We start from the raw sequence: 576,716 nt of genomic DNA, 5'->3' as shown, positions 1-576,716 counted from the left end.
CAGTTCGTGCCCCGGTCCGGGAAGATCCCACATGCCGTGGAGTGGCTAGGCCCGTGAGCCATGGCCGCTGAGCCTGCGCGTCTGGAGCCTGTGCTCTGCAACGGGAGAGGCCACAACAGTGAGAGGCCCGCGTACCGCAAAAAAAAAAAAAAGAAAAAGAAAAAAGAAATAAACAAAACCAAAAAAAAAAAAAGAAAAACTTGCATAGTGAAATTATGATGAGATGGACATTTTTGCACGTATGTAAAATTTCAGTTGATGTGTCATACTCAACTGAAATAATGATGAACATGTTTTGAAATAATGATGAATGAACATGACTGGTTCAAAGCTTTAAAGAAAATATTTGATGATCCCTGCAAAAATGTCAAACCATGCACTAATGCTTTTTTTATGAAATCATGTTAGTTAAAGCACAACTATTTGATTTCCATTACTGAAGCAAATAAAATGCATCCAAAAAAAAAAAGCAGAGGTACCTCTTCCCCTCCTTAGCTGAGAGGCTTGAGTCCTAATATTGCTTAGCCTCTTGCACTAGACAACAAGAATAAAACAGCCCTAGAGCGTGTGTAACTCCGAATGCCTCATCCAGTTGCTAGAACTTTTTCCTTAGGGAAAACGAATGAACCGTCTCACCCTCAGACTCGGGAACCACAGCCGGAGAATCATTCATCCATAATTGCTCGCAAAGGGAACCAGAGCGGGAGAGATGGGGCGGATCTGTAAATCCACCCACCAGCTCCTGACCTTTGTGGCAGAATTCAGCCTCCCACACGGTGTCATCCCAGGGCGGCAGACAGATGGGTGGGCAGGCAGACCTGCTGCAGGCTTTCATCAGCTTTGGGCCAGTCCCCTTGTGGTTACAACTATGGGCGGATACTAGGAGGGGGAGGCTTATGCAAAACTGCACGTAGTTCAGTTTTTGCTGTCTGTTTCATAAAGGGAGTAGGGGGAGGGAGGCTGCCTCCCCTTTACTATAAATCAAGGCCTGCAAAAATAGGACAACTCTAAGGAGCGGGAGGAGGAAGAGGGGAGGAGGAAAGGGATAAGGAGGACAGAGAAACTGGGGGTGGGGGAGAGATGGAAGAACGTGATAGAAGAAGGAACAGAGAGAAGGGAAGGAGAGAGAGTATGTGAGGCATGATGAGCACCAAAGAGAGATAAGGAGAAAGAGAAATGCTTGGCACTTCACAAATACATAAAAGTAATTGAGGAACTCAAAAAGGAAAAGGTATTACTGAGGTGAGTTTGCAAGCAATGTAGTGGGCAGGGCTTGAGCCCCAGCAAATGTGACCGCGCGCAGCTCAGGCTGGCTGGGAGGCTCCAAGCCTGCGGCGGCCACCCTCCAAGGGCTGAGCCGGCCGGGAGCTGTCCAGATGCCTGGTGCTGAAATGACCAGGTGCTCACCAGCTTCTCAGGCAGGACTGCTCAGGTATTCGACTACTTGTTAAACACCTACTGTTTGCCAGCCATTGTTCCAAGGGCTGAGGAAAGCTGTACTGAATAAGACAGGCAAAAGTCCCTGTCCTTATGAAGCTTAAATTGTATGGGAGGAGACAAGATAGTAGAATTTTCCATGTTAGAAAAGGTCAAGTTCTATGGAAAGGAGGAAGAGAATGAGTTTAGCAAATGCACCCCCAAACAGTGGTCACAGAGAGGTGACACAGTGGTGCAGGATGCCCAGGCTGGGAGTGAGCCCCCACGTAAAGGATGTGCTGACATTTGGTCACAGGTCACAGAGGCTCTCACCTGGGCGGTCTGTCAGGGGCCAGACCCCAATTCCAGCCAGCTGCCTGTTCTCTCTCTGGGGACCTCTCATTCCTCCAACCTCAGGCCATCTGGGCCCCGACTGTGCCTGAGAAATGGATTTCCACCCACTGTGTACAGCACCAGCTTAAACTTGGATGATTTGAGACCCTGTCACTGGGTCAACTCGGGCAACTCACTACCTTACTCTGGCCTTCATTTACTCATCTATAATAGGGACAGTGATCCTTGCCAAGTTTGAGGAGGTACCAAGGAGAAAGTGGTGGCCGAGTTCTCTCTGCTGTACACATGGGGGGATTCCCTCTCACTAGGGTCTCATTCTTCAGAGTCCCCACTGCTCACCACAGGGTCTAATCCTGTAGACACTGAATGAATGAAGTAAGTGGCAGCAATGCTTGGCTGATATTCACCGAGGGCTGTACTGCTTTACCCTTCACACTGCAGCCCTGTTCCTGAAGAACACTAACCTTGGGGGTACGCAGGAGCCCAGATGGCAGCCCAGGGGGAACAGGGGCTGAAGCGCATGTCTGAGTGGGTTCTGCAGTGAGGGCCGATGTGGGCGACACTTGGGGACAAGAAGGGCCTGTGGTCTAATAAGTTTGGGGAAGTCGGCACCTCTGGGAGATTCCTGATGCTCATCACCACGTCCAGGCTCCAAGGGTTGCCCCAAGAGCCCTGTTTAACTCCTTTAACTGTGAAATTCTTCTTTTCTTCTCCTTTTTGAGGAACACTTATCACCATCCTCAAGAAGTTGCCCTGGGAAATGCTGCACTGGGATTTGGGAAGGACTTGAGAACCCTTGTCCCAGGGAGGCAATTTTAGAGGTTTATGGGGTTCTGAACCTCCGTGTTTTGTGTGTGCCTATCACATAGCAGGCACTCAGTAAACATGTGAAGAATGGATGAATGAATGAATGAATGAATATGTTGTTCTACTCACTTTCAAATGGTAAGAATTGAGGGCAGGAAGATGAAAGTGATTTGAGACTCAAGGACTCAGGGCAGGATCATTTTTAGTCCCCTCTAGAACACAAGTTTGGCTGGAGAACTGATGGAATTTATTCATCTATCCATTCATTCACCCAATGACAACTCGGAGTGGTAAGTGTGATGTGGTGGATTAGCACTGGGGACCATGGAGGGGATAACTGACTACATGTAGGGGTAAAACGGATGGCTTCCTGGAGGTGAGCCTGAAGGGCCCTTTGGGGGGCACTGACCCCAGGACTCCCACCCTCATGTCATTTTCCCCAGCCACACGAATCATGCTTGGGACTTCTTGCTTAGAATCTCATGTTTGTGGCCCCCCAGCCTTGACAGAATCCATCTTGGCCCCTCCCCTCTTTTACCCAGCCTCTGCTACCACTCTCCCTTGCTGTCAGCTGCTTGTCAGCCTCCCCACACCCAGAGGATGCATCTGCATTATGCAGATGACTGAAAAGACCCAAAGGAACTGGGCTCTAATGGCAAGATTCCAAGCAGAATGACAAGTAATGGGGAGCCATGTGAGAGCATGGGAGTCCTCTTGAGCCCCCCAAATGCCATTCTCAGAAGCCTCAGACCAGACACTCACCTCCATCCTCCACCAACTGCAAAGGTGCCCTTCTGCCCCCTGCAAACTGGAGCATGGCTGGATCTTTAAACAGGGGAAAAATGCTTCATCATGTTCTGCTTCTCCATGCAAAACCAGAAACTCCCTTCCCCCTCCCTCCTCCTCCCCAGCACACTCTCCTCCCTGTAAAACGTGGTTAAAGGGACAGCGCCATCACTTCCCCATCTCTGAGGGTCTGCTTAGAACCAGGGGTCTGGGAGTGAGGTGGAGGGCAAAGAGAAAAGAACTGGCATAGGTCTTTCCTAGGGTATTTTTCTGTCCCCATCCTGGGGATCCTACAGAATGAAAACCATGTTAAACTGGAAATGTAGTGGGGTTTGGGTTAACTGCCTGAGGGAGGCTCAGGTCTGGGAGGGGAGTCTACACTGACTCCCCAGGAGGTCTCAAGGTTCCCTCCTGGCATCTGGCATCTAGGGATGTCCCTTCAGCTCCCAATGGAGAGGCAAGACAGCCCAGGTGTGTATGTGGGAGAACGTCACAAAAAACAGGGGACCGGATCCCTAGCAGAAGGTCAAGGGGCTGGGTCTCTGGCAGCCGGAGTTTCTCCACTGGATCATTCACCCATCCCTCCTCAGCTCCCTATCTGCATAACACAGGGATCAGGCAAGGGGGAGATAGCATTCCTCCGTCCCATCCCTCAAGGGAAAGGCAGAGGCTAATTAACCCCTTCCTCCCCAACAATGAGCAGTAGGCCCTGTCCCTGGTGCTGAAGCACCAGCCGCAGCGCCGCCCCCACTCCCAAGGCACTTGACAGGAGCCAAACCCAAGAAAAAGCCAAATAACCACCAGCGGTTGCAGGGCCCTCCAAATACCAGGGTCCTCTTTTCTACGTGAATTAGGGTTTATGGGGGTGAGGGACTCTGGTACCCTGAAAGCATCCCACCACTTCTCTGGGGGGGAGAAGGGAAATCTATCATGGCACCCACTTGTCTGTTGTGGGTGTCGGGGAGAGACTACAAGTTGAAGCTGAGGAGATGGGGAGGGGAGAGGAACAAAGATGGACTTCCTAGTTGTGGGAAAGTGGCTGCTATATCCACGGGCAGTAGGAGGTTCTCCTCCCCCAATTCTGCCAGAGATCCCCCAAGTCAGAAGCTGCTGGGGGAGCAGGGGGGTCTCAAGTTGCAGCCTGACCCAGGGCAAGGTCCTTTCTCTGTAAAGATGGGAAAACCGAGTGGGGGGGATGGGGGACAACTTGTCCAAGGTCATTTGCCAGCAACTGTGGAGCTGACCTCAGTGTGCAGACCCTGGCCTGAGTGACTCCTAGCCCTCCTGTCACTTCCCCAACTCCCCACAGGCATCAACTCTCCCAGCTTCATGCCAAGTTCCCCGCAGCACGCCCACTCTTGGTTCTCTGACCCTCACACACCCTGCCTTTACAGGGGACCCTCTGCCACTTCACTGAGGGTCCTCCTTGCTGGGGGCCGGTTGTAGGGTCTCCTGCCTCCTATCCTGCGGAGACCACTGTGTCCCCCAATCCAGGCTTCCCTTCTCCATCCTCTGCAGTGTCTCCCACACGCCCAATTCAGGGCAGCCTTGTCGCCCTCCCCAACTCCATGTCCTCCTCCTCTATTCCGGAGCCGGCTGCAAAGTTCCTTGAGCCCTCTCCTGGTGGCCCCTCTAGCTACTAGGGGAACAGTGTACCTCCACTCAGGGGTTTTCTACCTCTACCCTCTGTAGTGCCCACTATGCTTCCATTCAGGATTACTTTTCTCCCTCCCCTATTCCGGGCCGGCTGCAGACACTCTGCATCCCCTATCCTGAAGGTCTAACTATGAGGAAAAACCTGTGCTCCCTCTCATTCGGGGGTCCTCTCATCCTACCGAGTTTTCTATCGCTCCATCCCGAAGGCATCCTGCCCCTATTCCCATCAGGTCTCCTTGCCCTCCCCCCATTTCAGGCTCCTTCTTTAATTCCGAACATAGTAGCAGGGTCTCCCGACACGCACCAGGGGGCTCCCCTTCGGTCCACTCCGGGAGTCCTCTACCGCCTGACTCTGCTTCGGGGGTGCTTCTCTGACGCTGCGTCGTCGATTCCCCTCCACTCCTTGGTTTCCCTGCCCCGCCCCTCTCACTGCGGCGGAGCCAGCCGGCCCCGGGCCGCTGGGGGAGGAGGCGGAGAGGGCGGGGCCCTCCTCCCCTGCTCACCCCCCCAGCAACTGCTGAGGGGCTGGACCCCGCCGGGCTGCTATAAAAGGGCCGGCCGGCCGGGTGCTACCGCAGTGCCGCCCGCCCCGTCCCGGCCTCGGGTTCCCACTCCGCCGGCAGCCGCACCTGCTCCGGCCAAGATGAGCTTCAGCGGCGCTGAGGCGCTGCTGGGCGCCTTCGCGCCGCTCCACGGAGGCGGCAGTCTGCACTACGGGCTGACTCGCAAGGGCGGCGCGCGCTCTGCAGCCGGCTCCTCCAGCGGCTTCCACTCATGGGCGCGGACGTCCGTGAGCTCCGTGTCGGCCTCGCCGAGCCGCTTCCGCGGCGCGGGAGCCGCCTCCAGCACCGACTCGCTAGACACGCTGAGCAACGGACCGGAGGGCTGCGTGGTGGCGGCGGCGGCGGCGCGCAGCGAGAAGGAACAGCTGCAGGCGCTGAACGACCGCTTCGCGGGCTACATCGACAAGGTGCGGCAGCTCGAGGCACATAACCGCAGCCTGGAGGGAGAGGCGGCGGCGCTGCGGCAGCAGCAGGCGGGCCGCGCCGCCATGGGCGAGCTATACGAGCGCGAGGTGCGCGAGATGCGCGGCGCTGTGCTGCGCTTGGGCGCGGCCCGCGGCCAGCTGCGCCTGGAGCAAGAGCACCTGCTGGAGGACATCGCGCACGTGCGCCAGCGCCTAGACGACGAGGCCCGGCAGCGCGAGGAGGCTGAGGCGGCGGCGCGCGCACTTGCGCGCTTTGCGCAGGAGGCCGAAGCGGCGCGCGTCGAGCTGCAGAAGAAGGCTCAGGCCCTGCAGGAAGAGTGCGGCTACCTGCGGCGTCACCACCAGCAGGAGGTGGGCGAGTTGCTCGGCCAGATCCAGGGCAGCAGCGCCGCGCAGACTCAGGCGCAGGCCGAGGCGCGCGACGCCCTCAAGTGCGACGTGACGTCGGCACTGCGCGAGATCCGCGCGCAGCTGGAAGGCCACGCAGTGCAGAGCACGCTACAGTCCGAGGAGTGGTTCCGAGGTTCGCAGGCGAGCGGGGACAGGGAGGATGGGGCGCCCTCTGTTGGTCGGTCAGTGAGGGGAAGGGTGGCGTGACTTAGGGTGCTGGTGGACTCTGCATAGAGGTGGCTGGACTGGATGGTGCGCTGCTCAGCTTCCTCCTGCAGAGTGCATGCCCCTTAGTTAAAAAACAGTTTTACTCTGGGTCTCTTGTGGAACACCCCCCCTTCCCCCCAACTCTAGGTTCTCCTTTGGCCTTCTCCAGGGTCCTTATATCTGTCCTTCAACTCTGGGTCCTCTCTGCTCCTTCTCCCGAGTTTTGGTAACCCCACTATGAGGCCCCTCTTCATCAGGTTCCCTCTACTGCTCCAGAGCGGTGCCGGCTTCTAGTCGCTGGGGCGCTCTTTGCCCTTCAAAGTAACATGGCTTCCCTGTCCAATGCTGCCTGCTCCCTTTCTTGCACACTGCAGGGAACCCTATTCTGACACCTATCGGGCTCGTCCCCACTACAGTTGGGGAGGGTGGGTCATTCTCACATTCTTTCTCCCCAGGGGGACCACCATTACAACCAATTGGTGCCTGAAGCTGAAGTGGCTTGTGGGCCCTTTAATGTCGTTGCTCCCCTTCAGAAAAGCCGGGAGCCTCCCAAACCCATCTCCCTCCCCCAACTCCGTGCCACCCCGAGTCAGCTAGGTTGCAGCTGCAGCAGCTTTGAAGCTGTGCGCAGCACCTGCAGGGTGACTTTGACCAACACTTGCCCTCTCTGGTTTTCATTTCTTTTGGGGTTGAAAGAGGGGTCGACTAACTGGGCTTCTTACCCTGGGGAGCTCCATGAGCCTTCCTGAAACTGTCTGTAAAACTTCTGCATTGTTCTTGGGAGAGGGTACAGAGGCTTCAGTGATTTTCAGACAGGTCTGTGATCCACAGTGCGTAAGAATCCTCACCCACTTGGATGGTTTCTAAGTCTTTGCCAGTACTAGCAGAGAAAAACCAGAAAAGCTGGGATTTTGATGCATTGCTTTTCCAGTTCCTTCCTCTCCTCTGCAGTGGCAGAACCATCCCCTCCCCCATCTCTGCAGCAAGGCTCCTCCCAAAGCAAACCTCTCTGCTCTCTTGGGCGTTGCCCTTCATCCATCTCAGGACTTCTGGACCACCCAGCTGGCATCCCTTCTTCCTCCCCCACTCCCAAGACTCAGGTCCTGAATGTCATTATCTCAGGATTCAGGATGTCCACATTCAGGAGGTTCAGACTAGCCTCCAGACCCCCACTGGTCCCTGAAAAGTCTTCTGGGAACCTGCAGCCCATTGCTCACAGGGGCCAGGGTGTGGCTGCCATTGGCGCAGGGGCTCCTGTGCTAGAGAATGCGCAACAAGGGGGAGGAAGGGACAGAGGAGCTGGCACGCAGGCCCCAGGCTCTGCAGTGACCTTGGTCTCTGCAAAGCAGAAACCTGCAAGGAAGGGGCTATGGCTACATGGTGGCTCACAGCGCCCTCATGCCTCTAAAGGTCACAGACTCATTAACTTGTTCAACCACAAGCTCAGAGTTAAGCCCCATGGGTCAGGTTTCACATATGACCCTCAGCACTGCCAGCCTTTGCTGGGGAGCTGAACCAGGAGGACCAGAAATGTGGGCTTCTTTTGCCCTGCAGAGTTTCCAGATCCTGAGTTTGGGGAGACAGTGTGATCTTTGGAGCCAGATAGACACTAGATCTGAATCCCAGCTCTGCTGCTCAAACTGGCCTACCGGCCTTGGGCAGTGGTCATTTGCCTATCACAAAGGATACGGTGAGTTAAGCATCCAAGATGGCACCGGCACTCAGTAGGTCCTCAACCCACGTGTGTCACCTTCCAGATCTGGGCAGTAGAATCCAAATCCAGTTGTGTCTAACCCTGTGCCCTACTCCCTTCTCTCCCAGTGAGACTGGACCGACTGTCAGAGGCAGCCAAGGTGAACACAGATGCCATGCGCTTGGCACAGGAGGAGATAACTGAGTACCGGCGGCAGCTGCAGGCCAGGACCACAGAGCTGGAGGCGCTCAAAAGCACCAAGGACTCACTGGAGAGGCAGCGCTCTGAGCTGGAGGACCGTCATCAGGCTGACATCGCATCCTACCAGGTGGGCAGGGGTGGGGCAGAGAGCCAGACTGTCTCACCTGGTTGGGTGATCCTGGACAAGTCATTGCCCCTCTTTGAGTGGGGTCATCGTAGTTAAGACCATGGGCCTTGGAGTCAGACATACCAGGGGTACCAGTATGTCTTTCTAGCCGTATGACTCCAGGAAAGTGTCTGCCTCTGACTCTGAATTCCCTCAATGCAATGGGGAAAAAAAAAAGCCTCCTTTGCAGAGCTATGAAGCTTAAAGAGAGAGACGAACTTTTCATGTGAGAAGTGAGTGTGCTCAGCAGGGTCTTGGTCATAGTGGGCATTCAGTAAACAATAACCAGTGTCTATGAGTGAGGGTAGCCTGGGGAAGGCCTTGGCAGATACCTCCCGTTAAAGACAACCGCCAAAAGAAAATATCGCTTTTGAAGAGCTTATTATGCGAGTAATATATGGTGATTGTAGAAAAAGGAGGCAATAAAAATCAGCCATACTGATTCACTCCAAGCAGTGGCTAAGTGGCCTTGGGGTCAGGGGAGAAGCTTCAGCTCGTATTGAGTGTGCTTCTGTGTATTGTCTCGGTCAACAGATGCCTCCCAAGCCTGTACTGTGTGGCAGGCACTTTGGAGCACTGGGGAAACGATAGGGAGCCAAAGCAGACAAGGCCGTGTTCTCACTGAGCCCTTTCTGAGCTTAAGATCTGTAAAAATTCACCCATCATCCCGCTGACCTGTGATGACCATCGTTGGTGTCTGGTGTGTTTCGTTCCAGACCACTCCCCAGGCTGAGGTTATACACACAGCAGGAGTTTTGTGCCAGGTGGCTTTCACGTCCATGAATGAGATCCATAGCTTTCACCGGGTGGGGGTTGGCCCCAGCACGCCTGGCTGAACAGGACTACGTTGGGTTTGCGTAGCCCGCCCCAGCTCCTCCGGTGCTGAGGGCCAGAATGCTGACTGGCGCGTGACATGTATGTGACTTCTCCTCCCCAGGAAGCCATCCAGCAGCTGGATGCTGAGCTCAGGAACACCAAGTGGGAGATGGCAGCCCAGCTCCGAGAGTACCAGGACCTGCTCAATGTCAAGATGGCTCTGGATATTGAGATTGCTGCTTACAGGTGAGGGGCCAGGGGGCCTTTGGGTGGTGCTTCTTAGAAGGAGAAGCCTTGGATTTTAAGCCCCACAGTGAGGTAGCCTGCCAGTCTTAGAGACAAAAAAAAAAATTTTTTTTTTCGTATTGCGGTGAAATGTATATAACAGAAAATTTACCATTTAACCATTTTTAAGTATACAGTTCAGGGGCATTAAAAATATTTACATTATTGTGCAATCATCACCATCATCTATGTCCAGACCGTTTTTCATCTTCCCAAACTGAAATTCAGTGCTCATTAAACAGTAACTCTCCACTCCCTTCCCTGCCCTCCCCCCAGCCCTGGCAACCACCATTCTACCTTTTGAGAGACAAATATATTGAGAGTGACTTAGTTTCATTCTGACAGTGATTCAGAGGGTTAAAGCTCCTCACCCTCTTCCCAAATCCAGCCAGCTAGAAGTTGGCTTGGAGGGAAAGGAGGTACTTCAGTTGTCAAGGGCCTTCACAACTCTACCTCTTAGAGATTCCTAGCTCTCTGAGCAGTTGTTTCCTGGGGAAATAAAATAGGGGTGATAATAACAGTACCCACGTCCTGGTATTGTTGGGAGGAGGTGCTAATCCTGTTCCTGAGCTAATCCAGATAACACAGGTACCACTGGGCTGCCACAGAGAAAGCCCTCAGTAAAAAGTAGCCATGAGAAAGCCAAGAGACCTCCCAGCTTAGCAGTTTCCTGCTAAGGAACAGAGCTGACCTCGTGAAGACCTGTCCCAGTTGTTGGCTAATGACCCTTCACTTCCCACGTCTTGGCTCTAATCTGTAGTCTTGCTACTCAAAGTGTTGTCCATGGAGTAGCACAATCAACATTATCTGAAAGCTGGTTAGAAAGGCACCCCAGACCTGCTGAATCAAAATCTGCATTTTAATCAGATCCCTGGGTGATTTGCATGCCGTTAAATTTGCAAAGCACTGGTCTGTATGGGTAACCCCTACACTTACTCTGAGGTAGGTATTGCCAGGTTTTTTTAATTTATTATTTCACTGAAACAACCCTCTGAGGTTAGGACTCTTAATGACCCTGTTTTTACCAATGAGGAGACTGAGGATGAAAGAGTTTGAGTGGCTTAGCTAAAGTCACACATCTAGTGAGTAGGAAAGAGTGGAAACTGCCCCCACCATGTTCCTAAAACCCAAAGGATGAGACTATAAGGTAACAGGAGACCCTTGAAATTCAAATGGGAACATTCTAAGACCTCTTAAACCCAGGTTTATACATGTGGAATTCCTTGCTCATATTCCCACCTTTCTCTTGAATAACATTTTAGTTGAGGGACAATAAGTATAAATGTTGTTAATATAGGTGTTTTCTCTTGAGGGCCATTTTTTCAGGAGAAAAAGTTTTATAAGTTGCAACCTTAGCTGCATTAAACAAGAGCAGTGCCATTGGGGTGTGGATTCTGGGTGGTCCCTGGGATGATCTGCTAAGTGACCTTCTCCAGTCTCAAAGTGCCCACCATTCACACCCCTTCCTCCATCAAAGTGCATATCACTGGATGCGGTGGACCTTCAGAGTAGCTCAGGAAGCCCCCTAACTTATTGATCGGCTCTGAGTTAATAGTAACGTGTTCCATTATCCATTCTGCAGAAAACTCCTGGAGGGTGAAGAGTGTCGGATTGGCTTTGGCCCGAGTCCTTTCTCCCTTCTAGAAGGACTCCCCAAAATCCCTGCCATATCCACTCATATAAAAGTCAAAAGCGAAGAGAAGATCAAGGTGGTAGAAAAGTCAGAGAAGGAAACTGTGATTGTGCAGGAACAGACAGAGGAGGTCCAGCTGACTGAGGAAGTGACTGAAGAAGAAGAGAAAGAGGCCAAAGAGGAGGAGGAAGGGCGAGAAGAAGCAGCAAAATCTCCCCCAGCAGAAGAGGCCGCATCTCCAGAGAAAGAGGAGGCCAAGTCCCCAGTGAAGGAAGAAGGCAAGTCCCCAGAAAAGGCTGAGTCCCCTATGAAAGAAGAAGCAAAATCGCCAGCTGAGGCCAAGTCTCCTGAGAAGGCCAAGTCCCCAGAAGGAGTGAAGTCTCCAGAGAAGGCCAAGTCCCCAGAGAAGGAAGAGGCCAAATCCCCAGAGAAGGCCAAATCCCCAGTGAAGGAAGAGGCCAAGTCCCCAGAGAAGGCCAAGTCCCCTGTGAAGGAAGAGGCCAAGTCCCCAGAGAAGGCCAAGTCCCCAGAAGGAGTGAAGTCTCCAGAGAAGGCCAAGTCCCCAGAGAAGGAAGAGGCCAAGTCCCCAGAGAAGGCCAAGTCCCCTGTGAAGGAAGAGGCCAAGTCCCCAGAGAAGGCCAAGTCCCCAGAAGGAGTGAAGTCTCCAGAGAAGGCCAAGTCCCCAGAGAAGGAAGAGGCCAAGTCCCCAGAGAAGGCCAAGTCCCCTGTGAAGGAAGAGGCCAAGTCCCCAGAGAAGGCCAAGTCCCCAGAGAAGGAAGAGGCCAAGTCCCCAGAGAAGGCCAAGTCCCCTGTGAAGGAAGAGGCCAAGTCCCCAGAGAAGGCCAAGTCCCCAGTGGAGGTGAAGTCCCCAGAGAAGGCCAAGTCCCCAGTGAAGGAAGAGGCCAAGTCCCCAGAGAAGGCCAAGTCCCCAGTGAAGGAAGAGGCCAAGTCCCCAGAGAAGGCCAAGTCCCCTGTGAAGGAAGAGGCCAAGTCCCCAGAGAAGGCCAAGTCCCCAGTGAAGGAAGAGGCCAAGTCCCCAGAGAAGGCCAAGTCCCCAGTGAAGGAAGAGGCCAAGTCCCCAGAGAAGGCCAAGTCCCCGGTGAAGGAAGAAGCAAAGTCCCCGGAGAAGGCCAAAAGCCCTGTCAAGGAGGAGGCCAAATCCCCAGAGAAGGTCAAGTCTCCTGTGAAGGAGGTCCCAAAGAAGGAGGAGGCAAAGTCCCCCATGAAGGAGGAAGAGAAAGCCCAGGAGGTGAAAGCCAAAGAGCCCCCAAAGAAGACAGAGGAAGAGAAAGCTCCAGCCGCACTGAAAACTGAGGAGAAGAAGGACAGCAAGAAAGATGAGGTGCCCAAGAAGGAGGCTCCAAAGCCCGAGGTCCAGGAGAAGAAGGACACTGCTGTGGAAAAGCCCAAAGAACCCAAAGCTGAAGCCAAGAAGGAAGAGGCTGAAGATAAGAAAAAAGCAACCACCCCAGAGAAGGAGGCTGCTGCCAAGGGGAAGGAAGAAGCCAAACCCAAAGAGAAGACTGAGGTGGCCAAGAAGGAACCAGATGATGCCAAGGCCAAAGAACCCAGCAAAGCAGCAGAGAAAGAGCCGGAAAAGCCAAAGAAGGAAGAGACGCCAGCGGCACCTGAGAAAAAAGACGCCAAGGAGGGAAAGGCCACAGAGGCCAAGAAGCCTGAGGAGAAACCCAAAGCAGAGGCCCAAGCCAAGGAGCCCAGCAAGGAGGCCTCCACACCAGGCAAAGCCAAGGCAGAAAAGGCTGAGAAATCCTCTAGCACAGACCAGAAAGACAGCAGGCCTCCAGAGAAGGCCACAGAAGACAAGGCCACCAAGGGAGAGAAGTAAGGCAGGGAGAGAGGAACATCCAGAGCAGCCAAAGAAACTCAGGAGGGTCTGGGAGCTCAAGGGTCGGTGTAACCAATTTTCATTTTTTCTCCCTTTTCTTTAAGAAGAAACTCTGCTTAGACTATGGGCCCTCCTTCACCAAACAGGAATTTCTTTTAGCAATGTGTTAGCAAGAGAGGGTCCTTCCAAACCCCGGCCCCACGCCCCAAACCCTCCCTAGGCGATGGACAATTATGTTAATGATAGCTTATGTAGCCGAATGTGATATATGCAGAATGCCACATGTAAACACTTGACTATAAAAACTGCCCCCTCCTCTCCAAATAAGTGCATTTATTTCCTGTATGTGCAACTGACAGATGACCGCAATAATGAATGAGCAGTTAGAAACACATTATGCTTGAGATGTCTTAACCTATTCCTGAATGCCTTCTGTTTTCCAAAGGAGTGGTCGAGCCCTTGCCCAAAGCTCTCTGTCCTGGAAGAGCTGGAGCAGGTGGGGCTGGGCGCTGGCCACTGAACCATGCCAGGGCGCACTTTTCCACTGGAGTCCACTTTCAATTGCTTCTGTGCAATAAAACCAAGTGCTTATAAAATGAAAATGCTGCTGTTGTTATTTATTCTTTTCCCGTGGGCAGGCTGGGGGATGGGCGAGGGAGGTCTTGATCTCACTCTTAAGAATGCACAGGACTGAATGGGAATCAGAGGTCTTGTGCGGGTCTGGGACCGGTCACAAGGCCTCTCTTGGGCTATTTCCCGGGCACAAACCATGTGCCAGGCCATGTGCTCGGTGCTTTATCTTTAAAATCCTGTAGACAGGTGGCCTGGTGTGTGGTTTCTCAGTGAGGTCCGTGGACCACCTACATGAGCATCATCTGGGAGCCTTATGCATAGGCACACTCCTTGATTCCACCCTACCCCACCGAATCAGAATCCGAGGCGTAGGCCTGGGACAGTGAATGCTTCACCAAGTTCCACTTGATTCTAATGCACGCTGCAGCCTGGGAACAGGTGAGGTCCTGAGGACACTGAGCCATCTATTTAAGAGTTCTGCATGTGTCCTTTTTTGTAAGGAGGGACGAGCTTTCTGAATAGGGGCCATATGTAGCTAATTCACCTGTAGTGAAGACTATAGTCACCACTATTGGGAACAATTTGTCAACAGTCACGTAACTGGACTCCAACATGCTTCTCCAGACACAAGTTTGAAAGCTGTGGTGCTGTTGTGGATTTATGTGGGGTCTTCACTGTAAAATTTTGACCTCATGACTTACTTGTAATGACTAGAATATGGCAAAGCGATGGGATGCCATTTCTGAGAGTAGACGACAAAAAGATTCTGGCTTCTGTTTTGCTTATTCTCTCTTGCTCATTCTACTTGCTCATTCCAATGCAAGAAGGAGAAGCCTACATGGCCAGGAACTGAAAGAGGCCCCTGGCCAACAGCCGGTGAGGAACTGCGGTCCTCAGTACAACAAGAAACCAAATCCTGCCAACAACCGCACTGTTGAGCATAAATGCAGATTCTCCCGTGCTGAGCCTTCAGCCCCAGACAACACACTGGCTGCAGCCTTCTGAGAGACCTTAAGGAAGAAGCACCCAGCTAAACGGCACCTGGATGATAGATGTTTGTTGTTTTAAGCCACTAAGTTTTGGGGTAATATGTTACATAGAAATAGATGACTGGACTTCCCTGGTGGCACAGTGGTTAAGAATCCGCCTGCCAATGCAGGGGACACGGGTTCGAGTCCTGATCCAGGAAGATCCCACATGCCACGGAGCAACTAAGCCCGTGTGCCACAACTACTGAGCCTGTGCTCTAGAGCCTGTGAACCGCAACTACTGAGCCCGTGTGCTGCAACTACTGAAGCCCACGTGCCTAGAGCCTGTGCTCCGCAACAAGAGAGGCCACCACAATGAGAAGCCCGTGCACTGCGAGAAAGACTAGCCCCCACTCGCCACAACTAGAAAAGCCCGCTTGCAGCAACGAAGACCCAGCGCAGCCAAAAAATAAAAATAAAATAAAATAGTTAACTAATACAGCTTCTCTCTCTGGAAGGCCTTCTTTTCATGGAGATCCTAAGTAGCTATGGGCTTGCACCCTTCCAGGTACAAATCAGGGAGAGAGAGATTGTGTCCCCACCAGTTCAACCAAAGTCTGAGAACTGAGTCTCATTACATGGTCAGGTTATGTGCCCATCCTGAAATTAATGGAACATACTAATTGGACCTGCTGGGTCACATGTCAAACTCTAGATCCGGGGTGGAGGCAGCCATCTGAATTATATAAACTGGACCTGACATTTCAGAACCCAGGGATAGAGAGGATTCTAAAATCTTCTAGAGAGAGAGAGAGAGAGGAGGAAAAAAAAAAAAAAGCATCAAGAACAAGAATGGTCCCAAACTTCTCAATGATGGGAAATGCCTAGAAGTCTATACTGATAAATCAAGTGTGAGGATAGATAAAGGGCAATTTAAAGCATACAAGGTCCCCAAAAGTTACTTCCCATAAACCCTTTCTCTGAAATCACTAGGGGGACATGCTCCGACAACAGGAGACTATAAACCAAGAAACAGAAAATCTAAGAATACAGAAAACAGAGACTATAACAAAGAAGAGACAAGAAGGGAATCCCCAGGATGACGACAGAGGAGAGTTGATGGACAAGAGCTGTGCAGCCCTATCTAGACTAGAGTGGGTCTGGGGAGAGAAGGGGGGCTTCCAAGAAAAAAATTAAACTGATAAATTATTTGACATGATCCACCATGTATAAAATTGAATTGAAAGCCCTTTACTGAACTATTGGAGAGTGTGGGAAAATTTAGTCAATTTCAAAGAAAACAAAGTAACTCCAAGACAAATAAAAAAATTACGTATAAGAGGAAGTGTAATTATGACACATTAGTCAAATCAACAGGTAACAATATTTACATAAAAATAACAAAAGCAATGAATATGGATTATACCAAAAAGCAAGATAAAAAATGGGAAAGGGAAAATGGAGTGTGTAATGGACAAAAATACTCATCTCTTATACTCCTCTGGAGAAAATGCTTAATATTGATAAATGAAAAGAAAGACTGAGAAACTATCACAGACTAGAGGAGACTAAGATGACATAATGACACAGGGCAATGTGGAACCCTGGACTGGATCCTGCAACATTCGTGGAAAACACGGTGACCTCCAAATAAAGTTTGTAATTCAGTTAATAGTAATGTACCAACATTAATTTTAATTTTAGTTTTGACAAATGTACCATGATCATGTAAGATGTCAACATGAGATGGAGCTGGGTGAGAACATTCAGGAGCTCTCTATGCTGTCTTTGCAACTTTTCAGTAAATTTAAAATTACTTCAAAATAAGAAGTTTAAGAAAAAAGTTTAAGATATATCAATAAATTGTATATGATTAAAAACATGGAGGTAAATACCAAAACCTAAGAGCTATGGTTGAAAATAAGAATAGGGACTTCCTTGGCAGCCCAGTGGTTAAGACTTCGACTTCCAATGCAGGGGGTGTGGGTTCGATCCCTGGTCAGGGAGCTAAGATCCCACATGTCTCCCCGCCAATAAACCGAAACATAAAACAGAAGCAATATTGCAACAAATTCAATAAAGACTTAAAAAAAAAGAAAGAAAATAAGAATAGATGGGGGTTGGGAAGAGAAGGCAAAGGCCCCTGTATATTACTATAAGTAAATCATAACCAGTCAAAGCAAATAGGGACCCAAATAGCATCTAGTCCAATCCCATTATACAGATGAGGAAATTGAGGCCAGAGAGACAGGAGCCTGCCTAAGGCCCAACAGCCAGTTGGTAGCAGAGCTACATTTTCCTATTTGTTCTATAGAGAAAACATGAATTACATGGATATTAATTTTTTTAAGAATCTGATTTTTTAATAAACTATCCTCAGTGACCCTTACTTAGAAAATCTACATTTTCTTAGTTTTGAAACCACAGGGAAGACATGAAAGGTATTAGAGCTACAAGGGCTCTCTCTCATGAATCATTGTCTCAGCTGATGTCCACAGAAGAAAAGATGGGACTTGTCCAGACTAGAATCCATGGTCGCCACTTACTGAGCATCCCCAAGGACTGGGCCCTGGACTATACACTTTATGTCCACAGTCTAAAGCAGCCAGCCCAATGAAGTGAGCACTGCATTTCTCAGTTGAGGAAACTGAGGCTCAGAGAAGCGGACCTTGCCCAAAGTCCAGAGCCAGGAAGAGGTGGAGCGTGGATTTAAATTCAGGCCTGCCTGACCACAGAACCCAGGCTCGTCCTTACTCTGCCATCCTGCCTCCATCCTCTCCAGGGACATATTACATGGCCACCCCTAAACCAGATGCTGAAGGTATTTAGAATGCCAAAAGCCCCAGCCCTCCTTGATGATATCATTCTCATGGTGGCCCTAAGTGGAACAGGCAGGGCAGAAGGATCTGACCAGGATGCCCCTCCTTTTTTGCCCTAACTGGACGTGTACCCAATGCTGTAGGCAGGATTCGCTGGCCAGATACCAGCCAGACTGACTTTAACCATCTGCCAAACAAAATCATCCTCCCTCTGGGAGGATAACAAACCTTAGGAAAAACCAATAGAGTCAATTTGCTATGGAATTGCTTGTCAGATGTTAGAGGCCTGGGGGACAGAGACGAAATGTGGAAGGAGCTGACTGCTTTAGGATGTGCCCTTCCTGCTGGTTAGCTGTTGGCTCTGCAGATACAGCTGAGCTGATGAAAACCATCCTTCATTTTTTTCCCAGGGGGATTGTTTCAGAATGAAGAGGTTAGGTTCTGTCTATAATAATGAACAACTACATCTCGGTGGCTTAACGCAAAGAAAGCATCTTTCTCACTTATGCTATACACTCTGGGTAGGTCAGCAGGGGTCTCTGTTCATAATGGTCATTCAAAGGCCAAGCTAATAGGGGATCCATCTAGACCCAGGCTTCCAAGTTCACTAAGGCAGGGGCGAGAGGATGTGGCACACCAGGCACAGGATCTTAAAACTTCTACCTAGAAGTGATACAGGTCTCTTCTGACAACATTTCATCAGCCAAAGCAATCCACACAGTTATATCTAACATCAGAGGGGATGGGCAGAGCAGTCCTACCAAGTGCCTGGAGGGAGGAGAGTAGGGACTCTTTTAGGGGGAATCAAACAGAATCAAACTAGTTTAAGCAAAATACTTGCTACTGATAATAATGATTGATATAACATATTAGCTTACATAACCAAGGAGTTTAAGAAGGTTGACTTGCTTCAGATACAGCTAGAGCCAGGAGAATTCTCAAGTAATGTTCCCCAAGATCCTGTCACTCGTTTCTTCATCTCTTAGCTGTTTCCTTTTGTGTAGGCTTCATTCTCAGGCAGGACCTCTCCATGTGGTCTCCAGAAGCTTCAGGCTTACATCCCACCTGTTTAGGAAACTTGGGGGGAAAAAAAGAACTCTTTTTCAATATTCCAGGAAAAGTCCAGGGGTTGATTCTCCTTGGGGCCCTCAAACTGAAACTGAGAGTTTGTGAGGTGTGGTTCCAAAAGAAAATTAGAGGATGGTTAGCAGAAGAAAAAGGAGTGGATGCTGGGCAGCAACAATGATAACTGTCCACAGTGGCTTGAGTGCTTGTAGCAGAAGATCCAAATAGGCAGTAATACCCAGTGTTTGTGGATGTGCAGAGAAACACTTGAACTTTCTGACACTAATGATTGGAATGAAAATTGACAAAACCTTCCTGGAAGGCAACATAATGAGACATATTAAAAGCCTTAAAAGCTTAGACACTCTAACCAAAGTATGCCACTTTTAGGAATGTATCCTAAATAATCAGGTCTGTACAGAAATATTCAAATACAAAATATATTCACTTCGTTTTATGTTTTGAAAAATGGAAAATACTCTGAATATACAATAGGAGATTGGCTAAATAAATTAAATTACCTCTATTTTTTAAAATATTTATTTATTGTTTATTTATTTTGGCTGTGCCGGGTCTTAGTTGCAGCATGCAGGTTCTTTTAGTTGCGGCATGTGGACTTCTTAGTTGTAGCATGCATGTGGGATCTAGTTCCCCAACCAGGGATCAAACCCTGGCCCCCTGCATTGGGAGCATGGAGTCTTACCCACTGGACCACCAGGGAAGTCCCTAAATTACCTCTATATTAGTAAACATGTTGCTGCAAAAAAGAAACAAGTTTTTAATTTTAAAAGTAATTTATATCAATGAGACCTAACAGATATCTATAGAACACTGCATGCAACAACAGTAGAATACACATTTCTTCTCCAGTGCACATGGAACATTCTCCAGGACAGATCATATATCTTAGGCCATAAACAAGCCTCAATAAATTTAAAAGGATTGAAAATGGAGGGACTTCCCTCGTGGTCCAGTGGTTAAGACTCTGAGCTCCCAATGCAGGGGACCCAGGTTCGATCCCTGGTCAGGGACCTAGATCCCACATGCTGCAGCTGAAGAGCCCACATGCCGCAGTGAAGATCCTGCATGCGGCCACTAAGGCCTGACACAGCAAAATAAATAAATAAATATTTTAAAAAATAGTAATACAATAAAAATGGGAGATAACAAGTGTTGGTGAGAATGTGGAGAAAATGGAAACCTTGTATCATACATTGCTGGTAGGAATGTTAAATGGTGTAGCTGCTGTGGAAAGCAGTTTGGTGGGTCCTCAAAAAGATAAACATAGAATTAGCATGTAACTGAGCAATTTCACTCCTAGCTATATACTCAAAAGAATTGAAAACAGATAAACAAAAATATACACACATGTTCATAGCAGAACTATTCACAACAGCCAAAAGGTAGAAACAGTAGAAACTACTCTTCGTTGCGGTGCGCAGGCTTCTCATTGCAGTGGCTTCTCTTATTGCAGAGCACAGGCTCTAGGCACACGGGCTTCAGTAGTTGTGGCTCGTGGGCTCTAGAGAGCAGGCTCAGTAGTTGTGGCGCATGGGCTTAGTTGCTCCATGGCATGTGGGATCTTCCTGGACCAGGGCTCGAACCTGTGTCCCCTGCATTGGCAGGCAGATTCTTAACCACTGTGCCACCAGGGAAGCCCCTCAAGAGATATTTATTGATCTCCTACTGTACCCACCTTGTGCAAGATCCTGGAGATATAGAGGTGAGCAAGATAGAGGTGTGTTCTGCCTTTTCTGGAGCCTCCTTTTCCGGAGCTCCCCTGTAGGAGAGCAAATAAAGAAGAGTAAACACAAAGGGTTATATAATAAAATTGGTTGTATGTTACATTCTTGTGGGTCTCTGTTGGCTTTTGCCACTCGAGCTTCCATTTTTTCTTTTACTGATAAAAAGAGAAACCACATGTCCCCACTCTCATGCCATGTATTAGGGTGAATAATGATCCCCCAAAGATGTCTAAGTCCTAATCCCTGGACTTTTCATATGTGATTAAGTCAAGGATTTTGAGATGGGAGATTACCCTGAATTACTTGGATGGGCCCAATGTCATCATAAGGCTCCTTATTAGAGGGAGCAGGAGTCAGAGGAGAAAGTGATGTGATGATGGAAGCAGAGATTGGAGTGACGCACTTTGAAGATGGAGGAAGGGACCACAAGCCAAGTAAAACAGGAAGCTAGCTCTAGAAGCTGGAAAAAGCAAGGAAATAGATTCCCTCCTGGAGCCCCCAGCCCTGCCAAAATCTTGACTTTAGCCCAGTGAAATTGATTTTGCACTTCCGCCTTCCAAAATAGTAAGAGAATAAATCGGCGTTGTTTTTAGGCCAGTAAGTTAGTCGTAATTTGTTACAGCAGCCACAGAAACCTAATATAGGCCACGTGGTTTGGGTGACCCCATGTACCCAGAACTCAGAGATGAACATGTTCCAGGCATTGCGGATCATGCACTATCCCCTGGCCTCTGTGATTAGTTCACAGATTCACATGTGATGCAAGTTTATCCAATGAGAGCCAATTCCAATGATATTGTGGGAGCTGTTGGTGCAGAGAAGCCTTACCAAAGGCTACCCTGAGAACAAATAGCAGCAGAGAAGACAGCACCTTGGAATCACTGACAGTGTTCAGGTGACAATGACACGGTTTGAACAGCTGAATCGAGCCATGCCTGAAGTCTTCCTCTGCGGGACTTCTTAGTTACCTGGGTCAATGAATTCTCTTTTGCTTAAAAACAAACAAACAAACAAACAAACAACTATAATGAATGCAATTTTTTAGTTATTGTATCAACAAAAATCCAAAAGTTTAATAATATTTTGGTGAGGCTGTGGAGAAACTAGTCCTCTCATAGGTTGCTGGTGGGAACATAAGCTGGTATATCTCTCATGGAGGAGAATTGGGAAATATCCTTCCAAATTATGAAAACAGAGACCCTCTACTCTGGTATTTCTACTTTTGAAAGTTTAACCTACAGATGTATTAGCATATGGGTGAAATGGCTCTGTGCACAGGTTATTTACTAAAGCAAAGGTTAGTAACCAAATATCCATTAATAAGACTAAATAAATTAGAATACATCCATTCAATAGAATATTATGCAGCTCTAAAAAAGAACAAGGAAACTTTGTATCTCTGTACTGATAAGGAAAGATATCCAAGATATGAAAAAAAATCAAGATGCATATAGTATGATATTTGTGTGCAAAAATAATTGTGTTTGCTTAAAGAATTTGAAAGGATACAAAAGAAACTAAGCAACTTGGTTGCCTATTTGTGAGGGAGATGGGAACTAGGCAGGTGGGGGATAAGATTGGTAGTGAAACCTTTCACTGTATTTCACTTCTTATGTTTCCTGGTTTTTGAAGCTTGTGAATGTATTACACTTATTCTAAAAATTAGATTAAAAAAACCAATTTGTACACTGTGATCCAAGTTTAGTAAGAAAATAAATGTGCATGAAATCAGAAAATAGAAAACATCTAGCCTATAAGTGGTTATTCTGGATACAGTTGGAAGTAAATATTGTACTGGTTCTGTGGAATCAGGGAAGGAATAGCATAATTTCAGGGTCTACCAACTCTCTGCATTGCCAGAACAGGTGCCCCATCAGGCATTTTAAACCAGTTGCTCACCCAAACTGTCACATATTTTAACTCGAGCTGTTTTTACATCCCAGCACATGGGTGAGTGATTGGATTTTAGGTCTTTTTGTAGGACTTTACATTTCAACTTGTTAGACTGGGTTCATCTTCAAAATATTTTGGGACCCCCATCCATTCACTCATTTCACAAATACTCTGCGGGTCCTTCTCCACCAGCCCCACTGGGGAGTGCTGGGGTTTCCTTTCCCACCTTAGGTCATCTGCAGAGGTGGGGGAAAGCCAAGTTAGAACAAGATGTGGTGAGAGCCCAGGAAGTTGAGGTGATCCTCTGGTGGGGACCAGGACACAGGCCCACAGACAGCAGGGAACAGGTGTGGCTAACAGGCTGTGGTTGGCCTAGTGTGACGGGTAATGAGAGCCTGACTCCAGATGAGGACAGAGCCCACCTTGGCCACTGACTGGTGGACATGAGGCCGAAAAGGAGGGACAGGGCCAGAGAGAGCGAGGTTTCCAGAGCCTGGGAACACTCCAGCAGGGGAAAGGGCATCAGGAAGGTAAGGCCTTCCTCACTCAGGAGGCCTCTTCTCCAGGCGGAAACCTGGAGGCAGAGACAAGAATCGCTCCCCTTTACTGAGTGGTGCTTGGTGTTGGACACGGTCCTGAGTTGATTCTTAATTCCCACAACCACCCTGGGAGGAAGGTTGACTGTCACCTCTAGTTGCAGATGAGGACCCCCTGAGGCTTCGAGTGATTCATGCAATCTGCCCAGGGTACACAGCTGCTCAGGGGTGGGACAGGATCCAGCTGGTAGGTCTGACACCAGGCTGTAACTCTTGACCACCACAGTACTCTTGGTGTACTTGTGTTGCTGAAATGAATAAATGGCCCAGATGGAGCACCAGCCTGAAGCTACGTTGAGCCTGAAGCTACTCTTGTGGAAAGGAAAGCCTTGGAGGCAGACAGACCTCGCTGGGCTTGCATCCTGGGTGGGCAGCTCAAGAACCCTGTGAGCAACGGACAAGTCATTTAACCCTCTGAGTCTCAGTTTCCTCATCTGTAAACATGAAGGGAATGTGTACCCTTGGCAGCCTGCAGTAATTAAATAGGACAGTGAATGTAAAATCATGACTAGCACAGGGCCTGACCCAAAGTCGATGCTTGACATCTGAGCTCAACAGAGAGGCTGCTGAACACCATGGAAAGGCCAGAGTTGGGGCTAGCTACAGAGACAGGGAGAAAGTTCCTTTGGAAGCCTGGCAGCTCTGCTCCATCCCATGGATAGGGCTTTTAGCTTTGTTTCCCCAGAGTGATCATCAGGAATGCCCTTAAAATAAAAGGGGTCTTTGGATTTACTTGCAGAGAAAACAATTAGGGGAGGGCAAGCTTGGAAAAAGGGAGAGACTAGGAGACACAGAGAAATCAAAAATATGGGTAGTAGCTTTAAAAAGGCAAGGAACCTGGGCTGAGTCCCAGGTGTGGGAGGATGACAGAAGGGGGCTGCCATCTGGGATGTGCCCCAGTCAAGGCCAAGGCCAAGGCTGAAGAGGAAGCTTTGAGGTCCTCCCAAGCCAGGCCCCTTCCCCCTAATCTGCCCACTGGTGACACAAAAGGCTCAGTTCAGTAACTCAAAGGGGCTGGATTGTCTTGGGCTTCTCACTAGTTTTAAGACCTTACTCCTTAAGGCCAAAGCATTCTTTTGTTCAGCTTGTTCCTTTCAAGAGGGAAAATCTCTTCTGGAGGGTGACAGGCCCTGATATCCTCTGCCCAGGAAGCAGAGCCTCCTCCCAGCCCTCACAAGCTGTCTTTGCAACCTTGTCCCAGCTCTCGGAGACGGGCTTGTGTGCTGAGTCAGTTTGGCCGCCTTCCAGCCAAGAAGACAGTGAAGGCTGCAATGCAGGGGCCATTAAAGGAACTATTTTTAGGCTCCATTTCAATCTTATTCAGCACAGGCTGTGAGATGCTAGGCTTGAAAGTGGCCAGACCAAGGAGATGCTGGCGGAGACAGAGTCCCAGGCAAGTAGGTCAGGCAAAAGACAAAGAAATCTCACTATGGGAGAGAAAGAAGCTCCCAGAGGTTCATGTTGCTGTCCAAGGTGCAGGAGACAGACGAGGGGAGCTTTTCAGAGAATCAGCCCTCCTGCATTACCTGAGGAGTCACCAAGAAAAATGAGGAAAGTACAGCGACTTCCAAAAAGAGACTAGGGCAACATGCACCTGGGGAGCTCATTAAAAATATACCTCCCTGGCTCATCTTAGTTATCTGAGTCCAAATATTACAGTGGGGATGTGTGTTTCCAACCTACTCCCAGGGTAGGTGACTCTCACACACAATGAAGTTCAAGGACCTGAGGGCTGGAGAGTATCTAGGTCTAGAATTCAAAGGAATGATCCAGACTGAGGGGAAGGAAAGGCACAGGTGGTGGTGGTTATTTAACAACCCCCAGAGGTGCCATTCTCCTTTCCTCACTGGTCTCAGGCTTCCACCTATAAAGTGCAGGGTCCTGGCAGGACTAGGAGTCTCTTAGTTCATTGTCAGATGTTTATAACAGCCACCAATCAGGAGAATTTGGCCATCAGAGACAGTGACAAGGTCTAGTGGAAAGAGTGAGGGGAAGGGGGAAAAAGAGCTTTTGCTTTTTGTGCTATGCGACTTTGGCTTCCCCGGCCACCTGCTAACAGCAGGGACTTAGCATAACAAATACCAAGATAATGAGGACCTGCCAAAGCAAGGTGAATTGTTCTCACTCTGCTTTTCTTGGCCACCTAGGGAAAGCCTATCCACACATGCTCTTTCACATTGTGCCTTGGCTCCCACCTGCCCATGCAGACTGCAAAGCCACCCCTTCTTCCCTAAGGAGACACAAACAAAGGCCACATGGTCAGGTGACACTTTAATAGGCTAGAAATAGAAAACCTGTCTTTGGAGACTATCAAGAGCCACATGCTTTACATGTACCTGTCCAGTTTTCCCAGCACCACTTATTGAAGAGGCTGTCCTTTCTCCACTGTACATTCTTGCCCCTTTATCAAAGATAAGGTGACCATATGTGTGTGGGTTTATCTCTGGGCTTTCTATCCTGTTCCATTGATCTTTGTTTTTGTGCCAGTACCATACTGTCTTGATTACTGTAGCTTTATAGTATAGTCTGAAGTCAGGAAGCCTGATTCCTCCAGCTCCGTTTTTCGTTCTCAAGATTGCTTTGGCTATTTGGGGTCTTTTGTGTTTCCATACAAATTGAGAAATTTTTTGTTCTAGTTCTCTGAAAAATGCCAGTGGTAGTTTGATAGGGATTGCATTGAATCTGTAGATTGCTTTGGGTAGTAGAGTCATTTTCACAATGTTGATTCTTCCAATCCAAGAACATGGTATATCTCTCCATCTAATTGTATCACCTTTAATTTCTTTCATTAGTGTCTTATAATTTTCTGCATACAGGTCTTTTGTCTCCTTAGGTAGGTTTATTCCTAGATATTTTATTCTTTTTGTTGCAATGGTAAATGGGAGTGTTTTCTTGATTTCACTTTCAGATTTTTCATCATTAGTGTATAGGAATGCAGGAGATTTCTGTGCATTAATTTTGTATCCTACCAAACGTAAGATAGATAACTAGTGGGAAGCAGCCGCATAATAGCACAGGGAGATCCGCTCGGTGCTTTGTGACTGCCTGGAGGGGTGGGAGGGAGGGAGACGCAAGAGGGAAGAGATATGGGAACATATGTATATTTATAACTGATTCACTTTATTATAAAGCAGAACCTAACACACCATTGTAAAGCAATTACACTCCAATAAAGATGTAAAAAAAAAAAAAAAAAAGAGCCACATGTGCGCCAGAGCAGAAAGCAGAGGCGCAGCAGTTGGGTCTGGGGGGAAACAACAGGCTGAGTGGGAGGTCAGCGATGGCTGAAGAATCCTTGAGGATGGTTATATTTAAATGGCTTCATCCTGCTGGGGCCCCTAGAGAAACAGGAGAAGGGAGAATAGTGTTAATACTATACCCTTTGGGCTGATAAAATAAATTACAATTCATCCACACTAACAGGGACTACTATTAGCTGTTAAGGAAAAAAAAAAAGGAATGTTGTAAGAAAAGCAGACTGCAGAACAATATGAAAGGTGTGACGCACTTCTGAAAAAATGTCTTTATGTGCCTGCAAAGGCATGAACACAAACCTGGAAGGGCCCTCACTGACGATGTGCACTTTGGGGGACAGGGCCTGGGCACCCTCACTTTTTAGTGTTTTTACCAAACTGCTCACTGTTGTTTGTTATATTTAACAACAAACATGTTTTATTTCTATGATTAAAGAAAAACCATAAAATCCTCCTTTGCAGGGAGATTCCCATGCAGGTAGGAGTCTGGGTGTAAAAAGAATCTGTACAAAGTTCCTGCCAAGAGCCACGTGCTTTATACTCACTACTTCTCAGACGCTATTTCTATCATTTTATAGATTTTAAAGATGAAGAAACAGGCTTAGGGACGTAAACTGTCTGCCCAACATTATATGGTCAGAAAGCAGCACAGCACAAATTCAAAACCAGGTCTGATGCCAAAGCCTGCTGGCCACAGGCAGGCTGACAATCACAGCCAAAGCCTGGACCCTAAGAAGCTTAGGTGCTTCAGCTCCAATCCTGAGCCCCCCAAGCAAAACTTCACACAGGGTTCTTTTCCATACAACTCCACAGTGAATGGCATCCAGCTAAAGGGCCTCTCGTTTATCTGCCTATGACTGACATTCAATGGTAACCAGGAGGTGACACCTTGGATCTTGGTCTGAGGGAGGGTGAGAGGCAGTGTGTGGTATGTGTGTGTGTAGGGGTGTGCAATCACTTACTTAAGGGAGGGCTTACTCTGCCTGCACTGTGCTTGGCACTTTACATGCTCTGCCTGGTTTAATTTCATCCTCCCAACAACACCTGAAGTGGATGCCATTTTAGGGATGAGGAATCTGAATCTCAGAGGGGTTAAGTACAGACCCCAATCACATAGGCTGGAGCTGCAATTTGAACCTAGGCCTTTCTGGCCCCAAAGGCTTTGCTCTTTTTTTTTCGACCGTGCCGCACTGCATGTGGGATCTTAGTTCCCTGACCAGGGATCGAACCCGAGCCCCCTGCGTTGGAAGCACGGACTCTTAACCACTGGACCACCAGGGCAAGTCCCCCAAAGTCTCTGCTCCTAGCCATGACGTCATGTACCTCCCCAACATCAGAAGGGTGCAGTCATCCAGGTAAGTCTAGGCATACAGCTGATGGAGACCCCATAGCCTGAAGGTACCCAGCCACAGGCAGAGCCAGACCTTGCATTTCCTGCGGCCCAGGCCAGCCCTTTGCAGCCCAGCCCCTTGGCCTGATCCCAGTGGTCAGCTGAATTCCAGGCCAAGAACCTCACATCCCACATCTCATCAGTCATGGAATTAACTGGATCTGAGTAGCCAAAGGAGCACCTTCCCAGAATGTCCTGCCAGAGGAGCTCAGCCTGGGAGACATACCAACCACTTCAGAAAATGGGTCCTTCGGGAACCATTAGATAACAGAATATAAACACTGGCTGTGTGAGAACTCCCACCCTGGAAATGTGCTACAGCAGGCTGGGAGCGGGGGTAAGAGCTGAGTTCTCACGCAGACACACCAAGGAAAGCAAGTCCTAGAAGGCACCAACATCTAGCCGCCAGCTCTGCCTGTCAGCAGCCACTCCGGGGCTGCAGCTGGTTATTATCAGCTAGCATGACAAACCAGGCCAGGTGGAAGTGCCAGACGGAGGTGGGAGGATGCTGGGACAGCTTCCAGGAGCTGAAGCTGGCTGTGTGAGAAGAAGGTAAGGGGCAGGTAAGGCACCTTTTAGACTGACAGAGAACAAAGGGATGTCCTGATTAGATACAGATGCTAGCCCTTCGCAGACATCATTCCTCCCTAACCCCTTGCCCAAAAGGGAAGGGATGCCTGAGCAGTGTGGACTCTATAGAGTTCTGAAACTGGCTCTAAGAACGCTAGTTAAGGGATGAAAGGGAAAGAAAGGACCCAACATCAAGGAGAAAGGAAAAGCAGCTAGCAGTGCCGTGCACGTAGACACGCTAAATACCAAGCTGTCAGGACCTGCTGGCATTTTCTGAGCCTCCGCCTGTGCCAGGATCCATTCTGGAAGCTTTACATGAACTCTCTCTACTTCATCATGAGTTAGAAGGTAACACCTTTGGGAAAGGTTCAGAGCTGAGCTGAAGTGACTCTTCCAAAGTCACACAGCTGGTGAGCAGGAAAGCAGAGATCTGCACTTGTGTTTGTGTTACTTCAAAGCTGGTTCCTTCTGTGACGCCTGACTGCCTATAGCTGCGATCCCCCGAGATGTTTGAGTACCTTAGGAAGTATAGCAGACTCTGGGGACTGGTGGGATGCATAGAGTTTAAAAAGTTCATTTGGATCATGAAAAGCAAACCTACTGTTTTCCACAGAAAGTAGAGAAAGGAAAGTTCAGTAAATTCCTCTTGCTCACTTGGCGTGTGACCCACCTCTGGGGGGTGTGCATGATGAACAACTGGACCAGGCTGGTAGGATGGGGGCCACAGGGTAAGTTTTAGGAATAAGGGAGCAAGCTCTCCCCAGGAAATCTGGCAGCAGGATTTTAATTTCCACAGTGAATGGAGACTAGTGCACCGGGAAACGTGCGTGCCTTCCATGCCAGGCTCACCTCTGCCCCAGGTCCCTGTGAGAGGCAGGGCTGGAGGTCCCTGGACCCGGCACCCCCACCCCTCCCCTCACCTCACCTGAAAAGCCGCAGACACATTTTCTCCTGGGGAAATTCCTTGGGCCCCTCCACGCTGTCGTCGTGGCTCTCCGTCTCCAGGTAGACATCCAGCAGCACGCACAGGCGCTGCAGCTGGTTCGTCAAGAGCTGGTGGCCGGGCCAGGGGCCACACAGCTCCTTGTAGCACACATTGACTTCACTCTCCATGGCCTATGGGTGGGAAAACCAGAAACTAAGCACCACTTTCAGGCCAGCTGGGTCTGATGGTTTCACAAGAACTGCACCCGGGCCTCCGCAGGAGCTGGGCCTCTGCAGATCAAGCCGGACCGACTTGTCCCGAGGCTCCCTCTCCTCAAGACAATGGGGTCTTCCTGATCCTGACTCGGAACTTTCCCTGCCTTGCACATCCACAGACAGAGACGAAGATGTGTAGAAGATGAATCTCAAGATGAGATCCAAATCAGGTGTTAGGGTTAAAAACGTGCTCCATGACTATTGAATCAAATCCACAGGTATAACAATAATTAGCAGGTGCAATGATCTTGGACATCATCTCATTCCAGCACTTTCTGTGCATCTGAGTTTATTCTCATTTCCACAGAAGCCCAAACAACAACCTTTCACAGCAGGTATTTATATTACCCCTATTTCATAAATAGGGTGAACCTGTGGACCCCAAGCTAGATAAGCGGTTGGGATGGGTCTGAGCTCTTTCTGCTACTATGTCATGCACCCTCCAGCAAACTCTACAAATCCCGGCAGACCCCTCTGCCCCGAGAATTGTGCCAGTGCCCAAGCCCTCAGCTGCGGCAGGTTCGGCCACTGCCCACCTCCCCAAGAAGGTTCTCCCTGCTCCTCCCACCACCCCCAGCAGGTCCTTACCCGAATATTGTCGTCGTTGTTGTTGGTTTTCTCCCCTTTCCAGTTCAGACAGAGCTGGAAAATGGGTGGGATGGAGGAGTAGCCAGGGTTCAGCACCACAGCAGCCTGGAGCTTAGCTGGGAAGGGATGGGAAAGGAGGAAAACTCAGTTCTGAGACCTGGCTTGTTAGCCGAGACACGCTCCCCGCTGGACCCCTGAGGCTAGCTCTGTGTCTCACATTAATCCAAGTGCTCAAAGCACATTCTGGTACTGACTTACTTTTGTTCTAGAATCTCCCAAGTGGAACTGCCAGGTTGCAGAAAGTGAGGTCCTGTGACTCTGGTCCCTCCAAGGACACAGAGCTGTGTGGACTCCCCAGAGTCTGGTCCACAATGAGTTTGCCCAAGAGTTCTATTTACTCCTTTGACAGAAGTTTGTTTTCATTGGCATTTATTTGCCAGCAAGTTAAGGATTTTCCCATGTGAAGGTTTCCTGTTTTTCCTTTTCAACAATATTGGGTATTAGCTGTTACATTAGTCAAATATATTTTTTCTATTCTGTTCTTTATCTTTATCTATTTTGTTATGTGCAGCTTTTTCATAGCTAACATTTAATGACTACCTACTGTTTTCCAAGCACTGTGCTAAGCCCTTTGCACACATTTTATTTCATCCTAATAACGATTCTGAGGTAGGTACCATTATTATCATCCCATTTTACATATAAAAAAACTGAGGCTCTGACAGAAACTTCCTTAAGATCATCAAGCAGCTGCAAAGCAGCAATGCTGAGTTTAATCAGAACTACCTGATGCCAAAGCTGTGTTCATAATCATTAAATGAAATATTTGCGTTTTTTAACTTTTTCATTTTTTCTCTGGTGATAGCCTTTGCCTTTTTCAATAGGATGACATTTATCCTCTCCATCAGTGGGCTAGGCATTTAGCCACTCCTTTTCATTATTTATGGAGGAAAAAAGGAACTCTCTGACCCACCAGTAATTCAAATAAATAAGAGAACAAGAGAGTGTAGGTTAAAACAATTCTTCCCTGACAGTCACAACAACATTTATTAAAAAGTGACACTTTCCTGTTGTTTCTGCCGTAACAGTTTGCACATATTTCGGGGTTTATCTCTATTCACTAATTTTTTGTTTTTAACCCATACCATGTAACTGTTGTCCACTTATTCATTTAAATTTCACTCTTAATTTTTCAAATTCTATAATGCATCTAATGAAAATTTAAATGATCACATTCATTCCATGTACGAATCTAGAATACTTATCATCTTTCCAAGCTTTCTTCCGCTCAACCAGGAAGCAGAAATGATGTCCTCAAATGACCTCCCACCCTTGGGGCTTTGTAAATTTACTGGATGCATATTTTGTGCCCTTTCAAAATAGCACTCTGTTGTTTAGGGATGAGGTTAAAGTATTTTTTAAAAGGGGAGAGGATGGAAAGCAAATGCAAAATTCCAAATAGCAGTCACCTATCGTCAGGGTGAGAATGAAGTGGGATCAAGGAGCCTCAACTGTATCTGAAATTATTTAATTTCCTCAGAATATTTCTAAAAACATGCAAAGAAAAAAAAAGGAGAAGGGAAGAAATAGAGACACTTGAACATCAAAGAGTGCAAGCTTTCCTGACATGTCTCGTACTGTCTTGGAACTACAGGTAACTTCCTCCGCCCAGTGGCCTCAGCACTGAGGCCCTGGGATGGGATCCTGCAGGCTGTGCCAGACCTGCCAAGGCTGGGGCCGGATGACAGCACCACAGGCAGCATCAGGGTGGCTCCAGCAGGAAACCCTGGCCGATCAGATGCCAGGACAGCTGTGAGGAATCACAGCTCTCGATGCCTCCCAAGTGAGTGCAGGGACTGCAGAGGGAGGAGGGTCCTGCACTTCACATCCTGAGAGTGACAGCTCTTCCCTGAAGAGGGGGACGAGCAAGCATCTGATTCTAAAATGTAATGAAACAAAGGGGCTAAGAGCTCAGGTTCAGAGGTCAGACTGGGTTTGTAACTAAGCCCTACTTTCCTCATCTACAAAGCAGGAATATCACCAGCCCCAGGACTGTCCTAAGGATTAGCTGATAAACCACGGACATGACTGTTGCAGAACAAGTCCTGGCTGAATGCTGCCTCTCACAACTATGACTGTTTGTTAAGTCCCCACTACAGGATTCCAGGATCTTTCGCTTCCTTTGGGCAACTCCCAGGAGTGTTTTATTCTCAGCGGCTCCCCTTGCCTAGAGCAACTGTGATCAGCAGAGCAATTACCTGTGCCCCTTTCCACGAGTGCCATATAGTAGAGATTGGTGTCCCCAGCCAGTCCCGCCTCCATGATGTCTTTGGTAAAATGCAGTTCCTAGAAGTCACCAAGGACAAGGGGTGAACTGCTGGCTCCTCTAGTCAAATCCCCTGCTCTTCTGGTGGAGGAGCAGGAGCTGAAAGGTGACGTGGGCCTGCAGTCCCCAGGACAGCAACAGTGGCCTGTCACCCCTCCACCTACCGTATAATCCTCATGGGGAATCGTCACCCACTTCACCAGGCGAGAGACAACCTTTGCAGGAAAGAGGTACTGGCAGTCACTGGTAACTGGCACAATGCCGTGTTCTAAAAGAGAGCAGGACAGGTGGTGTCACAGGTAGAAATCAGCTGGGTAACTAGCTGTGTAACTAGCATCTTCTGTAGGGCTCAGATGGCCCTGCCAGCTGTCCAAGTACACTCGGTACTCAGGTGCCCAGGTCAACATGTGCCAGAAACGAAGGCACACCAACCTGACCTTTACCCAGTGCTTGTGCTTGAGGCCGGACCCAGCACCAGCATTCACAGCACTTTATCCTTAATGCAAATGATGGCCTGCCAAACAAAAAAACCCCCTGCAGCCAGAAACAGAGATGTACGGTGTCTCTGCAGCAGTGACTGTTAATTAGACCAAATAGCCAAGAGGGCTGTTCTCACAGCTGACCTTGATGGAGAAAGGACTGAAGTGTTCTGTGTTGGTTCCTCTAAGGGAAAAGAGCAGGAGGACTGCTCCAGGGTGAATTCCTGCTGGCGTTTCAATAAGCAAACGTGCCAACATGGTAAACGCTGTCCAGGATGACAATCACCCAACCCTGGGACAAAACAAACTAAGCAATGCTGATGAGGAGCAAGTAATGCTGCCCTGGAGAAAACAGGGTCCACGTGAGGCCTCCAGACGGGTCCTGGGAACTCAAAGCCTTTCCTGACAGTGGCTCTTTTAGATCAGAAAGATCTTAACCCTCACTCCTTACAAGTCCCTTGTACATGGTAGGCTCTTACAAGTATTTACAGAATGAACAAATGAAAAGCCCCACATGGCCACCATCTTGGTCAAGGGCTCATCAGAATAACCTGGGACCTTATGGAAAACACAGGGGCTCAGCCCCACCCTGGAGGATGTCAGCTCAGGTGTCAGGGGAGGGATGAGGCGTGGATCCCTGGACAGCTGTATTCAAGTAAGCTGAGCGTAAGCTCCACAAAAGCAGGGCTCTGTCTTGTGCTCATGGCTCTTCTCCCAGCACTATTCTGGCTGCCTGGAATGAATTAGGTTCCTATTAAAACGCACATCAGGACTTCCCTGGTGGCACGGTGTTTAAGAATCCGCCTGCTGGGGCTTCCCTGGTGGTGCAGTGGTTGAGAATCCGCCTACTAGTGCAGGGGACACGGGTTCGAGCCCTGGTCTGGGAAGATCTCACATGCCGTGGAGCAACTAAGCCTGTGCACCACAACTACTGAGCCTGTGATCTACAGCCCGCGAGCCACAACTACTGAGCTCGTGTGCCACAACTACTGAAGCCCGCATGCCTAGAGCCTGTGCTCCACAAGAGAAGGCACCGCAATGAGAAGCTTGCACACCGCAACAAAAGAGTAGCCCCTGCTCGCTGCAACGAGAGAAAGCCCGCGCGTGGCAACAAAGACCCAATGCAGCAAAAAATAACAAATAAATAAATAAAATAAAATAAATTTATATATATATAAAAAAGAATCTGCCTGCCAATGCAGAGGACACGGGTTCGATCCCTAGTCTAGGAAGATCCCACATGCCGCAGAGGAACAAAGCCCGTGTGCCACAACTATTGAGCCTGTGCTCTAGAGTCCGCGAGCCACAACTACTGAAGCCTGCGAGCCACAACTACTGAAGCCTGCGTGCCTAGAGCCTGTGCTCTGCAACAAGAGAAGCCACTGCAATGAGAAGTCCGTGCACCCCAACAAAGAGTAGCTTCCGCTTGCCACAACTAGAGAAAGCCTGCACGTAGTAACAAAGACCCAACACAGACCAAAATAAATAAATAATTAAAAAAATATTTTTTAAAAATAAATAAAACGCACATCAAAGTCTGACGTGCACTGACCTAGCATGATGCTCCTGACCAATCTGCTAACCTGGGCCCCCAAAAGGCTTTGGGCTGAGACAGTCCTGGTGGCCCTGAGGAGAGCTCAGACCTCTGCTTGGCAGCCTACAGCTCTCCCCAGTGGCCCAGCTAACACCTCTGCTCAACAAGAGCCAGAAAGCCAGCCCGTTTTGATTTGTCATCAGGATTCAAGAAATCTGAGTGCAGGGCTCTGTTGTCTTTGTCCCTGTGTTGTCTGAGTGGCTCTCAGGTCACAGCCCTAACTAGCACCAGCTTACCCAGGGAGGCAAACTGCTTGTGGAGGGCCAAGCGGGACTGCACCCTGGTCTTCAGCAGTTTCATGGTGGTCTCCATGTGGCTGGCGCTCAGAGAGTGGTCAGTGATCACAGTGTGCTGTGGAGGACAGCGAGTGGCACACATGTTAGTAGCTCCCCATCCCTTCCTCCAGGCACCCCTCTCTCCTAGGACCTGCCTGCCTGTGGCAACCTGGACTACCCACGTCCTGAGATGCCTTCTGGGGACAGCAGGGTTTCCCTACTGTGACAGGCCAGAGGCTGAGTCCCAACAGGAACGATACAAGGTGCTGAGATCTTAAGAGGTCCCCTAGGGTTCATTTCTGGCACCTTCGTACATAAGACCAAGGGGTAGCAGCACCTGGAGCTGCACTGCACGCAGGGCAAGGATCCAAGTTACTTTGACCTAGAGGGCTAACAGGCTCATGGCAAAGGCAAAAGGTACCTAAACACTTGTAGGCCTTGGACATTTTAGTATCCTGAGTGGAGGGAAGATAGATCATAGCCCAGAGGGATAGCATTCTGCTAGTTCAAAGTCCCAAAGCCCTTCTGGAGTCTGTATGGGACAAGAGGAATAGAGGTCCTCAGCCGAGGGGACCGGATCAGTAGACACACCTGGGGCTGCTCTTTGGGGAAGTGGAGGCCACCCATCTTCTGCACCCACAAATAGGGATGCCCTAAGTCAAGTACGTAGTCCCTCAAAGTCAGGATGCTGCAGATAAGAACACAGAATGAAATGATTCTATAAGTAATTTCTGCAGTGGTCCCCGGATATATCCCTCCTCCCACCTTCTCATCCCCCCAAAACAGAACGGTCCCACAGGCTCAGCTGCACCCACGGCCAGGCTGCCAGCAAAGCCTCTTAACTTCATCAGTTCCCTACTGTGAATTTCATCTCTCCTAGTCACTTTTCTCTTTTTCCCTTGGCAGCCTTCAACTCATTAGCAAATATCAATAAAAAGGCAGTATACTTGATCTCTTCATCAGTCCACCAATTTATAAAATATTTTTTAAATTTTAATCCTCAGAGAATTAAAATGTTAAATACATCTATTATCACGTTCCCAGAGTTTTGATCCTTCCACCCTTCCCCACCCTCCATGGCCTCATAAGCAGGAAAAGGCATGTGTTCCCTTCTCTGGACAGAGCACTCCCTCCTGCCCAGCCGCCTCCCCTGTCCCCTGGGAGGCCTCTGGCCCTAACAGGTCTCCAGCTTTGGGTTTGAGCCACAGGAGAAACTCAGAAGCAGAGAGGCTGGGAGAGGAGGAAATGCTGCTGACTCACCCAACTTTATCAAACTGATACTGATTGGCTGGATTTGGAGTTTTCTTTCCATGATCCCCAGGATACAAACAGCTCAGTACTGAGTCAGGAGACAGCAAGTCACTGGAAGAGGAAAAAGACTGCAGTGAGAACGCCGGCCAACCCATTGCTTCCACGCAGACGTGGGCATTTGGCGGTGGTAACGCCCCCTCTCACTGATGATCAAAGCCAGACCCTTTACATGCCTGAGGTCATCAGATAGTCATAACCCTATGAGGTAGGGAGTATCATCATTTCCTTTCTACAGAGGAGAAGATCAAGGCTTTAAAAGATATGGCTTGTCCAAGATCACACTGCTATTAAGTGCTGGAGCCAGGATTTACTCTATTCCATCAAAGACAGTAATACTCTTTTTTTTTTTTTTTTTTTTTTTAAAGACAGTAATACTCTTAACCACCAATTTTTTAAGAAACCTATCCCTTCAAGAGTTACATGGTGACCAGAGCCTTTTCCTCAGGGGAGCAAAGCCCTGTGACACAATAGGAATAATCAGAATTTTCACAGGAGCAAAACAGATCCCTTCTACCCCAGAGAGATCCAGTGTGAAGCTTTGATATTGTGCTTATCTCACTTTTTACCAAATCTCATGCTATCACAGAAATACGTCCCCTTTAAAATTCCCAGAAAAAGATATATCACATAGACTGGAGACAAGGTGACCTAGTGCTGTAAGCAGAGAGACACGGTGATGCCACAGCCACCTACTCACAATGGTTAAACATGTAATTAAACGTGACAATCAGAGAAGAGATGGGGAGAGAATGGAGTAATTTGATCACAAAGGTCAACGAGGCCCATTCCTTCCCTTCACCAAAGGGAGTTCCCCTTCGCCTTCCAGGGACAGCGTCAGGAGTGACTCAGGCGGAAACTGCTGCTCTGAACCAGCAGGCCTCCAGGAACTTAGCACCGGGAGGGTGGCAGCTTCTGGCTCTGCCCTGCTCTCTCTCCTGACAGTGTCTCCCTGCACCACCACGACCCCCAAGGGTCTCTGTCCCCTTCGCTGCTTCACACAGAGAACCGGCTAGAAAATGAATAATTGTCAGTCTTTTAGCCAATGTTTAGTGACTGTTACTAATATACAGAATCAGCCAAAATGAAACAGAACAGCTAAAAATGCACAAGATTAGGATTTTAAATTGATGAAACCTGATGGAAGAATCAAATCTTCTCGACAAAATTTCCATCTGCAATATGTGGCTCAGGACAACTGAATTTGGTAAAAATAATGGCCATTAAAGAGAAGGCTATATACTCATAAAAATATGACTATTCAAAACACTATTCAATTACTCAAGTCTTTGTTATAAAGTTTTAAAAAAAGAGATTTTTAAAATCTTCGTAAAGTGGAAATGGAAAATAATTTAAAATAATTCAATGCCTTAATGAAAAACTGATTAATGAATTAAAGTGGCCTAATGGAGATCATTCTGGAAAACAATTTCTTGAGGAAAATTCAGCAAGGTTCATATAATTCTGAATAAAATGTTTATAATAAAAACATGAATTTCCTAATGAATTAAGAGATCCTGGCATCAGTCGTCAATGTTGCTAACATCTCAAAAATAGAGACAGCCTGTGCCTCCTGATAAAATCATGCAACATCTCTGACACAGTGCTGCACACCCACCTCCCCCGCTAAAAATGGAATCTGATCAGGTCTCTAACTCTACCTACAATTTACAGGAAATACAGGGGGAGGGAGTAACACGTTCAATTGTACCGCAGGGATGCAATCATCAAAATGCAGCCTGGGGGAAACCTACAGAGCAAACAACCTACTTTCCTCAACAAATAAAAGATAGCAGGACATTCAGATGGGAAGACACCTGAAAGAAGCTTCATCCAACTGCAACACATGAATCTTAAAAAGATCCAGATTCAAAACCCAAACTGTAAGAACAAAACTAACAAAGAACACTTATAGGGAAATCTGAACTCTAACTAGATAATCGATATTAAGGAATTAGTGTCATACTGTGATTAAATTGAAATTTTTAAAAAGTATTCCTGTTTTAGTTGATAAATAAATAAAACCACACACCATGGTGTCTCCATGGGGCGAAAGCAGCCTTGAGCAAAGGCCTCTAGGCTGCGAGTCTGAAGTCTAGGCCCAGCACCTCCATAATTGGACATATGCCCCTGAACTCAGTTTCTCCATCTGTAAAATAGGGGGATGAGCTAGACAACACCTGAAGGCCCTTAAAGAGCTAATCCTGGCTTCAGGGTGGTGTTTCCTTTTGGGTTTCCTCCCTCTTTGGGGACCAGGGCAATGACAGTAGTGTAGTACCATGGTACACAGGCCCAGCTGGCTTTGAATCATCACTCTCCATGCACTGCCTGTGACCCTGGGGCAGCCTCTTAACTCTGCAGAGCCTCAGTTTCTTCACCTTGTAGAGCTACTGTGAGAATTAAATCTGATGATGACAAACAGCTGTCATTTACCAAGCATTTCACCTATGCTAAGCATTTTACCTGACTCACACAGGCACCCTGGGAGGGGATCTAATTAATGACCGGAGTGAGGAAACAGACTCAGAGGTCAGGTAATCTGGCTAAAGGTGCACACACAGCTGTGAGGGGAGACCTGGCACTCGCAGAGCTCGTAGCCAGTGTGCAGTCCTGCCCCTATCACGGTATGTGCAGTGCCCCGCAGGGGAGTGGGCTTCAGTGCACACTGGGGCCAGCCTGCAGCCCCGTGACTTAGCAGACAGGACATCTGAGAAGTGAGCAGGCAGAACAATCACGACAAAGAGCTCCACTGTGGCCAGGGCCATCATGGGGCCCTCGAGCTGCTCACTGGACCAGCACTGCAAAGGCTCCCTCTGCTGGGGTGAGGTGGGAACAAGGTCAACTCCATCCAGAGTGCTCGGGGTGGTCCAGCAACACTCTCAAGCACAGGGACCAAGGATGCAGCCTGAAGGGGGTGTGGACTCTAAGTGCAGGGTTGAAAACCCAGGAGAAACGCCACCATCAGGCAGGCCTGGGAAGAGTTCCATCCCACCAGGCACCAGACCCAGGTCTCCCTCACTGATCTTTCTACACCTGACGTGAGGACTCACTGGAAGCAGGAGGGGCAGGGTCGGGAGGTGTGCCAGGCCAGGTGAGCCTTTTTCACCCCCAGGCCCTCTCGGTCCTCCTCCCTTCTTCCCACGCTGGCTGTGGAACAAGCAGCCACGGTCAGGGCCTTTCTGGGGATGCTCCACCTGTGGCTGCCACTATGTGCCTCTGCTCACCCTCCTCAAAACCCCCACAGGGACCCGCCAGTCTTCCTCCCACTGCCCAGGTAAGGACAACCTGGGATTGAGCTGAGCTGCAAAGTGAAATCCCAGCACCTTGAGACAGAAAGAGACAAGAAAAAGAGAGGCCTAAATTTGTCAACCTGGTAAGGTCTGCCAAATCTCACTTTCACATTCACACTCTTTCCACTGGTGTAAAAGGTGGTGCCCTGCCCACTCAATTTACAACAGGCTGTAGTCACTTCTAGCATCTGCTGTGTAGTGACAGGACTTCACCAATTCAAGTCAGTGAGTGCTTTCCAAATACCTGTGATGTACCAGGACTTCGGGGCTGTGTGGACGTGACAACAGAAGCCAGTGTGGCCATGAACTCCACTCAGAGCCAGATGAGGGAGGATCCGAGAGGAGCCCAGCACCAAGGCTCCCACCACACCCCCCTCCCACGCCCCACCCCCCGCAGCACCTGTCCAATACCCTGCACTGATGGGGGTGATCAGTTCTGTGGCAGTTGTCACTTTGGCTTTTACCGTCATGATGTTGAGGTTCATGAGGTAGTAGAAAGTCAGGTGCAGTACACTGTCATCTGGAGGGGAGGAGGAAAAGAAGACATCATTTATGAGTTAAACACTAGAAGAGCGCCAACAGTATTATAGAAAGCAAAGTCAACAAGACTTTTAAGATCTTTCACTATAAAAACAACTTGATGGCAACTTAACATTGAGTAAAAAAAGTCTCTACAAATTCTTTGCTACTACTCCCTCCAAGAGGTGGAGCTTCATTTCCCTCCCTTGAGTGTGGACTGGACTTAGAGACTCTGCTTCTAACTAACACAACATGGAAAGGAAGCGATCAAGGGATCACCAAGTGATATGGGTTAACATCACTATTAACGAGACGAATTGATACCTCCGACCTCTGATAAGACGTGACGGTGAACACTGCCATCTGTGGTATTCCTTCCCCAAAACCCACAACCTCAGTCTAATCAGGAGAAAACAACAGACATGCCCAAATTGAGAGCCTTTCTACATAATACATAAACCTCATCTTCCAAAGTGTCAAGGTCATGAAAGACAAGCAAAGACTGGAGGAGACTAATAGGCATGACGACTAAATGCAATGTGAGATCCTGGATTGGATCCTGGAAGAGAAAAAGGACACTGGTGGAAAAACCAGGGGAATGTGAATAAGTTTGGTAGTTAATAGTACTGTACCAATGAAATTGACACTGATTTTGATTACTGTGGTTAAGAAAGATGTTGATATTGGGGTGAAGAGCAGGTGTGAAATCTTTGTATCATCACTGAAACTCTTCTGAGTCTAAAATTATCTCAAAAATTTTTTTATAAAAAGGCAAAGAGAAGACAAGTGTGTAGAGTGTTTCCATTTATGTAAAAAATAAAAGGCGGGGCTTCCCTGGTGGCGCAGTGGTTGAGAGTCCGCCTGCCGATGCAGGGGACACCAGTTCGTGCCCCGGTCCGGGAAGATCCCACATGCCGTGGAGCGGCTGGGCCCGTGAGCCATGGCCGCTGAGCCTGCGCGTCCGGAGCCTGTGCTCTGCAACGGGAGATGCCACAACAGTGAGAGGCCCGCGTACCACCAAAAAAAATAAATAAATAAAAGGCGAAGGGGTTAAGTATAAACTTGTGTAAAAGCTTCTAAATGCATAGTTTATTTCTTGAAAATACATAGGAAACTGTCACAATGGTTGCCCTTGAAGGTAATGACCAGGACCAGGGTCTGGAAGTCTGGGGTGAGAAGGAAACTTACATCTGACTGCTAACTCTTATCCTGCTGGGATGCTTTACCATGTGCTCCTTTACCCATATGAAGCCAGTTTCAAAACCCACTGTCTCTGCAAAATACGAAGTTCTACTTATATTTATTAAATTAAGCAGGTTGGTCATATTACTCAAAGCCTGCATACTCTTGGCAACTTGTTCCGTGTATCTAACCTGTCAAGTTCAGAAAGAGGTGTAGTTCTATCAAGCATCCCTAATGTGTCTCATGTTTTTGCTATGTTTTCAAAGTTATGGCTTAGGAGGGGGAAAAAATCAAACTCCATGAAGAACAACAAAGGAAAACAGAAATATGAAACCAGAATCTTTTCCTGGGTAAGGAGGCATCAGCTTGCTGGACCCCGCAGAGCGGCAGCTGGCTGCACTCCTAGGCGCTATGAGATCCCCCAGACCAAGGGGAGCCAGACCTTTGCACCTCAGGTCCAGCATGACGGACAGCGGGTGCCTCTTCAGCATCTCCTTGCGCTTGTCGTCCAGCTGAACTCCCAGTGTGGGTCGCCGGCGTTTCTGGACAAAGGAAAGGGTCGAGCCGGTAAGCACTGCTCACGGGAATCTCCCCCGTCCCCTTCTCCCTGCTGGCCAGGGCCTCACCACTGGGACCTGTGCTTCAGCTCTCCAGCTGCCAGGATCCCAGCTCCCTTTCTTTCAAACCTCTTTCTTCTGCTTCTAGGGAGGATGGCACCCGCCAACTAGTGGGCCCCTAGGGCAGCCGCTCGGCACTCCCCACACTCTCACCGTGGTCTGCTCCTCCTCAGCATCCGAGTCACTCTCGTCATCTGCAGCGACAGAGAGACGGCAGCTCGAGGTGAGGGCTCCCAATTCTCCTGAGAGCACCTCAACCCAGGGCGCATAATAGGGCCCAGGCTTTTGTAAATGGGTTCCTTTAGAATAAATATTTGCTGCTTCTTATTCAGTATAGAAAACAGAGTGATGTAAGGAAAAGAAAAATGACTTATAATCCCATCACCCTGTTTTTTTCCAGTGATTTTTAATGTCATCCTATGGACCACAAGCTCCTCCATTGGTGGTGGTGGTGGCAGTAATAACAGTAGTATAAACAACAATAACAGAAGCTCATATAATTTGAGGGGTTACTGTGTGCTGAGGATGATGCTAAGGGTTCTGCATGCATGACCTCATTTAATCCACATAATAATTCTACATGAGATATTACTATCTTGTTTTGACAGGAGAGTAAACTGAGGCTCCGAAACGTTAAAGAACTTCCCTAGGATCAGTGAGCTGGTGAGAGGCAGGCTGAAATCCAAAGGCAGTGCTTTTCCCTGTCTACCCCGAGCACTAAGACATTAAAGCTAAGCTCCCTGCCACACAGAACCAGTACGGCTAATTACCAAAGGACCAGCACTGGCCCTGGGTGGTGACCTGGCATTCCTGGAACCAGCTACAGTAGACGTGGGGGAGGATCCTGACCACCACTTACCTTGGGAGTCCTCGGGAGGCTTGAACAGAGCCTTGGCCTCATCCACGCTGCCTTCAATCGCCACAGACAACGTCTTATCTAGGAGCAAGAAACAGCTTTCTGTGAAAGTTGCTGAGAGATGGAGCTAAGCTACACGACCAGGCCCGCCCTGGGGCTGCACTTCCTCTGCTTCTGTCACAGCTTCTTACTGACCGGGGCTGGAGGGCAAAAGTCCTTTCTCCAGATGAAAAGGAGCAAGGTGGGAAACCTAAGTCTTTTCCCCATCATTTACTGAAAACAAGGAACCCAAAATGCAGATTCCTGGCCAAGCATCACCTGAGACTAGGGGTGAATGCCTCTCTTTTCAGGCTTACACCAAGGCACAGAAATCCAAATCGATGGCCTAAAGCCACACGGCACAATTCTACCAACTGTCTTAAAGGTTCTCATCCAGAACCTGTAACTGTCCACATTCTGGAAACGACAGCTCTCCTCTCAGTTCTTATTCTCTGTTCTGCACTACACCTAGCACCTGGCACCTGCCTGATACCACAACATTTAACTGGGAGGCAGCAGGACAGTGGGTAGGAACCTGGAACCTGCAGTCCAGTCCTGGCCTGAGTCTCTGCTCAACCAACTCCCAAACTTACAACCTGGAAAGTTATGTCACTGCTCTGAGCCTCAGTTTCTGCACCTATGAAACAGGGACTTGACAAATGGTGGCTGCCCAGTTGGGTTAGGAGGACTGAATTTTAATTATAAAATTACTTTTAAAAATTAATTTTCAATCCTCACAGCAATCCTATAGGAGCAATACTATTACTCTAGCCATTTACAGATGAGAAAATTAAGGCTCAAGGAAGTTAGATACAACAGCCAAGAGGTAAATAAGCTAGGATTCAAGACCAAGTCTATTCAACTTGAGCTTGGTATCTCAAACACAAAGCTAAGTGGCCTGCTCCCTGCACCAGGCCTGACACCTCAATGAGCAATGCCTGGCCCTGCCTCTGTGCAACTCCGTGGGTCTAGCGCTGTAGGTCATCACCCTTCCTTCTCCATTCAAAAGGGTATACAGAGACGCAGATAGTCACAGGAGCCTGAAAGGGTTTGTTCAAGTGCACAAAGAGGGATGACAAACTTCCCCCAAGTGGCGGGCCCTTGGGATATTCCTCAGTGTCTGACCACTGCTTATCTCTGACAACCCTCATGAACCATCACACCTCATCCCAAACAAGCTGGCTGCCCCCATTAACACTGGCAAATGCTAGACTGTTCTTTTGACTAGTTTATTCCTGGAATTCTACAGTAAAATGGGAATGGAAACAGGCTGGGTTTTAAACACAAAAGAAAAGAAAATTACTCACCCTGTCTAGGGGGCTGGGAGGATTTCATATGAGCTGATGATGAAAACAGGAGGGAGAAGAAAGGGGAGGGAGAGGATCAAAAGGACCAGGAAGACACAAGAAGAGAGACAGTAATGTGTTGATGCCCATGGCTGGGAGGAGAGGCATGCACTGGTGCAATGTGTGTCTGTCTGATGCAGTGGGGTGGGCGTAGGGAAGAAAACTTTAGGTGCTGGGTGAAAGCTTGCAGTAGGGCAAAAAGCAGGATCTCTAAAAGCTTCTCAAAATCCTAGTGGAGTCATGGGCTGCCTTCAAGCTTAATGAGGACACCTCCTCTCCTTCCGTAATTCACTGTTATGACATGCAGCCTGTTCCAGGGCTTGGTGAAAGCCTGAGACAGCTGGCTGGGACCTGTGTTCACCAAACCCTCTCTGTGAAGAGAGCAGGAGGCACTGATCCACCTGCCAAGTGTGCCTTGATGGGGTGAGTGCTTGGGAGGCCAGACAGGCTGCCTGGGCACTGAACACAACAGCCGACCAGTCAGGCTCATCAAAGATTCAAAGCCATCCATTCTGAAATGCCCATCAGGTTAGTCCAGCCTCAGGCCAGCTGGTCAAAACAGCCATGCCGGGCAGTGCAGAGGGGAGGCAGCATCTATCACCTGAGGGCTTCTGAGTAGGGCCAGGGAGCTTTCCTCAGCAGGAGGTGCTTCCAAATGACTCAATTGGCCACAGCTGCTGCTCCCACAGCCCCCACCTGCCCAGCCCCCATACTCACCACAGGCTTGCCCATACGCAGTGGCCTGGACAAAGAGGACATAGAGGGGAGGTGGTAGGTGTCGGGCTGTCTCATACTGCTTGTGAGCTTGGTCGAAGGGCATAAACAGATACTCCTGCACCGGTAGGGAAGCCTGCGAGCAAGGAAGGAGGGATTTTGTTTTTCTTTTACAGGCACACACAGGAACATGTGGCTTCTTAGTTACTTAGTATACAGTTTTTTATTTATGAAAGTGATAGCAGCAATAAACAGTAAGAAAATGAACTTTAAAAAAAGATACCATTTCGTCTAGCATCAAGAAAACATCAAATACCTAAATGTCAAAAGTGTGTCAACCTCTACACAAACACCTGAGAAATGAAAGATCTAAATGAATGGAGATATATGCCATGTTAATGGCCTCCAAGGCTTAATACCACCCAGATGTCAATTCTCCCCAAAGTATCTATGGATTCAATGCAATCCAATCTAAATCCCAGCAGATGAAAATAGACTAGCTGATTCTAAAACTTATATGTAAATAAAAGAGGCCAAGAATAACAGAGATAATCCTGAAAAATTAAATTGGAGGACTTACATTATTGAGCATCAAGACTTCTGATACAGCTAGAGTAATAAGTCAGTGTGATATTGGTGCAGAGACAACTAGATCACGCACACACAAACCCAAACATATACAGATATCTGATTTATGACAAAAAGGGCACTGCAGAACAGTGGGGGAAAGAATGGTCTTTTCAATAAATGAATCAGCTGAATACCTATGTGGGGAAAGAATCTGACCTTCACCTCACACTATATACAAAATTCACTTCCAGGAAGACTATAGATTTCAATGTGGAAGGTTAAACAATAGGGCTCTATAAGAAAATACGAGAATATTTCCATGACCTTGGGACAGAGAAAGGAAAAGACTGATAACTGGATCGTGTTAAAATTAAGAACATCTGCTTATTAAAGGATACTATTATGAAAGTGAAAAGGAAAGATATCTGCAGAAGACTCATCTCCAGAAAATATAAAGAATTCCGGGCAACCCAACAGAAAAATGAGCAAAAGACTTTAACAGGCCCTTCACAAATGAGGTACTCCAAAAACCAGTTAGTATATAAAATGTGCTGTGCTCAATGTCACTGGTCCCCAGGGAAATGGAAATTTAAACCATAAAAGATACCCTCCAGAATGGCTATAATCAAGAAAAATGACAACATCAAGGGTTGACAAGGATGTGGAAAATTAGAACTTTCACATGGTGATGGTGGGAATTTCAAAAATCAGTACAATCACTTTAGAAAATTGTTTCACTGAATACCAAAACTAAATATACGCATAGCATACTATGATCCAACAATTTCATTCCTGGGTATATATTCAAAAGAAATGTGTACACATGTACACCAAAGGACACGTGTAAGAAGGCTCCTAGTGGCATTGTTCGCAACAGCCCCAAACTGGAAACACCCCAAATCAAACACTAAACATCAATGAGAATAAATGAACTCCTGGTACTCACAACAACCTAGATAAATCTCACAAACTGTTGAATCAAAGAAGCCAGACACAGGGCTTCCCTGGTGGTGCAGTGGTTGAGAGTCAGCCTGCCGATGCAGGGGACACCGGTTCGTGCCCTGGTCCGGGAAGATCCCACATGCTGCGGAGCGGCTGGGCCTGTGAGCCATGGCCGCTGAGCCTGCGCGTCCGGAGCCTGTGCTCCGCAATGGGAGTGGCCACAACAGTGAGAGACCCGCGTACCGCAAAAAAAAAAAAAAAAAAAAAAAGAAGCCAGACACAAAAGAATATGTATTATATCATTCCATCTATTTAAGTTAAAAAACAGGCCAGGACTTCCCTGGTGGCACAGTGGTTAAGAATCCGCCTGCCAATGCAGGGGACATGGGTTCGAGCGCTGGTCTGGGAAGATCCCACATGCCGCGGAGAAACTAAGCCCATAGGCCACAACTACTGAGCCTGCACTCTAGAGCCTGTGAGCCACAACTACTGAGCCCGCATGCCACAACTACTGAAGCCCGTGTGCCTAGAGCCCGTGCTCCGCAACAAGCCACCACAATGAGAAGCCCGCACACCACAACAGAGTAGCCCCTGCTCGCTGCAACTAGAGAAAGGCTGTGCGCAGCAACGAAGACCCATAGCAGTCAAAAAAACAAAACAAACAAACCAACAAAAACAGGCCAAGCTAACCTGTGATGTTAGAAGTCAAGATTAAAGGTTATGGGGTGGGGGGACAGTGACTGGGAGGGGAATAAAGTATCTTCTGGAAAATTGCTAATGTTCTTGATTTGGGTGATTACACAGATGTGTTCACAAATGTGTACACAGGGAATATCCACTGAACTGTGAGTATGCTTACGAGTTGTATGCTTTTCTTTATATAAAATTATTTTTTTTAAGTAGTATATGTACATTTTTTTTTAAAGTTGTATTCTAGCTTATAAGGCAAAAATTCCCAGTTCCCAACCACCAAAGGTAACTGTTAATGGTTTGGTGTGAAAACATACTTTTCTAAGCACATACATGACTTACACATATATACAGCCATTCGAATACTTTGTAAATGAAGGTATACAAATGGGATTATACATGTTCTACAACTTGCAGTTTTTGATTTCATAATTTAATAGATCTTTCTGTCCAGTTATTCTGTCAGTAACAGGATGCTCCATACTTCCATTATAGGTGTAAGACTGAACCACACAAGAATTTATTTAACCTGTACCCTATTTAGGAGCATTCAGTGTTTCCAGTTAACAGGAAAAATTGAAGTACAACCAAAATTTTTAGTTTCTGATTTTTGTCCCATATGAAGTGTTACTGAGCATATTTGTTAACTCTAATTCTATGCCTAGAGTTGAAGAGAAGAAATGTAGATCTTGCCAAATCCTACAAAAGTGAATTTTCAATGTCACTAGGGTCCTTTTACAAAGTTCCTCCATATTAGCCATTTACCCTGCTTTATAAAACTGTATTTAGATCAAACTTGGCTTCACAAAGCAAACAAAAATCAGGTCACCCATATAGAAAGAAATTACATTTTACAGGTAAAGTGGGGACTTTTCCTCCTAAGGTACCTAACGGTTTTCAAATATGAGTAAAGTTCTTTTCAGAGCAAGTAGATTTGCTGAGCAGCTGGCCCCTGTGGTGCAGTCAGGGGGATCTAATAGACATCTGTGGAAGCATGCTTAGATACCTGGGGACTGTGGGCTGGTGGAGATCACGCAAGGTGTAAACTAAACTTACAGTTTGTGAAACCGTTTTACCCGGAATAGGCGCTGGTGAAAAGAATACGCCGAGGTACGTGTGTGTATACGTTCCAGAGTGAATCCTGCTAGCAATTCCTCCACACAGGACACAACCTTATCACACCTGCTGTGGGCATGCAGACGAGACCATCCTTGCACTGTGCTCTAACACTGATTAGGGTAACAGACCCGACAAAACCCACAGGGTGATGTGGCTGCTGGTGGCCTCACGTCAGCAATGTGCCACTGAGTGGTGAAGGCAAAGCAAAAGCCGAGGAGGTGGCAGGGTGTGGGGAGACCCTCACCTGCATGATGCTGTTGAGACGAGGCTGGAGGCTACTCAGGTACTCCTTCTTTACTTCAATCTCCTTAAGGATCTTCTCCTTGTTGGACAGGCACTCTCGGTACTTCTCCGCCAGCCTGTTGGGGGAAGACAGAGCACTGTCGCCTGATGCTCTCCAGGGACACCCCAACACACCTGTTCACTATCAGACTCTACCCAATGACAGCAGTCACGATTATCTGCTAATGTTTACCTAGCACTTACTATGTGCCAGGCACTTTGGAAAATGGTGTACAAGCATTATGGCATTTAATCCTTATAAAAACCCTGGAAGATAGGGACTTTTTTTTATCGCCGAAGGAGGAAACAAAGGCTCAGGGAGGTAGATAACTTGCCCAAGGTCATCCAGTAAGAGCAAGCACAGAGCTGGGCTCTGAACCCATGCCTGTCTGCTCCAGAGGCTGTGCCCATGACCACTGGTATCACCTACTGCTCCGTTTCTTGCCTCAGAGGCTAGACCCAGAACTTTCACAAATATATGGACTCAGCAGCTATAGGACACGAATGAGGCCCATGGACCTGAGTGGGGCAGAGTGGGGATAGATTCCAGACCAGAGCCACAGGAATGGAACACTTATGGCTTAGCCAAGGGCAAGTGATGTACTGGACAGGGGTGTGACAGGCCAGCCCCATCTGCTAAAAAACTGACACCAAGTCCCTAAGATCCAGACTCAGTACTTATTAAATTCATTATGTAGACCAAAGGCACAAAATATACTCAACAACAGAAAAAGGTAAGGAATTAAAAACAGCAGCTTCTCTGACAGAAAACAGAACAAATGTGCCAACCAAAAGCCCTGGAACTCGTGTACAACCATGAAAGGGAAAAAGGTCACCATGATGGAAGGGATGCAACCATAAAAAGTTCAGGATGGGGCTTCCCTGGTGGCGCAGTGGTTGGGAGTCCGCCTGCTGATGCGGGGGACATGGGTTTGTGCCCCAGTCTGGGAGGATCCCACGTGCCGTGGAGCGGCTGGGCCCGTGAGCCGTGGCCGCTGGGCCTGCCCGTCCGGAGCCTGTGCTCCGCAGCGGGAGAGGCCACAGCAGTGAGAGGCCCGCATACCGCAAAAAAAAAAAAAAAAAGTTCAGGATGAAAAAAATATACATACCATATTCTAAGGAAGATCTAGATTAAATTATACAGTATAGACATTCTACTTACGGTTAATAAATAAAAGCTCTTTATTAGTACAAAAAGTTTTATATGTAAAGGGGTGCCTCAAAGCATTATTTATAATACCAAAACAATGCAAACAACTTAAAGTCCAATTCAATATGGGAACAATTATGTGATTTACAATTTACCCTGGAATGTTGTACAACCTTCTAAAATAATGTTCGCACAGCTTTGCAATACCACACAAATATGCTTACAGGTGGGGGAAAAGGCAAAAAAAAAATCAGATTAATAATACAAAAGGTATTTAGGTCTTAGGCACTAAAATTTTAAAGAAAAGGTTACTCTTTCACATAACGGCGTTAAGCAATTCCGACCCCACTTATGATGCAGTTCAGTTGGTCAAGTGTGAACTGCTAAGTGTGAATTAATCACAAAACGGGATTTGGTCTTAGAGACTATTCTGCTGGTTCCACAGTGCTTTGCTATCTGATCCTGGGTCAGGACAAAGCACTGTCCCTCATGGATAACGGTCCGTGTCTGCACAGGTGAACAAGGTCAGGAAGGAGGAAACGCTACCTTTTCCGCTGCTCCAGCTCCCAGTCCAGACGTGCAAGGGTTTGCTGGTGAGGGTCTCCCATGGTGACTTCCACCTTGCTGATATCTGGAGGAGCCTCCTTATAAAACTCCTCTAAGCTGACCAGATCGATTTCTTCGTGCTTTGACCTGCAGTCCAAAACTCAATGTCAGGGCTTCCCTGGTGGTGCAGTGGTTGAGAGTCCGCCTGCCGATGCAGGGGACATAGTTTGTGCCCTGGTCCGGGAAGATCCCGCATGCCGCGGAGTGGCTACGCCCGTGAGCCATGGCCGCTGAGCCTGTACGTCCGGAGCCTGTGCTCCACAATGGGAGAGGCCACAACAGTAAGAGGCCCGTGTACCGCAGAAAAAAAAACCCCAAAAACTCAATGTCAACCTGCTGCCCTCAGAAACCCAAACTGTGGCTTAAACAGGCCCAGAGTTCCACCCCGTGTACGTCAACTCAGCCCTGGTCTACAGCTACCCAGGAACCTAGAATCCAGTCTTCTCAGCAAATGCTCATTAGCAGGTGTTTCAATGTGAAGAGAGGTAGTTGGTGACATGCCACAGGATCCTTATATGTTGCCCAAGCTTTATATCCATGATTTAGTTGAAAACCTAAAAATACACTTATGAAATTTACAGACCTCTCCAAGCTGTGCAAGAGAGCTAAGAGCTTAAAGAATCAAATAAAAACAACATGGTCTAGGTCTAGACTGTCAGGTTGAAACCAAGAAATGCCATTTAACAGGAATAAACATAAGAGTCTACACTTAAGTTCAAATTATTAACTGCCTAAATATAGCATGGGGAAGATCCAACATAATATGACCAGATGTGAAAAGATCTAGAGGCTCTAACTGTTGATGTACAGTGACACACAATAACTGAGATGGGGATTTTTATCTCCATTTTTCAAATGAGATAGAGGCTTCCATCAGTAAGCAGCTTGCCCAAGGTCACACAGCTAGGGAGAGGGAGAGCTGGGATTTGAACCCAGACTGTCTGATTCCAGGGCCCCTGATCCTTCCACATGGCCACCTGCCTCGCTACAGGGTTTGCTGGCTTTCATCTGAACAACGGTTACAGGTGGAGCATCCTATCTTTCTTCTTTTTAAATAGTACTATTTTTGAAACTTCTTGTAAGTCTTAAACTGAGAGTTTATTTCCTCCATGAACCCTTCTCCCAGGTTCCCCCAATGATAATATCTTATCTAAGCATAATACATTGTCAAAACTAGGAAACTGACAATTGTACAATACTATTAACTCAGGTACCTGATGTGGATTTCACTTCTATTAGTATTTAAATATTATTATGTGGATGGACTCATGAAGCAGATAAAGAAACCTCTCAAAAATCAGCATACACCAGACCCAATGCCTAACGTGGTCCCCCTCATCCCAAGTTTATTACAAATAAAACCTGACTCCTTACAGTTTACACAAATAGATCTGACAAGGCAAGAACACGTTCCCTTCTCTTATTTTGTCTATTCCTTCCTCTTTCACATCTCTCAGCTTGGATTTGCCAAGGGGCATCACAGTTTAAGGACACTGACAAACTGTAGTTTGTTCACCTAAAGGCAGCTAGGCAGCAAGAAGTTCAGGTTCCAAATAATGAAATCCAGTTGCAAAAATGAATTGCTGGAACTTTAGAGAGGAAAGCTGGGCCAAAAGGTTAAAAAGATGTAATTGGAAGTGAGCTGCTCCCATACAACGTGCTCAGGAATCAAACTGGTAACGCAAAGGCTCTGCCTGCTGGGGAGAGACAACTGTTTTTCACCAGGTTCAGAGCATAAAACTCAAAAGGGTCAGACAGGCTTCTGAGGTTCTTTGTGCAGCCTGGAACTACTGCTTCCAATTCTCCCACTCAAAGTGATCTATTCACCCTTCCCCCAGATCCTGTAGTCTCCAAGGGCATCTGACTTCTTTTTTAAAAAATGGCTCATACTGAGCTATGTAGGAAAAAGCAGTTACCAACAGACCATCTTGCCAAAGCCCTGTGCTCCAACACTCACTTAAACTCCAGACATTTGGTGATCTCCTTCTGCAGGTGCATCACCTCATACAACAGGTTCTGGAGCTGCAGGTGATAGGCGTCCACTTTCTGCTTGGCCTGAAAGGAGGACAAGGTCAGAGGTGAGTGGGGCAAGTCGGGGTGGGGTGGGGCAAAGCAGAGCAGCAGCAAACTCAGAAAAGGGGTAAAGGAGATTAAAGATGGGATGAGAAGGAGGAAGAGGAGGGTTAAATCTCTCAGCTCCTACCTCATGAGTCTGATCTCTTCCTTTCTTCAACCTGATGTGGGCTAATCGGTTAAGCTTTTTTAGAGTCATGAAATGCACACAGCTTTGGATCTTCCGATCTTCGATCTCAATTGCCTACAGGCCAAAAAAACTGGTAAAGACCTTGACAACTGGAGCTGGCTCAGCTTCCTTCAGCCCCTCACTGCTCATCCTCATCCAGAGTCAAAAACAGACACTAGGGCTTCCCTGGTGGTGCAGTGGTTGAGAGTCCGCCTGTTGATGCAGGGGACATGGGTTCGTGCCCTGGTCTGGGAGGATCCCACATGCCGCGGAGCGGCTGGGCCTGTGAGCCATGGCCACTGAGCCTGCACGTCCAGAGCAATGGGAGGGGCCACAACAGTGAGAGGCCCGCATACCGGGGGGGAAAAAAAAAAACAGACACTGGAAGGAGCTCAGAACCATAAGAAGTGTCGGGGGAAATGGAAGAATGACTGTATAAGGGAATGCTTAAGGTTCCCAGGCATAAAAAACTAATTTCTACTTGGACCAAAGTAACAGGAATCAAAGATGGAGCAAAGGCAGCCAATGCAAACAACAGCTGTCTCTACACAATGTACACAGAGATCCTAACAACGACAACATCATGCCATACAACTTGACCTCTGTAAACAACATTACAGAATAATTTAAATGAAAATAGCAGAATTACAGCTGTAAAACTTGACTACAGTAAAATAGATAGAATGTAATAATCTTAACAATATTGGCCAGTATAAGCACAAATAAGTGAGATTCCTGGAAAAATATGGATTGTTTTATTTTGAACTTACCCATTTAGTTTTCAGTCACACTGTTTTGCTTCTCTGCCCTGAAACCTTTTTTTTCATTTAATATTAATACTTTAATTTTTGGTCTCTGATTTATTTGTACATATCTAGCCTTATAATAGCAATGGTGATTGACATGTACCATAATTTCTCCACGCCCAGCACTTAATAAATATCATTTGGATGAATTATCAAATTACAGTTATGGAAAACATTAATTATCCTGTACTTTCATGACTGTAATTGATGACTGGGTGGTGATGTTACAATAAATTAATAGGCAGGTCTCTGGAGCCCTCAGGCTCTAACCCCATGATGATGGCAGGACATAAGACCAATATAAAGAAGGGCTCTGATAGGTGCGAAACAGGTCCATCCATGCAGACCCACCAGGTCCGTGTCCTCCCAGCCCCACTCCTTACCACATCCTTGCCTCCCCTGCTCTTCAGGTCCTGGATCTCCGCCATGAGCCTCTGCAACTCCTGGCACGTGTACTTGTACAGCTCATAGTCTCTGCCAGGGTCCCGCAGGTCCACCTCAGCCTCCTCGCTGTAGTATTTACCTTCCTGTGGAGGCAAGGATATAGGCCTTGGGTGGAGAGTAAAAGTCTCTCTGTTGGAACAGGGACACTTGGCTGAGATGAGTAACAATGAAGCCCCAAATCAGGTCTCTAAAGGATCTGATCTGCAAATCAAATGTTTTTCTTTTTTTCAAAATGGAAAAGAATTCCTCTTTTCCTCTTTCTGATTATAAAGTAATGCATGCTTGGTGTCAGAGATTCAGAACATAGAGAGGAGTATCAAAAACAAAACGAAAACTTGCCTATAATCTCACCTCCCAGCCTGAAGTAACTCCATTGTTAGTATTGTGGATAAATACATTAAAAAATAAATAAGGGCTTCCCTGGTGGCGCAGTGGTTAAGAGTCAGCCTGCCGATGCAGGGGACACGGGTTCGTGCCCCGGTCTGGGAGGATCCCACGTGCCGCGGAGCGGCTGGGCCCATGAGCCATTGCCGCTGAGCCTGTGCATCCAGAGCCTGTACTCCGCAACGGGAGAGGCCACAACAGTGAGAGGACCACATACCGCAAAAAAATAAATAAAATAAAAAATATAAATAAATAAATAAATAAAATAAAATGGGATATTGTTCATGCTATTTAGTGCAATTTCCCATCACAATAAATATAAATCTCCATCAAAATGGCTACATATAGATGAACCAGAATTCATTTAACCAAATTTCTACTGATGGGTGTTTAGATGGTCAAATCAAGCTTTAGCAGAAACTAAAATATCCTAATTGGTCTCCCAGACTTTGGAATAAACAAACACATCTCTTTAAGAGAGAGTCAGTTACAATTAAAAATATTGCATTGCATATTTGAAAGTTGCTAAAAGAGTGGATCTTAAAAGTTCTCATCACAAGAAAAAAATTTTTGTAACAACTATGTAACACGTTGGATGTTAACTAGACTTATTTCGGTGATCTTTTCACAAAATAAACAAATATCAATCATTATGTTGTACACCCGAAATTAATATAATGTTATATACCAATTATACCTCAATTTAATTTTTTTAAAAAAGAGTCAGAATCAATACCTCCCAAAGGATAAGGTTCTTCGTTAATTTTAATTTCCTAAATCTGAGGAAAGCATCATCTTCCATTTAAGTTGAAGCTGGTATGTTTCTCTATTCTAGTTAAAAAACAAACAAAAACCACAACCAACCAAAAAATCAAGTTAAGTCATACAATCTATGGACTGGGAGAAAATATTTGCAAGCGATGCGACCAACAAGGGCTTAATTTCCAAAATACACAAACAGCTCATACAACTCAATAACAAGAAACCAAACAACCCTATCAAAAAGTGGGCAGAAGAGTAAACAGACATTTCTCCAAAGAAGACATACAGATAGCCAAGAAGCACATGAAAAGATGCTCCACATCGCTAATTATTAGAGAAATGCAAATCAAAACTACAGTGAGGTACCACCTCATGCCAGTCAGAATGGCCATCATTAAAGTCTACAAATAAATGCTGGAGAGGGAGTAAAGAAAAGGGAACCTTCCTACACTGTTGGTGGGAACGTAAACTGGTGCACACTATGTAAAACAGTATGGAGGTTCCTCAAAAAACTAAAAATAGAGTTGCCATATGATCCAGCAATCCCATTCCTGGGCACATCCAGACAAAACTCTAATTAGAAATGATACATGCACCTCAACATTCATAGCAGCACTGTTCACAATAGCCAAGACATAGAAGCAACCTAACTGTCCATCGACAGATGAATGGATAAAGAAGATGTGGTGAATATACAGACAATGGAATACTACTCAGCCATAAGAAAGAATGAAATAATAGCATTTGCAGCAACATGGATGGACCTAGAGATTAGGTACAAAGTGAAGTCAGTCATAAAGAGAAAAACAAATATCATATGATACCACTTACATGTGGAATCTAAAATATGACACAAATGAACTTACTTACAAAACAGGTTCACAGACACAGAGAACAGATTTGTGGTTGCCAAGGGGAAGGATGGATTGGGAGTTTGGGATTAGCAGATGCAAACTATTATACATAGAGTGGATAAACAACAAGGTTCTACTGCATTGCACAAGGAACTATATTCAAGATTCTGTAATAAACCATAATGGAGAAGAAAAAAATTGTTAAGTCATAAATTAGCTTGACAGATTCAAGGACAGAGAAACAGCAAAAGAAGAACCTGCTGACTACAACAGCACTCAGGCCTCAGAAGACGTTCTTTAGCTACATGGTTCTGGTACTGTCTCGGTAGCAGACCAGGGATGTCACATCTCCAAAGCCTTAGTGGCCGCTGCGGATGGACTGCCTTCTTCTGACCATCAGGAAAGCTGGAGACACACACCATACTAGAATGCATTCTCTGTTCAGGCACTAATCGTGTCTAGTACAGGCTTGTTGGTTCTTGGGATGCTGCAGCTAAATCTGATATGGATTCTCAGGTCTTGAAGAGCCAAGGGAATTCCAGGCACCTGGTCAAACAGAGGCCACCTGGGAGGTTATGCCTATGACCCTCGGCTGCTGCAAACCCACAGCCAGGTGCTTGGCCACGAGCTGCAATTTCTCAGCAGCACAGCAGCCCTGGCTGATCTCACCTGTTCAATGTCAGAACGATTACGCTTCCCTTCAGCTGGAGCTCCATCACTTCGGATCACTTTGGGCTTTCGTTTTTTGCTCGATTCCGATGACATGGTTGTTTGGTGAAGTCAGGAGGAAACAGCAGAGACCTGTTAAGAGGAGAAAGCTTCTGAGCTTTTCCAGAGTTGGAACTGGAAATTTTCCTAGAGTCAGAATACTGAAGTCTAACTAGCAGTTGTGCCCGCTTACACTCCTGGTAACTCAAGAAAAGTCATCAACCCTCCAAAGCCTCAATTTAATCCTCTGTAAAAAGCAGAATCATCCCTCAGACTGTTCAAAATGAACTCATCTTCCCCAACTCCACCTCCTTTAAAGGCACCACCACAACCCCACTGACCAAACTCCTCAGCCAGGCACATAAGCCCATTCTCAACACAACTGATTGATCATTGTGTGCTGGACCTTGATCTAAGCACTTCAAAGGTATGTTCTCATTTGGTTCTTATAACAAGGATCCTCTCAGATATGAACAAGCACCATTTTACAGGTGAGAACACTGAGGGTCAGGAAGGTGAATGACTTGCCCAAGGTCACACAGCTAGTGTGCTAAAGCTAGGGTCCAACCCATGCCACAGCAGTGCTCCTGACAACTACGTTACTGTATCTTGTAGTGCTGCCACCATGTCATCTGGCGATGCCATCAACTCCCTGGTTGACGCGAAAATTTAAAAGAACAGAATAGGGACTTCCCTGGTGGCGCAGTGGTTAAGAATCCGCCTGCCAGTGCAGGGGACACTGGTTTGAGCCCTGGTCCGGGAAGATCCCACATGCCGCGCAGCAACTAAGCCCATGCACCACAGCTACTGAGCCTAAGCTCTAGAGCCCGCGAGCAACAACTACTGAGCCCACGTGCCACAACTATTGAAGCCTACGCGCCTAGAGCCTACTCCACAACAAGAGAAGCCACGAAGAGTAGCCCCTGCTCACCGCAACTAGAGAAAGCCCGCGCACAGCAACGAAGACCCAATGCAGCCAAGAAAATAATAAAAATAATATAAAATAGAAAATAAAAAATTTAAAAGAACAGAACATACGTTCATGGGCCTCTAGCGTCACAAAGTATCCTCTCTCTGCTACCTCTACTGACTGTCACCAGCAGCCTCTGAGGTGGCAGCACTAACCCCCCTACCCCAGTGAATCTGTCACCAACACTTATTGAGGGAGCCAATGCCTCAACAGAGTTGAGTCAGAGAAACCCTGGGCTGGAGTCTCCAGTCCTCTATTTCATGGCTATGAGTCCTGCAACAAGTCACTTCACTTTTCTCTGCATCTACTTCCTCCCATATCAAATGAAAATAGCCATCCCTACCTCAGAGGTGGCTGTGGACATTAACGCAGGAGGCGCTCCACTGGGGCAGGTGATGAAGATGATCTGAGAGCAGGGCTTTAGATGGTACACAAGTGGTTAATAATGTTAAACACCTACAGAGAAAGTTAATCCCTTTCAATTCTTTTTAGAAACTTCTGATTGCTTCAAGAAGAACGTGTCATTTCCCTAGTTAGTCTTTAACACCTATGAATGACAACGTCCTTTTGTTAACAAAAGGACTCTATCTCAGACCCTTAGACAATGAAATCTAGCCACAATTATTAACGATAACCTTTACATATTAAATACATTAATTTTTATCACTACCTTCCGCATAGGACAAGTGAGAAAAGTTTTCTATTTATGGTAAAGATTTAAATTTTTCTTTTAAAGTAAATTTAAATTTTAAAAGTGACTCAATTAAAAGCCTTTAGTAAACAATCGTACAAGATAAGTTGATTTTTCACAGAGGGACCCGAAAAGCGTTAAGTGTGCGAAATCCTGACTTTGGCAAGACAGTAGACAGTGCCTGGCACACACAAGCGCATAATAAATGTGAGCTGATATCACCACCACCGTGGTGGTCGTTATCTAGAAGCTGCCCCATAAGGCCTGACAATGCTGCAGCCACCATTTTCCACAGGAGGAAACTGAGAGTGCGGCGCCGAGCGGCCGGGGTCCCCGGAGAATAAGGACGGAGAACCGGCTCAGACCCCAGCCCGGGGACGCCCTCGGGAGGTCCGCACACCAGTCCCAGCGCGGCCAGCCCCACCCCGGTCCTCTCCTCACCACACTGCACCCCGGCCTGTCGCTGCCAGCGAGCCACTTCCCACGGCTCCCGCACCACAGAGAAGCGGAAGGAAGGAGTGGCAGACCGGAAGTGAGGCGTGGAGGCCGGAAGTGGAGCGCGAAGGGTCCCGACGCAGCCACCAAGCGGTGCGGGCGGCTGCTGGGCTGCGAGGGGTCTAGGAGGTGGTGGCACCTGGGTTGTCTGGGCGGGTCCCAGCCGGCCAACAGCCTCACGCTGCCCTCTGAAACCAGGAAACCGAAGTTGCAAGGGCAAAGACTATGTGCCTCGTTCATTCTTTCCCCAGCGCCTAAAGCTATGCCCAGCAACTAGTAGGTGCTCGGCCAAGTATTTGTTGAATGAATTTGTCGAGAGCCCAAGATAACGCAAGAATGTAGTAGTGCCATGATTTGGACACTTGTGAATTTGCTTCCATAACCTGGATTCTTAACCACTGTCATACTCACCCGAACATCCCACACTAGCAAGAGCAGCAAGTCAAGGTAGGCATTAATCCCATCTAACCCCGCCTCTTTCCCCCCACAAGTTCATCCCCATTTTAGGCCCAATTTGCCCTAGGACAGAGTCACAAATCTAACGCAGCATTTGACAGCTTCAAGTATTTTCTACCCCTGGTATGAATTGTACTGATGAGGTTCAGTAAGTCCTACTCATCTGAAGATAGAAACACTGATGTCCTGAATCCCTGGTTATGCAGTGTATTTCCTTCTGCCGTAGAAGGAGGCCCTCCCCAAAAGTAGCTCAGGGAACGCAATAACCTCCAGTGGGTAGATCAGCCAGGTGGACCTGCGAAGCTGGCCCTGCCTGGGGCACTTGCCAAATTTCCTTGCAGATGAAGAAAAGACACCATGGTTATAGTAAATATTTAACTGGTTCCATCAGTGACTCCACCACAAGTTTTCCTGAAACGGAGGCAGAATCAAGATACTCAGAAGTTCATGAGGTGTGGGGGTCACTGAGGAGGTCCCCAAAGTCACTGACCCCACTAAACACACCTGATGGCCCAGTGGAATGAGGGTTGGGCTGAGAGAATGTGAAGAGAGAGAAAAGGAATACGGGGTGAGGGAAATACGGGACCTAGTCCGTAGTTCTGCCTGCAGGAAGGCAATAGGGAGGGCAGAAGACACTCCCTGCACAGAAGGGCTGGAACAACTTGTTCAAGTTCTCAACCTCATTATGTGGGAAGAAAGAGATGCACCTCTCCCCAACTGTCTTGTATTAGGAACCCCTCCCCAAGTGGTCTTCTGTCATCTCTGTTCTATCTTCCCAATTCTGTATTCCAAATTCTTCAGTTCAAACCCAAGTTCTGAGTTCTAAGTTCTACCTTCTGGGTTCCTGTTCCATTCTGCTTCCCTCCCCCAGGTCCTTCCCAGCTCCCATCCCTTTTCCCAGCCTTTCTGGGTGGAATATGTGGATGTCCTGCTGACTTAGCTAACTTGAGGGTTTTCCCTTTTGCTTCTTGAGGCAGTTCTAGGCTTTTCTCCAGCAGAAGGGACTTGGCTCAGACTGTCCACCAAGTGGGTGGGCCAGTAGAGACCAGGGAATTCCTGAGAGCCTGGCCTGGTCTGACCTCCTCCCTTCCCACCCCACCTCTAACCAATGGACACACTACCTTTTGTACAACTTAAGCAAAGCTGAGGATTTCCATGGTGATGATTATGGACTGGTGGCCTTGACATGAGGAATCTTAGGGGAAAATGTGAAAAGACACAAAAGGTTGCTGTTCTTCATTCAGAGAAATTAACAACTGCTTCCAGCAAGGGGAACGGGTGTGCGGGGAAGGTGGGAAGGGTCTGGACAGGGCTGCGAGTCCTCAGAACCCCATCATCCTTCAGCTCCCCCTTCTCTGAGCTGAGCACTACTCCCAGAGTCCACAGAGTCTGAGAGAAAACCAAGACATCAGGGCTGGGATCTCCTCTGTCCATGGCTACCCTGAGGGAGAGGTGGGAGGAGGTGGAGGCAGCGGCAGCATCACTGGAGAGGTGAGATCTTCAAAGGGATCATGATCCGAGACTCCATGTGTCGAACCAGGGGGACTGCAGAGAGAGAGGCAGAGGTCACGAGGGGGCTGAGGTGAGCCAACCGCCCAAAACTAGGCCCTGAAGGAGGAGGAGGCCTGGGATGCTGAGACAGGGAAACCCCACTGCTCTCCTGGAATGGCCCATGGAGAGCGCCACATCTCCCAAACTGTGGGATATGAGGGGACTTAGGCTGTGATGAAAGGCAGCTTTTAAAGTTTTTCATAATTGGGACTTCCCTGGTGGTGCAGTAGTTAAGAATCCGCCTGCCAATGCAGGCGACACGGGTTCGAGCCCTGGTCCGGGAAGATCCCACATGCCGTGGAGCAACTAAGCCCGTGCGCCACAACTACTGAGCCTGCGTGCTGCAACTACTGAAGCCCACATGCCTAGAGCCTGTCCTCCACAACAAGAGAAGCCACCACAATAAGAAGCCCGCGCACCGCAACAAAGAGTAGCCCGCGCTCGCCGCAACTAGAGAAAGCCTGCACGCAGCAACGAAGACCCAACACAGCCATAAATAAATAAATAAATAAATAAATTTATTTATTAAATTTTTTTTCATAATTATGTATTTACTTCCTATGTATGTGAAAAAACAACCAGCATAGCTTAAAAGTGATTTCACAGATATTATTGCTTAGGACAAAGCTAGGTGAAGAACAAAGCAGGGGGATTTAAAGGAAGAGATCAAGAAAATAATTGTAGCAGAAGAAAATTGGCAGGACAAAAGCTGTGAGGGTGTCCTCAAGGGGCTAAAGTTTGAAAAACACTGATTTAGTTCAACTGACTCATTTTACAGGTGGGGACACTGCAGCTCAGAGTGGGTCACCCCAAGGTCACCCAGAAGGTCAGACTCTTTCCTCCTGCTCAGTGCAGTTAAACTTTACCATGCTTACAAATTACCTACAGTTCTCGTTCAAGTGCAGATCTTGATTCAGTGCGGGGAGGTAGGGGGTTGAGATTGGGCATTTCTAATAAGCTTCCAGGGGATGCTGACACTGTCATTTGGGACCACACTTGGAAGAGCGAGGCTCCCGCTAACTCCTTCAGGAGATGCATTCTCCCACACACCAGCTGGTAAATGTGGAAGCTCAGCTGTAAGTTCCTTAAGGGCAGGGCATTCTCTGCCTCTCAACTCCCGCCCACCACAGTCCCTGGTACACAGTGAGTGCTCACCCAGCACCTACTGACTCCAGGTGGTTCCCAGGGGTCCCTGCAAAGTGGCAAATGCGGTAGGCAAAAAACTTGCTCGAAAAAATTGACTGTGCGCCTCCTCTGCGCCAGAGTCTAGGCCAAGCACTTTTCATAAATTAGCTTCTCCAGCCCTCTGAGGGAGGCTTTCTCACCATTGCCACCTTACAGATTGAAAAGAGCATCAGTGAGGTGAAGAACCAGGCCCAAGGTCACACTGTGTGCTCAACTACAACACTTCTCTGAGGCAGGGACCACCTGGCTGTGTTATTGCCCCTTAGGGCACTCACCCAGGACAGCCTGCATCCCGGGGAGCATGCCACCAGGACAGGAACCTACTAACTCATTGTCCTGAAAGTGAGTTCTCCATCACGAGAGGTAATCAAACGAGGTCAGATCTACTTGCAGAGGGGATTCCATCCTCAGATAGGGCTCTTGGCAGATGACCTCAGAGGAGGTGCTCACCTGTGTAGTAGACATTTTCGTCCCAGCCCCTCTTCCTCCAGGCAGCATTTCTGGTCTCCTCCCGAGACTGCAGGTCTTTATAGGCTGTGGGGGGAAGGCATAGGCTCATTCCTGAGGCACAGAGGATCTGAGCCTGTACCCAGCACAAGGCCCTCCTTCCGGTGCCCCAAACCCTGCCCTGCTGTCTCTTCCTCCCCGGATGCCTCCAACTGTTAGCAAACACTGTCTGCTTTGAAAATCTCATCCAATCAGTACATTTCTTGTGTATTTCCAGCCCAGAACTCTCCCTTGAGCTCTAGACTCGATTATCCAGTGTCCACTTGACATTTCCACTCAGATGTGTCAGTGTCTCAAAGGTAACACTTCTAAGGACCAAAAGTACACTCCTGACTCTCCAACCTGCTCCTCCAAGGGTCTCAGTAAGCAATACAGAGCTGCTCAAACAGGAGTCTTGGTGTCCTGGGGTCCTCTCTCCCTCCCCCACCCCAGACAGACAATTCATCCACCAGTCCGATTGGTTCCACCTCCAGACCAAAGAATCTGTGGACTTCTCAGCATCCTCACTGTCACCACCTTAGGCCAGGCCACCATCCTCTCCCCCGTGAGCTACTATAACCATCTCCTGATGCCCCACATCCTCTCTCGCTCCCCTACAAAGTGCTCCCAACAAAGCACATGGCAGCCAGGGGAACCATTAGAACACAAATCAGGTCATTTCATTCTGCTTGAAACGCTGCAGCAGTCGCCCGCTGAAGTTAGAATAAATCCCAGGAATTCCCTGATGGTCCAGTGGTTAGGACTCTACACTTCCAGTGCAGGGGGATCAGGTTCGATCTCTGGTTGGGGAACTAAGATCCCTCAAGCCTCGCAGTGCAGCCAAAAAAAAAAAAAAGGAGAAAAAGAAAAAGAATAAATCCCAACTCATCTCATCCCCATGGCCTGCAAGACCTAGTCTAACCTGGTCGATCCACATCTTCCCACTCTCTTCCCTACTCCCTCCACACAGGCCTCCTTTGCACTCCTCAAAACCCTGAAGGCCTTTCCCCGCCGCAGGGCCTTTGCACGTGTTGTTCCCTTTACTTGGAATACCCTTCCCTGGCAATTCACAGCTGACTCCTCATCCTTTAGCTGAGCTTACATTTCACCTCCTTAGAGGGGCGTTCTAGTCTATCTAAGCCAATGAAACTCCCCATATTTTTCTTCATTATTTCTCCCTCTCTCTTTATGATTTGTAATAATCTGAAATTATCTTTTTTGTTACTTTATGTCTGAGGTGGTATCTCCCTCTGCTGGAATGTAAGCTCCACAAGGGCCCTAATGTATTCGCATTGTTGACATGGACTGAGAGTAGAGAAAGGGGGCCACAGAGGGTCCTGGAGGGTCCCCAGCCTACCCCAGAGATGGTGCACAACGTATAGCTCTCCTATCTGCGAGAAGAAGCCGCCCACTGCCTCCTGGTTCTCCTGCCGGTACTTGATGGCCCGAGCCCTGGGGATGGCAGAAAAGTGTGGGGCAGAGGCCAGGGCCGGTGCAAAGGGCCCTCCGGGGTGTTCCCAGGCTGGTTTCTCAGTTACACATCAAGGGAGGAACCTGAGGTAGGGCCCTTGGCTCTCAGAAATGATCAGGGACCAGGGTGACGGAGGTGCAGCCGCTGGCTGGGTGTTCTACCACAGTGGTCTAGAGAATCCTCACCCCCCTGGTTGGATCATCACCATCTCCTGGAGATGGCATGGAGGATGACGGGTTCCCTGCTACAGGGCCCTGGGAAAGGTGGTCCACCAGGGGCCTTGATGGGGCAGGTGGGCAGGGTACCCCCAACTCCCCAGAACCACCACTCACCAGTTGTTCCCCCATTCGATCATGGTTCCCGGCTGAAAGAGAACCAGAGCAGAGGAGGCGAATGAGCCCCCTTCTGGTACTTCAAGCATCACTGTTGGGTGGGGATGGGAAACTGTCACGTCTCTGCAGCTCCTGGGGCCGCTTCACCTTATACATGGGGCCCTGACTCACGCCTGGGTGTGCACGTGTGCACACATGCACACACACCTCTGTTCTGGGGCCAGAAGCCCCAATCTAGGTGCTGGGGCACCAGGCCCGCCCACCTCAGGGTACCAGGAAAGCAGCGCTGCTGCAGGAAGGGTGGGAGACAGGCGGGGAGCTGGCGGGGGAGGCACCTTGAGCTTGTACGTCCTCAGCTCGTAGATGTTGGGGCCATCTCTAGGCTGTGGCTCGTTCCAGAAGCTGAACTCGAGGAGCAGCTGGTTCCTCCTGGACAGCAGCATCTGGCTCCGCTCCTTTCGGAACTCTAGGTACTCCTGCGGGCATGGTGGTTTGGGCACGGCAGCCAGGAAGTACCCCGGCCCCATCGGTGTGTCCCACAGGGTGACGGAGGCAGCCCCCAGCACAGGGCTGAGCCAGAACCAGCATCTGGAGAGGTTTGCCGAGTGTATGCCAACATACCTTGTTGTTTTTGAGCTTGTTCATGCAGTCCATGAGGGCTGGGTAGCCACCTGAGAATCGCCACAGGTGCACTGTTGGGAGGCAGGGAGGACGGTACAGGTCAGGGGGCTGCGGGGACCCTGCCCTGCTTACCCCGAGGCTGGTTAGGTGTGTATGTAAAAGGGGAGGCTCCAGTCTGGTTCCCTATAGCACCAGGACTCTCTGAGTTCCCTCTGCCTTGGTGGGGGCAGCTCTAGGCAGGGGGAAAAGCCAGACACAAGACCCGGAGACCTGGGTTTGAGGTGCAGCTTTGCCAGGTGGCCTTTGACCCCTCTAGGACTCAATGTCCTCATCTTGAAAATGAGAGTAACACTCCCACCCAAACTTCTTTAAGTAGCAACAAGAGGATCAGACATGAACTTGTACCCTAGGAGCTGCACATGCGTAAAGCAGACCACCAGGCCTGTGGGGGACAGGTTGGGCCAGAGGAAGGGGTAGGTCTGATGGGCAGAGATGGATGACTCCAAAACACTGAATTAAAGGAAAAAAGCCAAGGAACAGAACAGCATGTGAGGTATGGTACCACGTGCGTTTAGAGGGGGAAGAACATATCCAGAGATGCTGGTCTATGTACCACCTCTTGATGGAGAGCCATCGAGATTGTGACAGGAGATGCCCTTGGGGCAAAGAACTGAGGCCTGGGGTTCACAGGCAGGAGGGAGGCTTACTTTTCGTTGCAAACTCTTTGTACCGTTTGCATATTTTATCACAGTCTCTGTACTGGGTTAAATAGTGTCCTCCACCCCCACCCCCAAATTCATGCCAACCCAGAACCTCAGAATGTGACCTTATTTGAAATAGGGTCTTTCTAGTGGTAGTCAAGCTAAGATGAGGTCATATTGCGTTGGCCCTAACTTCAATGACTGATGTCCTTATAAGAAGAGGGAGACTTGGACACAGAGGGCAACACCACGTGAAGACAGACACCCAGGGAGAACACCACGTGACTAAGGAGGCAGAGATTGGAGCAATGCATCTGTGAGCCAAGGAGTGGCAAGGATTTCCGGCCACCACTAGAAGCTGGAAAAGGCAAGAAAAGATTCTCCCCTAGAGCCTTTGGAGGGAGCATGCCCCTACCGACACCTTGATTTCAGACTTCTGGGCTCCAGAACTTGAGAGAATAGATTTCTGTTGTTTTAAGCCCACCAGTAGTTGGCACTTTTTACAGCAGCACCAGGAAAACCCTGATACACCTTCCAGTAATAAAGAAACCTAGTCTGTGTGCAAGAGAAGGAACAGTCTTGTCATGCTTGGGAGCATGGCTGGGGCCAAGGGAGCAAGGTCCCTAAAAGGTCAATCGGGCAGGCTAAGGCTGAGAGCATTTGGCTGGCCAGTGGCTTGGCATTTCAGACTCTTGTTACTTATCCCCAGCTGGTCGCTCACCTGCCTTTTGACTCCATCTCTGCCTTGATTTTCCCATCTGCAAAATGGTCTGACCCTATGGTTTAAAGGCCTCTTTCCCAAGGGAAACAGCAAAAGTACTGTATGGATGGCAGTCTATTAAGACCAGGAATGCTGACCTGTGGAAGAGGCATTAGCCTAATTCTAGGGGCCAAGAGGTAAAAGTTACAAAGAGGGCATCCAAGGCCCATGAGAAGAAAGAATTTTCTAACAATGATAGTGGTCCATCTAGACGATGGATTGGAGGTTTTTTACAAAAAACCCGAATCTACAAATTCATTAAAATGTAGATTCCTGAGCCCTACTCCCAGGGGGTGGCTCAGCGGATCTGCTCCCCAGATGATTCTACATAGGGGACAACCCCTCAAGATACACAAAATATAGGACATGCTTTAAAATTCACGCTCCCATTCCTCAAAGTTCATTTCTCAATTAACAGAGACTTAGAAGAATCCAAGAAGTACTGCTGGAACTGATTAGGTTGTACCTAAAATGGGGAAACTGTAGGGGCTGGAACGGAAGACAGCTTTTCTCCTACCCCACTATTAATGTGTCAGTGACTGTTACTGAAACAGAATATATGATTAAGAGAATCTACCTAACTGCAGATCACAGATTTAAAAAACAAACAAACAAAACACATACAATTATCAGGGTAGTTGAAGGATGAGATAAGTTGGCTTGTGTGGTAGTGAGCTCCCCATAGCTGTGAGTGTTCAAGGGAAGCATAGAGGACCCTCTACCAAGGCTGCACCAGAGGAGCTCCCTGTGCTGTACGCAGTCTAATCAGCACTGTCCAAAAGGACTTCCTACTATTATGGAAAAGTTCTACAGCTGTGCCATCCAAGATGGTAGCCACGAGCCACATATTTCTATCAATGGGCACTTGAAATGTGGCTAGTGCGACTGAGGAACTGAATTTTTCATTTTATTTAACTTTACTCAATTTAAATTTAAGTAGCTACATGTGGTTAGTGGTTACTTTCCTGGACAGTGCAGATCTAAATGCCAAGGCCCCTGTAAGTGGCTGGGATGCTGTGAGTGAACCAAATTCATGTGTGGGTCCTCACAGCTGGTGCCAACTGAGGTGGGCATGTTGGGGTGGGATGGGGCATGCTTGGGGTACCGCTGGGAAGCTGTAAGGAACCAGCTCAGACAAGAGTCCCTTTTATTCCACAAATATGTACGGCATACCGGGGGTTCAGTGGTGAAGAAAGGCAGGGCCCCCGCCCGCCCGGAACTCACCACCTCCACGGGGAGACAGACAGAACAGGGCACATGATCAGGGCTGTGAAGAGGCAAGTCCTGGGGGCTGGGGAGCCAGGAGAGGTACCTCACCCAGCTGGGGTGGAGGGAATCAGGGGAGGCTTCCAGGAGGAGGTGATGTCTACACCAAAATAAAAGGTGAGTAGAGGAGTGAGCCAAGTAGAGGAGGCAAAGGGAAAGAATGCTTCAGGCTGACGAAACAGCATGAACAAGAGTGTGGAACTAGAGGGAAAAACTATCCATCTGAAGAACAGAAAGGAGTCCTGGGTGGGATCGTGCAGCGAATAGGAGGACGTGGCGAGACAAGGCTTTGACGCTGGGCAGGGAAGGGCTCGAGAGCCTCGTGGGGCACCCCAAGGACAGAGGGAGCTGCCACAGATGTTTGGGCAGGAGAGTGAGCTGACGGGGGCTGCACTTAGAAAGACCCCTCTGGGTGCCGCTGCAGAGGGAGTGGAGGGCAGCCACCTGGGCTGGGCAGCAGTGGCGCTGGGGGGTGGGCAGCTCACCTGCCTGGTCCTGTTCCCCGTACCATGTGTTCCAGTTGCCCACGAGTGAGCAGGGGTAATCCTCATCCAGGTGCAGCTTGGGCAGTACAGCCTCCCTGTGGGAGGGGCACAGAGAAGGGAGAGGGCTCACACCAGCCACCAGAGCCCCTGAGATGAGGATTCCAACTCAGGCCCGCAGAGTTGGGCCTCAGTCTCCCCATCTCTAAGATGCAGAGGCTGCACGAGAGGATGTGTGGCTCTGAAATCTACACCCCCCTGGATTTCTGCATGGAGAACAGGGCTTGGATAGAGGTCCCCACCCAAGCAGAGACTGGGACATGAGGGTTAGGGTTAGGGTCAGCTCACGTCAGGCTGTTGTAGGCATCCAGATACTCGGGCTTCACATTGTGAACTGCAACAGAGGATAGAGAGCAGGAGGTGAAGCGAGGGGGAGCGGGGTGTCTGTGGGGAGCTGTGCTGGGGGTAGCCCCACAGGGTGTGGGCTTTCAGGACAGCTCGGGATGTCCCAGACCCTCTCAAGTCCCAGCCAGAGCCTTGCAGGCCCCCAGAGGCCCTGGGAGGGCGGGCTGGCCAACTCAGCAGCCACTCACACTGGATCTTGTAGAGGTTGCTGGTCTCCTTCTTGGACAGCAGGGTGGAGTGGGCGTCCTTCCGGGGATCCACCTTGTGTACGAACAGAGAACGGAACCAGCTGCCTTCATTGTCCTTGGAATAGAAGCTGCGGGACAGAGTTCAGGGGGGACCTGCTTACATCTGCTCAGACGCCTTGCTCCCCAATGCTAGTGACACACATTTCTGGGAATGAAGCCACGGAATCCCATGGCAGCTCCAGAAGATGTCATACCATTGGAGCCAGCTGAGCACAGCTGGTCCTTTCTACAGAGATCCTGGCTCCCCAGTTCGCTTCTTGAAGCTCTGCAGAGGCTCAGGAGGCCAGGAGAGGCAGCCCCACCTCCCGCCTCTCTCTCCAGCCTCCCTGCCTCCAATTCACCCCTTTCCAAGAGGCCGTCCACTTGGACCACACAACTGCATCCCTTGCCAAGAGGATCAACCCCGCACCCATCTTGCCTGATGTCCAAAGCCCATGACAGCCCAACCTACCTTGGCAGCCTCCCATCCTGTCCATCCCCAACCTGTGTATCCCGCTCTCCAGCTATGTTTCTCCCTGAACCAACCAGGCTCTTTCACTCTGTGCTTTCTTTGCAATTTCTGTCCCCTCTGACAAGAGGGCTGCACTCACCATCCTCCCTGGTGCTCACACTACACCTGGCCTGTGCCCAATCCCAGCCCCACAAATGGATAGCCCAAGACAAGCACACTTTGTCCTTGAGGAGGTCACAGTCTGCTGGGAGAAGTGGACCTTGGAACACAGTTACAGCCAGAGGTCTCTGGGAGAACCCAGATGTGTTAGCCTGAACTTGGCCTCTGGAAGTCTGGGTTGGCTCTCCAGAGGAGGTGATCTGGCCAGTCTCCAAATCTCCAGGGCTGATTTGGCAGATAAAGGCAGGTAGAGGGGGTCAAAGGCATCACAAGGCAAGATTCATTCACTCATCCAGCCAACACTTAACTGACAAATATCTGCCCTGTGCACATGGCTATGTTGCTGTGAGAGTGAATGAATGAATGACGTGCCTTGTTCAGAGCAGGCGGACCAACCACCAGGTCCTGCCAGATCATAACTGCACTCCCCACACAAGGTCCCAGCAGGGGTGGGGATTACTTTTAGGCTGCCAAATGTGGTAAATCATCTTACTTAACAGCAGTGGTGCAGCTTGTAGCCAGGCCTGAAACACTAGCCTCCCGCTGGATGATTTCTAGCCAAGGAGCCTGGCAGTGGGGGCCCCATCAGCAAGTCCTCTCCTTTTTCAAGCCTTTTCTGTGGCTAGGATAAACGTTTTGTAAATCAAAGTATTGCTTTTTTCCAAAATATGGAGCAAGTACTGGGACTGATAAAATTTAAAAAGCATCTTAAAGTGGTGAAATATTTGTATAAGCATAGAGAAAGATAAGTAACAATCTGTCCCAGACTGCTTTTTGTTGCTTGGTTGGTTGGTTGGTTTTTGGCCACGCCAAGCAGCCTGCGGGATCCTAGTTCCCCGACCAGGGAATGAACCCGGGCCACAGCAGTGAAAGTGCCGAGTCCCAACCACTGAACTGCCCAGGAAACCCCAGTCTCAAACTGTTAATACTGCTTACCTGGGAGAGGGAAGAGGAAGATGGTTAAACTTTTCGTTATTCATTATAATTTTTTGTAAAGGTAAAAAAAAACTGTTTAAAGTATTTCCAAATTCATAGGCTTTCTATCATTTTGTGTGTATTTGCTTCATTAACAAAAGACAGACAGTTATCATCAGATGGTCGATGTAGTCTGTGAAAAATCTGGGACCAGAATAAGGGAGCCTCACTATGGCTAACGTTGGCTGAGGATATCCTCTGTGCCAGGCACCTGTGATCAGCTTAACGTGATCCCGCTGAATCTATGTAAGGATATCATAATGTTGATATTATTAATGCCCCCATTTTCAAGATGAGAAAATAGAAGGTCGGAGGTGGGAGGGTTAAGAAACTTGTCCCCAGGTCACATAGCAAATCAGGGACAGAGAGCTCAGGAAAGAACCCAGATCTCTTTCCTCTATAGTCAGCCCCACCTCAGATCTGGCACCAACCTGGGGAACTAGCATCAGGTAGATACTGTGAAGAACCAGGTGTTTTTAACAAAGCCACGGCAGAGGGACCTGACCTTTGGTCTGAATGTAGAGAGGCTGCTTCCGCTGGAAGGGGTGGTGACAGGGAGGGCAGCCACTCCTACTATTTGTCAACCAAGACCTTTGCTCCAGGACTGGGCTTTGAGTAATTTATTAACATCAGCACTGACCAAGATAAACAGCCAAGTGGCCAGCCCTGAAGAGACAGCCTGGGACCCCGGGGGCTGGGGAGTGAGGGGGTCCAGGAGCTCTGATGGGCTCCCATCCCCTCCCACCACTGTCTAATCTTTCCTGCCTCTGGGTCTCCGTGTCAAAAGAGCAGGGTAGAGCAGCCTATCTCTAAGGATCTTTTCTACAAGTCCCAAGAATATCCCAGGGCAGGGTCTGAACTTGAAGCTAGCATCCGAGGGTTCACATTTTCAAGAGTTCAAATTTCACTTTCTCAATGAAATCACAACATTCTCCTGTCCCTGAACTCCCCAACTCTTCTCACCCTGCTCTCTATTTTTCTGTAGCTCCTTCTAACACGTTATAGAATGTTTTTGTTTATTATGTGCCTTGTTTATTGTCTCCCACTAGAAGCAGAGCCCCAGGAGGATAGGGATCTTATCTGTCTCGTGTATCCCTGCTGTATCCCCAGTGCCTGGAAAAGTGTTGGGGACGTGGCACATGCTCAGACCACGTTTGGGGAATGAGTGCAGGCGTGTGGGGGGACACGGGTGCATGAAAATGATGAAATCTGAGAGGTAAGAAAGGAGAGAAAGTGTGGACCTTGGCTCAGAGTGTGGACTCGGGACTCAGGGGCCCTTTCCATCCCCACCACCACCAGCAGAATTAGTGCTTAAGAACACAGGTTCTGGACAAATCCAGGACTAATCCCAGCCCAGCGTCATCTCTCTGAGCCTCATTTACCTCATCCATAAAATAACAGCAATAGGATTGCCTTGTAGAGAATGGGGCAGACATGGCAGTGCAGCTAATATCACTCTTCCTACCTAACTTCCTAACTGAGCTTCTGCCTCCCATTCTTTCCCTTTTTTCCTAACCTGACCATCAATTTTGTAATGCACCATGGTTGTGATGCTATTCGTCCACTTGAAAATCTTCTATGGATCCCTACTGCCCAAAAAACAAGGCTGGATGTCTCCACTTGGGATTCTAGCTCTAATCTATTTTGCCAAGCTTTCCAGAGTCAGTTCCCCTTTTTTTTAATTTTTATTTATTTATTTTTTTGGCCGCCCCACGCAGCATGTGGGATCTTAGCTCCACGACGGACCGGGGACTGAACCCATGCCCCCAGCACTGGAAGTGCAGAGTCTTAACCACTGGACTGCCGGGGAAGTCCCCAATTCCCTCTTAAATTTGGTGACCACAGAGCCAAGATTCCCTATCGTTAGCAACACCTGAGAACGTGTTAGAAGTTTTCAGGCCCCATCCCAGACCTACTGCAACAGAAACTCTGGGGGTGGGCCTAGCATTCTGGGTTTTAACAAGCCTGCCAAGGGATTCTGATGCACACTCAGGCCCGAAAATCACTGCTCTAAGGCAGTCCCAACTTACTTTCTTTCCTTCTTTTCTTCATGTAATCTCAGTAAATCATCCCAGAAACACCAAAGAGTCTGGTATTTAAACTATATTAAGAATATATTAAGCCCCAAGGGTGGGGTTTCCCTGGTGGTGCAGTATTAAGAACCCGCCTGCCAATGCAGAGGACACGGGTTCGAGCCCTGGTCCAGGAAGATTCCACATGCTGCGGAGCAACTAAGCCCGTGTGCCACAACTACTGAGCCTGTGCTCTAGAGCCCGTGAGCCACAACTACTGAGCCCTCATGCCACAACTACTGAAGTCTGCGCGCCTAGAGCCCAAGCTCTGCAACAAAGAGAAGCCACTGCAATAAGCCCGTGCACCGCAATGAAGAGCAGCACCCCCCCCCCCCCCCCCCCCCCCCCCCCGGCTCGCCGCGACTAGAGAAAGCCCGCACAGCAAAGAAGACCCAATGCAGCCAAAAAATAAAACAAATTAAATAAATTTAAAAAAGAAAAAGAAGAATGCCCCTTAGGACTAGAAAAACCAGTTCAACCCTTTCCATAAACACATCTCTCCTGGGACTTCCCTGGAGGTCCAGTGGTTAAGACTCTGTGCTTCAGGGAGCTCAGCTGGGTGCTCTGTGATGACCTAGATGGGTGGGATGGCTGGGGGGCTGGAGGGGGGGCAGGGAGGGAGGTCCAAGAAGGAGGGGATATATGTATACATATAGCTGATTTCACTTCATTGTACAGTAGAAACTAACACAATATTGTAAAGCAATTATACTCCAATTAAAAAAAAAAAAGACTGCTTCCACTGCAGGGGGCACAGGTTAGATCCCTGGTCAGGGGAACTAAAATCCCACATGTGGGGCTCGGCCAAAACAAAAAACAAAAAAAAAATCTCTCCTGTTTCGCCCTCAGCCCCTCCATCATTTTCACGTGAATATGTCTCGTCTCCCCAGCCACACCGGAAGCCCAGAGCTGACGTTCTCCACCCCTCAAGGTATCAGCACAATGCTTTTAGCATGGGAGTTGCTCAGTAAATATCTGTCCCAGATGAGAACTTCTGAGACACATTTGCACTCTCAATAGGGATCAACGATCTGGTGCCTCACCACATGAAAATGCTCTGGAATGTTCTAGATTGATATGCTAGGAAGTTTGGCTCTGTGCACATTCCTGAAACACTCTTCTGTTTTGAGTTGGCTGAAAGGGGCCACAGGACTTTCCTGGTGGTGCACTGGTTAAGAATCTGCCTGCCAATGTAGGGGACACTGGTTTGATCCCTGGTCTAGGAAGATCCCACATGCCGCGGAGCAATTAAGCCTGTGCGCCACAACTACTAAGCCTGTGAGCCACAACTACTGAGCTCACGTGCCACAACTACAGAGGCCCACGTGCTTAGAGCTCGTGCTCCACAACAAGAGAAGCCACGGCAATAAGAAGCCCATGCACCACAACAAAGAGTAGCCCCTGCTTGCCACAACTAGAGAGGGCCCACACGCAGCAACGAAGACCCAACACAGCCAAAAATAAATAAATAAATAAATAAATTAAAAAAAAAAAAGAATCTGCCTGCCAATGCAGGGGACACGGGTTTGAGCCCTGGTCCGGGAAGATTCCACATGCCGCGGAGCAACTAAGTCTGTGTACCACAACTACTGAGCCCGCGTGCCACAACTACTGAAGCCCATGTGCCCTAGAGCCTGCGCGCCGCAACTACCGAGCCCATATGCTGCAACTACCGAAGCCCGTGTGCCTAGAGCCTGTGCTCCACAACAAGAGAAGACATGGCAATGAGAAGTCCGCGCACTGCAACGAAGAGCAGCCCCCGCTCGCCACAACTAGAGAAAGCCAGTGCGTAGCAACGAAGACCCAATGCAGCCAAAAACAATAAATTAAAAAAAAAAGGGGCCACATTTCTGCTTATTGTTCCTGAAGTGTGTCTTTAGAAGACAAACTGGAAGAACTAAAGTTCTGTTAACGAGAGCATTACTGATGCAGCGGTAGCAACTGCTGTGTACTGAGCACTTTCTATGTGCTGAGAACAGATACTCACAATATGTTCTTGAGAAAAATGAGGCTCAGAGATGTACCAGGCCTTATTCGAGAACAATTAATCAATGGCCAAGAGGATTCCAATCCAGGTCTATCCGATTTCAAAGCCCACACTGTGTCTATACCCCAGTGGACCCCAAAGCTCAGAGGCCAGAGGGCCCCTCTAGTGACTCCAGAGAGATACGGGGCAGATGGAGGGTCGGCAGGATTCCCAGGTATCCAAGGTGGGACCAGTGAGTAAGTAACTTTGAAGCAGTCCTTTAGGGACTTGATAAGTATTAATCCAAGTACCTGCACAGCAATCCTACGAAAAACACCAGGCAGGGATCTCCATTCCCACTTTACAGAGAAGGAAACCAAGGATCCCAGAGGTTCAGTGCCCCATCCAAGGTTAAGGAGTGGATAAGTGAGGAGCAGCAGGCTGCCTTAATGTCCCAGGCTCCTTTTGTGGCCTCTGGCTATTCGCCACACAAATGGCTTTACCACCAACCAATTTTGTAACCCTGGGGCAGTGTGGTCCCGCCCCCAGCTTCCATTTCCTTATCTGGAAAACAAGGGGCTCACAGGAGGTGATCTCCCCAAAGCCCCTTCAGCCCTGACGTCTTCGGGGCTCATGAAGAAATTGCTTGAGACACGGGTTTGGGCGAGGGGCAACATTTGCAGCAAATTCATCAGGGGCTGGGTACGTCGCACACATGGCCTTGTTAATCCTCAACAACTCTATGAAATAATCCTACTTTATCACCCCCATTTTACAGATTAGGAATCTGAGACTTCAAGAGGCCAAATGACTCATGCAAGGTCACCCCACTGAAAAAGACTGAGTTAGATGTGCTGGTGCCCGGCAAACTCTAGGTAGGCTCTCTCCATGTTATCAGCTTTCTCCCCAATTACTGGGCAGTCAGGTTGGGGGCACATACCTGGCTCCTCTTTCCCAGCCTCCCCTGACCCCCACTGCACAGCACTCTAGATCATCTCACAGCAAAGCCTAACAGAACTCAGCAGCTTCATGCCTGCGCTGCTGGGCAGCACAGACCCCTCCTTTCCACAGGTGGGGGGACAGGTGTCCTCACTTCTTTGGCCAATGTTCTTGAGCATACACTGTTGTGAGCCCTGTGCCAGGGGCTGGGGAAACAGAAATATGAGGTGATGCTCTAGTGGCAGGGACAGGCAAGTGTGTACAGGGTGGTAAGAGCAGAGATGGGGGAAGTACAGGGTACTAGAGACGGAGTCAGGGAGGCCCAGCCCTGCCTCAGCCCAGAGCAGGGACCAAACAAAAGCCCAGGCCCAGCCCATGGCCCAGCCAGCCTCCCTCTCCCAGGAGGCCACCAGTTGTGGTGCAAAGAGCACAGGGGTGTCAGGAGGCCTGGGTCCAGACCCAGTGCCGCCACAGGATGGCAGGGGGAGTGACCTTGGGCAACTCCCATCCTTTCTCAGGCCTCCTTTGCCCCACTTCTACTGTTCAGGGTTGGGGAGCAAAGGATCCGTGCAGCCACGGCCTTTAGGGATCTCCCATTTGCTCCCCATATCTCTTACCCCCAGAACTTCCGGAAGGAGGTGCTGCCTCTCCTCGAAGCCCCCAGGGGGACTATCTCACAATCACCGCAAAGGCCTGGGAAGGGGCCACTCCTCCTGCCCTCTGACAGCTCCCACTTCCCAGGGCCCAGGACCCGCCCCTCTCATTCACCCTACCCTTCATTCTTAGCCCAGAACCAGGCACCCAATAGGACAAAGACCCTGCGCATACCTTTCCCACCTCCCCCGTTCTTTCACCAGACCTCCTCCCCATGGCTCCGCTTCTAACCACTAGATTACAAGCCCGAGTCTCTGCCCATCCCCCAAGCCCAGACCCTGGCCCCCACGCGTGCACCCCCCACGCGCGCCGCCCCCGCCTGGCCCGGCCCGGCTCATACCGTGCTGCAGCCACAGCCGCAACGTCCCGGCCCCCGGGCCCCGGGCGTCCCAGCAGCCGCCGAGCCGCCGCAGAGATGCTGCACAGACGCGGAGCCATGTTGGAGCGCTGCTGATTGGAGGAAGGCCCCGCCCCCGAACCCGGCGGCGGAGGCGGAACGTGAGTAAGCCCCGCCCCACCTGGTAGCCCGCCCCCTCTCCACCCAGACTGGTGGGTGTAGTCCCTGTGTATTCAGCAACTTAGATGCTGGGCACAAGTCCGGATTCTTGTCCTCTGAGCCTCTGCAACCCTGCTACAGACTTGCTCTGTGACCTGGAGCAAACCCTTTGCCTACTCTGGGCCTCGGTGTCCACCCCGGTAAAATGGGAGCATTGAATAATAATACCAGGGGTTCTTAACGGGGCACTCAAGGATGAGCGGCAGAGGGCGAGTAAGCCCCCTGAAATCGTATACAGTTACGTGCGCCTGTGCGTTCCTGGGCGGGGGCGGGGTGGGGTGGGGGCGGCACAGGTAGCGTTTATTACATTATGAAAGGAAAACCCCCTAACGATTTAAGACAGATGGACAAGGCTCTGGGTTGCAGGGACACTTTCTCTCTATCATCTCCTTTTCCCTTTCCATCCGCCCCTACCATCGCTGCCTGGGCCTCCTGGGGCCCCATGCCCTTCTCCTGCTCTGCCCAGGTCTTGTGCCTAACTTCCAAACTAGTCTCCTCTCGGCCCACAATCCCCCAGGTCACAGACCTTAGCAGGAGCAGAGGGCCTACAGACCCCACAGGGGGGCCCAGGAGCCTAATAACTTCCAGAGAGACTGTATGTGTAAAAGAATGTCCACCCGCTGAGGCTGACACTAACGGTCAGCGTGGTGTGCCTGGGGTGGAGGAGTGAGGACAGGCTTTGATTTTGTGATTCCTTCAGCAAATATTGAGTCCACGTGGCTAGGCCATGTGGTTAACTCTGAGACACCAAAGGCGGCCAGAACAACAATCCCCCAGCCCTCTTGGAACTTAAGGCCTGGCCAGGGAGACAAAATCAAACTGGTACGAGCCTCCTGGGCAGAGGCCTTAGGCCCACCCCTCCCCTCCCCTCTCCTGCCTGACATACTAAATATTTACTGAATAAGTGAAAAATATACACAAAAATATTTTTTGCCAACTGTGATAGAGGCTATGAAGAAGTATGTGAAGCTATGAGGACTTATAATGGGGAGCGGGAAAGAGAAAATTCGAGGTCCTATATAGACTTTGAGGGTCAGTGATAACTTCTATAAGGAAGTGAGGCTTGAACTATGATTTTTTTTTCTTGTGTTTTCTAAAGTTGCTACAATGAACATGTATTCTTTGCATGATTTATTTTAAAAGGATACTGTATATCATCATGATAAATAAAAAACCGAAATCAACTGTTATACACAGGCAGAACCATCAAAATAAATGCAAAAGTATTTGCAACAGATACTGCAACAGATAACAGTATCGCCGGTACCTTGTAGCTAAGGCAGAGGGCCATGAGCCTGGGGCCGGCTCTCTGTGTTAACAAAGAAGACACAGCTGGGCCCAGTTGCTCCTTGGGTTTATCAGAGGGACAAAAAGAGTGAGCTCCTCATTCTGGAAGTCAGCATGATTGGAGGGTTCCCAGACACAGCCACTCAGGAAAAGCCCTGATGGGTAGATGGAGGTGTAGCAAGTAACGTGTCACTGGTGTCATGCTGTGGAGGAACCAGGTGTGGCAGGCGTGTAGAGGTGGGTGTGACCATCTTGATCGGGCCTCACAGGTGGCCTGATTTTAGACCTAAGCTTTAAAGGCTAAGCAGGGAGAGTCAGCCGGAAGGGAGCAGGGCAAGGAGAGCCTCAGGCAGAGGAGGCAATATGTGCACAGTACGCGAAAGGGCCCCCAGGAAGGAATAGGTTTGGATTGTTCAGCACCATCGAATGTCATCAGAGGGTGGAGATGATGTGAAGGCATCTCTCTCAGTACAAGGAATACTTTCCTAACAATGGAGCGGGCAGCCTCGGTGACCTGTCACTGGATTGTGCCAACAGAGGCTGCACAGCAACTTATTGGCCATGTGGTGTAGGGCATTTGGCAATCGAGCCACAGGAAGCCAGGACCCCTGGCTTCCAAGCCAGGACAGGGAAGGGCTGGCCCTCCTGGTCTAGGGTGAGAGTCCTCACCAAATTCTTGGTGTTTCTGGCCACCTCTGCTGGAGAAAACAAGGGAGGGCTGACCTGCAGCCTCCTCACACTGGTCTAGGCATTTCTAAGATGGTCTTCCCATCTCCCCCTATTCGAGTGGGATAGGAGGCTCAAACTAGGTCCTCCGGGAGCATTCTCACCCCTGACCAGGAGAGATGGGAGATAAGTCTCCATACCCAGGCCATGTGAACCAGTGCGGCTGGCTCACTGGAAATTCAGCTTCGAGATCTCCACCCCCACCCCAGCTAGGGTGATCAGCTCATTCCAGTTTACCCCAGACTTTCCCAGTTTGGGCACTAGATGTCCCCTATCCCAGGAAACCCCTCTATCCTGGGCAAACTGGGATGCATGGTTATCCTAATTGTGGCCCTTTCCCTCTCCCCGGGACACACATCAACTCCACCCCAGAATCTTTTCCTTGCTTAACTAACCCCATTTACCCTGCTTGAAGGGCAGGGCAGGGGGGCTGTCTTTATGGCACTCAGTGACATGCAATGCTCGTTAACTGAGCACCTGGTATGAATAGGTCCCTGCCCCATGGACCATGCATTCTGGGCAGTAACCAGAGGGATGTTGGATGACAATTCTGCAAATAAGGAGTTATATAATTAGACCATTTCCAATTACTGCAGAATAAATTACCCCCAAATTTAGCAGCTTGAAACAATAAACATTTATGATCTCACACGGTTCCAAATGGGTCAGGAATTCAGGAATGAGTGATTAGCTGGGCTGTTTCTGGCTCAGGGTCTCCCACAATTTTGCAGTCAAGATATTGTCTTGGGCTGTGGTCATCTGAAGGCCTGACGGAGGCTGTGGGATCTGCTTCCAAGGTGGGCCGCTCACACACCTGGCAAGTCAGTACTGGTTGTTGGCCAGGTGCCTCAGTTCCTTGCCACGTGTGCTTCTCCAGATGCTGCTTGGGTGTCTTCACCCCATGGCAGGTGGCTTCCCCGAGCGCGAGTGATCCAAGAGAGAGTAAAGTGGAAACTTCAAGGACTTTTTTTTTTTTTTTAATTCAGCCAGGCTGTGCAGCATGTGGGATCTTAGTTCCACCGAACAGGGATCAAACCTGTGCCCCCTGCAGTGGAAGCATGGAGTTGTAACCACTGGACCGCCAGGGAAGTCCCCCAAGGACTTTTATGAATTGGCCTTGGAAATCACACTCTGTCATTTCTGAATATCCCATTGGTTACACCTGTCAGCCCTGCTCAGTGTGGGAGGGGACATTACAAGGGTGTGAATATCTACACGCAAGACTCCTGGAGGCTGGCTACCACAATTATGTTCTGCACTAGGCCCAACTTAATTATTGGAATTGGACTCAGCTCTTCAAGCCATCTTCTACGAGCAGGACTCCCCAGCATCATTGTCTTCTGTTCTAGGATGTCCCCTTCCCCTTCTTCTCTGAGGTCCCTTCCTGCTCACCACTGAGTCTGTGACATCTCTTTCTCCTGAACCTGTTCATCCTCCCCTCTCTGCAGGGAGCTGACCCATTTCTTCTTCTCCCTCCCTTGTTTCCCAAAGATGCCCTCATGGAATCTACCTTCATAACTCATTGCCAAGATCTACTGCCCAATCTGTGAAGTGAAATGAGAGGAGCAGGGACAAAGACAGATGGGCAGAGCCAGGCGAAGAGGAGCAGGCAGGTTCATAAGTGTAAAATATGGACAAACCTGCCATCATCTATTCCCTGGGACAAATAGATCATCACCAAATGGGCTGCAGAAGAGCAAAGAGACAAATTACCCAGCTGTGGCAGTGTCACCCGCTCCTTATTGATGGGCTCTTATGCTCGGGCCCAACTGCTCTCTGAGAATTGCATCCTCCAGTTCCTATGAGACCCCGAACAGGAGTGACAGGAAAGACAAGAAAGCTTTTATGTCTCGGCTGGGGCATGAGCCACACTGCCAAGTTCCAGCTTTTCTGTAGTATGCATCATATACGTATGTGAATTTTGTGACTTTGACACAGTGCCACATAAAAACATGATCAAAGTGCCACCCCATGTGTAAACTGGAAATCATACAAATGCCAGAGAAAGAGAACATTTTAACCGGTTAAATACTGAACAATTTCAAAGCTGTTGGGTTGGAACAAATTATAAATTGTGTTTACGCTGATGCCACAAGGCGGCGCCACTACAGCCGGAAAACGACCACATTCTGTGTCACTATGGAGCAAATCACACAGTTGTTAGCATGCTTTGGACTCCAGCAACTGCCTCTTTGTGACTCCTGAGCTGTTATTTTGCCACTCACTGTCATTATAAACAACTTTGAAAAGCTATAACAACGTCATTCAACAACATCCTTCACGAAGTAGAGAGGTCAATGCTGAAAACCACGCCCCCAAATCAGTACTTTGGAGCGGCTATTGGACGTGATAGAACACCGTGAAGAAGATTGAACCACCTCCGTGACAGGCGGTGCAGAAAATTTGGGAGAGTGCCAGCGGATAGAGATAACGCAGCAAAGACACGAAGCAGCATCAAAGCAAAAATATGGTAAGATGGTTATAGATTTACGAGCTGTGCGAGCGCGTTTCATCGCCTCCTTCACATTCATTCCTATGGGGAAACATGGGTCTTGGTATGCAACGTTTTGAATCCTGTGAAGTTACAGAAGGCATCCTTCCTGAAAAAAAATGGGACTTCCCTGGACCTACCCAGATATCCTGGTAGAAATATGGCTCCTGGAGCCCACTGCTCGAAGGGGAATGTTGTAGGTTGAATTGTGTCCTGTGAAATAATAGAAAATCTTTATGTGGTCTCTGAAATTATTTGGTCTTTGATCCTGGTTCCTAACACAGAGCTCCTAAATCCCTTGGAATTTCCGGGGTGATGGGAGCATCTTTTGCTCTAATGAGGCAATGTTTGATGGGCTCCTGGACCGGGGGCTGGTTACTAGAAAGATTAAACCATCATTAGAAGCCTGGAGCTTTTAGCACCAGCCCCCATCCTCCTGGAAGGGAAGAAAGGCTAGAGGTTGAGTTGATGATGGATCATGCCTACATAAGGAAGCCTCCATAAAAATCCCAAAAGTATGGGGTTCAGAGAGTTTCCAGGTTGGTGAACACATGTATGTGCTTGGAAGGTGGTGCACCCCAATTCCATGGGAACAGAAGTTCCTGCTCCCTGGACCACTGCAAACCTCATCCTATGTGTCTCTTCATCTGGCTGTTCATCTGTACCCTTTATTAAATAAAAAACCGGTTAACCTAAGTGTTTCCTTGAGTTCTACAAGCCATTCTAGCAAATTATCAAACCTAAGGAGGAGGTCACAGGATCCCTGATTTATAACCAGTCCTCCAGAAGTTTAGATTACAACCTGGAATTCTGATTGGCGTCTGAAGCCGGGGGCGAGGGTGGGGGGCAGTCTCGTGGGACTGAGCCCTTAACCTGTGGGGTCTGTACTAACTCTAGTTAGTGTCAGAATTGGATTAAATTATACGACATGCAGCTGGTGTCCCAGAGAATTGCTTAGTGTGGAAAACCCATGCATTTGGTGTCAGAAGTATTGTGGGTATGAGAGTAAAGGAGAAACACAGGAGTGTTTTTCTCATATATGTCCCCTAAAAATGATATTGAAGTCCTAAGCCCAGCACCTCAGAATGTGACATTATTTGGAAATAGGGTCTTTACAGAGGTAATTAAGTTATAATGAAGTCATTAGGGTGGGCTCTAGCCCAGCCTGACTGGTGTCCTTATAAAAAGGGGAAACAGACACATAGACAGCCATGCACAGAGGGAAGAGGATGTGAAGAGACACAGGGAGAACACCATGGGAAAACTGGAGCGATGCAGCCACAAGCCAGAGAACATCTGGAGATTCCAGAAGCTACAAGAGTCAAGGAAAAGATCCTCCCCTACAGGTTACAGAAGGAGCAGGGCCCTGCTGACACCTTGATCTCAGACTTCTAGCCTCCAGAGCTGTGAGACAATACATTTCTGTTGTTCTGGGCCACCCAGTTTGTGTGATTTGCTACAGCAGCCTTGGAAACTAATACAGAATGTCAGCTTGAGACTCAAAATTATCTACCACAGTAAGGAGCACAGAAATAGCAGAAAATTGGGCTTCCCTGGTGGTACAGTGGTTGAGAATCTGCCTGCTGATGCAGGGGACACGGGTTCGAGCCCTGGTCTGGGAGGATCCCACATGCCGCGGAGCAACTGGGCCTGGGCGCCACAACTACTGAGCCTGCGCGTCTGGAGCCTGTGTTCCACAACAAGAGAGGCCGCGATAGTGAGAGGCCCGCGCACCGCGATGAAGTGGGCCCCGCTTGCCACAACTAGAGAAAGCACTTGTACAGAAATGAAGACCCAACACAGCCAAAATAAATAAATTAATTAATAAACTCCTACCCCCAACATCTTCAAAAAAAGAAAAGAAAGAAAAAGAAATAGCAGAAAATTTCAAATTAGGCATGAGCATGAATTTTAGGCCAGAAAACAGTCATTTTTCAGTGCCTGTTGTAGACAAGGCCCCTTGCAACCTGCAGCATGCTGTCCTTGGAAGGCCATGGGCCCGGGTTAGAGACCTGGGTTTGGGATCCAGGCTGTATCTCTATTAGGCTGTGTGGTCTTTGGCCAGTAACTTAGCTTTGGGTGTCTCTGTTTTCTTAACTGTCAAATGGGTATAATAATCTACTTAATCATGAGAATTAAATGCAAATGCATGCATATGAAAATGAGCACCAGTTAAAGTTCTATCTATATGTGCTCTTAGGCTTTGGTATTTGCAATCCCATTTCCTATTCTCCCCATTTTAAGTGATGATGAAACGGAGGTCCAGAAATGGTTTAAAAAAAAAAAAACTTTTTTAGGTTACACAGCACCTTAGAGTGCTCAATAAATATTAATTCCTATTTAAGAGTGACTCTTAAACATGTCATATCATGTATTATTATGCCCATTTTTACAGATGAGGTAACTGAGGCTCAGAGAAGCTAAGTTATGCCCAAGGTCACAGAAAAGTAGAAATTCCTACTCAGATCTGCCTGCTTCCAACACTGCAGGTGACAGTCTGGGCAAATTCAATAATCTTCAGTCCTGGGCCTGAAGGGAAGAGGGTGAGCACCAGTGATTTCCTAAGGCCTTGTAGGTTCTTTTTTTTTTTAAAAAAGTATTTATTTATGGCTGCATCGAGTCTTAGTTGTGGCACGCGGGCTCCAGAGCGCATGGGCTCTCTAGTTGCAGCACCTGGGCTTAGTTGTTCTGTGGCATGTGGGATCTTAGTTCCCCGACCAGGGATTGAACCCATGTTCCCTGCTTCGGAAGGTGGATTCTTAACCACTGGACCACCAGGGAAGTCCCAGGCTATTCAGGTAGGAGCTGTTATCTGCAACTACTTTCATCCAGGCTCAGTGCTTCAGGATAGTGCCTTGGAGCATCCTAGCTGTGGCCTCAGGGGAATTCCCTTGCAGTCCAGTGGTTAGGACTCCTTCACTGCCGAGGCCTGGGTTCCATCCCTGGTCGGGAACTAAGATCCAGCAAGCTGCTGGTGTGGCCTTAAAAAATAAATAAATAAATATAAAAGGCTATGGCCTCAGAAGTCTTAGGTACCAGGTCACACATCCTCATCTTCCCATAGAGGGGAGAGGGGCACACCCTGGTTGTGACAACCAAAAAAAAAAAAAAAAAAAAACTCCAGACATTGCCAAATGCCCCCCTGGAGGGAAAGGATGTCACTTGGAGAAACTCTGATCTTCTGGAAGAATGAAGAAACAAAATATATCAGGTGAGATCTGGATTAAAACAGTCCTATATGCAAATTGCAACTCTACCAATTATGATTTTGGGTAAATTACTTCATTTCAGCCTTATCCAGTTTCCCCATGTATAAACAAGGAATATATACCTACCAAATAGGGTTTTGATAAAGATCAGAAGCAGCATGCCAGGCACTTTGCAGAGTATATGGTAAGCACTTAATATATGGCAGCTATTAACATTGTTCCCATAGTTGAGACTGTATTTCCTCATGTCCTTCACTTATTCATGTAACAAATATTCAGTAACTGGTGTCTGTGTGCCAGGTCTTTCTTAGTAAGCCCTATCTGAATTTTTCTTTCTCAAAACCTTATCTGGTATGTACTATTACCATCTCTATTTATTCTGTGTGAACAGCATTTTTAATGCCAGCATAATATTCCATCATGTCTATGTTGATTCCTGGCCCTGGCCTCCTTTCTGAGGTCCAGACCCATACATCTACCTGGATGTCCCCCAGGAATGTTAACAGCATGTTTGGCCAATTAGCCCAGTGCCTAGCACCTAGCAAGCCCTCCATAAAAATGAGCTATTACTGGCCATCAGTGTCATTTTTAGCCCCTGCTGATCCACCTCCTCTTGCTACTCCTCAGTGGGTTCTCAGAGTCACTTATTTTCTGTCAGCAGTCTTGGCCCTGGGTTAAAGCCCTGATTTGTTGTCCCTGTGGGGAGCCCATAGGAGAATCCAGCCTGGTTTTCCCACCTGCAGGGAAGAACTGAAGCAATGAAAATAGACACTCCCACGCTAATCAGAGTGCCCTAAACAACCAGTTTGGTGGGGAGAATTTGCTAGCAGTAGGCAAGACATAAAGTTCCCCCACGGCAGCCTGGCAGCCTTGCTGAGTGTGCCAGCAAATGATTCCTGGGGCCTGGCTGGTGCTTCACGGGCACCGCCGGGGCCCATGGAGAAGAGCTAATTTATGCTATTAGTATAGTTACATCAACAGTGTCTGCTGAGTGTTCCAAAACTGTATTTCATGGTCTTGGGGCCAGAACAGGGAGGAGCAATTTAGAAGCCACCACCAGGGAAGCAGAGCAGAGTAGAGGTAATACCAACAGCCTCTGGGTGAGATAGGCCTGGGTTTGAGTTCCAGCTTTGCCCCTCACTAGTTGGGTGATAGCCAGCAAGTAGCTCTGTCATGCTGAGCTTCTATTTCTTCACCTGTAGGGTTGGGGTGATGCTAATGATAGTTATTCGTGGAATGCTTCTTGGTCAACCATTCAGGTATTCAACCATTAAGAGTTATTCAAAAATAGGATTTTTTTTTTAATACACAAAGTTATACTTCCCCACCTCTCTCACACACACACACACACACCCATATAACCCTTGATGACATTAAAAAAATAAACAGTACACGTATATGATCCGAAATAAACTGGAAATCACACAGTATAAAATGAAAAATGCTTTTTTTTTGGTCCGGGCAGTGGCTTGCGGGATCTTAATTCCCCAACCAGGTATTGAACCCGGACCCTCCGCTGTAAAAGTGCGGAGTCCTAACCACTGGACCGCCAGGGAATTCCCCCAAAATACTTTCATTTAAAAAAAAAAATCTACAAAAAGAGCAATTTCATAGGATTCAACCTAATATGACCAGCCACCGTTCTAAAGCTTTATAGTCCTCAACAAGCCCAAGACGTAGGAACAATTATTACCCTCTCCCTCGGTAATAATAAGAATTTCTTCTAAAGAGAAGAAGGACTTGGGGGGAAAGTGCCGGCTACCTAAACGGCCTCCACAAGTGATTTGAAAGTTTGAGAAACAGAGGTCAGTACATGTAATTAATTAAGCGCTAAACAGGACTATCCGCCTGGTGTCCGAAACACGATCCCCTGGGGGTCCACACGCGGCGCAGACTTGGTCCGAAGGGCAATCCCTCGCGGTACCAGGGGTGACCCGTCTCTCTCGCCCCGGCACGAGCCTCTACGTGTTTTCCCGGGAAAAACGAGCCGAACTCCGCCACCTCAACCAGTCTTGCTAGAGTAGGCTGATCCCTGCGAACAAAAGCATTCGGAGAGACTGCCGCCTCAGCCACTCAACGCCGAGCCCCGGCCGGCGCCTCCAATTAGATCCGAACTTCCAATTGGTGAAGTGTTGTTGAAGAAGGTGGGACAGAGCGGGAAAGTTCCTCCTCCCTCGGGGTTCTCAGCCAACCGCGGCGTCGGGGCGGCAGCCGCCGAGTTAGATTGCACCGCGGGTAGTGATCTAGGGGGCCCGAGGGCGGGGCGGGGAGCAGGCCGGGGGCTGCGGGGAGGGGACGCTTCCCGCGGGCACGCGGAGTGAAGACGGTGACAGCCACGCGCGCACGTGCGTGCCCGGCTGCAGCGCGGCCCCGACACCTCCCTCGGCGGCTGAGAAGCGCGCGGGGTCTGGGCCTCCGGCGTCTAGGGGCCCCGTCCCCAGGCGTCACCAGCGTCCCCGGCCCGAGTCCCGGAGAGCCGGGCCGTGCCCGCCCCGTCGGTCCCCGATCGCGATCCCTTCCTGTGGCCGTCAGGGTTCGCCCCCCAACTCCCATTTCGGTTCCCGGGGCAGGGTCCTCGCGGTCCATGCTGGCCGCTGGGGGCCCGCGCCGCTCAGCCAGCTCCCGGGCCGGCCGGCCGGCCACCATGGTGGCCCTGAGGCCTGTGAGGCTCCTCCAGGGAGGCTAAAAGGTCCAGAGCGCAGGCCTCGGGGCGCGAGGGTCCCGAACCTGAGCCCTGCGCCATGGCCGGGGCCATCGCTTCCCGAATGAGCTTCAGCTCGCTCAAGAGGAAGCAGCCCAAGACGTTCACAGTGCGGATCGTCACCATGGACGCGGAGATGGAGTTCAATTGCGAGGTAACTGGCTGCAACGGGCTGCGGCGAAGGGGAGCGCGGCGGGATCCGGCCGGGTGCTGGTCCGGCACCGACGCGGACGCCCTTGCCGCGGTGACAGTGGAAGTGGAAGCTTCGGGATTCTGTTTATATCAGCTCTGGGCAAAGATAGAGTCAACCAGAACTGGAAGGGGCCATCTAGGCCCAAATCCTCATGTTAAAGATAATCGCTGCTTTTTTTCAATGGGGCTTTCGGGTTTGGAAGCACTTCCTGAAGGTTTTCATTCATTGTTACTGCAAGAGTCTGAAAGCATTCGTGGTAGCGAATTCTAGTTTTCAGTGTCACGCTTAAGCTCTAGCTCTATAGAGTTTAAACTTTATTAGATAATATTATGTACCCCAGATATTATAAGTTGCATCTCGTTTTATTGGAAAGTCTATAGTACTTGTTTCCCTTTTTCACAGCTTAAATTTTCTGGGAAAAAACAAAACAAAACTGAGGAAAGAGACGGTGTCTTAAACTTTCCATACAGTTTCTATCATGATGGTAACAGTTATCATTTATTGAATACTTCCTAAATGCCAGATATTCATACACTTAATTCTCAAAACAACTCAATGAGGTAGGTACCCCAAACCATATATCTAGTAAATGGCGAAGGGGGGTTTTGATTCAAGATCTTAGCCAATACAGTACTGCCTCTCAAGTAGTTTAAGTCCTTGCTACTCAAAGTGTGGCCTGTGGACCAGCAGCATTGGCAGCAGTAACCTAAGTCAGGGGTTGGCAAACTTTTTCTGTAAAGGCCCACATAGTAAATATTTTCAGCTTTGCCGGCTTTAGGGTCTCAGTTGCAACTACTCAACTCAGCTCTACCATGGTAGCACAAAAGCAGCCTTAGACAGGATCAACTTCCAGCATGACAGGGTGAGGAACTCCACTGACCTGGTTCCCTGTAAACTGGTAAAACATTAAAAAAAAAAAAAAACAATTTAAACCCTCTGGAAATTGTCCTAAGGGCAAACATCAAGTGAAGAAACAGCTACTCAAGAAAATCTATGATAATTCGGTAAGAAAGGCAAGAGTTTGTGGTATTTGTTTTTGTTTTGGCCGAGAGGCATAAGGGATCTTAGTTCCCTGACCGGGGATCGAACCATGGCCCCCTACAGTCGAAGCATGGAGTCTTAACCACTGGACTGCCAGGGAAGTCCCTCTGAAGCTGATTCTGATAAGTCAGGATTATGTGGTTAAACCCTAGAATAACCACTTTAAAAAAAAAAATCTTTAAAAATACAGTGGAAAAATAAATAAATAAATAGTGGAAAAATTATTAAAGAAATTTAAATGCTTCATTAGAAACTATTCACTTAATGCAAATCAAGTAGTAAAGGAGGAATAGAGAATTTAAAAAGACAAGAAAAACATAGAAAACAAAAAATAAAATGGCAGTTGTATCCCAAATAATTAAATAACTTAAATGAAGTGGACAAATTCCTAAAATGAAACCAGCTACCAAAAGTGATTCAAGAAGAAAGATAATCTGAATAGAACTATAACAACTGAAAGAGTAAATTAGCAATAAAAATACTACTCACAGTAAAAAACCCATGTGCTACCCACTAGTGGCCCAGGTGGCTTCACCACTGAATTCTACCAAACATTTCAAGATCCATAAATACCAATTCTTCACAAACGTTTCCAAAAACTAGAAGAGGAGGGACCATGTCCCAGCTCATTTTATGAGACCATCATTATCCTGATACTGAAATAAGACAAAGATAACACAAGGAAACTAGAGATCAATATCTCTTATGAGTATGGAAGCCACAATCCTTAACAAAAATATTAGGAATCCAGCAACATATTAAAAAAACTATACTCCATAACCAAGTGAGATTTATCCCAGAAATGCAAGGTTGGTTTAACATCCAAAAATCAATTAATGTAATATATAATATCAATAGAACAAAAAGCAGAAATTACAGGATTATCTCAATAGATGCAGAAAAAGCACTTGACAAAGTGCAACAGCATTTCATGATAAAAGCACCCAACAAAATAGGAATAGAAGGGAACAGCCCAATATCACACTTAATGGTGAAAGACTGGATGTTTACTCTTTAAGATCAGGAATAAGACAAGGATGTCCCCTCTCACCACTTCTATTCAACATTGTACTGCTGGTTCTAGCCAGGACAATTAGGCAAGACATGAAATAAAAGGCATCTATATTGGAAAGGAAGAAGTAAACCTATGTCTGTTTACACATAATATTATTTTGTATACAGATATTTAAATTATTTATTTAACATCTTTATTGGAGTATAATTGCTTTACAATGGTGTGTTAGTTTCTGCTGTATAACAAAGTGAATCAGCTATACATATACATACATCCCCATATCTCCTCCCTCTTGCATCTCCCTCCCACCCTCCCTATCCCATCCCTTTAGGTGGACACAAAGCACTCTTCTCACTAGCTATCTATTTTACATTTGGTAGTGTATATATGTCCATGCCACTCTCTCACTTCGTCCCAGCTTACCCTTCCCCCTCCCCGTGTCCTCAAGGCCATTCTCTACATCTGCATCTTTTTTTTTTTTTTTTTTTGCGGTACGCGGGCCTCTCACTGTTGTGGCCTCTCCCGTTGTGGAGCACAGGCTCCGGACGCACAGGCTCAGTGGCCATGGCTCACGGGCCCAGCTGCTCCGTGGCATGTGGGATCTTCCCAGACCGGGGCACAAACCCGTGTCCCCTGCTTTGGCAGGCGGACTCTCAACCACTGTGCCACCAGGGAAGCCCTACATCTGAATCTTTATTCCTGTCCTGCCACTAGGTTCTTCAGAACCTTTTCTTTTTAGATTCCATATATATGTGTTAGCATATGGTATTTGTTTTTCTCTTTCTGACTTACTTCACTCTGTTTGACAGTCTCTAGGTCCATCCACCTCGCTACAAATAACTCAGTTTCACTTCTTTTTATGGCTGAGTAATATTCCATTGTATATATGTGCCACATCTTCTTTATCCATTCATCTGTCGATGGATACTTAGGTGGCTTCCATGTCCTGGCTATTGTAAATAGAGCTGCAGTGAACACTGTGGTACATAACTCTTTTTGAATTATGGTTTTCTCAGGTTATATGCCCAGTAGTGGGATTGCTGGGTCATATGGTAGTTCTATTTGTAGTTTTGTAAGGAACCTCCATACTGTTCTCCATAGTGGCTGTATCAATTTACATTCCCACCAACAGTGCAAGAGGGTTCCCTTTTCTCCACACCCTCTCTAGCATTTATTGTTTGTAGATTTTTTGATGATAACCATTCTAACTGGTGTGAGGTGATACCTTATTGTAGTTTTGATTTGCATTTCTCTAATGATTAGTGTTGTTGAGCACGCTTTCATGTGTTTGTTGGCAATCTGTATATCTTTTTCGGAGAAATGTCAATTTAGGTCCTCTGCCCATTGTTGGATTGGGTTGTTTGCTTTTTTCATATTGAGCTGCATGAGCTGCTTGGAGTTTAATCCTTTGTCAGTTGCTTCATTTGCAAATATTTTCTACCATTCTGAGGGTTGTCTTTTCGTCCTATTTATGTTCTCCTTTGCTGTGCAAAAGCTTTTAAGTTTCATTAGGTCCCATTTGTTTATTTTTGGTTTTATTTCCATTTCTCTAGGGGGTGGGTCAAAAAGGATCTTGCCATGACTTATGTCATGAGTGTTCTTCCTATGTTTTCCTCTAAGAGTTTTATACTGTCTGGCCTTACATTTAGGTCATTAATCCATTTTGAGTTTATTTTTGTGTATGGTGTTAGGGAGTGTTCTAATTTCATTCTTTTACATGTAGCTGTCCAGTTTTCCCAGCACCACTTATTGAAGAAACTGTCTTTTCCCCATTGTATATCCTTGCCTCCTTTGTCATAGATCAGTTGACCATAGGTGCGGGGGTTTATCTCTGGGCTTTCTATCCTGTTCCATGGATCTATATTTCTGTTTTTGTGCCAGTACCACATTGTCTTGATTACTGTACCTTTGTAGTACAGTCTGAAGTCAGGGACTCTCATTCCTCCAACTCCATTTTTTTCCCTCAAGACTGCTTTGGCTATTCAGGGTATTTTGTGTCTCCATACAAATTTTAAGATTTTTTGTTCTAGTTCTGTAAAAAATGCCAGTGGTAATTTGATAGGGATTGAATTGAAACTGTAGATTGCTTTGGGTAGTATAGTCATTTTCACAGTATTGATTCTTCCAGTCCAAGAACATGGTATATCTCTCCATCTGTTTGTATCATCTTTAATTGCTTTCATCAGTGTCTTATAGTTTTCTGCATATAGGTCTTTTGTCTCCTTAGGTAGGTTCATTCCTAGGTATTTTATTCTTTTTGTTGCAGTGGTAAATGGGAGTGTTTACTTAATTTCTCTTTCAGATTTTTCATCATTAGTGTATAGGAATGCAAAAGATTTCTGTGCATTAATTTTGTATTCTGCCACTCTAACAAATTCATTGATTAGCTCTAGTAGTTTTCTGGTAGTATCTTTAGGATTCTCTATGTATAGTATCATGTCATCTGCAAACAGTGACTGTTTTACTTCTTCTTTTCCGATTTGGATTCCTTTTATTTCATTTTCTTCTCTGATTGCTGAGGCTAAAACTTCCAAAACTATGTTGAATAATAGTGGTGAGAGTCGGCAGCCTTGTCTTGTTACTGATCTTAGAGGAAATGGTTTCAGTTTTTCACCATTGGGAACGATATTGGCTGTGGGTTTGTCATATATGGCCTTCATTATGTTGAGGTAAGTTCCCTCTATGCCTACTTTCTGGAGTGTTTTTTTCATAAATGGGTGTTGAATTTTGTTGAAAGCTTTTTCTGCATCTTTGAGATGATCATATGGTTTTTCTCCTTCAATTTGTTAATATGGTTTTTCACATTGATTGATTTGCTTATGTTGAAGAGTCCTTGCATTCCAGGAATAAACCCCACTTGATCATGTTCCTTTTAATGTGCTGTTGGATTCTGTTTGCTAGTATTTTGTTGAGGATTTTTACATCTATGTTCATCAGTGATATTGGCCTGTAGTTTTCTTTTTTTGCGGCATCTTTGTCTGATTTTGGTATCAGGGTGATGGTGGCCTCGTAGAATGAGTTTGGGAGTGTTCCTGCCTCTGCTATATTTTGGAAGAGTTTGAGAAGGATAGGTTTTAGCTCTTCTCTAAATGTTTGATAGAATTAGTCTATGAAGCCATCTGGTCCTGGGCTTTTGTTTGTTGGAAGATTTTTAATCACAGTTTCAATTTCAGTGCTTGTGATTGGGTGTTTATATTTTCTATTTCTTCCTCATTAAGTCTCGGAAGGTTGTGCTTTTCTAAGAATTTGTCCGTTTCTTCCAGGTTGTCCATTTTATTGGCATATAGTTGCTGTAGGAATCTCTCATGATCCTTTGTATTTCTGCAGTGTCAGTTGTTACTTCTCCTTTTTCATTTCTAATTCTATTGATTTGAGTCTTCTCGCTTTTTTTCTTGATGAATCTGGCAATGGTCTATCAATTTTGTTTATCTTCTCAAAGAACCAGCTTTTAGTTTTATCGATCTTTGCTATTGTTTCCTTCATTTCTTTTTCATTTATTTCTGATCTGATCTTTATGATTTCTTTCCTTCTGCTAACTTTGGGGTTTTTTTGTTCTTCTTTCTCTAATTGCTTTAGGTATAAGGTTTTTGTTTCTTGTATTGCTCTAAACTTCCCTCTTAGAACTGCTTTTGTTGCATCCCATAGGTTTTGGGTCTTCGTGTTTGTTTGTTTGTTTTTAAATTTGTTTATTTAGTTACTTATTTTGTCTGTGTTGGGTCTTCGTTGCAGTGCACGGGCTTTCTCTAGTTGTGGTGAGTGGGGGCTACTCTTCATTTTGGTGTACGGGCTTCTCACTGAAATGACGTCTCTTGTTGCGGAGAATGGGCTCTAGGCACGCGGGCTTCAGTAGTTGTGGCTCGCAGGCTTAGTTGCTCCACTACATGTGGGATCTTCCCGGACCAAGGCTCGAACCCGTGTCCCCTGCATTGGCAGGTGGATTTTTAACCACTGTCCAGGGAAGTCCAGGTCGTTGTGTTTTTATTGTCATTTGTTTCTAAGTATTTTTTGATTTCCTCTTTGATTTCTTCAGTGATCTCTTGGTTATTTAGTAGTGTATTGTTTAGCCTCCATGTGTTTGTAGTTTTTACAGATTTTTTCCTGTAATTGATATCTAGTCTCATAGCGTTGTGGTCGGAAAAAATACTTGATATGATTTCAGTTTTCTTAAATTTACCAAGGCTTGATTTGTGATTCAGGGTGTGATCCATCTTGGAGAATGTTCCATGAGCACTTGAGACAGAAGTGTAATCTGCTGTTTTGGGTTGGAATGTCCTATAAATATCAGTTAAGTCCATCTTGTTTAATGTATTGTTTAAAGCTTGTGTTTCCTTATCACTTATCTGTCTGGATGATCTGTCCATTGGTGTAAGTGAGGTGTTAAAGTCCCCCACTATTATTGTGTTACTGTCGATTTCCTCTTTTATAGCTGTTAGTAGTTGCCTTATGTATTGAGGTACTCCTATGTTGGGTGCATATATATTTGTAATTGTTATATCTTCTTCTTGGATTGATCCCTTGATCATTATGTAGTGTCCTTCCTTGTCTCTTGTAACATTCTTTATTTTAAAGTCTATTTTATCTGATATGAGTATTGCTACTCCAGCTTTCTTTTGATTTCCATTTGCATGGAATATCTTTTTCCATCCCCTCCCTTTCAGTCTGTATGTGTCCCTAGGTCTGAAGTGGGTCTCTTGTAGACAGTATATATATGGGTCTTGTTTTTGTATCCATTCAGTGAGCCTGTGTCTTTTGGTTGGAGCATTTAATCCAGTCACATTTAAGGTAATTATCGATATGTATGTCCCTATTACCATTTTCTTAATTGTTATGGGTTTGTTTTTGTAGGCCCTTTTCTTCTCTTGTGTTTCCCACTTAGAGAAGTTCCTTTAGCATTTGTTGTAGAGCTGGTTTGGTGGTAGTGAATTCTCTTAGCTTTTGCTTGTCTGTAAAACTTTTGATTTCCCCATCAAATCTGAATGAGATCCTTGCCAGGTAGAGTAATCTTGGTTGTAGGTTCTTCCCTTTCATCATTTTAAATATATTGAAAATACCATTTTACCATAATGAGAGCCAACCAGTTGTATGACTAGAATCAAAAAGACATATAGGGACTTCCCTGGTGGCGCAGTGGTTAAGAATTTGCCTGCCAGTGCAGGTGACACAGGTTCGAACCCTGGTCCGGGAAGATCCCACATGCCGTTGAGCGACTAAGCCCATGTGCCACACCTACGGAGGCTTTGCTCTAGAGCCCGCAAGCCACAACTACTGAGCCCACGTGCTACAAGTACTGAAGCCCGCTCACCTAGAGCCCATGCTCTGCAACAAGAGAAGCCACCGCAATAAGAAGCCCGTACACCACAACGAAGAGTAGCCCCCGCTCACCGCAACTAGAGAAAGCCCGTGAGCAGCAACGAAGACCCAATGCAGCCAAAAGTAAATAAATTAAATAAATTTAAAAAAGAAAAAAGACATATAGTAACAAGTGTTGGTGAGAATATGAAAAAATTGGAATCCTCATATACCGCTGGTGGTGATGTAAAATGGTGCAGCGACTTTGGAAGAGTCTGGCAGTTCCTTAAACAGTTGAACATAGAGTTAACATATGGTCCAGCAATTTTACTTGTAGGTATCTACTCAAAAGTGAAAACATGTCTATAGAGAAGCTTGTACATGAATGTTTATAGCAGCATTATTCGTAAAAGCCAAAAGGTGGAACAACCCAGATGTCCATCAGATGATGAATGGATAAACAAAATGTGGTCTGTGTGTACAATGAGATATTATTTAGCAATAAAAAGGAAGGAGGTAACAATACATGCTACAACATGGATGAACCTTGAAAACATTATAAGTGGAAGAAGCAAGTCACAAAAGATCATATATTATATGATTCCATTCATATACAAGTCTATTATAGGGATATCTATAATGAAAGTAGATTTGTGATTGCTTAGGGCTGGGAAATTAGGTGCGGGGATGGGGCACTATAGCTAAAGAGTACGAGGTTTCTTTTTAAGGTGATGAAAATGTTCTAAACTTGACTCTGATAGCTGCACAACTCGGTGACTATGCTAAAAACCATTTACCTGTACACTTTAAATAGGTGAATTTTAAGGTATGTGAATTATATCTCAGTAGAGCTGTTTTTTAAAAAGCAGACTTTGATAAAAGTAAAAAATAATAGACATGACTTTGTTCCAATAAAACTTTCTTTAAGGACATTGAAATTTGAATTTCATGTAATTTTCACAAGTGAGGAAATGTTATTAAAATTTTTTCCCTGGCAGTCCAGTGGTTAGGACTGCACACTTTCACTGCTGAGGGCCTGGGTTCAATCCCTGGTCGGGGAACTACAATCCCACAAGCCACACAGCATGGCCAAAGAATAAAATAAAATAAAAAAATTTTTAAACTTAAAAAAAGTTTTCTTCATCATTTAAAAATGTAAAACTCATTCTTAGTTCTCAAACTGCAGTGGGTTGGACTTGTCTTGTGGACCAGTTTACTGACCCCTGATCAAAGTTACTATTTGATACATGTTGTGAGAGACTGACCCACAGGGAAAGGAATTTTTTGTGACATTGTTCGGCCATAATTTTGCAATGAAAAACTCGTAGTTTTTCTTCTTTAAACAGACCCCAGACCCAAAGAGGATGGACACTATTATCAGCAATGTCGGGATTTCTCAACCTTGGCACTATTGACATTTTGGCTGGAGGGTTCTTTGTGGTGGGGACTGTCCTGTGAACTGTAGGATGTGTAGCAGCATCTCTGGCCTCCACCCATTGGATTACAGGAGCACCTCCTACCTTGCCCCAGTTGTGACAACTGAAAAATGTCTTCAGACACCGTCAACTGTCCCTGAAGGCAAAACACCCTCCTCTTCCCTCCACCCTATCCTCCACCACATTGAGAACCAGTGGAAGGAATAATAGTAGTGATATTCAGAGAGACAGACTGTTACAACATACAGCCTGTCAAGCTTTAATGTACACATAAATGACCTGAAGATCTTGGTAAAATGCAGATTCTGATTCTGTAGTTCTGTGGTTGACTGAGAATTCTGCATTTCTAACAAATTCTCGAGTGATGCCAATGCTACTGGTCCAGGGACCACACTAAAGTAGCAAAGCATTAGTAGTAGTTAAAAAGTAGTAGTAGAGGGCCTCCCTGGTGGCGCAGTGGTTAAGAATCTGCATGCCAATGCAGGGGACACAGGTTCGAGCCCTGGTTCGGGAAGATCCCACATGCCACGGAGCAACTAAGCCCGTGAGCCACAAGTACTGAGCCTGCTCTCTAGAGCCCACAAGCCCCAGCTACTGAGCCCGCGTGCCACAACTACTGAAGCCCGCATACCTAGAGCCCATGCTTCACAACCAGAGAAGCCACTGTGATGAGAAGCCTGTGCACCGCAACAAAGAGTAGCCCCCGCTTAGTGCAACTAGAGAAAGCCCGCGCGCAGAAACGAAGACCCAACGCAGCCAAAAATAAAATAAATAAATTTATAGAAATAAAAAAGGTAGTAGTAGAAAGTGCACAGGCTTTGAAATAAGACAGACCTGGGCTTGAATTCCAGCTAAACTACTTAAAGCTTGGATAAGATACTCAAACTCTCTGAACCTCAGTATGCACATCAGTAAAATGGAACTACTATTACTGACCCTGCAAGGTTGTTCTAAGGACTCATGGAATGCTTAGTGCTGGGCAGAAAGGAAGGGACTATAGTCAGCCTAAAGCAGGAGGCTTGGGTCACCATGGGCACTGACTGCCCTGTTGTGATTTGTCCAGCCATCGTATCTCATCAAACCTCAAATTTCCAGTGAAAATACCTCTTTGTAAACCATGTTCAAATATTCTGTCGAAAGTAATGGTAGTTTGATTTATGATGATGGAGAGAACTCTGAGAAGCCACTAGTCTTGCTCTCCTGCTCTATTTTTATGTTGTACATTAACTGAGCAAGATGCTAATGCGAGAAGATGCTAATGCAAAGATACATTTTGAAGAAAAGAGAGATGGTACTTGAGGAATTCTTGGTTTTATTGAGGTCAAATGTAGGTGGCTTTCTAAGAAGGACTCATTCAGAACCAGTGGTAGTTAACATACGAATCATGTTAATGATGCTAATCATTTCAGACTTTTTTGCTGCAGAGATGGGGGAAACATCTCTTTCTTGCACCACTTACTGCATTGCATAATTGGCTTGATGCTGTGGAGGATTTTTCCACTTGAAAGATTTGATAGTCGTCATTTTGAGAAAGTGGGTGCTGAATGTAATTTGCCAGGAGGCTAAATGGTTTTGTTACTTCTTTTCTAGGTAGGAATTTGACTCTGGTAATTGAATCTATCAGTAAGAAGAGCCAAATATGAAAAATTTCTCGAACTTGAGTTGTGAGAGATCCTAATACCATCTTATATCAAAACCAAAGCCTCCTTCTCCTGTTTGTTGGCATCCCAATCATTTTCACATACCCAAGCACAATTATGATTGGATTAAATACCAACATTACAGATCATTCCAGCATACAAGTGGACATACAGTGGTCCATAACGGGCGGAACTTTCAAAAGGAGAAGGCAGAACAACTCTGGTGATTTCAGTAAGATGTTAAATCCTAGACACCCCAAGATCGAGGCAAATGATTCCCTTCCAGGATGTAAACTCCAGGAGGGAGTTCAAACTGGTGTTTGAACCCTGGCTTCTCCGTGGAGCTCTTCTGTGACCTTGGGCAAATCTCTTTTTTCTCCCAGGCCTCAGTTTTTCCACTTTAAAACAGGGGGAAGAACTTGATTTCAGAGGCTCTCAGCTTCGCATCCTATTTTAGGTGATCTGGGCAGAAGAAGCTCGTTGTGCAACTTTCTGTTTCATATTTCCTCCTTAGGTAGGAAGTCATTTCAGGGTTTGAGCATGTAGGTATGAGAAAATCTGCTAGAGGACAGAACAAATATTGCTTAGGGAAAAGAGCCAGCATCCTGATGGGGTAAGTTGGCTTAGGTGGAAGGAAGACCCACCACTGCCCCCGTCTCCCTGATGGATCTTAGACTTACCTCTCTAAACCTAAATACTATTATTCTAAATGAGAATAATAGTATTCGAGGTAGACCTTTACAGGCACTTACCCCAGGGCCCGACCATAGTAAGCACTTGGTAAACATTAGCTTCGTATCATGAGTTGGGAGTGTGAGAATAAAGAGGAAAGGTCTCATGCTAGAGGCACTGTAAATTTTCTCCTTTAATCATCTCCTTCATTTTCTTTGAATCTTCTTCAGATTATCCATGGCTTTGTAATTATAGACCCTCTAGACTTCACAATTAGTCTAAATATAGTGAGCTTTACCTTATGCCATATACTTAAGGATCTTTTTTGTAATGTGCTCTATAAATGGTCTCTATTTAGCTTGATGTCCACTGTGATAGCAGGATTCTTTTCTGATTTCTGCCATGCTTCATTATTCTCGATTCCTTTGTCCCCCATGTGTCATTTTGAAATTTTTCTCTTTTGTTTTTGATGACTTCTCCAATTATTCATGCTAGTTTTGCATTCTTCTCCAAGAACATTTTTGGTGCTTGTTTATTCTTAATTTCAGAAGTTAAAAAAGCATTTGTGGTCTTAAAAACCCAGAATTGAGTTTTCTCAGAGCTGGCAATCATTTTAGCCAGCTGATGACAAGGCTTCTCTGGTTTGTGACAGGATGATGTGTTCCATCCTCCTGTCTGTGCTTTGTCTGATTTAGATTCTAAGTCCACATGTTTTAGTACTTTTTAAAAAATTTTTAAAAATTTTTGGCTGCGTTGGGTCTTCGTTGCTGCGCGTGGCTTTCTCTAGTTGTGGCGAGCAGGGGCTACTCTTCATTGTGGCGCGCGGGCTTCTCATTACAGTGGCTTCTCTTGTTGTGGAGCGCAGGCTCTAGGTGCACAGGCTTCAGTAGTTGTGGCTCGCAGGTTCTAGCGTGCAGGCTCAGTAGTTGTGGCTCACGGGCTTCGTTGCTCCGCGGCATGTGGGATCTTCCAGGCCCAGGGCTCGAACCCATGTCTCCTGCATTGGCAGGCGGATTCTTAACCACTGCGCCACCAGGGAAGCCCGCTTTAGTACATTTTTGTCAAGCAAAAATTTATTACCAATTTAGTGCTGACCTCGGGAAATCTTCAGTCACCTGTGCTGAGTTGAGGCACTTATCCTAGTTCAGGAATCACTCCGACACCACTAGGTGGGGTCAGAGCACATCATTTCTAAAGGAATTGACCTTTTTCCTCTCCTTTTTTTGAAGTACTTTTAAATATAAATTACAATTTTCACAGAGTCCAGGGCAGGAGGAGTTAATCCACTGGGTAACACTTAGTCATGGGTGGTGTTTCAGAGTCTGTTCATTTTACTTCATGTTTAGGCATTTGAAATTGAGCTTTGTGCTGCCAGCACTGAATTTACTATTGTTTCCTATTCATAGCTCTCTGCAGAATTCTTATTCTCAGTGTTTGAAACGTTTTTTTAAACATCTTTATTGGAGTATAATTGCTTTACTATGGCGTGTTAGTTTCTGCTTTATAACAGGGAATCAGTTATACATATACATATGTTCCCATATCTCTTCCCTCTTGCGTCTCCCTCCCTCCCACCCTCCCTATCCCACCCCTGTAGGTGGTCACAAACCACCTAGCTGATCTCCCTGTGCTATGCGGCTACTTCCCACTAGCTATCTGTTTTACATTTGGTAGTGTATATATGTCCATGCCACTCTCTCACTTTGTCACAGCTTACCCTTCCCCCTCCCCATATCCTCAAGTCCGTGCTCTAGTAGGAAACATTTGTAATCATTGGTAATTGCTGAATATCAACAGCATGCTTGGTGCTAAAAAACTTGTATTTTTCATTAGCATGACAATCACCATTTTTGTTGCATTAGAGTTCATTATTGTAAGTCAACTCCTGATTATTAGTAGTAAGGAACATGATTGCAGTGGCAGTACCTGCGTAAGGGAAAGTAGAAAGCACACAGAAATTAAGTGTTAAGGGTCATTGACATCCCCCAAAACGATTTTAAGATATAGAATGGGATGTTAAAGGATTAAAAGAAAATGATTATGGCAGTGAAAAATACTCCACGGTTTATACAAAACCATCTCAAGCTCGTAGACTCAGAGGGTATTAATCCTGAAAGCCCACTTGATGAGTGTGGAAGCTGAGACCCAGAGAGGTTAAGCGACTTTCCCAACACAGCGGGTTTGGGTGTTTCATAGCTATTTGACAAGGCCATGATTGCCCTCATGTTGTGAGTTAAATTCCAAAGATAGAGATTGTCTTCTTTACTTTGGAGGAATTGCATTGCTTTTATAGCATATAACTATTGTTTCTTTTTGCTTTGTCATCTGTCAGCTGACTGTCAAAGCTTCAAGCCTCTCATCTTTTTTCACAGCATTATAAAATTTGGGCCTTGCATGGGGGCACAATTGATTGACAGGTGAAGAAACTGAGGCGCAGTTGAGCTGTGTGGCTCACCCAAGGTTGTGCGTGGTGGACGGGGGAGTTTAGGACGCAGATCCCCTCTCTGGGCTCACGGCCGCTGCTAGAACCTGTCTCCGCTAAAGCAGGCAATGTGCCAGGAGCTGCAAACATAAGAACTTTTCTCCCCCCAAAAAATCTATAATTCATTTTGTTTTGAAAGACTTCTCAGAGTTTAAAACCTCCGTTTTGTGGCTTGCCGAGGCGCTGTGATCTGTTTCTTACTGGTCTCTTGTTCTGTGGAAATTTTTCTTGGTTGGCTTTTTGAGATTTAGATTTCCTTGCCAAGGTATTTTTAGAGAGTGGAGATCAGTATGTGTCCCCAAAGGGGGCGGGTATATACCTTCAGGCCCAATTATGCAATTAGAATTTTAATGAGGAGTGTCATAAATTCTTGCTTCATTGCAATCATTACCTAGAAGACTGTTCTACTCAGAAGGCTCAGCTTAGGTATCATCATCATTATCATCAACATCATCAGCCAACCACAAGCATTTGTGAAGTGGCCACAGATTATACAGCACTTGTGTGGGTCCTGGGAGACTTAGAGAGAGAGAAAGAGGAAGGGAGAAGGGGAGAGAGAGAGAGAGAGAGGGAGAGAGAGAGAGAGAGAGAGAGAGAGAGTGTGTGTGTGTGTGTGTGTGTTAGCCCTTGTCTTCAAGGAGTTCATGATCTGCAGAATTGCAGGAAGGACAGGAATCTTGGGCAGAGACAGACACCTCATTTTTCCGTGTATGTAAAGTACATACTAACTCACATATCTGGTATTGTATGCGTGGGAGGGAGACAGTGGTGAGATAAAGAAGGAATCTTAGAAAGGTCTGGTTGTGGGTAACTAGAGGCATGTAGGTTTGCTGACCAGGGAGGGCAGAGGCTGCCTTGTAACAAGGCAGAGCAGTTGGTTGGAGGAGAGAGGAAGTAATTGGTGGAGGGCCTTGAAACCAATGATTTAAATAGATTCAGCATACTAACAGCAATGATTGGAGGACTGGGAGAGGAAAATTACTTGCTGTGGTTGATTATGGCAGAAACTGACAGGGCAAGATTGGAATTGAGTTTTTTGTTTTGTTTTGTTTTGTTTTTGCAAAAAGGAGGTTTCAGGTTTGTGAGATTTTGTGCAGATCGAGATAAGGGATTTGGGGGTCGTGATTGGTAGAGCAAAGAGACGAGTCTCTTTTTTTGGCTAAAATCTTGTTTCTATTTGGAGGGTCTCCTTTTCCCTGAGAAATAATGGCTGATTAGGAGTGGTGTGTGTGTGTCCTTAACCACGACAGGAAACACAGACATGAGACACAGAACCTGCTTCCATGGTATGAGTTGGGGAGGGTCGGTTTTACACCCCCATTTACTGCACTCTTTTATCCTCTTTGATTAACTGGAATAGATTTTAATGGGACTCATTATTCACTACTGCACAGCAAAATCATTTTTATAACTCTTTCCATTGTGTTTATCTTGTAAATGGAGGTGTTTGGCATCTGTTTTTTCAAAACAGACCAATAAAAGTTGTATTTAGGTTTGGATCCAGCACATCAGCATCTTAAATTCTCAACTCTTCTCTGAAATCAGTTCTCGTAGGGCAGCCACGACTGCAAAAGTCAATTAGGGGTGAACGTGGAGAGGGGAGATCACAGCCCTCCTTGCTCTTGCGTTCCCGAAATCACGGTAAACACCCTACATGTGTCCTGAGCCTGGGGAGGTACGGTCCCTCTATTGCTCTGTCTGTAAGGGAGCTAACCTTTCAATAGTTTTTATGGAAAATGCTGGGGCAGCTTGTGAACTAATTAGAAGAAACCCTGATAAGTGAATGCCGGGTCTGTCCGTCGGTTCTCTTTCCTCTTCTGTGGAGTAGACAGCCAGTCAAATAGCATCTCTTGTGTGGCTGATAATCCTGTCCCCCGACATCTATGAAATGGGATGTCACTTCTCTGCTAGCTTCTCCAGGTCTGAGTCTTCTCTGTAAAGCTGAAGTTTCTCTGGGGCTTCTGATTCTCAGGCATTTCACACATGGCAGCCACGTTCGATTCTCTGCACGGCCCAGAGAAAGCAGTGCGAGAAATGCAATGCGAAGGCTGCCAAAGCCAAAAAAACAAGTGGTAGTTTTAGAGTTGTGAGTCTAAACCTGGCCTGTTGTAAGAAGATGTCTCAGACGTTATTCAAAATGCTTCCCCGGTTAATAGACCCTGATTGGTCCTGTAGGTTATTGGTGCCAGTTGCTTCCAACAACAGAAAAGTGCTGCATTCCAGCTACGTTCCTGCTGCAGAGCCTAAGTGCTTAGTGCTATTTCCTTAAAACATTTGAGGTTGTTAAATGACAAGCACTTCACTCTGGGTAAAGCTCATAAATCTAGCCCCTACAAAAGATAACAAGCTGACAGCACTTAGTCCTGTTTATAAAGTTCATACACATCCATCTGTGATAGAGGCATGGGATGGATCTGGGAAATAGCACCGCAGCCCGTTAAAGTAATGCAAGAACACAGCCACGATGCAAGACGCGCCGTGCGCCCAGACTCCCTGCCATTTGCCCTGAGCTTCAAGGGCATCTGGAGGCCGAGGCCCACAGAGCTGGAGCCCACAGGCCATGGAGTCCGACTCCTTCCTGCAAATCTCCTTTCTCCCTCCCTCCACCGCTCCTTTTCTGCCTGCAAGATGAGCCCCTGCCTCGTCGCCTCCCTCCCTTCACTGGGCTGAGCAGAGGCGGGGGTGAGGGGGTATGTGGAGCAGTGGAACACTTGCCCCAGGGCGGAAGAGATGAGTTCAGGTGAACATTTCATCAGCACCAGGGACTGTTCTCTTTTTGGCAATCTGTTCGGGAAAAATGACAAACCCTCCAAAAAGGCCTGTAAGTAGCATAAGTGCAAAGCCTGAATGGCTTATGTGCTAGCAGGTATCAGAAGAGAAAATGTTTTAATAAAAAAAGAAACACGAGACTCATCCCACTGGTCGTGGCTCCTTAGAGACGTGGCAGGTATTGTTCAGGGGGGCCTGGCTGCTCAGAGCAGGGACTAAACGACCCAGGCCCTGAGTGGCTGTGGTGGGTGCGAGCTGTCACACGCGTGGGGCTGAAGCCATGTACACAGTACCGCACTGAACATTCAGTACTGCAGATAGGACAGTCACGCTGCTTGTCAGATACCAGAAGAACGCAAAGAGTGTTCCTTCACTTGACAACAGCCTGGACCCAAGCGGCAGACATGCTGTTCCCTCCGGCTGGAGTGACCTCTCTTTCTTCAGCCCCTTCACCAGAGGACCAGCTGCTGCCTGGCTTTTGAGACCCAGTTCAGACGGCATCTCCCCAGGGAAGCCACTCACAGACCCCCAGGCCCGAGCTGCGTTCCCTCAGTCCTCTGTTCTGTGAGCATTTGCCAGGTTGCACTTTCCTTATCCGTTCACCTGTCTTCCCCATCAGCTGTGAATAGGGACAGCGTCTTGTCCCAGATTCATCATTCATCTCTGGGGCCAAGCGCAGTGACTAGGATGTAGTGGGTGCTCAATAAATGTTTGTCAAGTGAGTGATGGCTTGGTTAGCACGATGAGAATTGATGGTGCCCTTTCTGATCTGCCATCCATCATGCGTGGAGTGGAACACAACTGGAGGCTTTAAACGATGCCCCTTGAGAATATAAGAAGAGGCGGGGTTAGAATGAGTAATCACCACCTTTTATTGAGTATGTACTGTGGCACCTTCTTAGGCTTTTCAAATGTATCAGTGCACTTAATCCTGAGATCAATCTGCTAAAACAGGTTCTGTTTATTATCCCTGTTGCAAAGCACAGGGAAGTTCAATAACTTGCCCAAGGTCACACAGCGGCAGCACTGAGATTCATACCGATGTTAGATAACCACTGTTTCTCTCTGCCTTTTAGACTGGTTCCTGGAAGGAATTAAGCCCTAATCTTCGGAAGCATCCATCTTATGTAATGATTTAGCTTCTCTCCTGTACATCTAGAATGGTACGAGTTATGTTCCATCCTAGGGAAAAAGGAGAAAACAGCCACTCAGACAGCTTTCTGTGGTTCACACGACAGGTCAGAGTTAGGAGACAAAGAATTGGTTTTATTTTTAATTTTTTTTGGCCATGCCATATGGCTTTCGGGATCTTAGTTCCCCAACCGTGCCCCCTGCAGTGGAAGCATGGAGTCCTAACCACTGGACTGCCAGAGAATTCCCAAGAATTGATTTTAGATGGTAGTTGAAAGTACAGCAAGTGTTCCCCAGCCTCTGTTCTCCAGCCAAACTGAACTACAATACTGTCATTTCCTACAAGAACCATCTAGACCTCTAGACCTTCGCATATGCTCTTCCCTCTGCCTGTAACACACTTGCCTGCTCTCTCTTCCTTCCCCAAGGCTGGTCTTCACTTGGCTTCTCTTTCCCACCAGTTCAGATGCCATTGCCCACCCATTCAAGAGAGAGGGTCCCTCCAGTCCCTGATGTCCCTGTTGTGGCACTGGGTGCTATAGTGCTGACCACCACACCCGGAGCTGATTTGTGTGTGGGGCGAGGGGAATGATTATCTGTTTCTGACAGATTCACACCCTGGGCCTGTTGTCTTCTGTCCCCCATTTATCCCCTGCACCTCGGCTGGTGCTCGGACATAGCGTGTGTTCACTAAATGTTTGTCGAAGGAGTGGACGAATGGGGGTTCATTTTGCTTTACACTTTTGAGCCTCGGGTTTTGAAGTGGTCAAGTCTGTTCTGTCACACAGCCATCGTTTGCCACGTCTTGTGTGTGCACACTCAGCGGGTGCTGTGGGGAGTAGAGAGATGACCGGCGTTGCTCTTGTTCTGAGGTGCCTACGATCTAGGGAGATGCTTAGGTGGTCACATCACCTTCCCACATCAGCACAGCGCAGTGGACCAGTGATAGAACTGGAGGTGGGTGTGCTCATGCTCTTGCGAGTCAGCAGCACCAAGGAAGCCCCATTGCAACCCAAGACCTCCCATCCTCAGGGTGTCCCAAGAACCACCAGGAGTAACTGTGACCGGTGGTTCTTGTTTGTGAAGAAGTAGAAACCCAAATTAGGAAGACTAAGCAAGCCTCATACATTTGGGGAAGGCATGTTGAAAAGTGCACCCTCATGTAGGTAACAACACACTGGAGGTTAGATTTAGCCCAAGAGAAAAACTTAATGACTAAAAACTAGAACACTTTATTTTGTAAATAGAACTAAGACTTAAAATCAGGTGTATTTAGGACATCTCTGCTTGGTTTCCTCAGGCACCCTATCTTGCTTTGTCTAGAACTTAATTACTCATCTGTTTCCCTCAAAACTTGCTGCTCCTGCTTCTCCTGTCTTCCATCCCTCCTCTACTGGAACCACCTGATGCTCAAGCCAGGAATTCAGATGTTTCTCTTGATGCTTTTCTAGTTCTCAGGCTTTCTCTCCTTTGCATTGCCTTCATCAAGGTGGGAGTTGGCCTCCCTTCTGCCCTTCTTGATTCCAGGCTCCTTTCCTCCAACCTGTTGTTAGGGCACATTCTAGTATGCAGGTCTGATCCCATCATTCCTCTGCCTCTGGGTATATGGAGAGTCCTGGTCCATCCCCACCAGGCCCACTGAGTTCAGGCTGTCTGTTTCATCTCTGCCAGATGACATGCAGTTCCCTGTAGAGATCATGACGTTTGTCTGTTTTTAGACTTATTTCCTTTTCTCCTTTAACTAATTCTCCCTTGTTCTTTAAAGCTTTTTCCAACCTGGGTCATTACTTGAGTCTTCGGCAGGGAACATTCTTCCAGAATTTTACATCCTCAGTGTCTAATATTGCTGGGCACATAGGATGTGCTGTGTAATGCTTGCTGAAAGATTAGCTGAGAGGATGGGGAGTTCCCTGGTGGCCTAGCGGTTAGGATTCCAGGCTTTCACTGCTGTGGACAGTGTTCAATCCCTGGTCGGGGAACTGAGGTCCCACAGGCTTCGAGGTGCAGCCAAAAAAAGGATTAGATGAGAGGAAGCAGAGGCTTTAATTCACATTGAGCTGTAAAGGAGCAATAAATACCGGGCTCTTCTGAAAATGGATTTTGTTTTAGGGTGGGAGAAGAGTGTTAAGATACCAGTTGCTTACTGGAAAAGGTGGCTGGGGAGTGCTGGAGGAGAGCAAGGTGAAAGGAACCCCACAGAGCAGAAAAAGAGGCGATCTGGGGGGTTGCCTACCTTAGACCACCAAGAAGAAGGCCAGTTGTCTGCTGTAGCAGGCTGCCAAAGAATGTTTCCTTATACAAAAAGGGGACAGGTCTACTGTGGGTAATTAATTACTCAGACTCATTTCCAATTTGACACCCTACAATTCTTAAAGTTGAAAATATAAGCCAGGCATTCTGAATCGGTGTGAAAAAATTTCCCCTCTCTTCACTATTGCAAGCTCCATAGTAGCAAAGACATTGTCTCTGCATTCAACAGAGATAATTTTGCATTTTAGAAACAAGGAAGTAGAAAACTGCATTAATACGAGATTATGTTTGAGAATTTAAGCTCCCAAATCAGGAAATCCACTCAGCGTTCTCTTGGTAGCTCTCGTTTAGATGCACCACACACCCACTTGCAGACAGCCCCTCGTGCCAGAGCCCGCCTTGCGGTGGCCGTGAGTTATGGCGGATTGGGGATCATTACCTTGATCTTCTTGGCCCTTGGGTATTTCACTTCTCCAAGTTAATGTGTGCTCTTAAGTGTTACATTATCTTGTAGCAAAGTAGTCATTTATAATTTATATACTATGTACTGGCTTAAAATAGAAACAAGAGGATAATCAGCATCCTGAAGCTCCTAGTTTTCCAAAATAACATTTCTTCAGTGAAGTCCGCCTGTAGGAATTAAAACTTACCGTGAATTAAAAAACCCTTTGTCCCAGTGTCAGACTGGGACACAGGTGTGCCAACAAGCATTATTAAGCCTTACAAAAGGGGAAGATCATCTTTTTAAAATAAAACATTTTATTTTACTCAAAATAATTTCTAAAGAACTCAACCTTTGTAGTGTTGCAGGGGCCCCACTGAAGTCGCAGAGAGGGGACGGGGGCAGGGCTAGAGCGTCTTTTGGAGAAGGACAAAAGCTAGTCCATATCTCCACCCTGCGTCTGCTGCAGTTTCGGTGTGCTTCCATCTAGGCTGCTTCTTTGCTCTTGGACTTGGAATATACACACGGAGAAGGATGGGCTTTCCTGTTGAGTTCCTTGTAGGGAACACGCCGTCCATTCACATATATTAAAAATAGAAGGCCTGCTTGAAAAATCCTCTAGAATCAGGTTTTAGCAAACACCAATCAGATTTTAGAGGTCTAACTTATTTTTTTTCCTTCTTGCTTTTATAAGAAGTCTCTGAACCCTGAACTTTCCCCAGTTCCTTTTCATTGTGCATCTTCAGCATGCCAGGACCTTGGGTGGAAATTTCTAATGACAGCAGGAGAAGGACAGACGCCCCTGCAGTCAGGTGGTCTTCCTCTGCCGATGTCTGGTGACCTCGTATTTGAATCCACCATCTGTGCCCACCATCTCCGTGATGTGTCTTGTGCTCATCCCTGTACGCAGGTGTCCATTTGAATGTCCACCTGATACTTGGGGGCCACTGACTGGGGTCGAGGCCAGCAGCCGCTATGGGTGGCTGCATCACGGGTGGCAACATTTACTAAGCTCCTGGGTATTTTCTTCCCCTATTATGATATTGAACCTGCTTTTCTGGCCACAAGATTGAAGAGATGAGAAATGGGCTTAGCAGCCATTGCTTCAGGTCCGTTTGAAAATGAGGCTACGGGATTAGCACACTACAGTATATTCCTGTCTATTTGTACCCTGGGTTTCGATACAAGAGTTTGAAGTTGCTGCATGTGGCTGTGGGTGGACACCTCCTCTTTGGCCTTGGTTGCACATCATGATGGGGAGAGACCCGTGATTGGACTGGCTGGTCTCTAGTGGTTCTTTTTCCCCGTGATCTGTGACGTCAGTTACAACTTCGTACCCTATGTTGCGTTTTAAAAAAAAATCAAGTAAAACTAGTCTTTACATTTTAAAAAACTAGCCTTTTATTAAAGGGCAGAGTCATGATTAAAAAGAAAATCAACAAGAAAATCTTGAGGAAACGAATGTCTCTAGAAGCTAACCTTGGGTTAACGGGAGAAGCTTGACTCTTAAATGTGGACGTTATTTACCAGCTTTCCTAAATTGGCAGCTTTGGGCATATTAAGATCTGTAAGGAACTGTCCAAGGGAGGTATTGTGTATGCTTTGCAGTGATTAAGCCATTAAGCTCTAATTATTATTTTCCCACTCATGGTTTTGTGTAGGAAGGTTTACAGTTATTTAGGAATTCTGTGCTCCTCAGCCGTCTTAGCGTCATCCCCACCTTTCAGAACCTGAGGTGGGGGGAGCAGAGAAAAGGTTTTCCTGCGAGCAGATTACCACTTGGGCTCAGCTGTCTTCCCCTGTTGGTTTGTTCCCTTGCAGATGAAGTGGAAGGGGAAGGACCTGTTTGACTTGGTGTGCCGGACCCTGGGGCTTCGGGAAACCTGGTTCTTTGGCCTGCAGTATACAATCAAGGACACCGTGGCCTGGCTCAAGATGGACAAGAAGGTGGGCCCAGACCCTGATGACACCAGTGGGGCTGGCGTGGGCTCTGGATTTCCCCTGAGCATGTGTCTAGCTTATTGCTCATCATGGGGCATTGTGGGGACACAGCAGAGAGAGGGGCGGGTTGCGGAGGAAGTTATACGGGACAGGATGCGGGCCTAGGGAGGCCCCGCCCCTGTTCCTCACCGGCTACCCCGGGGCCTGCAGAACCACCCAGGACTGACCAGCTGCCATCCCTGGCTTCTTCCTTGTTGTCACCGGGTGTCACCTGATTGCTTCAGGCTTACTGCCATTCTGTTGACTGAGCCATGAGTCAGGCTTCGTGGATAGAAATTCCTATTGTATTATCGTTTTGGGTTTTTTTCCCACAATTTATGTCTTTGAAAGATTTTCTTGGGGCTCCTGTTCTTTAGGGAATGTTTTAGAGTATTTTTGAGAAACATCATGACCCAACTCAATTTATTCATTAACATGATCTAAGGAATAAAGAGTGCCCTGGTTCCCGCGGTGAAGGAAGAATGTCTATTTTGTTCTCATGATATTCTGGGGCTTCTGAGGCCTGGTGTACAAGTCTGGACTCCCAGCAGTTCTAATGTGGCTTAGAAATGGATATTGCCTCGGGGAACTGCCCTCTGCGTGGGTTCTTATGTGCTCACAGAGACGCTGTCACCTACTTACCTGCCAACCTATCCATGGAGACGCTGAGAGCAGGGCCGTATGTTTTAGTCAGTGACTCCTAAAAGACCCCTGAATCTCTGAGTAAGTCAGTGTCTCATTTTTACCCCCAATTACCCCCTGCAATTGCCTACCTCATTCTATTATCTACTACTTTGCATGATAAACAGTGAAAGCCTCCCGTCTTCTACCAGTTTGACTCTAAACTCAGGCGTTCAAATTGTGTTTACATATGTACGCAATAATCTGAATCTTCACGTTGGGGTCCCTGCTGGTTATAAATTTCACATGGTAATTCCCAACGATCATGAATGTCCAAGTGCTGCCATGCCAGCAAGAGCGTCCTAGATCAGGTTTATTTTGAATCTCTTGGGCACCACGACCAGGAATTTGGGCAGGAGCCTGGAGAGTTATCTACCAAAGACAGCAAAACCTTCAGTATCATTTTGTGACTCTCGGCAAAGTAAATTTGAAATCGTACCTGAGTGTTGGCCAAATGGATATTAGATTGGGGGCCTCAGGAGCCGTGGAGCCTGCTGCTCAAAGGAAATAAATTATGACACATGTTAATGGAGCCTTGTAGCCTGTCACATGGCATGTTTATGTCCTGAGATGAAATTCATTCTGGAGAGCAGATGGCTCAAGCTTTCCAGTGGGTGGATGAAATTGTTAGAATATTAAAGGCAGAGTGGTTTACTGGCTGTGCTCAAGTAGTTCGTGGGGCATCTCTAGAGGTTCCTTGAAACAAAGGGTTGCCATGATGGACGTGTTTTACTTTTGTTGCTCAGTTAATGTTTAGATGCTTTCACAAATATTTAGTTCATCATCTCTAAGCTCCATTCCAGTATGCACCTAAATGTTGTAGGTAGTCAGCAAGACAAAAGAGTAAAGGAAGATTCCACTACTTGAGAAAATTAAAAAACCTTCAGCCTACCATAAAGGATAGTGCCGAAGGCCTTTGAGTTATAAATTTCTAGTTTTTAGCTATCTCTGTGGCCTTGAAAACATTTGTGCCTGAATCATCTTAGCTCCACTCACCACTTGGGGATATTGATTAATTTGATTAATTCACCATGTGAAGTGAATGTTACCTCCTGTTATAGATGGCTTTGTGAATGCTTCAAACTGTAGAATCACAACCTTTGGGAAATGTGATAAATTTAGAAGGGAGAAAAATGTTTATACACTCCCTGCAGAAGGTCCTTTGATGGTGGCCTGGGAGGGAGAGGGGCGAAACTAGCTTGTTTTTCTTTTGCTCTGTAATTCCGCAGGTGCTGGATCATGACGTTTCAAAGGAAGAGCCAGTCACCTTTCACTTCCTGGCCAAATTTTATCCTGAGAATGCCGAGGAGGAGCTGGTTCAGGAGATCACGCAACATTTATTCTTCTTGCAGGTACCCCTTTCCATGCTACCCCCCTGATCTTGAGACAACCGCCCCCAGGGGTAGCAGCAGAGGCAGCCTGGGCCAACCCCTCGGATTTGACCACAAACACCTCCACATTGTGAAAATGTTCTCCCTCTGGAAAGCCAGTCCCTTTGGTTCTATAATGAAAAACAGTCTTCAGGACAGAACTATACTTGAGTGATGATAATTGGCATCAAATGAAATTGCAAAAGTATGATGGCAAAAGAACACATAAAAGTAGCTCCCTAACTAGAAACATCTTTGAAGATGGCTCCTCACTAACTTCGAAGTACTCAATAGTTGCCCAGGAAGTCTAAAAAGAGAGTCTTGCAAAGAGTAGTTCTTCCAGAAATTTAAAATCTGCTCTTATGAAGGCAGGACTTCAGAACTCCAGTGACACTTGATAAATCCCACACACGTGGTACTTCAAACATCATGTTTCATGCCACTCTTTGTCTATATTGCCTTATTTGCCACCTATTCCCTCATTAGACTGTAAGCCCCTTTAAGGCAAGGCTCGTTGAGTGCACGGTGGGCACCCCGTAAGTAATTGTTCCACCGAATTGAAGAAATTAGGAGATCCATAATTATAGGTTCAAAGACAGCTAGTTGACCATCTAGAGGTGCAGCTAGGGGGACTGGTGTGAGGATGAGAACCTTGTCAGTTTTGCTTGTGTTCCTACTGCTCGCTCAGAGCACTTTCCGAGTTTCACGGTTAGTTATGGTGCTTGGCGCTGGAACGGCTGGTGTGTCCACCATCAGTGACGGAAAAGACCCTAGCAGGGCGTTAATCACATGATTGCCCAGACACATATAGCCTGGCCTCCTATAATTAGTTTGAGCCTCAGATTATTGCATTAAGTAAATATTAAGTTAAATGTAATAACCCCCTCCAATAATTTCTCTTGCAAAAAAAAGTTTGCCAAAAAAAGTGTGTGTGTTTGTATATCCCCTCTCCAATATTTTCATGTCAAAGGGAAACCCTTTTAGTTTTTCTGTAGTGCAGCTTAAAACTGAAGGATTAGAAAGTTGCCCTGCTTTGAATGAAACCACAAAATGACCTCCTAGGCCCCAGAATGTCCTAGCCATATAGAGATGGCTTTCTTGTAAGCAGTGCCCATTCTCCATTTGACTTTGGCTTAATTTCCCCTCCTACTGAAATGTTGGAGCACTTTCATGGCTGAGCAAGGCAAAATTTACTACTTTTATGAATCTGGTGACTGCTGACGTCTGTGAAAGAGAGCTGGCTTTCCCGTTGTGTTTATTTCAGCATGCCCTCACTTCAGGAGGCTGTCTTGCCTCTATGTCTGGAACATCACCCACCGTACCAGTCTAAGAAATTAAATGCAATGAGATATGTTAATTCAACATTATGGCTTAAGAATTATATTTCCCGGACCTCAAGTGGACTTAAAGGTTAATCGATCAAACTTTATTGCTTCCTTTTTCCTTAGAGCAGGCATATTGAAAGTGATGGTTTTTTTTCCTGCAGTCATAACTCAGTGGCCTCGCTGACTTTGGTCTTGTGTTAAGACTTAAAAGCAGACTCCATTTCCTCTGATTCTGCGTGTGCTCAGCTGGGGCCGAGGCTGCAATCACCACCAGAGCCGCTCCTGACATTTCCCGAGTTCACAGCTCTCCTCCGTCACAACCCAGATGTCAGTCTCTTTTTTTAACTATGAAGATTGTTTTTCCTCTTTGGCATTTGATCACGAACAGAAGAGATTAAGGGTTTTTTTCTGTGTAGCCATCTTACCAATAACTTCTCGGGGACCGAGCTCCCAACCTGTCGGCAGCGGTAAAAAGAAAAAATCGTTCCCTTTGTCAGAAAATCATTAGCTGGCTGGGTTGACAGGCCTCATTAGAACACGCTGCAGTGTCTTGCTGTGACCAGCCTGCACGGCTCCTGTCCACACACACGGTATCATGTCTCCCCTGTTGCCCCTTTCAGGTAAAGAAGCAGATTTTAGATGAAAAGATCTACTGCCCTCCCGAGGCTTCTGTGCTCCTGGCTTCTTATGCCGTCCAGGCCAAGGTAGGCTCAAAGAAGAAAAATGCATTCTTCCTGGGCATTAATGCATGTCACAGGATCACACTAGTCATCTGTTTCTTTGGATCTTCTAGGCTTCGAGACTTTCCCCAGAAAGTGGGATGCTGTGGCACTTGTAGACTTGGGGGACCACTCTCACTGTTCCACTGCTGTATCATCTTGTGATAGTGTCTGTGTGTGTATAAACGATAAGTGTACAGCTTGATGAATTATCTGTGTAATCTCACTATGCACACGTGGTTAATTATATTCACCTGGCCAACCTCTCTTTTTATTAACTAGGAAGAATGAGGTTATCGTCTCCAGTTTTGGCCAAACATGGCCTTGGGGTCAGAAAGGCCCAGGTCCTCACTGCAAACTCATCTTCTGAGGACCAGCGGCCCTATGCCTCAGGACCATGTCACACCTTGGGGAATGTCCTGCTTCATCCACCTGGATGGACGTGCTGGCTGTGCTTACAGTTGGGTACCGCAGGCTCTCGGCCCCACCAAGCCCAGCTGAGCTGTCTGGTGACCTGAGAGTCTTTCACAGAGAAATCGCTGCAGACTGGGAGTGGTGGGAGAGGGAGACCACTGGTCTTGTGCTTCTGTCCTCTCTGTTTTTATAAGATGCGCTACAGGGTCTGCCCAGGGTGCTTCATGCCCGTCAGATTTCCGACTTCAATCACATGCCACTTTCTCCTGATCCCTCTGCTTATTACCTTTCACTGCAGCATAAGATGACCTCAGAATTGGGACACCTGGGTTACTTTTGTGATTTTTGCATAATCTTTTCAGTTATTATTTTCCTTTTTAGTTAGAGGTATCCATAAAGCCATTTCCCTGAAATGTTAGAGAAATTAATAAGACCCTCAACGTCTTAGCCCACTTTTTGGGGTAGCTTAAGATAATCTCAAAACTGGCCTGTCATTTGGAGGAGAAAAGGGTCTGTATGTGCTCGTCACACTAACAGAAGCATCAGGGTCATTTGATGACTCGTCTAATATTTGCTGAGTATTCACTGGCCTGAGGGGAGGTTGTTGACTCTGTCACTGATACAGACACGAGGTGAGTATCTGCCCTCAGTGATTTGCCCAAGGTCATTTGGGCAATCTTGGGTAAAGCTAAGGGCAGAATTCATGGCTTTGGGATTGCATTTTGTGCCTCCCTATTCCATTATCCTGACAAATGAGTAATTGAGAAAACAGAAAAATGGGCCTTGATTCAACTAAAACATATGCTTCCTTTTATGCTTTGATTAAGAATATTAATAACAGGAAAAATGTGTCCTTTCAATCAGTATCGCCCTGACAGTGATGAAGCAGTTGTCACTTTCATTAAATCTGAACACTTCCTGGCCCGGAACTGAGCTTCTCTCTAGCACGCCTTCTCCCCGGCTGAGAGGAGGCCCAGGTTCTCAAAGATACTACCTCTCTCTGAAGGGGTAGCCTTTAGTCTCAAAGGCTACATTTTCTTTGCATAAATTTTGGGCCACAAATTCAAAGGCCACCTGTAGAAAAAAAATAACTTTTCAGGGAACCAGCAGATGTTTGCTTAAACAGATTTCACTGTAGGAAAGCCCTCCTAATTTGGATCCTGCTAATTTAGAGATGAAAGTGATTCACAGACAGCATATGGGGTTCATATGGAGGAGTGTGCTTTAACTGTTTTTCCCGGTGTAAATTGTCAGGAACATACAAATAAAGGTAATCTATGGCTTCAAGTCTGCATTTGGGAAACTAAGGATTATTATAACATGCTTCCAGTTTCTAGGACAGCTGTTAATATTAATAGGGTGCCTCTGATTACAATATTGATCAGACCTTAGACGCCTGTAGCGTTTTACAGTTTTACAAAGTGTTATAAGCTGAATATTTCTTGCAATACTCAATGGAGTCTTTTCTGTAAGCCAAAGAATTTAAGGCTCAGAAAGGACTAATAATTTGTCTGAAGTCACAGTACTTGATGTTAATTTTTTTTTTTAAATAAATTTATTTATTTATTTATTTTTGGCTGCGTTGGGTCTTAGTTACTGCGCACGGGCTTTTCTCTAGTTGCAGCAAGCAGGGGCTACTCTTCATTGTGGTGCACGGGCTTTTCATTACGGTGGCTTCTCTTGTTGCAGAGCACAGGCTCTAGGTGCGCAGGCTTCAGTAGTTGTGGCTCGTGGGCTCTAGAGCGCAGGCTCAGTAGTTGTGGTACACGGGCTTAGTTGCTCTGCGGCATGTGGGATTTTCCCAGACCAGGGCTCAAACCCGTGTCCCCTGCATTGGCAGGCGGATTCTCAACCACTGCGCCACCAGGGAAGCCCGATATAAATCCTTTTTTAAATGGAGTTTGTAGCCCACTTCTTAATGGACAGGATTTGAAGCAGAATGGAGCTGGAGAATGGAGCAGGGGTGAGAACCCTAGTGTCTGGATTGCATAATTTAGCACTTGCTCTTGCCCTCACTGTGAGAGGGGTCTCTGAGTACCACACACTACCTTTCACTAAATTCCAGGTTCATTTATATGGTCACATCAGTCCAAACTTTTCAGTAAATCATCCTGGTTCCTTCCATTATATTCCATTTCTTTTCTTCCACAACCTTTCTGAGACAGATAGGAAATGTAAAAGTGTGATGGGGAAAGTGAATTGAGCTCATTAACACATGGGATGTAATTACTCACAAATGTATTCATTACAGTATTTCAGCTGTTCAACTGATATAGACAGTTCATTCCAAAGCATAAAGAAACAATTACCCTTAAAGCATAAATACAGATATTAATCACATGGTTCAGTTAACAAGAACCATATTTCTTAGTAGGAGTTTAGGTTGTTTTTTTTTTTTTTTGCGGTACGCGGGCCTCTCACGGTTGTGGCCTCTCCCGTTGCGGAGCACAGGCTCCGGACGCGCAGGCCCAGCGGCCATGGCTCACGGGCCCAGCCGCTCCGTGGCATGTGGGATCTTCCCGGACTGGGGCACGAACCCACATCCCCTGCATCGGCAGGCGGACTCTCAACCACTGCGCCACCAGGGAAGCCCATTTAGGTTATTTTTGAATCAGAAATATAGGCTGGTTTTTTTGGCCCAGTCATGTGACACACCAAACCATCTTGCAACGTCTTAAGCCACCTGTTGGATTTTATATTGACAATTTGGTGTTTGAAATGTGTTCTTATTAAAAATGACTTTGGGAAAGAATGGTATGTAATTCCCCAATCTTGCAGGGCTGGCCAGCAGATTCCTAGTGTTCAGAGAGAGAAAAGACTGGTGGGAGAGGAGGCTTGTTGTTTCCTAGTGCTCTTTGATGCTAGTTAGGGGCAGAGTGCCAAAAGGCAACTAAGAAGTTGGGTATATGTAAAGTATAGGTAGAGTGGCAAGAGTTGAGGCTGGAGAGGTCTGCTGGGGTTCAGATCATAAAGGGTCTTAACTTTATCCTGTGGGGGATGCAGAGCCAGTGAAGGGTTTATATTTTAGACAGATCCTTTGGTGGCTGTGTGAAGGACAGATTGGAGTAAACCAGTTTGGAAACAGGGAGACCTGTTAGAAGGCTGTGGTGGTCATCTGGCTGAGACTGTGGGGTTCCCAACTTGGGCAGTGGTCAGTTGGATGGGAGGAGACTAACTTTAAAATAATCCAGGGGAAAAAATACCCAGGAGGTAAAAGTTGATATAAATGGTACTATCCTCTGCATATTCCCCTTTCTGGGGGGCTTATCCTTTTGCAAATGGGTATTTTCTCTCACTCAATGTCAATTTTGATATGTATCGTGTTGTACTTGTCGATGTAGCTCATGATTCTAACTGCTGTATGGTAGCCATTGATGAATAAGCCTAATTTATTTTTCTATCCTCCTGAGGAGGAGGTAGGTTTAGTTTCTGCTGTTTCCCTATTATAAGCAGTGCTTTACTGAGAACTCTTTTATATGCTTCCTTGTGTACCTGTGCAAAAGCTTTTTCCCCTTAAGGTAGATTTCTAGAAGTAGAATTGCAGATATATCCCTGAATATAAAGAACTCTTAAGGTTTCTAAGAAAAAAGCAGAAAAATGGGAGCAAAGGGTACGAATAACAGGCAATTTATAGAGTATGAGAAGAATCTGTAACTACAAAAAGATGCTCAATCTTATTAGTAATCAAGAAAAAGAAGAATTAAAGCAACAATAAGGAAACATTTAAAACCCATGAGATTGACAAGGATTAATATAGGATGGATAAAGAGCAAGGTCCTACTGTATAGCACAGGGAACTATATTCAATATCCTGTGACAAACCATCATGGAAAAGAGTATGAAAAAGAATATACATATATGTATAACTGAGTCACTTTGCTGTACAGAAAAAATTGACACAACATTGTAAATCAACCTCAATTGAAAAAAAAAAAAGTAAAATAAATAAATAAATTGAATAGAAGCTCTGAGCTCATTTCCATGCAGGAAGAGACTGAATTGGCATAAGCTCTGTGGGGTGATGGGTATGGTAGGGGCCTGTCAGTGAGGAGACACCCCCTCCCCGAGTCCCCGAAATTCCACTCCTAGGCCGCCACTCTAGAGGAAATCCTGCATAGCGCACCCTTTTCACTTAAAACTGTCAGAAAAGAGTTCTTAAAGTACTCAGTTTTTTAAACTATTGAACTGTATTTCATAGAACAGAGGGGCTGTGGTTTATTTAAATATCTTTTTTTGTTGTTTTGTTTTTGTTTTCTTTTTTTTAATTGAAGTATGGTTAATTTACAATGTTGTGTTGGTTTCAAGTGTCCAGCAAAGTGATTCAGTTATACATGTATGTATATATTCTTTTTCAGATCCTTTTCCGTTATAGGTTATTATAAGATATTGAGTATAGTTCCCTGTGCTATAGAGTAGGTCCTTGTTGTTTATTTAAATATATCATTATTGGTAGATACTTAGGCTTGTTTTTCTTTCTATTACTTTTCTATTTAAATGGGTGCAGTGAACATCCTTGAGTACGCCTGTTGGGGCACATACGAACAACATTTGTCTATGATAAATATCAAGAAATGGCATAAATGGGTTGAAGGATAGGAACATTTAAAGTTTAAATAATGCTAAGTGAAAGAAGCAGACAGGAAAGGCCACATATTGTATGATTCCATTTGTATGAAATGTCCAGATGAGGCAAATTCATGGAGACAGAAGGTAGGTTGAGTGGTTGTCAGGGGACAGGAGGAGGAAATTAGGACTTACTGCTAATGGGTAAGGGATTTCTTTTTGAGGTGATGGAAATATTCTGGAATTAGACAGTGGTGATGGTTGTACAACATTTTGAAAGTACTAAAAACCACTGAATTATATGCTTAAAATTGTGAATTTTATTATTTAAATTTTATCTAAAAAAATTTAAATAGTTATGGCCAAATTGCTCTCCAAAAGTTCCTAATTTAACTTCTACCAATAGTGGTGAGAATATCTGTTTTTCCATATCCTCATCAACAGTGGTTGCTATCAGCCTTTTAAATTTTTGCTAATTTGACAAAAAAGTAGATTTTTTTAAAGTTTTCATTTCCTTGATTACCACTGGGGCATCATTTTCATAGACTTATTGGCCATTTGTATTTCTTTCCTCTGTGAATCAAGTGTTTATGACTTGCCTGTTTTTTCCACTTTATTGTTTGTCTTTTTCTAATTGAGTTATAGGACCTATATATTATGGATATTAATCTTTTATCTTTTTTTACATGTCAGTCCTTTTCGTGTTTTGAGTGACTTTTGGAATGACTTCACCAACTTAATTTACACATGTTCTTCTATATTTTATTCTGGTATTTTTATGGATTTTCATTTATAGGTTTAAGTCTTTAATCCATCTGGAATTTAGTGACTGGTGTGCGGTTGGGATCTAACTGTTTATTCTATATATGTATTGATTAGACCTTTATGTTTTGTGAAATCCTATTCAGAGCATTTGGTCTAATTTTTCGTACATATAAGCAGAGGAAAGTATTTGTCTCTGTTTAAGAAGTGACTCTGAGAGTCCTTTAAAAGGTGAACTCCCTTCTTGAATTTAAATTCAATTGGTTTATATCAGGGGTGGATCCAGGTTTTGTGGGCCCTGAAGCTTATATAATTTAGGGTGTTCTTTTAATGCAAGAACACCAAATTATTAATATAAAATTAGGTACAGGCCCATGCAGGTGCAGAGACCTGAAACCCAAGCCTCATTAGCTTCCCAGCAAATTCACTCCTGCTTATGTTATTGGGATGCCTCTGTACATAAAATGAGGAGGAACAGCCATCTCCATCCATGGAGTGGTCTGACTTTCTTTTATATTCACCAGCCACCACAACTTGAGGATTTTCTTCTTCTTTCGTTTTTTAAAAAGACATTTAAGGGCTTCCCTGGTGGCACAGTGGTTGAGAGTCCGCCTGCTGATGCAGGGGGAGACGGGTTCGTGCCCTGGTCCGGGAAGATTCCACATGCCGCGGAGCGGCTGGGCCCATGAGCCGTGGCCGCTGAGCCTGCGCGTCCAGAGCCTGTGCTCCACAGCGGGAGAGGCCACAACCGTGAGAGGCCCGCGTACCGCAAAAAAAAAAAAAAAAAGACATTTAAGAGCAGGCACATACCTCAAGGTGGCTTTAATGTTATAAGTGGAATTAGTCCAGTGGAGAAGTTCCTTCAGCAGTGTCTTTGCCACCTCCCCAGTGCTCAGATGTAGCATTTGATCAGTGGAGTAGCTGGGAGCTCAGTATGACAATGTGGATCATTAATCTTGCAAGCCTTTGGAGCCTGAATTTACAGCTTTCATTTTGCATATCTGCTTGCAAAAGCACTAGAGTTTGGTCAGCACTGTTGAGAGGTTTGCAAGTACAACTCACAGGGCTTTCTTTATCATCCTCCCCCTTTAAGAATCTGACAGGCAAAGAGTAACCAGTATCATCATAAATAACGTAGCTGATGACAGTGATACCTGACTCATTATGAGCTGGGCACCATGCAAAATGCTTACCTGACTGTCTTCATCCTCGTCACCCCCCAGGAGGCAGGCACTGTTCTGACCCTTGCTTTCCAGATGGGGAAGCTGAGGTTTAGAGAGAAGGTGCCTGACTCGGGGCCTCAGGGGATGCTCCAGAGCCCGCCCGCCCCCCGCCCCCCCCACCCCGCTCCAAAATCCTCCAAGACAAATGCTCTCGTTTGACAAATTAGGAAACAGACTTGGAGAGTTGACATGACCTGAGTTTTTAATCTTTTGACATCAGGTTGTATTGAATGCTGTGTGTTAATCATAGTTTTAAAATTTTTATGGGTCAGGACTTCCCTGGTGGTCCAGTGGTTAAGACTCCACGATCCCAATGCAGGGGGCAAGGGTTTGATCCCTGGTTAGGGAACTAAGATCCTGCATGCCTTATGGTGCAGCCAAAAAAATTAAAAAAAAAAAAAAAAATTCTGGGTATTTCATTTAATCCCCACAAGAATCCTACAAGATAAATACTGTTGTTATTCCCATTTTACAGATGAGAAAACAGACACAAAATTTCTAAGGTCACAGCTAATAAGTGAAGGAGCTGGAATTGAACTTTAAGCAGTCTGCCTCCCATACCCCCTCCCCCCCAATTTCAGGCTCCTACCTGTACTCTCCGCAGAGAGTACTGTTAAAGCTCATACAGTTCCTGACTTATTACACCCCCCTGGCCTTTCAGAGATCCAGAGAAACCAGTTTCCTTCATTTTTTTTTTTTTTTAAATTTTTTTGTCCACACCGAACAGCATGCGGGAGCTTAGTTCCCCAACCAGGAATCAAACCCAAGCCCCCTGCATTGAAAGCGTGTTGTCTTAACCACTGGACCACCAGGGAAGTCCCTCCTTCAAGTTTTTTAAATGAAGAAATGCATAGACAGGGTTAAGTATTTAAGTTTGACCAGTTAATTTTTTAAACTGAAAAAGCAATGCACTACAATTCTGTTATTTGCAAGGTAATTATGAGATTCATAAGAGATATTAATCCTCGGGGCTTTTATAGAAGGGTAGTATGAGAAAAAGTCATGATTTACAGTTGATGATGAACATCTCTTCAATCTCATGAGTGTCTGTTGGAAAACTCACCAGAAATCTAATTTAAGGTTCTTTGGGAATGAGGGTAGGCCATGTCCTCACCTAATTTGGTGGGATGTAGAGCCAACAGCCTTGTGCCAGACCTTTCTTTTGTTTTTCCAATGTTGGTGGCAAAAAGGATAAATGTTTATAGAAGATAATACTAAAATACTGAGCTTTGCTGTTTTGGGTCAAAAGAAAAGCCACTGAATGCTGATTGACAAGAGATAGGCTTTGATCTTCTATATATTTTATGGTTAGTTTCTTTTAAAAAATTCCTTCAATTCTGATTATTTCCTGGTCAGACTCACTTTCTAGGAAAGGGGTATTTGTTTGTTTTTTTATAAATTTATCCATTCTATTTATTTTTGGCTGTGTTGGGTCTTCATTGCTGCACGCAGGCCCTCCCTAGTTGCAGCGAGGTGCGCAGTTTCTCATTGTGGTGACCTTCCCGCTGCAGAGCAGGGAGGGGTATTTGTTTTGAAATCAGAAAATAAACTTCAAGTTATTGTCCCTGGTGAGTACATTAAAATGCAGGCCCCAGAGTGATTTGCTCTGCAGCTTCAGGAAAATCTGTTAACATTTTACTCATTTCTTTGTCTGTACGATAGAAATGACAGTGTTGGCATCAGATTTTTCCAAAGCATTTTTCAGAGCCTTGATTGAAAGGTATTAAAAATATTGCTGGCATTATCCCCAGCTCCCACCTATCAGTTGGCTCCAATTACCAGCCACTTAGAAGCATTTATAGGTAAGACTCTTATCACTGGTTGCTAATCACAATTTACACGGTTATGTTTTGTTGTCTCCTTTCAAAAGCTGTTTTGGTAGTGACGGCTTCCTTCAGGAGTTAGAAAACTTGGCCACATTTCTCTACAAATGTCACATTCTTATTAGCATGTCACCCATCCATCCCTTATGGGATTATGCGACTCTGTTCACAGATATAATCAGTTTTGTATTTTCATCCAAGGATAACAAACTAGCAAGGTTGCAATCTTGACTTGTCATCAGAATTAAATTGCTCCCTGGAGCTGGGAGGGACAGAGGCTGAGTCGACCTGTTCAGAAACGCAGTTGTCTTTAGAATCTCAATCCCACGCTCTCCTTTTCCTCTCCTTCCAGTATGGTGACTACGACCCCTCTGTTCACAAGCGGGGATTTTTGGCCCAAGAGGAATTGCTTCCAAAAAGGGTAAGAAGTCAAATTCCCTGTTTGGGAAGACATAACCAAAGGACCGGAAGGAATATTGGACGTAGGTGGCAAGAACATTTTTATAAATGTTTTGTAATCAACCTCGAATAATGATCTCTGTTAAGAACATTAAAAAGCAAAGGTTCGTGGGATTCATTTGGGGTTGCCAGGACAGGCATGGCCTGCGGATGGTCCTTTCTTTAAAGGTGGGGGAGCTCAGTGGTTCCTAGGGAGGGGCGTGGAGCAGCCTGAGTTCAGCCTGGGGAAATGAGCTGTTTGCAGCTGTGCGGGCGGGGCGGATAGGGATGAGTGGGGGGGGGGGCATTGTAGCTTTTAATCCTTGGTGGCGTTCGTCTTGTTCATTAGCCTCAGAAGCAGTCCTTCCCTCCCTTTTGCTGCTTCTGATTTTATAGCTCCGCTCCCCTGTCATGTGTGATAAAGGTCTGCTCCTCACCTTCCCCTGACTTTACCTGCTCCTCTGATGATTTCTGCAGAGGCAAAGGCAGCAGCACGTACAGCCTGGCCCGCGGCTGGCCCGAAATTAGTGAGCTCTGCTCCTGAGCAAGGTCCTCCCCCTGGGCTCTATGGCCCAGGAAAGAGGGGTGCTGCCAGGCGAGGGGAGCCCCGCGGCCTGAGAAATGGTGCAGCTTTCCGAGTTGTGACTCAGGTTGAACGGTGCTTGTTTACACACCCACCTCTGCATGTGACTGGCTCCCTGTATGTGGCTTTTTAAAAATAGCTTTGCTGTTTTGTAAAAATGATGCATAATTATAAAAATACCAGACAATACCAGAACTTTCTTTGTGTGTGGGTTTTTTATTTTGCTCTTTTTTTTGCTAGGTAATAAATCTGTATCAAATGACTCCAGAAATGTGGGAGGAAAGAATCACAGCCTGGTACGCAGAGCACCGAGGCCGAGCCAGGTGAGGCTGCTTCATCACTGATTTATATTACCTTATGGGCCTTTTTTTCTTTTTTAAGGAACTACAAAACTGGGATGTGTTTGTTGAACAAAATGCAGTACCGAAGTATACAGAAGAAAAAGGGAGAGCTGGCAGCAGTGCTGGTCTTCGGTATTGTGTGTGTCCTTCTTCTGGTGCGTGGGGGCGTGGGTACTTACTGCCTGTCAGGATGTACAGACCTACTGCATTCAGTGCTAATTTATGTTCATTTTAAGAATTCTATTGAGTCCCTCCCATCAGGAAGCGTGCACAAACCTCTTAGATAGCCTCATCCACCAGAGGGCAGACAGCAGAAGCAAGAAGAACTACAATTCTGCAGCCTGTGGAAGGAAAACCACATTCACAGAAAGATAGACAAAATGAAAAGGCAGAGGACTATGTACCAGATGAAGGAAAAACATAAAACCCCAGATAAACAACTAAATGAAGCAGAGATAGGCAACTTTCCAGAAAAAGAATTCACAATAATGATAGTGAAGATGATCCAGGACCTCAGAAAAAGAATGGAGGCAAAGATCAAGAAGATGCAAGAAATGTTTAACAAAGACCTAGAAGAATTAAAGAACAAACACCTAGATGAATTAAAGGACAAACAAAGAGAGATGAAGAATACAATAACTGAAATGAAAAATATACTAGAAGGAATCAATAGCAGAATAACTGAGGCAGAAGAATGGATAAGTGACCTGGAAGACAGAATGGTGGCATTCACTGCCGTGGAACAGAATAAAGAAAAAAGAATGAAAAGAAATGAAGACAAGGCTTCCCTGGTGGTGCAGTGGTTAAGAATCCACCTGCCAATGCAGGCAGGGGACATGGGTTCGAGCCCTGGTCTGGGAAGATCCCACATGCCGCAGAGCAACTAAGCCCATGCACCACAGCTACTGAGCCTGTGCTCTAGAGCCCATGAGCCACAACTACTGAAGGCCGCGCTCTGCAACAAGAGAAGCCATAGCAATGAGAAGCCCGCGCACTGCAACGAAGAGTAGCCCCCGCTCACTGCAACTAGAGAAAGCCCATGTGCAGCAACAAAGACCCAATGCAGCCAAAAGTAAATAAATGAAATAAATAGAGAGAAAGAAAGAAATGGAGACAGCCTAAGAGACCTCTGGGACAATATTAAATGCAACAACATTCGCATTATAGGGGTCCCAGAAGGAGAAGAGAGAGCAAAAGGACCCGAGAAAATATTTGAAGAGATTATAGTTGAAAACTTCCCTAATATGGGAAAGGAAATAGCCACTCAAGTTGAGGAAGCGCAGAGTCCCGGGCAGGATAAACCTAAGGAGAAACATGCCAAGACACATAGTAATCAAATTGTCAAAAATTAAAGACAAAGAAAATTATTGAAAGCAACAAGGGAAAAATGACAAATAACGTACAAGGGAACTCCCATAAGGTTAACAGCTGATTTCTCAGCAGAAACTCTACAAGCCAGAAGGGAGTAGCACAATATATTTAAAATGATGAAAGGGAAGAACCTACAACCAAGATTACTCTACCCGGCAAGGATCTCGTTCAGATTTGACGGAGAAATCAAAAGCTTTACAGACAAGCAAAAGCTAAGAGAATTCAGTACCAGCAAACCAGCTCTATGACAAATGCTAAAGGAACTTCTCTAAGTGGGAAACACAAGAGAAGAAAAGGACCTACAAAAACAAACCCATAACAATTAAGAAAATGGTAATAGGGACATACATATCGCTAATTACCTTAAACGTGACTGTATTAAATGCTCCAACCAAAAGACACAGGCTCACTGAATGGATACAAAAACAAGACCTATATATATACTGTCTACAAGAGCCCCACTTCAGACCTAGGGACACATACAGACTGAAAGGGAGGGGATGGAAAAGGATATTCCATGCAAATGGAAATCAAAAGAAAGCTGGAGTAGCAATACTCATATCAGATAAAATAGACTTTAAAATAAAGAATGTTACAAGAGACAAGGAAGGACACTACATAATGATCAAGGGATCAATCCAAGAAGAAGATATAACAATTACAAATATATATGCACCCAACATAGGAGTACCTCAATACATAAGGCAACTACTAACAGCTATAAAAGAGGAAATTGACAGTAACACAATAATAGTGGGGGACTTTAACACCTCACTTACACCAATGGACAGATCATCCAGACAGATAAGTAATAAGGAAACACAAGCTTTAAATGAGATAAGTAATAAGGAAACACAAGCTTTAAATGACACAATAGACCAGATAGATTTAATTGATATTTATAGGACATTCCATCCAAAAACAGCAGATTACACTTTCTTCTCAAGTGCGCTTGGAACATTCTCCAGGATAGATCACATCTTGGGTCACAAATCAAGCCTTGGTAAATTTAAGAAAATTGAAATCATATCGAGCATCTTTTCTGACCGGCGCTATGAGATTGCAGGATACAAAATTAATGCACAGAAATCTCTTGCATTCCTATACACTAATGATGAAAAATCTGAAAGAGAAATTAGGAAACACTCCCATTTACCATTGCAACACAAAGAATAAAATATCTAGGAATAAACCTACCTAGAGAGACAAAAGACCTATATGCAGAAAACTATAAGACACTGATGAAAGCAATTAAAGATGATACAAACAGATGGAGAGATATACCATGTTCTTGGACTGGAAGAATCAATACTGTGAAAATGGCTATACTACCCAAAGCAATCTACAGTTTCAATTCAATCCCTATCAAATTACCACTGGCATTTTTTACAGAACTAGAACAAAAAATCTTAAAATTTGTATGGAGACACAAAATACCCTGAATAGCCAAAGCAGTCTTGAGGGAAAAAAATGGAGTTGGAGGAATGAGAGTCCCTGACTTCAGACTGTACTACAAAGGTACAGTAATCAAGACAATGTGGTACTGGCACAAAAACAGAAATATAGATCCATGGAACAGGATAGAAAGCCCAGAGATAAACCCCCGCACCTATGGTCAACTGATCTATGACAAAGGAGGCAAGGATATACAATGGGGAAAAGACAGTTTCTTCAATAAGTGGTGCTGGGAAAACTGGACAGCTACATGTAAAAGAATGAAATTAGAACACTCCCTAACACCATACACAAAAATAAACTCAAAATGGATGAGAGACCTAAATGTAAGACCGGACACTGTAAAACTCTTAGAGGAAAACATAGGAAGAACACTCTTTGACATCAAGATATTTTTGATCCACCTCCTAGAGTAATGGAAATAAAAACAAAAATAAACAAATGGGACCTAATGAAACTTAAAAGCTTTTGCCAAGCAAAGGAAACTACAAACAAGACAAAAAGACAACCCTCAGAACGGGAGAAAGTATTTGCAAACCAATCAACGGACAAAGGATTAATCTCAAATATATAAACAGCTCATGCAGCTCAATATTAAAAAAAAACAAACAACCCAATCAAAAAATGGGCAGAAGGCCTAAATAGACATTTCTCCATAGAAAACATACAGATAGCCAAGAGGCACATGAAAAGCTGCTCAACATCACTAATTATTAGAGAAATGCAAATCAAAACTACAATGAGGGATCACCTCACACCAGTTAGAATGGGCATCATCAGAAAATCTATAAACAACAAATGGTGGAGAGGGTGTGGAGGAAAGGGAACCCTCTTGCACTGCTGGTGGGAATGTAAATTGATATAGCCACTATGGAGAACAGTATGGAGGTTCCTTAAAAAACTAAAAATAGAATTACCATATGACCCAGCAATCCCACCACTGGGCATATACCCAGACAAAACCATCATTCAAAAAGACACATGCAGGGACTTCCCTGGTGGCTCAGTGCTTAAGAATCTGCCTGCCCATGCAGGGGACATGGGTTCAATCCCTGGTCCAGGAAGATCCCACATGCTGCAGAGCAACTAAGCCTGTGCACCACAACTACTGAGCCCACGTGCCACAACTACTGAAGCCTGTGCACCTAGAGCCCATGCCCCGCAACAAGAGAAGCCACCCTAATGAGAAGCCTGTGCACTGCAACGAAGAGTAGCCTCCGCTCACCGCAACTAGAGAAAGCCCGCATGCAGCAAGGAGGACCCAACGCAGCCAAAAAATAAAATAAATAAATATTAAAAAAAAAAAGACACATGCACCCCAGTGTTCATTGCAGCACTATTTACAATAGCCATGTCATGGAAGCAACCTAAATGCCCATCAACAGATGAATGGATAAAGAAGATGTGGTACATATATACAATGGAATACTCAGTCATAAAAAGGAACGAAATTGGGTCATTTGTAGAGACCTGGATGGATCTAGAGACTGTCATACAGAATGAAGTAAGTCAGAAAGAGAAAAACAATTATCATATATTAACGCATATATGTGGAACCTAGAAAAATGGTACAGATGAACCAGTTTGCAGGGCAGAAACAGAGACACAGATGTAGAGAAAAAATGTATGGACACCAAGGGGGGAAAGTGGTGGGGGCATGGTGGTGGGATGAATTGGGAGATTGGGATTGACATACATTCACTAATATGTATAAAATAACTAATAAGAATGTGCTGTATAAAAAAATAAAATTCAAAAAAAAAGTTCTATTATATGCATATCCCATAGCTTTTGCATCCATTCCTCTATTGATGGTATTTGGAGTAGCTATAGGTCTTTCACTTTTACAGAATGTTCTGCAGTGTACAATCTGATATCATTATATAATTGTATGAGTAGTTCTGAGGATAGATCCTTTAGAGGAGCTGCTGAAGCAAAGGATGTGAGCATTTCGCGTCTTGACAGGTGCCTCCAAATTGCCCTCTGAAAAGGTTGTACCTATTTACAAGCCCATCGGCTGTGTGTGAAAGTCTCCCCCCACATTCTCTCCCCAACACTGGTTTTTAACCAATCTAATTTTTGTGATCTAAAAGATGAAATTTTGTATCTTAAATATTAATTAACATTTCCCCAATCACTTTAGGAATTGATCATCTTTTCATTAGCCTTTAATATTTTTTTTCTCTTCTTCAAATCAGCTTCCTATCACATGTTGTTGTTGTTGTTGTTGTTTGCGGTACGCGGGCCTCTCACTGTGTGGCCTCTCCCGTTGCGGAGCACAGGCTCCGGACGCGCAGGCTCAGCGGCCATGGCTCCTGGGCCCAGCCGCTCTGCGGCATGTGGGATCTTCCTGGACCGGGGCATGAACCCGTGTCCCCTGCATCGGCAGGCGGACTCTCAACCACTGCGCCACCAGGGAAGCCCACATGTTGTTTTTAACTCTTAAAAAAGTATACCGAAAAGTGGACAAGTCGTAAATATACCACTTGATGGATTCTTATAAAGTGAAAACACCAGGTAACACCAGGTGACAAGAAAGCACGTGCCCCCGATCACTCCTCCCCAGAGGTAACCACTCTTCTGAATCCAACTCCATGGATTAGTGTTGCCTGTTTTAAACATTGTATAAGTGCAATCAGACAGTTTCTGTTATTTGTGCCTCACTTCTTTTATGCAGCATGATATTGTGAGATTTCGGTTTGTGGCTTGTAACAGTGGTTTTTTCCATTTTTGTTGCTGTGTAGAATTCCGCTGTATTCATAGACCACACATTTATCCATTCCACTATTGATGGACATTTAGGTTGTCCCATTGTCTCCTGGTTTTTGCTGTTACAAATAACATCAAACAATTTTCCAAAGCAATTGTATCAATTTACCTCAACAACGTGTGTGATTTCAAGTTGCTCCACCTGCTTGCCACTGCTTATCCTCTCAGGTTGAATTTTTTAAATTCATTTGAGACCATTTTGAGATGGGAGAGAGGGAAGAAGGCAAGGTCATAGGGAGAATTGAGTTAAGATATTTCAACACTGTACCTATCTGGGAGTTTTCTGCAAGTCATTGCTACTTCAAGAGCTTCCTTTAAGTCTGACTCACAACTTAGAAGTGGGTGAGCTGGCTTGGGTTTGACAGCCTGGATAGCTCTTGCCCTAACCTCTAGCAACATCCAAAGGATTAAAATCAGGAAGGTGCCTTAACCTCCAATAACACCCAAAGGAATAAAATCAGAAAGGCAGCTCTCAGGTAGCTTGCAGAGAGAGATACATCATTACCAAAACCTTCTAGGTGAAGAAAGTACGCAATTAGATAAAGCAACAGCTTACGTAAAGTTCGAACATACAAATCCATTTGAGGGAGCAGACGTACTATGTGCTTTTCTTGAATTACTCAAGCCAGGTGTCACTATTTACCAAGGGTAAAGCGTGAAATTGAAGCCAAGAGACACTAATGAATCGATTCTCTTGTTTTCATGGGGATGGGAAATTCTGCTTCACCTCTGTGTGGTGTGGTTAACAGACTTGGGATCGGGCAGAGCTTGGCTGGTAGCTGCCTGGCTCGCGTCTTCCCACAGTTTCGAAGCTCAGCTCGGTGTGCGCCGCCCTCCAGATTTCTCATTTCGTGCCAGTGACAGTGTCTTTCATTCTCCTCGCAGGGACGAAGCTGAAATGGAATATTTGAAGATAGCTCAGGACCTGGAGATGTACGGTGTGAACTACTTTACAATCCGGGTGTGTAGAAGCCTCTGCGAGTTCCCTGTGTGTGGATGGAGACTGAATGAGGGCAGACTGTTAAAACGGGTCCCTCCCCATCCCAGGGCGGTATTCAACAGTTCAGGGGAAGAGGAAGGGGAGGGTCTAAGAGCCGCATTTTCTATATTGGGACTTAAATTAGATCCTAGGTGATTAAGTATCAGTGGAGCCCGGGAGGGCCTGGTCCTGTCTGGGCAGAAACCTGTCTGAATGCTCTGGTGTAACATTTGATTATCTCTGGCTCTGTGAGATCCGGGTCCACAGGGAACACCTGTAAATACTTTCTTCCCCCAGGACACAAGGAGAGTAAAGCTGCTTTTACAGATTACTGATTTGTTTGGGTGGGGACTCTCCCTGGCAGGCTAATTGATTTTCTATGCAGACCATTAACAGTCCGCTGTCCTCTGGGAACCCGCTGCTCCTGCACCGGAGAAGCGTTTGTCTTCAGCCCCTGTCCGGCCTTTCAAGCATCTTTCTCCTGAGGCTCTGCTGCTGGTCGCAGCTCCTCCCAAAGGAGTTCATGCGATTTGCTGAAGTATTTCATTCCCGGTTCCAAACTGTAGATGAGTAGACAGTAAAACAGTCATCATTATAGTTAAGGCTTGCTTTCCTTTTCAGGGTTTCCATAAATTTTGTATTAAATTTAGGTAAATTGAAACACATGTAAAATATCCTAGGGATAGCTTTCTACTTTGTTTTCTAAATACGTATTTTTAATGGATCATTTGCATAAAATAAGGCACGCTGACAAATTATGTCATTTTTGTATAGTATACAAATGCCTAAAAGATTTTCCCTAATAACGCCAAAGGTTGTTTTCTAAAGTTTTATTAATTTGTATTTGCTAATTGCTTGGTTTCTTTAAGGTCAGACTCATTTGACACATTTCTGTGGTTTTGTCCATGTGACTCCTCTTGCTCCACCACCTACATTCTAGAAAACTAGTATTTTATAACCTTTCAAAACCAGCTTCTTATGAGGGAATATTTCTATAGCAGACTAAATTATACTATTTTGTGCGTGTGTGTCTTGTATTGCGCGATAGATGAGGCTAATGGATATTTTAGTGTCTTTGTGTTAAAGTTCCTGAAATTTCACCATCACCTAAGGAAGACGTGTGCTTAAAACAATTTGAAAGGGGCTGCTTGAGTCCCCACTTCTCTGTTTATTCTCTAGAACAGTTGGAGCCTCATGATAGGAAGCAGAGGGTGCAATCCATTTTTTTAAAAAACTTAAGCTAGAAACATAATGAAACGTCTTGTTTTCCAAAACGTACTATAGATTTTTAAAGCACAAAGCCTCACTTGTGTTAACACAGTGGTTTTAAGAGCCCTGCAGATGAGCAGACGACTCTCCCTCCTGGTTTGGTGATCACATCTGACTTCAGGTGTTAGCTTGAATAAAAGATGTATCTCAGAGTGCTCACTCCTCCTCCTGACGCCTGCTGTTAGCCTTGTACTTCTCATCACAGTCCCAGCACCTTCTCAGTTTGCAGACCTTTTTTCCTGCCCTGGAGTCTTGGGTCCGTTTCCTTGTTGTCAGCAAGGGGTCAGGTGTGGGGAGATTCCCCCCATTGCCGTACGAGGACCAGACTGCAGCACAGGGCGACGGGCCTGCAGCCCGAAGAGGTGGCTTCCAGGTGCACACTGGCCAGTGATATGGGGGCCCAGGGCGCTTGCCCTATGGGTGCCCTGGCTGCTGGCCAGACTGCCATCCGAGGTACAGCCTGTGTACAGTCTATCAATTAAAGTTTTACACAGCTTTATTGGGGTACAATTTATATATAATTCATTTTGATATATTTTTCCAATATTTTGTAGTAAAAAATTTCCAACATGCAGGGAAGTTGGAAGACTTTTACAGTGCATACCTATGTATACCCACAGCCTGGATTCTACAGTTAACACTTTATACTTGCTTTATCACATTGAAACTACATTTTAATGTAAAATAAGGCCATCTGATCCCAGCATTTAGAGTTTTCTTTCTGGTAGTACAATAACCTTTTCTTTTAATATAAGAGGTGTTTAATCCTACAAGTTTTTATTCTACATCTATGATAAGCCAGTTATTTAATTAGCGGTAACAGTGTTTCGATTACCTCTACTTTAGCCATCGAGCCAGTGACAGGAGCCCCCAGTGATCCTTCCGTGGGACACATGAGTAACAAAAATGGTATCATTTTGCCTCCACCTGCCCCAGTTTAGGAAGCTGGAGGCCCCCTGGGTTCTAAGACAACAGTGACTTCTGTTGGGACCTGTTGAAACTTGTCACATGTAACGGTCTATGCCAGGTTCTTTGGGAAGTTGAATAAAATCTTGAGCCTCAGCTGGAGGTGACGGTGGCTGTTCTTTGTCAAATCTACAGAATAAAAAGGGCACAGAGCTGCTGCTCGGAGTGGATGCTTTGGGGCTTCACATTTATGACCCTGAGAACAGGCTGACCCCCAAGATCTCCTTCCCGTGGAACGAAATCCGAAACATCTCGTACAGCGACAAGGAGGTAGGACCTGTCTGCACTGTAGATGCCCTGGCAGCCCAGCAGGTTTTTCCCCATCTCTCCTCCTTCTGGAGCAGCCCCAGCCAGACTGCTCCTTGTTAGCAGCAAGATCCTTTAATTCCCAGGCTTTGGGTTTTTGCTTGTTGATCTTTATAGTATTTACAGAACAGTACTGCATCCTATTTTCAAACAGCATCACTAAACCCCTCTGCTGACTAATGAGAGGCTGGGAAGCTCAACTGTCAGGACTAAAACCCGGAGAACAGTAAACAAACCAGAAAGTAACCCTTTCTTATTACTTGGCTTTCTATTTCTGGTGAGAATTTTCTTTGTTTTTTTATTTTTAAATAAATTTATTTATTTTATTTATTTTTATTTTTGGCTGTGTGGGTCTTAGTTGCTGTGTATGGGCTTTCTCTAGTTGCAGCGAGAGGGGGCTACTGTTCGTTGCGGTGCGCAGGCTTCTCATTGTGGTGGCTTCTCCTGTTGCGGAGCACGGGCTCTAGGCACGCGGGCTTCAGTAGTTGTGGCATGTGGGCTCAGTAGTTGTGGCTTGCTGACTCCAGAGTGCAGGCTCAGTAGCTGTGGCACACGGGCTTAGTTGCTCTACGACATGTGGGATCTTCCCAGACGAGGGATCAAACCCATGTCCCCTGTATTGGCAGGCAGATTCTTAACAACTGCGCTAGCAGGGAAGCCCCTCTCTTTATATTTTAAATGCGGTGTATATTAAACCCTCTCTCTGTGTCCAGTGCTTGATTCATGCGGTGCAGAGATATGGGTATACACACACACACCCCTCTCCATAACATGTATATGAATGTATATGTATTATATATATATATATATAGTATACATAATGTATACATATCAGCAGTGATATAAAGGATATCAGGCCAACTTGCTTACAAGAATTAAAGAAAAATTAAGTTTGAATAACTCAAATGAGAGCACTCTAACTTAGAATTCAAATATTACTATATAGGATTGTGACTTTTCCCTAATGCTGTAATCCTATATTTATTCATTCTTTGTTAATTTTTTAAATTAATTTTTATTGGAGTATAGTTGCTTTACAATGTTGTGTTAGTTTCTGCTGTACAGCAAAGTGAATCAGTTAAACATATACATATATCCACTCTTTTTTAGATTCTTTTCCCATATAGGTCATTACAGAGTATTGAGTAGAGTTCCCTGTGCTATACAGTAGGTTCTTATTAGTTATCTATTTTATATATAGTAGTGTGGATATGTCAGTCCCAATCTCCCAATTTATCCCCTCCCCCACCCTTTCCCCTTTGGTAGCCACATTCATTGTTAAGTTTAAGAGAGTTTTTGAGCATCTCTTTTGTGTTAGGTTTTGTGGGAGAAACAAAGATGTAGAGAATGCAGTCTCAGCCCTCAGGGAAGTTATAGTCAAGTAGTGACTCAACTGCCATGATACATAACCTCAGTGTGAGCGGCTGGTGACAGAGGTGGTGATGATATGGTGCTTTTCCACCTGCCAGCAGCTTTGCCCTGGCTCTGATTCAGTCTTCACAAGAACACTGCTGTGAGAGTAGGGGCTGTGTTCTGGTTGCTCTGTGTCACCTCAGGAAGCAGAGATGCAGAGGGATCAGGTGACCTGTGTCTGGTGAGAGGAATAGCAGAAGCCACATCCCCCGAGTTTCCAGAGAAGCACAGAGGACGGGCCCTGAGACTCTGCACCAGGCTGAGGAAGGCAGGCCCGGGCGTGGAGTGAGTAACAGAGACGGCCCACGTGGCTGCCTGCAGAGCCCCCACCCCGTGCAGGTTTCCTGCTTTCTCTTTCCTCATGTAGCAACTCGAGGAAAGGAGCACCAGGCCCCTGGTTGCCAGTATGTGGTTGAGATCCACTCCGCCATGCTTGATGAGACAGATTGAGCTTCTTAATTCAAAACATTTTGGCTTCTCAGATTTTTGTAAGTAGCCCAGGAGATGAGCATTTAGGTATTTCTTTTTTAAAGCACTTAAACTGAAAGTTCTACGTGACTTAAAGCAGTAGGTGTGCTGGTAGTTTTTCATCTCCTAATTTCATAAAGTCTATTTACTGCACATCCACAACTTTGCGTGCTAAAGGCTCCCAAAACACTCATCCTTCACGGAAGCCAAGCAGTGAAGTCTCCCCTAGTGCGATGGCTCGACACAGTAAACTAATATTCCCTCTCCCGGGGCAAGGCGCCCCCGAGTTCCGTCAGGTCAGTAACTCGCACAGTGCAAGGGCCCCAAGCTGACTTGACATGATGAGAAGTAGTCTTGGTCATTATATACAACAACCATGCTGTCACAGCAGAAGTGCTGGTTTATTTTAAGTGAGCCATTGATTCTGTGTGCATGCCCCGGCATGGCACAGAGCCTGTGGTTTCCCCACTCCTTGAGGTTTCCCACTGACAGCTCTGGGCTTTGATAGCAGGGCCAAAAATAAGCTCCCGAAATTCATAAATAGCAGCCTACACAAGAGCAATACTGCTTCTAAGTTCACTTGACCAAAAGCGAAACAAAGGACCGTTTTTCTGTCCTCTGTGTGCTAACCCCTTGTTGGACAATATAGCATGTGAAAGAAATACCCAAGAATAGATCTTCCTAAACGACTTCATCTGCTTAGCAAGTCTTTCTTGGGAGTGGATATTCATGTTTAAAGTGCATCTCTGTCTATGACATAAATCACAGCAAGATCCTTTCTGACCCACCTCCTAGAGAAATGGAAATAAAAACAAAAATAAACAAATGGGACCTAATGAAACTTAAAAGCTTTTGCACAGCAAAGGAAAACATAAGACGAAAAGACAACCCTCAGAATGGGAGAAAATATTTGCAAATGAAGCAACTGACAAAGGATTTAATCTCCAAAATTTACAAGCAGCTCAATATCAAAAAAACAAACAACCCAATCCAAAAATGGGCAGAAGACCTAAATAGACATTTCTCCAAAGAAGATATACAGATTGCCAACAAACACATGAAAGAATGCTCAACATCACTAGTCATTAGAGAAATGCAAATCAAAACTACAATGAGGTATTACCTCACACCAGTTAGAATGGCCATCATCAAAAAGTCTACAAACAATAAATGCTGGAGAGGGCGTGGAGAAAAGGGAACCCTCTTGCACTGTTGGTGGGAATGTAAATTGATACAGCCACTATGAAGAACAGTATGGAGTTTCCTTAAAAAACTAAAAATAGAACTACCATACGACCCAGCAATCCCACTACTGGGCATATACTCTGAGAAAACCATAATTCAAAAAGAGACATGTGCCACAATGTTCATTGCAGCTGTATTTACAATAGCCAGGACATGGAAGCAACCTAAGTGTCCATCGACAGATGAATGGATAAAGAAGATGTGGCACATATATACAATGGAATATTACTCAGCCATAAAAAGAAACGAAATTGAGTTATTTGTAGTGTGGTGGATGGACCTAGAGTCTGTCATACAGAGTGAAGTAAGTCAGAAAGAGAAAAACAAATACCGTATGCTAACACATATATATGGAATCTAAAAAAGAAAAAAAAAAGGTTCTGAAGAACCTAGGGGCAGGACAGGAATAAAGATGCAGACGTAAAGAATGGACTTGAGGACACGGGGAGGGGGAAGGGTAAGCTGGGACGAAGTGAGAGAGTGGCATGGACATATATACACTACCAAATGTAAAATAGATAGCTAGTGGGAAGCAGCCGCATAGCACAGGGAGATCAGCTCGGTGCTTTGTGACCACCTAGAGGGGTGGGAGGGAGACGCAAGAGGGAGGAGATATGGGGATATATGTATATGTATAGCTGATTCACTTTGTTATACAGCAGAAACTAACACACCATTGTAAAGCAATTATACTCCAATAAAGATGTTAAAAATAAAAAAAAGAAATAAAGTGCATCTTTGAAATCTAGGATGTGTCCGGTCTCATCAGGAATGAGTGAGAACAACAGTTGCCGTTTTTTCTTTATATTCGACCCTGCCTGGTAGTCTGGCCCTGGGTTCTCCTACTAAGCTACCCACCCTCCCACCCGCCCATCCATAGCATTCCTCTTTCTCTCCCCTTTGATTTTTGTAGTATTTTCCTTTTCTACTGCAGTCCATTCTTTGTCACTCTTTAACCGTATTCTTTCTATTAACAGTTTTCTTCAAACCATCCCCATGTTTGGAAATCTGGGGTGACACCCTGTATGCTGTCACATCAAATCTAAGCCCTTCTGACTGCCCATCCCCAGCCCACCTCACCAGCCCCGACTCCTGCCTTCCTCCCAGTCTAAACCCATGGTTTTATCTTAGTCATCAAAGAGTTAATAATGACACACACACACACACACACACACACACACACACACACACACACACACGCTAACACTGCTCATTTCCCCATCTCTGCCTTATTCCTATTGCTTGCCCTGTCCAGAATGCCCCTCCATCCTACCTTTTAGCTTCTCTGTCATATTCTTTGTCTAAGACCAGCTTATGTCCATCCTACCCTGAGGATTTGTGACTTGTGCCACCCAATGAGGCACTAACACGTGACATAATCTCTTGAGTAGTTGACTCTTGTTGGTCTAGTTCCAACCAGGTGGTGAGCCTCCTGTAGGCAGGGCCGCCTCTGCGGCGGCCCTCCCAGTGTTGGCCTCAAAGTTGGGCCTGTCAAGGGTTTGTATTTCAGATTTCCAAGCCTAAGATGGTGCCGAGAACCCAGCTTCCAGGATCCTGAACTTCCTGGGCACCATGAAACCAGGACAAGGCATGGCCTCGTGCTGGAACTTTGCTAGCGGGATTGCTGCTTTTGTGGAATTTCCCAGTTGGTGGCAATGTTCTAGGCTATCAGACTGAAACTGTTTTCTGCTTTTTCCTTTCAGTTTACTATTAAGCCATTGGATAAGAAAATTGATGTCTTCAAATTTAACTCCTCAAAGCTTCGTGTTAATAAGCTGGTAAGTTGAGATCCTGGTTTTTGTTACAGACTGTAGTTTTTCTGTGAAATTGAAAGACGTTTTTGAACCAGTATCAGAGTGACATGTTGTGAGGTGTAGAATGATAACTCACTTGGTACGTGCTTCTCTGATCAGCCTTGAAAGATTTCTCTTTAGCTTAACCTAAAGAGTCAAACCTACATTTTGTGATGAGGAATTTCTAAAAGTTATTTTTATTGAAGTACTTTATATATATGAAAGAATATGTATAATGTATACATGGGGTATAAAGAACAACAGAAATAAACAGCTACCTACCCACCACCAAGCTTTAAGAAACAGCACACTCCCAACACTGTGGAACCGCCCTTGCATTAGCACCCTGCTGTCCCCCCCTCCCCAAAGGTGACCACCATTCTCAGCTGTGTGCTTAATATCCCCCTGCTTTTCATCAGAACTTTAGTTTGTATACGGCAAGTTATGTATGTTTTTGAAATTTATATATGTGCTATCAACTGTGTTCTTCTGTCACATGCCTTTTTTACACATTATTTTTTGAGGTTTATCTACGTTGATGCTCAAAGATATGGTCCTTTCATTTCACTGCTGTATAGTATTCCATTATATATTCTGTTAAAAAATATATATATATATATTTTTTTCTCCGTTCTCCTGTTAATGGACAATTAAGTGCTTTCTGCATCTTGTATCTGCCCACTGGTGCGCATGGACAATTGCTTCCCTGGAGTCTAGAGAGTGTCTTCACATAGCCCTGCATGTGGTATATGTCCAAATTCAAGGTTATGTCACGTTGTTTTCCAAAGAAGGTGAATTAATGTACAGATCCAACAGCCCTGGGTGAGACTTCCTTTTGCCTTATATCCTATATCCTCAGCAATTGTGTTATTAGCCTTTAAAAATTTTTGCCAATCTTGTGCATTTAAAATGGTATCTCAGTGTCATATTAATTTGCATCTTTACTAATGAGGTTGAATATCTTTTTGTATATTTATTGGCCAGTCTCATTGTCTCTTTTGTCAAACTTGTTTCTTGTCTTTTGGCTGTTTTTCTTTTGGGTTGTTTGTTTTCTTTATTGGTTATCTCTTCTTCCACTTTGTATCTTATTTTTCCTCTTGCTTTTTATGTCTTAACAAATTTTAATGTAGATAAACGTATACATCTTTTCCTTAACTATTTGTGCTTTTTGTGTCTTGCTTGACATCTTTCCTTATCCTGTGACCATAAAGATATTCTTCTATGTTCTCTTCTAAGAATTTCCAGGGCTTGATCTTTGCACTTAAGGCATTAATTCCTCTGGAGTCGAGTTCTGCATGTGGTGGAGGTGGGGGAATCCAACTTACTTTTTTCCCACGAATGACTTGTCCCAGCCCTGCCTGTTGAACAAGCTTAGCCGTCATCTTCCCTGGTCTGCGGAGCCATGCCCTGACTCCGCAGAGTGAGGGGCATCAGAAGACAAGCTAAATGGCACCCCTTCCTCTCTTCACTGTGATTGTCTCCAGAGCTGAGGCCTGGAGGCCACAGGGAGGACGTTGGTGTTTCCCTCCATACCTTCTCTCAGGTTCCCCACAAGAGCCCTTGGACCAAGATGCTGTAACTGCTGTGCTGTCTCAGTGGAGTCAACGTGTGGGTATAACATTTCTCCTGCTTTCATTGCACAGATTCTCCAGCTGTGTATCGGGAACCACGACCTGTTTATGAGGAGGAGGAAGGCTGATTCTTTGGAAGTTCAGCAGATGAAAGCTCAGGCCAGGGAGGAGAAGGCCAGAAAGCAGGTGAGCAGGTGAACTGCCGTTGTCTCCTGGTGGTGGTCTCGGCCGGGAGGTAAGGAGTGGTCATGGGCTCACAGGAGTCCTTTGAGCACGGATCTGCCTACTCTTATTTTATTCCTGTTGGGTCTTTTTGGCTGATGAATAAATGATGGTGGGATGTCAGCTCTGGAAATGAGGATTAACTCTAACAGCATATCTCAAAGACACATCCCTAGTTATTTCTCCAGTGAATTGAGTGAAGTGTGATTAATGCATGTTGTGGGCAGAGGTAGCCAAGCCCACATGTATCCACCCACCTATCCACCCATCCATCCATCCATCCATCCATCCATCCATCCATCGTCCATGCAGCTAAGCTTTCATTCTTTCTGCCTGCCTGTCTCCTGTGCCCAGACTTCTCCTTTTCTAATTAGATGGTGATGGAATGTAGGGCAGCATCTCTGCGCCCACTGCTGGAATTAGACTCCGGCCGCGCTTCCCCATTGCAGGTCAGCCCAGGCGGCACATCGCCCAGAGCGAGAGGTGCCAGGAGCACGTTATCAGCAGCCTGGACGATCTGCATCATTGTTTTCTACTCTTAGACCTTTTTGACTCACCGCAATCCGCACAGCTAATCTGAGCCCCACTGCTGAGAAATATCAATCATGGCTTTGGATGAACTACTAGACAGAGTAGCAGCAGCTGCAATCAGCTGCCCTTAGGACTTGCAGGCTTGGAGGGGTAATAATTAGTCTGTGTGCAGCTCTCTAATTTGGGTCCTCCGACGAAGCTGGTTCCCGGCCCTGAGGTTTAGAATGAAATGCCCAGTGTGATCCATTGTGCTCTCGGCTCCGTCTCTGTGCTCTCGGCTCCGTCTCTTTGCTCTCTGAGATGGCAGGCCACAGATGTACTCTTCGGGATGCTTTGGGGTGGGGTGGGGGGCAGTGGAATGGATTTTGCTGGACAAAGAAATGCTCCTGGGCCAGCACAGGGTCATAGTGGCAACTTCAAGAAGAGCCCTCTCTGACCTCTTTGTCAGCAGAGGAAAGCTTAGAAGTGAGAGATCTGATCACGGCAAGGAGTGTGTAAGCCTCCAGGCTGGCAGAGAGTAGCTTGAACACACCCCTGGACCTGCACTGCCTGTAGGATGGCAGATGCACGTTCCTGGCATCTGGCAACCACAGGTCAGGGGCTCCATGGCCCAGCAGTACAGACATTGACCTTGGAGCCAGATGTGAAACTTAGTATGTGACCCTCGTGATTGACTTACCTTCCAGATCTCGGTTTTCTTATCTGTCAAGTGGAGCTAAGTATCTCTCCTCTGTGTCTCAGATCAGAGGACACACTGTACCTGAAGGTCTTTGTGAGCTGAAACCGCTTTGCAAACAGGAGGTCCCTTATGATTGGGGTGGAGGTCTCAGGGAGGGTGCAATGCTGAGAGCAGAAGGGGATTGTAGACTTTTTTCAAGTGGAGGATAATGGGGATCTAGTCATCCACCTAATGGGAATTGTAATATGATGGAAATTAGAGAACAAATCGGCCAAGCTTTTCATTGACCTGCAAGAGGAAAACTGGAGAAAAATTTACTGTATTTTATTGCTTGTCTTTGCATTATTCCTTTGAGGCCCAATGCGTTTTTTTGACTTACTATTTAGAAAAAGCAGCAATCTTAAAAATCTTGTGTTTGGGAGAAGATTGAAGCAAGAAGTAAGTAATTAAATGTGCTTTAATTATTTAAGGAAGAAAATAGTGCAGTGGTCACTTCTGGCTCCTGCTTTCTGAACTCAGCTAGAGCCCTAGGATCACAGAGAATAGCACTTGTCCTCTGCTTGTTCCCCTTATTAAGCTCGGCATGTGGCCCAATTAATACAGTGATCCGGAAGGCAAGGGAGGCGGCAGCAGCTTAGTGCTGGTGCCGTAAGGATCAGGGCCGCGTCCTCACTCCTCCCCCCGTGCTCCCTCCTGTCACAGGCCTGGCTCAGGAGTTGCTTTCGCTTGAGGCTGTGGGGGTCTGTGCCTGGCTGCCGCCGCCTCCTGCTGTGAAATACGATGTGTGAGCTATTGATGCATCACACGGATGATTCCATCTTCTCCGAGGGTCAGAGGCAAGAGTGGAGCTACTGTTGATGAGATTAGAGGTGTGGGATGGGTCCGTGTGGATAAGAAGTGGCACGGGGGCTCACGGTGGTGGAGAGGGACACGTGGTCTATCTCTGGAGCTGCCCCTTGGGGAGAAGGAGCCTGCATTGTGTCCTGTCAGCTGTAGGGCAGAGCCACTGGGGTCTCAGGCACGTTGGCCAGGTAGCTGTTTCCGTACCCAGCGTGTACGGATGCGCCCGTACATCCAGGTGGAGACTGGCTCCGTGTTCTGCTGTTTGTTCATTTACAACTAGATGATTTTTCAAGGAGCACGGCTTTCCACTCTAGAGCTGGTTTAGAAGGATGGAGGGTGGTGGACGAGGAGAACGACACTGGTACCTAAAGTCCAGGGAAGAAAAGGGTCCCCAGAGGGGAGACCCTGGGCACTGGCTGTCCTCAGATCTGTGGCACAGCAGGTCATGGGCCCTGTGACCAGCGGCCGCTCATTCCCCCTAGATGGAGAGGCAGCGCCTCGCTCGAGAGAAACAGATGAGGGAGGAGGCTGAACGCACGAGGGACGAACTGGAGAGGAGGCTGCTGCAGATGAAGGAAGAGGCGACGATGGCCAACGAAGCCCTGGTGACTTCCAAGGGGCTGGGTCCTGGGAGGCTACTCGGACTCCCTCTGGTTCTGGAGTTAGGCCCCCAAGGACCACAGATTAGGCACATTTACTTTGACATTTTGGCTTAAAATTATTGTCTTCCTCTCCGCCTGTGTTTCCAGGAGCAGATTTAGATTGAGTTCAACCTCCAAGTGCAGGCAGACTCCACTCACTGTGGGTCGCCTTTCCCGCAGGGTGTCTCAGCCTTGGCCTGCCCCACCTCGGGGCCAGGTCATCCCCTGGTGGGGGCCATCCTGTGTGTTGAGGGCTGGTTGGCCGTGTCCCTGGCCTCTGCCCACTAGATTCCCCTATTTGTGACAATCAAAAATGTCTCTAGACATTGTGACACGTCCCCAGAGGGCACAGTCTCCCGTGCTTTTGAAGCACTTATTTAAAGAGAAAGGACAGAGTTAAGTTGGGTTTCTCCCTCATAAAGTGTAGCCTCAGCTCAAGTGGGTCCCCATGGAGGGACCCTGAAGGGCCTTCTGAGAAGTTGAAGGGTGTGGCTTGGGGACACTCAGTGGCAGGGCCCCAAGGAGTCCAAGACCTTGGTCCTTGCTGACCTGAGTGTCTGAGGCCTGATCGGGGCGGGATGACAGGCACAGGACTCCTGTTCCCGCTGAGCACGCTCTTTTCTCCAGATGCGGTCCGAGGAGACAGCCGACCTGTTGGCCGAAAAGGCCCAAATCACTGAGGAGGAGGCAAAGCTCCTGGCACAGAAGGCGGCAGAGGCCGAACAGGAGATGCAGCGCATCAAGGCCACGGCCATCCGGACGGAGGAAGAGAAGCGCCTTATGGAGCAGAAGGTGCTGGAGGCCGAAGTGCTGGCGCTGAAGATGGCTGAGGAGTCCGAGAGGAGGTCAGCATGGGGGCGGGGAGGCCCTGCGCTGGGGCAGAGCCTGCTGGCAGCTGCTGACCCGTCTCCCGGGCAGGGGCAGAGGCTCCTTCCCGCACAGGCCGGTGGGGCTGGAGCTGGATGGGCGCAGTTCTCCTGTCCAGTGGACTCTGGTCGGGCTGTGCCTTTGCGATGAGCCCCCGTCTCTGTGATGCTCGTGTTTGCAGGAAAACCATCGAGCTTGTCCACAGGCTGCTGTTAGCTGAGGAGACATGAGGAGGCTCTTCTGACATTTACAGAATGTGCTTCTTTTCCCTTTTGGTTTGAGGGGTGTGTGGGGAGACAGCAGCTATTCACCTTTAACGCTTCCCTGAAGATGGGAGGGGAGGGCAGGGTGCCCTGGCTCACAACCAGGTCGAAGGATGGGACTGTAGTCTGTGCTTTTCAAAGACAATTGGAGGCTCTGGGCTGTGCTGGTTCCACAGCCGTCAGACAGCCCTGGCTCATTCCTCGCAGCACTCGGTCTGTGGGTTTAGAACACCTGAATTTGGCTTTTCACTGCCAGGGTGCAGTCGCTCCAGTTTCCTCTCCATTCTTTGCGTGTCATTCTGGGAATACAGTTCCACGTTTCCTGCCCTGCCCCAGGCTCCTTTCTTTCCATGTGCGGTCACTTCCCCGTGAATGATGTGTGTTGGGCTGGGTCCCCTGGGTCCAGTGTCCTGACCAGGCACGAGGCCCTTAGCGACATACTTATCTTCCTGCCCGAGGAGGTTGTTTCACTTGGGGGTCGTGAAGAATCAGTTCTTTCACATCCTGCCCTTTGTGATCCAGTATGACACCTTTGCCCAGCCCACTCTCACCCAGAAAGAAGCAGAGGAAGCTTCTAGCCCCTCCCCCGATTTCCCTCCCCCTCCCCCAGTTGCAAAGGTTCATCCTTGACTCTTCTGGCCACCTGCTTCACTGCTCTCCCAGTTTTGATTTAAACTGGAAATCAGTTGAAATGAACAATACCTGGGAATGTTGTTCCTGCTTCAGAAGTTCTGATTTCATGTAAATCCTCCCCCACCCCCCAACCCCCGTGCTTGTTTGCCTGGTCTGGTGCCACCCTCAGGGTTAATCCAGCTCCCTCCTCTCCAGGGGTCAAGGGGGAAGAGGGGTCTCTTTCCTCCTCCTGTCATCTTCTGTGGAGCTGAGGGCCCCTTCTCTCCTTGCAGGGCCAAGGAGGCAGATCAGCTGAAGCAGGACCTGCAGGAAGCCCGCGAGGCAGAGCGAAGAGCCAAGCAGAAGCTCCTGGAAATCACCACCAAGCCCACATACCCGGTGAGCCTGGGGCTGCCAGCCGCGCTGCTTCTCACCTCGTAGCGGTCCCTTCCCTCCCAGCCCTCCGGTTCCCCTGGTGGGGCCTTCAGGGCGACTGTTAAGCAAACGCATGGTGGAGCGAATGGTGCAGAATGTTCTAGGGCCTTGAAAGAGAGATGGGACGTAGGGAGGTGACTTGGTTTAAGCAAAGTAACAGAGGTGGGAAGCAAAGTGGTCCAAGGGGTAATAAATGATACCATTGACAATCTTACAGGGCAGATGGTGGGAGAAGTAGATTGGGGCCGTATTTTAGATGACCCTCTCATCTGGGAGGAGAAAGTCCTCAAAACAAATCTAACTGCCTCACTCTCTGCTTCAGGGGTGGGCACGCTGGGTCCAGAGCCTTTGTGGCCTCTGGAGGGGTGGGTGGTTGACGCAACAGTGCCCTCGGTTCTTGTGGAACCGAACCTCCTAATCAGATTTCTCCTTCGTAGCCTATGAACCCACTCCCAGCCCCGCTGCCTCCTGACATACCAAGCTTCAACCTCATTGGTGACAGCCTGTCTTTCGACTTCAAGGATACTGACATGAAGCGGCTTTCCATGGAGATAGAGAAAGAAAAGTACGGAGCCCCCTCCCCTCCCCTGTGCCCCGCGTGGGCAGCCTGGCACTAACTCCTACAAAGGTTTGTTCTGTCCTCACCCACTGGGAGAGGAATTTCCTAATTGGAAATGAAGGGCGACAGACCAGCATTCATCTTCCAGGATAAAAATGACACTTGATTGGTGATCCGGAGTTTGTAGTGACTCCAGAGCTCACCTGAAGTCTAGGACTGGCTGTCAGAGGTCTCCAAGCCAGTCAGACCGCTGTTCACGTGGTGGTCCATGGTGGTCGTGTTCTAACCTGGTGATGCGACACGTTTCCTAGTTGTGTTCTCTGGCGGCTGAGCTCTGTGGCGGGTCCCATGTCTAGAACAAGGGCGAGAGAGAAGAAACTCCAGCTCAAGGCTGAGGAGGGCTAACGGCTAGGGCTACAGTCATCTTGAGCAGCCCTGCTGCGGGATCCGCACTTTGAGCCCAGCGTGCCCTGAGCTGTCTTCCTCCTTCACTTTATGGTCAGGGGACGTGGCTCTGAGATGGAAGGGAGCCCCACTGCACAGGGCACCTAACCGAGGTCCCCTAATCAGGGCCGTCGGTAAATCGGCCATCTGTGCCATGGCTGGGCAGGGAAATGTCACAGTAGCTGCCAGGCACGAGGTGCCTGGGTGACAGGGTCCTTTATCTTTTATCTCATTTCGTTCCCACCAACTGACTTCAAAGGTAGGTTTAGTGTTCCCATTTATAAATGAGAACCCAGATTTAGAGCATTTAAGGAGCTCACCCAGCACCCCACAGCTGATGAGGGACAGATCCGGGGTTCAGCGCTTCGTCCGTCTGACTTTGCGGCCCATGTGCTTTCACCTTGTCTGGTGTCCTCAGGTAACCCTCTCCGTGTCCAGCACGGGCAGCCACAGGCTGGGCAGTAAGGCTCTCTAGGCTCGTGTCCTGAGGATAGAGGGACCCAGCGTCTCTGTCTGTGGCAGCCGCAGTCCCCTCCACCCGTGGTGGAGTCCCCTCTGCCCTTCACTGTTTTCTAAGTGTGCTCAGCAGTACACGGTTGTGTGACTGTTTTCTAGGCGTGCTCGGCAGTACACGGTTGTGTGACTGTTTTCTAGGCGTGCTCAGCAGTACGTGGTTGTGTGACTGTTTCCTAGGTGTGCTCAGCAGTACACGGTTGTGTGACTGTTTCCTAGGTGTGCTCAACAGTACACGGTTGTGTGATGACCGTTTTCTAGGCGTGCTCAGCAGTACGTGGTTGTGTGATCAGGGTGAGGCTGCTTACTGCTTTTTCACAGTTTATGTTTTCTTACTCATTACCTGTGCGCACCAGGCACCACCCGTGCGTGGGAATCACTGCAGAAGGTCCCTTGTGTCTGTGCTGCCCAGCTTGCCTGGCTGTGCCCGTGTAGCTGGCCACCCTGAGGATGGCTTCCTTCATAGATAACCATGTGTGCTTGCAGGTGGTGTGGGCATCTTTCTATTCCTGGTGTTTGCTGAGTGAGCTTCTGTCATCTTTAGGAGATTATGTCCCAAAACAAGTAGGGATGTGGCCATGGCCTATCAGAAGAGGTCACTAGAATGGAATTACTTCTCCGAGAAGGGCTGAGACAAGATTGTTTTGGATGCCAGGAGGCTTGTTTCTTGTGTTGTTTTCTGTGTAGAACTAAAAACTATCTGTTATCCATTACAACTGGTATGAGAGTTTACTGAGGCTTTCCTACACTTCCTTCTGTTTAATCCCGACCACAGCCCTGTGATCGTTACCCCTATCTTATGGATGAGGAAACAGATGCAGAGCAGTTTAGTGACTGGCCCAAGCTCCCATGGCCCGCGAGTGGCCAAGCAGAGATGTGAACCCCAGGCTCAGACCCTGGGTCCCAGGCCAAGCAGCGTGTGGGTCTGGAGCCTCTCGGCCACGGTGCGCCTCACTGTTTGCCAGACCCCATGATACTCTGTCCTCTCTCTGGCAGAGTGGAGTATATGGAGAAGAGCAAGCACCTGCAGGAGCAGCTCAACGAACTCAAGACAGAGATCGAGGCCTTGAAACTCAAAGAGAGGGAGACGGCCTTAGATATTCTGCACAACGAGAACTCTGATCAGGGCGGCACCAGCAGCAAACACAATACCATTAAAAAGGTACCGAGTCTCTTGTCTTTTGCTGATTAGGACAGTTGTTAATGAAATGTGAGGTTGGCACCTGGTTTCCTCAGTAGCCGAGTCATTAGACTGTTGTCATTTTTTATATGTACTTAGTTGAGGAAATTTTTTGACTCACGCCAGAAAGGGAATTTAATCTGCCAGTGTCTGTGAATCCATTGACTCGATGGAAGGGGAGCTTGTGTTAAAAGCTCTGATGAAATGAATCACGGTTACAGGACAGGTTTTGATCCATCATTTAGCAGTAAAGCAATTCTGTCTTTTAAGCCAAGGGGAGTTCTGCCCAGGGAGCTGCCTTACTTAATGAGAAAGCAAAATGAAAGGGAGGCTGTTGAGAATGGACTCTCCCTCTCGTCGTTTTGCGTTTTTAAGTGGCAAGGACTGTAAAATTCTGTTCTTGATTTAGAAACCAAATTCTGAATTTTTAACTTTTTTCAGACTTGAAAGGGAGTATCTAGAAGAACCTTAATGTTTTGAGAGATGAGACTTCATTTATGTTGCTAACAGTTTCATGTCTTTCTCCATGGATATTTTGAGCTTTCAGCATTTTGGAGGAAGTTAAATTCCATACTAACTATCAGCCCAAGAGTGTACATCTCTTACGCTGGGCAAAGCGGAAAGGTCCTCTCTCCTGCCAGGTGATGTCAGCTCCTGTCTCTTCCCCCAGGACCAGGCTAACACCCGTAAAAGGGGGGTCAGTAAGACAAGGCTCTTCATTGAGTTTAGATGGTGATAGTTAGATGTGTTTCACTTTGTACGCTTTAGCGTAGTCTTTAAATTGATCTCCCAGTTTGAGAACTGTCTGTTTTCAAGAGATCTGTATCTACCTGCCATCGTTGAGGGGTACAGTCGGGAGCCCTGAATCCTCCCTCTTGACTCCGGTTAGTATTGGCACCGAGTAGCGAATTCCTTTTAATAGCGTGACCTGGAGGGAGAGACCTTTCCACAGTCCATGTTCTTCTTTCCTCCAGCTTCTGTAACTTACCGGGTTTCCCTTCCAAACCAAATTCTGAAACAGTTAACAAAGGGGAGCTGGAGCGAGGCCTCAGCCAGTGAGCGGAGAGAAAGAAGGATGACGGGGCCAGTGAGCCAGTTGGGCCTCACAGGAGCTGCCTCGGACCCCTCCCTGACCCACTCCTCCCCCGGGCGCCGGGCACAGGCTCATCTTTGCCACTGCTTCCATGAGCCGGGCCCTCGACCACAGGGCCCTGGGGTGCTGAAAGCTGGGGAGACCCATTTCCAAGCCATAAAAACACACAAATGAAGTGACTTGTCACAATTCAGGCCTGTCTGAGCATTTTGCAAATGGCACGTGTGGCATTGTTGATATCACAGGGTATGTTTTTGTTTTTCTTCATTTTATTTTGCTGGTTTAGCCTCAAGCCCAAGGCAGAAGACCTATCTGCATTTGAGCCCTCAAAGTAGGTTATTCCCAGGTACTCTGTATGTGGTGATGGGACTGACCTCTGTGATACTAACCCCTGCATGAGCTTGCCTGTCTCTGTCCCCGGGCCGTGCCGAGCCCTCCCGAGGGCAGGTGGCGCCTGGGGACTGGCCGCAGCATGCTTCGAGTCTGAGAGCAGGCATCCGCCCTGTGGGGCCAGAACAGCCTCCAGGGTCCAGAAGGCTGCCTCATTCTGAAGAGCATGTCCTGGGGCTGTAGGACCAGCCGTCCTTCATCTTGTGTCGTTGTCGGGCTGGGGAAGGTCATGGCTTCTTGTCCGGTCAGGTCTGTCTAAAGTCCTTTGTCTTGGTGGCGTACTCCTTAGATAAATAACCCTAGCATGGAAACGGGGTCAATTTGGGTGTTCTTAAGACTGGTGCCTTTAAAACGAGATCAAGACCTTTCATGTGGTGACAGCCTCTGAAGACCCGCAGTCATACCTGGCGGCTTCTGGTCGTGGGATGAAGGGGCTGCCCGTGTTCCCTCATTTTCCTCTAGAGCCTCCCTTTCTGTACACATCTATTCTCTTTTCAAGTACAGCAAACCAATAACACAGGGGTCTGATATGCAGTCAGGCTAAGCGGACTCTCTGTTCGCCGGCACACTAACGGCCACCTCTGCCTGGGCTTCTCCGTAGTCTGGGGCACGGTCGCAGTCGGCGTGAACTCATGTCGGGACAGAGAAATCCGGGCACCCAGCAGACGGGTAGTCAGTGCTCGTGGAGTGAATTAATTGAATAATTGCTGCTTTCCTTCTGCAACAGTTCATTATTCTCCCAACAGGCCTAGGCAGTGGAGAGAATTTATTACGCACAATAATAACATCCTGCCTCTGCTCCTCGCCTGCTCCCCAGTAGTACCCCCGCCAGCAAGCCCACCCACACCTGACAGTCACATGGGATGTGTCCTTTGGTGTCCTCACCGTGCTTTCTGCTCCTAGAATAAAATAAGCCCATTGGAAGCTCTGTGCGAAACAGTGCGATCTGGCATAGGATAGGTCCTATTTGTGGTTGCTATTAAAGTCCCAGATGGATCTCATTAGAAGATGGATTCGATCTGTCAGTGGTTCCAGGAACCCATGGCGTGAACCACAATTTGCGTGTGACACTTTTGTTTAGCAGGCTCCTGTTTCTTCAGCTTTCATACCGCACGCTGGCACTGAACACGCCAGCACCAAGCGGCGCATGCTCCACGCCGGGCAGGTGTGAAGAGCACGGAGTGGGCGGGCCGGGTGGCACCTCTGCTCAAGGGATCACCCCGTGGCACCCAGAGGACCCCGGGGCGGCTCCACTGTGGCTTCCTGGACCCCGTGGCAAGCACAGGGGCATGCAGGAAGTCCCTTTTTGTCTTAGTCTGTGCTGTCAGATATTCTCTGCATGTGACCGTCCTGTTCTACCTTGATATGATTTCATCTCTCTTCTTTCTGTAATGATTCAGACGCTTAAATTCTTCAGGAACCCAGTTCTGACCGTCAGTTCTCACTGAGCTGTGATTATAGACAAATGATGTTTGATTTGTAGTCAAATGTGTACCGCTCCTAGGACATGCACAGAAGCCTTTTTTTTTTCTTTTTATTTAGTGTCTTGATGTGAACTTGTTTTCAAAGTATTCTGCCAAGTTCCAGTTAATCAAGAATTCTGATTAATCAAGGATTAATAAAATGGAGTTGGCTCTTAAGACAGCTGGACTTAGTATCACCAGATTAAATAGTGGCAGCTTTTGCTACACGTGAAGTTGGATGCACTTTCCACTTTCTCGACTTTGGTGGTCCCTGTGGCCAGTGACCAAGCCTGACAGCCAGTCACCTGCTGTGCTGGGGCGGCTCTGGCCTTGTGCCTGCTGTGGTCTGGGCTGAAGTGAGCCTAGCTGATGAGAAATACCACGGCGGGCTTTGAAGTGTGGGCGCCTAGAATGTCAAGGGCACAGCTCCATCTAGAAAGTCCGGGATGAGAAATGCAGACCGGTGGTGCACTGGAGAGTGTCCATTGTCCTGAAACTTGTCATTAATCTTGGTTCAAACCAGCCTGCATTGATTTTTGTTTTGTTTTTCATGTCTTTTGATCATACATTTCTTCAAGGAAAGACTGGTTCTGCTACCTCCCGTGATCCGGGTGTACTCCTCCCCCTTGCTGTCTGTCCTCTCCTGCCTCACCTCGAGGCCGGTGTCTGACCCTGACTCATCAGGACCTTCCAGGGCTAGTGACACTTAAGCTAATTACAAGGGTTTACCCACGGGTTACATGGGAATGCTGAGAGGCAGTCCAGTTTTCTTCACCAGGGTTGCCGCTGCTCTGCCACTTACTATCTCTAAAATTCTTACCTTCTGTTAAGGGTCAGTGTCCTCACCTGTAAAAAGGGAATAAACAGTTCGTTCCCCCCCAGGATTGTTATGAGAATTTAGTGAGTTCACTGTAAGGACTCAGCGAGTGCTTAAAATTATATAAAGAAACAAATCTGCTTGTGAGCCTGGGCCGAGGGACGTACCACAGTTACGTGCACAACTTGTGACACGCGTATACAGTAAGTGTTTTAGTTTCCGTGTGTTTAGAGGTAAAAACTTTTAAAACTCCAGAATGAACTCTGCTGACTGTACTATCTGATTTGGATTTGCAAGGCTGTATTTTTCTGCTCCTGCTAATCTTAACTCCACATTTCAATTTTCTCCCAATCGATAATCAGTACAACTGGTTTGGCATTTGCATCTGAGTCCCAAGCGGCGCTAGTGATCAGAAGCTGCCTTTGGGAACGTAGATTTGTGGCATTCTCGGGGGGAGTGACCATGACATGTATTCCTGGACTCTGGGTCTTGTGAGCGAGGGCGTGGGGTCTGGCAGTGAGGCTGGGGGAGGGGGACACGGTGTCCTGGGCTTGAACCTCTTGCCTTCAGAGCCACTGCACTGATGAAGTGAGTGGTGGCCAGGTGTGACTTAGCTGGGCAGCACATTCTGGAGGTGACAACACGTTCGCACCCTTCATCCCCTCTCAAGGGACAGCTTCACTCCCCAATTCTGGGCTGGTATGAGCGCCAGGAAACTTGTCTTTGTTTTTTGTGCCCGTGGTCTCTGAAGAAGCACAGGATTTCAAAGGCAGTCGACAAATGAGAAATCCTGTGGGTCATAGAGCTTAGAAAGCTTATTTTTTTCGTAAATGGTGTGAACCATCGAGGTCTAGCTGTGGCTTCCGCTGGTGGAGGAGCAGGAATGAGGAGCCTCGACATTTATCTGAAGCTCCAGCCGCCTCTCTCAGATCGGGAAGACATAAAAGTTCAATGTCATCTTCAATTTGCATGGACTCCCTTTGGAGATGCAGGGCTGGCCGAGTCAAGTGGAGCACTTAAAACACCAGGGAAGTGACAAATCACAGGGCGAGGGTGAAGAAGCGTGAAAGGCGTCTCCCACAGTTAAAGCAACCAGTCAGGTCTCCCTTGTGACCTCCATCAGCATCGCCTGCCTGGACGGGGGCAGCTCCACAGGCTGCGCTGCCCGTGTGGTGAACACATTCAGCACCCCCAGACCCCGCTCAGGGACCCACAGGGCTCTGCCTGCTTCGGAAACCCTGTGATGTCTGGTGGAGCGTCCCCTGCCTTGGCTCCCTGGCTCCAGAACTTTCCCTTTGTGAGAACAGGGCAGATGTGGTGGGGGGAGGGTGGAGAAGAAAGGGGAGCAGGAGTGGTGTGGGGAGCAGGGGTCAGCAGAGGCACCAGGTGTGGATGAAGAACACAGGAGCGAGGGCACTGGCTCCGTGGGAAGCTCGGGGGAGGCGTCGCAGGCATGGACTGGTCTCGGGGCACCCTCCTCCTGGACGTGAAGCCTGGGCTCATCCCTGAAGGCCACTCCCACCTCACGCAGACTGAATGTCCACGCTCCTCTTAACTGTCGAGCGCTTCCAGTTTTCTTGCTTGTTCCTGGTAGCTCCCTAGGTAGAAGATTCTACCAGCCTCTTGGCCAAAAGACCACGATCCAGTCCCTCCCTTTGGTCGGTGGACTTTACCTGGTCAAGCAGTTGCCCTTTGGGAGGCGTTGAGGAGTGTGCAAAACCTGCCTCGCCCTTCTAGGGTATTTTACCACCATTTGGAAGTGTCTGAGGACATTAGTGGGCCTTAGTGGATGCAGTAAGACATCTCATTTGGTCCCTCAGCACTGAAGATACGTTTCAGTGCAGCATTCCTCCAGCACCTGATTTGTCACTGCAACAGCGGGAGGGAAGAGTCGGGATGCAAACTCATTCTGCAGGCTCGAGGTTCTATTCTTATGATCCTTGCTGTGATTTCCCTTCTGATATTGGCAATTTGAAATGACATCGGTCTATCTGCCCCATTTCCCGAAGGTGCTCGTTCAGAGTGCTCTGTGCCCATCAGTTAGCCTCCCCCTGCCCAGCGAGGTGAATCAGGCCGATTCGTCCATTTTCCAGCTGGAGGAATGAAGTGAGGCCCTGCCAGCATCACACGGGCAGCTTGAGACATGGGCAGATACCGGTTTCCAGGCATCATCCTGCCACCTTAGGTCCCTAAAGGATTAGTAAACCAAAGGCACCCTCTGGGTTTTCCCAGGCATATTTCTCTCTAGAGCAGATACAGTAGCTGATACCAAACTGGATTTGTTAATTGTGGTGGACTCGGCCCTTCATCCTACCTCTGCTTAGGGATAAGTGTGTGGACAGCTCTCTCCCCGTGCACACCACCAGATGGTATTTGGGTACAAGCTGTCAACTAGCAAGACAGCTGAATAGCTTAATCTGACCCGTTTATAGCAGCCATCCCCCCTCACCGGCCCTGCTCCCTCAGCTTTGATTTGGAAGGGGAATGTTTATCACACCCCAAACCAGAGATTATGTTGGAATTTGCTGCTGCTGGATTTGGCTGTCACCTTCCTGCTCCTGGTGGAGAATCTGCCTGTCCTTTTGTATCTGCGCCCTCCCCCGCTCCTTCATTCTCAATATGTAGTGGTTGAGAGGAAGTGTAACATGATTTTAGGGCTTGCATTTCAATTCCACTGCATTTTTATGGGACAAGCAGAGTCTCAGCGCCTAGAGTTATTAGGTTAGTATCTAAAATGGGTTCAGCGTTGTGGGTCTTTTTGTTTAAAATGAATTAGACGCTCCCCCACCCCTTCTTCTCTTCTCCCCCTGGGGATGAGTGGATTGAGGTGAGGCCCCCAGAGACTAGTTGGTGGAATCCTGGCGCTCTGGTTAGTTTTCTTCTCCCAGCTTAATTGTAGAGCTTCTTCTCTCTCATCATTGATAGCCGGAGTGGCTCTGTGTCCCACCCACCCCCTTTTGCTTTAGGAACAAGATTATCACAGTGCGGCCTTGTGAATCAATTTCTCTGTGCTGATGAAAGTGTAATTCATTCTTAATCAAACAGCCTTGCTGCTACAGGCTCTGTGCCGGAATACATTTAGTTATTCTGTCTTCACTTTGGGAAGCACTCCCTCTCAAAAGGACTTTTGGAGGAGAGCTGGAAGGAGGGAGCTGGCAGCCAGCCTGGGGCTGTGGTTTTCCAGCAGGGGGCACTCCTGGGAGTGAGGCCGGAGGAGCTTCGTAGCTGGAAGCCTTCACTGCAGAGCAGGCCAGGAAGGATCGGCGAGCCTGGTGCTGGTCTCCGTGCTTCCAGGCTTGCTGTCTCTACACCCTGGGGCCCTCTCTCAGGGGCAAGCCAGGTCCTTGTATCTAGACGGGCTGCCTGAAACCCTCGCCCAGTGAGTGGGAGCCCGTGAGTCTGCATATTGTTTGCATGCCCGGGTTCAGGAGAGGCTGCCGGGTACCAAGTCCTTCCCTAGGGTTGGAGGAACCAGCCTTCTGTCTTTTTAAGGAGACAGAAGTGTCTCCCGAATCTGATTCATTAGCTGGTGGAGGTGTCTGTTCGGTGATACTGCACACAGCTCGGGTGGTGTGAAGAGGTCTCGCCCTGCCAGAAGGCTCCCCGTCCTGCCCTTGCACAGCCTGGTGGCCGTCACAAACAACGGGCAGTGTGATGGGGAGGTGGCTGTGGGGGAACTCTGCCAGGCTGTGTCTATCAAGGCTGGGCAGGAAGAAGGGGCCAGGCCACAGGTGGGCCAGAGCGCCCCCAAGACAAAAACCACACCATACAGATATGCAGCCGAGAAAGAAGAGGAAGTTTGTCTCCTCAGAATGGAGCTGGATTAGTGACAGACTTGAACAGCCGGTTCAGTCAAGAGAGAACTTAATTCCTCCTGTATTATTCACACGGCGGATTTTAATCAGATGTGAGGAGACAGCTGCAAGAGAGAAGCGGGTCAGTCCCGTGCCTGGTGAGGAAACTTCATGTTCTTTTGTCATCTTCAGGGAACTGGTGAGAGGAACGTGGGGTGCAGAGCTCCCGGAGGGGCTGGATGCGGCCGCCAGGACTCCCTGGCCGCCTCTGTCTGGACCCAGGGGGAGTTTTGGACGGTGCGGGGCAGACGTGGCCACCAGTCATGCTCGGGCAGAACTCTACCCGCGTGTCCTCAGAAGGATTCAGAGAAGGTGGACCAGACTTGACAGGTCCCAGAATGAGGCAGCCACTGTCCAAGAGGCCCTGCTTGTCTGTCTGCTTACTGAGGCCTTTCTGCTTCACCACCTGCTGATATTCGGAGTCCGCCCAGCATGGCAGCGTGGTCGTAGAGCCACGTTCTGTGCACCTGGGGAGTCCCCCATGGCACCGCCCCAGTCCTGGAGGTGCTGCCCCCCAAGCAGTGGGTCTGGGGTGATGACAGGTGTTGCTGGATCACCAAAGGGGCTGCAGGTGGTGGGTGGCCCTCGCGGCTGACTCCGGCTCTCACCGTGTGGCACCGCAGGATGTGAGGCCCAGGGTGGTGGATCATCTCTGTGGTCCCTTTGCCACGCTGTGCGGAGAGCCAGGCCCGTCCCTGAGCAGGAAGGTGTACCGAATGCTGACGTGGCTTGGACACCTTGGGGTAGGAGAGGGTAGCGGGAATCCAGGATGCTTGTGAGCCGATTTCCAGGAGTCTACGAAGACGACCTGCAGAGGCCGTTCCCTTTTTGAAGGGCTAGCTTTGTGCTGTTTCCTCTAAGCCTTCCCCTCCTCCTTTACGGATACCTCCTGCCTGAGGCTACACGGTAAATGTGACAGTGAGCTTTCTAGAAAGAGCAGGTGGTAAGGGATCCCACAGGTGAGGGGAGGGCTGGGGTGTGGGGCGGAGCCGGGCCGGGAGCGCAGCTGGCAGTGCCTGAGGGGGAACCTCCCTGCCCCTGGGCTTGAGTCCCCATGTGGAAGAAAGAAGCCCAGGCTTCTCCCCACGGACCGTCCTCACTGCCCAGCTCCCCGGCCTGTGCTCCAGCATGAGCAGGTCCTGATGCCTGAGATGAGGGACGCTGTGGAGGTAGGGCAGGCAGAGGAAGGGTTCCGGCCGCGCCAGTCAGCTCGTGCGGGATTATCCTCTGATGACGGGCTTCCTGTTGGAATTGGAACCACCACAAACTGTACAGAAAGGGTGAAAGGCGGGGGCGGGGCAGCCAGGTCTGCCTGTGGGCCGAGGTGGGACGCTCCAGTGCCCTTGGTGTCAGCAGCCACGTCCGCCACCTCCGTCCGGTGGCTCTGCCCATCCCTCCAACAGCCTGGAGACCATGGTACTGTCTTCTTGCCGAGGCTGCGCGTCCAGGGTGCTCTCCTGCTTCTGCACGGCCAGCGTTCGATCTCGCACCGCACCTCTCCTTGGGCTGGGGTGCGACTGCTGCTCTTGTGAGATAGGAGGTCAATGCGGGCTGGGATCCAGGGCAGTGTGTTGCCCACCCGAAGAGGGCTTTGCCTCCCAACAAGCACACGCTCAAGTGACTGGAGTCTGGCGCTGCCAGAGCTGCCAAAACCCTCCACTGGCACCTCGAGGGGATAGCCAGCACGCAGCTCCGGTAGGAGGATCCAGCAATTCTTGGAACCATCATTGTACAAACAGGCAGGAGGCTCTCAGAAGCCCCCACAGCCCGGGCTCCGTGCCTGGGGAAGAGGCCAGGCCTCTTGGGGGCATCTGCTCTCCCTGCCTCAGAGGCTGTGAACCCTGCCTTCGCCCTCACCCCTCCAAACCTGCCCTCTGCCCTGCTCCCCCTGGAAGGAGAGGAGTCGGAGCTGGGGGAGGGGCGATGTGACACTGCTGTTTGTAACACCAGCTGTAGCGTTTCACCACGCACCAGGCACGGCACCGAGCGCTCTGTAGAGTTTCTGTCCCTCCGCACGTCACCCTGCGAGGCAGGGGCTGCCACCACCCCTGCTTCTCGGTGGGAACTGGGGCCAGACGGAGTCAGTGACCTGCCCAGGACCACCCAGCCGCCCAGATGGGCTTTGGGTTGGTCAGTCTGGCCGTGCCTGTGAGTGACTCAGTGTATGGAAGGAAGGGCTGCGGCAGAGGCCCCGTCCCCTGCAGGTCCCCTGTACCGTGAGGAGCCGGCCTGAGGTCTCCCCGGGAGTGTGGGAGGAACCCGAGTGGAGACACGGGGTTTCACACCTTTTGATTCACTTTCCCCCAAGAGCCTTTTTGTCCCGGTGGCTCTCTGGCTGTCTTTCTTTCTTCCCCAGTTACCATCCTTGTTCCCATTATCACAGAGCACATAACTCCCGGCCCGTCTCCTCTGCTTGTGTTTAGGGAGAAACCCATCCTTCTAGAGGGAGTTCCTTTTCAGCAAAGAAATGAAAGGTTTCTCCACTCCCGTTGGAGCTGGGCTTTCCAAAGGGTTTCTGAAATTGGTTCCACTGAAAAAAAGAGCTCAGATGTCTCCTTGCATTTAGCTTGTTAGTCAGGAACTTCAAGGCCAAAAGATTTGGCAGGATTTAAAGAGCTGGCTCTCAAGCTGTCTCATTTTGAGTGTACTGATGCTGCGTGTCTTTGATGGTGAAGTGGTTGGTTTGGAGTCTTCTTCCCCCACCCTGTGGAGAGCCAAGCTCTCTTTGGATTCAGGGACTGCCAGAGGTCGAGGGAATGGGCCAGACCATCTAGCCTGGCCCCATGGTTTAACTCCAGAGAAAAGCGGCTCAGAGAGGTCAAGGGTGTCCACTGAGGCTACACAGCGAGGTGGTGACGGAGAATTAGCGCCTGGGCCTTCTCAGCCCCAGGTGGAATTCTCGACTTTCCCCTGCATCTCACCATTTCGTTATCGTTATCACCTACATCTTATTCACTCAACAAACTGAGCTTCTGCTGTGTGCAAAGCACTAAGCTAAGTGGTTTGAGGGTATGAAGATGAACAGTACGCACTCTGTGTCCCCCTCCCTGAAGACACTCCTTAGCAAAATCCCAGAGCTGGATATGGGGCACACAGTCTCACCCAAGTAACTGATTTCAGGAGTAGAGCAGGAAGCAGGGCACTGGGGGTGCGCCCATGCCAGATGCTTCTGTTTGGGGAGATCCTGGGAAGGGACCTCCCGAGTTGGGGGATTGGGGTTTGGCAGCCCGGGAGGTCGCAAACCCTAGTTAGTGCTTTATCTGCCAATCAGAGAGCTCCACCGGCGATCCTCCCTCTCCCTTCCACGTCTTCTCAAGCTTGTGCCGCTCAGGACAGCATTCCTGGGAAGGCCTCACAGTTTCTGCCCAGAGCACCGCCCCATGTGCTGCGTCCTCCCTGCCTAAACCAGCCCTACCTGGAAAGCCAGTTGCCTCCCAGTTTGTGGATGGAAACCCCCTCTCAGCTGCCAGGTCACGGGCAAGTCTGCTTTGGGGCCACCTGGGGAGCCAGGAGTGGAAAGGATGAGCTCTTCCTCACCTGACACAGGCCTGCCCTGCCCGAGGCCATGTCTCCTTGCCCGAGCAGCGTGCCCAGGGCATGAGGACTGAGACACTTGCATTGCTGAGCTGGCCCTCGAGCCCTGGAGCGGATGAGCACCCAGGCTGGGACCAGCACGGACAGCACAACAAGAGGCATCGTTAGAGACTCCTTTGTAGACGGGGATGTGAGAATCTATTAAAATGCCCAGGGTTCCCCTGCCCTCTGTGAAAAGGCGACATTGTTGACATTTTCCTGCTGACATGCTTCTGCCCACCAGCCATCCCTCCTGGCACGTCCTCATTTGTCACCTCCTAATTTGAGTTCCTGGGCAAATCTGGAAACTTACTTGGGATTGACCACGAGCTTCTTGAACATCTCCTTGAACCGTCTTCCCTTTCACTCCCAGCCACCTTTGACTTTAGTCCGGGAGGCAGGAGGGCATCCTGTCGTGAAAGAGCTGAAAGCCAGCCCCCCTTTCACTTTCTTCTCTGCTTCCTTGCAGCTCACCCTGCAGAGCGCCAAGTCCCGAGTGGCCTTCTTTGAAGAGCTCTAGCGGGTGACCCAGCCACCCGAGGATTGGCCACTTCTGCTTGCAGCACCGATGGGATGGGCCTGACACCGAGGGAGCCATCCGTGGGCGGGCTGGATGGGGGCTTCCTCGGAGCTCTGGAGCTTTTCCTGGCTGAGCGGAGAGCCCAGCCCCCTTCATGTGCAATTGCCTTGAACTATGACCCTGCAGAAGTATCTCTCTTGGGGTTCTAGTTCTCCTGACCTGAGTCTTTAAATTTTTTTGAGTATTTGCCTTTCCTTATCTAATGTGGGATTCTGTGCTTCCTTCGTCCAAAGCACCCTGGGGTGTGTGTCTTACTGTCCACTGCTGACCTCCCAGCCCTGTCTGGGGAGTGGCTGTAGGAAGTGAAGTACACAGGCCCCCTGGAGACCGGAAGGCTGGTGGCATCCCCCCTCCCCCAGGGTTCCAGAAAATTCATCTCCTTCACTGGTGAGGAACTGGCATGGGAAGAAGTGTGGCCGCCCAAGCCCAGGCCCACAGCAACCTGCCTGCTACACGTCATTGGAGAGCGAGCCAGGCGATGGGTCCTCGGCCTAGGCACCCCTGAGTTAGCGCTCTGGCTGCCAGCTGGTGGGGAATGGGAAAGGCAGCTGTGCCTGGGGGAAGACCCGGCAGAAGCTGTGATGAAGGGCTGGCTGCCAGCAGAGGGCCTGGGAGGCCAGCAGAGCCGTGTAGGAACCTGCACCCTACAAAACACTCGCTGCCTTTCTTCTGCCACCTCAGACCAGGGTCCAGGAGGCAGGCGGGGCCCTCTCCAACTGTAGCCTCTCTTGCACGTGGCAGGCGGGGTGGGGGGGCTCCCCGTCACTCTAGTCAGCACCTGGCAGCCCAGCCATGACCGGGGTCTCTGTAGGGCTCTGAGGCCCCGACACCCAGTTCCACTGGCCCCAGTCTGCCTCGTTGATCTGAATGGTCTTTCCTCCCGGCCACACGCCATCAAGGCTCTCCCCCTCATGGCTGTACCTGGGCCTCCTTGGCTGTTGCCCTCGTCTCCTTGAGAGCCCTTCGCCTTCTGTTCTCCCCTGGGCCATGTGAGGGAGGGGATGCAGGTGACCCCTCACAGTCAGTGCTCTGCACCTGCTGACACGCGACCCCCGGCCATGCCGGGTGGCAGCAGGTCACAAAGCCACCCCATGGCCCATACTCACTCCTTGGTTTGGGGCCGCTTTCCTGCCCTTTCTTCCTCCATGGCTGGTGGTGCTGCTGTGACCCACCAGGCCATTCACATCCTTCGGATGAGGCTGCTGTGCAGAGCCGGGGATAAGTGCTAACCAGTGAAAAGAAGTGTATTAAATGAAGGCGTGGGAGGGCCTGGAGATTTCCTGAGGGCAGAGGTGGCTTCTGGCAATCCTGTGTGGTTTTGAGAAACTGAGAAGCTCGCAGAGATCCTGCCAAATTCCGTGGTCAAGCTGACCTAGTGGTGTCCTGGGCTTGCCGCCACCTTCTTGGGTCACCTTGCACGGTGTAAGCCAGCCCTATGTGTCCCCCCAGCCCCTCAGGACATGCAGGGTGGGACTCCGAATCTGGACATTAAGCATGAATGACTGTAGCTGGAATGTTCCCTTGTGTCTCTCTGTCCCTCCGAGGCCTCTTCCCCTGAGACACGGTCCCGGCGGGGCTCCTCCGGCCGCGTTTGTAATGTAAGGTCTGACAGTTGTGAGGCTGTTTCCTCAGGCTCACCACCCATCCCTAACCTGCACAGTTAGTCTGTAACAGTGGCTGTGGGCACAGAGCATGGTGGTCATTCATAAAAATGTTGTCAGGCTTTGTTTTTTTATTATTTAACTGCTGTGTGTATGTCTGAAGTCTGGGAAATGCCGAGCCATGCAGCCACAGGGGAGCCGGCTGGGATCTGAGCTGTGGAGGGAGCAGACTCTGGAGGGCCGGCAGAGCCTGGCTCCAGCAGGGACAAGGCAGCTCTCCTTGGGGACGAGAGCTGGCAGGTACCTCCCAGAGATGAACAGGCGGAGAGGATGGCGGCCCTCAGAAATATCTTGAGCCCCAGTGGAAGAAGGAATGAAAGCAGAGCTTGGTTTTCAGGGCGTGTGCCAATGGCCGAGGTGACTGTGTGATTTGTAAGTGAATGAGCTTAGGTCTTATTAAGTAAGGAAGCCCCAGACCTCCATTGAGAGCAGGGCCCTGCCCGGATTGTTTCCTTTGAAGTGCTCCTGATGGTCCTTGGGCAGAAGCACCGTGCTGGTAACACTCAGCGAGGCTGCGCTGGCAGCCCCTGGCGGGTCCACACAGGGCACCTCGTTGATCTGATTTAGGCTCCACCTCAGCCCCAGCGGCTCTGTCCTGTGCTGTCCTCACAGTTATTTGCGCACCCACCAGGCCCTGCTGGACAGCACCCCGCGGCACTACTTAACGCTTCCTGAGTGATTGCGTTCTGTAGTCTTGGGGACAGGTTTCTCTCTCCCTTTCTTTTCTCTTTCAAATCAAAACCGCAAGTCCTGAGGCTGACAACCTGCGACTGGCTAAGCTTCGCCTGCTGGCAGGGCTGGGGCCTGCAGGCCCCTGGAGGGGGCGGCCTTGGCAGGGAGATGGCCTCTCCCAGCCGCCCCGGGACCAGGCTGGCCCCTCTGGGCTTCCAGGGAAGCTCCATCCACCCGTTTTCAAAGACTTCAAACCATCCTTCTTCCTATGGGGCCTCCTGTCAGGGCCACACCAGGGAAGGCTATTTTCTATTCTGGGGGGTTGTTGTAATTTAAATGATTGTTTTAATAAAAATTCTAAGTTGTAAAAAGTTCGTCTTGGGCTCCCTCAGTTTGCTTGTTGCTCTGGCCATTGAAGTGGTGACTGGGGCTGGGGGGTGGCGGCTCCCTGATGTCCGGGACCTCAGCTCCAGCCCCACGTCTTTGGTGGTGAAAGGGTCCCCTTTTCCAGGCTGACGACAGCACCGCGACTGTGCCTTCACCAGGACACCCCTCGTGCTTCCCGTGAGGCAGGCCCTGTACTGGGTCCCAGTCTCTCCATGTCCTTCCCACACCCCTCGCCTGTCCTCAATTCTAGACCTGAAAACTAGGGCACCAGACTGGGCAATCGCTCCAGGCACTCCTGCTCTGGAAGATGGGGCGTGGGCAGCATGCAGAGCCACTGGGGGCCCAGGCACAGCCTGCAGGACAGATGAGGCCCTGCTGTGGTCACAGCGCCACATGCCATTCACACTTGGAGTTGGGAACTACCGCTGCAGAGCTTTGGGGTTTTTTTGCTGGTTTTATTGTTTTAGTCAACGAAAGTCCTTTATTAAGACCAAAACTACTATAGGATAATTCTATCCCAAATCACGCAACCTAAAATAGAGATTCAGGTGGCACAATATGTTCTCAGGACTTCTGAGGGTCCACAGGGCTGCCTATCAAAGTACACAAAACTTTCCAAGAGTTTGAGTTAAATATAACCAGCTTTTTATATATTTTGGAAAGATATGAAGTTGTAAAACGAGAATTTTGAAGTTTTTAAACAATATTTTGTTACTTTTAAATGTATAGAATTAGTAACTAATTCAACTTTTTGTTAGATGAATAATATGAAACTGCTGCGTTTATTTTTTAGCTGAAGTATATAGTTGATTTACAATGTGTTAGTTTCAGGTGTGCAGGAACTGCTGCATTTCTTAAATGTAGGTTATGTTATTTTCAGTGATTGGAAATAGTTTTATTTCCTACGTAGTCCAAGCTAGAGAAAATACTTTATAAATACTGGTCATTTGAAGCTGTCCAGACAATATTTTTACCTGACTTTTTTTTAAAAAGCCAACTCCTGACCCCCAAGAGATAGTAAGGCTCTCACAGATCCCAAGGGCTCCATTCAGTGGGGTTAGAATTAATAATACTGATATTTGGGTATTGGGAGACAGGTTGAATTCTCCTCTGCTTTTTTTGGTTTGTTTTTAGTTTGTTTTGACCGTGCTGTAAGCCCAAAGCTGCAGGCCGGACCTGGGTGTTTAATTGTGGCATTTGCAGCCCGGCCCCATTAGGTCCTTCAGTGGCATTCCTGCCAGCACTTCATCCTTTTCTGTCGTCCTCGCCTGAGCTGAGCACCTGGCAGATGTCCCCAGGGCTGCCCACCCCAGAAGCCTTCGCTTTGGAGGAGTGGGTCGGGAGCCACCCACGTATAACAATGAGTTGGCAGCCGGACTCTGGGGGGAAAGGTATCGGTGAGAAGATTGCTGCAACCATGTCTAATCTAATCTCTTGAGCGTCTGAAGAAGAGAGTCGAGTCGTCTGTGTGTTCTCCGTCTCTGTCTCAGACAGCCCAGGCAGCTGAGAGAGGCCAAGCGCTCCTCTCCCCTCCCGGGGCGCGGCGGGACTCCCTGGCAGCCTGTCATTACTGCATTACAGCAGGATGCTGCGGCCACAGTCCCGGCCCTGGCAGGGAGTCCAGAGCTCGCTTACACGGAGAAGGCTCAGGGCTGTTCAGCACTGCCAGGACCTGAGCTGACTCAGAAGAACCCCCACCGGGTCCCCTCCTGGTTCCCACTTGATGCCCATTTCCCACTGGGGTAGTAGCCCCAGAATAGCACCTGGCATGTTGCCTCTGAGCCAAAGAAATCAAGACATCTCCTGGAGAGGTCCGCAGCCGGAGCTGCATGCTTGCTCTGTGCCTCCCGGCTGCCCCTCTGTAACGAGGGTTGGCAATGATGCCTCTGGGTACCTCTGAGATGTTGTCAGGATAACATGAAGAACAGACACAAAAAACACTCAGATTTCTAAGGAAAAAGAGATGAGGATGTGTAGCAGTACCACCGTTATTTACAAGTAACAGAAGCAGTACACATGAAGAAACATGAAATCTTTTCTTTACACCCAGCCATGCGGAGGGCTAAGGAAACCACATAGCTGAGGGGCTCAGGGCCCCCAACTTGGAACTCAGAAAGGCCTGGTTTCAGTCACTTAGCAGCCATGTGATCTAGGCAAGTCACCTAAGTCTTGGGCACTGCAATCTCTTCATCTAAAAGGGGAGTTTTACAGGGTTTTGTGGGGATCGATCACGCCTGGGAAGCTCTAAGCCCAGTGCCACAAGGGGAAGGTGACTCTCTCTGGATGCTTCCTTTGGAGGGGTGGGGGGCTTACAGGAGGAAGCAGAAAAAAAAGCAAGTGGACACCCAGAGGAAGCCCCAGGTCAAGAGGGACCAGGCCCCCCCTGTGGCCCCCACATGGGCCCCATCCCTCCACCTGTACCAGGAGCTTAATTACCTGCATCTGGCCTATTTGTCCTCACTGTGTTTGCCCAGTGCCAGCTGCAAAGCCCAGGAGATGACAGATAACCCAGGCTGGGGCTGCCTGGCTTTGTCACATTAATACCTGCTGCTCTGGTCAATAATTTACTGGAGGCTCAGGGTGGGAGAGCGGCTGGGTGGGCAGCCCTTGGCCCTGCACCGGGAGCAGCTCCCTGAGCCCGTGGGCACCTGGACCATAAAAACCCACTGCAGACGCGGGGGGTTGGGGCCTGGGGGGGAGGGTCGGTGACGGGCACGGCAGTGACCTAATTTTCTCTTATCAGGCATAAGGAAGAAGTCCCCATGGAATCTTGCCCATTTTCAATATAAATAATGTAATTCCCCTGCCTGCCTGCTCAGGGAGGAAGGGGCAGCCTTTGATCCGAAGGAATTAAGTCAGTAAACAAAATCGAAGAAGGCTGCTGAGGTGTCTCCTTGTAGGTACCTGCTGTGCGATTTACCCGAGAGTGGATTGGAGTTAAATCCAGAACGAGTGAAGTGGACCGGTGGGGACAGCCTCTCTCCTGCCCACCATCCCGCTGGAGCTCCCTTCATCCAGAGATACCTTCCAGTCCCCTCCACCCTCCCCAGCAACGGCCCAGCTTGGCCCTGCATAGTTTCCAGGGGAGGGTGATTCCGAGGGAAATGCGTGTGCAGAATTGGAGTGGTCTGGGATTGTCTGGGCTGGAGAAGGGCTCCCCCCGTGGGAGGAAGGGGCCCGTGGCTGGCAGAGCCACCCAGACTGATTGTCCCACCCTGGCCTGTCGGGGTCCAGCCTGCGCTTCAGGAGAGCACCTCCCTGCTTCCAGCCGTGTGGCCTTGAGAGGGTCCCTTCCACTCTTGTCCTCGGCTGTAGGTCAAGTTTGGACCAGAGGAACCCAGACCTCTTCCAGTTCCAGCCGTCTACGAATGTCATGTTTCTAAAAGAATTCCTCAGGCTGGTCTGTTTCACCCTCCAGGGAGCCGAAAAAGACAGACCCAGGATACCACAGGGACAGCCGCGGTGCAGCTGGTCTTGAACCAGGCACCCTGCAGGGCCAGCGAGCTTCACCCCATCCTCTCTCCCAGCCCCAGTCTCCTCTGGCACAAACTGGGAAGTGGCAGTTCTGGTGCCAGCTCCCGAGTTAATGTGAAGGGCAGTGGGCACCATTGCAGGGGCCTGGCACTGCCACCTGGGCTTCCCCACAGCCTCCTGCCCGACAGCAGGTCCAGCTCCTGACGGCCCAGGTGGTGGCTGGGGCAGCCGAGTGCGCGTCGGCAAGGCCTGCTGTGGCAGGTGCTCTGCTCTAAAACCCACGGGGACCCCGCCTTCTTTGTCCACGCCTACACCCCTCCCCCAGCCTTCCGCTCCCAGCCGAGTTCCTGAGGCAGAATCTATTAAGTCCTTCATATTAGCCGGCAAAGGGGGAAACGGCCCTCTTTCATCTTAACTGGAGTGAATTTGCATTAACACCTGGGGAGTTCTGTTTGCCTTGAGAAAGCACATTACTATTCTGAGCTGCACACGCGGCGAAGTATCCGTACAGCTTTTTCGCGAAGTATCGGTACAGCTTTTTTCTCCTCCCCCCTTTTTTCCCCCCCGGAAAGGGGAGAGTGGCTGGGGATGCCAGGGCTCCCCGCTCCACATAGGAAGGTCCCCGGAAACGCCGAGAAGGGGGATCAGGGAGCAGCTCTCAGGGGGCGCAGGCGTGCCCCGCCCCCGCTGCCCCCTCCAGGAGGCCGTTAGGCTCCAGGGGCCGCCCCCACCCCAGTGCCCTTATTTGCCAAGCTCTGCTGTAACCAGTTCGTACTGGGCGTCGGGTAGAGAGGCCCAGCAAGGCAGCATTCTGGGAGCCGGAGCCCCACCCCGAGGTGCTCCTTAGTCAGGGAAGGGGGCAGGGTGATGCGGATAAATCAGGGGTGGCTCCCGCTGGGCGGAGGCCAGCAGTGACAACGATGTGGAAGTCACAGCGTTCCAGGTGGGTCTGACCCTCCGGTTTCAGAACCGGCGCCAGCCCACTCTCCCGTCCTGTCACGGAGGCAACTTAAGAGTGTTCGCACCCAGGAACCGTGGGGTCTAGGCCGAGGGTGGTTGGGCATGGTTGTCACGTCTCAGATCTGGAGATGGAGCATCTAAAAGGAGAGAAAAGGGAGGAGGGCAGGGGAGGGGACGGTGCACAGGGAAACACCCCCCCTCAGCCCCTCGTGCTTTCTAGTCCTCCAGGAGGCCCAGCTCCTCCTCCCAAACCTGGAAAGGATGTGCACCCCCCTCTCCCCCACTCTGGCTCCCATGGGCCGGGAAGCTGAGGGGGGCTGAGAGTCCCATGATGAGCAGGGGAAAAGCAACACCCTCCGACCCCAGACCACCCCCACCCCACCTCCCGCCTCCTGGCAATCCCAGGCGACAGGGAGGGGAGGAGGACGCAGGGCAGACAGGGGTCCAGGCCCCATCCCCTCTGGGTTGGGGACCAGGGCAGAGGGAGGGTCCCACGAGGACCGGGGGTGGCACCGCAGGGCTGGTGGGGGACAGTGCTGTTCGGAGGAGAGGGCTTGGCCTTTCGAGCTCCACATTCCTCTTCCGCAGGATCGATTCAGTTCCCAGCCCACCACAGGGTCATCAGGTTCTGAGCCAGCATCTGCCACAGCGAGAGTTTATTAAACAAGGCCTGCTGCTGTGTGGTTATAGCTCTTCACTATTAGCTCGTCCTGATTCAGGTATCAAAGGAGACAGCTCAGGGCAGCAGGGGCCATTGTGGGCAGGGAGGGCTTCTCCCACAGCTCTGCTCCCACTCCTGAGCCCTGGGCAGCTGTGCCCCTCTCCAGACCACCCTGAACTGCCCCCCTCCCATGAAGACAGGAGCAGGATATGACCAGCCACAGAGAACCCTCCCTGCCCTGAAGCTGGGGCCCTCACAGGTTGACAGCAGGAGAGGGGCTGGTGGTTGCAAATATCCTTGAGTGGGTGACAGCTGCAGCTGCCTGGGCACAGCCTTTGGGACTTGGGGGGAGTCTGGAGGGTCTGGGAGCCCTGGGCTGGCATCAGCATTCCATGGGCATCCCTGGCCCCTCCGCAGACTGCCCGCCCCCACCCAAGACTGGGTCCATGCCAGGTGCCACAGCTACCTCTCTCCAGTGACATTTACCAGCTGGGAAGTGGCCACCGAGATGTGAAATCAGGGCCGGCCTGGGGCTGGCCCACTTCGTTAGAGCTGGCTCTGCTCCACTGGGTAGGTCGGCACAGGCCAAGCACAGCCCCGCCCCGCCAGCCCTCCGGCTCCTCCCAGCCGGTCCAGCCCCACTGCCTGGCTCAGGGGAGCAGGCCCGGGCCCCCACCCCAGCACCGACCCTGTCTGCTCTGGCCAGGCCCCGAGGAGGATGAGATTTACTACAACAGGGATCCGTGTTGGCCTTGGCACACCTGGCCAGTCTCTAATCCTCAGCCGTCCCAGCAGGGGCACGTTCACCACCCTACACACCAGTCCCAGTTCATGGCAGCAGCTCCCGCTTTGGTCCTGGCTGCATCTTGAGGCCACACGAGAGCCCTGTGCTGTCACCATCGCTCCCCTGCGGGACAGGAGGAGAGTGAAGCTCGGAGAGGCCACGTGACCTGGAGCTGGGGTGCGAACCCCGTCCTACCTCCGCCTGGGCTGTTCTGCTCCTCAGCTTCCCAGGAGAGGCTGTCCCTCGGGCCCAGCGCAGAGGCAGGTGGGACAGAAGTCCTGCCCTCACGTGATCTGAGTGTGGCCACCGGCCCCCTGAGGGGGCTCAGCAGTGGGGACAAACCCCAGGGGCAGGATTGGTTTAGGAGGGGCTGTCAGGTTGGGGCTGGATTCTGGGAGGGGGGTCCTGGTGCTGGCTCTCACCCCCACAGCAGGGGAGGAGCTGGGGATGCAGGGTTGAGCTCAGCGCTGTTGGGGGGCACGGGTTCATTCACGAGCCCCCCGCCAGGCACTCCTCGTTAAGCCTGTCCCTGGGCCGCGGTGTGGCCCTGGCCGCATGGAGCGAGTGCAGGTCTGAGGCGCAGATGTGGGCGCCTCCCTCCTCCTCTTCCCAGCTGGGGGGCCCAGGCAAGTCAGGTCACCCCTCTGAGCTCCAGGTTTCGAAGCTGGAAAACAGGGTCACCGATGTCTGCCTTGGATGACTAAATGAGAAGAATGCACTTTAAGTGCAGACTGTGCCTGGCCCCCAGGGTGCCATCGCTGCCAGGGAGCACACACCACAGCAGAATGCTGTCTGCCACATTCCCAGTACCTACCATGAGGGATGCAAAACCCAGTCCTGTAACTTCCAGGGTGCGTGGGGCAAGCATGCGGCCGAAGCCTTCTTGTCTGATTCCCTGGTGCCCAGCACAGAGCCTGGCCCAGAGTGGGTGCTCAGTACTTAACTGCTGGGTGAATGGGTCTCAGGCGCCCCCATCTGTGAAATGAAGATCTTTTTTTTTTTTTTGAAGACCTTTTCTTTTTTTTAATATTTATTTATTTACTTAGGCTGCGCTGGGTCTTAGTTGCGGCATGCAAACTCTTAGCTGCTACATGCATGCGGGATCTAGTTCCCCACCCAGGGATCGAACCCAGGACCCCTGCATTGGGAGTGTGGAGTCTTACCCACTGGACCGCCAGGGAAGTCCCTAGAATGAGGCTCTTAATGCCCAAGGATCTCACCCCACTCCCTAGGCCGTTGTGCAATTCAGGTGAAATGATGGCTCAGAAAGCATTTGTTTTGATAATTAATATGCTGAGGAGGAGGGGGAGGGAGGCAGTGACCTCCCAGCAAACTGGGTGAGGGCTGGGAGAGTCCAGGCCACGATGTCCCCCGGCCGCTGGTTGGGTCAACTGAGCTGTACTTACCGTGGGGCCTGGTCGTTACTCAGCCACCCCCACCCCCAGCCCTCCTGTCCCAGAGGAGCATCCATCAACGTCTCCTTCGCCCTGTTGGCCCAGACAGTTAGGCAGTTCTGCCTGAATCCAAGGGCCCCGCCACTCAAAGCCACCATCACTGCTTCGCCCCTCCTCCACCAGGGGCCGGGCTGGGGGTCAGGGGTAGGAGTGGGGGGTGCGAGGCAAGCATGGTACCTCACCTCTGTGACTCCTCTCCTCTTCTGGGTCAGGGGGCACTGCTGTGTCCCCATTTTACAGATGAGGACATTGGCTCCCAGAGGCCAGAGACTTGCCCAAGGTCACACCCTGGAGCTGTCACTCAAATGCAGATTGGGGTCCCCACTTTTTACTTCTGCCGCCCTTATCCAGGCCTCAGTCTCCCCTGTGCTGAGAGAGCTGCAGACTTCCTGCAGGCTCCAGCCCCGCCAAGCCTGCTCACCCCATCCCAGCCTCCCAGGGACAGCGTGATGGATGAGGGTCCCGTGGAGGGGCAGGTGCAACACGCCCACACACCTGCGGGCTGACCGTTGGGTGATGGATCTCTTCCTCCTCTCCCCTCCCCAGGGGCTCGGCTCCATCTGGTCCGGCGCCGCGCCAGCCTGATGGATGGGCCACCCGCCGGGCCACCCTCGCTGTCGCTGCCACCCGCATCCTCGTAGCTGTGCTCCAGGGTCAGGAGGGCGGCTCCGCAGCCCCTCATTCAGTCATTCAACAAACACATGTTTATCAAGGGCCTACTATGTGCTGGAACACAGAGCAGGCAAGACAGATTAGGAAACCAGTTGTCACCCTCCAGTGTAACAAGTGTGGTCACAGGGCAAATAGAGGGCAGCTGTGAAAGCCAGAGGAGGCCTCTGACTCGAGGGACCAGGGTGATGGGTCTGACTAGGGCAGAAGGAGCAGCTTGTACAAAGGGCCAGAAGTGAGAAAAGCAAGGGATGGTCCCACAGCTGTGACAGGTTCAGAATGACGGAGGCGTGGAGACGGGATGGGGCGGGGGCCCAGGGAGGCTGGGGGCTGGGGCGAGGCCAGCTTGGGCTCGCCTCTGGATGAGGGGGAGCCAGAGCCAGGTTGGCGCTTCAAAAAAACCCCACTGCTCCTGGGGGAGGGCGGCCTGCCGAGAGTGTGTAGAAATTCAGGAGCAGAAGCAGGCCCTGGCAGGTGGGACTGGAGGGGGCAGCAAAGGGGAGGGAGTGAAAGATTCTGGAGCCAATAGTGGTCAGTGGCAGAAGCCCTGGGGGTGATCGCGTTAGCCCCATTTTATAGATGAGGAAACCAAGCCTTGGAGACGGGGCAGGACCTGCCCAAGGTCACACAGAGAGGGAGAAGCAGAGCTGGGCTGGAGGCGAGGTTGTGTGGGAGCCACTGGCCCCTTGAGCCCTGACATCTGAGCCTCGACCCCAGCCTCAGCCTGGCTTGGTGAGGGAGTCCAAGGGCATCCCCCACCGGCACGGGCACCAACTTATTCAGGGAGGCAGCTGTCCCCTTCGTGCTGCCACGGACAGGAGCCAGGCAAGAAATATCGCATCATTAAAATGACAAATCCCTTCACTAACTGAACTGGAAGTCCTGCCTCCCTGCCTCATATCCCTTAGCCCCCTCCTCCCCGGCCCTGGGCTCATCACCCCTCCCAGACCGGCAGGAGAGCATGGCGGGACCACTGCTTGGCCCCTGAGATGACCTTGGGTCTCCAGCCCTCCAGCAGGGACCTGGGAGGAGGGGTCCTCTCCATTCTACAAGTGGGGAAATAGAGGCTCGGAGAGGGGACGAGACCCTCCAGCAGGGGCTCCCTCCTCTGCAAGGGTCCCGGCTGTCAGGCCCCCCCACCCCACCCCAACTTAGCAGCAGGGGCTCCCCAGGTGACCTCAAAGGCCACATCACACCCTGGGGTTCTGCTCAGAAGAACGAATCCAAATTAAGACTCCCATTCCAGAGTGCTACCGTGATCTGCTGCAGAGCCTTTCCCATCCCTTACCTCGAGGGGTACACTTTCTTGTCTGAGCCCCACCTTGTGAGGAGGATGGGGCACGGGTGGTTCTCCTGGATTTACAGGCAGGAACCCTGGGGCCTTAGGCAGGCTGCTGCCCTCAGTTTCCCCATTTGACAATTCTTTTGGACCAAAGCTGAGGCCGAATTGTGCGGGGCCTGGTGGGCGCCGAGTGAACATCTGTCTCTCCCCATGCCCACCTGTGTACTCCCACACCTCATCCATGCCTGCGTGTCCAGAGAGGCCCACATGTGCAAAGTGCATTGCACACCCAGACACGTGTGATGTGGGCCCCAGCCCTGGGTTCTAGGGGCCCAGGTGCTCAGACCCCTGCACGTGCCTATCCCCCCTGGCACACACGTGTGCACACACCCTTGGCTACAGACGCACATGCACAGGCCCACACCCCTCATGCGTCCAGCAGACCTGTCCACGAACATCTGTGTCACGTACCCACAGCCGTCGGGAGCCCCACATGGAATCCGGGCTCCTCTGGGGAGCAGGGAGTGAACAGATGCCGGGAGATGCCGCCTGGCTCCACAGGCAGCCTGGTTCCCAGAATGACCCCCCCACACTCCCCAGCCCTCCTCCAGGCCCAGCCAGCAAGGACGCGCCATCCGTCCGCCCAGTGTCCTGGTCTCCTTGGATGCAGACAGATCCCACGGAGGCGTCTGGCGCATCCTGACTCGGCCGCAGCAACTGCACCAGCCCTCCCGGCCCCCTTCCCTGTGCCCAGCGCTGTCCTGCCCGTCCTTCCCCACCTGCTGGGCAGCGGCACCAGCCCCTCGCGCCCCACGCTTCTGGGGTGGAGAGGCGACTTCTTTCAGGAATCACCATGAGGGGTCTCCCAAGCCCTCCCACCTGACCTTGGGCAGGTCCTGCCTCCTTCAAGACCTCAGTTTTCCCCTCTGGAAAATTGGAGGGAGGTTGAACTAGAAATTTGCCAAGGTCTTCTATGTCTCTGGCTGCGCAATTCTCCCAGAGGCCAGGAGAGGGAAGGTGGGGGAGGGGATCAGGGGGAGACACAGGGAGGAGGAAGCAGACTTTTAGGGATAGCCCCTCCCTGGCCCAGCACCAGGCCTAACAGGGTTGGGAGTGGGAGCGCCCCTGAGCCCGGGGCTGAGCCCGTGGTGAGCATCCTCTCAGGTAATCCTCCCTGCTACCTCCCAGTGGGTGCTTCATTGCCATTTTACAGAGGCGGAAACTGAGGCCTGGAGAGATGCCAGGAGGAGCCAAGAGCCCCCCAGCTCCCTGCACTTCCCCACACCGAGGGCCACAGTGTGAGCGCCACGCGGGAGACAGCTCCCTCCGCACTTGCTGTCCTGCCCGAGGTCAGGCAGGGTGGCATTCCGGGAATGGCTTTCTCCAGAGCCAGGCGCCTCCCCACTGCCCGCTCCCGCTCTGGCTCTGAGCCCACCCCTCGGCACTGCCCATCCATCTGCTGTCGCCTCCTGGCAGGGCCACTGGGCCATACATCACCCAACGAAGAAGCCTGAGGCAGCCTGGCCAGGCAGGTGGGCTGGCGCTCGCCCTGGAGGGACCCACCCTGGTGCTGATGGTGGGGTTTTGGGCACTGACTCTTGCCTGTGAACAGGGAGCTGGGGCCAGCAGAGGAGGGGTCTCCTTGGAGTCCCAAAGCCCACCCCAGAGGTAGCCGATTCCTGCGGGAGGAGCACAAAAGAGGCAGTTGGAGGCCATGGGGTGACCCGAAAGGGAGTGTGGGTCAGGCTGATGGCCGCGCAAGTGGAGGGAACCGAGGTGGAGCACTTGGCAGGAGGATGGGGATTTTTATCTCCCCAGCCCCCATCTGCCGAGTAATTTGCTGATGTAGGTCGCTGGGGCACTGCTCCTTATGGAGCCATGCTGGGGGGTGGGGAGCCAGAGGGAAGGATCACAGGTGTGGGGGTCTCAGTCACTAGCCCACCCCATGTCAGCCTCCTGGCCCCCTCAACCTGCACAACACACCCCCGCACAACCTGCCTTCACCTCCCAGGGCTGCCTCGGTAGGGAGCCTCCAACTTTGCATTCATTCATTCAGCAACTATGTATGAGCATCTGCTCTATGTCACAACACTAGGGATGCGGCCGTGAACAAAATCCAGCAACAGGCAAGAAAAGAAAGTCCACGGTGTGTTACGTTGTGGTAAGTGCAAGCCAGGATAATAAAGCAGGGCAGTGGGAGAACAGGTGTGGTTTGTCTTTTGCTTTGTTTTTTTTAAGCAAGTGTGTGGCCAAGGAAAGCCCATCAGGAAGGTGATTTTTGAGTAAAGACCTGAAGGAGTGAGCGATGAAGATGTCTAGGGGGAGAGCATTTCTAGCAGACAACACAGCAAGTGCAAAGGCCCTGGGGCAGGAGTGTGCCTGGCACTCTGCCAGGTGAGGCACCTGGAGCAGGTAAGCAAGGGGAAGAGTCGAGGCCAGAGAGGTGAGGAGAGAGGTACATTGTGCTCCCTTGGAAGAAGGTGGAGGGAACTACGCCTAGGTTAGGAAAGTGACCAGTGGTAGTTTAGCGGACCAATGGGAGGGCCTAACATTGGACAGAGGCCCTCTGTCCATGGTCTGTCTGTCCTCCCTCCCTCCCTTTTCTTTTTTCTTTTTCTTTCCTTCATTAATTAATCCAGCAAATGTTTATTGAGCGCCAGGAATCGTTGTAGCCTCTTGTGAACTCAATCCAAAGGATTCTCCACCCTGCCCCCCTGACAAGACACCTCACAACGTCTGCCCCGCATGCCTGGGGTGGGCCTGGACCCCCCCCCACCCCCTCTCTATGCTCCAGATGTCAGCCCGCGTGTCCCTCACACAGGTGCAGAATGGCAGCGATGTGTGTGCAGAAAAGCCTCCAAATGCCAGTTTCCAGGGAGCAAACACAGGCTGTCCCCTCCCCTCCCTGGGCCTCAGTTTCCCCATCTGGGAACTGAACAGGGAGAGAGGACCTAAGACCTCTTTCTGATTGCCCAGAGCCCTGGGAGCACAGGGAGGGGCTGGGTTTGAGGGAGCCCCTATACCCCGTTCTATAGGGAACTGAGCTTTGAACTTACAGGTCCCCTCGTGTCGTGCTCGCCAAGGCCTCCTCCTCTCCTCTCGACACGATGGAACCCCAGGTCTGAGAGGGGCATGTGTAGACCCTGGCTGCCCCAGCCCCACTCAGCTGCCCCAGGAGCCCTGCTTGGAAGGAGCGGCAGAAGAGCAGGAGGTCCCAGTGGTGACCTAACGCCAGCCAGGGAAGGCCCCCCCTGACCTGCTGCTCGCTGGCCCTGGCCCTGCATGGCCCCCCAGTTCACCCTGGCCCTCCATAGCTCTTCTAATTACATAGCCATAAAGCACAAATCTCTAACAATCCAATTAGTAACGCCATTACTGCTCTGTCCAGGATTAAAATTACCAATTAAACTGCTGTCGATTTTATCATCACTTAGGCTCGACACAACCAGGGCACTTCAGGCCACAGAGGCCCATTAGCGGCCCCTTGAGTGGGGACTGACCAGGGCCAGGGCTGGGGGCCTAGCTCAGCAGCTCAGAAGGAAGTCCCTCCACCCACCACCCCTGGCGTCCTAGTACCCTGTCCCCCAACATCAGGGACTCCAAAAGATCATAGCCCTGTTCCCTACGGAATCAGAAGCGGGCAGGGGAGGAGGGACTTCGGCAAAACCAGCCTCTACCTGGGCAGCACCTCCAGTCTGCGCCTCCCCCACGTTCTCCTCATCAGACTCACCGTTTCATGGCCCCGTGTTTCAGTGCCAGGCCAACCTGCACAGCTGAGTCCCAGGACGAGGGGCCGTAAGCACTCATCTGAAAGTCTGGCCCCCACGTCCCCTGCCCCCTCTCTCTGCTACCACAGTGCCCTCTGCCCACAGCCTCGAGGTGCCATCCTTACACGGTATCCCCACTGTGCTGGGGCACCGCTCTGATGAGCTACTCACAGATCAGCACTGTCCATCTCCCAGGTGACAAGCAGGTGCTCCTTTGGGGGACCCTCAGTGACTTGTCTCAGCACAGGGGAGATCTTGGAGCACAAAGCCAGAGGCCAGGGAATAGGCAAGTGCTTGCCCTGTCTGGAGGTGGGGGGAGTGAGCTCCCCGTCCCTGGAGGTGTGCAAACACAGGCAGCACCCAGGCCTCATGGTGGCAGGTGGAGGCAGAAGCTCACACATGGAGAAAGGTAAATGTTAGGCTGGATGATTGAAGCCAGGTAAGTAATTTGCTTCTCCTGAGAAAGAATATGAGATGTTAGGATCTGAGAACCCCCTTGGGAGGGCCGGAGGGTTCAGTTGTCTGATCTCCAGCCCTTGCCCTGGAGGTGCTTCCACAACAGGGGAGGGGCAGGGGCAGAGGAGGGGAGGGGGAAGGGCCCGGGCAGCTGGAGACGGAGGTAGGCACCAGCTTGAGAACTCAGCCTGGTGTGCTAAGGGCTGCCGGTCCCTGGCACCGCAGTGACCCCTCTGAGACACCACAGGAGCAGTGACGGCGAATGTTTGTGCTGTGCCCTGGACCCCGGGCTCAGTGCCTTCCCTGTCATCCTCCTCCTGTGCTCATCCTGAGAAATGGGTACCCTTATTCCCAGGTGAGGCACCAAGACTCTGAAGTCCAACAACTTGCCTGAGGTCACACTGTTTCTCTCTCCGGTCTGATCCCAGAGGACATGTCGTGTGCCAGATGAGGCTGCAGAGCCCACCCGCGAGGTCTGCACATTTCAGCACCTGTGCAGCTCCTTGTTCAAATGGAAGCTTATGCACAAGCTCTTTCTGTCACACAAAGAAATGCAGAAAAGGAGAGGCACCCTCGTCCCACTCCAGAGATGGCCAGAGCCTGCAAGGAGAGGCAACCTCCTCCCACCCACACCCTTGGCTGGCGCTCGGGCCAGCAGGACTTGGGGCCTCTTCTGGAGGAGCGGCTGCCCTGGGCAAATCGGTCAAGCATCTCATCAGAGGCGACAGACTGAGGCAGGGATCTGGGAGCCCAGAGAAATTAGAAGCTGCCTTGCGCCTGTCTTCTGCCAGCTGCCACAGCTGTCACTCAGGAAGTGGGCCTGGAGCAGGGGCTGGGCCCCTGCTGCCCCAGCCAGTCAGCAGCCTGCCCAAAGGGGGAGACCGAGGCCCAAAGGGGACCAGGGGCAGGGATCGCTGTCATTTCCTGGGATGGACACCACCAAGTTCTTCTCACCCTTGCCCAGGCTCAGTTTCCCCGACCAAGCCTTCTTCCCTGGAGCAGTGGTTCTAACCCTTGGAAGCTCCTGGGAAGCTTTTTAAAAGTGCCCTTGCCCAGGCCCCAGCCAAGCCGACTCTCTGGGGTGGGGGGGCCTGGGTGGGTGCCTGAGTCTGTCTCTCCCAGGCCAGGTGTTTCGCACTTATTGACATCAAACCCTGCCGCAAGGACTAGAAGCTTCTCTGCTCCTATGGCCATGCCTCCCTCTGCCTGCCAGACCATTTCTGGGCCCAGGGTAGTATGAGAGCCAGAAAGGGAGGCGCTAAAGGTCCAGCCTCTCAGCAACATGTCCCAGCACTGTGTGTGCCAGGGACAGAGGTACCAGGCACTGTCACCTTTGTCATCTCATCAGATCCCAGCAATCCTCGGTTGGGTAGTGGTAGAGTCAACCCTATCTTACAGAGGAGGAAACTGAGGCAGGACTGGGCGTCACACCCAGGGCACAGAACTGGTAACAGCAGCCGGGTTTCATGCCAGCCACAATGGACTCCAAGTTCAGGGCTCTTTTTCTACCACCAAGCTGATTCTCAAGGAGTAACAAATTTAAGGACTTGTCCCTTTCACCCTGTTTCCCTCTCATGGACTCTGCCTCCTGCTCTGTCCTGTCTACCCCTGTCACCTGTGGGAGCTGGACATCTAAGGGCTCAGAGCGGGTGCTCAGGGGAAGGCAAGATCAGAGCAGACAGGGGCCTCTGGGTCCTGGCCCGCACCCCTCACGGCTGGGTCTGCCTCTGCAGGTCTATAAATTCCATTATTCATCAAGTGACTGTGAGTTTTCCCGGATGATGAATATTTTATTCATCTCCACACACTGTCCCCAGCGGGTTCTTGGAACAATATTGTTCCCTAGCCAAGGATCAGAGGCCAGAGCCTCTGCCCTCCCTGGATGTGCCCTTCCCCCACCAGCACCTCCCTGCCTCCCCCAGCAGTCCCCAAGTTCGGGCCGGGCTGCGGTCAGCGGCCCCAGCAAAGCCTTGAGCTTGCTGCTTGCGCTCCCTCCATTTTGATATCCTCTTCTGGGTAATGGGTTCATGTATTGCCTGTCAGGCCCTCCCGGATCTTTCCACAACTTTACCCAGTATGGCTTGGCCCTGGGCTCTGCCAGTAGCTCTCCCTGGTGCTGAATGTGGGTGGCGACAGGATGCTGGGGAACATGCTGGTTTTGAGATGAGAGGGCTCCAGTCTCTGGCAGGGAGGCAGCCAGCCTCTGGACAGGGTAGTCCCCACTTCTCTCCTCTTGCCTCCCTGCCACTTGGTGGATTCTCCCAGAGTCACAGATGGGGCACCTCTCCTCGGGTTTCCGGCACCCTGAGACAAGGACTGGTGGGGGAAGTCTGTGGAGACCCCTCTCTGGAGGGCCCACAAGTCTCCTGGTGGCACCCCAGGGAGTGCAGTGTGATGGCAGCGGCACCTTCCCCAGATGGGGGAGTGACAGACACAATTCACACCCTGTGATCTCACCATCTGCTCCCCTGTGACGTGCAGAGGAGAGGACGGGGCTGCAACGCCGAAGGGCGGCTGGGCTGGTGTGTGATCCTTCGTTCATTCATCCATTCTCTCATTCATTCTTTCAGCAGATGTTCATCCAGCCCCTGCCACTTTCCCAAGCCCAGCCCCGTCCTGCGCCAGGCGCTCGGATCTGGGAGGTGCAGACCCGGCCCCGGCCCTCCAGAGCTGAGTGCGGTCCTCACACGTCTGAGCCTTTGCCCACCCTTGCTCCTCCTCCTGGAGTTCCCCTGACTCGTAGTAAGAGCCACCGTGTTCCGTGCCTGAGCACTTCGCGTGCAGGAACTAAGCATTCACTCTGGGGGCTGGATGTGTTCCTATTTAACAGGTGAGTAAGCTGAGGTTCAGAGACACCCAAAGGCACATGTCCAGCTCTGGGTTCTCCACGCAGAGCTCTTACTGTTCATGGCACTGCCTCCTCAACCGAAAGCCCCGTTTCCATGTCCTTCCTCTGTAAAAACTGCCCCCGCCACACCTGCCCTTCAGCAGGCAATGAGCTTCGGCCTTAACCATGCTGCCCAGCCCTCTGGCGCTTGCTCTGTGAGCCCCAGGTACAAGCAGCTCCCCCTCATCCTCTGACTCCCAGCCTGGCTTGCTTGCAGGACCTAGCACCCAGGGGCTGCCCACTGGAGGGCCGAGGAGGTCGATGAAGGTTCCCAGAGGAGGTGGCGTTCCTCTGACCCTGGAAGGGCAGAGAGAGAGCAGCATGGCCCAGAGCCTGGATTCCCATCCCACCCCTACCCAGCTCCTGCCTTGAGCTTGAACCCCAGCTCTATCTCATAACTCTGCATGACCAACCTGGTCCCTTCAGCTCCCTGAATGGGGTTGCCCTTGACCGTGAGTGGGGTGTGGCCAAACTGCCTTCAGAGTCTTAGGGGACTCTGTGCAGGTCATATGCACAGCCCAGGTGTAGCCCAGGTGCAGCTGGTGGCGTGTGGAAGCTCCCTGGACACACAGCCAGCTCCATGGGCCTCCATAAATATGCTTGAGGTCAAGAATGGCCCAAGCAGTGGGGTGCATCACGACCTTGGTGCTATAATCCCTTGGTGCTATAAACCTGGAGGGTCCTGTCCCTTTGGCCTGGTGGGAGCCTGTCCCAGGGAGCAGCCTGGTCACAAGATGGTCACAGACCAAGGCTGAGGCCAGGAGGAGGGCCCATGTCTTAGCAGACACCCACACCTTCCCTCAGCACAGACCTGCAGGTAGTGCTAGTCAGGCCCACACAATTGATTTTTGCTTGATTTACTCAGGGACTGTTTCTGCCCATCCTTTGAAGATTCTCTGCCTGGACAGCACGGCGGGAGCCACAGGGGATGCAACGGGAGCTCCGTCTGGCGAGCGCCAACATGCTGTGTGGCAGCCTCTTGGAAAGTCACCAGGAGCTGGGTTTCCCACCAGCCCCTCAGCAGGTCCCAGCCCACCTTCCCTAGACGTGGGGGTCCTGATTTAGAACTGGCTAGCCACTCAGTAAACACCAAAGGATTGAGCTGCTGTCATTCACACTCCCCATCAGTACGTTGCAGCTATAATTATTATTATTGCATATTCCTTGGGGGGAATATGCTAATAGTAAACTCCCAAGAGACACAGGGAGGCCCTGCCAGGCACCTCTCATATGTTACATCTCTTCATCTTCACACTGCCCGGGAGGTAGCACTGCCACCCTCACTTCACGAGGGAAACCGAGGCCCCAGGAGGTTAAGGGAGGTGACTAAGTTCCCACAGCAGCAGCCCCAGGTCTGTCTGGCTCCGAGGTCCAGGTTCTTTCTTCCCCATTCCTCTGCTCCAGCAGAAGACCTGAGGGAGCTCAAAGCACTCAGTTCTAAGGGTGGAATGTCAGACCCGGGACTGGTGGACTAGGAGGGCTTCGGGAGGGGCTTTTCTGGGGCCTCACACAGCCCCCAGCCCCAGGTCCTAATGGGCACCCAGCTGGCCCATAGCGGCTGGGGAGACAGACACACAAACAGCTGGGGTCCTTCCTGGCTTCTCTGCAGGTTGTAGATGCTGCTGGGAGCCGTGTCCACAGCCAAGTCCAAGAAGTGCTGGGGCCCAGGCCTGGCCCAGCCCAGCTCCGCCAAGGCTGGCATCTCTCCCTGAGCCCCTCTCCCCAGGCCATGAGACAGGGCTGTGATTAATCAGCGACAAAAGCAGAAAGACGTAATCAGCCTGGGAAGGGCAGGGCCGTAGAGGGCCGTGGCAATCAGCTTTCCCCTGGGGCCGAGGGCTGATTGGATCAAAGGGGGCAGGGAGGTGGTTCCGATGGGGCCTCAAGGGGCGGGGTCCGCAGCTGGGGCCATGGCGAGGCCAGAGGGTCCATCCCTCCTTCATAAATATGCATGGACGTCTGCGAACACAGGCCCAGGGGCCGCACACTGCCCCCCACCTGCCCACGGGTTCCTGCCCTCCCCTCCCAGCTTACAACCTTGGCACACACAGGTGTCCACACACACTCCCAACATGCGTTCGTCTGCGTGTGGACTCGAAAACACATGTACACACCCTCATGGATAACGGATACATGCACAGGCATACTGCTCCCACGAACACCTGACCCCTCACTCCCCGCGCACACAAGCTCTGGGGCCTGGGAGAGCCCTGCACAAGTATTAGGTCTAACCTGGAGCTATGTGAACTGACAAAGCCTCACACCAGTCCCTACAGGCACCCAGCCACCTCTATGTCCCCCACTGCCTCTGGGGCCTGGCTCCCTCTCTGCAGGCTGAGCAGTGGTGAGGGCTTGGGAAGGAGGCTCCACTGTTGGAGGCAAGGTCAGGTGCGTGGTCTCAGCCACAGGGCAGGGAAGCCTGCCCCAGAGATGTCCCCAGCTCCTGCCTGCCGGCCCTGCCCCATGACCTTGGTCAACGCCCTTCTCTCTCAGCCTCAGTTTCCCCACTTTGGAGCCTCTCCTGGCGCCAACACTGTGTGATTCTCTTCGAGGACCCAGGCGCCTGGGGCAGACCTCCCCTCGCTGCCAGTTATCTGGTCCTCAGTTCCTAGTTCTCAGTTCATGGGGGTGGGGGCCAGCCAAGGGGCTGGAAGGGCCCCACCCCCACCTTAATTTAATCCTGGTGGCTGCGGACTTGGTTTGTATGGGCGCTGGGGGAGCAAGTTATCCTCCTCAGGGAGAAAGGGGAGCCCGGGACAAAGGGGAGAAGGAATCCCCGGCGGGCGAGGGGCGGCCGCACAGGGGCCAGCGGCGGGAAGGGGCGGGCTGGGTTGGGGGGGGGGAGCGCGAAGGGGGCGGGCGGCGGGCGGGGGAGGCGGGGAGCGCAGCCAGCGCGGTACAGAGCGAGCGAGCGAGCAGGGGAGGCTGCGAGAACCGGAGCGGCGGGCCGGGCGGCCGCGCCGGCGAGCGGACCAGCCGGCGGCGAGCAGCGCGCAGCGCGGAGCGCGCGGGGCACCGAGGAGCGGGAACGGCCGGCGTAGCGCGCAGCGGCCGGAGCGGAGAGGCCCGAGCGGCGCCGCCCCCGCGGCCCCTGCGGGGCCCCGGCCGGGAGCCCGACGAGGGAGGGGACGGCATGGACCGGCGGTCCGGGGCGCGGGGGCGCTAGGCCCCCGGAGGGGCGCCCCCCGCCTCGCCGCCACTGCCGCCGCCGGACCGCCCTCCGCAGCCGCGCGCCCTGCCCGCTCCAGCCGCCCCCGGGGCCGCCGCCGGCCCATGAGCCCCGACCTCAAAGTTTGCGGCGGGCGGGCGGGCGCGGAGCCTCCAAGATGCCGTTCCACCCGGTGACGGCGGCGTTGATGTACCGGGGCATCTACACCGTGCCCAACCTGCTGTCGGAGCAGCGCCCCGTGGACATCCCTGAGGACGAGCTCGAGGGTGAGTGCCCCGCCGGGACCTCCGCCCGCTGGCCCTCCTACCTGTGCGCCCAGGTGAAGCGCAGTCTAGGGGCGCAGGGGCGGGGGGCTGTCTGCAGGTGCCGCCTGCCAGGTGGGCACTCCAGCGAACAGCTGCGCGGGGAGGCAGGACGAGTTCGCACCTCTGGGCGCCGCGGTGGGGGTCGCCAAGGCGGAGGGGCGGCCCAGCCCCTGCCCGCGTGGTCCCCCGCGCTGCGGAAACTTGCCGGGCCCTGCAGCGGGGTCACGGGGCCGCGCAATCCGCGGTGACGGTGCGGCAACGCGGCGGGTTGGGTTGGGGGTCTGAGCTGTGTCCCCTCCGCCGGCCCGGCCAGAGCACCCGCATCTTGATCCCCTCCGCGGCGGCCGCCCGCGGCTCTGCGCTGGCATTGACATTCCGCTCGTGTCGCTTTTAAAATCCAGTCTGCTCGGGCAGCGAGAGAAGGGGAGAGGGCGACTGCCCTGCTCCTGCCGGCTCCCGGGATGCCCGCAGCCTCTCTTACGGCCGTAGCCCCTTCCCTACAGCCCTGCGGGGACCCCCAGCCTGGAGCGCCAGGAAGGCGGCCCGGGAGGTGGTGGCGACAACAAGTGGCCAGATTGGGCGGCTTGGTTGAGATAACCAAGCCTGGTAGGGAAAGGCAGAGAGGCCGGGACCTAAATCTGTCCCCCTGGAGTCCCTCCACCTCTGGACATGAATGGGGACCTTAGGCAGCAGGCTAGGCGAGATCAGAGCAGATGGCAGAGGCCAGGGTCCCTAGACAGAGGCTTCTGAGGAGCGATGAGACCCCTGGGGCCTGCGAGCTCTTTCCCTACTGTGCTAAGGACAGGTGCTCAGGTTTTCCCTCCCCCCAGTCCTCCTGGGGTCCCATATGGAGTGGAGTGAGGGGCTCTGGGCTGATGGGAGTCTTGGCCCCCTGGGATCTGCTTGTCTGCTGTTGGGGGAGGGGCTGCGATCACCCAGAAGCTGGGCCTCTCTTCAGGTACCTTAGGTCCAGGGGTCTCTGTGATCTGGGACTCAACAGGGCCTTTGGGGGGTGCAGCTGAGACACCAGCACAGTCAGGGATGATGGTGGGAGCACAAGCCATGGAGAGAGATCTAGCCTCATCCCCCAGCCCTGGAGGGAGCAGATCCTGGGGGAGTCAGATGGGATCAGGGGGAAGATCAAGGGGAGAAGGCAGCTACCCCCACCCCACCCCACCCCCACCCCCGCACTGCACCACAGACTATGAGCCGCCTGCTTCTCAGCAAGTCCCCCCAAAAGCCTCCAGAGGTTGGGAGAGCCATGGAAATGGAGCCTGATGTTTGAGGTGGGCAGGACAGATGGATGGGTGCCGCTACTGGGTCTCTGGCCTTGAATTCCAAAGCCCAAGTCCCTGCCCTGTCTCGGCCGAAGCCCAGGAACAAAAAGTCTCATCCAGGGCTTGGGAAAAGGAGGGAGTATGATGAGGGACAAGAGGGCGGGGATGGGCATAGGCTTCTCTTCCCTAACACTGTCTTCTCCTGCCCTCGGCCACCGCAAACCTCTACCAGTTTCCCCTCCACAGACCCTCACCCACACCTTCCTCCTGGCTATGCGGGCAAGGGTAAACATTGTCCCCCTACACCGGCAGCTTTCCCCTCATTCCCTCCCCTTGCTCCCAGCACCCCACCATGACCCTGGCAGCCCTGCTATGGGCCTCAGTTGTCCCTCCTCTCCTGATCTCCCAGCCCTGGAGTACAGACCCCAAGGAAGGGGAGAAGCTGAGGAGGCTGGGGTGCAGGGGTGAGCAGGGCACAGGGCGGGCAGTCCAGGGGCAAAGAGGCCGCAGGCTCCCCTTGGACCGCATGGCAGACATGCTGGCAGGAGCCCAGGAACGTTAGTCACCAGCCACACCAAAATGCACTCCCTGCTTCTCTCCTGTCCACTTCTCCTGGGCCCTGTGAAGCAGAGGGACCTGGCACATGGGGCATCTGAAGGACAGAGCCCTCCCTGGGGTGTGCGGGGGGGGCGTCATGGAGCAAGCAGATGCCTGGTGGCCCCAGCCCATCTCCCGGCCTGCGGGCAGCCATGGATGAAGACAGGAAGTCCTCTGTGATCGGCCCCCTTGTTGGCTGCAGGCACTCTGGAAGCCCTTCTCCTAGGAGACCAAGTCTCTGCAGGCCCCAGTGGGCCTTGAGTGCCAGGGGTGGGTGGGAAGGGTGACCATCCACAGCACAGATCCCCCCTCTGCCCCCTCCACCTCTCCAGTGCCTCATCAGTGCTCCCACCCCAGGGCAGTGTGGGTAAGACCCAGGCTCTTTGCTGGGAGGATGCCCATCACTGGGGGAGCCACACATGCCGAGGAGAGGGAGCCCGGTAGCTTGGGATGAAATGCTACAGACGGTATGTGCCTGCCTGCAGAAATCCAGGGGGTGGTTAGTCCGAGGGGGGAGGAGGACTAGGGAGGGAGGTGGAGAGCACCGGTTAAGGTGAGGGCTTCCTAGCCAAGCAGTGGTGGGTTCGAGTTCTCTGCTCCCTCAATTTATGGAGTGACCTTGGGCAATCACTTGCCTCTCTTGCCTCGGTTTCTCCATCTGTAAAAGGGGGTTGACATTGCCCCTCCCCAGGGCTGCCAGTGACAGAGGATGTGATGAAAGTGCTCAGCACAGGGCTTGGCATGCAGTGGGGACTCAGGGACCGGGACGCAGCAGCAGGGAGGCTGAGGGGTGGGGGTCGGGGAAGGCCCATGAGGAAGGAACACGGGGTATGCAGGGGGGCCAGGCCAGAAAGGCAGGCCCATGAGGAAGGAACACGGGGTATGCAGGGGGGCCAGGCCAGAAAGGCAGGCTGGGGGAGAGGGTGGGTGGAAATGGCCTTGAAGGTCTGGCAGAGGCACCTGGGGACCCCTGGATGGCAGTTGGCAGGGTAGACGTGGCTCGGCAGAGCTGGTCTGGGTCCTCCAGCCTCCCTTGAGGTGGAGGTACAGGATCTCCCAGATTCTCCCTGAGATGCACACAGCAGAGCTCCCCTGGCCTGTGGCAGTGCTGAGGCTGACCCCAGTGGCATCGACGGGCTTGAGCACCTGAGGGTGGGAATTGGGGCAGCTGCAAGCCCTAGACTGGCCCTCCCTCTGAGAGGGGAGGAGGAAGACAGATGGACAGGCAGACAACCATCAGGGCAGAGGTCTGGGCTTGACACTTGACCTGCTCAGTCAGATGGTGGAGCCTGCAATGAGAGTGGCCAAACGGGGGCGTTCGGGGTATGGGGGGGCAGAGGAGTCCCTTTTCCTGCCCCTCTTCTCTGCAAGCCCAGCAGCCGCCTCTGTCAGGCTGGAATCTCAGGGAGGCCAAAGTGCTGGGGCGCGGGGCCAATGCCGCGGAGAGTGGCTGTCGCCGCAGAGGACAGACACTGCCCCCCTCAAAGTGACCTCCAGCCCACGCACCCCCTCTCTGGACTCTGGCTCCCTGACAGTGCTGGCATCCCTTGGGGGCGATTGGGGACTCAGGCCCTGACGCAGCTTCTTGGGCCGGGGAGGGGATTGAGGGTGTCAGGCTGGAGGTGGCAGGTAGGGACCAGTGTCGGCCCGGGAACCCAGAGGCCCTGCCAGCCCTTGCCTGGGCCAGGCTTCCCCATGCCAACGTGGAGCACGGCAGGCTTTCCCTGGCCTCGTGGGGAGCGAACAGAGTGAGGCTTTTGGGGAAACGTGCCCAGCTGGGATGTGCCGATGGCGGCAGCAGCAACAGGACACCCACCCCACTCTGGGAGCCCCCAGCAGAGTCCAGGCTTCAGAAATGGGGCAAGAGTCACGTTCCCATCTCACAGGCGAGGCTCTTGAGGTTCAGAGAGGGAGGTCACTCGGCTGCTGAGTGGCAAAGCCAGACTCCAAGCCTGGGCCCCCGAGTCTTGGCACCAGCAAACAGGAAGGCCGGCCTGGTGCTTGAAGCTCCCCTAGTCCTCCCTCTCCTTCCGGCTCTGCCAGAACGTCTGGGATGTTCTGATTTATAGCATCGTGTTCTGAGCCAGGCCCAGCCCCAGCCAAGCACTTACATGCTTGATTTTCTTATTTAGTCATTTCCGCAGCCCCATTGTACAGGTGAGCAAACACCCACTCAAAGGCACCCGACCAGGATGTGGGAGAGCTGGGCTCTGACCCTGAATCTGTGTGACTTACTGCTGATTCTCTGGCCGAGAAGGTGATCCCTGAACTTGGCCTCAGAAATCAGCTGGTGCTGGGTCACAGCTCTGAGCAAGGGCGAGGACACAGAGTAAGACTGAGGTGTGAGCCAGGCGTGCCAGGGAGGAGTGGCTGAGGCGACACATGAATGAGGAGGTGGCGGTCTTTGGATTGATCTAGTGGTCTTGGAAGGTTAGTCCTGCCTGAGAAAGGGCTGCCCTTGGGCCTGTCGCCTGCCCACGGACCCCAAGATTCACCTGCCCTCCACTGTCTCCTGTGCATTTTCTCAGGACTTTTAGAAGGAGATCAGGGGCTCCAGTTGAAGCAGCCCTGGGCTCTGGGAGCCACACCTGGCCCCTGTCAGTGTGGGAGGGACAGCCTGGACCCCAATTCATTGCAGGGGGGAGCCAGCACCCACTGCAGGGCCAGGCTTTTGCCATCCCACCCTGAGCTCTCCCGACCAAGCACCCAGAAGGATGGGGTGCCTGCCTTGGGTTCCCCAAACCAGCCCCTGACCTGGGTGGGTCTGAGGATGGTTCCCCCACCCCTGACTTCGGCTTGATCCCCCTCCTCTGGGTGGCCCATGGAGCGAGGGGGTCCTTAGGGACTGCACAAGGGGACAAGCGGCGTCCTCAGCCTCCCTTCCTGCTTCTTGCCTGCTTGGGGAGTAGAAAGCAAACGCTTGCCCTTACTAGGATCATTTGTAAACTAAGGGTAAATGGGCTCTGAGCGATGACCCCACACCAAGTGGAGCATGAACTTCTGGTCAGCTCCTTTGTGTGTGTGCTCCAGATGGGTGGGCTCCCTGAATCAGTCATTCATTCACTTAACCACTTATTAGCAAATGGTTATGCTTGAATGACAGGCACTGTTCCAGGGAGCGGGGACACAGCGGTGAACAAGACTGACCTGGCTCCTGCTCTCATGGCGTCTCATAGTTCACAATCTGATGTGGTCAGGAAGGAATCCTTGGGGGAAGAGTGGGGTCTGTGGGAGCCCAGAGGAGGGCCAGAGTCAGCTGGGGGGGCAGGGGGGGCTCCAGGGAGGTGATGCCATCCACGCTGGGAACCAGGGATGTATCAGAATTCACCATGGTGAAGGGAAGAGCATTCCAAGCAAAAGGAGCCTCATATACAAAGGCCTGGAGGTGGAGCAGCCCTGGTGCCCACCATGACTGAGGTGGGCAGAGCCCATGGCTGGGTCAGGAGGCCAACAGTGCCAGCCAGAAACCTAAGTGTGTGTGTGGAGGGCTGGGCAGAGGGTGTGCCTGGCTGCATGGTCAGTGCCCTCCTCTGAACCCAAAGACTCCCAGGTGATTGGAATTCCCTCAACAGCCTCTGTAACTGCTGGGCCTCTGCTCACACACCTCTGGGGATGGGGAGCTCACTACCTCCTCCGTGGCCCTGGAAAATTCAGGTGGGAGTTGGCCTGGAGTTCCCAGAGTCCAGGGTTTATAGAAGCCTCTGGGCCTGGCCCAGATCGCCCTTCCCAGCTGCTCTCCTGGCCAAGGGGCCACTGGTTAGGAGACCAGGTTCTCAGGACCTGCCTGGGATGGGTAGGGGGTGGTCCAGAGTCAGAGGGTCTGGGGGCCTAGGCAACTCAGGTGTGGCCCACTGACTCTGTCTTGGCCTGCATGTCAACTGGAACCTCCAGGCATTGGCTATAGATGCCAGGTGGGAAGAGCCTGATGAAGTTTGGGGCTTCAGCCAAGCCACCTTGCCGTGTGGCTTGGGACACATGGCCACCCTCTCTGGGCTATAGTGGGTCCAGCAGAATCAGGGGATGACCCCAAGGTGCAGGATCCCACAGTCAGTTTCAGGGGCTCACAGACCCTCTAGGCCAGGCCTGGGCCAGCCTAACTCCTGCCCTCACCAGAAACAGCCCTGACCCCACACTGGCCACCTAGCCTCTCTGGGCCTCATTTTCCAGGCAGGCAGCGTGGAGCATCTCATCTGTCTCTCCTTCCAAATGCACGCACGCACGCTCGCACGCACGCACGCTTGCACGCACGCACGCTCGCATGCACGCACATGAGCTCACCTCTGCCCGCGAATTGAACAAGGAGACCCCCGGGAGCTGGAGCAGAGAGGGTGGGAGTGGGTTGAAATTCACTCCCCATCAACGGGAAGTGTTCTGTAGGACCCTTCTTGGGCTGAGTAACAATGAAGGGACAGCAAACAGAGAAAAAGAGGTGAAAAAAGGGTGAACTGGGGAGAGGTTAGGACCCTTCAACCCTCAACAGTTCCTGGATGTCCTTGGTAAAACCCTTTCATCCTTACACCATTACCGCCCATTTTACTGTGGGTAAGACTGAGGCTGGCCCAAGGTCACTCACTGGGTTGCTTGTTCCCAGGCTCCCAGCCCAGTGCCTTGCTCCCCACCCCTGAGTCACCCAGGTCCTCAGGCCTGTCTCCCCCTCCATACAATGGGGGGGAGTGACCCCCCGCACCTGAGCTGGCCTGGGGCTGCTCCAGCCCTCCTCTCTCTTCCCCCAAACCTTGGGCTCCATCTGGGAGGCAGTCTGCACTGAGCTGTCAGCCCATTAGCCCGGAGCCGCCATTAATGAGTGCTGGCTGGTGTTAAGGAGCTGAGCCTGGGGAGGAAGTGCGATGGGGATGATGGGAGGGGGATGGAGGGGGGGTGGTAGGCAGGGAAGCCTTCGGCAGCTCACAGAAGACCGGCTGCCTAGCCCGGCGTCCTCCCCTGCACCGTGGGACCCGTGGTATCGGCCACACGGGGTCGTCGTGAGCACGCCTGGAGAGGCTGTGGGAGCGTGGCATGCGGAGCCGGAGACCCCCGGGGCGGTCTTGTCACTGCCGCGGGGCCTGGGCACCTTTGCTGCCTGCTTGGCCTGCCCTGAGCTCCAGGGAGGTAGCGCTGTAGTGGACTCTTGAGCCACCTGCTAGTTCTCTCTGACCAGACCTTCGGGCTCTAGAGGGGAAGGGGGGATTCTCCATCCCGGTCTCAGGATGTGGCATCTGGGATCCTGGAGGTCTGGGAAGTGGGCTGTCGGGGACAGGAGTGAGGTCTTGACCTGCTCTGCTCCTCCCACAGAGATCCGAGAGGCCTTCAAAGTCTTCGACCGCGATGGCAATGGCTTCATCTCCAAGCAGGAGCTGGGCACGGCCATGCGCTCCCTGGGATACATGCCCAACGAGGTGGAGCTGGAGGTTATCATCCAGCGGCTGGACATGGATGGTGAGCCCTGCCCCCTGGCTGTTTCCTCACCCCTCACCTGGTGGTGGGGGGCAAGTCCGGGGCCTGAGCCCATAGGGGGCCTCTCACTCTCCCCGCTCCCAGCCAGCCTTCCAAGCCCATGGCTTGGGTTTGCAGCCAGGTCTGGCTCCATTTCTCAGCCTGGAGAATTGAGGCTAGAGAGAGTGTGACAGCCCCAGCCATACCCAAAGGTTGGAGATTCTGCCCCTCTCACTCTGTGTTCCAAGAAATTTTTAAAGTACAGGAAAGCAGAACGGATATACTAAATACCCCATTTCCCATCACCAAAAATAAAAAATCAATTTAGTTGTAAATATTTGCCACCTGGCATTTAATCAAGGAAAAACTCATAAGAACCAGTAATGCCCAGTGCCCTCCGCTCATCCTCCTCTGGCTGCCTCCCCCACCTCATCTCCACCCAGAGAGCAGGTGATGACCTGGGCAGGCGGTCCCCCATGCTGAGCTTCATTTCCTGTCTCTGTGGTGGGGAGGATGTCCGGCCCCACACCTGCTCCGGGACAGCAGCAGGGTGCTGGGAAGCCATGTAGGGTTCAGAGGGAAACGCGTCTCCCACACGCAAAGCCTGCTCAGGGCCCACCTGCTGTGCGCCCCCCCCCCCACTCCCCACCTTGTCAGGTGGGACCTCAGCACACTCGGTGGCTTCAGCATCAGCCCAGAGACTGGCACATCAGGCTCTGAGGAGGGGACCTCCCTGAGTTCCCATGGTGGCCCAAGGTGCCCAGGTGCAGCCTCACCAGCTGACTGGAACTGTGCCCGCTCTAGGTGATGGCCAAGTGGACTTCGAGGAGTTTGTGACCCTTCTGGGACCCAAGCTCTCCACCTCGGGGATCCCAGAGAAATTCCACGGCACTGACTTTGACACCGTCTTCTGGAAGGTACTCCCTGGCTGATTGGGACCCAGGGCTGTGTGCACAGTGAAGGGCTGTACTGGGCCAGTGAAGGGTCGGGCCCACACCATAAAGGGGGGGATGACACCCCCCAGGCTCTGTCCACTGGACGTCTTGTCTCCCAGCGGGCCATGGGGTTCCCTGGGGAGGCTGGTGTTGGTCGAGGACTCAGAGAATGGAGTGAGTGGTTCCCAGCCCTCCAGAATCTGGAGGCTTGTCACTGGCTTGTGTGGCTGCAGGTGCTGGGCGGGGGGGACTGTGGTGGTCCTGGTGGCCAGAGCGCTGTGCCTCCCCCCACCCAAGTGTGACATGCAAAAGCTGACCGTGGATGAGCTGAAGCGGCTGCTCTACGACACCTTCTGTGAGCACCTGTCCATGAAGGATATTGAGAACATCATCATGACTGAGGAGGAGAGCCACCTAGGCACAGCGGAGGAGTGCCCCGTGGACGTGGAGAGTGAGTGACCCACCCCGGGACCCCATGGGCGGGCCAACTGCTCGGGCAGGGGAGGAACCAGGGGCTTGCAGAGGGGGGCTGGGGGCCTCCTTGCCTGCCCCAAACCTTGCGTCCCCGTGTGCCCCGCGGGACGAGCCCATGTGCAGAAGGGCAGACGGCCCCTGAGTCCGTCACTTGGCTGTCCCCTTCTCTCTCTGGTGCTCCCCGGCGGCGGGCGGCCACAGCCTGCTCCAACCAGCAGATCCGTCAGACGTGCGTGCGCAAGAGCCTGATCTGCGCCTTCGCCATCGCCTTCATCATCAGCGTCATGCTCATCGCAGCCAACCAGGTGCTGCGCAGCGGCATGAAATAGGCGCCACCTGGGCGCCCCATGGGGCGCGCGGTGCGTGGGGCCCCCTCCACACCCACCGCCGCCCACAGTCCTCTCCCTCCACCAACTCCCTGGGCCACCACCGCATGTACTTCAGGGCCTGGGCGTCCAGCGGCACCACCCCGCCCGCCCCACAGGCCTTGCATGGAGCTGTGGCCCAGCTGCAGAGGGCCTGGTGGTGGCTCTGAGGACGGCCCTGGCCCTGGCCCTGCCTGCACCCTGCCCTGCCCCACCTTGGCCTGTATGTAGCACTAACTTTTCTCGCTGTGCAGGGGCTCCTGGGAAATTAAGGAGGAATTTATACAGGGCCCAGTAGCTGCAGGTCCCTTGGGCAGGAGGAGGCCTTATGTGCCCAGGGCCACATAGCCAACCCAACCCTGGTCCCTCAGGTCTGCCCAGGGCCATGGAGGGGAGTGCAGGGGACAGAAAGCCTCCTCCTGGAGGGCAACATGAGGCTGGGGTCTCCTGGGCCCTTCTCCCTGGCATGGCCTGAGGAAGCCCCCGGCCTTCTGCTGAATCCCTTCCTCTGACCTTCCTTAGACTCAAACCCAGCCCTCCTCCACACACCCACTAGGGCTAGAGAATCAGCCCATTTCAAAGATGAGGACCCTGAGGCTCAGAGGGCTCCCAGATTTGGCCTCAGTTCCCCCATCAATGGTTATTTTTAGGCAGGGCAGAAGCTCACAGAAGATGGAGCATCTGAGGTGGCCCAGCTGCCACCTCATCCATTGGGCCCCCCACCAGAGGCCCAGTGACCTGAGGGCCACATTGCCCACGAGCACCCCAGCACAGTGGAGTGCAGTGGAGGCAGGAAGCAGAGTTGGGGCCCAGAGGCTGCGAATCCCCTGAGCAACCTATGTGGTCTCCCTACCGACTGGGGGGCTCCTCCAGGGCAGAAGCCACCCCTGGTGTCAGTGCCAGGAAGTTCAGCCAGGCCACTCTCCCAAGCTCAGGGCCCGTCCTCCTGGGTCGCCCACTTCTCCACACCATCCAGGCTGGAGACCCGGCTCCCATCCCTGCCCCAGCTGTGCCATCTCACGGTTGGGCAGCAGCTCAGCACGGGCTGATGTGGGGGCCAGGACGGCAGACTGAGTGCTCAGCTCTCCTCCCCAGATCTGGGGCTACTGCGCGCCTGGGCGAGTCACAGCCACACTGGCTGCCCCCTGCCCGGCTGTGCTGAGCCTCTGCCGGCTCCCAAGGGAGAAGGGCAGCAAGCACCGGTCACCCTGGAGAGGACCTCACCTCACTCCAGCCCTGCCCATCATCTGACCCAGGGCCAGAGCACGGAGCTGAGGGCGCCAGGCAAGGGGCAAGAGCAGCCGCACGATGGTGGTGACAGACTTTCTTTATAAACATCTGGAAGGAAGTCTTCTCAAGATGTCCCGTTGGGGTGGGGGTGGTGGAGCTGCCTGGCTCAGAGCCAGGACCAGGGCTGCACCTGGCTGGGGAGGACACTTAGGCCTCAGAGAGGTCAGGCCAGGCCCGGTCTTTAGTTTCAGATGCTCCATGGGGTGCAGCAGGAGGGGGCCTGGGTGTCCCCCGTACAAGCCCTTATCTTTATTGTGGCTGATTGGAGGGCTGACTAGGCAGGGATAAGGGACTCAGCCCCACTGGACGCTGGGCTGCAGGGGCCAGCCCCCAGGCGGGGGTGCCCGCAGGGATGGAGGAAGCTCCTGGACTGGTGGCCAGCCCACCGGATACTGGAAGACGGTGGCTCTGATGGGTTCAGCCCTAGAGGGAAAGAAAAGAACAGAGAATTAGTGTGGAGCACAGCTCAGGCCCAGGCGGGGGCACCCCCCTCCAGCTCACCCTCCCCACCACCCCAGCTGTGGGCAGGGGCAGCTGCCTGTATCACCTTTCTGGAAGGCAGAGTCTCAGAAACACGCAGACCCTTTGAGCCAGCCACCTCACCTCTAGGATTGAGCACAAGGAAATAGGGGGGCTGTGGGCAGAGACTGAGCTATAAGAAATGGAAATAACCTAAGTGTCCACCTCTGGGGGACTAATTAAATATATATGCACGTCCACAGCAGAGAATGCTATGCAGCCTGCGTGAGAATTAAGGCAAACTTATATGCACTGACGAGGAAAGGTGTCGTGATGTATAATACTGTGTGAGTAGGGAGAAAAAGCAGCTTATAAAATAATGTATATAGCATGATACTATTTTTGTTTAAAGATATATAGCATATATAAATGCATAAAAAAACCCTGGAAGACACAGCAAAATGTTAACAGTGGTTCTATCTGAGCGGTGCAATTATGGGTGATTTTTTTTACTTCTTTATACTTTTCAAGAAAGTTTTTCAAGCACGCAAGCCTTTGAAATGAGAAAAAAATATTGTCTAAAAATTTTTTAAAAGCCTTATTTCTCATGCTACTTACTCCCCTTCCCCTTAAGGTCCACCGCCCCAGGAGCCACCTCCTAAGGCCCGGGGCCTATCTGATGCACCCACCCTGTGTGCTCAGCCCGGGGTGGCCCTGTCCTAAGGGAGCCGCTGAGGCGCACAGGCAGCCTCCCCACCAACTGCTCCACATTCCGATCCTTCTGGACTCGACCCCCACTCAGACTGCCGCTCCAGGGCTGCTCTGCCCCTCAGGCTACCTTGAACTCACTTGGGAGCTCACGTCGCCCCTGTAGGACTGGAGCTCTCCAAGGGGGAGAGACCAGGGGATGGGGTGGCGTCCATCTGCTCCCGCAGTGCCCAGAGCCGGGCCTGGCACAGGGAGCCACCCAGTGAATGCTTGCTGATGACAAACAGCCACGCTGAGCGCTATTACTGCCTGGATACTACTCTGGGCCAGACAGCACAGCCGAGAGGAACCTCAAGAATCCTTACTGAACCCCATTTTATAGATGAGGCAACTGAGGTGCATGGAATCAGTCACGGGCCCAAGCGACACAGTCTAGAATGGGGGGTGAGAGGCCGGAATGCCACGTACATGTGGGCCCCAGATGTTGGCCCCTCATGCTTCTGCCCCCAGCCCTGCCCACCCCCGGGTCCCACTTTCAGTGAAGGTGAGGCCCTGGCAGGCTCAGGGGCCCAGTGGCCAGGCCTCTGCAGGACGGGAGCGTCCCAGGCCCACTGAGAGGTTTGAAGCCTCGACCAGCCACCCCTCCTGGGCCTGACCTGCTGTCGGACTCAGAGCAAGGGCTTCAGGCAGCCCCGGTGCAGCCTCTGGGGCCTCCCGTGGCGCGAGGACAGGGGAATCCCTGCTCGGCAGCCTGCTGCCCGCTGGAAAGCACAGAAAGTGGCTCCCAGCGTGATTTATGGTGCCGGGGAGATTTTATAAACTCCACCAGGCGCAGAGAAGGGTGGGAATGGAGGAGGCTCCGCAGTTGCTGGAAGGGAGAGCCCCAGCTGCCAGCCAAGCCCCGGCTCCCCGTGGGGCTGGGGTGACCGCAGTTCTCCTGAGAGGGTGTGATCCATTGGGGAGCCCCTTCTTGTGAGCCTCAGGCCCTTCCTCTAGGACACAGGTCAGACTCCCGGGCAGCTGAGGCCTCCCGCCAGGAGAAGGGTGCGTTCCCCGGGCCTCAGACATGCGGGCCCTGAGGCCTTGGAGCACACCCCTCCAGTCTGCACGGAGCAGACGGGGACACAGGTGCGTGGGACTGTGCTCGTGGCTTCTCTCTTGGCCTGTCTGCCCCGTCACAGGGACAGGGCAGCTCTCTTTCACCTGTCCCCAGCTATGGTCCTAATTAGAAGGAGAGAGTCTTAGGGAGGCACCTGGGCCAGAACAGTAGCACCAGCCCAGAGGGGTGCAAAGGGGAAGATTAAGACGGATAAAGTCACAACCTGAAGAGCCAACAGTGGAAAGCAGGGGCGAGCACTGGCCTCGCAGGGATCAGCCTGCTCACCTGAGGCTGGCCCCTCCCTCCCCCTACTGTCTGCTCCCAGCAGGTGCCTCAGGGTCAGTCTGCTGGGGCGGGGGTGGGGGGGGGGTGGGGTGGGGGGTGGGGGGGGGTGGGACAATGCACCAGGCTGGGGCCCCATTGAGCCTCCATCTCCCCTTTACAAGGATGGTTAGCCCGGCCCACCTTGAGGGCTCCGCTCAGCCTGTGAGGTCAGAGCCCTCGGGTCTGGGTGGCCCCAGGTGGGCCAGGCAGCCATCTCTGCCCTGTGTCCTGGGGGGAGGACACAGACACCCAGAGAGGAAGAGGGGCCACCAGACCCGTCCCCACGAGGCGCCCACGGCACTAATACTCAGGAATAGTCCTGCAGGCCGGGACCCTGCTCCCCCAAATGCTCTCTCATGCAGCCAACATGTCCTGGGTCTGCACCAGGCTGATGACAGTGTGAGCTCAGGGCCGTGAGGGGGAGGCCCGGGGGTGGAAGGGGAGAAAGGGGAGATGTCTCAGCTAAAGCCTGAAGGATGAGTCTGACTTTGCCAGGCAGACGTGGTGGTGGTGGGGCAGTTCCAGGCAGAGGAAATAGTGTGCACAAGGTGCCCCAAAATCAGAAACGCCCCACCACACCTAACCAGCTGCCAGGCATCCGGCGGGATTGACAAAGAGGCCAGATGGGAGACGTGAGAAGGTGACCCTCAAGGGCCGTGGAGGCGGCAGGGAAGTTCTCCGGGGCCCTGCAAACTGGGCTGTGGAGTCCGGGTCCCCCCGACAGGGAGGAAGCCCAGGAGGGTTTCAGCAGGGCCGGGGCCAGGGAGTGTTCTAGAAGGTGGTTGGGGCTGTTGTGTGGAGGATGGACTGGAGGAGCAGAGGCAGGTAGGAGACCAGGAAGGGCTGCCGTGACGTCTAGGAAAGCCAGGGTGGGTGAAGGGCAGAGAGGGCACTGTTGCCACAGGGCTGCCTTGATGGTAGACTCAGGGAACAGAGAGAGGCAGCCTTCTGGCTGCAATCCACCTCCCTGACCCTGTGGAGTGGGGGCCAGGGACGCAAGGGCAGAGCCCAAAGCCTGTGGGCTGCAGGGTGTGGGTATCATTTTTCATGAGACCAACCTGAGGGGAGAGGGCTGAGGAAGACCGAGGCTGTGATGGCAAAAGCAATGATAAATGGTCACCTCCCTCCTAACAACCTCCTTTTCTCAAGGCTGGACTGGCCTGCTCTGCCCAGAGAGTAATTCATTTTGGCCCCAAGCCCTCAGGAGGCAGGTGGACTTGTGCAAAGGCACAGAGAACAAGTGGAAAAGCAGGTCCCCTGGAAGGGGCCAGGTTGGGTGGTCAGCGGGAGAGGAGCCCAGGGGATAGGGTTCAGCCTAGGGTGGTCCCCAGCGGCAAGCTCTATTCCAGTCACTGCCATCCCAGCAGCCGGCTACTGCCACTACCACTGCAGACTTCCGGCTGCAGTGGCCAACCACTGCACTGGCCCTTGGCCAGCCCTAGACCTGGTAACAGAAGTGGCCCAGGGTCCAAAGCCAGGGCAGGGACCTAAGCTCTCTCTCAAGTGACAGCTGAGTGCTGCTAAGGGTAGTAGGTGTGTGACCAAGGCAGTCACAACCTCCTGGAGGGGAAGAGATTCCTCAGCTACAAACCGGGGGCACCAACCCCCCTAAAGGCCGGGGCTGAGTGCCGGGCACACCACAGCACCAACACACCTGATTATCACGTGGTCACCACTCTTCCTGCGACTCTGGGCCCATCATTCAGCCTCAGTTTCTCCATCTTGTCCCCTAGTCCTCTGAGTCTCATGGTCACAGGCGCGCTGCCTTAGAGAGCACAGGGACACATCTATCCCTAGGAAGGGACTTCAGGGCACCCATCTCTACCCACCCCCACGCCCCCTCAGCCCAGCCACAGGGTCTCCCTGAGCCCTCGGCACAAGCCCAGGGGGTGCCCAGGCCTCTGGGGCTCACTCCCAGCAGAGGAACCATGGTGGCGGAGCAGGGAGGCAGCTGGGTCCAGGGAGTGGGGGAGCGGGGAAGCCCCCAGAGTTCTCTGAGTGGCCTCAGCCCCGAGCTGGGGTGCAGGACATGGGTCCCTGGACCAGTCCCGAGGGAGGTGCCCACACTACCAAGATCACAACCACTTCTGACAGGACCAGACGGAAGGGATGTCACATTCCAACACAGGAGTCATGACTGTACTATATATTTTCAAGGTCGGGGGACAAACGGGGCACAGATTTAAAAACAATTAAAGTTAATTTTAAAATAGCTTAACAAGCTCTCCTCACTGAGGCACGGAGAAGGCAAGAAGCTTGGCCCTCATCTCCTGGCGGAGCCTCAAGGGAAGCCTCACCTTTCCCACAGACTGTCCCAGCCAGGCTGCTGTCCCATGAGGCCACCGGGTCCCAGTGCAGGACGGGAAAGGAGGCAGCCCAGCACAGGGTGACTTTACCAAGTCAGGCAGGTCACAGGCACATCCTTTAGCCCTTTTCCTCCCTTCTCTCTCTTTCAGTACCTGGTAGAAGACCCCAGGAGCCCTGGCTTTGGTCTTGGCTGTGACCTTGAAGAGGAGAACCTGGGACGGCACACAGCACACACCTGTGGGCTCCTGACCCAGGGTGCTCCCCATACAAGGGGTAAAGCGCACCCTGTCCACTTCTGAGCATCCTGAGTGCTGGGCCCAGGCAGCAGCTGGGCCAGCCCCACCCCAGCCCCCTCCTCGAGGAGGCAGTGGGACAATGACAAAGCCTGTCACATGCCTGTGCAATCCCAGCTGTGCCTGCTCCGAGCTGTGTGCCCTTGGACAAGTCACATCATCCCATGAGCCTCACTTCCCCTTCTGCAGGGTCGGAGCAACCATGCCTATCTGGCAGGGCCTAGAGGGGACAGTGTGGTGACTGGCTTTCTGGGGCCTCAGTAACCACAGTCAGGCCTCTCCCTCTGGCAATGGACTTGGTGATGTGGAGTCAAGCTGGCTTGGCCACCTGCCCCCTTCAGCCACTGCAGACTCCACTAAGGCAGGGGGATGAGGCCTAGGCCAGGAACCTTCAGGCAAGTGCCCTTCAGCCTCTGGCCAGGGCCTGGGGACCCAAGAGCTCACGATGTGGCCCCCACCTGGGGAGTCCTTTGGGGACGCCTGTGTCTGGTCCCTGGGCAGTTCGTGGAGACAAGGGCAAGCTGGCTGGGGTCTTGCAACTGGAGGGCATGGGAGAAGGGGACCCACAGGGCCTGTACCTGCTGCTTGGGGCTGAGCTCAGCTGCTGGGCTCTCTTCTCCAGCCAGTCCTCCACGTGGACCTCAGGGAGCTCGGTGACGTCTAGTGGCCACTCCCTGGCCCACCTCTCCTCTGTGGGGATAGAGAGACAGGCAACTGAGGGGCATACTCACCCCCATCTGAACCCCACACTCTCACAAAGCAGCTGGAACCTTCCAGAGGCGGGGGGGTAGGCACGGGGGGGTAGGCACGGGCTGGGAGGCCAGGAGCAGGTCCTCTGGCCTGTCCCCATCCTGCAGCCACCTCCCCAGGTAGCCCCTCTGGGCCTCACTCTGCTTCCCCATGAAGTGAAGGCAAAACACTGGCTGCCTCCCAAGCTTTTTGGAGTTGGACACAGGACAGTTGAGAGCCTGGTCCTCAGGAGGGGTCCAAACCTGGGGTCAGGGAGGCAGTGTGGGCTGCAGAACAGGGCAAAGCCTGCGCTCTCCCACCACGAGCCAAAGGCTCTGAGAGACCATGGCTGGAAGAGCTGGAGATAGAGCTGTCACCAGGACTCGCTGGCCTGGCCCATAAGGCCTCACTTCCACCCTGAGAAAGCGCCTAGAAACCTGTGTTTGTGGCAGGGCTGCTGCTACACTGTCATCAGATCCCCAGGGCAGGGCACTGCCCACAGGGTCTGACTGGTCGGAGGGGTGTGAGGCCTATTGGTGGATGAGGGTGAAGGCCAGGCCACCCCGGACGCTCGCTGGCTGCCCGAGGCCACGTGGACAGAGGAGCTGCACTGGATGGGAGCTCACATGAGGCTCAGTTTCTCCATCCATTCAGTGAGGGGCTGCATGTGAAGATCGATAAAGACCATCTAAGTGGGAATTTCCTTATCTCTAATTGGAGCAGTAGGAAGTGAATTTCCCAAAGGCAGACATGCCAGTTTCCAGAGGGAAGCTGAACTTGCCCTTCCCTGTAGTCCCCAGGCCTGAGCATCCTGAGGGCAGGGAAGGTGCTCTCTTTATCCCCTTGTCCCCAGAGCGCAGTGGGGGATCTGCCAGGGGCCGAATAGGGGCTCCAAACACGTTGCCTGATTGAGGAAGGGAGGATGGGTGTACATGAATGAATGCCAGGCTAGCAGGGCCCAGGTGGGGCTGAGGCACACCCTCAGGACTCCTGGACAGGAAGCCATGCGTGTCACTTTAAACCCAGCCAGGCACATGGATGGGAGCTCCCTGGCTCCTTCCCCACTCATGCCTGGGGTGGTTTGAAAGCAGTTCCTGATGCCCTGGATAGCCCTCAGCCTACCCCACATGGCAGCCATAAAAGAGGGGGAAGGGGGGAGACACAGGGCAGCATTCCCCTACATCCCCCCAGCACCCACCCCTGCCCAGCCCAGGGTCCCAGTGAAACGCACCCTCCACCTGCATACTCAGGTCCTGCAGGTCTCGCTCTGACATGTGGGAAAATCTGCAGTTGGAGCCAAAGTCGCACTGGCCTGCAACAGGAGGAGAGAGTCACTTGCTGCCCGGGATGGACTCCTACCATTGAGCTGAAGGGCAGCCTGATGAGGGGCCACCAGAGTTTTAGGGGCAGGGTGTTAGGGACTAAGGAGTAGCAACTCCAGCCCTGAGGAAGAAGCTGGACTCTCTCTGGCCCAGCCATAAGAGCAGCCAGCATGGCCTGTCTGGTCCACTAGGCCCTGCTCACAGCCCTTCCCTGGCCGGGGACCAAAGTCCACTGAAGCCTTTCATGATTGGGTTCCATAAGCCTCTGCAGGCTTGTCTCCTGTTACCTTCCCTTGCCCTGGCCCGTAGCCCCGACTAACTATGGGTGGGTCCCTGAGAGGGTTCTGCTTCCTCACACCCCCGCCTTGGTGCCCCCTGCCCATGGCAGGGGGTGGGGGGGGAGGAGGGCCCAAGTAGCTGGACTGTGCCCCAGAAAGGCTTTAATGGCAGCTTTGTCAAGGAGGTACCAAAGTCCAGGTTGGCTTTCCAAATCTCAACTGGGGAGACCAAAATGTTTCTCAAAATAACAGGAGACTAGGGGGAGGAGGGATAAATTGGGAGATTGGGACTGACATATCCACACTACTATATATAAAATAGTTAACTAATAAGAACCTGCTGTATAGCACAGGGAACTCTACTCAATACTCTGTAATGGCCTATATGGGAAAAGAATCTAAAAAAAAAAAAAAAAAAAGAGTGGATATATGTATATGTGTAACTGATTCACTTTGCTGTATACCTGGACTAACACAACACTGTAAATCAACTACACTCCAATAAAAATTATAAAAAAAAAAATAGGGCTTCCCTGGTGGTGCAGTGGTTAAGAATCCGCCTGCCAACGCAGGGGACATGGGTTCAAGCCCTGGTCTGGGAAGATCCCACATGCCGCAGAGCAACTAATCCCGTGCACCACAACTACTGAGCCTGTGCTCTAGAGCCCGTGTGCCACAACTACTGAAGCCCGCGAGCCTCTCTGTGCTCCGCAACAAGAGAAGCCACTGCAGTGAGAAGCCTGCGCACCACAATGAAAGAGTAGCCCCTGCTCGCCGCAACTAGAGAAAGCCCGCACACAGCAACAAAGACCCAAAGCAGCCAAAAATAAATAAATAAATAAATTTTAAAAGTCATAATAATAGGAGACTAGAGGTGTCCTAAGACAGCCTTGCCTACCAGCAGCGTGTTCACATCAAGGTGCAGCCCATGGGGAATGGCAGCCCCTGATTCGCAGGCCTGGTGCCCATTCTAGGGGCAGCATGGTCTCCTGAGGGGAGCACAGCCATTCACCCCGCTCTCCTAGGCCAACAGCAGTACCTCTCCTTGGTGCTAAGCTCCCTTTTACACCATGTTAATCATCATGGCTTTCCTCTTTGCCTTGGCTGCTAGGAAACTCAAGGCCAAACCCTTAGAGTATACAGGACCTCAAGGCAAGCATGGAGGAGACTAAGCATTCTTCTGGCCTTGTCTTATTTTTCCTACCCTTATTTTCATCTGCCTTTGGCTCCTTCACTTACTGAGGTTTTTGTCTCTTTGAACTATATGCATCTTTATTAGCTGCGTACTGAGCAGTGAAATCAACACCCAGCGTCCTTTGTTCTAACCCTGAAGCTTCTCGGCATTGCCAGGCCTGTTCCTGTCTCCAGCCCTGCCTGCTGGGAGGGAGGGCACAGTGGAGGTCGGGCACAGTGGAGGTCAGGCTCCCAGGCTAACTTAATCAGCCAGTCTATTACACCTATTAGTATCTCCTGGATTTACTTGCAATCTCCCAGCCCTTGCTTGTTCTGGGTAAGCTGATAAAATCACATTCTAGGTCTGAAGAGCTGAGGACCAAGCCCTGGATGTCATAAGGCACAACCCCTGGGAAGGCCCCTGTTGACTGTGTCAAGTCAGCTGACACACCAAGGCCACAAAGCGGGCTCAGGCGGGAGGGTGGGGGGAGGCTGTGCAGAAGTCCAAGCAGACCAGACAGGGCATGCTGGTCCCTAGGGGGACCTGAACGTAGTAGAACACTTTACCTGTCAGTAGAAACTTCCTGCAGGGCCGCTTGTTCTGCTCATCCAGCAAGATGGCAGCTGCATCTGCGAGGAGAGAGGATCTGGGTTCAGACTTTAGCTGCACACAGGCACTTCCTACCACTGAGATCAGGGAAGGAAAGAGGTCCTCATCCACGGAGGAGTGTAAGAGGGGATGACCACAGGTAGGGATGCTGGGCAGAGGGATCCGAGCTTCAGGTGACCTCAGCCCCACCCACCCCACCTAGACCCAGCCAAAGGCCAGGACGAGGTTTGAGGTCAGAGACTCTCAACTTTGCACAGTAGATCATATTGGGAAGTGGTTTTTTTTGAAGTCTTGGTACCAGAAGAAGACTTCTCTGTACTGTCTTTGCAACTTCCTGAGACTCTCTAATTATTTCAAAATAAAAACCTAAAAAGCCCACCAGTAAACCCCAGGGCCCAGGCATCGCTCCATGGCCAAGGCTGTACCCCACCTCCCTCTGTTCCCCTCTCACACTAGCCACTGGCCTCAACAGGACTTCCTGGCAATCTTTCTGGATATGAACCTTAATTAACCCCTGTTTCCTCCGATTTTTCCTACTTTTACTTTCATCATATAGGTACAGTTTAAATCTTGTATGCTCCTTGGTGGGCAAGGAATCAATCAGTCAAAATCTGTAAGTGAGTGAGACAAGTGAGGAAGGTGCCCTGACTCAGAGGCCCTCATGTCGCCCTGGAGGAAGGAGAGGCCAGGTCTGAGCTGTGCACTTTCCCCGTCCATCTGCTGCCTTTTCTAGAGGCTGCTGGGGTAAAGGAAAGACCATGGGCTACTGAGTCCAGGTACACAGGACCACATCCGCCAAATGTCACCATGACCTCCACCTCAGAAGTCTAATGGCTGTTGGAAGCCTTATCCCACCTGACTTCTGACTTCTATGCTTCATTTCATGGTGTTACCTATTCCTTTTCACTGGATTCCAAAGTCACCGAGTCAAAATAGTTCCCCTGGTGTTTCTGACCTTCACTCTAAGAGCCCCCTGGGTCCTCTGCTCTCCTTTGTTTAGATTTTCTGTTACACTTTCTTGTTTCTTTCCTAAATTTATTCGGAAATCAGACACATCTCTGCTGGTTACTCCAAGATGGAGACCTCACCACTAAATTCCTACTTAGCCCTCAAGTCAGATTTTCCAGCTGGAGCAGGTACCAAGCATTTCCAATTGAATACTCTCCAGGCCACGTCCAAATGGAGTGAGGGGTTAGGTGGGCTCCCCATTAACGAGCCCTGACTGGTAGATGAACTCTAAATCTCAGTTTCCCCATACGTAAAATGGGAGGAAAATTCTCACCTGGTAGGGCTGCTGTCAACATTTAATAAGATAACGGATGGAGAGAGCACGGGGCAGAGGAGGTCCCACATTAGAATTGTGGGAAAGTGGGGCTGGAAACGGCTTCAGCATCATGGTCCCCGGGTGATGCTAATGTGCAGCCAGGGCTGAGAGCCTCTGGAGTGGATGCCCAACAAACGGGAGCAGTTCTTACTCCATTTCCTCCTCATAAACCCACCATTTACATGAACATCCCCATTTTGCAGACGGAAAAACTGAGGTTCACACAGGGAAAGGGGGCACACACATAAGAAGTGGCAGTGCCAGGTCTGAACCCTGGCCTGTGCGTCTCAAGCCCCCACCCTTTCCTGTGTGGTTGCTGATTTCCTGGTGGCTGGTGAGTAGCCGACTCTGAGGGAGGCTCCTCACTTCCTCAGGGCTGGCCTGCTGGGGTCGAGAGTTAGCTATCAGAGGACTCACTCCCGGGGCGGCCTGCAGGAGCGTGGGTGGGCCAGCAGCGTGGGGAGAGGGTCAGCACTGGACTTGTCAGACTCATCCCACCCAGCTGGTACCAGAGGCTTTCCCTGGGGAGGAGGGCTGGTGGAGGGCGTGTGGACATTGCCCAGGGCCCCACTGGGGTAGGACAGCTAAACTGGAAATGGGGCTGAGTCTGAGTCTTAGACAAGGGGCCCTGGTGGGGTAACTCAGTACGGGAGAAGAGTTCCAGGCTGCCCAGCATCTGGCTGGTGGTTCTCAACTCCAGCCACACGGCGAATCACTAGGCAGCTTTTAAAGTATACACAGCCCAAGCCCATCTTTCTCAGGTTCTGTTGTAATTCATCTAAGGGGAGGGCATGAGAATTGTTAAAAGCTCCTTAGTGATTCTGAAGTGCACCCAGGATTGAGAACCCCCAGCCACAGGCCCTGCTCCTCCGCCTGGCGTTCAAGGCTCCTCATGATCTGACCCTATTGGTCCTTCTCGCTTCAGCTCCCCAAATCAACAGCTGCCCTGCTGCCCTGGGTTTGTTTGCTTGTTCATTGAGATATTCATCTAACAAACATTTACTGAGCGCGTCCTGTGTGCCAGGCGTTGCGCCAGGATGAGGATTTAGTGGAGAACAAGTCAGACCTGGTCCTTCCTTCCACTCCAATAGTCACACTAATCCATGTGGATATAAACGGGGTAAACAGCCAGCACGCAGCCAAATGACCTGACCTGGCCCAGGAGTTGGAGAGGGCGTCCTGGAGGACTGTCTGGGGTGGGGAGGACAGCAGGAAAGGCATGCCTGCAGAGGGGACAGTACTTGTGGTGGTCAGTGTGGCTGGAGCTTCGAGGGACAGGTCAGCAGGGCTTGGAGGCCTGGGTGGGACAGGGGTTCCACCCAGAACACACTGTTGTAATGGGGTGTGAGGTTACACAGGAGAGGGGCCCTGTTTTATTCACCTTTAAGTCTTCAGAGCCTCTCTGGGAGCCAAGGACACGCTAAGCGCTCACCAAGTGTTGGCCGAATGAATGAGCCATGAGATAGAGGGTACAAGGCCAATCCTTCTGTGGACCCATAAGCATCGTTCTTACTTAGTAAGTCCTTACGTGCCATACAGTCATCAGGAGATTACTGAGCCCCGTCACATCCCTGGGAGGGGGGGTATGGCTATTACAGCTGTTTTACACATGGCAAAGTTAGGGCTACAGTGCTAGTGAGTGACACGTTGGGACTGACATCAGGCAGCCCAGCTCCAGGGCCCATGCCTGTCCTGACCAAGGCAGATGGATCATCCGCCCTCTGAGGTTTAAGGGACTTGTTCAAGGCCATGAAGCCGGGAGCAGAGCAGGTCTCGAGTCCTAGCTGAGGCAGGGTACCCTGTGCCCTTGCAGAGACTGTGCTGTGTGGTGGTGCAGGTGAGCTGGAGCCCTGGGGAAGCCTCCCAAGGAAGGGGAAAGAGCTCATATGTCAGCTTGGGGACCAGGGTGAGGTGATCCACTGCTCTGGATTTCTAAGTCACCACCTGTAAGTGGGGCTCCCTGGCCTGCCCAGCTTCCCTCGAAGTGCTGTTTTAAGGACTGGATATGGCTGGGGATGTGAGCGAACGCTGGGAACCCTGAGAAGGGGCTCGTGGCACCCACTGTTTCATCTTTTCTATAGCCCTCTTCCAATCAACCTGTACCCACGGGGCCAGGGTTCTTGGCTGAAAGTCTGGGACTAGGAACAAACACCAGGATAACCTTGAGGCCTAGCACCACGCCAGATCGCAGCCCCTACTGGATTTGGGGTACAGGGAGCCTCTGCCTGACACCAGGTTCAGAGGCCTCTGAGGCACCTGGGAGACCCCTCCGCCCCTGAATTCCCCTCTGCCCCCACTCCCAGCCCCTTGCAACCATAGCCACGCCTGGTCTGCTGAGTGGCTTGGCCACCCTCCCTCACCCAAACCTGCCTCTGGGGATGGGGGTCAGGGGATCAGTGTTTTTTATTTTAAGGTCTCTAGGTGATCCTAACTCAAAGGGTTTAGATCTGCTGCCTTACAGAGTTACTGAGAAAAGCAAATGACAGACCATGGAAGGCACCTGGCATACAGCAGGCACTCAATAAAATGTGAGTGACCTGAATCTGAGTCACAGACCAGGGAACTCTGTCTCCCCTTCTGAGCTGCTGGGACTCAGCTCCTTCCTTCCAGCCTCTGGGCCCTGTCCTGGAATCCTGCTCCCCAGCTCATGGAGCACCGGCCCTGCCCCGGCTCATTCCAGGAGCTCCTGGTCACCCCACCCCACTGCCACAGTCCCCCTCCATTTGTCCAGCTCCTGGCACCTCTCTCACTACGGCTCAGTGTGTCTAAAGACAGCAGAGCAGCAGCAGCTCCCCTCCAGCCAATGCTCCTGGGTGCCAGGCCCTGTGCCAGGTGCTTATGGCCTTAATTCCTTTGCCTCATAAGCCTTTCCCAGAAGCAGCTCAGTCATTCGACAGCCATTTACTGCACCCCCTGCTCAGGCAGCAGTCGGCCATCGCCATCAAACGTAGCTCTGGTCGTGGTGGCTATTGCCCACAGCCCTTCAAAGGCTGCCCTCTGCCCATCCCCCTTACCGTGGCCTCCGCAGGCCTGCACGATCTGGCCCCGGCCCTGTGGCCAGCCTTGGTCCCTACCATGCTCCTTCTCATCCTCTCTTTGGCTCCGAGAGCAGCTGGCACTTTGCCCTCTGCCCAGGATGGAGCACTGGCTTTTCCCTACCTTTCAGCTGTGGGCCCAGACATTAGCTCCTTAGAGCTCCTTAGAGAGGCCTTCTTCGTGGCCACAGTGTCCCCAGAGCCTGGCAAGGCGTCAGAGAACGGAGCCCTCAGTCAGGATTGCAGGGAAAGGAGCTCGCCTTCCACCTGCCCTTCTGAGGGCCCATCTGCCCCAGGGGCCAGCAACCCAGGCCTCCTCTCTTTTGCTCCTCAAAGAGCCCAGACCAGCACTGTCACTGGCCCGCAGCGTTTCCCTGTCTGATGATAAGAAAGACTGGAGAATAGGGCTTCATCAGCCCGGCCGCCAGGCCGGCAACACCCACCTCGGAACATGTCGTACCAGAGCTTCTTGGCCTTGAGGTGCTGCAGCCCGTTCAGGTGCTTCTTGCGGTTGTGGAGGTTGTCCTGGAAGGAGCGGTCGCAGTAGTCGCAGAAGTAACGCTTCCCCATGGTCACCCCCGCCAGGTGCTGCTGCTGCCTGGGAAGTCGCAGGGCGCTGGGTCAGAGCGCAGAGGAAATGCCACCACCCTGCCTGAGCACGCCCGGGGGCCAGGCCTGCGCCACGTCAGGAAGGCTCTACTTACCCACACCAGCTCGTATGAACTCCGCAACAGCCCATGAGGGGCTACCCAGGCAGATGCTTATGGCCTGAGAGGCCTCATTCCAGTGGGGTCTTTTAACAGTTCTGACACCCAGCTTCCACCCCAGGTCGGTTAAAGCAGAAACACAGTGGGTGAGGCCTGGGCATCAGCATGTTTTAATGCACCCCAGGGAATTCTTGTCTGCAGCCAGGCTGGAGAACCACCACCTCACCCACTCTGGACAGCACCCCCCACCACCTCTGACGTCCCCTCTCCTGTTCCTCCATGCTGGCCGCACAGCACCCCCTCTCTGCTCCTCACACGTGCCAGGCACATGCCAGGCACACGCCCACCTCCCGCTGTTTGCACCTGCTGTTCCCTCTGCCGGGATGCTCCCCCCGCACACCTGCCCCGCTTGCTCACTTGACTCCTTCGATCTTTGCGCAAATACTACCTTCTCAGTAATCTCCCATGACCACTTTATTTAAAATTGCAGAACCCTCCACTTAGCTTTCCCCATTCCCTGCTTCACTTTTATCACCTTTGAAGTAATAAGTTACTTGTTATGTTTATTATATTTTTCTTTCCTTCAACAGGAATATAAATCCATGTGGGCTGGGATATTTTTGTGTTGTTGTTGTTGTTGTTGTTTTTAGGACACTCACACTTTATTTTTCTACATAAAATTTACAAAGCCCCAGCCCCCAAAGTGGTGCACGGTACAGAGTAGGCAACCAAATATTTGTTATTCAACAATGAGTTAATTCCCATTTTCCTTATGGGACAACTGGGGTTCACAGAGAGGAAGCGATTTGCCCAAGGTCACACAGCTGCTAAGCAGAAGGCAAACCCAGGTGCCCTAAAATCCCGTTGCTGGTGTCCTCCCTTCCACAGCCAGCTTAAGGCTTAGAGAAGCCAGAGGGCTCAGGCAGAAATGCACACAGCTTCCCAAGGAGACCAGCTAAACACTTAGGTGGCAATCACAGAGGGAAATGAGAACGTTTCAGGGTCTTCAGACACTTAAGACCCCTCAGTCCTGGTGACCACAGCTGCCACTCCTGACCCAGGAGGTCTGCAGCCATGACTCAAGGCCAGCCCTTGGGTCCCCGTTTGGTGTCACAAGACCAGAGGACAAATGGGTTCACTCAGGGCCACCAGGTGGGATCTGCAAAGGCTGAGCCCAGAATAGCCTCTCACCTTTCAGGTCCTATAGTCTGACCCCTCATTTCCCAGAGCAGGTTCCTGAGGCCAAGAGGAGGAAGAAAAGTGACTTCCCCAAGGTCACGAGGTAGCAGCCCAGGCCAGCAGCAAAAGCCCCAGACTCCCAGGATCTGGCAAGTAAAGTTAAAGCTGAGACCTGACCCACAGGGCAGAGAGGTGGGGGAATACATGTTGGGAAGAAGAGAACGGGGAGAGACACAGAGACAAATAAGCCCCTGGACAGTCCAGGCAGCCAGGCGAGGGATGGAGGAAGCCGCTCCTGCGGCAGACAGCAGCCATTAAGTCAAGGGCTGTAATGGGATCACGAACAGTCATTCAAAATGAAAACGTATAAAACCTCTCTTCTCCCATTACTGCTGAGAAACCGCATCCCAGACACGCGGACTTGATATATTAAATTTGGCAGCTCTAATACACCCCGTCTTGCCAATAAACTTATAGGAATTGGACTGAAATTGTAAGAGATGAACGTTTAACGGCCGAGTGCTTAACTAAGCCATTCATGAAGGCTGAAGCTCAGAGGAGCCACTGGCTCGGGAGCATAAAGGGGAGGGGACGGGAGGGCCAGTGGGAGGGGCGTTCCTCCAGGAGACTGATAAGGAACAGTGGCTCTGCGGCAGACTTAGCTAGGCAAAACCACACAGGGCACTGGGAAGCCAGCTGTGTGACCTTGGACCTCTCCAGGCCTCTACTTTCACTGTAGGAATATGGGGCGGTGGGTCCAACGGGTTGGCTGATTGCTTAGGGAGCAGCACACAGAAGTTTGAATCCAAATGAATTATTAATAAAAGAGTAACAGCAATACAAATGACACTAATAATGTCTGGCATTAAGCAAGTGTACAATAAATGTTATGTAATATTTGATGCACTAAGCACCTACTATGTGCCAGCACTGGGCTAAAAGCTTTATAATCCATCATCTCACTTAATCCTCAGGACAACCTGTGAGGTTTCAGATGAGGGAACTGAGGCTCCAAAAAGTGAAGTGACTTAGCCAAGATCATGCTGCTAGAAAGCAGCCGAGCTGGGCTTAGGACACAGGCAGGATGGCTCTAGAGCCCACACTCCTAATCACTTATGAAAGTCACCTCCTAACAAATCATACTGATGACAGCTTTCCTTTACTCACTACACCCCCAGGACCATGTGGCCCCTTTAAACCCCAAGAGGTATGTATTACAACCTCATTTACGATTGAGGAAACTGAGGCCCAGAGAGGTGCTGTGAGGTGCCCCAGATCACACATCCAGGAAGGGCAAAGCAGGTCTCCAACCAAACCACCAGGAAATGAAGATCACATGCCCCTCTCCCAACCTGCCCAGCAACACCGATTCAAATGATGAGCCCCTCGGGGCTGGGCTGTGTGTGCCTGTGTGAGCGTGTGTATTTGTGTTTTCCCCTCTCTCTCACATGCACAAACCATGGGGGGCACACCAGCCTCAGCTGAGGGCCATCGTGGCAGCGCTGCCCACCCGTGCCTCCCTCTGCCCACCCTGGCCACCCCTCATCTGGCACAGGGGAAGTGCTCAGCCGTCCAGGACGGGTCCATGGACTTTGTGTCTAGTCCCAGCTCTGCCAGGTGAGGATGTGGCTCTGTCACTTGCCCTCTCTAGGCCTCGGTTTCCCCACATGTGAAGTGGGAGGCAGACAGCTAGACCAGGTGATCTCTAAGGGCACACACACACACGTGTGTCACTTAGCACAGAGCCTGGCCCACAGGAGGCCCTCCAGAAACATTGGCCATCATCACCATCATTATTATTAGCCTCCAAAAGCCTGTATTTCAGAAAACTGAGACTCAGAACAAGGAACAGGATATCAGTGCCCAAGTGACCTCTGTGGTTAGCTATTCCATATTACAGATGAGGCAAGGGAGGCCAGTAAAGGGAACTGAGTTGTCCAAAGCACACAGCACAAGGCAGGGGTGGGACTGAACCTCAGCCCCTTTGGCAGGCTAAGACCTCTGCCTGCACAGCAGCTCTGCAGAGCCCCCAATGCCCAGGAACGGTGTCAAGGGAGCAGAGTGGCTTTAGAGGGGCCAGCACTTCCTGCCTCCTTCACAGGCCTGACCCCACGGAGGCAGAGGCCCTGTCCCTGGTTAGGAGCTGGCCTCCAGCAAGATGACCTCACCCAGGCATCGTCCAGGTGTGAAGTTCTAGAGCTCCTGACCCAACTCCCTCCCGCTCCAGTGCCCTGGCGCACATTAGCAAAAGATGCGGCTACAGAATCCTCTGGACAGACACAGCACCGGGCCAAACACACAACTTGGCAAGCAGAGTGTATTTCACTCTGCCTCACCTCGTAGCCAGGCGTCCTTGCACAAGGCACAACCTGCACCACCGCACTTGGCAGCCCTGAGTGGGAGGTCAGGGAAAGGGGAATGGGGACAGCCGGACGTCTCTACGGCACCCAGACACCAGCATGGGGTGCTGACTAAGCTGGCCCTCTCTGCTGTGATTCATCCTCGTCCTCTGAGGCTGGCGCGCTCTGCAGTGTGTGAGCGAGGTCCTGTCCGGAACACAGGACCATCCGGCCCGACTCCCTCACCAGGAACACAGGCAGTGCCACCCACCCACTCCCAGAGACCAGGTCCACGGTGGCAACAGCATCTGCTGGCTCCCTGGAGCTTCGCCAGGTGACAGGGTGGCTCCTCATGGGCACGGGGCAGAGGGCAATGCTAGTGGGACCACCCTCTGAGGTCACACAGGCCTGGGTTCAAATTCTAGCTCCACCATTAGAAAGTTATTTCATCTCCCAGAGTCTGTCCTTAGCTATAAAACAGGGACCCCGCCGCTGCTGTGAATTTACCACCACAGAGAATGGAGGCCGTTACTGCTGTTGCCATCATCCCCTGGGAGGCTCACTCCCCTCCTACCCCCAGTGCGTCCTGACCAGTTGATTTAAAATTGCAGCCAAAGTCACAGCAGCAAACACGTCTGCCCCCTCACCACCTGCTGTTTTCCATAGCTCGTCTCACACACTGATTTACTGTCACAAGAGCTGCCTCCCCACTAGAATACAGGCTCCACGAGGGCAGAGGGTTCTGTCTGTCTGTCCAACTGCACCACCCGGAAAAGAGGATCAAATGCAGAACTGCTGGTGGAATAAGCGAGGGAGCCACCTGTGGAGCCCAAGGCCTCCCGCCCTTTGCTCACCGACCCTCTTCTCCACAAGCCTGAATCTGGGGACAAGGACGGGGACGAGAAGAGAGACATGTAAGGCCCCCAAAAGCAGGTCTCTGCCACCCCCACCCTCCCTGCAGGGCTTCTGTCTCCAGCAGGGCCCCCACTACCGACTTAGACCATACCCGGCGAGCCCACGGCACCTGACTGCAGGCCTCCGGGCTCAAGGAAAAGATGACCAACGAGTTGAGACGCTGTGGGGTGGAAGAAGGAAGAAAGGAGAATCAGATTTGACTCCTGTGTGCTAGGCATTCTCTTATTTAATCCTCACAGACCCTCGGAGTAGATATCAAGGCATCCACTTCGCAGATGAGGAAACAGGTTCAGAAACACTCACTCCTATTTTGCTCAAAGCCACTGATAAGGAAGATTTCTCATCACCTGAGTGCTGCGGGTGGGCCAGTGGTGCTGAGGGCCCCCATGCACCTCCTGTGGAGCCCTCACCAGGCGTGCCAAGGCACAGCGGAGCCAGCATTCACACTGGGGCCTGGCTGACCCGGGACCCATTCTCTCCCCACCCTACCGCTCCACCGTGAGGCTGGCTCAAGGCAGACATCTGTGCTTCACTGATATTCTTGGTTGCTTTCATCACGTGCGTCTCAGGTACAGAGCTGGCTTTGGCACAAGGCTAAAATCAGTCAACAGCTCGGCCGTGGCCAGGGGCTGGGATGCATGCTGTAATTATACAGGACTTGTGCTCACCACATGCTGCCCTCGAGCTTACCTGTCATTTCTTCTAATTATGGCGCCACCAGACCCCAGGTGAACAGCAAACCGCAGCCAGAGGACGGCTTTACTGCACGCCCACTAGGAGCATGGCAATGTCCCAGCGCCACATATGCCCGCCGTCTGGAGTTGGCGGCATCGGACCCGGCCCCTGCAGGTGGCCTGCAGACTGCCTGCTCAGGACCCAGCTCCAACAGAAGTGCCAAGAAGATCCAGATGTCTCCCCTGATAGGAGCCCTGATATGTTAAGGGTCTCCCTCAGATGTCCCAGGGTTTTGTAGCAACCACGAAGCTTTCTCATCCTGACCTCATTCACGTGTTCACTTTTTTTTTTTAACATCTTTATTGGAGTATAATTGCTTTACAATGGTGTGTTAGTTTCTGCTTTATAAACGTGTTCACTTCTTAAAGTAAAGTATATCATCCACTCTCAGCAATATAAGGCAGTGGGGACTCCACCCACAGCGATTTCTTAACTCAGCAGGTCTGGGACAGGGGTAGGGTCTAAGGAGGCCCTGATGCAGAGTCCACAGACCATACTTGGAGAAATGCTGGTCTAAGGGGGGAGATGACAGACTGAGGAACAGAGAAGGAGGGAGTTTGCCTGAAGTCACACAGGCCACACAAGTCAGCCCTTACTGTACAGCCATCCACCCAGGCCTGAATCCCAACCCTGCCACTCGCGGGCTGTGATACTCTTGTCAAACTACCTACCCCTGAGCCTCATCTGGAAGTCGGGGGTAATAATACTTTTCACAGGAGTACTGTGAGGGTTGAATCATGCATGCTAGGTGCTTGGCAGAGTGTCTGGCAAGCCAGTGCTGCTTAATGCGCATCTGTGGACGTGGCAGCCAGCCTCTGTGGCACCCAATGACCCCACCTCCTGGTGTCTGCACTTTGTGTCTCCCGTTCCAAAGCATATCAGGGTTGGTCTTTGTGACTAAGAGAAGAGAGCCGAGGGATGGTATGTCACCCCCAAGATCAGGTTATAAGACAACGTGGCTTCCATCCTGGTGTCTCCCTTTCTCTGATCACTTGTTCTGGGGGGAAGCCAGCTACCATACTGTGAGCAGCCCAGTAGGGAGGCCCATATGGCAAGGAACTGAGACCTCCTGCTAACAGCCAAGTGAGTGGGCTTGGAAGCAGACCGTCCAGCCCCAGTCAAGCCTTCAGAGGAGGGCAGCCCTGGCTGACAGCTTGACAGCAACCTTGTGGGAGACTCTGAGCCAGAACCACCCAGCTACGCCACTCCCAAATTCCCAACCATCGGAAACCGTATCAGATAATGTTTGTTGTGGTAAGTCACTAAATTCTAGGGTAATTTGTTATGCAGCAACAGCTAACTAATACAGTGAAATAAATGAATGGAAAAGCTAAATCACTTTATAATTTGTGATGGCCACAGGTACAAAGTGCCCCACAATGCAAAACTCTCCTGAGTCAAGTCAAAGGAGGGCCCCCCTCCCACTTGCATATGCACAACCCTAAAGTTCCATGATTCCCTTTTCAGTCATTCATTCACCAGCCAAACACACTGAGCACTTCCTCTATGCCAGACTGGGGTTCACGCTTCATGACACAGAGTCCATGCTCTCACGAGAACGTGAGCTGAGTATGTGCTGGGGATGGGTAGCCGACAGATGTGCCCCCAGTAACAGTCATAGGTAACAAGCTCTGTGCCGGGGGTCCCAAAGAGGGGCGCCTGCATCCAACAGGGACTTCCTCCAAGGAAATGATCAGAGATCATCTCGAAGATCTAGGTACCAAGGTGAGCACTGCAATGTAGCTTGTCCTGAAACCAAACTCCAAATGTCCAAGAGTAAAAAGAGCTGACAGTTATCCATTGCTCACCACATGCCAGGCAGACCGCTCAGGGTCCTGTGTAGAGAGGGGGAAGGGGTTCAATGATGATGCACAAAGCCTACCATCCTCGTTTTACCCTAAAAATAACTTTGGGTAGAGGGAGCCCACAACTGGCAAGGAGCAAGAGTAGGGTGTAAGCCAACCTATTCAATGGTGCCATTAAAAATCAAGTCAGGGTTTCCCTGGTGGCGCAGTGGTTGAGAGTCCGCCTGCCGATGCAGGGGACACGGGTTCGTGCCCCGGTCCGGGAAGATCCCACATGCCGCGGGGAGGCTGGGCCCGTGAGCCATGGCCGCTGAGCCTGCGCGTCCGGAGCCTGTGCTCCACAATGGGAGAGGCCACAACAGTGAGAGGCCCGCATACCGCAAAAAAAAAAAAAAAAAAAATCAAGTCAAAGTAATACATCAACTATACTTTAGTTAAAGAAGAATCAGTCAAAGGGAACAATTCCCTACAGGGACAAAATGTTCGTCTCATATTGTAAATGAAAAATGACTCATTGTCACAACAGTATGTACAACATGATACCACTTTTTTAAGGAGAAAGAACTTCCCGCCTCAACACACACATATACACACAGACACACATACAAAGACTGGAGAAGACACAAAATATTTACTGTAGTTATGTCTAGAGAATAAAATTACGATGTGCGGGATTTTTTTTTTTTCATTTTGTGTTTTTCTGTTTTTCTAAGTTTCTACTTTTGGCGTGTATAGTTTTAAAATTTTCCCAAAAAATTCCCTTCAAAAAAGTGGGAAATTTGTCAGGCAGGGATAAACCCTATTCCTTCTTCCTTAGGAGGCTGCCATGGATGGTTCCAGTGACCCGGTTCACCTGGATGAACCGGCCGGGGGTGGTGTTGAAAGGGATCTAGCGTAAACATTTTCCTCAGTCCAGGCTGACGGTTGATAGGACAAGCCCTGATTCCAAGTGGACCTGGCCCAGTGAAGGTCAGCTGAACCCAAATCTGGGCTCCAGGAGCTTCAGGATGGAGATAGTTTCTCACCAGATAGTTAGAGGTCCCAAGAGGCCAGAGTTTCCAAATAGGAAAAGCAAAAATAGTCTGAAAGAGGCTCTTGAACCATATACCCTGACTCATATAAACACCTCTGCCTTTCCCTTCTCTCCCCACCACCAAGTCTGGGCTCCAAATACCATGTGACTCTCTGTTACCACTGCCCAAGTCAGGTCTCACCCCTTCACATCTGGACCAGCCTCCTTAGTTCAGCCCACCCTTGGCAGCATCAGATCAACCCTCTCAAAACAACTCCTCAAAATTTTCCATTGCTCCTGGTGAGGAGCTTATTAAAAATGAAGTCTCCTGAATCAGATCCTCAGGAATTCTGGCTCAGCAGATCTGGAGAGGGGCTCAGAAATTTGCATTTTGACCAGGGACTCTAGCCACCCCCAGTAGGTACCCCCAAGAAATAAAAGCCTGGAGAACTGAGCTTCCACTGTTCATTGACCTCTTCATCCCCTGCATCCCAAAGGCAGCCTTTGCTGAAGGCAGTCACTCTGGGTAGACACAGCCCACAAATCTGTGTCCCAGTCAGAAACTGGTCAGACTATGAACCACCTCAGTAAGCTGAAATGGTAACCCCGACTTGATGAGAATGCTAAGCACAATTTGTTAGAGTGGATAAAAGTGTTTTCTTACTGGCTAAGCGTCCTGTCACACTCCAGGAAAGCTTAAAATTGAAAACAGAGGTAGTAGACTAAATCAATTATTGTACTAATGTTCCTGTCCTAAGATTATTAATAATCAGTGTCTACCTGGTGCTTAAAAGTATCACATTGAAAAGAATTTGACATGTTGAGTATATAACAGAAAAGCACTGTGATTCCAGTTTAAAATATAAAAGTTAAAATATGTAGTTAGGTAATTGATAAAGTATCTGTCAGTAATTGATATGAAACTTGTGATTCTAAGTTGAGGGGTCAGCAATGGTTGGAAACACTGGCTGCACGTTAAAATCACTGAGGTGCTATAAAAGCTACTAAGGGTGCCCGCCATATCCTAATTTCTTGTCAGAGATGGAGCCTGTATTTTTTGAATCCCCCGATTGAGAACAAGTTGACAAAACAGAATTTGACTAAGTTTGTTAAAAGTATTAAAATTTATTACATTTATAAGGTTAATTTATTAGATTTTCTAGTAACTGTTTAAGTATTCTGGGGAAATTATGCTTGTTAGGTTATATATCTGAAGTACTTAAAAAGAAAATCAAATATATTAAATGTATAAGTGGACTTAAAAGTGTAAGGGAATGTAACTGAGCTGAAGATAGGGCTTAATGTTTAAAGGAATTTAGTTTGTTCAAGTTGAGTTCAAACATTAATCAAAGGGAAAGTTAAGGTCATTTTTCTAATTTTTCTAGATTTATGTATAGAATAATAATTTCTAAGTTGAAATCGATGGCCTAAAGAAAATTAGATTTTTAAAAAATTGTTGCTCCAAAATGAGAATGAACTAAAAAGGCAAAAAAATAAAACAAGTCCCACCTTAACTCCCTGTGGTCTTCCCTACCCATCTCACCTAAAATAATTCCTCCCTCCTCTGAACTCCTCATCTGGGAAGTTATCAGCAAGATATAAGTATTCTTTCCCAGAAGCTTCACAACTTCCTGCCCGAAAGGGCTACCAGGATGCTTTGCAAATAGAAAATAACCGCATGGTGGATATAGAGCATTTCATGTTTTTCCTACCAGTCCCCGAACAAGGCATTACTGTTGCTTTTACAAGTCAGAGGCAGATCCAGGTCTCGAATCCAGTCCCTGGTTTTCAATGCCACACATACGCCAATGACTTTTATCTCTGGCTCAGGCCTCTCCTCTGAACTCCAGATCCAAATCCCAATTAGCCTCTGGACCCCTCCATTTGATGCCTAAGGGGCAGCTCAAACTTAATGTGCCCAAACAGAACTTAAGATCATCCTGTTGATTTTAAGTTGCTGAGGTCAAAACTTTGATGCCATTCTTGAGTCCACTTTCCTGTAAGCCCTTACATGCATCTGTCAGCTTGTTCTGTTTGTCCCACCTCCAAAAATACATCCCAAATCTGATCACTACTCTAATCCACACCCTAATCTAAATTACCACCCTGCCTCAATTGACCCACCACAGCAACTTCCCCTCTTCAGTCTGTTCTCCAGAGCAGCCAGAAATGATGACATTAAAATGTAAATTAGATCATGTCACACCGCAGCTTAAAACCCTTCATTGGCTTCCTAGTGCAATTAGAAAAAACTAAGACTTTTTACCACGGTTACAAGGCCAGATATGAGCTGACCTGAGCCTACTTCATAGTCCACTCTACTTTTTTCCCCCTCAAACACCCCAGGATAGAACAGCCTCAAGGCCTTTGCACCAACGTTTTCCTGTTTGAACGGCTACCATTCACTCAGGTCTAGGGTTAAGTGTCGCCATGGGGTCCACCTTGTCTAAAATATTACCACCACCACCCCCTCCCCAATCAACCTTTCTTCAGCTCTTCAAAGCATTACTTGTCATTACTGCACCTTCCCATCTACCCATACACAGTAGAATGGGCGCTCCATGAAGGCAGGGACTTGTTCACCGCTGGATCCCCAGCGCAAGGCCCAGAGGCACTTAGAAAACATGTGCTGGACGGCCCTAGTCCTCCAAAGTCCTTGCTATTTCTATTCCCAAGGAATGAGTGGATCTAGGTCTCCTGCCTTCCAAGCCAGGATTGCTAGCTGCGAAACCCAGGGATGAGGGTAACATGAAGCATGGGCAGAATCGCCACTTCCCCTGAGGCTGGGCAGAGGGATTCAGTCCCCAGGACCCGACTTGTTCCACAGGCTCCAACTCTAGCCCTGGACTTGGGGCTGACAGAGACAGGACGGGGGACAAGCCTGGGACCGGGCACCCAGGCCTCGCTCCCCTATCCACTCCGCATTCCGTTTAATAGTGTGGCCCGCCGCGGAGCTCGCGGACTTAGATGGAAGAGCCCAAGCCCTCCCGTGGGGGTAAGGACACTCGCCCTCGACGTCCCGCCAAAGAAGGTACCTGGCTCCGCGGGGCCCAACGGCTCTGAGCTCCTCCTCCTGCGCCCTCACGCCACGAACTGCTTGCTGGGATTTGTAGTCCTTCCTTGGGTATCGGTCCACCCTTCCCAGAAACCTTTGCGAATCAAAGCTGAGACCGTGCAGGAGGAAGCGGAGAAAGCGCGAGGGCTTCTGGGTGTTGTAGTTTAAAATATTCAATCAGCAAGAAATGATTGAGGAGAAAAATTCGGTAATACATTTTACCAACTATTTGGGCTGCCGTGATCTGGATTTTAGGAGATTTGAATCACGCGCAAGCCATCAGTTACTTCCATAGTTCAAAACGACGAGCTCTGAGATCCAGAAGAACTACAAATCCCATAAAGCGTTACAAGTTGAGGACCTTTGGGGCGAAAGCTCGGTCGCGGTGCATGCGCGGTGGCGCTAGTTCGGCAGCGGACGAACATGGCGGGCCCGACGTTGGCTGCGAGGTTGTACTCCCTGCTGTTCCGCAGGACCTCCACCTTTGCCCTCACCATAGCCGTGGGCGCCCTGTTCTTCGAGCGCGCCTTCGATCAAGGCGCGGACGCGATCTACGAACACATCAACGAAGGGGTGAGGGCCTGGGCCGATCCTGACCTTGGGCCGCTCTGAGGGGTGACAGTGAGAGTGAGGGTGGGGCGGGATTCAGTCTACCTTTACGAGGAGGGGGGGATCCCTGGGTGTCTTCTGTCTGCAGACTGCCGTCTGTCCGCTCCGCCCGGTGTGAATCCTAAAACGTTAAACGGGGTCAATAAATCCCACTTTGCAGGGGTTTTAAGTATTGCTGTCTTCCGCCCCATACACCCACTTGTCCATTTGCAGAAGCGAAGACTAACCTAGTGAGAGCAAAGGACTTGTTAGGGCTACATCACCAGGGAGTTAGAGGCAAGTCAGGGCTGGACCCGGGACCCCCTATCTCGTCTGAAGGTTTCAAGGGCAGATTTGGGCGGGCGACGGTCGTGAAAAGAACAACTCTTTGGATACCGTGGCTGGCCTTTTCAGATAGCACTTTTCAGTTCCAAAGTCTTTCCATGCTGTCAGCGGTGGTATTAATAATGGTTAAGAGTAGGGTGGGTATGAAATCAGAGAGCCCTGGATGGGAATACTGGGCCTTATCAATTAATAACTGTAGCATTAGGGTGGGCGAGTTTCTTAACCTGTCTGAGCTTCACTTTTATCTGTGGAATAGAAATGATAATAATAGCAACTATCTCAGGGAATTATTGTGAGGATTATATGAGATGCAGGCAAGGTGCCACAGCACCTGGTAGGTGGTACTCCCAAAAAATGTCATTTGTTACATTCCTCACGAGAAAGTGGAAGCATAAGATAGAGCATAACAACACTTTTTAGACTCACTGTGTGCCAGGCACTGTGCTGGATGCCTTGCCTGCTTTCTATCGTTAAATTTTGGCTCATACTGGGGAAGGTCTTGGACAAATAAGGCCTGTGCCACCACTCACTCTGTTTTTAACTTGAAGCGGTCTGGCCCTACAGCCCAGGCAGGCTCTGTCCACTGATGTACTGCCTGTGGCCAGGTCAACTTTCTGCCCTTATGAAAGTGCTGCTACTGTTCATTTTCAAGCAGTTCCTCTGGCCGTTTCCAATGTGTGGGGAAGGCATCTCAGGATGTTGTCATAACCCACCCACCTTTGTTGCTTTTAGGAATGAGAATACAGCTAGTTCCTGACCCAATGATCATAGGTCTGAGGAAATTTTTAAAATGGCTCAATGTGAAGTATTTGGGGACCATGCACTAAGGACCTCTTGAGTAATACCTGGGAGTTGAAAAATGAGACATTTTCCAGCCTCTGTTCCTTAATAATTGTATGCTCAGGGGGTAGGTCCCTCAGTCTCTCTACCTGTTTCCTGTAAAGTGAGATCATGCCTTCCCACTTACTTCACACACTGATTGAGAGCATCAGAGCATCCTGTAAATGTTAGGAATGTACATCAAGCCTAGTACTGCTTCCAGTTTGCCCACTGCAAACTGTCAGCATGTGCTACATGTTTCTCTCAGGTTTGTTTTAGAGACCAGGGCAGTGGGAGGAGTTATAAAATGTGAGAGGCAAAACTAAGTTTGTGGTTCTTGTCTTTAAAACGCAGAAGCTATGGAAACACATCAAGCACAAGTATGAGAACAAGGCGTAGCTCCTTGGAGGCCCCAATCCAGGCCAGAAGGACCAGGTCCACCCACCAGCTGTTTGCCCAGAGTCAGGGCCTCAGCTTGAAGATGAAGCTCATGTCACTCTACACGGGCCACCTTTAGCTGTTGGCATGAGATGACGTCACCTGACAGACCCTTTAACTTCTGCTATGTTTGAAGTATGTTTAGTCAGAGTCATCAACAAATAAATGTAAATTGTCCTTGAGACCTGCTTCTGCATGGGGTGCTTTTTAACTACCTGATCTTCACTTAACAGTTATTTGACACCACTTCAAAGTCCTCTGCGACTATCTGAAGGGCAGATTCCATTATTTTGGGTTTCCCATTAACTTCCAAAGAAGAATTGTAGTTTTCAAACCATGAGCTAGAGTTGGTGATGTTATCTTCAGCTTTGGCTTCTAAACCAATAACTCCATTCTTAAGTCAGGCAGAGGATAGCTAACTGGCTTGGCCCTAGGGAAGCTCTGGATCCAGCGGGAGAACAAACCATGGCCTGAAGGTTTAGTCTCCATTCTGCCTTTAACTTGCTGAGTATCTTTGGGTAAGCTGGTGTACCTCTCTGGGCCACCGCTCATCTTCTGATGGCTGTAAGGGACGTTGGAAAACATGCAGCATGGCTGGGAGCAGCCATGGAGAGCACTGGGATGTGCTGAACAGGAGAAGAGCAGTTCTGTTTGGTAACTGGCCTGGGAAGATGAGTGACTCACCTGTCTGCCATATTTCACCTGGAGCTTGGCATGATTGGGCCAGAGCTGGATCAACCACCATCAACTAATGGGGAAGAGTCAGGTCAGGAAACACAGGGGTAGGAGAGAACCTAGGAATTGCCCAGTTTGCCCTACCTGAGGCATATCTTAATGAAGATGAAGTCAGGCCCTCGAGAAATCATGACCTGCTAAAGGTAGTACAGCTCTGGGGGCCAAATCAAAACCTGAACCAAAGTAGAGGTTCATTCTAAGACTGATTGTAAGAATGATTTCAGCATTAATAGAGGAACACTCTGGGGGTTGAAGATTGCCACTTACTTTACACTGTTCCCAACGATCTGAGGGCAATGTGCTGGTGAAAAACAATAAAGCAGGGAGCATTCTCGAAGAGTTATTCTACATTATTCTTGAGCACCTGATGACGAGCTCAGGGCAGCAGGGTTAGAATGAGTTTAGTTGATCACTTGTCTTGGGGCACATTCAGCCCAAGCAGCAAGCGTATTCCTAAGCCATTCTACATTAAAATGCCCTTTACTGGACTTCCCTGGTGGTCCAGTAGTTAAGGCTCCGTGCTCCACTGCAGGGGGTGCAGGTTCGATCCCTGGTCGGGGAAGATCCTGCATGCATTGAGGCCCAGCCAAAAAAAAAAAAAAGACACCCCGTTATTTATCATCAGCATTTCTGGGCTGTTGAGGTTGTTTGTGTGTGTATTTCCTTTCAATAAGAGCCAAACATTAAAATAATCCCTGTTTTACTTATTTTAGGGGATTGACTATTTTCCACCCAGAACCTCAGAATGTGACCTTATTTGGAACTAGGGTCTTTGCAGATGTAATTAGTTAAATTAAGATGAGGTCGTAATAGGTTGGGGTGGGCCCTAAATCCAATGACTGGTGCTCTTTTAAGAAGGCCATGTGAAGACAGCAACAGAGATTGCAGTTGAGCTTTCATAGGCCAAGGAATGCCAGAGATTGCCAGCAACCACCAGAAGCAAGGAAAGGGACAAGGAAGGATTCTTCCCTAAAAACCAGAGGGGGAATTCCCTGGCAGTCCAGTGGTTATGACTCTGCGCTTCCACTGCAGGGGGCATGGATTCGATCCCTGGGTGGGAGAACTAAGATCCCGTATGCTGCATGGCGCAGCCAAAAGAAATGATATGGAAAATTGGCACAGATGCACTACCGGAAAGAGTGTGTGAAGTGGTACCATTTCCTGGAGAATATTTTGTACATATGTATTAAGATCCTTAATATACATACCCTTGATCCAATAAATTCCACTGCTAGCAACTTTTCCTAAAAAAAAATTAAATAAATGAAGGTCCACAAGAGATGTTCATCATGTTGTTTATAATGGGTGGGGGTGGGGGGGGATGAAATATCCAAAATAGGAATTACTATTGAGGTGAAATATGCAGTCATTTAAAACCAAGTTTTAACTGGGAGACAATATCTAACAAACATGGCATATCCAACCTCATTAATATGAAGGAAATATCCAACAAACATGGCATATCCAACCTCACTAATATGAAGCAGTCTTCCAAATCCATAAGACTAAGTAGAAGCTGGGTGAATGACAGGAATAGGCAATTAAGGAATACAAATGGGGGCTTCCCTGGTGGCGCAGTGGTTGAGAGTCCGCCTGCCGATGCAGGGGAAGCGGGTTCGTGTCCTGCTCTGGGAAGATCCCACATGCCGTGGAGTGGCTGGGCCCGTGAGCCGTGGCCGCTGAGGCTGCGCGTCCGGAGCCTGTGCTCCGCAACGGGAGAGGCCACAGCAGTGAGAGGCCCGTGTACCGCAAAAAATAAATAAATAAATAAAGGAATACAAATGGCCACAAACATGAAAAGAAACATGAAAACTAGTGGCCCAGTTTCACTAATAAAGAAACAAAATGAAATACCATTTTTTGTGCATTAAATGAAAAAGATGGAAAAGATTAGCAGCACCAGTATTTTAGTGAAGAAGCAGGCACTGCCCACAGGCATTGGGACAGTGATTTTGGAGGGTACTTTGTCGACATCTATTTTATTTAAATGTTTGTTCCTTTTGACCTTGATCTTCCACATCTAGAAAAATATCTCCAGAATCCCATGTGCACGTGAACCCATACAAAAAGTCATTGGAGCATTGTTTGGAATTAAAAAAGAAGAAAAATGCCTTTCAATAGGGGAGTGATTAAATACAAGGTAGATTCATACCACAGAAATCTATGCAGACAATAAAAAAAAAGACTGAGGTGACTCAGCGTGTAGTTGAAAAGAAAAAGTGAAAACGAAATCAAGTTGCAAAACGGTATGTTTAGTTGTTTAGTTTGATCTCACTTATGTAGACACACACACATTGATAAGGGTACACACAGAGTACTGCAGGATGTGCACTAAATTTTCCTGGGAAAACACACACCTGAGGGCTAGGATTTCAAACAACCTTCACTTTGTGCAACAGTGATTGACTTTTTCTTGCAACAAGCAGATGTTGACGTTCTAATAAAAATATTTTATAGCAAAGAAAGCAATTCATTAAAAAATGTTTAAGGCAAATGCTTAGATAAAACAGTCAAAATATAAAGCTGAGTGAAAAAAAGGAGGTCACAAATTCCTATAAAGCATGATACATTTTTAAAAATTATTTATTTTTGGCTGTGTTGGGTCTTCATTGCTGTGTGCGGGCTTTCTCTAGTTGTGGCGAGCGGGGGCTACTCTTTTTTGCAATGAGCGGACTTCTCATTGTCGTGGTTTCTTTTGTTGCAGAGCACGGGCTCTAGGAGCGCGGGCTTCAGTAGTTGTGGCACGCAGGCTCAGTAGCTGTGGCTTGCAGGCTCCAGAGCGCAGGCTCAGTAGTTGTGGCACATGGGCTTAGTTGCTCCGCAGCATGTGGGATCTTCCCGGACCAGGGCTGGAGCCCATGTCCCCTGCATTGGCAGGCAGATTCTTAACCACTATGCCACCAGGGAAGCCCAAGCATGATACATTTTTTAAGACTCAGCGCTTTCACTGCTGTGGGCCTGGGTTCAATCCCTGGTCGGGAAACTAAGATCCCTCAAGCAGTGAGGTGTGGCCAAAAAAAAAAAAAAAGGAAATGCTCACACCAAATTGTTCACGGTGGTGAACTGGCTGAACTATTTTCTTTTCCATTGTATTTCCCCATGATTTCTAAGTTTTCTGCATCAAGCATGTACTCTCTTCATAATGTGGGAGTTTAAGTAAAAGGGGGAGAGAGCTTGATCACAGAGAGATGAAAAATGTGAGCCCCCAGCCCTGGCTCCAGGCCTAGAACCCGGCTGCTGGGTGGCCCAGGGCTCCTCTTCCTGAGGTCCCAGTGGGCACTTGTCCTTGATTGGCACTGCCAAATGGGAGCTGGACCTAGCCAGGGCTGGGTGGCTCTGTCCGAAGGTGGGGGAAGTGAGGATTAGCACCCTCCTCAGACTGACGCAGAGAAGCTGTTTATTACTGGAAAAAATTCACCTCTGTCCCAAGCTCAGCCGGAGGCATGTTCTGGAGATGAGAGCTGTCTTTACAGTTAGAAAGCCCCAAGGACTCTGCACCTGGTCCCCTTGCACAGGTGTCAGGAAAAGCTAATTGCTTAGGTCCCTCATAAAGCAAGTTCCAGAAGGTCTCTGAAATTGTCTTCAGAAGTTAGCATCTGGTATAGCTCTGAGCAAGTAGGACTGCTCTCTGGGCAAAGAGTTTTGTGCTGATGTCCTATTCCTCTAGCTTCTCTCTTGCATTCAGAAACATCTCTCCAAACTGGTAGAAACCATTCATTCATTCATTCAACCAATACATCTCTGTTGAGTGCCTATTCTTCCTGGTGCTGTCCTAGACCTTGGGCAAATAGTGGAGAACCAGAAAGACCCCTACCCTCTTGGAGCTTAAGCATTCTAGGAGGTGAGACAGACAGTAAACAAGAAAGTAAATAAGAATTATAGTTCATGTTAAGGGCTATGAAGAAAATAAAACTGGGTAACATATAGGGAGTGACTCAGGTTTGAAGAGCAACATTAAATGGTCAAGGAAGTCTTCTCTATGGAGATGACATTTGAGCTGCGATTTGAATAGAAATCTCAGTCAGGTAAAGACCCAGAGTAAGAGCACTCCTGTAAATGAGAACAGCAAGTGCGAAGGCCCTGAGGTAGATGTGAGTTTGGTTTAGTCACTGTACTGAAGGAAGAGAGGGAATGATAGGGTCAGATGCTGTGTGGTCTTGTAGGCCACACTAAAAGAGTTTGGATTTCATTCTTTTTTGTTTGTTTTTTTAATAAATTTATTTATTTGTTTATTTTTGGCTGTGTTGGGTCTTTGTTGGTGCACGCGGGCTTTCTCTAGGTGCGGCGAGCGGGGACTGCTCTTCATTGTGGTGCATGGGCTTCTCATTGCCGTGGCTTCTCTTGTTGTGGAGCACGGGCTCTAGGCATGCGGGCTTCAGTAGTTGTGGCTTGCGGGCTCTAGAGCGCAGGCTCAGTAGTTGCGGAACACGGGCTTAGTTGCTCCGCGGCATGTGGAATCTCCCCGGACCAGGACTTGAACCCATGTGCCCTGCATTGGCAGTCGAATTCTTAACCACTGCGCCACCAGGGAAGTCCTGGATTTCATTCTAAGAAGAAAGGGAAGCCCCTGGGGTGGGGGTGGGGTTCTGATTAATGATTTACATTTATCAACCATTTACTATGAGCCAGGCATTGTACTCAGTGCTCAGCAGTTCACATGTCATTTAATTTGAACAATAACAACAATCCAAAAGGTCATATTATTGATATTATTCCTATTGAATAGCTCTAGTGAAGTGTAAAGAGCACTAATTTTAGAATGGACAGTCCTGCGTTAGAATTAAAGCCCCACCACTCACTAGCTGAGTAAACTCAGCCAAGTTACTTACCCTCTCTGAGTTGGTTTCCTCATCTGTAAAATACTCACTGTGATATTCACAATGACAGCTATGATTCTTATTATTTCTGGAGATGTTGTCATCTTGGAGGGGTGTCAAGGGGAGTAAAGATTACTTACCGTAAATCCTCACCCAGCTGTCTGCTTAATTAACCCAACTAGGGGCTACCCTGGAAACTTCTGGCACTCCAGGGCAGCCTGCCAAGGCTCAAAACTTTTCAGCTCTGGATGGAGTCCAATTTGTCCTGGCAGCTCAAAGAAAGAAGGAAGGCCCAGCCCTCAGAACATTCTAGGCTAGTCCACGGTAAACACAAGAATGCCACCTATCACAGGCTGGGTTCCCTGGGAAGCAGACTCTGGGCTGGAAGTTAGGGTTCAGGAGGTTTATTAAGGAGTGCCCTTGGGGTTAATATCCTTCAGGTTGACAAAGGAAGGATAGGAAATAGGGCCACCAGAGGGAGAAGCCAGATGTAAATGCTGTCTTAATGGAGTCCTCGGGGCTGTGTATACCTGCATCTACTCCTTGGGGCTCTGCAAGATCCAATTTGCAAAATAAAGATAACTAGACATGCTTTTGCCTGTTAAAGGATGCAGACGAGAACTGGAAAAATGTTCACAATGTTTTATTAACTGAAAAAATGGTGAGAACAGCATGTGTCGAATGATCTCATTTTTGTAGAAAACCAATGTTTATATTCCTTTTTCTAAAATAATGCTAGAAGGATGAGAACTAAAATCCTAACAGCGATTATTTCTGCTGGTTTTTCTTTCTTTGCTTATTTGTGTGACCCACATCAAGCATGTTACTGCTTTTGTAAGAAGGTAGAGGGAGGCCAATGTAAGTTACTAAAAAGAAATAGATTTCATCCTGTAACACAGCCAGCCCTTCCAACAACAAGGAACAAGGACTGTCCTACAGATGAGCTTGAAGTCTTCTGAGGAAGGGACAGAAATCAATGAATTTAAAATGTCTGAGCACGTAGAGAATGGACTTGAGGACATGGGGAGGGGGAAGGGTAAGCTGGGATGAAGTGAGAGAGTAGCATTGACATCTGCACACTACCAAATGTAAAATAGCTAGTGGGAAGCAGCTGTATTGCACAGGGAGGGGAGATCAGCTCCATGCTTTGTGACCACCTAGAGGGGTGGGATAGGGAGGGTGGGAGGGAGACGCAAGGGTGAGGGGATGTGGGGATATATGTATACATATAGCTGATTCACTTTGTTATACAGCAGAAACTAACACAACATTGTAAAGTGATTATACTCCAATAAAGATGTTAATAAATAAATAAATAAATAAATAAATAAATGAAGAAAATAAAACTGGGTAACATATAGGGAGTGACTCAGGTTTGAAGAGCAACATTAAATGGTCAAGGAAGTCTTCTCTATGGAGATGACATTTGAGCTGCGATTTGAATAGAAATCTCAGTCAGGTAAAGACCCAGAGTAAGAGCACTCCTGTAAATGAGAACAGCAAGTGCGAAGGCCCTGAGGTAGATGTGAGTTTGGTTTAGTCACTGTACTGAAGGAAGAGAGGGAATGATAGGGTCAGATGCTGTGTGGTCTTGTAGGCCACACTAAAAGAGTTTGGATTTCATTCTTTTTTGTTTGTTTTTTTAATAAATTTATTTATTTGTTTATTTTTGGCTGCGTTGGGTCTTTGTTGGTGCACGCAATCATCCAAGTGACCCCTCCCTGACACCACCGTTGTCCCAGCTGCTTTAAAACCACGTTCCCTACCTCCTTTCCATCTCTCTGAGGATGGATCACTTTCTTGTGTTCCCCTCTGTGTCCCTTGACAAGCTTGTTTTCGGTGTCTCTAGCACTGTTGTAAACCCAGCAGCCTCGTGTCTTCCTCAGGCAGACCTTATCTCTTCCCCACACCTTTCACTGTGTAACAGAGTCCTCTGCTTCCGGCCATCTTCCTTCCTTCCTGATGTCGAAGCAGACTTCTGTCTCCCTCCTGTATAGGCTTCCAACAGAGAAGCCACTTCCTGCCCTGGGGCTGAAATTCCACGAGATGCCTTGTCTCCTTGGTTCACTAAGCTTTCCTTATGAAACCCCTCCTTCAAACTGCGCCGTCCAATGATTATCCTTTCCTTCCACTGGCAGACGGGAGACTGTGGCAGAGTAGGGATTTGGAAAATAGGTCCTGCCTGGCTTTCTACTCTCCTCTCCTTTCCCCTGCCCCTCTGTCAATGGAATGACTCTATTAGAGGGGTTGTATCATCAGAAGTATGGTATTTAGAACGAAGGAGGTGATAGGTCCTCTTTTTCATGCTAAGCCAACCGCATGTAGAGTATTGTGGCTTCCGGTTCAAGTGCCAAGCTATGGAGAAGTAGGAAAACCAAGAGGCTGAAAATAGGGACTTTGGAGGCTGGCAAACCTGGGTTTGAATCCTGACTTAGCCACTATCAAGCGACTAACCTGCTAAATGGGGCTTATAATCACACCTATCACTGGCTTTGTTTCAAGGATTCAGTGAGGTAGTTTACAGTCCCCTGGACACCTCCTCTGGGCTCCCAGGGCACCCAGCACACACTTACCAGGCTGACTTGTACCTGTCCTCTTCTCTCTCTGGCTCCTGTGTGTCTAAGTCATCCTGAGCCCAGAGGCCTCTGGGAAGACTGCCCTGGAGGAGTCAGGGCAGCTGTGCTGAGGGGTTGAGACGTGGGGTGCCCAGAAAGCTGGCTGGAGCATTGGTGGGAGGCACCCGCCACCCTTCACCTGGGTCCCTGTGAGCAGGGCCCTGCGAGTTCACTGGCCACCTCATAGCAGGCCACGACTGTACACGCCTTATCCCAGCCATCCTGCCAGCATCTCCAATTTACAGACAAGACAACTGTGGCTCAGAGAGGTGAGGCCACCTTGCTCAGAGTCACACAGACTGACAGTGGCTGAGGCCAGCTGGCTTCTGACCCCAGAGCCTGGCCCCTGCTCTGAATGGCAAAAGCAAAATAGGCTACTGGCCATTCAGAAGCCCCAGATCCCCAAGGAAAAGTTCTGGCCTGGCCATTGCATGTTACTCTGAGTTAACGACTCTCAGGGAGGAACCAATGCCTTTTTGTGCGGACCCCTCCTGAGCGGGGGAGTCTGGTTTTCAAGGTGTAACAAGCCACGTGCATCCCCTTTAGCAGGTCACCAAGCTGGTCCTCACCTGTTGCTCCTCTCCTGTGACAGAGGCTGACTGGACCTGGGGGCGGGGCTCTGCTCATTGTCATGTGGACCTGGTGAGCCTGTCACAGGAAGAGACGGCAGCCTCACCTGCCACTAATCAAACTCCCATCCAAAGGGGTCTCAGCTCGACTGTTCCCGAGGCTCCCTAGAGGCAGGGGCCTGTGGGGAAGGCTGTTTCATGAAAGAACTTGCCCACGGAGGTAAAAGCCATCCCCGATTCTGTCCTCCTGGTGGGAGCTGTCAGCAAAAATACAGATAGAGGCAGCTCTAAAACTGTTCGTGGCCCTGGGACCCCAGAATCCCACGTTTAGAAATGTGCCTCCCCTGGAAATAACAGGTGATTTGTGCAAAGAGGTTTGCGGCAAGGTGATTAAAAGAGAGCAGAGTAATGCAGGGCTGGACAAATGCAGAGTGGAGAGGGCTGCCCACCAGTTTTCTTCTTTCCCGACTGAACAAGTTCACTGCTGTCAGAGTGTCCCCCAGTTGTGACCTCATCTGACCCTCACAGTTACTGGTCCCCACGAGGCAAGAGGGCTTAGAGAATGATCATCCCTGTTTCGCACAAGAAGAAATCAAGGCCCAGAGAGTCCGAGTGACTGACATAAGGTCACACAGCTTATTGAAGTCTAGAACCTGGGCCCCAGCCTCCTCACCCTCCATCCAGTGCTTTTTTTCACCACCCCTGGCCACCTTTATGAGCAAATTAAAAATAAAAAGGATGGACACGTGAGGCGTGGGAACATGCATGTGAAAGAATGCTAAGTAGATCAGACCATGAGATGGGAGACAGGGTGGGTGCCTGCGTGTAATCTCTATAAATAAAATTCCTAAGTGTACAGGAAGGATTGGTGCTCATCCTGCTGGAGGCTCTTTTTCTGCCAGGATCTTCTATGAAAACCACTTTAAGGAGGAGAAAACCATAATTACCCCCTTGGGATGGCAGAGCACTTAAGGGACATGTCAGGTTGCTGAGGGTGGGCTCACGCAGCCAGACAGAGCATATTCAATGTCATAATTTCATACGTGGAGAACTAGAATTAAGGACCCGTTGTTTTTGTAATTCAGACCAAAGCAAGTGAAGCTCCACACCGCCTCCAGGGCTGGGAGAGACCCCCAGGAGCCCAGTGAATTCTTAAGCAGGGCAAACTTCCCCATCCCCCGGGGAGGAGGTGGAATACAAAATCCCAGGGCCTGAGATTGGGGCAGGTTAGGGGTTTTAAATAGGTTAAAGAACTCTGGACTAAATGCCCTTTAAGGCTCTCCAGTTCTGCCAGTCTGTGTAAAATTCTCTTGGTGATTATCGATTGTTGGAAGAGAATTTCTAGTATGATGTGAAGTTGGAATTTAATGCTCATTTTACAATCCCTCCACCCCTCATCACACGCACACACAGGACTGGAGATGGTAACCTTTAGACTGAATCTTTCATCTCGGTTCAGCCTGCAGAATTGCAATAGCTTCTGACTGAGGTCAAGGCCCCTCCCTGCTGCCCCGGCACAGAGATCTAGGTAAGAGCTTATGCCAGGCTGCCCCTTGCTCTACTGGGCTGATCTGAGAGCTCCACGGGGGCTCTGGCTCCACCCTTCCCCTCCCTGGGGACTAGCGTCCCCAAGGTGGGTCCCCTAGGCACCTCCCCAGTTCCTTCTGAAGATCCCATAAACATGCTCTGGATGCCAACACTCCCTCCTCACCTCTGAGCCCCCTCTTCCTTCTCTTTGATGCCAAGTTCCTCCTTAGGTGGGCCCACTCTCCTGCCTCCTCTTCCTCATTTCCCATTCTTCCCACTGGCTATCTCCCCACGACTTCCTGGCAAAGCTGTGCAGTGAGCCCCATTCTTAGCCTGCTTGACCTCTGAACTGCAGCCTAACACTGCATTCCCTCTTCTCTGCACCCCCCTTCCACATTCACCCTGGATCTCTTGACTTTCCCACCTCCTGGCCCCCTCCCAGGTCTCAGTGCTCCCCAGCCTCTGCTAGCCCCATCTTAGCCTCCAGCCCTAGAGAGACTGGACACAAAAATGAATCATTCAGTGGGCTTAATGGCAGACTGGACACACAGGAAAGGATACATGAATTTGGAAATAGAAAGTTTAAAAATGGAACTCAGAGCATCTGAGATCTGGGGGACAATATCAAACAGTCCAACATACATGTAATCAGAGTCCCATCAGCTTGGTCTGCTGAAATGGCATTTCCCATCCTCTTGCTCTGCAGCTACTACTTGTATTTTTCTTTCTTTGTAAGAACAGGATGCGGGGGCTTCCCTGGTAGCGCAGTGGTTGAGAGTCCGCCTGCTGCTGCAGGGGACATGGGTTCGTGCCCCGGTCTGGGAAGATCCCACATGCTGCGGAGCGGCTGGGCCCGTGAGCCATGGCCGCTGAGCCTGTGCGTCCGGAGCCTGTGCTCCACAACGGGAGAGGCCACAACGGTGAGAGGCCCATGTACCGCAAAAAAAAAAAAAAGGATGCGGGTGTGGGGGAAATGAAAGGTAGGTGGCTTGGGGTTCAGAGTCGGCTTTAGGAGACATCCTGAGACCAAATCCTCCCTCAGTCACTTGCTAAATGTGTGACCTTGGACAGGCCACCTACCCTCTCTGTACCTCGGGTCTTCTCATCTGTACCTGTGTGAGGATTAAACAAGATAATGCAAGGAATGAGCCAGGCAGAAACTCTGGCCACAGTTAAGTGCTTTTTATTCTAATTACAAATAATTGTGGTCTCACCACCATTGTCGTCCATGCTCTTATCATCATTTTCAGTTACACACCATCCCTTCCAGACTTGGAAAAATGCAAAAAAAAATTTTTTCTAACATTTTCACAGTCATGGTGCATTACCATGGATTCTGCTTTCACATTTATTCTTAAATTAAAAAAAAAATTCTTGAATATTTAGTTTCTCATGTTGCTACCAAGTATTCATTGACATCATGTTAAAGGGCTACACAACACCCCCCTGCATTTTTGGTGGGTTTAACTTTTATTTTTGTTTGTTTCTCTCCCTGTATTATTTAACCCAAGCTTCTGGTGTGGCTGGGACAGGCAGTTTCTTGCCAAGTATTTACTCTTCCAAACTGCACCTAGCCATCTCAGAGGGCCACTCAGAAAGGATCTGTATCCATGGGCTCCGGGCATGTTACTTGCCCTCCCTGGGCTGCCGGGGCCCCTTTGAATGGCTCTGCCCACCCACCTCACAGAGGCACAGGTGCACTGTTCAAACTGACACGTCCACCGTCATTGCCAATCATGGACTGGAGACGAAGACACTCAAATCTTAAGTCCTCTTGGAGGCACAAGGTCTTAAAAGCTTCCTGGGAAATGCCTGTGATAGTCATGTTCTCTGCCAGGGTACAGAGAAGGCACTTAGAAAATTCCTGCCTAGGAGCAGTCATGGGGGTGGTAGGGCCCAGTGAGTGAGTGGGCAGGGTTCAGAGCCTCCACCCCACTTCACTTATAGTGCTGCCCATCTTAAACCCTGGTGCCTCCTCGGTGGATCTAATTGGCACCAAATGGAAACCATTCATCTGGTCCAATGTACCCACTTTATATGTAGGAAAACCGAGGCCCCAAGAGGTGAAGGGGTACGTCTGCCAGCACTATTCTGGATGACCCCTGAGCTGTTTCCAAAGCAAGCCCGAAAGGATGCCCTTATGATCTGAAATGGAAAATCACCTTGAGGTGACTCTTCAAGGGAGATTAAGTTGGACCTGGCACTACATTCTGGAAATTTTCAAAAATCCCCCATCTTCTCAAATCGTTTAAACCAGGACGCTAACGTGAAGCCTGAACTCCAGGTGGTCAGGAGGTACAGATGACAAGTGAAGGTGTGAGGGGCTGTATAAACAGTAACAGGTAAGGCAGGTAAAGCGAAGGAGCCCCCCGCAACCCACCTTACTTCGCTCCAGGGCCAAGGGCTGGGCTTGAGCAGCTCAGAGAGAGAAAAAAAATGGGCCTGCCACTGAGCTGGGTCCCTGGCAAATGCCTCCAGGAGGAAACAGAGTCTTCCTGCTGCCTGTCAAGACGGCTGTCCCTGGGCCTGATCTCAGCTAATTTGACAGCGAGGGGAGGACACCACCCCCATATCTACTCTGCATCTCAAACACACCGAGAGAACTGGCGCGACAGAGGAATTGCTATTGATTTCCACTTGTGCAGGCTGACCTAACAAAACCAATTCATCAAGTGCCTGTCTGCCTCGCTGCTTCAGACGCTCATCCTAACCACGTGCAAATAAATTGCACTAGCATCTAGGGTGATTTGTCAAGGTCCAGCTGAGCAGGGGCCCTGGCTTCCACTGATGGACTCCGGGCCAGGCTGGCAGGGGGTCAGCCCAGCAAATGCCCTGCTGCTGATCCGCCACCGATCAGCCACATTCTGGGTGGCCCAAGAATCAGGACATCTGGCAGCTGCGGCCATGCTAGGAGCTGGTTGGCCATGCCTGGGAGGGGGCTTTGAGGAACAAGGCCCAAGTCCCACTCGCTTCAACAGGACTTGGTAGTGACATCGTCACTTGTTTCTTCCTGTCTCCGACCCCTTGATTTTGGAGGATTTAATGGAACGTCTGTGCAACCAGGAGGCACTGAGTTCTGGTTTTGGCTCGGCCACTGGCCAACCATCCTTGGGCAGCTATGAGATGGAGATGACACCACCCGTGGGGGCCCAGGACCCTGAAAAGGCCAGGGGTCAGACTGGGTGTCCAATCCCTGTTCTCCCACCTCCTAGCTGTGGGCGGACAGCCACCTGCTGTTCTCAGTGCCTGGCCTCCTTCATCTGTACTATGGGGCTGAAAATCGTACCTACCTACCTCCTAGGGTGGCAGTCATGGGGACTGAACGAGCTCACAGAAAGGACTGCAGGGCCTCACACACTCAGCCCCTGCTTCTGCAGGCAGGGACCGGAGGCTCAGAGAAGGGAGTGATGTTCTCTGGGCCACACAGTGAGGCAGAGCGAGATCAGGAGGGGTGAAAATAAGAGGCAAGCATGAAAGGCTGATGAAAAGAGCACCGCCCTGCCGCCTTCCTCTCCTGACGGTGGCTGTCATCGAAGCACTGGGACACAGGGGGAGTGGGTCACAGGCCCGGCACGGATCATTTCTTGAAAGGGTCAAAACTTTATTCGCAGGGCTTTTTTTGTGTTTTTTTTGTTGTTTTTGAATACACAGGTTTCCTGCCGTCCAGGGAGAAAGGGACATGGTATCCGGCTGCACGAGGTTTGGGGGCTGGCCTTGGGGCTCCAACCCCGTCCCTTGCACCTGTGCGCTGGCCGCTCAGTTCCTCTGCTGTGGATAAGGCACTGTGTGTTCTGCAGGATGGCGCTCATGGCTGGCTGGCAGACAACGAGGCAGCCTTCTCAGGGGCTGTGAAGCTGAGGCTGTCAAGGGGTGGACTTGAACTTGGGGCCTGGCAGGGGGCCAACTGGCGAGGAGGCCCCAGGCTATGGTACCTCAGCCTGGCAGGTCCAGCTGGCCCTGTTGCAGCGGCCTCAGGATGGAATCATGCCTTTGCTTCTTTTGCGGTCAGTCATGGTTCTCCGGTTGTGGTTGGCTCGTGTGGCCTTGCTGGATTCCTTCTTCCTGCGTTCCTGTGTTGTCTCTCGGCTCTGCCCATGGCCCCGGGGGCTGCCAGCCACTGCCATCGAGCTGTCATGCCGGTACCTGAGGGAGGAACAACCCGCCCCCACAAGAACCCATCAGCCAAAGGAGGAGGCCGTGATGGGAAGAGCCCTTTGCCTTCCTCGGAGGTCCCTGGGAGAGGACCCAAAGCTTGGGCCAGGATACCCCCGTCCCAGCTTCCAGGGGGAGGAGAAATGGAGCCCGGCAGGGGCAGGGCTGTGGGGGCTCCAGCCAGCGCCGTGCCCTCTGTTTACTCTCCTCTGAGCCCTGCCTCCCGATGGGCCTCTGGCTAAGATCTGAGGGTGGACCAGCTAGTGGGCTGAACGCAGCCCACAGTGCAGAGAGGACGAGGGCCTGGGGATGGGCCCCTCTCTTCTCCACGCAGGGCCACGTGATACAGATGAGGTAGGACTCCAGTTCTACACCCCAGGGCCTTGCTTGGTGGCCTCCCAAGACCAAGTACACTCAGATATGACCTTGGGCCTCTTCAGACCACATCAGCTGCTGGGTTTACCCAGCGCTCTGTGCTCAGGGGGCTGTGATGGATCAGAGGTCAGAGTCACTCTGCTCTCTGCTCAACGACCTTCTGTGGCTCCCGGCTGCCTTCAGAATGAGATCCAATGTCTTCCCCACTTGGTTAGGCCCCCTGCACCCAGTGCGCAGGGCTGTGGGAGTCCCAGGGCCAGGATGGGGGACTGGGCTTGAAACCCCTGGCTTGGCTTTAAGTGGAAGAGGGACCTGGGGCTGGTCCTTGGCCCCTCTGGACTGCACCCCACCCCCAGGAAGACAACGGGGTGAATTAGAGGAGTCTCTAGTTACCTGTTCCCAGCTCCCCTCCGAAGGTCCCCCTCCCTGACCACCCTGAGCTTTCTTGCCTTCTTCCCCTCACATGAAAAACTCCTTTGCACACTTTCCACCTTTAAGGGCCCAGCTCACATGCCCCGTCCCTAACATGCCTCTCTCAGCCATAAAGGATATGTGCCTGTCTGTCTATCTGGGCTCTCCCAGATTTTACACTCTGCCTGACACCAGCGAGCCGTGGACACATCATGCTCCCACACTGGGTGATAAACCCCTTGTAGTGTCTATCAAGTAATGGTTACAAGTGTGGACCCCAGAGATAGGCCACCTGGACTCAATCTCTGCTCTGCCACCTACTAGCTGTGTGACCTTTGGCGGGTTACTTAACATGTCTGGGCCTCAGTTTCCTCATCTGTAAAACGAGGATAATGGTAATAGTAGCTACTTCATAGGTCTGTTGCCAGAACTAAATTAACACATGTAAAGCACTTGGGGTTTGTGTGTGGGCTTCCTGTGTGGTTGGCTGGGCTTCCCCCTCCCACCAACACAGCCTCTTAAATGCTCACCCCTTCCTGGCCAGGAAGGCCATGCGCCTGGCTTCTGCTTTTTCCCGCAGCACTGCAGGGTCCTGCACAAAATGGTCAGGCTGTGGAGGGGAGGGGAGAAAAGAATCATGAGCTGCTCCATTTCCCTAAGCTGAGGTGAGGCTGCACCTGGCCCAATCCTGGTGACACCCCTATGCCAGGAGTGGGGCTAAGCCACAGTGCGGCTGGGCAATGCCCCAGAATGCAGCTGGCTTGCTATGGTCCAAGGTTTCCACCAGAAGCCCCTCCTCTGACCCTCCCACCAATTTCCGGAAGAGAGGCAGCTAAAGATGGCTCCATCATAGCAGGAGCGTGATGATGACAGGTGGGAGCAATGGGGGAAGGCCAGGGTGGCCGCCATGAGAGACCACACAGGGCCTGGAAACCCAAGAGAGCGCCCTGGAAGCTGACTCCTCTCCCCGCTGGCGCCACTAGCAATGGGCTGTGGGAGCGCCCGCCCTGTGCCAAGGTGGGGAGAGACTGGACTAGCGGGAGAAAGCGGGACCCAAGGACCACAGACAGGCTTTGGGGGCCCGGGCTGTTTCACAAAAACAACAACAAAACAAGGGGAATTAGTAACTTTTGAAAACGTCAGGATTTGACATAAAAATCCAGGCTGATCCCTTGCCTGGAAGAAGGGAAAGCCCTGGAGGGTCCGGGCCTCCACAGTGCTGAGGAGCCCCTGGGCAGGGCATGTGTGTCTCCCAACCTCAGTTTCCATCAGGCCCCGCTACTCATTTACGTTGGTGGCCTGGCCCTGGACATGTCTGAATTTGTCACCCTGGTGGGAGGACATGGGGGGGGATCCAGGGGTCCCAGGCTGCTGCCCCATTCAACCTGAGCAGCGCTGCTCTTATCTATTTTATATGAGGCTCTAGTTAAGATTTCACTTAGAGAAAAAGTTTAGCGGCTAAAAAACTGAATTTTCAAACCCATCGTCCCAGATGACCTCCAAAGGGCCCTTGGGCTCTAACGCCTCTCTGATTTCAAGAATTGCCAACCTGGGCACAGAGGCCAACAGCTGTCCCTCTCCTGGGCCCCAGGCCTAATTAACCCAGCAGCTCGAAGGCCCGGCCTCTGATCCATCCCCTGGGCCCTCACTGGGCAGCAGAGGCGGGTTCTAAGCTAGCAGCTCTCCAAGCAGACATCCCGGGCTCAGAGGGACCCCCACCCTCCCGGGCAGTAATGCTGGAGCCGCCTCAAGGCCAGGTTCAGAGAAGGGGGGCACAGATCCCGATTCACCTCTCAGAAGTGTACCCTCCCCTTCACCTGCCACCTGCCAAGGAGGTACCTTGGGGGCCTCGTCCTCAGCCTCCTCCTCCTCCTCCTCCTCGTCCTCCTGCCCTTCTCTGGGCACTTTGGTTCTCAGCACCTGAGGGATGGTGAAGGGCCTGAGGATTTAGAGAGAAAGTGAGATCAAAGACTAGACTAAACCTGGAGAGTGAGCCTCAGGGAGGAGGGAACCCCACTGGGTGAGAGGGGCTGCCAGGATGGGGAAGGGCTCAGGAGGCCGGGAAAAACCAAAGTGCTTTTGAAGCCAGCTTTGCTCCAGCCCCTGGATTCTGTGTGGGTACCAGGGTCTGACGTGGGGGCTTTGGGGAGCCTGAGCTGGGGCTGTGGGGTCTCCAGTTCTCTCTAGTCAGGGCAGCTCTGCTTTCACCGGGGAATTGGGGAATCTCCATAAGATCCCATTGGGAAAAGTTTTCTGCAATTAGGAAGAAAAATGTAAAACTCCTGCATGAGACCCAATAAATGCTGCCTCACTCAGGGTAGGTTGGACCAACCGGCCAAGGGGGTGGCTGGGGTGGAGGGAGCACTGGACTAGGAGTCAGGAGGCCTGGGTTCGGGCCCTGGTTCTGACTGACTTGCTCACGTGACCTGGGCCCTGGCTCCCACATCTGTATAAACAAGAGGCTGCGGGAGGCCACTCTGCTCCTGGAATTTGACAGCCTCACCTGCGGCTGATGAGCTCATCATCAGAGTCTGCGTCGTTGGCGCCCACCTGGTTGCCATCATATGTGTCATCATACTCATCCTCGTAGTCGTCACTGCGGTAAGGCGAGTCCTCCCCTGGCTGCACTGGCACCTGAGACGGCAGAAGTGTGGGTCCGAGGGGCCCGGGGCTGGCCGGTCTCCCCCCGCAGCACGGCCGGTGGCCTGGGGACGCCTACCTCCTCTGCCACCACGCTGTACTGCTCGTAGCGCCGCCGCTGCGCTACCACCTCCCGCTTGTCGTTCAGCAGGCTCCGCGCGCTCTCCTCCTTCCTGGCACCGAGAGGGAACAGCAAGGAGACACAAAGGAAAACCATTAGGCTTTGAAGGCATGGGAAGGGGCTGCAGCTTCCACGGCTTACTTCTTCCCGCCTCAGGCCGCCACAAACCGAGATCAAGCACTGGTGGGGGCGTGGGCCTCACCGCTGCTGGTGCCCATGTGACTGGGTCCAGCCACTCTAGAGGGCACCCCAGGAGCAGCTGTTAAAGTGGAAAAAATGCCCCCCCTTCAGCTGGGAGACTCCCTTTCAAGGCGTCCACCCTAGAGCAACACTGGCCATGTGCGCACAGAGGTCTGATTGGGGATTTTCTTTTCAGCATCATTTTTAACAGTGAAAGACGGAGAGCAACTCATGTCCATCACGGGTGAAACGGCCAAAGGACCTGTGCTCCCTCTGTGCCACAGAATGCTGGGCGGCAGCTCTCAAGAATGACGGTGATCTATTTGTGCTGATGGAGAAAGAAATCTAAGACATTCTCCAGGAGAAAAGCAAGCAGAGAAAAATGCACAGTATGATCCCATCTGTATAAAAAGCAGAAAGCAAACCAGAACAACTGTCTCCTCTTCTGGGCACATACCTATCTATGCACGTAAATGCACAGAGAGAGGGCTAGTAAGCCCCCTGCCAAATGCCTGGTTACTCCAAGGAGGGGCCTGGGGTTATCCAAATCTTTTAAAACAAACACAAACTGAAGAAAGAGCAAGGCCACATGTTGCTTTCTTAGTGAGCTCAGGGGAGCCCTAGGTGGCCTCAGGGTGTGAGGGGCGAGGAGGGGTCCCGGTCTCTCACTTTCACCCCCGCTTTAGCACAGGGTCTCATCCGTCCTGAAGTTCAATCTTCCATGTCAGATTGCATGGCAAGAAAAAGTCTGAAAGTTTAACTCCTGTCATATCACAGGGGAGGAAAGTCGGGTGCAGGGGAAGGAAGGGGAGAGACGTGTTTGGGAACACAGTGAGCTGTAGCACAGCCATAGTGGGGACTCAGACCTCTTGACTCCGGGTTTTGCAAATCTGTAGAAAAACCTGGTTTGTCAGACACATAGGCCTGTGGAATGTAGTTTCTAGCCCTGCAGGGGAAATCAATATGAGATGCCAGGAAAGAAAATCCAGCTTAGCTGTGAAATCGGGCCTCTGGAATGTATCAAGGGTAAGGGGAAAAAAAAGAAGAGACACAAAGTCTGTAGCATTCATAAAAATCTTCTATTAACTGGCTTTTGGTGCAGGGAGGGGCAGGCGCCTGAGGCTGGCCTGGGAGCCTGGTGCAGGTCAGGACTGCAGCCCCCAGCATGGCGGGTTAGGATTTGCTTCCTTCAACAGTTTTTATAAAGGGCCTACTATATGCTGGGCAGGGTGCTAAAGCTGGGTTAGGGAGAGATTCAGAAAAGAGTAAGATCTGGATTTGCCCTTAAGGAGCTCAGTCTAGTGGCAAAGAGCAGAAGTGTGCTAGATGAAGGCAAGCATGTCCTGGAAACACAAGTAAAGGAGAAATGAACTGGGGTGCAGGGGGCCTAGCGGGGGCGCTGGAGAAGGGGTAATGGAGGCTCTATGGTGCAGAGACGTTTGTCTGGACCAGGGAAAAATCTTGGTCCACAGGAATCTTTCAGCTCATGTCAGGAAAGGGGGCGTGTGACTGTGGCCTCGGCCCTTACCTGGCTCTCTTTGCCACATTGAGGGCTGGAGAGAAAAGAGGCAGAGAGGAAATGAAAGGGGCCAAGCGTGTTCAGGTGGTTGGTGCCACTGGCAGAAGCACACCCATTCAATCAACACACGTTTCCTGAGGGCCTGCTAGGCGCCAGGCCCTGAGCTGGGCCAGGGGACCAAGGATGGATGAGAGCTGTCACTGTTCTCTCTGCCACATCTCACAGCTCCTGGTCTACCTGGCCCCCAGTCCCGGCAGTAGGGAGGTTCTTTCACACGGTGCACCCTCTGGATTTGTTGCTCCCAGCAGGACCACAGAGAAGCCTGGCAAACTGCACCTGCCCCAGCTGGGTCCTAGGAGAGGACACAGGTAAGGACAGAGGAGCCTGGTGCCCTGGGTACCCCATCCAAGAAGGTGTGGCTTTGGCCCCATGACCTCATTTGGAGCCAGAGAAGGAAACGAAAATCAGGGGCAAAACCAGCCAGGAAAATATCCATCTGACCCCGAATAGCCAAAGTAAACTTGAGAAAGAAAAACGGAGCAGGAGGAATCAGCCTTCCTGACTTCAGACTATACTACAAAGTTACAGTAATCAAGACAGTATGGTACGGGCACCAAAACAGAAATATAGATCAATGGAACAGGACAGAAAGGCCAGAGATAAACCCACGCACATACGGTCACCTTATCTTTGATAAAGGAGGCAAGAATATACAATGGAGAAAAGACAGCCTCTTCAATAAGTGGTGCTGGGAAAACTGGACAGCTGCATGTAAAAGAATGAAATTAGAACACTTCCTAACACCATACACAAAAATAAACTCAAAATGGATTAAAGACCTAAATGTAATGCCAGACACTATAAAACTCTTAGAGGAAAACACAGGAAGAACACCCTTTGACATAAATCACAGCAAGATCCTTTTTGACCCACCTCCTAGAGAAATGGAAATAAAAACAAAAATAAATAAATGGGACCTAATGAAACTTAAGAGCTTTTGCACAGCAAAGGAAACCATAAACAAGACGAAAAGACGACCCTCAGAATGGGAGAAAATATTTGCAAACGAAGCAATTGACATAGGATTAATCTCCAAAATATACAAGCAACTCATGCAGCCCAATATCAAAAAAACAAACAACCCAATCCAAAAATGGGCAGAAGATCTAAACAGACATTTCTCCAAAGAGGATACACAGATTGCCAACAAACACATGAAAGGATGCTCAACAACCTAATCATTAGAGAAATGCAAATCAAAAACACAATGAGGTATCACCTCACACCAGTCAGAATGGCCATCATCAAAAAATCTAGAAACAATAAATGCTGGAGAGGGTGTGGAGAAAAGGGAACCCTCTTGCACTGTTGGTGGGAATGTAAATTGATACAGCCACTATGGAGAAGAGTACAGAGGTTCCTTAAAAAACTAAAAACAGGGCTTCCCTGGTGGCGCAGTGGTTGAGAGTCCACCTGCCGATGCAGGAGACGTGGGTTTGTGCCCCAGTCCGGGAGGATCCCACATGCCGTGAAGCGGCTGGGCCCGTGAGCCATGGCCACTGAACCTGCACATTCAGAGCCTGTGCTCCGCGACGAGAGAGGCCACAGCAGTGAGAGGCCCACATACCGCAAAAAAAACCCCCAAAAAACCTAAAAATAGAACTACCATACGACCCAGCAACCCCCTACTAGGCATATACCCTGAAAAAACCATAATTCAAAAAGAGTCATGTACCACAATATTCATTGCAGCTCTATTTACAATACCCAGGACATGGAAGCAACCAAAGTGTCCATCGACAGATGAATGGGTAAAGAAGATGTGGCACATATATACAATGGAATATTACTCAGCCATAAAAAGAAATGAAAGTGAGTTATCTGTAGTGAGATGGATGGACCTGGAGTCTGTCACACAGAGTGAAGTAAGTCACAAAGAGAAAAACAAATACTGTATGCTAACACATGTACATGGAATCTAAAAAAAAAAAAATGGTTCTGATGAACCTAGGGGGACAGGAATAAAGATGCAGATGTAGAGAATGGACTTGAGGACACGGGGAGGGGGAAGGGTAAGTTGGGACGAAGTGAGAGAGTAGCACTGACATCTATACACTACTGAATGTAACACAGATAGCTAGTGGGAAGCAGCTGTATCACATGGGGAGATCAGCTCAGTGCTTTGTGACCACCTAGAGGGGTGGGATAGGGAGGGTGGGAGGGAGATGCAAGAGCATGGGGATATGCGGATATATATATACAAAGAGCTGATTCACTTTGTTATACAGCAGCAACTAACACAACATTGTAAAGCAATTATATTCCAATAAATATGTTAAAAAAAAAGGATCCATCTGAGAGCCAGAACATCAGTCAAGCAGCAGTAGCTTCGGAGACCGTATTTGGAACAAGTTGCTTGCGTGGCCTCCTACAAGCCCAGGGAACATGTGGGCTCTCCTGAAACGTGCCACCTTTTCCCTTCTTGTTTCCTCTAGCCTATCCTTCAAGGCCCAACTCAAACTGGCCCTTAGTGGGGTGACACCCACTTTTGAACCTCTAAAGGGCCTGCAGAGGCAATAAAGCCCCCCTTTTCCAGGTGAGGAATCAGGAGATCCAGAGAGGCAATGTAACCTTCCCAAGGTCACACATCTTCTACCAACAGAGCCAGGGCCATAACACAGGCCTCCTGACTCAAGTCTGCTTGGCTACTTCCTGTGTGATGTGATCACAGGCTGGCCCCTTATCCCTGCCAAGACTTAGTTCTGCCTCCCAGGGATGATGTCAGCATGAAATCAGACAATGAGCAGAAGTGGACCTGGCACCTGCTGAGCTCAGCAAAGGGAATCCTATTTCTTTCACTACAGGCCTTGTCAGAGCCTTTAATGTACTAATGTGCCCTGTGACTCTCCAGGAGGCACACAGGGTGCACAGACATTTTTGGCAATAGAACTAATTTGAGAGAGAACACTTATTATCTTCCAGGGCACCACTGTCCAGTCCAAAGGAGTTAGGGGACCCCACCTTACACACACCGCCTCCTTCCTTAGCTACTATACACCTGTGGCACACGTGCTTGGCGTCTACCCAACAACCCCCCTTTACCTCACCCCCACTCCTATCAGACCCTCTTTTTGCTCAGGTCCTCCCCCTTCCTCCTTTTCCGGGAGCCCTGGACCTTAGCCTTGTGACCTAGTTCCTCAGTGAGATGTGAGGGGAATCTGGGGAGTTCTGGGAAAGGTCTCCTGGCCTCTAAGAGAGATGCAGAAAGACCTCGTCCAGACTTCCTCTTGGCTGTGTCATTTCTGGACGTCACAGCTGAAACAGGTGCAGTTACCCAGTGGCCCTGAGGGAGCAAGATGCACCCTTGATGATGTGGCTGCACCACAGGTCAACCAAGCCTAGACTTCCCTACCCTGTGACTGCCTGTCACGCAAGGGGACAGATTTCCTTATTACTTGAGCCACTGAGTATATCGTATCTGGTTTAATGACACACACACGTTTTAACTCAAGGGTGATCTGCCTTGTGCTACTTAATTTCTCACATGCTCTGTGAAGGCAGGGCCAAGGCCCTAAGCCCCACTGCCCTGCCCGCATCAGGACAGGGGTCCCCACTGAGGTCCCTCCGTGCCCCATCCTGGTACCTCTCCACTCTGTCACGGCCTGTTTAATGTCCTAAGTCTTTCCCAGGGTCTCTGTGCCCTTTGAGAATGAGGCCTGGGCACCTTGCTCACCTTGTCTCCTGGTGTCTCTAGCACAGGATCTGGAGATAGTGAATCACTTAATAAATATTTTCTGTATGAATAAATAAATAATGAACACGTGAACAGAGACTCTGCCCGGGCTACCCGGCACAACGAGCTCAGTAAACATTTGCTACCTGGTCTCTCTGCCAGGCAGCCGGGAGCTCCTTCGAGCAGGGGTACAGCCCTCCTCGTCTGCCCCTCTCCCCATGGCTGGGTCATTCTGGCCTGGAACAGTGGCCACTGATACAGGAAAACATCGCCAGCTTGGGATCTGGGGATGTTGCAACGTGTGTGACTAAGCAGTTTGCAAATGCTTCCTGTCCAGCCAGCCAGATGGCTTTATAGTTGCCCTGTGCCGGGTACCCAGGCCAGCGATCAGCCACGCTTCTAGCGTTGGACAGCCCCAGGAATGGGGAACAGCTTGAGCTTCTGGCACTGAGGCTCCTATCCCAAGAACGGGGCAGGTCCTCTCTCCTCTCTGACCCTCACCACCTCCATCTATGTGTTGGGGGAGAGGGCGGGCTGGACTCATCCAGCAGTTCCTAGATTTCCGGATTCCGTGAAGCAGCCCCATGCAGGAGAACGCTGGGGGTCTAGTGCAGGGCTGACGGTGTCTGATCCCGCCATTCTCCATCATGCCATGTGGCTGCTGACTCTCAGCCCCTCCAACGGGTCTCCATTCCAAAGCCAGGTGATCTTTCCAAAACATATAATGTACCGGCTCAGGCGACCCTCACCATGCTCCCACGTCCTCGGGGCCACCACCCCTGCTGTTCACTCTGCTTGGAAAGCTTCTCCTGCCCCCCTTGCACAACTGACCCTTCCTCGTCCTTCCACAGTCATTCCCACATCATTTTCTCCAAGGAGCCTTTCTGCCTGGACTGAAGCCCCGACTAGAGGCTTGGAAGTCTGCGCACCTCCACCTTGGATAATCTTTTTCATCTGCAATTTCATGTTGCTTGTTTGCCAAGCTGATTAGTGCAAACTCCACGTGGGCAGGGGCCCTGCCTGTTTCACTCCCCACCACATCCCCAGCACCTAATAAATCCAGGGCCTAGAAGCACCAGGCAAATATTTGTTGAATAAATGAATAAATCATGAATGGACTTTTCAATGCCAAAAAAGTAAGAAGGACATAGATCAAACATAAGTGGAAAGGCCTTAAAATGGAATACATTCACTTCTGAAAAGCTCACTCAGGACAGGTCCTTCATTTGCTCATTTTGTCATCAGATGGAAAAATTCAGGTCAAGGAGCAGCTGCTGGGAAGCACTGCCCAGCTCTCCCACCCAGGGATTCAGTGGTGGACACCTCCAAAGATGAAAGAAGGGAAGAGGGGCTGGTTTTGGTCCCGCTGGCCTTTTGCTGTCAAAAAGGAGGACTCACTAACTCTGTGTGCAGAGTTGGAGCCTAAAGCGGGATCATTAGAGACCCTGACCTCGGCTGCTGGGAGCACATGGGTGCCAGGTATGGGGGAGCCCCGAGCTGAAGCTCCATGACCAATTCCATCAAGATGGGGGCTCTAAGTTTCTCGCTTTCTCTCTGCACTTGCAGAGTTGGGGTCCCTGGAACCCCACGGTCCACCAAACTCACCTCCTGCCCTTGTGTACCCGGCTCAGGTCCACTGAGTCCCTGCTGAACACGTCAAACTCATCGTTCTGGAAGATGTTGTGACGAGATGCCAGCAGGGGAGTCACGTCTGGCTTCACCTGTCTGGGGGGCAGCACAGAAATCCATTTCAGGGGTCCTTGCTAGTGGATGCCTACCTGCACCCACTCCCCCCATCATGTCCTATCCGTCAGAGACTCCACCCCCTTCAACAGCCACACCTGGGACACAGCCTAAAAACCTGCCCAATCCTGTCCAATCCTGCCCCTGCCTGGGTAGGCGGCCACCCCTCATACAAAGTGTCCCTTGGTCCTGCATGCCATTCACACAGGTTTTGCTCACGACAGCCCTATGAGATGGTCAGAGGTCACTCAAGTTCTTTTTGCCTCAAGTGCCCTCACCTGTAAAATGGACACATGGAGGCTGAGGAGCTTGTCCAAAGGCAGAGCTAACTTCATTCATTCATTCAATAAACAACATTTATTCATGGAAGAAACACCCATTCCTGCACTCATTCCTTCTGCCTCCCGGGGCCTTCAGGGAAGCAGTGGGCCCAACTCAGGAAAGGTGGGTATGGGGGAATTCCCTGGCAGTCCAGTGCTTAGGACTCTGCGCTCTCACTGCCGAGGGCCCAGGTTCAATCCCTGGTCGGAAACTAAAATCCCACAAGGCATGTGGTGCAGCCAAAAAAAAAAAGAAGGGTGGTTGTGAAGGAAGTGAGAAGCTTTGGCTGTCCTCCCTCAGGAATCTACTGGGAAGGTGGCAATGACAGGGCAGGCCAGCAATATCAGAGCTCTGAAGGCTCTCGACCCCTTGGTCACATCCCTGTGGCTCTAATGGGTCTTCCTACAAGGTGGAGCAGGGCAGTCCAGCGGTGCCCACTCTGCCCTGCAGGGGGCATGTGAGGACCTCCTGGGCCTGAGGTTTCTGTTTCCTCAAAGAGGACATTAGCTTCCACGGTTGGGAAACTGCTGTGGGGAAGAGCAAGCGAGCTGAGTCCCGGGACACGTGGGAAGGAGGCGTGGGAGGCAGAGAAACTAAGAAGGGCCCCTGACAAGGGCCCCGGGGCAGGCTGGACGCCGTGAGCCTCCTCCCACCCGTCTCTCCCACCTGTCTAGGCCGCGGTCCAGCTGGCTGAGGGCAGGGGCCAGCCGCCCCTCCAGGATGTTGTTGATCACCTGCTCCGGGTCATAGCTGTAGTGCTCCAGGCAGGCCAGGATGAAGCCCTCGCCAAGGTCTGGCAGCAGGTCCTTCACTTGGGAGATGAGTGAGTCCAGTTCCACGCCACACACCGTGGGGCCTGGAGCAGCCGCTGCCCCCAAGCACTGTGGGAAGAGCCAGAGTGAAGTAGGGGAAGGCTAGGTTGGGCTAGTGACAGGGCAACCGGCCCCCAACAGTGCTGGTCTCGAGTCAGGGGGCCTGGTTTGAGTCCCAGCCCTGCCCCTCCTGGCCGAGGGACCTGAGCCAAGTCACTTAAGTGAAAGGGGGCACTACGATTTACCAGCTGAGCTACTTCTGGCTGTGTGACTTGGGGCAGTGTGCTTTTGCACAAAAAACGCAGAGCACTGTGCCTGGCATGGACTAGGCTCTCCATAAACGGCCATGGCTTCTATGAATCAAGTCCTTTTCCTGCTCTGACAGGTTGATGACTGATGTCAGAGCGGAACAGCAACCACCAGACCTGACTATGTGGAGATGCTCTCCTTTGATTATCTCCACCTCGATGAGGGGGATTCAGTGCATAGACAGCTCAAAGTGGTTTAATTTTTTAGGCTTTTAAGGATATTTACAAATCAAAAAAACAACAGTAAAACTCCTCCATGTCTGAAATAAGCCAAACAGGGAAAAGGGGGTGTGTTGGGGGAGGCACAAGGGGCTGTCATTCTCCAAGGTCCTGGGACAGCAGTCACGGGGCCTGGGGTCTAACAGGAAGAGCAGCAGCGTCTGTCATTGGAGCATTGAGGGCCAGCCAGGCTCAGAGCATTCACTCCACACAGCAGCTCTGAGCATCATGCCACAGCCACATGGAGGTGGGTGGGGATAGTGGCAGTCCCCACCTTACAGGTGAGAAACCAAGGCTGATGTGAGGGACGTGCCTGAGGCCATTCAGCTGGCGGGTGACAGAACCAGGATACTTCCCTGAGCTGCCTGACCCCAGAGACTGTGTGGTCTTAATCCCCACATCATAGTGCCTGACATTCAGCGAAGAGTCCTGGGCTCAGTGGCTGATCAGTACGGCCACAGACTTGGGGATGGTGAGTTCTGTAAAAGCCTGGAGTGAAAGCACTAGATCAGAGGTTTCCACTCTGTTTAGAGGAGAGTGCCAACAAGGATTTCACATGGAAAAAGCTCCATTGCTTCATCTTATGGAGGGGAAACTGAGGCTTTGACAGCTAAGCGACTTGCCTTCTTCACACCCTGCCTAGCACGCCCGCAGCTCAGAACCCTCTAAAGGCAACGCAGAGCCTACCAGCAGCTCAAGACTGTCAACTCCAAAAGAAACCCTTTTCCCTGAGAGCAGGAACAAAGAAGGCAGGTTTCCCGCTGCCCAAACCTCTCGATGGGGCCAGGAGGGGCTGGAGAGCAGGGGAAGCACCGCTCTTGTCACACACCTCCTCTTCCTCCGAGTTCTGGGGAAGCGATGACGGTCTGCTGACCGCCTCCGCCGCCACCACGACCCCGTTAGGATTCTCAGCCACCGGTGGGTCTTTGGCATTGGTGGCTTTCCTTCGGTCCACCCCTTCCCATGCACTCTCAACTGCCTGGAGGATGTAGGCGGTCCGAGTCTCGTCCCTGTGAGGACGTGTTAAGGAGTCTCTCGGGAGGGCAGCTCTAAGGCAGCATTGTTTCTCAATCTATCCCCAGCGTCTGACTGTATGGCTTCGGCCAGGGGCTGTCTGGGCTGCATCCAGTGGGCATCACGGGCACCTGGGCTACATGAGGAAACGGGCCAGGCAGACCACAGCCACACTAGCCTGAAAACCCAGTACCTGCCACTCAGCAGAAAGAAGCTCTGGGTAAAAACCGGGCCAGGGGCTGGCAGCAGAGCATCCTGGAACATGGCATTTGGACAATCCAGCAGCTCCTCCTCTGCACTGACCCCCAGGAGGAGGGCCCGGTGGGGACACTACCACTGGGCTTCCTGTCGAACCAGTTGCGGGCTTTCTGTAAAGGCTGGGGGCCCACAGGGTGTCCCTGAGACAGGACTGAGCAACCTACCCAGTCACCAAAATGGTCCTTGGGCCTGCTCGTTCCTGCCCCTCCTCCCTCTCCACTACCCTGGGTATTGCCAAGCCAGATGCTGGGGAGTTGCCCTAGACCCCCTCACTCTACTTCTAACCCAACCCCCCACCAGCCAAAGTATGAAACTGACAATGTCACCCTCTGCTTCACACCCTTCCATGGCTCCCCAGCACTTGCAGGGCTGACCCCAAACTTCTCAGTGAGGGCCATCCCTGGGCCATGCAGGTCTGCTCGGCCCCAGCTCATCTGCCATGGCCTAAACCCCCTCCCGCTAGACCCCTTCCCCTCAGCCCTCTGCAATCTGCACACAACATCTGTGGGCTCCTCAGACAGGCCTGCTCTGTCCGCTGTCCCCTGGGAACACTTAATTCAGGGTTTGGCCACCTCCTCTTCCTTGCGCTGTTCTCAACTTGGATTTCACTTCCGTGTGACACCCCCACCCCAAGCTCCACTGGGCTGAAGGCCCCCTTGGTTTCCCCTGACTCTGAATTTCTCCCATATGACACTCTAACTGCCTATTTAATTATCCGTCTCTCATCCTGCAGTGAGGTCCATAAGGGCAGGGCTGAGTCCATCTTGGTCACACAGGCCCAGAGGCTCAGCAAAGACTAGGGTAAGTAGGGCTGTATTTGCCCCAAGGATCAGAACAGTCATCTCCTCCAGAGACTGGGGCTGGGGCCTCGGCGGGCATCTAGGGAAGGCTGGCCTAGACATGTTCTGGGGCCAAATGTCCCTCCACTCCCTGTGGGTCTGACCCGGTCAGGTCAGGCCCGTCCCAGGGGCTGCAGTGGAAGGATACAAGGCTGACGAGGCCTGCTGCAACAGGCTGATGTCATCGGCCACGGGGAAGAGCGCATCATAGTCCCGGAGGAACCTGCCAGAGAGAGCGCAGTGGGGGTGGGGGGAGAGGGTGTCGGGGAAGACAGGGCTGGAGCCACAGGGGCTGGTTTGCTGAGGGCCACTCCCTGTGTCTGCTGCCCAACCACAAATGCCAGAAGCTTAGACTGTGGTGAGCACATGGCAGGGGCTCTATTACGTAAGGTCTCCTGGGGCTGGTGGGAGTGCCACGGGCCCATCCCAACTCAGCTACACGCTCACCTCTTTTCCTGCAGCAAGGAGCTGAAGATCTGAAGGAACTCTTCAATGAAGCTCTGAATGTTGTCACAGCTGGAACAGGACACAGGCAAGATGAGCTCATTCCATGCAGACAATCTGCAGCTCCCTTCCTCGCCCGCTCACCCCACCCCTCTGCCAGGCCTCCAGCCAGTTGGGGGAAAGAGGCATTTTTCTCAGTTTCCCATCTTTGCTCAGCAACCCTGGAGCAGGGGAGGGACAAGATGAAGTGAGGGAAACGCCTCTGCTGGGCTTGGGGAGGGGGCTCTTCCACCTGGGTGGGGCAGTGGCTCCCGAGTGTTTACCTGCTTTCTAGGACTGGGAGAAGGCAGATCTGGTTCAGGAGGATGTGAAAAATCTCCAGTAGCTTCTTCCTGGAATGGGAGAGCCTCTGCCACAGGTCACCTAGCAGCCTTCGAAGGCCACAGAGAAAAAAGAAGTAGATTTGAGAGGCAAAAAGGGCACCGAGGGAACTTCTTTCCAGCATTTGCAGGTGCCCCTTGCCCCCCAACCCCTGCCCCCACCCCCAGGGGCTGGGAAAGCCTCACAGTTTGCTGTTGACAGCAGTTGGCAAAAGGCTACAGGCTCTGAGAGGCCGGCTGGTTCCAGGGCCACTTCTCAGCTCAGACAGGCGGTCAGGAACCAGCAGGTCAATAAGAGCTTAGAGCAACAGCTGAAGGGAAAAGGCTTCAATACAGAGGCCGGGAGGCCATTAGGTAGGGAGGCACCAGCCAAATCCGCATGGTCCGTGGTCCCACCCCCTTGACTTAGAGATGGGGATGCCAAGGCCCACGGAGGGCAGGGCCCGAGCTGGGGCTTCTCTCTCCCACAACAATACTCTAGTTTTGTCCCCGCCTCACTTGCTATCTTCAAGCCTCCTCTTCTTAATTGCAGACTCCAGTTCGGAAATTGCTATTTCGTAAAAGGAAGCTAGCCTGTGGTGGCACATGTGGGTAAAAGGCTGGATTAGCTCACAAATATCACACTTCATTAGAAAAAGCAAAGCAAACTCAAGGGAGTGGGAAGGCCTATTTCTTGCTCCCAAGTTGTCACCACAGTTTTCTCCCGGGACCACCCTGGCTCTTCCTGAAGTTCACCCCAGATTGTCCCACAGTGGCTGGTCCTAGGAAGAGCCTTGTGGGAAATGCCCTGGAGCTACTTCCCCCATTCATATGGAAAACCAAGGCCCAGATAGGCTCATTCTAACAGAGCAATGAGAAGGCCACCCAGGACTCACTGGGGTTTGAGGAACAAATACAAGGTGACTTTTTTCTTGCTCAAAAACTGCCAGCAGCTCCCTACCTCCTATGACATCAAAGTGTAACTCCTCTCTGGTACATCTGTACCTGGCACAGTATAGCCAACCCTGCTTCTCACCTCAGCAACCTCACAGCCACCCCTTCTCAACTCAGATTTAAACTCTCCATCCCCTAAATTAGGAGATTGGGATTAACATACACACACTACTATATATAAAATAGATAACTAATAAGAACCTACTGTATAGCACAGGGAGCTCTAGTCAATGTTCTGTAACAGGGCTTCCCTGGTGGCGCAGTGGATAAGAATCTGTCTGCCAATGCAGGCGACAGGGGTTTGATCCCTGGTCTGGGAAGATCCCACATGCTGCAGAGCAACTAAGCCTGTGCATCACAACTACTGAGCCTGTGCTCTAGAGCCCGCGAGCCACAACTACTGAAGCCCGCGCACCTAGAACCTGTGCTCCACAACAAGAGAAGCCACTGCAATGAGAAGCCCGCGCACCAATGAAGAGTAGCCCCCGCTCGCCACAACTAGAGAAAGCCCGCACGCATCAACGAAGACCCAATGCAGCCAAAAATAAATAAATAAATAATTTTTTTAAAAATTCTGAAAAAAAAAATTCTGTAGCAACCTATTGATATATGGGAAAAGAATCTGAAAAAGAATGGAGATATATATATATATATATATATAACTGATTCACTTTGCTGTACACCTGAAACTAATACAACATTGTAAATCAACTATACTCCAATAAAAATTTCAACAAAAGCAAAAACAGAAACTCTTCATCCCAGCCACACGCTTCCTGATCACGCTCACCCCTGTGATTACTCCTCCCCGGAACTAGATGCACAGCACTCAGAAGATCGTGTTTTTACAACTTAAAATGCAGCTACCTCTCTTCTGGGGTGTAATTCTATCTCTGAACATCTTAGGCTTCCCAAAGCCAGAAATGCAGCTGACATGCCTAGGACAGTGCTGAATCTGCAGCAGGCACCCTGTAAACATCTGTCTGTCAATCGACTGGCTGCTGACAACTTTTTCCTAGTGCAGTGCTGTGCGTAGCAGAGGGTAAGCCGGCCCAAAGAGGCAGGCCTTTCGAGGCCCACAGCATGGCACCCAGAAGACGACAGAGAGGGTAGTTTCTCTCAAGCAGAGTCAGGCGTTGCCAGGATACACTGCTGGTGGGAGGGTTAACTGAAACAACCCCTATAGAGGGTGATTTGGTGAGATCTGTGAAAATTTTAAATGCATATACCATCTGTTCCCACAATTCTACTTCTAGGAATTTATTTCTCAGATATACTTGTAAAGAGGTACATAATGACCTGTGTACAAAGTTATTCTTTACGGCAATTTTTTTTGTAATAGCAAACAGTTGGAAAAAACCTAAATCTCTGGGGGCTGGTGTCCCACACAACGGAATTCTACCCAGCCATACCAAAGACTGAAGGTGCTTTATGCATAGATGTACATTAAATTTAAAAGTAAAATGCAAACAGTACATACAGTCCTCATAATATGCCAGTATATTAAATATTAAAAAGAGGGCAGGAGATTTATAATGTGTATATTTGCTTATATGTGCATATTTATATGCATATCTCTGGAAAATTCCACAAAAAAAACTAACCTGATGCTTGTGTGTGAGGAACAGAACTGGGGAAGGGGGAAAGGGAGGCTTTTCAATGTGTATTTTATACTTTTTGAGTTTTGAACCATGTGAATGCATTATTCGTTCACAGAATTAAAGGACAGAAAGAGAGGAGGGCGGAGAAGGTTGTTCTGAGAGAGATTAGCTAGAGGGCTGTTTGGGGAGGTAGTCCCTTGACCAGAGCCCTCTGGGACTGAGGGGCTGCTTCGCTCAGTGGGTGTTCCTGGCCTCCAGCATAGTTGGAACAGGCTGAGCCAGCCCCAGGCTGTTTGTGGGTCAGAGGCAGTGTCACTTGCCAAAGGCAGGGTCACTCGCAGTCAGGAGTGTTTTCTTTTCTTCCTCCACATCTTGAGATGGGTGGAGCTGCTCCCCTGCCGCCACGGGTACCTCGCAGGAAAGTCAGCTCTTCCAGAAATGACCCTCCCATCTCCAAAGACCCTTTCCAAAGCCATCTGCGCCATGTTTGGGAAGATGCTTTCACAAAATGGGAAAATGCTTATGGTGAGTGAAAATAAGTCTAAGAACAGCATGATCTCTCATAGTGATTTTCATTTCCTACCTTTGGGGATTTCCCGAAGTTCCTACAAGCATTTGCCACATTTACCATGAGAAAAGATACCTTTTAAAAACTGTGACAACATTTTTAAGAGTCCCATCCTAACCCCTTCCTTCTGGGGAAAGTGTGGATCAGTGCTTTATTCTAATGTTCTCCGGGAGGCTGATCAATCTTCATGTCTGATTTTTGTGAGCTGAGGAGAACCAGGCGGGCTCAGGGCACCAGCTGCCATCTCTGGCACATGCCAGGGCTAGATAAATGTTTTGTTGAATGGGTGAGCAAATGACCGAATGGACAGAGGGCTGGGTGGACGGAGCTGGGCAGCTCCCAGAAGCTCCTGCAAACGGTGGGGAGAGATGCCTGGCAAGAACAGCCAGAGGCCACTGAGAACAGGGCAGCCCACCCCCACCTTCTGCCATTGCCAGGCAGTGTGCCAGTTACCAGCTCACCCCCTGCGCATCCCCTTCTCACTGCACACGGAACAGATGCCCACGGTGCTAAGTGGGCAAAGAGGGTCTCCCTCCCTGCCCCATATCCCCCTTGGTATCTTTCTTCATCACAGCAGGATCTTTCTATGAGTTATTTGAATAAAAGCCTCCAGGGCCTCCCTCCTGCCTGCCCAATAAAGGCCCCACTCCCTGCCAGCACACATCAAACCAAGTCTGACTTCCCTGGAGCCCTCTCTGGTTGTCGCCTGCTCCCCACGCCCACACCCGCCCCTCGTGTCACACTCCACTCCCGTTCTCCCCGGAACACACGCTGGGCCTCCGCAGGCTTCACTCCGCCAGCCTGAATGCGCTTCCGGCCATGGAAACCTTTCTCTGCCTGGAAGGTTGCTGTTCATTCTTAAGACCTCATTTAAGGGTCGCCCTGAAACCTTCTCTTATTTCACCAGATAGAACTTTGCTCCCTCGTCTGTGTTCATAATTCGGCCCCAACTGCTGGCGCCACACGGGCGCACATCTGCTCACATCCTCACGTGTGCTCTTCCCTGGGCTGGAGGCTGAAGTCCTCAGCCCACTCCTTATCATCTGTCACTCCCTGTGCCTGCCTGTGACAGGGGGTCTGAAACAAAACGGGACTGAATTGAAACTGCCCGACTCTTGGGTTGGTGTTTTTCTTCCTCCTCTCCCCTGTTCTTAGCCCCAAATAGCAGTGCTTCTCAAATGCAGCCTCCACACAGGCAGGAGCTGGAAGAGGGCCTGGTGCATCCTAAGCACCCAATAAATACTTGCTGAACGAAGATGTGAACTCCAACCTCGACTTCAACAGCCAGAACTACCTCTGTACCTGTAACAGAAGTCGTGTTTCTGGAAGGTTGGGCAAGCCAAAGGGAAGATATCCAGAAAGGCCCAGAGTGTGGTGCAGGTATCACAAAGGTAGAGAACGATGTCCTTTAATTCCTGTCGCCAAAGGAAAACATTGCATTATTCTCCTCCGCTCCCAGGGACAACTCTGTAGAGGGTCTGAGACAAAGCTGACAAAGCTGGGGGTCCCCAACAGGCAGGTGAACGCTGGAGGTCCCGGGCAAAGACTGGCTTGTCCATCTCTAGAAGGACGATCTGGGGAGCTCAACCCAAGCCTTGGGTCTTGCTACTTTAGTTCCAACAGATGCACAGCCGGGGATCTCTAGGGTGACTTCTAGCTCTGGGCTAATACGATTCTCTCTCTCTCTCTTTTTTTAAATTAAATATATATATATTTTTTGATGTGTACCATTTTAAAAGTCTTTATTGAATTTGTTACAATATTGCTTCTGTTTTGTTTTGGTTTTTTGGCCGCAAGGCCTATGTGGGATCTTAGCTCCCCAACCAGGGATCGAACACGCACCCCCTGCACTGGAAGGCAAAGTCTTAACCACTGGACCGCCAGGGAGGTCCCCTGGGCTAATACGATTCTCTCTTGGAAGTTGAAGGAGAACCCATCCCTGAATCTGAAGACAGTGCCTGAGGTCCCGCACAGAAAGTACATCCCAGTGAGGACAAGAATAGCCCACCCTACTTTCCTTAGAGTTTGAAGCGCCTGTACAGAACAGGGAGTGCGTCTTCATAGGCTTCTCTGATTCTCACGATGACGCTAACAAGCAGGCTGGGATCTCCATTTTACAGATGAGGAGACTTATCTGTAGAGACTTCTCTGCGGTTCAGAGGGGTAACATGCCCTGCTCCCACAGCACTTGGTGTGCCCTTTTCTGAAACACTTGTTTAAGACCTGTTCTCTCACGAGATCGCAAGCTCCAGGAGGGCAGCTCACAGCTGCTTCGTTTCTCCTCTAACTCTGGTGCTTAACACAGGGCCAGACGCACGTCCAGGCTCCTTAAACATTTACCTCCCATCTGGCATCCCCATTAGATTCTGAGTTCCATGAGAGCAGGCGCCATGTCTGCTTCTGCTCACTGCTTCACCTTCACAGCCCAGCCTGGGGCCTGGCACGTGCTAGGGGCTCCTCCACGCAAATCGGCGCGGTGGATGAAAGGCTCAATGAATAACGCACCCAGGAACCTGTGCACCTGAACTATGTGAAGACTAAACCTCCATCCTGTTCCCTCCGCTACTCCATAAATGAAGCTCCCAGTGAAAAGGGCTGCTGAAACGCTCTAAACCTGTGTGATGGGAACAGCTGCTGGTGGGGTTGGGGTAAAGGGCTGTGAGCAGGGGAAGAAGCTGCTGGGCCTTCTACTGGCCAGAAAGAAGCTGGGCTGAAGGGCAACCTCACCAGGAGAGGCATGTCGCTGGGGGTCAGCCGGCCCCTCTCCTCAAGCTTCTGGGGTGTGGCGCAGGCCCCGTCCCCTTGCAAACCACAATGCTGGAGGATATTGCTGAAGACCTGTGAAACACAAGAGATGACTCTCCCACATCCCGTCGAGCCAGCAGCTAGACCCCCATCCTGCAGCTAGTGACTGGTGATCTGAAAACTGCTTTGGAATCTTTAGAATATATGCCAGCGTTCCTGGGACACCAGCTGAGACAGTGACCTTCTCAGAGAGCGGGGTCAGAGTGGAATCTGTGTCAAAGTGGAGTAATGGGGGCATCCTTCTTGAAGGATTATGGTGAGGATTAAAATGACAAAATGTATGTAAATCCTGTGGATATTACCTGGATAGACTGGACAAGTGTATGGTGATGAATATTTAAGAGTTACAGTCAGTAACATATGTTTTTGGATCCCCTGGAGATGGCAATTTATGGGAACGATATTGAAATAAAAGACAAATCAACAGTGAGGGGAAAACAGAGCCCATCATAAAATCATGTACGTATTTAACTGATGGTGCTATATTTTAAGTATGCTAGCATGTAAAATTCTAAGAGTTACTGTGAACAGTGGTTATCTCTTGGTGCGATTATGGAGGGAGATTAATCTCCCTCTTTCTGTTTTTTTGTTCTTTTTTTAAAATTTTCCAAATTTTCTACAATGAACATTATTTCATCTGATTTGAGAAACGTACAGGGGTATCCTTAGAGGTAGATGGCTGTTGACAAACAACACAAAATGCACCCCAAGCTCTTTCTGTATGAGTGCTGGACAGCCCTTAGATTTCAGTCCTGTTCAAGAGAGGAAAGGATGAATTCAAAGGAGTGAGGTGAGGGGTGCAACACAGTGACAGTCTGGAGGTGAATCTGGGGTGGCGGGTGGGGGGGATTTCTCCCAGACTCTTCCAGGAAAGTTGAGAAACATCAGCAGGTAGGAGAAAGGCTCTGCCTCCCCTGGGCAGGGCTGAGAGCCAGTCAGTACCTGAAGGATGGTGGGCATGGTTTCATCCAGGTCATTATAGTAACTTGGCTGTTGGAGAAAGATGTTTCCTGAAAAGAGAAGAGAAAGGTAGGAATTGGGAAAAGACAGTAGGGGTGGAGAGGACACAGTACAAATGGTTGCCAGCATGTTCTGTGACCTTTCTCCCCTTTCCTAAGCCTGCCTGCACTAAAGCAGTCCTGGCCCTGGGCCCCGCTGGCACAGAGCTTTGGCCCAGCCTAGAAACTTCCCCAGGGTGAGGGAGGGACCTTGCTCAGTACAAGTTAACCTTTTAAGCACCTCTGCCCAGCGAATTACGTAAAAGACCCTCTCTCGTCAAACCAGCTCACCCTACCATCCCCAGGGAATGATCACACTTGGGCACTGTGCTTTGTATGACAACACTGGCTTTGTAAATAGGAGCTAGTCATCCAGGAAAATTAGGAGACAGGATCACTCTGCTCAAGAAACCTGGGTGCTACAATCCAGGAGTCTTGCCAGGCCACGCCTCTAGTAATGTGAGGAGATTCTAGGGAGAAATTTCTCTAGAAATTCTCTTACCCTCTGCTTTTGAATCTGCTAGCCATACTAATCTCTACTCCAAGGTGAGGGGCCTGCCAGGGACCTGGAGATAGATTTACCGCACATTTGCACTTATTCCTATAAAAGGAAGCCCCTCTCCAAGTGTTCACTATCCTCCAAGTGCTGCTGCTGAGTGTGGAGGTTAGAGCATATGGTAACTAGAACAGAAACCAATTGTCCTGGCTGCCCAAATGGGTGGGGGAAGGGGGGAGGGAAGGAGGATCACAGCTAGTTGGGGGACAGGATGCAAAATGCCACTGCCCTTCAGAAGAGGCCTGGGTTCCTCATCCCACTACAATCCCAGGACCTAAGGCTGGCTGACTGTCAGGGTGCTCTGACCTCTAGGTGTCCTCTGTCTTTGGGCAGGTCTGTCCTCGGTTGCCTTAATGATAACCCTGCAGCCCTCACTCTATCCTGGATGATTTGAAAATGAATGAGATCAAAGGCCAGATGGGGCTGGGTGAGTAAGCGAGTCACTAGGTGGCTGGACTTTCTGTAAACACCTTCCTGGAGGCCGCTTCATTCCTTGATTCCAGAAAGCTGAGTTTTACCAGCAGGAGCTTCCTCAGCACCTCCCATCTGACCCCTCAACCTGTGAAGGTACTCCCTGACCTTCTGTGCCCACCTGCTCCTGACAGGCGGGGAGTGACTGAGCTGTCTCCCCACCCACCTCTGCTCTTCCTCATAAAACCCTCCTAGCAATATCCTCAAGGGCAAGTTTGAACTCCTGACCACGGCACAGAGGGCCTGTAAGATCTGGCTTCTGCTGGCATCTCCGGCCACCCTCTTCCCATCCCTCGAATTGCATTCTTCCCTCACACCATCCTCAACCTCACACAACGAGCCCTGTCCCCTCCCTCTGCCTGCAGTGACCTCCCAGAGCTAAGTCCACCATAAGGCAGATGTCACCCTCTCCAGGCAGAGTCTCCTGACCCAGGCATCAGGAGCAGGTCTCCTCCCATAATTCCCAGGCCACACAGTGGTCCTCACCACTCCTGGACCACCGGGAACAGGGGAAGGCACTCTTTCATAATCCTTCCCATGCTTAGGCCTGAGTAACAGGGATATTTTATAAGCATCAAAATAGATCACATTTCACAATCTACCCTTGGGGTCTTTGGAGTCTCCTTCTCCTTTATCTGATTCCAATGATATTGAAGATCTGACTTTTGATCTCTTAAAGAAATAATTTAAAAAGAAGGGACAGGAATGGCCTCCCTTGAAATATCCCTTCTCAGACTGAAGCAGTTCAGAAACCCAGGGTGGATGCAAGGTATTGTCAAACAGATAAGTGCTGTCCTCCACGGGGCCAAGGCCTCATATACTCCTGCTCTGGCAAAGCAGCTCCAAGAGAGTCTAACTGAAGGGCCCCGCTTTCACAATTACACTTGCTGATTCACAACACCAGCCTTAAGGTTGAAAAAGAAGCAGGAGGCAGGGACAGGGCAAGGACTGGGCTTCTGCCCAAAGGACAGTTGGCCAGTTCCCTTGCTCCCCCCTTGTCTCCTTTGTCAACCCTCTTCCAGCTGATCTGCTTTGCTCAAGAGCTTCTGTGGTGGAGAAAGTGAAGGCTGCCCTTGCTGTGTCTCATGTCTTCTGCTCAAGGGTTGGAAAGAGAGCTAGTGTGTGTGTGTGTGTGTGTGTGTGTGTGTGTGCGCGCGTGTGTGTTGAAGGGTGTGGAGAAGGGGCCTGCAGACGGAGAGCCAGACAGACAGACACACACACACAATATGAAGGGGCTCCTGATACCTGATCCTGCCCTCTTTTCTGTGAACCAGCCTCTGTGAGCCAAAGAAAGGGCTCTCCTTAATAAGCCAATTTAGGGTTCTCAATCTAGGGATGAGAATATTCTAAAACAGCTCAAACTCTATGAGGGAGTATGTTTTCCTGGAGACAAGCTTTCATCTGATTCTCAAAGGAGTCAGTGACCTAAAAGATTAGGAACCCTGGCAACAGGCGGATCTCTCTCACACCACCCTTGCTTGTCTGGAAATGTGGCCAGACAGCATCTCTGCCTGGACCCTCACAGCCGTCTACAGCCCACGGACCTAATGCTGCCCTTGCCTCTACTTACAACCTGCCCCCCCACCTCACGTTTTCTCCAGATTCGTTAAGACTCCTCCCTCCAGCTGACCTCACTAAGCCCCGCTTTACTCCCAGATGTGTCCTTTTCTGCCCCAGCAGCCCAAGCAGGCTCTCACATTCAAACCCACGCTGAAGCCCTGGCCCCCTCCATGGGCTCCCGTCACCACCCTCCCCACCTGCATGCTGCCAGATTAACCTTGTCGCCAGATGGCTCCCCACCCTGCTCCAAGCTCCTAGATGCTCCAAGCTCCTAGAGGCTCCCACAGCCTCGTCACAGTAAGAGCTCGCACTTACCAAGTGCCTGTAACGTGCCAGGCTCTGTGCTGAGCACCACCTCATATTTAATCCCCACAACCATACTACAAGTTGGTCTTCCCTTTCTTCAAGTGAGAAAACTCAGGCTTAGAGTGGCTAACTAACTTGGTCAAGGTGACACAGCTGGGACTAGAGCTGTGGATTGAGCAATTCAACTCTAGAACCTGCCTTCTTAGCCACCAAGCGATACTGCTCCCCAAGTGCCAAAGCCTGGCGTGGAGCCCTCCTTGATCTGGCCCCAGCTTCCTCCCCTGGCTCCTGCACTGCCCTCCCAGAATGCTCCACTCCATCCAAACCGGCCTAATAATTGTTTCTCTAGCTAATCGTGCCTGCTTTTGTGCACTCATCCCAACCTCTGTCTAGAGTATAATTATTAAGGGTCTTTCCCGGGGAAAATAAAAGAAATTAACTGATGATCAGGCAATAATTAGATTTGAATGAGAAACCAGAGGTCGTTCCAATGAAAAGCTGGATATGAAATTTCATACACATTATGCTCTAATATGTTTTAAAAAAAATACAAAGAGAAAAGACTAGAAAGGAATAATCACCAAATCACTGTCTCTGGGTGCAGGAATTTAGTAATTGCTTTCCTGTTTCTTTACACTTTATATTCTTTCAAAATTTTCTAAATTAACATATATTACCTTTATTATTGTGGTGGGGAGGTAGGAAGGAAGGGAAGAAGACATTTCTAGGGATAACTGAGCTCTGTAACTGGGCATTTGGAAGTCTCTATCCTATAATCTCAGGGTGAGGAGTGCTGACAGGGGTGTCCAGGGTGAGTAGCTCTCCGTGCCAGTCCAATGCCATGAGTGGCTATTCAAAAATGAGTCCACTGTGGCACTGTTCCCTCTGTAACTTCCCAACAAAGCTTCCGGCTCTGAGTGAACCTTCCAACCCATGGCCTCCTGATGGGATCCAACTGCTGATGTCTGTTCCCTTCACAAGCCCAAAGGGTCCTCCCTGAACTCTGCCCCCATCTGTTCTCAGCAGCAATGCAAATCTTGACATTTCTGAGGCAGCCCCATCACCCCTGAGGCAGAGAGTGGCCAAGGGTGAGAGCCTGAGAGTCAGGCCCAAGTGACATAAATCCCAGCCTGGCTACTCGTTAGTCACGGCCTCTCAGGCAAGTCCCTTACATATAACCTCAGTTTCCTTAACTGTAAATGGGGATGATGACACCACTGACATCACAGGGCGACTGGGAGGATCAACTGAGATGACATATGAGGAGCATCCGCAGAGTCACCAGTGAGCACTCAAATAACCGTTAGCTGTCGCCACCGTTCTTACTCTCATTGCCGAAGCAAACTCCCCGACTCCTTCGATCGTTTGACACATGGCCTAATGCTGACTCCAAGATCCTGGAGCAGCTGCGTGATGCCCATTTTTGTCTCCACTCCCCCACCGCCACTTAGTCACTTCTTTCAGAGTTGACACACACGTCCACTAAGACATTTCCAAGCACCACCCACTGCTGCTGCTCTGAATCCCCCTGAGCTCATCCGGGCGCCCACCTTTGGAATTTGGGGGCCATCTCTGTGCCCCCCCGCCCTGCCGCCGTCAGGCCACAGCCCCTACTCACCTATCATCTTCTGCAGCAGCGGGGAGTTGCCTTTTCCAAAGAGCACGCAGAGGTCCAGGATCTTTGGGATGTCAAACAGGAAGTTGTTGTAGAGGATTTCTCCAAAAGCAGAGGGGGAAATGAAGTGATCCTAAGGAACAGTGCAGAAAGCATGAGAGACTTTCCAAAAACATGTGCATTGCAGGGTAATAGCAAGCTCACAAGAAACAACCTTCAGGTCCATCAGCAGGGGCCTGGCTAACAGAAGAAGCTCTGTCCACACCGCGGACATGTCTGAGCCTCATGGACTGACATGGAGCAGTGGTCACACTTCATCTTAATGTAAACAGAAGCAAAAGCTCACTATAAAACCATCAGCTGGGGAATCATTCTAAAATATTTATGTGTAAATCACCATGATGTCTGGGATTGTTTAAAATACTCCAAGAAAAACAGAAAACTCAGGGGGAGGGAGCAAACAAGATGTCTATACCTGTTGAACCCAGGTAATGGGTACATGGGAGTCATTATACTTTTGTGTATATTTGAAAATTTCCATGTAACAAGTTAAAAAAACAAAAAAGCAAGATACTATTTTTAAAATAAATATGTGCGCACACACACACACATTGAAAGGAAAAAAGTTTCCTGAAGGAACATGCACCTTGACAGTGGTCATTTTGAGGGGAGGGAGTTTTGTGGATGACTTTCATAATCTACAAAATATTTCTGTTATGTTTGAGTTGTTTAGAGACAGCATTATTATTTTTAAAATCAGGGGGAAAAAAGTAAAGGTTTTTAAAAAGCACATACGAGTCCCTCTAAAAACTCGGAACCAATGTATTCGCCCTCTGACGCACAAGGAGGGCATAGTCACGCGCCACCTGGCACAGGGCCTTCGGCTCCCCATCGATGAAAACATTGGGTGTAACGCAGGCGACCCGGTGACTTAGAGGATAAGGGAGGTGGCACAGATTTCTTCCCCAATGGTGGGAATAAAAGCAGAGGGGAGACAGAGGAAACATGATACTTCCAGAGCCTTCCTTCCCAGGGCTGAGAGCCTGGCACAGAGGTGTCAGGTGGCGGTGGTGACCTGTCACGGGATCCGGGGCTTACTTTGGATTCCTTGTGAGTGGACATGCGAAGGAAGGTGAGAAAAACACTTCGGTGGAGGCGCTTCTCCACGTCAACGACCTCAGGGGCCGGGGCCACCCACTCGTCGAACTTTCGGGGGACATAGTGCAGGTAGGAGTCCAGGCACTTCTGCAGAGTCTCGTCGAAGACAACCTAAGCCAGGCGACAGAGGACAGCAAGGGCTCGTCACTGAGGCCCAAGGGCATGTGGGTGGACTGTGCAGGGCTCACGGCCCATCAGCCCTGGCCTGTGGCAAACACTCCAACCCCAAGGGACCGAAGAGGTATAAATGAGCCGAGGGCTAAACACGAGTTTCTAAAAATGACGTGTTGGAAGGCGTTGTGTAAACATCACTAAGACTGTGATACAAGTCAGAGCAATCCAAACCACAATTTGCTGTTAAGGATCCAGTGTAAGAAGCAGAGAAAAAAAGCATCTCCTGGGAGAGAAAAACAACAGCACCCAACCAATGGCATGTCATGTGCTTTGTCTTAGCGTGAATTTTGATAGAATGTTACCTGGCACCAGAATTTATCGTGAGGCAGGGCCAGGAGCCAGTCGAGGTCATTGGCTACGAAGGTGGCGCGTTCCAGGTACTCCTCCACTAGGGCGGGAATGTTGTCTTTAGGGGGCGGTTTGTATAACACAAAATACCGGTCTGCCTTCTGCTCGGGGTGCTACGGATCCAAAAACCACGTGTTAACGTGGCAGAGGTTAGTCAGTGAGGGCCCATTTGCCAACCCACAGCAATGACAACACTGGGCTGTTCCAACCAGTGACCCTCAAGCATAAAGAACTGAGTGTCTCTGACAAAGGGGGCTTGGTTGCAGCCAGGGAACACCAGGCGGGCATTAAATACCATGTTTTTTGGAGAATATTTAATGACATGGGGAAAGGTTAAGGGAAGAAAAAGCAGGACACAAACCTCTGTATTTTATAACCAGTTTGGGGAGTAAAAAAAAAGTACACATATTTAACACATTCACACACTGGTACAGTTTTTTTTTAAAGTGTGTGTGTATGAGGCAACCCCCCAAAGCTCACAGTGGCTATCTCTAGTGGAAGGGATTATGACTTGACTATATTTTCCCATTAAAAAAAAGAACATGTATTATTTTTTAAATTATTTTTTAAATCATACAAGTGAGGCATGAGCATCCTTTCTTTCAAAAACTCACAATAGTACAGAAAGGTGAGTTGCCTGGCCCATACCCCCAGCCCGTGTGTCAACCCAGAGGTAACCCCTCACCATTCCCTGAGCATCCTCACAGACCTTTTCTAAGTATTTACATTAAAATGTGCCCATATGAGGCATTTCTTTGGACCCATTTTCATCTTTCTGACACAAACAGTATCATACTGTACATATCACTGTGCTATACCCTTTGTATAATCAGAAAAAAACCTCAGTATTTTTTTTAAAAGATGCTAATCAGGTAATTGCAGGTCTCAGCTTAGCATCACAAGCTCTCTCTTCCAACCCTTACCTTGCCATGAACAAATCTTACTTTGTTCACCATAAAGAAGAGAAGATGAGCTCAGTTTTCTCCTCTGACTACATAAGGGCTGCTTTCTCTTGGGGAGGGGGGGAGGTGATAACAGGAAGAAGGCTGGGCTGCGTCTCAGCTATTATCAACCACAATCCACCCACTTCCAGGTCTGTCAATCCAGGGGGCACAGGAAAACCACAGCTGATTGGTCAGTCTCCTCGAGAACCACCTACACCTCCCAACTGCCTAACGCAAGTTTGCAAACTGTGGAGTCTTTGAGTCCCGCAGGATTCCTTGGGGGTCACCTGCCAGGTGGGTCTTCAGGACCCCTCCCATTTAAATCATAATTTATACAAAAGGAATCCTGCTGCCTGAAACAAATCCAAAACTACTCTCTAGGCCCTAATTTCATCTCCTTGGTTTTCGAGTTCCCCTCCTGCCTTTGTCTGTTGACATCTCACCTCTTAGGTCACTTCTCAGGCCAGGCTACTCACCCCACTCACCCAACAGACACACACATACACACACCCTTGAGAGTCTACCTCCCTACAATCCTACACATTTACTGACACCCTGCTGCGCACATGAAGAAAGGCATCCTCTACAGAGGGGAAGATGCACATCTAAGCTATCAAATGAGCACAACACAGACAGCTCAAACCCGGCAGAGAGACTGTGAGAGGGCAACAGGTGATTAACTGCGCCTGGAAGACGAGGGGCTGCTTCCCAGGGCCGGCAGCATCTGAGCTGGCCCTTGGAGGATGAAAAGGATTTTTAGGTGGAAAACACAGTATTTTTATGGAGGCATAAAAATGGGCCATTTAAAAAAAAAAAAGGGTACAGACTGCACCAGGCGGTGGGAGATGGATTTGGAGGGAGAGATGCTGGAAGGATAATAAAAGCCGTCACTCACGGAGGACCTGCCCTGTGCCGGCTGCTGAGTAGGCCTGTCCCCCAGCCCATTTCTTTTTTACCTAGAACAACTATTTCAAAGGGAGACAGTATTCTCCCCATTTTACAGAGGAGGAAACCAAGACTCAGTCAGATTCAGCAACTTTGCCAAGGTCACAGGGCTAAGGAAGCAATTGAGGCAGGATTTGAACCAAACCTGACACTGCAGACCTACTAAATGACCTAAGGTACCACGTGTCACCCTGGTCTCACTGCTCATCCTTCTCACCCCAGCTCTGACCTCACCTCCTCCAGGAAGTCTCCCAAGTCCCACCCTGACTAGGTTAGGGGTTTCACCTGGGCTCCCCAACACCTGCACTCTACTGCTTCCCCGACTGTAGCACTTGTTAAACTGTATCAGAAGTGCTTGCAGATCCGTGGTTGCTGTGGAAGGGGACAGAGGAAGGGATAGATTATAGGGGGGGCACCAGGACACTTTCGGGAGTAGTAGAAATGTTCATTATCTTTTTTTTTCTGGCCGCACCACACAGCATGTGGAACTTCCCCGACCAGGGGTACCAGGGATCGAACCCGTACCCCCTGCAGTGGAAGTACAGAGTCTTAACCACTGGACCACCATGAAGTCCAGAAATGTTCATTATCTTGATTATGGTGATGGTTTCATGGGTGTATGCAGATGTCAAAACCAATCAGATCGTATACTTTAAATAAATACATGCAGTTTATTGTCCTCCAATGATACCTCAATAAAGTGATACAAAAGGGAGGGCCTGCCTTCTCCTTCTCCCCCACTACCCTGCAGGTCTCTGGAGGGAGTCTGAGTCTTGCTCACCACAGCAGTCCCAACCCCTAGAACAGTGCCTGGCATCGAGCAGACTCTCCATGTACATTTGCTGATTGAACAAAGGAATGCATGGAGGTAATGAAGGACCAGATCCTGTCAGGGTCTCTGAAGGACCTTCAATGCCACGCTCAAGAGTAGGGGCCATTGGGGGACTTCCCTGGTGGTCTAGTGGTTAAGACTCCATGCTCCCAATGCAGGGGGCATGGATTTGATCCCTGGTCAGGGAACTAAGATCCCACATGCCGCATGGTGCAGCCAAAAAAGAAAAAAAAAAAAAAAAAATGAGTAGGGGGCATGGAAGATTCCAGGGCAAGGAGCAGCAGGCTCCAACTGTATCTTCCACTCTTCAGGCCTGGCTTAGGTCCCACTTGCTGCATGAAGCTTTCTGAACATTCTCTGCCCATCAAACTTCTGCTCTGTTTATCCTGATAAGAAACTATTTTGGACTGTTCTCCAAATGCTCCACTTATACGAGTCTTGTCTTTCTCAAGAGCCCATTCACCCATTTTGGCCCAAGACTTGATTTCTTTTGGATCTTCAATAGTAAGTATGTGCATCTGCACGGTAACTACTCAATAAACATTAGCTTCAGCTATCACTCTGCAGAGGCAGCATGATGGCTGTCCCTTTGCTGGAGATCTTCTTCTCCCAAGTTGGGACTAAAGAGACAAATACAGGGCGGGTACCTCTCTGAGGACAATCTTTCAGGAGCTTCTGGTGGCCTGCAGCACAGCCAAAAGACTGCTCCTCAATCAAACAGCTGTCTTCCTTAGCTCGTCCCTCTTCCCACCCTACACCCCATTCATAATGCCGCTGTCACTGTCACAGCTGTCATCACCGTCTTCATTGAGTGCTCACTATGTCCTAGGTTCACTGCTAATTCACAGGCATCTCATTTAATCCTCACAACCACTCCAGCAAGGCTGGTTCTACTGTTACCCTGTTTTGGATCCTGAGGCTTAGAGATGTTAAGTAACTTGCCCAAAGTCACAGGGCCAAGTCTGTGTGACATTAAACACAAAGCCGGGCTCCTTAACTCTGCTTCCACCCCAGGTGGTTTGTGTAGGAGTCAGGCTCTCAGGAGTCCAGGCCAATAGACACAGGTCCTCCTGCCAGGTCCATCCTCCTCCCATTGCTCTGCCCGGCTAGTGCTTACTCACCCTTCAATACCCAGTTCAGGATCCCCCTCTTTCTGGAAGGAGTTCCTGGCAGTGTGTGCTCTCCCACCACCCTAAGACCTCCCCGTACCCATAAACCCCGCTGGTCTGGATCAGCAGCCTGGACTTCCTTCCCTCATATCCTGATCATGCTGCAGAGAACTACCAGTCTGCTTTCTCCCCTCAAGGGCAGGAACCATGTCTTTTCTCTTTGTAGCTCCAGTGCCTGTCACAAAGCGTGGCTAGGGTCCTTGACTCCTTTACTGAATGTCTCCTGAGAGCTACTACGTGCCTGGCACTGGAAAACCAGAACAAAGGGAAGGGCCCGGTCCCTGCTCCCACGGAGCCCACAGTCTAGCAGCCCAGGTGTCCAGTACGTGGGGAAGGACTGAGGTGGGAAATCAGACCCAAGGAACCCGTCTCCACCAGCGCCGACCAACAGAACCTCTGCAGTGACGGAACTGCTCTAGACCTGGTCCGTGCTGGCCAATACAGTAGGCTCTCACCACATGGGACTATTTTAACCTAAATGAACTAAAACTAAATTAAAAATCCAGTTCCTCAGTTGAACTAGCCACAATTTCAAGAGCTCAACCACCACACGTGGTGAACAGCTAACATATTGGACAGAACAGTTCTCAATTTTCTGATCAATAACCCCCTTACATAAAAAGATTATGAATACAAGGATATATTGTACAACACAGGGAACACAGCCAACATTTTATAACTATAAATGGAATATAACCTTTAAAATTGTGAATCACTATGTTATACACCTGAAACATATAATGTTGGACATTGACTCTACTTCAATTTAAAAAAGTTATAAAAAAGAAACAAGAGGCTTTATAGCAGAAAGGTTAAGCCTATGGGCTCTAGGGGCAGCCTAGCTGTGTTCCCATCCTGGCTCCCCTAATTTTCCAGTTTTATGACCCTGAACTTTTAGTTTCCTCATCTGTAAAATGGGGACAACCAAAATGCCTACTCAGAGGGCTGTGGTTTGGCTTACATGAGATAAATCCAGGTGAAAGGTTTGGCCAAGAGCGAGTGCTCTATAAATTTTTTTTTTAATTTTTATTTATTTATTTATGGCTACATTGGGTCTTCGTTGCTGTGCACGGGCTTTCTCTAATTGCGGCAAGCAGGGGCTCCTCTTTGTTATGGTGCACGGGCTTCTCATTGCAGTGGTTTCTCTTGTTGTGGAGCACAGGCTCTAGGCGTTTGGGCTCAGCAGTTGTGGCTCGCGGGCTCTAGAGCATGGGCTCAGTAGTTGTGGCACACGGGCTTAGTTACTCCGTGGCATGTGGAATCTTCCCCGACCAGGGCTCGAACCCGTGTCCCCTGCATTGGCAGACGGATTCTTAACCACTGAGCCACCAGGGAAGTCCCCTCTATAAATATTAAGTACTACTATTAGAGAGTAGTTAGGAAATAATAGGAAGCCATCCAGAAAGCAGGAAATAAAACACCAAGCTCGTTTCCCACAATTTTACTCAAGCTCCCAGAAAGTACTTCCTCCCACCTTGTTCAAGTAAGCTCATATTCTTGGGAAAACAGCAAGGGGGTATGGGGACTCCAGTCCCCGCGTCTGTCTCCTTCTCCAGCACCCTGGCACCTCTCTGAGGCTCTAATCTCTCCCCGCAGCTGGTAATCGGCATGCTCACAGCCTCCTTAATTTTCAGTCTCACAAGCCCTGCCAGGTCTGTGTGTGGCGCTTCTCAGCCCGTTCAGAACTGACCTTTGAAATCAGTGTGCCCCGCCAAAGTGGATAGCAGCTGGGACAGCTCTGAAAAAGGCCCATCCGAAACCTGAGCACCTCCCACAGGGTCCAATCCCCAGACCCAGCTTTGGGCCAGCCCCACTGCTAGGCCAGCTCAGGCTGAGTCAGAACTGCCATCAGACTGATTCAAAATGAAATGCTTTGCAGGCAAGGTGTGGGGTGGTGACATGGAAAATACCACTCAAATTCAAGCTGCTCGGAAAGGAAACTTCTACTCTACGCTGGGCCTGGAAGGACCTAATAGCGTCCCGACTACTGAATTACAGACTGTGGCCCTTGGGTCATTCTAGAACAGATAAAGAAGGAATTTACTTTTTGCTTCTGAAATTGCAAGAATGATAATATCAGGCTGAACGGCCTCAAGGCACCGGCTCACCAGCGCTGGTGAAGTCCTCAGCTTCCCTGTCTTCAGGTCCTTGTGGGTGATCTGGAGTTGGTCCAGGGGCAGAGCTGGCATTGTGCTGCATTGACCCTCCTGAAAGGAATATGGATGGGAAGAAGACAGCAGACACAGAGGCTCCTGGGGGCAGGGGCCTGCATTGGGGCTGATCCCAGAGCCAGGAGAGAAGCTTCAACCTCTGGCCTCAAAGGCTTCAAAGGCCTGCTTCCTGTACCTACTAATCTAGACCAAAGTGACTTTTTTGCCTAAAGCAGCAGTTATCAGCTGAGGAGGAAAACACTCCCCAGGTGACTCCTGAAATATTCCCACCCAATTTGAGAAGTACTGGTTAAAAGTACCTAGATTATCTTTATTATGGCTCCAGGTCCGTGCCCTCCTTGGCCTGTGAACTCTGTGAAGACAGTACCTGGACTCTCCTTCTCTTGCTACCTTTCCTGTGACAAGCATAGGCCTGATACAGAGGTGGCTTCATCAAATATTTCATGAACAATTGAATATGAGGATACTTTTCTTACCACTCTAACCAGATTTTAAGTCTTTTGAGGGTTGGAGCCATGGGCCTTTCTTCACTTGCAGAGGGAGTTAAGAGTTTACAACCTTTCTAGGCTTCAGGGAAGAAGGACACGGATAAACAGAAGGACCAGGGAGGGCAACAGAATTCACAGAAAACTGCCAGAGCAAGCTCCTTTCTAGAGAGGCACAAACTGGCCTCAGAGTCAGTGAGCAGCAGACACCACGTCTCCTGTCTTCCCATCCAATGCTCTTTTCTCAATACAACTTGGCCTGACCTGCGGAAGGACATGCGTATTGGCTGAATCATGGCACAGAAGTGACTCAGGCCTCAGACATGCCACAAAAGGCCAGCACAGTCTCAATGATGATATGAAGACATATCAAGGCTGGGGTGAGGAAATCATCACCTCCTGAATCCTCGCAGAGGAGCTGACGGGCATGGTCAGCCATGAGTTACTGGAGTCCCAGCTCTCAGATATTAGGCTTGGCCCTGGTGTTATGAAGACAGACTGATAAAGCAGGGTCTCTGCCCTGGGGGAGCTTCTGATCCAATAATAATAATGACAATAGCAGCGGCGGAAACATGCTTCTCATGTGCTGGTGCTCTTCTCAGTGCTTTTCTCAGCATGAACTCGCTTTATGCACCTTAAGTTGCTTTACATGTATTAATGCTCGTAACAACTCTAAGGTTGGTACTATTATTACCTTCATTTTATCAATGAGGTAACAGAGGCTTGGAGAAGATAAGAAACTTGCCCTAGGTCTCAGAGTTAGTGGCTGGTGAAGCACACTGGCTCTTAACCATTCGCTGTACTGAGTCTAGTGCACTTGAGCTGGTGGGGGCTGTGGCTGTCGGAGAAGCATTTCTAGAGGAGTGCCTGAAGGCTCAGGAGAGCCTGAGTTGAGTCTTGAGAGTGGAGACTGGCCAGGGAAGAAGGATGTCCCAGGCAGAGGAAACGGCAGGAGCAAAGGTAAGGAGGTAGGAAGCAGCTTGGTATACGAGGAACCTTGGTTCAGCGGCTGCTTTAAAGACTGTGAAGATATCCATCTTCACATGGGATGCAAAGATAGAGGTCCAGTCTGTCTAGTCCTCGAGGCTTGTTCCAGCTCTAGGATCGCAGTGGATAGTGGATCAGACACATGGTCCCTGTGTCTGAGCTTTCATCTTTCACCTTTGCAACATGTAGATAACACCATCTGTTGTATATACATTACTTCTAATCAAGTTACTATCTTACTAGCCTTTTGCAATAACCCAGATAAGAACGACAAGGATTATTATGCTCAGATGTCCTAAGAGGGGCCCTGATTTGCTCAGGTAAACACATGAGTGGCCAAGTTGAAACTGAAGCCCAGCTCTTGTGCCTGGACACTTGGGTCTCTTGTGCTGATGCTAAAAATATTTCTTTCCTAACCCCTCAGCGACGCTGGGAGGGCAGCTGGAAACATCAGTGGTTGGCTCACCAGTGCAGAAGTCACAAGCCCAGTCCTTTCCATACTTACCTTCCAAAGACAGTAGTGGGAGTGTCCAGTGTGGAGACCTAGGGTGGGGAAAGAGTCATAATGAGGAGGCGGCTCTCCACCCTTATAATTCTAGGCCCCATAGTTCAGGCCTAGACAGGTAGAGACAGCACCTGCTTTTGGAAGAAATCTACTCCTACAAGCCAGCGCCTGTAAGGGTAGTTCAGACCCAGGCTGGTGTGATGGTTGAAAGAAAAGTTTATAGTTCTACAGCCTGGGTTCAAATCCTGGCTCCAGCCTACCCATGTTGAGACCTTGAGACAGTTCCTTAACATCTCTAAGCCTTGATTTCCTCATCTGTAAAATCGGGATAATAACAGCACATAATCTCATAAGCTCTCAGGGTTGGCATGAGAAGTAACCAGTACTAAGTCATCAGGATAGTACTTGGCATATAATAAGCACTCAGTAAAGTTCACTTGTTGTTATTATTCAAGTCCCAATCATAAGCAGAGCACTTTGGGCTTCCTCAGTTACTCGACAAACACTAACTGAATACATTCTGGGTCCTGGGCATGTAAATGATTTTCATTCCGTGTAGTTAGAGCTGTAACTGGAAATTTCCAGAACAAGCACAGCAGAGAAAGGAAGGATGTCACAGAGAAGATGACTTACAACCTGGCTGTTGAAGGATAGGAGGAAAAGATGAAAAGGAAGGACATTCCAAGCAAAGAGCAAGCATGAGTAAAGGCTCAGAGCCTGTGGCTCTGAAGGAAGAGGGAGACATTTGGGATGGCTGAAAACACAAGGTCAGAAAGGGGGTGACAGAAGTGGAGAGAAGAGGTTGGATAGGAAAGATGCAGCCATGTTAAAAAGAGCCTCAAATGCTATGCTGAAGATTTTGGCCTTTCATTTGAAGGCAGTGAGGCGTCATTTAAGTAGAGGAGAGACACCATCAGAAAGAGAAGATAATAACTTGGTGCAGGAGAGGCCTTCTTTGAACCACTGGAGAGCAAACACTGTGTTCAATAACTGTGTTAATAGGCCATTCAAAGAGTTTTTGAGTACCTACTATGTGCCAGGCACGGAAGCCTGCCTGGAGAATCCTAAGGCAGGCAAGTAACAGACCTGATTCTGCCTTTCATAGAGTTTACAGTCTTGATGGTTAAGACAGATATGAACCAGACAGCCATACAAACAAGTAAAACTCAACACCGTGAGTATGCTATGCAGGTAAGGCCCTTGGGACTATGACAACATTTAACAGAGAGAACTAACTTGAGGGAGAGAGGATGTCAAGGAAGTTTTGAGTTTTCATCTCAAGTATGAATAGAAATTAACTAGGCAACGACTGGACTCTAAGTTCCAAAAGGATAAGGACCATGACCATGATGATATCCGTGCCCCACCAATGCATCCTCAGTGCCAAGCAGGGCAGCAGATGCCACAAATTAGGAAAGGGCCCCATATTGACCAATTTCAATAAGTCCTGGGAGCATCCCCAGGGATACTGCTGCCTCAGTTTCTGTCTTCACCCTTCTGGTCTCAATTCAATATTACTCTTCTCAGAGACCTTACCAGACTACCCTATCTAAAGTATCCACTCCCCTAGTTACTGTCATATCTTTAATTACCTAGCGCATTTATTTGTCGTTGACTGTCTCCGCTCATTAGACTGTAAGCTCCATGAGGGCGGGAGCCTTGACTGTCTTGCTCTGTTTGTATCCCCAGTACCTAGATCTGTGCCCGGCACATAGAAGGCGCTGGACATATATTTGTTGAACGAATTAATGAACGCTGAGGAAACTGAAGCTCGGGGTGAAGTGGGACGATCGTGACTCGTCCAAGGCCAAGGTCACTCTCGGGCCGATCCTCGAATCCGAGACTCTAAGCTCTGGCGGCCTACTTGGGCGGGGGTCGGTGGAGGGGTAGGAGGAACGGGGCGACTCGCGGTCCCTCGGGCAGTGTAACGCTTGGCCCTGCCGTGTAGGCAGGGAGGGCCGAGGCCGCGTAAGGCACGGCTGCGGCCCTTCCCAGGCCCGATGCCCCACATCCGGCAGGGCCCAGCCACGCACTCACCTCGGCGGCTCCACTGCCGGCGCTGTACCGCCGCCGCCACAGCCGCCGCGGTCCACGATGACAGCTCCCACAGCGCCGGCACTTCCGGGGTCAAACTGCGATTCCGCAGGCGCAGACAGGAAGCCTCGGCCCGGCCCCGCCCCCGAAGCCAACTGCCGCCGGGAAGCCGGGCCCGGGGCCACGCCCCCAGCCGCAAGACTCTGACTCCTAGGAACAGCCCACTGTCCCCCCTTAGCTCCCTTCTTGCTTTTGCAGAGAGAATGGAAGGTGGGCGGAGAGCAGGTATGGTTCCACCTCTTGGAAAAAACAAGTAGTACCTGGGTTCTTAGGATCCCAGGCTTCCACCTCCTTCCTTAACCTACTCATTCATAATCTCAAGTCCAGGAGGAATTCTGCAGCTGAATGCTGCAAGCTGTGTCAGAACACTGAATGCTTCCCTTTATTGGCATCATTTTTTCAGGCAAACTGAACATCCAGTGATATGGAAGGGACAGAAAAAAAGTGCCAGTAACTCCATGTTTTTTTCTTCTGGCATCACATCCATTGGCCACACAGGAAATATAATTTGTATCTTTGTGGTTGGTTGGAAGACAATAATGTGTGGCAGCCTTTGGTACAGAGAAAGCTTAAAATAGGACTTCTGGCAAAAGTGTATGGATTGGTCTCATCATTCCCGATGGGTATTAATATCACTGAAGTTTTAGAGCTAAATAACATGACTATAAAAAGAGAAAAACATCCAATAAGACACCTGACTTCTCTAAACATGTCTCAGTTTCCTCATCTGTCAAAAGGGGTCATTGATACCCACTTCATCATCATTAGGAGACTTAATGAGATAATACAGACAATAACAAGCACATAGTAGGTGCTCAAAAAATTGAATGGAGAGAAAGGAAGGAAGAAGAGGAGGAAGGGAGGAAGGAAGGAAGGAGACTCCCTATCAGTTGGAGTGTTAACCCTTATATATATATATATATATATATATGTATATATATTTTTTTAGCGGTATGCGTGCCTCTCACCGCTGCGGCCTCCCCCACCGCGGAGCAGAGGCCCCAGACGCGCAGGTCCAGCAGCCACGGCTCACAGGCCCAGCTGCTCCGCGGCACGTGGGACCCTCCCGGACCGGGGCACGAACCCGCATCCCCTGCATCGGCAGGCGGACTCCCAACCACTTGCGCCAACAGGGAAGCCCTAACCCTTATGTTTATTTCATCTTTGTTTTCTCTTCTTTGCCTGAAAAGATTAATGAGGAATGTGAGCTTCCAAAGGAGGCATCCTTGTCTGAACTATCATATGTCCAACTGAAATGAAATTAAAAAGCCACTATAGGGACTTCCCTGGTGGTCCAGTGGTTAAAAATCTGCCTTCCAATGCAGGGGTTGTGGGTTCGATCCCTGGTTGGGGTACCAGGGATCCCACATGCTGCGCGGCAACTAAGCCTGCGCACTCTAGTGTCCGCGCACAAGGAAAGATCCCACATGCCGCAACGAAGATCCCGTGTGCTGCAACTAAGTCCCGATGCAGCCAAATAAATAAATAAAATTTTTTTAAAAAACCACTTCAACAGGAGAAACCTTAAACCATGTATTAGTTACACACAAGTATGGAGAAATGTGGGGGCCTCTATTCTCTAAATTAAAAGAAACACAACAACAACTAACTTACTTTAAGAGCAATTATTTGGGTTGGCAAAGGAGGCGAGTGTCTGTGGTGCTCATAATCAGCCAAGTTTAGGGATAACTAAAGAGAAAAACTGTCAGGAGTTGGAGCTAGAAAATCAGCCCAGGAATATCTGGGACTGAGTCCCACCTGGCCCAGATGCTCTGAGTCACCTAAAATGAATCAGTATTGCCTTTGTGTTTCAATCCTCCAGCAAGTGTGTATTTGCAGAGCACCCATTGTTGGGGTTAGCTGTTGTGTGGCCCACACAGTGTTCATTTCCTGTTTTCCCACTCACAGCAGCTTGACTACTCCTCAGAGAACCATCCTTCCCGCTTCAGTCCACATGGAGTAGGACTGACTCTTCACCCAGAGTTGAGGGGTGTACAACTGTATTAGTTATCTATTGCTGTGCAACAAATCACCCCAAAACTCAGTGGCTTAGAACAGTAATAATTATTTATTATTTCACATGGTTTCTGTGGGTTAAGGATGCCAAATTGGCTTGGCTGGGTGGATCTGGCTCAGGGTCTCTCATGAAGGTGCAATCAGATGTCAGTTGGGACTGCACTCCTCTGAAGGCTTGATCAGAGCTAAAGAACCCACCCCCAGGTGGATCTGCTCATGTGGCTGGCAAGTTGGTAACAACTGTTGGCCAGAGGCCACAGTTCCTCTCCACAGGGCTGCTTGAGTATCCCCACAACATGGTTCCTGGCTTCCTTCAGAGGGAGCAATCCAAGAGATCAAAGCAGAAGCAGCTGTGCCTCTATGATTTAGCCTTAGCAGTCACATGCCATGACTTCATCCATATTTCTGTTGGTCACAAAGGCCAGCGTTTGTTCAGCATGGAGGAGACAAAGGACATGAATATCAGAAGGCAAGATCATTGGGGGTCATCTTGGAAAGTGGCTACTACATGGATCTGAGTCTGGCAATCAGCATATTCCAAACCCTCAGCCATAGTGACTGGCTCAAGAATAGATACATGATCCAAATTATATCAAATTCTGAGATCTTTATTGGAGTCAAGAAGAAAGAAAAGTTCTCTTTCTTTTTTTCGGTCGCGCCACACAACGTGCAGGATCTTTGATCCCCCAACCAGGAATCGAACCTGCGCCCCCTGCAGTGGAAGCGCAGCATCTTAACCACTGGACCACCAGGGAAGTCCCCCAACCCAAGCTTCTTTACATGGTGGTTGGGTCCCCACAGAGTAACAGTGGGAGCTGCCAGATCTTTTGAGGCCTAGGCTCTGATACTCATACAACATCACTTCCTCCACATTCTATTGGTCAAAGCAAGTTATAAGGCCAGCTCTGATTCATGGGGAGAGGAAGTAGCCCTCCTGCCCCATCCACAAGCAGCCACTCATCTACTTTCTGTCTCTATAGATTTTTTTTTTTTTTGCGGTACGCGGGCCTCTCGTTCGTGTGGCCTCTCCCGTTGCGGAGCACAGGCTCCAGACGCGCAGGCTCAGCGGCCATGGCTCACGGGCCCAGCCGCTCCGTGGCATGTGGGATCTTCCCGGACCGGGGCACGAACCCGTGTCCCCTGCATCAGCAGGCAGACTCTCAACCACTGCGCCACCAGGAAAGCCCTCTATAGATTTTTGATGGCCGTTTTACAGACAACCTACAACAGCTAGGGAGACTATGCAATAAGAGAGATTTGTGTGGGAGATAATGGTGTTTTGAGCTCTGGCAGTAGCAAAGTATCCTCAGGAGAAAATGAAACAATAGCAGTGAAATCTCTTTGCAAAGTGTTACATAAAAATACAAATTTCATAATCTACGCTGTCCCCAGCCAGGAACTGCTGTCCCCAGCAGCTTTTTGTTAAGCCAGGCTTTCTCTCCATAGGCCGTGTCTGTCCAATCCCCCTGCCCTCTGTCGAGTTCATCAAAGCTTCTGCTGACTCAAGAAGAATCTAGAGAATGATCACTGCAGTGAAAGCCTCAAATCATCCCCCAGGGCCCCTAATAACAAAACATCTGCTTGCCATTCTTCCCTTTCCCTCTGGGTTTTAGTGAGAAAGCAGCATTAAATGAAGATAATGATAAACAACTTAAAAACTAAGCCTCCTGGCTTCCAAGAAGGGAGGCTTAATTTGAAGGCAGTTTATTATCCACTCTATAATTTACAGATAGTGGTTGTCTTGCCTTCTGTCACTGGTCTGCAAACAGTAGTTGGAAAGATTAAAAAAAGTCCGGACTTCCCTGGTGGTGCAGTGGTTAAGAATCTACCTGCCAGTGCAAGGGACATGGGTTCAAGCCCTGGTCTGGGAAGATCCAACATGCCGTGGAGCAACTAAGCCCGTGCACCACAACTACTGAGCCTGTGCTCTAGAGCCCGCGAGCCACAACTACTGAAGCCCACGCACCTAGAGCCCGTGCTCCGCTACAGAGAAGCCACTGCAATGAGAAGCCTGTGCACCGCAACGAAGAATAGCCCCCACTTGCCTCAACTAGAGAAAGACTGCACACAGCAACGGAGACCCAGTGCAGCCACAGAATAAAACAAAATTTTTTAAAAAGTCCAAGCTAGTGCATTTTAGAAAGAAAAGGGCAGAGAACCCCCAAGTCAAAGAAAAGAATATTATCAAACATGTAGTCCAGATTTCTCATTTGGTGGGTAAGGGAACTGAGGCCCAGAAAGGGGATGAGACTTGCCCAGAGAGGTCCACAGCTGGCGGGTAGCCAAAGGGGCACAGGAATTGAAATCTCCATGCTGGCTCCAGCCAAAAGCTCCACCCAGGGAGATGAAAGTGTAGCTCTGTCTGCCCCATGCTGCTCAGAGACTGCACTCAGACCACCCATCGAAGTGGCAATTGGCACATCCGGGCTCTCAGTAATCATCAGTGTGGGATGATGGAGCCACAGAACCGGGGGTAGAAATAATTCCTCAAGGGCTGCGACCAGGTTTAAATTGCAGCGAGGGCTGGGCAGGGGGATTTTTGCTTCACTTTAAGATTGAATATTTTTTATTTGGTAGCGTCTCAGACTTTTCATGTAGGCTCTGAGACGAAGGGCTTTCAAAAGGCACCTCCAGCTACTCTGGTGACGGGAAAGGTAGGTACTTGATGTTTTTAACCATTAAGCCTGGGGTTTCAATATGGTGGAATAGTGCCAGCTCTTTAGCTGTCCTTTGGAGAGCATGAAAAGAAGTTACTGGAAGATATGCCTTGACTATCATGAAAACAGAGGAACCTTGCCTTCTCATGTTCCTGGGTGTTTTCTCCCTGGGCCACATACCCCCCAGCGGACTCCAAAATGCAGCCACTCTGACCTTCTAATTTCTTAAATGCCCCGGTCCCTTCACACTTCAGGGCACTAGCCATGATGCTTCCTCAGCCTGAAATGCCCCCCATGCTCTCCTTATCAAGGTAAAGCCTTCATCTCTTCTTTTCCCAGGTTATAATCATTTTCCCGATATATACACTCCTAGCTAGCTCCCTGAATTTCCCCATGTATCACTGCTCACAGTTCATCATATTGTATTTTTTGTGAGATTATTTAATCAGTGACTGCCCCCTCATTAGACTATGTGTCCTGACAAGTTATGAACCTCATCTGTTTTGTTCCCTAAACTTATTCCCAATTCTCAGCTTAGTACCTGGCACCTAATTGTGCCTGGCATGCAATAAATATTTGCTGAATGAATGATTGAATCAAAGTGCCAAGATAGTCTAGAATGACTCTTCTTTCTTAAAAATATTTATTTATTTATTTATTTATCTGGTTGCACCAGGTCTTAGTTGTGGCAGGCAGTCTCCTTAGTTGTGGCATGCATACTCTTAGTTGCGGCATGCAAACTCTTACTTGAGGCATGCGAACTCTTATTCGCAGCATGCATGCGGGATCTAGTTCCCAGACCAGGGATCAAACCCAGGCCCCCTGCATTGGGAGTGTGGAGACTTATCCACTGTGCTACCAGGGTAGTCCCAAGAACAATGCTTCTAATTCCAAGTAAAGAAACTGTGGCCCAGAGATGGGCAATGACTTGCCCAGGATCACATGCAGGCATCTAATAGGTCCTTGCTGATTATTCACTCCCTTAAAATACCTTGGCACGTGGGACACAGCCACTTCAAGGCAATGCAAGGCTGAGGGACTCAGCTGTGTTCCATACTCTGGACAACTGTAGTCCCCTCCTTAGCAGAAGGCTCCCCATGAGGCAGGAATTCTAAACCTGAGTCAATGAAGGGGCTCCAGGATCTATGCGTCCCCTGAAATGTATGCAGGTATACTGGGGAGCTTTTTTCAGTAGAAGGGCTGCCAGGTTTTATCCGGACTTCAAATGAGCAAGATCCCCAAATGCTAAGAATCACTCACACTAGCTCTCTGCTGAATCTCTTCTTTCCTTCCCACTAGAAAAGCCACTCCACGGCCCAAGAATCTCTGGTAGCAGAAACATGGCTTAGTGTGGGGCTGCGAGGCTAGCAGAGGTCAGGGCTAAGTGGCTAACACGTGTAATCAGAGAGAAATGCATTTTCAGTTTCAGCTGGTTGAGGGTATCAGGGAAAGCTTCCTGGAATAGGTGCCAATTAAGCTGGGCTGTAGTGAACTGTGAAGGTTTGAGGGGCTAGAAGTGATGTAGGGAGAGGGATAGGGTCCCAAATTCCCTTCTGGGAGCCCCAATGTCCTCATCAACTCCCCATGCCCCAAAGGAGAGGTCGTTTAAACTGTCTAGCATCAGAGTCTTTTGGGTCCAGACACCAGCCTGGCTGTAGAATCTCTTTTTCCTTCTCCCTTTTGAAGGCAACACAGGCTGTTTTTGTGATGCCAATCATCGCCGGCAACCCTTTGTCCCCTCTGTTGAATTATTCATCCGGTGAGATGAATTATTGATTTCTAATTTTGTACAGCAAATGCCAGGCAAACAGGTAGAAATGGATTTGGGACCCTGGGCATGGAGCCACAGACCTCCCCAGGTCCCCTTAAGCACAGGCCACCAGAGCCAAGAAATTATGCAGGAATTTGCAAGGGTCTCGCCCTGGAATGCATTTGACTGAGGGCGAAGTTGGTACAAGATCATGGTGCCCCTTGAAGTGGCTGGGCTCCACTCTCCTCTGGCTCTCAGGCACGTTGCTTTCCTGGGTCTTCGCTGTGGCGATCCTGACTGGCTCCAGTGCTAGGCTGTATTGCGTGTCCACAGTGGGCCCAGCTGCATTCCGTGGAGTGAGCTGGATTTGATTCTGAGCCTAGAATCTAAGTGGCTCAGGGTTAATCAAGCAGGATTTTTCAACCATAGCCCTGTTGACATTTTGGCCCAGATAACTCTTTTTTGGGGACTGTTCTGTGCATTGTAGGATGTGGAGCGGCATTCCTGGCCTCTACCCACTAGACACCAGTAGCATACCTCCCCCTGCCCCCAGCTGTGGCAACCAAAAAGTCTTGACATTGTCAAGTGTCCCCTCGGGGGCAAAGTTGCTCCCACTTGAGAGCCACTGGGTTAGTGCTTTCACTTCTTTGAGTCTTTTTCTTTCTTCTTCTTCTCCTATCTATTCAGTGGGGATCTAGGTAGTAATTACCAAGGTGAAATATGATGGTCAAACAAGATCACAGATGTGAGGTCTCCACTTGTTCAGAGTGTCCCCATCCTGGGACATTTCTGTTACAGGAACTGACAGTTCTCTTTTATTACTGAGTCCAGGTCTCAGTTAGGATTGTGTTCAGCTGCAGGTAACAGAACAACCACCTTAACCTGACTTGAACAGTGAAGGGGAGTGATTGGTTCATATAACTGGAGTCCCAGAAGTAAGTTGATCTTCAGGTTTGGTTGATCCCACAATTCACCCATGTCCTCATCCTCAGGGACCTTTTCTTTCTGTCTTTTTGCTCTGCCATATACAGTGAGGGTTTCTACTGAGATTGGTTCACCTTCGGACCCTAGGAAGATCTTCAACAGCCGTCAGCACCATGGGCCTTCTTATTCACTTCAGGGTCTGAAGGAACACATCTGTTCCTGCATTCCAAGCCAGAGTCCTGAGAGTCAACCTGACTGGGCCACTTAAGTCACAAGCCCACTTTGAAATTAGCATCTACATTCAGTAGAATGGGTGTGCTCTGTGGTTTATGCCCATCAAGTCCCACCCCTGGAACTTGGGATGGAATCACCTTTCCCAGGGTATGGCTGTGTAGATACTCAAATGAAGAAATGAAGATCTTAGCACCAACAGGATCCAGTGAGTGTTCTAGAACCAATCATTCTAGTGGAGGGGAGGAATAGACTAGTTGATTGGCTGGACCTGGGTCTTGGCCAACCCTTGGAGATGAGGGCATGGGGAGGTGGGGAAGTCAGCCTCACCCAAGTGGAGGGACTGAAAGGGGGGGAAGCTTGGTTTCCTAATCCCCAAATAGGGATGCAGCTACCGGGAAAGGGCATAAATGGATGCTGGGCAGGCAAGAATAAAAGGTGTCCACTGAATGAGGTCAATAGAGGGCTGTGGATGTGGGGGCATGTTAGGATAGCTATAGAGGGGATCAGACATCTCTGTGTACCACTTCAGCGGCACGGAGCTCACCATTTCTTCCAACTAATGATAGGTGCTCTCAGGTGCGACTTGACAACGCCCCTCCTCTCTCTATGCCACCTGTCAGGCTCAGTACTCACCCTGTGTAACCTAGAAATGTGGGATGTTAATGCTCACACAGCAACTCTTGACCAAAGGGATTCGGAGCTGATGGCTAAATGCTTTCCCTTTTATTCCTCAGAGTGGACACATCCCAGATATATTTCCTAAGGCATCTCAGACAATCCCAAGGTATTGAGCCACCAGTCACCCACATCAGATCCACCCATGGCCCGCCTTGTCCTGGCTCTTGCTCCTTGCCTGTCCTTCACTCCTGCTCCCTGGGGCCACTTCCTAAATAAACTATTCCCACAGAAGCCTTTATCTCAGATTCTAATTTTGGGGGGGACTTCCCTGGTGGTGCAGTGATTAAGAATCCGCCTGCCAATGCGGGGGACACAGGTTTGAGCCCTGGTCCAGGAAGAGCCCACATGCCGCGGAGCAACTAAGCCCGTGCACCACAACTACTGAGCCCACGTGCCGCAACTACTGAAGCCAGCACACCTAGAGCCCGTGCTCCGCAACAAGAGAAGCCCACAATGAGAAGAGAAGAGAACCACAATGAGAAGCCCACACACCGCAATGAAGAGTAGCCCCCGCTCGTGGCAACTAGAGAAAGCCCGCGCACAGCAATGAAGACCCAACGCAGCCAAAAATAAATAAAATAAAAATAAATAAATAAGTAAAATAATTTTGGGGCAACCCAGGATAAGTCAAAGATCTTAGCTAGTCTGAGATGTAGATGTAAGTCTTTATACTTTTTAGACAGCATGTGAAAATAAAAGAAAGTTTTGTGCCTTTAAATTGGCCTCCTGCCTGTTGATTGGGGGCCATGTTCAGTGGAAACTGCTCTCAGCGCTGAAAGTCAAGCCTCTTGAGACCATGTGAGTTCCAGACCTTTCTTGGCAGGAGGCAGTGGTCTGCCAGCTGCTGTGCCCAGGGTGTGCCAGGCGGGCGGCAGGAGTGTCCCAAGATGAACCCCTGCCCAGAGAAGCTGTCAGGGGCTGACTGCAGCCTTGAGAACTTTATCAAGATGTCACCAGCCAAACTGGGAAGGCTGCCCTGCCTCCAGCTGCACCCTGTGATTCTGACTGACATGCCCCCAACTCCACTTGGGCATCAAGAGCTCACTTGGGGTGGCCCGCCGGTGACAAGGCACAAAGCAGTCTTTGCAGAGATAGTGAGAGGGGCCTGGAGAAAGGGCTGTCTCCTTTTCTGTAGCCGCCTGCCTCTCTTCCACTGGCTATAGACACATGTCACAGTAAGTCTCTGCTTCCTGCTCCCTAGGCTCGGTTTCCTCCACCAATGCCCACTGACAATCCCTGACACTGTTGGGATGAATGCCTCATTTTCTCAACCTTCTGGCCACAGCCCATACACCTACTGTGCGCCCCTCCTGGCGGGGCCCTTGGCCACCTCTCCTGAGCTCAAACCTTGCTCCTTGCTGCCAAAAAGGCCCTCAGGCCCAGTATGCCTTGCCTTTTGACAATCCTCTAGCTCTCCAACAGAAACTCAGAGCAGGGCTGGCAGGGCATGGAGGCAGCCCAGTTTATACATATTTGGCAATATCTCAGTTTATGATCAGGTATACCAGGGAAATTTGGGACAGGACTGAATAGTAACAGATTAGCCCCAATCTGTGTCATTTCTCAGCAATTTTTTTGGGGGGGAGGGGCCACATCGCATGGCTGTGGGACCCTGGTTCTATTATGTAGAAAATAAGCTACAAGGATATATCGTACAACATGGGGAATATATTTTATAATAACTATAAATGGAGTATAACCTTTAAAAATTGTGAATCACTCTACTGTACACCTGTAACTTACATAATATTGTACAGTACCTATACTTCAATATAAAAAAAAAAAGCAGGGACTTCCCTGGTGGTCCAGTGGTTAAGGCATTGCATCTCCATTGCATGGGGCATGGGTTCAATCTCTGGTCGGGGAGCTAAGATCCCACATGCTGCACGGTGTGGCCAAAAAAATAAAAAAAAAATTTAAATTTTATAAAAGCAAAGCTTAAATAAATAAATAAATCAGGTTAAACATTACTCTTCCAATTGCACTCCTCTTATTTTTTTAAAAATTATTTTTGGCTGCGTTGGGTCTTTGTTGCTATGCACAGGCTTTCTCTAGTTGCAGCGAGCGGGGGCTACTCTTCATTGCGGCGTGCCGACTTCTCAGTGTGGTGGCTTCTCATTATGGTGGCTTCTCTTGTTGTGGAGCACGGGCTCCAGGCATGCAGGTTCAGTAGTTGTGGCTCGCGGGCTCTAGAGCACAGGCCATTGTGGCACATGGGCTTAGTTGCTCCGTGGCATGTGGGATCTTCCTGGACCAGGGATCGAACCCTTGTCCCCTGCATTGGCAGGCGGGTTCTTAACCACTGTGCCACCAGGGAAGTCCCACACTCCTCTTTACCTTCATGTTTTATGGATTTTATGAATCAAATAAATGTATTTTCTAAGTAGTTTTAAGCTCTTCCTTCCTCCACTCCTCCTTTCTTTCTTTCCTTCCTTCCTTCTTCCCTTCCTTCCTTCCTTCCTTCCTTCCTTCCTTTTCTTAAGTATCATTGAATCTGGCCTATTCTTTTCTCCCCCCTCGGAATCACCGCACCTCTGTGACTGCTGGTTACTGAGAGGGCATCTCCACAGGCTCTTACTACCCACACCTTGGTGAATCCAAGAGCTGGGAGACCTAGAATTCTTGATTTTGCTCTCCTCTCCGTTTCCATCCTTGGTGACCCACGGGCAGGCCTCTAATTTGTAAGTCTGGGCTTACCTGTTTGGAAAATGGGTTAAATTATTGATGCCTCCCTTAACAGGGTGTTGAAATTTAATTACTGTTTGCAGCATTGCTTAAGATGTTGAGATGAAAGGCAGTTTTAAAAGTCCGTGTTATTGGCATTAGTAATAAAGCTGAGGAATTTGTGAGTTTGCAAGGTTGTCATAACTGGGAAAAGGGGGGAAAAAAAGGTTGATTTTATGTGGAAAAACCTTGCCCCAAAAACAGCCACAGATCCTGGCTGGTATAAATAACAAGAACATCCTGTACCTCAAAGGACTTTGCAAATTTCACATTCTTCCCTGTCCCTAAAAAGATAGAACCCACACTTCCAAAACTGAAAACAAGGAGTTACCTGGGGTTTTAAGGAAAGAAATTCAGGGGTCAATTTTTGGCTGAGACAGTTCTCAGTTCTCTTCACAATTTATAAGAAAAGCATAGTTAAAGAACAAGTTCTTCATTTTTACCCTCAATACTTTGCTTTTTCTTTTTGCATTCTGATCACATTTCTACCAACATAGCAGTTAACAAGGACTTTTAGAAACCTACTATTTTTGTGAACACTTTATAAGGGGAGGTTAGGATAAAATAAAAGGTTAAAACTCAGCCCATGCCCTCAGAACATTTACTGTCAAGCCAGAAGATAAATAGGAGCAAGTGGCCTATATTTAGAATTTATTTCACGGTGCCCTGTTATTAATAATAACTGCCCCCTTTGGACTGTCCCAAGTCCTTTGAAATGTATTACTTCATTTGATCCACTGGCAGTGCTGGAATTACAAGCTCTGATTTGAGGTGAGGAAGCTCAGACACAAGTGACTTTTCTAAGGCCATACAGCCTGCAACTGATGGTTTTGGGACTTAAACTTAGTCCTGGGAATTGGAATTGTCTAGGGGAATCTAGTGGAAAGATCTAGTGTTCCTTCCACTGTAGTACTGCCACACTTGGAAGCTAATCAAAGGAAAGGCCTAGCCTTTTGCCCCAGGTTCAAGGCCAGCTTAAGCCAAAGACCAATGCCATGTGGCATCTAATCAAAGAGGAGCAGTGTAGAGGTTAAGGGTGTGGGTCTTGGACTCAGAGGCTCTGGTTTTGTTCCTGACTCTTACTTACTATGTGGATTGGGGCAAATGACTTGACTTTGCTGAGCCTGTTTCCTCATCTATTAAATGGAGATATAATAATAGTGTTTCTGTCTTCATTAAGTTCTCTTAAAAGAGATCATCTGTGGAGAGTGCTTAGCCCAGTGCTTGACATATCCAGTCTTGGCTAAAAGTTATCAGGTGAGACCATGTTAGGCAAATGAATGCTAAATGCACCTTTACCCCTGAAAGGAACCATCTTGGGCCAAGAACTCAAAGGAATTAAAAAAAAAAACACCACTTCAGGACTTCCCTAGTGGTCCAGTAGTTAAGACTCCACACTTCTCACTGCAGGGGGCACATGTTCGAGCCTTGGTTGGGGAACTAGGATCCTGCGTGGCACAGCCAGAAAAAAAGACCACTTTTATTTTGAGATAATTGTAGATTTACATGCAATTGTAAGAAATCGCCCCTATGCCCTTTACCAATTTTCTCCTTTATTACTATAGTACCATATCACAACCAGGAAATTGACATTGATATAATCCACCCACTTATTTGGATTTCACCAGTTTTGCGTGTGTGTGTGTGTGTGTGTGCGCGCGTGTGTGTGTGTGTAGTTCTATGCAATGTTATCGCATGTGTAGGTTTGTTTGACTATCACCACAGTCAAGTTACAGAAGAGTTTCATTTCAAGCATCCCTCAGGCAACCATTTTATAGTCATAGCCTTCTCCCTTCCTCTTTGCTTCCCTAACCCCTGGCAACCACTAATGTATTCTCCATCTCTACCATTTTGTCACTGCAAGAATGTTATATACATAGAATCATCCTGTATGTAGCCTTTTAAAGTTGGCTTTTTTTGTTCAGCATAATTCCCTTGAGATCCCATGAAGCTGTTGCGGGTGTCAATTGTTACTTCCTTTTTATTACTGAATAGTAGTATTCCATAGTATGGAAGTGCCAAAATTTGTTTTACATTCAGCCATTGAAGGACATATGGTTTGATTCCAATTTGGGGCTATTATGAATAAAGTGGCTATGGACAATCATGTACAGGTTTTTGTGTGAACATAAGTTTTCATTTCTCTGGAATAAATGCCCAAGAACACAACTGCTGGGTATTTGTAAGTGTATATTTAGTTTTGTAAGAAATTGCCATACTGGACTTCCCTGGTGGCACAGTGGATAAGAATCTGCCTGCCAATGCAGGGGACGCGGGTTTGAGCCCTGGTCCAGGAAGAGCCCACATGCTGCAGAGCAACTAAGCCCACGTGCCATAACTACTGAGCCTGCACTTTATAGCTCGCAAGCCACAACTACTGAGCCCGCATGCCACAACTACTGAAACCTGCGCGCCTAGAGCCTGTGCTCTGTAACAAGAGAAGCCACCACAATGAGAAGCTGCGCACTGCATCAAAGAGTAGCCCCCGCTCACTGCAACTAGAGAAAGCCCATGCACAGCAGTGAAGACCCAATGCAGCCAAAACGAAAGAAAGAAAGAAAGAAGGAAAAGAAATTGCTGTACTTTTTTGCAGAGTGACTCTACCATTTTACACTCCCACCTGCAACGTATAAGTGATCCAGTTTCTCTGCTTCCTCACCAGCCCTTGGTGTTATTATTATTTTTTATTTTAGCCATTCTGGTAGGTTTATTGTTATACCTTACTATGGTTTCAATTTGCATTTCCCTAATGACTAACGATGTTGAACATCTTTTCATGTGCTTATTTGCCATCTGTCTACTCTCTTCAGTGAAGCGTCTGTTCATGTCTTTAGCCCATTTTCTAATCGAATTATTTGATTTTTACTGCTGAGTTTTGAGAGTTCTTTGTCATATATGTAGTTTACAAATATTTTCTCCCAGTCTGTAGCTTGTCTTTTCGTATTCTTCGTAGGGCCTTTTGCAGAGCCTAAGGTTTTAGTTTTGATGTGGTCCAACTTATTAACTTCCTTTCATGAGTTATGCTTTTGATGTCAAGTCTAAAAAATGTTTTGCCTAACCCTAGATCTCCTTTTTTCTTTTCTAAAAATTTTATGGTCTTATATCTTACATTTAAATCCTTGATCCATGTTGAGTTAATTTTTGTACATGGTGTGTCATTTAGGTCAATGTTCATTTTTTTTGCCTAAGGGTGTCCAATTGCTCTAGCAACGTATGTTTAAAAGGCTATTTTTCTTCTACTGAATTGCTTTTATACCTTTGTCAAAAATCAGTTGGGCGTATTTGTTTGGCTCTATTTCTAAGCCAAGAACCCAAAGCAATTTTGACTCAAATATTTACCACGCGGTATCAGTCCATACAATGATTGAATGAAGACGAACATGTGAAGTATTTATCAAGCAATCTAATCATCTATGTAATTAAGTGTGAAACTGTAAGAAATTGACTGTGAGTATCCTGATCATTCCAACATAGGCCCAGGGATGTGGTCCAAAGCAGCAGGTTGTATTGAAACAGGCCCTGGGACTTCCCTGGTGGTCCAGTGGTTAAGACTCTGAGCTTCCAATGCTGAGGGTGCAGGTTCAATCCTTGGTTGGGGAACTAAAATTTCCATACGCTGTGTGGTGTGGGCCAAAAAGTTTTTCTAAAAAATAAAAGAATCAGGCCCTGGCTCTGGAACTATGATTCCATAATTTATCACCTGAAAGACATGGGGCAGGTAAGTGAGTTAACTAACCTCCTGGAGCCTCACCTTCTCCATGGTTCAACGGTGATAATATTACCTGCCTCACAGGATTAGTTTGTGGTGGGGAACTGAAATGAGCTGGGGAACTGAAAATGGCCAACAACGAACTTGGTCCACAGTAGCTGTAGCAAGGACAGATCTGAGGGATAGTTTGTGAGTTTTACCCCATTTTCTCTCTCAGCCCCCTCCCAAGCAACCAAAGTAAACATCCACTGTAAGTAAAAAATGTGTGTGATTTGTAAATGTGTTTTACAAAGGCAGCTTTGATGTCTCAAAGCTAGGGACTTCCTAGTCCCTCCATTTAAGCAAGCTACTGCTCTTAAACCCTTCTCTTACAGAAATTGCAGAGATGCTACAGGTCCACAGTATAGGTTGGGCATCTGTTCTCATGAGCATCAGAACTTAGGACTGGCATTCAAGGGTCTCCATTTCAACCTCATCTGGTCACTAACACTGCAAATGAGGTTCATCATTTTCATTCTCTGGACATCAGCTTTTCCCTAGAAAGGGGATGAAACTTGGTCTTCATCTCCTAAGGTGGCTTAGGAGGACCAACAAATAACAAAATACAGAATACCTGGTGGATGTCCTCATGCTTAACATGTGTTAAGCTTTGTTGAGCAGGGGTTCTATACTATGGCTCAGGCCCAAATCCTGCCCTTCTTCCACACCCCCGCAGCCTCTTTTTGTATGGCCTGAGATTTAAGAATTGTTTCTACATTTCAAAGTGTTGGTAAAAGAAAGAAAAAAAGAAAGAAAGGGCAGAATATGCCACAGAAATGTATGTGGCTTGCAAAACCTAAAATATTTACTGTTTACCCCTTTACAGATAAAGTTTGCTGGCCCCTGTAGTAGAGGATAAAACTGGGGCTCAAAGAAGGGGAGGATGTCATATACCTGAGGTCACACAACAAGGAAATGGTCAAGCTATCCATCCATTCATCCATCCAAAATATATAGATTGGACTCCCTTTATATGTAAGGATAAAAGGCTACAAAAGCATGGGATAGTTAGTGCAGTATTTACCAAAGTGGGTTCTGAGGAGCCCAGATCCTGGGAGTTGCCCAGAAACATGTCCTCAGCTCAAACGAGTTCTGGAAACTGAAAAGTCCATAACCTCTTCTTGAAAGGTTACTATGTATAACAGCATATCAAGGTTCTGAGAAGTCCTACAGCAAAGAAAATAATCTGGTTACCTTTGTTGAACTCAGCATGTCCCAAATTTATTCAGTTACGAAAATTTTGTTTTGTTCTGTTTATTTTGATGATAGCTACGTAATATCATTCCTCAGAAACATTTTGGAAATTCAGAAGTTATAGGCCAATCACTTGCATTTGACAGCTGGCCTGGCCACTTTGCTGTAAGACCCTGAGCAAGTCACTCAGCCTCTTCCAGCCTCACTGGTGGAAAGCAAAGACTTATTTCCAGCTATATGTCTGATCCTCTGTTTCCTGCCTTTAGAGCCGCATTTCCCACAGAGGTGTTTGTTGGCAACCTTTCACGCTGTTGGGCTAGGGGTACAGGATTATTTTTTTCTCTCTGGTTGGATATAATTCTGTAATTTCCCTGAATGACCAAGGCCCCCAGATCACATCAGCTGCCCTTTTATTCCATGTATGCCCTGATGAAGAAGGGTGGAGTGGGTTAGGTTCTAGAAGACTCAAACTTAAAAAGTCAAGAATGTAAGACTCGGGGAGACAGATGGCATACATCCGATAAAAGGATTTGTCAACATCCAGAGACTTGTTGGAACAGGGTTGATTGTTTCCTAGAGGTGCTGATGCAGGAATTTGTAATATTAGAAGAATGCAACCATTATGGAATCTAGCCTGCCATCTGTGATTAACACAGCATCAAATCTTAGAATTTCGGCACAATTTTAATCTTAAAGTGGTAAGCCTGCAGCACAGAAAGATGCCCAAATAAACCTATACTTGCTCCAGTTGCTTGGTTTGGTGAATAGTTTCTCTTTTGCCTCTGGGTCTTTGCACTTGCTGTTCCCTCTCAAGAGTCATCTTTCTCTTGACTTTTGCCCAATTAACTCCAGCTTTCTTTCCAGTCTCTGTATCAATGTTACCTGGACCACTATAAGTGTGGGTGGGTTCTCTACATAACTGCTGCTGTAAATCCTGTATCTTCTCCATCAGAGCACTTATCTGCCTTCTGTTGACTTTGCCTTGTCAACTAGACCATAAGTCCCAGGAGGGCAGGGACCGATTGTGTCTTGCACAGTGTTGCGCCTGCAGAGCTTGGCATTGTGCTGACAAAGCGGGTACTCCACAAACATTGGTAACAAACCAAAAGACTGAGTGTGTATGCTCTTTGGACTCCTTGGTTCTCAGACGCATTGGAGCAACTGAGGCAGCTTGGTTCTCAGACACATTGGAGAAACTGTCGAGGTGTGGCAGGTCTGGGAATGGAGCCGAGATCCTCTGACACCGGGTATAAGATTCTTTTTCATACTCCTAGACCACTTCTTAAATAACTTAATTCCTTTCCAGCAGAGCTTTTGCAGCCTTATTCTAGTCTTTCTTGTCATCACCTTAGAGGTTAAGACTGTTTCGGATAATTATTTTAAAACAAATGGGATCTTAGGGTAGAAGAGAATTTATCTAACTCTCAGGGGTAAGGAAAAACGTGTGTCTTTTGGGCCTTGAATTTAAATGAGCCAGAAAATCCCTGCTAATTCTCTTCCCTTGCTGGGTCCTGTCTGCTTCATAATTAGCAAAGGAGAAACCCAGCCTGTGTCACCCATGATTATGCCCTGCTGTTTGCTCTCTTCCCCTAGAACATTAAACACCCTGAGCAGAGGGAGAAGAAGAGGTAATCTCAGGATGCCTGGCTGCCAGACGGGTGTTTGGGGCAGGCTCTCTGCTCTGGTGGGAAATGGGAGGAAGTTGAAATGTTAAGAAAAAAAAAAAAGAAAAAAGAAAAGACTGATGGGGCTTTTACATAAAAGGAACAAGGGAGTCTCTGTTTGCTTCAACCTTTGCAAAAACCATTGGCTTTTGAGCTGAAAGACCTGGGTGCTTGATTTACTTGTTTACAGAGTGCCTTTGGGCAAGACTTTCCTCTCTCTGGGTCTCAGTTTCCCCAGCTGGCAAGGGAGGGTCTGGATGGCTTGAGCTCCCCACAGCCTCAGGGATCTGGAAGGTGCTGATGCGGCCGTGTTACATGGAGAGAGGAGTGTAGGCAGCACAGTAGTTAACCATGTGGACCCCACCTCCCGCTCTCACTGGCTAGGGCTCTGGGCAAGTTCCTCACCTCTCAGAGCCTCATCTGCATTATGGGGTGGATCATCTGGCCCTTCCTCATTGGGTTACTGGGAACTAAAGCTCCTAGCAGTATTGTCATGGAACCAGCACTTAATAAGAGTCAACTATTATTGGGACTGCTGTCCCTGAGATGGTCCCTAACCCTGGTCTTGGTGTCCCTTGACCAGAGTTCCCTGCTTGGGACCTGGTTAGTGGGGGCAGGGCATCCCTGGCAGCACTTGGAAACTCTGGGCAGAAGGGAGGAGGAGCTATTTTCAGTGGATTCTGGTTCTATTTGTGGCTGCGAGTTGGCCCAGGCTGCAGGGAAGCTTTGGGTAGAGCAAGCTGGGCACTGAGAGGGGTGTGTCGTCTTACATCAGAGATGGTAGAGAGAGGGGGAAGGGGGACGGAAAGGAGAAAGAGGGAAGGTACCGCTCCTCTCCTATGGTTCTCACTCCCCTCCATCCCTTTCTATCCTCTCCTTGCCAATTTCATCTCTTCTGCTTTCCCTGGGGGAATTTAGAGGGGGCGACTGGCCTTTCAAGGTGGATTTAGTTAGCAACATGAAGCAATCCATCAATCTGGTTGACACAGTGTTCCCAAAAAACAGCACTGATTTTCTTAGGCTGAAGTGGGATTCGTATCCCCAGCAGAACTGTGCAGTATTTACTAAAGCGTGAGTGGTGTCTAAACCACCAAACATCTAAATCATTTATCAGAGTGTAGAGGAAGCACTCTCATTTCCCCACTGGACCCTGGGGTGGTACCTGTTGAACCCCTCGTCCCCAGCTTCTTAACCTCTCTGGGCCTCAGTTCCCTCATTTATGAAATCAGTGCGGGGGGTGGGTGGGGAGTGGGGAGGTCTTGGCAGAGAGACATATTTGGAGTTCTTGAGTCCTTTCCAGCTGCAATTCTGTGATTCTCCTGAAGCTGAATCCTTTAATCAGAGCATGGTTGGTAGGACTGGCAGGATGCAGAGAGAGGATGACATCCTACTCTGTGATTTTCTGGATGAGAAAACTGAGGCCTGGAAGGTGGGGTCAGTTCAGGCAGTGGGTCAGTGGTTCAGCTGGGTCACGAATCCAGGCCTCCTACCTCTTATTGCAGCAGGTCTTCCCTGACACTGGACTGCTGGGTGCCTCTCCCTGGGAGGAGGACAGGAAGCACATCTGTACACAGGCTAACTTATTTAATCACCACAATAATTCATTTTCCATATGAAGTCACCCACATAGTAAGGTTTGGTGGCAGGTCTGCCCGATCAAAAAACTCCATCACTATTTCAGTGTTTCCCAAAGACCAGTCATTTGAGTACTATCCTTATGAATCTTTGACATAATCAGCTTTGTACTAATATTTATATCACATTTTTCTTTAAATCAATTCCTCACTTTACATAAATAAATGTAGTCTCATCCTAAGCAAAGATATCTGTGATACTGAGTTTGATCTGTTATATTTTTCCAAATATATATTAAACATAACTATTTAAATTAAAAAATCTATGTGCTGACTAAAAATGTCTTTGCAGTTGAGTAACTCCAATGAATATGGCAGTGGTTCTCAAACTTGTTGGTTTCTTTAAAATTATTGATAAATAATAATAAAGAAAGGGACTTCCCTGGTGGTCCAGTGGTTAAGACTCCGAGCTTCCACTGTAGGGGGTGCGGGTTCAATCCCTAGTCAGGGAACTAGGATCCCTACAAGCCGTGCTGCACGGCCAATAAAATAAAATAAAATAAAATAAATAAAATTATTGAGGACCCTGAAGAACTTTTGTTATATAGGGTATGTCAATTGATATTTACCTTGTTAAGAATTAAAACTGACAAGATATTAAATTACTTATATTCATTAAAAGATAACATGGTTTAAAAAAATATTGTAAACCCATGACATGGTAATATAAATAACATATTTTTGTGAAAAACGACTCTATTTTCCAGAACAAAAAATTTAATGAGAAGAATGGCATTGGGGACTTCCCTGGTGGTGCAGTGGTTAAGAATCCGCCTGCCAGGACAGGAATAAAGACGCAGACATAGAGAATGGACTTGAGGACACGGGGAGGGGGAAGGGTAAGCTGAGATGAAGTGAGAGAGTGGCATGGACATATATACACTACCAAATGTGAAATAGATAGCTAGTGGGAAGCAGCCACATAGCACAGGGAGATCAGCTGGGTGCTTTGTGACCACCTAGAGGGGTGGGATAGGGAGGGAGACGCAAGAGCGTGGGGATATGGGGATATATGTATACATAGAGTTGATTCACTTTGTTATACAGCAGCAACTAACACAACAATGTAAAGCAATTATACTCCAATAAAGATGTTAAAAAAAAAAAAAAGAATCCACCTGCCAATGCAGGAGACATGGGTTTGAGCCCTGGTCTGGGAAGATCCCACATGCCATGGAGCAACTAAGCCCCTGCGTCACAACTACTGAAGCCCGAGCGCCTAGAGCCTGTGCTCCACAACGAGATGCCACCACAATGAGAAGCCCATGCACCGCAACAGAGTAGCCCCCACTCACGGCAACTAGAGAAAGCCCGCGTGCAGCAGCAAAGACCCAGCGCAGCCATAAATAAATAAATAAATACATTAAAAAGAGGAAAAAAAAACGAATGGCATTGTTTTACACATTTGCAGGTCTTATTAAAGTTTGACTTAATACAGGAATTCTGCGTTCTCCTTTCTGCTTCTGCATTCAATCTGTCAGTTTTTTTCATTGAAATACATGAAGACAATCCAGCCTCATACAATTCAGATGGTTGTGGATATTCTTTTTTTGATACTATGCTAAAACTTGAGAAGAGGTAGTTTCTTAAAGTTTAGTTGCATAAATTCATTTGAATGAATCTTTTGTACTCAGTTACACTAAACTCCATTGGTTTATCTTGCACTTTGAATAGATCTTTTATTCATGCATGATTTGGTAACATCATGAATTGGTCATTTAGAAAATATTGGTTCATTGGGTTATGTGGCTCTTCCAAACGTAGCCATGGTTTATTATACAGTATCAATGTTTCACTTTTGTTAATATTACTACCCATCTAAGCAAATGAGGACACGCAAATAGTGATCTTATATGCACACAGAAATTCCTCCTACATCCTATATGCTAGTTGAGGATTCCTTAGCCCAAGTTAAAAGGCAAATACGGTGACACTCTGTCTAAAAAGAGATCAAAGTGATATGCCAAAAGTCTGCCTTCTTCCGTCGTATTCCTGGGGAGTTGTGGGATTGGGTGAGTGGATGTTAACAGCATATTGGCTGAATATCTTCCTCGAGCCAACTCATTGGGAGCTAGCCAGCCTATGGCTGGGCTGTCCTGGAGTCAGGTACTAGCTTCCATCCAATCAGAGACCACCAACTATGGAACCCTATCCTTCACCCATTGCCTGAGCAGAGGCCTAGGTAGCAAAACGTGTGCCCCAAGGGGACTGAACTTGATGGGAACCTTATTTTACTGGGCAATAGGAGAAACAGGTGGGAAAACCTGTTCATCTGTTCTTTTGTACTTACTATTTCCTCTCTCATACTTTAAAGGCTATAATCATATAACAGTAAAAGGAAAGCTGGATAGCAAATTATAAATAAAGGTGCAGAGTTGAGGTGGGAGGGAAAGTCACCGTTAATATGTGGATTTGAAGGGCCAACAGCAGGCCACCACTGAGCTTCAGATTTAGCCCTGGGCTTTCTGGAAGCCAAGGTGAGAAGATACACAATCAGCTGCCTAACACTAATTATCAGAAAGGAAGTGCACCTGTATCTGTGAGCAACGTAGTCAGAGAATATTGCCTGCTATATCAGTAAACAAAGGATGTTGTGGCCATCAAGCCATCAGCCACTGTAGCCACCTTCTTTACGGTGCTGCAGGGGATTCAGGGTGGAGAAAACAGGATACTGGCTCCAGTTCGTTAAGGTGCATATCAAAGAAATGATTTCAATGAGCCCAGACTCCTGCATCTTCCCATGCATAGTAAAGTGCTAAATTCATTAACTTGAGATGTCTGTTTTTTCTTTAATTAACGGTAATCTTTTGATGTTCTGACTACCTGTTCTTTTGGTGCAAAAATTCCTATATATTCTGGCTCCTCCCTTACCTCTTTGGAACAGTCCCCAAAGGTATCAGAGAGGCTGAGAATAAAACATATTCTCAACTTTTAGGTTGTGCAATTTTTTTTCAGCTGACAGAGTAGAGCAAAGCCTTTCCTAACTTTGAACTCTAATGTAGTTTCTTACTTGGGATTTTATTTCAGGCAATGATGCCACAGAGTTGGCAGTACAGCCTGGTGGGTGGGAGCATAGCTTTTGTTGTCAGTTGGGTTTGCGTTTGACATATATATATTTTTAAATAAATTTATTTATTTAATTGTTTGGTTGCGTTGGATCATTGTTGCTGCATACGGGATTTTCTCTGGTTGCAGCGAGTGGGGGTGGGGGGCTACTCTTCGTTGCAGTGTACGGGCTTCTCATTGTGGTGGCTTCTCTTGTTGCGGAGCATAGGCTCTAGGGCGTGGGCTCCAGTAGTTGTGCACGGGCTTAGTTGCTCTGCGGCATGTGGGATCTTCCTGGACCAGGGATCCAACCCATGTCCCCTGCATTGGCAGGTGGATTCTTAACCACTGCACCACCAGGGAAGCCCCTGGGTTTGATTTTTAAAAAACTTTTAGTGCATCTTATCCTGGGCTGCAGTTTCTTCATCTGTAAAATGGTGATAATAACAGTATCTACTTATTCGAGCTGTGAAGATTCAATTAGATGAGTTGTATAAATATTAGCTATTAGTTAATCAAGAAATTTCCCACTGCTTGTCATGAGCAGTTCTAGGTGCTGGGGGTAAAGTGATGAACCAAACAAAGATCTTTATCTTCAAGTAGCTTTTACTTCAGAATGGGATAAAAAGACAACAAACACGAAAAACAGGTAAATAATTGCACAGAGTACTGTGGAAAAACCGGTACAACAAATGCAAGGATAGATTTCATTTGACTGGTTCTCGCAGCCATTTTCCAGAAAAGTCAAAGGTATAATGTTAAAACGTAACTCTGATGAGGTGAATCTGTTAGGGCCTGAGGTTAATTCAGTCCTGGTGTGTAGAATTCTTCTACAGGCTATTGAGTGTGGGTTACAAGTTTGTTTTTTGCTTGTTTGAAAACTCACTTCTTCCAGCTGTGCTTTGGTGCAAGCAGTCTGAAATTGTATTGAGTAGAACCTTGAGCACACTATACTTAACTTGCATTACATTAAATTAGTTTTATCCTCAGCACAATTACAGGTGAAAGACACTACTGTTGTTCTAGCGTTGTCTTGCCCAGGGCTCTAGAGCTAGGAAAAGATGCCTCCCAAAAATCTGTGGGACCACCTTTGGTTTTCTTCTTCGCCCATTACCCACCCGTTTCTCTCCTTCGCCAGCTGCGCTTCCCAGCCAGCCCCTCGCTCGCCCCGGGCGCTCGGCTGATCCGCAACCCCGCTCACCCCGGGGGCGTGGTAATCGGCCCAGACCGCGCCCCCTCCCCCGCGACGGCCCGCCCTCTTTTCCCCTGACCGCCGGCTGAGAGGCCGAGCGTGCGCGCGCGCCTCCGCTCGCGGCCCGGCTCTGTCTCGGGAGCGTGCTCTGTGTGGCCGCCGCCGCCATGTTGTTGTGGTTGTGAGAAGGCGGCGGCAGCGGCGGCGGCAGCGGCGGTGGCAGAGGAGCAGCCGGTCGAGACGCTCTAGCGGCCCAGGCCCTGCCCCCCGCCGGCCCTGGCTGGGAGCCTTGTGGGGTGGCGGAGGAGGCCGTGCCGTGACGGGCCTCGCCATGTCCTGCCGCCCGGTAAGGAAGGCCCCCCTTCCGCCCCGTCTTCTCCGGGGGTGAGGAGGAGCTGGAGGAGGGGCGGGCCTCGGCCCGGGTGCGGCGGCTGTCACCCTCTGAGGAGGCGGCGGCGGCCCGCGGGGGGCTGGGGACGGCGTGCGTGGCCCGGGGAGGGTGGCCTGGGCGGCGGCCGCGGCCGCCAGAGGGAGGCGCGGGGAGCGGGAGCTCAGCGGCCCGGCGCGGCCCGGACCCTCGGCGCGGAGGAGGCGGGGTCCAACCCGGGCTGCCTTCCTGAACTTGGTGGGGAAGGGCCCACGGGGCTAGGGGTGTGAGGCGCTACATCGCAGCGTCCGGGGAAATGTCTGCGGACCCCCGGGAGGTGAGTGTGCGCCCCTCGCCCCGACCGGGTCTGTGGGAGTCCTCCATGGCGAGAGGCCGGAGGTCGGGGGCCACGGAGCCCCCGGGGCGAGCGGAGCGGGCCCGGGACTTGTGGGAAGGAGGAGTGGCCGCCTTACTGTGCAGCAGGGCATCACCCTGACCTGGTAGTGCTTGGGTGGGAAGGATGGTTCGGAGGCGGTTGAGAGAGCTCAGCAACACTGGTCAAACAGCTCCACGAAAGATTGCAGAGTAATTTCTCAGATGAAAATCGTGCGACTAAATGTATTGAATCCTGCTGCTTAGGACCCCTAAGATAATATTGTTGGTTGTACTTTGGGCTGGAAAACTTCCTTCAAAATAGTGGGGTAAATTTTATGGCCGTTTTAATAAACTCATCGGGGGCCTGATAGTCTCACCTGTGAGTTTTGCACATTAGCTATTGTTGGGTAATGATGGTCAGGTGTCGTCTCCAGACTGAGGCCTAAATTCTTAACCGTTTTACTATCTTGACATACACTTTGTTATCTGACAGTATTTTTTCACAATGAGGGAAAAAAAGTTGGCATGCCCTTCCAGTTGAGCTTCACCCTCGTTTCTCATAATGTCGACAACAGTGCCATCGAGGCCTGGGTTGAATTAGGTGAGATGATTTTTTTTTAATGTAAAGTAGTCGTGACTTGTACATGAAGAGGTGTTGGGGACCTTCCCCTTTCAGATCCAAGGCTGTTTCAGTAGGGCAAGAGACAAGATGCGTGTTGCTTTTTGCTCAGAGACCAACTAAGGTAAGGTGTGTTGGTGGCAAGCAGAAAGTCTTCTTTTCCAAGGCCTGTGACTTGGGTGGGTAGAAGAGCTTAGAGAATGACACTGTTTTGAGTAAACCCAGTACAGTATGTGTCATTTAACTAAGTTTGGAGAGTTCTAGAATTTTACATTTGCTCCCTATAAAGGCTTCTTTCAGTTCTAATTACTTTCCTCATTTTCAGGTGGCCCTGAGCTGTTCGAGTGACCAGCACACTGGTGCAGCCCCACTTGTAGTTAGTTAATGGCAAGCCATAGGAGAACCGAGGTTTTCCCTGCTTGTAGGCCAGGTTTTTTTAGTTCAGTCCTTACCTAATTAAATACCAGTTGTCGGAAATAATATGGATTGCCTGAAATGCTGATTCCTGGGCCTCACGCAGGACCTGGTGAATTAAAATCTCTGAGGATGGGGCCTAGGAATCCATCCTTACAAAACTCCCTGAATGATTCTGGTCAGCCAGGTTTGTTAACTTGTGCTTTAGATCACTTTTGGTATTCCAAAAGATTTCCACTAATTACGACTCCTGATAGTGTTTTTAATTGTTTATACAATTTCAGAGGTATGGAGGAGGGGGAAGCCTGAGAGACAAAATTGAAAATTGAGCATCTCTTAAAATATAATGGATTTATGTAGGGGAAACAGATTTGTTGCCAAAAATTATTTGTGCAGGTTCTGAGGAACACACTTGATAAAATTAGAGGCTGCTTGACTGGAGGTATATCCAGAGATACAATGAGGAATCCAGAGGAAAGAAGCAGAGAGGAAGAGGCAGTAAGCCTGCTTCTGGCCCACAAAGAGCTCCACTGAAGGTGCTTCCCAGCATCATGATTGCTCCTACACCATCTGATTCAGTTTCTAGTAAAGTGTGGGTAGGGCAGGTGAATTAGCAGTCATTTGAGACAAGGGTTGTGAACCAGGCAGGTTTACTGTAGACTGTGAAGAATTGTTGAAATATGCCTGAGGCCCTGAGGACTGGTAAAGTCAGTTTTAAAATCTGTTGCAGTTTTGGTTAACACCTTCTGTGGTAAAGTGGAGTGCTGAGTTACCAAAGGAAGTAGTCATATTGCAGAGGGGGTGTGGTGAGGTTTGTTATAAGTTTGGAAGAGTTGGAAGAAAATGTTACAGTTGTATAGAGCAATGAAGGAGTTTGCTAAATATCCTGTTAAATCATAGTGTAGTATTGTTAGAGAAGTACACCTAGTTGTCCACTACAAGAGCCAGAGGCCATGTTTGTTTTGTTCTTTGGTGTCTCCAGTAGCTAGCATAGTTCCCAGCATATACTGTGCTCTCAGATATTTGTTGAGTAAATGAATAGTATTGAGATGGGAAAAAGAACAGTTTTGGTGGTTGATAACAATGTTTGTTATTAAAAGTTACTTGATCATTTGCATTGGATTAAAGAGTGAGTTTTTTAGTCCTTGTGGTTTGGAACGTTGAGATCCCATCAAGAGATTCTGTTTTCTAAAGACTGCTATTGCACACTATCCTGTTCTCTAGTTTTTGGGTCTTAAATGTGCCTTAATATTTTTTTTGTGTGTGTGTGTGTTTCTTCATTTTTTTAGGTATTGGTGTTTTTTTTTTTAAGCACATTTTGTTAGATACAGAGGTATTTAGAATAATGGGAAGCTGTAGATTGGCAGAGATTGTGTCATTAATTTGACTCTGTGACTGCTGTTAGGAATGTCACTTCTCTGGACCTCAGTTTTCTTATCAATCTATGATTAAAGGCCTGTACTTGTTGACCTCAAGTAGTTTCTCCAGCCTGAATTTGGAAATCTTTAATAATTTGTAATTGTTACTTAGTATTAATCTCATATAGGTAGATGAACCTTTTAATTAAAAAAAACTGAAAAAAGAACATTCTGTTTTGAATTCTGCTTTTGACTTATGGATTTTAGACATTGTCCAAAAGAGCTCTGGAAATTGAGCTCATGTTGCAAGTATTATGCAGAAACAACATGCTTATGCTGTTGTAATTAACTTAGTGTTGAAATCAAAATGGATTTCACATAGGGAACTTCAAAATTTAGTGTGAAGCCACAAGATTAAGAATGGTTCGGGGGAAGTTTGTGTAATTTATGTGCTCAGCTGTTTCTTACAGACCACCCGATTTTGTAATTTTCTGTGGTGAATTTATATGTAATTTTATAATCAGTGAAACTTAAGACAAAGCATGAGATTAAATACATATCCAATTGAATTAGGATTCCCAATAATTTTAGAGGCTAGAAAATTGTTAATATTCATTGTTAATTTTAATTTCATGCTTGTATCTTCACTTTTGCGCCTAGAACCTTAACATACCTTTTAAATTCACATTTGTATCAGATGTTCAAAGTGAAAACTATTGTAGCATGGCATTGGATGACCAGTGAGTCCTGGGTTCAAGCCTGGGTTGTGCTTCTCATTAGCTGTATTGTTTCTGGCAAACCACATAACCCTTCTGAGCTTCAGTTCCTTCATTAGTAAAAGGAAGAAGAGCAAATTCTCTGTTTATATCAACCTGTCAGTGAGGATCAAATGGAGTGGTGTATATGAAAAGCAATCTAAAAATGTAAGGGGATGATAATGGAGTCATATTGTATTACAATCCTATTTTCCTGGAAGAGTTGGCTTGTGGAGCAGTGGTAAAATCTGGTATCTGCTGTCAAGTGCAGAATTTACTAATATCTCTGGTAAAGCAACAACAAAATGTCTGTACTGTGCCTGGAGAAACCTTTTAGCAAGCACTTGTACCAGTCTGCCAATAGAAATGGTCAGTGTTTCAAGAAACTTCGGAGGGATCTGGGAGTCTTACATTTGTGCCCAGGTTTGCACTTGGAGTAGACTTGCTAGATTTCACACATTTTGTTATGTTAGAACAGTGGTAGAAAGTGGAAGGGTCAAGGAGTTTTGTACATTCTGTGTAAAGTTTTAGGGCTCTGTTTTCTAAGTGGCAGGTGGCAACGTCATAGGGTAGTGAAATCAACGTGGTGATTTCTAAAAACTAGAAAATATCAGCACATCAAAAATGGTAAAAATAATTATTGATTTGGCAAACTTTTGTTGTTTTATACATTTATATATGTGTATTGAGTTGCAACATAAAATGTATTTTTTCTTTTCTTTTTTTTTGTTTTTCTGCACCGCATGTCTTGCAGGATTTTGCTTCCCCGACCAGGGGTCAAACCTGTGCTCCCTGCAGTGGAAGCATGGAGCCCTAACCACTGTACTGCCAGGGAATTCCCTTGTTTGGACTTTTAAAATACATGTGCTATTGTTTCCTTAGGCTAAATTCCTAAAAGTGGGCTTACCTGGCAAAGGGTTTTTTTTTAAATTTATTTTTGGCTGCGTTGGGTCTTCGTTGCTGCACCCAGGCTTCCTCTAGTTGTGGCGAGCGGGAGCTACTCTTCATTGCAGTGCGCGGGCTTCTCACTGCAGTGGCTTTTCTTGTTGTGGAGCACAGGCTCTAGGCGCACGGGCTTCAGTAGTTGTGACACGGGCTCAGTAGTTGTGGCCTGCAGGCTCTAGAGCGCAGGCTCAGTAGTTGTGGTGCACGGGCTTAGTAGCTCTGCGGCATGTGGGATCTTCCCGGACCAGGACTTGAACCCGTGTCTCCTGCATTGACAGGCAGATTCTTAACCACTGAGCCACCAGGGAAGCCCCGGGTTTTGTTTTTTAAATTTGAATATACTCAGGGCACCCTCTAGACAGGATGCTATTTTAAAGTCTCAGCAAGAGAATATCAGTGTCCAATTCCATGTATTCTTTTTTTTTTAATTGGGGTAAAATTGCTTTACAATATTGTGTTAGTTTCTGCTGTACAATGAAGTGAATCAGCTATATGTATGCATATATCCCCTTCCTCTTGGACCTCCCTTCCACCCACCCATCCCACCCATTTAGGTTGACACAGAGCACCGAGCTGAGCTCCCTGTGCAATTCCATATATTCTTGCTAGTGATGTACTACCTTTTAGCTTGTTGGTGGGAGTTTAAAATAGTTTGGGAATAGTTTTCCTTTGTTCTTTTTTCAGCATCAGATCTTAGCCTCTACAGCTTAACTGTGGAAGGGGCAGGTAAAAATGAAAGTGCAGTGATAGGGACTACTTTAGACCAATGGTCTGTAAACTTTTTGATTGCTCATCCCAACAGTAAAAAAAAATTTGAGTATTAATGTTCAATCCTTAAGTATTTAATTTACAAATAATATGTATAGTAACTGGTTATTGTGTACCTTATAAAATATAAACAAAATTAACAAGGATGAGAATTAAAAATAAAGTTCAAATATCTTTCTTGTTTACCCCAGTGGAGCATCTTGGGTACTCCTTGAAGTGTACTATACTCTACTTTGGACGTAACTGCTTTCGACGCTTAAGATTTAACGTTGGGCTTTTATGGTTGACTGTTTTTGGGCCTTTCCACTAATTGTGCAGATGGTCCAGCCTAGTTGGATTATGATAGTCTTTAAAGTGTCCCATGCTGTTCAGAGTCACATCCTCAATAAGTGCAAACATAAACCTTGCTCATAAAGCATCAGTTTGATACCTTTTGTCATTGTTGATGTGGCTGAATTGAAAAGGGCAAATCATAGGATAGGAAACAGTCTAAATAATTAGTCTACTTCTTTTAGATATGAAGAACTGATATTGTGTAGAGTATATTTTTAAAAGTCTATGCTTTATGGAAAGCAGTTTGGTTATAACATTTTTGTTTTCTAAGAGCTTAGGTCTGGGCTTCCCTGGTGGCGCAGTGGTTGAGAGTCTACCTGCCGATGCAGGGGACATGGGTTCGTGCCCCGGTCCGGGAAGATCCCACATGCCGCGGAGCGGCTAGGTCCGTAAGCCATGGCCGCTGATCCTGCGCGTCTGTTGCCTGTGCTCCGCAACGGGAGAGGCCCGCGTACCGCAAAAAAAAAAAAAAAAAAAAGTCTTGGATACTGAAAAAATTGCTCCGTACTTGCTTTCCTTTGCTTGCAAAATACCACAATTAACCTTTCACTCTAACTCCATTTGGAAGAGCCTGAGTCAGTAACTTTTAAAAAATGCTTTCTTGGGTTGAAACTTTCCCTGATGAATCTTAGATTAAAAGGTAACTTTTTTCCTTAAGTTTGAATAAGTTACTTTTGATTTGCCCCTTTCCTCCCCGCTGTAAGTTATGAAATCAGAAAATGGTGTTTTTTGCACTACAAAAATGAGTCTCCCTCTCACTTCCCATCATGGGGAATTTAATTTCAGTTATTTTATATGGGTCGATATCAGAGAAAGATAATATTGAAATCTTAGATATTGTGAAAAGAGCAACCTTAGCGATTATTTTTTGCTAGTTAAAAGAAATTTTTTTTGCCAGTTAAAAGATAATTTATACTGAAGGGGATTGCTATATACAGTATTTTGGGAAAAGGGCCAGGTATCCCTTTTTACCTTAGGTAGCATGATTTATAAGGTGCTGTCACATACATCTTCTTAGATCCTCATAAGGATTTGAAAGCATCATTTAATCAGGGATGTTGTGACTCCTTTGAGGCCACATGCCTAGTGTTTGACATCATATTTAAAGAGGTAGACTGTAATCCCTGCAGAAGTAGGTACTGATGGCTATTTTCCTTCACTCCTCAGCACTTTATATACTGCCTGATACAAAGTAAGCTATCAATATTTATGGACTAACTGTTTGAACTCGAACATATATATTTACATGTGTAAATAAGTTATAGCATTGTAAAACCAATACATCATTTTCTGTAGTTAGATTTTTTGTTCATCTGATGTGCACAGAAAATGTTTTTGTGGGAGAGGTCATTAACTTTACATCAGCCTTTCAGATATCCTCTTACTTTCTCTTAAGGATAGATTCATGGTGACAAAAAAATTAGTCTAGATGTAATTCTTTTCACTGTGTGTGTCCCTCCTACTGACAAGACTGTGTGTGCGTGTATATATGTATGTGTATATTTATTTATATAGTAGCTTCCTATTTAAAAAGGAAACATACTCATTAGTTAGTCGTTGGGTGTATAGTGGTTCTTGAAACATGGACTTTATGGTTTGCCATAGGGTGAATGAAAAGGAGCAAGTATGATTTCTCTCACTTGTCTTACTCTCTCCAGTTGCCTGTACACGTCGTTTTGGTTTACTCTGAAAACACTGAAAAAAAAAGTTAGTCTTCTGAAGAAGCTAGTATTTTATTCCCCTTTGGTCTGCTGAACTTAAAATCATGTTTGGTAAGTGAGCTAATATACTTTTATATATAAAAGAGACCCTGTAAAGACAAGAATGGAAATATTAATAGTGATTAATTTCTGGCTGGGATAGTGACCATTTTCTGCTTCATATTCTTCTGTAGTTTCCCAATTTTCTGTAATGAACATGTATTACTCTTATAATTAGGAAAAAGCTGCTATTTTAAAGTACATTTTAATATCCTTAGTTTTCTTTTTTTTTTTTTTTGGCTGTGTTGGGTGTTCGTTGCTGCGCGCAGGCTTTCTCTAGTTGCGGCAAGAGGGGGCTACTCTTCATTGCAGTGCGTGGGCTTCTCATTGCGCTGGCTTCTCTTGTTGCGGAGCATGGTCTGTAGAGTGCACGGGCTTCAGTAGTTGTGGCTTGTGGGCTCTAGAGCTCAGGCTCAGTAGTTGTGGTACACAGGCATAGTTGCTCTGTGGCATGTGGGATCTTCCCAGACCAGGGATCGAACCCCTGTCCCCTGCATTGACAGGTGGATTCTTAACCACTGCACTACCAGGGAAGTCCCTGTCCTTAGTTTTCATTGGCTGGCTTATGAAGGTTTAAGTCATAGTCACCATTGAGGAAGTGGGTTGTGGTCTTCCCTGGTGGTCCAGTGGTTAAGATTCCGCACTTCTACTGCAGGGGGTGCGGGTTCACTCCCTGGTTGGGGAAGTTCTGCATGCTGTGGGGTGTGGCCAAAAAAAAAAAAAAAAAAAAAAGAGGAAGGAAGTGGTTCCTTAACTGACTCCAGTTCCTAAGCAGAGTGGCAGCTGTAGGAAGTGGTATGGGAAAATGGGGCAGGCAAGCTGATTTGAACTTTCTTATTGTAATTTCCACTATGACTGAGACAGTCTGGGCTTTGGTCACAGTTAAACACAAGACCTCCATCTAATTTTTCTTTTCCTAATGAGCTGTTTGAGAATTATGAAACCTTAAAAAGAAAAATCAGATTCTATGTACTGTAAACACAGGACTTGGCCTGAATTCCCAATTTGCTTGCTGATATGCCATGTGGACTTGCCATGCAGAGCAAGAACTGTAGCTGTGTGTGTGTGTGTGTGTGTGTTTAAAAATATCAAGTAGATGGAGAACAGTATGGAGGTTCCTTAAAAAACTAAAAATAGAAGTACCATACAACCCAGCAATCCTACTACTGGGCATATACCCTGAGAAAACCATAATTCAAAAAGTGTTATGTACAACAATGTTCATTGCAGCTCTATTTACAATACCCAGGACATGGAAGCAACCCTAAATGTCCAACGATAGATGAATGGGTAAAGAAGATGTGGCACATATATACAATGGAATATTACTCAGCCATAAAAAGAAATGAAATTGAGTTATTTGTAGTGAGGTGGGTGGAACTACAGTCTGTCATACAGAGTGAAGTAAGTCAGAAAGAGAAAAACAAATACTACATGCTAAGACGTATATATGGAATCTAAAAAAAAAAAGGTGATGAAGAACCTAGGGGCAGGAGAGGAGTAAAGACGCAGATGTAGTGAATGGACTTGAGGACACGGGGAGGGGGGAGGGTAAGCTGGGACGAAGTGAGAGAGTGGCATGGACTTATATATACTACCAAATGTAAAATAGATAGCCAGTGGGCAGCAGCCACATAGCACAGGGAGATCAGCTCGGTGCTTTGTGACCACCTAGAGGGTGGGATAGGGAGGGTGGGAGGGAGGGTAACGCAAGAGGGAAGAGATAGGGGGATATATGTGTATGTATAGCTGATTCACTTTGTTATAAAGCAGAAACTAACCATTGTAAAGCAATTATACTCCAACAAAGATGTTAAAAAATATCAAGTGGGACTATAGCAACTCAGATGTGATACTGATTTTGTACATGTAATTCGAACTGGAATATACTTAGATAAATGACTTATTTTGGCAGTAGAGTCTCATTGGGGTTTTGGTGTTAATGTACAGCTGGGAGTTGAGCCACTGTAAGTTTATTTACTCATTTATCTGTTGATATTTTAGGAACGTCTATGTAATACATCCTTTAGAGTTTAAGTGATAGAGTTTAGGTAGAGCCTGGGCTTTTGCTGTTTATTGCATGTTATAGTGACTTAAATGCTGTGTAAATATTCAGAATGTTAGATTTCCGGGGTAGAACTTTTTTTAACTATCTGCCCTTACTTCATTATTTTATTTTAGTTTTTTTGTTTGTTTGTTTTTTTACGGTACGCGGGCCTCTCCCTGTTGTGGCCTCTCCCGTTGTGGAGCACAGGCTCTGGACGTGCAGGTTCAGCGGCCATGGCTCACGGGCCCAGCCGCTCCGCGGCACGTGGGATCTTCCCGGACCAGGGCACGAACCCGTGTCCCCTGCACCGGCAGGCGGACTCTCAACCACTGCGCCACCAGGGAAGCCCTACTTTATTATTTTAAAGAATAAGATTAAAGTTGAAGAGCAATCAAGGTAATAAAGGTAGGTGCTAATATAAATTTATAGAGATTTTTAGTTAAAAATATTATAATAAAGATATATAGGCTTGTCAAAAAAAAATACCCTGTAGAAGTCGATAAAGGCCATATTCCTCTGTTTCAAAATTCCACAATCTTGGCTTTCTTTTTTTAAAAGTAAAATTTAAATATTTCAAAATTTAGAAAAATATGGAGAATAATTTAATAATCACCATGTACCTAATTTAAAAGATGTTGATTTAGATTTAATAGATGTTGACATCTTGTAAGATTTGCCTGAAAGATGTATTTATATTTGTTTTTAAAAATCAAAATATATAGTTTGGAGTCCCTTTTGCATTCATCTTAGATCCTGTTTCCATTATCCAGAGGTGGTTTTACTCTCTTAGCCCATGCTCTTTCATTCTTCCAACAAATGTCTCTGTGTATTTAACATGTAGTATTATGGTGTTTCAAATGTGTGTGGTACCTTAGTGTATATATTCTGTTTGAAAAGCTTGAAATTTATCTGTGTTGATACATGTATATTTACTTCACTTAAAAGCTATTAGCTTAATAGCTATTCAGTTGTATGAATAGAATGCAATTTTAGTCCCCTATTAATAGTTGTTTTCAGTTAATATATAGATCTTAAAATTTCCCTTTAATAGGATCAAACTGTACGTGCTTATCTACAATTTGTTTTTTTCTCAGTAATGTACTACAGACATCTTACTGTATCACAAAATATAGATTTACCTCATTTTTAAGGACTGTAGTGTTTTAAAACTTTTTATAGGCATGCTACAGTTATTTATCCAGTCCTTTACTGATGGACATCTAGGGATTTTTTTCCCTTATTACAAAAAGTGCTGTCTCTCATGGATATTCTAGCACTTTATACTTTTGAACAACGGTAGGATAATTTCCACAGAAATAATTCTGCAGAGTAAATTTTGGGGGAATAGAATTGCATGCAATAAATATTGATGCTTTTATATTAAATCTAAACCCATACGTGTATTTGTAACTTTCTTATACCTGGTCTGTTCACTTAGGTCTGTTCAAAATGGGTGCTATGTAAGAGGCGCTGAGATGGATAGCTTTGTAATATAAAGCAGCTAACATGTTAAAATTGCATAGTAGAAACTAGGAGGAGTCCCAGCTTTATATAGGTGAGGCACATAGAGCTGTGTTCGGGGAATAGTTTTAGTTTTGCTAGCACAGAATAGAGGATTCAAAAATAAGTTTGTAAAGTGCTATAAATTAATCAAATCCTTAAATTATTTGAAATTTCTTTCTTTTTTTTTTGCGGTACGCGGGCCTCTCACTGCTGTGGCCTGTCCCGTAGTGGAGCACAGGCTCCAGACATGCAGGCCCAGCGGCCATGGCTCACGGGCCCAGCTGCTCCGCGGCACATGGGATCCTCCCGGACCGGGGCACGAACCCGCGTCCCCTGCACTGGCAGGCAGACTCCCAACCACTGCGCCACCAGGGAAGCCCCTTGAAATTTCTTTTACTTGCTGTACTGAGCCCTTTTAGGCTGAGATCAAAGGCAGTTTTGGTGAAGATGTGTTTGGTGGTAGTTTGCATGATCGGGAGCAGGCAAAGATTAGAAAGCAGTGAAGAATCTGTACTGTACTCAGAATTAGGTAATAAGGACCTGAATTAAGGTGGTGGCAAGGTGGTAATTTAGATAGCTAGATTAAAGTAGAGGGTTGTTGGTTGATACCCTAAAGGAGATACACAAATTTGAATGGGAGGTTAGTGGCAAGGATTCAGAGTTCGTGGGTTTTGGGTCTCAGAGAATAGTGATAGTATAGAAATATGGAATTGGGAGGGGGAGCTGGTTTTGGAAAAGGACTAAAATGAAACCCTTCACACGTTTAACATTGAGGCCAGGGTATAGTAGTAAAAATGTCCTGCAGGAGCTTGGAGATAGAGAACTTGAGGCAGGAAGAAAGGTAGGCCTTATCTGGATGAGATCTTGAACCTAGAAGAGCCAGAGATTGAGGCTCACATTTAGGGGAGTGGGAGAAGATTGAATTTTAAGAAAACCTGTTAAAATTAGGTTAATGAGGCATAGTGGAGGCCAAGGAGATTTCCAAACGAGTGATAATTAAATTTGAGTGAAATGGGAAACAATGGGATTTGGTGATCCATACTAGTCCTCCATCATTTTCTTAGGTTAATTTTAGCATAATAAGGGGTGAGGAGTGGGAGATGAGACAGCATGTATGGAACCTGTGTTGTTCAATAGAACTTTCTCTGATTCCTTCTGACATTCGATAACTGCTGTTCAGTACATATTGAGCACTTGAAATTTGGCTAGTTTGACCAAGGAACTGTTGGGTTGGCCAAAAAGCCTTTGGTTTTTAAGTAAAAATAAAAGACATTTTTCATTTTCACTGAGAACTTTATTGAACAACATATTCACCCTTTTGGTCCACTACCTTCTGCCATTTTTCAGACAACTTCATAATTCCATCTTCCCAAAACTTTTAATCTTTTTGAGCAAAGAACTGTTCCAGGTGCCTTTTACAGTCTTCTAGGGAATTGAAATTTTTTCCATTAAGAGAATTTTATAAAGACAGAAATAAATGGAAATCCAAACGTGCAATGTCTGGTGAATACAGCGGATGAATTAGAATTTCCCAGCCAAGCTGTAACAGTTTTTGCCTGGTCACCGAAGAAACATGCAGTCTTGCGTTATCCTGATGGAAGATTGTGCGTTTTCTGTTGACTAATTTTGGACGCTTTTCGTCGAGTGCTCTTTCAGCTGGTCTAATTGGGAGCAGTACTTGTTGGAATTAATCGTTTGGTTTTCCAGAGGAGCTCGTAATAGAGGACTCCCTTCCAGTCCCACCATATACACAACATCAACTTCTTTGGATGAAGACCGGCCTTTGGTGTGGTTGGTGGTGGTTCATTTCACTTGCCCACAATCTCTTCCTTTCCACATTATTGTACAGTATCCACTTTGCATTGCCCGACACAATTTGTTTTGAAAACGGAACGTTTTCATCACATTTAAGTAGAGAATCAAATGCGGAAATATGGTCAAGAAGGTTTTTTTTGCTTAACTTGTGTGGAATCCAAACATCAAAGTGATTAACATAACCAGGCTGGTGCAAATGATTTTCATCGCTTGATTTGGATATTTTGAATATGTCAGCTATCTCCCATGTGGTATAACGTTGATTGTTCTCAATGTCTCGATTTGATCACTATCAACTTCAACTGGTCTACCCAACCATGGAGCATTGCCCAGTGAGAAATCTCCACCACGAAACTTCTCAAACCACTTTTGACACATTTGATCTGTCACAGCACCTTCTCCATACACTGCACAAATCTTTTTTTGCGTTTCAGTTGCGTTTTTACCTTTCTTGAAATAATAAAGCATAATATGGCAAAAATATTACTTTTTTCTTCCATCTTGAATATTAAAACAGCTACACAAAAATTCACCAATTTTGATAAGTTTTTTTTTTTTTTTTAATAAATTTTCAGCTGCGTTGGGTCTTCGTTGCTGTGCGCGGGCTTTCTCTAGTTGCGGTGAGCTGGGGCTACACTTCGTTGCAGTGTGCAGGCTTCTCATTGCGGTGGCTTCTCTTGCTGCAGAGCATGGGCTCTAGGGTGCGTGGGCTTCAGTAATAGTGGCGCGCGGGCTTAGTTGCTCTGTGGCATATGGGATCTTCCCGGACCAGGGATCGAACCCGAGTCCCCTGCATTGGCAGGTGGATTCTTAAGCATTGCGCCACCAGGGAAGTCCCAAGTTTTTTTTTTTTTTTTTTTTTTAACTGTACCCTGATACGACAGGTGTCACAATACAGTAACAAAATTGTTTTGAATGAAGTTAAAGACAACTAAGTACTACTAGAGCCATCCCAATAAATTAAAATTTTTTAATTTAAATTTAAATTTAAATAGCCACATGTGGCTAATGGCTACATGTTAGACGGCACAGATTATGGTCTGTTAAAATGAAACAGTGATGTAGATTAGCAGGAGGAGGAGATCTCAGGATAAAGTAGAAGCATTTCGTTATTTAAAAATTTTGTTGCAGTGCTATCAAAATTGTGTTGGAATTACGTATTTTAGTGCAAACCAGATTTTTGCATTTTTGTGTTCAGTGTTGGCTATAATTAATTGACAACTCTTTTCTATATAGAAGATCAAAATTAATTTTAAGAGAATTATGGTCTGAAATTTTTTCATGATGTCCCTTTTTTTCTTCTGTCTTGCTTTTTAAAGGTTATAATTCAAATTTTATAATTTATAATTCAAATTTTATTCAATATCTATTGAGACATTTGGATCTCTATTTTCTCCAATTAAAAGTAACTGAAAATTTCTGTTTTAGAAATCTCATTGGGGAGAGAGGGAATACCAGCTATACTTTAAACAAATCAATATCTTAGATATTTTATGGCTTGAGAAATGGTTTGCTTTGAGAATGATTTATGGTTTAAATTTGAATATTTGATAATACACGAGAGAACCTTTCTTACTAGGCTTACCTAAATGCACTTTGCAAGAAGAAAAATTAAGTGTAAATGGAAGAACCCATTCACAAACAGTGCTTATTATGTGATTCCATTTCTATAAAGTTAAAAAAAAAAGACAAAACTGATAGATGGCAACAGAAGTCAGAATAATGGTTATTTTTGGTAGTGAGCATAAGGGAGACTATAGGGTTGTTAATGTTCTGTAACTTGATCTGGGTGGTAATTTCATGGTTTTCTTTATGAGAATCATTGAGTTGTATACTTATATAAACTTTTTTGTATGTATGTAACACTTCAGTTTTAAAACTTTTACCGCCTCACAAAATTTTAATGAACATAATTAGCTGAGTTTGTCTTTCTTTAGCTTTTTAATTTTTCTGCTACGTCTGTTCATACGTGAATACACTTAATGATGAAGCCTATTTTGTCTTTTAAAATTACGATCTAAAACATGCAGAAGGGTGCATAAAAAATGTATAGCTTAATGAATTTTTAAAATGAGTATATTGGAGAGACGTCCCTCGTGGTCCAATGGTTAAGACTCTGCTTCCACTGCAGGGGGCATGGGTTCGATCCCTGGCCTGGAAACCAAGATCCCGCATGCCTTGTGGCGTGGCCAAAAAAAAAAAAAAAACAACTACATTGGAGGGTTTTTTTGTTGTTGTTCATTTGTTTTTGAGTATGTCGTACCTATGTCTGTAAGAAGGGAAGGAGTTGATAGAGGGTGAGAATTTTTGAAGAGAACAAAGTTTTGAGGATTCTCAGAATACCATATCTTTGCCTTGGCTCTTCCTTTACTATCTCCTTGGGCAAATCATTTAACTTAATTTGGGTCTCAGATTTTTCTATACATTGGGGATCATACCTAACCTTCTTTGCAAGGTGACTGGTGCAATTCAAAATTATAGGAACATAGAATAATATTACTAGATAGCCCTTTAGGCTTGAATTCAGGTCTCTGACCTTACAGAACAGAATTGTGATGTGAAAAGATAAAATGATTTGTACAAGGACACACAGCTGGTGATTATTAAGATTATTCATTTACATTGGCTTAAAAATTTCTGAGGCTTTTAAGTATGCTAGGCACTATTCTAAGCAATTTACATGTATTAAGTTGTTTAATTGTCTAGGATTATTCCCAGAGGTAGGTATAATTATTCCAATTTTACTGATGAGGAAATTGAGGCAAAATGGGGTTAAGTAACTTGCCCAGGTAGTTGCGTTCTTTGCTATACTGCCTAGCTAAGTGAAAGCACTTAAGGATTTTAGGCAAATATTAAGATCTTTTAATAATGTTTTACAGATTTTGTGAAGTAAAATTTTGGTTTTTGAACCAAAATTAGAAAAAGGAACCTCATTTGTTGTGACTATCATGATTATGGAAAAGATTGATGTTAATACTTACTGTTTGGGTTTTATTCTGTCCTTGACAAAGCTCATTTTCTTCTTAAAATGACTAGGATGTAAACACTAGGTAGTTTTCTTTTAAAAATAGATTTTTTTTTAAAATCCTAAGTCAGTTTATTTCTACTTTACAAATACTGTTTAGATTTCTAGGCAAAATGTTAATGGAAGGGAGTTTTCAGACTTGGAGGCAGATCTAACAAGGTTTAGTGTTCCTGTATCGGTTGTTTCAGCAGCATCTGGTCCTTGTTTTCAGGACAATAATACAGATTCTGTAAAAATTTATTTTAGACTAAGGTATAACTTACATACAGTAAAACTCACCCTTTTTGAGTACAGTTCTGCAAGTTTTGGAAACACATGATCAACACTAATCAAGATATAGAAGAGTTCCATCACCTCAAATTGTCTTTGGGAACTACTGATCTGTTTTGTCGCTGTAGTTTTGTCTTTTCCAGAATTTCATATAAATGGAATCATGCAGTATGTAACCTTTTGAGACTGGCTGCTTTTATTTAACATAAGGCACTTTGAGACATCCATAGTTTGTGTATCAGTGATTACTTTTTATTGCCGAGTAGCATTCCATTGTATGGATGTACCACAGTTTGTATATTCACGTTCCAAGTTCATTTGGGTTGTCCAGTTTGTTTATTTTTGGCTGCGTTGGGTCTTCGTTGCTGTGCGTGGGCTTTCTCTAGTTGCAGGGAGCGGGGGCTACTCTTTGTTGCAGCGCGCAGGCTTCTCATTGCGGTGGCTTCTTTTGTTGCAGAGCACGGGCTGTAGGGCTTGCAGACTTCAGTAGTTGTGGCTCACAGGCTCTAGAGTGTAGGCTCAGTAGCTGTGGTGCACGGGCTTTGTTGCTCCGTGGCATGTGCGATCTTCACGGACCAGGTCTCGAACTCATGTCCCCTGAATTGGCAGGGGGATTCTTAACCACTGTGCCACCAGGGAAGTCCTGGTTGTCCAGGTTTTGATAACTACAAATAAAGCTGCTATCAAAGTATTCACACACGTGTGTGTATGCCCATGTATGTGTTTTCTTATGGTTTAAAAAAATATATGGTGCCTAGAGCTTTTTTAATTTTATTATGGAACCTGAAAAAGCTTGTAATTTTCACAGAATTTTGTTAATTGCTTAGTAAACTTCACCGCCCAAAAATTTCACTCTGGAATGAGAATAATTTGTTATACAAATAATCTTATAGTGTAAACTGTAAATAATGAGAATTTTTTAAAATTAAGGAAGTAGGCACATGTACTTAGTGGATATATTTACTTATCAAACTCCTTAGTGCATAATGTCATATTTTGTTTTTAGTAGCTCTTGAATTGTGAATCTTTGACTTTCTTTTGTTCCTCTAGCTAGCAGAATGGTTATATAATTGGTTATGAAAAGTCTATAAGTAAAACAGGTTTAGCACTACAGAGTTCCCGCAAGATAGCTGGAAGTATTAATATTGGTTGCCAGTTTCATGTAAACAAGTCATAAAACTTACAGTTTATGGTTGATTAGCTACTTGAATTAAAATTATCCTCTTTTTTTTTTTCTGTGTAGTGAACTTTCTTTTTCTAGCAATATGAGGGCAAGAAAAAGAGGTGTAGGAGCTTTTATCTTGGGAAAGAAATTGCAGGCAATTTTTGCAAGTTAATGTTTCAGGGTTCTGATTCTGACCCTGCAGAGGACTACAGAGACTGTAGGTGGTATATGACATCTTCGAGAATAGTATTTGTGTGTTTCTTTTGATTAGTCTTAGAATTAGATTAGTTTAAGCCTTTTGGATACTGTGATGAGGTACTTGGTATACAGAGCTACTTTCAGCAATGTACATTTCTTCTGAGTTAAGATATTTAGAAAACTGAATGTTGTGTTTAGAACCAAGAGACATTACACTTCAAATATGAACATTTGGTTAAGGGGATATCTCACTTGTAGGCTATCATGTTTCTAGCTATTTCCCATGGAAATATCCATCTGGAGATGCCCACTCTTGACAGTAATGGGGATTACAAATTAACAGTTTGTTTTCTGTATGTGGTTGTTTGCTAGTGGCAAGACTTAGGTTCTTTACTTTTCCTAAGACTACAATATTGGTGATTCAAGTTGAGAATTCCAGGATAGGGTTGCCAAAATTAGAAATATGGGAGTATGGAGGTAGCAACTATGGGATCAGTATTACGAATAAAATTTTAATTAGCTGTATTAGTTGCACACTTAATTTTCACTGCTACCTAGTGAAGTAGGCAGGGCAGGCTGTACTATTACTCTCACTTTACAGGTGAATAAATTGTGTTTCAAAGCTGTCAGAACTTGTCTGAGGTTGCACTGCTAGTGAATAGCTGAATTAGAACTTCAGTCCAGGTCTTCTAATAACAAGTTGGATGTTCTTTCCACTATTGCAGGTTAGTATGGTGAAGAGCTCAGGCTTGGGTTTTAATCTTGGTTTTACCACTAGTACCATGTGATCCTAGGCAAATTCCTTAACTTCTCCTTGCCTCAGATTTCTCAATTTTAAAATGGGGATAACAGTGCACTTGGGGCCTTAATTAGGATTCGGCAAATGCTTACAACAGTAGCTAGCCAATAGTAAGCACTCCATATATGCCGGTTGTGGTCGTTGCTACTGTTACTATAGTGATAACACTGCTTCTTTCCCTGAAGGCATTATAACTGTCCATTACTTTTTTTTTTTTTTTTTTTTGCGGTCCGCGGGCCTCTCACTGTTGTGGCTTCTCCCGTTGTGGAGCACAGGCTCCAGACGCGCAGGCTCAGCGGCCATGGCTCACGGGCCTAGCTGCTCCGTGACATGTGGGATCTTCCTGGACCGGGGCACGAACCTGTGTCCCCTGCATCGGCAGGCGGACTCTCAACCGCTGCGCCACCAGGGAAGCCCCATTACTTTATTTAGAGCTAGGAGCTTTTGCATTCCTGCTCCATGGAACTACTTAAGTTGCATTACACACACTCTTCCCCCATTCCCAGTGTTTTACCTTCTCAAAACGAAGAAATACAAAAATTTATTAGTGGGTTCATCTAAAAAGATACAAAAATAGATTTTTCCCTTTAGAGATATTTGATGAGCCTTCAGAGAATTCCTGGGTATCTCAAACTTTTGTTAACTTGAGAATTCTTCAGCTAGTTTACCTGATACAGAAAAAGATAACTTTTCCTTTGTCAAGAGCATGAAAAACTTTTAAATGTACCCATTTGCATAACATCTACTTAAAGTTATCAGGAGATTTTACAGGGCATTTTTGGACGCTTGCACAGAAGAGAATCTTTTAACATGATACTATGTAAACCTGCTTGGGTTATTCATTCCTTCTTTTACTGAAACATGTGAGTGGCTTGCTTGGATATGTATCTGTGTCCTTTCTTTGATAAACACCTGAGGGAGTCTTTGGAAATGCAGTGTTTTGGCCACTATTTCAACTCTGCAGAAATATGGTTTCATGATAAACACAACAAAAAGCACATTGGCAGCAGCCCAGAAGCTGACTCACCAAGGAGTAATGATAGACACTTTGAAGGCAATGGCCTATCCCAGGGTCCTATTTCAAAGCTTCATGCTATGATAACATCAGTGAAAGGCAGCCAAGAAATCAAGATGTGATCTTACTTGTATCTCCTGGGAATAATGGTAGGAAAGACTTCTGTAGTAGGATGCAAGTAAGATTTTTTTCGTAATGATCTTGTAAAACTTGGGGATGGGCAAAAAGGTGCAGATTCAGAATGGTGGTGACCTTTGTGAGGCTGTAGTACCATTTCCTTCTCTTGGACTGGATGAGAATAATCTTGTAATAACTAAGGGTTAACTCAAGAAGCTCAATGCCATATCAGTTTTCTAGAGCTCGGGGAATATACTTAGCTCAGTAGTAAGCACACGTATCATGTTCATGTCAGACACTGTAGCTACTGTTTCCTACTTGAACAGACTAGAAGAAACCAAAGCAAGACCAGAATCAGTTCAGTTTTGAGGAACAGACCCTTTGCCTACTAGTGTTGCATATTTTAGGAGTAAAAATATTAAGAAGGTGGACTTGCTTCCGAGTCATGAAATAAGTACTAACTGTGGTTGTTTTTGTGGATTAGAATGACTGCAGCTCCATTTCTAAATCCAATTTTATAGGCTTAAGTTTTTCTACATGGCAAATTAAACTATAATCACTACCGAAGATCATTGCTGACTCTGTGTGGAAATAGCAGTATGCCCTTTCATGTTGTTGAAAGTTGTTTCAGAGATAAGAAAACACCTCAATAATCTGAAAGTATTTTTCAGAGATAAAGCTAAGTGAATATGCCACAGTGATAGATTGACCCTTTTTTGATTATTGTGGTACTTTCTATCTACCAATAAAAATTGTTAACATGATAGTCCTTTCCTATAGAATATTAAGGAAGATTGCTTTTAGCTATTTACTGTATTTTTTTCAAGCATAAAGTTTAGGAAATAAAAACTTAGTTTTCTGAGTGCTGTAATTTAATATGTGCTTTATCCAGAATGTGCCTCTTTAAGTGCTTTTCTTGAAGAAATGTTACTTTGTGATATTTTTGTATAATTTGAGAATATAGATATCTCTTCCCCACCCCCCCCACCCCTAACCCAGTAATCTGGGCCTGGTTTCAGTGCACTGAGAGGAAAAAAATCCTAGTTTTTCTTCTCTTTTGCCTTTTTGAAATGGAGTAGTATGACATTACCCCCTTGCCTTTTTTTTAAACTCTGGAGAAGGAAGGATTTATTATTGCTTGCAGCACTGGGGAGAACACTGAGGAATCTTTCCCAAAGCAGTGTCTGGCCCTTTTGTTTTTGAATTGGTCTTATATATGCTTGTCCTACTTAAGTTCTTATATGATTTAAACTTGGATCTGTAAATTATTAGCTAGCTCTATGACTTGGGCAGGTTAACTTATCTTTTTGTGCCTTAGTTACCTACCCCCTTTGTAAAATGGGATAATACCTCATAGGGTTGTTTTAAGATTAAATGACTAATAAATGGTGAAGCACATGGAAGAGTTCTTTATATGTGTTGGCTATTATAATTGTTACGAGCAAGGACCTTCTCCCCTGCACTATTTGCAGCTCTGCGTTTTTGTAATGTTTTCATAAGTAGTATGACTAACAGAACTCTGTATTAAGGAATTTAATTCTTTATCATAAATAACTATAAATTTGCTACTTATTAAAAATAGAATATCATTTTATTCCCTCAGATTGAGCTTGAAAGATAAGAATTAGTAGAGAGTGAGCCTTTTTTTATGTCTTACAGGTACTCAGATACTACTAAATGTAGGTCATCGTTTGAATTGAATTCTGAGTATACATGCAGTTATGTAGAACAGAAACAGCTTGCATGGGACTGAAAGTGCCGGAAAGATAAAATCCGTAGAGGGTAGCGAACTGCGTCATTTAAACTGAGTGGTGGATCAGTGAAGAATTTTGGGTTGTGAGTTTTCTTTATAACACTCAATTGTTTTGAAATGATTAGCCTTGAAACAAAGTAATTTAAAACTTAGATATGCTAGGAAGTTTCAGATTCCTTTCCACTTAAATGCCTTTCAAGGAAGGAAGTGGGAATTCCCTGGCAGTTCAGTGGTTAAAACTCTGCTTCCACTGCAGGGGGCCCGGGTTCCATCCCTGGTCAGGGGACTAGGATCCTGCAAACCGTGGCGTACCAGAAGGGGGGGAAAAAAGGAAGCATTTCTCCAGAAATATTTAGCTCCCTGAGTGTTGTATGATTCTTAGCCATTGCTGTGTTGATTATATGATCACTAACAAATATGAGTCTCATGTTATGCTTTAATTTCAGATTTGTGCCATCACTGAGTGAATTTTTAAAATGAGATTGCTCTGTTTCTTGCTAAACTATCATATATATGCTCATTAAATTGACCTTTTCCCCCTGTGTTTGGACTTTTCTGTAATTTTAGGTCACTGGTTTTAGAGCCAGGGGTTAGATTTCTTTATTTTTTACATTTTGGATTATATCTGGAGGATTATTGCTAATTCCTAGATTGTGCCCTTAAGGCAGATTTTTTGAACATTAGGGGCTTCCCAACCCTTAATTATACTAGTAAAAGGAATAGGGTTTTCATTGGATTTTTGTTTGTTTTTGAGGTCCTTACATTTAATTCACGGAACCAAGATAACTTATAGATAGTGGCAAGTCATTGCTTTTAGTTTATTCAGATTTCTCGTTACTCATTTTCTGGTGCCTTAAGGGTAGAACATGTGTATTAGGCCTGGCCAGTTTTGTCTCTCTCACTTGTACTGATTGGCATCCTACACAAAGGGCCAGTAGGTATTCTTCACTGGTATTGATACACAGATGACAGGAGAAAGCTGTCAGTTTTCTTCTGGGCTTGTGAAGCTGAGACTGCCTCTAGCGGGAGGCAGGAGGTTTGTCTATAGTGGGAGAGAATGAGGCCAAATGAGTAAAGAGGAGCATGAAATAAAGAGATGGATCTGGTGGCATTGAGACTTTGAGGCCCTACTGCCTGAAGTTCATTCTTTTTGTATCTGTGCACCACCTTAGTATCCTTCTGTGAGCCAGGCAGTTCTGATTTTAAGTTAGCTTGGGTTTCTTTCGCTTAAAATTGAGAGTTCTAATATATCTAATATTAGTCTAGTAATGTTTAAAGATAGTTTGGACTTTAATCTCAGGGTAAATAATTAATATGCATAGGTAAATTCAGTTCATACATAATATTCAGAATCAGTGAAAATAATGAAGTATTTTCAGTTTTCAGTGGTCTTTGCTTATAGGGAAAAGTGTCAGGATGGGTATAGAATGGATCAGTATTCTTTTCTAACCGTTTATACCTATACGATGTAGAAGTTTCCTTTAAAGAGATTATCACCATAAGTAGAAGAGCAAAGATAGAAAGTTAGATTATAATCATAATTCACTCATCAGGCATGAATATCCTCTATTGTTTTCTCAAAAAGAGGCTGTGGTAACCATATAAAAGTGGCAGAAAGAGGGAGGAGAAAAACTGGAAAGTAGAACAGACAAGAGGAATTGAAGAGATGAGCTACGTGTGCTAAGAATTAGTGAACAACTAGTATTTGCTGTAGGTTCCATGGCTTGCCTACTTCTGGATTAGATGCTAGACTCTTGTGAAATGAATTGGTAATAGAGATGAAGAAAAGTTTTAATTTGTTTTCTTTAGGCTGAGGTTAAGATTGATGTGGTTAATAAGTATTAAGGGCAGCTTTCTTGTCTTGCTTTTAAAATAAGCTGTTGAGGGCTTCCCTGGTGGCGCAGTGGTTGAGAGTCCGCCTGCCGATGCAGGGGACACGGGTTTGTGCCCCGGTCCGGGAAGGTCCCACATGCCGCGGAGCGGCTAGGCCCGTGAGCCATGGCTGCTGAGCCTGCACGTCCAGAGCCTGTGCTCTGCAACGGGAGAGGCCACAACAGTGAGAGGCCCGCATACTGCAAAAAAAAAAATAATAAAAAAATAAATAAATAAAATAAGCTGTTGATACTATGTTGTCTTGCAAAATCTGGTTCTTTCATTACTTGACCCTAATTGCTTGATTGTAACACATAATGGGAGAATGAAAGGTAAAGTACTCAAAACTTTCAGAATTTTTGTTTTGGAAGCCTTTGAATACTGGGATTAATGCATAGGCACTTCAGTTAACATGAAGAACTTTAAAATAATCCATTCCCAAAATAAACATGACCACTGGCAAGTATTTGAGGTGTCTGTGCTACACCATCCAACTTTTAGCCTAATCTGTTTTAGCTGGCTTGCCCTGAGTAAGTTGAAACTTCCTTTACGGCTTCACTATGGGTTAAATGCAGTTCGTGGAGCTCCATCAAAAGGGTATTAGTTATACAGATTCTCATGGTCATTCCTAAAGCATACATTCTGTGTTTAGATTTACAATAAAATGATCTGTATCCCTAAACATGGTTCCACCAGTTACTAATGATTTTGGGGCAAGTCATTAACTTCTTAGAGCCTTACTCTAACTAAGATTTTGGAAAAATACTTGCCTTACCTGGAACATATGTGTATACCTCTGACTTTTTTTGCTGCTAAGTGTGGGGGAAAAAAGCTTCATTGAGGTATAATTTGCACAAAATTTCACTTTTTTTTTTCCTCGTGCCAAGCAGTGTATGGGATCTTAGTCCCCCAACCAGGGATCGAACCCACGCCCCCTGCAGTGAAGCCTGGAGTCTTAACCACTGAACCGCCAGGGAATTCCCCAAATTCACTCATTTTTAACTATGTAGTTTGAGTTTTTAAAATTGTATAAAGTCATATAAATACTCCTATTTCTATCACCCCAAAAAGTTTGGATCACTTTTCTTCCCCAATCCCTGCCTGTGGCAGTTACTGATAACTTTCTATAACCATAGTTTTGCCTTTATTCTAAAATGTCACATAAATGGAATCATACAATACATACTATTTTGTGTCTGCCCTCTTTTTTTTTTTATCAATTTACTTTTGGCTGGGTTGGGTCTTCGTTGCTGCCCGAAGGCTTTCTCTAGTTGCGACGGGTGGGGGCTGCTCTTCATTGAGGTGCATGGGCTTCTCATCGCGGTGGCTTCTCTTGTTGCGGAGCATGGGCTCTAGGTGCGGGGGCTTCAGTAGTTGTGGCTTGCAGGCTCTAGAGCACAGGTTCCGTAGTTGTGGCGCACGGGCTTAGTTGCTTTGCGGCACGTGGGATCTTCCTGGGCCAGGGCTTGAACCCGTGTGGCCTGCATTGGCAGGCGGATTCTTAACCACTGCGCCACCAGGGAAGCCCTTGTCTGCCCTCTTTGACTTAACATAATGCTTTGAGATTCATTCCTGTTGTTAAAAGTAGTAGTAGGTTGTATTTAATTGTAGTATTCCATTATATGGATATTCCATAGTTTCTTTATTCATTAGTTGATGGATATTTGGGTTTCTAGTTTGTAGCTGTAATGAATAAAGTTCCTTATAAATATATGTATACAGGTCTTTGGGCATTTGTTTTAATTTCTCTCAGTTAAATACCTAAAAGTGGAAATTGGAGTTATGTAGTAAATGTATGTTTATAACTTTATAAGAAACTGCCCAACTGTTTTCCAAAGTGACTATACTGTTTTGTATTCCTACCAGCAGTGTATGAGAATTCCAGGTGTTCCACATCCTTGTTAACCCTTGGTATAGTCAGTCTTTATTTAGCCATTCTTCTGGGTCCGTAGTGATATATTACTGTAGTTTTACTTTGTAATTTCCAGATGATTAACATTGATCATCTTTTCGTGTGCTTATTTGCTAATCATTTATCTTCTTTGAAGTGTTCTTTAAAATCTTTTGCCCAGTTGAAAAATCAGGTTGTTTTTTAAATTGCAAGAGTTCTTTATGTTTTCTGGATATGAGTCCTTTATTACAGGTTTTGCAAATATGTTCTCATAGTTTGTGGGTTTTGCCTTTTCATTTTCTTAACGGTATCTTTCAAAGATTGAAAAATTTAATTTTTATGAAGTCCAAGTTACTGATCTGTTATTTCTCTTATAGTTAATGTTCTTTATATCCTATCTAAGGAATCTTCTGTAAGCCTAAGGTCACTAATATTTTCTTAAATTTTTCTTTTGCAAGTTTGTGGTTTTACATTTAGTTCTGTGAAACACTTCAAGTTAGAGTCTGTTTAATGAATGAGATAAGGGTTGAGGTTCATCATTTTGTATATAGATATCTAAAATTTCCTCTAAGCAATGCTGTAGCTGCATCCCACAACTTGACATACTATGTACTACCATTCAGTTTGAAATATTTTCTAATTTCTCTTGTAATGTCTTTTTTGCTATGGATTATTTGGAAGTATTTTGTTCAGTTAACAGATACTTGGGGTTTTAGTTATCTTATTGTTACTGAATTCTAATTTAATACCATTGTAATCAGAGAACATACTGTATAGGATTTCAGTCTTTTGAATTTGAGGTTTGTTTTGTGGTGAGGCACATGATGGTAAATATTGTATATGTCCTTGAGAAGAATGTGTACCCTGCAGGTAGACATCAGTTATTGGTTGTTAGCATTATTAGTCTTGTATACACTTATATATTGTTTTGTTCTACTTGTTCTATCAGTTACTGAAAGAGGAGTGCTAAAATCTCAAACTACAATTATGGATTCAGTTCTGTCAGTTTTTGCCTCATGTTTTTTGAAGTTCTGTTTTTAGGTGCATATATATTTTAGGATTGTTATGTGTTCTCAGTAAACTCACCGTTTTATCATAATGACTTGTCCTACTTTATCTTGATAATATTTGCTCTTCCCAAGGCAACTTTGACATGAATATGGATAGCTCTTGTAGCTTTCTTAGGACTAGACTGGTATTTGAATGGTGTATCTTTTTCCAACCTTTACTTTCAACCTGTCTTTGTCTTTATATTTACAGTGTGTTTCTTGTAGTTAGCACATAGTTAGAGCTTGATTTTTTAAATTTAGTCTGACAGCCTCTGCCTTTTAATTGGTATCTTTTAAAAAGTCTGTTAACATTTAAGTATTGATATGGTTAGGTTTAAGTCTACCAGCTTGCTCCTTGTTTTCTATTGTGGAGATCCACTCGGACCTCTAGAATTGATATATGGTTATTTTATTTTTTTATTTTTTATTTTTTTGCGGTACGCGGGCCTCTCACTGTTGCGGCCTCTCCTGTTGCGGAGCGCAGCTCAGCGGCCATGGCTCACGGGCCCAGCCGCTCCGCGGCATGTGGGATCTTCCCGGACCGGGGCACGAATCCGTATCCCCTGCATCGGCAGGTGGACTCTCAACCACTGTGCCACCAGGGAAGCCCGATATATGATTATTTTAAACTAAAGGCATTTGATATTCAACAATTCAGAAAGAAGCCTTCCTGGAGCTTCCCTTTTATCAAAGCAGAAACTTCTGGAGTGAGGTTCCCATAAATCCCCTCTCCAGAGAAATTTATGGCCATTAAGAAAAAATGGATAAGACCACTTACACCTGCATAAACATTATGACAAACTTTCTTCTGTTTATTCCTCTAGAAATCCATTTGTTGTTCCCCATAGAAGCCTTTTCATCTCCTACCTTTTCTATTAAATTAGGTATATAAGCCTCCATCTTTAGCTGTTTAAAGAGCCACTTCTTTTGTGCATTTTTCATATGCATATGAATAAACCTAGTTTTTTTCCCCTTGTTAATCTGTGAGTTTTGAGTTTAATTTGCTGGCCTCCAGTATGAAATTTAAGAGTAGAGGAAGTTTTTCCTCCTTGACACTATTCACCCCATCTATTCTTTATTTTTATTGCCATTTTTTGGGTTAAGTATTTTGTAGTATTTAACTTATCTCTTATTTTAGTGTATTAACTGTGCTTATTTTTCTTCCTAGCTAGGGTTTACAATAAGCCCCTTTAACTTACCACAGTCTACCTTTAAATAATGTTATACCATTTGATGTATAATATGAGAGTCCTCTGGTAGTGTACCTCCATTTTCCCTTCCTTCTGTCCTTTGTGTTATTGTCATACATTTAACTTCTAGATACGTTATAAAACCCATAATTCACTGTTATATTTGCTTTAAAGAGTCAACTGTTTTTTTAAAGAAGAAAAGATAATTTATACTTATCCGAATTCCTCAAAATTTGTTTTTATTTAAAGCTTTGTTAGGGTGGGCCAAGAGAAGTCTTTGCCCTAGGGCTAGTTTAGCTCTGCCTGTAAGGTTTCAACTGAATGCTGGAGTATTTAGTAAGATCTCTTCACTCTGGTTGAGGTTGGTTAGAACCCCACATCTGTGTAAAATAAACTCCAGTACTTGTTCCCACGTAGTTGTTTATTACCCAGTGATTCTTCTTTGCCCAACCTCGTGGAATCTCATTCTATGCATGTACAGCTTAGTTCAGTAAAGACAGAAGCTCAGTGAATATAGCCAGTATCTTTTTGTTTGTTTGTTTGTTTGTTTGTGGTACGCAGCCCTCTCACTGTTGTGGCCTCTTCCGTTGCAGAGCAACAGGCTCCGGACGCGCAGGCTCAGGGCTCACGGGCCTAGCCGCTCTGCGGCACGTGGGATCTTCCCGGACCGGGGCACGAACCCGTGTCCCCTGCATCGGCAGGCAGACTCTCAACCACTGCGCCACCAGGGAAGCCCGCCAGTATTTTATAATAATTTTATATGGCGAATAATGTATGAAAATATTGAATCACTATGTTGTACACCTGAAATTAATGTATAGTCATTATACATTAATTAATGTATAGTCAACTGTATTAAAAAAGAAAAAAGGATACCTCAAGTTACAGCTGTCTTAGACTTTTGAAACTCATAATTGAGTTTCTGATTGGGTTTCTACTGTGCTTGGATTTCCGCTTTTTGGCCAGGGTGTGCAAAGTACTTTGAGGCAAAAAGCTTGGGCAGTCAGAGGTCTGAGGTAGTTTATTTCCCTTCTCTCAGGGATTGAAGTTCTGTGCTGTCTGTTGTCGATCGTCCAAGAATTTTGGTTTATATATTTTGTCCACTCTTCTAGTTGGTTATGGTGGGAGGGCTAGTCCCAAACCATTTACTCCATCATGACGAGACTAATATTTTAGAAATGCAAGATTCTGCATAATAAATGTTCTTACAGCCTTTAAATAATATATTGCATTTTGCAGGCAATCTTTTGCAGCAGCTTTCCTGGCTTAGCCAGTATCCATGTTGTAATTACGCATTAAAGAATTTTATGTAAATTAAGAAATGTTTGGCCTTTATAATAAGATTGTAAATAGTACCCTGGATCTACCAATTGCCTCCTAATGCCTACAGTTGATAACTGGAACTGTCTCATTGGCCACTGCAACCACAGTAGTTTGAGCTTGGAGGTATAATGTCACTAATGAATGACAGTTTATTCTGTTCTTGTTTTATAATATCCCAACACCTTTAGAAAGGATTTTGTATTGGCTTCCACCAGCTGGTATTCATAAGAATATGGAAATAAAACAAGAGGACTAGCCTCTTAACCCACTTTAATGTTAGAGGAGGAAAGGTGATTCTAAGTGACTGTTTTTTCACATGAAGGCGGCATTACATTTTCATATTTATTGCTTAAGGAAAAAATTATGTGGCCAAAGGTTATCTCTTATAGTTTGGTCATTATCTAGGACTGCGGACTTCAGTTTTGTTTTCTTAGTAATATTATTTTCTACTCCCTCCTCATCTAAGAGAAGACCCTTCATATAAGATTTAAAAAATCATACTGGGATTTGCATTAAAAGTTGCATTGTATACCTAGTAGACTTTATAGTCATAATGTGTAATTTTCACCTACTAAATAGGGCCATCTTTGTTCACCAGAACCTTTATTTCACTGGAACAAGTCTTTGTGCCAGTTTTGGCACCACTCAAGGAATAGTGGCAGCCTTTAAATATTGACAAAAGATGTCAAATAATTTCCTGTCACTTTATGGTCGTTATTACTACTAGGTAAAAGATAGAAAGTTATAAAAATATTGTGCATTTATTTAATACATGTTTTTGCTTTCCTCTTACAGTTTTTAAAGTCTTGGTAAAAAGTCATTTTTTGGGCAAATTGACATACTGTGTTTATGATATATATGGATAGTAAGATCCTCGTGTAGCTTGAAGACAGCTCATGGAGTAAATAATATTTGCTAACAATTAAATGGGATTTGAATAACTGGCAAGGGATCATTTGATACAGGGAGGTTGCTTATTTATCTTGAAATTGTATAATACTTTTTCTCATCTGAAATCATCAAATGTCTTATGTGGCTAATGCAGACAGTTTAAGTGTTTAATTTAGCAAAGATTAGTAACTGCTGGTGTTATCTGGCTTGAGATGACCTTGAAGGAAGTCTTGGGAGCATGATCTGTACTGGGCTGTTGAGAACTGTCTTTAGAGATACATACATAGTTCTTTCTTACACTGATCTCCCAGTGTATGCCAGAATAAGGTCTTACTTCTTGATGTATTGAAAAATAAGTCCGTGATGTTAAGCAAGCATCTTTAAATTGGTCATATAATTTAAAATAACTTCCATGTAGTCTAGTTAATTTTGAACTTTAAGTTTTGCATTTTGGTAGCAGATAGGAGCTCTCTGAAGCATTTTCTCTGCCTTGAAACATCTTCCTGTTTATTATCTTTGCCTATTTCCTTTACAGGATTTGGCTTAGGTTTATTAATATAATAAATATTTACCAAGTGCCACCTATTTACTAGACACTGTTATGCGCTAGGCCTGTGGATGCAGTGGGGAACAAGATTACTTGGTGTCTGACCTCATTCAGTTTGTAGCCTGTAAAGGAAAAGGAATAGGAGTTGGGGAATTACTTATGTATATGTCTTTTTTTTTTTTTTTTTAAATAAAATGGGCAAACTGTGCTGAATGGGTAAGGTAGTCTTCTGCTTTGTTTTGGTACACTGGGAGTTTCACCAGAATCTGTCTCAATCAACTGTTAATTTAAAGGGACTATATCATGTCATATGTTAAGAGTAAAGCGAACTTTACCTAAAATGATGCTATTGGTTGTGGATTCTAAAAGGTAGAGGTACACAATATTATTTGCTTTTAAGAATACAAAGAAAGGATTGTCAGTTTGTACAGTTTTCTTATTTCTTTCCTTCCCACAGGAGACATTTTAGTGTCAGCCTAAAATCTAAAATTATAGCTCTTAAAGTTTTGGGGAAATGTATCGTACGACTACATAGTTTTGCTAGTAGTCACTGGGTGATTAAGTTTTCCTCATTTTATGCTTCCTGTCCTTTTTCTTTTCTAGGGGGGAAAACAGTTTTCTCTAGGTCCCACCTCTTCCCAATTCTTGTAGCATGGCACATTTTTATTCTTTATACCAAAAGTGTACATATTTAAGAGTGAATGATACTCTGTCATGCCATGGATTTCTCACTGACACGTTTGGTGAAGGGGTTTAAACTGCCCAATTTTATGTACGTTGACAGCAAAAGCTAGCCAAGAAAGGAGGAAGGGAAGTTTTTATCAAGAGGTTAATAAAATTATTGTTGTAAAACAGTGATATATGCCCAGTAAGAAATTTGGCTCTTGGAATATAATAAGTGTTTCTGGATTACTAATTTATATTGATGTTTGGACATGTTTCCAATTCTGGTTTTAATCTGTAGGAAATATTTTTCTAGATTAAACTCAACCCAGTATAATTATGTTTATAATTTATTTTAGATATTTACCTTTATTAGGCTACTGATTGATAACATTATGTGTGCATTTTATTTCACCTGTGCTTTTCTTATTCTTAAGATTTAGGTAATTTGCTTTAAAAAAAATTAGATAACTCGGGAGAGAGGGATGGACTGGAAGTTTGGGGTTAGTAGATGCGAACTATTATATTTAGGATGGATAAACAACAGGGTCATACTGTATAGCGCAGGGAACTATTTCCAGTCTCCTGGGATAAACTGTAATGGAAAAGAATATAAAAAAAGAATATATATACGTGTATAACTGAGTCACTTTGCTGTACAGCAGAAATTAGCACAACATTGTAAATCAACTATGCTCAATAAAAACACTCAAAAAAATCAAATGCATGAGAACTCTAAAAAAATTAGACAACTCAGGAATTCACTAGTTATTCCTTATTTAAAATATTATTAGATCACATATTATGCAAATTGACTCATTTCTGCTAATTAAATCATCTGTAATAGGCTAGAGAAAAGAACATTTTGTTGGAGTCTTACTATGTAAAACTAAGCCATCAGTAAATTCATGGCTAAGATTAAGACTTTAGGAATACAAGGTTCTTAAGTTGAAGTCTGAATATGGGCATTTAGTAAACAGTATTCTTGCTAAATTTGTCTATTCAGTTTTGGTTCCTACTAGTATTTAGAATATTTGAATGTTGTGTTATATTCATTTGGATATTTATTTTTGCATCTACATAACAAAAAGGAAGTGGTTGGTATTTAAACTTTTTGAATGGTAGGAAAAGAATCTTAGAGGCAAAGGAAATCATTTCAAGACCAGTGTTGTACACCTATTATGAACAAAGATTTTTTTTAACCTTATGTATAAATAATTCTCTAGCATAGAGATTGTTCAAGCTTTGATATAAGGCACAGATAGTAACTGCATTTGGCCTAAAGATTGATGCTGACCAAAAGTTAAACCTTGTGGGTTTTGCTTCTTCTAATTTTTTTTGCCTTTTGATATTCTTTGAAAATATATGAATGACTACTTAATTTCTTCAGCTTTTACTAAATTTTGTTTAAAGACTTAAAAAAGCTTACAAGTTTAACATGTCAGAGTTAAAACAAGAACTCCACAAGGTTTTGTGTGTGGATTTTTTTGCTGGGGTGGGGGTGGGTGGGTTGTCCTCTTGTAATGCTACAATAAGTTAATGAACATCCTGTTAATATTTGGGGGAATTTCTTTTATGGGAGCTTAGGATTTTTTTTTTAACATATTTTAATTCATAGTTCATTTATTTTCTGAAATTCTTATTTCACTTTACTACTTTTACTATATATGTGCATATATATAATTTTATTGTGGTAAAATACACATAACATGAAATTTACCATTATAGATGTACCGTTCTGTGACATTTAGTACAATCACATTGTTGTGCAACTATCACCTGTATCCATTTCCAGAACTTTTTCATCTTCCTCAGCTGAAACTCCACCCATTAAATACAAACTTCTCATTCATCTCTCTCTTCAGTCCCTAGCAACCACCATTCTGCTTTTTATCTTCCTGAATTTGACTACCTTAAGTACCCCATAAGTGGAATCATACAATATTTGTTCTTTTGTGACTGGCTTATTTCACTTAGCATAAAATCATTGGTTTATCCATGTGGTAGCATATGTGAGAATTTCCTTCCTTTTAAAGGCTGAATAATACTTCACTGTACATATATACTACATTTTGTTTATCCATTCATCCATCTGTGGATACGTAGGTTGCTTCCACCTTTTGGCTATTGTGAATAATTCTGCTATGGACATGGGTATACAAATACCTGTTCAAGTCCCTGCTTTTACTTCTTTTGCGTATGTACCCAGAGGTAGAATTGCTGGATCATATGATAATTTTATGTTTAGTTTTTTGAGGAATTGCCATACTGTTTTCCACAGTGGCTGCACCATTTTACATGCCCACCAGCAATGCACAATTTCTACACATCCTAATACTTTATTAATTTCTTTTTTTGTTTTAAACAATAGCTATTTTAATGGGTGTGAAGTAGTATCTCATTGTGGATTTGATTTGCATTTCCCTAATGACTAGTGATGTTGAGCATCTTTTCGTGTGCTTACTGGCCCTTTGTATGTCTTCTTTGGTTTGGAACAAAGTCTAAGTCTTTAGTAGCCACAAAATACCTTAGAATGGGTGCCTTAAACAACAAAAATTTATGTTCCCACAGTTCTGGAAGCTGCTAAGTCCTAGATCATGGTTATAGTAGGGTTCAGTTTTTGGTGAGGGCTCTCTTGTTTTTAGAAGAGCACTTTATCTTCATATGGCCTTTCCTCTGAGACATATGAAGGATGGAGGGAGCTCTCTGGTGTCTTTCTTATGAGGATGTTAACCCTATTGGATCAGAGCCCCACCCACCCCTTATGACTTCATTTAATCTTATTTGCTTTTGTAAAGGTTCTTTCTCCAAATACAGTCACTTTGGGGATTAGGCTTCCACATTTTAATTTTGAGGGGACACAGACATTCAGTCCATAACAAAGTATTTTGCCCATTAGAAATTATTTTTGGTTGTTGTTGAATGTAGGAGTTAAAAAATACATATGTATATGTACACGCAGACTAGATATGAATCCCTTATCACAAATGTTATTTGCAAATATTTTGTCTCATTCTGTGGGCTGCCTTTGTACTCTTTGCATCAAAGGACATTATCAACAAACGATTTTCATTTTGATCAAGTGCACTTTGTTAATTTTTTTACTTGTTGCCTGTGCCTTTGATGTTACATCCAGGAAATCATTGCCAAATGCAATGTCATAAAAATTTCTTCCTGTGTTTTCTTCTAAGAGTTTTATGGTTTTAGCTCTTTGATCCATTTTGAGTTAAATTTTGTATATGGTATAAGAAAAGGGTCCAACTTTATTCCTTTGTATGTGAATATCCAGTTTTCCCAGGACCATTTGTTGAAAAGACTGGGTTTCCTGTTGAATGGTCTTGGTACCTTATGTGCCCCATATATGCAAGGTTTTATTTCTGAGTTCTCTGTTCTAGTCCATTGGTCTTTATGCTAGCACCACACTGTTTTGATTACCATAACTTGGTAGTAAATTTTGAAATCAGGAAGTGTGAGTGTTCCAGGAAGTGTGAGTTTTCCAGTGTTGTTCATTTTTTTTCCAAGCTTGTTTTGTCTGTTCATGGTACTCTGAAATTCCACATGAGTTTTAAGATGAATTTTCCTATTTCTGCAAAAAACATCATTGGGATTTTGATAGAGATTGAATTGAATCTGTAGATCACTTTAGGTAGTATTGACATCTTCACAGTGTTCAGCATTCCAATCCATGAACACACGGTATCTTTCATTTATTTGTGTTGTCTTTAATTTCTTTTAGCCCTGTTTTTGTAGTTTTTAGTGTACACGTGTTTTGCTTCCTTGGTTACATTTATTCCTAAGTATTCTTTTTGATGCTATTGTATGTAGAATTGTTTTTTTAATTTCATCTTTGGGTTGTTCATTGTTAAGTATTCTATATTTTTATAAATTTATTTATTTATTTTTGGATGCGTTGGGTGTTCGTCGCTGCATGCAGGCTTTCTCTAGTTGCAGCGAGCGGGAGCTACTCTTCCCTGCAGTGCGTGGGCTTCTCATTGCGGTGGTTTCTCGTTGGGGAACTTGAGCTCTAGGCGCACGGGCTTCAGTTGTTGTGGCAGAGTGCAGGCTCAGTAGTTGTGGCACACGGGCTTAGTTGCTCTGCGGCATGTGGGGTCTTCCTGGACCAGGGATCAAACCCATATCCCCTGCATTGGCAGGCGGATTCTCAACCACCGCACCACCAGGGAAGTCCCTGTATTTTATTTTTGTGTCTTGGACCAAGAATATAAATTTCTAGCTTTCCTAGCTGGTAACTAACTTGGTTATCCATACTGATGTTCATAATTGATTTGGTAGTCTTAACAGTTTTTAAAAATGTTTGGATGAGGGGTTCCCTGGTGGTGCAGTGGTTGAGAATCCGCCTGCCAATGCAGGGGACATGGGTTCGATTCCTGGTCCAGGGAGATCCCACATGTCATGGAACAACTAAGCCCATGCGCCACAACTACTGAGCCTGAGTTCTAGAGCCCGTGAGCCACAACTACTGAAGCCCGCGCACCTAGAGCCCGTGCTCCGCAACAAGAGAAGCCACCGCAATGTGAAGCCCGCCCACTGCAATGAAGAGTAGCCCCCAGCTCATCGCAACTAGAGAAAGCTCGCACGCAACAACGAAGACACAGCACAGCCAAAAGTAAATAAACAGAGTAAATTAAGAAAAAATGTTTGGATGAAATAATTTGGAAAGCATGTTTTTCCTTAATTTCTTTTGATGCCAGTAGTAATTTGTGTGCCCTTTGTTCTGAATATTAGGGTAGTAGCTTGGGAGTGGCCTGAGCCTTGGAGATAAAGTGGTTAAAATTAAGAGTAATTGTAGTGAATAATTCCAGACACATCTTAAAGGGTAAATCTTGTGATGGTTAGTTTTGTATGTTAACTTGACTGGGCCCAGGGGTGCCCAGATTAAACATTTTTTCTGGGTGTATCTGTGAGGGTGTTTCTGTATACGGTTAGTGTTTGAATAGGTGGACTTAGTAGATTTCCCTACCCCCCACCCCCAGTGTGGGTGGGCATCATCTAGTCCTTTGAGGGCCTAACTAGAACAAAAAGGTGGAGGAAGAAGGAATTTGCCTGTTTTTGCTGCCTGCCTGTCGGCATGAGCTGGGACATTGGTTTTCTGCCCTTGTACTGGGATTTACACCATCAGCTCCCCTGGTTCTCTGGCCTTTGGACTTGTATTGAAATTATACTGCTGGCTTTCTTGGGTCTCCAACTTGCAGATGGCAGATCATGGGACTTCTCATCTGCTTTAATCCTGTGAACTAATACCTCATAATAAATCTCTTCATATATGTAATTTATTGGTTCTGTTTCTCTGGAGAACTCCAGCTAGTACAAATCCCATTTTTTAAAAAGGTAACCAGGGAGTAAGAGTGGAAACATATTATGTTCCTTTTTGATTTCCTTTTTTTTTTTTAAATGACAGCTTTGTTTAGATATAATTCACATACCGTAAAATTCACCCTTTTAAAGTGTACAGTTCAGTAAATTTTAGTGTATTCATGGAGTTCTGTGGTTATCACCACTAATTTAAAAACGTTTTCAGCACCTCCAAAAGCTACCTCGTACCCTTTAGCAGTTCCTCTCCTTTCCCACCTCTTTTCAGTTGCTGGCAAGTACTAGTTGACTTTGTTTCTGTGAATTTGCTTATTCTGGATATTGTATATAAATGGATTCATATGTGGCCTTTGTGTTCTGCTACTTTCACTCAGAGTAATGTTTTTAAGGTTCATCCATGTTGTAGCATGTATTAGTACTGTATTCCTTTTCATGCCTGAATAATATTCTATTGTGTGGATAATACATTTTGTTTATCCATTCATCCATCAATGGACGTTGGGTTGTTTGTACTTTTTCACTATTACGAATACTGCTATTATGAACATTTATGTGTAGGTTTTTGTGTGGACACATATTTTCAGTTCTTTAGGGTATGCTCCTAGGAGTGAAATTGCTGAGTCATGTAGTAACTATAGGTTTAGCTTTTTAAAGAACTGCCAGACTGTTTTGAACAGTGACTGTACCATTTCACATTTGTACCATCAGTATTTTAGGGTTCCAGTATCACCACATCCTTAAAAATACTTATTGTTACCTGTCTAGCCATCCTTAGGGGGTTGGAAATGGTATATGTTGTGGTTTTGATTTGCATTTTTCTAATGACTAGTGATGCTGAGCATCTTTTCATGTGCTCATTGGCCATTTGTGTATCTTCTTTGGAGAAATGTTTATTCAGATCATTTGCCCATTTTAAAGTTTATTATTTTTAAAATTGTTGAGCAGCATTCTTTATATATTCTGGATACAAGTTCCTAATCAGATATATAATTTGCAAAAATTTTCTCCCATTCTGTCGATTGTCTTTTCTCTTTCTTGATGGTGTTCTTTGAAGTACAAATATGCTTTTTTTTTTTTTTTTTTTTTGCGGTACGCGGGCCTCTCACCGCTGCGGCCTCTCCTGCTGTGGAGCAACAGGCTCCGGATGCGCAGGCCCAGTGACCACGGCTCACGGGCACAGCCACTCCGCGGCACGTGGGATCCTCCCGGACCGGGACACGAACCCGCGTCCCCCGCATCGGCAGGCGGACTCCCAACCACTGCGCCACCAGGGAAGCCCCCAAATATGCTTAATTTTGATAAAATCCCATTTACCTTTTTTTTTCCTTTGGTTACGTATGGCATTGGTTTTTTATCGAAGAAGCCGTTGCATAATGCAAAATCATGAGGGTTTTACTCCTTAGTTGTAGAAGTTTGATAGCTTTATTTCTGACATTTAGTCTGTGATCAATTTTGAGTTAATTTTTGCGTATGGTTGTGAGGTAGTGTTCCAGCTCGATTCTTTTGTACGTGGATATTCAGTTGTCCTACCACCATTTGTTGAAAACAGTCTTCTTTCCCGATTGATATGTTAAGGCATCTTTGTCAAAAAATCAGTTGACCGTATGTGTCTGGGTTTATTTGTGGACCTGTATTTCTGTGACATTGATTTACATGTTTATCCTTAAGTTAGTGCCACATTGTCTTGATTACTCTTGCTTTGTAGTAAGTCTTGAAATTGAGAAGTGTGAGTCCTTCAACTTTTATTCCTTTTTTCAAGATTATTTTAGTTATTCTGGGTCCCTGGCATTTCCTTATAAGTGTTAGGATCAGCTTGTTACTGTATGCAGAAAAACCAACTGAGGGGCTTCTCAGGTGGCGCAGTGGTTGAGGGTCCGCCTGCCGATGCAGGGGACACGGGTTCGTGCCCCGGTACGGGAAGATCCCACATGCTGCGGAGCAGCTGGGCCTGTGAGCCATGGCCGCTGAGCCTGTGCGTCCGGAGCCTGTGCTCCGCAACGGGAGAGGCCACAACAGTGAGAGGCCCGCATACCGCAAAAAAAAAAAAGAAAAAAGAAAAAAAGCCAACTTATATTTTTAGAGGGATTTCATTGAATCTGTAGATCAGTGTGTGAGTAGTAGTGCCATCTTAACAAATTAAATCTTTAGATCCATGAACATGGTGGGATGTCTTTTTATTTGCTTAGGTCATCTTTAATGTCTTTCAAAGGTGTTTTGTAGTTTTGAAGTTATTTGTCCTAAATTCTTTTTTTCATTTTCTGTTCTAGATTTTGAAGTGTATTAAAGGGTAAAGTTCATCCTTACTGGTGGTAGTTTATTAGAAAGAAAATTTGAGTATCGCTGTATTTTCCAAAGCAGCATGCGATATGATGCGTGCGGTAGGCAACAGCAACACGAGTGAAATGATAGTGATATTTTTCAGATGAGATCATTTAAGGGGTGAAACGTATTAATTTCTTGTTTGCACCAGTGCCTTCCAAAATAAGATTTCAGTACTCAATATTAAAACATTAACGATAAGTCTAAAATTACCTTAACCATGTTTTTCAATACTGTTTTTTTCTCATTGTCTCTACACATAAACCGCTGTAATTAGTTTTGGTTTTTTCTTCCAGGCTTTTTCCTTCATGCCTTTGTGTATATATGTACCCCTAAATAATATATATACCATTCTTTTTTTTTCAATTTTATCTTAAATTTTGTAATTTTTATGGTAGACAATAATCATTTGCCCATTTGAGGCCAATAGTCTTGATTAAAAAATCACAGAGTTGTATAAATGTTCTCTTCTTTCTCAAAAACCATGTTCATTTTCTCTTCATGAAACAGGGCTGCCTGGAAAGCCTTGAACCACAGTGTAACCCACAGAGCTTAACTTTGGCTCATCAAAGCAGTGTCACAGCTGTTCCAAGAGGAGGCATTTCTTCTCTGGAAGTATGAAGCCAGTGATTAGTATACACAAATCAGCTTTTGCCACCACTGTCATTGGCTGAGGACAGCAGTAGGTTCATATGAAATCATTATTTTTGTTAGAAAGTGATGGAGTGAGCATAATTCCTAGTAAATTTCATGCTTTTTCTGCCAGAATACTGAGGTGAATGACCTTGAAGTCCAGTTTCTTCATAAGCATCTTTATCCAGTGATGATAATAATTTCCCTGGGAATTGGGGTTCTCCTCTGCTCTCAGCAGATACTGGGCAAACCAAGTAACCTCACTGATGCCTCAGCTTCCGTATCTTGCTCTTGAAAGATTCACAGGCACAAGAAGGAACCAAGCGGTGGGCAGAGGGGGTAGGGAGGAGGCACAAGTCCAGACTCAATTTCTTCCCTCATTTCATAATATATTGTACATTTCTCTCTATATCTTACATTTTCCTCAGTAATATGTCTTAGAGACATTTGCTTAAATATTATATAACATTACTTAATATGAACATTGCTTTGTTTTTATTACCTGTTGCAGTGAAGATTTTTCTTACATTTCTCTCAGTGCACATGTGACTACTTCTCTGAAGTATACCAAGAGAAATAGAGTTGCTACAGGTATGATATGCATACCTGTAGTTTTAACACACTGCCAAAATGCTCTTCAAAGTAGCTATAATAATTTTACTTCTACCAAAAGTGTATGCAAGTAGTCATTTTCTATGCACATTCCAGTATTTGAAATTAAACAGTATCTTTTTGCCAATCTTATAGATGGAAAATAGTTATTGTCATTGTTTTCATTTGTATTTTTCTGATTATTTGAGGTTGACCATACTTTCATATGTATGTTGAACATTTGCATTTCTTCTGTGATTTCCCATTATCGTTTGTCTGATTTTTTCAGTTGGGATTTTTTTCCCCTCTCATGGCTTATAGGAGGTTTTTAAAAGAATATGCTCAATTCCTTTCAGATTATTGCAATCTGATCTTCCTTTTACCACAGATTAGTTATGCAGAATTTAATATAAATGGTCATTCCCAGACTTTTTTTTTTTTTTTTTTCCCGGTACGCGGGCCTCTCACTGTTGTGGCCTCTCCTGCTGCGGAGCACAGGCTCTGGACACTCAGGCTCAGCAGCCATGGCTCACGGGCCCAGCCGCTCTGCGGCATGTGGGATCTTCCTGGACCAAGGCACGAACCCGTGTCCCCTACATCGGCAGGCGGACTCCCAACCACTGCGCCACCAGGGAACCCCTCCCAGACATTTTATGTGGACTTCTGAGCTTATGATTATATTCAGTTTGGTATTAAGAAAGGGAACTTAAAAAATTGAGTTGTTGGCTAAAAAATTTTGAATTAGAGTTGAGTGGTTTCCAAATAGTGACTTGGGAACTTTCCTTCACTGTTTAATTAAAGAAAAAAATTTTGTTTTAAATTCTGTAGTGGAAACACTGACACAACAAGGTTAACAGTACTCGAATCTCTGAAATGAGATATAGCCCAGTGGAAGGAAGATAGCAGTAGCTGATCTACCCCTATCTGTTTCCATACTTGCCTCTTAAATGTTAGTTTCATGGTACTCTTCACCATTACATACATTGATTTTGGTTTATATTGTCTTGTACATGCAGACCTTGTTTTGATAAAGGACAACATCCAGAGTGATAGTGTTTTAGTTTTTGCCAAAGCTATATTAAAAAAAAATAATTTTTATTCCCATAGTCCCCCCAAAAGGGGAAAAAAACCTCCAAGTTTATTTTTTTAAGCAGACTAAGTTAGTAGAGGGGAGGATGTCTAACCTGATTTCTAGCCTTTTTGTAACACAGTTAATGTTACAGATTCATCAAGATTTCATGTTATTTGGTGGGAACTCCTGACAGCCAGCTCTTCTTTCTTCCTTGCTTGTGCCTTGATCTCATTGCACACCTTCTGCTTAAAGTTCTGCAGTGGTTATTCTTTTAAAAAATACCCATCTCAGAGCTCCACTCATGTTAACCAAGATTACAGGGACTGGTTAATAAATCTGAATGCCCGTGCAATATATGTCAGTCTGTTGCATTGTAGGTTTGTATTTAAGCTGAGAACTTCTCTGTTCTCTGAAAGCACTTCTTGTTTTAATTAAAAAAAAATTGAGATATGATATACATATAATAAAGTGTAGTAACCTTAAAGTTTGACAACTTTTTAACCTATGTAATTATACCCAGATTAAGATGAACATTTACAGCTCTCCTCCATTAAGACTCCCTCCCACCCTTTCCCAGTCAATATGTACCCTAAAGAGATAATCACAATTTTGACTTCTGTTACTGTAGTGCCTTTGCTTTTGTGTTTAGTTCCATGGTAACAGTTCTTTTTAAAATGTTCCTTTTTTTGGTTGTGAATTTAATAGAACACTGGAGTGGCATACCTAGCCTATTAGTAAAGTTATAATCAGAGATTGCTTGGAAGGCATGGAAGTAAGCAAGGTGAATTGTATGATGCAGATGATTAATAGTATCATTCTAAGGTAGTCTTATGCAGCCTTCCTCATGGACAATATATTTTACAACCTCCTTTTTCATTTTGATTTTTTTTATAATAAGGAAAATAAAGAATGATGAATGTTCATGTACTTACAGACTAATTTAACAATATTAATCTGTCATATTTATGTCAGACTTAACAAATTTTTTGCTTTGATATTATTTCAAATTTAATAAAATCTACAGAAGCAATATGAGGAATTTACCAATGCCCTTCACCAATTGTTTATATTTTGTTTCATATGCTTTATAATTCTCCATTTTTTTTAACCATTTGAGGGTAAGCTGGAGGCACTGTGCCCCTATGTGTCTTTAGAGTTTATTTCTTAAGAATAGGGTAAGGAACATTCTCTTGTATAACCACAGAGCAATCCTTTATGGGTTCTTATAGTTTAATTTTGAGGATAATTTTATATCTGAGTTCTTGGATACACCTCTTAGTTGGCAAAATATTCACGTTTCCTCAGGTTCCTATATCATCAGAATTTTTAGTATATATATATATATATATATATATATATATATATTTTTTTTTTTTTTTGCAGTACGCGGGCCTCTCACTGTTGTGGCCTCTCCCGTTGCGGAGCACAGGCTCCGGACGCGCAGGCTCAGTGGCCATGGCTCACGGGCCCAGCCGCTCCGCAGCATGTAGGATCTTCCCGGACCAGGGCACGAACCCGTGTCTCCTGCATCGGCAGGTGGACTCTCAACCACTGCGCCACCAGGGAAGCCCAGTCTATTTTTAAGTTTCTTAAAACGAAACGCAGTTGTTGTTTGTTTTGCTGTTGGTCAAGACATTTTGACATTTGAGAATTAAAATACATCTTGCTGACTTCCGCTTGTATTTCATTGTGTTGTTGTCACCAGGTATACTGTATTCCAGTATCTTCACATAATTTTTGAACCGAGAGGTGCTAGTCAGACTTTAGTCTGTCAATGTCCATTGCACATTCATACCATAAAGTATCAAAGATGATACTATAAACCCAACAGAGCATTTTTTGTTTTCCCTTATCACCACCTCCCACAGAGTTGATGTGCTTAACGCTTGTCTGAGCCACATTTATTCTCCTCCTTGTTCTCTTTATATAATAGTACACACTTTTAGGGCAGTTGATTTGTGGATAAAGACATTTCTGTTGTGTATAAGATTTATGGAAGTGAGTAAATTTGCTTGTGAAAATTAAGCTCTGGACACTATAGGTCTTGGCATACATCTAACCAACTGAGCAACTGTCCGTGTTGGAGTACTTGAAGGTGGTGGTTTCCCTCATGCCCTGTTTGGATAGTCTGGATAATTTTTCATTTATACATGTAACGTCTGGAATTTTCTCTTGTTTTATTTGCATGTTAAAATTTATAACATAATTTTTTCCTTAGTACCTAAGTTTCAGTATTTTATTATACATTGTTATATTGGTAGAATTTGAAAAATCCTATCATTGTTTTAGGGGAAAACTCAATTTGGGTGATCATTCACATCATGGTGAGGTGTCTACTCTGGTATTTTAGAATCTAGAAATGTACTAGCTCTTTGACCTTGGGCAAATTACTTAATCTTTGGGAGACTTGGAGTACTCTCTCTGAAATAGGGATGAGCAACCTATGAAGATTAAATGGGATAATGTATGAAAAGTACATTGACACATAGTTCAGTAAATACTAGCTCTTAAATATGAAGATAATGGTGTTTATTCGGAGTTTGGTTTTGTTTAACAAAATAATAAAATATCCCTTTAGACTAGTTTTACTAAGCCTATATTATCCTATTATAGTGTTAAAACAGAGCTCTGGGGACTTACCTGGTGGTCCAGTGGCTAAGCCTCCGCGCTCCCCATGCAGGGGCCCCAGATTCGATCCCTGGCCAGGGAACTAGATCCCACAACTAAAAGATCCCGCACATGGCAATGAAGATCCCTCGTGCTGCAACTAAGACCCGGAGCAGCCAAATAAATAAATAATAAAATAAATAAATATTTTTTTAAAAAAGAGCTCTGTATGCAGTATTTTAACTGTGGTTCTCTTGTGAACTGCGTAATGGATACTTCTGTATTGAAGACCTTTTAAGAGTTTTTTATGTATGTTAATTTATTCTCCAGTAATTCATTAGTTTGGTCAGGGGAGGTAATTAAATTTTTTTGAGAGCTCAGGAACGATAACCAGAGTGTGTGGTGTAACTAGTTATTGATACATATCAGGGCATTAGTGATAAAGCTACCATGTATGTGATTACTAAGTGCCAGGTACACTTCTAATTGCTTCTGTATATTAGATCATTTAATCCTTAATACTCTGATACATTGTTGCCATCAGAAGCTTCGTTAATGAATAGTGACCTGTTGAAGATTACAGAACTAGTAACTGCCTGAATTAGGTTTTGAGGCAAGGTCAGGCTGACTCTAAAGCTGTGCAAGAATGCCTAAAAACTAACACTGTAATGCTAGTGTATGTTTTAAATTCTATTTATTTGTTTATTTATTTATGGTTGTGTTGGGTCTTCGTTGCTGTGTGCAGGCTTTCTCTAGTTGTGGCGAGCGGCGCTACTCTTCGGTGCGGTGTGCGGGCTTCTCATTGCGGTGGCTTCAGTAGTTGTGGCTCATGGGCTCTAGAGCACAGGCTCAGTAGTTGTGGTGCATGGGCTTAGTTGCTCGCGGCATGTGGGATCTTCGCGGACCAGGGCTCAAACCTGTGTCGCCTGCAATGGCAGGCGGATTCTTCACCACTGCGCCACTAGGGAAGTCCCTGTTTTTAATTCGTAAACATTAACATTCCCCCTGGAGGCTTTGTTTAAAACAGGAGACACTGAAGAGATATTATACAGTAAAAGGGGAAATCATATTCTTTCACTCTGCCACAGGCTGTTGTAGGGAGTAGAACAAAGGAAGGAAAGCAGGAGATTTAGTATTAAATATGGACTTTTACAAAAGAATTTGCCTTTCCGATTAGGTTTACTGTCTGGTTGATAATCTTTTCTCCCCTGTACCCTTTCCAGGGATAAGTTTAGAAGCAGTAGACAAAACCACCTGTCTACTCTGAAACTCCTTAGATTGGTTTGCATCTCTTCCTATTCTATAGTCTACAATTATAATTTGGAACAAAATTAGATTTAAGAATAAAAGATTCTTCTATGGTTTTTTATTTATTTATTTTTTTTGGCGGTACGCGGGCCTCTCACTGCTGTGGCCTCTCCCGCCGCGGAGCACAGGCTCCCGACGGGACGCGCAGGCTCAGCGGCCATGGCCCACGGGCCCAGCCGCTCCGTGGCATGTGGGATCCTCCCGGACCGGGGCATGAACCCACGTCCGCTGCATCGGCAGGCGGACTCCCAACTATTGCGCCACCAGGGAAGCCCTCTTCTATGGTTTTGTTATAGTACTGACCTTAACCCGCTAATAAATTTTCTTTGAAAATCAGATAATTTGGGTATGCTTCGGAACTTTTAGGTAGTTGTAGTCTCATTAATACACTGATCACATGGACCAAATTCTCTAATCCGGTCAGCTTTTTGCTTCCTTGCTCTTGCATTTGCTCTATTGTGCTGGTGCCCATAACAACACAAGCTTACAGCCCAGTGATGCAGGGCAACTAGACTTCCTTCCTACCCTGAAGTTTTTTCCTGTACTAGATGCCAGCCCTGAGGATGGTGAGCCTGGGAGTTTAATGGAAAAACCTGATTTCCTGACTTTCTCCCATTAGATTAGATTGTCTCAGTGCTGAAGTAAAAAGTGGGTAGAAAGCAGTGCCTGGCTTGAGGATATTTAATAAATGTTCAGCCTTAAAGTGAATGGATTTGTTGCTTTAACATCTCAGAAAATGTCAGTGGCTTGAATGTTATTGGGTTGGCTAAAAAGTTGGTTTGGGTTTTTCCATAAGATGTTATGGAAAAACCTGAATGAACTTTTTGGCCAACCCAATACTATTGAATAATAATCTGTAGTGGAACATTATTTAGTGACACCAAGTTTTCAATTTAATAGTCATTTATTTGCCTTGGTAAATTCTCTGTATTTTCCCATATTCTCCAAAACTTGCTTCTCTTCAGTTTTTTGAGTTAATTTCTTTAAATAGAATATAAAATTGTAACATATAAAAAAAAACCCCTTCATCCTTTCCATTTGAGTTTTTAAATGCTTATTTTTTGATATAACTGACTTGGCTAAAAGGCATCCTGGATGATTTGATTTTTTGGATTTTAAAGGCTTATGTTTTGCCCCTTTTCCAGAACGTTTTGTCAAGCATCTGCTTCTACAGCTGAAAAAAACTAAAGATACTTCTTGATAAGTATCTTAAGTAAGGATTAAGCTTCCTTATTATATAACTTCTTATTCTCTATGTTACCCTTCTAGTCATTTCTGCTAATTTTTCAGCTTCACTGTATTTTCTAACTCATTTGGACTTGGGACTTTTAATACCCTTATCAGCAGGGCTGAATCTTTTTATTTCTGAGGAGAATGCTGACACTTTAAATGGTTATAAAAATTAGATGTTTGAGTGCCTACTGAATGCCAAGATATCCTTTTCTGGAGACTTCTTTCTTAACTACACACTGTTTACCTTTGATCACAGCAGTCTTTAGGCTCAGGAGCTGCTTGCTCTCTTCTTTTTGTGCTTGTTTACCTTTTCTTTCTTAAAACTTTGAAGAAAAAAAAAAAACTTTGAAGACCTTTTTTTTTTAATACTAGTTTTTAGAATATAAAGTTTGGTGAATAATAGCACTACATATAATTTTGGGGTCCCAATGAAGTACACATCAAAATGCATTTCATAAATGTGTATAAAAGGATCTAAAATCATTGAATGATGGAATAAACTTCCCAAAGCCTGTTTTTTTTAGTTATGATGCTTCAGTAGGTACAGACATTTTGAAATCTGAGTGTCTGATTTGGAACCATAAATACACTTCTGGTCATAATGAGAAAAAAAGATTTTTATTGATTTGTGAGCCCAGAAGTAAATTTTTCTTGGTCACTAGAGTACTGGTGTTTGTAAATTCTTTTCTGCTTTTCCCATAGAATCCTAGCACAGGACTGGGTATGTAGTTGGCAGGGTCTCTTTTCCAAAAATTAAGAATTTCAGAATGGCTACAACAGAGCATTAAACCAAGTGTGGAGTCCCATGTGACTGCACAGGTTGCACACCCATGAAGCTGGCCCTGTGTTCAGTTCAGGCTAACGTGTTCAGTTCTTCAACAGATGACTTAGAAAAACTGTAAATTTCCTAATTTTGAGGCATAATTGTATGTTTTACTATCTTCATTCGAAGAAAACATGTCTGTACTATCAGTAGAATCTAGAATATCTTGAACTGGTTTACATTAGTTTTATTTTCTAATGTGAGATCTGGTTGAGTGTTACAACTCAAATTTTTATTACAGGTTTAAATAAAATAAACACAAAAGACTATGCATCTGAAAGATGGGAAAGGGACTTTATTGGAGCTGAGAGTTTATTCAGACATTGAGATCGTATAGAGAGAGACTTGAAATAGATGGTTCTGAGTTGTGACTTGAAGTCATGTGCTTATCTTACTCTTGAGATAACCTTATAAACCATTTCAGGCATGCTAATTGAGGTTAGCTAAAACTACTTTTAGCAAAAGCCATATGGTGCTTTTCCTAATGAGCTAAATCGAGCCTTAAAATCCAAAGATACAGTTTTTTAATGAAATTACTTGAAGGTTTCAAGTTAGACATTATTCTGGGATGATTATGTGTGTGGTGGTATTACTTGGCTATTTTATACAGAAGAATAACAATTGATATGGACTTTCAGATGATGCTGTACTATTGATAATAATATTGTATTTTAATAGGTGAAAAATTTGATGGGAGTTGAAACTAGAACCCCCTTTTTCTTCCAAGTAGGAAATTGGAACATTCTCAAAGATCCAACATTTCTTTTTTTTCTTTTATTGTTCCTTGTTGCCAGTAGGCTAGTGAGTGGTTAAACAATTTCTTTGACAAAAGGTGCAAGGTAACTGACTGAAGCCATCATATACCACATGCCTTTGATCATGTGATGAACTTTTTTTTTGAATTTTATTAATTTTTTTATACAGCAGGTTCCTATTATCCATTTTATATATATTAGTGTATATATATCAATCCCAATCTCCCAATTCATCACACCAGCCCCCCTCCCCCCGCCACTTCCCCCCTTGGTGTCCATACGTTCGTTCTCTCTGTCTTTGTCTCTATTTCTGCCTTGCAAACAGGTTCATCTGTACCATTTTTCTAGATTCCACATATATGCGTTAATATAAGATATTTGTTTTTCTCTTTTTGATTTACTTCACTATGTATGACAGTCTCTAGGTCCATCCAGGTCTCTACAAATGACCCAATTTCGTTCGATTTTATGGCTGAGTAATATTCCATTGTATATATGTGCCACATCTTCTTTATCCATTCATCTGTCGATGGACACTTAGGTGGCTTCCATGTCCTGGCTATTGTAAATAGAGCTGCAGTGAACATTGTGGTACATGACTTTTTTTGAATTATGGTTTTCTCAGGGTATATGCCCAGTAGTGGGATTGCTGGGTCATATGGTAGTTCTATTTTTAGTTTTTTAAGGAACCTCCATACTGTCCTGCATAATGGCTGTATCAATTTACATTCCCACCAACAGTGCAAGAGGGTTCCCTTTTCTCCACACCCTCTCCAGCATTTGTTGTTTGTAGATTTTCTGATGATGTCCATTCTAACTGGTGTGAGGTGATACCTCACTGTAGTTTTGATTTGCATTTCTCTAATAATTAGTGATGTTGAGCAGCTTTTCATGTGCTTCTTGGCCATCTGTATGTCTTCTTTGGAGAAATGTCTCTTTAGGTCTTCTGCCCATTGTTTGATTGGGTTGTTTGTTTTTTTTAATATTGAGCTGCATGAGCTGTTTATATATTTTGGAGATTAATCCTTCTTTTTTTTTTTTTTTTTGAGATTAATCCTTTGTTGATTCGTTTGCAAATATTTTCTCCCACTCTGAGGGTTGTCTTTTCGTCTTGTTTGTAGTTTCCTTTGCTGTGCAAAAGCTTTTAAGTTTCATTAGGTCCCATTTGTTTATTTTTGTTTTTATTTCCATTACTCTAGGAGGTGGACCAAAAAAGATCTTGCTGTGATTTATGTCTAAGAGTGTTCTTCCTGTGTTTTGCTCTAAGAGTTTTATAGTGTCCACTCTTACATTTAGGTCTCTAATCCATTTTGAGCTTATTTTTGTTTATGCTGTTAGGGAGTGTTCTAATTTCATTTTTTTACATGATTTCCCATCACCACTTATTGAAGAGACTGTCTTTTCTCCATTGTATATCCTTGCCTCCTTTGTCATAGATTAGTTGATCAGAGGTGCGTGGGTTTACCTCTGGGCTTTCTGTCCTGTTCCATTGATCTATATTTCTGTTTTTGTGCCAGTACCATGTTGTCTTGATTACTGTAGCTTTGTAGTATAGTTTGAAGTTAGGGAGTCTGATTCCTTCAGCTTGGTTTTTTCCCTCAAGACTGCTTTGGCTATTCGGGGTCTTCTGTGTCTCCATACAGATTTTAAGATTTTTTGTTGTAGTTTTGTAAAAAATGCCATTGGTAATTTGATAGGGATTGCATTGAATCTGTAGATTCCTTTGGGCAGTATAGTCATTTTCACAATATTGATTCTTCCAATCCAAGAACATGGTATATCTCTTCATCTGTATCATCTTCAATTTCTTTTCTCAGTGTCTTATAGTTTTCTGCATACAGGTCTTTTGTCTCCCTAGGTAGGTTTATTCCTAGGATTTTTTTTTTTTTTTTTTTTTGCGGTATGCGGGCCTCTCACTGTTGTGGCCTCTCCCGTTGCGGAGCACAGGCTCCGGACGCGCAAGCTCAGCAGCCATGGCTCACGGGCCCAGCTGCTCTGCGGCATGTGGGATCTTCCCAGACTGGGGCACGACCCGTGTCCCCTGCATCGGCAGGCGGACTCTCAACCACTGTGCCACCAGGGAAGCCCTATTCCTAGGATTTTATTCTTTTTGTTGCAGTGGTAAATGGGAGTGTTTCCTTAATTTTTCTTTCAGCTTTTTCATCATTAGTGTATAGGAATGCAAGAGATTTCTGTGCATTAATTTTGTATTCTGCAGCTTTACCATATTCATTGATTAGCTGTAGTAGTTTTGTGGTGGCATATTTAGGATTCTCTATGTATAGTATCATGTCATCTGCAAACAGTGACAGTTTTATTTCTTCTTTTCCAATTTGTATTCCTTTTATTTTTCTTCTCTGATTGCCGTGGCTGGGACTTCCAAAACTATGTTGAATAATAATGGCGAGAGTGGACTTCCTTGTCTTGTTCCTGATCTTAGAGGAAATGTTTTCAGTTTTTCACCATTGAGAATGATGTTTGTTGTGGGTTTGTCATATATAGTCTTTATTATGTTGAGGTAGGTTCCCTCTCTGCCCATTTTCTGGAGAGTTTTTATCATAAATGGGTGTTGAATTTTGTCAAAAGCATTTTCTGCCTCTATTGAGATGATCGTATGGTTTTTATTCAGTTTGTTAATATGGTGTATCACATTGATGGATTTGCATATATTGAAGAATCCTTGCATCCCTGGGATAAATCCCACTTCATCATGGTGTATGATCCTTTTAATGTGTTGTTGGATTCTGTTTGCTAGTGTTTGTTGAGGATTTTTGCGTCTATATTCATCAGTAATATTGGTCTGTAATTTTTTTTTGTAGTATGTTTTTCTGGTTTTGGTATCAGGGTGATGCTGACCTCATAGAATGAGTTTGGGAGTGTTCCTTCCTCTGCAATTTTTTGGAAGAGTTTGAGAAGGATGGGTGTTAGCTCTTCTCTAAATGTTTGATAGAATTCACCTGTGAAGCCGTCTGGTCCTGGACTGTTGTTTGTTGGAAGATTTTTAATCACAGTTTCAGTTTCATTACTTGTGATTGGTCTGTTCATATTTTCTGTTTCTTCCTGGTTCAGTCCTGGAAGGTTATACCTTTCTAAGAATTTGTCCATTTCTTCCAGGTTGTCCATTTTATTGGCCATTTCTTCCAGGTTGTCCATTTTATTGGCATAGAGTTGCTTGTAGTAGTCTCTTTGGATGCTTTTTATTTCTGCTGTGTCTGTTGTAACTTCTCCTTTTTCATTTCTAATTTTATTGATTTGAGTCCTCCCTCTTTTTCTTGATGAGTCTGGCTAATGGTTTATCAATTTTGTTTATCTTCTCAAAGAACCAGCTTTTAGTTTTATTGATGTTTGCTATTGTTTTCTTTGTTTCTGTTTCATTTATTTCTGCTCTGATCTTTATGACTTCTTTCCATCTACTAACTTTGGGTTTTGTTTGTTTTTCTTTCTCTAGTTCTGTAGGTGTAAGATTAGATTGTTAACGTTTTTCTTGTTTCTTGAGGTAGGCTTGTATTGCTATAAGCTTCCCTCTTAAAACTGCTTTTGCTGCATCCCACAGGTTTTTTGTTTTGTTTTGTTTTTTGCCGTACGCAGGCCTCTCACTGTTGTGGCCTCTTCTGTTGCGGAGCACAGGCTCTGGACATGCAGGCTCAGCGGCCATGGCCCACGGGCCCAGCCGCTCCGCGGCATGTGGGATCTTCCCGGACCGGGGCATGAATCTGCGTCCCGTGCATCGGCAGGTGGACTCTCAACCACTGCGCCACCAGGAAAGCCCTGGTTTTGTTTTAAATTAATTTATTTTTGGCTGTTTTGGGTCTTCATTTCTTTGCGAGGGCTTTCTCCAGTTGCAGTGAGTGGGGGCCACTCTTCATCGCGGTGCGCAGGCCTCTCACTGTCGCGGACTCTCCCGTTGCGTAGCACAGGCTCCAGATGCGCAGGCTCAGTAGTTGTGGCTCATGGGCTTAGTTGCTCTGCGGCATGTGGGACCTTCCCAGACCAGGGCTGAAACCCATGTCCCTTGCATTGACAGGCAGATTCTTAACCACTGCGCCACCAGGGAAGCCCCATCCCATAGGTTTTGATCATTGTGTTTTCATTGTAATTTGTCTCTAGGTAATTTTTGATTTCCTCTTTGATTTCTTCAGTGATCTCTTGGTTATTTAGAAACATATTGTTTATCTTCCATATGTTTGTGTTTTTTACATATTTTTCCCTGTAATTGGTTTCTAATCTCATAGCATTGTGGTCAGAAAAGATGGTTGATATGATTTCAGTTTTCTTAAATTTACCAAGGCTTGATTTGTGACCCAAGATGTGATCTATCCTGGAGAATGTTCCAAGCGCACTTGAGAAGAAAGTGTAATCTGCTGTTTTTGGATGGAATGACCTATAAATATCAATTAAATCTGTCTGGTCTGTTGTGTCATTTAAAGCTTTTATTTCCTTATTTCTTTTGTGTCTGGATGATCTGTCCATTGGTGTAAGTGACCAATTGGTGTAACCCACTATTATTGTGTTACTGTCGATTTCCTCTTTTATAGCTGTTAGTAGTTGCCTTTATAGCTGTTAGTAGTTCCTCTTTTATAGCTGTTAGTAGTTGCCTTATGTATTGAGGTGCTCCTATGTTGGGTGCATATATATTTGTAATTGTTATATCTTCTTCTTGGATTGATCCCTTGTTCATTATGTAGTGCCCTTCCTTGTCTCTTATAACATTATTTTAAAGTCTGTTTTATCTGATATGAGTATTGTTACTCCAGCTTTCTATTCATTTCCATTTGCATGGAATATCTTTTTCCATCCCCTCACTTACAGTCTGTATGTGTCCCTAGGTCTGAAGTGGGTCTCTTGTATATATATGGGTCTTGTTTTTGTATCCATTCAGCGAGCCTGTGTCTTTTGGTTGGAGCATTTAATCCATTCACGTTTAAGGTAATTATTGATATGTATGTTCCTGTTACCATTTTCTTAATTGTTATGGGTTTGTTTTTGTAGGTCCTTTTCTTGTCTTGTGTTTCCCACTTAGAGAAGTTCCTTTAGCATTTGTTGTAGAGCTGGTTTGGTGGTGCTGAATTCTCTTAGCTTTTGCTTGTCTGTAAAGCTTTTGATTTCTCCATTGAATCTGAATGAGATCCTTGCCGGCTAGAGTAATCTTGGTTGTAGGTTCTTCCCTTTTCATCCCTTTAAATATATCATGCCATTCCCTTCTGGCTTGTAGAGTTTCTGCTGAGAAATCTGCTGTTAACCTTATGGAAGTTCCCTTGTATGTTACTTGTTGTTTTTCCCTTGTTGCTTTCAATAATTTTTTTTGTCTTTAATTTTTGTCAATTTGATTATTGTGTGTCTCTGCGTGTTTCACCTTGGGTTTATCTTGCTTGGGACTCTCTGTGCTTCCTGAACTTGGGTGGCTATTTCCTTTCCCGTGTTAGGGAAGTTTTCGACTATAATCTCTTCAAGTATTTTCCTGCGTCCTCTCTCTCTCTTCTCCTTCTGGGACCCCTATAATGCGAATGTTGTTGCATTTAATGTTGTCCCAGAGGTCTCTTAGGATGTCTTCATTTCTTTTCACTCTTTTATCTTTATTCTGTTCCACGGCAGTGAGTTCTGCCATTCTGTCTTCCAGGTCACTTATCCGTTTTTCTGCCTCAGTTATCTGCTATTGATTCCTTGTAGTGTATTTTTCATTTCATTTACTGTATTGTTCATCTCTGTTTGTTTGTTCTTTAATTTTTGTAGGTGTTCTTTAGTTCTTCTATGTCTTTGTTAAATATTTCTTGCATCTTCTCAATCTTTGTCTCCTTTCTTTTTCCAGGGTCCTGGATCATCTTCACTATCATTATTCTGAATTCTTTTTCTGGAAGGTTGCCTATCTCTACTTCATTTAGTTGTTTTTCTGGGGTTTTATCTTGTTCTTTCGTCTGGTACATAGCCCTCTGCCGTTTCATCTTGTCTATCTTTTTGTGAATGTGGTTTTTGTTCCACAGGCTGCAAGGTTGTAGTTCTTCGATCATGTCAAGAACTTGATCTCCTTGGAGACTAGTTTACTTCATGCAAATTTTAGTACCTTAGAAGAACCTTGGACTTTACCCAAAACACTAGTCACCTGTAAATATATGCTTTTTGGTTATAGGGGAGATCAGGAGTTCATATGCATACCCTCAGAAAGAGAGAGTCTGGTGATATTGGGAGGGTGATGCATATGATCTCATTGTACAACCTTTTCTAAAGACAGTATACTACTTTTTGATGGGGTTTAGAGACTCTGCTTTAGGATACTACTTTAGGATTTTTTTAAGTTAAACTAGAATTTATTTAGTGAAATACACAGATGGAAATGTGTGGTTTGTTTCAGTAAGTATTTATAGCTGTGAAGCCACTGCCTCAATCCTGATATAGAACTTATACATCGCATTAGAAAGTTTTCTCTTGCCCCTTTCTGGTTATTTCCCTGTCTTCTTCTGCCCAAACTACTGTCCTTGTTTCTGTCACTACAGATTAGTTTTATCTGTATTTGAATTTCATTTAAATGGAATCGTGTAGTATTCTTTTTTAACTTGCTGCTTTGAGTCAACATAATACTTTTGAGATTCCTCCATGTTGCTGTGAATATCAGCAGTTCATTTATTGCTGAGTAGTATTCCATTGTAGAAATACACTACAGTTTATCTGATGACCTGTTACTGAACATTATGAGTTCTTTCCAATTTGGGGCTATTATGAGTACAGTTGCTGTGAATATCTGTGTCCAAGTCTTTTTTGTGATCATGTGTTTTCCCTTCTCTTGGGTTAATACCAAGGAGTGAAATTGTTGGGCCATAGGATAGATGTACATTTAACTTAATAAGCAATTGCCAAACTGTCCTCCAAAGTGGTAATGCCAGTTTACATTTCCGTGAGCCATGTATGAGTTCCAGTTACTCAACATCTTAGCCAGCATTTGTTCTTGTCAGTCTCTTTAGTTACTTACTGGGTGTGAAAGGTTATCTTATTGTGGTGTTTTCACTTGCTTTTTGCTGATGACTGACAATGCACACTTTTTAATGTGTTTATTGGCCATTTATATATCTTTTGTGGGATTTCTATTAAAATCTTTAGCCCATTGAAATTTTTTTTATTGATTTTTTTGAACACTTCTTGTATTGAAGTATGACAAAGTGCATGAGATGTAATTGTACAGTGTAATGAGTGATTATAAAGTGAACACTCATGTCACTACTATCCAGGTTAAGAAATAGAATACCAGCACCCCAAAAGGCTGTCCACGTCTCTGTTCCTTCCAATGCTTATCCTTTCCTTCCTTCTTAGAAATAACTAACCACTCTCCTGGCCTTTATGGTAATCACTGTATGGCTTTTATTTGTATTGTTACCCACGTGTACATTCGTAAAGAATAGTTTTGCCTGTCTTTGAATGGAATCATACTGTATTTTCTATCTTGCTTCTCTTGCACATTCCTATGTGTTGTGTGTTGATCTAGTTCATTTTTATTGCTGGTATATTGTACGGATATGCTACAAACTATTCATTTTATTGTTGCTGGACAAGTGGGTTGTTCCTAGGTTTGGACTACTATGAACAATGCTGCTGTGAATATTCTTAAACATTTCTTTTGGTGCAGTATCTGCATTCTAGGGTTTATTCCTAGGAGCACAGTTTCCAGGCCACAGGGTATGCATATCTTCGACTTGAATGCCATGTTGTTTTCTAAGTGGTTTATCAATTCATATTTCCATTAGTAATGAATGAGAGTTCTTGTTCCATATCCTCATCAACACTTGATATTGTCAGTGTTTTCAGTTTTCAAAACCTGGGAGGTGGTTAATAGTATCTTGTGGTTCGAATTTTAATTTCCCTGATGATTGTTTTTGAGCATCTTTGCCTATGTTTATTGGCAATTTGGATTTCCTCTGCAGTTGCTTATTCAAGTCTTTCATCCATTTTTCTAGTGGATTATTTGTCTTATTTTAAAAAAATACTAATTTGTAGTTCTTTGTATATTCTGGATACCTTGTTGGTTAAGTTTGGGCAAATACTTTTGTCCATTTATTTGCCTTTGTTTTCACTGTCTTTATGATCTGACTAATAGAAATTCTTAACTTTAGTGTAGTCAAATTTAGTTTTTTTTACTTTATGGTTAACTTTTTTTTTTTTTGCGGTATGTGGGCCTCTCACTGTTGTGGCCTCTCCCATTGCGGAGCACAGGCTCCAAACACACAGGCTCAGTGGCCATGGCTCACAGGCCTAGCCACTCTGCGGCATGTGGAATCTTCCCGGACCGGGGCACGAACCCGTGTCCCCTGCATTGGCAGGCGGACTCTCAACCACTGCGCCACCAGGGAAACCCTATGGTTACTTTTTGTCTTATTTTAAAAGTCTTTCCATACCTAGAGATCATGAAAATATTTTCTTAAACATTTTTTGAAAGCTTTATACTTTTTCCTTTCACAGTTATATCAGTAACTCACTTGATGTTGCTTGTAGTGTATGAAATAGGGGCCAGTTTCATTTTTTTCCATGTGGATATCAGTTGTCCCAGCATACTTTATTGAAAGGCCAGTCCTTCCCCTACTGTTCTATATTATCTCTTTTCATAAATCAGGTGTCCATTATATGTAGATATGTTTCTTGGCTGCCTGTTCTGTTCCATTGGTCTCTCCCTGTGACAGTGCCACACCATCTTTAGCTAGTATGGTCTAATCTTCATATCTGTCTTACTGAATCTTCACATCTTGATTCCTCTCCCCCTTTGAAGGGCATTTTAGCTATTCTTGAACTTTCATGATTTCAGAATCATTTTATCATCTCCTTCATAAGAAAAGAAAAACACCTGGTAATATTTTGATTGGGATTGTATTGTATTATCAGTTCAAATTGAGAGAACTGATAATTTACAGACTTTGTAATTTATTGTGGTGGTCTTTACTGTCTTTCAGTACCTCCTCATAATCTATCTTCATTGAATTTAGTCCTGGGTGCTTGATAGTTTTTGATGCTGTTATACATACATTGTCTCTTTTCTCTAAATTTTTTTCTAACTTACAGTCTTGCTAAATCTTTGTAATCCTTTGTTTTTATATATTTCTACGTCATGTTATTAGGTTTATATAATACAGAAGCATTGTTTTCCTAATTTGAACATTTTATCATTATGAAAGGTTCTATTTCTAGTAATGCTTCTTGCCTTAAAGTCCTTTTTTTGTATAAGTATAGCCAAAACAGTTTTTCCTTTGTTAATACTTGCTTGACATGTTTCTTCATAATCTGTTTTCCAATTTTTTTGTTTCCTTAAATTTTCAGTTGTGTGTTTCTAACAGTATTTAGTTGGATTTTTTTTTTTTTTTTTGGCTGAGCCGAGTGGCTTGAGGGATCTTAGTTCCCCAACCAGGGATTGATCCCAGGCCACCACAGTGAAAGTGCTGAGTCCTAACCACTGGACCACCAGGGAATTCCCTTGTAGTTGGATTTTTAAATTTGGGGGCTGCTGGGACAGTACAGCTCAGTCTGTCTTCAGTTTTAGCAAGTTATTCTGGGGAAACAAGATGGTAGATTGTTTTCTTTAGGTGGTGGTAGTAAAGTGACGTTCATTGAGGAGCAAGTTCATTGTTAGGATTTTTAGCTAGTGTGACAAAGGCAGAATACTCCATTAGTAGTAGAACTGTTGAATGTTAGTCAGCTGATTAGTTATTTTTCTTTCTGATAAAACTTTATTTGCAGTAGGTCTATATAAGTGCTTTATCACAGAACATAATAATTAGCTGTAATTGCCGTTTGGTTTTTTTTTTTGTAATTGCCATTTTTAATTGGTATAGTTCTGATTTAAGCTTTTCTCACTTTTGAAATATTTACTTTTATCTCAGTTACAATGAATGAAGTGTAAATTGTCCTCATTGCTGAAATCACTGCTGTCTTTGATTTATATTAAAAGCAGATCTCACCATAAAGTAAATATAAGCTCTACATTAATTTATTTCTGGAAATGAATTAATTATTATTTAAGAAAATATTTGACTTTTAATATTCATAAATTGAATGTTTTACTTATTCTTTAAAGCTGTAATTTGAGTATAATAGTTTGATTACTTAGAATTTTTTTAATTTCTAATGTTAGTGTGAAAGAAAAAACATGGTATGGTTTATATTATCATGTGAAAAATTAATTCAAATGAGTATTTTTGTCAAGAAATCTATAAAACTTTAAAACTAAATTTTAGCATGCAGTGTCTAATAGTATCCTTTGTTCAGTTGATACAAGAAACAGTAAACAGAATGATTTATATCTGAGTTAAAGTAATGCCCTAACTATGAAAAAAAAAAACTCTGATATACATTATTCAATTATGATTTTACTAAGGAAATAAGGCTGAATGTTTGAATCACATGATTTTGTTATCAGGACTCTGGGTTGCTGGTGATAGAAACTGAATTAGAGCTTAAATAAACAACAAGAGAAGGGGTGGCTTTATTGGCGGAACACTGGAGCGGCTCACATAATTGAAGAACTGTGGCAGGCAGCTTGGGGACTTTGAGGACTGGAAGTGGGGATAGAGTGTCTCAAGTATTCTAGCTTTGCATCTCTCTGGGCATTGGTGTGGGATCCTCTCAGGTTTCTCCTGGTTCATAGCTGCACAGTCCAGAGTCTCTTCTAAGTGTCTCAGTAATATTTTCCATGGTGCCCAGAGGCCAAAAAAATAACAGTTCCATTTATAAAGTGGTTAGGGCCAAACATCCTAAGTATTTATTTCCTAACAATTTAATTATTTGAAAAGTTGAACATGCAATTTGAAAGAGAACATTTTAATTTCCATATATATGCATGTTAGATACTGCACAGATTCTCAAGCCTTAGAATCAGACATTACACCTCTATTTCTTGTTCCACACTGATTGTTACATGGTGCTTGCTTTTTATCATAGTAGCTGCTAAAACTCCTGCTGCTTAAAGAAATGTCACTGAAAGGAATGTTTTGTGAGTTAATATTGAAATTATGAATGACCTCAGATAGTCGTTTGTGTGGTCCACTAGATGTCAGTTATTGCCGTTTCCCTTAAAAACTAAAAACAGTCCTGTAGGGACCCTGTGAACTTGCTGTGGTAGGCCCAGGGTGACTTGGTGCACAGAGAGGGGACTGAGTCTAGTAGAAGAGAAGGATTCTCATTGGTTCCCCCTTGGTTCATGTGGTTGAGGGAATAGGCTATGACTTGGTTAACCTGGGTTACTCACCCAACTCCTGTGCTTAGAAGGGCATAATATTCCATTGTATGGGTATATCAGTTTACCTATTTCCAGTTGTTTAAAAATTGTAAACAGGGTGTAAATTCACATCTTGTATATCTGTGACTATTTCTATAGCATATAGATTCTATTAAGTCTCACCTAATACTTGAAAAAAGTTTTATGGATTTGAAAACATGATTATTTGTGCTTTAAAATTATCTGGGTAATTGAGGATCAGAGACCTAAGAGCTAAAACTATAACACTCTTAGAAGAAAATGTAGGGGAAAAATTTCATGACGTTGCATTTGGCACTGATTTCTTGGATATGACATCAAAAACACAGGCAATAGAAGAAAGAAATAGAATACACCATCAAGAGAGTGAAAGGCAACCCAAAGAATGACAGAAAATATTTGCAAGTCATGTCTGATAAAGGATTAATATCTAGAATATATAAAGAACCACAATGCAACACCAGAAAACAACCCAACTAAAAATAGGCAAAGGACTTGAATAGACATTTCTTCAAATAAGTTATACAGATGGCCAGTAAGCACGTGAAAAGAGGATTAGTATCACTGATCATTAGGGAACTGCAAGTCAAAACCACGGGATACCACTTCACACCCATTAGGATGGCTATTGTCAAAAAGTGGAACAGTGTTGATGAGGATATGGAGAAATTAGAATCCTGGTGTATTGCTGATAGGAATGTAGAATGGTACAGCTGCTGTGGAAAACAATGTGGTGGTTCCTTAAAAAATTAAACATAGAATTACCATGTGATCCAACAATTCCATTCCTTGGGTATCTAGCCAAAAGAAGTGAAATCAGGGACTCTTAACAGATTTGTACATCAGTGTTCGTAGCAGCACTATTCACAGTAGCCAAAAGGTAGCAACAACCTAAATGTCCATCAGTGGATGAATGTATAAACAAAATATGGTACATACAGTCATCCCTCGGTATCCATGGGGGATTGGTTCCAGGACCCTGTGGTGAATACAAAAATCCAAGGATGCTGAAATGCCTTGTATAAAATGGCATAGTATTTGGCGTAGTATTTGCATATAACATACACACATCCTCTGGTATGGTTTAAATTGCTTCTCGATTACTTGTAACACCTAATATATATAATGTAAATGCTATGTAAATACAATGTAAATGCTGTATAGTTTCTGGCAAGCACAAATTTTTTTGCTGTATGGAACTTCTGGATTTTTTTCCACCTAAATTTTATTTATTTATTTATTTATTTATTTATTTTTTAATTTTTGCGGTACGCGGGCCTCTCACTATTGCGGCCTCTCCCGTTGCGGAGCACAGGCTCCGGACGCGCAGGCTCAGCGGCCACGGCTCACGGGCCCAGACGCTCCGCGGCATGTGGGATCTTCCTGGACCAGGGCACGAACCCGCGTCCCCTGCATCGGCAGGCGGACTCTCAACCACTGCGCCACCAGGGAAGCCCCACCTGAATATTTTTGATCTGCAGTTTGTTGAATATGCTGAGGGGAACTTGAGGATATGTAGGATCTACTGTACATACAATGAAGTATATTTGGCCTTAAAAAGGAAGTTTGGGATGATGAAAAAGTTCTGGAAATGGATAGTGGTGGTGATTGCACAACAGTGTGATATACTTAAGGCCATTGGATTGTACACTTAAAATGATTAAAATTGTAAATATTATATATTTTGTACCACAGTAAAAATAACTCTGAAAAAACTACCTTAAATTTGTACTTTGTTATATTTCAACTATACCTTAATAAAGCTAAACAAAATCTTGGAATAATCTAAAAAATTTGTGAAGACTTTAAAGATGATGAAACAATAAACTGCATAGTTTTGAAAGACAATTTGTTCTGCAAAGTAATATTCTTATGGAGGCAGGTCTGTGGAACAGAGGCAAGCAACTGATATTTTTAACTTTTTAAAAAAAATTTATTAATTTATTTTCGGCTGCGTTGGGTCTTCGTTGCTCCGCGTGTGGGCTTTCTCTAGTTGCAGCGATTGGGGCTACTCTTTGTTGAGGTGCACGGGCTTCTCATTGTGGTGACTTTTCTTTGTTGTGGAGCACGGGCTCTAGGCGTGCGGGCTTCAGTACCTGTGGCTCACGGGCTCAGTAGTTGTGGTGCACAGGCTTAGTTGCTCCGTGGCATGTGGGATCTTCCCGGACCAGGACTCAAACCCGTGTCCCCTGCATTGGCAGGGGGATTCTTAACCACTGCACCACCAGGGAAGTGCCGATATATTTTAACTTTAGGAAAACTTTTAATTATCCCTGGTGGCACCTTCATCCATATGGGATGAAAATATGTCTTATTGCTAAATGGTGCAAAACAGATTTGGAGGGTCATATTTATTGTTACTGGTGGTTTGCTGTCAGAAGAGAGAACAAATTTTTTTTTTTATAATGGGGTTCGGATTGGGCTCTCTACTTACCATATAGGGTTCTTACTAGTGATAGAGATCAAATGGAGAGTATGCTTATTAAGTTCACAGATGACTTGTAAGCTCCTTGGAGGATAGAATTAGAGTTCAGAATTATCTTGACAAGTGAGAAGATGTTGTAAAGAATAAAGATTTTAAGGAACATGTGTCAAATAGTGTACTTTAGACAGTGGATAATAAAACACTGATGAAAATCTCTAGATTTGTGGGAGAATGAAATTGAATAAAACCTATACTGTTCTTTGAAAAATATAGTTGAACATGTAGTAAGTATGTAAGAAATAAACATGCTCAATATTACAGGGGTTCCTTACTTGGATACTCTTTATGAGCAGTAAAGTTAGCATCAAGTTTTACTGTATTAGCGAACTTATTTAATGGAGAGGCAGTGTGGTATAGATACTTATAATGTAAACTGTGGAGCCAGAATGCCTAGGTTTGAATTCTGGCTTCTCCACTTAGCTGGTATAAGTTTAGGAAAGTTACTTGTTTGTATATCTTTTTTCAACTGTAAATGGTAACAATAATGGTTACTACTTTATAAAATTATTGTGGGGTTAATTGAGTTAGTATACATAATACTTTTAAAACAGTGCCTGACAGAGGGAAATGCTCAATAAAAGTTAACTGCTAATAAAACAAGCTTGACAGCTGGCCACAGTTGACTCATAAATAGGAGATTATACTTGTTTCGTTTGACTGTTTTCTCTCCTTGTTCTTGCTGTTACTCAAAAAATTATTAAAAATAATTTGGACTTGTTCTTCCTATGCAGCATGCCAAAGAGTATTTCCATATTTTTTGATGCTGTAGAGTCAGCTATTCATGTGGGTGCAGTACTATTCAGGTTCTTTGCCAATTATCAAAAAGCATTAAATGTATATGACTGAAAAATTATCTTGGCTTCAAATTGGAAGAAACTGCTTTATTTCACCTTTGTTAATTCAAGAAAGGTTGAGAAAAGGAAAGAGGAGGAGTCCAGTTTTGGGGGTAGAAGCAAAATTATTACACAAAGAATGGGACATAAAAAGGACACTTTAGAAGTGGCTTGATCAAGAATTCCTACTTTTATATGATGGTCTGAACGAGATCAAAGAGGATTAAGACCACCTCTTTCTTGCTGTCACTTTTGTATTCCATATCTTTGTTTTGAAGCAGTATTTCTAGCTTGACAAAAATGACCCTCATTTTACACAAAAGCAGCATTCTGTTAATAGAATGCTGTATTAACTATAATATCAGTTATTACAGTTATCAAGTTCCTGTTTGCTTCAAGAAGTTTTTACATGTTAGTGAAACTATAGTTACAGTTTTCTGGTCACATATTATCTATTTTTAGTGTAATACTGGAACGTGAAAGTGGAAAGCACTCCAGTTTTCCCATGATTGTAATGAGAATTATCACCTATAACCTCTCTTCCAGTTATCTTTAATTGCTTATGAGAAAAACTTTTATGATATCTCAAAACTCTTAAGCTTGGGTACATAGCTGAAGAAAATGAAAACATTAATTCGAAAAGATATATGCACCCCAGTGTTCATAACAGCATTATTCACCGTAACCAAGATATGGAAGCAACCTAAGCACCCATCAACAGATGAATAGATAAGGATGATGTGTATATACACAATGGAATACTACTCAGCCATATAAAAGAATGAAATCTTGCCATTTGCAGCAACATGGGTAGACTTGGAGGGTATTGTGCTTAGTGAAATGTCAGACAAATACTGTATGATGTCATTTATATGTGGAATCTAAAAAATAAAACATACTAGTGAATATAACAAAAAAGAAACAGACTCACAGATACAGAGAACAAACTAGTGGTTACCAGTGGGGAGAGGGGCAAGTTAGGGGAAGGGGACAAAGAGGGAGGAACTACTAAGCATGAAATAAATAAAGATACAAGGATATATTGTACAAGACAGGGAATATAGCCAATATTTTATAATTATAAATGGAGTATAACCTTTAAAAGTTGTGAATCACTATGTTGTACATCTGAAACTTATATTATAAATTATACCTCAAAAAAACCTCTTAAGGAGAGAAATTTAATTGATCAAAACATTTTGAGTACCTCTTGAGGGAACTTGCCTCTGTGTGTTTGAGAGAGAGTGAGAGGAAAAAGAGGGAGAAGGAGGAGGGTGAGAGAGTTAGGGGAGGGAGAGAAGTAGACCTAAGTAAAAGAGAATAAATGTTAAATCATGTGTACTTGCAAAAATGCAGTGAAAGTTTAGTGGTTTGGAATACTAGAGGAGCTCTAGGGATCTGGTTGGTGGAGAAAGGGCCAGTCTGGGTATAGGAAATAACATAAGCAATAGCAAGGCATTTGGAATGGACACAGAATGTCCTAGAGGGAAGAATAAGATTTTCATGTGGGGGAGACCTTGTCATTAAGAAGGAAGGTCCTCATTTTGGGGAGGTCTTGTTGAGAGGTATGTTTAGATCTTGACAAGTACTATGATAGTATCCTGAGAATTGAGAATGTGTAGAGAATAACATTGGTTAACATAACAATGGTTAACATTGCTTGGCTCAGTCAGTTAAGTGATTTCTTCTTGGTTAGCCTCAAATGCCTACGACTAAAATTTTTGCTTCAGCAAAATCACATTACTTTTTTTTTATTTTGGACTTTGAAAGTTTTTAATGAATAATGGAAACTTATACGTCTTTCAATCCCAAGGGTTTATTCTGTATGAAGAAAGGCAGGTAGAAATGTTGGATTTATGGTAAGAACTAGAATATAGAGGTTTTAAATGGGAATGGGTGTGCTTGAAACGTTGATTCAGTGGGTAGGTAATAGGAGGCTCTGGTTAATTTCTTGTATTGACCTAAATTATGCTTGTTTTTTAAATCTAGAAAACAGTTATTGAGCATGTTTCTTGTCCTCATCAGAATTAGTATTCATTGAACATTGATTAGAAAACTATTAATGTTATCTCCATTTTACAGATGAGAAGACTGTATCACTTTGGGGATTTCACTCAGTTTGGAGCCAAAATTCACATCCAGAACAGTCTGATTGCAGAACCTATGCTCTTACCTAGTAAGCTATATCGTAATGCCTCTTGTTAAGCGGTAGTGGTAAGGCCCTTGGGTTCAGATGTTGAGTGTTGAGTGGGAAAATGACCTATATAGATAATCACGGTCTAGACAGTTAGAAATGTAAATAATTATAATGACATGTAGTAAGTGTTATAAAATAGAGCTGTATTGAAACTGCACAGTGAACTCTGAAGGGAAAGTTTTCACAGTGAAATTAATGTTTTCAAGCCAAGTATTGAAGGATATGTTGGATTTATCCAAATGGATTAGGCGGTATGAGTAAATCAGGCAGAGGTAGTAGCAGTGACAAAAGCTCATGCATGAAAAATTTTAAAGAAGCCTCAAGTCGTTCATTCCGGACATATACGCCATAGGGCATATCTTTTTTGAGCAGGGACGTTTTATGGAAATGTCTGTTGACAGGATCGATATGCAGGTGATGTTCAAAGAGGAATTGACCAGAATCAGTTCTAAGTTCAGTTGTAACTGGTTACTTTGTTTCATAGGTAATAAGGTCTAAATAAATTGAATTCAGCAAATGTTTGAGAACCGGTTTGCTAGACCAGTGGTGGTGGCCCTGGTGGCATGGAATGGAAAGATGGAAATTGAGCATTTCAAAGAAAGCAGTGGGAGATGGTATCAGATTTTGTTATTGGAAAGAGTGTCAGATGGTTTCCAGTCTTGAAGACCTAGGCTGACCAAGATTCCCAATGGAATATTAAGAAAGAAGATATGGTGGGGGAAGGGAAGGGAGGCCAGTGATGGCTTCTGTTTGGAATATGTAGAGTTGGAGGTGCTTCATTGACAGTCCAGAGGAGATCTGCTATTCTGCTCCTGTGCCAGCAATAGCAGTCAGGATTGGGGAAGCTGTGGGAGCTCTCACGTAGTAGTAGCAGAAACCTTGAGAGAGGCTATCATTTCTGTGGGGGAGGACTGGATGTTGTTGTTTATGGCCCTGCTCAGGCCTGCTTTGAATGGTTTCAGACTTTTAATGGTTTGGAAAAATAGGTCTTATGAAGCAACATGAGAGAATAAAGCAGCCCGAGGAAAGACAGGTAGCAGTTTGTCTTATGAAGGATTTGTATTAGCATATAGTGCAGTATAACCCAAACCTCTCATTAATATATTACCTACACGATTTTTTTGCAGTATCTGTATACCAAATGATAATGCATCTTAAAATCAAGTTTTTTTCTTTCTTGGTGATATGTAAGTTTAATGGTGTGCCTTGACTTCGGTGGCATCTCAGAGTCAATAGAATGCAGAATGTTTTTTCCAGTGCTCATTAGCATAAGTATATAGTTTTGTTTTTTAAAGGCCTTTGTGTTACATTTAAATCCTCTCAAATATCACCAATGGTATGTATACCATACCATGGAAACAACTGAAAAAATACCTATATGTTGTAGAATATAGGTTTTAGGTTAGATGTTGAAGAGTAAATCAGTAGAAAATGTAAACTCTTCCCAAGGTTTTTATATTTCTTTGCATTTTAGCATATGTGTGTCCTGACTAAAAACAGAATACAGAATGTGTTTGTCCATTCATAGGCCTGATGTTTACCAGAGAGCTTGGGTAAATGCATTATTCCTTACACCTCTTTTAGACTTCAGTTTCTTTGACAAACTATTTTCATGTTGGAAAATGCAAGAAACATGAGTGGCTCAGATTGACCTTGAAAGTGTGGTATTATTCTTAGTAGTTATGTTCACATGCTTATTGGAAACTTGAGAATTCCGGTCACTTGTCTGTGGATTTTTTTTTTTTTTTTGGCTGCACCGCGCCACATGCATGATCTTAGTTCCCGACCAGGGATCGAACTCCTGTTCCCTGCAGTGGAAGCTTGGAGTCCTAACCACTGGACCACCAGGGAAGTCCTAGTACTTAAGTTTTTTGATGTATAAACAATATATTTAGAATACTCAATATGTTTAGAATAGGTTGATATTAGGCTGTATGTTTGAGCAGTTTTTCATCTTGTTTTAGAGAATATTTTACCTATATTTTATTTTTATTTATGTATTTATTTTTTAAATAAATAAATTTATTTATTTGGCTGTGTTGGGTCTTTGTTGCTGCATGTGGGCTTTCCTCTAGTTGCGTAGAGCAGGGGCGGCTACTCTTTGTTGTGGTGTGCGGGCTTCTAATTACGGTGGCTTCTCTTGTTGCGGAGCACGGGCTCTAGAGCGCAGGCTCAACAGTTGTGGGGCACAGGCTTAGTTGCTCTGCGGAAGGTGGGATCTTCCCGGACCAGGGCTCGAACCCGTGTCCCCTGCATTGGTAGGCAGATTCTTAACCACTGCGCCACCAGGGAAGTCCCTTACCTATATTTTAATGTGCTTACTATGAATATAAGTAATTTAGCCAGCATGTTTTTTAAAAAAGCTCTCGCCCCCTTCCTTTTCTGATTAATGGATTAAGCAAATTGATAGCTTAAGAATTTTTAAAATTCAAGGTTTGGTTTTTGTCTTCAGTTTGAACCTATGACTTGTCTTGAGGTTTTCAGAGTGGTTAATTTAAGTGCAGTTATTTAAGGACAAAGGAGAACCCTCTTTACTTAATAAGACTTTATTTCTTATTAGCTTCGGACTTTTGCCCTCCTTTTCTTAAGTAAAGCATGTTCGTGAATTCTACTTTTTGACTTTAGCTGAAAATTTTTTCTTCCTGTGTGTATATATATATACTTTTTTGCGGTATGCGGGCCTCTCACTGTTGTGGCCTCTCCCGTTGCGGAGCACAGGCTCCGGACGCGCAGGCTCAGTGGCCATGGCTCACGGGCCCAGCCGCTCCACGGCATGTGGGATCTTCCCAGACCAGGGCACGAACCCGTGTACCCTGCATCGGCAGGCAGACTCTCAACCACTGCACCACCAGGGAAGCCCCCCTGTGTATATTTTGATGGCAGTTACATGTTTCCCTCTGTTTACATGAGATAAATATTACTAGTTTAAAAGGGTGGGTCTCTTTCTGGGGATCTTTTGAATTGTATTGGTCTTAAAAGGATTCGTAAGAAGATGGTGTTCTGGTCAAGACGATTTCTGGTCTTTTGGCTATTTAATAATTGAGAATTGAGGAGGTTATTGGGTTTTTATTGGCTTGTTTTTCAAAAATATGAGTAGCCCCCTACCTAATTGCCAGAATACAAATTTTAACTAGGCCAGCAGGAAGAAGAGTGTATTCTTTTTGTTGCACATATAGCCTCTACTATTGGAATTTTGTTTCTCTTTTATGAATATCCCTATTGGCTAGTTGGAGTTGGACAGTTTATAATTGAGATGACAGCAGTTAAAAATGTAAATCCGTTTCTTCTCTTCATTGTTAAGTTTTATGCTTAAAGGATGGATTTGCATTTTCCTTCAGCTTTCTGGTCCTTGTCCATTTTGATGCCAGTTACTCTGCATAAAACTAAGTGGAGTGAACCAGAATTTTTCTGAAGAATCTGTTTACAGATGGGTAGAGAAACATTAACATTCCTATATATTATTAAAAAACTGATAAGCAGTATGCAGATTAGCTAGGTTTGGAATACTGATAGCTATTTTTTGAGTGTAGTTTAATTCCAAATTTTTCCTAGAATTGGTGTTGAATATCCCAAGTACCTAGGCATAATAGGAAAACCATGTCATTTATACATGGGCATACTTTTGACTTCCTATGGTAAGTAGACCTTCAAACTAAGTTGCTTGTCTTTAGAAAAGAAACCTCTCTTCCAGCAGTGAGGGCGGAGGGTTGGTATAAAAAGGGTGGGGTTTAGAGAGTCTGTTTTTGCCACTCTAGGGCAGGATGCAGAAGCAAAGCATATTAGAATAAACACTGTAAATTTGCAGATTTCAAAATGACATTGGTATTATTGAATTTTACATAATTTTTTAGTTGTCTTTAACAAAAATAAATTTTTGGTCTTTGCTACCTCACTGATTTCTTTTTCTGAGTACGTAAGAAATAGGAGCTCATAATTTAAGCCTTATTAAAAAACGTTTTGAGAACCTATTGTAAAACTGCTCATCTTCATAGGGATTGGTCATTTAAGTGTTTTGTCCAAGAAAATGCAGTTATAATTTTATTCTTCGAACAGTAGGAGGCATGGACAGAGTCTGCAGTCTCATGTTGAGATAATCATGATTTTTTAAGAGGGGCAGAAGTCATTACAGGATTATAATTAGGAAAATTTAAGTTTCCATGAAGAGGTATATACTTCCTGATTAGGAATCTTTCTTTTTTTAAAAATAGAACATTTGACCTATGCATTGCCCTCGAGAACTTTGATTTGGGACAGTGCAGGGGAGAAAGGAGGGGGAAACAAAATTACTTCTTTCCTCTTCATCAGAGGTTAACGGAGAGCAAGTGGCAGGACATTAATGAGCATGCAAAAATTTGCCTTCTCTTAATTTCCCAACAGTAGACTTTGGAATTAGTCAAAGAAACAAAAGTCAGGAAACATTTTTCCAACACTGGGGCTAGTCTTTCTGATCTTTCCATAGCAGTTATAAATATTGAACTACCTCTGGCACTTAGATGAAATGATCCTGCTTGGCTTTTAATTTAATTAATTTCTAGTGCTTTGAATGCCTGGATTTTCTATCTCGATAACCGAGACTTAAGTATTTGGTTTCTGTTAAGAGTTTTTTTTCTTAGGAGATAGGGAACATTTCTTCATTTACCATGATGAATCTAAATGCTGCCTTATAAAATTAGATTTAAAATCCTTAATTTCAGTAGTAAAATGATACCTGCCTTGTGACTTTTCATGGAGGATATAGAGTCAGAAAATAATGTTACAAATTACAGAAATTCCTTACAATCCTATTAATGATTTAATATATCTGAGTAGTATGAAGTGAATGTTTTCTTTTTTAAAAAAATAGATAGTATTTATTTATTTATTTGGTTGCACCGGGTCTTAGTTGTGGCTTGCTGGCTCCTTAGTTGCAGCACATGGGCTCCTTAGTTGTGGCAGGCGGGCTCCTTAGTTGGGGCATGTGAACTCTTTGTTGTGGCATGCATGTGGGATCTAGTTCCCTGACCAGGGATTGAACCCAGGCCCCTGGCTTTGGGAGCGCAGAGTCTTATCCACTGCGCCAGCAGGGAAGTCCCGTGAATAAATTTCTTTATAGAAGTGATTATAAAGAGCAAGTCAAAACATTAAAAAAAACCTTTTTTGAAATTATTTTTACCCTTTTTAGCAGATTGTATTATATCTTCGGTTTTAATCTTTTCTGGTCACCACCAGAAAATGTCTTCACTAAGACATCATGTATGATATATGCTCCCCCGCCCCCCTTTTGTATAAGGATTAAGTTTAAAAGGGAAACACTTGTAAAATAAGTGATTTTAAAAGGTACAAATCAAATTCGATAAAGTTCATTTGATCACAGCTGATCTTTTCTGAGAACATGGTCAAGGGCTTCCTTTTGCCCACTTGAGATGTGAAAAGCAAAAAGGTGCATCTGAAGTACAGTCAGATCTCAGTGTCTAAAAATTCTAGAGCACACTTTCTTTGCTTTTGACTTCTCACATTTTTGGGTCCCATTTGGAAAAGCAGCTGTCAGTATTTCAGCCACTTAAATGAAGACAAATGATCTTAAGTATTGATCGCTAACCAACTGTTTGAAATTCTGTCTATTGCAGATACTCCTTTGAGGAATGTATTCAGAACTTCTCCCACATTAAAACAAAACAAACCAAAAAAAACTCCTCATAGAATGAACCACACTCTGTACCACTAATGTAGTCACAGAATTATTCAAGATTGATCTTTGGTCATTATCTATTGAAACAGAATTTTACTTGTTAGAGTGAACATTATCATTAATGTTGCTGGTTCAAGAGACTTACTGTTAGTAAAAGACTCTTTGATACAGAAATTTGATTATAACATGGAGTTCATCTGACCATTTCTGACAACCTACTGGATTTTTGTTTTTCAAGAAGATGGTTGTTTTTTGCTTAGGAAATGATAATATTTTAGCTGCTTATCTGTGTCCTACAGCTGGCAGAGGAATGCAGTACTCTGACCATGAATTTGCGTCTGTATCCCTGAAAACACACAGACCTTACTTAGTGTTTTCAAAAGAGGTAGAAAAGACATGTGGCATCTTTTTAAAAGTTTTTTTTTTTTTTTAATAAATTACCGTGTTTGGAAAACTCACTGAGTTTTCCAGGACACTGACTCAATTTTGTATTTAGTTTCTTTTTACTTTTTTTTTTTGAAACATGGTCCAAATAAGTAGAGGGGGGAAAAGTCCAACTGAGAGCATTCAGCCATACTTTTTATTTTATTTTTTAACATCTTTATTGGAGTATAATTGCTTTACAATGGTGTGTTTCTGCTTTATAACAAAGTGAATGAGCTATATAGCCATACTTTTTGAACTGTCTCTCGGTTTTTATTTTCATTTATAGTTGACTTCAGCAGCAGAAGTTTAGAAAACTTGAGGTTTGGGCTCCTGTACAGGGAGTAAGACCAAACCACAGTAGTTTTACTCAGTTGCTAAATGCTTGAGTTTTGGGTAATACTAGTGATTAAATCATCTCCCCACCATGGAATAATCTCCCCAACATGCCATAGAATCCTAGTTTGGGAAGGTCATATCATCCATCAGATATCCGAAAAGTTACTAGGCATAAATGAGGAAGCACTAAGAAGCTGCCCAAAGTAGTAGCAGTTGTAAAGTCACTTCTTAAAATTTAACATCTCTGAATTACTTTATGACCTCCACACTCAAGTTTTGCTGTCAGTGTTTCTTACTATGCAGTGCATGTGCAAGAAAAGCCATTTCTTTCACATACAGTGAAAATAAAAGATTCCTTTAAAATTACTCAGTGTTGCCTTCTTAAAGTTTTGAACCCTCAATCATTCCTACATTTGAAAGTGAGACAGGGCTGTAAAAAAATACTTCATGGGGTGGGATAGGGAGTGTGGGAGGGAGACGCAAGAGGGAGGGGATTTGGGGATATATGTATATGTATATAGCTGATTCGCTTTGTTATAAAGCAGAAACTAACACACCATTGTAAAGCAATTATGCTCCAATAAAGATGTTAAAAAACAAACAAAAACTTCATTGTTCTTTTGAAGTTAAAATGTACCCTAGGCAAAAAAGTGCTGCTTTAGCCACCCTTCCCCACCCTGGACACCGCTCCCCCCCCCCCCCCCATTTTTAGGAGGCCTGGCCTGAGTCTCTTAAGTTTTTCCTTGTGAATTTGGTTTGACCTAATTAGTTTTTGTAGTTTGGATTCACTTATTATATAAATGGCCCAAATTGGTGTGCCTCTTTGTTGAAGCTGATCTAGTAGGTGGCATACACATGATAACAAACTATTCCATGTAGGTGTCCGTTCCTTATTAGCCTTCTCAGGGCCTCCATGCCCTTCTTCTTAATCAGTATCTCATTGTCTTCCAGAAAGACATTGACTGTGCTTTGCAGCTGCACAGTAATATCTAGTATTTTAGTATTTAATAATCAAGTATATTTTTATTCTCTTTAGGGTTTCCTCTTGAAATAGATAAAATTCTATCCATAGTATAATTACATGATTGTAAAAAAATTTATCTTTTTCAGATAACTGCCAATTCTTTTTCTTTTCTTTTAACACTATCCCCCAGATGGAACTTAAGGGTGACCATAGTTAACCCTTGCCCCACACAGCTGCCCTGGCTGGCTGTTCATTAGTGCTTTATTTGTTTAAGAATCCCATGTTACTAGACACTTTAGGTAATTGCTTAGATTTAACGTAACCACTTTACATTCTACCTCTTCAAATATATGACCGTTCAAGGTCACCCAAACATAACTGTTCCTACTCTGAGGTGTACATGACTGGTATCACAGGATATCATCTGGCTTCATGAGAAGGTAGCTGGTGGCACCAAAGAGCTTCTTTCAGACTTACTTCTACATGGCCTTTATCTGGCAAATAGTCCTAAGAGGCATGGGCAGGTTTTAAAATTTTGTTGGCAGTGTTTCACAATGGCATACTTGTTTCCAACCAAGTAGATGTTTGGTTGTGGTTAAGAGGAATCATTGCTGGCATTGAAGCAGACCTGCCTGAACATTTTTGTTGAATCTTCCTGTTGTTTGGTCCATGTCTTGGAGCTTTACACCTGTGGAAACTATACACAAACACTTTTGTATTAATGGACTTAATATCTTTGACAGAATAAATTACCAAGTAATTTCTAAACATGTCAGATGATCCTTGTAGTAGATGTAGTGATTTCTTTGAAGTAAATGTAACACCATCAATTCATTGTTACCACTAGACTTAACCTGTCTCTTGAATTTAATCCCATTTCACCCCTTATTACTGGCTGGACATACATCTACTTGGGAGGCCACCTTTAAAGTCAGGGTATCATATCTGGTGTTGCTTCCTTGGAATCTACCCTTCATTTCTTAACAATACCATTCTTTTTCTACTCACCACAGGCCTTAGAATTTTGCAGTTATCTTTGACAACATGGTCTGCCCCCTTTTTTCCATTCCTAATCAACTACCAAGCTCAGGCAATTAATGCTTTCACTCATTTTGGTGTCTTCTGCATTTTTACTATGGTTGAGATATTGGGCCCTTAGCAGTTCATATCTGCACTACTAGTCTAGGAACATCCTAAGTGACTTTTCCCCTCCAGACCATCCTACTTCCTGCTTTTTAATACTACCATTTTCATGTTGTTATTCTCCTGCTCATAAAGCTTTTGGTTTAGTGCCATCGAATGAAATCTAGCTTCCTTAGCTTGGCATTCAAGGCCCACAGTGTGTCCTGTCTTTTTAGTCTTATTTTCCTGAACATGATTGGTATTCTGACCTATTCTTTATTTCTCAAAAATGTGCTTTCTTCCCACTGTGGTATTAATAGCCATCCTTACTTGGCTTCCATCCCCTCTTTCTCTTTATTTAAATTCCACCTAATCTGTAGGACTCAAGTTGAAGTGTTCCACCTCCTGTGAAACTTCCCTGGGTTGTCTCTCCTCTGAACTCTGAGTACTTGCATGTCATTGGATAGTTAACCTTGTAGTACTCTGATACTTCTTGGGTTACAATGAACTATGTCTCATTATTTTTTGCATTTAATACTTAAGTGGAATGTACCTTCATATATATTGTTTTATCTGGTTGGGTTTTTTTTGTTTTTTGTTTTTGTTTTTGCGGTACGCGGGCCTCTCACTGTTGGTGGCCTCTCCCATTGCGGAGCACAGGCTCCGACGCGCAGGCTCAGCGGCCATGGCTCACGGGCCCAGCCGCTCTGCGGCATGTGGGATCCTCCCGGACCGGGGCACGAACTGGCGTCCCCTGCATCGGCAGGCGAACTCTCAACCACTGCGCCACCATGGAAGCCCTATCTGGTTGTTTTTTTTTTTTTTAATAGCTAAGGACAAAGAGACCTAGCATCTGTTCTTTTTAACAAATGTTTTCTTATTATCCTAAATAAAATTCATAGATGATATAATGTACCTACAGATGTAGTTTTTAAAAAATCAATAACCTTACTATAGTATAAAGGAAAAATGAAAAAAACTTGTAACTTGTATTTCAGGTTTCAAATACTCAGCAAAAATTATACTCTAGAAAGAAAAATTCTTACAGATTTAAAACCCCTGAACTTTCCTGCTATACTGTGTTGTACCTCCTTAAACAACTTAACAGGACCAATCTTGATACTAATATGATTTGTATCTGAAGTTGCAAGTTATGAATAGCCTTAGTTCCTTTCCCATACAGCATGTGGTCAGTATAGCCCAGCCTGTATTAAACTAAAATTAACTTTTACAAAATTTAAATTAAAAGTTACTGGGAGACAAAAATAACTACTTGTAAAGTGGTTAAAACACTTTATTATTACATGTTTAGCCTCCTCTTATATGGTTCTTACTTGTTTAAAAAATGGTTCCAGAGGTTATGGCAATAATGTGATATGTTGACTGACTCTTTAATTTTAGGACTTTGATATTTTGTACAGTCCTGTTCATATATGTGACTTTATGTCACATAAACAGCTCAAAAGGATGAGTTGCCTGCCAATACTGAGAGAAGTCTTTACAAAGGAATCAGGTTGATAAGGTCTTTTATCTCTAAAGATCAGATTGTTGCCTAGTTGTGACAAGAATTCTTTGTGGTTAGACTATACTCCTGCCTCTCTGATTTTTTTCTTACACAAAAAAGACCCCTTGATAGAAGCCAATTATGTGTACAAATTAAACTGCCAAGTCCAAACCTAGATCTCCTGTGATCTTCTTAGTTGTTTAAAGTACTTGTTCCTTTAGTGGCAGAGGTTTACCTGAGAAGCCATCAGAAATGATGCTAGATTGATAGAGAAAAACTCTTAAAGAGGAGTATTTATAAATTCTTGGAAAGTTCTATCTGTGCAGTTCTGTAGTTTCTAAAAGCATGCTAAGGCCTGACTTGGCCCGTTTTGCACAATTAAACATTCTAAAACCTGTGGTTGACTAAATAGTTCACATTGTAACAATTTAAAAAATAATGTATTGTCATCGCATTCTAACTTGTAGAGAAAAGTCTTGTGGGGAGATCTAAGTGGCTTAACTTGATACTTAGGATATTTGTCATTGTAAAACTACTGGTTTTTCTTTTGCAGATTTTCTTGTGAAACGTTCCAGTAGAAAAAGTTCTTGGGACAAACTTCATTTGGTAAGTTTGTCCCCCTACCTCCTGCCCCCTACTATACTCTCTGCTGTTCTGAGGCAGCAAAAGGTAATTTATAGATGAATTTTGGGGGCCTGTTTTGTCTGTGGACATAATTATTTAGGTGAACCCTTGTATGTTCACTTTAATGTTAAATCTCAATATTTGGTGGTTTGGTTTTTTTTTCCCATTAGGACTCAAGCCAGATTACTTTTCCCATATATAATTGTGCCATAGTATAATATACTGTGCCTAGAAACTTGTATTTAAGTTGAGATTAAATGAGTTGTGGCCCTAATCTTTTGTTTAAAATAGTTCTTAACATGATGTTCTTTTAAATTGAAACTTGGTTCTTATTTTGAGTTTTCTTAAATTGTTAAATTTGTGTGAAAATCGAGGCCTCATTACTAGCATTAATGGCACCAATGTGACATTCAACTAGAAAATAACTTCTAAAAAATTTGTTAGTCCTGCCTCCAGTGTGGATGTTAACCCCTGTCCTGTCCTTTTTTTCATAGACCTTTATGGATCTGTTATTACCTAAGTCTTTATTACTGCCTCTTTTTTCTGCCATCTGTTTAATGGAGGAAATTATTATCTAAGTTTATTGAAAAGAGAAGTTGCTGTTTTGGTTTTAAGTTTCTGTATCCAAATCATTCCCTTGTTCCAGAACCTTTAGCTTGGCATTGCCTCCAGATTAAGGATCAAGCTCCTTAGCATGGCATTTTAGGCTCTTTATAAGTGAGCTTTAAGCACATCTACTGCAACTAGGCACTCACTTCCTCCATACATCTAGAAAGTCTTTTGCTGTAGCCAACCTGACCTACTTACTGTCCCTCAAATACTGTCCAATATCTTGCCTTTTTTTTTGGCAAGATATTTGCTTGTGCTGGTATTCTTTGCTTGTGCTGTTCCTTTACCCTCTTTGTCTCAAAATCTGTCTGGTTCAGCCATTAAAAGTGCGAGTGTTCCACAAAGCCTTACTTGAGTGCCCAGTTCAGAGTCCATTTCTCTGTCTTTTGCATCTCCATGATATTATATTTCTACATCTGTTATCACACTCTGCCTTATTAGTTATGTTTGTCACCCCACAGGATTGTGAATATCTTGAAGGCAAGAACTATCTTCATGTTTGAATTTTCAGATCACACAAACGTTCCCTGAGTCCTGGGATACTAGTGTCTTCTCAGTATAATTTCATTTTAATTAGGATTTTTGTTTTTGTTGTGTGTGTTTGGTTAAGAATAAGGGAGAAGAATTAGATTCTTTTATTCTAGTAGAGAAGAATTAGATTCTTTTGTTCTAGTAGAGATTAGTTATCATCTTGTTGATTCAGGGTACTGTTTTTTTCCTTTCTATATAGGAAGGATTTATATAGTACATATAATGTGTCCTTGTAGTCCAAGTTGCTCAGTATCTCACTTGGCTGAGTTATTGTTGGCAAGTGTGAGTTTTAGTTACTGATTAAGGAATTGAGTAATTTCTTGTTAACAGGTGCCTGAAAGAATGAGATTCCATGTTAAATAGGAAGATAAATGTCTTACTTCGGTAAAGATTTCTCAGAAGTCACATTCTGAGACTGACACTGGAGACCAGTGAAGCCTGCAGATCCCAACTGTCAAATTCTCATACATACATTAAGAAAAGAGAAATCATTTGACTGCTTCAAATAAGAATTTTACCCTTCATTTGGCCTAGCAGGGTGCATATTAGACCTTTGGAGAGGAAATGTAATCCTAATGTATTACTTGACTCTGCAGTGTTTAATTTTTTAAAAATTTATTTATTTATTTTTGGCTGCGTTGGGTGGGTCTTCGTTGCTGTGCACAGGCTTTCTTTAGTTCTGTTAGGCGGGGGCTACTCTTCGTTGCCGTGTGCAGGCTTCTCATTTCGGTGGCTTCTCTTGTTGCGGAGCACCGGCTCTAGGCACCCGGGCTCAGTAGTTGTGGCGCACGGGCTTAGTTGCTCCATGGCATGTGGAATCTTCCCGGACCAGGGCTGGAACCCGTGTCCCTTGCATTGGCAGGTGGATTCTTAACCACCGTGCCACCAGGGAAGCCTGATGTTAGATTATTAAATTAATTTTGATACCAGGAAACATATTATTGGAATTAATATAATGTGGGTTCCAAATTAAAAGACTAAAGAGAGATGACAACTAGATCCAATGTGATCCTAGACTGGATCCTTTTATAGAGGGGGGAGGAAATCTCTGTAAAGGATGTGATTGGTTGACCAAATTGGAATATAAAAAGTAGATTAAAGTACTATATCAGTGTCAAGTTTCCTGAATTTGAAAGCTAGTTCTGTGGTTATATAAGAGATTAATTTTGTTCTTATAAAGTATATATTGAAGTAGTAAGGGGTAAAGAAGTAGCATGACTTGCCTTAAAGGCCCCAAAGGTCATAGAGTTTAGTGAATGACAGACTCAGGACTCCTGTCTCTTCTGCCCTCAGAACCATTGCTTTACATCCCTGATTTTTTTTTTTGATGGCTTTATCTTCACACTCTGTCTTAGGTAAAGTGAAAAGCTTTTATGTAATATTACTTTGAATTTCCTTTTTAAAAATGTCTTTGTAGAAAAGTTTATTTTTCTAATTACAAGGGTAAAGTAATTCTAAAAGTGTAAAAACAAAGTCCCTATTCCCACTTTTTTCCTTAGAGTGGTAACCATTGTTAACAATCATTATATCATTTTTCTGTACATGTACAAACGTTTCTGGATTAATACAAATAATGCTTATGCGTATTTTTATTTTAACTTTTCGAATTACAGAACATTAGAACTTCTACCAAGTTGATAACTGAGTTAGTGAATTATAGTTTCATAAATGGAATTAGTATGTGTAGTCTTTGGCAATAATGATCTCCCCCACCAAGTGTGTATCTTTTTCACCTAGTAAATTTATTTTTAAGAATCAGGGCTGCAGAAATAGTGACTTGTGCAGAGATATGGGCAAGGATGGTTATTGTGGCTATTTTGATTGTAATAGAAAAGTGAAAATAACCTAAATGTCTCAGTAATTGATGAATTAGTAGGTTATGGTGTATCGGAATATAATGGAATACTGAACTGCCATGTTGAAAGTATGTAGTGACACAGGAAGGATTTGGTACATTGAGGGAAAATGTGCAGAACAATGAATACAGTATGATCCTCCCCCCTCATTTTTCGGGGGTAGATTATGTATGTCTTTGTATATGAATAAAGTGTCCTGGACAGAATTATAAAATATTAACAGTAGTTGTTATTACGTGTAGTTGAAGCGAAGGGCAGCAAAGAACGAGAATGGAAGTTCTACTTATTTACTTAAAAAATAACAGATTTGAGATATAATTCATATATTATACTATACATTTGACCCATTAACGTATACAGTTCAGTGGCTCAGTATATTCATTGTGCTGTGCAACCATCACTGCAGTCAATTTTAGAACATTTTATTACTTCAGAAAGAAGCTCTCCATACCCTTTAGCTATCATCCCCCCTTACCTTCCACCTCTCCCAGATCTAAGCAGCTACTAATCCACTTCCTATCTCTATTAATTTCCCTGTTCCATTTCTGTCAAGTATGATATGTGGACTTTTGTGACCAGCTTCTTTTACTTGGTATAATGTATTCAAGGTTCAACTATATTGAAGCATGTATCAGTACTTCGCTCCTTTTAATTGGCTAATTAATACTCCATTTTGGGATATACAACATTTTGTTTATCCATTCATCTGTCAGTGGACATTTGGGTTGTTTCTGTCTTTTGACTATCTTGAATAATGCTGCTATAAACATGTGTATATGAGTTTTTCTGTAGATATGTTTTTGTCTCTTAGACAAAATTCTATTCTCTTTAGGAGTGGAATTGCTGGGTCAGGTGGTAGCTCTATGTTTAATCGTTTGAGGAACTGCTAGGCTCTTTTCCAAGGAGGCTGAACCATTTTACACTCCCACAAGCAGTATCTGGGGACAGTTGCTTACTTTTTACACCTGTATTTTAAATTTTCTTAGAAGCAGCATGCATTACTATTACAACTAAAAAATTAAGAAGTGTTAAACTACTTCTCTTAGGCTAACAGTAATGACTCAATTTCTTCCTTTTGGTGCTAGTATAATTACCATTCTGGAACGCAAGTTTTGCAAGTCAGTTATTGACTATTTTTTAATGATTGGCTATATCTGCTCTTTGTAGTATTAATATTATAAGGACCTCCAGCAGCTTCGTGATTCATATTGGTTGCAGAGTTACCCATGATCTTGGCTTTTTCTTATGAACTTGGAATTCCTATAGAAGGTTTACCTTTCCTCAGATGTTTAAAGCAGCACCTCTTATTTTGAACTGTTATCTGTTTTCTTATCTCCCCTCTTGCACTATAAATTCTTTAATCTTCCTTAGCCCCCACATCTAGGCCTTTACCTATTACTGTCAGTTATACTCTAAAATAACTTACATCCTTATGCTTTTATTCCATCTGCACTGCCTTCATTCTAAATCAAGCCACCATTTTCCTCCCTGTAATTGTCTCCTGATTCTCTTTGTTCTTTTTGTTCTCTAATCCATTCACCACACAGTAATCAGAATTATTTAAAAATCAAATCATATCACTCGGCTGTTTAAAATCTGTCAATGAATTTTTGACACTTGGAATATAATCCGTTGCCCTTGGAATATAATTTATACTCCTTACTATCTACATTATCCTCTTGTACATTTCTCCATCTTCAAGTTGGGCCACTCTTCTTTCTGACTCAGTACATTTTAGCTATACTGTCTTCCTCTTTTTAATCCTTCAGAAATGCCAAAGTCTTTTCCTTGTCAGGAACACATGTTGTTTTCTGTACCAGGAACTGGCCTTGCTGCACAGAGAGGCCTTTTCTGACCACCTTACCTAAAGTAGGACTCCCATACCCCCAACCCTCTCAGTCTCTGTCTCAGCATCCTGTTTGTTTCCTTTATCACATTGAGCACAATTTGTAATTATAATTATTTGTTTCTATCTTCCACACTGGGATATGAGCTCCTTAGTGCAGGAACCAGCACAGTGTCATAGTGTTTGACACGTAGTTAGTTCTCAGGTAATTGTTGATTGACCAAAGTGCAGCACACCATTTTACAGTCTTTATTTGGTGTAGAAATGGAAGACATCAGGGGCTTCCCTGGTGGTCCCGTGGCTAATAAGATTCTGCACTCCCAGTACAGGGGGCCTGGGTTCAATCCCTGGTCGGGGAGCTAAGATCCCACATGCCTCGTGGCCAAAAAACCAAAACATAAAACAGAAGCAATATTGTAATAAATTCAATAAAGACTTTAAGAATGGTCCACATCAAAAAAATAAAAACTGTGAAAATTTCAAATGTATAAAAGTAGAGAAAATAGGTTAATCTCCATTTACTTATCTCATTGGGCTTCAAAAGCTATCAACTCATGGGCCCATCCCGTTTCATAGATATATACTCCTATTCATTCTGTCTATTCCATGATACATTACTTCATGTGTACATATTTCAATTGTATATCTAAAAGAAACTTCTAAAAAGCCATAACCACAGAAACCTCCTAACCACTGTGACATTGTCAGTTATACAGAAAATTAATAAATAACATCAAATATTATATGGGCAGATTTCCCTAAATGTCTCAAATTATTTTTATACTTTGAATTAGGATACAAGCAAAGTCCATATATTGCAGTTGGTTGACATGTCACTTACATCTCTTTTTTAATCTGAGTTTTCCTTTGATCTCTTCTGTCTTGCAGTTTAAAGAATTGGGGTTATTTTTATATTTTTATAGGTTTCTGTAGACTAGATCTATGTTCATCCTATATTTCATTAGCAGTTGTAGAAAGATGATACTTACTTGTGTCTTTCCTTGTTTGTGTATTAGGTGAAATACTACCCCCATCAACTACTTGGTTGTACAGAGGTTCAGTTTATATAGGAAAAGCAAGATAAATACTAATTCTTTGCCTTTATTTACCAGTTTCAAAAATAAGAAGTTGCTTACTTAGCATCCTGCAGTGGTGACCAATGAAAGGGAAAGAGAGAGAAATATTATGAACTTATAACTAAACATATTGAAATTCAATACATAGCCCTTATTTTTGCTCAAATTATTCCATTTTCACCAGTGATTCTGTTTAGATTGGCTCTGGAGTCCTTTTGATATACCCTTAGTAGTCTTTGATAGTTTCCTTGCTTTCCAATTTAATGTTCCAGGATGAACTTACACATTTTCTGTTCTAGACCTGTAATTGGCTATTTCTCAGGAGCTTTGTTGGCTTCTTTTGAAGTGAGAATTAATATTTAGATACCATGGTCTACATGCTTAGAATGCTCATTGCTGCTGGGTCAGTTCCATAACTTTTTTGCAGTAGGATTATTTTTAGTATTTCATGAAGAGTTTGATTATATTCATACTCCTCACCTACACATCACATAAAACTTACCCTTTAAAAGCATACAGTTCAGGAGTTTTAGTATGTTGTGCTAAACCACCACTAATCTGTTTTCTGTCTCTACCTAGATTTAAAATTCTGGGCAATTCATATAAATGAAATTGTACAATATGGTATTTTGTGCCTGTCTTCTTTCAGTTAGTATTATGTTTTCAGTGTTCATCCGTATTATATCATGTGTCAGTATTTTAGTCTTTTTTTATTGCTGGATAATATTCCATTGTGTGGATATACCACATTTTATTCTTTCATCATTTGATGGACATTTGGGTTGTTTCTGCTTCTTGGCTATTATGAAAAATGCTGCTGTGAACATTAACACACAAGTTTTTGTGTGGATATGTTTTCAGGTCTCTTGGGTATATACCCAGGAATGGAGTTAATGACTCATATGGTGAATTTTAAAGGAACTGCTAAACCATTTTCTACAGCAGTGCATGAAGGTTTCAAGTTCTCCACGTTCCACTACCTTTTTTATGTTCATTTCTTCATCACTGGAGTTGCACTTTGTTATCCGTTTTGAAAAACTTCAAATCCACTTCTATTTGAGTTATTTAAAATATAGCAGTTTGAATATGTATATGGTACTGTCATTAGACATTTAATTCTAAAACACAAATATCTTTTGCACAACATTAGGGCAGTTTAAAAATAAAATTCATCCAGTAGGTGTTTCTTTTTAAAGTGATCTTTAAGAGATTTTTTTCTAATAAGTTCATACCCTCAGGAATAATTTCTTTGCCTTTCCTCCTTTCCTTTTTAATTAATTCCAACAGGTGGCCTCTTTACATACCCTTGCCACCTCATCTAAAACAGCAGTTCTTTGTTACTCATCTCTAAACCCTGCTTTATTTTCTTTGTAACACTTACCAGCTACCTAATATAAACATATCTATCTATTTGTTTCTAGTGGGGAAGGCAGGCAGTAAAATTTTTATTTTATTTCATTTTTTAAATTTATTTTTGGCTGCGTTGGGTCTTCGTTGCTGTGTGCGGGCTTTCTCTAGTTGAGATGAGCGGCGCTAGTCTTTTTGTGGTGCACAGGCTTCTCATCGTGGTGGCTTCTCTTGTTGCGGAGCACAGGCTCTAGGCGTGCAGGCTTCAGTAGTTGCAGCATGTGGGCTCAGTAGTTGTGGCGCATGGGCTTAGTTGCTCCACGTCATGTGGGATCTTCCCGGACTAGGGATCGAACCCGTGTCCCCTGCATTGGCAGGCAGATTCTTTTATTTATTTATTTATTTATTTAGGCTGCATTGGGTCTTCGTTGGTACACGCGGGCCCCCTCCAGCTGCGGCGAGCAGGGGCCACCCTGCGCCGCGGCGTGCGGGCTTCTCACTGCGGTGGTCTCTCTTGCCGCAAAGTGCGGGCTCTAGGCGCATGGGTCTCAGCAGCTGTGGTGCAAGGACCCAGCTGCCCCAAGGCACGTGGGAGCTTCCCAGACCAGGGATCGAACCCGTGTCCCCTGCAATGACAGGTGGACTCTCAACCACTGCACCACCAGCGAAGTCCCAGGCATTAAAATTAAACTCCGTGACTTTTTGGTTACAGTTGTCTCCCCTAGATCTAGAGCAGTGCTTGGGTTATACTAGGTGTTGAATAATTATTTATTGAAATGAATGAATAAATGAGAATTTTATGCTAATCTCTGTTCTTGAGCTAGGTTATATCACAAAGACTTGTTTTAGGTTTGAATAATGGTAAGAATGATGACTCTGACTTGATTTGTTACTAAACCACTTGGTTCTTCCTCATCCTTCTAGCCTCTGAACAATGGAGTACCCCAAACCACCACTTGGTCCTCTTAGTTTCTCCATCTGTACTTGCCCCGGAATTTACTAGCTTTAATGCCATCCACACCGTTATGGCTCCCACATTTATGTTACTATCTCTAGCTTCCATCTTCTTCATCTCCAGGCTAGTTTGTTCAGCTTTTACTTGGTGTCTTCAACGGGATATCTGATAGGCATCTCAAATATAACGTGTCTAAAATGGAACCTTTGATTCCCTGTTTCCCCTCCTGTACCTCTGCACAGAGTGGGTAATCCATTTTTCTTAATGTTTTCCCTCATCAGTAAGTGGGAAATCCTTGCTTCTAGATGCTGAAGCCAGAAAGTGTGACTTCTTTTATTTAATGAATTAGCTCAAATCCTGTGGGTGGTAATTTCAAAATATATCCAGAATCCAGCAGTGTCTCAACCATTTCCATCACTACTTCTTACGGTGATTATTTCCTTCTGACAGGTCTTCCTGTTTCCTCCTATGCTCCCTCTGTTCCCGCCCTATAGCCAGAGCCATCCTTTAAGTCACCTCATGTCACTCCTTTGTTCATAACTGCACAAGGCTCCACATGTTCTGGGCCCTGCTACTTCTTTGATGTCCTCTGTTCCCTCACTTTCACTGCTCACAAAGAGTTTACTTTGAATATTGAATCCCAGACTGCCTAAAATATCCTATATTCATGGAAGTTCAGTGAACTAGAAATGCTGGCTTTGCATGAAATGTATTTTTTATTAAAAAGCTACTTATTAGAGATGATAGTGTTCTTACTAGCCTGTCTTTGAGTTTCTTGTTAGGTATTCCTCCCCCACTCTTATAGTTGTTTCTGAAAACCAGGTAAAGGTATTAGTGCAGTTTATGTGACTTTTCAGTGAGCACAGGATATTGGGGCAAAAGGCAGTTTTTTCATATTTTTTTACTAAGCCAGTGTGGTTCCCACAGATGGGGAGATCCACTTTGAATTTACAGATAACCACAAAAACATACTGTAATATTACAAGAATGTTGTTTTTGCATTTGCAGGTTAGTTTTAGTTATTGCTTTATTATTTTCATCTAAGGTTTATAATATTTTTTGTATTGCTATCAACATTAAGAACATGAGCATTTGCTACTTTTTTGCTCAAATAGTTTATGACCAGGAGGATTTTCACAAGGGAGTTAAGGAGTTTGGATTTGACTAGTGGGGATTGGCTGGGTGATATTCAGCTTTTCCTTGGCTGACTGGTCAGGTCTTTAGGTCCTTGTATATGCAGTTTCTTTAATTAGGGTATGGCCAAACGGGGCGGGGGTGTGTGTGGGAATTGCCAATTTTGTCCTTTTTTTTTTTTCTTTTTCAAGATCCAGGCATAAAGGAAAGAAAAGCCTTGCCAAGATACGGAAGAAAGGACGGGGATCTCTCCTCCTAATCTGGGCCTCCTGTCATGGTAAGTACAGAGAAATAACAAGAAAATTGAACTTGAACTCTGTCCTGACAATTAAGTGAATACTAATAAGTTCAGTTACCCATTTTTGTTATTGTGAGAAATCATTTCACTTTTTCTTTCCCAGAACTCTCTTGTCTATTTTCTTTTATTGTTTACTTAGTAGTAATAATTTTAGAATACTCTAGTGTCTTAGAGCAGTTTTGCTTCTATTAACTTTAATCCTGTGAGTTAGATATTGTCTCTTTTCAGTAAGATAGTAAATGGAGTCAAGACTAAAACCCATGTTTCTTGGACTACAGGGTTCTTATTCCTTTTCTAGGAAGGAAGGTATCATGAAAAGCTTTTCTCTGTGTGTGTATGCGCACGCGCGCATGTGTGTGTTTTGTGTGTAGGAAAATTATATGGTCATACACATATTCTTTATGAATTTACCTTTCTGGATAGAAGCAATTCCCTGTCTTTCCTGTCCTGTCTCTTTAAGGCATTATTTTTATCCCAGAGAAGATGAAGTAGCTCTGCACACTCCCTACCTACCTACGTCTTTGACTAAAATGAGTGTATTTCAGTGACTTGTGGGCTATTTAGGACCCAGTTCAGGCAGAGATGATGGAGCAATGAGCCAACCACATTTCTATCAATCCTGAGAACATGTAAACCGTGCTCCAAGGCTTAAATAAGAAATGGTCCTCTGTAATATTGTCCCGCTTCTATCTTGGTGATGTTTTCTAGAACCAAACTCTGTCTCATGCTGGTGCACAAAAAACAAATTGAAAAGGCCATGTTAATTTCAAGCTTCATTAGGAACATGGGTTGAAAGTGCTTTTCAAAATTAAAAACAAACTAAAACAAAACAGAAAAACTAGTTGTATAGAAGTGTCATTAAAACGACGACAAAGGTAACTGCTCTCATCTTAAATCTTTGCCAGTTTTTTCTTAGTTTGTGGGCATAACAACTTTCTAATGTATTCTATACCCAAACACTGATGAGCTTTTCTTTAGACTATATTTTATTTTATTGGTTTTCATGAGTTTTTAATGAATTGAAAAAGTGTTTGCCTAATATTTTATGGTATGTATGCCAATGCTAATGAGTAGCAAATGGTGGGCTTATGAAAGCAGCTCTGTTCTGTACTGAGGGGTTGTCCTTCATTGTGTACCACATAGCTACAACGGTGTAGTCCTCATTCTGGTGCTGCTGGGGTCTCTGGTGCCCTGCAGACAGTCTTCCTGGTGCGCTCTGGAGATACTTCTGTGTGCAGTATTTGGCGAGCAGTATGACCATGGGTCTTTTTAAAAAAATCTGTCATAAAGTAGCATTATAACAAGTTTTTACAAGTACTTATTTACAACTCTTCCACCAAAACCCATGGTTGTGTTCCTTTCTAACTAGTTTATGTCGATATGTAGTTGGAATTAAAACATAATTATTTTGCTTATTTCACTAAATGAATTAAACATTTTCACTCGTTGACTCATTGGATTCCTAATGATTTTTTACTAGCTACATCGTTTTGCAAGTTGTTGAATCATTGATTTAAATAATATTAATTAATTTCTTTTGTTTTAGAATTTTGGTTCTGTGTCCTTAATCCTTATTTTTTGTATAGAGAATTCAGAAGTACTGGTTTTTCTTTGTTTTTTTAGTGTATACTTCTATACTAATTTGAGTAACATCCTCATACTTTTAAAAGTTCTTAAATGAGATTGAGGTTTCTTCGGGAGATTAAGTATTAGGAAGATGTTTTCATGTTTCATTATGGAAAATCTCAAGCCTGTACAAATCGAGAATTGTATGATGAACCCTCATATATGCATCAACCAGCTGCAATAATCATCAGTTCATGGCCACACTTGTTTCTTCTGACTCCCTCACCCACACCTCTTTGTATTATTTTGAAACAGATCACAAACATTATATCAAGGGAAATTTATTTTTGATCGCCTTTAATACCAGTCTTAAGAATGATAAATTGACAGACTGACAGTCACTTTAACTTTTACATTTGTCAAATGTTCCTACAGGTATTTCACTCTTAAGTGGTCAGCCTCTACTCGCCATGTTCTTTAAATATTTATCTCTAATGTTGACTTCTGAGGTATAGACTTAAGTCTCTTACCTGCATAGTTTAGTGAATAGCAGAAATTAGCCTGGAACTGTGGTGACTGATCCCTTTTCAAGATTTTATAGGTGACCCCGTATGGCGCTGGTGGAGATTAAGTACCACCAGATTCCACAATGCCTGGTGTTCCTCAGCAATAGCAGGAAATCGACCATGTGGAATACATTCTCCTACTAATAAACTACTGCTTATAGCTAGCCTAGGAGAAATTTGTTTTCAAGCCTCTTATCAGGCTAACACTTTGACAGACTTTTTCTTTTTCTTTTTTTAGTACATTTATTTATCTATTTATGGCTGTGTTGGGTCTTCGTTGCTCCACATGGGCTTTCTCTAGTTGCGGTGAGCGGGGGCTACTCTTCATTGCAGTGTGCGGACTTCTCATTGTGGTGGCTTCTCTTGTTGCAGAGCATGGGCTCTAGGCACGCGGGCTTCAGTACTTGTGGCACGTGGGCTCAGTAGTTGTGGCTTGTGGGCTCTAGAGTGCAGGCTCAGTAGTTGTGGCGCATGGGCTTAGTTGCTCCGCGGCATGTGGGATCTTCCTGGACCAGGGTTTGAACCCGTGTCCCCTGCATTGGCAGGTGGATTCTTAACCACTGTGCCACCAGGGAAGTCCCCAGACTTTTTCTTCCTTGCCTTTTGTCTCCTTCCAGCTCTTCCTCCATCAGCCATCTCAAGTTTGTCCTCCCTTTTACATAATGAAACTCAGAAACTGTAATAAATTAGGTAGTTGATTTAGCTTATGTTTAGCCAAATAATGTTTTTACCATTCTTCTTGGAAAGTCTATGAATAGTTTAATCCTAATCCTTGGGGATTAAATGCATTTTTATGTATTGTGTTGGCCATAAAGTTCATTCGGATTTTTCTGTAAGAGCTTGTGGGAAAATCCGAACGAACCTTTTGGCCATCCAATGTAAGGGGGAAAATCAGTCCAGAAGCCGTACAGGTAACGTGAACTGAGACAGTTTTATTAAAAAAAGCATTTATTTCATTTGACTGTGAAATATTATTTCTTTATGTTCATCTTGTTTGCCAAATTCTCAGTTCTCTTATACTGAAAATCATTTGTTCCATTTTCAGTTTTCGGTAACTGCTTTGGTTATATGCATTGGCCTGGATTAGCCCCCAAGTAAATGTGCCAGCAAGAATGAATTGATAAATGGCTTCTCTAGTTTTTTTGTTGTTGTTGTTTAGGCCTGCTATGTTATTTCAGTTCTATGCTATTAGAGGTCAGTAAAAATCTAGTCCAGGAATCACTTAAAGAATTAATGATGTGTCAAATGATCTTGAAGAGAATAAAAGTTTAGGCCTTATATATTTAGGTGAGTTTAAAAAGGTAATGTGATGCTGAGAAAGCATGTTTACAATGTACTTTTATGTAATAATTTTTAAAAGCCCCCCCTCCCATATTTTATAGCTTTTCCTGCCTATCCCCTATTGGCTTATGAGAAAAACTTCCTAAATTCAAGTTTTCTCGTATCTTTTCTCTTTAGTGCTGAGTGTGAATACTCAGTATTCTTTAAGTCAAGAACTACATCTTAAGAATGGAAATAGAATTGGTTAAAAGAAAAAAAGGTAACATTTATAGAAAAATTGAGTTCCTTTCAAATATGACTATGTCCCTTATTCCTTCACCCAATCATTGACCTCAGAGGAAGTGAGTGGAAAGGAATAAAATGGAACAGATTGACACAAAACTCTTCATATAACAGGTTATTTTGGTGTTTATAGAAGTGGAATCATTCTTCGTACACCCTAGGTAATTATATTTCTTGAGGCTCCAAGCCATGTCATATCAACCTTACTAAAACATACCAACTTCATTAAACTTTTATTTATTTATTGCTATAAATAACTGAATAGATTTTTATACTTTTGCTTTTGAAATTATTTGATTATCAGCTATGATTTCTTGACAGTCATGGTGAATACTTAGCAGTGTCACTTCCCTAGGACTGCTAAGTATATGACAAGTTTTATATTTTTTGGTAGCATTTTATGAACCATTTATAAAGTTGTTACAGTTTTATTTTTAGAATTTGAAGACGCTAATTTCTTTATACATTTTAAGTATCAAACTTTTTAGAAGTTTGTGCCTCAAGATAAAACCTGTGCCTCAAGATAAAATGGCCCCTTAGAGGGGTTGGAATGGGCCCAGTCAGCTAGAGTAGCAAAGATACAGTTTTATGGGTAGTAGCTGAGTGAGTGAGTGTTGTTGAAGTCTCTGTATGGCTGTTCGTTTCATCACTAGGTGACTGGTTTTATAGAAAGCCTGACTTCAGATTAAACAGCTTTACTTGGTACAGTCAGTGGTACCACATCCATGGATTCCCCGATTAATCGGGGAAAATTACAGAAAATTCCAAAAAGCAACACCTGAATGTGCTGTGCACCAGCAACTATTTACATAGCATTTACTTTATATTAGGTTTTATAAGTAATCTAGAGGTGATTTAAAGTATACTGGAGGATGAGTATATGCAGTATATACAGTATTATATGCAAATACTGTACACCTTTTTTATATAAGGGATTTGAGTATCCATGGGAGTGCTGTGTGTCCTGGAACCTATCCCCCTCAGATACTGAAGGACGAATGTGTTTAGTAGTGGATTATAGTAGAGCAGCAATTCTCAAAGTCTTTGGTCTGAGGACCTCTTTTTTACATTCTTGACTTATTGAGGGCCCCAAAGAGCTTTTGTTTATGTAGGGTGTGTCTGTCTGTATTTACTATCTTAGAAGTTAAAAGCTGGGCTTCCTTGCTGGCACAGTGGTTAAGAATCCGCCTGCCCATTTTTCACAGAACTAGAACAAAAAATTTTGCAATTTGTATGGAAACACGAAAGACCCCGAATAGCCAAAGCAATCTTGAGAACGAAAGAAGGAACTGGAGGAATCAGGCTCCCAGACTTCAGACTATACTACAAAGCTACAGTTATCAAGACGGTATGGTACTGGCACAAAAACAGAAAGATAGATCAATGGAACAGGATAGAAAGCCCAGAGATAAACCCACACACATATGGTCACCTTATCTTTGACAAAGGAGGCAGAAATGTACAGTGGAGAAAGGACAGCCTATTCAATAAGTGGTGCTGGGAAAACTGGACAGCTACATGTAAAAGTATGAAATTAGATCACTCCCTAACACCATACACAAAAATAAGCTCAAAATGGATTAAAGACCTAAATGTAAGGCCAGAAACTATCAAACTCTTAGAGGAAAACATAGGCAGAACACTCTATGACATAAATCACAGCAAGGTCCTTTTTGACCCACCTCCTAGAGAAATGGAAATAAAAACAAGAGTAAACAAATGGGACCTAATGAAACTTAAAAGCTTTTGCGCAGCAAAGGAAACCATAAAGAAGACCAAAAGACAACCCTCAGAATGGGAGAAAATATTTGCAAATGAAGCAACTGACAAAGGATTGATCTCCAAAATTTATAAGCAGCTCATGCAGCTTAATAACAAAAAAACAAACAACCCAATCCAAAAATGGGCAGAAGACCTAAATAGACATTTCTCCAAAGAAGATATACAGAGTGCCAACAAACACATGAAAGAATGCTCAACATCACTAATCATGAGAGAAATGCAAATCAAAACTACAATGAGATATCATCTCACACCAGTCAGAATGGCCATCATCAAAAAATCTAGAAACAATAAATGCTGGAGAGGGTGTGGAGAAAAGGGAACCCTCTTACACTGTTGGTGGGAATGTAAATTGATACAGCCACTGTGGAGAACAGTATGGAGGTTCCTTAAAAAGCTACAAATAGAACTACCATATGACCCAGCAATCCCACTACTGGGCATATACCCTGAGAAAACCATAATTCAAAAAGAGTCATGTACCAAAATGTTCATTGCAGCTCTATTTACAATAGCCCAGAGATGGAAACAACCTAAGTGTCCATCATCGGATGAATGGATAAAGAAGATGTGGCACATATATACAATGGAATATTACTCAGCCATAAAAAGAGACGAAATTGAGCTATTTGTAATGAGGTGGATAGACCTAGAGTCTGTCATACAGAGTGAAGTAAGTCAGAAAGAGAGAGACAAATACCGTATGCTAACACATATATATGGAATTAAAAAAAAAAAAAAGTCATGAAAAACCTAGGGGTGAAACAGGAATAAAGACACAGACTTACTAGAGAATGGACTTGAGGCTATGGGAAGGGGGAAGGGTAAATGGTGACAAAGCGATAAAGAGGCATGGACATATATACACTACCAAACGTAAGGTAGATAGCTAGTGGGAAGCAGCCGCATAGCACAGAGAGATCAGCTCGGTGCTTTGTGACCGCCTGGAGGGGTGGGATAGGGAGGGTGGGAGGGAGGGAGACGTAAGCGGGAAGAGATATGGGAATATATGTATATATGTAACTGATTCATTTTGTTGTGAAGCTGAAACTAACATACCATTGTAAAGCAATTATACTCCAATAAAGATGTTAAAAAAAAAAAAAAAAAGAATCTGCCTGCCAATGCAGGGGACACGGGTTCGATTCCTGGCCCAGGAAGATCCCACATGTCACGGAGCAACTGAGCCCGTGCACCACAATTACTGAGCCTGTGCTCTAGAGCCCGTGAGCTACAACTATTGAGCCCACGTGCCACAACTACTGAAACCTGCGCACCTAGAGCCCGTGCTCTGCAACAAGAGAAGCCACAACGAGAGTCCGCGCACCGCAACGAAGAGTAGCCCCCGCTTGCCGCAACTAGAGAAAGCCTGCGCACAGCAACGAAGACCCAACACAGCCAAAAAAAAGAACAAATTTATTTAAAAAAATAATAATAAATTTATTTTAAAAAAAAGTTAAAGCTGAGAAATCTTTAAAATGTTCATTAATTCATTTAAAAATAACCAATTAAATGTTACCATAACACTTTTTATGAAAATTAACTTTTTCCTCATCCGACAATAATTAATATAAAAGAGTAGCATTGATTTTTACAGTTTTTGGTTTTTTTTGTTTTTTTTTGTTTTTTTCCGGTACGCGGGCCTCTCACTGCTGTGGCCTCTCCCGTTGCGGAGAACAGGCTCCGGACGCACAGGCTCAGTGGCCATGGCTCACGGGCCCAGCCGCTCCGCGGCACGTGGGATCTTCCCGGACCAGGGCACGAACCCGTGTCCCCTGCATCGGCAGGCGGACTCTCAACCACTGCGCCACCAGGGAAGCCCTTTACAGTTTTTTTAAAAATGTTTGGCTTAATAGATGATAGCTGGATTCTCATACCTACTTCTCCATCCAATTTGTTACAGTATGGTTTTTTTTAAATAAATGAAGTAAATCCAGCCTCACAGAGATTCATAGTTAGAGGAAGAGTATTTTAATAGTTTTTCCAGGTAGTTGTGTGTATTCTTCTATTATACTGCATCAAAACTTGACAAGTATCAGTTCTTTTTAATAAATAAATTTATTTATTTATTTTTGGCGGCATGGGGTCTTTGCTGTGCACGGGCTTTCTCTAGTTGTGGCGAGCGGGGGCTACTCTTCGTTGCAGTGCGTGGGCTTATCATCGCGGTGGCTTCTCGTTGCAGAGCACCGGCTCTAGGCGTGCGGGATTCAGTAGCTGTGGCTTGCCAGCTCTAGAGCGCAGGCTCAGTAGTTGTGGCCCATGGGCTTAGTTGCTCCACGGCATGTGGGATCTTCCCATACCAGGGCTTGAACCTGTGTCCCCTGCCTTGGCAGGCAGATTCTTAACTACTGCTCCACCAGGGAAGCCCTGACCAGTATCAGTTCTTTGAAGGTTAGTTGCAGTGTGGAATCTGAAGCCATATCAGTGAACTTTTTGTATTATGTTAAAACCATAGGTCTGTCTTGCACTTTAAATTAATCTTTTATCCATGCATAATTTTGTAACATCAAAAATAGGTCATTTAGGGGCTTCCCTGTTGGCGCAGTGGTTGAGAGTCCACCTGCCGATGCAGGGGACACGGGTTCGTGCCCTGGTCCGGGAAGATCCTACATGCTGCGGAGCGGCTGGGCCCGTGAGCCATGGCCACTGAGCCTGCGCGTCCGGAGCCTCTGCTCCACAACGGGAGAGGCCACAACAGTGAGAGGCCCGCGTACCGCAAAAAAAAAAAAAAGAATGGGTCATTTTGAAAATAACGAGGAGTGAGTAATGCAGATCTTCCAAATGTCGACATATTTCGTGATAAAATTTCTTTAAAAAATCACCCTTGGGGACTTCCCTGGTGGAGCAGTGGTTAAAACTCCGCCTCCCAGTGCAGGGGATACGGGTTCGATCCCTGGTCCGGGAAGATCCCACATGCCGTGGAGCAGTTAAGCCTGTGTGTCACAACTGCTGAGCCTGTGCTCTAGAGCCCGTGAGCCACAACTACTGAGCCCGGGTGCCATGACTACTGAAGCCAGTGCGCCTAGAGCCCATGCTCCACAACAGGAGAAGCCACCACAATGAGAAGCCCACGCACCGCAACAAAGAGTAGCCCCCACTCTCCGCAACTAGAGAGAAAGCCCGCATGCAGCAACGCAGACAAAAACAAACAAAAAACCTTGAGTATTGTTTGTTTATAGATAGGATTTTTCTTTCTTTGAGATTAAAAAATTGTTAGAAGTGTGATAAGTAGCATGTGTGGAAATGTCCACTAACTAGTGGTTGTACTTCTTACTGGTGCTGTCAGTTTAACAAGATATGGTTTTGCTTATGTAAAATTTGCTGTGTAAACAGATTCCATCATAATTTAAAGTCAGACTTTCCACCAGATTGCTTTTTCCCCCTGGTCTTCCTATACCATAAAAATTCATAATGTAAAAGGCTACTTTTTAATATAAATTATAATTAGTTCAATTCATGTGCCATTTAGATTATAATTTATTGCTTCTTTGAAATTGCCTTAATAGAAATAAATCTAATTTGTAATATAAAGCAGATTATGCTAGGGGTAGTGGTTCACACATGTTTTCAGTTTGAGAATTCACTTCTTAAGTTTACATTAAAAAGAAAAAAACTTTCTGTTATGGAAAGTTCACATATAACCAAAGTAGACACAGTGGTATAGTGAACTCTCACTTAAAAGTTGCATGAATTATCCCTCATGGACAGTTCTGTTTCATTTATGCCCCATTCCCTTCCCTCTCCAATTATTTTGAAGCAAATTCCAGACGGGAGTCACATCATTTCATTTTTATATAATGCAGAATGTATCTTTCAAAAATGAGAATTAAAGGTTATAACTTAAGAGAAAAAAGCCACTGTATCTTGGTTTCTCTTAAAAGTAATATACTAAGAACTTATTAGTGCTTAATAGAAATGTTCTTAACCTCTTTAACTTTTTTTTTTGGCATTGGTGTGTTCTCCATCTAAAGGCGCCTAATGTATTAGATGGAACACTTTTGGGGGTGAATATTTTTTCATTGAGCTTTCTGCCAGTCCACCGTGGTCACTGGACTCTCACTGTTGTTATGCTTCTAGACATGGCAGAAAAACCCAGTATGGATGAGTAGGAGCTTTGAAATTATTTAAACATTTGGGTTTTTCCAGGATGAAGAGACTCGGCACAGCCTTGAGTGCATCCAGGCCAATCAGATCTTTCCCAGGAAGCAGCTGATCCGGGAGGATGAGAATCTTCAGGTAATTTCAGGCCACTTTTGATTGTGAGATAAGTATTAAGCATCATAGTAACAATGTAGCAGAACTAATGGATTCAAGTAATGTGCTATGTATAGGAAAATATGTATTAGAAAAATATATTTTTTCCTGAGCCATACACATAATAGAAATATAAGCTGGAAAACATCTTTCCTTTTAGAAAGACTTTTTTTTCCTGAGAATTCACTGAGATGATCATCTCTGTGTCATTCCTTCTGTAGTCTAGAATATGAATAACTAGGTTTTATGAATCTTGAATCTTGTGGGTATAAACCCATCCTCTTTAGGTCCCTTACCCATTTATGTACTGTTTTTGAGTGACAATGTTTATCATCCATTCACCTGACCCGTGTTTGAACACTTTGCTTTACTGCTTCAAAACTCTGAAGGGTTTCTTCTTCCATTTTGAAGGTTCCTTTCCTTGAACTTCATGGAGAAAGCACAGAGTATGTGGGCCGTGCTGAGGATGCCATCATTGCCCTTTCTAATTACAGACTTCACATCAAGTTCAAGGAGTCTCTGGTTAACGTAAGTGTTTCTCAACTGTTCTCCCACTAAAGTAGATGGAGAAAGGAAGCATTCAATAAAAAAAACTTGTTACTGTTCTCAAAGAGAGGAGTGTTATATGGGGTTTGGTTTGAAAACCTTGTGTGCTCTGCTTTTCTCTCACTTAATTTAAGCACTCAGGGACACTAGGTTAGCAAGCAACTCTTGTGCTTGATTTAAAATGATACATGTAGTTGTCAGCTAAGGTGTCCATTGTCTACTAACACTGCATGAATTGCAGTAGGTAATGTTGTACCATTAAGCTTTGTAAGGGTGCAAAGGCTGTATAGGCTTTTATTCCTCAATTTTTAGTAGTTGCTGACTGCCTCAGTTGAGAGAACTTCCTGGACCTTAATGTCAAATGTTGAGTTGTACTTTGAGCTCAGTGCAGACTTCTGTTATAGGATGAAGTTATTCTAATGGCTCCTTAGTGGTATTAAGTATAGATGTCAAGTACAATGTGTATTTGCATAATGGACTATATATTGCTGAAGAGAAGGAAGGCTTTCAGTTTTCGAGTGCATTTACCCTTTTCAATTATGAGGGTATTCTCAGTGAACTGGTTCTTCCAGCACACTTGCCATCATTAATAGTTTTCAATAAACGTGCCTTTCATCACAAAAATGTGAAGGTTCATGTATTTCAACCAAATGAATGCCTTCTTCCTTCCTCACTGGACCATATTGTGGCTTTTTGCACTTTGGTTCTAGCACAAAGAAGTGTATTATGACATCTTGTAAAAGCTCAGGACTGTAGTTTCATTCAGATTGCGTGTTTTGGGGTTCATTTTGGGATTCTTAGAAAAAGTTTACTCAGCCATCCAGAAGTTACCCAATTCCTTCATCATATTTTTCCCTTGGCAAGACTCAAATGGCTGACATTTGCTTTGTGGTTGGCATTTATTATTTTAGTATTTATTATTATTCTTTGTAGTTAAGCATTTATATCCAGGAATCATTGTGGCCTGAATTCCTTCTGGTTTCTAGATTTGGGCTATGATCATATCTGTTATGTTAGTTTTCTGCCTATCAGCTAAAAATACACACTGGATTCATCAAGGAAAGAGGCATGTTGTGCTTTCTTACCATATAGCACTGTATTCAGAAGGGCCCATTTGGAATTGGGTGGCCGTGATAGGAGGGGACAGGATTGAATCTCCTATAACATTCCAGCAACCAGGCGTTTCCTACCAGCTACTGTGGAAATAATGACTAATAATTAGTAGAATTGCCCAATTTAATTTTGTGTTTAAACTGTGTTTAAATGTCTAGAATTGATGAAATTGTAATTAAATTGCATGTGGAGATAATTTAGTTTCATATCATTGCATTTTTCCATACAGTCCTCTGTCTCTCAGCTTTTTGGTTTATGGCGAAGTATTTCAGAGACTATTTTTAGATCTATTTGGGAATATGGTCTGTTGGAGAGAAAGCATGGATTTGATCATGTCATTCACCAGCCTGAAGCCCTTCAGTGTTTCTTAACTACTTCTAAGATGAAATTACTTAGCATGGTATGAGCCTTGGTCCCTGACAGCTTTTCTGTATCCCTCTTTTCCCCCTTCTTCCCTTTGTATTGGTAAAACCACCCTCTTTGGAATCTCAGACATACTTTACACCTCTGAGTTCTCTTTTCTCCTACCCAGGGAACTTCTCTTCATCTGTCAAAACCCAGTTCAGGTGATAAATTCTTCTGTGAAGCCTTTCTCAATCTCAGTTCCCTCCCTGACAGTTTATTACCCTCTCTTCTGGCTTTTTCTGTATCTTGAACATACCTTTACAACATTTACCAGATATGCTATAATTTTTTGTTTATTCATCTTTGTATCTTCAGAATCCAGCATGTGTACTGGTGCCATGGTATTCAGTAAATACTAAAGTGAATTGAAGCTAATAGGGGTTTGAAATTGATATTAGACCATTTTTAAACCCCCTTTGGGTTTAAAGTTCATTTTAAAACATACTTCTGTGTAAATACGCCTGTGTCATCTTGTCTCTTAACAGTAGCTGTATGAGTAGGTTGTTTACTGGAATTGTTGGTCCCCCACTGTGATTGAGATACAGTGCTTAAGAAAACTTACCCCTGTTTTTACTTTTGACTCATTTCTTCACCTAAAAGTGCTTTCCATTTAGCATTATAACCCTCTAAGGCATAGAGCCTGCATGTCACGTTTTAAAAAGCCCAAGATAATGGTTTTGCACAGAAAAATTGTTGTGCAAAAGTATTTTGGCGTTGCAGTGACTTTAAACATTTCAGGTTGAGAGCGACTAGGACTTCTTCATACAAGTACGTTAATCACATCGCAGTTAGAGCTAAGGTTCCTAAAACCTGTGGTTACTCCAGGAAACAATGGCTCCTCCTACACTGGGTCCTCCCTCAGCAGATGAGCATTTCAGTAAAATCTGTGAGATTAAGAGACCCCCCCCCTTTTAAAGGTTATTATATCTAAATCAAACATAAATCTACCATCACCCAGATGTACCAGTATATATTGTGGCATGCTCCAGTTTGCATCATTTTGTATGCTTTTAAATCAACACACATCATTTTGTATACTTCTGAATCAACACATTTAGCACTTTAGAGAATGACTTACTGTCAAGCTTTAAATAGTTACCTGATAATCATATATTCTCTGTTAATTTCACAGCAGCGCTGAGATACATCATTACTTTAATGCACACACATTCACTGGATATCAAGTTTCCAGTTTCTGGGGTAAAGAACCTCTAGTACAGTTCAGTTGTAGCATTTAAGGTATGAATTGCTCCTATTCTGTGCTTTTCCCAAACTATATTTTTACATATGTACAGGTAATTTGCTCAACTAATTTATAAACAAGTAAGTGTTCAAGTGGAGTTCATGAAATTTTTAAACAATTCTTGTTGTGTAATTCAATAGACCGCCTCTCAATCTGCTGCTTCTGCAATCCCAGTAAGTAGCATGAGAATTCTAGGCAGTTGTTGCACCTGTGCTTGGAACAAACTGGTTTTGAGTGTCAGATGCTCACCTTGCAAATCAGCAAAGTGTGTCATCTCTGCATGAGGACTCATGCATGAGGGAAGGGACTTCCCTCATATTAGACAAAGTTCTAGTGGTTTCCTATATGAGGACAATTTGTGGGGTGGGGATAAAGCCACACAGTTTAAACATAAGCGGGTGGAATTGTGACCTTCAAAAAATGTAAACTGAATTTCAACCAGAAATAATTTGTAAAGTCAATGTGAATATTTAAAAGGACATTAAAACTCCATTTCCAGACTGCTCTGTTAATGCTTCTTAGGAACAAGCTGGAAGTATACTTGGAAACACTTTACTTAGCATTTTCCTAGATTCTTTCCATTGCCTAACTATTGTATATCAAAAATCTTCATTCCCCAAGCATCAAAAGGAGGTTATTGTTAACAACGCACTTTGGCCTTAGCATTCATAAATCAGAATAGCTTCTGAAACCAGTATGGAAGAGTATCTTGTAAATACCACAGGTGAGCAATAAAGAGTTGAGAATGAAGAGGTGAAGGGGTGAGAATAAAGAGTTTGGGTCTTTAACCTGTGACAGTCTTCTTCCTCTGACAGTTTTTTTTTTGCGGCACACGGGCCTATCACTGTTGTGGCCTCTCCCGTTGCGGAGCACAGGCTCCGGACGCGCAGGCTCAGCGGCCATGGCTCACGGGCCTAGCTGCTCCGCGGAATGTGGGATCTTCCCAGACCCGTGTCCCCTGCATCGGCGGGCGGACTCTCAACCACTGCACCACCAGGGAAGCCCCCTCTGACTGGTTTTTGAGTCATAGGCGTTAGAGCCCAGATATTCCAGTGTGTTACAGATTTTAGGTTAAGACTCATTACATTATTTTTTACTCTATTGCCAGTTTTACCTCACATGTGTATGCAAGATTAGTACTTCCCATTCATGCTATAAAAAGGGCATTTGTTTTTAAAAGGTATACATTATCCCACTTTTAAATTCTGGTGCTTAAAAAATAAATCACACACACACCCCCACCCACCCAGAATGAATTATGGTAAATATAGTAGGATATGATGATATAAAATTCCCTCTGGAATGAGACAGTACTGTGGGTCTTTTAGACTTGTGCATGTCTATTAAATTTTTAAACTGCCACTCTTCTGCTTTTTTGGATTGATGCTCTTATGAGTTTTGGTGTACATGATATAACTTTTGACCTTTTGAGGAATTGATTAACAGCACTGAGTGTGTTTGATGTATTTTGAGCATGAGTTTGGTGGGTTTTATAAGAGGAAAAGCACTGTAATGGGAGATAGAATTGCCTGGCAGGTAGAAGGCAGAGGAGAAAGGAGCAAAAAGAAAATGAGTTGCTACAAAACACTGAATCAGTGGGTAAGAGGATTTGAATGTGACTTTAGATTTCTTTGAATTGCCTCTAAGGAATCTTGGTTTACATTCCGTTTTCCTCTTGAAGATCCCTGGTAAAGAGGCTACTACTTAATTGTGAAAGAAAAACTAAAGTAGAGCTCACACAGAAGGGAAGGGCATCTTAGAGGAAGAAAGAAAGGAGTACCATATGTAATGGAAGGACCCTGAGCTAGAGGACAGCCATGGATTCTTGTCCTGACTTGCCGCTAGCTTTAGTGTAGTGGCTTAACCTTCCTGGGCTATAAAATGGTCTGGCTCTTGTGTCTGTAATTCTTTGTTATGAGGTTGAATATTGGGTATGTCTAGTTACAGAAATGGTAAGAGAGCCTCCTAATATGTGATGAAAGTTGAGAAACCTAAATCAGTGGACTTGCCTTTAAAAAAGTAGAGAACCTTATGTTTTGGTTGGATGTATGAAGAGGAAAAGAAGCCTATCTCTGGCTTTTTAGAAGAGGAAGCAGTCTGGGGGCAGGGGTGCATTGAAGAGTAACATTGAGGTGAAAAGGGAAGAAAAAAGGGAGATACTCATTTGATATAAAATCAGGTATTTCCCTTTTAGGTCCTTGTTCTTGCTGCATATTAAACTTCCTTGCATGTGACAATTTGCATGATTATTAAAATCTGTTTTCTGTGCCTATGACTTGAGTACACATGGTTGTTTCTGGTGACTTGCTAGTATCTGTATACTAGCAACCAACATTTTTATCCTTATTCCTTAAATTTGCAGTGTTAAAATACATGAAAATTTGTATATTGAAAGCATTTAGGTAGCATGTGTTTTGCATGCTCTGAGGTGTTGCATATTTGTATTTTGGAAGTCTGGACATAGGATCTTGGGCTCTAGTCCAATAGTAGGGATGTAAACTTACCTGTTCTTTGTAGCAAAATAGCACAGACTGGTCCACTCCCTCCAGCAGCTGCTAATAGCATTAGTTGGTTTTCAAGTTTTCTAGCTATAAGGAAAGGTGATAGAAGGGGATCTGGGATGCGGGTGACTGCTGAGAGAGCAGGTGGATTTGTAAAGCTCACTCTCACTCTACCCCAGACTCTTCCCATTCCCTGTTCCTGGGACTTCCTAAGTTGTGACCATCCGAGGTTGAGAAAGCAAAGGCTTGTGTCATGTTGGAAGGTTGGAAGGTTGTCCAAGGAAGTCAGGAAGCATGCACAATTTTGGCTGGTAAAATTTTAGAAAATTGAGATAAGAACTCAGGCCTCTTAATTGCCCGTCTGGCAGCTCTTTTTTGTTTGTTTGTTTGTTTTGTGGGGGGGGAGGGAGAAGGGGGTTGTAGGTTTAAAAACAAAGAAACCCAACATGAGTCTGTTATAGGATACCCAGAGGACTGGCCTGAGAACAAATCAGTGTTCTCTTCTGATCTCTTAATCTCCTATTACTTCTTCACAATTTATCCCCACTGATACATTGTTGGGTTTTTTTTTTCCTTCTTAGACGTACAGGTCTTGAAAGAATTTTTAGCTGCATCAACTCCAGTTTCTCACAGCACCTTGGGGTTAAGGACTTAAACAAAAACAGAGGGCCAAAGCTCCTTTTTTTCTCAGAACACAGGCAAGAATTCTTAGTCTTTCTCTTACTTCTGGTCCTATTATAAGTGTAAGGGAATTTTATTGATTAACCAAGAAGGCTAGGGTCTCCCTGGTGGCGCAGTGGTTGAGAGTACGCCTGCTAATGCAGGGGACATGGGTTCGTGCCCCGGTCCGGGAGGATCCCACATGCCGCGGAGCGGCTGGGCCCGTGAGCCATGGCCGCTGAGCCTGCACGTATGGAGCCTGTGCTCTGCAACGGGAGAGGCCACAGCAGTGAGAGGCCCGCGTACCGCAAAAAAAAAAAAAAAAAAAAAAAAGGCTCTAGTCCTGAGGTAGAACTCCCAGCCATTACCTGAGTAATATTATTTTGCTTTCTTCCCCTTTTTAATCCCTGCCCCAGTTTGTTTGTTTATTTGTTTGTCTAAGATGTCCGGCATTGAGCTTCTCTTTGATCTCCACATCCTTGTTCTGAGGGTTCTCAGCTGACTCTGGCAACCGCATGGTGGGGCAGCGTTTGCCAGAAGCCTGTTTCTGAAACTGGTTCAGCTAACAGGAGGGCCACCCTGTGCAGGCAGCACTCTCTTGTTTCTGTCTGTTGGAAGAGACTGCCTCCTTCTCATGCAAAACATGAATTGTTGGAATGCTCCTTGCAACTCCCAGAGCCACATTTTGGTTGGGCTTGATACAGTGTAAAAAGACCCTTTTCCAATGAGTGAGAGTATCTACTATTATTTTTACCAGGCTCTCTTTAGAAGTTTTGGAAATTGTTTTTTGAAGCCAGGGGTTGAACCAGGATAAGATGAGGGACAGAGGGAGGATTCTAACAACCGCTTAAGGATTTGTCACCCTGTTCAGATGCTTTCCCTCCTGTCTGCCTGCCTTCTTTGATCCCTCTCCACTGTCATACTTATCCTGTGTTCAGTAGTCTGCTGACCAGATTGGCAGGGAAAGAACCATCCCAGCTTACTCATACCTTGAGCCCCACTTGGCAAACAGGGCTCCTCAGCTTGTCTTTTTTTTTTTTTTGGCTGCTTTGGGTCTTCGTCACTGCACGTGGGCTTTCTTTTCTCAAGTCGTGGAGAGCGGGGGCTACTCTTCGTTGCAGTGCGTGGGCTTCTCGTTGTGGTGACTTCTCTTGTTGCAGAGCACGGGCTCTAGGCACACGAGCTTCAGTAGTTGTGGCACGCTGGTTCAGTAGTTGTGGCTCATGGGCTCTAGAGTGCAGGCTCAGTAGTTGTGGTGCATGGGCTTGGTTGCTCTGTGGCATGTGGGATCTTCCTGGACCAGGGCTTGAACCTGTGTCCCCTGCATTGGCAGGCGGATTCTTAACCACTGTGCCACCAGGGAAGTCCCCTCAGCTTGTCTTTTGCAGCAAATTAGACCTAGATAATTAGGCCACTGTGAGACCTGCTCCCTTCTCCTCGTTACCTAGTCTACTGAGCAGAGAGCCTGACCCGCAGCTCTATCTACTCTCTTGTCTTTTTTGTGCAACCTGCAGGCAGTTCAGACCTCCAGTCTTTTTCAAGATTCTCCTTTGCTGACACAAAGCCACAAGCCCACCTTGTCATTTGGGACAAGTGACAAGTGTAGTCCCACTAGCCTCTTGATCTGCAGCTCTTTTCTGTCAACAAGACAGGATAACTGTTCTGGTTCCCTTTAGCTTCTGTGTCATCACAAATCATAGCAAGCTCTAACCTTGTAAAGTAGTACTTTGAGAGATGAGTTTGAAAGTTTGTTGCCAGAAAGATGGCGTATTTCCCTGTTCTTCCAGATGTGGTGCCTCCTCTTTATTAGTTAGCTTTGTGCTATGACATGACTTGAGGGCACTGATTAGAGATTGAGAAAGGGAAACCCTAAATCACCCAGGAAATCACTTGAGTGCTATTGATTTAGATGGATATGCAGTTCTGTGCTTCTTTTTCCTGCAGAACTTTCTAATCACTCTTGTTGGACACACTGAAGAACTGCAGGGTCAATACCTTTTTGACTAAGGGAACTTCATCTTTTTTTAATTGCAGGTTCCATTACAGCTTATAGAAAGTGTTGAATGCCGAGATATATTTCAGCTTCATTTGACTTGCAAAGACTGCAAAATTATCAGGTATGTGATGAGTTTATGCTATTGTTTAGTGTGGAAAATACTTCTTAAAGGATGGATTCATGATTTGATAACAGAAAAACAGCTTTTGAGGGTCAGCCTAGTTAGGAGTATTTTCGGAGTAGTTAGTCCCTGAAATATGTTATCTTTAGCCTACTTTGCTATTGGAAAGGTGTTTTTTATTTGGAGGTGCAAACATAAAAATAGTAAAGAGCCACTAGTATTGTTAACATTTTACCCTATGCTTTATCATTTGCAGGGGGCGTGTGTGTGTGTGTGTGCGCGCGCGTGCGCGCGCATGCGCTAATGTGTGAAATTCTTGTTCTGAACGATTTGAAAGTAAGTTACATAATCATGGCTCTTTGCCCTGAAATACTTAAGTGTGCTTTCTTAAAAATAGGGGTATTTTCTTACATAACCCACAGTATCATTGTCACTTCACAGTTTTGCACTCATAATACTTCTTATCCAATCTACTCTCCATGTTCCAGTTTTGTCAGTTGACCTAATAATGCCCTTTATAGCATTCCCCTACCTCGTTCAGAACAGGATCCAGACAAGGTCACTTATTACATTTAGTTGCCGTGATTCTGTAGCTTTCTTTAATCTGAAATGTTTTCTACCACCTTTCTTTATCTTTTATGACATTAACGTTTTGAAGAAAAAATCTTTTATTGTAATAGAAAGTTTCTTATTTTGTGTCTGGTGTTTCCTTGTGATTAAATTGAGGTTGTGCGTTCTCAGCTGGAATACTATATGTATGAGGTTGTGTCCTTTTCAGGAGATTGTATTACAGCTGGAGGCAAACGGTGTCCATCTGTCCCTTGCTGGTGATGTTAGTTGTGATCACTCTTGTCAAGGAGTCACCCGCTTTCTGTGTAATTTCTATATTTTCTCCCTTGCAACTAATCAACAGTCTGGGAGGCACTTTAAGACACTAGAAGTGTCCTGCTTCTCATCACATTTCTCCAGTGTTGGCTTTATCTGATCTAGTCTTTACTATAATGGTTGAAAAGTGATGCCTAAAATGCATTTTAAATTTAGTAGCTCTATCAGTTTTTAATTCCCCAAGTTTTTGCTTTATTTCTTTGACCTATTCTGGAGTGCCAGTAAACATTGTGTGTGGACATATTGATGAGCCACACTGATTGGGACAAGAGAGAGATTTAAGTGACCTCCTTGTTTTTGTTTTTTTTAAATTTTTTGTTGGAGTATAGTTGATTCCTCCTTGGTTTTAAGGTAAATATTTAAGTTGCTTTTTAGCCATTGAGATTTGGCTTGCATTTGATAGATACTGGTTATAACTCACAGTTTTAAAAGGTTGCTTATTAATTACTCAATTTTAGATACTGCATTTAAAAAGATAAAGTATTTTTTACACTAATTATTTTAACCTCCTAGTTATATATACTGAAAGTTGCACTTGATAATAGAATTGGTTTTTTCTCTACATGGTAACATCTGAAAATTTCAGTGTAATGTATCTTATTTTCGATCTAAAGTTGCTGATTTATTCTAATTGCTAAACAGATAAATTTTGAAATTATTCCCTAATTGGCTAAAAGTACTGTGAACCATTTTTGAGCTTGCTATAATAATGTCATAACAAAACAAAAAGAACTTCTTTAAACATGTTCTTTGAGAAGGACAACCATAAAGCTTTGGTGGAAGAAGTGGAATAAAATCCCATTCCTGGAAGAGAATGACTGTCATTTTACTTTAATAATTGTCAATCTCAGAAGAGATTTTATTAGTCTAAAAAAAATAGGTTTTCCACATGTCCAGCTTTCTTCTTCTTGACATTTTGCACCATTGGCTAAAATTTGTTGGACGTGTTTTGTTATTATAAATCATAAACATTAGACCACCTTAGTGGTTTTTTTTTGTTTTTTTTTTTTTTTTTTTGCGGTACGCAGGCCTCTCACTGTTGTGGCCTCTCCCATTGCGGAGCACAGACTCCGGACGCACAGGCTCAGCGGCCGTGGCTCACGGGCCTAGCTGCTCCGCAGCATGTGGGATCCTCCCGGACCGGGGCACGAACCCGTGTCCCCTGCATCGGCAGGCGGAATCTCAACCACTGCGCCACCAGGGAAGCCCTCTAGTGCTTTTTTGACTGTAGTTATCATTTCACTGTGAGTAGGCACTCTTGAAATGGTGGCTACCCTTAGGTTTCATTGTCAGCTGTCTTCTGATTACATTTGTACTTGTTTGGCTTTACAAAGGTGTCAGTTCTCAACCTTTGAGCAGTGTCAAGAGTGGCTGAAAAGACTGAACAATGCAGTCCGACCACCTGCTAAAATAGAAGATCTCTTCTCATTTGCATACCATGCTTGGTGCATGGAGGTCTACGCCAGTGAAAAAGAGCAACATGGAGACCTGTGCAGGCCAGGTAGGCCTTTCTAAAACGTTCAGATGGTGATTTCATTGAAATACTGCTTGAGATATCCGTAACATGAAATGGGACTCCTTAGCATTCGTGTATTTAATCAGTGTACTTTTTATGGAGCACGTAGCATTTGCCCATCATTCTTCTAAGCTCAACGGAAGATGTTTCCTACCTTTCAAGGGGAAGGAAAGAACACTAGACTTGGCATCACAATTTACTGGGCCTGACTAAAAACACCTAGGGTATGGGTGTTAGGGAAGCCCAGTGGAAGGGAGCCACGAGCGTTACATACATATTTGCGAAGACTTCACGTTTGAAGTGGCTTTTGAGTAGGCTTTGAAGGTTGAATAAGAGTTCATTGATAACAGACTGGGGAAAAGAACTTTAGACAGAGCAAGTAGCATGAACAAAGGTACAGAAGTGTGAACTTAGGCCACAGAATAATGGATTACAAAATGGCTTTTTGCTGTCTTTGAATTTCAAGTCATAGATTACCTTTTGTCACCTCTTTCATCTCACAGATGATGAAACAGAGGTCCAGAGAGGCCAGGTGACTTTTCTCAGGGCAAATAAAGAAGTTGGGCCTATACTGGAACCCAGGCTTCCTGACTCCTCATGAAATCTTTGTCACACTCACTGTCTTTCTCCCTCAAAAATGGCGTTGACCAAGTTCACGCTGTTTCTCTGTGTGTAGTTTTCTATAAATTGTACGTTGCCGTAAATAGAACTTTGCTGGTCCAGCACCAAATCTTTAATGTGTCCAGCTTGGAAGCAACGTCTTGAATTCCTAAGCAGTGAAACGTTGTGAGCTTCCTTCCAATAAAGTTTACTCTAGAGACTTTTTCCTTTAAACCTCAATTTTCAGTCCTGAACCTTCAATATTAACAATTCTGCCCTGGGTTGTTTTAAACATTGGAGGCTAATCTAGCAATGCTTGGATCCCTTTGTTTCCTGGCTCATTCAGTGGTTAAAGCTTTTGGTTCATATATTTAATTAAATTATAGCAAACACAGACATATTTTTAAAGATGCTTTAATATGTACTTTTGTTTGACCCTCATGACCTTGTCAAACAGGCAGGATAGGCTGGTGTTTCTGTTTTGGGAGCCAGAGAAACGGAGTCTCAGAGTAAAGCCTGAGTCCCACTGCTAGGCAGTGACAGAGCCAGGACTTGAACCCAGTTCTCACCTATTGGGAGCTGACTGTATGGGGTGCTGTGGATACAGAGATGAAAAACAGAGGCACCTGCCCTTGTGGAGCCTCAGGGAAAGCTCCAGGAATCCAAGCTTCCCACAAGGCTGGTCAGCCAGTGGAACCCAAAGTTGTTCACAAGAGTCACCCACACCAACCTTGGAAGGTGACGAGAATGTGCCTTAGCTGTCTCTCACTTCACTCTCTCTTTTTTTTTTTTTTTTCACTTCACTCTCTTATCCATTGCATCTTTCTTTTTTCTTCTTTATATGAAATGCCATTGTATTTTAATTTTTTTTGTTTATGGCTCTTTTCAAGTTTTTTTGGTTTTTAAAAAAGTAACATTTACATGCAATGAAATGCACAAATCTTACATGTGTATTTGCTAAGTTTTTAGCCATTATATCTTATTTATTAGATTTTTAATCTCTACCATCTCCTAGGATAATGAAGTTATTGAGTGTATCTTGCTGTATTATGTTATAAAAGAACTTTGATTTGTTTAAGGCTCTTAACTCCAAAAGGCATTCCCCAGTTTTGGGTTGCCAGTGTTTAGTTAACAAGGCTTGAATTTCTCCTAACCTGTTTCTCTCACAACCACAGACTGAAAATTCCTCATCTTTAGATGATTCCTTATTCCCTTGATAATTTAGTTTCTTTAGGATTTGAGTCAACTGTTAGAATATTCCTAAGATGCGTCAGATCAAAACTTCACTCCTGTCTATTAATTATAGATGACTTTGTCCTGAGCTGAGATGACTTTGGTCCCCAGGTCTTTCCCTTCTTGAAGATATTTGGTATTCGTTGGCCACCAGGACATCCAATTTCCTGTCTTTTCATGGGTTTGTGATGGATGGAGGCATTTGGGGGTTAGAATACTGATTTATGAACTAGAAAACCTGAATTCAAACCTGTACTCTACCATTTAATTTTAAAAATAATACTGGGCAAGCCATTTATCCTCTCTGTACTTTAGTTTCTTTTGTTCTTCAAAGTGAGACATTTTTTTTCTTCCTGCCCAAGCTGATCTGGATATTCTGAAGATCAAATCTGTTAATGCTGGAGAGTTCAATTCAGTAAATGTTTGAGTGCCTCCTATGTGCCATGCTTGTGAATACATTTTGGAAATTATGATTATACAAGACGGTGCCATTGTAACTGATTGGAACTTACTCTATGAGTAAAGGTTGTATTTTCTTTTCAATATATACATTCCACACTGAAGTCAGCCTGCTACAACTCACATGCAATCTTACTGTACTTCAGTGACTTGGTTTGAGTGTGTGTATATATGTATGGCTTTTTCCTTTTATATATTTTCACTGTGGAGTACAGAGGAAAACCTGCTTTTAAAAAATACTGTGGTGGCATTTTTTTTTTTTTTTTTTTTTGTGGTACGCGGGCCTATCACTGTTGTGGCCTCTCCCGTTGCGGAGCACAGGCTCCGGGCGCGCAGGCTCAGCGGCCATGGCTCATGGGCCCATCCGCTCCGTGGCATGTGGGATCTTCCCAGACCAGGGCACGAACCTGTGTTCCCTGCATCGGCAGCCGGACTCTCAACCACTGCACCACCAGGGAAGCCCCTGTGGTGGCATTTTTAAAGCCAGTCAACCTAGTTCTTTCGTCTCCACCCAATGTCATTGAGTGTTGGTGGTGGCTACAGCATTACTTACCAATTACGAGCAGACCAGACAACCACATTCTTATAAGTCATCTTTATGTGAGACAGCACTTGAGATATTTCAGAGTCATGCCATTCTGTAATCTGTCCCAACACATGAGACCACAAGCATAGACTCTGAAGGGTGGAAGTTAGTTTAGTCTTTCAGAAGTTAATAAAACCTTTTATGGATTCTTCTCTGCCTAGCCTGTTAAGAGTAGAATGTGTCAGAGAGGGGGGAAATGGGAAAATTACATCATTACCCTGTATTCATATAAATCGTAGTTTCTGACTGTTGAACCTGTCATAGTTAAGCCAGCCATACTGTGGCCACAGCTCTAAGTCTTAATCTGCTTTGGAGGAAGTCACCACATTGCTGTTGGAGTTCATTGTAAAACTCTTGACTCTGCTCTTAGCCCCTTTCAAACTCTAAATAAGAATGGCCTGGACTTCCCTGGTGGTACAGTGGTTAAGAATCTGCCTGCCAATGCAGGGGACACAGGTTCAAGCCCTGGTCTGGGAAGATCCCACATGCCGCAGAGCAACTCAACCTGTGCATCACAACTACTGAGCCTGCGCTCTAGAGCCCGCGCGCCACAACTGCTGAAGCCCATGTGCCTAGAGCCCATGCTCTGCAAATAGAGAAGCCACTGCAATGAGAAGACCGCGCACCTCAACAAAGAGTAGCTCCCGCTCGCCACAACTAGAGAAAGCCTGCACACAGCACCAAAGACCCAATGCAGCCAAAAATAAAAAATAAAAAAAAAATTAACAGGAGAAAATTTAAAAAAAAAAAAAGAATGGACTAAAGCTTAAAGCTTCTCTCCCATATGCTCAACATCCTTCTCATTTTAGCTGCCTTCTTGGTGACTGTTCTGCACTTCAGCATTAATCTGGAGTTCTGACAGATGACTGGGCAATTCAGTTGCTATTTTAGTAGCATCAGACCCAAACCTCTGACCTCTCTTCTATGATATACCCATTAAGCACATTTTGATTAACTATGAATAGCATGACTCTGGGTCATATACTGTTGTGCAGCTGCCTGTTTCGTATAAAGTAAAAGCCCTTGTCAGCAGAGTCCATTTTCTGAGTTTAAATGCAGTCTAGTAAGTGTACGTCTAGACGACTGTACTGGGACCTTTGTTCATAGAAAAGAAGGATTCTTCCCTCTGTATTTGAAAATCTGGGAGGGCTAGTTCTCACCTTCTCTGACTCTGATACTGTTCTTCCTTACAGTAAGGGCCTGGCCCTTCTATCCCAGGCCTTTAAGTTGTGTATAATTGTAGGCTTGAATACTCAGAATCACCGGGAAGCTAGGCTTTTGCGGGGAAGTTTTTTTTAGACTGCTGGTTGACACTGTGGTTATGATAGAGGGATTTACTGCTTTAAAATTTTTTCATTCCCATTAAAATAAGAATTGCTAGACTGTTTGTAGTATAAGAAATACAAAATGTTAAAAAGGGACAGATCCTCATTTGGGGATGGGGTAGGCACACAGGAAGGGTTGAAATGGAAATACAAAGCTAAACAAATAAATTGGGGTATTACAGCATATCTAATGTTGAATCAGTGGAGACACGAGAATTCTGAGAGGGGAGTTCTTAAGGGAAATCCAGCAATATATGTGCTTGGCATGCACTTTTCTGGCAGAATGAACACAAGTGAACTTCTAACACAATTTAGCAAAAGCCAGTTGAATTACTCATGTATGTAAGGTCTGCTGCTAAATTTTTTTTTCAAGCAGTGGTTTTCAAACTAGGTTGTGATCCACCAGTAGGTCATGAAATCGAAGTTTTAAGAAATGAAATATGAAATGAAAATTCAGGATAGAAAATATCAATGTATCACACACATAGTAAGGGTGGGTATTTTGTGAAACTTTAAAAAAATAAATATGTCGTATTGAGTTGTGATGCAAAACATTCTTATTGTGGGTTGTGATGGTCAGTTTCAAAGTTGAAGTTGATGAAGTCACTGCTTTAGAGGATACAAAGATAATTAAAACTCTTCTCAAGGAACTTGAAACAACAGATTTTCTGTGCTCAGTACTCAGTGTATATTTCTTTGTGTGTAGCTCAGAATTTCATGCCGGGGATGGTAATTCTAAGCCCTTTCTTGGGCAATTGTTCTATGTAGAAAACTGCCTGAGGAGGAGGGGAAGGAGGTGGAAGAGAAGGAGGTGGGAGAGGAGTGGGGGGAAGGAGGAGGAGGAGGTTCTTGTTGTTATTTTGCCAGTGATTATTTTAAAGTTATAGAAGATTCTATTTAGAGTATGTGTTTAAGATAGAGGTACTAATGTAAATGACCATTAATTAAAATACCTTTACCTTTTGCAAAGACTTAGAGCTGTATCCTAGGTTGGGGAAAATCTTGTCATTAATTAATGAACTTGGAAGTTGCCATAGTTCTTACAGCTTTTATATTGGGATTAAAAGTGAAAGATTCCCTGTGTAGAATTATTGATGGTCACCATTCCTTGCAATTTGTAGACAACACTCCAATTCAGATAGCTTTTTCCTATTTGGAAGATTATATTGCTTTTAAAACTTTTCCAAAATGGGATAGATTCAGTTGATTATTTCTTCCTGCATCTCTGAACCTCACCTTTTTATAGCTCTCCTTCAGGAAACGTATAATAACTTAGTTTAAGCTCAAGAAAAGCAGTTTAAATGGGAAGTAGTTTTATAGACTTGTCCTTCATTCAAGTAATTGCTATTTCGTATTCTGAAGCTCTTCTCCCAGGGAGAGCAAAGCTTTGATCACCAGTGCTGGCTGTTTTATGCTTTTGTTACTGTAGTTTCTCCCAGCCCCCCACCAGTATTTATTTTACAACCTATAATACTATATGTTAGAGGTACTGCTTAATGGTTTGTTTTGTTGTTGTTGTTTATTTGTTTTTTATAAACTTATTGCTCTAGGACTGTTTTCAAGGAAGGAAGTTATTTCAGATTTAATGACTTTTATGTTCGGTTCATTTCTGCCTTTGTTGCTCGCTGTCTTGAAGAAGCAGCCAAATTCATTAGGGCAAATGTAGGCAGGTTATACTTGTTTGGGTGGATGTTCTTGCAAATGCTCAGCACTGTAGTTACTAGAGTGGTGTTTCTTGAGATTCCTGGGTACTGGCAGTAAAAAGTCCATGATCTTTTAACTGCAATTCTGTAATCTGTAAGGTTCTGAAAATCAAAAGATTTTTATTTTATTTGGTAGTTTGACTTGATCTGAACTATTTGTTGCTTTATTTATCCCATTTAGTGTGAATTATCCATGCATTTCACTGTAAGTATGTTAGTGTTTGGTTAATGCTGTTGATAGCATTAACCCAGTATTATTATACATGCACACCTTAAAATCCAGAAAATTCAGGTTCTGAAATCTGGCCCAAAGTGTTTCTCATGAGGAGTTATAGGTCTATACTACTACTCTTGATGAAATTGTTGATTTTATTTCTTATGTATACATCAGTCTCAGTGTGGAAATGGGAAAGTAGCCAGTATAGGGATAAGAACATGGGTTTTGAGATGAGACAGACCTGCCATAATAATCACCTCAGTCTCAGTTTTGTCCTCTGTAAAATGAGCCCAGTGATACTATCAAATTTGATAGTAGTGATTAGATAATATTCTTTTTTTGTTTTTTAGTTTATTTTTAATTGAAGAGATAATACTAATTCTTAATTAAAATCAAAATTAATTTCCTCATTTCTTCTTATAGTCTTATCCTGGCAGGAGATTTTTTTAACTAAATATGTTATTTATACAATACCTTTTTAAAAATAACTGAGCAGGGTAGCAATGCTTTCATTCCACCTGTTGTGGAAAATCATACTCATTTCGTCCTTTCTTCTATCTGTCTGTGGTTCCTAGGGGAGCATGTAACATCAAGGTTTAAAAACGAAGTGGAGCGGATGGGTTTTGATATGAACAACGCCTGGAGGATTTCCAACATCAATGAAAAGTACAAGTGAGTTGTATTTGATTCCTGTGGACTGTTTCATGGCCACTGCCTTTGCAAGAAACCCCAATTCTCATGTGGCAGGACATTTGAATTTAGACTTTTTCTTTGAAATGGAGTTTTATTTATTAAATCTAAATGCCTCATCTTCAGCGTACTTCTTGAGCCTTCTGTTCCCATTGCTATCACTGGAGTGGAAAGAGATCCTTACTTATAGTAGGATCCTGGAACCTTCCTTTCTATCCCCTCCTATTCTTCCTGGCACATGCATGTCTAGATAATATTGTGCTTACCTGTAGACAGGGAGTTTCTATTGTTCTCATCACTGCTTGACATCACATTAGAGATAAGATTAGTGATCTCAAAAGCAGTGATAAAACACTTAGGAGTTGGTTTTTACTGTAATTTTACTCCAGATCCTATGAAATAGGCTACCGTATTATTCTCTAATTTGTTGTTCTAAAACTAATGTCACAGCTATGATCGCTTAACCATTAAATATTAATGTAACCATTATTACATATTTCCCATTACCTATTTCCCTAAAAGGTATAAGAACTTTGGTAGGGGAGGGCAGTTAACTACTGTGATTTTGGTGATCCAAATTTCTATAAAACAAAAGAAAATTGTCCAGAATTTTAAAATTAACATATCCTTCTCCTCTTAAGTTTCCCTGCAGCAATTGGGGCCTTAATCACTCTGTTGTCCTTCCAGCTGCCTCAAATTATGATAGGTATTTTCCTGGACTGTTTGTGGGTAGCCACCGGAGCATTTCATTTTTTGTTGGAAAAACAACGGCTAATTACTACGCACAGCTCTTAACATGGACCTTGGCCAAGGAGGTGGTGTGAAGAATCAGGAGCTACAGACGTATCATACTTTGCCTGTTCTCAGTGACAGGTCAAATTAGAGAATTGAGGTGGAGCAAGGAGGTGGGTCCTCAGGGAGCCTGAGGCTGCCACAGGCTTTGCTCACATGTAACCCACCTTTCCTATACTGGAAACTGCTTATCTACAAGTGAGAAGCTCATACTTGCTGAAGAGCTGACTACTAGGTAATGTAATCCTTAGAGAACAAGGAATATAGTGATCCAGAATATTGGGTGAAGTAAAACAAAACCTGAATTAAGCTAAGCTTGTTGAGAAAAAATTTTTGAGTTCAAAAGCTAGTGGTTTTCAGAAATCTCTTTTTAATATGGATTTTAAAAATTAACTTCTTTGAGTCCACTATTTCCACTTCAGAACCAGCCTTCAGGACATTGAAAAGTTCTTCGTACTACAAAGGAAGAATAAGAGCCAAATTTACTCTTAAGTTTGAAGAAGATAAAAGGAACAAGACTTATGGTTAGAGTGTTAATTTATAATCTGTGTCCTAGGTTATTTTTAGGAGTTTGTAGATAGGTATTAGGAAGTTTGTGGAGCTACTTTTGGTCACTCTCCTTTCTCCTGGTTAGGCTTTTGAATTCCTGATACTTAATCTGGAAATTGAGAATAAGGGAGAGAGATATAGTGCAGAATGATCAGATCCCTCAATTCCTAAGCAGTTTGTATTTTTCTGCCTCTTCCCCTAATGCATAGAGTAGGTAGGCCATGATGGTAGTGGAGGACGAGGAGCAGTTTGTATATTTTTGGATTTGGATTAAATGTCTTATTGCCTTCGCTATTGAGAAGGAATATTGGGTTTCCCAGAGAGAGACATGTCTTGTAAGTAAAAAACCTATCAGAAATAATGCTTTCTAGGGCACCAGCTGGACTAGTATGTGCCTACTAGTATTTTCCCTAATGAAAACAGCTTTTCTTATGCAACATGATAAATCAACTGTAATATAAAATAAAAGTTAAATTTAAAAAAGAGAAAAACAGCTTTTTGTCCCCTTGAGTGTAGTTTATTCTGAAGTATGTTTTATAGAAATTATGATTAATAGCATATTCACATTACTAACTTGGCTTAATGGAGCTACGATTATGTATGCAGATGGGGCTGACCCATAGTGCTCTATCTATATACCCATGGCTGCACCTGTTACCTATAATTAGGACACCCTGTTTGGTTCACATCAAAGAATATGTTAGTAATCCTATGAGGTCTCTGGAAACTTGAAATTGTGGGCTCTGGCCCTTCTTCTCATGTTTCCCTGAAAGACTGAGGGTCTGGTAGAGGTAACACAGACTTCCACCTCTGCAGTTGGACTGGGCATTTGTGTAGTTAGAAATGACCCACATATTGGTTACAACAGTTACAATGGAGTAACTGCCTCTCACCTCCCCTTTTTACATTGATAGTTAAGATCGCCAGATTTCCAAAAGGCAGCATCAAGTGGAACAATCCAAGATAGTATCATTTGACATATACATAAGTAAACACTTAAGGCAACCCATTCTGCTGAGCAGGCCAAGACTCAGGTAATGCTCCTCATTGCCTTTTAACTGGCTCTGGGGTAGCTTGATCGACATCCTTCTGCTGGCTTACTCATGTCTCTCCCTCTTCTCCCCTCCCTCTCTGTCTTCTTCCCTTCTCCCTCTTCCTCACCTTCCCTGTTAGGCTGTGTGGTAGCTATCCACAAGAGCTCATAGTGCCTGCTTGGATCACTGACAAAGAACTGGAAAGTGTCGCAAGCTTCAGGTCCTGGAAGCGTATCCCCGCCGTTGTCTACAGGTAAGTAAGCCTGGCCAGACCCAGCCTGGTCTGGTGCTACTGCCCACTGCATGTGGTCTGCTGCTTCTGTTGCTGCTAACCTGGGGGTGGGGGTGGGGGGTGGTTCAGGGAACTTTCCAGGTTATTCTGTACTTCCTTATTGCTGAAGCTGCTCGTCCATTCATATACCAGTAATTCATCTGGAACACTACCTGATGATTCAGTTGACACTGAAAAAATTTTAATAGAAAAGTGGCTGGACTTGCTATTTTAAGATCCTTCTGACATTCTGTGGGAAGATAATGTGCTCATTGCATTTAGCTTCAGATGTTGGCCTTTGGATTGAGAGAGATGAATCCTAGAAAGTATGAATTGGGAGTGTAGATTTGAGTCATTTGTGATTGTCTTTGTGGTTGAAACTTTGACAGATGGAAGAGGTCTGCTTTGAGAGGGAGCATTTAGAGAAGAAGGCTAGGGCTTGGCTGGATAGATGCTATCAGAGATCAAAGGCAGGAGAGTCAAGGGAGGCAGGTCCTAGGAGGGGGTGGTGGTGTGGTGACGAGCACAGGTTTTAGAATTCAGGTCTTCTCTCTGACACGCCTTGCTGTGGCACCTTGAGTAAGTCCCCTAACTGACCTCAGCCCGTTCCCAATTAGTAAAATGGGAATGATGTTCTTACTTCACAGGTATGCTGCAACATCTGAATGAAGCACTGGGCTTCCTAAGCAATGTCTGGAGTAGGTTGTATTCCTGAGGGCTGCTTTTATAATTCAGTGAATAGCTAGCTCAGTTCTCACAGAATCATGTTAAATTTTTAAGAAGTCATTCCCTCTTATTTTGGAACAGTTTCAGATGTCCTTGTAATATCACATTCTCCATTTCATTTTTCCAGTTTGCAGACATTATGGACTCTCCTTGAATTCGGGCCAAACCAGTGAGGTTTAGTTAGAAACTCATGCCAGGAGGCAGTCCATTGAAATACTGAGGTTGTAAGAAGGGGTTTATTTCATTGTGGAATTCCCACTGAGGTAACCAGCTTGTTTAGCCCATGGAAGGCAGATTCTGATGCCCACCCTGAAGAGGGAGAGATGGAAAAGTACGTATTTGCTTCTGTCCCAGTGGAACCCATTAAGTTTTCAGCCTCAGTTTTCATCACCGTTGTTTTCAGACACTCCTAGAAAAGTAGGTCACCAAATTTACTTATCACTCAAATGGTAAGGATGACACAGGAATTAGAGAGAGCAGTGAAAGCTGAAAGGATTAATGAGTCTTATCAGTGATCGGCCCAGCTCAAATAGGGAAAGCAGCCAGCTGCTGCTCTGCGGACAGCAGCTGTGTTAGATCAGCAGCCCTGGCATTTGTGAGGTTTGCTGACTTTGAGCATAAGGGGAAAGGATTCTCATTCTCAAAGTAAGGGTGTTTTGGTGAATTCTCCCTGTTGGTAGAGAGGCCTAAAAGTGTAGGCTGAAGAAAAACTTAGAGTAAACATGGGAAGCTTCTTTCCCCTTCCAAAGTTTATTCCAGAGGGCATAAGCTTCCCTAGCTCAGGTGGCAGGATGCTTCTGAATCCATCGTGTGTTTACTGAATGTAGTTGTCTGTAAATTGCAGTAATGACTCCTTAGGTTGCTAGCAGCAGTTACTTGACAGCACCATGCTGAACCAGCACCTGATTTAGTGCTTTCTCCTATGGTGATGAGAGAGTGCTTAATTGGATTTATTATTGAAGACAGAGATTGCTTTAACACAGAAAGATGGTGCGAAGGGCACCCATCTGTAGTGTAATTCACAGCTCTCCCCCTTTGTGCATTGAGTGATTGTTAGAAACTTCTAGTTATTTAGGGAGTTGATTAATACTAACTTAAGGATAGTTTAAACATTTGTATCTTTGTATATAAAACTGAAGCATTTAGTGTTTAGTAGGGGACTTATACATTGGACATCTTAATTTTTATTTTTCCTTGTTCTATTTGTAAAATGATGGAAATGCTCTTTAGTGATTTTTAGCTGTAGTGTTTTTGTTCTTTCATACAATCTAAAGCATTTAGAAGACTGCAGAAAACTTCACTGCTTATTGCAGCAGTACAGTTGCAATCTAGCTATTATAATACTATGGCCCTTAGGGAATTTCCTGGCGGTCCAGTGGTTAGGTAGGACTCCTGCTTCCACTGCAGGGGACACAGGTTCGATCCCTGGTTGGGGAAGTAAGATCCTGCATGCCGCGTGGTGCGGCCAAAAAAATAATAATGTGGCCCTTAAAACCCAAGACCCAGGCTGACGAGTGCCATCTACTGTTCGTCTCGAGCATTGCTGGGAAAGATTTCAGAAGAAAAGGATGTGCAGGAAAGGCCCTGCCAGCCTATCCTGTAAAGGGTTTGCTGTCAATCAGCTCATTGGTTACTCAGCACCTATTATAATATGCTAGGAGGCATTTTAAGAATCAGTGAGGTTTTATTTATAGTTTGGCTCCATTCAGCAGGTGACCCAATTGAATGTGTTGGCAATACACAAGTACTTTCCATTATTTGTCTCCTAATGAGGGAGGATTTAAAAACTACAAGCAAACTGATGGTTCAAGTGGAATTTGATTATTGCCAAATTTAATTTATTGCTTATGAGTTTTAGGATTGAAAACAAAAATCTTTCTCACATTCCTTGAACAAGATAAATAGATTCAATAATCTGTTTTTAAAAAATCCATCTGTGTCCTACATGTGTTATATGTGTGTATGAATATGTGTTTAGAAACAACTTTAATGGGAGTAAAAGACATTGACATTTCTCTCTAGGATATAGAATTGGGAGACATTAATATTTTTTGCTTACTAGCTTTTCTACTCATTTATTTTTAAAGTGAACTGATTACCTCTGTAACTTCTAAAAACAGCTTTATTGAGATGTCACATACAATTCATTCTTCTAATGTGTATAGCTCAGTGATTTTTTTTTTAGTATATTTGCAACTATCACTACAATTATTTTAGTACATTCTCACCACCCCAAAAAGAAACCCCAGACCCATTAGTAGTCACTCCCCATTCCCTCCCCAAGCTCCTTAGTTCTGGGTTATCAGTAAATCTACATTCTGTCTCTATAGATTTACCTATTCTGGACACTATATAAATGGAATCATAGTATGTGGTCTTTCAGAACTGACTTCTTTCACTTAAGAGCAATAACATATTCAAGGTTCATCCGTGTTGTAACATGTATTAGAACTTGATTCCTTTTCATCACCAAATAATATTACCTTTATAACTTTTTAGTTGCTAAAATTGCCTAACTAAAATTCCTAATGAAGAAAAGCTTGGGTTTTTAGAGCATCTTAAGGTAGACTATGAGTATGATTTCTGGTCTTCTTTCTTTTTTTTTTTTTTTTTTTTTTGTTTGTTTGCGGTACGCGGGCCTCTCACTGTTGTGGCCTCTCCTATTGCGGAGCACAGGCTCCGGACGTGCGGGTTCAGCGGCCATGGCTCACGGGCCTAGCTGCTCCGTGGCATGTGGGATCTTCCCAGACCGGGGCACGAACCCATGTCCCCTGCATTGGCAGGCGGACTCTCAAAACCACTGCGCCAAAAGTGAAGCCCTGGTCTTATTTCTTGATAAAGGATCTTATCAGAGTATGGCTTATTGATGTTTATTCTATTCATTTCTTTCTAATAGTTTACAGAGGGTGGCTGGCTCATTGAGCTATCTGCCTATAGTAAGAGCAGTTGTGATTCATGAAATGTCAGGAGGTTTTGTAAAGCAGTCCACTATGGGCCAGGTAAGTATATCAGTCCCACGTGTGGGATCTTGTTTTGAAAAGCCAGCCCTAAGTGTACAAGCCAGCCCTAAGTGTACAGTTGCTACAGTGGGCCCTCAGAAGTCAGTGAGAAAACAAATGTTTGTCAGCATCTATTATGCTAGGATATTCAGGTGTAGTATTAAAAAGGAGAGATTAATCCTTCATTATTAAGTGTGGTATTTGTAGTTTTTAAACTGATTTTCAAAAACTAAATATTCAAGTATTTTCTTTATGAATATTAATTTTTCTCTGACAATACACTTTTATCATTTTGTTGGTTATTCTACAGAGGTCTCTAAAATGGTTTGATAATCAAGAAAGATGCAGATAGGTTTTGTTATTTTTTATTTTTAATTATTATTATTAATATTATTATTTTAAATATGTATTTATTTGGCTGTGCCAGGTCTTGTTTGCGGCATGCAGGCTCTTTTAGTTGCGGCATGTGGGATCTCGTTCCCTGACCAGGGATCAATCCCGGGCCCCCTGCATTGGGAGCACGGAGTCTTAACCGCTGGACCACCAGGGAAGTCCCTAATTATTACTTATTTATTTTTTGTCTGCACTGCACGGTATGTGGGATCTTAGTTCCCTGACCAGGGATCAAATCCGTGTCCCCTGTAGTGGAAGTGTGGAGTCTCAACCACTGGACCGCCAAGGAAGTCCCAGGGTTTTGTTATTCTTGTTCCTGTATAAGACTTCTGCCCTGAGAGGACTTGAAGCTAACCCATCACTTACTTGCAGTCAAGCTGTTCATTAAGGCATTTAAAATCTACTATCTCACTTTTTGTATGAGCACAGAGCATCTTAATGGGGCCACTGGGATGGGTACAGTTGTTGTCTTGTTCCCCGCACAGGCACCAGAGCAATGGAGCTGTCATTGCCCGCTGTGGACAGCCGGAGGTCAGCTGGTGGGGCTGGCGAAATGCTGATGATGAGCACCTGGTGCAGTCAGTAGCCAAAGCTTGTGCCTCCGACTCCCGATCCAGTGGCAGCAAGCTGTCAACTAGGAACAGTCCCCGAGACTTCCCCAATGCAGGAGACCTTTCTGATGTGGAGTTTGGTAAGGTGCTCCCTGGGCCTCTGGCAGCAGTTTTTATAGCATCTGAGAACCTTTTCTTGAAATGGCCTTCTTCTTGTAAGACACAGAATTTGTTTCATAGGAGAGAGAGAGTGAAGCATCAGTTGATGGGATTGTGTGAGGAGTCATGGATCTTGGCAAAAACCAGAAGACCCTCTGTTTCAGACTTGGTTTAAGTGGACTAGAGTGTTTGTTGTCTTTCTTGCCATCATGACAAGATGGAATATATATGTGATAGGGGACCTACAGTGTCTCCAGACCATGGGGGAAAACACCAGGATTATGTTGTAGTCATTCTAGGACTATAGATGTAGAAATGTGGTATAGGAGATTGTAGGCAAAATAGAAAACAAACTAGAGAGAGAAGTCCTATTGTATTAATGTAGTTTTGGTTAGGTGGATTTCACTTAATCGAGTTTTTTGAGTACTGTAATAAGTGCCTGTGGTTCTTACTTTGTGGCAATTCTGGGAGAGACAGGTTCATTTAGTTTTTCCTTCCTGCTCCTGATGTCCCTAGATTCTTCTCTGTCAAATGCTTCAGGAGCAGAGAGTTTAGCTGTCCAACCACAGAAGCTTTTGATCTTGGATGCACGCTCCTATGCAGCAGCTGTGGCGAACCGAGCCAAAGGAGGAGGCTGTGAATGCCCAGGTGAGGTGCACAGTGCTTTCGTCCCTGACCCTCTGTCCCTGTGAGTCCACCCCATGCCCAGCTGGGTCTTAGTTCTCAATTTGAAGTGAATGGAAAGCCATGTTCCTCAACCTGTCTTGAGACAGCCAGAGCTCCTTCTTGGATTCTTAATACTGTATGCTCTTTTTAAGGGAGAAATGGAGGAGGAGGTGCAGTGAAACCAAAGAATCTTCCTTCCCTGTGCCAACTTTTAGGTGATAAGGAAAGTAAATCCTCTCCCATAATAAGGCCTGTTATGTTTGGAAGCTTCTTTAGCAGCTCAGTTTCTCAGCCTTCTAAAAGCTTTTTTTTGTGTTTGACAGTGGGTATGCTCATTACTAGCCTCACAGAAAACTCCTCACATGACTTTTACTTAGAAAACATGGGGTAGAAATTGAAGCAGCAGATACAAAACTCTAGCAAAGTGCCTCAGTCTTGACCTATAACACCCCTACTGTTTGAACGCTGGCTTTCTCCAAGGACCTGTTAGGTGCCAGTTGTGTGCTGTTGGAGCAGGTAGAGGCACTGAGCTCCTTTTTCAGCTGTGAGCTAAGCTGGAATCTAAAAGCAGTTGTACCAAGGTGAAATTTGAATGCAGAAATGCATGGTTCTGCTAGGTTCTTTTCAAAGAGATTCCAGAGATGCAAGTGAGGAGAGACCCAAGAAGTAAACCTGGGGTAAGATGGACGTATACACATCTTTTTTTAAAAAAAATAACAGCTTCTATTTTATATCAGTATCTTCTTCACAAATCTAACCTTCCTTTTTGAAAAGACAGCTAAAAATCAAGCACTGTTTTCCTCTCATAATAAAGGACTGGGCTAATAGGCATCAAAACATTGGCATTTCATTAGTCAGCAGCTACAGTGGGTCTGTTATATAGCCAGTTTGCTCCTTTTAAATTTGGCCATTTGGACTTTAAATTCAACATATTTGTGTTCTCTTTGTTGTTATTCTCTCCAGAGTATTACCCGAACTGTGAAGTTGTTTTTATGGGGATGGCAAATATTCATTCAATTCGGAGGAGTTTTCAGTCTCTGCGATTGCTGTGCACACAGATGCCAGATCCGGGAAAGTAAGACCTTGGCTTTGGCTTTAAGTTTGCACTGATTTTTTTTTTTAATGAGTTTGAAAGTGTCTTTCTATTTTTTGGTAAATTTCAGTTTAACTTTCAGAGTCCATGGTTATTCTTACTCCTGTGTTAGGAGCATGCAGCACAAAGGAGGAGCTGGAAGAAAAATCTAGCACTTTGAAAGGTTTAAAATGTGCAGCAAAGAACAGATCTCAGCCCTCAGAATGGAAGCATTGCCTTCTTATTTTTCCTGGGCCGTCTTCCTTTTCTTCCACATGTTTTTGACTCAAGAGTAACTTAATTCTTTGTTTTCTGACATACTGTAGTGACACTTAACTTGCTATGAACTGGAATGTTTTACTGTGAAGAGTAAAAATTTATTCATTATGTTCTGAAAAGGGTTAAAAATTCTTTAAACTTGCCAGTAGGTCAGTTCCTTTTACATTTGCTTCTAATTTCTAAACTACCATCTTACTTACTAAGAACATTACCGTGATTTTTATTGCTTATTAAAAATGAATGGCTGGCATTTGCTGTGAGGAAGGTGAAATAACACTCCTCCCCCCAAGGGAACTGTTTGAATACAAGATAAATTAGGAGGAATGCTCTGTAAAACAAATATGGACAGATAAATATTTCAAAGCCCCTGTTTTACTGTTTCAGGAAGCCAGAAATGTGCCAGAGAAGACAGAATTTTCTCTGTTCTGGTGTTTGTGCTAGGTCCCATAGCTGTTGCCCTGGGTTCTGTTCAGTAGATCTCATGATTGCATCAATTTTGCAGCATTGTTTGATTTATTAAATCAAATGGCTGCCTGAACCAGTTGTACTAACTCCTGGTAGCAAATGATTAAATTCATCACAGTTGCAATCAGCCCAGAGGGTGAAGCAGTTGTCCTTGGGGAAAAGCCTGACGGAAGAAATAAGATCGCTGCCCTGCTTTGGGGATTAGCAACTTGCATCTGCTATACATATTCAGAACCTAGCTAGTAGTACTCTTCCCTAAAGGAAGGGGAGGGCATAGAAAGAGCCTGGTTGAGGATTCAGGAGATCTGCCACTAATTGACTGTGTGACTTAGGCCAGTGGCTTAATTCCTGTGGTTATCAGTTTTTCCTGTCTATAAAATAAAAGGGTTAGAGTCAGTACTACCTGATCTCTAATATCTTCCATAAGTTAAAATTCTTTCTTAAAAAGCTGTTTTTTAAACTCTGAGTCAAGAAGATGTAATTAGCCCTTGCTTGGTCCAAATGAATGTCAGGGAGGAGGAGGGAGGTTGTAAAGGAAGAAGGAAACGCTTTGTCTGTCTTTGGCAGCAAATCATAATGCAGTACTGAAGCTTCCCTTGTGGATAAAAAGAAGCTATGGCAGAGGCAGGACCAGCTTATAAGCGAGCCTCCTGACACTTGTTTGCGGCCGTAGAGGGCTACGGCATGCTTAGGTTGCTACCTCAGCTTTTGAGAATAGGACAAGGGAGCCTGGAGTCTCAGCACACCTCCTCCGTTGGCAGATTTTGCAGTGCAGCTTCTGTGTTAGGCATGGACGGACGACACCAAGTAGTATGTAAGAATGATTCAGTCAGGTTCAAGAGAACCAGGTTCTCATTTACTGTTTCTCCAGGGGCCAGGAGATAAATTAGTATTTGTTCTCCTAAGCCTCATCTTTTATTTTTTTTCAAGACTGTGTGAGGAATGAGAATAAATAATCAATCCACCAGCAAAAAATGTTTCTCAGGTATTTAGTAGGACATAGAAGGTCTTGAGACAGAATTTTTATCCACGGTTTAAAAAGTAGGAACCTTCAGTGTGTGCTAGGCACTGCACAAGGAGGGTATAGCTGTGCCTGAGACACAGTGTCTGCCCACTGAGGAGTCAGAGTCTGGTTGGTATAACAAGCAAATCCATGTGAAGCCACTGCTTATGCAGTACATTCTGGTGTTTGTTTGCCTGGAAAGACCATCTCTTTGGACTATTCCAAATTCCCCAAGGTTTAATAAGCCTTTATAGGCTAGTCTTGGCAAAAGCCTTCTCATAGTCCCCTGACAGAAGTATTTATTCTCTCCTCAAACTCAGAGTTTGAAGGACTAGACTGTGGTCTTAACTACAAATCTGATCACATTTTGGAGAAATTGGAGCTTTTTTGGGGGGTTGGGGAGTAGAATTCATGACAGGGCACAAGAAATAAAATGTCAACACAGTTCAAAAACCATTTGTGGTCAGCTTGTGATTATTCCCAAGGGGCCATTCTTGGGATCTGATACTTCCTGAAGGCCTTTCAAAAGGTTTTTAGATCCCTGCTGAATCTAGTCTGTACTAAGCCCAGCAGCTGTGTAGCCACAGGTGTACTAATTTGTGTGAGTCTAAATCATTAGTTTGGGCCCATCCAGTTTTAATCCATAGACATTCAAGACTTGATCAGTGGTAGGTGTTGGGGTGTGGGTAGTAAGCGATGTTGTCTGCACTGTTGTTGGATGTGGCATCTAGCTTGTATCTTATTACAGACATACTTTTGAGTTTTCTTTACCTTTTTTTTTTTTTTTTGAGAACTTGCTGGGCAGAGTTGCTGATCATTAAATATAAATATTTTCTCTTTCCCATCTCAGAGTGGCTGTGTTTTTTGTTTTTTGTTTTTTTGTTTTTTGGAGAAGATTCCAGGAAGAGCTACTTTTCTTATACTGGCTAGATATACCTATTATGGACTAAAGAATATTAAATATTAATTCTTTCTGGGAAATTAGCTATAAGATTTTTGGAACAGAAGGTGGCCCTGTTAATTACTGTCCTATTTCTAAGGCTCTCCTCTATTGCATGGTAGGGCTTGGGTCTTATCCTTGTACATGCTTTGTAAACACAGAGATTTTCTGTTTGTTTTGGCAGTGTTTTATTTGGAAGGAAAAGTCTTTGGGAATTGCTTTTGAATATGACTGGTATTTGGCTTGACCCAGTATATCATAAAAATCAGCATTTCCTATCCCCTTCTGTTTTATTTTTTGTAGTTGGCTCTCAGCTCTTGAAAGTACAAAATGGCTCCATCACCTGTCTGTGCTTCTGAAGTCAGCACTTCTGGTAGTGCATGCTGTGGATCGTGATCAACGACCAGTGCTAGCGCACTGCTCGGATGGCTGGGACCGCACCCCCCAGATTGTGGCATTGGCTAAGCTCTTGCTGGACCCTTATTACCGAACCATAGAGGTAGGATTTGACACTTCAGGATGAGTGGGGGAAACCTTGGAGGGTTTTATGATCAGTTTTGATTGAGGTGGCTAGGTCCAGTGAAAGTGAAATTTCTGTAGTTTTGAATCATTACTCCTTTATCTTGAGCTAAATTGTTGTGGTACGTACCACAGTGCTTGTGCCTCTTAAAAGGAGGTAGATTGTGAATAACCAGGTATTGAGAATACAGACATGTTTTCCTTTGCAGAGTATCTACTTGCATACCCCAGGAAAGTGGGGCTTCTATAGAAGGATCTTGACATGCTTATTATGGTAATGGGTCTGTATATCACCACAATATTCTGTGGAGAAAGAACCCTATTGTGAAATAATCACCTATTGGGTTAAAGATATAAGAAAAACCATAAAGGTACCCTAAAATATATGTAAATCTGGGATGGGGAAAGGTTTTACAAACATGAATTTGTAAGTATACCATGAAAGATAGAAATTAAAAAATAAGAAATTAAGGGGGAAAAAAGTATGACTTTTTTATAGTGAATGAAGGGCTAAAAATATAAATAGTCTCAACGAAGACTTAGATAAATGCTTAGTTACCACCCTTTTGATGATTATGGAATGGAGTTGAGGGAATCGGGACACTGCCCTAAGCCTGTGTCCCATCCTTTGGCCATGGGGCTGGGTTAGGGGCTCCTGGTGGGCTTAGTGGGAAGGTGTTAAAAGGGATCACTGTTGGTGACATTAGGCTCAGAACAGTTATAGTTTGGATAGACAAGCACAAATGGGTCTCTCCTGGGTGCTTCCCCGCAGGGTTTCCAGGTCCTCGTGGAGATGGAGTGGCTGGATTTTGGCCACAAGTTTGCTGACCGGTGTGGTCATGGGGAGAACTCGGATGATCTGAACGAGCGTTGCCCAGTGTTTTTACAGTGGCTGGACTGTGTTCATCAGCTTCAGAGGCAATTTCCGTGCTCTTTTGAGTTCAATGAAGCATTCCTTGTGAGTTTGGGCTTGTGATTCTTCGTTTTGGGGACCTTCTAAATTCATAGGGGTATCAATGCAAATGTTAGTGGGCCAGTTTCCTTTCTAGATGCAGGCCCTTTCTAGGGCCTGCATCCTTTCTAGAATTTGAGGGGTCATTCTTCCATTTTTAATTAAAAAACAATAGTAATAAACAGGTGTGTGTTTATTTAGTGAATCCATGTGTACTAAGTTTACATAAACTTTGAGTTCTTCTAAACATAACTTTTAAAATGGATGATAAAAGCACTAAACAGTAGTTAGAAATAGAAGCAATAGATTTTCATCTGCTCCCTCCAGTCCATCTACCAACCCCCCTGTGTCTGTTCCACACTCTCTGCTCCCTGTCCTTTGAAGGAGGATGTACTATCCTTGCCCTCTTCCAGCCCCTCCTCCACTTGTGCACCAGCTTCCACCCCCCTCCTTTGCTCAGCTTCATGGCTTCAGCATTTCTCCTCCCTGCCCTGTGCATCAGCCTATTTTCCTTTTTACCAGATCATTGCCATCAGCATACAAGCATGGTATAGTGCCTCCTATTTCATCAAAACCGTTTCTGGGTCCTGCATCCCCCTCTAGCTATTACCTCATTTTTCATATCTCATTTCTTCACAGCAGAGCTCCTCAAGTCTTGACATTTACTCTCTCAAACGCTTCTCCTCCCATTCTCTTTTAAACCTGGCCCAGTCAGGTGTTCACTCTACCACTTTACCAGAGCTGCTCTTGTTAAGGTCACCAGTGACCTTCACATTTCTAATCCAGTGATCAGTTTTCAATCACCCTTCTTTTTTTTAATTGCAGTATAAGTGATAGATAACATTATATTAGTTTCAGGTATACAACAGTGATTTGATATTCATATATATTGCTAAAAGATTACCAGAAAATTCTGGTTAACATCTGTTACCATACATAGTTATGAAGTTTTTTTCTTGTGATGAGAACTTTTAAGATGTCCTCTCCTGGCAACTTTCAAATATACAGTACAGTATTCCTAACTTACAGTCACCCTGCTGTACATCACATCCCACGATTTACTTGTTTTATAACTGGAAGTTTGTACCTTTTGACTGCCTTCATCTTCTTTGATCCATCATTAAAATTTGGCACAATTTAATCACTCCTTTCTTGAAACACTTTCTTCAGTTGACTTCCAGCACACAGTCGTAGTTCTCCGCTTCACCAACTGGTCCTTTCTGTCTCCTTTGCTGGTTCCTCCTTCCCTCCCCACTCGTGAATGCTGGGAGTGCCCCAGGGCTCAGCCTCCTTCTCTAGGGATTTCATCCAGTTTGTTGGCTTTAATTGCTCTCTGTGATTCCCACATGTATACGTCTTCAGCTCAGATCTCTCTCTCCACTTAACTCCAGGCTCTCATCCACTTGTGACTACTCAGTATCTCCACTTGGATGTCTTAATGGTATTTCAAACTTAACATGTTCAGAACTCAGTTCTTGATTTCCATGTCTCCACCCCAAAACTTATCTTCCAGAAGTCTTCCATCTCACCAAATGGCAACTCAAACCTTTGATTCATTTAGGGCAAAAACTTTTATGTCATCCTCAACTCTCCTTTCTTTCATATTCCATATTCAGTCTGTCAGCAGATTCTGCAGCTCTGCTTTAAAAATATATCTAAAACCTGATAACTTATTGCTACCTGTGCTGTTCCCAACACTAGTCTAAGCCACATCTCCTGCCCCAATTCCCGAGTCAGTCTAGCAGCCTGAGGAATCCTTCTAAAACATGATACAGACCGTATCATTCCTCTGTCAAGAAACCTCCAATGACTCTGCTTTTGACACAGAATAAAAGTCACAGTCCTTAACATGGCCTGCGAGGCCCTCCTGCAAGGCCTCCAAGGCTCTCTCCACAGTCCTTAAAATGGCCTGCAAGCCTGTCCAGGCTCATTTCCTCCCATCCTCTGCCTCATGCAATGTCTGTCAGTTCCTCAGAAGTTGCAATCCTGTGCTCACCTCAAGGCCATTGTGCCTGGAGCAGCCTCCTCTCCCACCCCTGGCTGGTATGATCTGCTCTCTCATTTCCATCAGGTTTCTAGAGGCCAGTGAGCCTTCTCACACTGCCCTGCATGTGCTCTGGCCCTCTTACCCTGCCTTATTGTTGTCCATAGCACTGGTCACCCCTCCCCCCACAGCCAGAGGGAGCTCTACCAGGGCAGGAGAGCTCTCTTCTCACTGTTGCCTGTCCAGCACCCACAGAAACATTTGGGGTATGTGAGATGCTCAATAGCAACTTGCTGAATGAAAAGCTGTTTAGAAGTTCAGACTTGGGTTGCACACTGACCTGCTCCTATGCCCAGTTTATATGGGTAGCTGTTAACTTGGGACCTTGGAGACTGTTTACAAGGGAGGCCAAGAGGATGGGGGTGCCAACACCCTGTCTTTGCCGTTTTGACTCAGGAGTGATGGTGGCTGGGGTTATGAGGAGTCTGCGATTGGGTGGCTTACTTGGGTCCCCCATCCTTACCAAGCGTGAACTGAAGTGCACATCAGGGGTGTCGGGGAAGGTGGCTTAGCTGGGCTGACCTTCCCCCAGAAAATGCGCACCCATCGTTTGATTTTGCCTCATATTGGACTCCCATAGGTGAAACTGGTGCAGCATACCTATTCCTGCCTGTTTGGAACATTCCTGTGCAACAACGCCAAGGAGAGAGGGGAAAAACATACTCAGGAACGGACGTGTTCTGTGTGGTCGCTGCTTCGGGCGGGCAACAAGGCTTTCAAAAACCTACTGTATTCCTCTCAGTCAGAAGCCGTATGTATTCTTCAGTCTTTTCTCCCTCATCAGCAGAATGAATTTGGGGATGGGGACATATGGGATCTTTTTTGAGAAGTGACTGTTTTCTCGAAGGCATCTCAGTTGTCTCTGGATGGAGTAGTTCCATTTTTTCCCAACCACTTTGTCCTGAGAAAGGCCTGTTTTCTGGTTATTCTGCCCTGCTTCTGACTGCTCTTTGTTCAGGGTGGTTTGATTTAGCAAACATCTCTACTTTGCCACTCTAGACATGAATCTTTTCTGGCACCTCCGCCAGAGCTTATTTCTAGCATGTTCTAACAGGTGGAGGAGGCACTTAAATTGTTCCCTGGATGCCCCTGATAGCTCAGAAGGAGCTGCAGGCCCCTAGCACCCTTCCAGTGTCAACAGGCAATGATACCCCATTACAGCATCTGTCTCAGCAGAAAACTGTTTGTGACACTAGCAGTGTGTCTGTGTGATCCTCTGCTCACATGGAGAACTGGCAGGCCCTTTAAGACTTTGTTCCTCAAAGGGGCTTCCCTGGTGGCGCAGTCGTTGAGAGTCCGCCTGCCGATGCAGGGGACACGGGTTCGTGCCCCGGTCTGGGAAGATCCCACATGCCGCGGAGCGGCTGGGCCCGTGAGCCATGGCTGCTGGGCCTGCGCGTCCGGAGCCTGTGCTCCGCAGCCGGAGAGGCCACAACAGTGAGAGGCCTGAGTACCGCCAAACAAAAAAAAAAAAGAAAGACTTTGTTCCTCAAAGGAACACTTTCTGTTAAGCAGAGAAAAGGAGGCACTTATATCTGTGCATTGGTACACAGTAATGTACACAGTAATGTTCCTTTTGTCAGAATGCATCTTAAATTCTGAAGTCACAAGGAAGCTAATCAGAGGTTATACTGATTTGCTGGACTATTAATTAATAAACCTCTTACTACAGTTAAGTAGTCCAAGGAAAGATTGAAGCTAGCTGCTTCTCTCTCTCCTGTGCCTGCTGGGGAAGTAACAGTACAGAAGAAAATTCCCTCCTTTTCACTTGATTAATTTAGATGATCCTATAAAACAGGTTTGACAATGTGTTCTGAAGCCAAGCTTTTGTACTAGGGAACTATCAACCATCTAGCAGAATGACTCATTTTCTTGTGTGGTAAAAGCAACAAATTAGGTTGAGAAAAGCCAGTCATTCAATAAAGGTGACCTAAGAAACAACTAATGAGAAATGGATTTAAAGAATTTTTTCTAGATTTTCATTCCCACAGAGGCTGTCAGGTGAAAAATGTCCCGTCTACCCACCACCCCCTGTGATAGAGCTGCATCCACTCATGCTAATGCCCCTTGGAGATTGTGCAGGACTGCTGGGCGTTCCTGCTTGGTGCTTGCTTCTTCACCCTCATTTCTAGACATTTCTAACAGACTTGTTGGAAGTTGTTTAAACCTGTGTCCACCGCTCTCTCTTCAGGTGCTGTACCCTGTGTGCCACGTGCGTAACCTGATGCTGTGGAGTGCAGTGTACCTGCCCTGCCCATCCCCGTCCACCCCTGTGGACGACAGCTGTGCACCATACCCAGCCCCTGGCACCAGCCCTGATGATACACCTCTGAGTCGGTGAGCCTGGGGCTGATGCCAAGACTGCAGGTCCTTTGTGGGTGTACTCCTGTGTTGGGATGCATCCAGGGATGGTTGGAGATCATGACATTATTTGGTTCCACACATCTTTCTTAGATCTCTGAGGAGCAGTTTCTCAGTGATGGAGCATATCCTCTGGGTTCCTTGTGACCCTCTGGCTGACTGCTCTGTGCTCCTGCCTCCCTGCTGTGACTTGCTGTCCTGGGCTTGAAAGGCAGATGCCATCAGATGATAGACAGTCTGGCTTTGAGACCTATGAATTAGCTTTATTGAATTCAGACTGATGAATAATAATTTAAAATATTGTAATATCAGAAGATCAGCAGTGCTACTTTCCTCTGCCACTAATTGAGAAACATAGCAGTATCATGAAGAATATCTTTTTAAAATAGCGTTTGCTATTAGCTTATTTGTATGTGTTGGGCATGGGGTAGGGATGGTGCCAGAGGAATAGAAGTACTCATCCTGGAGCTCTGCCTTTCTGCAGTCTGAGCCTTACTCCAGATGCGCCATGGCTCCTTGAGTAGCCGTAATGGAGCCATTTATGAAATGACTGCCTGTTAAAACCTGTTGTCTCCTACTTCCCTGTGAACAACCTCATATTCTCATTTCCCCCAAACTCCTTCCTTTAGGCTACCAAAGACTAGATCATTTGACAATCTGACTACCGCCTGCGAGAACACAGTGCCTCTAGCCAGCCGGCGCAGCAGTGACCCAAGCCTGAATGAGAAGTGGCAGGAGCACCGTCGCTCGCTGGAACTGAGCACTCTGGCTGGTCCTGGAGAGGAGCTTCTGGATCCTGACAGCCTGGGGAAGCCAGCCAAAGTGCTGGGTGGCGCCGAGCTGTCTGTTGCAGCTGGAGTAGCTGAGGGGCAGATGGAGAATATCCTGCAAGAGGCCACCAAAGAGGAGAGTGGGGTAGAGGAGCCTGCCCACAGGGAGATGCAGGAGGTCAAAGAGGAGGCTCTTTTAGAAGAGGGGAGCAGGGGGAAGACCCCTGAGTGCCCAACCATTGTGCTTCATCAAGAGCCAGAACTGGGTGATGCTGCTCTAAGGAGCCACCATCCAGGCACCAGCCTTCTTGTGCTCTCACAGGGTATTCTTGAGCAGCAGGGTGGGCACAGTATTCTCCCCAGTTCTCTCCAGGAGCCGCCCCGGGGAGAGGATGCCCAGGAGGTCCCTGTGGAACAGTCTCGAATAGGAGCTATCACACAGGACAGGGAGGAGGCAGTCCTTCCAATCTCAGTAGATGTGAAAGTTGGCTTTGGTACCTCACAGTCAAGTTCTCTGCCCTCCCAAGTTTCATTTGAGACCAGAGGACCAAATGCGGATAGTTCCATGGACATGTTAGTGGAAGATAAAGTGAAGTCAGAAAGTGGTCCCCAAGGCCATGATAGACCTTGCTTACCTGCCAGGGTAAGCAGTGGCAGGTTCAGTGGCAAGGAGGAGCTTCCTCAAGCCATGGAGCCCAGGCCTTCAGAGAGGAGCCTGGCTGAGAGGCCCCAAGTGGGATCTCTGGTGTATAGGACTTCCCCCAGCAGCACCCAGAGCCCAGCGCATTCTCCTTGTGCCTTGCCTTTAGCTGAATGTAAAGAGGGGCTTGTGTGCAATGGTGCTCCAGAGACTGAAAATAAGGCCTCAGAGCAGCTCCCAGGGCATAGTACCCTCCAGAAGTACCCTACCCCCAATGGGCACTGCGCCAATGGGGAGACTGGTAGGAGCAAGGACTCACTGAGCCGCCAGCTGTCTGCCACAAGCTGCAGCTCTGCCCACTTACATTCGAGGAACTTGCATCACAAGTGGCTGCACAGCCACTCGGGGAGGGCGTCTGCAACTGGCAGCCCTGACCAGCCTTCCCGCAGCCACCTGGACGATGACGGCATGCCTCTGTACACGGACACTATCCAACAGCGCCTGCGTCAGATTGAGTCGGGCCACCAGCAGGAAGTGGAGACCTTGAAGAAACAAGTCCAGGAGCTGAGGAGTCGCCTGGAGAGCCAGTACCTGACCAGCTCCCTACGCTTCAATGGGGACTTTGGGGATGAAGTGGTAAGTACACCATGGTGCCTCCATAGCTGCACAAGGAGACAGGGCACACTGAGCCGGGGCGCCCTTTGTACAGATTTCTGAAAGAACTGGAAAGTTCCAGAATTGAGAGAGGCTGGAGATCAGCCTCAGCCAGGTGATTGGCAGTGTTCTTTTTCTTTCCTGTCTTGCTTACTTTCCACAGGTATCCTGTCTAGACAGAATTAGGAAGAGAGTGAGCACTCACTATGTGGTTGGTCAGTTCTCTTCGGAGAGAGGATCATGCCTTGAGAAAAGCGTGAACTCCTGGGCAGAATAGTATTTGTAGGGCAATGTCAAATATTCCTGTGAAATCATAGTGCCTGTCCTACCCCAGTAGCTAGTGAACAATTAGCTGCTGCACCCCCCCCCCCCAACCATAACATGGGCTGTAGCTGTGAAGGTTTAGTTCTTTTTAAACAGGTATTTGTACCTACCTTGTGGCAGGTGATGGCAGTAGAAATGGGGAGAGGTATCACTGTTGGGAGTTAGCACTGATGGAGCCTGGTGACCGGAGTGGTGGTACCTGAGGGGAGGTTCTCAAGGAGGCAGTCTCGACGTGATTAAGGACAAGTGTGAGTCTGGCTCTGAAGCAGTCAGCGTACATTAAAGGCGGGCTCGTCCAATGACTTTCACTTCAAACTGACTTGGTTTTTCCTTTATACTAATGATGGTTTCTCATTTTCCCAGAGTCCTTCAGAGAAAGGACATGCCCAAAGCACTCAGTTTCAACACACACATGTAAGTGGCAGGGTTGGACTGACAGGCCCCCTGAAGCAGCTGACACTGAGTTCCCACTTCATCCTGGTCACTTCTGCCCTACTCACTTCCTGGAACCCGAGGCCTGTCTTTCCACTCCAGAATCCCTGCACATAACCTTAGATGTGTGTATCTCTCTTCTAGCTGAGCTCAGCCCTGTCTCTGAACCTGCTCAACCCAATTCTTGATGGCTGAGGCACCTAGAGATTCAGCAGCCCTAACACCCAGGCCCGCCCAAAGTCCCCAGTGCTCCCTTCTTTGCCAAGCCCTTTCTTCTTCTGGGAGGAGACCAGGTTCATTCTGTTCAGCTGTGTTTGTTTGCCAACAGACTTCAATTCCTGACTCGGAAAGCATTCTGGATCAGAACTGTTTGTCTCGCTGCAGCACAGAGATTTTCTCTGAAGCCAGCTGGGAGCAGGTGGATAAACAGGACACGGAGGTACAGGCTCAGCCCCTGTTCTGAGTGCCACCCATGCAACTGTTCTGCAGTTCTTCTCTACCCCCATCATCCATTCCCCCTGCCCCTGGCTAAGGAATGACCACACAGCACACTTAGCCTTGAGCCTCTCTGAATCTCAGCATCTATGAATTCCCATCAAGCCTAGAATTTCTCAGCAAGGGAGATGCAGCAGGCCAGCCCTCTCTCCTCATTGCCTCTATGAACTGGAGCCTTGCCAGCTCTCATAGCAACCCAGGGTGCTATTGCCTGCCACTTGATCTCAGGGGAGTTTGGAGTCCCCTCCAGGGAAACGATTTGGACGCCTTTCTTGTACTGCTGACATCAGACCTGATGGGCTGGTGCCACTGGAGCCAGTGTGGTCCTTGTGACTCCTGCTGCCCCCAGCATGGCTCTGTTGGCTCCGGCTGGATGGCCCATCTCCTGTCACTAACCTGGCCTCATCCGTTTTACAGATGACCCGTTGGCTCCCTGACCACCTGGCCGCCCACTGCTATGCATGCGACAGCGCCTTCTGGCTTGCCAGCAGGAAGCACCACTGCAGGTGCCACTGGGAGGGTGTGGTGGGGTGGTTGGGGGTGTAGAGGCTGAGGTTTGGTCCACAGAGCCTGCAGATTTGAAAGATGCAGGCAGCTGGCTGGCAGTGTTCTGAGGCAGACCCCAGGGTCTTCAGGACCCTGACTCACCTTTTGTGCCTCTGAAATTGGTGTTTGCAGAACTGCACTGGGTGTCTTTCTTCCATTTTAGAGTGATCGTGAGTAAGTTTTGAAAATGATGTCCCTTTTTTATTTTGCTTCCTGGATTGATGAAGCAACTGCTACCACCACCCACACTGCCATTTCTTATTCCTAGAATACAATTTCTTCCCATTCAGCACGGCTGCTGTGAGCAAAGACAGTTTTCCTGCTGTGGGCAGAGAACTTCGTTTTCCTACTCCTTACCTTCTCTCCCTGACCGCATACTTATTGGTTGGAGGACTAGTGGGAATAGCTTAGGGTATAGTCTTCAATCCATAAGGCTCCTGACTTCTTTCTTCCTTCTGGGTTGGGGTAGTGAGTGGTTAGGGATGCTTTGCCCCAGCTGGGGTGGTGACTGGAGGATATTCAGTGTTACTTGGGGTAGGAATTTTATCTGAACTGTGACATAGCCCACCCACATGAATGGACCTGGATTGAAAATGGAACCACCTTTGTCTGGTGATGATGCTTCTAGGACTGTATCTCTCCCCATGCTCACCCCAAGCCCAAATGTCTTTAGTTGGCTTCTTCTCTGAGTTCTTTCTCCCCTCCTTGCAGGGACATTGACCGTGTTGATCAAACGTGGTGAGCATTTGCAACAACCTGTCTGTGATTTCTGCACACCTACAGTAACTTCTCCACACTAACGCTACCATTTCCCCCTCTCTGCACTCATTGGGATGAAGCTTTGGGGCAGGAGTGCAGGCAGGCAAGCAGGTGGGCTTGGGTGGGGTGGGGGGACCACAGCAGCTGGCTGCAGGTTGCAGCCGTGGTTGTCCCTGCTGACTGCATAGGTCAGCCGAGCCATCTTGCTTATGGCAAGAAGCGGTGCTTCAGCAGGCGCTGGTCTTGTGGAATAGCCAGTTGAGGGGTTTTAGAGCTATTTCTTTTGGGTCAGTCATTCACTTAGATGCCAGAATGATGCCGGTGACTTTCAAGTCAAACAGCATGACTTTTTTTTTTAAGGAAAAAAAAAAAAAAGAGCCCAGGACTGAACAGAGGTGGTCTTTCCGGAGAACTGTTAGCATTGAAGACTTAAGGGAAAACTCCACTTAGGGTCTATCAGGATCCCTGAAAGAAGTCAGATAGAAAAGCTTAACTCATCAAATACATGTCAGGCCTTTAAGCTGAATTCCAGAAGGTATGTTAAATAAATGTACACATCCAGAAGTAGATTTAGGTAATGTTTCTCTGTAACCACAGTTGTTGCTGACTCATGCTTTTCAGAAACAGAGTTGTGAAGTACTCACTGCATTCCAGAAGATGAAGTCTTTTGTTTGTTTTAGTTCTGTCTTTCCATTGCTCCTTGTCTAGCCTTTTCCTTTTGCGGTGGTATTTTGTTGCCAAAGGGTATTCAGTATTCTGTCTTCTGTGCTTAAGTGATCCTTAATCCAGCAGTGGGTTTCCTTTCTGAGGAGCATAAATGAAAAGGTAGTGAGTGATACTGGCTAAGGAGGAGGATTTCCTTTTAGATGCTTGCCCCAAGTCTTTGGCAGGCTGCATTAGACTCTTCGGAGTCTCCTATTCTAGGGCCTCCCCAGAGTGGGGTGGGGTTGTAAGGTGAGCAGAAACTCATCCTCTGCCAGTTCCCTTTCCTGGTAGTTGTGAAGGGCATCAGTTTGGGTGCGCAGACCTTTGCTGCACAGGCGCATCAGAGCTGGGCTTTCAAGTGGAGGAGTGGAGAGAGGCTAGGGACCTGGGTGCAGTCAGGCCTTCAGGTAGAGCTGATATTCCCTGGAGATGCATGGGGGCAGGGGAGTGACCCAGTGTCAACTCATCGTTGTCTAATAGGGTGTGTGTGTGCACCTGTGTTCACCTGTGCTCTTGTCTTTTCACCCTGAGCATGTGTCACTGGTTGCTTGTCTCCTGGCTTCGCATGCTGGCAGCAAAAGCAGTCCTAGATGGCAGCAGTCAATTCTTCCTGTTGTTGCCTCTGAGCCTTTGGGCAAGGCTCCTCACTCCCCAGCTGGGCTGGGAGTTTCTGTCATCTGATTAGCTCAGAGGCAGTTCCATTGGACTCTGGCCTCTCTGTGATCATAAGCTACACAGAGGCCATTGCCCAGGTGGGTGTGGCCACGGGGTTTTCCTGGGCCAAGACTTGGCCATTGAGCTAGCAGCTGCCTTCTGCCCTGGGCTCATTTGTTTTCATGGATCTCTCTTGAGCAGCATCTACCTGACACCTTGTAACCTTGAGCCATAGTGGTGAGGCAGCCAGGGTCCTTGGCCCTAAAGTGAAAGTGGTGTGCGATTGTGCTGGGGAGTGGTCCCCTCCCTCCCTGGCTTCTTTGTGGGTTTAGACAAATGAGAGTGTTTGATATTAGAGGAGTCTCCGGCATATCTGAATCGTGTACAGAGAAGCGCTGTCTTCTGAAGTTGGTTTCTCCACCCTGTGTCTGCTGACACTAATGCTGTTTTTGTTTCTGCTCATCTCAAGGAATTGTGGGAACGTATTCTGCTCCAGTTGTTGTAACCAGAAGGTTCCAGTTCCCAGCCAACAGCTCTTTGAACCTAGTCGAGTGTGCAAGTCTTGTTATAGCAGCCTGCATCCCACAAGCTCCAGCATTGACCTTGAACTGGATAAGCCCATTGCAGCCACTTCAAACTGAAGCTCAGTGACCTGGGGCAGGCAGAGGCCAAGCTGCTGTTCCTCTGACAGGCCCACAACAGCCTGGGCAGACTGAGAGGCCCGTGCACTTTGGAATGGGGACATGGAACCAACTGTGCAGAGTGATGGAAATTTGGGATGTACCACTGGATTGTAGATTGATCTCTCCCTCCCCAACCCACCCCCGCATTTGTTTTCCTCTCCATTTTCTATCCTCCCTCTGCCTCCAAAAATGAGACAAGTACCCTATTTGTCTTTTTTTTTTTTTTTTTTGGATGGAAGACCAGAGGTTGCCAGGCCCCCTGTAACTGTTGAGCTGCCTGCTGTCAGGCAATGCTGAGGGGTGGCTTAGTTCCTCAGGATGGGAGGAGGCTGGTTGAGTCAGGAGTGGAGGCCTGAGATAGAGAGCAGCGAATAAAGCCAATGCTGACGTTTGTGACCATTCCTCGTATCACTGCCACATCAGAGCTGATTGGATTGGAAAAACCTTTGCTGCTGAGGACGCCGAAAGCATCTGCTCTAAGAGCAGTGCCCCAGGTGCCCTCTCCCTTCCAAGAGGGACTGGGCTAGTCCCATCCCACAGGCAGATAAATGGGATTGGGGTTTGGAGAGAGGGGCACAGGCACATAGTAAGTGGGACCCCTTAGACGCTCCCACCCCGTTTAGGTAAAGAAGGGGTACACTCGTGAAGCAGGGAGAGGGCTGGGAATGGGTGGCTGGCTATTCTCCCCCATGGGATTCTCTTTTTAACTTGACCCAGATTGTCTAGGGCTCCCCTCACTGTCAACAGTCTGCCCCCCTCAGCCAGGCTGTGTGGCGCTTCCCACCCTCAGGCATAGGGTGCAGACTGGCCAGAGTGCAGTATCCTGCTGCCATGGTCAAGGCCAAAGTATGCCCTGAGCCTGGAAGCCCCTCTGGGGCCTGGTCCCCCAAACAATCTCTCTTCCTTGTCTAGCACACGGAAATCCAGACTCAGGGTTCCAAAAATTCCCCACTCCCAAACCAATCATGGATCTCCCCCTTTAGGGGTAGAATCAGCCTTTCAGAGTGCAGTGTCTGGAGAAGGGAGCATGTCCCATAGACTCAGCCTTCCTCCGCCTCCCCTTCTTGGAGCAGTGGGAAGGGCCCAGCGGTCCCACTGCCCTGCTCCTGGGCTGCTGGTCAGCAGTGAGGGGCCACTTGGTGACTCTGCAGGGCTCCTTAGAGAAGTGACAAAGCCCGTAGGAGATGCAAGGCACCTTTCCTTAGTAAGCTTCGATGGGGTCCAAAAAGAGCCTTAAATCAAGAATATTTGTGGTGGAGGTGGGTATGGAGAAGAGTGGAGAGGAGTTTAGGTTTGTGCTTTGTGATCTTGGCATCCATGTTTTGTGCCTGCCCTCCCTTTCGGGGGAAGGGCCATGCTTGGCTCTGCTAAAAGCTGCTAACTGGTAACAGGGCCGATTGTGGTGGGCAGTGGGGGTGAGGCCTGGGAACTCTCCTTACCCTTTGGAAGCAATTCCCTGGCTAAAGGCAAGTTGTCTCTCAGGAAGGTGGCTCCTGTGTGTGCCTGGGTGTAGATAAGACGTGGCCCAGAAGCCTTCCCTGGAGCTGTCAGTCCAGGCAAAGCCAAGAGCGTCTGAGTGCGTCTGACTTCCCAGTGGCAGGAGGTTGCTCAGAATCTGAATTTAGTGAAACAGGGTGTAAGTTCTTCGCACTCTGTGTGGTCTGGCCTTGCAGGTAGGGAGAAGTCAGTCTAACTGAAGATTGTGCAGGTCCTAGTGACAGGTGCCAAGAGGTTACGATACGGGTTTCTTGGGTCTGATGTACAGTGTGAATAAATGCTTGCAGCTCTTAGCCCTTTTTTGATCAATGAAGCACTTTTTTATTAATATTTTTCTTTGTATGTAAAGGAGGAACCATAACTCTCCGTAGCTGTATATATAACCCTTTTCTCCTAAAGAGGAGTTGGTCAGTGCTCCTATATTTTTCATTTTTTGTCAAAGCAAGAAGTAAATACTTTAGAACTGTTAAATATATAAATAAAGTGAATAAAGTTTAGTGTTCCGCATGGTAGCATTTGCTAACACGTTCTAATTCTTTTTCCCTGTGGTTTATTCCCCTTCACCCCATTTCCCTCTTACACAGAAGCAATTTGAGGTGCTGCTGAGAAAGTTGACTTTGGCAAAGGAAAACTACTGATTTCTTTTAAACTCTGGACCTTGGCAAGGAGCCGCACCACAATACCCACACACTGCAACACATTTCCTCGATGGTTTTTGCCACTAACATCTCCAAAGCTAAAAAGGCAAAGCAGTCTGACATCTTAACATTAACAATCAGCTGTTCTTCCTTATCTGAAGAACTGAGTGTCAACAGTAATTAAAACTACCTCTGTCCTCCAGGCTCGTTTTTGTTTTTTTTTTTTTTTTTTTTTGCTGTTGCTTTGATTTTAGCCAGTGCTCTGGCCCCTTAACCCCATGCAAGGAGCAACAGCTGCACATGTAGCAGCAGGTAAGAACTGAGGCATGCGTGCAGTGGAGACTGAAAGGAGGTTTTGCGGGGAGGGTGGCTAGAAAGTCCTTCTGCTCTGCCTGTCTTGGATGAGAGAATTACGGGTGGGCAGAGAGACCTTGGGCAGAAACTGAATTGGATGAGTGGATTGTGTGCCTAACTAGAGGTCTCCTTCCTCCTCCCACACAGAGGGAGGAACCTCTGCTCCTTAGATCTGCAACCAGCTGAGGAGGCCGTAGTTTCTAGTCACTTCCGGACTAGTTCTTGTTCTTCGCGGAGGTGGATTTTCTTTCCTGTGTCACTCTTGGGCACGCTTCCCATCCCGTGGGCCTGTGGGGGACGTAACGTTATGCAGTTCTTCGTGAGGGAAGGTAGGTACTGAGTAACGCCCAGCTCTGGGGTTGCCAGCCTCACATCTGTGGTGAGTTGGGGGCTCTGATGAGTGACCTGCTCTGAGCTACCGGAGAGCCTTCCAAGGTCACTTCCCGGATGTACCCACTTCCTAAAGTACACACGCACTTAAAAACAGCTTAGTTGGTTCCAGTCTGAGAGCTGTGTGTGCCATCTGGCAGGTGTTTGAGAACTAACTTGTCCTCTGGGAGGAGAAGGTGCCACTTCAGCTCCCTTCAGTCCATCTGGGAGCCAAGTCTGTGCTCAGACCTATTTGTAAAAACCTGAGTTGTGTCAGCCAATCTGTGTCTACACAGAGCTCCTGTTGTGCGTGGGAGCTAATGCTTAGCCCTTGGCAAGTTAAAAACACTTGTAGGATCTAGCAACGCTGTTGGGTCCATAGAGGGGGAGTTACTGGCGTTGCGGAAGATGAAGAGCCCGGTGCTGGTGAGACCTGCACAGTGCGAGTCAAGGCAAGGAACTGCCCTGTGGAAGAGGGCAATATGTGAAGAAAAGCTGTTATCCGAGGACACAGTCAGATTTCTTCAGGCTGTCACATGGAGGTATTTGGTCTAAGCAGTGGAGTACTAACGGTGACCTTGAGATGCCAGGATGTCCTCTTCATCTCTGAATTTTTCCCCTCTTTCTGTACTTCGGTGTCCTTAATCCCAGTCCAAAAAATGATAGGACTGCCTTAATCCACTGAGACTTCCTAGTAAAGGTGTACAGAAAATTTTTCTTTATTTTGCTAATATGCTCATTGTTCATTTCTATGTTAGCAGAGAATAATATTCTAAGAATTAAAAAGGTACTGTGGCGGATTTAAAGGGGAATGAACAAAATGCTGCCGCATTTGTTAATTTCCAGCTATTAAAAAATATCAAAATGGAAATTGAGGATAAACCCTAGAATATGGTTTCAGGCCACTGTCCTTGAGACAGCTGATATACTTGGCCACTGCACACGAGGCTGGGAGATCGTTAACTGTAGCCATGACCTCTGCTGATGTCTTAAGAACAAGGGCTGCTTTGAAGGTGCTATTGCAGGACTTCTCATTTTGCTGGTACCTGTTCAAGTGATCTGTCTCCAGGGCTGCAGCTGTACCCACCCGACTGCATTAGCTGAGGGTAGGGCTAACAATGAGTGAAAATGGACCTGGACTGTGGAGCAAAATGACTTGAGTCTCCATTTGGAGTTTGGAAAATATGGCAGGAGTCCCAGCTGTTTAATTTCTAGTCACATTTTCTAAGAACATTTGTTCAAAGTCGAGGTTACTGATGAGATGTCTGGAGGGCAGGACCAGAATGTGTGAGAGGCATCTAGCAGGAGTAGGTGGCTACGCTCCTAAGCGTCTGACTCTTAAACAGGAGTCTCCCTGCCCCCGGTACACAACCACACTTACACCTTGGTCCTCTCCCTTGTGTGGAGTTCATCTGCTGCACATTTGTGCAGATACCAGCTTCCTCCCTGGTTGAACAGGGCTCTTCCAGACTAGGCAGTTGTCGGAGGCATGAGGAGGAAAGGGAAGGGGTACCCTCTGAAGTAGGAATGACAAAGTTTTTTAATGCTGCTGTTGTATTTTATTTACCACTTTATCATATCGAAGTTCTTAGCTTCTCTTATAGTGCTCATAGCAGTTGCATTTCAGTTGTATTTTCAGTGAAATTTGTTTTACACTGGCATTCAAAATTGACCTTTCACTCTTCCTGACTGGTTTTTTTTTTTTTAAATGCAAACTGAACCCATGAGGCTCGGATTCTGGTTAAAAACGTCGTGTTGCTGCTGACAGTAGTGCCCACTATTGTAACAGCATTGATTCTGCTATAGCCTCTGTGACCATGTAAACTAAGTAAATGTCGTTTTCACCCACAAACAGTTGTTCAGCCCCTTGCCACTGTGGTTCTCTAGTCAGTCTTGTGACCAATGTTTTAGGTGCATGGGATAAAACAGCTCCACTCCTTAGTCTGTTCAAGAGACAGGGAGAGGCCTGGCCAGGAGGGGGCAGCAGGAGTCAGCATCTGTGTTTCAGAGGCCTGGGACTTGAAATACTGGTATTAGAGGTAGTGGGGAGGGACCTTAGATAGTGTAGTTTTGTGGTTTTCATGCTGTTCTGTGGGGAGCGAGCCTTCTGTCCCATTCAGTATTAGGCTTCCAAGTAAGATGTGATGTGATTTGAAGAAAGGCTCCGATGATTAAAATGAAAGTCTGAAATCATTGATTTAATCCAACCTCCTGATTTTTTTAAATTTAATTTATTTTTTACAGTAGGCCCTTGTTGGTTATCTGTTTTAAATATAGCGGTGTGTACATCTGAATCCCAAATTCCCAATCTATCCTCCCCCGCCACCCTTCCCCCAAGTTCATTCTCTAAGTCTGTGAAACTGTTTGTTTTGTAAATAAGTTCATTTGTATCTTTTTTTAGATTCCACATAATATATTTGTCTTTCTCTGACTTACTTCACCTAGTATGATAATCTCCAGGCCCATCATCTATGTTGCTGCAAATGGCATCATTTCATTCTTTTTAATTGACTAACATTCTGTTGTACCACATCTTCTTTATCCACTCATCAGTCGATGGACATTCAGGTTGCTTCCATGTCTTGGCTATTGTAAACAGTGCTGCAACGAACACTGGGGTGCCTGTATCCTTTCAAACCATGTTTTTGTCTGGATATAAGCCCAGGAGTGGGATTGCTAGATCATGTGGTAGCTGTTATTAGTTTAAGGAACCTCCATACTGTTCTCCATAGTGGCTGTACCAATGTATATTCCCACCAACACCCTCTCCATCATTTATTGTTTGTAGATTTTTTGATGATGGCCATTCTGTCCAGTGTGAGGTGATATCTCATTGTAGTTTTGATTTGCATTTCTCTAATAATTAGCAGTGTTGAGCATCTATCCATGTGCCGTTTGGCCATCTGTATGTCTTCTTGGAGACATGTCTGTTTAGGTCTTCTGCCTATTTTTTGATTGGGTTGTTTGCTTTTTTTTTTTTGACATTGAGCTGCATGAGCTGTTTGTATATTTTGGAGACTAATTCCTTGTCAGTCGCAAATATTTTCTCCCATTCTTTGGGTTATCTTTTTGTTTTGTTTGTGGTTTCCTTTGTTGTGTAAAAGCTTTTGAGTTTAATTAGGTCCCGTTTGTTTATTTTTGTTTTTATTTCCATTACTCTGGGAGATGGATTGAAAAAGATATTGATGCAATTTATGTCAGTGTATTCTACCTATGTTTTCCTCTATAGTATCCGGTCTTACATTTAGGTCTTTAATCCATTTTGAGTTTGTGATACTTTGTTGAGAAAACCAAGTTTCAGGGAGCAGCAAAGATTCATCCACGGTTACCAGTGAATAAACAGAAGAATTTGAATAAGAAACATTCTCTCCTGCCCCCTTCCCCTCAGTGCTCTTGGGTTTCCAGAAAGCAGCCTTAGATAAATAGTTACTCTAACCTGGTTCTCTTTGAGTTAGCCAAACCAGAAATCTTGGAAAAGAGCTTAGTAGTCACTACCAGAAGGCTTAAACTGTGAGCCCTCCTCTCCCTGGTAACCCAAATCAAAAGGCTTTGATATTGTAATGCAGTATTTTTGTTTTTCTTTTAAACCTTTCATGTACATAAAAAGTGTTAATAGCATGAACTAAGTTCAAGTTATGTCTTAAACTAGTGGGGTGGCAAGGGTGGTGGGGGGAGCATTTTTGACTAGTGCAAATGGGTTAGTTGTGAGCTATCTCAGTGTCCAATTTATATCTGATTTTGTTTGGTATAGTATAGAGGAAAAAATCCTGATTTTTATCTGTATAAGTGGAAATAGTCATAGGTTGTCTGCAATCTCTAGTTATGGACAAAACTGAAGTAGATACTTGAAAAAAGATCAAGAGGAATATCCAATACCTGCTTTCAGCCCTTATCCTCCATACATCAGGTAAGAAACACACGAAGGTTATAATCACTAAAACTGTACTATGGTGAGAGCCATAGCACTGAGTTGCAGCTGGGTGTGGCGATCCCAGCACAAGGCTTGCACCTTCTGCATCAGCGACCTCAGAAGCCCACACAAGCACAATAATGGAGGCCTTACCTGAGGTCTCAGGCAGCCTAAGCAATGCATGTTTTACATCTGAGTGTACGTGTTACAGACGACTTTTAAACTTTAAGATGACACTTTGCAGGGAACCTCTGAAGCACTGCCACAAGAGCCAGTTTCAAACCCACTCGTTTGGTGGAAAGAACCTGGGGTTTCTGAGCCCACAAACTTGGGCTGGAATCCAGCCCCGCAGCGCCAGCTGAGTTGCCCGTGGGTGGTGAGGAACTGAGCATTTCCTTATCTAGAGCAGAGCACTGGCCACAAAGAGGGGGTTGACAGTGAGTGCCTAGAAAGTGCTCCCCTTTCCACCATCCATTAATGAGGTGACATTTCTGTCTCTGGCTGTTGGTGGACATTCTGAATGGTCAGAGCCAGACAGAGCTTCTGTCCCACCATGTATTAAAAACTAGAAGATGACTGGCCCTGCCCTGGGTCTTCCACCTTACAGAGGTAACATTCTGATCTGAGTTAAAATAAATTGCAAGTTTATCACTACTCAGAGACTTTAAAGTTCATATATGAACTTAAAATATATTTTTTTAATGGATGCAAGTCTGCAGGTGCACTGCTGCTTTAAAGTCCTATAAAAGCAATGGGAAAGGGGGCCAAGAGAAAGAAATCGCTTGTTGGAGTTGGGGTGGCATCTAAGAACTCTGAGTCCTGTGGAGACTGATGTGGCCTCACTTTGCTGAACAGGTGATGAGTTTTAGGTTCCTGACTGAAGACTGACCAAGCCCTAAGATATGCAGACCAGCCAGCTCTCCAGGCTGAGGAGGCAGGGGAGGTAGAGCGAGGTGGGCCTTACCTCTGCCCAGCATGGATGTCTAAGGCCTGGACCAGATTGTGTTCACTACCTGGCAAGCGAGCCCAAGGTTGGAAAAGGAGTGAAGACCTTGCCTTCAGCTCGTCCTCCTTCCATCTCCAATGCCAAAGGAGCCCATGGTGGCTGAACATATTTAAGCCTTCGTCATCCAAATTAAAACAGATGTGAGTTAATTATAAATGGTTCCCCTACTGTATTTTGCCCATTGGAAAATCAGTCCCTAGAACTAGAGGTTCTTTCAAGTCACCCAGAAGATTCTGGTACTCACTGGCACATACTCTATACTGGGGAGGCTCCCAATTTTGAAGTCCCTGTCAGCCCTTGGGACCTGACCTGGGTAGCATAATTCTTTCTATTCTTTCACTTGAGTTGATAAACCAGCCAACTGCTGCCTCAGACTTCTGCCCCCCAGCACGTTCTTGGGTGTCCCCAAGGACTATCCATACCTGCTGGCTCTTCTGCCTCTGCAGTTGGCCTTAGAGGCTGCGCCAGACCATCCTTTCCCTGTGCCTATGTTGGTATTGGTGTTCCTGAGGTTCAGTCTCTGCCCTCCTTCCACACCTGCTTCCCTGGAAATTTATAAATCAGGGTACTTAAAATGGAGACACTTTATTAACAACAGTTCCGAGTCTCTGCCAGAAATGCAGCGAAGTCATCCTTCCCCAGGGGCTTGGAGAAACTGCTAAGGCATCAGGTATGCCCACCTGAGCCAGTGTGCAAGGCCACCTCACATACATACCCTTACATCTACCCTGTGCAGCTCTGAGGCATTAACTTGGGGACTGGTTCTCATGGGCCTGAGGACTGCTTGCCCAGTCTTGTCAGTTGAAAGGATGGCTGAACCAAAAGGCCTGCAGCACGGGCCTTGCCTTTTGTCTTCTGTGTGCAGGATCTAAAGTGCTAGGATGTCAGCATTTCCTTCCCAGTCAGCTTGGAGCAGGTGTGAACACTGATGTCACTTTGCCATCCTCTCTCCCAAGCCCCGCTAGGAAGAGTTGAATTCCTCCCCAAGGCAGGTGGCAGGGGTCAAGGCAACTCTTAGCCCAAGAAGCCAGAGCTGGGTGTCTGTCTAGGCACATGCCTGTGTGTACGTAGCTCTGTGCTGCCCTGACCCGGAGATTGTGGGACCTGTGTTCTAGCCCCTTCATTGATGATTTAGGGTGTAGCCTTGACCACTCTACTCTGCTTTAATTTCTCCTCTATGGGGAAGTTTGTCCAGTCAACCCACAAAGCTGTTGAGGATCCAATGAGGAAATAGATCATGTTTTACAAAGTCTAGTTGCCCTGCAGCATGGGTAGCATCCTGCAAAGCCCACACTTGAACTTCTGCTCTGCCTGAGGCCCCCACCTTACCTGCTTTCACACGTCGTCCAGAGCTGGAAGCAGCAGGAACCCTTCTTGTTTCCCAGGCAGCTGTACTGCTCCAAGGCAAGAGAACTTCTCTTCTTACCTCCCTCCTGCTCAGCTGGAGGGAGGAGGGAAACATGTCAGGTCTTTCAGGGGTGTTAGGGACTCCCGGCCATCTCCAGCCAAGATGGTCCCCAAGGTGAAATACTTAAGATCCAGCCACTTAAGTGGGTGGAGTGTTACCAGGGACAGGTTCTCTTGCTGGGGTGGGAGCTCTGCCCGGGGCTGCTGGGAGTCTCCGAGAGGTGGGCTCCACAGGGTGGCGTTGCTTCCAGGGCAGGTGAGGGCTGGGCAAGCAGTCAGCCGTGCTGGCCCCTTCCTTTCGGGGCTCTGCCGCCTTACCTCCATTCTGGTCAGTGTCTGGATGGGCAGTGGTGATCCCTGAACTTCCCAAACACAAATCTCTTGATGTCTGCCCATCCTGAGAAAGAGGCACCAGAGGTGACTCCCTGGCCAGTTTGTGGTGTTGCCTCTGTCCCCCTAGGGCAATATTTTGCTATCAGCTGCCCTGCCTGGCTTTCTCTCTAGGCATGCAGAGCCAGCCCTGCACCCCATGGGGAGCAGAGAAGTGGGTTCAGGCAGCAGGTCCAGAAGGTGGAGGAGTTGAACTCCTGCCTGCTAAACCACATGACCATGGCCTTCAGCACGCAGAACACTTGCCCTCAGAGGGGAACTGCACTCCTCTAGTCTCTGAGTAGGAGCAAACTTTCAAAGGAGCCCTCTGGCACCCTTTCCTCTACGGTGCCGTCAGCCCCACTCTGTACTTCCACAGCCCTATCTGACCTGAGAGTCCCTCTCACCTGCCCTGCCCCCATGCCCAGAGCTCCTCCTGCCTCTCCCCCTCCTTTCCCTTCTGCTCCAAACTCCCCTTGCCTCTGCAAGTCATCCAGGACAGCCTCACACTAAGGCAATAAAATACACAAGCCAGAAACAGTACAAATGTCCATCAACAGAGCAAGGGATAAACAGTTTGTGAAACATTCATCTACAAGATCTAACACAGCAATGAATGAATAAACTAGTTATACATACAAACACACAGATGAATCTCACATAATACTGAACAGAAAAAAGAACAATATTATGTGCTGTATGATTCTATTCTTTAAAAGTTCAAAACCAGGCAAAAGTATTATTTCAGATGCCAAGGTATGGTAACTACGAAAGCCAGGGCCTTGGTCATCTCTAGGGGTTGAAGCGAGCAGGTTGGGGAGGGTAAGTGGGCTTCCAGAGTGCTGGAGATGCTTTAGGTACTGATCAGAGTAGTGGGTTTCATGAATGCTCATCTGATAACTCATCAGCCTCTACAGATTTTTAAAAAAATTTTTTTAACATCTTTATTGGAGTATAAACTACAGATTTTTAATGTACTTTTCTACGTTTATGTTATTTCAAAGTTCAGAAAACAAAAAACCCAGCCCCTCCACCTTGGGCTTCTCAGGGCGTCAGCCCCTTGGTGTGCATACCTCTCATGCAATTGACTGGCCTCAGTGGGGGATATCTAGTGGGGAGCTGTCAAGGCCTGAGGAGGAGGGTTGGCCCAACTACTCAGGTGGCCCTGGGTCAATGAATGGGGGCCACCTTCATTCCTTCTCCAGGGCGGGTGGTCCTGCCCGTAGTGCTGTCCCTTCCTTAGCCCAGCCTCACTGCCTTCCCAGGGAAGTTTGTGTTGATCTGGAGCACTGGCTTCCTGGCTTGGTCGGCTGGCCTTACCTGACCAAGGTCTGCTTCTCATGAATGGGATCTGCTATGACGAGTTGCCCCAGTGCCCTAGGTTTAACTTATATTGGGTAGGATGCTCTTGGTTTCCATCGTTTGTTTATGGTCATCTGCCCACTTACCTACAGTTGGTGGGGGGACATTACAGAGACCCCACGGCTGGGAACCTTTGATTATATACAGGGATACCAGTCAAATAACAAAATATGAATTCCTACTTCATGTCAGGCACCTCAGTAGGCAGAGAAAGCCAGAATCCTGTGCTCATGGAGAAGACTGTGGACAAAAGACAGGTAAGTGTGATGAACGCTGCAGAGCAGTCTGGGGATCTGTGGGAACTTGCAGCAAGTCGGCAGAGGGGTTCCTAGGGAAGTAATGTATAAACTAAGGCCTGAGGAATGAAGAGGGAAAAAGACAAGAAGCTAATTCATTGAGCATGTACTGTGTGCTAAGACACTTTCGTCATTTCATTTAGTCCAGACAACAACCCTTTGTATTATTCCCATTTTACAGATGAATAAACTGAGGCTCAGAAAGGTGAAGAGCCCTATCCAAGGTCACTCAGCTAACATGTGGCAGAATGAGGACTTGAACTCTAGTCTGCATGATTCAAAAGCCAGGCAGTGAGGAGGCTGCTGTCAGTCATGGCAAGAAGTGGTGGTGGCATCATTGGATACAGAGGTAGATGTGCAGGCCCAAGAAGGACCCTGAAGAGAGAACTAACAGGATTCAGTGAGCACTGTTGAAGCAAAGGAGGAGGAGGAACCAGACTCCAGGTTTCTGCCTGGATCACCTGGATGGACAATGATCCATCCAGTTGGATCATTTACTAAAATGGAGAATGGGGAGGAGTAGGTTTAGGGGGAAAAATCATCTAAATTTGATATTCTACTTCAGTTAAAAAAGAAAAGATTGGTTGATTAAATGAAAATAAAACAGGGATAATTCCATTCTAGAAACTCCCTTTCTTCATGCCTCCTCAATCCCAATGTTTTCTACACTCACTTGTTGCCCCTTCCTTCTAGTTTTCTAAAGCACCCCAATTCCTTTCTGATCCGTGGGCACTCTAATAACCAAACCCCAAGCAGATCAGAACTGGGAGGACCACCAAGAGAACGCTGTCCTTGGCCACACCATCTGCTCCCTCAGCAGTGGCCCTCTGGCCACCCCATGCTTTGTCCAGGTCTCCTGACACTCCCTCCTCTGCAGAGGCTCTCTGCCAGCGGAGGAGCTGCTCCTATGCTTGAGCTTCTCGGGGTAGAGTTCCCCTCCCCCGACCCCCGCATCCTCCTAGTACCTAGAACATTTGGTGTGTGCACAGCCTCTGCAGTCACACAGGGCCCCGTACTCAGAAGGACCTTGCCCTCGGTTTAATGCACTTCTATTGCTGTTTTGAAATTCCTACTATATTTAACAAGAGGCCTCATTTTCATTTTGGACTGGGCCTTGCAAATTCTGTAGCTGGTCCTGTCCATGTGTCTGCATTGTCATGGTGCAAAACACTGAGTGGTAGCCTTTCCCATCTGTGGGGATGAACCTCTTTTCCATCTAGGAAGACCCACTGTTTTAAATCAGAGGGAAATAAAGCAAAAAAGAGCTCACTTTGTTTCTGTGAAATACAGTTTTATGTGCAGTTTTATGTTTCTTCATGGGTAATAACTTAGGAGGGAACCTTGGGAATAGAATACAGAAGTAACAAATTATGGGCCATTAACTGTGGTTAATTGTTTCTGTATAGCTTAGAGTAGAGGCACGTTTGGATTGCTTTGGCACTCACAGTTATAGGTAGGGAAGGCGGTCTACTTAAATATAACCTAAGGGGACTTCCCTGGTGGTCCAGTGGTTAAGAATCTGCCTTCCAATGCAGGGGACGTAGGTTCGATCCCTGGTCGGGGAAGTAATATCCCACATGCTGCGGGGCAACTAAGCCCATGTGCCGCGACTACTGAGCATGTGAGCCACAACTAGAGAGGCCCATGAGCCACAACAACAGAGCCTTGTGCCACAACTAGAGAGAAGCTTGCATGCCACAACTAAGACCCGACACAGCCAAAAATAAAATATAAATAAATAAATAAATAAAACCTAGGGCCCCTCAGGAGGTGGAGGGAGAGGCAGCTGAATGATGACCCCAACCTTGCTTCCGAAGCCAAAACTGCCATCAAGGCCTCACCTCCAGTTAAAGTATTTCTCTCACAAGCCTCATTACTGAGCATCTATGGACCCCTTACCTGAGATCCTCTCAGCTCTGCAGGTGTGGAGGTGGTCTACGTGCTGTCTGGGCATCCTGCTGCAGCAACCTTTGGGGTGTAACTCATACTTGTCCCCAGTTAGTTGGTGTCATCTGCCACTCAGGCTCCAAACAGCTGCAGAAGATCCTTGCTCACTTTAGTAAACACCTGTTTTAAAAAAAAAAATTGAACTCAAAAAATGTTTGGACTCCTTGCTAAAGAAAGGTGCAGAAATTCTCCGCCGGCTATCGTCATAGGCTTTCCCGTCCTAACGAGCTAATGGATGAAGCACTCAGACCGCTGAATGAGAAGTCCTCCAGTGTCGTTCACCTACAGTAGTAACACCAAAGACTTCAAGCACAGCACACAGAAAATAAAATCCATCCCCAATTCCTTTTCTCAGAGACATAGCCAATATCAATCCAAACTGTTGAAGGCTTTTTGGAATGTACTAGGTCATCCCATTTACACTGTTGAGCTGATCATATAATTCAGCTGTCCTGCCCTGGAAGCTTGGCTGACCTCCTTTGATTCACAAAATACAACCCAGATTCCTTGGTCTGACTGACATCAGCTGGCCTACCAGGCATACTCAGCTATTCTTGACCCCATGGACTTTCTCCCCTTAACTCTTCTCACCTGTTTCCTCTCCCTCAACTTTCACATTTCTGTTATTGAGTGCCTGTCCTTGCTAGGTCTGGGGGACACAAAAGGAGGAAAACAGGCACAGTCCCTAGCCTGGGCTTTCAGTCTAGTGAATCCATGAATTATGCAAACCTTCATAGCAAACGGTGAGGAGGACTGTGAAGGAAAGTGGTGGGGCTCTGAGCGCCCCATCAGGGGTTTGGTCTAGTTTGGGCATCAGGAAGGGTTTCCTTGAGCAGTGTGATTTCTGTGGAAAGAGAGAGGTGGTAACTAGGCACCAACCAGGGTACAGGGAGGCTGTGAGGAGGGCACACTCAAGGCCAGGTCAGCAGGGCAGTGGTCTCGGAAGCAAGGCCCTTTAGAGGGAAGCATTGAAAGGCCAGTGGGGCTGGTGTGCAGGGGGTACGGGGGGATGTGAGCTCGGGTCAGATAAGCTGAGCCTGAGGTTGAAGAGTAAGGTCTTTGTCCTCAGAGCCGCGGGAAGCCTCTGAAGGATTTTCAGTAGGGGGAACACCAGAGCTGTGTTTTGAAGAGCCTTCTGGAGGAGGTACAGGGCCATCATGCTCTGGGTGAGAAGGGAGCAGCAGTGCAATAAAGAAAAGTGTCTGGGCTGCAGAGAGGGGAGAAGCACACAGGAAGGACAACAGTGTCACCTGCTGAGGGTATGTGTGTCCCGGGGAAGTCGGGGGGTTAGTTCTGAAGAAGGCTCTCCAAATGTCGTGCTCAGAGGGAAGTGTGGCCTGGGGTTGGACGTGTGAGAGTCGAGGCAGAGCGATGGAACGGAAGAAGTGGATGGGAAGGAGCTCCGCCCGAGAGAGAACAGGCGGCCAAGGACTGAGCTAAAAGGCCAGGGAGAAGAAATGAGCTGCCAAAGGGGGCAGGAAGGAAAAGAAAAAGGAAAACGAAGGCAACATGGTGCCAAACAATAGGGAAGAAAGTATTTCAGGAAGCACCAGCCCTGAAGGATAAATAAAAGACAGCCCCACTGAGAGAAGGGGAAAAGAAGGGTAGAGAGAAGAAGAAGCTCACAGTCCAGAAGGCAGAGCCCTGAGTTCTGGCAGCTGGAGCTAGGATGCAGGCGGAACTGGAAGGGGGAGAGGAGGCGTGAAGGCAGGTGGATCAAGAGGGGCCTCAGTAAGGTGTTTGGACACAATCCTGAGGGTCAGCGGAGAGTTTGGTTTTGCCTGCCTTTTTAATTAGAAACAAAACGCATGCTCCTTGTAAATAAAACAAGACGACCACCCACCACCAAAACAAACTCTAGCAACAAAGAAATGTATATGTTAACAAGTGAAAGTTCCTCTGCCAAATCCCCCCTCCTCAGCTAGCACATTGGTGTTATCATTCCAGACCTCTTCCTGCCACTCACAAACTTCATTAGTTTTGTGAAAACAGGATTATGCTACCTATAATTTCTGCAACTTCCCTTACTGAATTAGCAGTAATCTTGAATTTCCTTCTGGGTGATTACACGCAGATGTGCCCACCGGTTTGAATGGCTGTATGGTCCTCCACAGCCCAGATATACTTGTATCCTAGGATGCTGATTTATTTTCTTGAACCTAAAATGGCTACTGAGATGCCTAAGGAGAGGAGTATTTCCTAGGGGACTAAGTCCCAGTCTGGTTCTGCCATTAAGTACCTAGCTCTGGGGAGGGCACGGCCCCTACTGGGCCTCAGTTTCCTCATCCACTGTGTGCCAGGCACTATTATCTCATAAAACACGAGTGTTAATATTTCTCATCGATGAAGGGCTTTACGTAGAGGAATGTAATGATCAGATTTGTGCTTCATAAAGATCACTCGGGCTGCAGTATGAAAAATTATTTGCTCTTTCTTCTCATCCATATTTGTAAAAAAAAAAACCTTACCAATCTTTCAAGGTCTAGTTCAGATTTTCCCTCTTCCAGAAGTTCCCTCTCCATCATGCCCTACCTCCTCTTAATTGGAATTCTCCTCTACCTGGTTCTCCCCCTAAAACATAAAACCCCTTGAAATTGAGAATCATATTTTTCATCCTCACATGCTCCACAGGAATAGGTCTATATGAGGACTTAATAAATCTCTGCAGAATTGTCCATGCACTAAAAAAATCATTTTGGTGGAACAAAAGAAGGAATAAATGAGCCACTCAATACTTGTTTGGGACTCAAGCCTTCGTTTGATAAAGAGTTTATCCACAAGCCTCAAGATGTGTATGATTAAGCACTGCAGGAGGTATTTTCCTGGCTCTGAAAGGTTCTGACCTGCCCTGCCTGGAGTGCTGATGTTAAATAAGACTGTCTGGGAAAGAGGCACTAAGGCGAGCCTGGTTTATGGTCACAGGGCTTTAATAATATCCTGCAACTCTGAAGCCTGAGAGCTTCTTTTTCACCTTGTACAATACATTGAGAGCTTTGCCTTCACTGGACTATTGCTATATAGGAATGAGTGACAGTGACTTGCTTTTTCTTTTCTTTTGAAAGTTTTGCCCATTAAATACATTTTTCTTAGATCCATGCAGTTTAGAATTATGGAAATAAAAAGCTTATACTGAACACCTATTCTGTGCTTGAAGATCAGTTCTTCTGTTTCATAATTTAAAATAACTCAGTATAAAAACAGAAATAAACAAACAGGACCTAATCAAATTTACAAGCTTTTGCACACCAAAGGAAAACCATAAACAAAACGAAAAGACAACCCAATGAATGGAAGAAAATATTTGCAAATGAAGCAACCAACAAGGGATTAATCTCCAAAATACACAAACAGCTCATGCAGCTCAATATCAAAAAAACAAACAACCCAATCAAAAAATGGGCAGAAGATCTAAATAGAGATTTCTCCAAAGAAGACATACAGATGGCCAAGAGGCACATGAAAAGATGCTCAGCATTGCTAATTATTAGAGAAATGCAAATCAAAATTATAATGAGGTACCACCTCACACTAGTCAGAATGGCCATGATTTAAAAGTCTACAAATAAGAAATGCTGGAGAGGGTGTAGAGAAAAGGGAACTCTCTTACACTGTTGGTGGGAATGTAAACTGGTACAGCCACTATAGAGAACAGTATGACGGTTCCTTAAAAAATTGAAAAGAGTTGCCATATGATCTAGCAGTCCCACTCCTGGGCGTATATCTGAAGAAAAACGTAATTCGAAAAGATACATGCACTCCAATGTTCATGGCAGCAGTATGTACAATAGCCAATACATGGAAGCAACCTAAATGTCCATCAACAGAGGAATGGATAAAGAAGATGTACATATATACAATGGAATATTACTCAGCCATAAGAAAGAGTGAAATGCCATTTGCAGCAACATGGATGAACCTAGAGATTATCTTACTAAGTGAAGTCAGACAGAGAAAGACAAATATCCTATGATATCACTTATGCGTGGGATCTAAAAAAATGATACAAATGAACTTATTTACAAAACAGAAACTTATTCAGACTTCAAAAACAAACTTATGGTTACCAAAGGGGAAAGGTGGGGAGAGGAATAAATTAGGAGTTTGGGATTAACATATACACACTATTATATGTAAAATAATCAACAAGGACCTATTGTATAGCACAGGGAACTCTACTCAATAATGTGTAATAACCTGTATGGGAAAAGAATCTGAAAAAGAATGGATATATGCATAGCTGAATCACTTTGTACACCTGAAACTAACACAACATTGTAAATCAGCTATACTCTAATATAAAATAAAAAGTAAATTTAAAAAATAACTTATAGATAAAAAGTCATTTACACAAAATATCTTATCATCTAAGGAAAGGCTGGAAATTTTCTGTGACTTCTAGAGAGTCTATAACCAAGAACAATAAGCCCAAGTAATCCAGAGATTTCTGGATTTAATTTAAAAAAGAATTTCACTGGGTGTAAGTTAAAAATTATTCTGAAAACAGGTACCTGTCTCCGGGAGTGTGGTGGGGTCAGGTATTCACTGAGAAGGACCACAAGAAAAACTCTGGAGTGATAGTCATATTTTACAATTCTATATGGGAAACACATGTGAACATATTTGTCAGAACTAACCAAATGCTGTACTTACAATTTGTCCACTTCACTGTACATGAATTTTTTTAAATGAAAGCAGCCTTTGTCTTCTAGAGAGCTCATTCTTCTGACAGGACTTATTTTTTTAAGATAATTTTTTTTTAGAGCAGTTTTTTCTTTTGTTTTTAATTAATTTATTTATTTTTGGCTGCACTGGGTCTTCGTTGCTGTATGCTGGCTTTTTCTAGTTGCAGTGAGTGGGGGCGACTCTTCCTTGCAGTGCACGGGCTTCCCATTGTGGTGGCTTCTCTTGTTGTGGAGCACAGGCTCTAGGTGCGCGGGCTTCAGTAGTTGTGGTGCGTTGGCTCAGTAGTTGTGGTGTGTGGTCTCCAGGGCGCGTGGGCTCAGTAGTTGTGGCTCGTCGGCTCTAGAGCACAGGCTCAATAGTTGTGGCTTACAGGTTTAGCTGCTCTGCAGCCTGTGGGATCTTCCTGGACCAGGTATCGAACCCATGTTCCCTGCATTGGCAGGTGGATTCTTACCCACTGTGCCACCAGGGAAGTCCCTAGAGCAGTTTTAGGTTCACAGCAAAATTGAGAAGAACTGACAGAGATTTCCCATATATTCCCTACCCCCACATATGCTCAGCCTGCCCCATTATCAACATCACTCACTAGAGTAGTACATTTGTTATAACTGATGAACCTACATTGACATATCATAATTGCCCAAAGTCTGTGGTTTACATTAGGGTTTACTTTTGGTTTTGTATATTCTATGGGTTTGGGCAAATATATAATAACATACCAGGATTGTAGTATCATACAGAACAGTTTCACCATGCTAAAAATCCTCTGTGCTTTGCCTATTCATCCTTCCCTCCCCTCTAACCTCTGGCAACCACTAATCTTTTTACTATCTCCATAGCTTTGCGTTTTCCAGAATGTCATACTGTTGGAATCATACCGTATGTAACCTTTTCAGACTGGTTTCTTTCACTTAGTAATATGCATTTAAGTTTCCTTCATTTTTTTTTTCATGGCTTGAAATGCATTTCTTTTTAGTGCTGAAAAATAATCCATTGTCTGCAGGTACCACAGTTCATTTATCCATTCATCTACTGAAGGGCATCTTGGTTGCTTCTAAGTTTTGGCAATTATGAATAAAGCTGCTATAAACATACATGTGCAGGTTTTTATGTGGACATAGTTTTCAGTTCCTTTGGGTAAACCATATACAAAGTTTACCTGAAAAAAAAAAACAACCCTCTACACAAACATTAAATTCTAGTTAAACGTATGCATGCTGAAGCATTGAGGAGTGTAGTGTATTTATGTCTGCAACTTACTTTGAAATGCATAAAAAGTCATTTATGGATGGATAGAGGGATGGATAGACATATATGATAAAGCAATATAGTAAAGTGTAAATTGTAAAATCTAGATGATGAGTATATTGGTTTTTACCATAAAATTCTTTCAACTCTCTTGTATGTTTGAAATTTTTCATTAAAAAATGTTGGAAAAAATTGTTCTGAAGCGTATGTCTTACGCTCATATTAGATGCATCTCAGAAAGCCAACCAGTACCTACAGTCATCTGGCTGTACCCAGCAGCTCTAAACTATAACTAAAGACACGCTAAGAAGGCAAAAGAGTGCCATGTCAAGGTCCTTAAGGCAGTCCTGCCTCTGGAAAGGACAGTGATGTGAACTGGTGTGAGACAGCTGAGGTTACTAAGTCACTAACCAAGGTGCTTCCTATACAGTCATAGGGGTGACCTGTGAGTTGAGAGATGAAACGAAAACTAATTCTTGCAGCAACTTATGATGATAATTATGCTAAGAGGGTGGATAATGATCAAAGTCAGCCCCTGTCATGCTCATGTGTCCTATTGTTAACATCTACCTGCTTGCTGGAATATAGCCTCCACTACAGAGAGGACAAGGGCCAAGAGGAAGAGAAGTCTTCATCTCCAAACTTATTGGCCCTGGAAAATGTAGGGGAGGCAGGGGTAGAACTGTGGAAAATGAGAGAGATACTAAGGAATCTGTGTAATAAAATAGCTAACATGAAACCCATTCTAAACTTGAATATTACATTTCTCTTCTAGCAACATGCTAAAAAGGCAGCAAAGGAGGGTGGGTCAGAGCAGCAGTTCCCAAAGTATAATATGGGGTACTCTAGGGTCTCTGAGACTTCCAGAGAATCATGAGGTTAAAACTATTTTTATAAGTTTCATTTGTCTTTTCATTTGCCTTCTCCTGTAAGTGTACAGTAGAGTTTCCAAAGGCTGCATAACATGATATTTTAACACATTAAATGCAGAAGCAGGTTTGAGAATCCAGCTGTCTTTTTTCCAGCTGTCTTATTTTAGTCAGACGTTAAAGAAATTTGCAAAAATGTAAAACAATGCCACTCCTCTAATTTTTTGTTTTAGAAAATAGTTATTTTTCATAAAGACATTATGTATGTTAATGTGTAGTAAGTTTTAATTTAAAAATGAGTTAATACCTTAAAGTTTCACAATTTCAATTTCTAATATAAAATTTGATAGATATAACTCACATAAACAAAGGCTCTTTGGAGGTCCTTTTTATTTAACGTTTTACTGATGTATAATTTACATACAGTACACAAATCTTAAACATTCAGCTCAATTCATTTTTACATATGTATACACCATGTAACCTCCACCACATTCAAGTTATAGGCCATTTCCATCATCATGGAAGGACTCACCAATCCACGAGAGGTCACCATTATTCTGATTTCTGTCATCATAGATTAGTTTTGCTTGTTCTTAACTTCATATGAATGGAATCTTAATATGTATACTTTTGTGCCTGGCTTTTTTCTCTCAGCATAGCGTTCTTGAGATTCATACATGTCATTCTGTGTATTAATAATAGTCTGTTCATTTTTATTATTGCCAGTAATATTCCATTGTACAACTATGTCACATATTGTTTTCTTTTCCTGTTGACAGACATTTGGATTTTGTCCAGTTTTTAACTATTATGAATAAAGCTGCTATGAACATTCTTGTACAAGTCTTTGGTGGCCATATGAATTAATTTTTCTTGAGCATATGCCTGGATGTGGAATTGTTGGGTTCCACAGTAGGTCTATGTTTGGCTTTATTAGAAGCTGCCAAATCATAATGGATGAGAATTTCAGTTACTCCACATCCTCAGCAACACTTGATAATGAAAGTTTAAAATTTTTTTATCCATTCTGCTAATTGTGTTATTATGGTTTTAATTTGCATTTCTTTGATATTATTCTGAGTTCCTTTTAATACATTAATTGGTCATTTGAATATCCTCTTTCATGAAATGCTTGTTCAAATCTTTTGTTCGTTTTAAAAAGATAAATACTATATCACTTATATGTGGAATCCAAAAAATGATACAAATGAACTTCTTTACAAAACAGAAATAGACTCGCAGACATAGAAAACAAACTTATGGTTACCAAAGGGGATAGCAAGGGGTGGGGAGAGATAAATTAGGAGTTTGGGATTAACAGATACACACTACTATATATAAAATAGATATACAACAAGGACCTACTGTACAGCATAGCGAAGATTAATCAATATCTTAAAATAACCTATAATGGGAAAGAATCTAAAAAAGGATATATGTGTGTATATGTATATATGTATGTACATACATACACACACACACACAGATAACTGAATCACTTTGCTGTATACCTGAAATACAACAATGTAAATTAACTATACTTCAATTTTAAAAAAACCTTAAAAAAAACCTCTACCTCAAACCCTAAAGAAAAAAAAAAGATGAATAGGAAAAAAAAATTAGCTTATTGATTTGTAGAAGTTCTTTGTATATTCTGTATATGAATTCTTTATCATTCTATAGCTGGCCTATTTACTTTTTTTTTTTTTTTTTGCGCAGTATGCGGGCCTCTCTCACTGTTGTGGCCTCTCCCGTTGCGGAGGAGCACAGGCTCCGGATGCGCAGGCTCAGCATCCATGGCTCACGGGCCTAACCGCTCCGCGGCATGTGGGATCTTCCCGGACCGGGGCATGAACCTATGTCCTCTGCATCGGCAGGCAGACTCTCAACCACTGCGCCACCAGGGAAGCCCCTATTTACTTTCTTAATGATGCGTTTTGATGATCAGATGTTCTAATTTAAGTCAAATTTATCAATCTCTCTTATTTGGTTTAGTGTATTTTGTGATCTGATTAAAAACTTTATTTACCACAATACCAGGAAAATATTCTCCTATGCTTTTATTTGGAAGTTTGATTGTTTTATCTTTTGATTTTAGGTCTATGATATACTTAACAAATTTTTGTGTTTGAGTTAAAGGTCAGGCTTTACTTTTCTCCATACACACAATTAGTTGTTCCAAAATCATTCCCCCATGTAATTACAGTGGCACCTTTGATGTAAATCAAGAAAACATACATCTGTGGGTCTATTTACGGATTCTTTGTTCTGTTCCAGTGGTATATTTATCTATCCTTGCTCCAAAAGTACTCTGTGTTAATTACGGTAGTTTTGTAGTAAATGTTGAAATATGCTGGTTAAGTCTTCCAACTTTGAGAACCAGTCATTTTTTTATTAAAAATTTTTTTCTTTATCAAGATTTCTTAGATATTCTAGGGCCTTTGTATGTCCGTATACATTTTGGCTCAGTCATTTTTTCAGAATATAAGGGGGTCCTGAGACCAAAAACTCTGAGAGCTGCTAACTGAAAGTATGGGCTCAAATGCTGGAAGCCCAGGATCAAATCTCAGTTTTTGCCATCTATTAGTTGTGGGAACTTGGCAAAGAATTTAATCTTTCCATGTCTCTGTTTCCTCATCTGTAAGTTGGGACAACAATAGTATCTATAACATAGGGTTGTGTCCATCAAATGTTAAACATTATGCGAATGTTTTGTGTTTGTTAAAATAAATGGGGCAGGTACACTGAATTTTTTTTTTTAAAAAGAGTATGAAGTCAAAGAAAAAACCTGAAGAATCAGAAGGAAATATGTAACCTTTTGACAATCTCAGTGTACTTAGAATCCAGTCGTATCAGCTTCATATAAAAATAAAAATATACAAAACAACTGTACAAAATCTATGGGATGCAGCAAAAGCAGTTCTTGGAGGTAAGTTCATAGTGATACAGGCCTTCCTCAAAAAAACCAAGAAAAATCTCAAATAAACAACCTAACCTACCACCTAAAAGAATTAGAAAAAGAAGAACAAACAAAACCTAAAGTCAGCAGAAGAAAGGAAATAGTAAAGATCAGAGAGAAATAAATAAAAGAGATTAAAAAGCAACAGAAAAATCAATAAAACCAAGAGCTGGTTCTTCAAAAGGGTAAACAAAATTGACAAACCTCTGGGTAGGCTCACCAAGAAGAAAAGAGAGGACCCAAATAAAATAAGAAATGAAAGAAGAGAAATAATAAAGATTACTATAGACATTAAAAAAAAATAAGAGAATACTATGAACAATTATATGCCAACAAATTGGACAACCTAGAAGAAATGGACAAGTTTCTAGAAACATACAGCCCACCGAAACTGAATCAAGAAACAGAAAATTTGAATAGACTGATCACTAGAAGTGAAATAGAATCTGTAATTTAAAAAAACAAAAACAAAAAAACAAACTCCCTACAAACAAAAGTCCAGGACCAGATGGCTTCACTGGGGAATTCTTCCAAACATATGAATAAGAACTTATACTGATCCTTCTCAAACTCTTCCAAAAGACTGAAGAGGAGGGAATACTCCCAAAGTCATTCTATGAAGCCACTATCACCCTGATACCAAAACCAGACAAACACCAAAAAAGAAAATTACAGGCCAATATCAGCAAATCTGTATCTGTATTGATGACTATATTAATCTATTATCTATGAATATATTGATCTATAGTTATATACTGATATCTATATTTGATAAATATAGATGCAAAAATTCTCAACAAAATATTAGTAAACGGAATCTGACAACTCATGAAAAAGGATCATACACCACAATCAAGTTGGATTCATCCCAGGGTCACAAGGATGGTAAAACATACACAAATCAATCTATGTGATACACCACATCAACAAAAGAGAAAACAAAAACCACATGGTGATCTCAACAGATACAGGAAAAGCATTTGATAAAATTTAACATCCATTATGATAAAAACTCTTACCAAAGTGGGTATAGAGGGAACATAACATGATGAAAGCTATTTATGACAAACCCATAGCCAACATAAAACTCAATGGTAAAAAGCTGAAAGAAAGCCTTCCCACTAAAATTTGGAACAAGACAAGGATGCCCACTCTCACCACTTCTTTTCAACATGGTATTGGAAGTCCTAGCCACAGCAACCAGACAAGAAAAAGAAATAAAAGGTATCCAAATTGGAAGAGAAGAGGTAAAATTGTCCTTATATGCAGATGACATGATAGTATATATAGGAAACCATACAGACTCCACACAAAAACTACTAAAACTGATTAAAAAAAAATTCAGCAAGGTAGCAGAATACAAGATTAACATACAGAAACCTGTTGCATTTCTTTACACTAACAATGCAATATCAGAAAGTTAAAAAAAAAATCACGTTTAAAATCACATCAAAAAAACCCCAAAAAACAAAAAACTTAGGAATAAACCTGATCAAGGAAGTGAAAGACTTATATGCCAAGAACGATAAAACACTGATAATGGAAACTGAAGATGATTCAAATAAATGGAAAGATATCCCATGCTCTTGGATTGGAAGAATTAATACTGTTAAAATGGCCATACCACCAAAAACAACCTACAGATTTAACATGATCCCTATCAAATTACCCATGACATTCTTCACAGAATGTGAAAATCCTAAAATTTATATGGAACCATAAAAGACCCAGAATTGCCAAAGCAGTCCTGAGGAAACAGAACAAGCGAAGGCATAACCCTCCCAGACTTCAGACAATACTACAAAGCTACAGTAATCAAAACTGCATGGTACTGGCACAAAAACAGACACACGGATCAATGGAACAGAATAGAGAGCCTGGAAATAAACGCACACACCTATGGTCAATTGATCTTCGACAAATGAGGCAAGAATACACAATGGAGAAAAGACAATCTCTTCAGCAAGTGGTGTTGGGCTAGCTGGACAGCCACATGTAAATCAATGAAGTTAGAACACACCCTGACACCATACACAAAAATAAACTCAAAATGTCTTAAAGACTTAAATATAAGACAAGACACCATAAAACTTCTAGAAGAGAACAAACGAAAAACACTCTCTGACGTAAATCATATAAATGTTTTCTTAGGTCAGTCTCCCAAGGCAATAGAAATACAAGCAAAACTAAACAAATCTAATCCAAATCTAAACCTAATCAAATTTATAAGCTTTTGCACAGCAAAGGAAACCATAAACAAAATGAAAAGACAACCTACGAATTGGGAGAAAATATTTGCAAATGATGTGACCAATAAGGGCTTAATTTCCAAAATATACAAACAGCTCATGCAGCTCAATAACAAAAAAACAAACAACCCAATCAAAAAATGGGCAGAAGACCTAAATAAACATTTCTCCAAAGAAGACATACAAGATGGCCAACAGGCACAGGAAAAAATGCTCATCATCACTAATTATTAGAGAAATGCACATCAAAACTACAATGAGGTACCACCTCACACTGGTCATGGCCATCATTAAAAAGTCTACAAAAAAGAAATGCTAGACAGGGTGTAAAGAAAAGGGAACTCTCTTACCCTATTGGTGGGAATGTAAACTGGTGCAGCCACTATGGAGAACAGTATGGAGGTTCCTTAAAAAACTAAAAATAGAGTTGCCATATGATCCATCAATTCCACTCTTGGGCATATACCCAGACAAAACTAATTCGAAAAGATACCCGTATGTTCATAGCAGCACTATTTACAATAGCCAAGACATGGAAACAACCTAAATGTCCAAAGACAGATGAATGGAAAAAGAAGATGTGGTATATATGTATAATGGAATACTACTCAGCCATAAAAAAGAATGAAATAAAGCCATCTGCAGCAACATGGATGGACCTAGAGATTATCATACTAAGTGAAGTAAGTCAGACAAAGACAAATACCATATGGTATCACTTATATGTGGAATCTAAAATACAACACAAATGAACATATCTATGAAACAGAAACAGACTCACAGACATAGAGAACAGACTACTTGTGGTTGTTGAGCGGGGGATGAGGGAGAGAAGTATTGGGAGTTTGGGATTAGCAGATGCAAACTATTATATATAGGATGGATAAACAACAAGGGCCTACTGTATAGCACAGGGAACTATATTCAATATCCTATAATAAAGCATAATGAAAAAGAATATATGTGTATAACTGAGTTACTTTGCTGTACAGCAGAAATTAACACAACACTGTAAATCAACTGTACTTCAATAAAAGTTTTTTAAAAAGTAATAAATAACAGAAGGCAATGTGGGAAATTCACATATACGTGGAAATCACACAACACACTCCAAAATAACCAATAGGTCAAAGAAGAAATCACAAGGAAAATTAGGAAATACTTTGAGATAAATGAAAACAAGAACACAATGTATCAAAAGTTATAATGCAGCTAAAGCTTAGAGGGAAATTTATAGCTATAAATGCTATATTAAAAAAGAAAGACCTCAAATTAATTACCTAACTGCAAACCTTAAGAAACTAAAAAAAAAAAAAAGATGTGCAAACTAAACCTATAGGAAACAGAAGGAAGGAAACAATACACACTCAAGCAGAAATAAATGAAGTAGAGAACAGAAAAACAATAGAAAAATCAATGAAATAAAAAGTAGATTCTTTGAAAAGATCAACAAACTTGACAAATCATTAGCTTGAAAGGCCAAGAAAAAAAGAAAAGACTCAAATTACTAAAATCTGGAATGAAAGAGGGATGTTATAATCACTCTTACATCAATAAAAAGGATTATAAGGGAATTTTATGAACAAATGTATGCCAACAAATTAGATAACCTAGATGAAATGGAAATGTTTCTATAAAGACACAAACTACTGAAATGGACTCAAGAAGAAAAAGAAAGTCTGAATAGGTCTATAACAAGCAAAAGGATTGAATCAGTAATCAAAACTTCCCACAAAGAAAAGCCCAGAACCAGATAGCTTCACTGTTGAATTCTACCAAACACATAAACAAGAATTCACAAACTTTTTTTTTAAACATTTATTTATTTATTTTTGGCTGCGCAGGGTCTTAGCTGCAGCATGTGGATCTTCATTGCAGCATGCAGGATCTTTAGTTGCGACACGCAAACTCTTAGTTGCAGCAATGTGGGATCTAGTTCCCTGACCAGGGATCAAACCCAGGCCCTCTGTATTGGCAGCATGGAGTCTTAGCCACTGGACCCCCAGGGAAGTCCGTTACAAACTCTTCTTAAAAAAAATAATAAAAGGAAAGAGAATACTGCCCAACTCATTCTATGAGGCCAGTATCACCCTGATACCAAAACCAAATTTAAAAATACCACAAGGGGGACTTCCCTGGTGGTCCAGTGGGTAAGACTCCACACTCCCAAAGCAGGGGTCCCGGGTTCGATCCCTGGTTGGGGAACTAGCTCCCGCATGCACACCACAACTAAGAGTCCGTGTGCCGCAACTAAGACCCTGAGCAGCATGCATAAATAAATATTTAAAAAATTAAAAAATCACAAGGAAAGAAAACTACAGATCAATATTCCTCATGAATTTAGATGTAAAAATCCTTAAAACATACTAGCAAACTGAATCCAGCAATAGATACAAAGGATTATGCACTGTGACCAAATGGAATTTATCCTGAGGTTGCAAGTTTGGTTCAATATATGAAAATCAATTTAATACATATTAAAAGAATAAAGGACAAAACCACATGATTGTCTTAATATATGTATAAAAAAGCATGAGTACAATATGTGTATAAAATCAAACACCTTTTCATGCTAAAAACATTCAACTAATTAGGAATAGAAGGAAATTCCATCAACCTGATAAAGGGCATCTATGAACAAGCCCCAGTGAACATCATACCTGATGGTGAAAGAGTGAATGCTTTCCCCTAAGATCAGGAACAAGACAAAGATATCCACTCCTCCCAGTTCTAGTCAACATAGTACTGGAGATTCTAGCCAGGCAATCAGGCAAGAAAAAGAAAGAAAAGATACCCAGATTAAAAAGGAAGAAGTAAAACCAGCTCTATTTGCAATGACATGTAGAAAATCCACACACACACACACACAAGAACTATGAGAATTAATAAGCTAGTTCAGCAACGCTAAAGGATACAAGATCAATACATAAAAACTAATTATCTTTCTATACACTAGCAATGAACAATCTGAAAATGAAATTAAGAAAACATTTCCATTTACATTAGCATTGTGATGGATTGAACTGTGTCCCCCAAAAGCTATATATTGAAGCCCTAATGCCCAATGTGACTTTATTTGGAAATAGGGCCTTTAAGGAAGTAATTAAGGTTAAACGAGGTCATAAGAATGAGGCTCTAATCTGACAGGACTAGTGTACTTATAAGAAGAAGAAGAGACACAGAGATCTCAGTCTCTCCACATATGCACAGAGGAAAATGCATGTGAAGACACAGGGAGAAGGTGGCTATCTGCAAGCCAAAAAGAGGTCTCACCAGTAAGCATCCCTGCAGGCACCCTGACCTTGGGATTTCAGTCTCCAGAACTGTGAAAAAATTTATGTTGTTTAAGTCAAGTAGTCCATGGTTTTTCTGTTATGGTGGCCCAAGCAAACTAACAGAAGCATGAAAAAGAATAAAAAACTTAGGAATAAATTTAACCAAAGAAGTGCAAGACTTGTACAACAAAAACTACTCATGTCATTGAAAGAAATTAAAGATCTAAATGAATGGAATGATACCCGTGTTCATGAATCAAAATTTTTAATGTTATTAAAATGGCAATACTCCCCAATCTACAGATTCAGTGCAATCCCTATCAAAACCCCAGTTGCCTTTTTTGCAGGAATTGACAAGCTGATCCTAAAATTAATTTAAGGGATCCAGAATAGCCAAAACAATCTTGAAAAAGAACAAAATTGGAAGATTCACACTTCTCTGATCTCAAAACTTAATAGAAGGTTACAGTAATCAAGACAGTGTGGTAGTGACAAAAGGACAGACATATATATAAATAGAAAAGAAATATGAGTATGTAAATAAACCCTCACAATTGATGGTCAATTGATTTTTTTTTTTTTTTGCGGTACGCAGGCCTCTCACTGTTGTGGCATCTCCCGTTGCGGAGCACAGGCTCCGGACGCGCAGGCTCAGCGGCCATGGCTCACGGGCCCCGCCACTCCGCAGCATGTGGGATCTTCCCGGACTGGGGCACAAACCCGTGTCCCCTGCATCGTTAGGCGGACTCTCAACCACTGCACCACCAGGGTAGCCCCGTCAATTGATTTTTTTTTTTTTTGCGGTACGCGGGCCTCTCACTGCTGTGGCCTCTCCCGTTGCGGAGCACAGGCTCCGGACGCGCAGGCTCAGCGGCCATGGCTCATGGGCCCCGCCGCTCCGCAGCATGTGGGATCTTCCCGGACCGGGGCACGAACCCATGTCCCCTGCATCGGCAGGCGGACTCTCAACCACTGCGCCACCTGGGAAGCCCCCCGTCAATTGATTTTTAACAAAGGTAACAAGACAATTCAACGGGAGAAAGAATAGTCTTTTCAACAAATTTGTGCTTGGATAAGTGAATAGTCACATGCAAAAGAATGAAGTTGGATCCCTACCTCACGTAATATATGAAAATTAACTCGAAATGGACTGAAGATCTAAATGTAAGTATAAAATTCTTAGTAAAAAACCACAGGCATAAATCGTTGTGACCTTGGATTGGCAATGATTTCTTAGATAGGAGGGCAAAAGCACAAGCAACAAGAGAAGAAATAAATTAGATTTCATCAAAATTAAAACCTTTTGTGATTTGAAGGACACCATCAAGAAAGTGAAGACAACCCACAGAATGGGATAAAATATTTGAAAATATATCTTTTAAAGGACTTGTATCCAGAATATGTAAAGGCTTACAAGCACAATTTTAAAAAACCAATTTTTAAATGGACATAGGATTAGAATAGACATTTCCCCAAAGACATACAAATGGCCAAATAGCACATGAAAAGATGCTCACCATCATTAGTCAATAGGGAAATGCAAATCAAAACCACAATGAGATATCATTTCACATCCACTAGGATAGCTTGAAACAAACAAAAAAGGGTTGGGGAGATGGAAAGGACAAGGCAAGGATGTGGAGAATCAGAACACTCACACACTGTTGCTGGAAATATAAAATGGTGCAGGTGGTCAGGTGGTATGGAAACAGTTTGGCAGGTTCTCAAAAAGTTAAACATACAGTTACCATATGATCCAGTAATTCCACTCTTAGGTATATGCCCAAGAGAAATGAAAACATATATCCACACAAAAACTTGTATACACAAGTGTTCATATCAGGATTTTTTTTTTTTTTTTGCGGTACGTGGGCCTCTCACCACTGTGGCCTCCCCCATTGCAGAGCACAGGCTCTGGACGCACAGACCCAGCGGCCACGGCTCATGGGCCCAGCCGCTCTGCAGCATGTGGGATCCTCCTGGACCGGGGCACAAACCTGCATCCCCTGCATCAGCAGGTGGACTCCCAACCACTACGCCACCAGGGAAGCCCCATCAGTATTATTTTTAATAGCAAAAAGGTAGTGACCCAAATGTCCATCGACTGATGAATGGATAAACAAAATGTGGTATACCCACACAGTGGAATATTATTTGGCCATAAAAAGGAATGAAGTACTGATACATGGTACCACATGGATGAATATCATACTTTTGTTTTACTAAATGAAAGATGCCAGACACAAAAGGCTATATATTGTATGATTCCATTTATGTGGAATATCCAGAACAGTCATCTACAGAGGCAGTAGATTAATGGTTGACAGGGGATAGCGGAGGGAGAAATGGGGAGTGACTGCTAATAAGCATGTGGTTTCTTTTTGGGGTGATGAAAATGTTCTGGAATTAGTACTGATGGTTGCACAACTTTATGAATATACTAAAAACCACCGATTTGTATGCTTTAAAGTGGTGAATTTTATGTATATGTAAATAAAAAGTATATTTAGAAAAGAGGATGGTGGGAGTTCAGGACAAGATGGTAGAGTAGGAAGACCCTGAGCTTACCTCCTCTCATGGGCACACCAAAATTACAACTATTTACAGAGCAACGATTGTTAAGGAAGACCAGAATCTAGCAGAAAAGATCTTCAACTAAAGATATAATGAAGGAACCACAACGAGACCAGTAGGAGGGGTGGAGCAGTACAGTCAAGCCCCACACCTGAGTGGGGGACCCACAAACTGGAGGATAATTACAATTGCAGAGGTTCTCACCAAGGAGCAATGAGTCTGAGCCCTACACTGGGCTCCCCAGTCCTGGGGTCCTGCACCAGGAAGAAGAGTCCCCAGAACAATTGGCTTTGAAGACCAGCAGGGCTTACTTTTGGGAGACCCAGAGGACTGTGGGAAACAGAGACTCCACTCTTAAAGGGCGCACACAAAATCTCACATGCTCCAGGACCCAGGGCAGAGGCAGTGATTTAAGAGGAGCCTGGGTCAGACCCACCTGCTGATCTTGGAGAGTCTCCTGGACAGGCAGGAGGCAAACGGAGCTCACCCTGGGGACACAAGACACTGGTGGTAGCCAATTCTGGGAACTCATTCTACCATGTGGACACTGGTGCTGGCAAGTGCCATTTTGGAATCCTTCGTCTAGCCTATTAGCACTGGAACCAGTCCTTCCCACCAGCCTGTTGGCACCAGCACCCTCAGGCCAAGCAACTAGCCAGGCAGGGACACAGTTCCACTCACCAGCAGGCAGGCTGCCTTAAGACCTCCTGAGCCCAAAACTGCCCCAGGATAAGGCCCTGTCCACCAGAGGGCCCAGAACCCAGCCCCCGACACCAGTGCACAGGTACTAACCATGGGACCCCCAGAGTCCTGCAGTCAGAGACCCCAGGACCCAGCTCCACCCACTAGTGGGCAGGCACCAGCCCCAGGACCCTCTGGGCCCTGGCCCCACCCACCAGCAGGCCAACATACCAACTCCAGGGCCCCCAGGATCCTGCAGCCAGAGACCCTGGTACCCAGCTCTGCCCACCAACAGGTAGGCACCAGCCCCAGTATCCTCAGCCCTGACCACCAGAGGACTGGCACTAGCCTGGGAGCAGCCTCACACATCAGTGGGCAGGCACCAGCCCCAGGACCCCCCTGGGCCCCTGCCATACCACGAGAGGATGGACACCAGCCTCAGGACCGCCACAGCCCTGCGGCCTGCCATGGCAAGACCCAGCCCACCTTTCAGCAGGCCAGCACCAGCCCTGGGACCCCGTGGGCCCCAGCCCTGTCCACTAGCAGGCCAACACCAGCTCTGAGACACCTTGGGCCCCTTAGCCAGCCACCCTGGGATCTGGTCCCACCCACCAGCAGGCCAATACAAGGCTTGGGACACCCCAGATCCTGAAGCCAGCTATGTCAGGAAATGGCCCATGTCTGCCAGCAGACCAACACCAGCTCCAGGATCCCCAGGGCCCTGCATCCAGAGATCCTGGGAACTGGCTCTGCCTACCAGTGAGCCAGCACTAGCCCCAGTAACCGCTGGGCCTTGGCCACACCCACCAGCAGTTCAACACCAGCTCTGGGACCCCTGGACTCTGCAGCCAGAGACCACAGGGCCTGGCTCTGCCTGCCACTGGGCAGGCACTAGGCCCAGGACCCAGCTTCACACACTGATGGGCAGGCACCAGCACTTTGATACCCTGGGCCCTGACCTCACCCAACAGCAGGTAGACACCAGCCCCAGGACCACCATACCTCCACAGCCTGCCTTGTCAGGACCCAGCCAACACACCAGAAGGCCAGCACCAGCCCTAGGACATCCCATGCCCTGGGACCCCCTGCACGCTGCCCTGCCCACTGGCAGGTCAACCCCAGCTCTGGGACACCTTGGGTCCCTCAGCCAGCAGCCCTGGAATCCATCCCCACCCACCAGCAGGCCAACACCAACTCCAAGATAGCTTGGTCTCATCAGCTAGCTACCCCAGGATCCAGCCCCACTCACCACTGCACCAGAACTAGCTTTGGGACACCTCAAACCCACAGCCAGCCATGCAGGAACTAACTCCACCTACCAGTAGGTCAACACTAGATCCAGGAACCCTGGCCCCACAACTAACCATCCCCAAACCTGGCTCTGTCCATCAGTGTGCCAGCACTAGCCCCAGGACCCTCCAGGGCTCTGCAGCCAGCTGCCTCATGACCTGGTCCTGCCAACCAGTGACCAGCAGCCTCCTCACCGGGGAGGGCCTAGCAACCCAGCTGGACCAGGGACAAGCCACACCTACCAGACTGCCCACAGTAGTCAGCCCACCATAACAGAAGGACCTATGCAGCCCACATGCGGGCACCCCTAGAGCACATAGGTCTGGTGACCAGAGGGGAGTGCACTGCTGGGACATATAGGACGTCTCCTACAAAAGGCCACTTTTCCAAACTTGGGAAACATAACCAAAGACATAACCTATGTCTCTCACCAGAGACATAGAAATAAAAACAGCACATTAAAGGGCTTCCCTGGTGGCGCAGTGGTTGAGAGTCCGCCTGCTGATGCAGGGGACGTGGGTTCGTGCCCCGGTCCGGGAAGATCCCACATGCCACAGAGCGGCTGGGCCCGTGAGCCATGGCCACTGAGCCTGCGCATCTGGAGCCTGTGCTCCGCAACGGGAGAGGCCACAATGGTGAGAGGCCCGCGTACCACAAAAAAAAAACAAACAGCAAATTAGGAAAAATGAGGCAACAGAGGAACATGTTCCAAACGAAGGAACATGATAAAACCCAGAAGAACTAAGTGAAATGGAGATAGGCAATCTACCTCATAAAGAGTTCAAGGTAATGATCATAAAGAATTCAGAAGAAGAATGGATGAACACAGTAAGAAGATGAACAAAGAGAAGATACAAAGAAGAACAAAATAGAGCTGAAGAATACAATAATTGAAATTAAAAATACACTATAAGGAATCAACAGTAGATTCGAAGATACAGAAGAATGGATCAGTGGCAATCACTGAAGCTGAACAGAGAAAAGAACAAAAAGAAAAGAGGACAGTTTAAGAGTCCTCTGGGACAGCATGAAGCATACTTACATTTGCATTATAGGGATCCCAGAAGGAGAAGAAAGACAGAAAGGAGCAGAGAACATATTTGAAGACATAAGAGCTGAAAACTTCCATAACCTGGGAAAGGAAAGACATTCAGGTCCAGGAAGTACAGAGAGTCCCAAACAGGATCAACCCAAAGAGGACCACAAGACACACTGTAATCAAAATGGCGAAAATGAAAGATAAAGAGACTATCAAAAGCAGCAAGGGAAAAACAACAAGTTATGTACAAGGGATAAGTCTATCAGCTGAATTTTCAGCAGAAATTTCAGCATGGCATGATATATTTAAAGTGATGAAAGAAAAAAAACCTACAACCAAGAATACTCTATTCAGCAAGGTTTTCATTCAGATTTGATAAGGAGGGCAAAAGTTTTACAGACAAGCAAAAGCTAAAAGAGTTCACCACCAAACCTGCTTTACAAACAATGTTAAAGGGACTTCTCTAAGCAAAAATGGCCATAACTAGAAACATGAAAATTACAGAAGGAAAAAGCTTATCGGTAAAGGGAAATATACAGTAAAGGTAGTAAATCAACCATGTACAAAGCTAACAGGAAGATTAAAAGACAAAAGTAGTAAAATCATCTATATCCACAATAAGTATTTAATGGATACACAAAACAAAGAGGTGTAAAATATGATGTCAAAACCAGTAAACTGTAGGGGAGGGGAGTGTAAATTCAGGGTCATTAAAATGCATTTGAAATTAAGAGATCAGCAACTTAAAATGATCACATATACTTATAAGTTGCTATATATAAATCTCATGGTAGCCACAAACCAAAAATCTGTAACAGATATATGCACAGAAAAGAAAAAGGAATCCCAACATCAAATATAAAAGATAGTCATCAAATCACAAGGGAAGAGAACAAAAGAAGAAAGGAAACAAAAAAAGAACTACAAAAACAACTCCGAAACAATTAACAATGGCACTAAGTACATACCTATCAATAATTACTTTAAATGTAAATGTACTAAATGCTGCAATAAAAAGACACAGGGTAGCTGAATGGATACAAAAACAAGACCCATATATATATGCTGCCTACAAGAGACTCACTTCACATCTAAAGACAGACATAGATTGAAAGTGAGGGGATGGAAAAAGGTACTCCAAGCAAATGGAAATCAAAAGAAAGCCAGGGTGGCAATACTTATAGCAGCCAAAATAGCCTTTCAAACAAAGACTGTAATAAGAGACAAAGAAAGAATCAATCCAAGAAAATATAACGATTGTAAATATATATGCACCCAACACAGGAGCACCTAAATACATAATGCAAATTATTAACCAACATAAAGAGAGAGAGTGACAGTAACACAATAATAGTAGGGGACTTTAACACCCCACTTACATCAATGGACAGATCATCCAGATAGAAAATCAATATGAAAACACTGCCTTAGAGATATAGACCAAATGGAATATATATGAAACATTCCATCCAAAAGCAGCAGAATACACATTCTTTTCAAGTGCACATGAAACATTCTCCAGGATAGATCACATGCTAGGCCACAAGTCTTAGTAAATTTAAGAAAACTTAAATCATATCAAGAATCTTTTTCCAACCACAGTGCTTTTTCCAACCACAAATCAACTACAAGAAAAAACTGCAAAAAACACAAACATGTGGAGGCTAAACAATATACTACTAAACAACCACTGAAGAAATCAAAGAAAAAATTTTAAAATACCTGGAGACAAATGAAAATGAAAATACAACAGTCCAAAATCTGTTCTGAGAGGGAAGTAGTTCTGAGAGGGAAGTTTATAGTTATACAAGCCTACTTCAGGAAACAAGAAAAAACTCAAATAAGCAACTGAACCTTACACATAATGGAACTAGAAAAAGAACAACAAACAAAACCCAACGTTAGTAGAAGAAAAGAAATCATAAAGATCAGAGCAGAAATAAATAGAGACTTAAAAAAACAATAGAAACGATCAATGAAACTAAGAACTGGTTCTTTGATAAGATAAATAAAATGGATAAACCTTTAGCTAGACTCAGGAAAAAAAGAAAGAGGGCTCAAATCAATAAACTCAGTAATGAAAAAGGAGAAGTTACAACCAACACCACAGAAATGCAAAGGATAAGATTACTACAAACAACTATATGTCAATAAAATGGACAACCCAGAAGAAATGAACAAATTTCTAGAAATGTACAATCTCCCAAGACTCAACCAGGAAGAAATAGAAAACATGAACAGACCAATTACCAGTAATTAAATTGAATAGGTAATTTTTAAAAACCCCAACAAACAGAAGTCCAGGACTAGATGGCTTCACAGGTGAATTCTACCAAATATTTAGAGAAGAGTTAAAACCAAGTCTTCTCAAACTATTCAAAAAAACTGCAGAGGAGGGAACACTTCAAACTCATTCTACAAGGCCAGCGTCCTTCTGATACCAAAACCAGACAAAAATATCACACAAAAAGAAAATTACAGGCAATATCACTCATGAACATAAATGCAAAAAATCCTCAACAAAATATCAGTAAACCAAATTCAACAACACACTGATAGGATCATATCCCATGATCAAGTGGGAGTTAGCCCAGGGATGCAAGGATGGTTCAATACCCACAAATCAATCAATGTGATACACCACATTAACAAGCTGAAGAATAAAAATCATATGATCATCCCAATAGATATAGAAAAAGCTTTGGACAAAATTAAATATCCATTTATGATAAACACTCTCCACAAAGTGGGCATAGAGGGAACATACCTCAACATGATAAAGGCCATATATAAGCCCACAGCTAACATCATACTCAATGGTGAAAAGCTGACAGCATTTCCTCTAAGATCAGGAGCAAGACGAGAATGCCCACTCTTGCCACTTTTATTCAACATAGTATTGGAAGTCCTAGCCACATGATTAGACAAGAAAAAGAAATAAAATGAATCTAAATTGGAAAGTAAGAAGTACAACTGTCACTGTTTGCAGATGACATGATACTATACATAGAAAATCCTAAAGACACCAGCAAAAAACTACTAGAGCTCATCAATGAATTTGGTAAAGTTGCAGGATACAAAATTAATATACAGAAATCTGTTGCATTGCTATACACTAACAATGAATGATCAGAAAAGGAAATTAAGAAAAGAATCCCAGGACTTCTCTGGTGGCGCAGAGGTTAAGAATCCGCCTGCCAATTTAGGGGACACAGGTTCGATCCCTGGTCCGGGAAGATCCCACATGCCGCAGGGCAACTAAGCCCATGCACCACAACTACTGAGCCTGCACTCTAGAGCCCACGAGTCACTACTACTGAGCCCGTGCACCACAACTACTGAAGCCCATGCACCCTAGAGCCCACATGTCACAACTACTGAGCCCACGTGCTGCAACTACCGAAGCCCATGCACCCAGAGCCCATGCTCTACAATAAGAGAAGCCACAGCAGTGAGAAGCCTCTGCACAGCAACAAAGAGTAGCCCCTGCTTGCCGCAACTAGAGAAAGCCTGCGTGCAGCAACGAAGACCCAACACAGCCAAAAATAAATAAAGTTTTTGTAAAAATTTAAAAAAAAAGAATCCCATTTGCCATGGCATTAAAAAGAATAAAATATCTAGGAATAAAATACCTAGGAATAAATCTAACTAAGGAGGTAAAAGACCTGTACTTGGAAAATTATAAGACTGATGAAAGAAACTGAAGATGACACAAACAGATGGAAAGATATAACATGTTCATGGGGGGCTTCCCTGGTGGCGCAGCGGTTGAGAGTCCGCCTGCCGATGCAGGGGATATGGGTTCATGCCCCGGTCCGGGAAGATCCCACATGCCGTGGAGCGGCTAGGCCCGTGAGCCATGGCCGCTGAGCCTGCGCGTCTGGAGCCTGTGCTCTGCAACGGGAGAGGCCACAACAGTGAGAGGCCCACGTACCGCAAAAAAAAAAAAAATTAAACATAACGTGTTCATGGAGTGGAAGAATTAGTATCATTAAAATGACCATAGTACCCAAGGCAATCTACAGACTCAGTGCAATCCCTATCAAAATACCAATGGCATTTTTCACAGAACTAGAACAAACAATTCTAAAATTTGTATGGAAACACAAAGACCCTGAATAGCCAAAGCAATCTTGAGAAAGAACAGAGCTGGAGGTATCACAGTCCCTGACCTCAGACTATACTACAAAGCTACAGTAATCAAAATAGTATGGTACTAGCACAAAAACAAACATATAGATCAATGGAACAGAACAGAGCCCAGAAATAAACTCACACACTTCTGGTCAATTAATCTATGACAAAGGAGGCAAGAATATACAATGAGAAAAAAACAGTCTCTTCAGTAAGTGGTACTGGGAAAACTGTACAGCTACATGTAAAAGAATGAAATTAGAACATTTTCTCATACCATATAGAAAAATAAACTCAAAATGGATTAAAGACCTAAACATAAGACCTGAAACCATAAAACTCCTAAAAGCAAACATAGGCAGAACACTCTTTGACATAATTTGTAGCACCATTTTTTTTTGGATCTGTTTCCTAAGGCAAAGGAAACAAAAGCAAAAATAAGCAAATGGGACTTAATTAAACTTAAAAGCTTTTGCTCAGCAAAGGAAACCAAAGACAAAACAAAAAGACAACCTACTGAATAGGAGAAAATATTTGCAAATGACATGACCAATAATAAGTTAATATCCAAAATATATAAACAGCCCATACAACTCAATTAAAAAAAAACCCTGATTAAAACATGGGCAAAAGACTTGAATAGACATTTTCCCAAAGAAGACAGACAGGTGAACAACAGGCACATGAAAAGACGTTCAACATCACTAATCAGAGAAATGCAAATCAAAGTCACAATGAGATATTGCCTCACACCTATCAGAAAGGCTATGATCAAAAAGACCACAGGTAACAGATGTTGGCAAGGATATGGAGAAAAGGGAACCCTTGTACACTCTTGGTGGGAATGTAAATTGGTGCAGCCACTATAGAAAACAGTTTAGAACAGTATAAAGGTCCCTTGAAAAACTAAAAATAGAACTATCATGTGATCTAGCAATTCCATTCCTGGGTATATATCTGAAGAAAACGAAAACACTAATTCAAAAAGATAAATGCGGGCTTCCCTGGTAGCGCAGGGGTTGAGAGTCCGCCTGCCGATGCAGGGGACACGGGTTCGTGCCCCGGTCCGGGAAGATCCCACATGCCGCAGAGCGGCTGGGCCCGTGAGCCATGGCCGCTGAGCCTGTGCGTCCGGAGCCTGTGCTCCGCAATGGGAGAGGCCACAACAGTGAGAGGCCCGCGTACTGCTAAAAAAAAAAAAAACAAAAAAAAACACCAAAAGATAAATGCACCCCAGTGTTCATAGCAGCATTGTTTACAATAGCCAAGACATGGAAGCAACCTAAGTGTCCATCAACAGATGAATGGATAAAGAAGATGTGATACACACACATATACACATAATACTACTGGAATACTACTCAGCATAAAAAGGAATAAAATTTTGCCCTTTGTAACAACATGTATGGGCCTGAATAGTATTACGCTTAGTGAAATAAGTCAGAGAAAGACAAATATATGTTAGCACTCATATATGGAATCTAAAAAATAAAACAAACAAATGAATATAACAAAATAGAAAAAGACTCACAGATATAGAGAACTAGTGGTTACCAGAGGGGAGAGACAAGGAGGGAGGGGCAACATAGGGGTAGGAGATTAAGAGGTACAAACTACTATATACAAAATAAACTACAAGGACATATTGTACAGCACTGGGAATACAGCCAATATTTTATAATAATTAAACTGAGTATAATCTAAAACTCTGAATCACTATGTTGTACACCTGAAACTAATATAATACTGTAAATCAACTATACCTCAATAAAAAGAAAAAAGAGGATGTTTTTCTGTATGTACACTATACCTGAATAAAAAGTTAACACACAGGAACTTCCCAGTGGTCCACTGGGTAAGACTTTGTGCTCCCAATGCAGGGGACCCAGGTTCGATCCCTGGTTGGGGAACTAGATCCCGCAGCATGCATGCCACAACTAAGAGCCCGCATGCCACAACGAAGATCCATCCCATCCCACAAGCCGCAACTAAGACCTGGCGCAGCCAAAATAAATATAAATAAATATTTTAAAAAGTTAACACACAGATAATGGTTTCAAATTAGATAAATGGAAAAAAAATATTATCAACAGAAATAGGAAGTTTTCAATGCATCTTTTCAAAGATCAATCCATTATGCATAATTTGAACGTATCCCAGTTAATTGCTTGGGTATTTGGGATTCTTCCAATAACATATGTGCATTCACTCAATGTGTTTATTGAGTAAGTCTTATGCCTAGTCACTCTTCAACAAATAAAGGTTGGTGGGGGGTATATCCACAGGTTATTGATGAGGTCATACTTTAAATTCTCCCAATGCCTCTAACTACAGTAAATCTTCTGTGCTATGCACTAACATGACTGAGGCTAACATAGCCCCTGGCACATTTGAGAATATGACTTTCAAAGAAATCTGGCTTTCTGGTATAGCTTTCCTAGGTGTAAGTTATAGCAAACCTCTAAGTGATGTCTTCTTGCAATTCTTTCTCCCTTTCATTTTTAAAGCTATGTTGGTAATTTCTGTGTAATGTCTCACTTTCCAGTTGTTTAACCTTTCTCTTGGCAGGAGGGAATTGGGTTTTGTTTGTTTAATGAGGAGAGTTGTTAGAAACGCCTGCCTCAGATGTCTTGTATCGTTACATTCAGTTCATGCTAAGATCATAAGTATTCTGAATCTTAAATTAGGCACCGTCTCAGTCAGAGGTTAGTACTTACACATTTATCATTAGGTTAGTATAAACTAAAGGAAGGGGAAGAAAAGCCCCTCATGGGGCTGAGGTTGGACTATGTTCTCATAGGAGTTCTAAACCATTTTTGGTAACTGTCATTTTCCAAGCATCAAAATGTGTAGAAAGTAAAGGGCCTCAAAATATGGGCTGTCAGTAGTGTGGCAAATTTTGAACATCACCTCATCTCAGATCTCTGTACAGAGGTACCAAGTTGCAATCACAGAAAGGCAGTTTAAAAACTACTTCATTTGAAATCTTTTCTATTAAATGATAAACATTAAGAGGAATAACATAATCTTACATGTCAACAAAACATCACAGTCAGCAGAAAACGCAACTAAGCCAAATAGAACATTTCTATAATGTTTGAGCATTCAATATCTTCCTTGACATTATTTTTTAGTCGGGGCACTCAAGCAGGCAGCAGCCTGTCACTTACAGCCTCTGTCATTTCCCGTTCCAATTCGTTAAACCCTAGCCTTTCCCCAGAAACACACAATCCACATGGAGATTCTTCTGCCAGTCAGAAAAGATCAATTCAAAGGATGCAGAAATTGATATGCAACTCTTGAGTGGGCATGAACGCCATAATAAACTGCTACCTACGCATGGAATTATATTTTCTAGGTTGACAGTGTATGGGCAGAAGCAGCAGGAGCATATGTTTAGATTTTATAGTCGGCACTTATCTCCTATTGACTGGCTTCTCTTTGGCTGCCAAAAAATAGATCAAATTCAGAAGCTAAAGCCAAGTTGTCAATTCTTTATCTTTGCCTTTCTCTCTAAAAACTACCTAAATTAGTAAGGCAGCATAGACAATTTACACACAGAGGCTTGATTAAAAACTTCAATCATTTGCCTCTCTTTCCTTCCCTGTAATACTTAAAATTCTAGGATTTCAAATTCATAAACGCTTCTATAAACACCACTGATCCAAAAAAAAAAAATCACATGGCTACTGTATAATGTATGTCCCAATGAAAATAACACCCTAACGCAGAAATGAGTGGGCTCAAAATAATGTACCTGGAGCTCTCCTCTTAACCATGAGTGAGGCACCTGGGATTGCAAAGGCAACATTTGGCTTTCAGAAGCTTGTTGCTGACAAGAGTGGAAAGAAAGGATCTTACATCTTCTTTTCTTTCCTAATTCTAAAGCGGTGAGCAAAATGTCTGCTTTTATTGGTTTGAAGTGGCCTAAACCACTGCCAAAAAATGTGCCAAGGAAATTATATATACACATTCTCCTCCTAAAATGCCACCTCCTTTGTGAAGCTGTCTTGATTCCCCATTCACAATGCATACCTTCCTTCTCTACACTCTATCATAATTTATACCTCCATTAATATTTGCAAATTATTTTCTATGTGAGTAATGTGTTTACAGGTCTCCCTCTCTTACTAAACTGTAAACTTCCACAGCTCAGGGACCAAGTCATTATCTCTCTGGTCCCCACAAGGCCAAGCAGAGTGCTTTATAAATGGTAGGTGCAAAATAAATGTTTGATGAATGAATAAATACGGTGGTGTCAGCTTTATGATGACTAGAAGTTTTGATGATGTTAAGAGTAGTTGCTCCCCAAACCTCAATCTCTTTTCTCTGTATTTGGTATCATGATTATGTGCACTGAAGAGAGAGAAAGATTTAGAGATGTCTTCCTGAGAATACATTTTATATTTGATATGTCTATTTTGATAACCCTCGAGTAAACCATCTTTTGGAAAAGATTTCCAGGGTTAAACGGAATTCAATGGGGGAAAGTTTCAATGAGTCAGACAAAAGCTATCTCTACTTCCTGTGAGGCAGTGTGCTGTCACACACCTCAGAAAAAAAAGTGCAAAATTGTAAAAGCTGAGAGCATGACTCCACAAGACTCTATTAACCAGGTGCTACCTATATAAAATGATCAAGAAGAGGAAAGAAGGAACCCTGAATGGTCTTTAGTTCTCAAAAAGCAAGGGTGTAACTAGAAACTAATGAGTGACAACTGTTTCAGGTACACAGCGTAAAAAGGAAACACACGTGTCTAAAGAGAAAAAGGTCAACTTTAGGCAATGAAAAGTCATCTCAAAAAAGATCCTCCCCCCACCCCCACTCCCCACATTTTCATCTGTTTCACATGTTATTTTACTACTGGATACAGGATTTGGCAAAACTAACAACTGGTTATTTGGAAATTTCTAAACAATGATCACTTTCTCCTACAATGTACATTTTTCCATTCCAAAACAAACAAGATACTTTGTTTTGACAGGGACAATTTCCAATTGCTTAGCACTGAAACGCATAAAAGAAAATGGAAAATTGTTTGAATACCATATAGCACTTTTGAGTTTATTAGGCCATTATCCCCAGGGCTGGATTTAATCAAAAGATGAAGAATACAAACTCAAAAGCTTTTAGTTGACAAGAAGTCAGTTTTGGAACTTCCCTGGTGGCGCAGTGGTTAAGAATCAGCCTGCCAAAGCAGGGGACACGGGTTCGAGCCCTGGTCCGGGAACATCCCACAGGCCACGGAGCAACTCAGCCTGTGCGCCACAACTACTGAAGCCCGCGCACCTAGAGCCCATGCTCCTCAAATGAAGCCACCTCTTCCTTACGGTGTGCAGGCTTCTCTGTAAGAGAAGTCACCGCAATGAGAAGCCTGCACACCGCAACGAAGAGTAGCCCCCGCTCACCACAACTAGAGAAAGCCCATGCTCAGCAACGAAGACCCAAAGCAGCCAAAAAAAAAAAAAAAAGTCTTGGGCTTGGGATTTTTGTGTTTGAGCTGTAAGTCAGGTTCACAGAAAAGTAATCAGAAACTAGACTGGCTGGAGATAAGAAAGAGCCTTGAAATGAGAGGTGTGATACCATGGGTTCCACCTGTGACTTGGCCTCTCAACAAGCCTGGGGACCTTGAGCAAATTACCTAAACTCTTATCTGTGAAGTTCTTTGATAATTTCTAAAGCCCCTTTTAGCATGATCAATTTTTAATTGTCTAATATTTTTCCTTAAGTCATCAATTAGTTCATTCAACAATATGAATACCTTCAATGAACATAGTAAAGGACAGTTTCTGCCCTCAAAGAGTGGATAAGTCAGTGGGAAAAGTGAAGGCTTCACCCGCAGTTCCTAGGAGCTCATTCATCCATTTTAGTTCTAAACAAAGGTCACAGGGGAGCCCAGAAGGGAATGTGGATGGAAAGGAGTAGGAGAAACCCCACAGAAACTCTTGGGAGGAAGAGAGGGTAATTTATTGTCTCAGTCCACCAAGTTTATTGATTACTGTGCTGGGCACTGGGGATCCTGGGGTGACCTGAAGAGATCAGGCCTCTAATGAAGCTTACTTGCATTCTAGGTGGTGAAGAAAGAAAAACAGGTTAACAAATAAATGAAATCCAGATTGTGATTAGTTCTAGGAAGAAAACAGAGTGATAATAAGAGAGAATAACTCTGTGTGTGTGTGCATGCGGTGTGGTAGGGGGGTGGACTTCAACATAGGGAAGGCCCTTTGGAGATGGTAGTGGTTAGCTGACTGGGACCTCAAGTGAGCACAGCCAGCACACAGGGGCTAGTGGTTCAGCTCGAGGGAAGCAAGAAAATGCCGAGGCTGGAAAGGGCTGGAGCAGACAGATCATCTGCATGGTTGTTTTAAAGAGCAGTTACTTCTGGAAAGTACAGAATTAAAGCAGTACAGATGACCCTTGAACAACACCGGTTTGAATTGCACGGGTCCACCTACACGTGGATTGTTTTCAATAAATACTACAGTAATGCTACACAATCCACAGCTGGTTTAAATCTTGGATGCCGAACCTCAGATAAGGAGGGCCGGCTACAAATTTACAGGCAGATGTTTGACTGTGCAGACTGCCAGCACCCCCAACCCCCCAGTTGTTCAAGGGTCAGCTGTAGTTCTTGACTAAGGGCCATTTTGTCCCCCAGGGGGCATTTGACAACGTCTGGAGACATTTTGGGTTGTCAAATGATTTGAGGTGGGGAGGGTACTACTACTGAGATTGAGAAAACCTGCACTAAAGGAATTTACTGCCCGAAGTTTGGTTTTAGTCATTAGGTTATAAACTCATGTTTTTACAAACTTGAATCTTTTTTTTGTTTTCCTTTACTGTGGAAACAAAGTAAAAACAGGTTTCAAGTGACCCACTGCTTCATCCACTCTCTCAGGAAACCCCACTGCAGAGGTTCCAGGGGCTCCACAAACCGCTGAGAAGCCCCACAAGATACTAGATGTGTAGCTGAACCCGTTGGAAAGGGACCTGCGGAGACCCACACCCAACTGCTCACTGGGGTTGCCTCTGCGCAGGGGACCAGGTTAGGAGGCAGTGTAAGAGGAGCACATATTCGTGTTTTATTTCCATAATAACCAATGAATATTAAAAATAATGCAAAGTGGGGGTCCATACAGGGAAGAAGTGGAGAGATGCCCTCCCGCGGGCGAAACCTCTGTCCTCCGGGCCTCTACCGCCCTTCTGCGTTGACCCGGTCCCTCCAGGCTCTAGCCTCCCCTCCCACACCCCACACCCCCCACCCCCGGCGGGCCCTTGGCCCGCATTAACCCCACGGCCCCGCAGGCTCTAACCCAGGCCCCTCTGGGCCCGCGAAGTCCTCCCCGCCCCCCCTCACCTCGGCGGGCAGGCGTCTCCTCAGGGAGGCTGGCAGCAGGCTGTCCTCGACGTAAGGGTTGCCCAGGCGGAGCAGCCCCGAGCCGAAGGCCCCGTCGGGGTCCGTGTGCGGCGCCTCGAGCTCGGTGCGGGTCCCTCAGGCCCGGGAGCGCCCGGCGAACCCTCGGAAGGGCGGGAAACGCCGGAGGAGAGCCTTGGAGCCGGAGGCCTGACGCCAGGTGAGCAGGGAACCACCTCCTCACGGGCGCCAGGAGACCAGGCGTGGAGGGCGGGGCTCGCTGGGGGCGCGTTAGCCGTCGCTCGCCTCTTTTTGCATATTCATGAGACCGAGCGAGGCGGGCCGATCAGTCGAGCAGAAGTAATGAATTATTCATGACGCGTCTCGCCCCGCCCAGGAAGGTCTCGTTGCTTATTCATAAGCCCGAGGGAGAGTTTGAGCCGGAAAAGGCCGTTGAGTCCCTCTCACTGGGAGGTGTCGACCCTCTGAGGTGAGGGCTGTCCAGATGCGAGGCATACGGAGAAAAACGGCGCTTGAGCGTCGTTAGTTCTCTTAGAGTTTTGGGGGTTTTTTTTCCTCTTAGGTTATTTTTTTCCCTTTACGTTTCTTTTTCCTCGAGGCTTTAAGTTTGATTTGAAAGTATTTCTGTGAGGCCCGAAGTATTCTGAGGAGTAGCGGGAAGGCCGGGGCTGAGGGGAAGGACAAAGAGGAACCCCTAGGTAGCATTCCCCACCCCCCTCCCCAAAGCTTGATGATGAAAAATTTCACATTTACTGGGGGTGGGGGAAGTGGGGTGCGGGGGTGGAGAGAATTGTACTGGGAACACTCACATTCCCACTATCAAGGTAGCTTTTAAATTGAAATGGTGGTGGAAAAGAAGGAATCAGTCCAGGTGAGGACGCAGCAGCGGGCAGTCGGCAGCCAAGCTCTTATTCCGGCCGACACCTGCGTGTTGCAACCAGTCGGGTCGGGAGCTTTGTGGGGGAGGGCTGTCTATCTTCTAGGTCAGGTTTTCTCCAGCCATTGAGGTGTTCTGTGAGAATCAATGGCTGGCGCACACCAAGAGGTGTGAGTCCCCACGGGATGACCTCAGCTCCTCTTTTGCCTTATCCAGGATTTGCCGTTTAATCTCATGGACTTTAGTTCCCCAAACAGTGCAGGGGAGAGAGTGTCTTGAAACTCAAGATTAACCAATCACCGAAATGTGTTCAATTGTGCAGAGCACTGGACTCGGTGTGCAGTACATCATGTTACTTGGCTGATGAAAATGAAGAAAAAGTACAGTTCTTGCCCATAAAGGAGTTTTAAACTGATTAGGATAATAATCTAATTTCTCCCCCATTGGGCCATAAATCTCTTGAGGTAGGAACAGTATTTTACATCTTTGTAAGCCTACACGAAGACTAGCACGTGGTAGTCGCCCAGTAAATGTTGAATAGAATGAATAATTGAAGTAGCCTGAAGAAGATATTAAAAAACCAAAAGAGCATGAATAAATACCCAGTTAATATAGTGGAAACCATTTACTCTGAGTGAGCACAGAGTAGAGGAATTAACAGGACCAAATGGGATTTGTTAAAATGGAGAATAATAATTTATGGGAGCAAACTCTGTGAAACCTCTGAGTCACAGGGTGACCTTTAGCAAACCATGTTCCCTTACTGGACTTCACTTTCCTCTTCTTTGTACTGATAGTTTTATATTGTACATTTAAATCTATGATCCATTTTGAATTAATATTTATATATGGTGTCAGATTTAGGTTGAAGGTTTTCAGGGTTTTTTGGTCTATGGATGTCCTGTTGTTCCAGCACTGTTTGTTAAAAAGACTATCCTTCCTCCACTGAATTGACTTTTCTTTAAAATGAAAGGATTGGATTAGTTTTAGAGGATGTCTCCTCCCCCTTCCAACTCTGATTTAAGCCCATTTATGCTGACAGGTACTTCCTTTGAGTAAAGCCATCTCCTTCATACCATACACATGTATGGAAGGTCATCTAGCTGCATTTTAGAATCTAGCTGTTGGACATTATACATTTGATAGAAAAGGGATTTTCTTGTTTTAAAAAAATGGTTTTGGAAGATTGGGAAAGATGGGTGAAAAGTATTAGGAAATCAACTATTATTGTCTTTGGGCAAATGTAATGAAACTTTTTTGTGTGTGTCACTCAGAATGCCACCTACACCCCCCCCCCCCAGAAAAAAAGTGGCTTAGGCCTTCAGAAACTAAACAACAGCTGGTTAATTTTTATCTGAATCTTGGATTCACACATAAAAGGGTAAAAGAGTAATTGTGCCACCATTTTAAATAGGGCAATTGTGATGTAGGTCAAGAAGTAAGCCCAGAGTGAGTCTTATCTGAGAAAACACAGAAATTTTGTTTTTCTCAAGATCATAATCCTTGTCACAGAGTAGACATATCAAGCATAAGAGTGAATGTATTGATGCCCTGTGAAGTTTCAGATGTTTGTGGATCCAATATACAAGCAAATATATAAGTCAAAGACATTTGGAAGTTAAAGTTCTGTTCTTAAAACCCATAGTTATGAAATATCTCTTAAGTTTTAGATAATGAGTCAGAACAAGGTGATAAAAAAATATCAGAGTAATTCTCTGAGAGTACATGATCTGTAGAGTCATACCTCCTGGGGCTGTCAGCTTGTGAGCTTTCAAAATTAAGCAGAGTTTGTACTTGAATAGGAGACCTCCACAAAACACCTGCTCAAAGGGAAAAAGACAGTAGCAACAGAATAGTTAGAGGTTGAAAGGAGCCTGGCTATTTAAAATAATTATTTAGATCTTTTTTGCCTTCCTGAAGCCAGTTTATTTCAGGACACCAAAAAGAGACCCTACCATGTTTAGAAATAAGCAAGCAAGCCCAACAACTAAGAAGGTGCTGGTAATGCAGTATTTTAGATGGAATGAAAGCAAGGGGAATTTCATTACGCAGAGTCATTGTAGAAAAACCCCTAAATTGTGAGTCAAATTTTCTTGATTTTTATTCTCAGTTCTGATTGACCTTGAGTAAGTCAATTGACTTCTCTGGACCTTGATTTTCTCATCTAGAAAATTAGATGTTTGGACTAGATGACATTTAAAGTTCCTTCTACTTCTAAAATTCTGTAATTCTATTCTAGACCCTTACTTTTTCCTTGTTCATGTAGTACTTCTCTATTGATTCAGCAGATATTTTTTGAGCACCTACCTACTTTATTCCAGTACTGTCATGGTGCTAAGGATTCAAGAATGAGCTAAACTAGACACAAAAGTTTATATATGATTCCATTTATATCAAATGTCTGGAATAAGCAAATCCATAGAGATGAAAAGTAGATTAATGGTTGCAAGGAGTCAGGCGAGGGGAAAATGAGGTGTGATTGCTAGTGGGTATGGAGTTTCTTTTAACGTAATGAAAATCTTCTGAAATTAGATGGTAGTGATGGTTGCAAAACTTCATGAATATACTTAAACCTACTGAATTGTACCTTAAAAAAAAACTTAAAAATATAGAATGAACTAGGCAGATACAACTTTGCCCTCACATAATCTCACAGCAGGGTGGGGTGGATACATAAATGCAATGATATCGAATATATTACAATGGGCACATAACCCAGACTTGGTGGTGAACCAGGGAATAATTCCTCGAGAAACTTATACTAAGCCATGTCTAGAAGATGAGTAGGAATTGGAAAGGGAGGAGGATGTTTCAGGCAGAAGGAACATTACAAAAGCCTGAAAGCTAGAGAGAATATAGGTTAATTAAAGTAGATAAGAATAGCTGATGCATAAAAGTGTAAGGGAAAATGGTTACAGATGTGGCTAAAGAGGCATGAGCCAGATCTTGAGGCTATGGTAAGGAGTTTGGATTTCATCCTGAGGACAGTGGGGAGCCACTGAAGTATTTCAGGTGAGGAAGTTACATAGTCAAGTTTGTACTCTAAAAAGAATACTCTGGCTGCAATACAAAGAACAGACTGGAGAAGGGTAAGACCAGTGACAGGCAGACTGGTGGTTGAAGAAATCCAGTCAAAAGATGAGGCTGATCTGATCTGAAGCATAGATGACAACAATGTGTATAAAGTGAGGAGTGGACACTTGAGAAAGGAGAATGGATGTGGGAATGAGGGAGGGAACAGGGTTGAGTCATAGTTTTTAGGCTTGAGCATCTAGGTATTTGATGTTGTCATTCACTTAGCTAAGGTACAGACATAGGTTTCGGGCAAAAGAATTCACGCTTGGGTATGCTGGGAACATCAAATTGGAACTGGCTCATAGAGGTATAGATCTGCAACTCCCCAGTGAAACCTAGGTTGGGGGAATACATCTAAGAGTTGTTAGAATAGAAATATAATTGAAACAAGAAAGTATTTGTTCATCCAGGGAGTGTGTTTAGAAGTTAAAAAAAGAAAAAAAAAGCTCCTAGGACAGAGCCCTTGAAGAACACCAAAAGCTAAGAAAGGGTCAGGTTACACTCAGAAATGAAGTCAACAAAAGGTACCTTGGAATCATTAAGGACCAAAGGACTATTAGGTGGTTTCAGCCTCATGTAAAATCTTGTAAAAGAGTGTCCCCTAGTGCTGCTCTGAAGAAATAATTTGAGAGAAATTATTACCTGTTTATAATCTCTATCACCACCTTGTGGCAGTGTCCTTAAATAATTCTGCCCTCTTTTATTTGCAAAATCTTCCAGAATCTTGCATTAATTTGTACACAAAAACAAGTCACAGGCTATCCTGAGTGATCCAGAATGGAATTTCTTTAAGTGGGTTATCTACAGATATTTTGGTCAGAACTCCATAAAACCTTGACAAGAAACTACAATATAAATTAAGTCCTTTGAAAAGAAAAAGGGAAATTTACTTCTTTTTTATGTTAGTGAAGCAACAGAATTGAAAACTATGTATTTTAAATATTAATACTTTTTATTGTGGCAAAATGTACGTTACATAAAATTCATCATCTCAGCCATTCTTAAGTGTATAATTCAGTGGCACTAAGTGCATTCACAGTGTTGTACAACCATCACCACTACCCATTTCTAAAAATTTTTCATCATCCAGAACAGAAACTCTGTACTCATTGAACTCCCCATTCTTTCTACCTTCCAGCCCCTGGTGACTTCTATTCTATTCTCTGTTGCTATGAATTTGACTACTTTAGGTATCTCTACCTCATATAAGTGGAATCGTGCAATATGTGTCCTTTTGTGTCTGGTTTATTTCACTTAACATAATGTTTTCAAGTTTATCCATGTTGCAACATGTATCAGAATTTCATTCCTTTCTAAGGCTGAATAATATTCCATTGTATATACCACATTTTAAAAATCCATTCAACTGTTGTTGGACATTTGGGTTGTTTCCACCTTTTGGCTATTGTAAATAATATTGCTGTGAACGTTGGTGTGTAATCTGTTTGAATTCCTCCTTTCAATTCTTTTGAGTTTAGACCTAGAAGTGGAATTGCTGGGTAATATGGTAAATCTATTGAACTTTTTGAAGAACTGTCATACTGTTTTCCACAGCAGCTGCACCATTTTACATTCCTACCAGCAGTGTACAAGGATTCTGATTTTTCACATCTTCACCTCCACTTGTTATTTTCCACTTTTTTGAATAGCCATCCTAATGAGTATGAAGTGTAAACTTTAACTTTTGAGTTTACTTTGAAAATCAGTTACACATGAAGTTAATTCAAGAAGTATTTTTGAGCCCCTGTTATATAGAGAGCACTGTTACACTCTGAGGGAATAACAAGGATGAGTAAAATATACTGTTGAATCTTTAGGGGATTTACAATTTATTTTTCCCCTCCAAATGTATTTGGGAACAAGTAAGTCAACTTAAATTTTTATCGGGTGGTTGGAAAAACTAATCCAGAGATCTTACTTTATAGAAAATTGGTAGTGGAGATAAAAATGTTTATTAAACTAATTTTCAAAAGAATACAATCAAATGCTAATTATATAGTTCTTCGGAAAATTCACAATAAGGATTACATTAGGCAAGGTCTCTAATTTTTTTTTTTTTTTACAGGTTAGACTTGTTAAAAGAATCCTTGATAGATTGCTATAATGGCCACTGCTCAGCTCTCTCATTCTATCAGAATTCACAAGGCACCTAAGGTATTTATTAAGAATTAAAAGAAAATCAATGACTATTTAGTGAGTTAGTTCAAAATCATGACTTTAATCTTTGGTGTTTTTTTAAACAGCAGTTTTATCAGTTAATCGGCACATAATATTCTGGCAGAGTATGTCTACATTTTAACTGGCTAATGGACTGAGGATGTTCAGGAAATCAGAATAGATTTCTACAAAGTAACTTATTGGGTGCTTGTTTCATGTTTATATATTTAGACTTTGTAGAGGAAAAGAAATCAGAAACAAAAAAAAGATGTTTAAAGAGAATGGCTCTTTGTTAGACATTCACTTCCTGACACAATTAGGACACTTCTAATGCACACTATGATGTAATTATAATAACTGGAGGAGAGAGCACTTAGAGAAACTAGGATCCTGGGACCATGGGGAAGCATGCCAGGGCCAGGCAACCTTGCTGGGTTCACCTGGGCAAATTTATCTTGTCCCATGACATTCATTAATGAACATTCATTGATTCATTGAGAGCTTAATATTATATAATATATATGTAATGCTGTGTTATTCTCTGAGAGAATTTTAAAAAAAGAATCTTCACATTCTAGAAGTTTATAATCTGGTTAGGGAAATAAGATTTACAGGAGGTAAGTCAATATACAAAGCAGTATATGCATTAAATATATGTGAAAAGAGTAAAGCAATACAATTATAGGAATTCAGAGATTTTATATAGACTGGAATGGTTTGTATATTCCTCACGAAGGAGATAGGACTTAAGGTGGACCTTAATTAATGAAAAGGATTAGGAGAGAGGAGAGAGAAGAGAATTCCATGAGGAAAAACTAGCATATGCCTTGGCTCAGAGTAAGAAATGAGCATGGCATGTTTCAGAGAGTAACAAAGAATCCATCCTTACTGTAGTGGAGTGTCATCATGTTGGACAGAAGTAGGAAATAAAATTGAATAGGAACTTGGGGACAAATTAATGTGGATCTTAAAAGCCAGGCTAAGGAATTTATGCTTTATTCTGTAATCAATGGAAAGTCAGTGGTTTCACCAGGACAGTGAGTAAAATAATGTTTTAGGAATATTAAGCTGTAGCAGAGGCAGGGAAGATTGAAGTTGAAAGAGAATTAGGGCAGAGAGAAAGCAGTCATCTTTCTGGCTCAAATTCAATATACTCACCAAGCCAACTTCTGATCTCATTGCGTTTCCACTTAGGAAACCCTTCCTGGGGTGAAAATGCTGAGCTGGGTATATGAATTGCAATCAGCTTGGCAGTTATTTTTCTCACTGTAAATTAACAAATTGACCTTTTGATATAAACAGATCTTTGTAGTTTGAACTGCATGAGCTACTTCTCCCAGTAAATTTTAAGTGACTGTATGATTTTGCTATTTAATACTTAAAACAACAATAATAATAACTATAGAAGCTAACATTTATTCAGCACTTACCATGTGCTGGGCACTGTGCCAAGGGCTTTATATTATTATTTCACTTAAACCTTGAAATAAGGGGAAAACTGAAGCTCAGAGAAGTAAAGTAACTTGCCGTAGGTCATGTAGCTTGACAGCTGAGCTGTCAAACATTACTTATATCATTAGCACAATTTCTTATTAAAATAATTTATAATAGTGTTTTCTATTATCAAGCCACAGTATTTTCATGTATTAGACATTTATAAAAACGTGAATGATAACCCTTAAAGTATTAGATCAACTGAGCTGAGAAAAAAATCCCTGGAGTATAGAAAAGTAACAATTCTAGAGGCCTTTTCCAATCATTGATCTTCATTATTACAAATGGCCTTTTAGATTCTATATTTAAAGTAACCATCTTTATATTTTTAGGTTATTTAATTTTACAAGTGGTTATTACTCAAGTATTGCCTCTAAATTTTGGCATGTTTTCAATAAGTTATTATACATGTATGCCATGCCGGCTATTACCCAATTACCCCCAAAGAACCTTAATTTCTCAGGATCTATGGGTACCAAAAGCAATTTTCTGTAAAATTTTACACACATACACATACACACACATGCATATTACATATTCTCCTTCAACGCTAATCTTTCCTACTTCTGCTATAGCTTAATATTCGTAAAACAATTATTCTACTCACCTAATCAAACCTGCTGCTTTTCCACTGGTAACAGAATAAAGCATAAATTCCTTAGCCTGACTTTTTTTTTTTTTTTTTTTTGCGGTACACGGGCCTCTCACTGCTGTGGCCTCTCCCGTTACGGAGCACAGGCTCCGGACGCACAGGCTCAGCGGCCATGGCTCACGGGTCCAGCCGCTCCGCGGCATGTGGGATCTTCCCGGACCAGAGCACGAACCCATGTCCCCTGCATCGGCAGGTGGACTCTCAACCACTGCGCCACCAGGAAAGCCCTTAGCCTGACTTTTAAGATCCATAATAATTTGTCCCCAAAGTTCCTATCATACATGCAAGAATAATTTTATGTATCTTTTTAACAACTGAATATAATATGGTTTGACAAAATGATGAACTGATAATTCATTTTCGCTATGTAGTGTACCAAAGAGGAAGCAAGCTTACATTGCAAAATCATGTCTAGAATGTCCTGAAGACATTCTAGAACCAGATATAGATAAAGATTTTAGGGCGTTCTCTTTCATCTAAATGCATATTTGTGGGTACTACCTGCCTCTAAGTAACAGAATTATTAAAACTTCAACAGTTGAAACTGTGCAGTATAGTAAAAAAGACCTCTGAATTTGAATGAGGTAATCAGAGATTTACCATTCTGACTTCTAATATCATAGATTAGTTTCACCTGCTTTTGTACTTTATATAAATGAAATCATACTTTAGTACTCAATTGTATCAGGTTTCTTGCACTCAGCTTTATCTGTGAGAGTCACTTATACTGCAGAACTTTTGCTTAAGCAAAGCACAAAGATGTGGAAATACATGGTAGTAGAATAGTAGATGAATAGTAGTTCCACATGGCTAGGGAGTAGGGTGCATAGGAGGGGATAAGGGAGGAGGGGCAGAAGGGAGGGGTGGGAGATGAGACAGGAAAGCTAGGCAAAGATAAGATTTTGACAGTTCTCAAACGCTACACTTGAACTCTATCCTGTATGAACACTGGGAGTGTCATGATAAGATTTGTATTCTTTAAAGTTAATAATGTTGGCAGTATGAAGGACAGATTGAATGAAAGGAACTGTTAGCAGGGAGGTCAGAGGCAACTACAGTAATAAAGGGGAGAAGTGACCATGTCCTGAGCCAAGGCAGTGGCAGTGAGAAGAGAAAGGAGAAAACAGATTTGAGAACTCTCCTAGAGAGGATTAATAGGACTTTGTGATTGGATATGGGGAATGGAGGAGAGAGAGAAGCCGAAGATGACTGTACTTCTAGCTTGGATGATTGGAGTGGATGCTGATCCATTTGTCTGAGAATGAAACTTGGGATCAGGTTTCAGTCAGGGTGATAGAGATAAACTGAGTTTGAGTATGTTATGGCAACTGAGAGAGAGGAGAGTGTAGGCAAAAGTGTTAAGCACTGCAGAGGAGTTTACATAGTACGAGGACCAAGATGAGGTCAATGATAGGATGTACTTGGTGACTTTGGAGAGAATAGTATAGAACAGAGCGGGTGGAAGACAGATTGCAGTGGGTTCTGAGGAGTGTATGAAAGGGAAAATTATATAACCATAGTAAAACTCCCCATTTTGCTTAAATCCATGGGTCATTGTAAAATAAATTATGTCAGTCTTGAATTACTTGGATAACCGTCTCTGCCTTTCTTCTTTGCCTTGCCAGTGAAGATCTAATCTGACGCAATATTCAAAGCCCAGTTTCCTTTTGATTATCTATAAAGGTATCAGATTTGAGGTCTTGAAAAATCTTTCCATTTTACTTGTGATAATGGCATGATGGGCTGAATATATTAAAGAATACTAATCTTTTTCATTTTCCCCCCCTCCCAGCAAACAGTTTTCCCATGTCAAATAACTAAGGAGCATGAGTCATTGATAATGGTGAAGAAACTTTTTGCTACTTCTATCTCATGTGTAACATATCTAAGGGGCCTGTTTCCAGAGAGCTCTTACGAAGAAAGCCATTTGGATGGTAAAGTTTAACTAAATGGTTACTTTGGCTGGTGGAGCCCTTTTCCTCTATTTGGCAGGAGTGAAACTTTACTTTCTCACAGAGTGTGCTAATTCCAAGTCATGGGTTCTTTAAGATCAATTTGCTAATTCATTTTCCATTTTAATTTCACTATGTTTAGTGGTTTTACTTATAGGAACCATTAGTTCCTGGCTAATACCAAATCACGGAATGAAGAGAAAAGAAATATGTATGGACAAGCCCAGTAATTCTAAACTGTACCTACAAAAGCAGCAACCAGATCGAAATCTACTTGGGGGCTGTACATTTGCACTATTTTGTGTCTCAACTGAATTTTTTTCTTTGAGGTAGACTTTGGCCTTGAGGAATTTTAATTGAGAAGTTTAATTCTTTCTGTTAACATATACAGATATGTGGAAAATATGCATACCCATGCCAAACCCATTTATTGATTAACATGGATATGTAGACAATTATTATTCTAATCAGCTCTGGTTTTTTCTTAATTTTCTGTCTTTTCTACTTTTCTTCCTTTTATTTCTTATGTCCTTAAACTCATGATCTTATTTCCTTGTATTACAAGCTGTTTCTGTCTCCTTTCCTTCTCTTGTATTAAAAAGAATGTACCTAGGACTCTTCAATTTTTCAAAAATCTTTTTGTTTAAAAAGATGGATTATGATAACAATTCAGAAAATTTTGCTGATTTGTCATGAAAGTGGGAAAGTATCATTTGGAAAATAAATATAGAGGGCTACAAGTTTCCTTGTAAGATGTTATTTTTCAAAATCTAACTTTACTTTAAATTTCTCACATCTGTATTTAATGATATACTTAGGCCTCATTCCAATTTAATTTTCTTAAACATTTGATTCTCTACATGAGCATCAATGAAATGCATGTGTGCTATAAACACAAAGGCATTATATTTGCAACTGTGACAGCCTCATTTGTGTTATGTCCTCTTTTGGTCTATAGGATATAAATCTGTAATAGTGAAAATGTTTATATGTAGCATATAGTTGCAGTTTCTCCTCTTGTTTGGAATATAGAATTGGAAAAAGACATATTTGGAGTAATTAAGCGCCTACTGTGTGCCAATCACTAACCTGTGCATGGAGGGCAATACCATTGTTTATAGCTTTATTTTTTGTGACAGTTTTAATGGAAGTTATATATCTCCCTCCCAGTGTTTGTACTTAAAGTAGCATATATCATAAAAATGCCCAGTACTCCTAAGTTGCTCTCTTTTTGGCAATCTCTAAATGTTATACCAATATGGAATAATTTTCATATCTCTCAATAGCAATAGAGGTAACATCAATTTTAGGATAGGAAAACAATCTGAAAAGGTGAAGTGATTTATATAAAGTCATACATGAATCAGTAATTGATTTTAGACTGATCTAAACCAAAACTTTTAATGTGATTTTCTTATTCTTCCTTCCTATAGTAAGGTAATCGAATTTCAGATGGAAATTAATATTTGAGAATAATCCATGGAAACATTTTTCATCCTTTTTTTCTTTCATTGAGAGAGAGAGAAATACCAGAGAAGTGATTTGAGACTGAGGTGTACGTTTTAAATTGGTTGATGGAGATGGTCTCAGTACTACCTTATGATAACTTAGAATTCAGCAGAAGCAAAGAAGTGACACAAATTGATTTTGCAACCAAATCAGTTGTGCTACATTGTAGAAGGGAAGACTGCTAATCTATAATAAAAATGGGAACTAAGTCAATTATCAACATAGGATTTATTTTTAAATTAGATATTTTGTGATTCAAAATGTTTTTATAAGCTATAAACTAAGTAAGTTATAAAAATAAAATCATGAAAGGAAATACCCTTATTTAGTATGGACAATTTTAGTGCAACAGACTGTTTCTATTTTTGTAGACCTCAGTTTAAAAATCCTCCGAGAAGATAAAAAATGTCCTGGGTCACTGCATATTATCAGGTGGTAAGTAATTGAAATTCCACCAAAGTTGAACAACATTATTTTTATCATAGCTGAAATTACCCATAAGACTTTATTTGGTAAGATCATTTCCTTAAAACTATTGCCTTCTTCCTTTCTTTCTTTTTATCTTCTTTTTTTTTAATTTCCTAGAAATGTGTAACAATTATTCAATATTATTTTAAGATACTGATTTAGTTTTGTTTTTGAAGAAAGTGGACTTTATATAAGAAAGAAAAATATCAATCAAAATTTGATTACTCATCATATGCATGTCAGTGTCCTAAACATTATGGGAGGCCAAAAGAAAAATAAGATGTGATTCCCTACCTCAAAATTGCTTACATATTATTTATAAAGTACTATCAACATATTAAAAGATATAGGAATTTCTAAAAAATGATTAAATGGGAAAGGTGAAATGGTTATCAATTTAATGTATTTCAAAGCAAGAAACAAATCAGTTTTGTACTTGGGATTCTTTCTGGCTTTGCATCTGGTCCAAATTGACACCAAACATTTATTTCTTGACAGGATTCGAGGTTGTTTTGATGCTTTGGAAAAGAGATACGTAAGAATGTTTTTAAATTTACACCAGGATCAAAGACTCATCCTTTATCCCTTTAAAAGAAAAATTTAGCCTTTATTTTGTTGTTGTGTTTTAACAGTATACCAGTTCCTACATTTGCATTCATGAACCAGTTTCTTTTTATTTTGTGTCTTTGTTGTCCTGTTGATGTCTCATTTACATCAATTAGAAATGAAACCCTCATTTTTCTCTTTTACATACTCATATCTTTTTGACCACAGAATTTCCTCTGAAGTCACTGGAAGAGATCCACAGGATGTGGGAAAGGGCAGACAAGAATCTGGCATTTAGCACATTGAACATGTTCAAAATAGTGGCGATTCAATTTGCAGATATGAAAGGAAAAAATGGACTTGAATAATCGGTTTTTATTCTATGTTAGTTATTTTGTTAGCTATGTTTGGCACATGTATATAACCTGTTCCCTCAAAATAGCTAGTATTGTAGCTTGAATTTTTTTAAATGCAGCTTGAATTTTAAGTGCATTAGATTTTTCTTGCTGCCCAAGACAGCTATGAAGCATGTAAAAATTAGAGGCTCTAGTCCTAGTTGAAGAGATAATATATAAATGAACTTTCCACCACTGCTTTCTCCTTTCCCCATCTCTGTCTTCTTTTTACTTCTCAATTCCTATTCCTTTAAAAAACCTTAAGGTGAGTAAGCCTTACATTGGATTATTTAGTTGCACTGATATATTTCCTTTTTCATTGAATAGTTATTACTTATGATTTATTCAACACTGACTGGGGGGTTGAGGGATACAAAGATAAAACAGATATGAGATTGTGCACACAAAGAGCTTATAGTCCATGGCAGAAGATAGATGACATCATATGCACGGCTGATGATCAGCTATTGCACACTGGCATAGCTGTACCTGTTGTTAAAATGTTGAAGTACTCTATATCCAGTGGTAAATGGTTGCTTCTCTGAGATCCCAAATGACTCCCACCATGTCCGCCCCTTCACCCCACCAGTGTCTCTTCTGGGATGTCCCTAGACTGTTCCACAATCTAGCAACTAAAGGGTTGACACCTGGCCCAGGGGGGAGCTTCCAGGAACCCAGCACCAGGGCTAAGTTGGCATCTTTTCTGATTGGTCAGTACCTGTGCCATGTTGGGCTGTTAAATTTTGATTTTTTCATATCAGTTTGATATTTCATTAGAAAGTGATGCATACCAAAGGCAAGATACTGATCATGTGCAAAGGAAGTATGGAAAAGGAGGGGTTATATCCAGTGAGGGACATGAGGGAAATCTTTGGGAGAAAATGACTTTGAAGGCCCTTAGTATTTAGACAGGTTGAGAGGGGAAGAAGGTCCTCACCAGTACACCGAACAGCACTCATTCATTCTCCTTTGTCCATTCATTTAGCGACATTTCTTGAGTGCCCATCTTTGAGGGGCAGTGAAATATAGTTAAGAGCTCAAGGTTTAGAAGAAGTAAGTCTGAAGTGAATCCTAGTTCTGCCACTTAATACCTGTGTGATCTTGGCACATAACCTACCTCTTGGTAACTTAGCTTCTTCACAATAATAATAGAACGAACTTCTTAGGGTTGTTTGAGAATTAAATGAGTTAATAATCTAAAGCAGTAGTTTTCAAACATTAGCTTGCATCAGAATCACCTGGAGGGCCTGTTAAAACACACATTGCCAGGTTCCACCCCAAAATTTCTGGTGTAAGAATTTTCATTTCAGACAAATTCCAAGTGATGCTGAGACTGCTGGTCTAGGGACCATACTTTCCAAGGCATCACTCTCACCATTGCTCACCATGTTCAAGCACACAAGCATTCGAGAACATGCCAAGTGCCTTTTACCCTTGTACATATTGTTACTTTTGCCTGCAAAATTTTCTTCCCTACCCCACACCCTTTATCTGGCTAATTCCAATTTATCCTTCAGGTCCCAGCCTAAATATTTACTTCCACGGGGAGGCCTTCCCTGACAACCACCACCCCCCCGCCACCCCTCTCCCAGCCTAGACTGTCCATCTGTTTAATGGTCACAAGCACTCAGTGCTGCTACTTCATAGCAATTAACACAATTGTAATGATGTACCTATCTGTGTGCTTTTTTTGTTCTCTCCTGCTGGTCTGGATGTTCCCTGAGATCAGGGGCCATTTCTATTTTTGAATGAATGAATGAACTATTAATTAAATAATTAATATAAATTAGAGTTTTACTGTGTAGTCTGAAAATCAATTGTATGCAGTAACCAAAACGGCCACACGGTGTCACTAAAGTTTTAGTCTTTTGGGTGAAATAGGTGAATAATTTGATACAAAATTATGGTCCTGAAATTTTCTCATTTGTATCCTAGTTTTTAATAGGCTTGCTTATATCTCTATCTCTGTATCTATATATTCCATTATTCTTCCAAGCAGAATCTGTTTATAGTAATGTAGTTGTAGGGAGGGCAGAGATTTTGTAGACTTATATCAGACTTAAAATTTTTTATTTTAGATTACTTTCAAAACACAAACTGTTTTAGAGATGCTTATGGCATAATTAACTTTTAGTAATAATGAATTATTTTGTATATCTTTTGCCTCCCAAACTAGAATGTAACTTATAGAGACTAAGGATAGTTATCATCTTTTTTTTTTTCCATCTCTCCCCTCCCCAGCAGAACCTTGGGTATGTAATAGAGACTCACATGAATGGATGAATAATTAGTATCCATTTCTCTGACCTTCTGAATAGTATTTTTTTCCTACCCAGATCTTTTAATTTGAAAGTCATATTTTAATTAGACTTTATTGAAAATAATAATAATATAGGTTCAAGTGTATAGTAACAATAGTTTTCTTTTCTCTTGAAGCTACACATGGCAGTACTTACAGTAAGTGCACATTTAAAGACCAAGCCTCTGTCTCTGCTTCATTGTCTTTTGGCAAGTGAAATAGTAAAACAGTACTCTCCCCCATCCTCCCTGAATTTCATTGTCTGTCCTATGCATTTTGGAAGGAAAAAAAAAACTCTATCAGAAGTTTTAATAAAAGATCACAATCTACATATTTCTTTGGCATATTATAATACATGAGGAAATATATAGGCTATACTATCTGCTTCATCTATTGGCTATTAGAATTTCATTTTCTGAGTTAATTTACAGACTCAAAGCTCTTTGTTTTTGAAGTTTTACAGACTTTTTTGAAGCTTTGTATACTTCCTGGTATATAACGGTATATGTAGTTAAGAATAGAAGGAAAATGAGAAGATACTATTTTTTTTTTTTTTTTTTTTTTTTGCGGTACGCGGGCCTCTCACCGCCGCGGCCTCCCCCGTTGCGGAACACAGGCTCCGGACGCACAGGCTCAGCGGCCATGGCTCACGGGCCTAGCCGCCCTGCGGCATGTGGGATCCTCCCCGACCGGGACACGAACCCGTGTCCCTTGCATCGGCAGGTGGACTCTCAACCACTGCACCACCAGGGAAGCCTGAAAAGATACTATTGAGAGTCTTAGATATATGAGTTATTTTAAAATTTTTAAACCATAACAAATTACTGTGACTGTAGTGCAGTCGCAGTAATCATAAATATCTGGTTATCAATTTCCTTATAATCAGGGTTCACAGAATGCTCTAAAGACTCTCTATGTTCACAAAATAAGAGCTTATTCTATCTCTAGCTTGAAATATATATCTCAAGATACATATATATATATATATATATATATATTTCAGTACTCAATTAATATAGCACAAATTGAACTCTTCACAGAGAAAATGTATTCTGTGGGGAGTAATCGAGTTTCAGAAATTAAATGCTGTTTATTTTTCCTTAAATAGCTTTACACAAATCCGAAGGAACCTGAGGTAAGAACACATAAAGAGATGGGCAGTATATTATATTTAAATATGTTTACCTGAGTTGAGGCCATAAATTATATCACTAGACTACCATATGAACAAAGTAACTTGTAGTGAGCTTTTTCAGTGTGTTTTATTATAAATGTCACCAATTCTTTATTATGAGATTTAAAAAACTACCTAAGGGTATTGGGAAAAAAACATTGAGTAGAACTGAGCGTATTCCCTAACACGTTAACAGTAAGAATCTGTATGAAAACTACCTTTTATTTTTATTTTAAATGATGCTGAATCCTTTCTATTTCTGACCTTTGTGGCATAATGCTAAACTTTTTTTTTTATGGCTAACTTAATTCTCTCCCTTCTGACATTTTCATAGATTTTTAAAGCTTTACCTCTTTACTTCTCTCTCTAAATTTCTCCCCTCTGCTTATTGAATCCTACTCATCCTCAACACCAACTTATGTTTAAAGCTTTCATGAAAGCCTCTTTGGCTGTTTTGTTCACACTAATTTCTCCTTTCTCTAAATTCCTTTCTCCAGCAGGACCTCACAATTTAACACTCTTAATTAATTCATAAAGATTACTTTATCTCCCTAACCAGATTGTGATTCCTAAGGACAAATCTTGTCTTCTTTTCAATCTCCCAGTGTGAATTCATAGTCCTGGATACGTAATAGTAACTTGTGCTACTTTGAATGACAGCTGTGGCAGTGGCACAAATGGAGGGAGAAGCCCTTCGTTCTTTCTTCTCATTCTATCCTCTATTTTCCTCCCAGCTTTCTTTCCTCTTCCCTTCCCCTTTTGCTTGCTTTCAATTTTCCTTCCCTAAACCTATGGATTTAGCCTAACTGGTAACCTTCACAACTAAGTTAAGTGTTTTTTAGCCTTTAATATCCTTTCTTCTTTGGCAAGATTATAAACAGCTGTTTGAGCAAGGCAGAAGAAAACTGGTGCATGAGGTGGGTAACAATTCCTCAATGCCCAAGCTAAACCTATTTTTATCTTTGTCTCTAGTTTAGTTTCAATTTTTTTTGTTTTCAGTAGGTTTGAGGGGAGGTTTCCCAAAGTAAGATCTCCTGATAAATTGTTAATAAATTGGTCATTTCCTTAGTGCAATAAATTATTATGTTTTCTTAGGCATGTAAAACTCATCTGAAACTAATGGTTTTGAGGTAGTGAAATGCTGAGGAAATTGGGCTATCTACAGAAAAATATTACAGAGTGGGAAGAAAACTGTTAAATGAGTTTTGATGCAGGCAATGTACGTAATAATAAAGTTAGAAAGCAAAAGCTTATTATATAAGTTCTGAGCTATCATTTATGACCCAGAAAAAAATATTTTGAACTCTTACATATTATTTCCTATAGCAGTGATCCCTAACCTCTGTGTTCATGGCACACTCTTGATTACTAGAAAATTTGGTGGCATGTTTAAGGGTATTAAAAGACTTAAAAGGACACCAAATGTGTCAGCAATAATTATGGTATAACTATGGCACAGCAATGTTCATAGTGCCTGAAAGTATCCATGGGGTTACACTGTTTTATGGTTGCTCTTTAGCACCAAGTCACTGATAGAACTATTTACCTCTTTGATCTCTTTCTTCTATGTACTCGCAAAACAGCATTCTCACATAAAGTCGTTCTTTGGCATTTATCTGATATGGTGCCATGTTTCTTGACTCATACTGGTAGAAGTATATATTGTCCCCTAAGCAAAACTGCACAAACAGTAACAACATTAATACTTACCTGAAGCAAAAATGCATTTTACACATGGACTAAAATTTGCAGCACTCTTGTGAAGAGTCTGTCATGGTACACCAGTTGAGAACCTCTGTCTTAAATAAGTTTGCTTATCCAGTCCAGAGACCAACAGAGTTTTGTGCATTGCACAAAGCTGTGGTGCTTCTGCACTTGAGGCTTTGTTCTGGTTGCTCTATCTTAAGAAAGAGATGAACTGATGAAAGTAACTAAAGTAGTGAAGAGGGCTAGTGTGTCTTTTCTGCAGATACACACTACAGAATGGGTGCAGGGTATTAATAAGATGTGTAAGCCAAAATGTAAATATGTTAAGGAAATTTTTACACAGTTTAATGCATGATAGACCCATAAAGAATTACTATATTTGAATATTGTGAGGATTCAAATCCTACTATTTCACCATCTGTTTTTCTTTTTGCCTGTTAGAGGTGGTCAACACCACTTTTGATAGACTGCTTCAGGAACTGAACTATAGATGGTCAGGCTGCTTCTAGCCACAATATACTTTTAGATACTTTGTTTTTAAAAAATCCTGTAGGATGAAATCCTAATTGAATGTGAACTCTATCCTGGCTGAATATTTATTCATTCAGCAAGTATTAATTGGGTTCCCCTTATGTGCCTGAAACACAGGAGTTAATGGGTAGACAAGGTCCCTGCTGTCTGGAAGCTTACGTTCTTATGAGGGAGGATAAACAATAAACAAGTAAACAAAACTTAGCAAAACAGTTTCAGATAGATCGTAATGCTATGAAGAAAATAAAAGTTGGTATGCTGGAGAGTGCTAAGGTGGGAATGGAGGAAGAAAGATTGGAGGGCAGTCCCTGGAAAGCCTCCCTGAGGGGCCACTGTTTGAGCTGAAACTGAAGAAGAGTCACCCCATGCAGGCCTGTGAGAGGTAATAGCATGTGACTGCAGAACAACACAGTAGTTAACATTGCAGGCGCTGGAGTCAAATCCCAGCTCTACTACTTACTAGCTTCATCTATAATGATGTAATACCTACTCTGAGTGTGGCTATGTAAGAATGAATAGATGTAGAGCATTTAGGGAAGTGCCCAGATATCATGATTATTATCATCAACTGGAGACAACATTTTCCAGAGTACAGTTGTGTAAAGGCCCAAAGGCAGGAAGGCATCTTGTGTGTTCATGGACAGAGGGTGCCCTGAGCCTGGAGCTGAGTGAGTGGGAGGGAAAGAGGCAGGAGATAAGGTCAGAGAGGTAGGCAGGGGACAGATGAGTAAGGCCCATGGACCAAGGTAAATTCTGGATTTTATTCTAAGGGCAATGGGAAACCATTAACAAAGGAGTGACATGGTCTGATTTGCATTTTCAAAACTTTTTTTGGCTGTAGAACAGAGAATGAATTTGGAGGAGGAGAAGTAGTTCGGAAGCAAGCAGATCAGATGGAAAGAGACGGTGTTGGCTTGGATAGGGTGAAGAGAATGAAGGTGAAGAGAACCAGATGGACTTGGGATGTGCTTTGGAGATAGACCTGAAAAATCTTGCCGATGGATTGGAGTGTGGAGGGAGAATGAAAAGCTGTGTATGTTGCTGTTGCTTTGGACCATGTGGATGCATTCAGTATGATTAATAGAAACCATTGGTGAGCAGTTTAAAGACTCATACTTATTAGGCAACACATTAATATGAAAAGCAGGAGAATGTTTTATGAGGTGTTAAGAAGAGACTAGTGCCTGCTGTAAATATACCTTCCTTGATCAATCAGACTCGGATGGAAGTTATTAAGGATTATCATCTTCTATAAAACAATTACAAACATAACTCTTTTTATTAGTAGTTGCACTAGGGACCAAATAATAAAATGTTAATAAAATTATCAGCCACTAAAGGATCCACTCTTGATACATTTAAAAAAAATAAAAGATAGCTCAGAGCATCAAAAAGCTAGAGCTGGTTGAGAAACATGGGCGGTCAGGAAGAACAGGCATTGTTTACTTGACAGGGCAACTATACCGCATGAATGCATCAACGCATCAACGGAAGAGAGGATATTGTGTATCTAGCCTGTCTGGAGTGAACCTGTTGCTGTAGGCACCTCTATTCTCACATATCTCTCGTACTCACAAAGCAACATTCTGAACTTGGTTTGATTTCTCAAGTAGACTGTCTTGCTAGAAAAAATCTTTTTCTCTTAAAAATAACTCCATTACAAGTCAGTCTTTTTAGAGTATAAGCACCATGAGCCAGTTTCCCTAGGACCTGCTCACCTATAATTCATGGGATACCAAATCTCAGAATAGACAAAAGTAACAAGAACACCGTGATTTTTTCTGATCAGTCTAACATTCCATTCCCACATTGTCAAGGAACAAACACTGAAATAGATGAATGAAGGGTATTTTTTTGTGTTCAGACTTAAATCCATACCCTTGCCTGTCTTTAGCACCTTCTCCAGCTCTGTGTACAGACTACTGTTGACCCTTGAACAACACAAGGGTTAGGGGTGGTGACCCCCAAGCAGTGGAAAATCCATGTATAATTTATGGTAGGTCCTCCATATAAACGGTTCCTCTGTATCCTTCGTTCCTTATTTTCAGATTCAACAACCATGAATCATGTACAACTGTAGTATTTACTGTTGGAAAAAAATCTGCGTGTAAGTGGGCCTGCATGGTTCAAACCCATGTTGTTCAACAGTCAACTGTACATGTATCTGGGTCAACTGTTAGCTTCAACTATTAGGCAATCACCTTATTTTAAATGGAGTACATCTCTCATGAGGAAATCTGTCCTTTATTCCTAGCTTATTTATATCTGTTTATATTTGTCCATATTTACAGCTAGCAGACAGCAGTGGTGTCTAGTTTTTAGTGCAGGATCAAAAGAACAAAAATAAAAAAACACCTGATACCATAGACCCTGGTTCCTTTCTGATTTTTTCTAGCTTTCCTGTTGCCATTCTACTCTTCCCTGAATTACTACAGAATTCTCTCTCTCTCTCTCTCTTTCTTTTTTTTTAACATCTTTATTGGAGTATAATTGCTTTACAATGGTGTGTTAGTTTCTGCTTTATAACAAAGTGAATCAGCTATACATATACATATATCCCCATATCTCTTCCCTCTTGCGTTCTCTCTCTCTCTTTTTTTTCAGGAGTCTCTTAATTGTTCTCATGGTTCCCACTTCTCTGCACTCTTAAAATAGCCAAGGTGATCTTAAAAAATGCAGATCACTCCCATGCTTAAAACCCTTCAGTGGACTTCTGGTTTACTTGGAATAAAGTCCAAACCCCTTAGTTAACAAGGCCCCACAACTTTCTCTACAACCTCATCTCCTACACTCTCCCCCTTGCTCACTCATCGTCAGCCATTTGGCCTCCTCTGTGATCCTAGAAGAGGCTTCCTTTCCTACTGTAGAGCCTTTGCATTGATGTTTCTTCTGCTGGGGTGCCCTGCTCTCCCCTAGCTCTGCACATGGCTGACCTCTCTCATCAATGAGGCTCAGCTCAAACATCACCTCTTTAGTGAGGCCTTCCTTGTTCCTTCCAAACCAAATCACCACCTCTCCCTTCTGTACTCTGTCACAGCATCTGCTTCATATTGTTCACAGCTCTTATTACTACCTGAAATTATTTTATTTGTTTATTTGTTTATCGACCATTTCTCCCACCAGTCTGTGTTTTCCAGAAAAACAGGGACCTTTTCTGTCATGTTCACCATAGTGACTCCACTGCCTGACACAAAGTAGACATTCAATAAATATCCTTATCATGAATGAATGGTTTCTTAACTAGTTCCACTGTTATTTACCTAAGCTGGGTCAGACACTTGACTCTGTGCTTTAGCTTCTCCAGCTTTAAGATGGTAACAAGAGATTATGCCATCTAACTCATTTTCAGCATGGAGGAGAAAAAGTGTTATCTTTATATCTGGAAATATTACTACTGAATAATGTAATGCTATAAAACAAGTATATAGGAGGTATAGTAGGTATACAATGAAAGTGTTCCTTACCTATTATCAGATAAGATTCTGGATTTTTTTAAAATAATTTCTTTCTCTATTCCCTTTGCTATTTCTAGAAAGTGACTGAGATATACCAGTTCAAATTCAAATATACAAAAGGAGGAGCCACTATGGATTTTGACAGGTAGAATCTAATTGTTTAATGAACATGAGAAATATGTAGGATTGAGGTAAACATAAGCTTCTTGAGGCCAGAGATAGGTCTTATACTTCCTTTGTAACTTCCCCAACAATCTCACAAAAACCACTATTATGAAAAGGGACTGTAAAAATTGTTTAAATTTCTGAAATCCATAGATGAAGCCAGTAGGAGAAGAGGCTTCCTTTGCTTCTTTCCTTCTTCTCCTATAGGTGATATTAGTAGGGTCTAAAGGCAATTTAGTGGTTAAGAGTTCTAATTCCTAAGGCAGAAAGATCTAGCTTGGAACCCCAGCTCTGACTATTACTGGTCATTTAACTTTGGACAGAATAATAAACCTCCCTAAATATTAGTATTCTCATCTGCAGAGTGGAATTAATAATATCTACTTCATATGGTTGCTGTGATTATTAAATTATAATGCATATACAAAGCTTTACCCATGCCTGGCACATAATAAACACACAGTAATTTGTACCTAGTGGTGGGGATGGTGGTGGTCTTTGGAGGCAATGGTGGTTGGTGGGTGGCACAGCAGTAGAAATTATATTAATGAGGCTGTCTATGTGGTGTTGATTGAAGAACTCCATGAGGCTCTATCTAGCCACTAATTCAAAGTTTCTCAATTGCTATGCCAAGATATTAACCCTATCTACCCTCAATATAGCCAGATCAGGACTGGGGTAGATGAAACCCCTGTGCTATTTACCTATAGACACAAATATTCTCATCTGTTTACCCCAGTATGTCATACAAATATAATTATCTATGTGTTCCTGTATGGAAAAGACTGGAAAGCACTGCATTTTCCTATCAAGTCTGAAATTCCAAGTTTTAGATATACTAATGGGTTAAATAGCAAGGACAAGGACATTTACTTCAGAAGGTCCTTAGTAAAGATGGAGATGTTTTGTTGAGGAGCAACATTTATTCCCCTCCCAGTAGCTTTTGGATTCAGATAGAGCTAAGTATTGCTGATGAGATGGAACAGAAGTGGGGAGGGTGGATGATGGAGAAAAGCCTTGGGTGGTAGAAAGCTGCACCTCAGGGGGATGAGTTTCTCTGAAAGGAACAACACTGAAGAGAAATGTGGCCTAATTCTCAATTTTCCATACTATTAGCTCTGTCTCATCATTTATTATTACAAGTTTAATGATTTCTCTCCAAGATTCACACCCTTAATTATCTTCTCATTTGTAAAATATACGGACAGCATTAGGATGTGAAGTGGAAGTAAGTTCTAGAAACAAGAATTAAGGTACTAACCATCATTAGCTAACATCTGTATAACACTTTACAGATTGTTCAGCACTTTTCACACATATTCTCTCACATAAAACAGCTGCCTTTTACTCTCTGTACAACTGACAAGCAGATTAATCTCTTTTGTTACGAAGGCACATATGTCTAGAGGTGAACAGTAAAACATAAATGGCCGAATCTGGGACTTCCCTGGTGGTCCAGTGGTTAAGACTCCGTGCTCCGAATGCAGGGGGACCGGGTTCGATCCCTGGTCAGGGAACTAGATCCCACATGCCGCAACTAAAAGTTCTCTCACACCGCAACAAAGATCCCACGTGCTGCAACTAAGGCCCGGCAGAGCCAAATAAATAAATAAATATTTTAAAAAAGGAAAAAAGAAGAAATGGTCAAATCTTTTACTAAGGGGAAGAGAAGGTAATGCATACGTGACCAAAGGTGGGCATTTGTTCAAGTGATTGTTCATACAAAATTACCTTATCACCTCTTCTATAGTAAAGAAAATTTTCCTTTTAAAAGAGTACAAGGGAGTCTTGAAAATGATTTTACATGAGTATGATTTTATGAATATGGTGTATACTGAAGGATCCCATGTGCTACATGGCAATAGCCCCTCCCTCTCATTACCTATTTCAAGTTGGTTAAATCCTGGTAGACAAAACTTTAAGTTTTTCAAAACTGAAAAAGGAGCAAATGTGATTCCTTAATGTTTGTTTTATGAATTCACACTATCTCTAGTAGTTCAATTACTAAGGATTATTTTTCAGTATTGAGAAAGGCATTGTAAAAATATATTGCAGTCATAGTCCTTGGAAACTACTCAAATGTGAGACTAATTGGGGAAAAAATTTTGGAAAGAAATAAAAAATGTTTAGAGTTGGAAGGTAATTTAGTCCAACTTGTCCATTCATTCATTAATACAACAAATGTTTATTGAGTACTTAATATAGTTGGGCACTAAACTTAGTACAGTGGAGATGAAAAATATAGCCATTCATAGTCTGGAGGGAACATACAGTTACAAACAGGGGTGAGGTATAGGGATTACCAGGGAAGACTTCCCTGAAGAGATGACACATGAGATGGGTATTAAAGGATAAATTCGGTAGAGTCAGGAAAAGAAGTGGGAAAAGCACAGTACAAGCAAAGTGAACAGCACATACAAATGCACAGGAGTAAGAAGGAACTGGGTAGTAGTTGCAGATGAAGGTGGAGGTGAGTGTGTGGTTGGTTGTGAAAGGCATTGTACACACACTGTTCTCAAATTTGATTGAAAGCTGATGGATATAATAGAAGAAACTTAAGCAAGAGAATGACATGAGTGGATTTTCCTATTAGGATATTATTTTGGTAGTAGTGTGGAGAATGTTTTGCAGTGTGGGCAAGAAGAAAAGCAGGAAGAATAGTCAGTCATTGTCATAATCCATGTAAGAGTGAGAAGGGGATGCCTCTGAGAGATAACCAGATGGTACAAAGGCCCAGAGCTGATGATTGATTTAACTTGGAGAGGTATAGAAATGTGTGTAAGCTTATCTCACATAGGAGCTAACTGACATAGAGTGTCTAAGTGACTTGACCGGGGTCATTCAGCCAGTTAGCAGCAGAGCCAATATTAAATGTCAAGTCCATTGCTCTCACTATTATAGTATGCAGTTATTTGTAAATCAGATTTTTAAAAAATCAGGTCACATTGAAAATGTCTTAAAGGGAACTTGCTACTTAAGAAATCCTTTGTATATACATTGCAAAAAGTACAATAACTCCTCTAATTTACATTCTAAAATAGTCTCAAGAGTGTCCTGAGTTTATATTTATCTGATCATATAGTAAAAAGTTTTGTTCTTTTTAAAATAGATTTTCAGTATTATATGTGATTGAAAAGTATGCTGTTTTTCTATGTGGTTATAGCAGTAGCACAACCTTCGAAAGTGGGACAAACAGTGAAGATGTTAAGAAAGCCAGTGTTCTACTGATGCGTAAATTGTACATGATGATGCAGAACCTTGGACCCCTTCCTAATGATGTTATACTTACTATGAACCTCCACTACTATAATGCAGGTAGGTGGAGACCTCTAGTCAAATTCCTTCTTCAGTGGTGAAGTAAATGTTTTGGATAAATAGAAGGATTTTGGCAAGCATTTGAAAGAGATGTCTGTTGTTACACATGAAAGATTATGCTGACTTGTTCTCCTGAAACTCAACAGTTTTCTCGGTTTTCTGCCCTTTTCATTTTGCAGTGACCCCACATAACTACCATCCCCCTGGTTTTAAAGAAGGGGTAAACTCACACTTCCTGCTGTTCGAGGGGAACCCTGTAAACCTGCAAGCGGGATTGGTCTCCACTGGCTTTCACAGCATGAAATTAAAAGTCACAACTGAGGCCACCAGAGTGTCTGATTTGGAGGACAGAGTCTTTCAGGAGAGCAGCACTACAGAGATCGCCCATCAGGGTCTAGACTGTGATGAAGAGGAAGAGGAAGAGGAATGCAACAATCACGTAAGGCAAAGCTGTAGCGACCCTCCATTGCTTCAGTTAAACCCAGTTGACATTTTTCAGTTCATACACAGGTCATATCATAGTAACAGGATCCAATGGAGTGTGCCGGGTGTAAAAACTGAAACAAAACTAGCCCCTAACCTCGAGTCTTTATTCTAAAACAGCACTATCTTCGAGAAGGAAATATACTCTGTTAGATGAAGTGGTCCATGGCTAGGAGAAAAAAAGACTTTCTAATATACTTCTTTTTATAAAAGGTACCCATGAATTTAGGAAATTTTCGATTTTCTATAACTTATAAGAGCATATTAAACATATTTTAAAATATTATAGGTGTTTATTCATACTCACTGCAAGTATAAGTAAGTTCTTGATTACTGGGGTAGAAAAGTGTTATGGATAAACCTAAGTCAGAGTGCATTCATTTTCACTGCTGTAGATTATTCTACTCTTGACAGACATTCTTTCTTCCTCTGCAATTGTTATAAACATTCATGTATACACCTCCTCGTACACATATGCAAGAGTGTCTCCAGGGAATATACCAAAGAGTTCTAGGGCTTGCACATTTTCAACTTTATTAGGTAATGAAAAACTGTTCTCTAAAATGGTTGTACCAATTTATGCTCCACCAAAAGTGGAGGGAGTGCTGTACATTATTGTCAATACTTTTTTTTTAAGTAATACTTTAAATTTTATTTATTTACTTATTTATGGCTGCATTGGGTCTTCGTTGCTGCGCGCGGGCTTTCTCTAGTTGCAGCGAGCGGGGCTACTTTTTGCTGGTGCGCGGGCTTCTCATTGTGGTGGCTTCTCTTGTTGTGGAGCCCAGGCTATAGACACGCGGGTTCAGTAGTTATGGCTTGCGAGCTCTAGAGCGCAGGCTTAGTAGTTGTGGCGCATGGGCTTAGTTGCTCTGCGGCATGTGGGATCTTCGCGGACCAGGGCTCGAACCCATGTCCCCTGCATTGGCAGGCAGATTCTTAACCACTGCGCCACCAGGGAAGTCCCCTTGTCAATACTTAATGTTACCCAAGTTTATGTTTTCTGCCTAACTCCTGGATGTAAATGGTAATGCTTCATGATTTGATTTTGATTTGCATTTCCCTGATTATTAATGAGTTTAAGCATCTTTTCATGTATATTGGCTGTTCTGGTTTTCTTATGTATAAAGTAACTGTTCAAGTCTTTCATGCATTTTTCTATTGGATTATTTATCTTTTCCTCATTGATTTAAAAATATGTTCTGAATAGTAATTATTTTTCATTATTTATGTTGCAATTTTTTTTCAGGTTTGTGGCTTGTCTCTTCACTTTCTTTAAGATGTTTTTTTGCTAAAGAGAAGTTCTTAATTTTAATGTAGTCAACTCTTTTCCTCTAATATGTGCTTTTGGATATTAAGAAATTCTTCCTTATCTGAGTTCATTTTTAATATTCGCCTCTATTTTGTTATAAAAAATTTAAGGTTTTTCTTTTTACATTTTTATTCCACTTGGAGTTTATTTTTATTTGTGGGGTAAGGTAGACCAGACCCCTTTTACATTTTAAAATCCAAGTATAATATACATACAGAAAAATACATATATCATAGTGATACAGCTCAATAAATATTCACAAACTGAACACCAGGGCTGGGATGAGAGTGAGGCAAACAAGGTAAGAGTGAGTACCACCTTAAATATTACTTCCTAGGTATCTTGTTTGCCTCACCCCATTCCAGCCCTAATGAATACACATGTGAAATCAGCACCCAGATCAAGAAACAAAATACTACCAGCACCTTGAGAAAACTCAGTCTTACTTTGCAGTCACTGTTCTACTCAACAGGAGTATCTCTATCCTGGCATCTATTAGCATAGATTAGTTTCTCTTGTTTTTTATTTTATAGATGTGGAATCATGGAGTATGAAACATTTTTTCACTGCTTTGAACATTCCGAACATGTTTTTTAGTGAAATATATACACATTTCTGGAGGGAATAGATTTACTAGGAGTAGAATTGCTGGGTCACAGGATATGAATACATTTAGCTTCAACAGATACTACAAAACAATTTCCAAAGTGCTTGTGCCAATTTACACTTCCATCAGCAAGTTTTGGTTGCTCCACATCCTCACCAAATGTTGGCATTTTCCATCTTTTTAATTTTAGCCATTCTGGTGGGTGTGTAGTGGTAGGTCATTGTGGTTTTAATTTGTAGTTTCCTGATGACTAATGAAGATGAGCACCTTTTCACATGTTTATTGGCCATGTTGGATGTCCTCTTTCGTGAAATGTCTTTTCAAGTCATTTGTCATTTTTCTATTGGGTTCTATTGGGTTTGTCTTTCATTCTTATGGATTTGTAGGAGTTCTGAATATATATTCCACATATAAGTCCTTTGTCAGATACATGTATTGTGAATATCTCTTCAACTTTCTAACTTGCCTTTTTACTCTCTTAACGGTGTATTGTGATGAACAGAATATTAATTTTAATATAGTTCAACTTATCAATCTTTTCGGCTATCTTCGGCAGTTTTTATTTAAAAATATTTATCCACTCTAAAGTTTACAGAGATGTACTCTGTTTTTCTCTAACAAGGAGAAATAGCTGCAGAAACAGAAGTGATTTTTAAAATTATAAGATACCTCCATGAATAACATCATACCAAAAATATAAATAACTGACCTTTCTCTCCCCTATCTTCAAGTATTTATATATTTTGGTGTGACGTTATTCATGGAGGTCTCATAATTTTAAAAATTGCTTCTGCTTCTGTAGTTATTTTCCTGTTTTTATATCTGGTATTTATTTGTGCCCCATTCATTTTTCTTGGTTAGATTGGCCCCAAATCAGTATTTTTTATTACTCTTTTCAAAGTCATCTTTTTTTTTTTTTTTTTTTTGCGGTACGCGGGCCTCTCACTGTTGTGGCCTCTCCCGCTGCGGAGCACAGGCTCCGCACGCGCAGGCCCAGCGGCCATGGCTCACGGGCCCAGCCACTCCGCGGCATGTGGGATCCTCCTGTACCGGGGCAAGAACCCGTGTACCCTGCATCGGCAGGCGGACTCTCAACCACTGCGCCACCAGGGAAGCCCTCAAAGTCATCTTTTAGTTGTACTGATCTCTTCTGTTGCTTTGTTTTTCTATTTTGCTCATGTTTTGTTTTTATCTTTGCCTTCTTCTATTTCTCTGGTTTGGTTTTGTCTCCCTTATTCCAAACTGATCTCTCCATCAATATATAGACATATATATTCTACGAGTACCTCAAATTCAGTATCAAATGGAATTTCAACTTCTTACCAAACATGCTCTTCTTCCTCCCAGGTTCCTTATCTTTGTATTTCATTAAAACTTTACCAAGCAGCCTGACCAGGAATGTGTTCAACTCCTATTTTCTTCTCACTTTTCACAGCCTTTTGGTTGCCCTTTCTGTCTGTTTTGTGTCTGAAATACTTCTCCAGTCTGGCCCTATTGCCATTGTACTGATTCAGGCTGTCATCATTGCTTTCTTGGTGAAGGACAGCTGAGCCTCCTAACTGAGTCTCCCTGATGTCAGCATTGCCCCTCTAATTTGTCTTCCAGAGTGCCAGAGAGTGAGGGTACTAAAACTATGATGATCATTTTCAAATATTTCAAGTTGATTTATTTTGTGTAATTTCAAAGGTCAGAATGAGAACCAGAAAATGAAAATTACATTGGCTGGGTGAGGTGTGCAGAGGTTGATTTTGGCTCAAGAGAAGGAAGAACTTTCTCTTAAAAAAAAATTTAAAGCCATATCATAATGATATTAAAGTAATTTAAAAAGCAGTGCAAATCTTCCAGCTGTCCTACCATCCCATCCCATCACTACTGTTTTCTTTCCTTTTTTTTTTTTTTGCCACACCATGGCATGTGGGATCTTAGTTCCCCAACCAGGGATCAAATCTGTGCCCCCTGCAGTGGAAGCACAGAGTCTTAACCGCTGGACTGCCAGGGAAATCCCTGTTTTCATTTTTATATTTTCCGTCCCATCTAGTCTTTTTCCACAGATATACATATTTATACATAATTTTAATCATGGTATAAATATAAATTTGTTTTATTGATAATTTTATACTTGATATTAATTTTATAACTATGTCCTACCTTACTCTTCATATTTTTAATTTTAATGAACTTTTTTTTCCATTTAGGTATTATACCATTTTCCTACATTAAATATTTAAGTTAATTCCTGATTTTACTACTGTAAATGGTGTTGTAATAAATACCTTTGTATGTATGGCAGAATATTCCCTTATTTTCTAAGGGTATAGTATCAGGAGTGAAATTTACAGAGCCTGAAAATTTGTATAGCTCTCAAATGAGTATTATCATTTTCCAGAAGCTTCCAGCTTCTCTACCTCCTCAGGATGGATTTTCTAAAAAAGACAACTATTTGATAAAACTGACTGTCTTGAGAAGGGTGAACGCTTTGTCGACAGCTGTGTTCAAGTACAGGTATATACTATGTTCAAGATAGAGTATAGATGATTGTCTCTAGGGTGTTGCAAGAGAAAATCATGATTTAGGGGAAGGTTGAACTAGACTGACCTCTGAGGTCCTTTCCATGCTAAGATTCCCTGGGTTATATTTTGAATTCCTATTAAGAGAATAATGCCCTACTAAGCACTGTGAGGAAAATTAAGACATATAAAATATAGTTTCTACCTTTGAGAACTCTAGCTGAAGAGACAATATCTACATGATATAAAGAAAAATAATACTGGAGAGTATATGAATGATAGAAATAATATTAACTAACAATACTGAGCATGATACTCAGGGCTTCACATGTATTATCACTTTAAATCTTCCCAGCTATTTTATGAGGTAGATTCTATTATTATCCTGATTTTACAAAGGAGAAAACTGAAACTTAGAGAAATTAGCCCAAGGCTACAGATACAGTGAATAAGTAGCAGTGCCAGAATTCAAATCAAGGCAGTTGGACTCCAAAGCCTGTGCTCTTAGGATACAGAAATAAAGGTAAACTGGCACTGTGTGGGAAGGTTTCATTGAGTTGATTTTATGGATACATCAGTTTGATTGGCAGAGATTAAGGCAGAGGACGTTCCAGGCAAGTTGGAAAGTACAGTGTGGTAGCATCAGAACTTCTGTCTCTATAATTTGGAATTCCAATTCTGAACCTTCCACATCTTTTCCTGTATCCTACCTGGCTTTGCTGAAATCTCTACTTTTCATAAACTTTAACTCAAAGATTTTTAAAAGCTTTTTTAAATCATAAAATTTTTCTATTAAAATATAAAGTTTACAAAATCTTGATCAAAACAGCTTATACTGCTTTTTCACCAGTGATCCATAGTAAAGAAGTAATTTAACATAATCATCTTGTGAGGTTATTGTAAAATTGAAAAAAATATTTTAATACAATTTTCTTTTTCAGGTTATTTCTTATCTCAGTCACAGAAAGACAAATATAAAAGATTTCTACCAGTAGTTGAAATTATTCAATATTTGTACTTTTCATTTTCTGGTGTGATCCTTAAGATCTGAAGAACAATGTAAAACTGAGATCATAGTTTGGCAATGGATTCAGAAATGATTAAAGGAGATAAACTTGAAATTTAAAATTTCTTAGATGATAAGAACTTTTTTTTTTCTTTTTTGCGGTACGCAGGCCTTTCACTGTTGTGTCCTCTCCCGTTGCGGAGCACAGGCTCCGGACGCGCAGGCTCAGCGGCCATGGCTCACGGGCCCAGCCGCTCCACGGCATGTGGGATCTTCCCGGACCGGGGCACGAACCCGTGTCCCCTGCATCGGCAGGCGTACTCTCAACCACTGCGCCACCAGGGAAGCCCAAGAACTCTTTTTTTTTTTTTTTTTCAAAATTTATTTATTTATTTATTTATTTATTATTTTTGGCTGTGTTGGGTCTTCGTTTCTGTGCAAGGGCTTTCTCTAGTTGCGGTGAGCGGGGGCCACTCTTCATCGCGGTGCGCGGGCCTCTCACTATTGCGGCTTCTCCTGTTGTGGAGCACAGGCTCCAGATGCGCAGGCTCAGCAGTTGTGGCTCACGGGCCTAGTTGCTCCGCGGCACGTGGGATCTTCCCAGACCAGGGTTCGAACCTGTGTCCCCTGCATTGGCAGGCAAGTTCTTAACAACTGCGCCACCAGGGAAGTCCCCAAGAACTCTTAAAACCTAACTCCACTTGGAAAATAGGACACAGAACCCAAGTAAAGAGACCAAGGAATCCCAGGACAAAACAGGGTTATGTAGAACTGTCTGAAAAACCCTGTCCCAAATGTGTCCTTACTTTATCTACCTCTGCGACATCTTCAGGACAGGTCTTACTTCCTTGTAGGGGTGGTTTAAGCTTAAGGCCTTAGGTAGTAAGGACACACAAACACAGTGGCACTTCACAGTACTCTGTGAAGTTGGACCTGTTTTCTCTGTTTCAGTCAGCTGGACGGATAGCAATAGAAATATACACTAGAGAGAGGCTCTTGGACAGGTTTCTTTTTTTTTTTTTTTGCCGTATGCGGGCCTCTCACTGTTGTGGCCTCTCCCGTTGCGGAGCACAGGCTCCGGACGCGCAGGCTCAGCGGCCATGGCTCACGGGTCCAGCTGCTCCGCGGCATGTGGGATCTTCCCGGACCGGGGCACAAACCCGTGTCCCCTGAATCAGCAGGCGGACTCTCAACCACTGCGCCACCAGGGAAGCCCTGGACAGGCTTCTTTAAAGAATTCACCTATGTGGTGACAATAACCACATGTTCTGGAATTGGTTGTAGAATCTTATTTAAATTTTATGCTAAGTTTAAATGCTGAGGGAAAAGTACTTCTTTCTAATAGAGGTACTTAACCCAGGCTCCTTAAAGGACTAGTAATTACTGATACATCCAGACAGCTATAAAAAGATGGAGAGCTAATGTTGCACATGTCTATTGTAGAGACTGATGGTCCTAGTTTATTAAGACATTACAGCTCTTTGGGAATTCGTATTTTTATCAATTTTTAAGTGGGGATCCATAGGCCGTAATTTTCTAATTTTCTGAGCTTTTTATGAGTTTTTGTACCTTCAGAAAGGGTTGCTTTTTCTTTTTGATGAAGTCCACAAAATAATACATATAACAATATATGCCTTTTTTTCCCTGTGTGAAGGCCATTTTTTTCCCTGTGTGAAGGCCATTTCTTACCTTTTGCACTAACACATTTGATTAAAGTGTAAATGATTTGTTTTTGAGAAATTAGAATGTAAAGTACATTGGTGCCAAAGTAAATGGAACCATTTAAGTGTGGACTAGAAAGATATTTTCTGTAATTTCTTAGAATTGCTTTGTATTCTAGTCAGTGGATTAAAACAAGAGCCTTTTCATTCAGAATCTGTTTTCTCCCACTAAACTCTGAACTGAAGTTTTGCATTTTTGAGGTATAGTCTGATGATTTTCACAGTGTTACATCTCTTGAAGCATATATGCCTTGTTTGATACAATGTAGTATTGGCAAGAATATCTTAGATTCTTGGAAATAGAGTTGATTATTGAAAACGTTGGAAGAGGCACATTATCTACAGAAAATATTCAGACTTAAAAACCACACATCATTCTCTCTTTGTCATGGCGCTATAGTCCTTTTCACAAAGTTTCTTTTTGTCAAATAGGAAATTTTTTCAATTAATTTTTCTGTTCTGCATTACAGAATATAATTATTATCCTCTGTTAACCATGAAAAGAGGAATGAAAGTTGGTTGACTTTTCCATCAGTCATATAAGTCATCTCTTTTTTTAAATGAATCACTCTATAACATACCAGAGAATTATCTCCTTCTTTTGTGAGTGGGAAGGGCCACTCTGATGATCTGTGTATGTTTCATTTACATAAAGAAAAAAAGAGTATATTGATATATATATATATAACAACAGAAGAAAAGCATAGTGAGTAATCTTAGGTAATAACACTTTGGATGTTACTATTATTAAACCCTAGCATTAAAAGAAGTAAGTTTTGTTTTTTTAAAAAAGGAGTAAGACTGAGAATGTTCTTTTTGGTTTAAAAAAAAATGCCTGTAATAATCTGAAATAATACAATTTTATCATTATACTAAAACCAGTGTAATATTAGGCTCTATTTAGAGTTTTTTAAAAAATAAAGACTTTATTGAGATTTAGTCAATTACATATTGGAAAAAATATAATGATAATGTTACTTAATTATATAGAACTATATACAGTTGGCCAGTTTTTCTAATACTTGTTATATGTGCTGCTAGTTTTCCATCTGAAGTTACATTGCCTGTTGGTAAACAGATGAGATTATGGTTTGTAACAAACCCAGGCATTGTAAGGAGAGTAATTCTTTTGGTATTTATATTAGGATCTCAAAATTGAGATTTAAGACTTCAGAAGATCAGTCCTTCAGACAGTGATAAAGAGGAGCTAGAAACTGAAGTATATATATATCCTCTATGGAGCCACCACCTCAAATTTGCTTCTTCCTGTATGATGGAGGGCTCCTCCTGCTTTGATAACCAAATTCAGAACAAACAGAAACCTTATAGCTAATAGCACTGGTCTGACATTAAAACAAGTCTACACTTAGCTCATTGTGAAGAAAGTTTAAAATAATATTCTAAAATATTCTAATCAACCATAAGGTATCAACATTTATTCAGTCAGCAAATTTATATTGAAGCCTATCATGCTTGACTCACTGTACAAAGATAAACACGTCAAATCCCTGATTCAGAATTGCTCAAGAGAAATGGAACAAGTAGCTGTTATATAAATAATAATAATAATCAGCGTTTATTAAGTGCCTACAAAGGGCTTTATATACACATGGCTTCAATTGATCCCAACAACTTTGCATAACATTTTATAGCTGAAGGAACAGAAGTTCATAGACATTAAGTAGCATATCCAAGGTTGCCCAACTAGAAAGCATCAGAGTCAGTATCAGAGAACCTAGGTCTCTCTGGCTCCAAAGCTCATCCTCAGTCCATTAAACCTTACATTCATTCATGTAGGAGAGAATGTTAAAAATCCCACAAGAGAGCAAAAATCCTATAGAATGATTAAATTCCACTTTTATTCATGAAGGAATAATGTAACAGACTTGCTCTCCTGTTATAAAAAATTAGGAAACTGGGTAAAATATATGAAGCAACTGTTTTCAGACATTAGATAACAGGAAGGGCAAAACTGTGATCCCTGAGAGAAGAAAAACAAGGTGAGCCTTAAAACTGCACCTTCCATCAGGGGGTTCTTTCTGGACCACCGGTGTGGGAAGGGGGAACCCAAGCAGAGCATGGCATATTGCTGGGTTGAAGAAATAGACTGGAGTTTGAGGAAGCTGAAGCACCTGGGGACAGAGTATCAGAAGGGAGGGATCTACAGAGAGAAAGAGCTCCAGAAATCATCACTGGCATCCCTTGAGTCTTTTGTTGAATATTCAGCTTCTCAAGTATGGGTTGAAATTCTACAAGGTTGGACACAGAAAACTATTGGGGGAACTGTAAAAGAGTCTTAGAACTCTCACAAGACTGACAGACATTCACATAACGATCAGTTATGTGGAGAGACCTTGTTGAACACCTGGAACATTCAATAGAGACTCCAGAAGGGTTACACCTTAGCATGAAGGCTAAACCAATCCTTTAGTGAAGGCCTCCAAACTGAATTCTAACAGCTTAAAAACAAGCCTTGAAAGGATCAAGCTTATTTGCCTGCCAAAATAACATTCAACACTTTTTAGAGGAAAACAAAGTCCAAACACTCAACTATGTAAAATTCTTATTGTCTAGAATCCGATAACAATTCATTCACATGTAAAGCAGCAGAAAAACTGACCTATAACCAAGGAAAATTAGTCAATCGAAGGAGACCCAGAAATGCCAGCAATGATAAAATTAGTAGATAAGGACTTTAAAACAACTATTATACCAAGGGCAATAATAACCTATGTTTACACAAAAACATGTATACAAATGTTTATAGTGACATTATTTGTAATCTCCCAAAACTGGAAACAACCAAGATGTTCTTTAATGGGAGAATGGATAAATTTAAAATAAAAAAGAACAAACTACTGGTATCTGCAACATCATGGATCAGTTGCAAATACATCATGCTAAGTGAAAGAAGCCAGCATCAAAAGACTACATACTGTATGATTCTATTTATACAACATTTTTTTCTTGAACAGCTTTATTGAGATATAATTCATATACCATACAAATTGCCCACTTAAAGTATACAATTCAATGGTTTTTAGTATGTTCAAAGAGTTGTGTAACTATCATCACAGTCAATCTTAGAACATTTTCATCACCCCAGAAAGGAACCCCATACCCTTTAACTATCACCTCCCTATTTCCTCTTTCCATCTCTCCCCCAAGTCTTAAGCAACCATTAATCTATTTTCTGTCTCTATAGATTTTCTTATTCTGAATATTTCATATAAGTGAAGTCACACAATATATTGTGTTTTGTGACTGGCTTCTTTCACTTAGCATTATGTTTTCAAGTTTCACCCATGTGGTGGCATGTATTGGTGCTTCATTCCTTTTTATGGCTGAATAATATTCCATTGTATGGGTAGACCACATGTTTATCTATTCATCAGTGATGGACAATTAGGTTGTTTCTACCTTTTGGCTATTATGAATAATGCTACTATAAACATTCATGGGGGACTTCCCTGGCGGTCCAGTGGTTAAGACTCCGTGCTTCCACTGCAAGGGGTTCGATCCCTGGTCAGGGAACTAAGATCCTGCATCATGCCAACAACAACAACAACAACAACAAAATGAAAAAACATTCATGTACAAGTTTTTTGGAACACCTATTTTTAATTCTCTTGGGTATATACCTAGGAGTGGCATTGCTGGGTCCTATTAACTCTGTTTAATCATTTGAAAAACTCCAAAACTGTCTTCTAAAGTGGCTGCACCATTTTATATTTCCCCCTGCAGTGTATGCAAGTTCTAATTTTCTTCACATCCACAAAAAGACTTATGTCACTTTTTGATTCTAGCCATCCTAGTAGGTATGAAATAACTGGTATCTCGTTGTTATGATTTCTATATCTGTAGCAACTAGTGATATCATTGTTTATTGTCCATTTATATGTCTTTCACGGAGAAATGTTTATTCAGATATTTTGCCCATTTTTAAGTTAGGTTATTTGTAAACAACAATAAAAACTGTTGAGGTGTAAAAATTCTTTATTTCCTGGGTACAGTCTGTTAACAGATGTATGACTTGGAAATATTTTCTCCCATTCTATGAGTTGTCTTTTCATTTTTGTGATGGTGTCCTTTGAAGCACAATTGGTTTTTAATTTTGATCAAGTCCAAATTATCCATTTTTTCTCTTGTTGCTTATGCTTTGTGCGATGTGTGTATGTGATATCCAAGAATCCTTTGCCAAATCCAAGGTCATGAAGATTTACTCCTTTGTTTCCTTCTAGGAGTTTTATAGTTTTAGCTCTTACATTTAGATCTTTGATACAGTTTGAGAGTCAATTTTAGTATATGGTGTGAGGTAAGAATCTGACAGCATGCTTTTGCATATGGATATTCCAACACCATTTTTTCAAAAGACTGTTCTTTCTCCCTGAAATGGTCCTAGTGCTCTTGTCAAAATCAGTTGACCATAGACAGGTGGTTTTATTTCAGGACTCTCAATTCTATTCCATTAGTCTATGTGTCTATCCTTATGCCAGTACCACACTGTCTTGATTACCATTGTTTTGTAATAAGTTTTGAATCAAGTATGAGTCCTCCTACTTCCTTCTTTTTTCTCAGGATTGTTTTGGCTATTCTGAGTTCTTTGCAATTTCATATGAATTTGAGAATCAGCTTGTCAATTTCTATAAAGAAGTCTGCTAGGATTCACATAGGGATTGCATTGAATCTCAAGATCAGTTTGGGGATTAATGACATCTTAATAATATTAAGCGTTTTGATCCATGAACATGGGATATTTATCCATTTATTTAGATTTTCTTTAATTTCTTTCAGCAATGTTAGTTGCACAAATCCTGTTAGTTCTGTTTCTCTGCAGAACCCTAGATAATACACTTGCTGAACTTGTTAGTTCTAATAGTTTTTTAGTGGATTCTTTAGGATTTTCCACATACAAGATCATGTCATCTGCAAATAGATACACTTTTACTTCTTCCTTTCCAATCTGGATGCATTTTATTTCTTTTCCTTTTGTAACTGCCCTGGCTAGAACTTCCATTACAATGTTGAATAGAAGCGATGAGAGTGGACAGCCTTGTCTTCTTCCTGATCTTAGGAGGAAAGCATCCAGTGTTTCACCATTAGGTATGTTATTGACTATGGTTTTTGGGTAGGTGCCTTCTAACATGTTCAATAAGTTTCCTTCTATTCCTAGTTTCTTCAGTGTTTTTTTTTCCTAATCATGAAAGGCTGTTGGATTTTGTCAAATGCTTTTTTTCTATTAAGATGATCAAGTGATTTTGATATGATGTATTACATTAATTGATTTTTACATATTAAACCAAGCTTGTATTTCTGGGATAAATTCCATTTGGTCATGGGAGATTATATAGATATATTTTTTCCTGAATTCAGTTTGCTAAAATTTTGTTAAGGATTTTTATGTCCACATATATAAGAGATATTAATCTATAGTTTTCTCTTCTTGTGATGTCTTTGTCTGGTTTGGTATCAGGATAACATTGGCCTCATAAAATGAGTTGGGAAGTGTTCACTCCTTTTCTATAGTTTGTGGAGAGTTTGCATTAGTTTTTCTTTGAATTAAAATAAGATAGCTGGGTCTGGGTTTTTCTTTCTGGGTAGTTTTAAACTTATTATTAATTCAGTCTCTTCACTTGTTATAGATCTATTTAGATTTTCTATTGATATTTCTTCTTGAGTCAGTTTTAGTAGTTTGTGTCTTTCTAGGAATTTATTATTTCAGCTATGTTATCTCTATTGACATATAACTGGTTGTAGTACTCATTTATACTGCTTTCTTATATTTTTGTAAAGTCAGTAGTAATGTTTGCTGTTTTATTTATTTATTTTTATTTATTTATTTATTTTTGGCTGCATGTGGGCTTTCTCTAGTTGTGGTGAGTGGGGGGCTACTCTTCATTGTGGTGCACGGGCTTCTCATTGTGGTGGCGTCTCTTGTTGTGGAGCACGGGCTCTAGGCACACGGGCTTCAGTAGTTGTGGCACGTGGGCTCAGCAGTTGTGGCTCGTGGGCTCTAGAGCACAGGCTCAGTAGTTGTGGTGCACGGGCTTAGTTGCTTCCAGGCATGTGGGATCTTCCCGGACCAGGGCTCAAACCCATGTCCCCTGCATTGGCAGGCGGATTCTTAACCACTGTGCCACCAGGGAAGCCCTGCTGTTTTATTTCTGATTCTAGTAATTTGAGTCTTTTCTCTTGTTTTCTTGGCTACAGGTTTGTCAATTCTGTCAATCTTTCAAAGAACCAGCTTATGGATTCATCAGTTTTCTCTATTGTTTTTTGTATTCTCCATTTCATAAATTTCCAATACAGTCTTTATTACCTTTCTTCTGCTTGTTTTAGATTTAGTTTGCACTTTTCCATCGTCTTAAGGAGGAAGTTTAGGTTCTTTGAGATCTTTCTTCTTTCTTAATATAGGCATTTACACCTATTAAATTCCCTCTAAGCACTGCTGTTTTAGCAGTGTTATGTTTTGTTCTGTTGTATCTTCTTTTTTATTAATCTCAAATGATTTTCTGACTTCTCTTTCGATTTCTTTTTGAACACATTGTTTATTTAGGAGTGTGTCGTTTAATTTTCATGTATTTGTGTGTTTCCTTGATTTTATTCTGTTCTTGATTTCTAACTTTATTCCACTGTAGTCAGAGAACATACTTTTAATTATTTTTATCCTTTTAAATTTATTTGAGATTTGTTTTATGATTTAACATATGGTCTTTGCTGGGGAATGTTCCACATGCACTTGGGAAGAATGTATATTCTGCTGTTATTGGATATAGTGTTTTATAGATGTCTGTTAGGTCTAGTTGGTTTATACTATTTTTCAGTCCTTTTATTTCCTTATTAATCTTCTGTCTAGCTGTTCTACTCATTACTAAAATTGGGGTATTGAAGTCCCCAACTGTTATTGTTGAATTGCCTGTTTCTCCCTTCACTTCTGTCAGTTTTTGCTCCATGTAATTTTGTGTTCTATTGTTAGGTGTGTATATATGTATATATGTTTATAATTATTTCATCTTCTTGATGGATTGGCCCTTTTATCATCATAAAATGTCCCTCATTATCTCCAGTAACAATCGCTTCCTTTTGATGGGATTGTTTAATCCATTCACACTAATGTTATTATTATTTTAAAGTCTTTATTGAATTCATTACAATATTGCTTCTGTTTTACATCTTGGTTTTTTGGCTGTGAGGCATGCGTGATCCCAGCTCCCCGACCAGGGATCGAACCTGCACCCCCTACACTGGAAGGTGAAGCCTCAACCACTGGACTGCCAGGGAAGTCCCTAATGTTATTATTGATAAAGTAGGATTTATGACTATCATTTAACTTTTCATTTTCTATGTGTTTGTTTTTTTTGTTCCTCTAGTCTCCTTTACTGCTTTCTTTTGTATTGAGTGAATATTTTTAATGAAGCATTTAAAATTAAACATTTTTTCACTAAACTTTTTGGTTTTTTAATTGGTTACTCTATCATATACATCTTAACTCATCAGAATTAGCTTCAGGTTTATGCTAATTTAATTCCAGGGAGATTTAGCAGTGTTACTCCTATATAGCTCCATTCCCTTTTCCCCTTTTCTGTGGTTATTATTGCTATTAATATTACACCTATAATGTTACACACCCAGCAATACATTGTCATAATTATTACTCTGCCATCTGTAGTCATTTTCTTAGCCCAATGCAGCTTTGTTCCTACTCAAGTCCTTTGTGCTTATATTGGCACATATATTACACTTCCTTATGTTATAGATTGAACAATACATTAAATACACATTATTGAATTTCTCCAGGAGTCTCTTCTAACAGGTCTGAGGTGATATCTCATTGTGGTTTTGATTTGCATTTCCCTGATGAGCATCTTTTCATGTGCCTGTTGGTCATCTGCATTTCCTCTTTGGAAAAATGTCTACTTCTGCCCATTTTTTTAATCGGGTTGTTTGGTTTTTTTGATGTTGAGTTATAGAAGCTGTTTATATATGTTGGATATTAATCCCTTATCGGTCATGTCATTTGCAAATATTTTCTCCCAGTCTGTAGGTTGTCTTTTCATTTTGTCAATGGTTTCCTTTGCTGTGCAAAAGCTTTTAAGTTTAATTAGCCCTCATTTGTTTATTTTTGCTTTTATTTCCTTTACTTTTAGGAGACGGATCCAAAAAATTATTGCTGTGATTTATGTCAAAGAGTGTTCTGTCTTTGTTTTCCTCTAGGAGTTTTATAGTATCCAGTCTTACATTTAGGTCTTTAATCCATTTTGAGTTTACTTTTGTAGATGGTGTTAGAGAATGTTCTAATTTCATTCTTTTACAGGTAGCTGTCCAGTTTTCCCAGTACCACTTATTGAAGAGACTGTCTTTTCTCCATTGTATATTTTCTTGCCTCCTTTGTTGTAGTGAAATTTATTTCTTAAATAATAAGACTTGAATGTCAAAATTAGTCCTTGATTGGTGGGCTGCAGAATGGATGTTGTATTAGCAGGCATGAAAACAACATTAATCTCATTGTACATCTCCGTCAGAGCTCTTGAGTGACCAGGTACATTGTCAATGAGCAATAATATTTTGAAAGGAATTTTTTTTTCCTGAGTAGCAGGTCTCAACAGTGTTATCAATAGACATACTGTCATCCAGGCTCTGTTATTCCATTTATAGAGCACAGGCAGAGTAGATTTAGAATAATTCTTAAGGGCCCCAGGATTTTCAGAATGGTAAGTAAACACTGGCTTCAACTTCAAGTCACCAGCAGTATTGGCCCCTAACAAGAGAGACAGCCTGTCCTTTGAAGCTTTGAAGTCAGGCATTGGTGTGGCCTTCATAAAATTGAAGAGAATTAGGACCTTGCTCTGGATTAGGCTTTGGTGTAAGGCAATACTGTGGCTGGTTTGATCTTCTATCCAGACCACTGAAACTTTCTCTATATCAGCAAGCCTGTTTTGCTTTCTTATCATTCATGTGTTCATTGGAGTAGCATTTTTAATTTCCTTCAAAAATTTTTCCTTTGCTCTCACAGCTTGGCTAACTGTTTGCCACAAGAGGCCTAGATTTGGGCCTAGTATGGCTTTTGACATGCCTTCCTTTATTTAATCTTAAAAAAAACCAAAAAACGTTTTGATTTAAAGTGAAAGACATTCAACTCTTCCTCTCACCTGAACACTTAGAGGCCATTGTAGGGTTATTAATTGGCCTAATTTCAATATTGTTGTGTTCAGAGAATAGAGAGTCCCGAGGAGAGGGAGAGAGATGGGGAACGGCCAGGCGGTGGTGCAGTCAGAACTCACAAAACGGGCTTCCCTGGTGGCGCAGTGGTTGAGAGTCCACCTGTCGATGCAGGGGACACGGATTCGTGCCCCGGTCTGGGAAGATCCCACATGCTGTGGAGTGGCTGGGCCCGTGAGCCATGGCCGCTGAGCCTGCACGTCCGGAGCCTGTGCTCTGCAACGGGAGAGGCCACAACAGTGAGAGGCCCGCGTACCGCAAAAAAAAAAAACAAAAAAACCCCCAAAACTTTTATTGATTAAGTTCATTGTCTTATATGAGTGCAGTTCATGGTGCCCCCCAAAGAGTTACAATGGTAACAATCAAAAGATCACTGATAACAGATCACCATAACAAATATAACAATAATGAAAAATTTTGAAATATTTTGAGAATTATCAAATGTGACACAGAGACATGAAGTGAGCAAATGCTATTAGAAAAATGGCACTGACAGACTTGCTCCACACAGCATTGCCACACACCTTCAATTTGTAAAAAACGTAATATTTGCAAAGCACAATAAAATGAGGTATGCCTGTATTAGAAATCAATAACAATATATCTGGGAAATATATAAAAATTTGGAAAATACTGAAAATATCAATAAAATTGATAAACCTATAAGCTAAACTGATTAAAAAATAGAGAAGACACAAATTTCCAATAACAGGCATGAAAGATCGATATTTCCACAAATCTCACAGATATCAAAAGCAAAATAAAGAAATATTGTAAAAACTGTATTCTGATAAATTGGACAACTTAGATGAAATAGTCACATTCCTTGAAAGACACAGATTACCAAACTGACACATATAGAAATAGATAAACTTAATAATCTTATATTGTATAAAGGAGTTGAATTTGTAACTGAAACTCTTCGCATAAAGGAAACTCCAGTTTAGATGGTTTCACTGGTGAATTCTTTCAAACAATTAAGAAAGAAATAATGCTGATCTTAAACAAACTCTTTAAGAAAATATTGAAGACTTCACAACTCATTTTATGAAGCTGGAATTATCTGATTCTAAAACCAGACAAATACATTATAAGAAAAGAAAACTCTGAACCAAACAATACCAATAGCTCTCATGACTGACTATAGATGCAAGTATCTTTAACAAAATATTAGCAAATCTAATTCAGCAATATACAGAAAGAAAAATACATCATGACTATATGGGGTTTATCCCACAAATGCAAGATTGGTTTAAGGTTTTAAAATCAATCAATGTAACTCACCATATTAACAGAATAAAGGAGAAAAACCACATGATCATCTTTATAGATGCAGAAAAAGTGTTTGATGAAATCAACATTTATTTGTAATTTTTTAAAGAGAAACTTCTAGAAGACAAGGAATGGAAGGGAACTTCCTCAACCTTATAAAAGACATTTACACCATGCACCTTTGGTCAATTAATCTATGACAAAGGAAGCAAGAATATACAATGGAGAAAAGACGGTCTCTTTGGGACTTCCCTGGTGGTCCAGTGGTTAAGACTCCGCACTCCCAATGCAGGGGGCCCAGGTTCGATCTCTGGTCAGGGAACTAGATCCCACATCCCTGGTCAGGGAACTAGATCCCGCATGCTGCAACTAAAGATCCCACATGCCGCAACTAAAAATTCCTCATGCCACAAGGGAGATCCCATGTGCTGCAACTAAGACCCGGCACAGCCAAATAAATAACTAAATAAATAATTAAATAAATAAATAATTTAAAAAGATAGTCTCTTCAACAGCTAGTGCTGGGAAAACTGGACAGCTACATGTAAAACATTGAGAATGTTACCTCACACGACATACAAAAACTCAAAATGGATTAAAGACCTATATGTAAGACCTGAAACCATAAAACTCCTAGAAGGGAACATAGGCAGAACACTCTTTGACATAAATTATAGCAATATTTTTTCAGATCTGTCTCCTCAGGCAAAATAGATAAAAGCAAAAATAAACAAATGGGACCTAATTAAACTTAAAAGGTTTTGCAAAGCAAAGGAAACCATTGACAAAACAAAAAGACAACCTACAGAATGGGAGAAAATGTTTGCAAATGATATGACCGGCAAGGGGTTAATATACAAAATATATAAATAGCACATACTACTCAATATCAGAAAAACAAACAACCTGACCTAAAAAATGGGCAGAGGAACTGAATAGACATTTTCCCAAAGATGGCATGCAGATGGCCAACAAGCACATGAAAAGACGCTCAACACTGCTAATTACTAGAAAAATACAGATCAAAACAACGAGATATCACCTTACACCTGTCAGAATGATTATCATTAAAAAGTCTACAAATAGCAAATGTTGGAGAGGATGTGGAGAAAAGAGAACCCTTGTACACTGTTGGTGGGAATGTAAATTGGTGCAGCCATTATGGAAAACTGTATGGAGGTTCCTTGAAAAACTAAAAATAGAACTATCATATGATCCAGCAGTTCCTCTCCTGGGTGTATGTTCAGAAAAGACAAAAACACTCATTCAAAAAGATACATGCACTCCAATGTTCATAGCATTATTCATAGTTCATAGCAGCATTATTTACAATTGCCAAGATATGGAAGCAACCCAAGTGCCCATCAACAGATGAATGGATAAAGAAGATGTGAGATACATACATACATATGTGTATATATATATAAAATGGAATATTACTCAGCCATAGAAAATAATGAAATTCTACCATTTGCAGCAACATGGATGTACCTAGAGAATATTATGCTTAGTGAAATAAGTTAGAAAAAGACAAATACTGTATGATATCACTTATATGTGAAATCCAAAAAAAAAACCAAACATATGAATATATAGGCAAAATAGAAACAGACTCACAGATATAGAAAACAAACTAGTGGTTACCAAAGGGGAGAGGGAAGGGGGAGGAGCAAATTTGGGATTAAGAGATACGAACTGCTATGTATAAAATAGATAAGCAACAAGGATATATTATATGCACAGGGAATTATAGCCATTATCTTGTAATAACTCTTAATGGAGTACAATCTGTAAAAGTACGGAGTCACTATGCCATACATCTGAAAGTAATATAGTATCATAAATCAACTATACTTCAATTAAAAAAAAGACATTTATGGGCTTCCCTGGTGGTGCAGTGGTTGGGAGTCCACCTGCCAATATAGGGGACACGGGTTCGTGCCCGGTCCAGGAAGATCCCACATGCCGCAGAGCGGCTAGGCCTATGAGCCATGGCCGCTGAGCCTGCGCGTCCGGAGCCTGTGCTCCGCAACGGGAGAGGCCACAACAGTGAGAGGCCTGCGTACCACAAAAAAAAAAAAAAAAAAAGACATTTACAAAGAACCTAAAGGTAGCATCGTACATAATGGTGAAAGACTAAACACTTTGTACCTAAGATAGAGAGTAAAATAGGATATCAACTCTTACTACTTCTATTTAACATTATACTAGAGGTCCTAGTCAGTGAATTAAAGTAAGAATAAAAAATAAAAGGCATACAGATTGGAAAGGAAGGAGTAAAACTAAATTTCTTTGAAAATGACACGACCGTGTACACAGAAAATCCTGACACTACCAGGATTAATATATGAAATTAGCAAGGTCACAGGATACAGGGTCAACACACAAAAAAACTATTGTATTTCTCTATACTGTCAATGAACAATTGGAAAATGAAAATTTTAAATACTATTTACAGTGGCATAAAAATTCATGAAATACTTAAAGCTAAATTAATAAGACATTTGCCAAAACGTACACAATTAAAACTATAAAACATTGCTGAGATATATTAAAGAAGACCAAAATAAATGCAGAGATCTACCATGTTCATGGATTGGAAGACATGATTAAGATGTCAGTTCTCTCCAAATTGATCTATACATTCAGTGGAATCCCAGTCAAAACTCCACAGGCCTCTCTTTTGTGGAAATTGATAAGCTGATTCTAAATTTAAAAGGAAATGCAAAGGACCTAGAAAAGACAGAACTTTTGAAAAAGAAAAAAGTTGTAGAACTTACTGTATCAGATATCAACACTGTAAAGGTACTAAAAGTACAGTAAACAAGATAGGGTGACCTTGTAGTAAAGATAGACATATAAATCAATGGAACAGAATACAGAATTCAGAAATACACCCACACATATATAGTCAATTGAGTTTTTATGAAGGTACCAAGGTAAAAGATAGTCTTTTTGACAAATGGTGCTGGAACAATTGGATATCCATATATCCATATTAAGTGAACCTTAATCCTTACCTCATACCACACACAAGGTTAATTGAAGGCAGATTAAGGACCTAAACGTAAGAGCTAAAACTATAAAACTTCTAGAAGGAAACAAAATGTTCAGCAAAAAGTTTTCAGGCACTTCCCTAAAAATACTAACCATAAAAGGAAAAATATTGATAAATTGGACTTTATCAAAATTTAAAACTTCTCTTCCAAAAAGACATTGTTAAGAAAAAGGCAAGCTAAAAACTGGGTGAATAAAAAAACAAAACAAAACAAAAAAACTGGGTGAATATATTCTTAATACATACATCTGACAAAGAAATTGTATTCAGGATATATAATTTTTATGTGTACAGATGATATTTATACAGATAATTTTCAACTCAAGAAAACAGCCCCATTTTAAAAAATGTCCAAGAATTTGAACAGACACTTCACCAAAAAATATGTACCCATAGCCAAGTAAGCACATGAAAAGATGCTTCATGTTATTAGTCATCTGGAAAATACAAATTAAAACCAAAATGAGATACTAGCATACATTCACTAGAATGACTAAAATTAAAATCGACAATATCAAGTGTTGTCAAGGATGTAAATCTTTTGGAATTTTCATACATTGCTGGTGGGTATGTTAAATGGTACAACCACTTTGGAGAAGATTTTATCAACTTCCTATAAATCTAAACATATGCTTACTATATGGTACAGCAATCTCATTCCTAGTTATTTATCCAAGAGAAATGAAAACATATAATCACAAAAATACTTGAACAGAAATGTTCATAGCAGCTATATTCATAATAGCTCCTATTATTGGAAACAACCCAAATGCCCATCAACTAGTCCTGGGATCAGCAAACTGTGGTATCTTTGTACAACGAATTAGTATTAGCAATAATAATAATAAAGAATAAACTGTGCAAAACTGTGAATAAATTTTTAGAAGTCAAAAAAAGTCAGACAAGAGTATATACTATATGATTTCATTTACATGAAATTCTAGAAGCAAAACTAATCTAAAATGATAGGAAACAAACTGATGTTTGCCTAGGGGTGGGGGTTGGATGGGAATTTAGTGCAAAGAGGAATAGGGAAACTTTAAGTCGATGAAACGTTCTCTATCTTGATTGTGGTGGTGGATATATAGGTTTATCAAAGCTCATAGAAATGTATAATTAAAATAGATGCAATAGTATGTACAATAGTATGTAAACTTTGCCTCATTACAGTTAAATTTTAAAAAGCAGTAATCCATGGTATTACTCATTAAAGCCCTATTGGTAATTGTTACAAATTGGAAACAACCTAAGCATCCCTCAGTGAAAGTTTGGTTCAATAAGTTTTGGTAGACCAATAAGATGAGGCACTATGTAGCCATTAAGAACACAGTAGAGAAGTGAAATTATTGATCTGGAGAAAATATTTGTACTTTTTTGGTAAATGAAGATAAGATAAAACAAGCCACCTAATACTTTCCCAAATATATAATTTAATTTGGGTTATGTCAATAATTTGCATTATATTCTTATAACTATATAATTCTATAAAGAGCTGAGTTATGTAGTAAGTCATGATTGCTTTTCCTTTCTTGCATAAGTTTTTGCTTTCTCTGCAGTTAATAATTGTTCTTCATTTGCTTAGTTTTTCCTCTACTTATTCCTAATTCAATTCCAAACTTTCTGCTGATTATCTAAACCTGCACTATCCAAAATGGTAGCCCCTAACCACATGTGGCTATTAAAATTTAAATTAATTGTAATTAAGTGAAATGATAAGTTTAGTTCCTCAGTCACACTTGTCACATTTCAAGTGCTCTGGCTAGCAACTGCTGTATTGGACAGTGCAGATATAGAACATTTCCATCATCACAGAAAGATCTAATGACAGTGCTGGCCTAAGTCTCCTCTAAGATACTCAGAAGCAATAATTTTGTCCTCACTGAGAAATTTCTCCTGGAGCTTTTCACCTTTGACCAAATCTGTTGCTCTCTGGTGCCTGGCTCTCATCCTGGAATCTACCTTCAACAATTTCTGGGGAATTCTTTGCCTCTCCTGTGTTAGACCTTTTGTTTGCTATTCTTGGTTTTCTCCCTCATTTCCATGGAACATATCCTCTGATAACTTCCTGAGAAGAGGAGTGATGGGAGGTGAGTTTTTGAAATCATACAAGCCCTAAAAATATTATTATTTTACCCTTATATTTGATTGAGAGTCTGGCTGGAAACAACAATCTAGGAGGACAATTATTTTTCATGAGAATTTTGAGGCATTGTTCCTTGTGTTCTAGCTTCTGGTGTTGCTGTTAAGAATTTCCAAGCCATTCTGATTTCGAGTTTTTGTATATTATCTGTTTTTTCCTGTCTGGAAACTTTTTCCTCAGATTTCTGAAATTTCATAATGTTGTGCCTTGATATAGGTCTGTTTTCATTAATTATTTATGCTTGTCAGTCAGTGGCCAGTTTGAATCTGATAACTTGGGTGATCCTTCAGTTCTGGGAAATTTTCTTGAATTATTTCCTTGATAAAAATTATGTCCCCTCAAAACTCTCTATCCTTTCTTTCTGGATCTCCTAATATTTAGATAGTAGACCTCCTGTATATAGTTACTCTATTTTTAAAAATCTTTTCTCTACAATTTTCCATATCCTTGTGCTTTTGTTCTGCTCTCATGGATAACTCTTCAACGTAATCCTATTCTTCTGTTGAGTTTTTATTTGTGCTATTGTATTTTGTTTCCAAGAGCCTTTTGTTGTTGTTCTCTGAGTGTTCCTTTTTACTCTCGTTAATGCTTACAGAATTGTCTCTTATCTCAGAGGATATTGATATCTCTAGATACATTTCTTCTCTTTGTATGTCTTTGTTTGTTTCTTCTATTTGTTTGCTGTTTCCTCCTTTACCCCCCATCCACCTCTCCTACCTCTCTCTCCTCAGAAGGCCAAAGATGGCTGGTAGTCGTTGGTTGTCTGCTTATACTTAAAAGGGGAAGGACTAGAAAGCTCTGAGCTTGTGGATGATTGTGATTGTGGCCTTCATTGTAGAATGATATGATCAGGCCTTTGGGGGCAATGCTCAATATCTGTATTTTTTAAATCATTCCTCTTGGTCAGTTTCTTCAATCTATGCTGGCCACCAGTGTTTTGGGAGCCAAATAGAGATAGAAGGCTGAGGGTCTCCACATTCAGTATGCATAGTTTCACTTAATTCCCCCATTTCCAGTACCATAACCCTGCCTCAACTGTGCTTTGGATCCCATTATCCAAACACCTCTATCACCTTCCCCAGAGAATAAACTTCCAATTTTATGCCTGGGTGGTCAAGGGGCAACTGTTTGGTTTTGCAAAATTGAAGAAGGGGTCTGAGGATTCCAACTGCTTCATAAATGTCTTTTAGTTGGTCTTATTTTAGCTCCTCTACCCACCCTCTTTATCCCTTATTTCACAAGTACCTGATGCTGGAAATTCTTTAGACTGCTGTACATTTGGATGGTTCTTGGTTTGCACCACTGCTGGTTTAAGTTACCACTACATTAGTTACCTCTCATCCATCTGCTTTCCAGCTTCCAAACTTTCATTGCTGCTGCTTTCTCTCTTATTCTTTCTGTCCTTTGGGGTTTCTACTCTTTAAATAAATCTCTTTACTGTCATTCTAAAGAGGTTTGGGGAGGAAACTAAATAAATGTTGATGGTGTGTGCATCTACCATCTTTACCCAGAAGTCAGTAAATATACTCCTAAAAAAATAAATATGTCAAGAATTACTTTATAGGACCAGCAATGCATCTTTTTCTTTAAGCATTTTGGTCTGAAGAATAAAGGTATTATTACTTGCTTCAGACAGGATTTCTGAGAATTGGTAAAGTATTGCTCAACAATTTTAACATAAAAAACACTTCATAATACTATAAAGATACTACAAAAATCATATTTAAAGAATTTAAGTCTAGGGGCTTCCCTGGTGGCGCACTGGTTGAGAGTCGGCTTGCCAATGCAGGGGACACGGGTTCGTGCCCCGGTCCGGGAAGATCCCACATGCCGCGGAGCGGCTGGGCCCGTGAGCCATGGCCGCTGAGCCTGCGCGTCTGGAGCCTGTGCTCCGCAACAGGAGAGGCCACAACAGTGAGAGGCCCGGGTAACGCAAAAAAAAAAGAGAGAGAATTTAAGTCTAAATGGTTTCAAGAAGAGAATATTAGCTCAGAGTCTTCCACTTGGAAATAAATATCTCAGATGGGTAGAAGGCCACTGGATATAATAATGATATTATCTGAAAATATTTGCATGTTTAAAATTTTTCATGCATACTCTATCTTTTCAGAGCTTGCCAGAACATCCATAGTTTCAATTTAGGAAAAAAATATTAGTATAAGATAGTTTAAAAGTCCACAAAGATACTGTCCTATTAACTTAGAAGAACACACAGAGATCAAATTCTTCCACTTGGTTTTGGATGCTTTGTGTCATAATCCTGACTTTGTTCAAAAGCAAGACTTTGAAATTCTGAGTAGAAGGTGAGGAGGAAAATTTGAATGAAGTTGTTCTAAACATTAGGAAGAAAAAGCCTTCACGTGATCCTGATTATCCCTCTAGTTACTGTGCTGTTTCCTTACCAAATTTTTCATAAGAGGCTTTCCATTTACTGTACCCCTTCTCACCTGCTCTTTGAATCAGAAAGCTGGCTTCTTCAGTCATCTTCACTTTCCTTCACTTTTCCTAACAATGACTTTTAACTAAGAGATCTCACTGTCTTTACTCCTTTTTTCAATCTTCTTGGCCTGTTTTATGATGTTGACTCTATACTCTCTTTTAAATGTTCCTTTTTATTTCTATGACATTATACTGTTCTCATTCTCTTTCCATCTGTCTGTGCTGTCATCCGCTTCTCTCTGTTACTTTTGTTCCTTCTCCCACCTCTAACTGTGGGCAAAGCCCAACCTCTTCAAGGCCCAGACTATATAATCTTCAATGTCTACATACTTTGGAGGATTCATCCATTCTCAGGGCTTTAATCATCACATGTGTGCTGTTGACTCCCAAAAGTCTTATCTTGTGCCCTGACCATCAGCACTGAACAGCTTCAGTTCTGTATCTTTAATCTTCTGTTGGGCATTTCCCCTTTGATATCTCACTATCATGTCAAATCCAGTATGCTCATCTTTTTATTCACCACTGCCCTCCCCTTTCCACACCCAGAACAACTTTCCTTGCCCAGTTTCCCTGCCTCTCAGCAGTTTCCTTTATCCTCTCAATGTCTTAAGTTCAGAATCTTGAAATCATTCTTATTTATTCAGTCAGGTATCAAAGTTCCTCCAAGCCTTCCTTTTCCAGTCTGTTCTTACTGCCAAAACTGGAGTCCAGGCCTTCATCCTCTTGCATTTGAATTGCAGCCACAGCTTCCAGGCTCTCCCACAGCCTCCTGCTCTATCCCATATACCACTGCCAGTCAAATCTTCTTTAAATACAACTTTCATCGTATCACTTCCTTAATCAAAATCTCTCATGATTCCTATTTCCTACTACATCAAGTCTAAACACCCCTACCTGGCTTTCAGGCCACTCATGAAATGGCTCCATGTTACCTGTCTTACTTCCCACTCTTACCCAACCTGTTCCCCCTTCCTTAAGTCTGTTTTCTCACTGTCAAAAGAACAAGCCAAGTTTGTTTCTGCCTTCATATCTTAACAAATATACTTTCTCTTGCTTGGAATGCCTTTCTTCTTTCTATTGACCTAAATCATATCCATCTTGCAAGAGAATTGTCTATGCTTGCTGTGTCCACTTCCCTGCTCTCTATTCTCTTTGACCCACTTTAATCAGGTGTTCACTCCCACTAACTCCACTGTCCAATACACAATTATTATTTTCCTATCATGAATTCACACCTATACCATCAATTCCAATCTAATACTACAGAAATCATTCTAGTTTTCTCACTTTCTGTATTTGTCATTTCTTTCTGCATCAGTAAGAAACCTGGCCCCCATTATACTTAACATATTTACTTATGTTATCTGTCCCCTCGAATGTAAAAAAGCTCCCATCCTTGCCACCTTCCCCACACACATATAGATACCTATCTCACCCTGCTCAAGCTCTGACACCCCCTGTGAGTCACCCATGCTTGTGAGGCCCTCCCCACTCCATTCAGCCTCTGACTTCTCACGCTAGGCCCATCCTCCACATGGAGGCTTTCCTCACGCTGCTCAGGTTCTGACTCCCCTCCGTGCACACACCTCTCTGGCTCTGCCACACCTGACACTGATGTTAGGACTGAACTGCTCATTGAGGGGCAGGAAGAGGAAGAAGAATTAAAGTCAATATTTTATTTAGAAAAAGCTTTCTAGCTAGTGTAGATTTGACTACAAGTTGAGAAGGTGATAACATTTGTTTCCTTTCTCCTAAAAAACACATATTGTCAATATCAATCTGAAATACCATAGGAATCAGTGGACAAGAAGCCAAATCATTTCTGAAAGAATACCCAACCTAGATCAATGTAGAAACAAAACACTCAGATAAAAAAAGAAATATTTCTTCATATTTTTCCATCTTTTGTTTAAATATTTTGGTATTATGGACACAGCCTCAGAATCACTATCAAGTGCTTGTGATTATGGTAAATTCATGAACCTTACATTTTTGAAGATGGTGGTTTCTGATGCCTGAGGCTCAAAATTAATTTTATCTTTTAAAACTGAGAAATGCAAATATTTCATCACAATAATATTATAATCATTCGGTCAGACCTCTGCAAGATTGCCCTTGATAACGATTTCACAGAGATGAAGCACTGATGAGGAGTCAGAATGTGGCCATCAAAGAGACTACAGACAGCCCCTGGAGACCACAACTTTCCCAGGACAAAAATACCCAAGTTTGCTTCCAAATCCTTTAAAGATATAAACTAACCATTCCAAGAAGTAGCTTTCTCATTACTACTGTTACTCCCAACTTTCTTTGTCTGAGAAAGGCAAATTTAGCCTTTCTTCTAAATCAAGATATGATAGACTGGACTTTTGTTTAATTCTAAGCCAAAACGTTCCCAAACTCCCACTGCATTCCTGGGAAGTCCTAAATGCTGTTGAGTGTTCCTTGGCCACGTCGCATTCCTTCAGGGAGTCAAACACTCTCCATCCATACCCTCTTGGAGACCATGAAAAGGGAACACGGCCTCTGTGACTGCTCCCACCAGGTGGGTCCAGATTAACTTTACAGTCCACTTACGAGGAAGCTAACAAGGCTCCTCTGTGGGTGTTTGAGCACACCTTACAAAACTGCTGATGACTTCATGAGCCAAAGAAAGCAGGTCTCACATTGTGGACTAAGCCTAAATATTAATACTACTTTATATTTATGTAGTGTCTTTTTTCCAAGGAGCTCCAAACCTCTTTACAGACATTATGTCATTAATCCTCAGAGCATTGCTGTTTGGTACATGGCAAATACTATCCCCCTCCTTTTTTTTTTTTACTGTGATGGAAACTTGCAAGTCAGTGATGGAACCCAGCCCCCTAGTTCTCAGTCTTTGCACTATACTGTGAAAATAACCAGATGAATAATTTTTCAAGCTTATTCATTTCTTCTTGGGTGGGATTTGAGAGGATGTCTCAGTTTGTATGCATTTCAGTTTTCAGTGCAAGTTTGTAGCTGAAATTTGAAGGGAAGACCGTTACTAAATGTATAATCTCACTCAGAGATCCCGTATACTTCTCATACCCCAGGATAAGTTAGATTTTTTAAAATCCCTATGCCAGTTTAGGGCACATTTCATTTACAGCAACCACATATTTACCAAAATTAGGCAATGTTCAACTAGATACAACCAATTTGTATTGAGTGATTAACATGTACCAGATACTGTGCCAAACATTTTCAAATACATGATCTTATTTTACATATATGATATCCCATGAGGACCTGTTAGATTAAGTCTTATGTGTATGGATACAGAGTGGGGCAAGAAAAAGAAAGGTACTAATAGAAGTATGGCCTCAGCTGCCATGTCCCTGCCTCCAACCTCCCCTCCCACACCCCAAACCAAAGAGCTCAATTAACTCTAATTCCCTTAGTGGAAATCCCCAGCATAAATATTTCCACAAAAAGGGAAAATGTGGGTGAATTCTAAAAACCACTAGGAATTAGCTCAATACCCACCAAAATAAAAACTCTAACACCTTAAAAGATTGGTTCCTGCATATTCACCAATTAATGCAAAGCACAGAGAACAAAACACAACAGTGTCTAATGAAGACAAGTATTTCTTGATTTCACTTGGTTAGACACTTCCTAATCAGGAATATTCGAACCAGGAATTATGAACTATGGTGGCATAATTTTAAACACAAAAATCAATTTCACATCTTATTTTTTTATTCTTTCATGTGACCCACCGTCATATTGTTTTCCAAATTGGTAGATGTCTTTACGCTGCTGAATTAGATAATGGAAGTGAAAAGAGAGATGCTGGGGGAAAACAAAAACTCTCCTAAAACAAGGAGAAACTTTCAACTTTTAATCATTAAATCTGAAAGCCTCAGAGTAAAAATGTGCCAGATGCCCTGCAACAATAATACTATTCCACCCTGCTCTCTGGCCCAGCTTGATTTGAAATAGCCTTACATTTCTAAATAAATAGTATTTAATTTGAGACTGAGCAGCCCTATCCCATCATGGAAAATCTTTATAGGTTGGAAAATATGTACAGTATGTCATACTTTAGGTATATAATCTAGCCATATTCTGTAGCATAGCTATAGTGCAGTTTATACTCAACAACCTTGGGTTTTTAAGAAAATGTATTCATATTTTAAATATCTGTTTTTTTCTTGTCATAGGAAATATTAGCCAAAAGGAATATCCTGTATCCCAAGTAAAAATTTAGTGATGGGGAAACTTAGAAAGTGGTAGTAAAAAAAAAAGTGATGTTTGCCCTACCAGGGTTGCCATGCATGGTTGTATTGATTGTGCACAATCCCAGTGGGGTACCTAAAACATAGATAGCAATGTGAATGGCGCCCCCTGGAGGTGAGCAATGCCTGGCCATTCCGATTTAATTAATTAGTAAAGCTTTGGAAAATATCCATGTTTTTTCTCAGATTCACAACAAAGACAAGTTGTAAGCTGCAGTGGGACTTTTATTATTCATCCTTATGTTTTTGTGTGTGTGCAAGTTCTTAGTTCTTCCTCTCCATATTGTTTTTTTTTTTTATATATTTATTTTATTTTTGGCTGTGTTGGGTCTTCGTTGCTGCACATGGGCTCTCTAGTTGCGGCGAGCAGGGGCTGCTCTTTGTTACAGTGCGTGGGCTTCTCATTGCGGTGGCTTCTCTTGTTGTGGAGCATGGGCTCTAGGCACGTGGGCTTCAGTAGTTGTGGCACTCGAGCTCAGTAGTTGTGGCGCATGGGCTTAGTTGCTCCGTGGCATGTGGGATCTTCCTGGACCAGGGCTCAAACCCGTGTCCCCTGCATTGGCAGGCAGATGCTTAACCACTGTGCCACCAGGGAAGTCCCTCCATATTGGTTTTAAAAGACTTCCCTACTGACTGAGCTTCAGCACACTGGTCTGGCATTCTCCCAGCTCTAGGTTTTCATGAGTCAGGGAAAAACATGTGCTGTTTTGGGAAGAAGCTCATCAGACTTGCTCAACCAGCCCCAGGCTAATTTTTGAAGTCCCTCCCCCCATTCGCCTTCTCCCTCTACATTCCTACAGCATCCTGCTTGTATGTTTATTTAGCCCTTACTTCATCTTACCTGTGTTAGATGTTGGTTAGAGTTCACTGTTTCTACATCTTTGTTCCTCACTACCTTGAGACACTCTGCTGCCCATCCCTGCCGTGTCATCCTGCTGTTCCCATCACCACCACAGCACTTAGCATGGTACCTTGAATCTCTGCCTTCCTGACCCTCCTTTTTACCCTTCTACAGTTTGGTTCTCTTTCATTTCCTTTAGTCAGGAGGAAAACATGTGGTCTCCAGATGGGGAAGATAACTGGAGACAATGGGAAGAAAGCCCACCTCCATCTGATATGAGACCAGGAATGACCCTGCAGATAGGTCGGTTACTTGGTCACAACCCTCCACTTCCTCATCAGGCCAGGCCTGATCCAGCTTTAGTAAAACAATTTGAAGAGGATGATATTGTGAATTTTATAGCAGTTTAAGTTTTTTAGTGGTACAGTTGATTTCAAAATGAAAACAGAAGTTTCTGGAGGGATGTACAAGAAACTGGTAACAGTGGTTGCCTTCTAGGCAGGGAATTGAGTGGCTCTGGGATGGCAGGGAGAATCTCACTGTATACCTTTATTTTACATTTTGAATTTCATACTATGTGACTGTATTAGTTATTGAAATAGATAAATAAAATCAAGAAAAGGGAACCAGGCAATTAAATAACTAGATGTGAACTGAAAGGAAAGTTCTGTTAATTATAGGAAAGGATTCAAATATATTAAAAAATAAAAGTAGATCAGAAGGAGAGGGATGATTATTTTCATTTTCTGTTAAAAACTTTGAAAATGTTTCACTGTTGGCTGAAAAAGTAAAATAAAAATTAAGGTTAGGTGTCTGTCCCTCATATAAAACTTATCCTCACTCTAAACGCTCAACTACTTCTTTTTAGTTTTTTCTCTTTTCTTCTTCAAGTGAACTTAGGACCAGTTTAAAGTGAAAATCTGACTTCTTAGTGAATGTATCTTTGCCACTCTGCCTCCACCTTGTATGGAAGAACTGTTCAGGGGATGCCAGAGTTCTTAAGTGTCATCTGCTTTGCCCTCTCCTTCCTGCCAGCAAGAGTAGGCAGTTATGACCCGAGGTCTGGATGTCACACCCATAGAGATCTTGCATCTCAGACAGTCTTCATACCAGAGTGGTCTTTTTCTATCTATTTTATGGGGCCTATCTCTATAGTCATTTCTGTACTTACAGTTATACTATGTTCCTTTCAACACCTGCTGAAGCACTTTATAGAGACTCAGACTCAAGCAAATGACCTACATAGCAAGTCTATGAGAAGCAGGGTATCACATTTCCAATTCTGTAACTATTATCTGTTCATCTCTTTTTTGAAGAATCAGCAAACCTATGTCAAGTTTAGTACATCTAATAACATCATCATATCATTGCCTGTAGGTTTCCTCCTACATACCACAAACCAAAAACAACTTTTTCATTTTTATAATTACTTCAAGTATGTGCTTGAGTGTGTTTATATGTGTTTTATATGTCTACCTTTAGCTACCATAGAGTTAATAGTTAATTACTCAGGCATTTGAAGGTAGGAAAGTAGCTGACATTTTTCTACTGAAAAGTATCTAATAATAGTTTAGAATATTTTATAACTGTAAAACGTAAGCCAAACAAACTTTAAAGGTTTTAATGTTCTTCTATTAACTTTCCAGTTAACAAATTAAAATAGTTTCATAATAAAGCTTTCATCACATTGAAATAAAGGAAAACAAAGAGATAAACCATGTTAATTATAAACACATCAGTTCATAAAAGATATAATTTTAACAATAAGCAAACTAATATGGAACTTTATATTTTTAATATAAATTTAATTATATAAGTTTTACATGAATACATTCTCACAGATAATTCAAACACTACCAATAAGGGTATTCTATACCACTGATTTTGTATTTAAAACACACATACATACACACACACACACACAAGATGTGCTGACCAATATGGTAGCCACTAGCTATATGTGGCTATTAACTACTTGAAATGTGGCTAATTTGAGTTGAGATGTGCTGCAAGTGTAAACTACATACTGGATTGTAACGACATAGTATAAAAAATGTAAAATATCTCAGTTTTCATATTGATTACATATTGAGATAATATTTTTGATATATTGGATTAAATAATTATTAAAATTTAATTTCATCCGTTTCCTTTACTTTTTAAAATGTACCTACTAAAAAATTCTAAATTTTATAATTGTGCATTCTATTTCTATTGGACAGCGCTATATACATGTATAGGTATGTACGTATATATAGTATACATACATACATATATACATGCATATATATATACACACATATATGCATATATTTGTGGATTTTTAAAAGTTTATTTATTTTTGGCTGCGTTGGGTCTTCATTGCTGTGAGCGGGCTTTCTCTAGTTGCAGTGAGCGGGGGCTACTCTTCTTTGCAGTGCGTGGGCTTCTCATTGCAGAGGCTTCTCTTGCTGCGGAACTCGGGCTCTAGGCACACAGGCTTCAGTAGTTGTGGCACGTGAGTTCAGTAGTTGTGGCTCGCAGGCTCTAGAGCGCAGGCTCAGTAGTTGTGGCGCATGGGCTTAGCTGCTCCGCGGCATGTGGGATCTTCCCGGACCAGGGCTTTAACCTGTGTCCCCTGCATTGGCAGGCGGATTCTTAACCACTCCCTCACCAGGGAAGTCCCTATTTGTGGGTAGTTTAAAAGCATAAATGGGATAATATCTTTTCCTGAAACTTGCTTTTTTCACTTAACGTATGTCTTAGAGATTTTTCCTTACTGGGATATTTAGATTAACCCCATTCTTTTTAAGTACTGCATAGTATTCCTTAGTAGTAAAGTGCTCTAGTTTGTTTCAATTTCCTGCTATTACTGGAACATTTGTTTTCACTTTTCCTTAGGAACATTGTTTCAGGGAATGTCCTTGAACATGACTGTGTCATATGGGGACTTTTCTCTAGAATAGATGACTAGAATAGATGTGCATTTGAAATTTTTGTATATCCTCCAGATTGTCCTGTTCAAAGAACGTTTTCCTTATAGTTTCATCTTTTTTTAAATCACGTGCCACTTTTTATTTTTAACTGAGGTAAAATATATATAACAGAAAATTTATCATTTTAACTGTGTTTTAAGTGTACAGTTCAGTGGCATTCACACTGTTGTGTAACCATCTCCAGAACATTTTTCATCTTCCCAAACTGAAATTCCATACTAATTAAACAGTAATTCCCCATCTCTCTCCTCAGCCCCTGGCAACCACCATTCTACTTTCTGTCTCTGTGAATTTGACTACTCTAGGTGCTTCATATGAGTGGAATCACACACTAGTTGTTCTTTTGTGACTGGCTTATTCCACTTAGCATAACGTCTTCAAGGTTCATCCATGTTGTAGCATGTGTCAGAATTCCCCTCCTTTTTAAGACTAGATAATATTCCATTGTATGTATATACCACATTTTGTTTACCCAATCATCTATCTATGGACATTTAGGTTGCTTCCACTTTTTGGCTGTTGTGAATTATGCTGCTGTTAACATGAGTGTAGAAGTATCTGTTCAAATTTATGCTTTCCGTTCTTTTGGGTATATACCTAGAAGTGAAATTGTTGGATCATATGGTAATTCTATTTTTAATTTTATGAGGAACTGCCATACTGTTTTCCATAGCAGCTGCACCATTTTACATTCCCACCAGCAATGCACAAGGGTTCCAGTTTCTCCACATCATCTCCATTACTTGTTATTTTCTAGTTTTTGTTTGTTTGTTTGTTTGTTTTAACTAATAGCCATCCTAATGGGTGTGAAGTGATATTTCACTGTGGTTTTGATTTGCATTTCCCTAATGATTAGTGATGTTGAGAATCTTTTCATTTGGTTGTTGGCCACTTCTGTATCTTCTTTGGAGAAATGCCTCTTGAGGTCTTTTGCCCACTTTTTACTCAGGTTGTTTGTTTTGTTGCTGTTGAATTGTAGTACTTTAGATATTATGGATATTAATCTCTTATAAGATATATAATTTGCAAATATTTTCTCTTATTCTATGGATTGTCTATTCCATCTCATTTGTAGTGTCCTTTGATGCACAAAAGTTTTTAATTTTGATGAAGTCAAATTTATCTATTTTTTCTTTTGTTGCTTGTGTTTTTCGTGTTATATCCAAGAAAGTCTTGCCCAATCCAATGTCATGAGGCTCCCCCCTATATTTTCTTCTACAAGTTTTATAGTTTTTGGCTCTTATGTTTTAGTCTTTGATCCATTTTGAGGTGGTATAAGGGTCCATCTTCATTCTTTTGCATGTGGATATCCAGGTTTCCCAACACCATTTTTTGAAAAGACTTTAGTTTCCACACTGAATCCTCTTGACATCCTTGTCAAAAATCATTTGAGCTGGGCTTCCCTGGTGGTGCAGTTGTTGAGAATCCACATGCCAATGCAGGGGAGACAGGTTCGAGCCCTGGTCTGGGAAGATCCCACATGCCACGGAGCAATTAAGCCCATGCGCCACAACTACTGAACCTGTGCTCTACAGCCCGCGAGCCACAACTACTGAGCCTGCGCACCACAACTACTGAAGCCCGCGTGCCTAGAGCCCATGCTCCACAACAAGAGAAGACACCGCAATGAGAAGCCCACGCACTGCAACGAAGAGTAGCCCCCACTCGCTGCAACTAGAGAAAGCCCGCGTGCAGCAACAAAGACCCAACACAGCCAAAAATAAATAAATAAAATAAATTTATTTTTAAAAAAACTCTATGAGAAACTTTAAAAAGAAAAAACTCATTTGACCATATAAGTGAGAGTTTATTTCTGGGCTCTCTATGCTATTCCTTGGTCTACACGTCTGTCTTTATGCCAGTACCATGTTTTGATCACTGTAGCTTTGTTGTAAATTTTGAAATCTGGAAGTGTGAGGCTTTCAACTTTGTTCTTCTCTTCCAAGGTTGTTTTGGCAATTCAGGGTCCCATGAGATTTCATATGAATTTTAGAATGGATTTTTCTATTTCTGCAAAAAAAAAATGTCATTAGGATTTTGACAGGGATTGTATTGAATCTGTAGATTGCTTTGGGTAGTATTGACATCTTAACAATATTACGTCTTCCAATTTAGGAACACAGGGTAACTTTCCATGGTTTCATCATTTCATATTTGCTTAAAAAGGTTTTTACAGTGCTAAAGCTGTAAACAAAGTTTTCCATATTTTCTTCTGATAAGTTTTTCTACATTTTCTCCTAATGAAGTAGTTTTGCTTTTTACTTTTGGCTCCCTAAGCTAGCTAGAATATTTTTTTCCTGGTGTGAGAAAGTTTTCCCATTGTGTTGGTACCACTTGAATCATCTACCCTTTCCCTGCTAATTTGAATGCCACTTTTATCATAAATTAAAAACCCATAGATATATAGGTTTTTATACTTGCTATTCTATTTTACTGTATTGATCCATATGTCTATTCCTATATTACTGCTATTGTGTTTTAATTACTCTACATTTATGTTTTGCTGTCTGGATGGGCAACTCTTTTTCCCCTCATAGTTCCTCTATTTCAGTATTTGAGAGATTTTCCTGTGTATTTTCACTTCTAGACGACTACCAGAATCATCTTAATAAGTTCCAAAAGACATATTATTGGGATATTGATGGGGATTGCATTGGTTTGATAAAATTATCTTGGGAAAATTGTGACATTTTTACAATAACAAGTCTTTGCATTTTGAGGAAAATTTATTTCTAATTTCTGTATTCCTATTATCACCATGGTCCCTAGGAAACTTGTTTGCTTGCATTATATAGATTGCCTCTGTAAAGCAGTTCTGTCCAGTAGAACTTCTGTGACGATGAAAATGTTCTATATCTGTGATGTCTGATATGTGGTTATTTATTCAGCACTTGAACTGAGCACCCACATGTGACTTTTGAACACTTGAAATGTGACTAAAGCAACTGACTAAACTGAATTCTAAATTTTATTTAATTTTGATTAATTTAAATTTAAATGGTCATGTATGGCTAATGGCTACCATAATAGACATTGCAGCTTTAGGCTATGTGCATAACTATGTAATTGAATACTTTTGTAGGTAGTAGAGGCAGGTAGCAAAAGAATTACTGATGTGAGACACACGTAAAGCATTGCAGAGAGTCTAAAGATCATAATATTAATACAAATGAATTCCTAAAGAACAGAAAACCCTGTCCCAGGTAAAGGACAAATTGTTTACAAATATTAATGCTGTCAGGAAAACTTAATTACAAAAAATGGGCTGTGGGTATTCGCTCAAGAAAGAAAGCTCATATTAGATTAAAGAAACAGGAAAGGCTCTGTGGATGAAATACTTTTAGAGATTGATCTTGAAGGAATTATTCAAAATTTAAGAGAGCAAGTAATAGAAGATTTCTGTATTCTGAAATGTGGAGGAAATAGAGAAGAGGGAAAAGAATGAGGTGTGTTTGGGGAATAACTGTATTAGTTTCCTAGGGCTGCTGTAACAAATTACCACAAATTTACTGGCTTAAAACATCAGGAATGTTTTCTCTCACTAGAGGCCAGAAGTCCAAAATCAGTGTCACTGGGCTGAAATCAAGCCACAACCCCTCTAAAAGCTCTAGGGGAGAGTCGGTTCTTTGCTTTTTCCAGCATCTGGTGGCTGCTGGCGTTCCTTGGCTTGTGGCCACATCACTCCAGTTTCTGCCTCAGCAGTCACACTGTCTTCTTTTACTGTCAGTGTTCGAATCTCCCTCTGCTTCCCTCTTATAAAAATATATGTGCTTATATGTAGGGTCTGCCTGGATAATCCAGGAAAATCTCTTCATCTCAAGATCCTTAATCACATCTGCAAAGACTGCCCCCCCCACCCCGTGCCTTTTTTGCCAAATAAGGTAACATTCACAGGCTCCAGGGACTACGACATGCACAATCTTTTGGTGGCCCATTTTTCAGTCTTTCAAACCACAAGGATCCAGTTTGGCTGGAGTAGGGATACCTGTGGCAGTAGAGATGATAACAGCCACCAGTCACTAAATGACTCGCACATATGAGATGTACCAGGTGCTCTATCTGTGCTATTTCATTTACTCATTACAAGAACTCTGTGTAGGCATTAGGAAATGAGAGAGGAATCTAGGGTGACTGTGTTTTCCACCTTTGATGACTGGGAAATGGTGATTAACAGAAATTGAAAAGTCATGAGGAAAAATTGGTTACAAAGGGAAATGAATGAACTCAGTTTTGGCTTTAGTTTGAGGTCGCAGTAGGCTATGCCCAATAATGGTCAACCGCAGATAGAAGCCCAAGAACCCTACATAGAGTCCTGACAGCCTCTCCTGCAATTTCCTACCTTTGTTTACCCCTTTGGGTTGAAAGCAAATTATAAGGAGCACTAAATTTGAAGTCAGGAGACCTGTGTTCAAGACTTCTACTTACTAAATGTGTGAACTGGACAAGTCATTTCACTTCTCTGAGCTTCAGTTTCTAAATCTGTAGAAGAGGAATAAAAACCCCCTCCCAAAAAAAAAAAAAAAAACCCTCCCTGTCCACATAGTTATTGCAAGGAATAAATGACATAACATTTGTGATGTTCTTAGCACAGTCTGTTGTAAGCCTTCAAATATTTGTAAAAAGAAGAGCAAAAATTTTAATATGTCAAACTTAAATATTTTAATTTGAAGGTGATATATCTTAAAGTTATCTGGATTCTAAGCAGTAACTATTAGTTTTGAAAGTCCATTATTGGCTCCTTTCCCATTGTCCATACTTTTATCACATAAATGTCTTAAGTGCCACCCATGACAATTCACTCCCTTTCTAAACAGATGACCTAAACTCTACTTCATAGAAATAATTAAGGCCATCAGGTATAGATCATTCAACTTCCTGCCCCCCTATTTAAAGATGTACCTGTATCTATATCCACTTTTACCACCCTCCTGCAGACCTCAAGTAATAGCCCGTCTTTTATCCAAAGTGAATACACTTTCTACACGTGCTCCTGAGGCAGTGTCTTCCATCCTGAGCTCCAGGTCACATAGTCAGTGCCTTGGTGGACATCTTCATTTGGATATCTCACCTCCAATTCAGAATCTTGAAAACAGAGTCAGTTATTTCTCCATCCATCCTCCCCACCTTGTTTCTACCACCTACCCCCTTAGCTTCCTCTGTTTCCCATCTTTGTCAATGGCATTACCTGGGTAATTCTTGTCATTTTTTACTCCTTTCTTTCTTTTGCCACCTCTGTGCCCATTACAATGGATGGCAAAGATATGTTAGGGTTCAGGTTCAGGCCTTCATTCTCTCTCTCTTCGGACCTCTGCCGCTTTAGCCCTCTCCTGTCTAACCTCACTGCTGCTCTTGTTCTTGCTTGAAGTAGCCTCATTGCTTCTTGTCACACTCCTCCCCAGCTCACCCCTCACAATGCTGCCATAGGGACTTTTCTAAAACAAATCTGCTCTTAGAACCCTTCAGCGGCACTCCACTATAGTACAAAGTCCAAACTGCGGAGAATGACATTGTCTGACCCAGCCCACCACCCTATGCCCTTCCTGTTAGTCCCACTGAACAATTCCCAATTCTCCAGGAGTATTCTGCTTTATATCTCCGTCCCTGTGCTTTTGTCTAGAATGTTCTCTCTGCAAGATCAGTCCCTAATGCCATTTGCCTGGTGAATGTCTGCTCATCTTGCAGTACTTAGTTCAAGTTTCACATCCCCTTTGAAGCCTTGCCAGGCCTCCCCAGGAAGAGCTGATAAGATCTTTTTGGAACCTTTACTGTACCCTATACGTGACTCTATCATTTCATCTGTAGCCAGTTTGTTTCCCCACCATAATCTCTTTAAGGACTTGAAGTATGTCTTGATCAGCTTTGTGTCTTTAGTGCTCAGCACAATGAAGGACACAGAGAAGATGCTCAAAAACATTTGTTGAATAACTGAATTAATCATAGAACTTTAAAGCCATATGATGCCTTAGAAAATACAGAGGAAGATGCCTTAGGAAATACAGAACCGATATAATAACTTTTAGAGATTAATGGAAATATGTGATTATGACTCTAAGGAGAATACATATTTACCTCCCAAATAGAGATAAACATGGTCCAGAACCCTGGGCATAAACTACAGAAAATCAAGAAAGTAAGTTAATGGGCAAACTCTTCATAAATCTCAGTAAAACATGAGACACTTCCCAACATATCAGAGAGTTCACAGCTCTACTGGAATTGGAGGTAAGCATTCTCTTTAGGTATTTGGTTTCTTACTGCTCATTCATCTCAATGTTAACACGAGCTCCATTTATGCTAATAGCATTTATTTTATAACTGATGTTGATCTACAAAAGATAAATGTTAAGGGAAAGGATTCAAAACTAACATCACTGCTATAACTTACAGGGGCACAGACCCTCTCTGAACCATAAATTTCCTTGATCTAGGAACTTCTTTCTAAAGAAAAACGTTTTGCCATACCTGACCTGACAATTTTGAAGTAAGCAAAATTCACTGCACTCTCACCCCAGGCACAGAAGTACTCACGATATTTCCTGGGTGTCTGGGGCTGCCCACCCCTTGGTCCGCCACACAGATCTACCTCCTAAAGCAAAGCACACTGCCCTGAACTGCTTTTTCTATATTGATACTTATCTATCTTCTTCCCAAAGCCTGTGAGGCCCTGCTTTCAGCAGGCTGCCACTTAGAGACACTTGATAAGTTAATTTACACTAACATCATATTGAGTAATAATTCCAGGGGAATTTACATTTTTAACAGGAGTGTGTTGGATATATAACACCTCACTCTACGAGCCAATCTAATGAAGGGACATTTCTCACTGTCCCATGTACCTTCTGTGTCTTTTTATGCCTTAGTGTCTTTAAACATGCTGAATGAACCTTCCACCTAGAAAGATCTCTCCTATCCACCCCCATCTCCAGTACGGTGAACTCCTACTCGTTCTTCAAGACCCAGCTCAACATCCCTCTTCTGCTAAGGAGGCTTCTCTAAATTCCCCAGGCTGAGCTGGTCACTCCCTCTTGATTTTGATAAAACTTTGCATACTTGCTGTCTCAATTTCTTTAATTTTTTATGCATTCTTCAACGACTTCAAGGTGACTTCTGCCCTGAACAATCCAATGCCCCTAGTAACCTCCATGTGGCTAAATCAAGTAGACATATTTCACTCCTTATCTTGACCTCTCAGCAATACCTGACACTACTGACCACCACCCTCACCTCTTTTATTTTCTCTACTCCTTCTTAAAACTCTCTTCTCTTGGCTTTCTTTGTAGGACAGTCTGCTAGACTTCTTTTCTCTCTCTCTTTCTCAACCTTCTTTGTTGGCTCATCTTCCACCTGATCTCTAAATATTGGAGTTCCTTACGGCTATGTCCTGGCCCCTTTCCCTTCTCACGCTCTGATCTCTCAATAAGCAATCTCTTCCACACCCATGGCATTAATTAGCCTCCATATGCTGATGACTCTTAAATTTACGTGTCCAACCCAGACTTTTGTCCTGAGCTCCAGATTTCCACATATAGCTGCCGATTCAATACGTCTACTTGGGGTTTCTCAGGTACTCCAAACACAGCAGGTTCAAAACTCTCATTGTTCTCTGCCTGAGACAACAGTCCCTCCATCAAGTTAGCTAAACCAGAAACCAAGAGTCATTATTGACCTACCTACCTCAGCTTTACCATTGTATCCAGTTGATCATCCTTCTGACTCTACCTTCTAAATATTTCACTGTTGACTTCTCTCCATCTGCACCGGTATCCAAGTTATTACCTGACTACTACAGTAGCATGACTCATCACCCTGCATCCACTTGATGCCTCCAATACCTTTCTATACAGCAGGCAGAGTGCTCTTTGAAGACAGATTCATTCATTCATTCATTCATCCATTAAAAAAAATGTATTAAGCCCCTTTTAATGTAAGTTGTGACCAATACAGGCATGTCCCTGATCTCTTGGAACTCTATTAACAGCATATGACTGGGGTACCTAACTTAATTGGAATAGGGGAAGGAAAGTTTCTTTAAGGAAATAATTTTTCAGCTGAGATCTGAAGAATGAGTAGGAATTAATTAGGCAAAAAGAGGGCTGGTGTAGGGGAAAGAGCTTTTTCAACAGAAGGAATATCATGTGCAAAGGTCCAGAATCAAGATGAAGCAAGGTATGTGAAAACTGAGAGGGCAGAGAGTGAGAGGCAGAGTAGAGGAGATGAGGCTGGTACTGCTGGGCACAGCCAGGCCCTGAGGGGGGGTGGCTCTAATTGGGAGGTATTCGGGGGGTAGGAGCCCCTCAAACGGCCCATCACAGTGGATGAGTGTGGGAGTAGGAGTGGGAGCAATTTTCTAAGGCATGACTGCAGAGCTTTCATCAGGGTTTTATAGCCAATCTGTGACCCCTCTCCTTCCCTAGAAGTGTAAAGAACCACTGATGGTGTATGAAAAGCCAAGGCAGGAACTTTGGACTTTGTCCTAAAAGTAGTGAGATGCCACTGGAAATCATTAAGTCAAAAAGTAACATGGCCAGATTGTAAAATCTACAGGGCAGGGATTTTTTTTTTTTTTTTTTTTTCCCTGTACGCGGGCCTCACACTGCTGTGGCCTCTCCCGTTGCGGAGCACAGCCTCCGGATGCGCAGGCTCAGCGGCCATGGCTCACGGGCCCAGCCGCTCCACGGCATGTGGGATCCTCCCGGACCGGGGCACGAACCCGTGTCCCCTGCATCGGCAGGCGGACTCTCAACCACTGTGCCACCAGGGAAGCCCCATTTTTTTTTTTTTTTTTAGATTCCATATATATGTGTTAGCATATGGTATTTATTTTTCTCTTTCTGACTTACTTCGCTCTGTATGACAGTCTCTAGGTCCATCCACCTCACTACAAATAACTCAATTTCGTTTCTTTTTATGGCTGAGTAATATTCCATTGTATATATGTGCCACATCTTCTTTATCCATTCATCTGTTGATGGACACTTAGGTTGCTTCCATGTCCTGGTTATTGTAAATAGAGCTGCAATGAATATTGTGGTACATGACTCTTTTTGAATTACGGTTTTCTCAGGGTATATGCCCAGTGGTAGGACTGCTGGGTCGTATGGTAGTTCTATTTTTTAGTTTTTTGAGGAACCTGCATACTGTTCTCCATAGTGGCTGTATCAATTTACATTCCCACCAACAGTGCAAGAGGGTTCCCTTTTCTCCACACCCTTTCCAGCATTTATTGTTTGTAGATTTTTTGATGACGGCTATTCTGACCAGTGTAGGTGATACCTCATTTGCATTTCTCTAATGATTAGTGATGTTGAGCATCCTTTCATGTGTTTGTTGGCAATCTGTATATCTTCTTTGGAGAAATGTCTGTTTAGGTCTTCTGCCCATTTTTGGATTGGGTTGTTTGTTTTTTTGATACTGAGCTGCATGAGCTGCTTGTATATTTTGAAGATTAATCCTTTGTCATTGCTTCATTTGCAAATATTTTCTCCCATTCTAAGCGTTGTCTTTTCATGTTGTTTATAGTTTCCTTTGCTGTGAGGAAGCTTTGAAGTTTCATTAGGTCCCATTTGTTTATTTTTGTTTTTATTTCCATTTCTCTAGGAGGTGGGTCAAAAAGGATCTTGCTGTGATTTATGTCATAGAGTGTTCTGCCTATGTTTTCCTCTAAGAGTTTGATAGTGTCTGGCCTTACATTTAGGTCTTTAATCCATTTTGAGTTTATTTTTGTGTATGGTGTTAGGGAGTGTTCTAATTTCATTCTCTTACATGTAGCTGTCCAGTTTTCCCAGCACCACTTACTGAAGAGGCTGTCTTTTCTCCATTGTATATTCTTGCCTCCTTTATCAAAGATAAGGTGACCATATGTGCGTGGGGTTATCTCTGGGCTTTCTATCCTGTTCCATTGATCTATATTTATGTTTTTGTGCCAGTACCATATTGTCTTGATTACTGTAGCTTTGTAGCATAGTCTGAAGTCAGGGAGTCTGATTCCTCCAGCTCTGTTTTTCTTTCTCAAGATTGCTTTGGCTATGCAGGGTCTTTTGTGTTTCCATACAAACTGTGAAATTTTTTGTTCTAGTTCTGTGAAAAATGCCAGTGGTAGTTTGATAGGGATTGCATTGAATCTGTAGATTGCTTTGGGTAGTATAGTCATTTTCACAATGTTGATTTTTCCAATCCAAGAACATGGTATATCTCTCCATCTGTTTGTATCATCTTTAATTTCTTTCATCAGTGTCTTATAGTTTTCTGCATACAGGTCTTTTGTCTCCTTAGGTAGGTTTATTCCTAGGTATTTTATTCTTTTTGTTGCAATGGTAAATGGGAGTGTTTCCTTAATTTCTCTTTCAGATTTTTCATCATTAGTGTATAGAAATGCAAGAGATTTCTGTGCATTAATTTTGTATCCTACTACTTTACCAAATTCATTGATTAGCTATAGTAGTTTTCTGGTAGCATCTTTAGGATTCTCTATGTATAGTATCATGTCATCTGCAAACAGTGACAGTTTTACTTCTTCTTTTCCGATTTGGATTCCTTCTATTTCTTCTTCTTCTCTGATTGCTGTGGCTAAAACTTCCAAAACTATGTTGAATAATTGTGGTAAGAGTGGACAACCTTGTCTTGTTCCTGATCTTAGAGGAAATGGCTTCAGTTTTTCACCATTGAGAATGATGTTGGCTGTGGGATTGTCATATATGCCCTTTATTATGTTGAGGTAAGTTCCCTCTACGCCTACTTTCTGGAGGGTTTTTATCATAAATGGGTGTTGAATTTTGTCAACAGCTTTTTCTGCATCTATTGGGATGATGATATGGTTTTTCTCCTTCAATTTGTTAATATGGTTTATCACATTGATTGATTTGCGTATATTGAAGAATCCTTGCATTCCTGGGATAAATCCCACTTGATCATGGTGTATGATCCTTTTAATGTGCTGTTGTGTTTGCTAGTTTGCTAGTTTGCTAGTGTTTTGTTGAGGATTTTTGCATCTATGTTCATCAGTGATATTGGCCTGTAGTTTTCTTCCTTTGTGACATCTTTGTCTGGTTTTCGTATCAGGGTGATGGTGGCCTCATAGAATGAGTTTGGGAGTGTTCCTCCCTCTGCTATATTTTGGAAGAGTTTAAGAAGGATAGGTGTTAGCTCTTCTCTAAATGTTTGACAGAATTCGCCTGTGAAGCCATCTAGTCCTGGGCTTTTGTTTGTTGGAAGATTTTTAATCACAGTCTCAATTTCAGTGCTTGTGATTGGTCTGTTTATATTTTCTGTTTCTTCCTGGTTCAGTCTTAGAAGGTTTTGCTTTTCTAAGAATTTGTCCATTTCTTACAGGTTGTCCATTTTATTGGCATATAGTTGCTTGTAGTAATCTCTCATGATCCTTTGTATTTCTGCAGTTTTACCTTGCTCCTTCATCTGCTGTGTGTTTCTCTGTCTTCTCATTTTGCTTAACTTACTGTGTTTGGGGTCTCCTTTTCGCAGGCTGCAGGTTTGTAGTTCCTGTTGTTTTTGGTGTCTGCCCCCAGTGGCTAAGGTTGGTTCAGTGGGTTGTGTAGGCTTCCTGGTGGAGGGGACTAGTGCCTGTGTTCTGGTGGATGAGGCTGGATCTTGTCTTTCTGGTGGGCAGGACTGCGTCCGGTGGTGTGTTTTGGGGTGTCTGTGACCTTATTATGATTTTAAGCAGCCTCTCTGCTAATGGGTGGGGTTGTGTTCCTGTCTTGCTAGTTGTTTGGCATAGGGTGTCCAGCCCTGTAGCTTGCTGGTTGTTGAGTGGAGCTGAGTCTTAACGTTGAGATGGAGATCTCTGGGAGAGCTTTCGCTGTTTGATATTACATGGACTGGAAGGTCTCTGGTGGACCAATGTCCTGAACTTGGCTCTCCCACCTCAGAGGCACAGGCCTGACACCCAGCCAGAGTACCAAGACCCTGTCAGCCACATGGCCAGGTACGTGGAGAGTTTCTTGCCTTTTGGGAAGTCTGAGGTCTTCTGCCAGCGTTCAGTAGGTGTTCTTTAGGAGTTGTTCCACATGTAGATGTATTTCTGATGTATTTGTGGGGAGGAAGGTGATCTCCACATCTTACTACTCGCCATCTTGAAGGTCTCCCTCAACTCCCAGGTTTTTAACTTGGACACCTCCAGGGGAATGCTTGCCTGGGTGGCTTTGGCATCAAAGGTGCCAACTCAGCCAGTTAGAACACGCCTGAAAAATGTTTCTCAAAAACATGTTGCTTTCTATGGATAAATTTGTTGGTTTATATAGTTCAGAATATGGACTATTGATCTATGTTAGGAAGTATCCCCTGACTGATCACACACTTGCTTTCGAACCCACTAGTTTTCTATAAACCAGTGAGACTTCTCAGACCTCACTGGTTGCCCTGAGATTGTATACATTATTAAAGATGTTCTGATGAACTCACTGTAATAAAATTACAGCTCTAAAACTTGTAATAAAACTCTGGTTTACTTTTTTTTTTTTTTTTAACTCTGGTTTACTTTTGAGCAAAGAAGAAAAAGAGAAAAACACTATTAAACCATCAGACCAACTTATACACTCATCTTGTTTTCTTCCCAGTGTATCCAGACTTGATAGAAGTGAGGATAATTTCATTTGAATAGAAAGCATGCCCAAGCAACATTTTTTAAAAAGCTGAATTTTACCAAGTACTTTTTCTTACAGCTACACTGTAAAAAATTCATCTCCTAGATGCAGAAGTTGGTTTTTGTGCTTTGGGTTTTTATGTTGCTATTTCCTTTCCTTTAGAGCAGACCATTTCAAACTTTGCATATCTAAGCAAACCAGTTACTTGAAAAGCAGCTCTACTTATATTCTCAGAGTTTTACTGCTCTATATAGTCAATGTCTTGGTTTAAGCCAAAGGGAATTTGTGGTTTCTGAGATCAGAAATTCAACTACTTTCTAAAATGAAAAGTTAGTGATTAAATTAGCCATTTGTAGACCCAATCTTTGGTTCTAAATGGTACTTAAATGCTTTAATGACATTTCCACTATTTTGTAGTAAAAGCATGTCAATAATAATAACCTGTATCTATAACAAAATAAAAAAGAATAATGTTGGAACCTCTACTAGATATTCTAAGTCTTGCTTAAAAATATATATCTTATTCCATTTTCCTCCAAAGAAAGAACAGAGAACATGGAAAAACCTTTCCTCCCATCTAGTGGCTGGAAAATATAAAAATGCCCTCCATGTGTTTCTTGGAATTCCAGGCATTAGGGATTGTCTGACATCTGGTTGTTCACTCAGTTAAGCAAATATAAATTCTAAAATCTTTACCAAAGTTGAGCCCAATGGAGAAATATATGTCTATGATGATTCACTAATCAACTTGTCTTAAATCAATAACATATAAGTCTCATCAAGCAGAAAGAAGGGCCATGGTGCTTCCTAATCCATTAATCTGAACCTACGATTAAAAAAATAATAATAAGGCTGTATGTTTCTGCTAACTGAAAAGGGACTTCAATTCTATTTGCCTCTAAACCAGCCAGTGCCCTAGATCTCTCCTGACCCTTAATTGCCCCTTGTTGGCCCCACACCTTGACAACTCTTCTCTCAAGAGCTGGATGTACTGAATTCACTAAAGAGAGCCAAGAAATTGTCCCTGAAACTGGCTGCATCCAGGGGCCTCAGCTCCTGAAACTTTGAATTCCAGACTCTGATACTGGCAGCAGGGCCTCTGTGCAGGGCTAAACCAGCCCACAGGAAAGCAGGTTTAGATTGGTTATGCAGCAAGAGGGATTAATGCTTGGTCTACCTGTCTTGTATATGCCTTGTGCAGATGTCAAAATCTCTGCTGAATTGTGCCTATCTCTGATGATTCTCACAGATTCAAAGAATGAATTTTGTGTACAGTCAGCAAAGTTCTGAGAGCTCCAGGAAGAAGAGGAAGGTCAGCCAACCAGTGAAGTCTTCATCCCTGACAGAAAATGAAAGTTAGATGCCTTTGCTACTTTTATTCTAAAATAAGTTTATTTTGCAACAAATATGCATGAAGTGTCTTAGTAGGAAAGTAAGTTCCTATCACCAAAACCTTTTACTAAATTTGCTGCTCAACTTTTTGAGTCAGTTTACTAAGTGCTAAATTACTGGGTAGGACGTGGGTTCACTTTGCCACAAGGAAACAAGGTCACCAGGGCTGCTTTGGGACAGCATTACTTCAAGGCTGAGTTAGAGATGAGACACCCTTTATATTTGTAAAAGAACCACAGCAGCTATTTTGAAAAGAAATAAGCTGTTGTTCTCAAAGGAAAGAGGGTTTTCTTTGCATAATTAAACTTCCCAGGTACTTAGACTACTGTGAAGCATTTTAACTTGTTGTAACCTGTGTGCTAGAATCCCTCTTTAGCTTTATTAAAACTCCCACAAAATTGCATAGCATGTGTGTGGTGGTGCTTATCCAGGTGTGATTTTTGTGTTAACTTCAATTACGAGGTTGATCAGCTAAGTGCTGGACCAAAACGTACTCTCCCTGTAGAGTTCCTCAAAGCTGGTCCTCCACCCTGTTCTGTTGGCCAGCCCGAGACAGGACTAGCTGCAGTGCAGGAGCCTGGCTCCCTTCTGAAGGCCGATGTTAAATGCTTCCCCCAAAACTTCAGTTTATCAGTCTGGAACCTGCAGATGATGCTACTAGTCCTCTCCTTATTCTGGAAGAATTTTGATAGACTTAATGATTAGTATCAGATGAATAATAAATGATGAAGTATTATTTTTATTATTTATATAACATGAAATTTAATAATTTTGTTTAAATGGATAGGACCAATAAGTTAAATGTTATAAGTGTGTGTGCTTTCTGGTTAAATAAAGCCAAAATACGAGGTATTTTTTGGCTCATCTTTTTTTTCTTCATTCAGATCAGTGTAGAAAGGACATCAGTACCTGGAGTGCTTGTTAAAATACAGATTACTAGGCCTGCCTCATTTCTACTAATCAAAATCTCAAGGGGTGGGCCCTATGGAAAACTCCCTGGGTTCTAATGCACACAAAAGATTGAGAACCCAGGACCCCTGATCCAGGCTAAAAGGAGAATCCCTGGGGCTAGACATGCACTTTAGCCAGCAGAAGGCTGTGGGTTGTAACAGAGAAAAATCTGAGGGATCCTGCCTGTCCTGCACTGCCTTTTGTGAGACTCTCATCCATTTCTGATTGCCCATAGGCAGCCTCCAAACTGGAATCTTGAATTGGCCTATAGCACTGGGGCCTGCCAGAGAGGAGCATTTTCCCTTCTCCCAGCATGTTAAGTATACTCACATAAGCTCACTCTGCCACTAAAAGGAGGAGGAGGGGGAAGGTATTGGGTTTATTATATCCTTGATAGAATTGTAGCCTGAGTCACCACAATTTCTTTTAAGAGAATCATATAAAGAGATTAGCTGTCTAGTAGAAGGATTAGGTTTATTTTGTGTCTCTCCAGAGCGTAGATCCAAGACCAAATTGGTGAAAGCTATAGGAGGTCATTTGGACTCAGTATAAGGAGGAACTTTGTAACTCCACAGGTTGTCAAAAATTTGAAACAGCCTGCCTTGTGAGGCAGTGATCCTACCCACCCCCCAAGCGTTTGAACACAAAGAAGCTTCATATATACTCTAGGAGGCTTTGACTCTCAGAGCAAATTAGTTATGGGGAGTAATTAGTCAATCTGGATCTCAGAGAGAACCATTTTGTTTAAAAGAGGAATTTAGCTCTTAATCGATATTTATAATTTTCATAAACTTAGCCTAAGGTGGCAGGTCCTTTAAGTCTAGAATCTGAATCTGTCTAGATACTTTTTTAGTGAGTTTACCGTCACTATTAACACCCCCCCTCCCACAATGGATGCTAATAGGTGGAATGTGTATGTCTGATGCAGTTTGTGTGAGGCAGCAGAGAGAAGTTGCTGGGCCTGTGCCCTGGGCTGGGCACACAAAGGAAGAGATCTGCTATCAAGAGGATCTGAGAACCAAGAAAACGTGAACTAGCTGATTTTACACAGCAGAGTTCATATGTGCAACCAGCTATCAAGATTGGAGGCTGTTCAGTGCTATTTACTGGATGATTTATTGGGATGGGGGGAAAAAAAAAGAACCTCTTTTCTAGTCTATTCACTTCTGTCCTTAATAATAATGGAATGAGTAAACATAAGTTCATCAAGGAGCTGGAACTTCAGGGAAAAGAAGGAAGACTTAGACCCCGAGCTGGGGAGCCTAAGCTTTGGCACACTAGCCATTCCCTCACCCTGCTGGTGCCTGGGTTATCAGTGTGCTTATAAAAATCAGCTGCAGATAGCTTGGAAACTGGGACATTGTTAAATTAACATTTTTGCAGGGGAAGTTTGGCTGTTTGGGGTTTTTCTGTCTTTACAGAAAATTGGTCTAGCTGGAAAGAGACAGATTAGGTTCACAATTGCCACTAGCCTTTGAAGCCAGGCACCAAAACCACACCTTCATTTCCCTTCTTGTAGGTCCCTATGGTATCTGGGTTCTTTCATTCTCCAGCTCACCTCTACCAGGAAGACACTGGACATGTTCATCAGTGTCAGTTACATTCACACAAGTTCAAAGTTGTGTATATGTTTTTTAAAATAACACTAACCATTAGAGACAGTTTTCAGTGTGTCTTAAAATTGTCAATTCATGGTTTCAAACCCAACAGTACTGGATCTTGAGAGATTTCCACAGATTCTTATAGTAAAAATAATTCTCAGTCAGAATTCCTTCACCGGTCAGAAGGAAGACCCAGGTGATAAAATGAGAGTTAACACACTGTGCTTTTAAGAGTTAAAGCAAGGTCCTCCCACGGTATGAGTCTAGATTCCAAACAAGCGAAGAAATGCCTTTGTCCCAAATGTATTCTCTTTAGAAATTATTAGTTTATATCTATATTTTTTAAAAGGTAATATTTTCAATGTGATTGTGTGTTTGTGTAATGAGGCCCTGGCTGAGACTTGCTATGCAGTTTGCAAGTTTCTGTAGAGGAGGAGGGCCTTAATTAATGGGCTCTTTGGTTTTGCAATGGTAAAGCCAAGATCCTATCCAGAAATGGAGAGACATGAGGTGCTAATCAGCTCACATCACTTCCCCTTGGGTGACAACATCTCTGCAAATAGGGTCTGCCTTCTGGGAGTGTCGAAGTTGTTGAGACTGACTCTGGAGGTGGTGGGCTCACAGTGAGGAAGGTGGAGGGTAAACTGATCACTGCAACCTGGCTGGAAGTTGCCGTGAGATTTGCTCAGTAGGGGACCCTGGGAACAAGTCTCACTAAACAGTCTCGTCTGGTCTCAACTGTGCCATGAGGTTCAGCAGTACAAGGGTTTCCCCATGGCAGGAGTGGTGAGGCAGGCAGATTCAGAGAGCCAAAAACATCTAAGACAGACTGGTGGAGCACAGACCATTCCTTGGGGATTCAAATACTTAGGGACCTGGTATAAGAGTGGGGTTTGTTACTTGTGTACCGCAGGACTCCTGAAGGCTGGAGGAGTCTGGGGCATCTGGATTCCATCTGGATAATTACTAATCGGCTCTAGGGTAAGGAGGCAAATTTAGGTTTTCATCTTTCTGTGAGCAAAGTAGTTAAGGAAAAGGCTAGGGTGCTGGCTGCAGAACCTGGTTGCCGTTTTCTAGACAGGTTATTTCCCTGCTCTAGCCCTCGGATTACTCAATCTATAACATGTGGATAATAGCGGTACCTACCTAGTGACACAGTTGTGAGGATTAAGCCAGGCAATTCAAGCTAAGTGCCCAGCATGCATATAGTCGGTGCTCAACAGGTGTTCATCACTTTTGCTATTTTTTAGCTCTTGGCACGTCCCCTTCCTTAGTCTCAGGAGCTCAGAGTTCCTGTGCTGCTTTTTGCCTACCCCGAGATCCTGCATGGACACCCTCTCCAAGCCTGGGCTGGCACCTGAACCATGCTCCCAACTGCTTCTGTTCTCAGCACCCTCCCCACTCCTTTCCCTCAAGACAGTTTGATGGAAGGGAAGCATCAGATTAAGCTTAATGCGCTGCCCTCCCACATGTGCACTTTAAAACAAAAGCTTGTTTATAAGAAAACTGAATCTCACATAGGGAATGAGATATGAGAAGAGATTGAATAAACAGGGAAGAAGAAAGTCTAAGGAGAACTTCATAGCTGTCTTCAAATATATGTGAGGCTGTCTGGAAATGCAGGAACCACAGATACAATCTGTGTTGTTCCAAAGACAGAACACACAGACCCAGGAGGAAGAAGTGGCAGGGAGGAAGGTTTGGGCTCAACATATTGAAGACTTTCTCCCCCATGCAAGGTGCCTGGCACACGGATTTTAATGTTTTCGTTAGCAATTAGAGCTGCCCATGACTGCTTCTTTTTTTTTTTGAATGCGTTTTATATGGAATTTTGATTTTTTTGGAAAATTTTTAAAATTCTTTTTAATCTCTATTTTTATTTATTTTTATTTATTTAGTTTTTTTTAAAGAAGATGTTGGGGGTAGGAGTTTATTAATTAATTTATTTATTTTTGCTGTGTTGGGTCTTCGCTTCTGTGCGAGGACCTTCTCCAGTTGTGGCAAGCAGGGGCCACTCCTCATCGCCGTGCGCGGGCCTCTCACTATCGCACCCTCTCTTGTTGCAGAGCACAGGCTCCAGACATGCAGGATCAGTAGTTGTGGCTCACGGGCCTAGTTGCTCTGCGGCATGTGGGATCCTCCCAGACCAGGGCTCGAACCTGTGTCCCCTGCATCAGCAGGCAGATTCTCAACCACTGTGCCACCAGGGAAGCCCTATTTTTATTTTTACAGTTTGATGATTTATCACAGAGCAAACACCTAAGTATCTACCTCTCATTCAAGAAATAGATCATTGAATTCCCTGGAGGTCCAGTGGTTAGGACTTGGCGCTTTCAGCTGTGGCTCGGGTTCAATCCCTGGTCGGGGAACTAAGATCCCACAAGCAGCGCAGCGCAACCAAAAAAAAAAGATCATTGCCAGCATTCCAGAAATTGCCTTTGTACCTCTAGCAAAGGGCTACTCCTCTCTTCCCCATAAAAGTAACCACTATTCTTTGACTTTTTTATCCATGACTGCTTCTGACTGTAATGAGCTCCCCATCACTAGAGGTGTTCAGGCCGAGTTGTCCAGGATGTTGCTCTATGGATAAGAATTGAATCAAATGAATATTGAGGTCTCTTCTAGGTGTAAAATTCTATGACACTGTTATTAAAGGTAGAATTTCAACAGAGAGATTTTGGGAGCAAAGCAACATTTTATAAATCCTTTTCCCAAAAGGCAATAGAGTGAAGTTGTTAAAGCTGAGGGTTCTGGAGTTAGACATTGCCTGGGTTCAAACCCTGGTCATCCTACTTACTAGCTGTGGGACTCTGGGCAAGTTTTTTGCTCTCTCTGTACTTCAGTTTCCCCATCTGCAAAATGCGGTCCATAATAGTGTCTCTATCGCAGAGTTATCGTGAGAACTAAGTGAGTTAATATAGGTAAAGCACTTTGAAGAATGCCTGGTACAAAGAGAGTTAATGCTCAATACACGTTAGTTACAAGGTATTATCTGATACCCTTGCTACTCTGCAGCTTTTTACCTCTTTTCAGTATGTGGAAGGAAGTCCCTTCTACCATAATTGACCCTGACCTTGTTTTTTCCTAAATCATATGCCAGCCATGGCCACTGTAATTAACCAGTGCACTGTCTATCTCCTGTAGGCAAGCTTTAAAGCTAAACAAGCAGGCAGAGCCTGTGACGCACAGTTTATGAAGGATCCTGCTGATGAAACTCAATCACGGCCGTGGACACCTTAACCCTGACACATGCCTGGCAAGTGGTGGATGCCCAGTAAATACTTGTTGAATGAATAGATGAACTTGGCAGGGTTCTTATTATTTCCTACATTTTATTTATTTATTTTTGATTCGGTAATGTCATTCGCATGACTTAAAATTCAAAAGGAACTAAAGGCTATAGAGTGAAACACATCCCTCCCGCCCTGTCCCCAGTTTTCCTCCCCATAGGTGACTAAGGTAACCACTCTCTCATATGTCTTTCTAGAGTTATTTTAGGCATAAATAAGTAAACATACTAGCATACGCACGTTGGTTTCTTTCCCTCCTTTTTAAACAAACAGCCACATACACTGTTCCAGGTACGTTTACTGATGTGGTCACAGAAGTGGGGGTGAGCATGGGCGCACTAAGGAGGAATTAGAGAAGAAAAAGCTCGGAGACAGAAAATCAACCAGGCAACTCTTGCATCAACCCAGATGTAAAGTGATCAGAGCCTGGACTAGTATATTAAAGGGGGTAATCAGGGAAAGAATTGTTTGAGTGGGTTTTTTTTAAAGTTTTACACCAGGGTAACTGCCAACACAATCAAGATATAGAGCGTTTCTGTCACCCCCAGAAGTTCCTTCATGTTCCTTTGTAGCTGTGCCCCTCCCTGGGCCCACATACCCACTCCTCTGCTTTGTCAGAGTTTTTCAGCTTCTGTGTTTCAGGCCTACGTGGTGTGGTGGGACCTCCACTCGGCAGAGCTAATCATAGTATTAGTCAACATCAGTGGCACTTCCTCTGGGCTGGGTGTTCTACTAAGCACCCACTCGTGCTCATCCATTTAATCCCTTCCACACCAAAGGAGGCAGGTCCTGCTGTTATCTCGATTTCTGATGAGACATCTAAGATACAGAGAAGTGAAATCACTTGCCCAAGGTCACACAGCTAGTAGAGCCAGAATTTTGAACCCAAAGCAATGTGAAACTAACCAAGAAAATACTCAAACTTCAACAGAAAGACTTCATTACTATTTAACCAGAGCAAGGGAGCGGGGTAAGAATCCTTCGCAGGTTAATATAGAATGGATTTGTCCAGCAGTCTTCAAGTGTGCTTTAAATGGCTGGTAGCCTTTCTTCATGGGCATTAGTCAGTCAGCAGGCAGAGTTTCATGCCCTGGCCTTCGATGTGCACACCCGCCACACCGCTTTCTCCTAAGAAATTACAACATTCAGAACTATCTCTTTATGGTAAAGAACTGGTGTGGTTAGGGTATTACTGAGAAGACAACTATCTCTGCCTATCTATGGGTCCAAGAATATGCATGTCATTCTGAAACCACAAGGAACGTGGTTAAGTCCCCTGGTCACATCTCTCAACAAAGATTTATCTGTTTCGCTGTTGCCTCCAAAGAGCTTTCCTCCTGGACTAAGATGTTAATTCACGGTGACGTCTACTAATGGGCCTTCCCTAAAGAGGAGCCTATTAAAGGAATTAATTACATTGAAGGTTCAGAAAACTTCCCAGCATAATGAAATGGCTCCCCAGCTGTAATAGCCTGAGAAAGAAACCACCGATCTAAATCCTGAGACAAGTTCCTATAAAGTGAGAGGCAAGTTTGCTCAGGTAACTACAGACCCTAGGAGAAACAAGATAGTGAAAATGTTAACAATGAAACCAATTTTCACTCACTGATGGGGTTGTATTAAATATAGATCATATTTTTCCAAAAATTTCAAGTTCTTTATTACTGCCTCTTTTATGAGACCTATGTTTGCCACTTATTAATACTACCAATTAACATTAAAATGCAATTTTAATGTTTTTTTAATAAGAAAATAGTTCTCTCCAGTCAACATAGAATAAAAGATAATGGAGTTAGGATGGATTATGTGGCACTCAAATTCAAGAGAAGGTGGCAGAATTATCCTTTCTGGAAGTCTAGATTGGTTTCAATGCAGTGTTGCCTAAAGCCCTGGGAGTAGATGAGATGACTTTCTGGTCTCTTATTCCTCTGTATGGCCTGCTTGTACACTGTCCAAATCTCCAGAAATGACAATAGCAGAAGAATAAAATAATGGCAGAAGATTAACTGTAGCGCTAGGGATTGTGCTAGTTACTGATAAACCACCAATTTGTTGGTTTCCAGGTAGACTGAGGAGGGTAGCGTAATGTGGAGAACTGGCTAGCAATTTGGCAGAATCTGGGTTTTAATCTTAATCTTGGTTCTCCCTTTATTTCTGGACAAGTCATTTATCTCCTCTCTTCTTCTGTTTCATTAGCTACAAAATGCAGATGGTGACCCACCTAGGGTTTTTAACAGCCAGGAGGTGGATGCAAGGGGTGGTGACAGCCCACGCTAAATCTGGCCTTGTGCCTGGAATCCCTCTGCCTGGGCTCTGGGGTAGTTTGGAGGAGGAAAGGAGAGCTCCCTTGGGGGCCCAGCCCATTCACCACTGGTTCTAGAGAAGGCCTGATCCCCAGGAGCCAGGGGAGACCATACCAGTCCTCTGGCCCCTCCTCCAGACATTAAGGTTACTGTTGAGCAAAAGTGAGACTTATCTGAACCTAGTCTACCGTCAACTATAACATGGGCTTCACTTGGAATGAACTCAGCCTTAAGGTTGGGGCCCAGGGGAAAGGTTTTTTAAAATTATTATTATTAACGAAACTCATTTACAATTACGGTATACCTAGAACAGTCATTTACATGCTATAAACTCTTTAGGAGATTATGGTGGTGATACACTACGTAAACTGACTTTGAAAAGTTACAGAGGTTGCGAGATGATTAAACACCTTTCACTCTCCTGCTATTGTTTGGATTTTAAGTGTTTCTTAGAATGGGCAAGTGACATAAAATCTAACCTACTTCTAGCTAAAAGTCTAACAGTTCTGATGGAAACTGTTAAACCAATTCTGCAACCAAAAGACAAACGGCTTAAAACTGCCAGGTATCAGTATTATTGTATTATTCCCTTTAACAAAAACTTATAACTGAAATTTATAGGTAAGAATTTACAGTAAGCAGCAGGTACTTGGAAACTTGTCAGTTAAGGTTTCCCATTAGAGAACTTCTGCTGTAAGCTTTTTAAGCCTCTAAAGTCAGAAGAAAGAAAAAAGAACTTTCACAATTAGTTTCTAAGGAAATTATATAAAAGTCGTAATAACTAAGAGAAAAGTTTTAGACTGTCATTTCCAACAGGACATGACCTCCTAAAGAAAAACACATTTTTTTTTTTTTTGGAGAAGGCTGTATATAAATAACAATCAAAATCTATATTCTTGATATATTTCTAAAGAAAATAGTTAACTAAATCTCTTTAAAGTGATTTTATTTCCTGCTGCTCCCCCAACCTCCTCAAAATTGAGAATACAACAAATATTTGCATAGGTTTATTATTCACATTTAATCATGAATAATTCACTTTGTACAAACAGCTGGGTAAACAAGAGATTTGGAGTTTCCTTTTTCTAGAATATTTTTCCCTTGGCTGAAAGGAAACAGCATCAGTGTGGTTTTATATGGTTTTCAGTGCCATCCTGTCCTCCCTCCCTCGAGCAGGAGGCATCCCCTCTTTTATGCTTTTTTTTTTTTCCATTTCTTTCTTTCTGTCAGTTATTGGGCTACACCTCACAAATACATTTTTTTTTTAAATTATGGAATGAAAAATGAGCTCCACCACTCAGTACTTTGGTCTGCAAGACAACATCAAGTATATGTTCACGGACCTGCTTTTGTGTAGATACTCTCACAGTGTTGGGAAAAGATCCTTCTGAGCTCATCCTGCCTCATCATTAGATCCTTCACCTTCTATCACTCATTAACAATTTCACAATTCTTTGACTATCTACCACAAAGCCGGCTCTCATTTCCCTCTTCTCCTCCCGGGCCTACGTGAGGAAGTGAAGCACGCATCACTGCACACAGGTTTATCCAGGGCATTTCAACCTGGGCAAGGGGGTATAATTTACCAAAGGTCAAGGATCCTTCCAGTTCTGTGAACGTCACCAACCAAACTGTGATAGTATAACTTGTGGTTTAGAAGAGAATTAGGCTTGCTGTATGTAATTCAGCTATGACCAAATTGGGGGTGGGGGGTGGAGGGAGGTCACAGTATACCCTTGAGAAATCCCTGCTCTTTGTCATGACCTGGCAAATTAAGAATTTTAGCCACTCAACAAATGCCATGCATCCACCCTAACTGCATTAGTTGAGCACAAAACATGGGCATAGGGATGTATGTATCCTCTCTTCAGCAACACGTATCATAAAATATGAATGCCATAGAAGTATGGCCAAGAGCATTCCAAAGAAAATTAACCACGATTTGAGTTAATTAAAAATTATTGTTTTCTTCATTTAACAAAAGTGCTTACCATGTGCTAGACATTTTCTAAGCACTTTACACACATAAACTCTTTAATTCTTATAACAACCCTATGAAATAGGTACAATCCTTATCCCCATTTTACAGATCAGGAAAATGAAGCACAGAGAAATCAATCAAGTCATTTGCTTAATGTCACCACAGGAAGTGGTAGGGCCAGGACTCGAACCAGGCAGCCTAGCTCCAAAGTCTGTGCTTTCAATAACCATGCTGTACAATGAGTATAAATACCTGCTTATGGTAAAAAGTTTAGAAAAATAAGAAAAACATAAAGAAGAAAAAAAATTACCCATAGTCCCACCACCCATTTTTGTGTATTTTCTTTGTGTATGTGTATTTGTGTGTGTGTGTACCAAAGCATTTAATTTAATGGAACTTCTCATCTACCCCCCTCTCTCTTTCAATTAGCTATACCTTACAAACATTCTCCCATAGAAAGATATTACTTTGATTGCACAAACAACTGTCTTAGTCTACTTTGTAAATACCAGCCCAGCCAAGTTTGGAAGCACTTATTTATGATTGGTGGGGTAGAGCAGGGGGCTGCTGATTTAGTAGAGGCCTTATTTCCCTAAACTCAAAGAGCTTCCCTGAAAATGGGCGCAGAATGGTTTCTTTTAAGTGACCTGAAAAGTGTTGTGTCTAGAAACATAGCGTGACTTTTCCCTTCAAAGCATTTCATGTTATGTCCACTTCATATTGTTCAGTTTCCTTAGGGGCGGGGCAGGGGGAGTGAGTCTGGGTGCAAAGAAAAATGTAGGCTAGTCAACAGGAAACCTGAAGTCCCTGAAACAGCACAGTGGCCACTAATCACACCCTGGCAGGGCTGCTTTCTCTTTGACAGGTGTTGCAAAAATAATAATAAATGGTCGAAAGAACCATTTACCTGGTAAACAAAATTGTTATTAAAAACTGGTGTTATACGCCAAGACACTGAAGAACAGTCTCTGAAGCCAAGACAGTAGTGGTCATTGCTATGACCGGTGACAGCTTTGGGCCAAGTCACATGCCATCCCGTCAACAGCCAGGGAGGTAAACAGCACAGCTATGTGCCTGCCGACCTAACCTCAAAACCTCTCAGGAGCACAAGGAAATTGGCTTGAAAAGACTGTTTCTTTTTTTTTTCCTCCTTGTTAATTGAATTTCTAGCACTAATTAAAGCAGCAGAAACAGAAAACCATATACAAAAGGGGAAGTCAAAGAATGACCCCCCGTTTCTGAAAAAAACAGTCATCCAGTCATTAGAAACACAGTTGCATCAATTCTCACTCTTTCCTTGAGCTGTTTTACCCATTTGCAGGTGAGGCAGTGGAGAGCAGGGCTGAGGGCCAAGCTTTTCAGAGGGCCCTCTCTGGGAATTACTTTCATATGCACATAAATTTCCACAATAAGTACCTTCTGGAGTTCGCATACAACGAAGTTACTCTTCCAAGCTTCCTGCCCACTGTTCTAACTTGAGTTGTGCTACCAGAAAATCAGGTGAGTATCTCAACTGCTAAGTCAAACTTGGCTTTTTCTGGAAACTGGAACTCACTAACTTGAGCCCCTAAATCCATCCCCCACCCCGCCCCGTCTTCCCTTTAAATTACCTCTTACCCATAGTCACTGGTCCTAGGTCCCCTTGGAGCTGTTGAGCCAGGAGCTGTCTGAAATTTAAGATTCAATACCAGGCAGCCAGATGGATCAAAAGAAATTTTTCTTTGACCCTAAAACTAAGGTCAAATCTGTTTTTCTTTCCGTTGCAAGTGTTTTGAAAACTTCTTTCTGTCTGAGTCTTCTAATCCCGGGGGAATGACAAGGCATTGGGACTAAACTAATCAGCTCTTCTAACAAAAAACCTACTAGGGATGGAGGGTCACCACTTCTCCCAGATCCCATAGAGCCTCCTTCAAGGGAGGGGTTGATCTGGGGAGAAGTGAGTGGTGAGGACCAGACTAACAGCCTGTCTCTGGAGAGGACCTGAGCAGACAATAACCACAACGCAGGACAACACGGAACGCACCTTTACGTAGGATTTACAGAGTGCCTCTAACGTATATCATTTCTTTGAAGTTTCATATCTGTCTCGTGAGGTGGGTAACGACCACTGCCCACAGCCCGGAGAGGTTGTGTCGGCTGCCCGGATCACAACATTCACGTAGAACCTGGGTCTGAGGGTTGCAAGGCGTGCATGGTGGCCTTGCTCTCCCTCACCCTCCGTCTCCTTGGTCCACACCTTGTTCAGCTCAATATAGGGCCTTCACTGCAGTCAAAAGCTGTCTTTCTCTAAGGCACACTGATCAGTTAAATGACTCTGTTAAACGGTGAACGTCTGGTCTTGGTGACCCTCTACCCCATCCTGAAGGCTTCTCTCCTATGACCTCGGCCACCTCCCATTCTCCCAGGACTCCCTGAGGCAATACCACAGCAGGCCTGCCCGCCTGCGTAACCACTTGGGCCTTGAACCTAGACCTTTTCTCCCACAATTAAACCCACTTACTCCGCATCTCATCTCTCCAAGCCCTACCAGGGGGGCAATTTGTGCTAAGAGACTACATGCTGGCAATGGTATAACAGTCTAACACCCCAAACCGCCCGGGGACCACTTGCTGGCTGTGTGTGTTTGGGCAAGTAACTCAGCACCCACCCACGAATGTCACCTGTAAAATGCACATCACAGTTGTTTACAAGTGAGGATCAAGTGAAATCATTCGGAATGTCATGTAATCAACTGAATTCCTTCTCTTCCCCTCAACCCTTCTTTCTCTCCTAAAGCAAATCTCAGGGCACTGTCCTCTCTCACCCAGTTTACAGTAGCAGCCCTTTGACCAGTCTCTCTGCCTCCAGACATGACCCCACCACACACCCTCCACCCTGGCTAAAAGAATCCTTCTCGAGAATGAGTATGAACAGAGTTTTGTTTGTTTTTTTGCGGTACGCGGGCCTCTCACTGTTGTGGCCTCTCCCGTTGCAGAGCACAGGCTCCGGATGCGCAGGCTCAGCGGCCATGGCTCACGGGCCCAGCCACTCCGCGGCACGTGGGATCCTCGCGGACCGGGGCACGAACCCGTGTCCCCTGCATCGGCAGGCGGATTCTCAACCACTGCGCCACCAGGGAAGCCCAGTAGGAACAGATTTATCCTACCTAAAACCTCCAGTGGCTCCACAGGGCCTCAGAGTCAAGTCCAGACTCCTCAGCGCAGCCCATGTGCCCTGCCTGCTCAGCCTTTGCCCCCCTCACCAGCATCCCGGTGCTCAGTGCCTGGCGGGCATGTGCCATGCTCTCCTCTTCCTCCGGGGCAGTGAGCAGGCTGTTTGCCTACAACCCTCTCTCCCAGTGGCCTTTCTCATTTCTATTCATTCTTTAGTTTAAGCATCATTTCCTCTAGGAAATCTTCCTGAGTTGGGTCAGATGCCTTCCCCTGTGGCCCTGTCCTCTCCTTCTTCTCATCCTGGCACCTAGAACACACTGTAACTGCCTGGCCGCCCACCCCTTGCTTGCTCCTAACTCTCTGGGGCTGGGCAAGCAAGAGAGGGGTGAATATTCACCCTGGCACCTTTCCTGAAATACATAAGGCGGTCAATTATTTTAAGTATGTTACTCTTACTTGAAAATATTTGCATTTCAAAATGCCCACCCTTTTCTTTGCATCTCAAAATCCACTCAGCCTTCAATGCCTTATCCCAAATAAAAGAGTAACTTTGGAATATTAAGTCTAGCCAGTGAATATAGTATTTTTTAATCTAAATGAAAAAGGGGGGGCTCATATGATAATATTATTACAAGATAAATTAGTGTTAATACTTCTATGGCGCGGCTTCCCTGGTGGCACAGTGGTTAAGAATCCTCCTGCCAGTGCAGGGGACACGGGTTCTAACCCTGGTCCGGGAAGATCCCACATGCCGCAGAGCAACTAAGCCCATGCGCCACAACTACTGAGCCTGCACTCTAGAGCCCGTGAGCCACAACTACTGAGCCCATGTACCACAACTACTAAAGCCCATGCACCTAGAGCCCGTGCTCCACAACAAGAGAAGCCCGCGCACTGCAACAAAGAGTAGTCCCGGCTCACCGCAACTAGAGAAAGCCCACACGCAGCAACGAAGACCCAACGCAACCAAAAATAAATAATAAAATAAATTAATTTTTTAAAAAAAACCCAAAGAGAATTCAAAGCCAATTAAGTTTATAAAACAATCATGTTTAAAACAACAGTAATTTCAAAAACACATTTAGTTAATTCATTTAACTTCAGTAGAAGTGGTTTTTTAATATTGATCCTATTGGTTTTAAATTTGCTTTTAAGAATTCTGTAGACCCTTAGAAGCAAAAGAGATTAAGCAAGTAGAGGTGGGAACCTGCCCTGAATTTCCTCTTAGCTGTGCGCCTTGAACCCATCCACCTGGGAGTCTCCACTGTCCCTCTATGAAACCCTGGCTTTCTTCTGAGCAAGGGTGCAGCCCTGTTCAAAAAATCTGTGGTCTAGCCCAGATGGACGAATGAGGCCTAGAGCAGTGGTTGTCAAACTTGAATATAGAAAAACACCTGGGGAGCTTTTCAGAAATACAGATTCTCAGACTCCACTCCCAGTGACCAGATCCAAGGAGTCTGCAATCCTCCCAGGGAGCCCAGCCAGTTCTGACTGGGGGGCTGCTCCAACCCACTTCAGCAGGAGCCATCATTCCTAGGCCACTAGCTGCTGAGCCAGAACTGAGACCCAGGTTTCCTGACGTCCAGTTCAATGCTTTTCCCACCATACTCCACTGACTCTCCAACTCTTCAATTGTTAAAATACAAACTTCACTATTTTAAAAAAGACCAGAATCAGACAACAATGAACGGATAAACAAAATGTGGTATACACATACAATGGAATATTATTCAGCCTTAAAAAGGAAGGAAATTTTGACACATACTACAACAGGGATGAACCTTGAGGACACTATGCTAAGTGAACTAAGCCAGTCAGAAAAGGACATTTACTGTATGATTCCACTTATATGAGGTACTTAGAGGAGTCAAAATCACAGAGTCAGAAATTAAATGGTAATTTTCAGGGGCTTTGGGAGAGAGGAATGGGAGTCATAGTTTTTCTGTTTTTTGGGGGTTTTTTTTGTTTTTTTGTGGTACGTGGGCCTCTCACTGTTGTGGCCTCTCCCGTTGCGGAGCACAGGCTCAGCGGCCATGGCTCACGGGCCCAGCCGCTCCGCGGCATGTGGGATCCTCCCAGACGGGGGCACGAACCCGTGTCCCCTGCATCGGCAGGCGGACTCTCAACCACTGCGCCACCAGGGAAGCCCGGGAGTCATAGTTTAATGGGTACAGTTTTAGCTGGAGAAGATGAAAAAGTTCTGGAGGTGGATGCTGATGATGGTCGCACAACAATTGTGAATGTGCTTACTGCCACAGAACTGTACACTTAAAAACGGTCAAGAGAGTAAAATTTTGTTATGTATATTTTACCACAATTAAAAAAAGGAATCAAAATTTTCTCTGTCCTCCAGCAGATTTCACTTACCATTTTGCGGATGGGAAGCCACATGTACAAATCAGCTGGCTTCTGGATGGGGGCTCTGGACGTTAAGGTCAACCAACTGCTTTAATCGTGTGCCTTCAGCCACCCCCAGAATGGTCGTCTCTCACAGTCACTCCCAAGGTGCTGCCTTTTGATGTTGCTGTGAAGTTCTGCGTCAGCACCTGCTCATGCCTCAGTCTAACTAACACCTGCTGAGGTGGTGACAGAGGCCCTCGGGTCATGGAGGCTCACCCCAGGGGAAACGAGGGAGGGAAAAGTGGACGCTGGAAAGTAACTCTGGAAACGGTGACAGTGGTCCTGAGCACACATGAAGTGAAGGCCAGGGAAAGCATTAAGATGGGAAACTCTGTGGTCTTTTGCAAGAACCTCTGTAGCATCGCAGCTTCCTAGGAATATGGATGAAGGTCGTGAAGCACGGGGTAGAGATCACTGGAAAATAGGCTTCCTACCGCCTGGGCGGACTTTCGGACCTTCCTCTCGTGATGCTCAGCCTAACCTTGTGCAAAACCCTCTCCCAACAAGGTGTGCAGATTGAGTTGACCACTGAAAGCCTGCATCCACTTATGCCCAGAGACTAGCCCTTCACTGGAACTTCAGCCTAAGCTGAACAACCAATTGCTGAGAAGTTATAGGAAAGGGCAAAGCTGAAAATCCATGAGTCGTACGTAAGTCCTTGGCGACAGCTGGGAACCCAAATTCCATTCTTAGTGGAGAAAAGGGGCCTGAATTGCCTTGAGCAAGAAGGGAGAGTAAGGAAGGAGGGGAAAAAGAAACAGGGGAGAGGTCAGGACTGACACTGGGGTGAGTTTTCTCTCCCTGCCCTGAGTTCACATGGTGGTCGTAAGTTCACGGTGTCAGGCAATTTCCCAAACATTTGGGGAAGTTACTCATGAAGAAGAAGCCACGTCCAGACAGTTCATTGGGAAATGTGGACAGTCAGTGCCTGGGTGGTTCTCACACTAATCTGAGATTTATTAAGGCTTGGAAAGCAAGCAGCAGAGAGAGTTTTTACAATGAGAGTCATCAGCAGGCATTTCGATAGAGAAGAAAGTTTCTCTTTGGTCTGAAGGAAGTGGCAGGCCCCTGGGGGACTAGGAAGGCGGGAGCGGGGGCTCCTTTTGTGAGTGGAGTGGCAGAAGCATTCCCTTCTGAGTACCCTCCCTTGCAGGGTACAAGATTTTCAATTGCAGTTGGGAGGAATTGGACTCAATGATCTAAAAGAGCTAACTTTTCCCCCCAAATATTGTGTGATGTGGCATCAGCACCTCAGCCAGATTCTGATGCTGCTCGGGGGGAAGTTAAACAGGTGGATTTCACTTTATAACACTGACTTTTTCTTCCAAAGTTATACGGAAATTAAGTTGTTTTAAATCTACAAAGGTAGGGCTTCCCTGGTGGCACAGTGGTTAAGAATCTGCCTGCCAATGCAGGGGACATGGGTACAAGCCCTGGTCTGGGAAGATCCCACATGCCGTGGAGCAGCTAAGCCCATGTGCCACAACTACTGAGCCTGTGCTCTAGGGCCCGCAAGCCACAACTACTGAGCCCGCGTGCCACAACTACTGAAGCCCGCTCATCTAGAGCCTGTGCTCCGCAACAAGAGAAGCCACCACAATGAGAAGCCTGTGCACTTCAAGAAGAGTAGCCCCCCGCTCACCGCAACTAGAGAAAAGCCCGTGCGCACTAACGAAGACCCAGCAGAGCCAAAAATTAATTAATTTTAAATAATTAATTAATTCATTTTAAAAAATTAAAAAATAAATCTACAGAGGTAGTGAAAGAAACCCTACTGAAAATCTTTCATAAATCTAAATATGTTTCTGAAAGGTGATTAAACACTTCTGAAATATTTTGCATGTTGCTCTGAATTTTGATTCGTCTCCTTTGCCGCTGCAACGTTCAAGATGTTGTAAATGTTGTAGTTTGATCATCTGTCACTACCTATCTTGATTTCCCAGAATGTTACATCAACTAGATTGGTGTCCCTTAGTCAACGATCCAGTAAGTCTATAGCTTCCTTGGGACTTTACAGTATATCAATACTTTACCAAATTTTTCTTTTACCAAAAAAAAAAACAACCTAAAAAAAAAATTTGCAAACACACTGGAAGACCAGCCGGCCCTAGATCACAGCTCAGGCTGAAGTTCCAATAATGGGCTAGTCTCTGAGCATAAGTGGATGCTGGTTTCAGTGGTCAACTCAATCCACACACCTCATTGGGAGAGGGTTTGGTACAAGGCCAGGCTGAGCATCATGAGAGGAAGGTCTGAAAGTCTGCCCAGGTGGCAGCAGCAAGACCTGAGGAGGGATGTGGTTAACGAATTCCACAAGGACCCATAGCATAGAGAGGCCTAGAATGTGGAGGGACAGCGCCATGGAGGGGGCCCCCTTCCAGCTAGCTCTTGAGGGGAGGTAGAGGTCTGGATACTCAGAGTCAGGCAGGAAAAACCTTTCCTACAGAGGTATGAGGATAGAGGTACACTTGGGGACAGAAAATGGACTGATGTGGCAGGGTTTCTGGAAAGGTTAGATCCTGGAAACGTTTCAGAAGAAATTAAGAATTAAAGGTTTGTAAACACTTATGAGAGAACAGTAATTGTTAGGAATCACTAAGCATGGATTCACTAAGAACTAGTCATTTCCTGTTTCTTATAAGATTACTAGACTGGTAAACTAGAGGGTGTTGTCAAAGGGATCCTTGCCATTGGCTGGAAGTTTCTATGGTCCTGTGCAGGAAAGGAACAGAAGGCCCTGAGTTCTAATGTGCATCTCATTTCAACAGGCACCTGACATAGTTGGGCTCAATGAGATGCTAGTCAAGAGCATGGTTTGTATGAGAAAACATTCATTCCCAAAGGCAGCTGGTGATGGATTGATGGTAGGATGGAGGACAGACTCTGGTACTGACAGGGGCTCCATGTTTGGCCCTTTTTTCCATCTCCATCAACGTTTGCCAACAGCATAAGGAAACACACAGGCTGCATCTATCAGAATTTCAGATAATATAATACCGGAAGGGGAAAATAAATGTATTCGTTGATATATCAGAAAAAGGTCTTTGGGGACTAGAATGATGTCAAAAACAAGCAGCAGAAATACAATAGATATTAAGAGTAAAATGCTGCCTCCATCGTCAAAAAATCAACTTAAGAAGCAGATGGAGAAATATGTCTCAGCAACAGTTGATGCAAGAAGAGACATAGGGCTTTTGGTTCACCGCTAGTGACCTAACAGTGCAACGCACTTGGAAGAAAAGACTGTATTTAAGAAGCATCTAGTCTCTGTGTATTCTCTGATTCAACAAATCCTTATTTAGCCCCGCAATATGTGTCACTACTGTGATGGGCAGTGAACACAGGAGGACAAGACGGGTGGAGTCCCTGCCCTCATGCAGGCTGTAGTTTACTAGGGGAAAGAAGTAAACACCAAAAAAAAAAAAAAAAAAATGGCTGAAACTTGTGACAGGGGCCCAGCAGCACACAAATGAAGGTCAGAAAGAATGTGGTGAGGGATGTGCTTACTTTTCCTGGGTGGTCAGGGCAGGCCTCTCTAGGGAAGTAGCATTGAAGCCAAGGCCATATGAAGGGGAAGAGGAGACAGGGAGATGGAACATTCCAGGCAGGACAGGGAGTGCACTGGCCCTGACCACAGAAGGAGCTTGGTGTGTTCCCAGAATTGAAAGACCAGTGAGCCTTGTCTATATTCATGGCCACCAAGATCCATTCTCGCTTTCCTCCGTGGTGATGCATGCTGACACGCTGTACCATGTTTCCCAGCCTCCTTCGCAGTTGAGTATGGCCACGGGGCAGAGTTCTCACCAGTGAGATGCTAACAAGTGGTCTGTGTCGGGAGCTGGGCCCTTAAGAGGTGGACACACCCCCTCCTCACTCTCTGTTCTTTCTTCCTCCTGGTTGCATCTGGGACTTGGTAGCCACCCAGCTTGGACCAGAACACCCCATGGAATAGTGGAGCCCCAGCTCAAGGGGCCTGGGTCCCTGAATGACTGCAGAGAGCAGGGCCACTTGCTAACCTGCATCAATCACCTCAGGCAGGTACTTGAGAGAGAAAAAACATTGTATATTCTTTAAGCCACTGAACTACTGTTGTATCTCTCACCTAACCTGACTATTACAGAAACAAAGGAGATACTAGCTCCACCAACCAGATCGCATTTAGAACATGGTGTTTCCTTCAAAGGGTCACTTTTTTTTTTTTTAAGAGACACTGACCATTTGAAGCATGCCCAGGGGAAGGTAAGGACAACGACATTTAGGAATCCAAAAACCAAGTCAATGAAAATCTGTTAAGGACACCACAGTTGTTAAGTCTGGAAAAGAGATTTCTCAGGGGTGGCATGACAGCTGTCTTCAAACATTGAGAAAGAGGAATGAAGCTGAATTGGAGAAGCTCCTATAGGAGCGGTAGGTGGTTGGGATTTACCACGAGGCAAATTCTGATTCAACATAGGAGAGAAGTTTCTAATGATTAGAAATGATTTGAAAAAGGCCAGATTGTTTTCAGGATCAGAGGCTTCTCCCCGCCACTGTGTCCAAGCAGAGACTGGCTGCCCACTTGTGAGGAGACATTTACAGGGGTGATCTTGGCATCATTGCAGAGATTCTAGTGAATTCTAGGATTTTAGGTAGAAGAGGTGGTAGATAATGCAAGCTGAAGCCAGGTTATAATGGGAACTGAATGTCGGTTTGGACTGAATCCTGGAAGCAAAGGGAAACTCGAAGGTTTCTGAGCAGAGTAGAAACAGGTTTCTGAGCGGATTAGCAACATGATAAAAGCAAGGAACATGGCTTTGGCCAACACAGGAGGAAGAAATCCTGATTTTCACAGCCCTTATTGGTCATTTGATGCATGCACTCCCTGAACCAGTAGCCATTTAAGGAAAGCCAAGAGTAAAGAATACAGATTTTCATTGCTTTATTCTTGAGATAATCCAAAAAATATTTGGGGACTAGCATTTTTTTTTTTTAAACTTATCTTCTGAGATGAATGATCCATTTAGTCCAAGGAACTCAAACTACACCCTTGTCTCATTCAGTCTTGTCTCATATCTGAACTGCTCTGTCAGGGGCAAGACCATCAAACCTCCTCTCTCAGATAAGGAGAAGGACTCACAAGCAGGGCCAGTGAGTTGTTCAAGGTCACGGTGAGTCACGTGCACAGTGGCAGGGCAGGCTCCTTGACTGAGGTCTCCCATGCTGCCCTGAGCCCACGCTAAGGGTGCCCTCAACTAGGAATGTCTCCCACATACAGGAAAAACCAACCTAAACCAACAGTCTTTCCAGAGTTGGAAATTACCTGAGACATTTCAAGTTCAACCAATTTCATTTTGCAGGTGAGGAAACTGAGGTTTAGTGAGGTCACCTGGACAAAGGCAGAGCTATGACTTGAACCCAGTTCCCGGGATCACCTGTACTACATCTTACCATCCTGCCTACCGGTAAATTGCCCAGGAACACCCCCCACACAATTACCTGGAATCAACTGGGTCATCACCATTAGCTCCACTGTCTGGAAATATAAAGGCTCATATTGGCTTTGGCCACCAAAGAGAGGAAACATTCTGCAATGCTTGAAAACTCACAGCTGAGGGGGTGCTGGGGAGCACTGTTTAAGCCTTGTACTACAAAGTCAAAAGGGAAAACATGTGTTTCACATTTGTCTTGGGATGGGAAAGAAAAACTTTTCCTTTCACTTAATCTCCATTTAAACAAACAGAGAGACTGCCCTTTTTGTAAACTCACCCAACGTCAAATATCCTTCACTAGCCTGGCATCGGCTTACTAAGCCACTATAGAGCCACTTTCCTCACGTAATCCCCTCAATTAGAAGGCACTTCAGCTTGAAGAGGAGCAAGTAAAATAATACACATTTCCTCTGATGAACTGAACAAGAGTCAGCTGAGGGAGTCAGGTTTCCAAATCTGTAACCTCTGGTTTCAGCCAGAGACCCAAGGCAATCCGGCTTTAGTCATGACTCAGGATTTGGGGAGTGAAAGCAAGCGCAGTCAAGTGATGTAAGAAAATTCCCCCCATTCCCCCATCCCCCTGGCATCCTGCTCCCTGGGGAATTCACTCTGAGTGCCTGGGGGGGGGGGAGGAGTTGCCAGGTCACTGGGTGCTGAGCTGCCTTCTCTCCCATCCCCACTGCAGTGGCCAGGTCTGCAATTGACAAAGGAAGTACTCAATTACAATTACTTTCCTGTTGGCCTGCGAGCTCAGATAATTGCTTTGCAATGTGTGTGTGTGAGAACCTCATAAAGTAAACCAAGAAACAGAAGGGCCAGGTCTGGACTAAAGGGAAGTGTCAAGCCGGGGGGAAGGCAGGTGATGCAAGCCTGCCTTTGAAGTCATTTTGTTTGTGAAAAGTCTGCTGTGCTCTCTCTTAAGGAAACTCCACTGGAATGAGCTTTCTGTGCATGTGGGGTTTAGGGCTATTGTTTTTGGCTCTGAGGTTCACCTCAAGCCCGGCTAGGACATGTATAAATCCCATAACAACAGTCTGACATGAAATTGCTCACCCTCTCATTGTGTCAGGGGACTTTTACTCAGGGAGATTTTTGAATGCCTCATTGTTTAACAGGACAGGAAGTTTACTCTTGATGCAAATGAGGAATCTTTCTGTTTTTTTCTCCATAGCTCCTTGGAAGATTTTCACAGAGGCCTGCCTTGTCATCCCTAGTCTAGCTCCTTCCATGCGAGCAGCTGCACCCAAGTTCCTTCTCAGAGTAGGGTTTTCTTAGGACAAGAGTCTTAGGGTTTTCCCTGGAGGTGACTAGGTGATGGGCTAAGGGCCACCCAGGGTCAGGGAAGGGTTGGATCTTCTCAAAGGGGGTGGATTTTTCTCTTTTCAGTTTCGTTTGTTTGTTTCTTATACATACACAGAGGGAAGCCCCATCACCAAACCTTATCATGCTTTTTCTCTCAAGTGACCAGCTCACATTGGGAACATGGGGCTAGGACTCTGGCATCAAAAAGAAGATGCCTCATTGAGAACCATGACCTACCCTCCACTGGAGCAAATCCCTGAGAAAGAAACTTCTAGAAAAAGCCTTTCAGGGTCCTCCATTTCATGACATAATCTGTAGGCAGACTCTTGAAAAGGCATAAGAAGAACCCTCTCAACCTTTTGCTGATGTCCCCAGCCAAGAGACTGGCCAAGAGAGGCCCTCAAAGAAAGGGTTCACAGATAACTACTTTTAGTCAAAGGAAACCAGATCAAGATGATGACGGGGTAAATGACAGGGACGCCCACCCAAAGCCCTAGTTTATTTGGTTCCGTATCTCCAGAATCTTTTTTTCCTATACATCCAAAAAGAAATCAGTAATGGGAGGGAGGGAGGGAGAAAGGAAGGAAGGAAGGAAGGAAGAAAAAGAAAAAAGTCAAGCACTGTGCATAAGCCCTAGAGATTAGCCTAAGGTTACAATACCATTGCAATTGTCTTCTGCACACGGCTGAATCAGCATGTCCCCAAGAGTCACAATGATACCTGACAACATATATGCTAGATTTTGTTTGTTTAAAATTACAGTGTTGACCAGGATTTTTACGTGTGTGTATGTGTCTATATATATATGTACCTCTGTGTGCGTGTGTGTTTTCATTGTACCAAGTCAAGTGCAATTAAGCAAGAAGGAGCAGCCTCACTGATGGCCAAGTTCTGTCCCATGCCTGCTTTATATTGGCATCACTTGCAGATCTTTAGCCACAACACACAGGTGCCTAAACGTCTCCCCACAGAGATCCTGATTTAATCAGGTGGGGCTGGGATCTGGGGGCAGATTTTTTTTAAGCTCCCCAGGTCATTATAATGTGCTTCCAGGGTCACCATCCACTGACCTAGGCCAGCCCCCACGCAGCCTCCCTGCACTGGCCCACAGTCAGCCACACTCCTTGCACAACTTCCCTCTTACTCAGGCACTGGCACTTCTCTCTGTGGTCCTCACTCTGGCTTTACCACAAGCTTCCGCATCTGGAATCTGGCACCCCCTGTGACCATGATGATGGCAAAAAAAGTTCTCCCCAAAATGCCCTCAAGCATAATTTAACATCCCAAATTACTCCTTCACACTCAATAAAAATGACTGTGTTTGTAGCACATCTGGTCATTCTTACGTGATGAGGTGGGAAACACCAAGCTGTGTTCAGTGGCACTTGACTGCCTGGCTGCACCCTTCCTTGGCTAGTCTGCATCCCAGATCCCTCAGGAGCCAGTGCAAAGCCATCCTGTGCAAGGCACATATAACCACCCGTAGTGAACCACCCAGGGCCTGGCACAGGGCCGATAGAGGCTCAGCAAACTTCTGATGAAACTGAGACTATTAAAGTCTACAAATTCTGGGTGCTTCCCCAACCTAATTTGGGCCTGGAAATTCAAATGACTGGATTAAGAAAAAGATGTCCTGGTAATTACAAAGCCCCCACTCTGAGAACACAGTGAATGACAGAACTAGCCAAGGAAATGCAGCAGCGATCAGCAGATATGCATATATTTTACTCTCCCTGCCCCTCCCCCTTCCAAGCTCTGCCCAGGAAAGGAACAGCCTCTTATGTCTTCACAAGGCCTTCCTCCCCATGAGTGTGTCTGTGTATCTCCAAATGTCTCTCTTCGTAAGGATGTCAGTCACTGGATTTCGGGCCCAGCCTACTCCAATACATCCTCATCTTGACTTGATTACATCTGTAAAGACACTATTTCCAAACAAGGTCACGTTCACAGGTGCCAGGGGTTAGGACGTTAACATATCTTTGGCGGGAGGGGAGACACACTCCTACAACATCCAGTGTGCTGGTCTCTGACCAGGCTATACCTAGAATTTGGGGTCCAGCTCATGAGCCATATTTCAAGATGTCCACTGAAAAAATTGCTCATATCTGTGTGATATGAGTATCGGTTACAGGAACTACATTCAGCTTAGATCCAGGAGGCATTGAGAGGAGTATATATTCAGGAAACCATAATTTGAAAAGATACATGCACCCCAATGTTCATTGCAGCATTATGTACAATAGCCAGGACATGGAAGACACCTAAACAGAGGAATCTGTTTCCATCAACAGAGGAATGGATAAAGAAGATGTGGTACATATATACACAATGGAATATTACTCAGCCATAAAAAAGAATGATATGCCATTTGCAGCAACATGGATGGACCTAGAGATCGTCATACTGAGTGAAGTAAGACAGAGAAAGACAAATATCATATGATATCGCTTGTATGTGGAATTTTAAAACAGGGTACAAGTGAACTTAACTACAAAACAGAAATAGAGTTACAGATGTAGAAAACAAACTATGGTTACCAAGGGGTAAGAGGGGGGATAAATTGGAAGACTGGCATTGACATATACACACTACTATATATAAAATAGGTAACTAATAAGAACCTGCAGTATAGCACATGGAACTCTACTCAATACTCTCTCATGGCCTATATGGGGAAAGAATCTAAAAAAGAGTGGATATATGCACATGTATAACTGATTCACCTCGCTGTACACCCGAAACTAACACAACATTGTAAATCAACTCTACCCCAATTTAAAAAAAAAAAAGTGTATTATTTGCCTTCAAAGGGAAGCATTTTTCTTTTTAAGATTTTTTTTGATGTGGACCATTTTTAAAGTCTTTATTGAATTTGTTACAATATTGCTTCTGTTTTATATTTTTTGGCCGCAAGGCATGTGGGATCTTAGCTCCCCAACCAGGGATCGAACCTGCACCCCCTGCACTGGAATGCAAAGTCTTAACCACTGGACCACCAGGGAAGTCCCAAAGGGAAACACATTTTGGCTCAATATAATTTGACTCAAAGATCCAAATGATCTTTGGACGAAGGCCATCTACCGAGGGCTGTCTACCTGCAGCAGCAATGAGTTACCTCATTCTTCACGCATCTGATAAATACGTACCAAGGCCCAGTATGTGCCAGGCAGCAGGCACCTGGCCAGACGATGGAGCAGTGACAGGCTCCAGAGAGAGATACAGGCCTTGCCCTCAGGAAGCTTCCCGTCTAGTGGCCCGGAAAGGGTGCAGGCAGGCTGGGTGGGCGCACGCTTAGGATGTATGGAGGAGGTTCTCTGTTGAGAGGGTGTGGACCACTGTGTCTCCTCAGAGCCAAGGCACTCTAGTCTTTATGATTCCCAAGAGGCTAAATGTAGAGGAAATTGGAGGTGTGGGGTGGGAGCGTGAGGGCGGAATGATTTAAGAAAAACATTTTAAAGGGTTTAAATGAACACGGAGGGGCTTTCCCGGCGGGACACACGCAGAGACGCAAGCTCCCTCACACCGTCACACGCTCTATGCAGAAGGGGACTTTTATCTCACAAGCCCGAGGCTCCGCTCTCCCGCTTCCCATCT

At 44.9% G+C, this 576,716-nt stretch overlaps 10 protein-coding genes and 1 long non-coding RNA gene across 24 annotated transcripts; 6 read left to right on the top strand and 5 right to left on the bottom strand.

Annotated features, from left to right (window-relative positions):
• Positions 1 to 5,662: 5,662 nt before the first annotated feature.
• NEFH (neurofilament heavy chain) lies at positions 5,663 to 13,244 on the top strand (the record flags this gene model as incomplete). Its single annotated transcript, XM_082852641.1, has 4 exons — positions 5,663 to 6,530; positions 8,426 to 8,625; positions 9,602 to 9,726; positions 11,348 to 13,244. The coding sequence occupies 4 exons, from the start codon at positions 5,663 to 5,665 to the stop codon at positions 13,242 to 13,244; spliced, it is 3,090 nt and encodes a 1,029-aa protein (XP_082708767.1).
• Positions 13,245 to 25,869: 12,625 nt separating this feature from the next.
• THOC5 (THO complex subunit 5) lies at positions 25,870 to 59,839 on the bottom strand. 5 transcript variants are annotated; one of them, XM_082852842.1, is made up of 21 exons: positions 59,743 to 59,839; positions 57,323 to 57,397; positions 55,971 to 56,102; positions 53,241 to 53,384; positions 52,013 to 52,126; positions 51,767 to 51,864; positions 49,750 to 49,896; positions 48,016 to 48,130; positions 44,454 to 44,586; positions 42,355 to 42,432; positions 41,649 to 41,689; positions 41,321 to 41,420; positions 39,589 to 39,697; positions 35,840 to 35,941; positions 35,171 to 35,267; positions 34,541 to 34,655; positions 32,396 to 32,499; positions 32,164 to 32,251; positions 29,906 to 30,021; positions 29,043 to 29,233; positions 25,870 to 26,241 (listed from the first exon to the last, which is right to left on the bottom strand). In XM_082852842.1, the coding sequence occupies exons 3-21, from the start codon at positions 56,064 to 56,066 to the stop codon at positions 26,178 to 26,180; spliced, it is 2,052 nt and encodes a 683-aa protein (XP_082708968.1). In that variant the 5' UTR covers positions 56,067 to 56,102; positions 57,323 to 57,397; positions 59,743 to 59,839; the 3' UTR covers positions 25,870 to 26,177. The 5 variants fall into 5 exon arrangements, with proteins under 5 accessions (XP_082708968.1, XP_082708966.1, XP_082708967.1 ...); XM_082852840.1 differs by lacking the exon at positions 59,743 to 59,839 and adding an exon at positions 58,112 to 58,164 and having other exon boundaries at positions 57,323 to 57,435; XM_082852841.1 differs by lacking the exon at positions 59,743 to 59,839 and adding an exon at positions 58,112 to 58,154.
• Positions 59,840 to 59,843: 4 nt separating this feature from the next.
• Positions 59,844 to 75,814, bottom strand: NIPSNAP1 (nipsnap homolog 1). The gene is made up of 10 exons (XM_082852844.1): positions 75,686 to 75,814; positions 68,070 to 68,197; positions 67,825 to 67,870; positions 67,480 to 67,574; positions 64,268 to 64,338; positions 63,982 to 64,122; positions 63,647 to 63,678; positions 63,201 to 63,295; positions 61,808 to 61,891; positions 59,844 to 60,166 (listed from the first exon to the last, which is right to left on the bottom strand). Exons 1-10 carry the CDS (start codon positions 75,781 to 75,783, stop codon positions 60,102 to 60,104), a joined length of 855 nt encoding a protein of 284 aa, XP_082708970.1. The 5' UTR covers positions 75,784 to 75,814; the 3' UTR covers positions 59,844 to 60,101.
• A 10,091-nt stretch (positions 75,815 to 85,905) lies between these two features.
• Positions 85,906 to 158,250, top strand: NF2 (NF2, moesin-ezrin-radixin like (MERLIN) tumor suppressor; the record flags this gene model as incomplete). Of its 3 annotated transcripts, XM_082853423.1 has the most annotated exons (17): positions 85,906 to 86,469; positions 108,497 to 108,622; positions 110,566 to 110,688; positions 112,652 to 112,735; positions 121,888 to 121,956; positions 122,797 to 122,879; positions 129,378 to 129,453; positions 131,842 to 131,976; positions 136,842 to 136,916; positions 138,575 to 138,688; positions 141,260 to 141,382; positions 142,046 to 142,263; positions 143,454 to 143,559; positions 144,033 to 144,160; positions 146,108 to 146,273; positions 147,671 to 147,715; positions 157,951 to 158,250. In XM_082853423.1, the coding sequence occupies exons 1-16, from the start codon at positions 86,356 to 86,358 to the stop codon at positions 147,704 to 147,706; spliced, it is 1,776 nt and encodes a 591-aa protein (XP_082709549.1). In that variant the 5' UTR covers positions 85,906 to 86,355. The 3 variants fall into 3 exon arrangements, with proteins under 3 accessions (XP_082709549.1, XP_082709548.1, XP_082709550.1); XM_082853422.1 differs by lacking the exon at positions 147,671 to 147,715 and having other exon boundaries at positions 157,951 to 158,249; XM_082853424.1 differs by lacking the exon at positions 157,951 to 158,250 and having other exon boundaries at positions 147,673 to 147,783.
• Positions 158,251 to 180,501: 22,251 nt separating this feature from the next.
• Positions 180,502 to 189,694, top strand: CABP7 (calcium binding protein 7; the record flags this gene model as incomplete). Its single annotated transcript, XM_082852769.1, has 5 exons — positions 180,502 to 180,610; positions 187,816 to 187,959; positions 188,761 to 188,873; positions 189,189 to 189,342; positions 189,567 to 189,694. 5 exons carry the CDS (start codon positions 180,502 to 180,504, stop codon positions 189,692 to 189,694), a joined length of 648 nt encoding a protein of 215 aa, XP_082708895.1.
• A 1,383-nt stretch (positions 189,695 to 191,077) lies between these two features.
• ZMAT5 (zinc finger matrin-type 5) lies at positions 191,078 to 216,454 on the bottom strand. Its single transcript, XM_082852665.1, has 6 exons — positions 216,409 to 216,454; positions 205,125 to 205,279; positions 200,280 to 200,342; positions 198,171 to 198,251; positions 196,789 to 196,900; positions 191,078 to 191,443 (listed from the first exon to the last, which is right to left on the bottom strand). Exons 2-6 carry the CDS (start codon positions 205,249 to 205,251, stop codon positions 191,314 to 191,316), a joined length of 513 nt encoding a protein of 170 aa, XP_082708791.1. The 5' UTR covers positions 205,252 to 205,279; positions 216,409 to 216,454; the 3' UTR covers positions 191,078 to 191,313.
• Positions 216,455 to 216,834: 380 nt separating this feature from the next.
• On the top strand, positions 216,835 to 218,800 carry UQCR10 (ubiquinol-cytochrome c reductase, complex III subunit X). Its single transcript, XM_082853083.1, has 2 exons — positions 216,835 to 217,001; positions 218,535 to 218,800. Exons 1-2 carry the CDS (start codon positions 216,852 to 216,854, stop codon positions 218,577 to 218,579), a joined length of 195 nt encoding a protein of 64 aa, XP_082709209.1. The 5' UTR covers positions 216,835 to 216,851; the 3' UTR covers positions 218,580 to 218,800.
• Positions 218,801 to 232,133: 13,333 nt separating this feature from the next.
• Positions 232,134 to 271,600, bottom strand: ASCC2 (activating signal cointegrator 1 complex subunit 2). Its single transcript, XM_082853425.1, has 21 exons — positions 271,519 to 271,600; positions 269,482 to 269,519; positions 267,442 to 267,540; positions 261,398 to 261,556; positions 260,862 to 261,032; positions 259,767 to 259,896; positions 255,200 to 255,267; positions 254,180 to 254,290; positions 252,755 to 252,867; positions 248,849 to 248,923; positions 248,294 to 248,401; positions 247,974 to 248,042; positions 247,675 to 247,749; positions 246,245 to 246,425; positions 244,743 to 244,957; positions 243,618 to 243,737; positions 236,539 to 236,632; positions 236,323 to 236,453; positions 235,659 to 235,758; positions 234,350 to 234,429; positions 232,134 to 233,024 (listed from the first exon to the last, which is right to left on the bottom strand). Exons 3-21 carry the CDS (start codon positions 267,520 to 267,522, stop codon positions 232,853 to 232,855), a joined length of 2,253 nt encoding a protein of 750 aa, XP_082709551.1. The 5' UTR covers positions 267,523 to 267,540; positions 269,482 to 269,519; positions 271,519 to 271,600; the 3' UTR covers positions 232,134 to 232,852.
• Positions 271,601 to 295,241: 23,641 nt separating this feature from the next.
• On the top strand, positions 295,242 to 439,722 carry MTMR3 (myotubularin related protein 3). 5 transcript variants are annotated; one of them, XM_082853129.1, is made up of 20 exons: positions 295,242 to 295,381; positions 369,847 to 369,899; positions 379,463 to 379,548; positions 389,193 to 389,282; positions 389,712 to 389,828; positions 397,803 to 397,885; positions 400,105 to 400,271; positions 406,985 to 407,081; positions 409,614 to 409,727; positions 414,349 to 414,554; positions 415,090 to 415,221; positions 416,203 to 416,314; positions 419,302 to 419,497; positions 420,290 to 420,475; positions 423,094 to 423,264; positions 424,705 to 424,850; positions 425,504 to 426,920; positions 428,023 to 428,133; positions 428,607 to 428,695; positions 431,323 to 439,722. In XM_082853129.1, exons 3-20 carry the CDS (start codon positions 379,546 to 379,548, stop codon positions 431,492 to 431,494), a joined length of 3,609 nt encoding a protein of 1,202 aa, XP_082709255.1. In that variant the 5' UTR covers positions 295,242 to 295,381; positions 369,847 to 369,899; positions 379,463 to 379,545; the 3' UTR covers positions 431,495 to 439,722. The 5 variants fall into 5 exon arrangements, with proteins under 5 accessions (XP_082709255.1, XP_082709259.1, XP_082709258.1 ...); XM_082853132.1 differs by lacking the exon at positions 295,242 to 295,381 and adding an exon at positions 304,508 to 305,172; XM_082853131.1 differs by lacking the exon at positions 295,242 to 295,381 and adding an exon at positions 359,165 to 359,252.
• On the bottom strand, positions 425,653 to 477,297 carry LOC309970665. Of its 4 annotated transcripts, XR_014326695.1 has the most exons (9): positions 477,053 to 477,297; positions 444,644 to 444,811; positions 442,531 to 442,688; positions 440,640 to 440,746; positions 439,733 to 439,855; positions 430,139 to 430,298; positions 427,373 to 427,629; positions 426,649 to 426,826; positions 425,653 to 425,759 (listed from the first exon to the last, which is right to left on the bottom strand). It is a non-coding gene; the product is annotated as an uncharacterized lncRNA (long non-coding RNA). The 4 variants fall into 4 exon arrangements; XR_014326693.1 differs by having other exon boundaries at positions 442,531 to 444,811; XR_014326694.1 differs by lacking the exon at positions 442,531 to 442,688 and having other exon boundaries at positions 440,640 to 440,743; positions 444,637 to 444,811.
• A 5,515-nt stretch (positions 477,298 to 482,812) lies between these two features.
• Positions 482,813 to 550,635, top strand: HORMAD2 (HORMA domain containing 2; the record flags this gene model as incomplete). The annotated part of the gene is given in 11 exon segments (XM_082852902.1): positions 482,813 to 483,176; positions 487,118 to 487,259; positions 489,158 to 489,221; positions 489,753 to 489,789; positions 492,632 to 492,652; positions 493,603 to 493,629; positions 499,439 to 499,506; positions 502,690 to 502,841; positions 503,021 to 503,280; positions 550,532 to 550,610; positions 550,613 to 550,635. Coding segments are annotated over 11 exon segments (924 nt in total). The 5' UTR covers positions 482,813 to 483,125.
• Between the last annotated feature and the right edge of the window lie 26,081 nt (positions 550,636 to 576,716).

The sequence above is a fragment of the Leucopleurus acutus genome (genome assembly GCF_964270905.1).
Source record: "Leucopleurus acutus genome assembly, chromosome: 13".
In the NCBI taxonomy this organism is placed as follows: domain Eukaryota; kingdom Metazoa; phylum Chordata; class Mammalia; order Artiodactyla; family Delphinidae; genus Leucopleurus; species Leucopleurus acutus.
This window is presented reverse-complemented; position numbering and strand designations above follow the sequence as displayed.

Excerpts from the sequence above, each read along its gene's own strand:
- THOC5 (XM_082852842.1), bottom strand. The coding sequence starts at position 56,066 with ATGTCATCGGAATCGAGCAAAAAACGAAAGCCCAAAGTGATCCGAAGT. Across the intron at positions 52,127-53,240 it reads GCAGGGGAGGCAAGGATGTG|GCAATTGAGATCGAAGATCG; the intron begins GTAAGGAGTGGG and ends TTTGGCCTGTAG. Across the intron at positions 49,897-51,766 it reads ACCAAATGTCTGGAGTTTAA|GTCAAAGCACGAAGAAATCG; the intron begins GTGAGTGTTGGA and ends TTTGGACTGCAG.
- NIPSNAP1 (XM_082852844.1), bottom strand. The coding sequence starts at position 75,783 with ATGGCTCCGCGTCTGTGCAGCATCTCTGCGGCGGCTCGGCGGCTGCTG. Across the intron at positions 68,198-75,685 it reads GCGGCTGTGGCTGCAGCACG|CTTCTATTCCAAGGACAATG; the intron begins GTATGAGCCGGG and ends TCTGTCCCGCAG. Across the intron at positions 67,575-67,824 it reads GATGCCTACAACAGCCTGAC|GGAGGCTGTACTGCCCAAGC; the intron begins GTGAGCTGACCC and ends CCCCTCCCACAG.
- ZMAT5 (XM_082852665.1), bottom strand. The coding sequence starts at position 205,251 with ATGGGGAAGCGTTACTTCTGCGACTACTGCGACCGCTCCTTCCAGGAC. Across the intron at positions 196,901-198,170 it reads CCTGAGTATGCAGGTGGAGG|AGGAGAGGTGGGCCAGGGAG; the intron begins GTGCGTTTCACT and ends CTATCCCCACAG. Across the intron at positions 191,444-196,788 it reads AGCTCAGCCCCAAGCAGCAG|GGCTGAACCCATCAGAGCCA; the intron begins GTACAGGCCCTG and ends CTTTCCCTCTAG.
- UQCR10 (XM_082853083.1), top strand. The coding sequence starts at position 216,852 with ATGGCGGGCCCGACGTTGGCTGCGAGGTTGTACTCCCTGCTGTTCCGC. Across the intron at positions 217,002-218,534 it reads ACGAACACATCAACGAAGGG|AAGCTATGGAAACACATCAA; the intron begins GTGAGGGCCTGG and ends TTTAAAACGCAG.
- ASCC2 (XM_082853425.1), bottom strand. The coding sequence starts at position 267,522 with ATGCCAGCTCTGCCCCTGGACCAACTCCAGATCACCCACAAGGACCTG. Across the intron at positions 248,924-252,754 it reads AAACACGACTTCTGTTACAG|GCTAGCTTCCTTTTACGAAA; the intron begins GTACAGAGGTAG and ends GTGCCACCACAG. Across the intron at positions 247,750-247,973 it reads TCCTTGCTGCAGGAAAAGAG|GTTCCTCCGGGACTATGATG; the intron begins GTGAGCGTGTAG and ends TCTCTCTGGCAG.
- MTMR3 (XM_082853129.1), top strand. Across the intron at positions 414,555-415,089 it reads CCTTTCTGATGTGGAGTTTG|ATTCTTCTCTGTCAAATGCT; the intron begins GTAAGGTGCTCC and ends TGATGTCCCTAG. Across the intron at positions 419,498-420,289 it reads CTTATTACCGAACCATAGAG|GGTTTCCAGGTCCTCGTGGA; the intron begins GTAGGATTTGAC and ends GCTTCCCCGCAG.